Below are 420,424 nucleotides of genomic sequence, written 5' to 3'. Positions count from 1 at the left end.
GGAGACAGCGCCTCAGAAATCTCTGAGTCATCGCCTGGCGTCCTTTGATTGCTTAGCAGCCACCCAGCCGAACCGCCTCCTCCTCTTCTGTTGTTTCAGCCATCAATCGCCGGTGAAAGCCGGCCAGACAATTTAAGGGGTCGGGACGATTGCGCCGATTGATTAAAAGCTCGGAGATACAAAAGTTGGAGACACCCTGACACGTCAATACGTCAATGGGGTTATTCATAGCAGCATGAAGTGCTGATGTGACCTGAGCTTCCAAGAGACAAAGGAAACTATCCACCTTTAGAGGGATTCCCTTTTGAATCACATTAAATCATGGGAGGGGGGGGAGAAAAAAATACATAAAGGTGTTTCCCCAAGTCATTCTCTCAGTGAAGACATGGAGGGGGAGGACAGACCCCGCTGCAGGACAGACAGGAGACCCGCTGCCCTCTGTGTCATTCAAGGGAGGGAAAAAAAAAAACAAAAAAAGGACGCCAGCACGCTCAGTTAATCCAGCTGTGAATGAGAGCGGCTCACTGCAGCAGTTCTTTTCATGCTCTGTTGATAGCACAGAGGTGGGGTGGGGATAAACACCATGCTGAGCCAGCACAACCTCGCCAGCCATGCTGCACTGCACATTACCTCATTTAGTATCAATTAACCCATTCCATGCCACTGATTTTTAATAAGACCTCCACAAAGTCGTGTACGCCTGGGGTACACAAGGAGAGTCAGTTTAGCGAGCCACCATTTTGTTCATGTCAGAGGAATATTGTAGTGAGGCCGCTTTTTTTTTTTTTTTTTTTGTGCTATGCTTACATAACAAACATGAGGTGTTTCCCCTCATGCTTCACGTTCTTCAGTCTCCATGGCGACCCTTAATCTTACATTTTCACTTGCCCTCTTCTTTTCCCAATATCCTGAAACACCAGTCTGACAAATGTATCCTAGCAACGGCAACATACCACTAATTTTTTGGCCTAGTTTTGAATATTGTACAATGGGCGCAGTAACGAAGTGATTTGAGATGACTAAGTAATCACGTGACAGCCATAATAAGGTAAAGAGCACAGGATTATCGGTACAAAAAAAAATACATAAAAGTGTCAGTAACACACTTTTCAGGTATTTCAGCATTATCTTCAACTTTTTTAATCAGTACCATAATAATATTGGCCTTGAAACCACTTTTCTGACATATTTTCAGCGTGAGACAGAAAGACAGTTATTGTCCTTGAATAATAATGTGACACAAATAATGTGAAATTAAAGAATATTTTCATGGCTTACCTTCATAAACCGACTCAGTGAATCACTTGTTTCTGCTGCCATCTAGCGGCCAAAAAGTATAAAGAAACAAGTCAACAAGCTCTGCAAAGGCAAATTTAAATAAATTAACTATAAGTGGTAAATACAGAAAAATTTACACATTATCGCTGTCTATATATACATACTTACATATATGTCCTTACCATGATTTTATTTTCCTGTATGGACAATCATAAAACTATTATTCACAAAAAAACACAAAAAAATGTCATTTTTTAATTTTTTTTTTAATTATCATTATTCTGTGGTATATTACATGAGACCCCAGATGTCCAGGATGTTATGTTCAGTCAATCAATACACACATTAAGGTACACAGTATGCGGAGTGAGTTTTAGCTGATGAAGCTATGTGAGTACAGTGACGAGGACATGTAAAACGATGATAAAAAAAACCAAAAACATCAAAAAAATCTAAGCAGGAATACATAAAAAGAATAAATAAGACTACAAGAGATGACAAGGAGTGGCGGCGTTACGCAGGGATCAGTATCCGGACACCTGTGAGTGCGTTACCATGGCAACGCCTTTTGGGCAAGGCGCTCTGCAGAGTCAGGTTCGTTACTAAGGCTTTGTATGGCACGTCCGCTCTGCAAAACTACAATAACTCCCACGCGTGACCTTTTCTATAAGAACATTCCTGCTCCATCTTCATCCCTTTTTGGGGGGGAAAAAAAAGGCACTGGTATTTCTCCACATTCGAACATCTGGATAACTTTTAAGATGAGCGAGGCAATGAGGACGCACGGTAAGAAGACGAACGGGTACACACACACGGGCCAGCCGGGTTAACTCACCTCCCTGACAATGCTACCAAAGTTTTTTTTTTTTTTTCTCTCCTTTGCTTAACAGTCTGCTGACGGCGGAGGCAACGGGATATGTAAACGTCGACAAGGCTAATGACAAACTCCGCGGTCCTCCTGTGGTTCCAGATGACACATTGAAACCAGATCAAACTGGATTTACATTTGCAGCTCCAACAGCGGTCAATTCCGATTTAATTGTCGATTGAATGAAATGTTAATGAATCAATAAATGGCAGTAATATTAGTATAGGACACATTGTGATGCGTAGAAAATGTTTTGTTGTTGCGAGGAAATCCTGCTAGGTAATACACGCAGTCAACGGGACACCAAACTAATTATCTACACACCGAAACTGGCTGCTACGTACGCAAGCTTGGAATGATTCTTTTTCTTTGTTTACTAAAGTGATTGTAGTAACAGGTAAAAAGATTTGATCTCCTCTCGCTACTTTGTCTAATCTAGAATTCACTGTGGCACAAAAGCACTGGAAGCGACGAGTGAAGAAAAACACTTGATTTATATGTTTAAAAAAAACGTAAATTGAGATTTAAAAAAAAAAAAAATGCGATCAAGGTTTGTTTCGGCGCAATAATCAATACGGTTAATAAGTTAGAACTTGATTATTTCGACCTGCTTGCTAAATTTAATTGGAATAAAAATGAAAGAAATTGAAAAACTGAAAGAAGCGGAGATAAACTACACTAAAAAGAAGCAAAATGATAAAATTAAACGTGATAAAACTCATATTGACATTACACATAACTGAATGGTATCATTGTGTAAATTTTACAGAAAGAAAGCCCCATTTCGCCCCACAAAATTTATCTCTACTTTTCAAAATTTAGAGCTCAGTCGAGCTAAATAAAACTAAGCTAATGGCTAGCTAAGCTAAAACAAGTAAAGCTAAGCCAAACACTGCTTATTCTCACACAAGCTAAAAAATAAATATATACCACCAAAATTGAACTTTACACTGAATGTAAAATGCACACACTTAAGGAATGTTACGACACTTGTCTTAACTCGCATTTAAATCCAGGAAGGCAGTTTTTAAGATGGAGTCCCAGAATGTTAAGCCTCACTTAATGCATGTCATTTTGCCAGCTTCGCACTATTAAGAACACTTAAAATTGTAGATTCAGTTAAGAAGAAGAAAAAAAAACGTGGGCAGTAGAAGCCAGTTCTCGGGAGTCGGTTTTGAAAAACATTGGACGTTTCCAGTGCGCTTGTGCAGAAGATAAAATATTGTACAAAGTGCTTACCACACTTTTCTAGCTGTACGCCACCCACAATAAAACATTTTAACAGTGTATTTTTTTTTGGAGTCACTTTCCAAGTGCTTAGAAAACAAAAAATACAGATTGGACCACTCTGGACGCAACAAAATAATAAAATAGAAAAAATATATTATCTAAGCATGAAAGGTCATTTCATGAAGAGAGTAGTCATGGCTCAAGAGTTTGTTGATGACATTCAAAATTAATGGAGTAGTTCCATTCCTGTCAGAAATAAAAAGGCTGTGCTCTTTATCTACAAGAGTCTCTTTGAAATTGTTATGACATTTCGGAATGAACCCGGAAATAAAAAAGAAATAAATACAAGTCTGCCAGATTGGGGCATATTAGCTTCTTTTTTTTAAGAAGCTCAAAACTCGGAAGTAAAATACATTCCAAGTCTTCTAATTTTGGGTGAATTTGATTCTTGAAGAGGATGGGGAAAAAAAAAAAAGGAGTCTGTTACAGACACTGGAGTGCGTTTGTAATTTGCCTCTGCTACTTGAAGATGTAGTTGATGATCACCTGCAGGACGATGAGGGCGGCGATGACGAAGTAGTCCCGCTGCTGCAAGAAGGAGGTTCCCTCCGCCCGGCTTGCCGTTCGACCCCTTAACACGCTGATGCTCCTAAGAACGCGAGGAATTTATTTCCGACGTACGATCCGCACGTCGATTCATCGTTGCCGAATCTCACCTGTTGATGTCCTGCTGTGTCTGCTTTATGGATTCAATGGCACTTTGAAGTTCGCTGAGGTCAGCACCTTTTTTACGCAGACGGCTGTTGTGTTTGCTCTTGTGTCCTGTCGTCGAAAAAAAAAAAAAAAAAAGTTTCAATTTGGACCTGATGCGCTTCGATGACGGAAGGGACTCACGTTCGCTTCCGGAGGAGTCCTGGCGGTCAAGTTCGGGTGAAGAACAACCGCTCTCTGGGCTTTTGGGTTTGTCGCTCTTGTGTTTTCTCTTTGGCACCGTTACCTACACACACAACAAAGACGCACACACACATGCGCGTAAAGAGTTTAGCAAATATGTAACATTGCCTATAACAGATGAATTTACAAAAGCTGCGCACGGATTGGACAAGAAAAAAGATGACATGCAATTCACACAAACATGATGAAAGATGTCAGCAGTAAGTTAGGGTGGGGAAAAAAAAAAAAAAAAAAAAGAAGCATCCGGATGGACCAAATGTGCAAATTTTATGTGTGTAATTTGTAAGTTAAAAAAAAAAAGGGCAGTGAATGTCAGATGTGTTCCTAATATTATGGCCAGTGAGGCTCTCCCACATTGATCAATTTTAGCCACAAAGCTTTTCTTCTGATTTCAACATATGTACGTTATCAGTGTTTCTGCTCCATCCAGAGAAAAAGCAGATGAAGTAACAAACTTCCATTTTGTGACAGACAAAGACAGAACAAGGCAAGAAAAAAAAAAGGCAAAAACAGTAGGATTGAGGCGATGGAATAAAAAAAAGAAAAAAGTGATGAAGACAAAAAAAAAAAAAAAAAAAAAAAAAAGAAGCTGCTTAGATGATGGCTGAGGCGGCGAGATGTTTCGGGGGGGGAAAAAACCTACCTGGCACTTGAAATTGTCCCTCCGCGACCCCTGGTTACTCAGACTAATAAGACTGCCAGAACGTACCATGGGGGTGCGGTGTCGGACCTTGGTCTGGATACAACCGTCTTTTTCAAACTGGATCAGGTCGTTGAGGGGGTCCCATGGCCTCGTGCTGCGGAAGAGGACGACGGCGATGATGAGCGCCGATATGCCGTGTGGTCATGTGATAGTCGGTGTGACACTGACTCAGCATATTTATAATGCCACTCTCCAGTGACGGGGTCCTGCTCGAACAGAGTGGAGTTCCATTCCTCGCACTTGGCTTTCCTCTCCCGCGCCGACTTCCTTTGACTTTCCTCCAGGATGAACTTTTCATTCGTGGCCTCCGTCTGGTCCTTGTTGTTGACGGCTCTCGTCACGTGCTGCCAAAGTCTGGAAAGCGAATGAGATCATTGGATTTTTAATCAACAAATAGATTTTGATGATGAGAAAGCCTCACCGCTCCGATTCAAACTCGCCCTGCTCCTCGGGCGGGACGGTGCAGCGTGTGAGTCGGCTCTGCCTCAGCTCCGGTGTTGGGTTCCAGAACGTGTCCACCGTTCCAGTCTTCTTGTCGTTGATGAAGATCTCGCTGTCCTAACGGAGGGCGTCGTCACGATAATTAGCGGCCCAGCAATTAGCTTGCCAAAAAACTCCTGTAATTGCTACTTTCCACCACTAGTGGGCTATTTTTTCATAATGTTTGTAATTAATTGTTTTTATCTTTATTTCTAAGTCCCCCGCATAGTCATGAGGAATCTTACCCAGTGTCCCTCAAGAGTTGCCAGCACTTCCTTCCCCAGTTTGATCTTTCCGGAGATCTGGTTGACACTGTCGCTGCTTCCCAGGAATGGCTGTGAAGTATGTCCGTTGAAATGTTTCAATCCAAAATAAAATGAAACGTTACCTAAAACCATCTTCTTTGTCGTCTGACCTTGAGTTTGAACTCCAACTGCGAACTGTAGCCCGTCTTCTCACACGCAACGGTGATCTGACCACCTAGCTCCAAAGTCATGGTGCCATACAGGATGCCTAGCATGGCAGAAAAAAAAAAAAAAGAAAATGTGAAAAAGGGCACGATTCCATTTGAAGTGCTTTGAAGGATGTGAGCGATCAATAATCGTGATAAATCTTTCACACGGACCTTTACAGTGAGCGTAAGGCATGTTCATCACATAGTCCTCTCCACGGTTGAGGAAAGTGAGTCGAGCCTCGCCGTCCAATATGGCCGACAAAGAGTTTCCTAAAAATAAAAAAGGTGAACGGTTAAGACATTTCAATCGCTAACTTTCTCTTTAATGGTAAAAGTTGCGTACCGTAGAACTTGGACTTGGCAAGGATGCTTCCGCTGAGGCAGAATCCATCCTTCCTGTTGCTGACATAAAAAGCTGACACAGGAGGATGATGGGATACCTGAGCAGAAGTGATGCAGTGAAAGATGAGATGCCAATGAAATATGAAATCAAAAGGAATCAAGTTGAAGTTCCAATGTTGGCATATAGGGGGCAGTGCGGTTACCTGTTCTGCGATGTAGAAGGTCTTGCTGTTGGTCTTTTGGTGGAGCCACATGCAGCGGTAGGTTTCGCCGATAATGGGGTTGTAAGGTTTCTTCAAGCCCTGCCAGTTTAAAAGCATCTTAGACTCGATTCAAATTCTAACGTCGTTGTGCTCAAAATCCGCACCTTGGGCTTTTTGTAGAACCCGGAGATGTACCACTTGACCACTTTCTTCATCCGGTTGTAGGCGTTCTCCTCCACCGCAGCCCTGAATGTGGAAATAAACAGAAAATAGATGAAACACCAAAAACAAACAACCCAGAAATAAACCCTGGGAAGCTCTTACTCGGACAGGAAGTCAGCGTGGTAGTAGTAGTCGGAGAGTTTATCCAGGAACGACCTCGGCTCCAGGATGAACGTGGGCAGGACCACCTTGGACAGATCCATTCCCGGTCGCACTTGTTTCAGGAGAGTCCAAATGAGGGACTTGTTCTCCTCTGACACCGTCTCCGTCTGGGCAGCCTCGCCCGCCTGGCAAAACACAGTCGGAAGAATTCATGGCTAAGCGTCAATCCTACAGCAGCTCCTGCCGGAGAACGTTTATCACCTCGCCAAGTTCCTCGTGAGATTGCTCCAAGTAGGACGTTTCCCGCACGTGCTCATTTGGGTCCATGTCCACGTACGAGTCGTCCTGTCGCTCCGATGTGTCGCTGTCGCTCTCCTCGCTCTTCTCCAAGCCTTCCGGGTCCGACTCTTCGTGGTCCGGTTCCCCCTCCCGGTCGGACTTGTCCGAGTAGAGATCCGGGTCTTTCAAATGGTCGCTGTCGTTAAACCTAGACGATAAAAATAAAGCGCAGGAATTAATCAACAAAATCGAGTGAGATATTTCTTTGGACTTACTGGAATCCATGGATGTTGTGGGCACGTAGGAGGCTGTAGAAGTTGAGGGAATGTTCTCCTCCAGATGCCAGCGTGCTGATATCTTCCTTGCCTTCGCGGATCATGGTTCGTTTCAGCAGGCTGGAGCACTTCAGGGCTAGTTCCAGGGCGTCCATCCAGCAACGACCTAAAAAAAAAAAACAACAACCATACATACTGTATAAAAAAGGGTGTGCGGACTTATGCAACCAGATAATTTTCATATTTCCCATCTCATTAACGCTCTCAGTTGATTAACAGCCATTTTCACATGTTTCAGTATCATGGACACAACCGCCACGAACTTGTTGCTTGTTTCAGCACCAAGGACAGTTACACAATGTGCGAACTCCATTTGTATATTTTAGCACCTTGGGGAGAGACGAATCACATTTGGGGATTTTTGCCGAGCATTATATTAGTTTCACATTGACTTCCCAGTTGAATTTAAAATCACTTGTATCTCAAATCTTTTTTTTTTTGTCATTAAAAAACGACTGCTTCTCCTGATGTGCACATATTGACCACTAGGCGGCAGTATAACACATACGGAATTGACGACAGAAATGCACCTTACCATCAGACTCTGAAGCCGCACGGAAGATGAGGTGGCTGCTGGGTAAAGGCTGAGTGATGGAGCCCACCGCTTCCCCTTTGGGACCCTGAAAGGACCCTGAATTATTTACACGCACTAATTGGAAAGCCAGCGATGCACATGTTTTGATAGTGGAGAAAGGAAACTGAATGGCTCGAGTGTTTGAGAGCTGTAATCAATAATCAAGAGGAAACGCTACAAACACAAGTGTGGTTGAAGTGGAAAGGATGCTTTGTGCTTTTTTTTTTTTTTTTTCCCGCTCAGATGCGTCCTTCATTTTGCACTTGCCATTCACATCCTGTTTAATTCATCGAAAGGGAAACAAAAGGATTTTGTGTTGGGCGAAAAGAGCATTTTGCATTTAAACCGCTCACGTTATTCTTATCCTGCCATTATGACTGATTAATAATCCGGGATGGTTTTATAAGGTCGTCCTTTGTCATGTGTCACATTTTTAAAAGGATCATTTCGGATTTCAGCTTGGGTCACGAGGCTTCGACAAAGCAATCTAAATTCTAACAAATTATAAAAAATTGTGACTGCAAAGTATAATATAAAAAAAGTATGAATCAGGGAAAAACAAATTACATCAATTTTCTGGGTTGCCTCGACATATTCTGACCTTGACGGCCCAGATGGACTGCTCGAGGGGGTGAAATAGCTTGAAGCAGAAGCCGTCCTTCTTGGAGGGTCGCTCGATGAGCTCGCAGGCGTTGAGCAGCACCGTGCCGACCCACTGGCCGTTCTTGTGGGTCTTGTAAATGAGCAGGACGCCCGGTTTGAGCACGCACCACAGCTTGGTCCAGCTCTTCAGTGTTCCCCGGATCTAATAAAATACAAAAAATACATTAAATTAAAATAGAATAATAATAATATAGATAAAATTAAACAAGTTACTTTTTTAAATTTTTTTTTTTTAAAGTAATCAAAAAAATAAGTATGGCTTACTTACCTTCAGCCAGTCGGCCATGACAATGACCGAAGGATCCGTGATGGTGCTGAGCAGCTCTTTTGTTGCCCTTTTCTTCTCTTCCCTGTAATTTTTCTTTTGGACCTAAAGACAGCATCATCACACTTTCCATAAGCTACAAAATGTAATCAAATTACGTCATAATTTACACGCTTAACAGGGAAACTTGTTTCAGGCTGTACATAACAGACTGACGTCTTAAGCGTGTTTGGATAAACAATGCGTAAGCTGATTTAAAGGGTGTGTTTTTTTTTTACCTTGAGGGACTCCTTCTTGGTGAGCTTGCCTCCAGACGCAGACACGTCCTTGTCTGAGCCATTGTACAGCTTGGTCTCCGACTGCGAACAATCAATAAGAAATTATTCGAATGAAATAACACGACTTCACGTATTGCTTTCTAGAATATCCAATTTCAAAGCGCCATTTAATTTTCAATCGGTGCTCTTCGCCTTCCTCGTAAAGGCTTTTCACCGAAGCCTAAAATTAGCACACGAGTTGAATCAAGCCAATCAAAGGCCTCCTGTCGGTGTGGGAATACGTCTGGCAGCGAGCTACGCAAACCAATCCGGGAGTCATCTCGAGCCAGACGCGGATGAGAAAGGATCATTAAGTCGGGTTAAAGAAAGCTGAAAATAAATGCCGGCGTAAGAAGGAATGCAGAAAGTTCCATTCCAGCAAAAGAGGCAAAACAAACTTTCACTACCTTGCTCTTGGATATGGAAAGCGAGTCCTCTTTCAAAGGCAACGACAAAAGGTCCTCCTTCCCTCTCTCGAAACCTACGGCGAAACGAAAAAAGTCAAGCTAACAGAAATCGTCAATGACAGTAAATCCACAAGGGCTCCCCCTAGTGGGTGGTAAAAGAAACCACCGAATTAAATCAAACTGCGTCATTGTTACAATGTGGTAATATTGGTTGTGATGCATATAATGGGAAAAAAAAAAATTTAAATCCCGCCAGACCATCTGCACCCACTTGACGCGCATCCCCATGCCAACCTCTTGCGGAAAAGACGTCAAGGGCAATTCAGGCACTTATGGCATGACTCAGCATCTTCTTCCTCCATATTCAATACGCACAGTGGGGCATGAGGGGCAGTTGGAAGTTTTTGTCTTGTAATACTGCGGCATGATGCTGCAGAGCACCAAGCGTCATCAATTTGCAATCAGGCTCTCTCAGATGCCTGACTGGCTTTTCTTTGTTTACTCGTATTTGTCCTTTTCGAAGGGGATACTGGCGATTGGTTGAAAGTCGAGGATCGTACTGAGTCAGAGCGTTACGTGACAAAGCGGTGAGGCAAATAAAAAAAGATTTTTAAAGAACAGATTGACAGCAATTTGCCTTGTGTGGGATTTTTGCCAACTGCTTCATTATTATTTTGGCAGATGTCTTGGGGGAAGAAGAAAAAAAACAAAAAAAACATGCCAGCTCCACTAAAGGGAAAATTAAAACAAACTCTCGCTGTGTGTGGTTAAGTATTCAAAAGATAGATTGGACAGATTTGAACTCATTTTCATTTTCAAGAGATTTTTTTTTCCGTGTGTGTGATCACACAGCATAAAAATAACTTGGCAGATTGAACTAATTTATTCCTGCTGCCGTCGAAACACAAGTGATTATCATTCAATAAAATATGAATAGAAAAAAATAAAATAATGATCAATAGGAATCAGGAAAAAGGGTTTTTAAAGACTACTTGGGGGTATTAAATCCTAAAATGAGAAAATAAAACCTCAGCCGGCATGAAATGAATACGGGCCATTTGATATGATGATATTTGATATGTTGCGCATCAAAAGGTTAAATAGCCTCTCAAGGGAACAATCAATGTTGAGCGACCATTGATTTTCAGTCTGCCTATCAACAAAGGTGACTCACCCACAAATTGCAATCGGCGTTCAACCAAACTACATTTGCACAGGCAAAACAATACGACGGAGCAATGAGAGCAATTAGCGATCCAAAAGCAAATGACGGAATTCCCGGCTGAAGCTAAAGTGTCAACATATTTTACGAGGCTTCACCTCCTTTGGTAAATACAAAGCACATCGGGCAGTTGCCATGGCAATAACAGAGGATCCCGTTTCCCGTCGGCAGTAGTAGCCGTTTCACCTCAAGTTACTTCGACGGATATTATTGGATGCATTCAAGCCACAAATGGACCAAGCGGGAACTACCAGACACAAGTTACACCTGCTCTAATGACTCAGCATCACGAAAAAAAAATAAAATACAAACACGTGTCACTCACAAGGCACAACTACAAGCCGGACTGACTAGCTCTACCTACACCCACCTGACAGCGAAATGGGCGACAGCTCGTTATAACCCCCGAAGGAGGCATTGCGGATGAGTTTGCGTCCGTCCGGGTGCGGGGGTCGCAGCGAGGCCGTGCCGCCGCACGTGGAGAAACGGCGACGCCCCAGCAGGCCCTCCTCCTTCATCATGGGGGCCGGCGGGCGATCCCTCGGCGAGCGGGGGGGAGGGAGGGGCGAGGGGGGTTGCGAAACCCCGAGAAGGTGAATGGGAGGGCGGGGGGAGGTGGGTCGTGCTCCTACGGCGAGCCGGGCAAGTCAACCAAAACAAGAGAAGACAGAGCTCAGAGTGGAGTGCCGTATTTCCTCGATGCTTGCCTCAGCTGACTGCTCCCCCCTCCCTCTCTCTCTCTCGCCTTCGCTCGACTGTGAGCGACGAGGCACGCGGAGCAATGGAAGTACCTCACTGCCCCCTCCTACTCACTCCCCTCCAGATAGGGGAGGAAAACTGAGGGCCGGGGGTGGAGCCTTATTTTACGTCTACCATTCAGTTTTTTGCCCGACAGATGACGTGAAATAAAAAAATAATAAGGACAAAAAAAAAGGGCTCGGCGTAAAAAGCTCCTAAGTGACTTCGCCGTGACACTGCGACCGATGGATTACAGGTCAATGCCAAAGACTGAGCAAAACACGCAGGTAACATCTGCTCGGGTAGTAAAAGCTGCAGGTGGACGCTAAGACCCCGGATTAGCTTTGGAACAAAGAAGCTTTTTCCATACTGTCATCTCACCATAGACCCCCCCCCCCCCCACACACACACACACACACACACACTGAAGGAACAGCAAGCGTGACAACATGGCATGATTAATTACGCCGAGTGCGCCTCCTCCTACTCATTCGCCGCCATGAGAGGACACCGAGAGGCGAGGATAAAACAAAACAGACTTTCATTCCAGTTTGAAACGTCGGAATCATTTCCAAATTGGCTTACTTTAGATCCACACGGCGTCAGCCCAGACAAGCCTCCGGCCATCCGAGCGGAGCCAAGTTCCCGCGGCCATCGTAGCGTCAAACCGACTTCCACTAGCTTCCCTGTTTGTCCCTCTTAAGAGCGCTCTATTGTTGAGGTCGTAGGTTAAAGCAACAACACAGTGAGCAGATTGGCCCAGGGCGAGGATAAGACCGGCCTTCCGATGGAACCAGCGCCCTGCTAACAGGCCGTAATCCCAGAAGCTGAATTTAAATCCGCGCTGACCCCAGCTGCTCTTCTGCTACCTTTGTTGTCGTCATGAGACGTTGACATTTTCCGTGGGTATAAAAGTAAAAGAAGTAGCCTTTTCAAAATAATAATTGCCTGTCATTCAGATGTCAAAATAATTTCTCATTAAACAATGTCAGTAAAAATATGTGAAGCTAACCACATTGTAATGCTAACCCAACAAAACATTACATAGAAGAGTCAGTAAGCTTATTAGCAAGGCCGGAATAATTATTTCGGGACATCTGGTGAGTGCGAGCTATGTGCGGACATTTTGCACACACCCACTCGCCACTTTGATCATCACGAGTCATGTCCTTTTCCGCCATATGTCTCAGCATGACAATTCCACTTATTATTAAATCGTGGAACATAAAAGTAAATGCAACTATTAATCTAATACATATTTACTTTAGGGAAAATTCATGACTTTAATGTCAAGTCATTTACCGTGCTGAGGGAAAAAAAAATAAAAATCTTGCACTTCAGTGAAAAACAACCACCACCACTTGCAATCCACAAGAGGGCGCACTAACACAACAATATAAGGCACAGTGGAGAAACTCGGTTTCTTTTTTTTAACTAAAGTATCATAAATCACTTTAATTCAGTTTTAAAAAGGCACCTTATAAGGTAAGGCTGAGGACAATTTAATGAGCAGCAAAGAGGCCTTGTAAACCACTCGAGAATGAATGACTCATTGTTTCTGTGCTGGGTGTCTGGAGGTTTATAAAAAAAAGAAAAAAAAAAAAAAAGAGCACAACCTCAGCAGCTGGGCGCCAAACTGAAATCTATCTAAGGTTAAATACTTCATAAATAAAGCTACATGTCATAGCAGCTATATAATATATATTTTTTATTTTATTTTGATCTTATTTGATCATAAATAAAGCGACATGTCATAGCAGCTATATATTTTTTATTCTATTTTTGAATGAAGGTTCTTAAGTCGTTTTAGTAATATGCAAGATTAATAATTTCATTAAAAAAAATCGTAAAATTGTGTGGTGAGAAAGAAATAAAAGATCATGAGTGATGATTCACATGCAATGAATCGTATTTATGCAGGCAGAGAAAAGTATCGACTATACCGTGGCTGTAGCTGATGCCCGGGCTAAGCGGAGACGGAGAGGCGAGATGTTCCCGGCTGGGTGTTTGGAGGCCCGCCTCCTTGTCCTTGTCCTTGTCCCGTTCCTTCACCTGGCGCTGGCTCATCCTGCCTGGCGTCAGATAGACGGAGTCATCACCGGACACTACGGCCGCTGCTGCAGACAAAGTAAACATTTATCATTATTTGTACACAACTAAAAACAACAGCTTTTGTCAAGAAGCTGTCGGTTGCACAAGTGTGCACACCCTCATTAAGCAATTAATTGCGGCATCTCAGGTTAGCGGCTTACCAGAGGTGGCATGAGGCTCTCTCAACTCTGCAGGGTGCTAGCAGGTGTGAAGGGGGGGAAAAAAAAAAGGATGGAAAGAAGGCAGGGAAACAGAAGAGGGGAAAAAATGGAGTGGAAAGTAAGATTAAAAGAGCGGGAGGGAATCCTCCGTGCGTTGTCAGCCCGTTTTGCGTGCAGCGGCGATCAACAGCAGGGAGGAGAAGCAAAAAGGACAAACAAAACAAAAGGAAAAAAAAAAAAGACATTAGTTCAACTCAAACATAAACACAATTAAAAATGGCGAGGGACAGTGAAATGATTTTTTTTTTTTTGTACAGGTCAATGTGAGTCCCTATTGTGACCCGACAGCAAATCAATGAGGCCATACTAAACATCCTCCCTCGGCATTTTCCAATAGAAGCTACCGGAGGTTGGTGCGAAGGACGATATCAACCTGACACTTTCGCCCACCCAGGCTTCGTTTCATTAGACGATAGTGTTTCAGCGTGTCTGTCTTCAGACCGGGGGGACAAGTGCGCGTTGTTAAATGATGTGGGCGGCCGACCTCACGCGGCGACTGATTTGCTTTCATCCCTGCAAGTGGGAGGCATGAAAGTGACCCCGTTTTTTTTTTTTTCCTTTTGACATTGGCGGGACGGAAATGATTACGATGTTGGTGAGGCAATTTAAAATTCAATTGGGACATCATGCAAACAATACTGAGCGGAATCGGCCACCAGGGGGCAGTATAATGTACATAAAGCCGGTCACTACTCACAATGAAGCAGTGACATTAATCATTTCACAGATGATAAATAATATATGCCTGTGAGTAATATTTTCTAAAGACATCTCAGGAAATGTCTGAAAATGGACTTAAGATTTGTAAGTGAGCCATTGATGGCGTCCCAACATGCATTGTATCAAAGCACATCATAACAGCCATGAAAGATTAGCATGCTACTCAAACATAGCTTTGTCTACAATGCCACACTACAAGAAGTGTTTTTGTTTTCATTCAACCCGAAAGTCTCATGGGACTTGAGGAGAGGGCATGTTTTCTGTCTGCCGGTAGATCCGGAGTCTGGGCTATTTAATCTAATACAATTCTGCTAAGTCCTCCTGAGAGAGGGAAAAAAAAAAACAGCTTCTGGAAGATCAAATATTGCACACAAGAATCACTGCCAAAATGTAATGAGAGGTTTGGCAACTGGGTGTGCCTCTTTAAAAGCTGTCCTGGAGATGAACGCTTCCTCAAGCTGTCAAGCCACCTAAGAAACGTCCCTTCTGCCAATAGTCTTGATCGGGTCAATTTATTGCTCAGAACCTTGGAGGAGCAGCAGCAGCAGCCATGACCGCTCGTGTATGCAGTTGTCAACCAACCAAAGTCGCATTTACAACATTTACGCAAAAGGAGCACACGCAAAAAAAACTATTTTGAGTGGGAGGTCTCGGAAGGAAAACGACTACACATCCGTCACAGTATTTCCTGTTTGCTACTTTGTCCGAGGCCCCCTCGTTGGAGGCAGATAAGAGAAATGCGTACCGTTTGGAGCGAGGTGAGCTTGCTGCTCTGCTGCTGTTGCCGTGGCGGCGCGCTACGACCGAGCTCCGTCATCAAGTGAAGGGAGGAGACAAGGCAGGGAGCCTCACTAAACATCACCCCGCCTTCTTCTCACGCTTTTAACACAACCACTACCAGGGGCCTCTCTGTTCCTGTACTTCCATTTTTTAATTGGATTCTTTACGACATCACAAACTAACCTTGCCTCTTTCAAGAAGCGAGAAAAAAACAAAACCATCATCATACAAATCATCAGAGCGCCGCTCAACCACAGAAACAAGGATGTGGGCGTTTTGTAAAGGGCTGAAGTGGAAGCCACAATTGAGACCTTGTCTTGTGTATGGAGGCAGTTATCGGAGCGCTAATGCGTCCTGGGGGACGGCCTTGTCGCGCTCATGTTGACTGAAGCCCTTCTGCACCAATAAACCAAAGCGAAGCGCATCAGGCCACCGAAAGACACGTGCGCGACCACCCGGCGGCGGTTAGCATGGAACGCCAGCTTTAAAGAACTCGGCGAGTGTTCACCAACCCAATTATTTTAGATTGTAGCTAAACATCAATCGTCAAAAAGTGTTTTTCTGGGTTTTTTGTACTATTTACCCAACAGACACACAACGGCTAAAAACAAAAAAAACGTTAGCCTGTTTAGCACATTTTTTTGCATAGCATTGAGCTAGCAAACATTAAAAGTGATGGTTGTTATTGTTAAGAATTGAAGGCAATTCATTCAAATAGGTCTTTTGGTAAACGGGACGCTTTAATGGCTGACTTTTTAGGCAGAGCACACGCGTGCATGTTTTTTATACCAATGGCGAAATCTTCCTTCTCATTGCAGCGTCAATAAATCCATGGGGTCTAACTGTGGATGTCCGTGTGTGAAGGCAACCTGGCCTAATTCCCAGAAGCTCTCATCTTTTTTTTTTTTTTTTCTTCAAGAGCCCATCATTTCCACAGCCGGACCCCATTAAGAAAGCAGCGAGGCGGCGACAATGCGGTCTTCATCCCGCACTGCCGCGAATCGTAATGAGCGTTTCGGTTATGACACGCTAGCGCACACGGGCATCCCTTGGCACTCTGATAAAAGTCTTAAAAAGGTCAGCAATCAAAAGAAACAGTTCATCGCCGATTTGACTTTCAGAAGCCTTTAGTCATTAGCGGCTTAACCAAGCAGACACTTTAAAAAAAAAAAAAAAAAAAGGGTGTTAATAATTATTCATGCCACGCTAGAAAGGGTTTTTGGGTCTGCAGCCTAATAATCCCACAGTGTATTTTTTTTGTGTGATGGCTTGAGAGAGCGAGCGACGCATTGATGTTATCAAGCTATCGGCAATTATAATTGCACTCCCACTCGCTGGGAGAAAAAAAAAAAAGCTACAGGGGGATTACGGTGGAGGTGAAATGAAAGGACAGAACGGCAAACATGGGAGCTGAAATACAAGTGGCGCTGCTGCTGCTGACTCCAGCTTCCATCAGTCACAGACTTTATGGAAGCGCTTGAAATAGATTGTGAGTTATGTTCTTTCATAAATTTATCTGGAGGGGGAAAAAAAACACATGATTGAGGCAAACGCCAACTGTGTCGTGACTCAGACTCACCGCAATGGTGATACTAAAAAAAAAAATCATGTACTTGATAGTGTCTGGACTCACCAAAGTGCTCTCGGTCTCCTGTTGGGACTCGGAAGAAGACTTCATGGTCATGTTCAAGCTGAGCCGGGGGGCCTGTCAGCGCTGCTCAGATAAGTGCATATCTGTCAGGAGAGAAAAGGAAATGATTACAGCAGCAACTGTCAACGTGGAGACTTTCAATAAACACCATTGTTAAGATCTGTCAGTTGGTCCCCCGGAAATCTCGATTTCTTTTTCCCCTCTATTTGCCTTGAGCTTATAGAAGCTCTCGAAGCATCGTTGTGTTTAGCCCTTGGCTACTACCACTAGATGCCACTTTGCCTATTCAGTGGACCATGCCGACTCGGGTTCGGTACAAAACGTGTTGGTCACATGCGGCATCGGGTAATTTACATTAGTTGGTCCACTTAAATCATGCGACTGTCCCAGTTTAGCATGTGCTTGAGGGAAAGTAAACGCAACAGTCCATGTAGGTCAGGGAAGAAAGAATATTATTGAGGATGGGAAAGACCAGAAAGACTCTCCACGCTTCGCTTTTTTTTGCCAAAAATTGTACATTCCCCATAATAGCCTTCTTTCAGCATGAATCCAAAATGAAACCAAACTTAGTTTCGAATCATTACACTGTGATATTTAGCAGAGACGTGACAATATTTTCCCGCTGACAAAACAGGAGCAATCAGCGATGAAGAAGAAATGACCGTTTAGGCTTTTAATGAAGTTTCAAGAGACGCATTGCGATTTGATCTCAGATGTTATCAGAGAGTTTTCCCTCTAAATGACTGTGACCATAATTATGTTAATATTTCACCAGCAGAGTGTCACCTTGTGCTATCCCAAATCACACAATACTTAGGAGAGTGACACTCGATCCGCCCGGAGCCGCACGCGGGACGGGAATGCTGATGAGCCGGATAGCAAGAACCGAAGTACCGAACCCGGCGAGGTGTCAAGGAGACTGTGATGACCTCAAACACATTCAATCCTCTTAGCGGCGAAACAATGCAACGTTTTTTTTTTTTTTGCACGGTGACTGTGGGCATTTAGAGGACGGGGAACTCGGCTACTCCAGAGGATGTGCGGTAAAAAATGTGCCGTGACGCACGCTGACTGATTTGAATGTTTCTGTGTGTGTGCAAGAGAGCGATACCTCTTACGTAACAGCAGAAGAGAGCGCAGGAGAGCAAACACAGGTGCCAACAGATGTTGACACATTCTAAGATGCATTTCTTATTCCAAAATAGTAAACGGTGACGAGTGTCAACTCACATTAGCGTTGGTTAGCGGTCATGCTAACCAAACTGTGGAGTTATTTCAAAGCTATTCGACAAAACAGATGAATCCCGGACTACAAACGCGGCATGCACGTGGGTGAGAGAGCGAGAGAGGGAACCTACCTCATGCAGCTTGGGCAGCAGAAGCACCATAATATTTAAAACACAGACTCTGCTAGGAGGAAAAGATACAGAGGGAGAGAGAGAGGGAGAAAGAGAGAGAGTGGGAGAGGGACATTGAGATGACATCACCATATTTTCATCCGCCTCCTATAAAATGTAGGCTGGTGCTGCAAGGCTGCCAGCATCTGCAGGAGACCAGCAGAGAGCGCCCCCTGTGTGTGGCGGTTATGCAAGTTCTTATATTGCTTTACCTGCATTTGCATTTACTTGAATAAAAATAAGGAAGTATAAGTAGGTACCCGCCAACTTGTACTCGATGCTAACCTACATGGGAACCAACCGAGTGTTAATCGATAGATGGTCGACTTTGGCATTGTGTGGAATCTCACTGGGTTCATTTTCAACCTGTTTGTCTGTGTGGATTTGTACAGACAGTGTCATGAGGATATTAATACAATTTCCTGTTTGTAACTTCCCCAAGTAGAAATACACGTCAAGACAACGTGACAGTCATCACCTCTGATCGTGATGCCCAGGTTTTGTAATAAGATAGCTATTTTAAAAAACATGCTTCTTGTATGTTACACAATAGAAAATATTCGAGGCTTCACTGCACAACACTTCATTGTTACCAGACTGAAGCGCCACTCGAAAAGGGAAGAGAATGGAAGCTCCATTTGCCTGGCAAATTGCTCGTTGGCTCTCAATGCTAATTTGGCATGGAAAGTCGGGAATAAGCGTCCATTAACAATGCAAATGTGTTGAATTGGAAAAAAAAAAAGCGTTGAAGGTACACAGTCTGCTGCCAAAATAGTCCGGCCATCAATTTACCTATGCAAATACAACCATGTGGATATATGCCACTTGAAATAGAAATGGAAATTGGACCAACCCAAACTGCATTACAATGCGGCAGCTAAAACATTTGCTAATTCCAGTTCAGTTGTATTTAACTTTTAACAGCTCATGAGATTCAAATTCAATCTACGAGCGATACATTTGAATTAATTAAGTTTTCTCTTATAAATTGAAACGCATAATTGATTTACTGGTGCACAAAATATTTGACACTTTATTTCTGCTTTTATGGTGCACTAGACGAGTTTCAATTCACCGTTGAGTGGCGTTACATAAATGCATTTTGCCTGTCTCTCATTCGCAGGCTGCTCTAGACAAGTGAAAGTGGTAACATAGCACCGCAGGACTCAATTGTGCGTGGGAAGTCAAGCCGAAGAAAACATAAAAAAAAAAAATGTCCTCATACAAACCAAGTGATGCACTGTTAACCTAAATTATTACATAATCGTACAGTCTGCTCGTCTTCTGCAGAGGTGACTCCAGCGTAAACATTAGCACAGCTAGCTGTCTTTATGTATGACAGCTGCTTGAAAACACTTACAATTGTGCCTTATTTGACATATTTTGTACTCACCCATGACGAAAATGGCTTGTAAGAAGAAAATGCTTCTTAAATCCGCGTCTTTCTCAAGGAGGGTTTGTCAGACGAGTGCCATTTAGCCGACATTTAATATTCACTGCGACGTTTAATATTCACAGGTGAACGTAGTTATTATTACCTACTATCTCCATGGTAAAAATATAGAGATATATATGTATATATGTGCATATAGACTTGTTTAACCATCGAATAAAACACATTAAGACAACTTGCTAAATGCTGCTACACCAGCTCAGATGTGTCAGATTCTCAATTGCTATAATGACAATCATTTTGGTGAGTTCCGGTTATGTACTTTCAAAATTAAAGCATGATGATAAAATGTTCGTAACTTTGGCTTCCACTTGAACCCCCGTTCCATTGAATTTCCGTTTTTTCCGTGTTTAATGTAATGTAATGTAGTTTAATGTAGAAATGATCATTTTCAAAGTTTTCTTTTGAACAGTAAGTGAGTTATCTTATCATTACTTCGTCACGACGATATTTTGTTTTGAAATTAATTATTTTACATCCTGCTTTTACGAAGGTGGACGAGTACTCCCCTTTTGATGATTTTTTATTTACCTGGCCAAATAATACCGACACAATGTGTTCGTTTTTACTAAAAAGTACTTTAAAACACAAGTATAAAATGATATTTTCCTGGTAATTGTAAATAATGTCATAATTCCTACCAGGGACGTGCGGTCAGAGGAGTATTTTTAGATAAACAAAACGGCTTTAAAAGAGACCTTACGAAAAAAAGTTCCCCAGCCTTACGGCAGGGGGTGCTAGTGATCCCGGGATGCTTCATGCGCCTACCTGTAGAATAAGTGATCTGTTCAAACAACTGAGGAGCAGTCGTCCATTTGTTTCGTTTTTCATTCGGATTTTTGTCTTCCGTTTTTACATTTCGGAGTTTAAAAAATTTGATTGGGACAGAAAGGGGGGGGGGTGAGGGCGGGTGTGGCACTTTTCACTTAAACCAAGGGTGTCGACCTCCAGTCCTCAAGGGGCCGCGTTCCAATATGTTTTCCAAGTTGCCCTCGTTAAACACACCTGAGTGAAAAGTTGAGGGCATTTTCACATGCTGCAGGAGCCCAACTTTTCACGCAGGTGCACTTAACGAGGGAATCTTGGAAAACATGTTGGAATGCAGCCCTGAGGACTAGAGCTTGACACCTGTGACCTTTGACCATGATATTTCCCTAATAAAGTGGCCTGTTATTAGGTACACTTGAAAATGGCGGTGTACCTAATGGAGTGTCTGAGTGACGTCACAGATGAAACAGCCAATCAAAAAGTGGGGGTGAGGGCAGGTGGGGCACTTTTCACTTAAACCAGGGGTGTCGACCTCCAGTCCTCGAGGGGCCGCGTTCCAATATGTTTTCCAAGATTCCCTCGTTAAGTGCACCTGCGTGAAAAGTTGAGGGCATTTTCATGTGCTGCAGGAGCCCAACTTTTCACGCAGGTGCACTTAACGAGGGAATCTTGGAAAACATGTTGGAATGCGGTCCCGAGGACTAGAACTTGACACCTGTGACCTTTGACCATGATATTTCCCTAATAAAGTGGCCTGTTATTAATATATTCACGTAAATTAAAAATGCTGTTTATTTCTGATATTCTGTCAAATTTCTGGTCCTTAGGCTATCGGTATTGTCATAGTGGTGTATTGTCGCCCTCTTGTGGCTGTTTTAAGACCACGAATAAGAAATTCGAAATAAGAAATTGGCTATTAATTTCATGAAAACTTAAGTCAAATGTTATTTGGGGATATATACGATATATTTCACTACATCATTGGGAGCTATCAACAAATGTACGCCTACATACTTTCAGCTGTCAATCAACTGATTGCACATATCAAGGTAAAATCGTTCTTAAAAATGATGAGCATTTTCTTTTTTTGCTTGTGACACCAAATACCATTTATTTTTTTTAGAGCTTTTACAAAGACTACAAAATCTTCCAGATGAGTTAAATCACTGTCTCTGTCTATTTACATGATATGTTACATACAAATGTACAAAATATAAAACATTAAAGAAAAAAAAATGTTTCACCCAAAAAGAAGAAAAGAAGGTTCTCATCTCAAAACCAGAGTAAATGCTATGGGCTTGGATTGAGACATCTCCCAATCCGATGGGTGCATGCCGGGGGGTCAGCGAGTTCAGAATTTGGAGGCCCGGCTGCAGAGGCGCCCGAAGCTGACAACAGGTAGGATTGTAGACGGTGACACTGTCCTGAGGTTTTGTTATCTTGGGTGGGCGTGGCTGACCAGTAGCACCTGTGGTGTTTTTCTATACAGTACAATGTGGAGTGATTCCCGGCGCCTCGGCAACCCGGCCAGATTCCGAAGAAAAAACCCGATGTCAACGATGGGAGCGTACTGGAAAAGTGCAGCTTTGTGATTTGTAGTGAGAACACTTTTCTATCTACACACCGTGCGCCTCCTGCGTCGACACATATCACAAGACGCACACCTGTTTGACTTTTTGCATTTTTAACAATAATTTACTTTTTTTAGCAGGTTAGTGTGACATTAACCGGGCGAATGCATCTTTGATTTTCTGTGCAAGGAGACTGAAGTATTTACAACCCGCCCGAGTGTGCAAAACCAACCCACGCATTTAAAAGAAAGGACAATCGAAAATGGCTTCCGTCCAATACTTGTGTTTACATAAAGGTAAATATCTCTTCTCAATTGCCCTCTCCCTGTTAAAAAGCTCAAAAGCATGCTAATAATAATAATAAAACATTTGGTTGTGCTCCTGTCTTTTCAAGTGAGCCCAGCTCAACTGGGTGGAAAAAAAAACAAACCCCCACCCTTTTAATTATATATATATGTATAGCTTTTTTTTTTTTTATAATATTGGTCAGTTTAGAATTCACATACAACATGAACTCTATGATTTAGCACTTTACACCTGTTAAAAAGGGAAACAGGAAGCAATATCATAGCCGATGGAAGCAGGCTCCGCCCCCTCTCTCCTAATTCTTTTTCACACTTAAGGCAACGAGAAAGCACCAATATCATTGTTCCCTTGTTAAAGTGTTTTCTTCGACCGCATCGTGTTTGGGTGGCCGATCTGCACTGGTTTAATCGGGCGTGCATTATTTGGCAGACATTGTAGTATCCATTTTCTTCACAGTAGCATAATGTGGCGGATCGATTGTGGGCAGGGAGGTGATTGGCTGATAAATACTCATGTGAGACCCAGCTCCATTATGGCCACAGGAGATCATCAGAAGATCATAAAAACTGTAAAATTGGGACTAAATTGACTTTTAGGAGTCACAGGAAGAGTGAGCAACCCTTTGGAAGGCTTTTTGAACCAAACGAAGCACTTTTGTAAACAAAGAAATACATCAACAATAGTACCTGCCCAACTTCTTGTTCATGTTGTAAACATGTCACGTAACTGGGATCGAACACAGAAAGAATATTCAGATTCCACAGATGATGAACTAGACCCTTAGTGCACTTAGATGAGAAGTTGTATGGAAGAAAATGCAGGAAATTAACATGGGACGACTTCAATTTGGGCTGACGATTACAATTAAGACCACAAGATGGCGCCAAAGCCCAGGCTAAATGTGTTTCAGAAGTCAAAGTGAAACATCTTGACTGAAAGAGAAGCTTTGTATGTCGGGACGGGATATATTTTTAGTAGAAGAGGGTTTTAGTAAATTTAAGAATATTTAGTTGACTTTCAGGAAGTAGTTTTCTATGTGTTGATTGTAAAATCGTTTAGTACAATGAAGCAGATCGATTTGAACAAATCCATACAACTCATCATGTATTTGCACTATGAGCATGTCCGGTTAGCCTAGCGTAGCTCATAACGTCGATTCCAGCGACGAGTCCAGCTGGTCGTCATGGTGACTGGCGCTGTCGCTGTCGCAGCTCTGCGCGCTGGAGTAGTTGGCCGCTTCCTGCAACCTCAGCAGCATGTTCATCTGGAAAATAAATTCCAGTTGATTGTCGAGTAGGACGACGTGGCTTGAATTGCCCACCAGCGTCTCCTACCAGGGGGTCTCCCTCGGTGTCGCTCTGGGACACCTGCTTGGACGAGGCCCCCTCCTTGGATGAGCTGTAGCCGTCGTAGCCCACGTCCTCGGGTCTGAGCTGCAGCAATGACTGGCCGTCCTGCTGCTGTTGCAGCTGCTGCTGCACGGGGGCGGCGGCGTGCCACGGGTACGTGTCGCACACCCACTTGGACGGGTCTTCCCACGCCGCCCGCTTGCCGTACAGCTGGCAATTAAAATCAACAAAATGGCTTCTTAAGTAATGTACTTTCACTTGAAACCATTGTCCTGCTTACCTGAAGACCTTCTCGGACAGCTTCCAGCAGGTAGGGCACCAGGGAGTAGTTCCACAAGTCGGTGAACCACACTCGGGACCCCTCCACATCCATGGGACAGGACAGGAGAAGACGAGGACCTGTGCGGGTCATTCAAAATCATTCTATTTTTCCTAAACGATGAAATAAATATCGTGTGTCTGACCTATGGTGACGTCGGAGGAACTGTGGGCCTCCAGGAAGCCGTTGAGATGCTGCCACGTCTTGGGAATCCAATCGATGATCTTAATGAGGTCGTTGCTGCGTACGTTTTTATGGATCTCCGTTTCGATCAGCTTCCGCCGCAGGTAGCGGCCCAGGAAGCCCTTGACGGGCTCCGTGTGGTTGGTGCACAGCACCCACCTGTGAGCCGAGGCAGAGGGGGCGGGGTCAACCGCTCGTTAACTCATTCACCAATTGAGGTGATGTCGTTTGGTGACAAACCTGAAGTTGTGATGCAGCTCAAGGTTGGGAGAGGAGGACACGCCTTGGTTCATGGTCCCAATGACATATGGGCTGAAGGAGACAAAAATGTTATCAGGCATGAAAATTAATTCAAGTTTTGGTTCCCATCACGACCAACCTACCATTTGTGGTACTTGCAGTTGAGGAAGCCATTGAAGATGTCACTGAGGGAACTAATGTGGTGGAGGTTGTCCAGAATGACCACGGTGGGGAGCTTCGTGTCTGTGCTCTCGGAGTTACAGCGCTCGGCTAGGTTGGAGAGGTACTGACGCAGGTCCTGGAAGAGGAAAGAGGACGCAAGTCAAATACGCTTTCCCTATTGGAATAAATAGAAATGCCTTTAATCTGTTCCAGATGTCCTACATATAGATGCTTGATGTTTGTATTTTTTTGAGCCACCTTGCTGGAGTTCTGGTCCACGTTGAAGCTGGCGACGTTGTGCTCGGTGACTTCCTGGCCCATCTGGGAAATGATGAACTCGGCCAGCTTGGCGGCCAGGAAGGACTTGCCGGTGCCGCTGGGCCCCGAAAGGATGATGCGACGGTGCTCCATCAATAAATTGAGGTACCGCTGGATGATGGGCTTGGGGATGAGCGTGTCGAACACAAGGCTGTCTATGCTGCTGTCTTTCACGCCTGCCAGGAGGGGGCGTACATGTCACACACTAGTCTTCCTGAAACGTGATTGGGGGGGGGTTCAAACCTTTAAGGTTGACCTTGATGACATTGCTTTCGCCCACCAGGTAGCCGCAGGGGAGCAGCTCAGGCACTTCGGAGGAGTGGGACCGGACCACCTCGCCCATCCTGTAGCAGACGATGCTATCCGAACTCAGGCCCAGACTTGTCACCGGGTCCACCCGAAATACGTACTCCTGCAACGTACCGGGGAGAATCGATTTCAATCGTAAAACAAGCCTTTTAAAATCAAATATTTTTTTTCCCGTTTGTTTTCTTGTTTACCTTGAAGAGGCGTCGAATCACTCCATCTAGGACGTCCCACTTGGTTTTCCCACTCACACCTATGGAGCCAATCAGGTACTCCTGCATTTGCGTTCCCTGTTCACATCAATCCAGGCGTTAAGTCGAAATAATAATTATAATAAATATTATGAAATAATAACCTTGGTCGTGCTCGGCCCGCTGCTGATGTTGACCACTATCCGCACGCTGCGGCCTTCTTTGCGCAGGTTACCTTCGTAGCTGTCGTCAAGCAGAATATCTGAAGGCCAAAGAGAAGTCAGTATGAATCTCTCGTCTTCATTTTGGACGGCCGTGCTTAGTATTCATCTGGCGTCCCGACATCGTATCGGGCGCTGTGCTGGAGCGATAACGGCCCGCCGGCCCACCGGTCCTCAAACGCCTCACTGCTCTCGCTCATCCCAGCATCAAATAAGGAGAAAGGCCGCTCCTCGGAGGAGAGCTTTGCTTTTTTTAATTACACGGCGCTAGCAAGCTGGAGGACTCCAATGACTTTTCAAAAGGAGGTAAAGCATGTGGAAAATGTCAATAAAATCGCATTTCAGCCACAAAATCCGTTCTAATTGGCTTTTGCAGACTGCCGGGCAAACGTGTTCTGGTTGCTTTGGTCAAAAGGTCAACGAAAGGGACTTTTTTTTTTTTTTGGTGCGTGTGTGTTCTCACACCTCGGAACAAATGTCAGGCTGCCAAAGTTGATTGGGCCTGACGCGTCCGCTCCGGCTGACGCTCAACTGACCTGACATGATGGTGTCGGTGATGTTGAGGTTGTTGAGAGACAAGCCCAGGGACTGGCGCGAGGAGGACGAGGACGTGCTGGACGTCTCCGAGGGCGGCCGAGCCGTCTTGGCGGGAGTGGCGGTCGGCGTGGCGCTGCCGCTGGACTTGAGGCGGTCGTTCTCCGCTTTTAACGTCTCGATCTCGTTCTGCTCGGTGAGGGAGACATCGCAGATTCATTTGCAATCTCAAGTAAGAGAGGCTCCCTCTAGTGGTAGGTTAGAGAATTACTGTTGAAGTACAGTTCAATTATATTTACCATTGAATTTTAACAACTCAAGAATTCAATTTTAAGAATCATTTATCTAGGTAGAATTAAAATTTATGAGAAAGCTATTATTTTATTTTTACCATTTATCTAATTTTACTATTTTATTTGGTGTTTTCGATGATTTCATGACCTCACCTGCATGCGATTCATGGCTTCCCGGATCTGGTCCAGGTGGTGGGCGGAACTCAACGCCTCCAGCCGGATGTCAGTCAGCTTGAGCTCTTTCTCCCTCAGCTCGTTCTTGAGCTGCAGGATGATCTCGGCCTCGGCTTCGGTGCACTCGCACAGCCTAGCGCAGGTGGGAGGGGGGGGTGTCATTTTAGGGGCGGGGTTACAAATACACGACAAATACAAAATGGAGGCTTGAAAGGAACCAAGGGATGTGAAAGCTTGCTCGGCGTTGTCAAAGTGTGCGAAAAAAATAACATGCAGATTGATTAGATGATCGACGATATCGATTGTTAACGATTGGTCTCAAACACACTGCATCGACTTGCTCTGAACACACGCTTAAACATGCTTGATTTTAATTTGCCGTGAAGGCAACCTGTTTCGTCACACAAACACGACACACACGAGATCGTGTACCGAGATCGGTGCTTGTAGACCACGTGACCGTTTAGCTTTTTCTTTGGTGTCCAAACGGAGGAGAACTCGCTATTGCTACACACGACGTGGAAGGAAAGAGGAGGGATGTCACAAAAAAAAGTTCAAGGGAGTGGATAAGTGAAGGTGGAAGAGAAATAAAAATGAAATAATAGTGAGCGTTTGGAGAAAAGCAAAATAAGGATAGAGACGAAAAATAAATCGTGGAGGTGAGGATGCGTGGAAGCTCACTCGGTGGTGGACGGCGATGACCGCAGGGTGGCGACGCTGCCCTGACGGTTGTCATGCTGCAGTTTGGGCGAGGACGGCAGCGAGTCGCTCATCTCCTCCATCTCGTCGTGGGACGACTGCGACTTGGTCTTCTTCTTGCTGAAGGCGTGCTTGAAAGAACTGCGGAGCTGCGCGACAAATAGAAACGAGGTCGGGGGGGGGTCAGTCTCACCTTTTCGGCAACCTCGCTAAAAATTTCAGGAGGGTACGCCGTGCTGTTTTGTTTTTTTTTTCAATTCCAAGCAATGCTGACTGCTGGTGGAAGTAAGAGGAAGGCAAATATAAAGGCTGTAAGTCGAGAATGAAATGAGGGTGGGAGAGGTGACTCAGCTTTTTTTTTTTTTTAAACAGGCAATGATGGGGCAGCCGTATCCATGCTGATGTTTCCAGGAAAGATAGAAGATTGATTTTAGAGGGCAAAAAAGGGGGAACTGATGGGGAGTCGGGGGAAGAACTACTACACACGTTCAAGGGACACAACTGACCTGAGCCGGGATGGAATCAGCCACCTGAAGATGCAAAACACACACACACACATTTGTCTCTCAAGGGTCAGACGAGGCCGTCGACTCATTGCATTTTCCAGCTTCACTAGTGCGCCGAGGCGATATTTGTACAAATGAATCATTCATCGCGGCTTTAATTAGCTGCTAATATGCATTTAGTACTAATGAGCCCAATTTAGCAACTGCAGAGACTGCAAAGTGGCATCGACTAAGCATAAAAAAAAAAAACCCAGCCACCAAGGAGGCGACAGAAGTAAAAGTCCACATTAAAAGAATAAGTCTGTATCTGGGGGGGCTTTGGGCCTTCCTTTGGGTTCGTACATGGGATTAAGTGCTTTCCTAAAAGCACTTTCACACTTTGCTTGGACTTCTCAACCAGCCCCAGAGAGTCAACAAGCACTTATCAACACTCAATTGGGATATTGATTTAAAAGAATAAATAAATAAACCAGATGAGCGCATCTGTAGCCTTGCTTTGCTTCTACACACCCAGTTCTTCTTCTTCTTCTTGTTCTTGTCCTCAGCATCCTTGCCCATGCTGCCCATGCTGGAGTGGCTGGCCGCACTGTTGATGCTCGACATGCTTTCAGATGAGTGCTGACGTCTGATACGCAGGTCTGGGCGAAGTATGGAAATTATTATGGGTGTGTTTATCATAATTGGGTCGATTGATAGGATTACCTCTATGGAAGTGATCGGGGCCGTTGAGAGCCACCTGGATGGCTGTCTGGGCGTCGGTGTTCTGAGTCTTCAGTGACTCGATTGTCTCCCTCAGCTCGACCAACTCGGTCTCCTGTGAGAACAAGCGAAGCACCGTGAGGACCTCTGGTTTTTTTTTTGGTGGGTCTGCTTTGTTTGGAGTCCAACTGGGTGTGTAAAGTAATGTCCACGCACCTTCTGCTCGGCCGTCATGGTGAGACTCTGTAGGCGACACGTCATGTTACTCAGGCTCTTCTCAAAGGCGGCCACCAGGTGAGACTGCGGAAGCGGAAATACACAAACACATATCGGCCTTTATTTAATTTTTTAAAAATTAATTTAATTCAATTTTATATTTTATTTAATTGTATTTTATTTTATTATTTATATTTATTATAATTATTTTGTATTTATTTTTATTTTATATTACAAAATCACAACTGCAATTCCTTAAAGCATCTTGAGAAGACTTTTCGGCAGCTTCATAAGTTGAAGTGATTTAAGGAGATTCAAGAAATGCTTTACCGCCACCTTGTGGCATCTAGCGTAATTATTCAAATGTTTTGTGGCGCGTTAATTATGATTGTCTGATATCTCTGAATTATATACCTGGTCTGAAGTGCGTTTAGAGTTATTTTTCCTCGCCGATCTGCCGAATGATCACGATTAGATAGCGACCCGGAGACTCCTGTCAGAGCTGCTCACGACTCAGCGGAATGTCAAGCATTGACAGGAAGCACCTTGCGGCAACGCAAAGTCAAATCAAAAATAATCTCAATTTTGCTCGAGGAGACTGAGGAGAATACTGATGGGTGGCAGATGGCAAATCTGCTACCTCAAGAAAATTTTCTTCATCCAAAAAAAAGCATAGGCAAGGAAAAAGAAATCTATCTTTCTTTCGACTTATTCTCTAACATCTGCCCACTCCCCCTTTGCCGCTCGCGTTTACCCGGAGGAGGTGTTACCCCGTGACGGAACCATCCGTCTTGTTTCTCGAACCCGTCCCCCAGCGTTGCCGTTGGTTGAAGTTGATAAAGGGCCGAAGCGGCGGTGAGAATGAGGTAAAGTTATCAGCGTTAGTGCTGCCGGGACATTGTCGCAAGAGGCGTGGGGGGTGGGGGTTGGGGTAAATAGCGAGGACATATATCAGACTCACTACTCAGCCACCTCCAGTCCAAGAACAGCAAAAACAAAAGACCCTGAAGAGCGTGGAAACCCAATCCAACCTGATCCATAAGATAAAAATCAATTGGAGGATAGCAGATCAGCTTTATAAAGAATCTCTGGCTCCCTCTAGTGGTCGCAAAAGACTCAGTTCAGTTGTATTTAACTTTAAATTGACACCATTTTGCAGTCAAGCCAAGACAAGGAGCAAGTTGGAGCTTTCCCCGAGCTGAGCTGAGTTATATTGTCGATCAATTTGTGAATGTAAACACGACAACACCGTTGTTCTTTTTCCCGAGTGCTTTTTCCGAGCGAGTCGTCGGCTTAAACAAATCCTCTCAGAACGCCGAGGAAAATGTCGCAATACAAACAACACACACGGCACCGAAAGCAAACAAGTGGAGGAAAAAAAAAGGCTCAAAAGTTTTAAAAGGCTTTCGCGGATGTCGCAAAGATTTATAAGACACAGGCAAAGCTTTTCTGCGTGATCATGCAAATCCCAGTTGTGATGGGAGGAGGGAGAGAAACTCACATTGGCAGACAGTTGGGACGTCAGGGTCGCGACCTTTTCTTGAGAAGCATCCAACTCCCGCCGCAGTTTTCTGATTTGCTGGTAAAGAACAAAAAGGTGGAATTATTCTTCAAAAATACTGCAGTGTCCATTTTGATAAAAACCCATGCTGGCACTGTGTAGAGGGGAGAGAAAAAAAAAAAAAAAATGAAGATAAAATGTGTGGGGGGGATTACCGTGGAATTTTGGACTGTTTGGCCCTTGATTGAAAAGAGAAAAGTCAAAATTAACACTATGCCGCATGCCTGCATCACACAAGATGAGGCGACAGAGGTTATTAGAGGTCGCGTTGCCCGTTAGCATGGTTAGCAAGCGATATTTTTTTATATGACCGTTTGATCCAATATAAAATAAAAATACAACAGGAAGACAAAAAACAAGGGATGGGGAAAATAAAAAAATAATGACGGAAATGGAGTGGCGGGATTGCGGTTCTGCTCAGCGTCATCTCGGTGCATGCACGTCATCAAAAAAAAATAAAAAAAATTAAATGCTAGAACTCTCTTACCTCCGAATGCGCCTTCTCCTCCGTCTGTTGGAAAAAGGAAACACACAAAAAAAATTAATTACAGTGACATTTAAGTGATGGAAAATTGCTGTGGATCAAATCAAGGCTGCAAACTCAATTGAGTGAAAAAAAAAAAAAAAATCTAGCTTCCACCTGGACAAAAACTTTGCAGCACATCCATCATCTATGTCAGTCCGCCGCGGGCTGCTAGCGTGATCAATACATTCCGGTCAAACTAATCGGCAAAAGGATTTTGAAAGAATGCCCGGCAAATAATGAAACTCGCCGTATTCGACTTTTATTGTTTGCTTTATTGACCGAAGTCTAAAATCTTGTTTCGATGGTACACCGTAGGGATTAAAACGATACTTACTGCGGAGTAAAGCGAAGACGTGCTGGACACCAGCGACAACGAAGAACCGTGCACTGCAAGGACAGAAAAAAATCTCAGCGTTTACTAAAACTAATCTGGACGTTTACTGTTTTCCTCCGCTTGACTTTTTGTTCTTCATTCTATGTCATCGTGAATAATAGCTCGAGCGGGGAAAACCCGTCGGGCTTGTTAAAAAGCGGCCCTCCGTAAGGATGTAATGACGGGCTCCAATAAAATAGAGCATTCCGGCAGCTCTTGCTCAAGGGTCATTAAATGGGCTATTAAAGAACTTGATGACAGATGGGCCTTTGCGGAACCTTTATATTAATTCTAACGGCCGAGGTCAATAGTGGGCCCACCTTCGTCGGTGCTGTCCCGGAAGGAGCCTGAGCGGCTGATGCCGCGCGGGCGGTCTTCCAGGGAGGTGGCGCTGCCACCCAATGGGTGCCCCTCGCCGTATAGGTCGAAGGAGTCCTGGGCGGGGATGCTGTTGGATCGGCTCATGCTGCTGCTGCCTGGCGGCAGGTTGTACTGGCCCATGTGAGTCGGGCTCACTAAAGAGACGAAACAATATTTGTGTTCACGCTTGCAAATCGAAATCATACATCACTTTTGGTGTGCTAGCTTAATGCTAACACATAATGGGAAATACCATTGATAGGCTATCAAATAGCCAATCTATCATAGTGTGCTAGCTAAATGCTAACACATAATGGGAAATGCCATCGACAGGCTAGCTGGTGTTATAACGCTATGGTGATTCAAATGGTGCAGCATCACATGTAGACAGAAACTCATTAATACTCCATTTTGTGGTTGCATGATATATTTAAGTTTTTTAAACTCACAGAGGTTGGAGTAGTGGTATTTTCCAGTGGTGGTAGAAGAAGCTCCAGGTGGGGACATTGGCGACTGACTTCCCGAGTCCTGAAGCCCCCCCGTCGAGTGCGACCTGAGCCACTCCATGCCGTCTTCATGGGGTCTAGACAACGGCGGGTACCTGGAATCCACAACGGAACCAGTTTAGGCAGGTTTCAAAGTGATGGTTCGCTCCGGAGGTGATCAGTGATGAGTGCAAAGGCATTCAAACCAAGCATACAGTGCAGGCAAGCACAATGCATGCACCAGCAGAAACGCTCTTCCTGGCCGTGATAGGCCGAGCAGCAGAAGGGCCATCTTCTCGCACGTTGACATTATTTAATCCCCCGGGGGATGATAATTGAGTTTACCCTCGTCCACTTTTCAGTCCTCATTAGTACGCTCGTCACGTGTCCTCGCTTCGAATGGAACCTTGTGAACTCAACTAGTGTTGGTTGACCATGACATTCTAGAATGTTCTGCTTATTACTAACCAGCTTTTTTTTTTGTCTGTGGGTTCATGACCACCACGAGTGAGATGTAGACACACAGATATAAGATGCTAACCATGCGCGAATGGCTTATATAAAAAAAAATAATAATAATAATTTTGCATTAAATAGTCCCATGCTTTAAATATAGCGAATTAATCCTTCCATGCAACTGCGTGCAGTAATATTCAAGAAAAATCCGGCTGCAATCTTTCTATACCTCAGTCTCTTTTTGGGAAGCGTGTTTCTGTCAAGAGGCATGCTGTTAAGACACAGGATGTTAGATGAAAAAAAAAATATATATATATATTACACACGCCACTTGAGACTACACAATGAGGAAAGCAGTAAAAATAATTAGAGGTGAAAATGGATACCAAGCTATATAGCTAGAGTAGTGTTTCCCAATTTAGCAAATATTTGCTAGTCATTAATGTTTACTTCAGCTTGGCAGTTCCATGTTAATTTGTTTAAAAAAAAAATTGACAATATTTGGACATTTATTCTGCTCGTTATTATCTGATGAATGAGATTTAAACTGCTCTGCCGGTTAATATGCTTGGGAATCACTGCGCTAGCCTAAAAATAAATAAAATAAAAACACAATTGAATGAAGGCAATTATTTGAACTTAAAATGTGAAAACCATGTTTCGGTTTTGTCCACATGTTTTGTTTGTTTATCTCACATGAAGGAATGCAGCCTAATCTTACCCCTCGGACAGGGTGGACTTGACACTGCCGGTTCTGGTAACCTTGGGCCCGTGGTGGCCCAGAGTCAGATCAATGGACTCAGAGCTCGTGTGCAGACTGCTCATGCTTTGGCAGCTCAACGTGTCCTTGCTGCCAGCGGACGAGCCACAGGCAGGCCAGGGCCGAGCGTTGGACGGCAGCGAGAGGCCAGAGGCCGGGCTGGAGGCGGGCGAGTCGCCGCAAAGGAGGTCCGGGCCTTTGCCGTACAGCGGGCTGCTGCCGCCGCTCAGGCCGCCCAGACTCCCCGTGCCGGATGACGGCGAGTCCAGACTGGCCTGCCTCGCCAGAGTACCGTGCGGGCTGCCCAGGATTGAGGGGCATTTGCCAGAGTCGGGCGTGCCCGGGGAGCTGGCCTTGCTGCTGGCTTTGGTGCCAAACAATCTGGGGGTAGATAGGTGGGTGCAGTCATTTAGAAAGGCTCAATAAGCGGCCATCTTGAGCATATCAATAAGTCAGCACCTCCTCAACGTAACCAACACATCTGTTCTTGACTTATAAGAAGAAAACCTGTCGGCGGCCATCTTGCTACTCAGCATGCGCCAAAAGCAATCACAGCAAATAAACAAGTGACGCTACCTGGAGAGCAGCATATAACTCCATGCAGATGAAGAAGAAGAAAAAAAAAAAAAGAAGCCGGCTTGACAGATAAGATGGGACGGACACGTTGGGGCATGCGTGCCGGGTTTTAAATGAGCAGGAGATTGGCGTTGCGAGAAACTCCTGTCTGCTGTCTGCTCCGATCAAAGAACGCTTCATTGGATACGTCTGCCTTGAATGAAAGCCCCGCTCATTCATCACGGGGGTAACAATATATTTTATCGCATGTGAAGAAGAGCATCATTTAATGATCCTTGACGCCAATGCGGCCATAAAACCCTCCCATGTTTGCAGTGTCTATTTCATCTTCCCTTATTTGGCTGCTCACCCCTCCCCTCTCTGTAAATTTGACTTCAGCGATTTAAACCTTGGCTTTTCCAAAAATATGGATGTGAGGATGTTTTGGGGTGGCTGACCTGCGGAAAGTCGGGGACGCGATGTCAGGGTACTTGGAGCTCGGCTGCCTGAGGCTGGTCTGGCCCGCCGAAGTGGAGGTGGGGCTGGATTTGGGCGAAGTGGACAATCCCGGCTCCTGCTCCGTCACTTTCTCCTTGTCCGTCTGGTTCATGTTGATGGGACTGGAACGATCGGAGCACACCTTCCCGGCGTCCCTGCGTTTGGCTTGGTTCGCCGCGGCGGCGGATTTGCCGCTGACGTTGGAGTCGATGCTGCTGGAGCTGGAGCGGTGTCCGCCGCGCCCTGCCGCCACCCCGCTGGACGATTTAGCCGGTCTGGGTAGGGAGCGGTACTGGAGGGACACTTTGGAGCCTCCGCAACTGAGCAGGATACCGTCGTCCTGAGGTTGGGAGCCGTCCAGGCTGGTTTTCCGCACGCCACTGATGCCGGTGCCTTTTCCGAGGGCAGCTGATGATTTAGGTGCCTTGCCCAGGGTGGCTGAGCCACTTGAGAGCGTGGCACCACTGGAGGTGATGACGGTCCCACTTGAACCAGGGATCTTCTTGAATCCAAAAGAACTCGTGGTAGGCGGGCGTCCGATTCCAGACGGGGGTTTCTTGCCCTCGTCTCCGCTGCTCTTCCCAGCGTCGGAAGGGGAGCGTTGGATACAAGAAGAACCCTTGGAGGTCACCTTCCCTTTCTCTGACGCCTTGGCATCATCCGTCTTGCCTGTCAATTTGCATAAAGCGTATTTAGCACAAATCCAAAAACACCTCAGCAGATTTTTTACCCAGCACTTGTGACTCGTAGCCAAAATAGGAATTCTGCTGAATCGACTCAAAACTTACCAGCAATTGAAAACACAATACAGATAGGAAAAGTCTACACACCCCTGTTCAGATACCCCATAAAACAAGATACCATAAAGTGACATAACCTGCTGTTTTGTGTGATCCAGAAGAACTTTTTGTCCTGGGCGGCGTGATGCCAACCTGGGCCGTCATGCCCCTTCTCAGTGAGCCAGTCTGGGATATCTGGGCCAACGTTGTGGCCTTCTGACTCGCGTCCTCGTACTGGCCCTGGGCTTGGGAAGACGACGAGGAAGACTTCCAGCGGGATGAACCGGCGTTGGGGTCCATGCTTGCGTCGAGTTCCTCGTCCACCTTTTTCAGGTCCTCAGCTCCGACCCAGCTACTGCTCACCTCCTGATCGGCATGCTTGGACTTACTGGTTTTCTGGGACTGGAGCAGAAATGGAACACCAGATTGGAAAATGTCCCAATACATATCTGGTTGCTTTTTAAAGTTCTCTGAGGACTGATTATCTAAAAGGAATTAAAAGTTTGACTCCAGTCTTCAGTGAGTCAAAGCAACATATTCATAGATGAAGAAACTTGTGAATTATTCATCTACCACACCAAAAAACATAAGGCAGGTAGGAAGGCGAACAAAAAGACAAAGCGAGGTGTGAAGTCAGAGCTATCTTTGGACTGACCAGATCTCCTCCTTTGGGATGCTCATGCACAAACACACCTACACAAACAAACACTCAGATCAGCAATAGCCTTTCCTTGACAGATGGCCATGCCGTCTCCCTAGCAACAACCGGAGTGTCTTCAATGTGGAGTAAGATAGACTTGGCAGAACAGAGCAATGGAAAAATTGCGAGTAGATTTCAAATGTCGGCTCCTCACCTGGGCGCCTTTGCTTTTGCGTGACGACCCGACGGCCGAGTAGGAAGGTGTGTTGAGATCGTCGGTGCTGATGTTGTCCAAGGTGTCGCTCAGGCCGCTGCTCACCGAGCTGCTGTCGTCCCAACTGCCGGAAAAGTGGATTTTATTTTGGAGAATTCCGTATAATGCGAGGAACTGTCAGGTCTTTCATCATTTCCTGTCTCATGTCTTTTTTTCCCTTTTGTGATTTTATGTCTGCTTCAACATTTCAGTTCCAAAGACGCCTTGAAGTGCACTCTGACTCGTCCTCCCTTGAGATGGAGGAGACTTCAATGTGTGATTGACACAAAAAGCACGATGGGGCCAAATGTGCTGACCCAATTTGACCCAACGTGACTTGGGTTGCTAACAGAAAAATACCTAAGGTGAAGGCTTTCGGTTCACATTGAATTGTGGAATTTTATATTAATCAGTAAACTGCAGTGAAACACAACAAAAAGCAATTTATAATTTTAATGCCGTTTGCAACCAATATCAAAATGGAACCAAAACTGCTAGATACCTCTGCCAAGGAACAACATCTCTGCTTCTGACAAAACAAGAAGACCACACGCATAAATGGCAGCCATCCTCCCGAGAGCCCACCCGCCGGAGCAAACGGGTTGAATATTTCATAGCCCGACTCCCCGGATGCGCCGAGATGCTTCTGACAGATTTGGCGTAGCTCCAACGAGCGCGTTCAGAAGCGGCGTCACAGCGGGCGAACTCGATAACCTGCCGGCAAGGGCGGCAATTCTGCGTTTTAAATTAACTATGAGCTAGCAATATCCAGCGGAAACGCTGCAGAGGATATTAGCTTCAGGTGTGCAGTGTTAAACACTCATGACGCATCAAAAAAACTATTGTTTTTCTTATTCCGTGTGCAACAGGGCGAAGACTCGGCGAAGGATGTCAGCATAGAAAAGATTCGAATAAACAAAGTCTCCTAAAGTCCATTTCTCATCGCCATGACGCCACTCAGCCATGCAAACGTTATCTCATGCAATATTCAACGAGCTGATTCGGGTCCTTACAGCAGGCAGCTTGCCCGGGATGAGAAAAAAAAAAATGCTATTAACAGGAATAACAAAATCCCAACAGCGGTGATTACACATGATCATGAAGAGAAATTGGATTTTTTTTTTTTGGGATATTTGAGGAAATTGAAAAAAGAACACAAATTTCCTCTGATGGGATTTGATTACCCGTACAACACTAAAAATCAGAAAAAGGAACATTTTGGGAATATTTTGACACTGTGGGCCTTGGAATAAATCTAACAAGGGTGCAATTTGGCAGGCAGATTAAAAAAAAAAATGGGAATGAATTGGCTTCAGGTAATCAGCTCCATCCAGCGAGCTGGCTCTGGATCAACGGACACTTTTGATCGAGTTCGTCCAAAATGTGGCAGACTAATTATAGTCTGGACACACACACATGGACACACATCAACAGTGCTCTTTAATATAAATGCCCGCACCATAATCCGATTTAATACCGCTGAGCCAGCGCAATTACTCTTCAGAGAAGGCGAGCGGAGCGTTCTCAAAGGATGCAGAAAGACTTGACACTTTTTTTTCCCCCTCCTCCTGTTTTTTAACAGCTGCCAATGCTAGACTCCAAAACTTCCACCTGTCCTGTCAACTCACCTCTAACGGTGATCCCGTCCTGGTCCCGTCTACGCCCGAGACGGCTCCGAGTTGTGAATCGAGCGAGAGTCCGGGGAGGGAATGGCAAGAAGAGGAAGAAAAGGACGACTTCACTGTTCCACTTTCACCCCCCCCCACCTCCCCTGCAGCTCCTCCCATCCCTCCTCCGCCATCCTTCCCCCCAACTCGGTACGGGCAGGCCGGCCCCTTCGGAGACGTGCCGTCAGCGGCGTGTCGGCGAGGGATAATTAAGGGAGCTTGATGATGTGGAATTGAGCCAAACAAAGACAGATGACAGTTCCGTCTTTGCCAAAAAGTGATGCATAATGAGCAAAGGGGGACATTATTTATCAATCCGGTTCTTTGGAGCACTCAGAGGGTACCGGTTGATGACATCACGAGAGACAAAATATCTACGCTGGATTCAATCAACAGATTGACCTTGTCCCCGTTGTCATTTTTCAAGGCCACCAAAAAGGTTTTTGCTGCAATGCAGAACAAGACGTCAACAAAATATTGAGCCGTCCGACGACAAGGGAGGAGGCTGACGTCACAATTTTGGACGACCATTGTCACCCTGAAGTGAAAACAAAGAAAGCCTCGAGAATTCCATCTGCCAAATAGTGCTCACTTTGGCAGTGCGGATGAAAGGACGGATTTGGTGGTAGCAGGGGTCAAAGGGTCAAACAGCCTTCTGTCTACTCTTGGCACATGAAATGAATATAAAATAATAAAATAAATTATGATTATTTATCTTTTTTTTTTTTATTTGGTGAGCATGACCAGTGCATTAAAAAAACATGTAAAAAATGTCTTAAAGTCGGGCTCAGGATATTTTAATACCATCTTATGTCACTTTAACTTGACTCATCACTGCATTTCTTGTAAATCACATTTGAGTCAGACTTCTGAATTTTTAATACCACAAGACACTCCCGTATTGCTAGCACGAGACATACCGCGTTAGCATCGGCTACCAAATAGATTTCGACGTTGCGTTCACTGCCCATTCAGATGTTAATGCGACACGTGCGGGATAGCTATCGGAAATGTTGAGAACTATTCCGGAACCGAGCGGCGGCAAATTACAAGTGGAGGAAATCTCGAGTCTTTCTGAATAAATAGATGCTTAATTAGCATGTGTTGCTAAGGAGCCACATTTGCGTGAACACAAGGCACAGCTGGGGACTCCAACGGAGGATGCAATAATTATCGTCACAATTTGGAAAATTGAGAAGTTCAGAACTTTGATTTCAGGTGCGATGTGAGAGAAATTCCGTCGTCAAATGGCGCTCAGGGTCGGACTGAACTACACGTGAACTTAAAACGACGGTTGAGGCAAAGCGGCTCGTCGTCCAAATCTCCTCGCCTGCTTATGACTCACCTCGACTGTCAGCGTTCTGCTCGGTGACAGTCGTGATCCTTCTTAGGAAGACGTGCACATGCTTTAAAAAGAAAAAAAAATATCCACAAATATGCTATTTATTTGCTGAGTACAGGGAGCGAGGGGCAAAAAAAATGCTCGCGAGTGCAATCTTCGGTTTGAGGACAAAAGTATTTTGATTATCCGTCCAAAATATCTGATCTGATTTAAGGAAAGATTTGATTCGCTTGGACACAAGAAGCGAGGCAGCAAACTTTAGCCACAGATGGTCTTAGTCAACTGCTTGGCCACTGGTCATTATTTAAAAAATAAAAAGTTTGAAGCATAATGAGCCTCGTGGGAATGAATTTTATGCGCGTGTGTGAGTTTATATTTGTCTTTGTATGTGTGTTTGCCCGATTCTTGATCATAATGGAGAGGAAAACAAAAAGAACAACAACAGTCGGGAAGCGGCTTTGAAAACACATCAATGCTCAGCAATTCTTCCTTTTTAAACACGAATTACAGCATCGTGTCGGATAAACAAATATTTAGCGCTATGCTACGTTTATCAGCAAATAGCACAACATTTGAAGGAAAGAGTTTCCTCAAAGTCACCGAACACGAGGTTATTCCCGCTTAAGACGGCGTATCCCGTCCCCGGCGTGAAACCCGGCGAATGATTGCTTGGGAAATGAATTCCCCGCTGAGCGTTGTCATCCGCCAGTGGGAAGTGTCAGCCCAAGCTTCTGACAATCACACATGTCACCGAGGCTGCTTAAAGTCGTTGTGTGTTGAGGGAACCGTTTTCACTCATTCTCCCCGCTGCTAAAAAAGACGGGAGGGGAATGAAATTCCCATTTGGCTTCTTTCTCGCTCGGCTGCAACCGAAGGCAAGACGTCAATATTTCTTCGTGGCGTTCAAGGGCCTTGCGGGAAAAAGTGATATCCCCCCTTCCTCTGTTGACGTCTCGCTCGAAAGTCAAGCGATAACGCCGGTTACACAGAGACGCTCCGTATTTATTTTCGGCCCATCTGTCTCCTCGCTTAAGTATCAAGCGTGACAGGCCCGATGAGTCCGAAGTGACGGGTGCGAGTTAATCAACTATTCTCAACCTGCCGCCAGGTCTCGGATGCTTTAACGCATGGTCGCACGCAGATATGACCCCGACTGACTGACGGATTGACAGATCTCATCCTTACCTGTCCACGTCGCCTTGGATCTCTTTGCTCCCTCGGTGCGAGACTTCTCGAGAAGAAGCCGCGTCGGCTGCCCGGCCCGTATTCCGCGCGTACAAATGGAGACCTCCATCTGTTAGGTATCTGCCAAAGGAGAAAGAACTGATATTTGTTAATCAGTCTCACAGTTGTACAGATTTTACGTCTAAGTATGTTTACGATTAGCATACGTGCTTGGGATTTGAGCGCCGATAGCAATCAGACGCGGCTGATAGGACATGGGAACGATTAGCCGACGGGCTAATTAAGCTAATTAAATGGCAAATCACCTTTCTGTCACGACTCGCTCGAGTAATTTGTCTCAAATCCCACGGATGTTTAAGTCCATCAATCAAATAAGATCAATCACCCGATTTTTTTTATTTTTTATGATAGATCATACAGATGTGAGTGAAAGTTAGCAAATGCTAACATGGTTAGCACGATTCCTCCTACCCGCTGGGGATCTCATCCATCCGTCCGTTCTTTCCCAGGACGTCCCCATCGCTCATGTACCCCGCCATCTCCATCTGCTTCCCTCCTTCCAGCCCTCCTCCTCCTCCCCTGTCATTTTGCTCCGCCCCCCGCGCCCCTGTCGATCGCCTCAGGGGGGCGCTGTACACAAACCTGGAGGGGTCAGAGTGGCCGCCGTAGCGCCCCGCCGACGTGGCGGCGGTGGCGCCGCCCGCCGCGCCTGCACGGGCTGCGGGGTAACCGCCGGGCATGGAGGGGGCTTCGCCCGCCTGGAGACGCGGCGTTTGCGTTTGGCCGAGGCGCCAGGCCATGGGGGAGGAGCGGGTGGCGAGGGCCGGGAGACTCCGCCCGCTGACTTCTGTGGTCACGGTTGAGTCGAAGGTGGTCTCAAGTGTGCTGCAAAAAAACGGATTCTGACTTAGTACCTAAAATTGTAAACATTTTTTATTCCTCGCATGGACGGAAATTTCAAAATGACAGAGCTGTCATATCAGGAGCACTCCTGTGTGAAGGTCACAACACACAGGTGAAAAGATGTCAGCAAGCGTGAGAGCTCACACACACACACACACACACAGACACACACACTCTTTAAACTACATGCTGTTTCACTTCGTGTATGTACTTGTGTGACCTTCCCAAAGTGCTGCTTCTTCCAGCGTGCTAACTTGAAAAGTGGAAGACGGGAAAAAAAAAAGGCTCCCACGAGACAATCGGAGAATCTCGGCAAAAACTTTGCCATTGTCAAATCAAATCCAAATGTGAAGTTCCATTTAATAGAAATGTTTTCAACCAAATAACTGGTCATTAAACGAAATAAAATGGAGGTACATCAGGTACTCTGGTTCTCTCCCATAACGTAAAATAATGACGTAATTATTGTCAAATTGGATTATCCTCTAGCGATAATTACACAAAGCCTCCATCATGATTAATCTTCTATTGTCCCAGACTTAATATCATAACGATCCTCCATTTTGCTCGCGGGCGGCGGGAAGGGAGAAAAATTACAGCTTCACAACCAAAATATAGCAAATAATGAACAGACATGAATGAAGACGAATAATTGGCTAGCATGCGACACCGCCATGACGCCGAGTGGCTACGCGAGAAGGGCAGCGATGGCAGCCATGTTCACATCTTATCTCCATCAACAGCTACTGATGTCGACACACAAACACGAAGCTGGTGACACACGCGATGCCCTGCTACATCTACCACAAAAAAAAAAAAAAAATGACGCCATATCACACAATAAAAATGCAATTTGCCGTTCATATACTTTCAAGATCGACTTATACTAACGAGCGTTTCAATTAAGGTGTCGAGAATGGAAATGAAGTGATCGAAGCTCAGATTATGGTTATATTTATGTAAATAGAAGAATTGCAGCCTGGTGAACATAAGGCAGAGGGAGACTCCCAAAGTGGTGACAGAGTGATGAGCATGACTGTCATGTCCGTGCAAGCGTGACGCTGATTAATTGCTTTGCGTGGTGACGGCCATTTCTTATCCGGGTAGGGAGATTAGCTTGGTCCAACCGGGCTTTTGTCATGGACTCAATTGGCAGGAGCACTTATCGTATTCCTGCTATTAAAAAATAAATTTTTCCCATTAATTTTCTTGGAGCGGCTTCGCTCATTTTCCGTCCATGTAAATGTCGCCTCGACCTCCATGAGCCAATGAGAGACCACCTAAAATCTGTGCTCAAAACAATGTATTGATCACGGCTGGCTGGGAAGCCTCCGAGGGGGAGAAAATAAGAACGAGAAAGCAAACACAGAAAGCCATCTGTCATGGCTGTCGCCGGTATCTTCCGTGGTAAATGGGCCAAAACGGGCAGAATAATAGACTGAGGGAGGAGTGTGTAGAGTAGACGATCGCTATCGTCTGAGCCGCGGGTTTGCTTCGGCGAGCGAATGCTTCGCAGGTGAAGGGAGCAAGCTAATTAAACGCGGGAAATACGGCGGGTAGTGATCGAGGGAAGCGTCATGAATAATTCGAAGCGTAGCGTCCCGTGGGATCGGTATGACGGAGAGACTGAAGATATTGAACTGAGTCAAGGACAGTGACAAGTAAAATATCGGATTTACTAAACCAGGGCCACATAAAATGATGGGATGGGCTGAATCCGGCCCCTGGGCCTCGAGTTTGACACCATAAAATGGAGAAAGGAAACCCACGCTAAAATGTGATACTGGATGGCCAGAAGTGGTTCTACCTGTGGCTGATCTGCGTCCCCCTTAGACTGGACATGGTCTCTTCCAGGTTCTGCCGCAGGTCAGCAATGTTCTTTACCGTCCTCATTCGTCTCATCTCCGGGTCTTCTCCTGCGGACATATTGGATTTAGTCAACACATACGCGGGCGGAGAGAAACGACATTCTGACACAGCGTTTTTCATCGCTTGTCACAGCGCGTCCCGACGGAGCAGCAAAGTGATAAACGGTCATTGGATGTCATAACGGCTGTGAAGCCGAGACGCATTTTTTTTTTTCCCTCAGATGGTCACGATAAAAAGGTCCGTGGCTTGACGTGCCGTGACATCAATCCGTGTCTAAGTAGGCCCCGCTGTCAGACATCCTTAACGTTGCTTCTTCTCACCCGGCAACCAGAACTGAAAGAATCTTGTGTGTTTTCATATTTTTTATTTTCAACCCCTATTCAGGCATTAAACCACACAGATTTGGTTCAGAGCTTAAAGCTGCAGGCATATTAAAAGTATCTTCTTAATAGCCCCTCATCAAGGAACTGGAATAATTAGCATAGATAAGCTAGCTCTGAATAGGCCCGTTAATGTCAAACTGGGAAGTCGCTGTGTTCGGTTTCTCAGCCGACATCTTGACATCAAACCGAATCCAGAGGCAGAGCGAAGAAAGAGATTTAAAGTTTCAGTAGCGACTTCCTCGAACTGAGAGCTGGAAGCCGGGAAAACAATCGAGGCGTTTATGTGCCGCGTTGAGAAGAAACACCGGCCTATGTATAGATTGGTGGAAAAGCATTCCAGGGCACTTGGAAGGCATTTTGTGATTGATCACATCCCGAATAAGAATCGGCACTTTGCAGTTTGTGGTGTTTTCCTCTCACGTTGCAGAAACCACCGACTGGAACACACAGTATGAAAATAATCTGACAGCAATCTCGAGATGCGAACACGAAGTTGGCCAAGTATGATGAATGAGTGGCGGCCTCGGCGGCACTGACACGTCGGATTGTAGCGAGCCGAACGGATCGATGAGGCGCAACGGAATACGGCGGCACTCCAAGAAAACAACCAAGACTGAGATGAAAAATTAATGCGGGGGACATCAGGGAATCGGACGTAATTACCAAACACAAACACTGGCTGGACCCGAAGATGATCTATTGACACTCGCCCTCAATTTTACCGCAGCGTCCTTGTCGATGACCTCAGAGAAGCTAAGGACTGCCCGGGTATAATTGAGGTCATGTTTTGACTGGTGGGAGCGAACAGTTAAGTGAGGTTGAAGTGAGGCGGCACGGGCCGAGCCTCTGACCTCATATCGGTTGAACCGCGAAGAAAAAATTGTTGTCGTGGACTGTACCGACTTACGTGGGCGTGGCTGTGTGTGCAGCACCTGCTCCAGGTCGCCTAGCATGGTGAGGATCACATCCTTATCCAGCTGAGCCGCCCCCTCGCGAGGCCCTCCCCCCGAAACCTCCTCCTCTGCCCAATAGCCGCCCTCGTTCTCCTTGGCTCCCGGTTTGCCGCCTGCGCCTGCCGCCTCGTCTGATCGCCCGCCACTTCCTTCTTCGGCCGCCTGCTGTTTGGGTTTATGAGGGGGTTCAACCCGCGGGTGGCCGCCGTAGGAAGCTCGCTGCGGCCTTCCGCCCGCAGCGGTGCAGCGCCAAGGTACGGGGATGAGGGAGTGCTCTGACTGCGAGAGCATCTTGGTGAGGGAGAGAGACAAAGATCGAGCTCGGGGGCCGTAGCTCCGCGTGACCTCCTCTTTCCTGGGGCTGCCTTGAAGGCTACCCCCTGCCCTTTGCGACCAAGACGGGTACACCAAGGAGCTCTGACGAGGTGGGACACGAGGCGGCGGCTTGTCCGGCTCCGAGGCGTAAACCCGCCGCTCGCCATCGCTTTGCAGCGTCAGGTTGGTGAGGGAGCGCTGCTTGATCCGCAGGTTGAGGTTATCCGGAAGGGGCTGGGCGGGCCGTCGAGCCGGGCTCCCTCCCTGATACACCGAGAACTCGGCACCTCGCTTCATGTCTTTCGCCGGCTTACCTCTTCGCTTGCTCAACGGGTAAAAGTAAGTTCATCCCGGTTTGACGCTCGCTGCAAATAGCACCGAATCAAAAGACAGAAGAGGCGGGTCCCATGCCTCCCCAACTGTGGTCTCGCTGTAAAAGCAGCCCCCTTCAGGTAGACAGGTAGAGTCCAGATCCATCCTGGTGGAGCCAGCCCATGCTCTTCCTTCAAATCCTACAGTTTAACTCCTTGCTCTCTGGTCTTCATGCTTTACCGCCTCCAGTCCTCGACCAACACAGTCAGGGGTGTGAACGTCGCTACATCCTCCTCCTCGTCGCACGCTCCTTATCTTCCTCCCTTATTAAATGCCCGTCTTTTTTCATTCACTCGTATCTTTACCCCCCTCCTCTACCCCCTCTGCCCTTAATTACCACTTGTCCGCTCCGCATCTTCTACCTCCCGCACTGACGCCGCGACGGTGGAGAGTGAGCGGCTGGTGAAGCCACAGCCGGCAGAGAACTCGCTCGCTCTCTCTCTCTCGCTCTCGCTCGCTCTCTCAGCTCACTCTTCAGCATCCTCTTCATCCTCTCCCCTTTCTCCCGCCAGCTCTTTATCTTTCGTCCCTCAAACTATCCTTCCACCCTTCCATCTCGAGTTGTTTAGATAGTGCACCTGTAAGCTCGCCGTTCCACCAAACTTAATTAAATGCTCTCTGGAGGTGCTTAACGGCGAGCCCCGTCGGCTTATCGCGGATCAACAATGAGACCGCAGAAGCGACATATTACTCATCAATCAGTGCGAGCGTTATTAGCCCCTCCAGCTGCTGTGCACATGTTGGACAAGCTAATTTTGTAAAAAAAAAAAAAAAAGCTGAAAGTCCAGCAGGATCCATGAAATAGAGATACGAAATGAAACAGACGACGGCACACAGCAACAAATAAGTGTTTCTGAAAAGGTTCCAAACAAAAAGTTAACAGCCGGCCGGCACTGAAGTCTAATTTTACCCTCAAAATGAAAAGGCAGGGAAAAATCGCGGCCTGAGCGAAAAGAACTGGGGAAAACCGAGTCCGGCTTAACTCCGTGCTCTCTTTGCACAGTTTGTAGTTTTAGACGTTTATTAGACCAAATTTAACCCTAATCCTATATATCTAAAATTAAAAATAAATTAAAAATAATATATATATATATATATTATATAGAAAATATATATATATAGAAAATAATAAAAAGAATACTGATAAATATAAATGTATAATAAAATAAAAATCTAAAATAAAAATAAAATAAAAATATATAAATAATAATAATAAATAAACATATATAATAATAATAATAAAGTAAAAATCTAAATTTCGATCTTATTTGACATCTTTTTAGACCATATGGGTGATTATATTAAATACATTAACATCGACATGAAAAAAATAAAAGCAATTTCTTCATATTCTCACGAGACTGCAAATGAAGATTTTTCCGGTATGTGTCATACAACGGCTTTGCGCGACGCCCGCCTGGGAGATTGTCACAGATGACGGAAGCCGCGGGGGCGTAAACAAAGAGCCACAGATGCTCCCTGTGTCCGACTGTCAGCGCTGACCTTTTCCCTTCGCGACACAACACGAGCGGAGGAGGGAGGGCGAGGGAGGTGTCGGGGGTTGGCGTCCCCAAATAGACAGTAAAAGACAACCATCATGGATAATTTTAGGAGCCACATCGGCATCCCTCCTTGTGTGTGTTGAGGTCCAAACCTGATATCTCCTCCAGGCACTGTTTGGCTGTCTTGCTATAGACCAACTCCCCCTTGGTTGGACTGAGGCAGGGGTCGGCCGGGGCCACCATGGTACAATCATTCTCTGAGAAGGTCCTGCAGGAGCACAAAATATATCAAGCCGTGAGAAAATAAAGTGTTTGTATACAGGCAGAGTTCAACGTCAGCGACAAGGACGAGGTCCAGTGCGCCTGCACACGCAAACAGATGTGACAAAATGGACGCACGCGAGCGCAAAGTGAGGAAAAGTAGCACCTGCGGAGGTGCAGATAAAACCCGTCACCTCAAACGGAGCAGCGTTTTTCACGTGTGAAATCAGGTTTCGCCTAGCTCGGTGCATTTTCGAGATATCAGCCATCGCTGATAAGCGGCGCCGCTATGACAACACCGATGTCGTTCATATTCATGAGAATTTGCCGGATGAAGAAAAAAAAGTTTTTTTTTACAGTGATTCCAATTTAAATGATGTAATTAGTGAACAGAAATCCAAAAGCTTTTTTTTTTTTTTTTCTTGCTGTCTCTTGTGTGGGCGCCTCCAACTGGGAAGGATTGCAAAGTGGGCGAGAGGCAAAAAAAAGGACCAAATTGCCCAATTTGGACTGAAAATAGAGTTTTTTCCACTTAATGCCTTCCACAAGTGGCCAACGCTGTGATGCGGCGAGATGACAACCGTATTAAGTTCACACACATCAGCACAGGTGAGGATTAGTCCAAAAAAAGCACCAGCGCTCCATTTCGGAAACCGATGATCCCTTCAAGTTCAATTCTGGCTCAACTTCTACCTTCAAATTTTCAACCCCTATTTTTTTTTTATTCTTTTAAAAAATGCAATCCAGGTCTTAGATAAAGCCACCCAGCGAAACAATTTGACAAGCATTATTTACCTTCAGTAAATTTATCGGCGCTGAAATTCTTCAAAGCTCCTGACAAAGAAAAATACATATTTATATTTATTTCCCCTCGCAGAGCGCCGACGAGGTAGAATTCAGATAATCTGCGCGAATGATATTATGCAAGAGGAGAAGTCGGAGCAAAAGCGGAAGATGGGAATACTTTCAAGGTAAATGTTCTCAAAGATGAATGTCAAGTCACATGGATACCTCGCCACAAGTCATTGCATAACCTATTGCGTAATTGAATGCCAAGTCATTTCAGCAAAGGTGGGTAGAGTGGCCGAAAAATGTAAAAATACATTTAGTGGTGGGACTTTGTGCGAGGAAGTGAAACAAATAGCTAGATCGCTAATAGCTAGGTGGTTAAAAAAAAAAAAAAAAGAACTTCCCGATAGATTTGGGTTTAGTTATGCTGGAAGGAGGTTCGGGTGCTTTTTTGGCAAAGCTGACGATGGAGGAGGTAGACAGAAGTGGGAAGAAGGGGTGAGGGATTAAACCGTGTTTAATGGGATTGCGAAATCTCTTTCTTTCTCAGAACAAAAGACATTGCAGACTTTGGCAGCTCCCCCAGTTTCTTTCCCCACCCTCCTGTCGTGGCAGAAAAAAAAAAAATCGGCCCGGGTGGGCAGATTTACACACTTGCTGCATGTCTGAGAGGGTTTAAGCAGAAAATAAGATGTTTGTAGGCTCTTCTGGTATCTTCTCGGTCTTACCTGTACATGAAGGGAGCCACGGTTGCAGTGTTGGGGTGGTTGTGCTGTTGCTGCTGCGGGAGCTGAACCACTCCGTTCCCCCCGAGAGCCGCCCCTGCCAGGACCCCGCTGGATGCGGACAAGGCCGAGGTGCTGGTGGAGGAGGTCATGCTGGTTCGTTTGCCCTCAGGAGCTCCGGCGGATCTCTGCGTGTAGAAACTGCCGCCGCCTTGTCCGCCTTTGACGAGTTTGCTTCTGTCTGGTTCTCCTCCCCGAAGGTTCGCACTGCTGTTTAGGCCCATCTGGTTTTGAGATTGACCCTTTGTTACAATTGTGGAAGGGGCTTTAAGTCCTGGTTTGGGGATTCCACTGGAAACCGAAGAGGAGCAGCTGCCATCTTTCTTGGCTTGTTTTCCACCCTTGGGCACGAGGCTGGCGATTTTAGACGTCTTCTTCGCCGAGTCCGCAAAGTCTCGCTCCTCTTTGGATGGAACGCTGGCTTGCTTGCTGGCAGACTTGCTTTTGTCCTCCTTGTCTTTGGACCTACTGGAGTTTGCAGAAGTCTTGGAATACGAGGAGGACGACGAGGTCTTGCTTGTGGCACTCAAGGAGGACTTGGAGGAGATCTGTTTGGCCGTAACACTGCTACCGCTACTGCTGCATACCGAGCCCGTGGGCGTAAGTGCGTCCTCGCCGTACTCGGACATATCGTCCTCTTCCTGAAGAGCCATCTCAGCCATGGACGGCGAGACCCGGGACGCCGATCGAGGGTTGATCATTCGGAACTTCTCCAGCATGGACCTGTGTGGCGCGGCGCCGACTTTGGGGCCGTCCATGCCTTCCTGGCTCTGCGGGTTTAGGGACGGTGAGTTCGTAGGGTTGGCCAACATGGAGGAAGTGGCGCTGTGCTTGAGGTTCATGGACTTGCTCCGCCAGGACTTGCTGGCGGCAGACGAGGGAATGGCAGAGGCCAGCTGCTGCCCACTTATGCTGGTAGGAACCGTCCCACCTATCCCGCCGGCTACCGGGATGCTCCTCATCGCCTCTGGAAGAAGAGACAAAGTTGTTCAAAACTTTGAACGACTCAAGATTCCTTGCAAACTTTCTGACAGTCATTGCATATTTTCACAAGTCAGTGTTACATGAAGAACTTCTCCTGTGGGGGTTTCGCACATATCCACGTAACTTTAGAAATGATTATTATGGGGAAAAAGTCTCAGGTTCCTGCTAGCGGAATATTTTGAAGACTCTTTTACATTGCATGCCTTAAAGGATCAAGTGTTGTATCCCTTGCTACATATAGAAACCTGCCTGAGAGAGCTGCTGGTGTTAGTCTATAAAAAAAAAAGAACAATCATACAACTCATTCAGATCCTGACAATCATTGATAGAATCTCCCGGAAAAAAAAAAAAAGATTTTTACAATTACTTGAAGCTTTGGCACATGAAGGTGCCTCTGATGCAAAGATTGCGATTTTTATCTACAATTAGAAGGTTATGCTCAGTTGGAATTTAATTAAATTTGTATCACTGCGAGACCTTAAAGTCATTATTGAAGCATGAGCCACCAGGGGGCAGTATAATATCTGGAGCTGGTCAAAATTCCTGAGTAAGATTTGTTGTTCTTTACAGAGGATAAAGAAGATGTGTGTGATATAACCAGATGTGTTGCGCCACTCATTTGACACGATTTACATTTTTTTTGTGTGACACTCGAGGTGGTGTGTAGATGTGCAAGCTCGAGTTTGTAAGTAATGCATGTTGTTCAAGTATTGGCTCAATTAAGCCCATCTTTAGAGAGCCCTCTCCTCCCCCTTCTGTCCCCCCCGGGGCTCGTTCACAGCGGCGCCACTTTTCACCGCCGTGCAGTGACTTTGCTGTTACCATAGCAACAGACTTTTTGCTTTCTTTTCATGGTTTTGTTTTAGAGCTCAGCCAAGGAATGAAATGTCAAATCATCCGAGTTGGACCCGGAGATGAAAGCATGTTTTTTTTATTTTCATTGTCAACACTTACCCTATATATCTTTTTATCTGACAATGTCTTGTGCGATTAGAATCAGAAAATACATAGTTGGAGAAAGTCGGCTCACCATTAATCCATTCATCCACTTCACAGAAACACATGGCCGAGTTAATCAGCCATTTGCACGGGGGGGATGCAAATAGCGCATCCCTCGTTGTGCTCTTCAAACTCAAAGCATGACTTTCATTTAAAGACCGCCGTCCCTATTCTTGGCCGAACAGTTGAGGCGCTCCCCCGCGTGGAACAGATGGCGGCATGGCTTCTCATCCGGACCTAACCCTCGCAAAAAACGCACCAGTGTGCGTCAAACTAAATTCCTGTAACTTTATCAAAGCGACAATTTGACATTCACGCCCGTGTCACGCTGTTTTTGCCGGCCAGCTGTGCAGAGGTGATGACCGTGCCGGCACGCTAGCACGTCTGTTTTGTGCGTTGGGTGTTATGTGATATATTTCACACGATTCCTCCACAACACAGACTTCATCAATACGTTGTTTTCAATTCGACTCACAGTATTGAGAAGAAAAATGACTTTTCAGCAATTGTGACGATCCGGGTTGTTTTTCTTCATCGTGGAGCTTTTTCGATTTTGTCTGTGAAAATGTGTCAACTCTGACACTTAGTGGAATTTGCTTTTGTGTAAGGCAGACTAATGATCTGGGGATGATTCAGCAGAGAGGACTAAAAGGGAGGGGCAACGGGGGCTTCTCCGTGAGCTTATCTGAGTCAGTGGTGCCATCCAGTGGCCCGCCTTGGGACGGACTCTTTTCATTTCCACTCAACATCACTTCCTCACCTCTGTCGTTGCCGCTGGCGTACTGGAGCGGTTTGCTCTTGTCGATGCTGTTGAAGCTCTGGCTGCGCCGGTTCAGATTGGAAGAACCCGGACTCCTGGAGGCCCCGCTGCCTGCAGCGGGTACCCTGGAAGGTCCCGGTAACCTGGAGGGGAAATAAATAAAATAACAAATAAATAAATAAATAAATAAATAAATGAACGAACGAACGAACGAATGAACAAACAAACAAACAAACAAACAAACAAACAAAAAATAAAAAAATAAACAAACAAATAAAATGAAATTTAAAAAAATAAAATCAAATTTGTCTTCCATACAGATTTAAGAATCAACTCCGATGAGATTGCTCCCAGCAGTAACAATCCAAACAAATCCGATCCAGACGGGCAAGTCCTCACCGAGGGAAAACCAAATAACCCCAAAGCTAACAATTCACGGGTGATAACAGGGAGCTCTGAATCAACAATAAAAAAGTAAATACAGAGCTACAATAACACGAGGGGGGGCAAAACAAAAATAAAGGTAGATGAAGACAAACCTAGGTGAGCTGAAATGAGAGATGAACGGGGGAAAATGAGCGAGATTGAAGCAATTTAGATGGAAATGCAAGGCAGTTCCCTTTTATCATCAGCTTCTTTCATCATCCCAAATTTACGTTTGATGAATGCATCATCGAGATGAGAATCTACAGAATACCTGGTTAGTCCGTCTCACCTTCCACATTTTTATGTGGCAATTCTACAAAGGAGATTCAAGAGCGTTTTTTTTCCGTGCTGCATTGTTGTCATATTCGCCACTAAGATTCACATTTACAAAAGTCGAAGGCCACCAGGCATCTTCTTTAAACCCTAAAGAATCTCCATTGTTCACAAAAATGGTTGTCGTTTACCTATTCTTTAGCTAGCTAGTATTAGCATTAGCTAGTAAATTAGGCTCAGCTTTCGATTAATCCTGGTGTGTATTTTAGTTCATGACCGTGAATGGTATGATAAGTTGCAGAGGGGGTTACTAGCTTAGGCATGCGTAAAATAGGACAATCTATTTCCGGAATGTAATGTGCATGCCAAAGCAACAGGTGGCGGTATGATCTCAGAGCGGAGCTAAACTGAACTAAAAGGTCGTGACTATTGACTTAAGCGAAACAAACAAAAATATGACAGGGGGATTCTGAAATTTGCCACATTTGTCGAAAAAGTTCATATCCCAAAATCGTCCGCATAAAAGCAAAGAACGAATTCCACGAGCTTTAAATCGTTGCCGTACTCACCTTGTGTTTTTCTTCTGTGGCGACCCTATTCCAGTATGGCCCGGAGGACTTGCATATCGTGCTGTGAGACTGAAGAAGAAAAATGTGTTGAACGAGGAATGAGTTCTGACAGAAGAAAAAACGAAAACAGATAACAAGGGTGGAGGAAGAGGAAGCTAATGGTGAAGCATGTCAAGGCGCATGTGTCATTGATCTTTGTCATGTTGAAACCTCGTGCGTGCTAGCAATTTCTTGACCACCACCATCTCAAGAATGTTTACAATCAATTTTGTGGCGGCATCTATTTGAACGAAAAAAAACCCCTCAAATCACTAAAAAGCAGAGGCGGCGGAAATAGCCGCGGTTGCGCACACGTCAGTTTACGACCTTGACGCTCGCTCTGAGTCATTGGCATGGATGGGAACCGGCGCTGGCCGCCATTTGCGTTTAACAGGAAATAGTAAAGTTAACACAGGGCGCTTTATGAACAGAAACTTTCATCATCCTACGTTCAATGTGACAGCCAGGTGGTGAGGCTCTTGTTTACTCCTGTGAATAAACGCAACGTGCGTAATGTCCTGTTTACTAGATGACTCCCAAACCACTAAAGTGCTTTTTTTTTTTTTGTTCTTTGAGAACCAGTTGAAGGGCAATTTTCTGCTTTTGTACACATTCAACAGTTGAGGGTACTTTTGTGGCGACGCGATAAAACTAAATGGTTGCTCAGAGCTACCGCTAAAGTAGCGACTGAATAAATCCAAGAGTGAAAATGTCCGATACTATACAACGGGTGTCAAATTAATTTTTGTCACGGGTCGTAGTCATAGTTCCCTTCGGAGGGCCATTATGACTCAACTCGAATAAATGTCTCTTTTATATAAAGTATAGGCTACGCAACAAACTAGTTTTAAAACCAGAGACTAGCAAGAACTGTTAAAATTTTTTAAAGATGAATGGTAATAAAAATAGCTACAAACAATTTATTAAAAGTGAAGACGATTTTCCATTTTAGTATTGACAAAGTCGACGCACAATTTGTTTCCTCGGGCCAAATATAATTACCGTATTTTTCGGACAGTAAGGCGCACCTTCAAAGACTGGCCCATTTTAAAACTTTATCCTTATATAAGGCGCACCGGACTATAAGGCGCACCATTAATGCATCATGTCAGATTTTTAATCCAAATCAAATCATTCTCCATTTTATCTTTTTTATTTCAACTTCAGACGCAACAAATTATTTTATGATCACAAAATAATAGTCTTTTTGATTCATGACTCAGTCTTCAGCGGGCCACTTATGACTGATTTCATGACACAATGCTTCGGGCCAGTTTAAATTTAGGAATTTGGTCCATATATAAGGCGGACCGGACTATAAGGCGCACTGTCGGCTTTTGAGAACATTTTAGGTTTTTAGGTGAGCCTTATAGTCCAGAAATTACGGGCCACATTTGGCCGGAGGACCAGAGTTTGACACCGATGTTGTATAATGTCCAGAACCGAAGAAAATGAGGAAATCGCCTCTGCATCAGTGCATTAAGATATCCGTCTGCTCTGGCAACTCGGAACAACTTGTACTCTGTTCCGCGTTGTGATTTATTTAAGTGAATTAAATGTACTTAGAGCCTGAATGACAAACTGCAGTCCTCGCATCGTCCTGCATCGACGATACCAACAAAAGGACAAGGACAAACCAATCCGTTTTGCTTTTAACCATTCAAAATCATCGTATTGTGTCCTCTGTGTGACACCATGGGAAGAATCTTTTGAGATTGCTGTGCAAGATTTCAATTCACTCCAGAACGAATGGCCATTTTCTCGTTATCATATACAAGTCCATTCACGCACACTCCAGGTAGAACAATTAACTTCGGCTTTCAATGACCTTGTTAGAAAATGAATGGCCAGTCTACACCTTGACACAATTGTAAGGACTCGAGTGAGTGTGTTTTTGTGCGCAAATGAGCTTCAGAGTTGACCGCCAAAGGTGATCAGGGAGGATTTCTCATTAGCTACTCCACATTATGCAGAAGATGACACACAGTAGCGACATTAACCGGCATTAGATTTGAAGCACCGGGAAAGGGGCGGAGCTCAATCTTAGTCAGTGGGCGCAAAGCCAAAGCAGCCTGATCATCTCATTTATAACTAGAAGACTGGTGGAAGAAATTATGAACAGTTTGAAATTAGACTTAATATCAACTGTAGCCCAACAAATTAAGCAAAAGGTAAAATTCAACATACAATGCAATGCAGAGGCCGGATTTAGAGCAAAAAAAAAAATCTAATATAATAAAAATAAATAATGTAATATAATAATATATAATAATATAATGAATAAAATAAACCCTAACCCTAACCCTAACCCAACAAACCAAAAAAGTGGATCAAGATCCTTTACCAGAACATGATTAAATCCTCATTGGGTCAGTAAAATTCTTCCAGCTTTTAAAAACGATCACACAAGGGGGAAGTGTACCGAGGTGAAGCGTCGCGTTTGGCCCGGCTGTCGTCTTTGCTCTTCCTGTCACGAGACACAGCGGTGGGCAGGCGAGATGACCGCAAGACCTGCGGGTCAACATGTCCGCCCGGGGACATGACGGCTAGATAATTTTTTTTTTTTAGCTCGTTCCTAACTAGAAAACCTCTAGTGGCTCCGGACCGCCGTGCTTCATCTGAACGAAGACTTCCCTGTTTGGACGTGTGTGAGTCCTCACCCTGGAGACCCCAATGAGGGCCAGCAGGTGGTGTCTATAGAAAGCACCCTAAAGTACATGAGCGGCATACCGAACGGCCAAAATGAGCCGGACATAATTTGATCATTGAAAATCCATTCGCCTCGTATATCTTTAGCTAAATGTTCTCGGCCCACTGACGCTCGCAGGGATTCATCATTCTTAAAGGGAATTAATTCGAGAGCTATCGAGTGATTAGCTGTAATTGCCGTTTCTTCTTTTATAAACTTAACAGTGCGTACGAAATCAAACTCTGGCCCGTGGGCCAAATTTGGCCCACAGTGTAATTATATTTGGCCCGCCAAGACAAATTCGATTTCTTCGATTATAAACTAAACAGTGCATACAAAATGGCCGAAAATATTGAACCACTGTAATGATTACATTTAATTTAACTTTAGTCCTTCCTTCAACCAAAGTTAAGAATTCTCCGCCTGTTGGGAACAGGAGCTTGGGAATGTCAGGCAGCTGTGCACTGACTGCTCTCGAGTTTCCGCCGCCGCCGTGTCCGGCGAACCCGTTACACTATATTTATTCCCCGTATTCTCCATTGTAACATTTCCAACAAAAGTCCAAAAATTACTACTGAATCGTTAAATCCCTCCAGTAAACACTTTCAAACGAGCCAAGCGGAGGCTGGAAACAAGGTGCAATGAGTTTAAGCGTACCTGGACTGCATCTCTTGCGACTTGCTGGCAGATGTTGCCGAGCTGCTGCCGCCGCTCTGCTGGCTGAGCTCCACCAGCGACTGGTAATACTGCTGCTGTTGCTGCTGCTGTTGTTTATAGCGGGACAGGATGAAGAAGAGGCCCAGGATGCTTTTTAGGTTGCCATTCCTGATCTCTGCAGAGCCCCAAAAAAAAAATCAGTGGGAAGGAAATGTCAGATCTACTGCATTGTGCAAGACAGAGTAAACCCAAAAATGCATAAGAAGCTAAAAAATGTAAAACATTTACATTCGGGTTGTCAAGAGTCTTAGATAAGTCCTCCGAAATACAGTTCTGGAGTTAATCGGGGAGAAAAATCAAAGTAATGTATTTCCCACAGCGGGCTGGAATCGAATTTGGATGAGCCACGGCAAAGGAAGACTTTATCACTGTGACTAACGCAGCCATTTGTGAAATGGAGCTCTCATATCAAACCTTCAGCGAGAGTCGGTGCAGTCAGAGCAGAGGCTGATACTTTTTTTTTTTTTAAGATCTTACAGCCATCTAATGTTTTTTTGGAAGGTAGTGAAGATTAATCTCTGGGGCGTTTTCCATTTCCTAACACCTACGGGCGTCAATTTAGTCTGTTTGCCGGTGACGCTTCATTACTTTTGGCCAGACAAAATGGCGGATCTTTGCGAACTTTGCAAACGACCGAATCGGTTGTGTTCCGACTGCTTAACTTTACCGAGTTTTGGGAGAAGTTGTTGATGTTGGATAGTTATGAGGCAGTGATAATAACACACGATGTTTTCATTAAGTGTTAGTTGGGTTCTTGGCAGACGTTCAATGAAAACGCGCCTTTGGATCTTTTAAGTGGTTTGACGTGCTTCCATTCTGTCGTTCTTGTGATTTGGCGAGGTTGTTGCAAAAAACAGCCCGCTTCATACAAAATGAGACATAAGTAGTGCTTTGGCGCCATGACTTCTACATCTTGTACCAAAATTCCTCCATTTCTGAGATTGGCTTAATAAGGGAAAAAATAGAAACTGTTAGGTAACCCAATAGCATTTCTCGAATTTGAAATTCCAGGCCCGCAGTGAGTCACATCGCTGTTTTTAGTACGTGACTGCGAGTGGTGGGCTGAACTAGATTTAGAACTGCCGGTCAGTGTGTCAAACTCTCGCAAGCATTTTAGGTCAACGAAAGAGAGCTGCAGAAAGGAATAGAAGATTACCATTCGAAATCTGTAGATTGATTGATTTTATTTAGCATTAGCTCTTACCTTCAGATGAGAGCCCTTGTACATTCACTCCTCTGGCATCTAGAAAACTGAGGCAGGCGTCCACATTTTCAATCTGGAGACAAAACAAAAGAGGGCAAGGCAATCAGACGTAGGAAGTCACAATACTTAACATCCAATGAGCTGAAATGCCCCGTGGGGGTGGGGTGAGGATGATCGGCATTATTAGCCATAAAGAAGATCATTGTGCGGTTGGACACGTGACTCAGTGGCCCGGGCTGCGTGTTATACTGACCGCAGTGTGTTGCCACCTACGCTGGCGTCAAGTCATAATGCACTAAGAGATAATTTTGTGGGCATGAATGAGGAGGCAGTAGCTGAGACGTGACTTCGATCACTTTGGGGGATTTCTAGCATTCCTTCTTTAGCATGCCGATCAACTGTTTGCGTCCTCGCCGAATTCACAGCTTTGGTTTTTTAGTTGTAGTGTGTCGAGGCCACGCAAAGTGCGTGCGGTGATGATGATTCATGAGCTGGAAGCGAAGATATTTAACTAGGTGTAGTTAGGCAGCCATTCTTTTGTATACCACTAGGGGGAGCCCACACAAACCACACTGACAAAAACGTACCGTATTTTCCACACTATAAGGTGCACCGGAGTATAAGGCGCACCTTCAATGAATGGCCCATTTTAAAACTTTGTCCGCATATAAAGCGCACCGGATTATAAAGCGCATAGAATAAATAACTCAACCTTGCTCAAATGTTAATGCAATCACAATATAGTAACACTTGAAATCGTGAAAACAATAACAATATATCAATAACTCAACATTGCTCAAACGTTACTATCACACAACACAAAATAAACACGTAAAGTTTACTTTAATAAATTAATCCTCATCCACGAATCCATATTGGTCCAGATATAAAGCGCCCCGGATTATAAGGCACACTGTTGGGTTTTGAGAAAATTGGAGGTTTGAGGTGCACCTTATAGTGCGAAAAATACGGTAACTAAAAATAATTAGCGAAATGCGCTACCACGAGCGAGCAAGCTTTTTTGAGTTATTTTCTATTTCATTTATTTTTTGTAATTTCTTATTTTATTATTTATATATTTTCACATCGAAATCCTGGCGTAAAATATTGCAAATATTTGTGGTTTTGGGTGCTAACATCTCAAGTGCTTTTCTGTTTTCTGGCACAACCGCAAGTCACACAAATAATTCCTCCATCTGCGCGACACAGCACGCGACTTAAAACACCCTCACATGTGGGCTTCCATATTTTTTTCCGCACATGTTGCTCGCACACGCAAACATATGTGTCCTTTGTGCTCTTGCTTGTATTACCACGCCGCATTCACTCGCATGTCGTCGTTAGAATTAACTATTTAGTGACCATATTTTTGTTAGTTTCAAGTTATTTGATTCCAAAAAGCTCCTTATCTGTATTTTTTGGAACTGGTGCAAATAGTTCCAAAAAATCCTGAGGTTTTCCAATAAAACCATTAAAATGACGCACAAAAAGCTTAATAATAATGAAGGTGTCGATGACATCTGGGGCATTAATTTTCCACAGGGATCTGGTGAAGTCTAATTGCTAGTTTGGTGGGCACTTTTGGCTTTTGTGGCATCCTCCACCAGCTTCGCAAGCAACTGTTGTCATTTCGTTTTTCCTCCGCAAAGCTGGCACCTAACAGCCTTTATCAGCAAGTTGGAGATTTTGATGAGGCGCTGATGTATAAATTCCAACAGGAAAATAAAGGCACGCGTGCAACTAGCATCGTGTGGAGAAAGAAATTGCTGAGAAGGATAGCGGAATAAAAAAAGGGAGATGTTAACATGGGGTGATAATGGCTTTCCACACCGCAAATCAAAATATCACACGGACCAGCTGAGTGGAGAAAAAAAAAATGGTGACATGAAGTGGAAACCATTCGATTTGGTGCTACCCGTCATCTCTAATCATGTATAAGCAAAAAAAAATAAAAAATTGATTTGTCATTTTAAGGCGACAGCTGAGCTCCTGCTGGGTATGCTAGCTCTGTGCTAATATATCAAGCGCTAATGTCATTTGTTAACAAGTTTGGGTAAAGAAACGCTCAAGTTCTGTCAGTTTTTTAAAAGGCCACGAGATGTATGATCGGAAGAAAAGTGCACGGCAACTGAATGTCTTGATTATATATATCGGCTTCTGTTCCTATGCCATAAAACTTGGAGTCTGCCCGTGTGGCTTTATAAGCATCTGCCTCGCAGGCAAGCTTTATGTCCACATGTGTAAGGCAGTCAAACATCTCTTCATCTTTTTTTTTTTTTTTTAATCTAGGGATTGATGTGGTTTGAAACAGTTTGAGACCATGTGATGGTATTTGTTATCGTGTCCCTTCTTTCAAAGCAACATTACTACACATCGAACCTAGTGCTAGCTACTACGCTAAATGCTACAAAGTTAGCATTTTTTTCCCCCATACTTGCGTACATTTAAATATACGTACTTGCTAGTTTTTAGGACACACTAATAGAAACAAAAGGCCAAATTAAATAATAATAATAATAATAAAAGTCCAAATAAGAGCGTTGTGTTGTCATTGAGTGACGGCCCGACGTGCGCAAATTCACCCGGCCCGGCGGTCTCGGCTGCATTTTTAGGGTGGGAGTGTGAAAAGCGAACCCGGCCGCACTCGTGACCTTTGACTCGCAGAATACACAGTGCACGTTTGCGGATGACAAGCGCCTTTTTTGTTGAAGCGGTGAGTAATGACGGCGGGTGAGACCAATGTGGATGGGAGGCGGGGGTGAGGGGTAGTTGACTAAAGGCACGGAGGTGGAAAACAAATATCAGGGTGGCTTGGCTGTGAGCTAGCACGCCGCCATCGGTGAAGACGGATGGCGGATTAAACGGGACTAAAGGGCGACAATACGAGATGACAACACATCGGAATGTTCCATCGCTCTTCGCCTTTGGGCTTGGGACAACAAGACCAAACTTAACGGCGCTCCTGAAATATTACAAGTTGTTTTTTGCAACTTTCCTCCAGGCTTAAGAGTATACGGTTACTTTTGAGTGTGGTGCGGTGTCGCTTTCAGGGCTTCTTTGCTGAAGCAGCACGTGGAAACAAACTAAGCAGCGGATCAGAGGACTTTATTTTTCCCCTTAAATCAAAATTTATTTGCTACCTCAAACATCTGGCAGATTTCAACTTGCGTCATCTGACAAGTCGAGATTGACTTATGGGCTTTCTGGCTACGTGATGATCACCTTACCAAGTCCCTGAACAGTTTTCGGTTCAAGCGGCCATCTGCCTCGCCCCTCAAAAACGACATCGGGGATGCTCCCCGAGTTCCCATCATCCATTTTCCACGCTGTTGTAAACAACCCGAGGCCTCCGTGACAGTCGCCTGCTAAAACCACGCCATCAAATTAGGAACATGATCAATTGGTTGCCGAGGTTATTAATGAGCAGCGATGGTGATGAAACATCTGGCTGGCGAAGAAGAAGTCGGTGCCATTTGTCCTCGTGTCGGTGGCGGAGCGCAGATGGGGTCCAGATGAGACCGGTGGGCTTTTTTTTTTTTTGCAGTCTCAAAGAAACACTAGACTCAATTAGACCACAAAAGCAGCCCTGCAAACCTGCTGCTGCTACCAAGGCCAAATATTCATTTGGACTCATCGAATCACATTATTAAAAAGTTTAGAGCTCTTGAGTTCACCAAGGCTTGGCCAGGATGATTATTTTTAATACGATCGGCGACACGCTATAAATCGGGCAGACGTGCATATAAAGCGGAGAGCTGTTACATCGAATTTCTCCAAAAACGATCTGCGGCGGGCTTCTGCCGCATCACTTTATTATTCATCATTTACGAGGTGTTGTTCTTTGCTGAGACGGCTTGAAAAACAAAAAGAAGCCCGAGAAAACGAAAGTGCACACTCATCTGTATTCCGGGAGAAGCGCTTGCGTGCCTCGCTAACGATGTCTGTCTATAATGAGGCGGATTAGTGTTGCGAGATTTTTTAATATTTTCTACCCAATGCTGAATAAGCTTCTTTTTGCCTACCAAATATTATACTCAATGACCTCCTCGCAGGGAATTCCAGCAAAAATTCTCCCGTGACATTGATGTGCTCACGCAGCTGCTTAGTTGGCCGCCAACATCTCCCCACACCTGCGGAGACCTCCCACTTGGACCAAAAAAGATTTCAAGACTGTCATTTCTCACCGCAAATCAACTCGTTCACTACCAATGACGAGAATAGCCGTCAAACATCCAAAAATTGGCTTTGTTTCCTTGCGTGTTGACGCTTTTTTTCAGGCCCCACTATGGAAGCAAGTTCCCAAGCTGTTCCTCGGAGCAGGTGGAGGGGGATCAGTTGGCTTAGTAAGTGAGGAGGACAAAGAGTAACACAAGCGTCACGCTAGGACATACAATTGACACAGTCCATAATAATTTGACACCTAATTCCACATTCCAAGTATGCTAGGTCCTTCATAGCTTTTGGAGTTTATCTCCAGGAAACCCGCTTTGCCACCTCTGACTCTCAAGTGTCACCTTCCCTCTTCCTTCCTGGTTCTTTTAGCACCATTTCCTAAGTCGACTTCCACCACAGCTGGACTGGAGGAGTGAGTCAAAGCAGCTGAGAAATGGCACCAGAACGTGTGAAAAGCAACCAGCACGCTTCTTTTGGAGCCCATCCCAAAGTTTCTCCTTAGATGTTCCGAGGGTTTAAATTAAATCCATCAATTTGGACTTCTCCGGGGTGATTTATTTAAAATAAAAAATTCATGAGGTTGCGAATAATATATATATATAAATCTTACGAAATATAAAAAAAAAAAAATAGACTCACCATTTGGGTTTGACTCCGAGGGCTGCCATTGATATCCTCCACCTTCTCATTGGCTGCAGGAGAGAGGACACCAAGTTTACAATCCGTCCACAAAACCTCTGGATGAGGTGCATGCAGCATGTGTAGGAGCTTCGGATGTGTGTGTGTGTGTGTGTGTGCACGAGGCGTCTGGAAAGCAAAGCTGCCTAATTCGTCAGCTGCTGCCGGAGAATTACTGACAGGCCAGAACGTGGTCTCATTGTCTGTTTCGGGGCAAGCGGGGAGGGTAAAGTTTCAATCCGGTGGAGAGGGAGAGAAAAAGAGAGAGCATGTATGTATGTGTGTGTGTGTGTGTGAGCGTAAGAAAGTACAAACGACAGATTTAGGAGGATGGACAGCATCAGTAGTGAGAGGTAATGGAGAAGAAATAGTCTGCACGAGGAGACGAAATGAAGCACAAAAAAAGGTCATGCACCTTTTTTTTCCATTTGTAACTCAAATAATGGAAAAAAAGTACCTGCATTGCTGATTTTAAGATTTTTTTCCAGATCAATAAATGAATTAATTTGGAAAATGATCACGTACCTATTATCTGGATGATCTGCGCCAGCAGGACTCCATCGGTGACGTCCTGGCTCAGGTCCTTGATGAGCCTTGGACAGCCCGACTTCGCCAGGTAGTGATTCGCCCAGTCTGTGTAAATCTATAAACACACAAAAATAAGATTTTCTACACATCCACGCGAAAGCAAAGACTTAAAAAGCATATTTGACGTGGCGAAGCTGTTGTTTTGCATATTTTACAAGCCCGGAGTGAGTCGTTACGAGGCGAGCACAATGACTCAACTGTGGCTCTTTTTCATCTCAATTACTGCCCAATAAAGAACTGTGACCATTTAGTCATTTGCTATTAATATTTTACAACATGACCCAATTTCTCTGTTCACTTTCCTTTTCTTGATCTATTTAATAATCGATTCCATTTATTGACTCATGCTGAGGAAACACACAAGCGAGGGGTGTCATTGATTTAAATCGAAGATATAAAAGGAGCATGACATTGTATGTTTCTCGTGTTCCATCAACCCAGACCTCTTAGCAGTCTCTTAATCTTTCACTGGGGTCCATAAAACGAGTGATAAGAGACACTTTGTCGGCCCGACAACGGACTGACGCCAACAGCTGCCTGTCCGTCGGGCTTTGGGCAATCCACAAGAGTGTCCAAGAAAAGAAGTCCATCCATCCCTCCATCGTTCAGAAAATACCCTTTTCTCACCCCAGCGAGCTGCACGGCAACGTTAAATTTATTGCCTCAATTGAAGTGGCGAAGTGATGCGTTCAAGTTAAGTGGGGAGGTTCGCGAGCCCCCCCCCAAAGCATCAGCCTGCACTACATTTACGACTCCTCAGTGACAGTGAGGAAGAGTTCAACCCGCTTGGCTCTTCTTTTATTTCCAAACCGTCTCCTGAGATGCTGACATCACGCGAGCGAGCATGAAACACGCACCAAAAAAAAAAGTCCTCCTCCTCCTGCCTCATATTTACCTTCGTTGTTGAGTCGTGAGACATCCTCTTCTCTCCGAGGAGCTCACCCGCCCTCGGCGATCCCGATCACAATGCGGTGATTACATCGGCGCGGATATTATTGACACAAGCCGCAGTGTCACCCTGCAACCTCTAGGGGGAAGAGCCAGACTGGAGGAGAGGACCGCATCCCATTCACGTATGCATCGATGCAGCATCAGCCAATGATTGGGCTCTTTAATCATGGCGCCGGTCCAACCCCGTCGAATAAATTAAGTTTAACGGCAGTCGAGGGGGGGATCGAGCACGTATGTATAATCGCTCGCAGCGGTGTAAGGCTGTCCTAAACAAGTCCTCCCATGGTTACGATGGCTCGAAAACTTGGCACGGGTTGCGCTCTCATGTGAGTCTTCAAGGTGATTAAATGCGACATAAAGCTCCATTCACAGAATAAGTGATGAGCAGAATGCAGGGATGGGATGGGAAAGCTAATCTGGGTTTGTAATTGCCTAGACACGCCACAAGATGGCAGTAAAGCATTTTTTTCTATTAGACAAGTCCCTCATGTCAACGTAGTTCATTCATTTTTTTTATATTAGACTTGGTTATGGCCTGAGCAGAAAAATTACCGTATTTTCCGCACTATAAGGTGCACCGGATTATAAGGCGCACCTTCAATGAATGGCCCATGTCCATATATAAGGTGCACCTGATTATAAGGCGCACTGAGAAAATTGGGGATTTTTAGGTGCTCCTTATAGTGCGGAAAATACGGTAGTTTTCAGTGACAGCCCCGTTGCCACTTTACACTCCCTATTTCTTGTACCGCTGAAATTAGCCCAGAGGCCAATGATGGTTACGGCTTTTATTTCCATGACGACCGCGGCTAGTGTCATGATGGCTTTCAGCACGCCACTGGAAACAGATTCCCGACAAAATTGCATATGGCTTTTGTCTGCCGACGCGCCGCACACCTGGAAGCCATTTTGACCGCATGGACTTTGAGCGGCGAGTCTGATGCATCTCGATTTTCTCCAAAACTGTCATTACCGAGTCCCGAGAGAGGAATCAGGTGAGGGGCCCTTCCTACGGGCGGCCTTCCAGTGTTCGCCCAAGCGGCGAGTCTCAAAGTTTCCCCTGGCGGACTCGCCGTGAGGAAATAACGGTGACGCTTAAAGCAAACTTAAATCAGGGTTGTTGCCGTGCCGACTGTCAATCACTGCAATTCAGTCGGGGACCGTCCAGCTGTATTTACAAAGCCGATAAATCAGCTACGCACACAGCGATAAAACGCAAATTAAACGCATCAGCAGACAAAATAAATATTGTTCATGAACGGGCGAAATGGCAAAACTCACCATCCCCCGAGTGAGTTTATTCAATTTGCCACAAACACTAGCTAACTTGAAAATGTGACTCAAATACTCGACAGATTTGACTTTCAAAATATCTTGCGTTACCGATCTTATTCCGCTTTCAAGCCAATCCCCTAATGTGACATCACCGCAAAGATCAGAGAATAGATTTAAACCGCCAAGACGTTCAGTCATCGTTTTGTCATCCGCCAAGCCACTTTGTCGCTTTCGCAGAAGTGCTGAGTCGAAAATGACATAATTATACGCAGGCCTGCGAGATGTTTTTTGAACGCACAAGAAAAAGCATCTATGTGGATGTTATTTTTGGGTCCAATCAGATTTCAGTCTAGCATGTGTTGCCATGGTAATCGAATTTGTCCAGTGCCTTCAGAATCACTGTAATTTCAACTGTATTAGTTAACCAGTCAGATTGGGTTGGCCTTCAATGATGTCATCAATTGTCTGTCATCTGATTGGTCGGTTTGTTCCAACCAACGCGGACGACTCTTAAAATCCCGGTTTGAATAAATAATCACAGAGGCCGTTATCTGACATGTCACTCGCAGAGAAAGCCCACTTTTGAATTTCAGGGCACGATTAATAGAAAGCAGACGTGGAATTATGAGGTTAGTCTTTAGAAGCTTCCGATAATGATGGATGGTTGGTTGTTAGTTCACAGAGACGCTTTGCTCAGGAGGCCAACAGTTGTTTGCTGGCAATGAAAGTGACGGTGATGTAAAGTTCAGAAATGATAAATCAGTCCAAATGTATGTTGTTGGTCGCCAAGAAGGCATTTGTGATTTTGTGATGTGATCTTTGCACGTCAGCATTTATGTTGCAGACTTTTTGAAGGTTTTGAAGTACTGTAACATCAACGCTAATATCCCTGTCTATGGTGTTTCACATTATATGTTAGCATTGAGCTAATGGATTTTGCTAGCTTGGTTGGATATATTTACTGTTTAAATATACGATATTTATTTCTCTTTTGTTTTGAATGTCAATTTTTCATAGAGTTAAATCGCCTATAGCACGCACGCCGGGCCTCTTCGTTTTAAAAACTGAAAGGATTTAGGAGGGGTGAAACTATTTTTTTGATTGTAAGTCATTTTGGAATGATAATTAGGCCTCACTTGCACAATTTACAGGAGCTGTTGTTCAGATGTCAGGGAGGGAGAATAGCGTGCGTCTTGCGTCTAGCTTTTTAGTCTCGGGGCCTTTGTCTATTCTCGGATGTCTCGCAACTCTTTGTAATCACTCTTTCTTCAGACTCGCCTCCTCCCACTAACAAACACACAAATAAATCAAGCAGCTACCATGTCATTAGTAGCCTGTCGTGGTGAGAAAACTCCGAAGCTAATTCACAGCCAACAGATGTGCGCGGGCTAGCGTGTCGTTGACAAAAAAAAAAAAAAAATGTGAGTCACGACTGGATTTGTCACACACACCGGCACCTGAATCCGATTCAACTTCACAATACGAAAGCACATCTTGCACCAAGCATTGCTGCAGCACTTTTCTATGCATTACTCAGACGCACCAGCAGGGGGCTGTACTGCACTGATCCTGCTATGAAACCAGCTGCCATTCAAATGAAATCACTTCCAATATTTACAAGCCAATGGTTCATTTAAGGACCATTGAACCCACTATTGAATCACACAGAATCCATGATGAGACCACGTGGATTCAAACAAAAAAAAATATTTGACCATATTGTCACGGTACATCACATGACAGGTTGCATTGATTCCATCATCTTCGGAAACTGCCCGGCTACACACAGTCTGCACAGCTTTGAATTTATTAGGCGAGCGGTGTGTGTATTGCTGAGTGTGAGCAAATCAGGGGAAATTGGGGCCGTGACCTCCGGTGGTGAGAGGACTAATAGTCCTGTCGACCAATTCCAGGGCGTCAGCAGAGCTTGTGGAGCTTCCTTCTGTAGTGCAAACATGATTTGATTCAGAAAGTCAGAAATGCATTTACGCCATGCCGAGAATTTTCCCAAATCGGGTCCGACGGCACATGCTGACTTGATGGAGCTCACATGGACTCCAAGTGGAAAAACAATACCTGCCGTGCTTTCTAAGCTCCTGATGCCACCCGGCTTCCAGTAAAGGTCCATCTTATGCAACCATTAATGACTCCCAGCAACAGGTTAAATAAGTCAGCCAGATCTTTACTGTAAAGTGGCTCCGTGTGGATGTGCTAAACATCTGACTCGCCGCTGAGTCACGTGTGACGACTGCTGAGTCACAGAGAGTCCAGGGAATGTGGTTTTCCCTCGCAGCCCAGCTTGGATGTCTTCCCCCACTTTCACTCGCCAGCAGACTGTGAGTCACACATATTTGCCGCGCGTGTCAGTGTTGCTTTTGATGGATCTTTACCTCCACACGTGCTACTCCAATGAATTACAATTAAAGATTGTTATGATGGACTTTTGGAATGGCGGCCATCAGATCCAGATGTCAATAGCGCAAGTTCAACGTCTCCGGGTTTTAGTCAGGATTTCCTCGAGGGGGCTTCCTCGGAGTGGCAAATGGGCTCGCTTTGACAGATGTATGGAGGATGGAAACAGGAAGCACACAAACACTGTCACTTCCAGGTCGCTATCGATCATCGGTGGCAAACCTGAGGTCCAGGGGCCAGATACGGCCCACCACATCATTTTATGTGGCCCTCGAAGATGAATTTTGCATCGACTTTGTGTCATTACTAAAATTACAAATTGCCTTAAAATAAACAGATTTAAATAAATAAATAAAATAAATAATCATATAATAAAGAATATAATATAATAAAATATAAATACAATTTTAAAAATAGAGTAATTGCTAGCAATTTCTTATTACCATTTGTCTTTTTTAAAGTATTTGAACAATTTTTACTAGTCTGAGGGAAACGACTTTGTGTCATTACTAAAATTACGAATTGCCTTAAAAAAATAATTAAAATAAATAAATAATAATATAATAAATAATATAATAAATAATATATACTTTTAAAACTAGAGTAATTGCTAGCAATTTTTTATTACCATTCATCTTTTTAAAATATTTGAACAAGTCTTTGAGGGAAACTATGACTATGATGAGGCCCACGACCAAAATGAGTTTGACACCCCTGCGAGTATAGATGGTGACACAAGGAGTCACAAAAGGGGATGGGAGGGGGTAGGGGGAGGTCCGGCTCCACGTGAGACCCTTCGCTTCCAGTGCAGCAGCTACGAAAACAAATCCAACGGAAAAAGGAGTGTGTGTGTGTGTTTTCAAGGGCAGAAAATGAGGCAAGAGGTAACCAGAGAGCAGCAAGTAAATCAGGCCCCACAGTCAAAATATAATTTGGGAATATTCACCTTGCATTTTTTTGTTGTATTAGTCCCGCAATTAATTAATTGACAACGGAATAGCGCTAACATGTCTCTCAATCAATCTTTTTAAAACATTGCTGGGACTTTTTTATTTGAATGATTAAACCTGCAAAATTTCCATTCCTATTTTTGACCTGCTGACCTTGATTCACCTGTCGGCCATTTTGAACGGTGAAAAATGCCTAATACGTCTTCTTTAAGTCAAGTGTTAACAGCTTCCTTTCTCTTCCGAGTCCGTTCAAAGGCTCCATTAGCGTGCCTAATTACACAAGTGTAGCTTTCTACACTCCAGAGCGCACGGTGAGCAATAAGTCATATCGGGTTACATGAACGTTATTAATGACCCCTTCCTAATGGAACGAGAATGACAGCAGGTTCACAACCACAGGCGGACCAAAGTGAAAAAAGCTTGGGAGTCACACGTCCCCTCACGTGGGAGTCCCTTCCGATGACTCCGAACGAATTCTGCTAAATTAGGCCTTCAAATGGGAACGTTGGAAGTGGGCTCGGAATATGTTGACCACCGCCGTCGTGCTCTCGGCCAATAATAATGCTCCAAAATCCGCTATTAGGATCCCGCAAAGGGACATCTGTATATGTGAGACTGACCTCAATGTAAATCCATCTGTGTCAATATGACAGAAAAAGTGGGCGGGGCTAAAAAGACAAGCTTGGATTGCCACATTTACACCTTTCAAGATTCATGGGAATATTTCCACCACTTATGAATGATTTTTTTGTAGATTGTTAGTGTAAATTAGTGTCAAGTGAGACCTCACAAATGTCCGCCGAAGATGTCAATCATCGGAGTAGTGCAACAAAAACTGATCACGGAACATCCAAAAAGATTCTATTAGGATATTGCAGAAAAGAAAAATTCTGAAAATGTATTACTCATCATGTGGCACAAGTTGACACACTGCAGATCAGGATCCATCGGACATGCACGAAGAGCGTGATTCGATTAGCGGCGCACCAGAAGCACATTGCCAAGTGGCTTGCGAAAGACGAGCCAGGCTTGTTTGAAATCAAAAATTTACCGGAAAGGAATCCCCCCCTAGCTTAGAAAAGACCCCAAAGAAAAATTCTGTCTGGCCATTGATGAGAGTTTCAGGCGCTTTGTCTCAATGACATCACGTTTTATTGTTGGGTTGTGGATTGAAATTTCTTTCCAATCCCTTCGGCCCGACTATCCCAGTTTAACACCTGAGCCGTGTTGTGTTTTGGATTTACCATCCCAATATAACGCAGCTAGACAAACCTCTTGGACGAGATAGTCATATATTCACGGATGGATTCAGAATGGCGACCCAACCCCCCCGAGCTCCCCCGCACAGCAGCTGCGGAATCAACGTATAAACATATGCGTCTCCTCGGAGGCGGCGGTGTGATCGTAAGTGCTTTTCAATATGGTGGGTGGGGTTCGACGAGGTACTCAAAGGCACCCTTACCTAGTAAATCAACAGGCGGTTTGGATTTCCCCGAATGAAACGCTGGAGAGTTCACATCACGATAGTTTTCGAACAATTCGATACGCGAGGATTGACGATAATAGCGGTTAGCTTAATGGAAGCGCTCGCTAATAGTTAAAGAAACAACGCTAATTTACAGAAAAGACTGACATTTATTTGGAACGTTCCATTTCACAATTAGCTCAAGAGGAAAAATCCTTTCGTGCGGCTTTTTCCTTGTACATCTGCTTCTTTTTTGTTTTTTCTCCACTTTTCCATTCTATCCATCATCCATCTGACAAGCTAACAGAAATAGCGGTGGCATGATTTGTCGGGGTAAAATATACGACTGGGAAAATACAACTTTTTTTTTTCACTTTAAGGGCAACCCCTTAATTATTTCTAAAGCCCAGAGTTCTCCACATGGCGTTCAGATGACTTTCTTCAGCGAATGTAACGAAATAACCCAAACGCTGTGATTCATTTTCACCATCCAGTGCCGTCTCTCAACTGTTCACCAATTTCTGGAGCCCTGTCTTATAAAAAATCTCATTCCAGCGACTCAACAGGCCAGATCCGTTATATACCACGTTCCAATCATCTTGATCGCAAACATCTAACTGCGCTTGAGCCTCGGTGAGGAATGCGTGTCGCCTCGGCATGCCGCAAACTAGCGATGGTTTCCCACGGACGCAACGACCTGAGGGCCGCTCAGGTAAATACACTCGCTGACCTTCAGTAAACACAAGCCGGGCGGTACTGCTCCTTATCTAGGCAAGTGACAAACGCACCTTAAATTGAAATCTCCAGCAGCAGGGTCGATCGATACTCTGTAATTAGCGCTGAGTATAGCTATGCTAACTCTCACAAATTTACCTGAAAGTTCAATTAGACTCCACGGAAGTGAGTTGCGATATATGTCGAGCTTAACTCACTATCTGGAGCTTCCACCCGGCAAAGACCTTCTGACCTTGTTAAACAAACTAGCGGTGATGCGGAGAGTGCAAAAGGTGCCTCGCCTTACGCGAAGCCCCGCCTCCTTCCTCCCTGCAGGAATGTGACGGAATGTCGGAAAAAGTTGTGCAACAGCGAAGCACTTCAAAAGACGACTCGGACCATTAGGTCCGTAAAGCCCCCGGGGCGACTGAGGGGGGGGTGCTGACTCTTGCAAAGGACTTTTAGAGGCTAATGTGAGGCATTGAGACGAAACCTCGATCGACGTGTTCAATGCAAACGAAGGTGGATCGAGTAAAAAAAGATGTTGATCAATATTTTACAGCCTTCAGCCAAGAGTTTCTCTTATCGGGATTTCAAGACCTGTTGAGAGTCAATCAATAGTAGCGATTAAGGCATTAAGCGAGATCACCGCCAAGTACCGAAAAACCGGTATCAAAAATCAAAACCCTTTTAAAACCAGGATTGAGATCTCCTGAAGAAATCCACCTCCAAGCGGACCACGTCGTCTCCTTTCCGACGACAGCAGTCATAACGGAACCTCGACAGTGCGAGATGAGTCGGCGCGCAAATTGCGGCGGCTGGAAAACAAGATTACGGCTGCCTGTAAACACAATGAGCGTATAAAAGATGAATGGGGATGTCGGCGTGTAATTGTCAAAGGGAATTAAAAAGCGGCGAACAAGCTGCGAGTGTGTGACAGACTGTCGGGAAGAATGAAGTTGAACCGTATTGATTCCCATTTTCTTCTCCTTCCTTTGAATATTTAACAAAGCCGTAAGCACATTTGTTGCGCTTCATTAAGCAACGCTATCATGTTACATTTCCGCTAACGCTAGGAGGCTAATCTCCTTCCCTCCAATGTCACCGATAAGCTATCGCTTATCTTGTATCGCGACTTCGAAACAGAATCAAACATATCCCCTCTCATTAGGATATCAGAGTCATACCAAAGGCCATTTATCTCCTCTCAACCAGACCCGGCTAATTGAATCGAGCGCGATAGCAATCTGCTAGCGAGCGTGTCAGTGGATTAGCATGGCTCGTCACCAAGGTAACCCCGGAGCGGGGGAGGCGATCCCAAGTCGCTCCGGCGCAGCATCCCTCTCTCAATATCCGCCCGACAGCGCTCGCTTCCTTCCTGGGGCCCGAGTGACCAGTCATCTCTCTCGATCCTTCGTCGAGCAGGAAATGAGAGCAGATGCGCCAGCGGACTGTTTTTAGCTAACGTTATCTGACCTAAAAATCTAGAAAGTTTCAATTAGATAAAAATGACGCAAACTATAACTTGCTCTCTGTTCATTCTTCTCATTCCTGTGGAGGTTTCAAACCTCATGAAGATGAATTAGCTCTAACTCACAAAAACACTTTGGCTAGTTAGCAGTCTGATTTTTACCCATCCTCTCTCCCTTGACTGGCTTTTCCGTTCTCATGAACTCCAAAGCGTGTCAACTGCTTCTTCTCCCTGGAGCACCATCTTCCTTCTCCTCCTTTTTTTTTTTTTTTTAAGAGAAATTGCAACAGGCTAGAAATTGGAAGAGGCGCATCTTGAGAATGTCGTTAGCGGCTCAGATAAGGTCATCTTAGATAAGGTTGTCCTCAGGCATATTGAAAATTTACAACCTAGATCCCTAATTAGAATTTTTTCTTTTTTTTTTTACCGATCTTTTGGTTGGTCCAATCCAACCAGCATCCCTCCTGTTGGCATCTGTTTAGTGGGTGTTTTATGGTTTTTATCTTATCTCCTTCAAATCAGTCTCGCAATCATGATTTGCTTCCCGTTTTTTTTTTTTAGCTCCAGGAGATGAGACAGAGCCAGAGAGATAAACGGCATCGCTCGGGGGAGATAGGACTCGTGTTTACGTTCGATCGCTGTTACAGGCCGCTAATGGATTGCAGATATTTTGGTGAGACGGATCCCGAGCGGCTTTCCAGACATGCTACCTTTTGATAAAATGGAAGAACTCAAAGTTTTCAGCTTCAATCTGAAACCGTCGTGAGATACAACCAAGACTTTACTCCAATGTCATTCCAGATCATCAGGATTCCTGAAGGTCTCAAATGAAACCTCTACGGATGCGGCGAACCAAAGCCACATCCTGGACCCGATGAGGGGAAATTGTACTTTAATTGCATTCAACCCTGACAAAGGCCGTCTATTTTGTGTTTGTTTATTTAGGTTGCCGTGCGGAGTGGAAGGAACGTTTCGAGTGACGTCAAGGGGTCCGTGACGATGCGGTCAACAAGGCGCATCAAAGGAAGTCAGCGTTGTCAGTTTTACCGTAAATAAAATCGTATTTTGTCTGTTCGCACTCATCGAAGTGATTTCACGTCTATCATCGTAACTGCTTTTTTTTGACTCTCCTTTCACACACCTTGATGTCCTGAAAGGTGTGTGTGCCAGTCGCACGCATTCCGCAGCTGTCTTTGAAATACACCTCCAGACGTTTTCTCGGAAATGTCTTCGGAGAGTTCTGGATGAGGAATCGAAGCCCATAAACTCAAGTTGCATCCCAGATCCTTTTTTTTTTTTTTTTTTAAAAGCAGACACACGATGACACCACACACACATACGCAGTTGACAACTACAAATCACACAACAGTCTCTTTTCTAGCCACAGCCACACTTCTTTCCATTACTGACTGATGCGAAAAATCAAATAACATCAAATTATTCTGAAGTCAACCAAGCCTTCTTTTTTGCAAACGTTAGCAGCAATAAAGCAACGGCAGCTATCTCGGTGTGCTTCCAATTTGCCGAGCTGTCTTTTCGGTCTAATCTGCCTTTTACAACCTCGTGTGAACGAACAGACCGGTTTTAGTTGCGAGATGTCCAGACGAGACCTGGTGACCTCAAAGCGGAGCCAACGCCACTAAAAGTGTCCCCCCGAGCTTCCAGAAGCGAGATCATTTCAAGACAGAATCCAATAATGGCTTCTAACTCCTACCCGTAACCTTTGACCTCAACCATCATAATTCACCCCTTCCAGTCAATATTTTCTAAATAATTCCTTTCTCTGCTCTGTATTTATGTTTGGACTTTTTTGTTTTTTTTATGATACACACTCGTCGGTACGGCATGTGTTTGACTATATACAAAAGAGGATTGCGCAACATCTGCTGAGCATGCATTGGAAACGTCACGCAAGAGTGTGAGTGAAGCCAGATCTCCAAAGTTGTATTTGGTCATGCTCCGTCGCTCCTTCTTTCAGCAATGTGGTACATTGCGGCCTTCCCTCGCTGTATATATTTCATTCAATGTTCCTAATATTTCCTAAAAAAAAATAATAAATCTGCGTCTCATCCAAGCTATTTTTCTATGCATCGTTACGACCACAACGTTCTGACCTCCCACGGTGAGAACTTCAACGGAATGACCCACTAAAACTCAAGTCCATGTGGGGGGAATTAAAATCCTGGCCTGTAGTTTTATGAGGTCCCAATTCAACACCTATGGGGCAGATTTAGTTGAGTGTTTATACTCTAAATAATAACTTTACCGCACTCTTGGTAGATTTGTTGGTCTAACGGAGTATTCCCCGAGTACGGCGCTGAAAATCGTTGTTTCGGCAGTTGAAGCAGATGGAAGCTAAATTTAATTCAGCAGCGTTGACGAAAGACGGCCGTAATTCCGCGTGTCACTCAACATCAACAAATACGGGCAAATATTTCTCCGTAATTACAGCTCTCCTGACCTCCGCGCCCGGCGCTTGAAACGACCGCACGTGTCAAGCGGTACCTCGGCAGTCCAACTTTGACGAAGTTAGCGAAGCACTTGACGTGGACGCCAACGCTCGGCGGACTTGGTGCCACTTCCAAGGAAAACATTGAGTGGCTAATGCTCCCGGCCCGGAATATTGGGCCAAAGTGTCCTGTGTTGAGGACAGACGGATTGCGGTAAATGAGTCGTAACTGCTGTTTCAGCTGGGAGGAATTGCGAACGGCGACGGAAAATAGATCCACTTTTCTGCCACCTTTTATATAAAAGTGACTCAGAGGCTAAAACGTTCCACTGGACGATCATCTGATTCTTATCGCTTAAAGAAATATAAATAAACACCTTCAAAGATTCACAGCCAAAAAACAGCAAATGACATTTTTAGAATCAAATGATTTTAGAGCACACCCAAAACTTATCCAGAGAAAGATCATCATTCTTCTTGCAACCTACTTTTTGAGAGTGTGTGGCCACCGCCAACGTTCTCCAGAAATCCATCAACATGTGGAGTTTTGCGGGTTGTGGGAATGGACCTCTCGACCCTTTCTTCCTCTCTCGAGTCTACCTTGGAAATGATTTATGGGATTGACCAGGAGACAGTTTGCGAGTCCCGTGAGCGGCATTGCGAATAGTTGCCAGGTAAAGTCCAGCAACTTCATGAAGGACACGGCGTAGGTGTGAGCAACCGACCACAGTCGATTTCCAGTCACCCTACCCTGGTACAGACGTGGCTGAGAATCGGGTCAATCTCTTCCTCGGTATTCAAGCAGACTGTCCAGGCGTTTTATCTTTCCCACACTTTTCATACTCACAGCCCGATGGTAACCCCTTCCCCCCCCCCCTCCCATCGTGGTCTGGCCTATTGTATAACACCAACGCCATATTGCTGCCTGTGCCAAAGGATTCTTACCCCCTAGACACTGTAACTCTAAGCCTCCCACCAAAGACTAATGGACTCTGTCAGGCTAGCGGAAATGAATATCAGCCGATCTCGAAGTCCGGGGAAGAAGAGGCGACGTGATTAAATCGCGAATGGTCGAATCGATAGGATCGGAAGGATTTTAATCAAACGGTAGGTTCGGATTTTTGTCATGTCAAAGACACAAACCTGCTTTGTCCAAGTCCCACGGAATTTTCTTGGCACGATTTTAGAACTCCACCCTCAGTTCACTTCCTTTCTTTGACTGCAACCTGCAGAGAAATATTTCTGGACCTAATGCCATTGACACCACTATTAAGATTTCTCCACTCCCACTTTTCCTTCCCGGCCCTTCTGATTTCCTTCCCCCGTTGACCTCGGCACCCCCCCCCGAGCTTCCATTGAGCGTTTCCCACCACCGCCAGGCGAAAAGGAGGCAGCCAGATGCTGAGGGCGATTACGGCTTGAAACCTGAATGAGGTGCCTGCATCTGCTTTCAATCCGGAGGCGAGTTAACTCCTACCAATGCACATGGACTAAACGATTCAAGAAACTTGCTACTACTTTCACTCGCTGTCTTATTTTTGAGAACGCCGCAGGCTTCCCCTCAGAGTCCTGAATGAGGACAGCAGAACAAACACAAAGTCTAGACCAGAAGAACCTTTAGTAGTTTGGGTCACATCCCACGGCAAGTCCAGATGACCCAGAACTGAATAAGTCGTACAATAAATGTTTTGATGGATGGATTAGAAGATGTCAAGAGTATGGATAGTGTTGAAATGTCTTGAAATCGAATTTCAAATCCAGTCTATTGACACGCTATCAAACAAAAGCAGAAACAGATGTTCGACATACTCTGGCAGATCGAAGGGCTTCATATTTCAGTTTTGAAAATGTCTGCAATGGGAAGTTGCAGTGATACAAAGGCCTCTTTGGTTTCATCTGTGGGCAGCTGACTTGAGTTGGACAAGCTCAGTCAGGAACTGAATTCTGGGAGATACAAGGAAACTCTTGTCGTCGACTTATAAGTGTGTTAGTCCAGCTCCCGTTAACTTGTTCACTACCATTGACGAGAAAAGTCGAGATTCTGGACCGACACAGAGGCGCTGACCTTACAAAAAAAGGTCGTCTTTCCTTTGGCAGGAATATTTTATAAGACAGAAATTTATAGTTCAAATTATACATAAAATTCATCTTTGGAAGTATGAAACGGAACAAAGCCTTCAATGACAAGTCCAAGAGGTTGAAGGAGAAAGTGGGCTCCAGAATACCTCACAGGATTTCGAAAGTAAACTTTCATGTGACAATAACGCAAAAACATCAGCCAAATTCCACACGTTTATGTGTCAGGAGACAAAAACAAATTCAGCAGAACTTCATTGGCCATGTGGAAGAGGCCAAGGGAGGAACCGAACCCTCCAAGAGAGACTCTCAAGGGCTGGCAGCTTGTTTGATATTTTTTATGGGCAAGGTTAATACGCTGGAAAAGCAGAGGAAGTAATATAGCCATGTTGCATCTTTTGCTCTTCTTGTCCCCCCCCTGAGTTGAAGAGACTTAAAATGTTCCACTCACAAACTTACAACCCTTAACCACACACTGGGATATGTTCTAAACCACCCAGGAAGAGCCAAGTCCAAGATTGACGTGACTTCTTCTGATCCCAGACTGGAAAGTCGCAACAATCTTGGATCGAAAAAGTTAAATAAGATCGTATTTGCTGTTTGGGAGTAGTGTTGTGTCTAAAAGTCATTTGAAACGGGAAAAAACATTTAAGCCGTGCGGGAAGAAACCGCCACCCGCGAGGCTTACCACAGCTAGCTTTACATCGAAGCGTTTGCATGCAAGAGCGGTTTTGCGTTGTATTTATTGGTCGGAAATTCCAAACGGTTCAACTTTGAAACAAAAAAATCGGCAACAACAACTCAACAAAGCGCCGATAGATTAGGACAAAGGCGATGACAGAGAAAAGGTAACTGGTTCATCCAGAAGAAAACAGTTGACAGATGGAGTGACAGAACTGGGCCAGGTGTGTGTTTGCGATTCTCGCAATCGGATCTGGTTCGAAAAAAGAAGCGGAAGGGCAATGGGTAGATATGACAAATATGGTGTACAGGTAAAGGTCACGAGGAAAAATATCAGGGAGTGGAATAAAGTCAGGCTCCTGTTTGCCGAGGATACAAAGAAAAACTTTGGAAAAAGACTGACAGGAGACGGAGTGGGAAAAAAAAATGGCGGAACGGTGAAATGAAAGGATTAAGAAAGGAATGAAAATATAAAACAGTGTTGATGGACATGAGTGAAGGAATAAATAAATGGACGTGGTCCTTAATGCTTTACATCCCGACGACGAGAAAACCCGTCATTGAAGACACTTTCAAGCACATTAATCAGCCGGATAAACAAAAAAAGCACCGTCAAGGATTTTTCCTCGAAAAGTTTTGGCAGCAAGTCTCGTTTTGTCTTCATTTGCGGGTGTTATGAACCGCTGTGGTTGGACTGTAAACAATTCTGTGTGTTCTCACTCCAAAATTTAAACACTGAGGTCACCACGCACGGTTGAGAAATCAAATCCCGTCTTTATGTTGGTAGTAGAAGCATCGGAAAGGATAATATTTAGACCGATATTTCCCCCTTTTTAACCTATGGGGTCACAAGATGACTGACTTCTGATTGGCCCGACTCAAGACCGGCGTGTCATTCCAGAGCCTTCTCTAATCTCGCCGGTTTGAAGCCCAACCAGAACGTCGCTCACTCCTTCCCCGTGATTTGTGTTCCAGATCCAGCTTCCAACGCAGACCACCCATGACATATTAAGTTCCCATCCTGCCCACCCCTCCTTCTCCTCTCTGGCTGCCGCTGTTATTTCAGCAGTGTCAGAACGGAGCCAGAGGAGCCGCTTTGAATGTTGGCATGATGGATTCAATAAATCTATCACGGGTTGTTTTCCTTAAACAGTCATCCGTTGTCTGTTGCTTCAACTACCGTGCAAAATTTCTTGACACGACCCGTACGCGTAAATTGAATAGCGCTCAAATCCACTCAATGGCATATGCAAATACTTAAAGCATTCCAACGGGGGCTAATAAATACCCATTAGACGGGTGGAATTCATTTTAAAGACGTTGCTTGAATAAATACTTGATTTGGCTACGGGATTTGGTGATTTACGATTTGGTCTATACGAACATGTAATTGCTTGTCTGTTAAGAGTAAATTTGACAAAATCATTGAGTCTCAGAAGAATACATACACTTGTGGGTCTGGTTTATAGTTTATCATATATATATAAGTCATATTTCATCAGTATTATACCTCGCGGGATGTTTAGATCGAACCCGTCATCCTGAGTCACAATCGTTTCCCATCCCGCTATCTCGAAAAGTGATGCAGCAGACTTTTTTGCATATGCTTTCCGCCCTTGGGAGCTTACGAGAAATAATCAACAGGAAGCTTTGAAGTGAGTGGGTGAGTGCATCTGGCACTTGCCAACATACTTTTCGTACTTAACAACGTTCCAGGATGAGATTCGATGCCAAATGGAAAATCGCAACCTTTGGCATTGAAGACGGGAAAGTTGAAAAGTGCAGATTGATTAAATACCGGTATTAATCCTGACAGCGATGCGGAAGATCAACCCCGATCAGGAGTGGTGGCACTCACACTCCATTAAAAGCACAGTCAACTCAGATCCGCTCTTCATTCCGACTCGTCATCGCGTAACGCCGGAGGCTAGAGACTAATTTGAGCTGTCAGAGGGGAGAATACACCAGGAGGAGCCTACGTCAGCCCTTGTTCTCATCTCCTTCTCTCAGGAGCCTTTGACAAGCCAAACTCATACGAGGACTTAACAAGGAACCGTCCGAAAGAATGCAGGTGGTGTACAAAAGCAACAAACACTCCCCGAAAAATGTAAACAGTCATTCAGGACCATCTGGTTTGCCGCCCCAAACGGGTTGTAGAAGTCATCAAAACAGGAAATACACACTCGTCCATCGCCGGCATTTAATAAACACCCACCTGAAGGCACTTTTAGAATTCTAAGGGGTGAGCTGTCACTCAACTCACAAGGATTGCGTAATCCAGCTCACATGTGACAGTTTAATTGCAACCTTCTTAGATGAACTGACTTGTCCTTTCAGTCGGTTCAGGTGCACGTCTACCCGAAGCCAACATTGCTACAACTTTTTCCGGTATCTGTGAAATATATGAAACTAAAAACAGAAGGGGAAACCGTTTCCGAACTCGAATGGAGCAATTCACTGGGGCCCCGAAAGTCTCCGAGTCAGTCAGGGCCATGCTGTGAGGATTTAGAAGCAAGCCAGGGGAGTTCGGACCCAAGCTTTGATGTCTCCAGCCCACATTTCCTCTGAGTCACGAGTAAGCTCTGCTGCTTTTGTTTGCTACCGGACGTTGAAAGGAAGAGGACGCATGGACCGGCCAGATTGGGAAGTCTGACAGCTTGTGACGCGGTGCAGCTCTTGGCGGGGATTTTTGAAAAGTGACCACGCCTCTTCTGCCAGAGCTTGAGAAAGCCAAAACACTCTCTGGGTCGACAGCAACCACTATTTGGCCCTGTCAGGTAAATAAATGATCCTAATGATCTCGACTAGTTCCTGCACAGATACCGATGAGGTAATCCCGTCCTCATCAAAACAAACGTAGTGAGTCACCACCCATACCAAAGCCTCACATGCACCTGCTCAACCCAATATGAAAAATTCTTTGTGTAAACCAACCTTGCAGATCCTGCTCTCCTCAGTTTCCGCCTTGGACTTTCCCTCAGGTGTCCTCGCAGATTGGTACTCTGATTTGACGGACAGCTGGCAGGAGAGCGCTGGGACGCCCTCGCTCGCCTTTAGCTCCTGCTGCCGGGCCATGTAGCCGTGAGAGGCTGCGGCCCGGATAGCGCTCGGGATGGGGAGCGCCGTGTGGACCGGCTTCACCGTGGAGGGTTGCCTGAGCTTGGAGGCGACGCCAACTACCGGCATGGTATACTTGCCTCCGTTTCCAAAACAATAATAAAAGACTGGGGCACGCCGGGTCCCGTGACGGTGGGGAATCGAAGAAACCACAATCGAGAAAACAAAATAAAACAAAAGTAAAAAAAAAAAAAAAAAAAAAAGGAGCAGTTGCCTCTCAGAGTGAGAGGAAAGCAACTGCGCTCACTCTGCAGCTCAGAGCGAGCAGGACATACAGAAACTGAGAAGGCTACTCCTTCTTCCTCCAATTCACCCCCTCCTCCTTCTCCTCCCACAAGCAACTCTCCACCCTCGCCTTCATCTCTCCCTTTCTCACACACACACTGGCTCAATCGCACTGTCAGCAGCGTACCGCAAAGTCGGCCGGAGAGGTTCAAGGGGACACGAACTCCTCCGAGGCGGCACTCTGTAAAACCACCTCACAGTCCTTGTGTTTTCCTGAACACAACTGGACCTCAATCGGTCTCACTAGGTACTGGAAGTAGAATCAGCACAATGATATACTGACTTTACCCTAACCCTATCCCTAACCCTGCTGCATCCAAGTCATATCACCATCAAGAATCTCTGAGAAGACCCTGATATGGACTTGGAGCAGCACGAGCTCCAACGTGTTTCCAATCATGCACCAGAGGCGATGGTGACAGGCCTAAAACAACAGGACAGCACGTAAATGAATGGCAGGCGTCCAACTCTGGCTCTCTGTAGCACCGCCTGCGGTGCCGCAGGGATCGGGGCTGACTTGGCTGGCGTTCAACCACTCAGGACTGTCTGGAAAGCCGCCTTTGACGAGCTCCCATCACGGTGGGTCGCTCAGACGGGTTTCCGCCGATGTGAAGAAAACGATCGAGGCGTTAAAACGGATGTGGCTTGCCCAGAGGGAGCCAGATAGTCGCACGATCAAGAAGCCGTCTCGCTAACATAGCGCTGATTGTCTTTATTTAATACCAGAGACCAGATCCAAAGTCAACACCAGCAAAGCAGATCGGAGGTTTTCTTCTATCTCCACGAAGCGTGAAGGGCGAGTCAGCACCTTTGTACTTGGCCGTTACGTCCAACTACATTTGAAATATCAAATGTGGGTTCAAGAACAGGCAGCGGGATACGATATTTTTAGTGTTCGACAAAACAAAACGTGTCTATTTGCAGTTTTCCAGTCACCTCCTGGAATCAATAACACGGGCTTTATTATTTGTTCCACATGCTCGGGCGCGATACTACCCAAGTTGATGTGTGCGTAAGTGGAGGGACGTTCAAATGAAAGATACCGACCGGGGTCACGTGACTCCAGCGCCGCGACTGAGAAAACAAACACTCCGGGGCGCTGGAGATAAGAGGGGTGGTGGTAGCGGGGGGGGGCCGGGGTGGGGTCAAACACCTTCTGCCCTCCCAGCATGTAGAGGTACAATCACACAGTGCTTAAACACATCCCCTATGGGAGAGGAGATAGATATACCGCCACCTGGGCCTGTCAACACGCTGAGCGCTATCAGCTAACCGCACGTCGGGCTACATGGAAACTAAAATAAACAGACCACAAAAAGTGGTGGGGGGGCCTCTTCACTTTCATCGACTCGTGCCTCTTGGATTCGAGCATTCCTGCACCTCACTCAACCTTTGGCTTCTCCACGGTAAACGGCCCGAGCGCTATGTAGAAACGACGAATACCGAAGCGACTGCGCGTCCTAGCTAGCTTAAGCCTCATTAATTTCCAACGCGCGGTAAGGCACACATGGCTTTTAACCTCCAACTCGCGGGCTGTAAATAGAGACGGCTTGTTTGTTTGCTCATGTGATAAACACATATTGCCGTCATCTGGGGTTCCTCGGACTCGCCCTCATTAGCGCCGGGCCTCGTTTCGAATGTCAGCTTTTTAACACCGCCGTCTGATTAAAGGGGACGTGCTGAGAAAGAAGAAAAAAAAAAAACGCCTTCAGCCGTGGAAACTGGCGGCGTGTCAACAGGCGCTTTGCGGACACGCATTCAAACGTACAGCTGGCAGCATCCACCACGTAACGTCTCATTATCTTTAACGTTTGCCGGCTTGTTAAGATTCCCCCCGTAAACATGAAGCAGAAAGCTATAGCGTTCAACCGAGACAGCTGGAGGGGATCTGTGCTATGTTTTGATTTATGTGACATTGAGGAGGAGGAGGAGGAGGAAGGCACGCGGCGGTACAGTCATCTAATTGTACATAGTGACCCGTCGAGTAACAACTATTCGGGGGCTTTCTGAAAAAAAGGTCCAAGGAGCAAAGATTGGATCGTGCGTGACAAGACTATCAACCGGTGGGAGTTCCTGTCCCGTGACACAAACCGGCGGCTGCGCATCCTGTTGACTCCACACCCTTAAGCCCCTCCCCCTTTTCGTCTTTAGACCGCTGCACCTGTTAACATCCAAGTGGAAGATGCGTCACAGATGTCAACCAGCTTTTTCTCATCTATGATTTCATCAGGTTGTTCTTTACGCCGACCGACTTAAATCAGGTGCCCCACTTGAAGGCCTTTCATAGGGACAAATCTGTAATTAGACAAAAGAGTATCGTGACATTGTGTTCTGGACTCGTTAGAACACAAAGTGATTTACGTCGGTGCCCCTGATAGTTTCCATAAGTACAGGCAAGACTCATATTTGCATGATTGTAACCGGTACCGCAATGTGATTAAAGGCTTACAAAGACTTTGAAAGCCATACCCCTGAGTGACAGAGGCTTTATTTTGGTCTTGTACCGAAGGAAGTGAATCAAAACGGAGAGGGAAAGGCGAATTCCGAAGCTGCCAAAAAAAACGTCTAATCCCTTCCTACTTCCTATTTGGCTGGCTGCCTCCGGACAAGTGGGCCGTGTGAGGATCTAATTGCTTGATTTTGTTTTCAGCTAGATCGAATCCAATCTCAGGATGGAAGTATCTTCGGAGTAAGTGGAAAGTTTGAAAAAATATATATTGAGTGTCACTTTGGGCTTTCTTGGAAAACTCCTGCTCGCGTCACTCGGATGAAAACTAAACAGGGCTGAGAGCGGCGACTGACGCCAACCCTCCCCATCGCCCCCCCCCAGGCACCGCCGCTCGCGCCTTGTCCAATTAAGGTCTTCTGCTCGTGCGCCGTGCCCAGGCCTGCCAAGTCCCAAACAGTCGGGTCAGGGGAGTTAATCTGTCTTTCAAGGGCCTGACGGGGTCCATTGTTTGGGATGCTGCCTGTCAATGACGGTGGGTGGGCACTGGCCCGTGGGCACGGGGCTATAAAAGGCCTGGAGAAATCACTTCCAAGCAACTCTACCCTCGACTGTGTTTGGACCAACTGCCGTTCGGAGGACTTTCCAGTCCCAGCAGGCAAATATTTCAAATATGAGCCCCCTTAACTCATTCACTACCATTGACAGCTATAGAAGCTCCATTTTAACCAGACTGGTAGTGAATGAGTTAAGAGTAAGTAAAACTTTGGTAGAACTGCCAAAACTATCCAGCAACGGAACTCCAGCACAAAAGTATAAATTTTTGGGCCGTTGGACTTTCTTTTCATATTCATCACAGGAACTGGAAGATTCACTCGAAGGAAATACTTTCCCAGAGGTGACACTGGTTGCCAGCAAAAAAAAAAAAAAAAAATCAGGTGTTTTAGTGATCGCCATTAATAACAAATATTCACTTGCCGACAGAGATGAACCCCTTCACTGCTCTTTTTTACTGTCGGCCTGACTGGTTTGTTTCTACTTTGGATGAGCAAAAGGTTTCTTCGCAGATCATAACCTTTAATGGCTGTCTAATGACAATGTGCACCGTCATGGAAAGAAACCAGGAATTGCGGAGCATCAACAAAAGGACAAGCCATCGACTCTTCCCGTAAATCCAGAAGAAAAATTTGTCGGATTACCAGTTTCAAGGGGAGACGTAAACAAAAGCCAGACCAATGTTGAATTTTCTGATTCCTTAAAAAGTTTGGAGTCGTGCGGGTTTGCCTCTCGATCAACAAGTCTGGAAGAAAAGCCCAGAGACTCCATCAATAAATGACCCCCCCCTCGTTGAAAAGTAAAAGCAAAGGCCGTAAAATATACAGTCCAACCAGCTGGCGAGAGTTTCGCTTGACTGGCGGACTGTGAAATTGCCACAAACACGTTGATAGCATAAGCGGGGGGAAAACGAAAAAAAAAAACTTGTGTGCCTCAATATCGTGGGCCAGGAATGTTAATTTCATAAACAACCTCCTCTCCAGATTCTGCTGAGAGGAGCTACTGCAAAACGACACAGACTACTGGAAGCCACCTTACTTGGCGGCCATGATGGGACAGTGGTCCATTAAAGTTCTTTGCTAAGTCTAAGGAAATTCTTTCGCTGTCAACACCACCCAGTCTGAAGACATCATTTTAACCTCTGCACGTTACGATAACATTTAATGGTCATATGATATAGCGAGTCCTCAATTTGACTATCCCTGTGGTCAAGTAACTCCATCCCGCTAACGCACCACATCTAATGGGGAGCTGAGCGCGCCCAGTCTGACTTTGAATGGAGCACAGTTTGTTGGAAGTGGAGACAAATCAAATGCATTCCCAAAAAAAAAAAAAAAAATCTAGAGAAAAGAGGCTTTCTCTTGTGTTTTTGAGGTTTGAAAAGGTTCACGGGTCCATGTTCGTGGGTCTTTCACTTCAATATAGGACCGTCACGATAGAATATTTTATTGATTCCATCGATTAATCGAATAATTATATACGGTTTTATTTGAATTAAAATTCATTTCTCACTATTAGTATTTTTCTACTAAATATTTAGTGATTAAAAAACAACTAACAGCACACAAGATGGTAATCGATGGTCATTGTTTAAAAAAGACGATTGTTTGCAAATGTCTTATTTCGATTAGCGACCAAAAATAAATCAGTCTGCAGACTACAGGTATCTAAATTATGACTTAGCAGATTTGGACAACCTTTAGTTCAACGATGGCTTTAAACAATTACCCAATTATTAAAATACACGATTAATTTAATAATCAATATGTGGTCGATTAATTAATTTTAATTATTTTTTTTCCCAATTGGGTGATTTTAAATTTGTGGATAAAAAAAAGGATTAATTCAAATAAGAATGTTGATGGTCTGTTCATTCCAGATGGGGGCAGTTTGATGATGATCAGGCAGCAAATGGATTAGTCACAACTGGACAGCTTTTGGACGTATTAATATGCAGACATCATTATATATGTCATTTATCAAGCAGTGATTATACTCTTCATTCATTGTGGCTAAAAGGCAAAGCAATTTCTTTCTCATCCAGTCGAGAGGGCTGTGTGTTGGGGAAGATGCCGGCTAATGAGCCAAAAACAAATTAGCCAGTCGTTCTAATGCATTTCCCCTCCTCATTTGCATTTTTAGCACATGCAAACACAAATATGCCGTTGTTTATTCTAGCAGTATAATTACTGCTGACTGAGCGAGAATGACGCAAGCGACCTTTTTCGGCAGAGCGATGCCGTCTTCTCGACATGACGCATTATCGAAAGACGTAAATCGTGAACGTGGCGGCGCCTGTGAGGTTACTGACCCTAAATTCCTGGTTTGGAATTCATACTTTTGGTGGGAAGAACTCGATAGCATCAGTTCAGAACCATTAAAACTGTCGTTCCAAGAAAGGTCAAATGATCCATCAGCGGCCGACTTGCCTTTGGGATCAATAACAGTTTGGACATCTCTCATAACAAAATTTTTCCTATCAGATGACTATAAATATTTTAATCATGTTAATACGGCTAATTTTAATCATTTTGTTTTCCGACCATTTTTTTCCCGGATTGGTCAAGGCTACATTGAAGTCACAGACTGTTGCACATCTGACAGGCCCTTTCAAAGTGATTTTTCTTGTTCTTTGGCTTGAAGCGGCACACTTTATTCTAAGTATCTTATAATAAGCAGTTGGCCGACTTGTATACGATTCTGATTATGGTGCTGGGGCGCTGCTCTGTGTTTTGCTGTTTATCCTGGCCTGCCTCGAGCGTGCCCCGTTGAAATAATGGTGAGCTGGTTAAGTAACGCAGCATGAGAAAGTTGAGCATTCCAACTCCCTCGCCCCTCCCCTTCTTGTTTTTCCCCCCTCCAGTCCGCCTCTTCTTCTTCTGATGTACATTTTTGTATTTCATTTTTCAGCTGACAGCAATAATTACACGCTACAACTGTAACTTAAACTTCCATTCTGGTTTCTTACATCTGGAGATATATTTGAGCGGATTTAGCTTGCTGAAAGTAATGGCAGAAATAAACAGTACGGTCGAGATAAGCAAACAAAGAAATACTTAACCACTTATATTGGAATTTATTCCGTTAAAATAAAAACAACCTTGCTCTCACATGGCTCTCTAGTCAGATTTGAGGTAGTCAAAAAAAAAAAAGTTTTAAAAGGTGTAAAAAGTTTTTTAAGGCAAGGAGCAAATTAAAGTACAAGGAGGGAATGTGCAGGAGCGAGATATGATTCAGTATTAAGACGGCAAAAGTGTAGAACTGCATAAAGTTCTCTCATTTGCACAGCCGGTCGGGCGCAGGAGCTCTCTCACGCGCAATTTCACAGGAACACAGCGTGATATTAACACGGCACCGAGATGATTTTCTATGCCCCGGCAATTCCAAAAATAATACAATACGTTTCCCTTCTTTTGAGGGAGAACCCAAGTCGGGATACGGGAGGCCATGTTGAGGCTGGAGAGTTTGCTCTAATGAGGACAGGCGGGAATAGACAAAGTTATCTGAGGATTATATGAATCTCGAAATTATCGGAAAAAAAAAATGGTTTCATTATGACAACGCACTTGCGTATAATGGCCTGAGCATCTGACAGTTCCTGGCCAAGTCGAACATTGCCATGCTAGATCAACCGACATACTGGTTCAGTGACTCTTTACTTCCCAGATACGAGACAACTAGTACCGTATTTTCCGGACTATAAGGCGCACCTAAAAACCTAAAATTTTCTCAAAAGCTGACAGTACGCCTTATAGTCCGGTGCGTCTTATATATGGACCAAATTCCTAAATTTAAACTAGCCCGAAGCATTGTGTCATGAAATCAATCATAAGTGGCCCGCTGAAGACTATGAGTCATGAATCAAAAAGACTATGGATCATTATTTTGTGATTATAAAGTAATTTGTTGCATCAGAAGTTAAAATAAAAAAGATAAAATGGAGAATGATTTGATTTGGATTAAAAATCTGACATGATGCATTAATGGTGTGCCTTATAGTCCGGTGGGCCTTATATAAGGACAAAGTTTTAAAATAGGACATTCATTGAAGGTGCGCCTTATAGTCCGGTGCGCCTTATAGTCTGGAAAATACGATAATTGAAAATGACGTAATATCCCGTGCACGAATATTCTCATCAACTTCTTATTTAATGAATTTTATTTTATGAACGAGTTAAAAGGCATCAGGTCAGTCATCCCACGTCAACGAAGGAAGTCGCATCGATAAACACAGAGAGGAGGCTAAGCGAGCAATCGACAGCTGCGAGGAGTCTTCCTAAACTTGGCACGCGCACACAAAGTCCTGCCAACCCTTAATGAAAAGACGTGAAATGAAAAGGGCATTGTGGCAACAGAGCGAGAAAGCACACAAGTCCAAGCAATCGCTCCTTTCATTCTTGACAAAGGGAGTGGTGAGTCACCTTTAAAAAAAAAAAAAATCACAAAAATTAGAACCACTTTACAGGACTGTATAATTCACCCAGAATGCCTGCGGCCATGTCGTTATTATCTCCACGGGCGATTGGGATTGACGCCTAAGACTGAAAAAGGCTGACAGCGGCAAGCCATTCGCGTTTTCCTCTTCTGATAAAACACAAAAAGTTTCCCCAACCTTTTATGCAGCACACAGCTGTCGGGAGAACTTTCCTTCTTATCTGCAAGAGGCCTGATAACAAAAATCAAAGAGCGACTCAAGGTTGAACTGTTGTTTCCTCACTTCCACTAAAGCCAGTTTCTCCGTCTTTCTATTCCCAGTGTTTTTCTTTTTGAGCAACAATAGAACTTTCATCTGGAAGGTTTCAATTCCTTTCCATCTGTCGTTTATTGATATTAGAGACGGAGAGCCTTCAGATACAGGTCTGGGAAGTCCAGTTGGAGAGAGAAGGCAGAACGGCGGGCCGCAACCCCCTTCATCAATCAAGTCCGAGACGTTCCTGCCGCAAAATATTAAGCCGCACAGGCTCCATTATTGCTATTAGACCGGGAGATGATATAATCACCTCACTCCATTGTTTGAATACATTCGAGGGCAGCAAATCTGCTATTATGCACCATTACAAAGCTGGATTCTGAGTTCGAGTCCCAACAATGACCCTATAGCCGGATCATTTCTCGGTTCTACCACGGTATGTTCACGTCTTACCCGTTTGGCGTTCAGGTCTTCCTTGGAATGCATGTTGGGGCTGCCGGCCGGTGTGACGGGGGCGCTCCGGCTGCCCCCCAGGAAAACGGAACGCACCGACGATAGCCACTTCATGATCAAAACGGAATGTTACATGCTGACACGGATCCAACGAGCGACAATACACACTAATCTGAAAAGTCGACACACGGGTAGCCTAGTGACACACAATCCTTCCTCCCCCTCCATCACTCTGCTGCCATCTGTCACTTTCCCCTTGTCACTCAAAATCTCGCCCCGTCGCTTGATCCAAGACGTTCCGCAGACACGCACATGGCTATCAGGGATTGACGTGGGGCGTTAATCCGAAGTTAGCGCTTTGCACACAGGGATGGATGGACGGACGGTCACACGAGGATGGACAAGTCGTTGCCACCAGGGGATGACTCCCTAGGGGCGGGGCTTGGCCAGAGGAATTAAAAGTCACCCTTTCAGAAAGGGAAATTTGTCCCCGGTCTGGCTGCAAGGGGGCACAGACATATGCGACGGACAGGCGCTCGCCCCCCGTCGGTGCCAGCGATGGGCACAGGGGGCCGCCCTTAATCTCTTAATCCCCGCTCTCTGCCCGGAAAGCAAAAGTGGTCCGACAGAAACAATTAGACTGCAGATCAAAAATATACATTTTCAACTGGATCTGAAGTGGTAGATTCAAACCGACACCAAAACGGAGATCGGCTGGAGAGGAACGTCAGTTTGATGTCGTTTATTACTCGAGACAGATCGGTATTAAATTATAATCAACAAGTGAATCAAGAGTGGAGCAGTTTAGCCTGCGGGCTAGCCTCGGGGCGAAAATATTTGACGTTGCCGGTGGCATTTTGGGACATATTTATAGCTTGTACCTAGAATCAATTGGAATTAGCCTCCCATGGGATTGTACAAAAAAAAAAAAAAAGACTAAAAAAATATATATATAAATATAAAATATATATTTTTATCTTTTTAATAAATAAGTAAATAATTAAATAAATGAATGAATAAATAAATAAATAGTTCTTTCATGATAATGGCCTCTGATGGCATGCCAATAAAAATCAAAGTCGTTTTGATTTTTCACATTGATATTTGTAAGATCATTTCAAGTATGGGATGTACTGTACTGACCCCCCCCAAAAAAAATGAATCAAGATGAGTCATTTTCTTTTTTCCCACAGAACAAGTTCCCATCATCCGTCCATCTCTGTTCCTAACCGCTTTTGCAATCGTTTAACATTTAAAAGGAAACCGCCAATAAATGGCGAGGCAATAAATCTTTTTTATCGCCTCGTAACAAACGCAGCATCCCGCGTGGCGATCTATGAAAGTTTGCGTGGTGTGATGTATATCACTTCCAACGTGACGATATTGACGAGGCAAACGTGCCGCCGCCATGTAACGTGTGACCTTGACGAGTAAGAGGAAAGAACCGCTGGTGCGGTGGAGCGAAGCTTGGCCTCGGTTTTTGGATGGCCTCTCTCATCCGCTGCCAAAAAAGTTCCAAAGGCCCAACGGGACCTTGAGATGTTTTTGTAATATATTTTTGTTGGAATGAGACAGATGTAAACAATTACAGAGCTAAAACGCTGTTGATCGTCGAGAGGAAAGCGCTCCCCTTCTGAATTCTCTCCAGAGTTTCGCCATTAATTGACACGCACGCAAAAAACAGCCTTCGTGACTCCGCCTCCCACCAAATGGTCAGCAATCCCAAAATATAAAAAAAAAAAAATCAAGTTCGAATGTTCTATTGAGAGATCCACAATCCGGAAACAACAGACAACATAATTTTATTGCGCTTTTAACTTTCCCACCAACCTTTGAACCTTAACAAATGTTTTACTGGTAGCAGTTTGATTCCGGCAACCAAAAACAGCTTGGCAGACTTGAAAAGTTGCACGATATAGTTTTAAACATGTGGTTGAGTGTCCTTTTGTGCATCTCTGAAACTTAATGGATTTTTAAGTGACTCTGGTGATTTTTGTGGGCACCCGAAAAAACCTCAGTCGGAGCAAAAAAAGCCGCTGGAGGAATTTACTGTAGGTGAATCATCATCTTTTGATCATTGGAAGGGATTCCCCCTTTTTGCGATTCGTGACTCTTTAAGCTGTTTATACGGCAGGGCGATTGGCAATCAATCAATAAAGAACAAAATGGGACATCTGTTGTGGGTTTTGGTTAGCTAGCTCTAAGCTAACTGATTTTTTATTGAAACCATGAAAGGCTGAATTTGGTGTTGCGATGGGAAAAAAAAATCAAAAGGGAATTAAAAAAACATCATAAAAATGATTTCTAATCCACTGGTCACAAACAATCGGATTTGATGTCAGTGTTGCGCCAAGGCAACAAAAGGACATGAAAGCTGGATTTTTTTTATTTTTATTTTTTTAAAGAACAGACGCTGTCATTAAGTGCAGCGGCAATGCCGAGAAGGAAGCCGATGTTGGTCTGACAGACCGCTGTCATGAGGTCACAAGACTAAACAAGGACAAACCGCTCACTGAAAACTATCCAACTACTGTTGGAAAAACATCTGTTGTTTTGCAACACGTTTTTTTTTTTTTTCCCCCGTCTTGTTTGCTTTGAGGTGGTATCAAATTTGAGATCCCGAATGCGGAGGTCCGACCGGGCATTTTGGTTGGTTGCAGAAGTTTCCCAGCTGTCGGACCCGCACTGGAAAGGCTTTAAAGCTCCGTTTGCGGGGTCACGGCTGGGGAGTTGGTAAGAGCCATGCCGATGGAGACGTTGCTCGGGAATTGTGGTTTCGATTTTCCACTTTTTTCCCACAATGTGCGTTTGCCTTTTTAGATTCTGCGTTTCAGCTGAGAGAGTAACTTTTTTGACTGAGTCTCAACGGGTCGGGCGGGGCTCTGGATCATCGAATCTATGTTTAGTCTATGAATAATAACACATACCGTATTTTCCGCACTATAAGGCGCACCGGATTATAAGGCGCACCTTCAATGAATGGCCCATTTTAAAACTTTGTCCATATATAAGGTGCACCGGGTTATAAGGCGCACCTTCAATTTTAAAACTTTGTCCATATAGTATAAGATATATACATTTGACCCGCGGGCCGGACTTTGGACACACCTGCTGTAGTTGCTCAATATTGGTCCATAAATAAAGCGCACCTGATTATAAGGCGCACTGTCGGCTTTTGAGAAAATTGGAGGTTTCTAGGTACGCCTTATAGTGCGGAAAATACGGTATATGGAGGCTTATCTTCTTAATAATTACTCTGAATGCTGCAGGAGAACCCCCCAAAAAATAATAGCATGGCTCACAAAAAAGTTTCACAAAATCTGACAAAAAACCAAAGCAATATTTCTTATAGGAAATAATGTAAATGCAATTAATCTGTTCCGTGCACCCAGGTATATTAACAATAATAGTATTTTATTAGATAATACAAGAAATATAAAATAACTATGAATTTACATTCATTTAAAATAAATAACTAATGATCATTTTATAAATTGTGTAAAAAGGGTTCAACTGATGTCACGGCAAATTCTACTTTTTTTTTTTTTTCAACAACTCAAAAAGAAGAAGCCTCACAGTGTGCTAAAATAATTTTCACCAGACTTTTTAGGCCACATAGTGTCTTATCTAGCAGTCACAGTGGAACTATTGTTTGTTTATTGAGAGCGATTATTGAATAATCAAAATGTTGCAAAAGTAATAATAATAATTACAACAAGGACTGTACATAAAAGCTCTCAAGGTTTGATTGCGCAAGCCTTCCAGTTGTTATCTGCGGTTTGTTACACGTTCATTTTGCGGCTGTCCTTCGCTGAACCGCCTGAGTGAAAATGTCAACAAAACGCCGGCCAGAATTCTTCCTGCAGGCAACGACTGACGAGAAGAAAAATGGTTCTCTGTAGTAGCATTTTTTTTTTTTTTGCTAGCTTTTCTTGAAACCAGCCAGCTTTCTTAAGTGGTCATAAGAGAACGCATCGGGATTCGAGAGTGTATTTTTAAGTTATGGTTCCTTTGTGTGCACGGACTCACATTGTTCTTTGGTGAAATGAATGGAAAACAAACACACGCTGACCTAAATACCGCAGCGGCCATCCTCTGTTCTGCTGACCAACGGCAAATTAAAAAAACTCCCAAAACAAGCAACTGTTAGCATTCAAGTGAATATTTTTGAATTTTAAAATACATGTAAATGAGTTTATCCCTGTTGCCTTGTCAACGCCTGACACAAATATTGACTCCACAACGACTTTTGTCAGATGTCCGCCGTATGGAGGAAAAAAAAAAAAGCCTGCAACTCATTTATTGCCTTAGTTTAATTATTGTTTTCAGTTGTAGGACTTTCATACTTCCTTATTGTCTCCAAATTTCCATTTCACAATATTGGCGTGAAGGATAATTCATCATGCTGAGTGCATTTGATGGCATGGATGGCTGCTCTTTGAGTGATATGCGGGAATCTGATTACGGAGATCGGTGCCAAGTCACCACAAACACACACCTCATGTGTGTAAATAGAGTTTTATCTGCTTCCAAATTCATTCCGGCGCACCTGACTGGCGATTCAAGGCTCATTCCCCTTTCCCGACCGGAGATAATGAAGCCCAAATTCCAATTTAATTTCCGATTTTTTTTTTTTTCCGCTTCTGTAAGCCCTCTGTTTGTCCGCTGTGTGATCCAATTAACTAAGCATACGTCAAAGCAGAATAATAGTGCTGGGTGGCTAATTTGATTTTAATCAGAAAACACAAACATAGGGCTTGACGGGAGATTTTTTTTTTTTTCCGGTGCCATTCAAGCATGACGGTCCCTTGGCTCATTTAAAAATAAGATAATCAGCTATGCAGATAGTCAGAAAAATTGTAGGTGGGACGAGGGAGGGTTTCAAAATATGACCGAAAGCTGCATCCTTTCCTCACTTCCTTTAATTGTACTCAACGATAGCCCCAGATGTGTAATTGCCTCACCCGTCAACAGATGGCAGTGTTCAGTCTGGGAAAGCCAGCATCCCTCACCTCCATATTACCGCCATTTAGCAGCTCTTAGCCCGTGAGACAAGCGTTAAGGAATCAAGCTGGTGCTTCTGAGAGAAAAAAAAAAAAAAAAAAAAAAGGCTGCAGGGGACACAACAGACTTATGAGGAAAAGGATGCGCTCTTAGGAGACAGACGGAGGAAGTGGAGGAGGAGGGCGCCACAGATTGTGCATGCCGAGGAAAAGGTCAGCTGCCTCCTCAGCGCTTCTCTTCGATCAATTGCGACGATACGGTGGCCTGGATAAAAATCCGCCCCGGTATATATTTATGGGGGGATGTCGAGCGGTTCAACTTTGGATGAATACAAAAGAAAACATTCAAGAGTATATTTTGAAGAATGTTCTGCGAAGCTTGACTTAAACAAGAAACAGTATTTTTATTTGACATATTTACCCTTCCAGTCCAAACTATTTGAATCAATTCCTGACCAGATTTCATTCAACGCTGCCCTCCCACCCACTCACTCACTCCGCACTGCAAAGTTGCGAGTAAATATTTCGGTTTGACCAGCAGCAAAACAATCCCCCTCGGAATAAAACATGCGGATAATAGCGTGGATGGTCAGGTTACGGCGCCAAAACCACAAACTACAAAAAGAACAGTATGTCCTACATTTTCAACAATTTCACACTGAAGGAGGATAGGCTATTTATTTGCATTTGTATGTCTATTTTGAGAATCTCAGTTACGTTTGACATAATTTGGATGGGTAAATAATTCACAAAATTAGCTGGAAAATGAATCAAGTCGGAATAATAAATACATTTTTTTTTTATTTTAAATTTTCAATTTCGCGGACCATCTGCGATACTATCACGGACCACTACAGGGCCGCGGACCACAGTTTGACAATCCCTAACCCTGCCCTACACTAAATTATTTTTTTTTGCTGACTAATCACTCAAATCTCAATTTTAAAAAGTACAACGATGACTCGTGAAAAGACAGGAGTGGGAATTTTTTTGCCGACATCGCTACGTTTTTCGGAGAGAGGAAACGTGCCGGTTTTGCAGGGTTACAATTTACACCGTGGTCTCCGTCTCGCATTCCAAGTTCGTGACCCGCCTTCCCATCAAGCCACTTTTTTGCCTCTAATTTGACGGGCTTTGTATTTTGGCTTAACCGTGCTTTGGGCTAGTTTTCATTGCCCTTGTTATTTCAGCGGAACTAACAAAACGCATACTTAACTTGTCACTACTATGAAGCCTGAACGGTCTTACAAAAAACAAATTTTGGTGAAAAAAAGCAGTTTGATTAAGATTGCAGAGCTGCCTGGTGGAAGGAACACAGAGTGTATAATTTATAGCTGCTCCGTGACATTGGAAAAAAAAAAAACCTCAAATAGCATACCAATTAAGTTATTTTCTCTGGGTTCCGAAGGCCCCCGTGATTATTTAGGATGGAGGTGGTGCAGGGAGGTCCGAGACCTGGAGATGCTCTCCGACCGCCGGCATCTCGGGTTATTCCGAGACGTCGGCTGTGTTTGTGTTACTGGCTGTGCGGGACTTTGCTTGTGTATCTTCGAACGACGTTCTCGCCTTGTCTAAACACAAGTCGCCGTTAATGAGGGATCCCGAGGGGGGGGGTTGTCGGTATCTTTTGATTGACAGCCGCTGACACGGTGCAGATGTGAGAGGATAGGAGAGTGATAAAGAAAAACGTGGATGTTGTCGGGGAGCGGATAATTCATTGTCCTTGGGCTCGAGTTCCAAACGACCATTTTGTTGCCAGACGGGGGGGGGGGGAGCGGCAGACTGTAGCCTCACGTGATTCTTGGCGCAAGTGTTTGCCGGCTGCCGTTGCCAATCTGGGCTCTGTCAGGAGAGCCACCTTGAGGGAGGGAGGGGGGGTGGGTGTTTTTGCAACCTACTGGGAGTCACAGATGGGACGCCGTTCGATTCATTGATTCGTGTTGACCTGGTGGCGGTTTGTGGGCGGGCTGACACCAGACTTCATTCACAAGATCGATAGGAATCGAGCGGAAATGTTTCGGTCCCCCGTGTGGCGGTGAAAAGCTAACGGGAAGACAGAGAATGAAAAGTGATGGTTTCACACGACATGTGAGGAAGGGGGCGGAGCTAAATAAGTGGGAGGTGAGTGCAAGCGAGCCGAACCTCCGTCCCGGGACTATTAAGGGGGAGACTATATTTTCATTTGATATTGTTTCAAGCTTATTTATGGCTTGTCGAGCATACCTGCAGAAGCACTTTGCCCCGACGGAGGTGAAAAGCTCCATTGATGCTAGATTAGATGAAATATGGAGCTGTCACACAGGGTGACCCCCAATGAGAAAATGGAATCGTATTATAGTGTTTCCTCGTACGTCAAGTCACGATTGACCGTGAAAAAAATATCGGTGACTTTACTTTTCCTCCTTGTGTCACCTTGCCCTATATTTTTCGAGCCAAAATGTCAAAGCGGCTCACCTTGGCGCTGCCCACGGGGGGGGGGGGGGGATGCGGGCGATGGCATTTTGTCAAAATGACAAGCGAGGAAAGTCATTGTAAATTCCTTCAGACAGAAGCGAGCGTAGAGGTCAGCGTTCATCAAAGCGACGATGCTCTGTTGTGCTTCGCGTGACCCTCACACTTCCGGAAGGTGCGCCCCTACAGCTATTCCTAGAACCCACAACTTTTTTTTTTTACCCTGTCACACATCATGAATTTAAAACACCTTCCATACAGACGTGATGTTAACCTCTCTGTACAGCAAGCTGCTGCTATATCTTCTCATGCGTGGCCTGTGATCTATCCAGCAGGTGGTTAACTTAGGGGGTGGGCAGAGGCTTGCTCCCCAATGGTTGCGACTGAATGAGCACAACCCTGGAGATTAAAAGCTTAAGTGAAACACAGAGAACCTGCAGAAGGTCAGGGGCGACATGCTCGGAGAACACGTTCGACATCCCCTCCCAGTGCTCCAGCATCACCTGTGGCGTGCCGGCGTTCCTCAGATGTGTAATCCAAAATGTGGATTCTTCAAATGAGCTTATCTGGGGGGATTTTTATTTTTTATATAATACCACACAACGGAATCCTTTCCTACTTCAAAAATCGCAAAAGGCAGCAGGGGGTGCGGAAGCTTAAAATAAATAATCCTCTCATAAAAATTCCCACACGCGAGGGAGTCAAGAAAACAATGAAAAGTGCGTTAAAAATTCGTACATGGTGAAAGCTTAAGTGACCCCCCGAGTGTTTTAACAAATCCCCGACATGCTCGACAACAATCCTGCTTGAAAACCAATCTGCCTAGCAACAATTAAAATCAAACGACAACCAAGCGGAATTAAATTAATGTAACATACCCTGGATATGTAATACTCCAATTTTTGGGCTGCAAAAGTGGAGCGGAGCCGTGGGTGGCAAGCGAAGACTGCTCTTAGTCACAGTGGAAAATTGATTGCAAATGGGGAGGGAATTAAGGCAAATTGAAATGACATCATTATGGAGCTTATCTCAGGCCCGAGAGCCACACAGGAAGCGCTCATTTGTTTAAACAGTCAAAATGAGACACTGAGGACAAAGCCGAGCAAAAAATGTCACAACGCTAATTGTGTTGTTTGTTTGATGACGAAGAATTAAATCGTTATGATTGGATTCAAAAATGAAATCTCATTTCAACGCTAAAACGCTCGGAAATAAATTTCTATTTCCTACCCGGAATAAAAAAAAAAATGCGATATTTCAACACAGACCAAATTGGTGAGGTCAAGAACAGTCCACGTATTCATCTTGAAAAATCCGAGTGAGCTTTTTAATCCTGCCGGCTTTCGACTAAGACACCTGATCCCACTCGGTACCTTTTTGGGTGAGAGCAACTTCAGCTCCTCTTTAGAAGACGAGCCTCGGAGATTCACGCGTAGACATCGATCACGCCTGTTGTCAAGGCCGCGTTCCACCTGAACCCGGTGACGAGCCGTCAGCGCTGCACCTCGCTCTTCACGCTAACCGTTGTTGAAGAGCAGCTTGACGTGTAAAACCCCGTTTTGTTTTTTTCCTCAGCATCTCCCTGACAGGCGGAAAGCCATCAAAAAAGCCATCATTTCTCCATAGTCTGGAAAAGTTAGTTAGGATTTTTTGACTTGCACCCATTCACTACCATTGACAAGAAAAGACGTCCAAAAAAATATTGTGCTGGAAAGTCAGCAAGGATGAACTTGAGAGTGACTGGACGTATCGCAAGGACACTTTTGAAATGTAATTAAGATTAAATGTATTCATTAGTTGGCCGTAAAAGAGGAAGGTCAACTGGAATGAAGGATAAGGACAGAAGACAGAAGAATCCATGTGGACTGAAAACTGGAGCTGATTTGGGAATTGATGAATACATAATGATGGTTCAACTTGGACCAGGCAATCAAAACACAAAAAGAGGAAAGACTTATGTCATGACGATATAGCTTCCTGAGCATCTGACAGTTCCCGGCTGAAAAATACACTGCATTTCAGAAGACGCAAAAAAATACGAGTCGAGGTTTTCTCTTCGTCATCAGTATTCCGAGGTGGAAAAACCTGCAATTGCAGGTTTGAAGATTAATTATTGATTTGATTTCATCTCTAGGTTCGTCGATGTTTAATTCATTTGGTGCTTATAAATTCCAATTGAAAAAGCGAGCCTGTAAATTCCATCAAACGATGCATCCAAAAAAAAACAAAAAAAAAATGGGAACAATTTCCACAAAGTCAACAGCCAGGAGTCGCCAATGTCTGGTCTCCGGTAATAAAAAAAAAAAATTAAAAAATGGACGAGATGCAAATAGGGGTGGGGGGTGGGGGGGGGGGGTGCAAAGCAATTAACACGAGCCTGATTCATATTTATTCATGTGTAGAATAGTGGAAGTGGCAAACGCCCACCTCACTAAGTGCTTCTGAGGTTTTGGGCCGCGGGGGCCAGTTCACAGTTCATCCACACACGGTGAAAATAATAACCGTGATAGGGGAGGAGTATCACGGGGCGATGGCTAAATTGGAAAATCACATCCAATTAACACTTACGACGGGGGCTGTTGAGCTTTGCGGAGAATTGGGGCAATGGGGATCAAAATAACAGGGGATACATTTCTGCGGGGGCGTATTATCTGGAATATTTTCCGTCTCCTATGGCAACAAATTGATTGTCCTAACAAAGCAAAAATAAACTGATGACACCCAGACGGGCATTCCCGTCATCGAATGGGACGTTCGCTGTTTGCCAAGATGAATCCGAGATGAGATGAAATGAACTCCCGGCGGATACGGAAGTTCCACGACGGAGATAAACTGTCGGCGGGACCGTGCGTCATTTTCGCCTTATTGGAAATCTGTCAGCCAGATCACATTTGGATGGCGAGTGGCCCGGCTCGGTTAATTTCCGCTGAGATGGAAGGAAATACTAAACTAGATCTAATGCAGACAAACAGCGTTTAATAAGAGTTAGGAAGCGGACGAAAAAAAAAAAGATGGACGCCGGACCGAATAGAAATGCAGATGAAACCGCCGCAGAGACTGGAAGTGACTTTCCGATCGACCATGTTTGACTGGGTGCACTGGTGGAATAAAGATGAGACCATTTGGTCGTGGAGCTGCTCCGAGTCAGACTTTATCGAGTCTCTCGAGCCCCGAAGGCCATGGTCCCTCTTAAGAACCCAGCTGTTGGGGCTAATCCTGTTATCTCCCATTAAAAGTACAGAGTGGGTAAGGGAGGGAGGGGGGGTCACGACCCTCGCAGGTGAACGCATGACATGTTAGCAAATCCATTTGGCTACGGTCCAGACGCCCTCGTGCTCAGGACCGCCGTTGTTATGGCTGGCAGGTTTTGCCTGGTTGCCGCTACAACTGGCTTCTCCGTGTCAGCACGCTTGGAATCGAGCATGCATAATGTATCAAACATGGAGAAACAACACGCGGGATGCAAAAGACAGCCGTGGGTATCGGACCATAATCGAGTTGGAACAATAACGTATTCGATTTGTACCTCCGTGACGGGGTGTTCCTCCTGTTGATGCCGCAACTGCAATCTTTATTTATTACAACTACAACTATGTCAAAATCAAGTAAAAAAAAAATCCATTATAAGATCAAATTAGATATTTATTTATTTGTATTTATTTATTTGTATTAATTTAAATATTTATTTTATTATATTTTCTAACAGTTATTTTATTATATCTATATTGTGATCTATATTGTTTGTTTTTTATTGTTTTTAAATCATGTTCAAAATAAAGATTCATTCATTCATTCATAAATATTTATTACATTTTGTGTGTTTTTTTCCCTTAATTTTATTTGATTTATTTCAGGTTGACAGATAAGACCAAATTTGATTTATTTGTATTTATTTAAATATTTTTTTATATTTAGTTTTTTTTTTCCTTAATTTGATTTGATTTATTTCAGATTGCATTTCATAATTTTGTGCTATCCAACAGAGGTCTAAAGTCACCATTACCATTTATATAGCTTACACTATCAGTTACAAAGTCTTATTCACGTGTTGTGGCTACTCGTCCCGAGATAATGGGATTCCCGTTAAACCCCTCGCACCTTGTTTGTGACCTCGCCGCCTTTTATGACAAAGTGATATTTCAGGGGATTGGACTGGCCGTGACCTCACATCTCGGAGAAAGGCTTTTACCGGCCGTTTTACGACAGGGGAGGTTATTCCATCTCATTTGTACGTTTGATTGTAGCCCTGCTCGGAAATGGTCGAGATTTAAGGCCGGGTGTTAATAGATGGGACGAAATTTCCAATTGATAGTAAAATTAACCTTTTAAGGGGCATTTAGAATACATTCAAATTTCCTGGATGTGATTTGAGAAGAATATATATTTTGCTTTTGGGTGGCCGGCAACCATAATGAAAGCGGTATTTATTGTGTATATTAAATTCAAATCCGAATACTTCGATTCCGTGGCAGATTTACTACCCGTACTGCATCATAAGTCTTGTTCCGCTGAATCCCGAACATTAATGTAGCAGAAAGAAGGCGTAATACATACGAGAGCGACGACATAACTCAAAGTTTTGTCTCCTCCGCTGGAAAATGATGCGCGTAATTCTGGCAGTTAACGTCTAAATCGAGCCGAGGTATTTTCTCTTGCCACGTTTGGACGAGACGTCCGAGTGCGAATTAGACGCAGCTGTTTGAAGGAGTTTTTGTTTTTCAAAAATGTGGATGTTGAAATTAGGATTGTTTTTTTTTCACGGAAGAAAATATTAACGTCCGATAAAGTCAGCGAGGAAATTTATAGGCGACACAAAGTTGTGTCACGGAGTTCATTTCTCCCACTCTCTATTATTAACCCGTTCACTACCAAAGACGGCGATAGACGTCAAAAATAACATTTTAACCAAGCTGGCAGTGAATGAGTTAACTTGACCCGTGCGTACCCCCCCCACCCCCCACCCTCTCTCTCTCATCACATGCCACACAGGCATGTTTCCATGAAAGCCACACTTGTCTCGTTATGACATGTTTTCCCACCAACTTCATTTGGCGGTCTCAACCCGCTAATTTGATGTGGAAAGAGCTGCTGACATGTCGGGCCTCGGCCAAGCGTGTCTGAGGGGTCGCGGCGGTGGACTCCTTACGGGGCCTGTCGCCACTCCGAAAAGGGCCCGTCACGTGTCGGCTGACTTTTCAACCCGGATCCATAGGTGCCGGTCCACGACTCGGCATCAACTTAATTATTTAGACGACACATGCTGGGTGTTCTCACTAACAGGACTGTCCTCCTTTGTTCCAACATGTGCTCAGCAACATGATGGTATGAATTAAATCCAGAGACTGCAAACTGGTCCAGTATTAAATTATTCATTCGACCAGCGCCCGGCAGGAGCTCCAGACATTTTATTTTTTACAATCCACGAGGGTTGAGTCTGTTCGTTCACTCTTAATGCTCGACTCTTAATGCATGGAAGATGCCCGGTAAGCAATGGCGGAAGTCGGTGAAAAACAAAAGGTTAGCCAGGCGTGATTTGATAATGAAAACTTCCTGAGCAACATAGCAACAGCCTAGCCAATCACAGCCAATCACGGTGCAACGCTTCCCCGAAGGGGGTCAGGTGAGCGGTCCGGTTGTAATCATCGCCTAAAGAGAAATAGCATTAGCTATTCCGTAAAGGGGACACACGATGAACTAGATTCTGTGACACAGAATAGAAATGAGGCAGCCTTTTTAGCACTGTCAGTTTACAATTTAGGGATTCTAAACTTTTGGAAATTTGGCACACAGACGCTGCAAAGTGTCATACCCTGCAGGGATATTTATTCATTTATTTATATTTATTATATTTTATATACATATATATAGTATAGATAATATATTTATGTATTTCTATTTATTTATTTTTATTTATTTATTTTTGTATTTATTTGTTTGCTTTATTCATTTATTTATTTATTCATTTGTTTATTAATTATTTGAATAGGGACAATGCCCATTAATTAACGTTACGTTGACGATGGCGCCTTAACTTCTCTGGGAAAATGGAGAATGGGTTCAGGTTTGGATTTTCGAGGGGCTCGACCTGTCAAGTTGAGCAGTTACCACATCCTAGTTCCACCACGAAAACAAGGCCAGATGTATTATTAAAAATAAAAAAAAGAATAAAGAATCTGCTTTTACTCATTCGTCTTGTAGCCCAAGGCAAGACAAAACTCGGGAGAGCTTCCATGTTGGCACCGACCACCTATTGAAACCAAAATTGTAGCTATGCTGAGCCAAGTGACCCGTAGCAAATGTCACAGTTTGCTCACTTATAATCTCATTTGAAAAAGCGCAGAATGCATCAAATTATCCTCAAAGGGTTAAACTCTCGATGAATACCGGGTTCGATTCTCTGCGAGCGGTATCAGGTCCTGGTGGAACTACAAATGTCGCTTCTGATGTATTACTGCGCATTTTTCTCTGGCTTATCAAAAGCACTTCATTAGCACAATCCGGTCAATGTCTGTACGAATGTGGCCATGTGTATTTGACAGCTGCCGTATAAAAACCTGGACCAGAACCTTTTTTTTTCTTTTGTTTGACTTAATTGTCCATAAAAGCCACAGAGATTGCAAGCGGCGCCATCAATTCCCCACATTGTAAAGGCAACGAATGAACTCCGCCTGGGATCGATGCGGCCGGTTTCAACGCCAATCCAGATGACCCGAATGGAGGTCACAGTGAACTAAGAGACAAAACTAGCTTCCACTAGCCCACTAGCTTTTTTCCGGACCATACAAAAAACAGACAAAGAAGAAAATATTTACAGACCTTTTTCTGGTCTTCCAACTTTTGACCCGTCGACGTCTTGCCATGCTTGCCAGCTTCCGGTACATCCATCCCTGGGTTCCGAGTCGGTAATAATTCCCAAGTTGAAAATCACAAGCCGAACACAATCGAGAGGGGGGGCTACAGTCTGCCAACCAGGGCCCGCGTCCGGTTCGGGCCTTCCGCCGGACACAGGCGATCCATGTTGGTAGACTTCAATCGAACGTTGCACCGGGGAACTTTGGAGAACGACAAACGGTTGGGCGGGTTGGTCACAAAGTCATTGTGTTAAGTTCTTTCGGGATCAGTCTCACGTTCAAGTCCCAGAGCGACGTCCTCAGAGCGTAGTCCACATTTCTGGCTCCGACAAGGAGTCCCTCCGAGTCTGGGGGAAATGAGTAGAGACATGATAGCCTTTGATACAATAAATGCAAATGTTCCCAGCCTCTCGGAAAAGTCAATATTCCCTTCAGAGCACCGCTGTACAAATTTGAGGTTATCTGCATATCAAAGCCGGCCAGCGTTGCCATGGCGCTTAGATGGAGAAGCCTCCGCAACCGATGTCGTAAACTGATTGATTTTGATTGTCGTCTCGTCGATCCAAACTTATTTTTCCACCGAGGGAGGATTGAGTCATTTTGAGGTTGGGTAAACGTGTAACGGAGGGGGTCCAAATGAACCGCAGGATTGGTGGCTGGGCTCGGGTAAATTAGATTCCAACGAGTGCCATTCAAAATGTCTCGTGTGAAGCCAAGGCCAAACCAGCTTAACTTAACCCAACATGAAGGACATGTGGTAAATATGAATGTAATACTTTTTGCCGCTGAGAGCAATAATTGCTAGCAGAGTTTCCCGCACTCCAAATATTGTGCAAATTTAAACATTGCGACGATTCGCAGTAACGGCAAAAACCAAAGAAAGAACAATTGACAAACAGTCGGACATTATTTCCACACACATGAGGACTCTGTTCGAAATCAATTTTGGTTCCACTGCAGCCCAACATAACGACATACGGCGAGTCGATACAGAGAAGCGGCGTGACCGGCGCTAGGCCATTAGAGGACACGGCCGACCGACTGCCACTCTCACATCTGAAGATGCCACGGAACAACAGCATGGTGTGAAATTTAGGCCACGGCGTGCTGGGGCCCTTCTCCATCTGCCTTTTTCCTGACAAGCAACAGCAGGTACAGCGTGACCTTATCAAAGTAGCAAAGGCATGCTAACAAGGAGCGCGGAACTTTTAGCCAACTAGCGCTGTCGAAGAAGCAACGGAAAAACTTTCCGTGAATGCCTCAACGGACTTGTTATAGAAGAAGCAAACCTAATATTATGCTTGGTGATTACATAAACATTTACTTCCCCATGATTGCATTACACGCTAACATAATGCTAGCCGCCGCGGCGACAATACCGCATATGTGAAATTTAATCGACTCAAATGGAACGCCCCGTGATAATGACACTGCCGTAAAATGCAACATTTCTCCCGAGACGACGCTTGATAAAATCAGACAAGATGTCCACGGTATCTTTGACAAATACATGTCGGCGTTTATTGTTTAAGATGGCTCCGACCCGGAATTGAGATCAGCATATTTATGAGAAGCAGAGACTTCAATTTCATCCCTGCTTTGGTGCTCAGTGTTGCCCGTCCCATCTAGAATCTTCCACAGACTGTTAAAAAAAAAATGGTGCCCTTTTCACTTTGTATTCAACGAGTGTCCGCAACTCTCCGACTGGTCAATAAAGTTTGATTCACGAGTCCTGAGGCAATAACTATACAGCGGTCGCTTTCATTTGCCCAGATGTAAATGGCGGTCATAGATCCGGGCCTGATTTCCTCAGGGAGGTAAGGAAAGAGACGGTATGGGCGCGGTTGAAATGATCGCCTGGAGAGGTCAAAGGTGAAACGCGGCAAACGCCTTGCCGTGGCATTAAAATACAATCAGCCGCTAACGGCTGCTTTCAATGTAAACCGTCGGCTTAAGTGACATTGGAGCTAATCAAAATATGATTGGCAGGATATACCGACGATTCCATTTCGGTGGATTTACCGGCGTTCTGGTCATAAATTTTCTAGTTCCGCAGTCCTTGGAAGGCGAGGAGGGAATCGGGAGGAAGGTTAGAGTCGGGGTGAGGGTGGAGAAATGTGCTTAACTGCCGATGCGTAAAAGGAGACAACAGCGCCGTAAACGAATCATTAAATTAAATCGGATTTTCGCATTAATGCAACCCAGTTAAGATGTTAATATCCTCGCAGTTCCCGTCGTCATTTCTCTCCCGGTGTACACACAAATCAATCAGGCTCGACGCATTCATTAATTGCTGTCGAGCAACGCCGGCCGGGCTTCTCCTGTTGTCACGGCAACCCGGAAAGGAGCGAGGCGGCGATGGGAACGCCGATCCGAATACTCGGCTAATCACTTTGACGTCGGCAGCTCATTAGCTTGCGGAGAAATGTTTTCTTCGGCACCGCCTTGTTTGTCGTTTCCATGATCATAAATCGGGATTCTAAAAACCACCGCTTGCCAAATGCCCTTTACGTGGGATTGGATTGGACCGGCTCATCTGACAAGAAGAATAAAAACCCGTCCGGTCGTTTCCATACAAGCTGGCAAATTACACGTTCGATTACACCGAGGCGCTTTGACGCCGCCAAACTCGCTCAAAGCCGTCGGGCGGCGGGCGCTCACACAGAAGCGCGTAATCTTGTGATATTGTGTCGGGATTAACGTCAAATCTCATTATGTGCCGGGAGATGGGAGGATGGGGAAGATCATGGGAAAAGTGCGTGGGAGGGAAGCATTCTCGCTTTTATAGTTGACTATGGAAGGGAAATACACGGAAGGGAGATAAAATCGGGAGTGTGAAATCTCACTTACGCATGAAGACATTTGGGAGGCTGATTTACAGCATCCTGGAATGCGGCGTCCATTTTGCGTACGTTCAACGCGACTGGTCCAAAAAAGGGTCAAAGGTTCAGATCGAGTCTCTTCCCGCCAAACCCGAGTCGGACACGCTTTATAAAACCTCTTTTTACGAGCGACAGATCCGCAAAGATCGTAATTTGCAAAGTGTTGTAAAGTCAACGGGGCTGTGGAGGTGGACGCCGACTCGCGCCGTTAAGTAAAACAGACTGTCGCGCTAAATAACGATTGGCTACGTCGGATACGACTAATTCCTGGATGACGGATTGAAATTGTAAAAACACTTTTAAATCACTTGACAACGACGACGTGGCCAGATTGGCTCTCTGAAGTTTCGCTCGAAGTTTCCTCGGCACTGCAGGATTTCTCATCGGTTTTTGGCGGTCCAACTTCGTGCAACTGAATGAATATGAGCACACACACACACACACTCGAGGCCGGAATGTTTTTTTAAAGGGCGGAGTGAGTTGTCGAGATGCAGGAGGGTGTCGAGGACCCTTCAAGTCGGCTGTATTCCATTAGCCACTCTGTGATGTACGGCTACACACACACACGCACACACACACACACGAGGGAAGATAGTTTCTCCCTTTCTCCTCGTAAAAGCACCCTCCACCCGACTGCCTCTCCTCCTCATCCTCTTCTTCCTCCATCACACACACACCCCGCCTTGGTCGCCATCCATCACGCGGGACTTCCGCAGATGGCCCCGTGGATAACGCATTCAAAGACTCCTCTAGTCTCTTTCATTCCAAACACACACACACACACTCCAGCCCACTTTCACACTGAGCCGTCATCCCGCTAATTCTTTCATCCGCAGCTTTAAGCGGCTCAGCAACCAAAATGAGCCTCCTCGGTTGAGGCAAAGCCCAATTAGGAGACAATTAGCGCTATTAAGGCTACCTGGGAGACCTTGGTGGGCATCTAAAGCTGCTTATGATAGTAGTTGGGGCGGGGAACCCACCGATGGAAGCCTCTAATATCCCCGCAACCCCGATCAATGTGAGAAAAGTGCAGCACTAATGAGCCAGTCGCCCGTCAACATCACACATTTTTTTTTTTTCATAGCAATCAACAAGTTGAAAGCAAACGACTTACCATTACATTTTCAGTCTGTGGAAAAAGTCCAAACCCCCAGACTGGTCCAGCTTCTCCAGACATCACATCTCCAAATCCTGAAGGGATGGGAAGCACACCTTGTTAGCCTCTCTGCTCCGGATGCTAAACGCTTGCATCCTGTTGCCTAAGGAGACGGCGCCCCTGCTTGGGTGAGGGAGACCGAGTGACGCTGCTGGAGTAGTAGTAGAAAGAGGTGGGACGCTCCGAGGGTGGGAGGGGGGAGCAGGGGGGGATGCCGGCGCTTCATATCATGAGTCGTAATCTGCGCATCGGCGTGTTCGCGGATTGGAGGCGGCGAAAGAAACGGATGTCGAGGGAAAAAAAAAAAAAAAAAAAAGGCAGGCGGTGGTGAATGAGAGGAGGATGCAGCATCCTCCCTCCCACCTCTCTCTCTCTCTCGCTCTCTCTTTTTTCCTGGCTTGCACACCCCCCGCCCTGCTACAGATTGCATTGCACTGATGAAATTTTAATGCTTCTTTTAGAAAGAATAATGAACACGCTAGTCCCCGGAGTTGCACGGGAAGGGAGGGAGGGGGAGGTTCAAGCGCACACCTATGCGAACATTTTTTTTTTTTGCACAACACTAAAGCGTACTCCCACACACCTGTCACCATCCGCGCAAACACGCAACCGTTTCTCCCGATCGACAACATCAAACACAGCAGCTGACAGACGCGCGTGCCCAAAACGGAGAGATTGGACCCGTCCTCAAAACGCTCTCCCGGCGCATCCTGGCACTCCCGGTGAAGTGGAACAAAGAGCGGAACAGGCACGATGGGGAGCAGGGAACGAAAGTAGCTTCGTTGGAAGTGTAGTCGAATAGAAACACGGCAAAGAAATTCCCAATATATGACATAACATAACAACATAACATACACATTTTTATTTGCGTATTATTTGTAATGAAATAACATTAAATATTTCTGGAAAATTTCAATATATTTAAAAAAGATCAAAACTAAACCCATGCCCCCCCTCCCCCTCTAGATACGCCCCTGGTTGGGGGTACTGTCGCTTATTTTTGGTAAGGAAACCAAAAACTAAAATTGAAAAATAATTTTTCTTAATGAAATTTAGTGACTTGCACTTGACAAGTGCTCCACATTTATTTAAAAAAAAAAAAAAAAAGACATTTTGAAGCTCCCAGGGAGCCTCGGAGCTATCAAAACGGAATCAGGGAATATTAAAAATGACGAGCATGGAATCGATTTGTGATCAAATATTTAAAGCTGCACAAATGCCAGCAAGATGTCAACAACACAAAAGGTCCTTGTCATCACTATAATGGCCGCCCAAAATGGCCTCTTGGGAGTTGTTCCTATTAAAGAGCACGAGCCGGCATCACCCGCGGCCGTTATCCATTCATCGTTTCTGGAACGGGAGTGCGACGGGGACATGGCTAACCTCTGGTGTTAATTAAACACCATTAACACTCTTCACCCAGGCTGTTCAACATCCAAGGAGAAGCACATTGGAGCATCTCTGAGTTGTGAACGGACACGAGGAACGGCGTTCTGACCGAGCTCGTTTACAACCAGATCATGTCGAGACGGCTCACATGATGAAGGCCAGCCACCTCGATAATAGTCGGGGGGGAGTGGGAGGGGGGGGTTTGACGATTTTGCATCATCGCTCATCCATCTCTCCGGCGCCCCGTCAAGTGGTTACATCTCATTTGCTGCCAATCCATCTCGCCGACACCGGTGAGCATACGCTTGGGGGTCAGGGGTCACGGGCGTTTGATGGAATTAGCATCTTGAGGGCGACGGAGTACTAATTCACTTAGTAACCTGCTAGTCAACAAGTGGAAATTTTGAAATCCTTCTGACCAACCAACCAAAATTCATATTTCCCAGATGGTTTGGTTCCAGTCAACAGATTGAGAAGGCTTATTTCCGGAAGTTTGCTTTTTAAGGTCGACACAGGGCGGTAACTTGAAAGACAAAGGCTGGACGACATAGCGCGGCGTCTACGATTACCGCCGACTAATTACGTTCACCATCTGCATTCCTTCGCTAGTAGTGGCCTTACAGATGTTCCCTCGCGGTACGTCGCGCGCAATTAAATCCGACAGCTTGTCCACCCGTCGGCTTATGTGATCGGGTTCGATGTGAGCGGATGAAAATTTGCTTGGGAATCCCGTTTTGGACGAAGATTCATGAGCAATGCAGAAGAAAGGATGATTAAGTGTTCGGAGGCACAAAGAAATGATTTATTGCATTCTTTGCCAACAATTGCATCAATGGGGATGCGAGGTTATGAGCTTTACGGGGGGATGGGCCGGCGTTTAGAAACCGTTAGGACCAGGAGAATAGAATAAAAGCATGATTGGCTCGTGCTGTCGGCAACAAGGGGGCCTATTCCCATAGAGAGGCTTTTGCGTCTCACCCCCCTCCCACTCCCCACCATTATGCACAAGGGGGGAGAAACCAGCAAGACTCCATATGAATAAATGCATAGGCATGAGAGTTAAATTGGCTCCCTTGGCGGAGAAGGTGGGAATGCTGGTATTGGTGGCGGCATACCAGTGATAGTGAAGAAATTACCAGTCGGATTACACCCTCGGTTTAGTTAATGAACGGGGAACATGAGAAAGCGTCTCGGCTTTAAAGTCGTGTTTTGCTGTTCGCTGGTAACGTGCAAAATTTAGTCAGCGTAATGGGAGTCGAAATTAAAAATAAATAAATGAAACTAAATAAATAAATAAAACTCAATGAATAAGCCCAATTGAAATGTGTCTAAAAAAAATAAATAAATACTCCCAGATGCAGAACATTTTGGAAAAATTTATTTAATTGCTGGATGGAATCAAAGCAAGGGGTATTTTTCTATAATTGTAGTGGAAACGACAACAAATACAAACTAATAAAAGCTGCATGGAGAAAATTAGCTTTGTGATGAATAATTTACAATGCCGCTTAAATACCTCAGAGAGGGGGGCGGGGTGGCTATGTTTGAGTGTCACAACAGTAGGTGCGTGACAATTTCGATTAACACTCCCCGCGAGAATGGTGAGGGAAATCGAGCAATCTGCAGTACTGTACTTTATTGAATACATAGTGATAACATAATTGAATAGAAAGCCAAACACAAAACCACGAGCGAACATTCCAGTAGCATGTGACGGATTTCTTAAGCTGACAATAAGAACAAAAGGCAGCTACGATCCGTTACGCTCCCGTCAACAAATATGACAAATTCGTGGCAGGTGCGCACGACAACATGACACGGGACCGCTTCTAATGCGTGTCAGCGTGCCTATCAAGCAAAACCAACAGCTCAAAGGCTTGTTTGGTGGAAATTAAATTCCGGCGCAGGGGGCGGATTTACGTTTGATTTTAAAGCCGGCTAATTAAATTGCCATGCATGGCCATGCCACTTAATTTACTAGCCCCTGTGCTAATCTATATAAAAAGAGCCAGACTTCAAACACGTGGCTGCAGGTTTGAGGAGGAGATATTAAGATGAGGAAACACATCAGATTTTTTTTATTATCATTTATTATTATCTTATATATAATTGAATAATCAATTTTTTATTATTATTTTATTTATTATTATTTGCATGAAATAATTAAATAATCTATTGCAGCCTCATTTGAATATTAAAGTGGGCGGTTGTCAACACTGACAAGGCATCATCGTATTTATTCGACATGAAGTCACACCTCGGAATAGCAACGAGGTCACGTTATGGATTTTTTGCGGTTAGGTGGGGCGCTCATTATCGCATACCTGCTCCAGTAATCTTTAGTCCGACTACGTACCCCCCCCTCCTCTGTTTTTTTTTTATATTCATGAGGGTGCTTGTTTTGCAGAGTGCAGGGTGGGGCCGGGTGACGTTAGAGGGGGTTGGCGTGCACCAGCCTGATCAAGATGACGGCATGTTTAAAAATAGTGGCATGCCGTCATGCAGAGGTGGTCTCAGGAGGAAAGGGGGTTGAGGATGGAGGGGGGTGTGATTGTGAATTGAGAAGCGCAGCATGTTCTCTCTCATCTTGCAGATGAAGGAGGTACCAGTGTTCCCAGTACGAGCCGAGAGGGACTAGATCAGTCAAAATGCGCGGCTGCCGGCGTTCCTCTTTTGTTTGCATTGTTTATTCCTACTTTGGTGGTCTCCGGGAAAAAAACGCGTGTGTATGGATTTAGCTATTTTGAAAATTATTACAACGCCACAAATCTAAAGTCATAAAATGGTTTAAAAAGGTCAGCTGCTAGCATTTTGTGACATTCGCGACACATACTGGCATTTGGTAGCATTTAACACAACCACATGATTTTAAAGTCAAAGTGGTGTGGGGAACACCCTTAAGGGACACTTCATTAGGTACAGTGATTCCCAACATTGTTTGCTCAGTTTCTGTGTCATTTAGGTTAATACAGAATGCTAGCTTAGTTTGTGTTAGCGTGTAATTTAAGCTAACACGGTTAATGAGTCAGGAGTGAATTTTTTTTTTTTTTTTGGGGGGTAAACAGTTTAACTTTGACTTCTTATTCCTCATGAATATTATCAATTCACTGCACAGAACTGTGAGAGCTAGCCCGAGTAGTTTCCCCGAAAATGGAGGCATTCAATTTGGCATGAAAGCCTGCATTTGTTGCCCTGTTTCCGGAAATCCAAGCGCAGCTCGGCGTGGAATTGAGAACATTGCCAGCGGGAGCGGAGCTGGCCAGAAAATGTAAATCGGAGGTCTCGGAGCTTTGTCAGCTGTATACTACCGACGGTAATAACTCTCCAGGATTCTCATTCTAATGATATGCTTGGGAAACTCGTAACTCTGCGTGTAGTTTGCTTTTTGCTGTGTTTGAACAGATTAGTCACTAGCCGACTGCCAAAAAAAAATTGAAGCTATCAGCAATCTGAAGTACATACAAACAAATTGTCCAGAAAACGGACTTAGACAACTGTGATAGCAATTTGCGTCGATATGAAGCTAGCGCTTGCATCATAGCTCAAATATCCTTTCAAATCGATTATGTTTGCGCTGTCGCCAATAACACTGAGCCCTGAAGGCTCGGAGGAAATCGTTGACAACGATGTAGCACATTTGAGCTATGACCCCAGCTAACCCGTTCAAAATCTCTTTTGTGTATTGGAATTGATAATTATAATAAATAATGATATATATTAATTAAGTTATACTCATCTATATAAATGGAATGCAAAAAACACACAAGAGCCACAATGATTATTAATGGAAAAACTAATGGATTATTAAATTTAAAATCATTTTTGATCAAACAATTAAAATTGTCTGTTGAATTAAAATAAAATAAAAATCTCTTTTTTTTTATCATGGTTATTTTTAACGTTACGAACCAAACCAGTCAATTATTTTTGAGTAAAGTGGTGGAGATTAAGATTTATCCGACTCATTGACAAAATAATCGGCAAATGAATCGATGATTAAAATAATCGTTACTTGTAGCACTAAAACTATTCTAATCATACAGGGCCTGTTTCTTTAAGAATTTTGTTGGATTTTATACAAAAAAATCAAACCAGTTTTTACATGACCTACAACTTGACTGTGAATTCTAATCTCTTAATCATTTTCATGACAAAATACGGCCTTGTCTGTACAGCGCATCAGTTTTACTAGTACGCCGTGATTTGCGATTGGCTTTGACAGCTTGATAACACGCTGCTTTGGCAGGAATAATCGTACAGTGTTCAAAACACAATATATTTTTTTTGTGAAGCAGGCACATAAAAAAAAATAAAAAATTCCATTACAGCAGAAAACGGGAAAATGGGTTAAATAATGGAAGAGCACCTACGGCAACATATCATTCCCGTAATAAGAAGACACCTCAACCCTGCTCGTGGGCCTTGTTGCCTAGTTCACTTTCGAGTCGTTAGCGAGGGGAGACCATTAGCATTTTGCTGACGCGAGGCTCTTCCGACAAAAGGCTCGACTACCGCTCTTAAGTTGCACGTCCACGAACTTTGCAAATCTTTCATCGCGTTTCCACTCGAGCGCTTCGGTGATGATGAGGTCATCCGCCAGACAGAGATTCGAGTAGCGCTCTGGTCTTTTTTGGTACGAGAGAGCCCCTTCATACCTCGTCTAAAAAATAGATGAAAACCAGCCAATGGTTGGGAATAGTAATTGGCTCCCCGGTGGCTGCCTTGACGCTGCTTCCAATTCGACCAAAAAAAGGGAAGCCGATTGGATGTCACAGGCGGTTTGTAGAACGGGAAAAAGGAAGCTAAATCTTCCTTTCATGCCGAGTCGCCGTTTGTATGCCTGTCCACATCCGAATGCGGCGGACGGCCACGGAAAAAAAGAGGTTAACGGAAGAATCAATCGGGCGGCTTTAATTACTCCGAACGGCGAGTGGTGCGCGCCGGCGTTCTCTGACAAATGGCATCGGCTGTAATTGGCTGATAAAGAGCCAATTAAATTGGATGTGAGCGTCAATTGCGGCGCTCCACAAAAAGTTTATCGGGACCCGTGCTTTTAATTCAAATTCGATTCAATTAATCGGTTAATTCTGCTTTTATCAATTCTGAAGTTCAATCTTTTTTTTTGGGGTTTGTGGTTCTCCCAAAAAGTATTTTGACTGACCTTGCCACTGTGTTTACTTAACAAATCCATTTCGTTTGAATCTGAGCGCCGATCAATAACAACGCCCAAATGAGTAAACGATTGGTCTGCTTTGTTTGGGATTCGTTCACCTTGACATGTGAGCGACGTAAGTTGAGAGTTGATGATCGGCAAACATGGACGGGACCACAAAGTGATTCACTTTTTTTTTTTGGTGGATCTGAACACAAGCTGGAGTTTATCCGTAAAGTGGCCATTGTACAACTTTGTCGCCATAATTGGCAGTAGGATAAGGTGTTCAAACGACTCGGGGAAAAGCTCCGAGTCGAGTCACTCTTCCAATTAGAGGTGCTCTGGTCACATTCACTTTGAACAGATGTGAGCGATTAAATCGTCCTTTTGCTTAGGGATGTACGCCGGAAATCAGCTAGATCAAATGTTCACGATTCATGCTAAGAATATTTGCAGCCGAAATTCTTGTCCTTGGCCGTGACCTGGATTGCTTGGAAATAAACTGCATTTTCAGTCAAGAGGCATCCTTGGATATTCCTGGCAATACTCGTCGTTATTCTTCACTATAAAAAATACATATGATGTAATAAATAAATATATCAATCAATAAATAAATAGATAGATAAATAAATAAGTAAATAAGTGAATAAATAAATGTGTGAATAAATAAATAAAATATTTTTGACTAACACCAATATTAGTTGCAAGTTGATTATTTTGATTTATGATTCATGTCAGCCATAAAAAAACAGGAGTACAAAGTGTTTTGACATTTTCTGCCGCACTCATTTTCTAGTCCGCTGGAAAGCCACTTCACACTGATTTAGCGCCGAATCAGCAAACCACCTATAAATATCTCACGGCGGGAAAAAAAGAAATCCCTGGCATAAGCAGACCCGCGCGCATTAGCTATGCAGGAGGCAATTAGCTAATTATGTAACCCCTGTCCAACTTTGTCTGTGTCTGCACGGCGGCTGTTTCTCGCTTTTTGTCTCGACGTAATCCGTGGTTTTCTGTGTCGCTGCCAGTGCCGTAATTACACAGCCAGATAATTGCCTGCATGCCGCAGGACAAACCAGCAGACGACGGCGGCTGCGTGGTGCAGTACCGGGAAGTTCCTCAAGGCGGGATGGCAGATCTGCGACAGATGACGTATTAGTGATATCTTTAGCTTTATGGAGCTTCCTCAAACAAACTTGCAAGCAAAGTAAAGCACGTAAACAAAGTAAAACGTGTGTTGACACATCACTTATTTTAGCTAGCATGCTAGCTAATGCCGCGCCTTATGTAAAGGTGGTTTGTTTCATTTCAGAGCCTACTCTACTTGTACACGGAACACACAATCACAGCGAGCGCTGTTTAGCATGATCAGCACGTCCTATAGAACACCTCTAATAGCCTTGGGTGGTCTGCTAAGTGCTTCTCTTCTAGCATTTGTATTCAAAATGCATGTGTTCACTTCCTTTTACGCCACGCTGATAGCTCATGCATTTTTCAAACGGCAGACTTTTCCAATATAGGAGTGGGATGCTACTAAAAAACGAGATTAAATACGACGATATGTGCTCTGAATGTGTTGCTATCCATAAGGGTGTTCCGCAGGGTTCTGTACCGGGGCCCTCTCCTATTTGTTGTTGAGGTTTTTTTTAATTAGCAACAAATTAGCATTTTTATTCTGATGACACTTTTATTAACTGCTATATATCAACTTTTTCAGGCTGTTGAGTTTCTTGAGAAATCTTCGCTAGCTGTCATGAATTGACTCGAAACGTGTCAACGCTGGTGACGTATTCTTTCGCAACCTCAGCCCCGGCGTTCCAATCCACAAATCTCCAGAGCCGAGCGGTTAGCATGGCTACAAAATAGAAGCTCCCCAAATTCATGTATACAATTCCACGCCTGTCGACTGAAATTAAGTAACTTCTCCCGCCGGGTTCCAAAAGCAACAGTGAATTGTAAAATGTAGCCGACTGATGCACTTGGAGGTTTCTTTGCCTTTATCTGACATCTGCCTTCCATTACTCATAGAGAGACAAGTACCTCCAAGTAGAATGAATATATATTTGGTGTATTTTTTTTTTCAGGGCATCATTGTCAGACTGATAAAAAAAAGACGTGCAAAATTTTTTGTTTCCCAGCAATTCATCCTCACACAGTAGGAGCTCCGGTGTATGTCGTACACTTTGTTCCCAGACAAGATATTTAAAGTTTCCTCGCTGCCTGCAGATCCATTAATCACGTGTAGCGTGTCTATTACTGCCTGTTTATTGTGGCCTCTTTATTCCACACGGAGAAGCTTGGCTGCATAAACTCTCACATGTGCGACTAAGTCATCCGTCATGTGCCTTGTTTGCACGCATTCTGTTTTTTCAAAAAAATAATTAGAAAAAAATTGTTAGGTTTCTGCTGAGATGAGTTAAAAAAAACGGAATGCGTATTTTAAGCTGCTCAAAGTAGGCCAGGTTTCCCCTGTAATTGATGGACTGGCCTTATTTCTTATGTTCCTCCTTAATGAGGAAATATTTTAATGGATAATTCAACTGCTCTGGATCTTCAAAAAACGAGCGGTGATGCAAAAAAAAAAAACGTAGCCAAGGTAAAACTACGTAGACTAAAAAACCCAAAAGACGCAATGCGGTCGGTATTTAAAATGACGGACGGCAATCACGGGAAAAACATAACGAGGTGATAAAAAAAAAAAAAAGCCCCCGAAGGCAATAAAACACTGCGACGGGTTAAAAAGCCAAAGAATAAAAATGCGGATTAAGACAGGGAATGTTCGGTGCAGTGTTGATAAAACATCTAATAGGAAAGTAGTAATTGGTATTTTCAACGGTTTGTGTTATGGATTGGATTTTCCGAACGACGGCTTACATTCATCGACTGGACTGGTTGATGATGTGTAACTTTAATTTGCTAGCCGTATGGATCGGCCATTACCCTTGACCTTTTGGTGACATCATTTCAGACCTGTGCAACAGGGGTCGTTTGTTATCATGTCACACTTAGCCAAAAAAAAAAAAAAAGCTGACGAGATTCTAAATAGAAAAAAACTATTAAATCCTCCTCCATCTGCCTTCGCTCCCTCACTCGACTCGGACGCTCCACAAACACAAACACACGCGAGCGAATGATCAATGGTAAAACCAGCGGGAGGTCCCCCACGCTGATGATCCCGCCAGTCTCCTGCGCCGATCTGATTGATGACCTCTGACCTTGCGAGCGGTGACCTCGTGGGCGTGTTGGAGATGAACGTAGCTTAGACGAAACAAGTCTGGGGCAAACCTGCCAGTTCAAAATACAACGTCTAAAATCGTCATTGGTAGTGAATGGATTGAAATGTGCCAGCATCCCAACACTTGTCTACTGCAGCAATTTGAAATTTAATTAAGTGATCAAAGGCGGCTTCTCTTGATGAGCACGCACACACACGGGGGTCGTAGAAGTGTCCTTGGCAGAGGACGTCCTGATGATGTAAACGTTTAGTGACAAGGGGAGGGGTGAAGCAGGTTTCAACGCTTCACTGACTGCATCATCAACAAATTGTGCCTGCCCGCAAATACGATTTGGCCCCCCCGCTGTGTTTAAATCTCATTTCTGGTATTAAAAAGTGTATAGTGTGGCGGAAACGCAATTTTACCCGCCTTTTTTTATTTTTTTTTCCATAGCAACTGTGACGCTTACGATTCGCAACCATGGGAGACAATCTCCCGCATTTGCCTCACCCGTTTACCGTCGTCGTTTGTCTCGCGTGACACGTCTGGCAGTAATGTGGCGATCCGTCAAAGGGACGGCGGCGTGGCGTAAATCATCGGCAACGCTCCACGAGCTCGCTGTGTCGCGGCGGCTGACGGTGAACGAGGACAGAAACAAAGCCTAACTTTTCATGCTTCTTAACTTTCTCTCATTATTCAGCAAAAATTCAAATTCAATCATCTCGACCTGCCGAGCTGGATTTGACCTTTTTCCTTATCAGACGGACCAAAGTCTAATTGTCTGCCCTGACATTTATTCCAGCAAAGCTTTTACTGATTGGTCGCCATTTTTAGTTTCCATTTTTAGGCTGATTCAGTTACCTTGGCATTTTTTAGGTGGAAACCTGACCATCTATGCTCCTAGAGGGATTTGATATACGTCTAAGAGAGATGCCGGGAGTCTAAAAATGTCCACTGGAATCAGATACACGGCGAGGCGGTGCGGGGATTTGATTTTCGGTGTCTGCGGACGACACCAAGAGGCTTCAATCTCAGCTCGGGCACGTCGAGGAATCCATCAAACACTCCTCTGCCGTGTAAGACAGTCATATGTTAAGTGGGGGAGCCACAAAGGACGGGGAAATGTCCTTGGGAGCGTAAACGGAACCTGAGAAGGTTCGGTTTTATATGTTGCGCCATTGTTAGAGTTGAAGTTTTTTTTTTTTTTAATCAATACACACAAATCTGTGAAAGCCACTACGCCAGCCATGTCGTCATTTAGCCTTGGCAGCTAATGATGTCACCATTACTCCTTTTCTTTTTCATTGGAAAATCGCTACACATTAGCTCAGGAAGCTTTACAGGCATTTCCTAGAGCGGTGAGCCGCTTAACTGAGGAGGTGGGGGGGGGTTCAAATATATATTGAACTGGTCAATACTCATAGGGGCTCACTTTTAAATAGCAAAAAAAAATGGTGCCAACATCACACTGGAAATTTTGAAGCTTACATTGCAGCAGGCACAAAATGTATAAAAAAAAAATCATAATTTGGATGGGAACATGACTGAGAATGAGAATTGGACACCTCCATTTTACATTTAAAGGTCACAAATGATCCTCATTAAGCACACCTCGTCCCACCCGGTTAAATGGCATCAATAAAAAATGGAACTCTACATGAAAGGCCGCAACTAACCTTTATTACATTATGCATCAAAGGAGCACAAACACCCTGTTGTTGCTCGGCTGCCTTCAATAAAAAGCTCAGCGAACCCACCATGTCCTTGACAAAGCCTTTTGGGGCCGGCGATCAAAAAAAAAAAAAAACGTTATGTTTCGGCTCAGCGGCTTGACCCGCTCGTCATTCCCTCCTGTTTTTTTTTCCAAAGATGCCCGATGGGAACGTCGAGATCAATACGGAGGGATAAAGCGGCCCACCTGCAAGCGGGAAATCCAGAAAAGCAAAATGGCCATAGTCACATGGTACATTTCTATCCAATGTTGGATTCCGACGTCCCACCGAGGCATTATTAATAATAGCCCAGCTTACCGTAATAATCAATAACTATGTACCGTGCTAGCTTGGGCGCCCGATTTCCTACTCGCTCACAAATTCCACGCTTGGTTTCACCTTGGGAGGACAAAAACGCTGGCGGCCTTAGCTGTGAGGGATCACTTTGCCTCGGCACGAGACAAAAGCGCCGTCGGCGCGACAAATAATGTCATGTAAACAATCCTCAAGTGTCTTCGCGGAATACCCCGAATACATTTTGCTGATATTATGGATTCAGATATATTTCGAAGCTTTGGTATTATTGTCGCATGCAAAAAAGGATTAACGGCTCCGCGGCGAATGTTTGTTTTGCCGGCTCATAAGTATTGACGGTCGCGCCGCTGACTCAAGCAGTTAGTCAGCACGCTCACGGGGCCCACTCTGTAGAGCGATGCCTTGGTTGTCAGCCAATAGCTTTTGTAAAGCCCTTTTTTTTTTATCAAAATATGACATGGATGAACCCTTACATAAGCATCAATGGAAAAAAAATAAATAGTTACCAAGTTACAGTCGACTGTAGCATACAATTCAATTATGCTGCCAAAAATAAAACGACAGTTGAGCTAGCGAACGGAAAACAAAGCAATCTTCTTCTCAACACGTCGAAATCTGCATGCGGGCCTCCCTGAAGTAAAATGAACTTGGTTAACCCTCGGAACCTCACGATTTATGCCAGCGCCGTTCCTTTGGCCCGCAGCTAAGCCCCTTCGCAATAACCCGGCGCCGCTTTGATTGCGCGATTGATGCTGTGCTTACGTATGTTTTTACAAAAGAGGGGGGGGGGGGCTTGCCTTCACTCGGCATCAGCAACTTTTCTGGTTTGAGGCTACGAAATGAACCTAAAGCAGGTCATTCTTTCTGTCCGCCGTATTTGGTTTCTGCTGTCCAAAGCTAGCTTAGCGCTAGCTAGCTAGCTGCCGGTACGACACAAATCCTCCTGTGTTTTGCCGTTACCTGGAGGTTAAAGTCAATTATTTTAAACTCCACCAAGCCCGTAGGGGTGAGTCACAAAAAAAAAAAAAAAAAGCCAACTGGCGATGGTGGTTCTTAATTAAAACGAGAGTCACAACGGGAGGGTTGTTTTGCATGCAAGGCTAGGAAGGGGGATCCCATTCCATCGTTATTGAATTTGCTAATCACGCCTTTGAAGTTTATATGGAGACTCCTCATGTGACTCCGACTGGCTTCTTAAAGGGTACACGCGTTGTATTTTTTATTTTTTTCCGGTGGTTGCCGTCCACTGTAGACAAGCGTTTTCATTTTTGCCTGCTGCCACTCACTCACTCACACTGGGAGGCTGTCAAAGGAGTCGGCAAACAACTCGGCGTCATGACAAGTTCATTCAGCTTCCACTAAAAGCAACTTCACACGGCATCAATGTCAAGCAACCGTGGCGACGAATAATTCCCCGCTCATTATTTCGGATTCTGCCTGTTGGTTGGCTGCATTTTTTTTTTACAATGGGATGAGTTTCAATTCCTTTGAATGGCATCCACAAGTAGATTTCTGGGTTAGCCAGAATTCAAGTCAGAATAATGCATGCGAGCAAGAAAGCAAATGTTGAGATATTAATTTGAAGATGGAAGCGGCACTTAGAGTCAGCGACTTTAACCCACTTTTAAAAAATGGCTGCGTTGTCAATCGATCGCGTCGTTGCTCTCCCCCAAGACAGTTTAAAGCCTCATCTGCGGCGCTAATTTAATCGGACGCTCAGATGAATGAACCATCTTCAACCGCCATTGATCGCAGCGAGATGTAACCAGAAGCGGACAGGCCACGCGAACGGTCCGCCTCTTTGACAGGAGTCGAATCATGATGGCAAAACACTCCCAAATACCCCAAAATAAAAAATACAACAAACGTGGTGCCCACACTTACCTGTTGCATCATCTGAAACATCAATTTAAAACATTCCAGAATTACGTATGCAAAAAAATAAAAACAAATCGGTTTCCTATATCGCCGCATTCAGACAGAATCAATACAGTGAATCACATGAGGCATCTATTATTGAAAATGTTGCGAGGAGGCTCAGTGATACTAAATTCCATCCTAAAATGAAAACATCTGCATACATAAAGTTGGATGCATGCAAAATCAGCCACTCTTGACTCACACATATTTGAATGAAACTCATTTCATGAGCATTTAAAGCAGTTTGCTATTCAGCATCACTTTGCACCTTGCACAGTCAAAACACAACGTGATCATGTTTTCATCTCACAAATTGAACATGAAAATAATCATAGTCAGGCTTACCGAGTGTCGTTTTCCTCCCTGCAGCTCTTTATTTCATCCACAGCAGTTTTTACGTCAGATTGAGCATCAAGTCTTTTTCCAAATGTGCTCCCGGAGAGTCGGAGGGGTGGACAGCGAGGTAGCTGTCGTGCCAAATGGAGCTCCGGGATGGGAGGATGCAGCCTTCCTCACTGCAAGACATCCAGAGTCTGTCTGAGCGCTCGCAGCATCACAGGGCATGCACATACGCTTTTTAGCCACACGGTGGCAGTGTTGAACTCTGGAGTGGAGCTGCCAAAATGACATGATTGTAATTTTTTTTAATAGTAATAACTTGAAAATTCCAATATTCTTTTCATGTAATTTCCTGTTGGAGTGCATGTAAATTTAGATTTTTTTGTTTACAGTGATGTCATATTTGGTGTGACAAATGGTAACCAGGCAAAAGAGATGGTAAGACAAAATAAAAAGAAGCAATTTGCAATGAGTGCACTACAAATTGATAGTGTTTTGCTCTCCTAAGTGAACCATAGCGACAGCCACAGGATGTTTGGCAAGAATAGAAGTGTTGCTTTCATATCCATTTATGACAGAATGGTGCATTCAATGGGATTCTTTTGGAGGATGTGGTCGCCATGGGAACCACCTTGATGGACACAAAGCGATGAGAAAGGGCCTTTTGACAAGATTGGATTTTACCCCAATCTACACCTGAACACACATATTCATTTTGTTCTTACCTGTGTCAAAGAGAAAAATAAATGGATAAACACCTTTAGAAAATAGATGGGAAAAAAAGAGGGGACCTAAGATTGAACCTTGTTGGACACCATGAATTTTTGCTAGATAAATATTGATTCTCAACTGCTCCAGATGATGTTTTTGAATAGTTTTGAAAGATTACAGTAATCAAAAACCACCCGCGTGAAATCCGCGAAGTACGGTCACCCCCATTTTGTGTGTGTCAATAAATGTATATGAAACCACTTAAGTGCATATTTTATCATTAGAATATAATATAATTGTTTCAAACATGTAAATAATACAATAATAGTATAAATAACAGTTTGTAAAAATATTGAAAATATAAATATTACACGTGTAACAAGTTAACAAGAAGTGCCGGGCAAGCTAACGAGTTAGCGGAAAGATGCTAATTCGCGATCGTGCTAACGCGCGAAAACGAACCTCTAAAGTAATGTAAACGAACATTTCAAGCAATACTAAACTGTCCTAAATATTAGAAATTATTCATTTTATTCATTTCATCGTTCATTTATCTGGTTAGGAGACCCACTTACATCGTCAATGACTCCTGTACCACTTACCGACATACGTAGTTGTACACGAACGTAAAACAGGAAGTGGTATAGCTCGAAAACGGCCTTCAAAATAAATCAGCCTCCCTCATATCAAAACACGGCTGAATAACATTGATAACTTCGAGAATTCTTCACACATACTGTAAATATATTTTTAAAAACTTTTATTATTATATTTTTTTATAACAAGGTACAAGTGTACATACTGTAAATATGTTTTTATAACTATTTTATTATTATAACAAATTTTCTATAACAAGGTACAACATTGAATATGTTTTTAGAACTCTTATTATAATATTTTTTTATAAAAAGGTACTGTGTGGGCACTCTTTGCGTTCTGCTAACAGCGATAAATGATCCGCGATGCAGCAAGGGATTACTGTATATATTTATCACATGATAGTATTACTAAAAGGTGACTTGAGTCATCCCCACTAAAAAAAAATGGATTAGCGCATATCGTTGCAGCAGCCCTTAATGGACAGCACGAAACGATGTCAGTGAATTTCCCCTAACAAGAATTGACAGATTGGTCATAGGCAGGAATACAAATCAATGATCTGGAAATATGAGTCATGGGGAAAAATAATACAGCTGTATAATAATGTTTGGATATGATTGGTGCTCTCCATCAGCGCTCTTTTGAGCGGGAAATGACGCTGCTCGGTCCTCTCATCAGCAGCCTGATGTGATGTGATTTCAGCAAACAAGCAGAACGTAAACAATATCAGAAGAAAACAATTTGATGCAATTTGGAGCCCGGCTAGGCAGCCAGCTGCTTTTAGCTTTTTACGTGTGATGAATCTGTAATGGAGGAGAGCCGGAAGCCTGCAGGAGGCTCAGCTCGTTGGATTCGGCCCACCGCCGCCGCCGCAGTGAAACGGATCATCAGCTTGTAGCGCTATTTCTCAACTCATTTGCACAGCGGGGGGGCTCCATATTGAATCCCAAATACTACCTCCACTGTTTATACCCATTGGCCGTTATTATATATATTCTTTATTACTCTATTGTGAGCTGGAAAGAACACAACAAAATGGTGCCAGATTTATTTTTCGACCTTACGCATGGGTTCCGAGTTGGGTGCATGTGTCAGTATTTACATCTTGAAGTCTTCTTGATGTGCCGTGTGTTGCGCGAGTGCCAAGAGAGACGGCGTGGGAGGAAACGAAAGGATGAGGCGGTAGGACTTGAAAGCCCCCGGCTCCTTAAACACGAGCTAAGAGGTAAATAAAAGCAGCTCAAGTTTGCTTCGACTTACTTCCCATCAATCAAAACAGTTATCGTTAGTGACAAGCCGAATTTTGGATGTTCAACTATTTCCTACGTACACAAGCAAAACTCTTACAGCTTGCAAACGGCACGCTGTTTTATTTATTTATGTAAAACTGGGTCCTGGCCTTCAGTGGTTATTGTGTGCAGATGGCGCCGCCACTCTGCTATAAAACACAGAAGGTCATCAGTGTGTTACATTTCAAATGGCTAAATAGGACTATTACCAGCTTTGCCCATTTGCTCGCTACATTTAGGAGGAAGAGTTTGTGGAGAGAGAAAAACAGCTCAACAGAACCACATCGAGCACCATGAAACATTCCGGCCTTATCGGTATCTCAAGGTGTCCCCCAGGGTTCAACCCTAGGTCCCCTTCTTTTCTATTCCTATATCCACCTTTTTTTTTTCTTCCTGTATCTACATTATACTGCATCACACCGAGAAATGTTTCTAAAAGTCTTTCCACGCCTCTAAACAGCAAAATATTACACCTCTCAGGATGATACACTGCGGTAGCGACATCACTCTGGCCCACAGCAGAATACATTTAGATGAAACAGATTGCTAGTTCCAAATGTAGGACTTGAATTGCTATCCGTGGGTTAGTAAAATATGACGCTGAGGGATCTGATTAGGACATTTGGCAATTATTTATAGCAGGTGAAACTCTATTGGCAAGCATTTCAATCACACGCCTGCGACCTTTTTCATCAATCTTCCGTCGCAGGTGTGCCACTTCAATCCCCCCCCCCAGTGATGCTGCTGTATACGGGAGGGGGGTCCGCAGATTTGGCAGTATATCCTTCAGATTGTTCATCAGCGTGCGGCGAGACAAACGACGGCATGCAACCTCTCGTGTCAGAGGCCATCGATCACGGCAACAGAAGCCTATCTGTGCCAACTAGTATGGACATAGTCGCCAGTTTTTTTTCTTGCTATCAGCTTTCCACTACTCCATTCAGTTTACGGGAACAATATATGAACTTCATAATCCTCAGTATAAAAGCATAAGAACCATGGAAGGATAAATAGTAAATATATGAGTTGTTGCCTGTGAGCAGTTTGAAGAGAAGCAGTAATTGCAGGTAAAGAGCGCCCTCCTGTGGTCAATTTTCACCAAACAACTTCAGGGAAATGGAAAATGTTCCACAACAAAAAAAGCACAATTAATTGTAGTTAAGATTTATTATTAGTATTTGTTATTATGATTTTGGGTTCATTTATCACATGACCAAAAAACAGGGGTGTGTAGACTTTTTTTTCTCAAATTCAACTGCATACAAGGGTGGTTAGAAATTTAAAAAAGTAAATACATTTAAAATAGTGGGGGTTGTCATGTGGCGCCTAAGCGGCGTCGGTTGACTTCCCTGACAACCATGACAGGTTGCAACCTGCCCGGCTGGCTGCTGGGAACACGCAATCACAAAATCAGCCACTCCATGGGACAATAAACACCCCCACCCTAAAAAAGAGACGCTTGGAAACCACCAACAAAGTCAAAATTTAAAAAATAAAAAAAAGCTGCAATCAGCTGTGTTGCAAGGTAGTTGCTGGATAAAATAGTCTACAAATTATATACAGTTTAGCGAGTCGGCATATTTGATTACGTTTATTATTATATTATATTATTATATTATATTCATCACACTACTGATGAGGAAAAGAGCATCCTTAGCAGACTCACAGTCGGTCTCTGTGAGCTTTTAATATGCAAATTGTTTTCATGATGAAGTGAAGCCTACGTGATAAGAAGTTCACTATGTTGTGGCCTTTTAAGATGATTAGTTCAACTTGCCAAACGACTCTGGAAAATAATTCACATTGCAAATTGCATTGTTTGAGATATTTACACGTGTAAATTAATGGCCAATTTGAAATCATTTCCAATGCAAGATTATTATATATTATATATATATATTATTAATATTTCTCACTTTCCTGCACTCCAATTTAAAAGTGGTTTGCATCTAACTCGTTTTAAAGCGCTTTTGGCTGCTGATTGTGTGTATTCGAGGTTGCTGTGCAAGACTGTTTGCATAAATGCCTCTGGGCATTTTGGCGCTGCGACCCTTGCACTTTTAGCGCCATTGCACGCGCCCCAGCAGCCCATCTCCCCCTTCTTCCATCTGCCGATAATTGCAATGTAGAAACGAAAGTCCAGAAGTGCACTGTGCAAAAAAAATGTGTCAATAGTATGTTTGCAAGAGTGACGTTTTGATCACTAACACCGAGCCCACTTTCCTTGACTGTCAAGCAAAGATCGTCTCTGTTCCAGATTGCTTACTCGGAAACCATCCATCTATCAATTGTCTGAACCGCTTATCCTCACGAGGGTCGTAATATTAATACTAGAATCTAGTATTACTATTACGACCCTCGTCGTCCATAGTCCATAGTCTATCAACTAGATACTATCAATCTCTATAAGATAACTTGTAAAACTTTTTTTTTTAAATAGTTCTCTCCTGATATTGTGAGACCTCTTCGTAATTTTGCAATCTTTGAAGTAGCGCGCCTGTTGCCCCGCCAACACAACTTTCAAGAGGCGTGGTCGACGGTTCGCACCCATTGGTGCTAGCCGCGGAGTTCAGGCAATACGGGCTCTCTAATTGGCTCTTATTCCCTTACGTCACACCAAGGGCTACTCCGATTGGCCGGCCGGCACCAGATGCCGAAGAGCGCCAGAAAGCAAGCTTGAGCGGGTGATGCTGGAGTCTCCACGGGACAGAGCCCAAATTCCTCCAGCGGGACAGGTAGTTTCTCTCTTAGGGGCTGGCCGCTTCTTTTAAAGAGGGAAAATTAGCTGCGATGGCGGTTTGACGAGAGGACGCAACGACGACTTTCTTTCACAGCACCGAGTCCAAGTGGATCCCTTGACTATTGCAGCATAAACAGCGGCAAGGTGGAGAATATTTTAACTTTTGACGCCTGATTTTAGTTTGGACTTGGCGCTAATCTTACGTAACTTCCAAACGATCCTAATTATTGACATATATATTGTCTACTTTACTTTACGATCGGTATTACACTATGTTGAACTATGAAGCTATGTTATAACTAATGTGTTACATGACTTATTCATTTGAGCTACCAGTAGCGAGGCGTGTCCAAAGATGTTACAAATATGTTATCAAAATGCTAATTACTACTACATTATTGCCTTATATAAAGGAGTAACTTAAAGTACTTAGTTGCATTGGTGGTCGTTTAAGTTTGAATAAGGAAGGTCACTTCGAGTAGCTTGCAAGTAGCTTGTTAGCTTTGCGCCAAATTCAGCTGCCCTTTTTCCTAGCTTAAATGCTTTTGCCATCTACTGATATTCCTGTTTGCACTATATTGCAGATTTACCTCAAAAAATGGAAGTAGAATGTCTTGCACTTAAAGATCTTACAAGTTCAAGGAAGAGTGGACAGAAGGTAAGATACTAGTTGGGGAAGTGCGTGCTAGAAAAGTCCTAACATACAAGGAAATGGAAGAAAACGACTGACAGTTTTAAAATGGTCTCTGTTCTAGGAAAATATATTCACAGTGTGGAGGAAATCCACCCCGACAAAGTCTACAGAGCCGTGCGTGCCCGTCATGACGTGGAAATGCGGCACCCCGGATCGGGGCCAGGTCACCCCGATCAAACACCCCGCCGAGGCCGAGCCCTGGTCGCCCACGGCCAACTTGAAGATGCTGATCAATGCCGCCAGTCCCGACATCCGAAACCGCGAAATGAGGAAAGTGCTCTTTCGGCCCATCGAGAACGAATCGGAAAGCGCGGCTGTCGGCACGGATGAGAGCGGGGCGACTGAGGATCAGTTTGAAGTATTGGAAGAAGATGATGACGTGGAGAAGAAGCCAAGCAGGAAGGAGAAGAGCTTGGGTCTGCTGTGCCAAAAATTCCTAGCTCTCTACCCGGATTATCCGCCGCCTGACAAACCAATCTCCATCTCCCTGGATGAGGTGGCAACTAGTTTAGGTAAGAACCCATGGGAATTACAGTGGTGCCTTCACTTGTTACGTACAATTATTTTCCGTTATCCAGGTGTGGAGCGGCGGCGTATCTACGATATCGTCAACGTGCTGGAGTCCCTCATGATCGTGGGACGCATGGCTAAGAACAGCTACACGTGGCACGGACGTCTGCGCCTGGAGGCCACGCTGCAGGAGCTGCAGCGTCAAGGACGCCAGCAGGGCTACCAGCGGCACATGGAGCTCGCCAACCGGGAGGTCGGGCGTAGCCAGGAAGGCGATGGCGGGGAGGACGACAACGGCCAAGGTGAGAATAAAAGTGTCCTCCATACCACGAAAACGCTATTGCACAAAAATAGGCCCTAACAGATTTCTCTTCGTATTATAATTTTATCTGTATGTTGTCCGCAGCGGCTGGAAAGAGGAAAGACAAATCCCTGCGTATCATGAGCCAAAAATTCGTCATGCTCTTCCTGGTGTCCAAGACGCAAACGGTCACGCTGGAAGCAGCGGCCAAAGTTCTCATCGAGGAGAGTCAGGACTCGTCCAGTCACAGCAAGTACAAAAGTGAGCACTGATACAGCTGTGTGTGTTTTTTTTTTCTCCGTCCAACTAAACACATGTCTTCCAGCCAAGGTACGACGTCTCTATGACATCGCTAACGTGCTAACTAGCCTGGGCCTCATCAAGAAAGTGCACGTGCGAGAAGAGCGAGGCAGGAAGCCGGCTTTTCGATGGCTTGGACCGGTGGATTTTAACAATTCTGGTGCGGATCTTTACTCATCAATCCTCGAGCTGTTATGACACACCTTTGATGATTATCTGGTTATCTTTTATAACAGGCATGGGGAAAGCCAAGGTGGCACGCCACGCCTCTTTTAACCTCATCCCAACATCTGTGGCCGTGCAGCGGCAGATCCGCTCGGCACCAAGCAGCCCGCGCAGCGACGGAAACGGTGAGCGATGCTACATTAGCGCCGGGTTTTAATCAACGGCGGCGAGTTCATCGCATTTTTCCTTCGATAGATATTACGGCTCAGCCGCTGGATTATTCCAGAAAGATGGGAGCCGGCGAGGTGGTCTGTCAGCCGCAGTTCGGAAACCCGGCCACGCCCACTCTATTGATCCCCGCCCTGCATCCAGAGCGGCTCTTTACGCTCTCCTCATCCACCCCCTGCCTGGCCTACCTACCCGGCCTGTCCCAGGCCTCCGTGGTCATGCTGTACAACCAACCCGAAGGAGTCGAGTTGGTCCAGGAAGAACCGGCCGAAGGGAGGAAGAGACGGAGGGAAACCGATGAAGAAGCGGTGGTGCTTAAGAAAAGCCCTTCTGACTTACAGCGAGGAGAGGAGGTGAGGCGTTTAGCTCAAAGTGATTTTTTAAGCGTTCATTCTAGAAACTGGATTTAATTATCCTTCAGAGTGGCACGTCAGAAGCAACGGATGAGAACGTCCCCGGCACCCGGGCGTCACACTACCTCTACGTGCCAAACAATACAGGTAACGACTACCTCAATAAATTCACTCTGCAATTCAAAATGGATGACTAAAATTGATTTCCCAGGTCTGAAAAGCCTCAACTTCCTGCTCCCCTCCGGCCAAGCCCCGGCCCATCTCCCTCTGCCCTACATGCTGGTACCATCCACCGCAATCTCCCACTACCAGGGCGGCGACACCCAGGTGGGCTTCAACCTACCCACCCACTTTATGGTGGCGGCCTCGCCGTACGACCAGGCTCCGCCTCTTTCGTTGCCTTCCACGCCAGAACAGGGCGGGCGGGGCGCCTCGGGGGCGGGGCATGCTACAACCGCACCGCAAACCCTGGTAAGAAGATTTTAACATGTCAACCTTAGTATTTAGAAATAAATCAAGACACTAATGCCATGCTCTCCTTTCACAGACTCCGCACACTCCAAAGGAGAGCCCTGTGCCCGCCTCCAAATCTTTCTTCCAGACTCCAGGCACCATGGAGGGTGTCAGGGCGCCGCCCGCAGCACGAAAGCGGGGCTCGGCGCAGAGGAGACTGGACATCAGTCACCCGTCGTCTTGTTAGACATCACACTGAGCTTTAAAGCCTTACCTGTGCTATTTATAGTTCGGGGATGAAATTACATCGAAACGGCACATATCAGTTGTACGGCATTTGCAAATTTGGTTACTTTTTATGCTCAGGACAAATCCGCGTCAAATCTTTTTGAGGTGGGTGTTAATTACTCATAACGGTAATTAATTTGACATTTTCCATAGACTGTTAATGAGTTAAGCTTTTGAAAAAAATAGGAAAACTTTGTTCTAAGTGAAACAGCGCTACTCTGTGGTAGGTGTTTGCCACTACATGATTAATTTCCCCCACACAAAATCAGCTACCTTCTCCTTTAATCACACATGCATGATAATTCCTATTTATGTTTTTAGCTAATATATATTAACTACAGGGACTGTAACAGAACACTTCATTTGGAACACAAGTTATTATAAGGAGTCTGTTATTGGCTTATTTTACTTGAGATGTTACCATGACGGTAAAGTGATGAAAAAAAAGCCTGTTTACATCCGATGCTTGTGTGGCTGTGTGTGTCCTGTAACTTGACGATGCAGTCAGGTACTTGAATTTTTGTGATTTCTACCATTTGGGTATTTTGCAGAACTCTAAGAGTACAGTCAAGAGATGTTTGCCCACTGATTTGGTTTTTGGGGGGCCAAACATGGTTTGATGCATTTGTGGGACAAGTGCCTTTAAGTTTTTTTTTTTTTATGTAGAAGTATTTTCAGTTGTCCTAGCACAATTTCTCTTCCGGTTGTTCAAGGAGTTGCCACGGCAACCACTTTGCCAAACTAACGGTGCTATGTACTGACTGACCAACCCACTGTGAAACTATTCAGGACGCCACACCAAAGCGTACACGGACAAACCACTCTCATTCATATCCAGTTATTTTTGTGTACAATTAATGCTTTCGTATTGTTACATCCTTGTTTTAATGTTTTATTGCACTGTTCTTTTTAAATATGAAACCTAGTACCATCTGACTGTAGCTGCGGGCTATTGATTTTCCCCGAATGACTGTCACATACTTAAATAAAAGTAATATTTCTGTATTTTTGTGTGTTTTTCTTAGTTAAGACTATTTCAATGCCGTAACACGTTTTACTCGTAGGTTATTTCTGAGGAAATCAAAATAATAGTAATAATATCAAAAAATCCGACACTCCTTGAATGCGACGTTCAGAGCCCCCAAGCCCCGCCCATCTCTGCCATCGCTAAAAAACGAGCGCTGTGCGACGTCATCGAGATATTACGGCGAAGCACAGTCGACGCTACGTCGACCTTTGGAATTTCGTCATCTTAACATCTGCCTGCTTATTGTAAAGTCTACCAAAAGGTATTTGACTATATGTATGTTGCACACAGTTTCGATGTCAAAATGTTTGCTTCTTGAATGTTCACAGGTATGTTTTTTTTTTTTTTTAATTAATGTTTTCTCTCGTTAGTTATAATGTAACGAAATTAGTGTAAAGTTAGTTTAGTTTGCAGTTTCTGACCATAAACATGCATAAAAATCTTTTTGCTAAATGCAAAACGCCATAGACAGGCTGAGAAACTGTATTAATGTCGTGATTTTATACATCTAAATTATTTTGGATGGGCAAATATGATTTGAGATACGACCACCACTGTGGCATGAATCTGAAACTCAATTAACCCAAATGGTTTCACTCCATTAAATGCCTCATTCATACCAATCGACATTGATTAACTTTACAAAGTTGTTTAAGTGTAAACTTTTGACTCTTTCTGTTGTCTATTATGCCGTTGAGTCAGCCTGACATTGTGTTGATCCAGATGTGAGGAAGATAACAGCATCTGGCCAGATAATCGCATAGTAAGTCATGTCATCACATCAAGGTCTTCAAATGGCCTAAATGGACACATTTCCAAGCGGGCCAGGGTCTGTAATTACAGCCAGACGCAAGTGGCGAGGCATCAAGGGAGCGATTGTGATGTAATGTTTCTCGAGGGTCTGCGGTCGACTTCGCCGCGACACCCTGAGGCATTCCTCAGGGTATTAACTCGAATTTATCCTGTCCTTTAGCCCCAGGTTACGAAGATTAGATTTTTTTTTCCACCCAGAAAGAAACTCCATGCTCTCATTCGTATAGGAAATAACTGGGAAACACAAACGTGAGCAGTATGGGATTTTCCATTAAAGTCCACGGAAAGTGGAATGGCTCAAAATGCAGCTAAAACTTGCAATTCAAGGTTTTTTTGACAATTCAAAATATTAGAAACACTTGATACTAGAGTTATTCTGCTCCAATCTGTCAGTGTAGATGACAATTGTACTTTTTGTCATCTGTCACAGTCACTATGCCAAACTGGGGGGGAGGCAACAAGTGCACGGCGTGCCACGGCACGGTGTACCACGCTGAGGAGGTGCAATGCGACGGCCAGAGCTTCCACAAGAGCTGCTTTTTCTGCAGTGAGTATGAGCTAAGTGGGCCATGGACAAAAGCGACACCGGTGACATCACGCCAGGGTACAAGCGTGGACTTGTGCCAACAAGATGTCACCTCAGAACGTCTCACAAAGACGACTTGGTGCAAATGATGACTGATAGGAACTTTTTGTCCTTGACTTCATTCTTTTTTTTTTCCTCGGTGGAATAATCGATTATAAAAACACATGTGTGTGTTCTCAGTGGTGTGCAGGAAAGGCTTAGACAGCACCACAGTGGCCATCCACGACCAGGAACTCTACTGCAGCTCATGCTACGGGAAGAAGTACGGTCCAAAAGGCTACGGCTACGGCCAAGGGGCCGGCACGCTTAACATGGACCGAGGGGAGCGACTGGGAATCAAACCTGAGCAGTAAGCGTCGCCATCCCAATTTCTTACAGCTTCCTAAATTTGTTTCACAGCAAAAATATGAAAAATGGGCAAAACAAACTGTATTATTCCGAAAGCTTTTTGATTATGTAACCAACTACAATGAAGTTCATTCAGAAGGGCTCGCCGTCACCCTCCAGCGAGCACAGCTCCAGGGCCTCCATGACATTCATTGTCTATTGTCTGCCCGGCTTCTCTCGATAGGTTGCCGTGTCACAAGCCCACCACCAACCCTAACCCGTCCAAATTCGCCCAGAAGTTTGCCGGATCGGAAAAATGCGCTCGCTGTGGTGACTCGGTGTACGCCGCCGAGAAGATTATGGGTGCGGGTAAGGTGAGTGTCTTAAACTTTACAAAGTAACACCAATTCAATAAATGTCACATCCAAAAATGCAAGACAGTGTAAATAAGTAAAACAGCAAACTCACCAAGCTTTTCTTGAGCAGTGAAGATTCCAAACGAGGAAGATATATCCACTTGAAAGCATAAAACTTTGAAAAACTCCATCCATTTTTCGCATAAACATGCTCCAGGAATGATAAATGGACATATGCGCTCTAAAAAAAAACATTTACATGGTTACAAACAAGAGCTCCTTGTTACTTCATCCATGTTTGTAATCAGTTCAGGTGTGAGGTGTATTGTGCACTTCCTGGATGGGAACCAATTAGATTCCAGCATTGATAATACAAACAAAAATGACTGTTTAAAACTATAGAATTGCAAATTGCACTTTTTTTTTAAATTTAAATTATTTTAATATATATATATTTTTTTTCTGGTTGCCAAATTCAACTTAATTCATCTTTGTGCCCACAGACATGGCACAAGAATTGCTTCCGCTGTGCCAAGTGCGGCAAGAGCTTGGAGTCTACCACCCAAACGGAAAACGAAGGGGAGATCTACTGCAAAGGTAACATCAAACTAACTAAAATATTAAATTATAGCAGAAATGGCTAATTTGTTTCTTGGTTATTGACAACTAGCTCTTGATGCATATTTTGGCTTTTGAGAAAAATAAGACAACAAACATGACACATGGGAGAAAACAACACAAGGTCACTGGACCTTGAAATTGAATTTTTCTAGAACGGGTAGACATAAATCAAATGATGCAGTCACATGCAGCATTTTGTTTTTCTCATTATCTCCATGTCAACCCAACAAACAGTCCGACCTTTGACTTAGTAAGCTACAGCAAAATATTTTGGAGCGTCAGTGTGTTCCTCACACACTCGCAGTTTGAACATCTCACTGACACCAAAGTGAGATAAAAAAAACAGGCCAAAAAGGACACACAGTAAATTTCCATCAACTTTTCCCGGAGAATTATTTCTTAAAATTAAATTAAAGTTTGAACGCAAGAGCTGCTTGTCAGAAATTAAATTAGATCATACTTACCTGATTAATGTCTCATTATTGGTCTCCACAGCTTGCTATGCGAAGAACTTTGGCCCGAAAGGATTCGGCTACGGCCAAGGAGCCGGCGCCCTGGTCCACGCCGAGTGACATCGTCGCCATTCCTCGCCGATTTTTTTTTTTTTGGTTTGAATCTGTCTCAAATAAAACAATACACCCCCCCCAAACACAAAAAGTTCACATTTGCCTGTCTTTTATTATTAAAGCCATTAAAACTCAACCATGCCCGTATGTTTTACATCTGAAGCGGAGTTAAAGTGATGTGGGCCGAAAGAGAGGCACTGGAAATGATATCGTCCGATTTTTCTGCGTGTATATATATATTTATATATACTGTACATCCCCAGAACACAAATGACTTTTTTGTCGGAAGAACTCGTGAAACCGGGTTTGCTTTTTGTGTATTGATGGGCGAAAAAACACCAGGCCCGTCTTGCATGATCACATTTCTGCTTTTAGAAAAAGAAAAAAAAAATTGTCTATTGTCTTTGCTTTACAATTTGTACATCCAGTGGTATAACAAATGACATTTAAAAATAATACCAAAAAAAATGGATGAGTACAATCCACAAGTATGGAATATAATACACAGTGGGGAGGAGGGGGGGGTCACTAGACACTGGATTTGAGGGCTAATAAAACAAATGTAACAGAATGCACTTGCCGATACATAACATCGAATATATACAGTGGCTTGGGGGCGGGGCATCATACATGCAAATGTGCGACACCAGTGTTGGACATCACTAAAAGCTACAGTCACTTCTTCATGTCCTTGTCATTTCGGCCCTCTCAAATTGAATTTTAAAAAAACTACAGAAAGAAAAAATGGAGTTCCAGATTATTTATGTACACATTCTTTACAATCTCCGCTTCACATAGGGGAAAGATAAACAATAGTGGGAGGGGGGAGGAGAAAAAAGGTGCTGCTAGGCCCTTTTGTTCAGTAAAAAAAAATAAAATAAATCAGTGCAAGTTTGTAGGCAGACGAAACAAACAACAAAAAAAGATTTTACAGCTTTTTGATACAAACACATGGAATGAAACTTCCTATAATTCAGAATAAATACTATCCAACAGCTACAGGTATATTCTTAATAATAATAAAAAAAATCCTCAACTGAAAAAAAAAATCTGAAATGACAGGAGCATCTCGTTGATAAATACGTTTTAAATAAATACCTGCAACTTTTTTTATGTTCCGATATTTGCCGGTCCGGAAACGCTGATAAAAAGACATTCCCTTATCTGTAAATAAAAGAACATAAATAGAGTGAAGAGGGGATACTGCAACGGCATCTCTACTCGTACCAGAGGTGCTTTTGATTTTTGTGATTTTTGTTGTCCATCTCCCTCTAATAGTGGTGACAAGATGGAAGGGGGGAGGGGGGGGTTGCCCTTAAACAGCATGCTAATCCCGTCGTCCGGTGTTTTTGCGATGTGATCCAAAGGAGTGTCGATTTCTCCCGGAAAACGAAGACTCCCGCCTCCCCTTTCTGTTTTCGCACTTTTTTTTTTTTTTACACCAGCTGGTAGCCAGAACCTGACGTCTGGTCGTAGTCTATTGTGTACTGCGTGGTCCAGTCCACCGCCACGGGCCGGATCAGGCCGCAGCAGCGGACCTCGAAGAAGTCGATGAGGTTTCGGACGCAACCGTGACTGCAAAACAGATGAACGCAAAAAGTATGAATTTTGATTTAATTGTGACTGAAAAAATACAAAATGCAATTTTTGACTGCGACCATGACGTGGTTTGCTTAAAAAGTGGATGAACGTGGACTTGGGGCAACCGCAGTCGAGTCACATGGTCGAATCAATCGTCGTCTCTCGCAGGTTATAATTGAACCACTTCGAAAATTACAAGGAGTGACAAACCGCAGCAGCTGTGTGAGACCAAACGTATGGTGGAAAGATCAAATCCTTACTTGAAGGGGCTTTCGATGGACGTGGCTGTGACTTTAAAGTGCTTGTACCTCCGAGCGTTCATCCTCTCATTGGTGGTGATTCCTAGAGCGGCAATCTGGTGGAGAGAAATGGCAACGTCAGCGAGTTGTATTTCTGCTAGCAAAATATAGTGAGGCGTCCAGGACCTGGTAGAGTTGACACATGATGAGCACGGCCACCCACATAAAGTGGAAGATGCTGTTGAGGAACATCCAGAACATCCACGGCGAGCAGGCGGCGATTTGGGTCAGGTAGAGCCAGAAGCCGTCTTTGGCGTAAGAGGTGGCGCAGTGGATCCTCCAGTCTGCAATGGAAAAGAGTACGACATGCTACGCTAGCTAATGCTATTAATTGTCCTCATGTCAGAGTGGTTTATTTATGTTGAATAATTTCACAAAAATATGCTTGGCCATTACAAACCATTTTAGGGGAAACCACTATAGTACGGTGTTCCGCAGGGTTCAATTTTAGGGCCCCTGCTCTTTTAAATTTGAAATGAATCGTCACTTTGAGTGGAGCTTTGTCTCAACAAGCAGGTGGAAGCACTCACAAGCGATGCAGCCGTAAATCATCCAGCAAATCATGCACAGCAGGAAGAACAGGTAACCCATGAAGTAGCGGTGGTTCCCGCTTCCTGTGGACAGAAAAAACAAACGTGACTTCCTGCTTTTGTTTGGAGAAAAAAAGAGATTAAGGTGAAACAACAATGGTGACTGTGGCTGAGAAAAAAAGAAGTGGTCATCTTCCTTTCCTACTTCGAAAAATTCCAGCCTGTTTTGTCGCTCTAAAAGCTTACGATCCACGACGTACCTACGCAGTTGCCCACCCAGGGGCAGTGGTGGTCGAACTTGGCGATGCAGCGGTTGCACACGGCGCAGTGTTTGGATCTGATAGGCTTCCGTATCTGCACAGGGAGAAAGTGACAATAGTCAAATTTGTCCTGAAATATGAAAGAAAAAAAAAAAAAGTGATCCGGGCTTACTAAGCATGTGCTGCAGAAGATGCTGAGATCCAAGCTGCCCGTCTCTGCCAGCTCCACAATAGTCTAGAGGAGTAAAGCAGATCGGAAACAACTCAAAGATCAACTCGAGTGATTCCGACTCAAAAAAAAACGACAAGGAATAAAAATCCTAGACAAAGATTAAAAATCTGGACATGTTTGGGTAGAAGGGGTTCCTCCACAGGGAAGGGAAAAGCTTTGAAGCTCTCAACAATGTAGGATATTTTTAGCACGTTCATCAATCACTGGATGGGGGGGGATCGGGGCCCCTTTCGGTGTTCTTTATAGTCCGATAATGAGGAAGAAGACACCATGTTGCATTTTTTTTTTCCTTCCAACCCTAATTGGAATGCGACCTTTTTCTTCTGCTCCTCGGAGGCTTTGATGATCCCCGGGTCTGATTTCCACGATTTGCCGAAGTTGTAGAAGAGAGCCAGGGTGTTAATGAGGAAGGGCACGTGGACAGTGGCGAAGGGGAGATGTGTCGGGGCGAGGTTAAGAAACACAGCAAAGACATCCGTGCTCGCTCTCCCTATTAGTTTAGCGATGATGCATATGATTCAATGTCCTCGTCTGCTTCAATTAGCAGCATCTAGCAACCCAGAAAAGTAGCTAACGAGCTAACGTCAAAAGGATATCATTCCAGAACCAGTAGAACCAGGTTGTATACATCCAAAACTTGGTGGCCAGGTAGATCCCCAGAGGGAGAGCGCTGTGCATGGAGTGGTCAAAGAAAACCCTGGGGAAAAAAAAAAAAAAGATATATTTAAACACATTCACTGCCATTGACGGAATCTTTCGACATGAATTATGATGCATGACTTACTTGGAGAGGAACTGCACGGCCACCCAGACGCCCACGTACATGAGGCCCTTGATAATCCAAGAGTCGATGTCCAGGTTGGCGATGAAGCCCACGAGCCAGATGACCAGGAAAGGCGTTCCTAACATCACCTTCTGTCTCACCTCCTGCAGACAGACGACAAATGTTTCCTAATCTACTTAAAGCATGGAAGAACAGAAGTAATCTTCAAACATCCGCCCACCTTGTCCATCTTGAGTCTCTTCAAGTAGGACGGGCTGTCGTAGCCTTTAGCTTGCCGCGCTTCCTGCAGGTGGTTGATCATCCACACGTTCTTCCTTTGCTTAGCGAGATCAAGCGGCGTTTCCCCCTTCAAAACAAAACACAGGATACAACGTGAGAGCGAGAAAGCCGATTTGCACGGACTCCATTGTAGTACCTTGATGTTCTGCGCGTCAACGTTAGCGTTAGCGTCTAGCAGCAGGCTAATGACGGTGGTGTTGCCGGCCAGCACGGCCCAGTGCAGCGCCGTGTTCTTGTGGTACTTGTCGCCCAGGTTCACGGACACGTTGAAGGTGAGCAGCAGCCGGGTGGGGTCGACGCTGTAGCCGGAAAGTCGGCAATTTAGCATCATCGTTATCAGCGTGGCGTGTGCGTTTACGCACCTGTGCGTCCTGTACGCTGCCCACATGAGGGGGGTCATGCCATTCTGGTCCATCATGTCGACATCCTGTCATGCACGAAACACAAGAGAAATATGTTGAGTATGCAAACTGGATGAGGGAATGGAAAATGATTGCAATGGCTCCCTCAGGTGGACAAGAGTGGTACAACACGCATTCAAAATCCCATTCTATATGTCTTGGAAATAAACATGAAAGTATTCAGCACATCTGACCTGCCCTTTGGCGATAAGGTAGGCAACAATGGAAGTATGGCCAAACTGGGCGGCCAAGTGGACGCAACTGCAACCCTCGCCGTCCACCAAGGACGGGTCGGCGCCGTATTTCATCAGCTGCACCACCATGGAGAGGTGGCCTTGCCTGACAGAAAAGAAGAAAGTCACAGAAATGATAAGGAGGAAAATATTGTTTTCCCCTTGCTGCAGTCAAAGAAAAAGACCATGGCGGGGGGGTTAAAGGTCAATGCAAGGTGGAGGACAGGCTATTAATAATGAAAACAGAAGGTACCTGGTGGCCCAGTGCAGTGGGGTGGAGTTGAGGTCTCCACCAAGCTGGTCCACTATGGCCCCCTTTGATATATAGTACCTGCCGTAACGTATTGTTAGCACCTATGTCGTTACAGGAAACAACAGCAGAAGAAGAGGGGGACTCACTTGACCAAGTCTACCCTGTTGTTAATGGCTGCCCAGTGGAGGAGCGTCACATTTTCTTTGTCCGGCTGCCGGACGTCAAATCCGGCCTCCACCAGCTCCCTGCATCGCTCGAAGATGCCGTATCTGCGAAGGAGAGGTCGGGTTGAACGGCTAGATGAATTCTGAACGTGAGCCAAAAGTTTTATTCGTGCTCACTGCGTGGCTTTAACGATGTCCCATGTGCTGTAGTCGTCCACGTGGTTCTTGCGGCTGACGTTCTCGCTGTAGCCGTGGTTGAAGTGGCTCTGAGGCTTGATTTCCTAAAGAGAAACCAAGGTCAGGTTTTTAGTGGTGCGTTCCAGGCAAGAAGGCAATGGGACATTTAAGGTTTAAGAATGTTTTTTTTTGATAAACCTCGAAGAACAGAGAAAGAGGACAACGCCAGCTAATCTCATCCTGGAGTGGAAGATCTAAAGTGTCACATGTGCTACGCAGCATCTGTGCTCACATTCAATTAGCTTCCACGGTAACACGGAATAACCGGCAATTAGCCTCGATGGCCGTGTGCTTCTCACAACACGCTCTCGATGCAGCTATTTAGCCATAAACAACAAATATAATGTGCCATCTTATTAATGTTAGTTAACAGGTGGCATCATATAGATTTTTTTTGTGCTTTTATCAGTATTATTATGTGAGGTGTGCTCCACGATCTTTTTTATTTTCTGCTTAAAAAAACAGGGTTGATTGATTGATGAACCAATGCTAAGTCATTGCAACTATTTCAATAGACTCATTGATTACCATTACTAATTGGTGCGTTAACATGTTTGGAATTAACTGCAGCTACGTAATAAGCTCACAACAATTAGGAACCTAGCCGATTAAATACACAATGACTAAGCCTTTTATTTCTTGAAAATCTGTTTTAGAAATTAAAATGAGCAGCATCTAGCATAATGAGACATTGATGAACACTCATTGCCATGGGAATGATGCGTTTAAGTGCAAGTAGGTTATTCGACAGCTTCTAAACAATATATAATTGTAATAATTCAATGTCAGCAACACTTTTTGTGATATATGGTGGCCTTAAAGATATTTACTACACATTTATACCAGCTAGCCTTGTCAATGTAGCTCCCGAGCTACATGACGCTCGACTGAGAATGGTCATTTTTTCGGAACGCCTAAGGACACTTAAACGCACCGCTTTGAATGCACGATAGCGGCCGTGCAATTGCCAAATCGAGGATAACAAACACTTTTGAAAATATTGCGGACATCGACTGGATGTGTGTGCACTAGCAATGCAGCAGAAGGTGTGTATGTGGAGGGGAGGGGGGGTGTACCGTTAGCGCATTTAGCATCGTTAGCATCCTGACATCCCCCCCACTAGTGTAATGCAGGGGGCATTGGCTCTTGCGGGGGGGAGGAACAACGACATGCAAACATCCACACTAATCCCCAAAATTTGGCTAAAAGACTGTTTATGTATACGCGCTTGAACGACAACTTGTGCAAAATGTACCTCTGGATGGAGAATAGGGACGCAGCCAGCTTCTTTCTCATACTCCTCCATGACATCGGCCATCTTGGTGGTGATGCCCGCAGTGCATTGTGGGAAAGGGGGAGGCTGTGAAGAGGGGAACACCAGGGGGTTGCGAGGAGGGCGGAACTGTCAAAAATAAAATTGTTTCATTTGTGTCATTTAAATTCACTATTGGGTGTTATTTAACAACTTATGTAATTACCATATACTGTATAAATACCTTATTGATGTTGTCAATATTGTAGCAAAACCATGCTATTATATGTTATAGCGTATGTTATTATAATATTGCCATCAGAAATAATAAATAAATAAAATCGCACAGTGACCGGATGACTTTCTTAGTGAACCGGAAGCTAAAACGAGAACGCTGAATTAAATTACACACAAACAAAGAAAAATAAAAGATAAAATAAAATATTTACTAGAGTCAATTTTCCCCATTGCTGTCTTTTATTCAAAAGTCTATTAAATTCTAAACATCTTTTGATACTTCTGTTTTAATTTGAAGTTCTTAGGGCACACTACCGGTTGGTTGCCTCCACCGCTTTGAAACATCAACAGCGCCAAAGTTGAGCCTCTCCAAAGAGGAAAATGTCAACAGAAGAACCGCGATGGCGAAAAGTCCATTCATTCACAGGTGTAATTCCTCGCTCCAGACACGGACACCGGGCAGTAGCCATCCGGGAGCTGATCGTAGTTTTTGGGGGTGGAAACGAAGGCATAGCTGAGGACCTCCATGTTTACAACACTGGTATGCTAACATTAGCTTAGCGGACAATGTTTTTAGCTTTAGCCTTTGCGACAAGTGTCACAAACTTCAAACCATTGACTTTAGATTTTTTTTTTTTTAGTTCAAGACTAGTCTGCGTTATTTAGACTTAATATTTAATTGATATTCGTGGATTATTAGTTTATGATCAGATCTAGACGAACGAAGTATAAATGTTTTTTTTAAACTGTATTCTAAGTGGCTTTTTTTATCTTGACTCTTTGGAGTATTTGTTTTTATAAATATTATTTACATGTTAGACATGTCATATGAAACAGGGCAAATGTAACGTAATGTATTTGTTGTTACGCAATACTTACATTTCTTCTAGTCTCCAAGCAATGGTTTCTGCCTGCGGTGAGAGGAGACATCCCCCCAGGCTGTGCTGCCCACGGCTTAGTCTGCGAGGGCACCCGCATCCTCGTCTTTGGCGGCATGGTGGAGTACGGCAAATACTCCAATAATCTCTATGAACTTCAGGTAACGTTTGTCTATTTTGCAGTCATCATATTGAATCTTATGCATATTTAATAACCCAGGCTGGTCGGTGGCTTTGGAAGAAGCTGAAGCCCCGAGCGCCCAGGAATGGCCTGCCTCCGTGCCCACGTATCGGGCACAGTTTCACTCTTGTGGGTAGCAAGTGCTACGTGTTTGGGGGTCTCGCCAATGTCAGCGAGGACCCCAACGGCAACATCCCGCGGTATGTTGAAGGACGGCCAATGCTAAATATCTGACATCCAAAGTGAGCTGGGCTTTGCTATGGCAGATACTTGGATGACCTTTACGAGTTGGAGCTGCAGTCTGTATCCGGGGCGAGATGCTGGAGCATCCTGGAGACAAAAGGGGGCGGTCCTTCAGCACGGGAGTCGCACACGGCAGTCGCCTACTCCGGCCTCGGCTCTCCGAAGCTCTTCATCTTCGGAGGGATGCAAGGCTGTAGATTAGATGACCTCTGGCAGCTTGACCTCAGTAGGACACTGATACTACTTCCATGTATGTAGTACGCAGGTGATACCTTGTCTCTTCCTCAGACACAATGGCGTGGTCATTGCTTGAAACGAGGGGTTCGGCGCCACTACCCAGGAGCCTTCACTCTGCCAATGTGATTGGAAACAGGTAAGAGCTTCAGCTCCAATTAATGGCTTATTTTGCTACGAGACATATTTGAATGTTCTTACCTGTAGAATGTTCGTATTTGGCGGATGGATTCCAGTTCCCGAGTCGGAGAATCACAACGCAGCAGGAATTAAATGGATTTGCACCAACTCCCTGAGTGTGCTTCATTTTGGTCAGTATTTTTGCTCATCTGCTCTCGGAGCAGATGCTAAAGCTTCTCTCGTAGACACCATGAGCTGGCAGAACCTGGGCCCCGAGTACGACGACATCAGCTCTCAACTGCAGAGCCGTAACGTTCAGAGCGACGATGACATCAGCCGGCCCAAAGCTCGAGCCGGCCACTGTGCCGCCGTCGTCGGATCCAGGCTCTACATTTGGAGCGGCAGGGATGGGTACCATAAGAACTTCTACCAAGTTTGCTGCAAGGACCTTTGGTACCTGGAGACAGGTGAGAAGCAGATCATTTCAAGTCATACCTTTGACGGCATTGAATTTTTGGTATTTCAGATCGACCCGCCCCGGCCGATGCCGTGATGCTCATCAAATCCACCGTCAGCATGCTTCACGTGGCGTGGCGCCCCCTATCTGGAGCAGACTGCTACATCCTTCAGATTCAGCCCACGTGCCCCACGGCGGACCATCCTCAAGTCAAACAGGTTGACTCGGCTTCAACAGAAGGAGACGGCAAAGATAAAGGTAAGCAAAAACAAAACGTTGGTAATGAAAATAATCTCCTGGCGAGGTATTTAGCTTTTTGTAGCATTTAGAAATTTCCCTTTGTGGATTGTACCTTAGATTTCCAGTCCTCCCACGGTGCCAGTGAATGCAACACTGAAGAAGAAGGGAACACGTCGGCACAGGTGTGAGATGCTCCTCTAGCACAAAAAAAAAAACATCGGTTAATATCTTTGCCATCTTCTAGGATGGTTCCAAGCGGCATGACAATCAGACAAAACCATCCCAAGATGATTCGTCAGGATCTCAACAGGGTAAATTTCATGCTCCTAAAAGTGAGGAACCCAAATGATTCACTATTGTCTCTTTGCCCATCCAATATAGCTGAGAAGACAACAGATCAGAATGAAGAGGGAGCCACGTGGTTTGATGTCGGGGTGTTCAGAACTCTCTTCTCTGAGGTCCGCCATTATTATCTGCCTGCTGACAACAACCAAGCGACTGCAACCCTCAGCGGCCGGCCTGCCGTCACTAAAGAGGTAAAATAAAATAAAATAAAAACAAAACAGGCTGCTGATGGTTGTTGGTCTGCTCAGAAGAAGCTGCCGTCTCCTCAAGACTATCAGGACAGAGAGAAGCAAGAGCTGGAGCCGGGTCAGAGTTACCGCTTCAGAGTGGCGGGCCTCAATTGCTTCAGCCAAGGAGACTTCAGCCCCGTCAGCGAGTTCAAGACTTGCCAACCCGGTTTCCCTGGAGCGCCATCTGCAGTCAGGATAACAAAGGCAATGCATTTCCAAAAAAAAAGTCCCACCAAAGTGATAATTAAAGAAAATTACATTTTGGTATTTCAACACAGGCGAATGATTTAGTCCACATTACATGGGAAGCTCCTCCATCTCCATCAGGCCGGATTCTGGAATATTCCATGTACATGGCGGTGAAGAAAAGCCGCTCGTCCAGCTCGGAAGGACCGGGCCAAATGGCGTTCATCCGAATCTACCGCGGCGTCAAGATGTTCTGCACCATCGGTTCCAACCAACTGGTCAACGCGCATCTGGACTGCTCCGCCGCCAACCGGCCGGCGCTGGTTTTCCGCATCGCCGCCAAGAACGAGCAAGGCTACGGCCCGGCCACGCAGATCCGCTGGATTCAAGGTCAGGAGGAAAAGCGGCCGTCAATCGTGTCAACTTGAATCCGATTGTGTTCTTTTCAGATGCGTTTAAACTGCGAGCTGGATCCAAGTCGGACGGCGGCGCTGAGGATGACTTGGACGCGGCCGACAGGTGAACAAACAAAGCACACATATACCTTTTTATTTTTATTTTGTTTTTTTAAAAGTCTGTCTCTCTTTTACAGCTCCAGTTGAAACTGAACGACGAACAAGACCTGGCAATCATTATTTTGTGTATAAAATTGAAGGTTGTAGTTTTGGTAATTTATGTATTTAAATACCCTGTTGATATATTTTTAAAAAGAAGACTCTAATTCATAGCTTCAATCAAATGTTTTTTTGTAACATAGACTAATAAGCGATATTTTATTTTTTTATTATTAATCCAATCCAAGGACCAAGAGTTGTTTTTACAGCTGGCTTAGTGATTTTTTTTTTCCCCACTTTGTATCATGTTTTGTAATAAATCTGTTTACAATAATTCCCTGTAAATTTGGAGACTTGCTGTTGTGCAAATTATGTTTCAGCAGTCGAGTTTTTTTCCATTAAACCTCTTTTGGTGTTTACATTTTATTTATGGTCATTGCATCATTTTTGTTTTATGAGGGAATAAAGTTACGATTGTCAAGTAATTGCACAACTCTGGAATCAATGCGTCGTTATTTTTTATTGATTTTTTTATCAACGTATTCACTGACTTGCAAGCAACGATAAAACCGCTTGACAGCAGTTAACCATTATATTTTTGTAATTATTTCAACAAATTGCACTTTCAACATATTAAAGTTGAGAATTCCCATTTACCAGAAGGCACTCAAACGCACCACTGTTTATGACATCATACCTCTGATCCATGTCACCATATTAACTTTGATGTTTGGACACAAAACATAGCATAAGCTTGCCTCCCTCATTTATTACTTTATAGTTTAAATCAAAATGGACGCTTCCAACCTACCGATGGTTCCTGCGACTGGGATGGAGCTTCATCACATGCTGTCTGATCTTCAGAGGAAGTGTGAAACCTACAAATCAAATTACAACGTTCTCAAGATAGAACATTCCAGGTTCTATTTTGATTTGAGTATTGTTTAAACCACTGCTGGTTAACACTACTCAAGAGAAGATTTAAAAAAAATAAAAATGTTAGTTTGCAGGATGAGCTATTGCATATTCAGGGGGAAGTCAAACGTCTCCATGGCCAGCAGGATAAGCTCCAATTACAGTTGGCTGAGCGATCAAGAGAACTTCTCAATCAAAAAAGGGAGATGGAGGAGCTTCGGCTGCAGGTAAATAAAATTTGAAATGTATGATTGTATCGGAAATAAAATAGAATTCGTCCTAAATTGCAGGTGATGACTCCAAAACGTCTGGAGTTGCTCAGAACTCAAGTGCAGCAGGAGTTAGAAGCTCCAGTCCGACAGCGTTTCAACAAATTGGAAGAGGTGTTGTAAAATATTTTTTCAGAAGTATCCATTGACACCTAATTTTCTTCTGCGATGTGTAGGAGACAGAAAAGTATCGCTCCGAGTTCAACAAGCTCCGCTACGCCTTCACTATGCTCAATTCTCAATTTGAACATCAAAAGGAGGAACATGTCGGTGTACTGGAAGGCCAGAAGATGCGTTATGAGGTGGAGGTGAGGGAATCAGGAAGTGTCTCATTTTGAGATGATTGTAAAAATATTTTACCTGTTAGATTGCTCATCTGAAGAAAGAGAAGGAAAATCTGGTGGCGCAGTTCAAGAACGTAGATCCGCTGTACGAAAGGAAGCAAGTGGAGTTTCTGCTCAAGGAGAAAACGCAGCTCACCATGTTGCTGAAAGGTCTTCAGGCGGAGGTGGACGAGCTGCAAGCGAAGAAGGACAACTCGGACCAGCAGGTGGAATCCATCCAGCTTACTCAGAACAGACAACTTACCGAGTCTCAGGTCATGGTGAAATCGCTGGAGGTGAGACCGGCAGTATCTCGGAAGGTGAGTTAGATGTTTTAATGGAAGCCGCTTGTAGTCAGAGCGTCAGTGCATGGCGAAGCGCCTGGAGCGTATGGAGAGCGAACTTCATCTCAGCCTGGAGCAGAACAACCAGCTCACCGGACAACTGCATAAAATTAAAAGAGAAGTGAACTCACTCACCTGCCAGGTGAGATCAAGCCGCTCCATAATAAAAAAAAAATGAAGCGTGAAATTACATATTTAGACCAGCAGAGGGCGCATTGTTTGACTGTCAGATTGAAAGCCTGAAGCTGTCACACAAGACCGAGTTGGACAACGCCAAACTGGAATTCAACCGTTCCAAAGGCGAGGTGGAAAGGGAGTGTGATTCGCTGAGAGCCCAGAAGGAAAGTAAATTGATTTTTTTTAGCTTTTCATGCTCATGGAAGGAAATTTATTTCAGATACTAGTGGCCAATGTTTGAATTGTGTGTCCTCAGGTCTGCAAATAGAGGTGGTGGATTTAAAGAGAATGCTGGAGAGACACAATGAGCTTCTTGTGGCGAAAGAAATGGAGATGGTCAGAAAGGTGAAGTCTGTCTGTGATGAGGAGATGTACAAGACGACTGCCTTGCTGGAGGAAAAGTGAGAAGATCCAAGCGGGATTAGATTTTTTAAAATTCCTAATTTTTGTTTTGTTTTAGGCTGGAGTTGGAACAACGTGTGTTGGAGTTTGAACAGCAGAAGACGATGCAGGAGATGAATATGCAAACCCAGAAAGACGAATGGCAGGACCACCTTCAGATGGCCCATAAGAGAGAAGAGTCTGTCCGGAAAGAGCTTCAAAGTCTCAGGTTGGTTTGCTTACCTTTTTTTTTTTCTGATTTCAACCCAAAGAACTCTAAAAGTGGCTGAATGTCAAACATTTGATCTTCTCAGAGCTAAATTAAAGCAGCAAAGTGCTCATCTGGAGGAGCTGGAGAGACACAAAGCAGAAGTGATTGAGTTAAAGGAGGTGAGTAGACAAACATCATCAATATCACAACAATATCAATCAGTTTTAGACTAGTGGTGAGTTTCTAAAATGTTTTTACTTCTTCAATAGAAAAACCAGGAACTCTACTCCCACCTGGGGGCGCTGTCACGGTCAGAAGCGGAGCTGATGGAAGCAAATGATCGTCTGAGGGAAAAAGTGGACATCATGAGGGAGGAGAACATCCGTCGCGGGGCAGAAAGGTGCGATTGAATCAGCATGCTGGTGAAAATCTCTTACCCCAATTCTTGCTCCTCCCCCAGGCTGGTGGAGGACAGTAAGGAGCGAGAAGCTAAGCTGGAAGATAAATACACTCAGCTGAAAGACAAACTGCAGAGAGCAGCGTCTGCTGAGAAGAAGGTGGTCCTTCCACGTCAAAATTGATTTTCTCTCGGGTTATAGAGCCAATAGTGCGTTTTGTTGTATTGCGCAGCGGCGAGACCTGGAGGAGAAAAAAGAGCAAAGCTTGCATAGTACAATCCAAATGCTGAGGGAGCAAATAGATGAACTCAAACAGGACGGTGCTTCAGCCAACAAGTGAGTCTGAGAAGAAAAACACCCCTGATAATTTCCACAATCATCTGATTTGAAGGCAATTATGACCTCCCCAGAAGGTTGATGGACTATCAGCAGCGGCACAACGAATTCCGACGCCTTCTGATGTGCAGCAACGGTTCTTTCAGCGTCGGCACGGCCCAAATCACCTCGCCGACCCGCCCTGCCCTCTTCCTCGGGTCTGAGATGATGCTCTCCAATGTGCAAGTACGTCTCACCAACCATGTTGCCCATTATCTGTGCCAGTTTGCCCATTTTAGTGTCAAATTCGTAATTTGTTTAGCAAGAGGAGGAGGAGCAGAGAGAAATAGCCCGACTTCGTCAGAGAGTAGATGATCTGGAGAAACTCCAGCACCAGCAAATGGAAGAACTTGGATGTATAGAACAAAAGGAGGACAAGGCTTCTCTATAATGGTCTTCAATTTCCCCTATTCAAGTGAGTAAATAATGCCTGACAACGAGATTATTCATTTAAAAGTGACACTATAAAATTTTACCATCGCGTATGATCCACAAGAGGGCGGTATTGCCTTTCATTTCGCCGCCAAGCATAAGCCTAAAAAAATACATTTCCCATCATCCTCTAGTTTGTAGTTTTAAAATGCGCTAGTTAGTTGTCTAAAAAGCTAGCAAAGCGAGTATGAGACAACTTTAAGGAAAAAAATAATAATTCTAAGTGTTCATGTGGCCATTTCGACGCAGAATTAGAACCGTAAGTAAGAGGATCGTTTTGCATGAACGCTAACTTTATCCATAAGCGCAAAGTCTATTTGTTGATTTCGTAATCTTAGCTTGGGTGTAGCTGCATTGCGAGAAACTTTAATTTCTTCTACATTGTCGTATTTAAATATTAACTAACCAATTTCAGATCAAATATCATCGATATTTGTCGTTGTGCAAGGCGGCTGCATATCGTTCATGAATGGCGGGAGACAAGGCGCGATATTTGAATACTAAATATTTTTGTTGTACTTTCCAGTGTTACGTCATCATAACAAAACTATATCCCTGCACATTTATTCCTGTGCAAATTTCTTGTTTGCATTAATGAGCTGGAGCCAGTTGGTGCACCATAAAATCCTTTGTTAACATAATTTACATGACAGTATAATTTCCATATGGTAACAATAATTTGATATTTGCAATTAAATGATTTTGCCGCTGTTATCAGCTGCCCCAGACCTGGTCTTGTCTCCACAACAAATGCTGCAGCTAAGCAAGGGAGCAAACTAATCACTTGAGGTTGATTAACAACCTTGTCTTGACAGCTAAGAGGCTGTGATTGTATCAAATAATAGCCTGACTCTTCACATAGCTGCCATGGAGACTGACAACAAAGGAAGACACTTTTCAAATAGCACACCAACTTGACTGCAGGTCCTCGTTTGGCTTGAGCTGTTATAATTGAGAAGGTAGCTTGTGGAGTCAGACGCTCGCCTTACCTTTGTCCTTTTTTGACGTCTATTAGAGGTGACATGAGCTCCTCGGCCCTCCAGCAGTCTTTACCGCTGGGGCCTGGCGCGGAGACTTTTGCAGTCATGCCGGGATTATCTGCTGGGGCCGAGATGGAGCTGCAGAAGATGCTCATGGACGAGAGGACCAAGTGTGAACTCCATCGAGGCAACTATGAGACACTTAAAACCGAACACACCAGGTACGAGAATGGATATGTTCAATCAACATCCGACATTTTAAAAAAAAACCTTTTCCTCAGCCTGCAGGAGGAGTTCATCCAGGTACAAGAGGAGGTACGGCATCTGCAGGGTCAACTCGAGAGGCTCCAGTTGCAGTTAGCTGAGCGAACAAGAGAAATTCTGGAAAAAAACAGGGAGACGGAGGAGCTCAGACTGCAGGTACACTCATTTTGACATAAAATATAAAAATATTTTTCCCCCCTGTAAATGTATAGTCGCTACTTTGTGTGAAATGTACCAGGTGATGACTCCTCAGCGTCTGGAGTTGCTCAGAGCTCAGGTGCAACAGGAGATGGAGAGTCCAGTCAGAGAACGTTTCGCCAAATTGGAAGAGGTCTGTGTTCAATTTGAATAATCAAGCCCACTGTATAATACTGATGTGTGTGTAGGAGGCAGAGAAGTACAGGTCAGAGTTCAACAAGCTGCGCTATGGCTACACTGTGCTCAATGCACAGTTTGAACACCAAAAGGAAGAACACGCTCGTGTCGTGGAGGAGCAAAAGCTGCGCTATGAGGCTGAGGTGAGCTTGATTGAAAACTGAGAAGAAAAAAAAAATGGCTCCAGACAATAAGTCTTTCTCTCTGGTCAGATTGCCCACCTGGACAAAGACAAGGAGAACCTAATAGCCCAGTACCAGAATGCCGACTCTCATCACGACAGGAGACAAGTGGAGGTTCTGCTGAGGGAGAAAACCCAGCTCACCTTGCGCTCGAAGGCTCTGCAAGCAGAGGTGGCCGAGCTGCAAGCTCAGAAGGACCACTCGGAGCAGCAGGCGGAGAACGTTCAGCGGGTTCAGAACCGGCAACTGGTGGAGTCTCAGGCTGCTCTGAAATCTCTGGAGGTCCATCATCCAGCTTTCCATGGCTGCGTGGTGAGACATAACTGAAAGTTGTTTGAACGTTCCAGGCGGAGCGTCAATCTTTACGCTCGCGACTGGAGCGGATGGAGAGCGAACTCCGGCTGAGCCACGAACAGAACGGTCAGCTCACTGGACAACTGCACAAAGCCGAGAAGCAAGTTAACGCTCTTAGCGGACAGGTAATCCATTTTGGATATTTTATGTGAATAAAAGTAGCATCACCTTTGTGGCGCTCCTGACAGATCGAAAGCCTGACGCATTCCCATAAAATGGAGGTGGCCAACGTCAAACTGGAATGTGCCCGCTCAAAATGCGAACTGGAAAGAGAGAGAGATGCCCTGAAAGGTCAACTGGAAGGTTAGCGATTTAATCTGATCCATTTAACCATCTTAAAAAGGTTTTACAAAAGTTTTTTTTTTTTCTTTTCAGGCCTGCAGACAGACGTGGAAGTTCTTAAGCACGCTGTGGAGAGACACAAGGAAATTATTGTGGAAAAAGAAAGGGAGGTGGCCAGGAAGGTGCAGTCGGCTCGTGATGAGGAAATCTACAAATCAGCTGTCTTACAGGAGGAAAGGTAAAACGAGAAAATAATCGCGATTCGAGAAAAAATAATTGTGTTGCTTGGATATTGCCCTCAGGATGGAGTTGGAGCACCGCCTGGCTGAGTTGGAACAGCAGAGGGCGCTGCAGGACACCAAAGAGCAAGCCCAGAAAGAAGAGTGGGAGGAGCAGCTCCGCATGGCCCAAAGAGGAGAAGAATCTGTTCGCAAAGAACTGCAGACCCTGAGGTTAGACTTTATCCTGACAATTTTAAGTCAATTTTCTTATGCAAATATTTTTTTTTGTCTTTCAGGACTAGATTAAAGCAGCAAAGCATCCAGCTTGAGGAACTGGAGAGAGAGACGGTCGCGGCGTCAAATTTGAAGCAGGTAGGACAACCCCAAAATTGGCTTACGTTATTCAATCAGCTGATGATTTTTCTCATAACAGAAACATGAGGAGCTGTGTGCAGAGCTGGGCACGTTGTCGCGCTCTGAAGCCGAGTTGATGGAAGCAAATCTGCGCCTGAAAGCCAAAGTGGACGGAGTGAGGGAGGAACTGAGGACTGCCCGAACCCAAGCTGAGAGGAGCCAACATGAGGCAGAGCGGTACGTAAAACACTACCTCGATTTTTTTGTCGTTGTGTCCATCATGCAATGTGTTCCTGCGGCAGGCGGGTGGAGGAGAATCAAATCGAGTGGCTGGAGGAGAAACACAAGCTGCAAGAGAGGGAGGCCAAGCTGGAGGAGAAATACTCGCAGCTCAAAGATAAAATGAAGAGGGCCGCAGTGGCTCAAAAGAAGGTACTCCTAATTAAGGCTGAAAAAACTAACACTGATATTCAACAGGGGTGTCTAGACTTTTTTTAATCCACTTACCTTTTGTGATGCAGAGAAGAACCCAGACGGAGAACAAAGAGAAGAGCTTGCAGAATAAGATCCAACTGTTGAAGGCTCAAATGGAGGAGCTGAAACTGGAAGCTGCAGCAGCCAACAAGTCAGCCTCAAATTAACCCAAACTTTTTTTTTTTTTTGCCATTGCGCAACACTAACCTTTGTTTCCAGACGTCCACTTCACTCCGAGGAGCACGCTCAGCTCCGCAGAAGGATGCGAGAGCTCCAACGGAAACACAACGAGTTCCGTCGCCTCCTGCTGGCCGACCAGGGCGCCTTCAGTTTCGGTCCTGCCGTCCTCACCTCTACGCAGAACCCATTCGGCATCACGGACGTGGGATCAAACATTCCGGTAAGTTGACATGTTGATATGTTGCAGGACACGGCAAGATCTTCTCTTCTACGTGTGTTTTAAGGAAGAGGAGGAGATGGTCCAACTGCGTGAGAGGCTGGATGAGCTAGAAAAAGCACAGCAGCAGCAACTTGATGAACTCAATGGGTGTGGGTGAACAGCAACAAAACAAAAAAAAATGTCTTTCAACTTTTCTATTTTTTATATTCACTGTTTACATTCGATGTACTTGAATTTTGTCGTCGCTGTTAAATGAAATCTGTCATTTTGAGACCATTTGAACTCTGCATGCAAATCGTTGGCGAGTACAGTGATCCCTCGCTACTTCGCGTTTCGTTTATCGCGGCTTCACTACATCGTGGATTTTTTTTCCAAATTACAAAAACATTTAAAAGTCAAAATAAAACTTCTAAATTGAGGAAACGTGTCCAACCTTTAGGACAATGTAGTATTGCGCCAAATATTCGTTTACATTCCTTTAGAAGTCCGTTTTCGCGTGTTAGCACGATGACAAATTAGCATATTTCCGCTAACTCGTTAGCCTGCCCAGTACTTCTTGTTGGTTACCGTACTTCGCGGATTTCACTTATCGCGGGTGGGTTTTGGAACCAATTATCCGCGATAAATGAGGGATTACTGTAATCTTATGTCATGACATACAGAAATATTGCCCTATTTTTACAGCACTTGTCTTTTACTTATTTCTGGTGTCTCCTTTTAAAAGTCCTCAGGTTTAAGATGTTCAGAGAAATGTCTTAGGCATAAAGTATTATCACAAATAAAGTAAAAAAAAACACTGCATATGTTGAATTTACTGAATGTTCTCGATGCTGTTCCGATTTAATTTGTGGCAGGGTATTCTCATAAAATGATTCACTGACGTCAAAGAATATGACGTCATTGGCTCCACTCGTCGTTGCCCACGTGCTTGTCACGTGTGCTTTCGGTACGTATTTCGTCCGTGTACGCTTCCGGGTTTCCCGCCGGAGCGTTTATTTATGGGCCCGCTTTACTTCCTGTCCCACCCACATTGTGGTGTCGTTTCCTGGTGGTGGCAGGCAGGCAAGAGAGCGAGACTTCCAGGCGAACCGACGTTATCCCAACGCTATAAACAAAAGTTAACTTAACGCTCCGCGCTCAACGACGATTTCGGCGAAAAGACATGCATATCAAGACAGGTATGAATGTGTGACTCGTCGATATATTTGAAGGATTGAAGTCATTCGAAGCGTTATTTTAGGCGCTCGCCGACATGGCTAACGCCGCTACCTCAAAGAGCCTCGCTGGCTGGCGACTCCCCGCTTTGCATTGAATGGGTTACGAAACTTTGTCGAGCGCGGCTAGCTTAGCGCACGCTTTCATTTCTTCGGAAGATCGCCGATCGAAACTTCGGGGTTTTGAACGTCGCGTGATTCTTCCATATCGTGACCCTGCTAATGAAGGTTCGCTAGTCTTGGGAGATTAGCAACCTCGGCGCCGTCTCAACCTGCTACTTTTTCACTTGGGAGTTCTCGAATGTTCGGTCGGAGTCTGCGTTCAGTTGAGCCTCCTCCACCCCATATTTGTTTGTGGAGCTTAACTTGAAACCGGGCCAGTGTTTTACCGTCAGTTCTCTTGTGGCCTCACTCGGGTTTTTTTTTTCCTTTCTAAAGCGCCAGTGGGTGACATCACCCGTTCAAATAGTGGCTTGAATAACGGCAATCAAACAATCTTGTCTTTATTTGATCCATACAAATAATGATCTGTTCACTACCCGGATCACCTCTGTACCAATCCAACCCATTTCGTTTTATGGCTGTGTTCTTTCAGGTACATGGGAAGCCAGTAATATTGTTTGCGAGTCCGATCCCTTGTGCGACCCAGCAGTCCTCGTTGCGACCACCAACCCAGAGCCACACATCCGAAACCGCCGCCTGTCACCCGGTTCCGGCAACTGCGGCGGGGGAGGAGGCGGAGGCTGCATCTCTGGAGGAGAGTCCCGGCATCTCTCCCCCGACTCGGACCTGAACGGACCGGGCCACGTGCACGCCTTTGGCTTCCGCAAGGAAAAGGAGCGCAAAGGCCTGCAGCAGCACAAAGGCCGCAGCCTTCGCCGAGAGTTCAGCCAGAAGGGGTTCAACCGCTCGCAAAAGGTGAACCAGAAGGAGAGGTGGGTGGAGGACAGTCTGTCGCTCCTCAAGCCCCCGCCTGCCTTCCCGGTGCAGGACAGCCCCGCCAAGCTGCAGCCCGCCGTCAGCTACGCCTCCAAGGTGAAAGCCAAAACGGCGAGCGGCATTCTGGAGGACGACCGCCCCGCCATCGGCGTCCTGCTCCAAAACCAATGGGGGCTCAGTTTCATCAGCGAGACCAGACCCGTCGCAGAGGGCGCCAACCCTCATCCCGCCGCCCCCGACTCCCCCGCACCTCAACCTACAGACACGCAAGCGCCAGTAGAACCGCCACTCGTAATCCATCCCCCTGAAGAAACCCCCAGACCCTTCACTACCTCCACCGCCTCGGCTACACACTCGGAGCTGGACGAGCACAATGGGGAGATGCTACTCAGTTGTCGCCACCTCGTGGAGGCTCTGAACTTCCACAATAGAGGTAATGGACCAAATTTTAATCGTCATCAAATAGTTACAAGTATTTAGTTTTGTAACCTTTTTGTTTCTCTGCAGAATGGAATGCAATCTGTAACCAACAGAAAAAAGGTACGTTGACTTGACCATTAAGTTGCTCACAACACCTATCAAATGCTAACTGGATTTTAAAAAGAGGTTCCTTCTGTCTTCTCAGATCCAAAAAGAGTTGTGTGGTACAAGGACTTCCAGGAGCACCCAGCCTAGCAGCGCATGGAACCCCAAAGCATATCCAGACCGACACACAAACACACACACAATCAACACGCGCCTTCATGCACATTACGACACCTAACGACGGACGATTCTCGGAGTCCCCTCTCACACGCTGCACTCAGGATGATGTCTTCATGCAAAGCCACACTGAGACACTTTGGACTAACTCCTTTTCGAGATCTTACAGCAATGAACGTTATTATTATTTTTAATCGCCTTATTAAAAAGTCTGCCTTAAGTAATCAGACCGTTTCCCCAATTTTTTTGAAAGTTGCTGTTTTAACCAACTGTGTCCCATGTAAAGCGTGTGGTCAATCAAGCACTTTGTTAAAGATGAATCTGTTATTAGCAATGGCCGTGCGAGAAAGTCATGTACGGTGTTTTATTTTTTTTGTCCACCTCCCCAATTCTATGTGAGGCGTGGCGTCTTATACCTACTCGAGTTTTTACTCTTAATGTTTTTTTTCGGTTTACAGAGGGGTGTATTCAAAGGCACAGTAGAATTCCCCCTTTAGCCCTGTTGGATCTTAATGCTGTCCCCCCCTCCCCCAAGAGCCCCCCCCCTCGTTTGTTCCGTTTTCTTTTGTTGTTTCTTGTTCGCTTTCTAATCAGGTGAATGTTGCTCGAGAATTCATAAGGGAGCTCAGTGTTCAATATGTTGATTTTTGAAAAAGAATTTGGAAAAAAAATTACACTGGAGGAGGAATGTACGTGAACAGTATTGCTTAATAAAAGCGAATAAACTTGACTAATGGCTGTTTATTGGAAATAAGTGACTCTGGATTTTCTTAAATGTATATTTGAACCTGAATTGTATAGAAAAACAAATATTAAATGAAGTTGAGTACAATTGTGTCCCACTGACATGTTTTTTGGACAGGAAGCTTCAAGTGTGCAGGAGGTGAGTGGTCTATTAAAAAAATAAAAATAAAACAACCACTTCCTCCCAACACTTGAGGGCTGGCTGCACTTCACCTAATATGGACAATAGATCAGAAGCTACCTGAGAGAAGATCTGATGGGACAGAGTCAAAACTTTTCCCTCAAAGTGTCTGTGATGCTTTCCGCCAATTAATCTCTCCATGTCACCTCCACTTCATCTGTTCTATATCTGCAACACAAGCGGTGGTCATAAATAATAAAAAAAAAAAAAAAGCAGGCTTGAAAGTCTTACCTCTGCGTGATCCACGAGTCCTCCAACTCGGTCACTTGGCCGGATCGAAACATTTCCCAGCCGGCCTGAGCGATCATGGCGCCGTTGTCGATACAGAATCTACAACGTGTTGCAATTTAATTTGATATTATCTTCTGCTCAGAGCAGGTCTACCTTTCATCCGTGGCAAAAAGTTTGGCTCCTCTTTCCTTGCACATGACCCCCATCATCTCCTGGAGACGCAGGTTACCTGTGAATGTTTTTTTTTTTTTAGTATGAACTAAACTTAGTGCTCAGTTTGACTTACAGCCAACACCACCGACAATGAGAACCTCCTGAGAGCCGCAGTGAGCCATGGCCCGCTCTGTGATTTCCACCAGCATTGCGAAAACAGTCTCCTGAAGGAACAAAAAAAATATTTTCCCGACATATAACGTACATCAATAATATATGTAAAATATTTAATGAGTTAACCTGTAGGGAGAAGCACAAGTCCTCTGCTGTACACTGACCGGATCCAAGCATTTTATTGGCGGCTTCCTATTATAAGAACAGCATCATATAAATTCATTATTCTTTAATAAATAAAATAAAAAAATAACTACTCACCTCAATGTAGGACAATATCCCAGAAAATGAGACATCCATTCCTTTTACAGTATATGGCAGCTCCACATATTGAGAGCCTCTGCATAATAAAATGAAAAAGTGATATTATTAAAAATGCTTTTTCGTTAAATATCTGCTACCACTTACTTCTTTGCCAGCTGTTCGATGTTGTAGCCTGGACTGGGATCGTTTGAAATCTGCACAGTAAAATAATTCATGGATAAATAGTAGCTGTTCACCCAAAAATGAATATAACACAAACCTTGATAACTCTGGCAAATCTGTCCAAGCAGTTCCCGACGGCGATGTCGATGGTCTCTCCAAAAATTCTGTACCGCCGCTCAGAGTACGCGATGACCTTCGCAGAAGCGAATGCACAAAAGAAGATGATGGAGAAGGAGAAGATGCACAAATAAAATAAAAAAACAGCTGCAAGACAAAATCCTGCCACCAACCTGCGTGTTCCCCCCGCTGACATAAAGCACGGTGGGGTTGTTGGCTTTAGTGATGAGTCGGCCCATCTCGATGTGACCGATGCAGTGGTTGACACCGACGAGGGGTTTGCCCCACAACTGGGCCACTGTGCGAGCTACCAGAGCAACTATGACCAAGGGGGCACCCATGCCAGGACCTGATGAAAAGACAAACCAATCAATACACCATCAGGTTATTCAGAATGTGCTGAGATACCTTTTGTATACGCCACACAGTCAATGTCAGAAGGTTCTATAGCTGCTTCCTCCAGAGCCTCCTTTAAGACCGTCAGTATAACAGAGCGATGATGTCTGGCTGTGTCGCTGGGCTGGAAGCCTGTTGAGAAGAACATCAAAATATCATCATAGTGGTCTTATGTAGTCATGTTCATCCCAAATATTCTTGCCTTCTCCAGGAGGTGTAATGTAGGTCCGTCTAGGGTTGGAAAGTACTTCTCCATCCCTGATGATCCCAATGCCAATCTTATTGGCACTGCCCTCAAATCCAATCACTACAGTCATTGCAGCAAAAAACTATTTTTAAGTCTGTAATGAGAATTTAAAATAGTGAGTTGCACTACTGGTGTTTTGCACTTGGATAATTATTGATTTGTAATCAAACAGCAAGACACTTCCCAGATTGAGTCAAAATATTAGCATTCTTTACAGCTAGCCATGCTACAACAGAATGCTACAGTGTTTACTTTGTCACGTATTAATCTTAGTGTGAATACCAAGCAACCATTGTACTTACATTAAACCTTTTATAAACTCACATTAGTCCACATTCGCTGTTTTTACAAAACATAAATAAATGTGTATCTATAGCACTTCCTCGACTCGTCCATGTGAGGTCCCGAGGACCCAAAATACTGGGACGTCCGAACCGCCTGAGTGCTAAATTCAATAAACGTATTTAGATGTCAGATATTTCCCCTCAAAAACATTTCGCAGTTATTTGGTACACATAGTGATATTTAGATCCGTTCTTGTGTGCGTTTGATTTTTTTAAAATAATTGAATCGTTAATACAATTTCTATCAGGCGTTTTGACGGGATGCTTCTCGCCCGTGTGCGCATGCGTGAGGTAATGGCAATAAAATCCAATTTGTCTAAAAACTAAATTTTTATCTCACAAATACTGCAGCACAAAACATTTATTTTTTTTGAAAGTTTCTTAGAATTTTTATTAACGTCATAATAACGTTATCAGGCACTTGCCGCCTCCAAGTTTTAGTCCCTCTTCCAGCGCGTCTCGTTTTGCATGAACGTTCGGGGGGAGTGACTGGGGCTGAGTGAGCAGCGTGTCCGGGACTTTGCATCCTACTAAAGTGCGAGTAAGAATATTTGCATGCTATATAAATCGACATTTTTTGCGGTTTCGTATGAGAATATTAAAACTTGCAGCATTTGAGCTTGCTGATGGACGCTTAATTCGCAGGCAAAAATCTTTGCAAGAGGCCTCAAGCCGTTGTCTTTGTTACAATGAAATGCTAATGTTAGCCACATGCATTGTGCAATTATGAATTGGTCATGTGCAATATGTGTGTTTACATTTTTGAAATTACCAGCGTGTTTCCTAGTATATTTAATTCAGTCAAGAGCTGATAATAAATCATACTGCACGTTTATATTCACGCATCTCGCTTTTCATTTGGCTATAAAGGTAGAATCACTGCAGAAAATATTAAACTTATTAAAAAGGTTATACATTTTAGACTTTCAGGTTAAATTGTTGGAATATGCATATTTTACAAAGTATTGGAACTGCAATAATAAGCCGATATCTAAAGTCCCATTTCCCAACCTCGTGTTTTGCAAGTATTGTTAACTTAAGAAATAGTACAAACAATATAATCTTAAGGCTGTAGTAAGAATAAACTGATAGCACATTCCAGTTTGAAAATATGACAACATGAATTTTATCTCCACCCTTTCTCAGCGGCGCTCCTGCTACGGCGTGTGTGTGTTGCGGGTGTGCAAAGTGTGTTTTCTACCGTTCGAGCAAGTTCAAGCATGAAGCGAGGAAAGAAGGCAGAGGAGGCGACAGCAGAAGGCGACAATGAAGCTGCGTCTGGTGAGTGCGGCATAAGAAAAAAAAAAAACTTTTAACCTCACCATACTTGCTGCCATCATGCCCAATTTACAGAAAGTACCCCAAAGAAAGCAAAGAAAACGAAAGAACCAGAAACCCCCATAATGTATGAAGACCCTCCGGACAAAATGACCAGTAAAGACGACCGTGAGGCCAACATGAAGATCACCTCCTGGAACGTGGATGGACTGAGAGCTTGGGTGAAGAAGAACGGTCTGGATGTGAGTTGGCCCTGAAGATCCAGACCACATATGCCCCCCCCCCCCTTTTTTTTTTGACTCTTGCATTTTCTTCCAGTGGGTACGGGAGGAGAATCCAGACGTTCTGTGCCTGCAGGAGACCAAGTGTTCCGAAAAAGATCTGCCGGCTGACATCACGTCCATGCCCGAGTACCCTCACAAGTACTGGTGCGTGTCGGACGACAAGGGGGGCTACAGCGGCGTGGCCATGCTGTGCAAAACGGAGCCCACCAAAGTGACGTACGGCATCGGTGAGTGTTTGAAGAAACGTGCTGAGGAGAGTAAGAAAGATATTTGAAGGATGTCTTCAATCACTCAGGTAAAGAGGAACACGACAAGGAAGGCCGCGTCATCACAGCCGAGTTCCCCACTTTCTACCTGGTGACGGCCTACGTGCCCAACTCCGGCCGAGGCCTGGTGCGCTTAGACTACCGCAAGACCTGGGACGAGGATTTCCGCAACTACTTAAGCGAGCTGGACATGCAGAAGCCGCTGGTGCTATGCGGCGACCTCAACGTGGCCCACCAGGAGATCGACTTGAAGAACCCAAAGGGGAACAAGAAAAACGCAGGTTTTACCCCGGAGGAGCGTGAAGGCTTCGGGCAGCTGCTAGAAGCCGGTTTCATCGACAGCTTCCGCGAGCTCTATCCCGAGCAGGCCAACGCGTACACCTTCTGGACCTACATGATGAATTCCAGGTCAAAGAATGTGGGCTGGAGGCTCGATTATTTTGTGCTGTCGTCCTCGTTGGTGCCCGCTTTGTGCGACAGCAAAATCCGCAACAAAGCTATGGGGAGTGACCACTGCCCAATTACACTGCATATCGTTGTGTAGCTCACAAATGCTCTTTTGGCTTTTTTTTCCGTTTGTCAGCCAAATAAAACCCCAAGCTAAAAATACTCATTTTCTGAAAAGATGTTGTTCTCCCATCACGAAACGTTACAAGACTATTAAAAAAATATTTTGCCCTGTAATCTTGTATCACCAATAAAAAAAAAAAATTCTAGAGCAATGTTCTGGTCATTATTATACTAAAACCAAAACCTTAATAAATTATCCAAATGTCATCACAATCCCGTAGCAGGTTTAATTGCAAATTTCACAAAGATCCATTATGAAAGAGTAAATCATACCGAGAGCTGGTCTTCAAGTTATCTTATGGGTGCGGTGATGCATTTTGAGGCTGTGGGACTGCTTGAAGGCTTTGCCGCACTCTCCGCAGCGAAAGGGCTTCTCTCCCGTGTGCGTTTGAGCGTGTCTCTTCAGGCGGGTGGCGCTGAAGAAGCTCTTCTCGCATTGTCCGCAGGTGTACGGCCGCACGCCGGTGTGGTATCGCAGGTGGACCGTCAGGTAGCAGGACTGGGTGAACTTCTTGCCGCAGTGCGGGCACTGGAAGGGCTTGTGGCCGGTGTGGAAGCGCTCGTGCTTGAGCAGCTCGCCGTGGGAGAAGAAGCCCTTGCCGCAGTCGGAGCAGAGGAACGGCCGCTCGCCCGAGTGGGTCAGCTCGTGGCGGATCAGCGTGGCCTTGTACACGAAGCTCTTGTCGCACTGCGAGCAGGCGTAGACGTTCTCCCTGGTGTGGCAGCGCTCGTGCTTCTTCATGTTGCGCTCTCTCTTGAAACACTTGCCGCAGAAGGAGCACATGAAGGGCATCTCGTCCGAGTGGATCTTCATGTGGCTGAGCAGGCCGCCTTTGTAGAGGAAGCCCTTGCCGCACTGGGCGCAGACGTGCGGACGCTCTTTCTGGTGGATGCGCTGGTGGGCGCCGAGCGCCGTCCGGTAGGCGAAGCTCTTACCGCAGCTGCAGGAGAAGGATCGCTCCTCCCGGTGGGTGCGCAGGTGGCTGGCGAGGGAGCCGGCGCAACGGAAGCTCAGCTCGCATTGAGGGCATCTGAGCGAACTCTGGACGCGCTCGCCGTGCGTCCGGAGGTGCCTCATCAGCGCCGACTTGCCGGCGAACTTGCGGCCGCACTCGGAGCACACCGAGCGGCCGCGCACGTGCGAGTTAAGCGCCTCGCCGTGGACGACGCGCTCGTACCTGCCGGGCTTATGCGTCTGCTTGTGTCTCTGCAGGGACTGCTTGAAGGAGAAACGTCGTCCGCACTGCGAGCAGACGAACGGCTGCTCGCCCGTGTGGATGCGCTGGTGCGATTTGAGCAAGCACAGGAACTTGAAGGTCTTGCCGCAGTCCCTGCAGGTGAAGCGACCCTCCTCATCGGCGGCCATCTTGTCATCACCGGAGCCAACACGCTCCAGTTGCTGCCGCGACGGCTCCTCCTCTGAATGGAGGAACGTTGTGACCCAATTTGTGTGTACATTCCGCTTTCGGAGTAAACGAAGCAAATACTCACCTTCCTCGACATCCTTTGCTGAGACGGAGGGTGACCAGTACGAATGCTCGGAACTGTTTGAGGAAAAATCTGAGTGACGTTCATTTGAAATGAATACAATCAGCTAATGTGTTAGAAGAAACTGACCGAGTGAAGGAAGCTGCAGGCTTCTCCCCGCTGACATCCTGCTTCGTCTTGCTGTTCATGCGTTTCTGCAAGTTGATGACTTGGATCTTCATGGTGGGTTTGCGTTTGCGCCGGCTCGTGCGGACATTGACGAGAGGAACGGCTTCATCGACGGGCTCCGGTCCCGCATTTTCCGGTATTTCCGCCGTTTCGCCCCTCGCTGACCCGATGTGAGTTTTTATTCGGTTTGAGAACTCCAGCTCGTCATGCCTGCGTATTTTGTGCGTGTTTCTGTGCCGTCTCAGGGCCTGGCGGAAAGAGAAGCAGCGGCCGCATTCGGAGCAGCGGTGGGGGCGCTCCCCTGTGTGGATGACCCGGTGGGCCGTGAGCAACGAGGCAAACTTGAATTTTTTGTCGCAGTCCGGACAGTCGTGAGGGCCCGAAGCGCTCTGAAGCCGAACGGAAGCCGAGTCGTCCTGCTGCGTCCTGGCGAGGTCGCTTTGCGTCTTTTCATCCATTCCTTCCCTTTCTTTACCTTCATCTGTGGTCATCTCTTCTGCTTGCTGGACCAAACCATTTTCTTCTAATTCCGCCTCAACTTCTGCAGTGACCTCAATGGTCACCTCATCTACTGTGGCTACATGGATGTGACTTTCCGGGCCTGCTTGGTTCGGCTGCTCTTCCGCTTTGGCCGTTCCGCCAGGATGGAAGGCCAAAAGGGAGGCAAGGATTTTGTCCCCCATTCTTGCAGCTGGAACTTTTTTTTTAAAGCACATTAGTTAATTAATAACTCCCTAATAATCGCACACATTGCTTAAAAAAATACATTACCATGCTGCTTTAAACGTCTGAGGTGTTTGTGGTGCTGGAGTAAAACTTTTAAGTCATTAACTTCACTAAGCGGATGCACGAATTCATCTGATATTGAAGATTCAAGCCAGCAAACAGTCTGCAATTGACACAATGAGAATTGATTCTGCAATGAATCATACCCAGATAAATTCACTGTTCATTATCTGCTAGTTAATTGGACACATACGCCCTCTAGTGGGAATCTCATGCAATCTACATTTCCAATCCAAACGTCAGAAAGGTATTGCTCACCTGTTTGAGATCAGGAACAGGTAAGAGTTGAGCGAGTCGGCAGAGGAACTCCCAAAACAGCGACTTTAGATCCTGGTCATACTCGGGTCCATAACAAGATGGGAAGACCTCCTTTGAGATGACAAGTGTCATAAATTGAATCCCTTGACTTCATAATTCAAATCAAAGTGATAACGCCTTACCATAAAAAAGTGTTGTCTCTCTTCGGGATTCTTGAGTAGCACCTGGATTGACTCCATGAAACGCATTGTGGTTTCTTCTTCTTCTTCTTCTTCATTCACCTGCAATGTTTCAACTGATAAGCCCGAGGCAGAAAATGGAATTAAAAAGGCACTTACGTGTTCTGCTGAGGTGTTTTGTCGTTTCATCTTGTCCAGAAGTGACAAGATGATGTCACATTCCAGCGGCTGGTCACTTCGGCATAATTCGAGAATATACTGAGAGCAAAGAAAGGCATAATGTTGGCACAAAAACTTCTCACTCTTCTTTGTTGTACTCACCCTGGCTCTTAAACCTAGATTAAGTTGCATCATGTGCTTGTACACGAGCAGCTCCGGGACAATCTCCACGGCCAAAGAGACAAAGTCGGCAATTTCCCAGTAGCTGGTGACTTCGTGTTTCTTTAGGGTCTGCCACATGGAAGCTGACAGGAGCTGCAGAGGTGGCACCAGTAGACGAAGAGAAGGCAGAGGTAATTGACTACCTGGAAAAAAAAAAATACATACAATTTAAAATAACTGCAGTGATTCTCAAACTGAGTTCCATCATTTCATTGTGATTGCCTTACTCAAGGTTCTGAATGGATTTAAAATTTAGCTCAATTGAAATTCTAGAAAACAGTTTATAAATATTTAGGTAGACATCTTGATTTTTTTTTTAATATTATCACGGTGTCCTTAGAAAACTGCTCCTTCCATTATTCCAAACTTAAGCTAACTCATTTTATCTTGTAGCTCTGATGGAAATGTCACTATTCTTTTTACCGTTTAACACCCCGAAAATTATTTATTCCTTCATACACTAACAACAAACTAACCTTGGGAAATGGTTGAAAAAAGAATCGCCTCCATCTTCTTGATGAAAAGTTGCTGATAGCCACCAATAGCCAGTTAGCTAACCACTCGAACAATGCAAAAAACAAACAGTTACGATAACAACAAGCCTGGTATGACTATTCATTAGTAAATGCTCAAAATTAATTAAAACAATAACATTAACTACCGAAATAAAATCAATTATAGACAAATTTATATGCTGTTTCGTTCCATCGTTCTTCTTTGTTAATAAAGACTGTTGACACTCGATGATACGTCGATATTACTGCCACCTGTTGGCGATTGTTGGAACGACACACACGTTCCGATTAAAATACACAAAATATAATTCAAAATATTTCCATGAAAAATCGAAAACTAAATAGGATAATTCGTAATCATATTGTAAATTATTTTTTTTACACAAACATACATGATATAATTAAATCAAGAAGTGAATCAAGATAAAAAGAGCATATTAGAATCCTAAACAAATATTTTTCTTTGTAATGGATTTCATTAGCTGGTGCAAACAGTAAGTAAATAACAATTCATGAGCAGCTAATTGCACTTTGGTATCACTTTTTTCTTTTGGTAACATACAAATCAAGAAAAACTTTTCTTCATCACATTATCAGTTCTGAACCAGGTCCCAATGTATGTAAGGTCCAAAGAGACAGGTTTTGGCTGTTCCAGTGGGAGCGGATCCTTCTCCTGGGGAGGTCAAGAAACAGTCGTCATAAAACCGATGAGGAGTCTGTTTGGAAACATCTTGCTGGCAGGACGAGGGAACTTGAAAGAGGGAAGAAAAAAACAAACAGAACGTAATTATAGCATTAATTAACTGCGATTAATTCAAATGCAACCATGAAAAGTTGAAATTTCTCAAACCTCCCCAACCCACCTACTATCTGAAGTTTCTGCAAATTCTGCGGGCATTCTGTAGCTTCTCGGATTTTTTTGTCCAGATTCAGACATCTCCGCAAGACAAGGAGAGCCAAACACAGCTGTAGGGCAAAGGTCAACACGCCCAGGATGATGATGATGTTATTATCTGTCGAGGAGAAAACAGGAGATCAATTTTAACTTTTGGAATACAATATATACAGTTAATGAAAAAGTCTACACACCCCTGTTTCAATACCAGGATTTTGCCATATTATAAAATGCGTGATGCGTTACCGACCATATGATGACATTTGTGGTATCGAGTCCCAGCGGAAGACCACGAGGTCCGAAAGGTCCTGAGTGGAGTTGTGGTTCTGGATGAGCTCCATTTGTCAAGCTCGTCACGATGCGCCGGCAGATGGAACGCCGAGAACCTTGGCAAGGCATCGATGAAGGTCACAAAGATTAGAAATGAATTCACAATATACCCACCATCTTTTCTAACAATATTTTCCAAGTTTATATTGACATCACTGACATGTAGCTATTTGAATGCCAGCGGGGTCAAACTCCAATGAACTTTGAGCGGAGTTAGACAATAAACTGAATTCACGGACATTGTAACTTGTACATCTGTGTCCAGTTTAGTGACAAATATTTTTGTCAAAATTAACTAACCTGATGAAAAGTTGCAGCACGTTGAAAGCTTCTCGCCCCCCTCTTCTGTCCAAACGTGTCGTTTGGAGTTCAACCCCAGCGGAGAAGCCACTCAAATCTCCTCATTAAAGTTCCCGGGAAGTTTGTTTTCCTGTTCGCTCCACATGAGGTCCCCGTTTTTCGTCTCGTTGGGAGGAGACAGCTGCGCGGTCACATTCATCGAAAGCATTCAGTCGTGAACGAAACACATCTTATTTGATATGGATTACAAATAGCTGAATGGTACACAGACTTAGTTAGAATGAGTAAACTATCCTGAGGACCTTGTTCAGTTCCCCTCAGGGTTGGGCGGGTGTACTGAGTAGTAAGTGTCATGATCCATTGTAAACAATGGAGCGGAACGTTTGATGTCACTTTGACCTCAGATTAAACTTTGAACAGTTTGGTTTTAAATGCTTTGCTGTTTTTTGGGAGCTGCAATTTTGGTATAGTAGTTGTCTTATTTTCTGAAGTTGACTTATGTTTTATTAGTATGCGGTCAAAAGCACCAAATTAAAAGTGTCAAGTGTCATAAAGTTGGGAGTGAGCTCAAGTTTAAGATTTAATTAGAAAAGGAGGAGTACTGGAGTGTTCCGTACGAAATGACACTCTGAACCTCCCACAGGTCTTATCCGGTGCAAAGCCCTCTAGCGGCTATTTAATGAACAGCATCAACAATGTTTTTTATCCTAGCGTAATCAGTATTTTTTATTTTTCTTATAACAGTGTCCAAACGTTTCCCCCCTGAGAGCTGCAGAGCAAAGTATCAATAAATTATATATATTTTAAAGAAATTTTAATTAAGGTTGTATGAGAAGTATTTTGCAAAATCTTGGGAGTATTCAGTAACCAAAAAATATTTCCAAATACAGAACCAAAACAATTTTGAGGGGGGAGTAAAGTGGAGGTTATTGGCATTTTCTTTAGAATTAAAAAAACAAAACAAAAAACCCCACTGTACTACCCCGTTAAACCAGCAGAGGGCGCTAGAGACCTCAGTTCCTAAAGTTAAAAAATTAAGACGTATAAATGTTTTTTCTAAACTCCACTAAATTTGTACAATATCATATGTTCATCTTCCTGAATACAAGATACTGAATTTCTGTTATCATAAGGTTTAACACGTATTAAAAACTGTTTTGTTACAATAAATATATATTTATAATATTACAAGTCCATATTTTCATGTGCAAAAAGTGTCAACCTGAATTTATACCCATCTAAAAAATCGTGTTTGTGTTGATGTCATCTTTGTACATGGAATAAAATATATCGGGACGGCAGTCGTGTCCTCTGGCAAGGATTACTCCTACACAAGGTGTGCCGGCCTTCATGCAAATTCCATTTTGATTATTAAAAGCAGAGGACAGGGGAGGCAAACTGTTTTGTTCCCCATTAAGGCGACCCCTTCTCCCACTAAGAGGATTATCCCTGACACACGCGTGGGACTTACATAAGGCTGTCAGGGGAGGATAATATCTGACATTTCTGCAATATCCTACATTTTGGCAGATTGAGAAATGAGTGCATGTGAGGTGTGGCCGAGCAGCCGGCCGGTTATTGGAGACGGTGAATATTCCGACTTGTGTGAACCATGTGACCCCGTTGGGACTCAAAATCCCGTCGCCATCGATTTTATAGTCTGGCGTATAATTATGCGGTGAGTGTTAAATTCGCAGTAATGGCAGCCTCTTCCATTAAAACGTAATTAGCATGCTTCAGTTCAATATCTCAAGGGCACTGGAATAATTCATGCACAGTTTGATATCGGGCGACATGTTCTTGTTTACTCTGAAGCCATAACACCTTTTTACAAGTGCCATATATATATATATATATATATATATATATAAATTGCAGATACACCAGATATTGTAATCAGATACAGTAGTATAGTAGGATTAAGTGCTCTATATAAAAAAAAAACTTTTTAGTCAGAAAAATGTATGCTTTGATACAACTTACAAGTTTGGGCATTTGAACACAAACGGTGAAGCAACATTTGTAGACGATAATATGAATACTCACAGGCATGTATTCTTTATCCTCTGCAAACATCGACAATTATTACTCTGTACTTTTGTCATACATATATACATATATATATATATATACTATATATATATATAAATTGCAGATACACCAATTATTATAACCAGATACAGTAGTATAGTAGGATTAAGTGCTATATATAAAAAAAATATTTTTAGTCAGAAAAATGTATGCTTTGATACAACTTACAAGTTCGGGCATTTGAACACAAACGGTGAAGCAACATTTGTAGACGATAATATGAATACTCACAGGCATGTATTCTTTATCCTCTGCAAACATTGACAATTATTACTCTGTACTTTTGTCATACATATATACATATATATATATATACTATATATATATATAAATTGCAGATACACCAATTATTATAACCAGATACAGTAGTATAGTAGGATTAAGTGCTCTATATAAAAAAATATTTTTAGTCAGAAAAATGTATGCTTTGATACAACTTACAAGTTCGGGCATTTGAACACAAACGGTGAAGCAACATTTGTAGACAGATAACATGAATACTCACAGGCATGTATTCTTTATCCTCTGCAAAGATCAACAACTATTACTCTGTACTTTTGTAATATATATATAGTATATATATATGAAAATTGCAGATACACCAAATATTATAACCAGATACAGTAGTATAGTAGGATTAAGTGCTATATATATATATATATATATATATATATATATATATATATATATATATATATATATATATATATATATATATATATATATATAAATAATTGTTTGCATTTGAACACAAACGGTGAAGCAACATTTGTAGACAGATAACATTAATACTCACAGGCATGTATTCTTTATCCTCTGCAAAGATCGACAACTATTACTCTGTATTTTTGTAATACATTTGGATTGTATTTCACTTTTTGTAATAGAATCGGCGCTCTACTAAGATCCGAAGTGGTAGAGGCAAGCAAGATCATAAAGACATTCACCTCCGATTTATGCGATTCATCAAATCAAACACAAAAGGTTTTGTTCTATCCACTCCCCAGGGCGAGACCCAACCTTCTCATCTAACACACAGTTAATCCGGTCTCTCGTTACTCCGACATTTCTCGGGTCAGTTTTCTTCCTCTTCTAATGTGAATGAGAAATAAATCTCAGCGGCGGAAGAAAGCTTTCCGATTCAAAATGTCAGCTGCCTGATAACAAGCACTTGTAAACAACCATGGAGGATTATTTGAACACAGGTACAGTATGTTCTTAGAAAGCGAGGTGTTATAATAAATTTTATTTTTACGATGTTGCCGAGTAAACACGTCTCCTCACTTTTCGTATTCTGTCACTGAGGTTTTTTTTGTTCTGCCCTTGCCTGATAAATATAATTAGATGTGACGATTGCTTTCAACACAAGTTATTTTCGGGCGCTGGCTGGGCAGCTCATTTTGATCAGATTTGATTCCTTTCAATTTTTGTGCGTCAGTAAGAGGAAAAAAAAATAAGACTGGAGCTTTTTTTGAAGGTATTTCAAATAAAACCTGAAATTGAGCAGGGTTGTGTAAACCTTTTATATCCACTATACCTATAAATAGCACAATCGGACGACCTGATAAATTTGCATTTTATACTTTTTTCTTCTCACTGGCTTGGTGGAAAAAAAAAAAAGCCGATTTAGTCTAAACGAGCATTTAGATTTTATTGAATGTGACGAGCAAAACCTCCTGGTCTGTCATTCAATATAATCTCATACGGACATGCAAAGACTCTTTAAATCTCTCTTATCGGCAAATGTGATGGATGATATTATGAATAACTGTTAGAAGTGGGGGTTCACTTATAATTCAATTAAAAGCATATTATGAGTCCCCGGTGGAGCCATTTAAGTCAGTTGCAGCGATGTGCAAAATCTATTTTAGCGCTGAGTCATGGTCAGTCAGCAAAACCGGAATGCATGCTTGGTAAACTGGATTTTTATTTGCAACTTGTAATGTATTATTGATTTAAAAAAAAAAAAAAAACACCATGACCGAATGAAAGCCCTGCTAATTTGCATAAAATATTCCGTCTTGACTGAATCCTCCAAAATTTCGCAACATTTTCTCATGCTAATATATTTTCATACATGGAAGGTGTCAAACTCAAAGCTCGGGGGCCAGATACGGCCCGCCATGTAATTTTATCTGGCCCGCGAAATTTTCCATCAACTTTGTGTCATGACTAAAATCCCAAATTGTCTTCACTTTTTAAAAATAGAGATTTTTGCTCGCAATTTTTATTTCGTTTTTCCAATTTTCCATTTCGTTGCCCGGCCCCCCCTGCTATTAAGTAACCTATTTGCGACACGCAGTTACTATATGTGAGTTTGCTTCCCTACTGAGGCGTCCTGATTACATAAACGCAGCACGGAATTGTTTGGTCTCGATCCAGTCCGAGAACATGAAAAGACACGACTTCTCGTCCTTGATCTCCTTTCATAACCGACAGCCGTCAGCTTGAAAAAGTCGGCTTGGCCTCATTCGTGGCGTAAAAAATGTTTCTCGCCAATATAAGGTGGATCAGGAGTGTACCGACGGGTCCTTATGGATTCGCCTCCTCCACCTAATACGATTGCTGTAGCAATTTCACAGACGATGTCGCTTGTGTTTATCCCTCCGAATGCTGCTCGCAATAATACCCCCCCCCTCACACATTTTAATGAAGTGCAGTGTCAGCGCAAATCTTCCCCGTTGTGCCACTCAAAGAGCCGATTGTAAATATTTCCAAACGTGTCACCGGATATAATCGTATTCAAGAGTGGTGAGCGTCGGCGTTTCCAAGGAAGCCACAGGAGGAAGAGGCACGATATTTATACCAATCTACCGTCGGCATATTTTAGATATTGAAAAGCCGATCATTTCCTCGTGTCACACGTGCAAATGTTCTCCGAACTCCACCGAGGCGTGTCCGTTCGTTTCCATCACGCGCTATTAATTTTTGATGTGTGTTTGACAAGCTTTCATTCATACCTTACGGAGGCAGAATAATAATCGGGATCGCACAAAAGGGGTTTTCTTAATAAGCAGCAGGGCTGCACGGGGGCCTTGCTAGCAGTTGTTAATTTAAAAAAAAAAAATGAAATAAATCACACAAATGATCTCCTTTAAGACTATTCTGAGGGGAGAGTCAGAAGAAGGTGAATGAACCATATAAGCTCTAATTAAACAGTAGGAATCATTTGCCAAATGGTACCATTACACAGAATGTGTTCACATTAACGTTGCTATTTTAGCAATACGACTCCCACTTTCATTAAACTTTCTCCACGTTTGACTTATTGCCCGTCAGGAAATTATTAGATTTCACGACTCGGGAGTGAGAAGATTAATGCGTCCTGGTGGATATTGATCAAAGCGGTGTTCGTTAAAGCTTAAGCGGAGTGGTCACGTTATGACCCAGCTAAAATGTTGTGTGGTAGGATCTTTTAAGTTTTAGCACCCGTCATAACTCTGAAAATGATGCTCCTCTTTGGGTGTTACAGTACTATGAGTCAGCATTTGTGCAAATGTACCGTATTTTCTGTACTATAAGGCGCACTGGATTATAAGGCGCACCTTCAATGAATTCATATATAAAGCGCACCAGATTATAAGGCGCATAGAATAAATAACTCAACGTTGCTCAAACGCAATCACAATATAGTAACACTTGAAATAGTGAAAACAATAATATATCAATAACTCAATGTTGCTCAAATGTTAATATAACACAACGCACAAAATAAACACGTAAAGCTTACTTTTAATAAATTAGTTCTCATCCACAAATCCATATTGGTCCATATATAAGGCGCACTGGATTATAAGGCGCACTGAGAAAATTGGAGGTTTTTAGGTGCGCCTTATAGTGCGGAAAATATGGTACACTGTAAATTTTGGATGCAAACAGATAAACTCAACCTCAAAATTAAAGAAAATAAAGCTGGTATATGTTTTCCACTATTGTGTTATCGCTTGGTTTAACAACATTACACCACTATTTTTCTTTAGTTGGCCACCAGGGGGAGACTAGATACCTGTGAGAAGTGTTTATATTGGCTGTCTACATGTATTGCTACATCGATTGTGTAACACGGCCACTACGGATGCTATTCATGAGCCTGTCTATGGTGTTTTGTACTGTGTGTTAGCATTAAGCTAGTAGGGATAACTAAGCCTTGTTGTTTAAAATTCAGAATATACGATTCAATTGATCAGTTCTGATTGTTTTAAGTTTAGTTTGACAAAGTCCATCTGTTCAAGGCAATAAAGAGTTTTGAGAAGAGTAATTGACAGTCTCCCAAATTGCTGCTTGATGCTAAGTGAGCTCCATCTGCCGCCACCATCGTATCATACGCAATCGTGAGAGTATTATGGGACCCGATCTTTAGAAGTCAACAAGAAGTGAAAAACATCTCGTCCCTGGGAGAGTTATTTCCAGCTTGGTCCCTATGGGAGCCATCAAGGCGTCTCCATTTAACAACAGCCAATTTTCCCATCACTCCTGAAAGCATCGCATTTTTTGAAAAGGCTCTGTATGTCCTCTCTGCCACTGTACAATCATGTTAAGTGTTTTTTTTTTTTAATAACAAAATAAAGCGTAAAAAAAAAAAGGTTTTCACTTTTTTAGTCGCAAATGAAAGGGCCCTTAAGAGGATTTTTGGAATATTGTGATTTGCTGACTCACTAAGAGGTTATTTGCTATGCTTTAAATCCTTCTGATGTAACCCTACTTTTCATTTGATCACCCAAGCGGACTTTATTTCCTCATGGTGCCTAAAATAATGACTTTTTGGAGGCACAAAGCAACACACAGCCTCTAAAAGGTAACTTTTTATTTTAAAATACCACACTCATGACGATGTCTATGTGCATCCGAATGGGACATCAAAACTAAAAAAATGTAAGATGGTGTGGACAAGACATGTGATGAAGCAATACAAGCTTTCTGGCACCTTGGAAACGACACCACAGAGCTAAAAATATCAGACAAAGGGAGAATGTAGGTCACACCTTTTTCTCATTGGTTGACACCACTCGGGCCGGAATGACACTTCACTCTGCTGCCTTTCTTTTCTCGCGTACTAAGGGTCAATCGTTCCAACAGTTCGTTTTCTTGGGTTGCTAGATGAGCGTTTTCATTCTGAAGCGAAACAAAGTGCAATTGGAAACACCATTTCTTTGACATTTCGTACATCCAATAAGTCTACACACCCCTGTTGAAATACTTTAGGTTATTAAAAAAATAGACCAATATGATTTTTAATGCACTTAGTTAACATGGTTATGTTAATTAACTTTTTTTATAATATGAATGTCCCAGTAATGTTTATGAGTACAATAACGCAAGCTAATATGATAGCCATCAAGACTTGTTTTTATTCAACTTACTTACTGCATTGGGTTGTTACTAAGACATCTCACGAAAACAATTACATTACTAGACATACAAAAATGAGCATGAATGAACTCCTGGAGAAATTTCCACCATAAAGAATCGATCAATCTCATTCTTACTGGTGTGCGCTACATTGCTTCAACTTATTAAAGCAGTCATGTGATCCAGTAGCGATGGTAGAGACTCGTTCCTTTCTTCATGTGAAATAACTCGAAGACGCAGCAGACATGGTTTGATCTATAATAGAACAAGTTTGGATTGGTTTCCGTGCTGCTGTTTGCGCAGCGCGACAGGTCTTTCAATTATCGATAGTCAGTCAGACTGGAGTGTGACTGTTCCGCCACCTGCGTTTCCATCATCTTTGTGATTTCTTCTTCTTACAAGCACAGGCAGGATATTGTAAAATTGGTTAAACACGACCCCAGAAAATGTCGGGGGAATTGGATTTTCGGGTGACATTTCAGGATGAACCTTAAATTGAGTCTTATGACTTGAGTCAGACTCAAGTCACATAATGAGCAGATTGATACACTGGCTACTATGGCTACAGCTGAGCCACATGCTAACCATTAGCAAGTGAACAGCTAGCCCATCGGACACCCACGTCACTCACCATTTAAAAGGCCCTCACTTTGAAAGACACAAGCCAAACAGTCAAAGTCGAAAAATGCTACCTCAGCCTCTTAAAATAAACAATTTGCAAAATTTCACCCGAAAGCCAAATCTTCATACCGTTTTGTGATGTTTTGCTATACCATGAGGGCTGAGTCTGTGAGGGTCTGCCCCACTGTCCTGCTTCCATTTTTAAGAATTCCCTCAGTGGTAGCTTGACTTGTGTTGATAACTGGTGACTTTGCTCCAGTGTTATCGCAGTCCTCCATTTGGGGCTCTAGGAACGCTACCCTTTTTCCATTGGACCTCCGCTGCCCCGACTCAAGTTCCCTGGGGTCCGAACAGAGGACGATAGCTCGTCCTCCGCAGCCTCCTGGGGCCCCGCCCCTGTTCTCCCTGCACCGACACGGCGTCAGGTAGAGGTAGAGGAGCACCAGTATGATGCTGACCACGCAGGAAGCCAGGGTGGTGAAAGCCGTATTGAAATGCTCGCCTCCGCCTCGATGGGCCAAGCCGCTGGGGGCGACGGAGCTCATGTTTCCCACGACCACGTTGACCTCGGGAAACGCGTCCGGGTCGTAGCGGCGTCCGCGGGCTGCCACGCATGCGTATGCGCCGGAATCCTCCAACAGCGCTCCTCTTATCTCCAAGGTGCCATTAGGGAGGACTGCGAGGTGAGCGCTTGGCTCGGCTGCTGATAGTATCGTTTTAGGGGTCACCCAGAACACAGCTGGATCTTTCACGGCCGGCGAAGCGAAGCCCGGGCATGTCAACCACAACCATTGACCCGGATCCACTCGGTAACTTCCCGCCTCGTTGGACACCTCTTCGTCCAGGCTACAATTCACCTTGGGGTTTACATTCTCCCTACATGGGTAGTCGTCTTTAAAGTCCAACAGGGGGCGATACTGCTTCCACGTCCAGTACTCAAGAAGAGCCAGTAAAGCACAGTCACACCTAAGAGGGTTACCCTGCAAATAAATTCCGCCATGTCGGCTCAGAGAAAGCAGAATGCGGACATCCAAACCGGCGAGCCTGTTGGATGACACGTCGAGAAAGGTCAAGTTGAGAGGCCCTCCTCCATCCCAAAGATTTACGGGAAGTGATGTCAGTCTGTTTCCAGACAGGTAAAGTTTCACCAGACTATGGAGACCACTAAAGGAGTTAGGATTGATTTGAGCAATCTGGTTACCAAACAGCAGCAGCTCTCTGAGCTGCGTCAGGCCGGTAAAGATAGACGAATTGAGCGCTGATAGATTGTTGGACGAGAGGTCCAAGTGGAGGAGATGAGGTGTCACCGCGAAAGCGTCGGCTTCAATCTGGCTGATGCGATTGCGGCCGAGGAGCAGAGCGGCGAGCCGCTCGAGCGGCCGCGTTGTCCAATCAGTGGGAATGGCGGCGAGGGAATTGTGGCTCAGGTCTAAGCGGGTGGCGTAGTCAGGGAGGTCGAGGGGTAGCCTGGATAGATTACAGCCGCTGCAAGAAATAATATCGCTCGTGCAAATACAGCCGGGTGGGCACGTGAGGGTCCAAGGAGGGAAGCCGAGGCATAGTGTGAGCAGCAGGGCCACCGCCGCGGGGTTGACGCTGCTCCGGCTCAATAGATGCGACGCGATGACACGCATCCTGCTTTTCCCCCTCAGGGCTGAGTCTCAGCTTGCCGTCTCACGTGGTTTACACATGTCATGCGTCGGAAGGAGAGCTGAGGAAGAATCACACAAATTTGGAAATTGGTCAGCTGTTGATTCGATTTTAAAATCCGTTCAATCGATCACTGGATGCTTTGTGTCGTGAGGGTACGTTCGAGATATTTTCATGGAATAACAAGACTCAGAGGTCTGCCGACTCGGATCAATTCGCGGATCCCACAGTTCAAAGCAAACATGGTGACGCGGTATTTAGCGGTTATGCTGCATGCAAATGAAATAAAATACTTTTAAAATCCAGAGAGGCAATTCTTTGGTTGTGTGAAGCACTTGCCTTGTGTTTGAAATCTGCTATATAAATAAATAAAGCTGCCATGCCTATTATAGCGAATGCTGCCTGGTTGTTTATTTCAGCCACCATTCGTGTTTACACTAGCGCTCGTGCAACAGCTGTGTTCAGGTACACTTTGTAAATGAAAGTGTTTCTTTCTCTTTGGTATTTTGATAGAGATGACTAAGGGAATTGGCATACTTAGACTATCATATATTGCGTATAAGAGAATTTTAATTTAAGTCAAAAACAATTTCCATCGCAAGATGAATTAGCAAGTATCCGTACTCGGTATCGGGGTATTACGAAAACGCAAGTATTTGTTCCGATAAAAATAGTATCGGTGCATCCCTAGCTGCACCCAAAAGAAGGGTGAAAAGTCAAACAATTAGCATTAGCTTCTGTTTGTATTTTCTGATGGATATGAAATATGAGCCGTATTAATTTCTCATTCCTCTCTTGTTTTAAAAGTGCTTTACAAAATACAACTCTGTCAGATCCAAGAAAATTAATGTTAGGAGGAACTGACGAACTCTGCACCCTTGGCTCATCATGGAAATAAAGAACGGAGAGGAAAAAAAAAGAAAATACAAAGCCGCTGCCTGCTCACCTTGACGCCCACGCAGCTGCTGCCTGTTCAAACAGACATCCTCTCGTCCACGTTAGCTCGTGCATCCGCGCTCCGACCGCATGATCCTCCTTCGTGGCTCTCAAAGCCGGCTGGGTTTGGTCCCGCGGTGCAACATTGCGCGAGCCTCAAAAAAAGCAGACAGCCGGCTGGCGTGCGCGATGGGGAGGAAGGAGAGGCGGGGGGGGGGGGAGCTGCCAATGAACTGTTCACCTGCAGGTCGACTTGCGTGACGCCAGTGGGAGGGGACGGACAGAGGCGATGGCAAGACGGGAAGCAACGGCAGCACAACATCGCACGCACGCGACTGGAGTGGAGTGACGGAAAAAAAAAAAAAAAAAAAGCTGCAGCTGCACAGCGCGGCCACAATTAGCACAACAAAACGCAAGGTCGATCGCAATTATTGATGCTTTTTAAAGTTTTGGACCACCGTCAAAACAGTAGTATAGTAGGTCTAAGTGTTCACAAAAATTGAAATAAAAGCACAACTTAGGCACGATAGTAACCCGATACCACACTTCAAGAATTAATCATTTATGACATGGCCGCCATGCATTTGGTCAGAGAGCCTTGAGTGAGGGATTTACCTGACTTAATCCATCCTTAATGTTAACATCACGTCACAATTATAAAAAGTAGCACACGAATGAACATTCCAGCTCACTGACGTTTGAAATCGGATTGATTAAAGAAACAGCTTCACTGGTTGTTTCCGAACACCCTGAGGCGTATTAAATCATCATGGCGGTGCATCCAAGCTGAAATCTAATTAAACAATGCAAAATTTGCCAAAAATTGATGATGGATGGATTTAAATTTGAGTCGAAGAGAACTTCCAATAATGATACCCCGAGACAGTGAATGAGTCCAAGTGATGCAACCATGTATTGATGACCCCCGCGTGATAAGCAGCAACTGGGTTATACGCTTAATGGTGTCTTTTCAGGGAGGATTTGCCCCATTAAAGATACCATCATCTCAATTAAACATGTGTGCCCTTGAAGACTCCTCGTTCCAGTCCCCCCCCGCCCCCCCGGCAGTGCCGCCGCAGTCTCATTATTTACACTGGAGGTTACGCAATGTTATAGAAGAATCTATAGGGCTCTGGGCAAACTAGCCAAGCTAATGTTTTTTTTTTTAGCTGACTGTAGACAGAACAGTGTCGAAAAAATTCTCGCAGTTTCGTTCCGAGCGTCCTGCTTATTTACGTCAAACGGAAAATTGATATCTTTCATAAACCGCATTTGCATAATTCATCACAGTTTGAAGCCTTGTTCTCTTCTTTAGTCCCCCATTGTGTCCATCGAGTCCACCGCACACAAACAAAAACCCACCACAAAAAAAATGAATCAAAATTGTCTTTGCAGAAGGATGAATCCGTCTCATTAGCTGCGAGCGATGTGAGAATGAGGCCGATGCCTTATTACTGACTTCGGTCTAATCACGACGCGCTGGTAATTATGAGCTTTCAACCCAGGACACCGTGACAAGACAAATGGGTGTATGTTTCCATGGCGCCGGCCATCAAAGAGGGAAAGCCATTGGGGTAATGCCAGAGTGTCCATCTTTCCCAGCAGAAAGATTGCTGATACTTAAAGGAGTGGAGACATCGATAATAAACTGTTTGAAATGCTGGAGGGGAAGCAGCTTGATGGATTCGAAGAATACGGTGCGTCAAAAATCAAATGTGTTTGCGATGAGCCACGTCCTTCCTTACCTGGGGGATGATTGTAGATTTTTTGGCATATGTCTGGTTTAAATATAGTCACTGATTATACGGTGAAGGCAGGTGGCTAAGTTTTATTTTTTCATGACACTTGGGTATATGCGAGATTTATTTATAGTTTGTCTATCGAAAAAAAAATACAACCCAAAGAGTTAGCGACGATGATGTAACATTCCACTTCGACTTATCGTTGCCTTTAGTGCACCGAGCTGCTGCGAGGCATCTTTGCGGTGTGTTTAAGTGCATGTATAAGTGTTTGTCTACATCAAACGCCGATGCTTTCACTTCACCCGCCGACGTTTTGACCCCGCAGCAATTCCTTTCCCCCCCCCCCGTTCAAAAGCTTTCTGCCACCTGCTTTGAGATGCTGTGTGGGTATAAATAATGCACGATGGCGGTTGCGCACGGCGGTTTTGTCCATTGGGATGTTAAGGATCAGCACTTTGGTGACCATTTGGAAATGTGAAGAGTACATACTGTGAGATTGTCCCACAAGAGTCAAAGTGACTCCATTTTAGCTTAAAAGGGGGGCGAGGGGGGTCACTGCCATCATACTTTAAAATGTCGGAAAGTTTGATACTGAATAAAATCACCACTACAATTTCAAAATATTTTTTTAAAAATGGCAGATTAAACTTGGACCAGTTATATAGTAGAAAAAAAAAGAAAATGGTATGGTAAATGGGTGAAAAGCAGTTTATCTGTCGAAAAATTTTTTTTTTTAAATTAAGGCCCACCGAGGATTTAATATGTGGTGCAATACCGCCCTCATGTGGACATTGAAGGTATTGCACTGTCATTTGCTGGCTTTTTTCAAATTGCACAGGCTTTTATTTTTCTGTCTCAAATAGTGTTTAGCTGTGTGTAATTTTGTGTTGATTTTCCCTGAAAGTGATGTTGACACACACGTGCGTCATTTATCATGCATTCCGCCTTGACCCTGATTTCAGTGACTCAGGTTAGGGAGTTTAAATTCGGGAAGTAAGACGCCCTTGAATGCAACACGGTAAAAGATACTATTTTGTTGACTTATCTTTGGATTCCACTTAGTGCGGAGTGGGAGTACGTTTGCCCGCCTGCACAGCGGCAGGGTGAAAGGGTCAAAGCCGAAAATACCGTGTCGACAGGGAAGTGGAGGTGGCCGAGTTGCACGAGGGAAGAATTCGGATCCTCGCACATCTTATTAGGAAGCGTGTCATCTGAAAAGCTCAGGAAACAATAACATTCTTGCTCGGGGGGGAACTGGTCGTGCCCCCGACCCTCTCAGACAAAAGCTTGAGAAGGAAAAAATGTTTTTTGATAAGACACGGACACTAGGAAACCTTTCCAGAGGCCCTCTTCAATTGTTAGATGGAAAAGTACAGGGACTTGGCTGGAGACCAAAACGCCTGCTTGCATGTCCGTCGGCCTCCAGAGCGCCAATGCAATTTGGGCAAACAACCGGCGCATGACGCCGTCGGACAAATCCCCCGTTTGTCCGCTCGACAAGGGACACTTTCATATTGAGGCGCGGCGGCGTGCTGGGAAAACCTGCAGACTGATCGCAGGCAATTCCAGCGAAAACAGCTCGAGACAAAAAAAGAGATGAACCGAGCTCGTCGCTGAAGCAGAAGAACACCAGACAACAAACTCGAACGGCTCACATGACAAGTGAGCCACACGCAGAGAAAAATAGCCGAAGGCTATTTTAGCGTTTGAAATTGGTCGACTTGTTTGGCTAATATTTCAAACCTGGGGCGCTGTGACCTTATGACTTTATTTAGAAGTCATTATCCAGGAATATGTCATTTTAAAATATAAATGAGATTCAGAACACTGTGTTCCTCAAAGAAGAAATAAAGCAAACAATAACAAAGCTGGCAGCAATGAGGATTTTTTTTTTTGGGGGGGGGGGGACCTCAAGCTGCGTCATAACTGACAAACAACTTTCGCCCATCTGCACACGTCAATTAGGGGACACGTGCGCACCGCGGTGGTGGTCCTTCTAAACCGGATGACCGTTGGGTGCCTGTTTGGGTCGGCCGAGGTACCCCCATTAACGCGGAGGGGAATCAAAACGGTCCGAAAAAACACATTGCGCAACGGGTTATGTAAGGGGCTTCAGAAATTAATAGTTGAAGCATAGAAGTGGAAGAATTGGCAAATGATGTCGAGGCCTAGCATGAGGGGCACCCCGGATGTTTTCGGGGAGGGGTTATCACTGAGCCCCGAAAGAACTCCTAATGAATCCAAAGCTGCTAATGAAGCAGAAGATGGATATTAGCAAAACACAAAAAACGACAATAGCGAGAGACGCGGCGCTACCTCGAGAATACTTTCCTAATCCGCCGCTAACGTTATACTTCACAGGAGGTTGCATCCATCTTGTCTTAACTGTCGGGTTGTTCATCAGCCTGTGCCTCAAAGCTTTTTTTTTGTCTTCTTTAATAGGCTACGCCATTTCGAACCATCAATCTGACTTGTTTACTGCTAGCGAATAATGCTAGGCAGTAATGGAAGACGATCCATTCTTGGAATCAAAGCCACAGGGGAATTCAGCTTGACGGGAGAGGAAATGGATATCTATGGTTTAACATTTTTTACATTTAAAAAGGTTTAACATGCCACACTCCTAAGTGTATCTCAAATCATCTTTCCCTATTGAAATGAATGGAAATGCCATTAATCTGTTCCAGCCTTCTCTTAAAACATCAATTTTTTTCCTAATGCATTTTGAGAAGACAAAATTGACAGGATTGTCCTTTAAAAAACAGAATTAAACATTTTTTGCATCATTCATTGTTTGGAGACGATTGAAAAAGCCAAAATCTTCCATTTCCAAACCAAACAGCATCATTAACTCACGTCGACCAACACAATCGGAAGGTAAACAAAAATCTCACACGTTTCAGAGATAATACATTGACCCAACACAGAATTCTTCCTGTTTCCAAGATAAGAAGCAATGACGCCAATCTCACTTGTTCTCGTGTTAATGGCCGACAACATTCCTGCGCACGGAATATCCCCGATAACTGCTTGCTCAATGACTCACTCAGCAAGCTCACATTGGAATCTTTAAATTGAGTTCCATATAGAATCAAAGTGAATTCTCATTTAACTTTATGGCAACTAAATATTTTTCTCACAGGAATTGCCATTTAAGGATTTGAAGGCTATTTTTAGGAGATTGAAGACTTTATGAGCAAAAAAAAAAAAATACCCATCTGGACAAACAGTGATTTGCCAGAGGTGAGAAGTCTGTTGGAGTCTGTGATCTTTCCATTTTAAGTGAGTCAAACAGAGAAGAAAAACACCAATTGCTTGTACGAGTGGGCCCTCCTGTGTTGTCAAGTCAATGCGAAAACAGCAGCAGATGTGGTTCTTTGGAAAAAAAAAAAAAAAAAAAAAAAAAGCACGGGGGTGATTACAGCACAATCAGCTTTTTTTTTTTAAATGCCCAAAACCGGTAATTGTTTAATTGGAGTAATTTGTGTGTTCAAGAGATCATCGACTCCTCTGAGGGATCGCTGTCCAAGTTATATAAGTCTGACTTTTGTTTGACCGGCTTACTCAACATGGTGTAAAAATCAAAGATGTTCTGCTCTCAAGTTTATGCAAACAACCATCGGTCACTATTACGCACGGTGGGGTCAAGTGTTGTCTGTGTTTGCTCAGAACATTTTTTTTTTCATATGCTGTACTAATTTACAAGCTGATGTAATCCAAAAAATAATTCATTTATTTTTTTTCAAATTATTTAATAATAACAGCAAATATTTTTTTTTCTGGTGACCTCAAATGATCCGGAGAGTTTATCATCCACAGCGACAGAATATTTAATCGGTGTCAGCTGAGGAAATCGTGCTCTCATGTGAGATGTTTTTTCCGTGGAGTGATTTTGAGCGTGACATGACATTTATTTCTGATTTAAGCCACCAAAGTTGACAGCAGAGATTCCCGAGAATTGCTCGTCCTTGCCTATTTTTATTTTAAAAGTTCAGTTTGTTCTTTAGTGAAATTTGAAGCTCAAAAAATGTTTAACAAGAAGAATTTTCAAAACACCCAAAGATTTATACGGTGTGTTCAAATGTAACTTATTCCGCAGCATCAAAGCTTCTTCAAACGGGAGCGGCAATAAACATTTTTTTTTAGAATTGTTTACTATCTACCAAACAGCTGCTTGTGAATTTCGTGGCCACGCCGCCTCGCACTCTCAAATTTTTCCGTGTAAGTCTGGAAAAGAATCGTCCGAGCGCTGGCTTGTCTCTCGAAAAACGTGTTAGTCGTGTTATACGTAAATTATGACAATAGACTTTTAAAAATAGGACTATCCCTCGCAATATCCGAAAATTCTATTCTCAGTTCTGTTAACTAAATGCAAATTTAATAAACAGCAACCACTTGTATTGTGAAGATTATTTCCTTCTGTTCTTAAGTCTCGTAAGTGAGTCATCCTTCCTTACGGAATGTCCCTCTTCCCTCCAATGTGGCCAGACGGAATGTAAACAAAGGCGACCCTCTTCTCGGACTATTTTTAATTCCCTTTAAACAGTTTGGATTGGACAATCCGAAGCAACAATTAAGATTACTCCAAGATACTTGAGACAAGGGAGGCTTTCCTCATTGCGGTTTGGGGGAGGGGGGACGGGGGTGTTGTTGGGGTGTCAGATTGGGACCCCCCCTCCACCCCTCCACCCACCCAGCAGTGAAACATGAGGCTTCACTAGCTGCCGTCATCACATGGCACATGGAAATTTCCACTCAGGCTCCTTGCTTGTTAAATGGGAAGGGTCTCCATCTCTTGTTTCCAATAGTCCTCCTCCTCCTCCTGCTTTCGCTGCTACTTACAACTGCCTTCCGCTCACACTTGGTAAGCCCTCTTATCGTCTTACTTTTTTTTAATATTCCGATTGTTGATGATCTCGAATGGCTCACTTAACATGTGCTTTTTTGGAACGACGTGATGAATGCAACAGTAGCGTTTCCTCCAGGGTGGCGCCGCACGTAAACAAAGCAAAAATAATTCTAGTAACTCATTTATGGAATTAAAACAACCCTGGTTAAGCTAGTTGCATTCAAGCGGTTGAGTTGGTTTTATTATCTCTTACCTTCCGAGCTTCCTTTTTTTTTTTTTTTTCCTCCACCCCCCCGACGCGTTGTAGAACAAAACAAAAAGGTTCTGCCTGCCTGTCTGCGTGGGGGCACATGGCGTGGAGCTAAACACGCTTCTGTCCAGAGTCGATTGAGAAATGGGGATGGCAGGTTTTTTATGTAACAGGAGAGCTAATAATGTTGTGACTGCAATCATGAGGTCCGATGTTGGTGCTATTAGCGCAACTCGAGATAGTAAAACCTTTTTTTTTTTTTTTTTTAAAGCAGCCTAATTTAACTCAATGATTATTTGACTCAAGGTCCATTTTTCGTGCACATACTGTATTTATGTAGACAGTGAAGTTTTGCTTCTACAAATAAATTTAATGCTACAAATAACTGTGAATGAATGGCCAAAATTTATTATATTATTATTTATTATATTATATATATTTATGATTATTATTTAATGTGTTCATGAAATTGACACATGGGTAAAAATGCTTATATTCAAAATTATATGTATAATTATTATTATATATTACTTATTATATTATATATATTTATAATTATAATTTAATCTGTTCATAAAATTGACACATGGGTAAAAATGCTTATATGCAAAATTATACTTGAAGAACAGCTTTGATTTTGAAGTTTTTTTAAAGTGTCAAAAATGTCTTTCTATACATTTTCCAAGTCGTCACGTACTTTTGGCCTACATTTTTTCGAGCGTTCCATTGTGTTGCTTATCTGCAGCGTGTTTACACTGGTTTTAAGCCAGCCGGTATGAAGCAACCCGGACCACACAAAGACCAGATCCACTTTGGAAAATGGAAGGAACATCTTGAGCATATTTGAGTGGCATGTTCAGCCTATCCTTGCCACTCTGCTTGCTATTAATACATGGTGACCATGCAAATATTTGCCCCTGGCCTACTTTACCACATTTTTCCAGTCAGCATTGACCTAAAAGACACTTTTGTCTCGATGAAACATCATGACATATTTATTTCAGTACTAGTCAAGAATATTACGTAATAAAATGCCACGGAATCCGATAAAAAAAATTAGCAGTAATGAATTATTATATGAGCGAATAACGAAATGATCTCCGTCCTATTAATTGCTTGGGCTGAAGTTATTGTCGTGTTGCGGTTACACCTTAGCAATGAATTTAGCAGCGCGGCGCCGATTCATCCGAGGACGAATGCGCAACTTGTCAAGACGCGCCTCGAACTCATACGTCTCCGTTTCCAGGCCCCCCCCCGGAAGTGTTCATCGAAGGTGGGCCACCCTATCTCTTCTCGTTTTAGTGACAAGCAGCCTTGGAGGTTGGCTGGAAGGGAAGGTGGGGGTTCAAATTTGTTTTCCTCTTTTCCACATGGTGGTCAGAGGTCACAGGTCAACCACAAGGGCTCAGAGTGTCGTTTGAGATCTTGTAAACACGGCGAGATGTTTGCCCACACAGCTGCTCGGAACCCGCAAATAATGTGACTCCAGAGCTAGCTTCTTCGTAAACACAAATAACAAGCGTTGGCCATTAGCGCGACATGCTAACTAGCCAAGTGTCAACAATGACAAATAAAAATCTTTATTTGTCTTCAACAGAATAACATGGACTATTTGTCAATTTCATACTTTAAATAAAAGGTTGAAGAGCATTTTTTTAAGGCAATGTCCTTAATAGAAGTTTGCTTTTACCGCACTCTACTTTTGCATTTTTAGTACAAGGCGCCCCAGCACAATGAATCGAAAAAGCATTTTAAGTCATTCTTCAACTCTCTTGGCGAGCCAAGAAAAACCGGGCTGGAAGCCTGCCTGAGCTTCGCGCAGCAAAGCGAAACAGCTCGCCCCCATAAATAATACACAAAATGACTTATGCGCAAGCTTGACCATAAGTTACGCAACAGGTGACAAAGGAGAACTGTCAGTTGCCAAATGACATTAAGCTAGCAAACACTGAGCCATTGTAAGGAGGAACATAGACTCGAGTCGGGTTTAGTTACAAAGATAAACAAGTAAAGCAAGAAAATGACTACTCTGAAAATTCTCAGATTGTACTACCCTGTTTTTTTTGGCAGAGTACTTTGCACGGTGATGTTAAATAAATAATCCAGAAAGCGTCAGGATCTCCCGCACTAAACCCGCTAACCCTTCGGACGAAGGCAAAGAAGCACGTCACGTTGAAGTTTGCAGATCAATGCAAAGCGATAAGAGGAAGAAGTCACAAACAAGGTTAGGCCACATGAGGTGCTGGTACAAAAGGTCAAGTTTAGGTCGGCTGTTGTTGTCGTGGTGTGACGCCATCGGGAGATTTTGACGTCCGAAATGAAGTAGGAGTTGTCACGGCGATGATAGATTCCTCCCACGTGGAGAGACGGTGAGGAGGTGATGGGCGTCACACGAGCTTTTGTTTTTGAGGACGTGGCACTTGGAAATTCGGGAGCTGCCTGATTCGAGCAGATGTGTTGAAACAAAAAATCCCAAAGTCTTTGCTCACTTATATCATAAGCTGTTATGTCATACGGACCTAGCGGCGGCTTAGCAAGCACGTTCGCGGAACACAGGAGCCAGAAATATACGTCGTTTCAGACCTGTGAAATTCTTCGAGGCTCCGCGGGCACTGTCAAGTCTTCGATAGAGCTCTCAAGGATTTTAACAACCGACTGAAGAATGATTCCCAAGATTTTTTTTTGAAATTCTGTTCCATTAGATCCATGAACAAGAAACTGCCAAGGTAAAGAGGCTGAAAGATTGTTTGGACTAAACTGACTTGGATTAGACATTCACCTTGTGAAAATGGCTAAAAGGTCATCAGGGACAGTTGGTTAAGGGTCTACAAAAAAAAAAAAAAATGAGGAAGCGCACCCTTGAAAGACTGTTTACACAGAACCTATCAATGGTGGTAAATTCCATGGTGGTGTGTGAATATATATATAGCAATATAGTGTTTCATAACAGGGGTGTGTCAACATAGGTGATGTCCTTGTTGCTAGGTAACTGATCTTCGAATCTACGGGTGTTCTTTTTGTTACATCACGGCATTTTCAATTTCCGTCATTCATGCCTTGCCGGCATTGTCCGTCGGGATACTTTACGGCGCCTTGTCCGTCCCTCGCCCCTCCCCTCCAGCTTTCCTCCAGCTTTCTGGTAACAGGTGATTGGCTGAGCATTTGTTGAAGTTATCTCAGGAATGTCGGTGGAGTGAGTTTTGGTGTGAATTACCGCCGTGTGTAACTTTTTGGGGTGATAGACCCCGACGTGGTTAATGCAGACTCCAGACTCTTTTTTAAATTAGCTAGATCAGATCTCTTTAACCGGCAAGGTGGCAACTGAGGATTCTCGGGAGTTCACTGTATGCTTGGACATTACGACGAGATAACGCCTCATCCCTGACATGTACGCGACCTTGAGCGCAGCGACATTCGCTGCGCCCGCTCTGATTGGCGGAGCGGCGGCACAACCTACTTGTCTGGCTCGTGCCTGGCGATGCAGCTGGCAAAGGAAGATCATGTGACTTGTCACGTGATCACTTCATGCCAAACAGGCGAGACCTCACTAATGTGTGATACTGTCCGACTTTTATAATAAGTCATCATAATGATGTTATATTTCTTTTCTGAAGTTTGTGAGAGTGTGTGTTTAGAGGCCAGGCAGGGGTGGAGGGGGTCGATTCTTATGAGCGTGCTCAAAAGGAGAGCCCTGTCCTGATTGGGTGACCGAAGTCCTCCCTCCCCCCTTTTAAAAGCGTCCCTTCTCACCTGAGTTAGAAAATAGCCGCAGCTCCTCGACCCTTCACTTCTCTGTCACCGTCCGACTACTAAAACGTATTTTTGGGTTTGAGAAAGAAAGCGGTCAAGATTTTTTTTTTGGAAAGGAATCTTCTGCATGAGTGAGTATGTTTTGGAATATGTTAGAGCTTCTTTTTTAATGGAGATTATTTGTTGATGCATGATCTGGCTGCAGAGTAGTGGCGAAACAAAAACACAGCTGCTTTGCACTTTCTCGGCAGGAAATAATTTTGCACTCAAGTAGTTTGCTGGCTGATGCAAGACATTGCTTGGGTGGAGGTCAGATGAAGTACTTCTCAAAATGAGACTGAAATATTTCACATTACTTCATTTCTCTGGCGGTCAGTTGCTAATGTTAAGTGAATATGAATCGCTTTGACTCTTTTAAATTTTGAAGTTTTGTTGCGATCCAGACCTCAGTTCTCAGACTATTTATTAATGCTTGCGAGTTATATAAAACCTGTCTCCGCAAATTAGGTCAGTGTGTGACCCTGGTGACCTTTCAAATAAAATACAGCGGGTGAAAATTTGAGTGGAAACTTTCCAGGATACGAGGATTGTTCCATTTTATGTTTCTTGGACACATTTGTGGTTTTCCCAATGAATCTTCCGCGGCCGCTAGTTGCACATGTGTATTCCAGATGTGGCCCAGCGACGTACATTAAAATGTTATGTGTCAATTAGTCTGACATGATCAAATTGTGGAGGAGGGAGGGGAGAGGGGGAGCTAACCCAGTCAGACAGGTTAACCCTCTTGCAGTTGAAAAGTCAACAAGCAGGCATTAAAAAGCAAGGTAGAGGTGACTAGGCGGATTTCTGGTTACGGTTAACGGTAACACGTGTAATCGCCATCGGCTTAAACGGCGAAGCACAAGTGTGTTAAATCGAATCAGCGGCGACGGTCAGGCGGTTTGATTTTCACATCCCGTGACGTCAGTTCATTTGTTGACTGTAAACATGGGATGTGTATTGAGAAGCAAAGACGTTTCTGCTCAGCGGTTTAAGACAGTCGGGAAACTTGGAGTCGGGCTCGGGTGACATCATCTACCGTAGCGTCGAATTTGGTGCCGATCCAATTTAACCTTGCTTTACAGAGGTTCATTCTCGCTCTAGTCTGAGAGCTCTTTGTGAGTCCTCTTGACGCAGCAATTTGTGTTACACTGAATCGCTACATTACGTTACATAATAATGATGTTAAAGTGGAAAATGTGAAGCTTGTCTCCTCCCCTGTGGGCCGACGTGGACAAGGGGGCCCCTTGATGGCAGAAGAACATCTTGCAACCCTGACCTAGTTTTGGGGTTTGTTGGTAAAACATCTATTTTTGTTTTTAGAATCACGTTTTGGAGATAAAGCACTCAAGCAAGGGTTAAAGGAGCACCTTGTGATCGCCGAAACTGTCAAGTAAGCATTGGAAATCCTCGTCCCCGCCGTGAACCACTATGCCGGGAATTGTGGATCGCATGGAGCTGAGGAAAGTCGCCACGGAGGCCGACGACGACAGCACGGACAGTTTGGACCGTTTCACAGAGACCATCGATTCGGAAAAGGCCACCATCAACAGGTGAGCGCCGTGTGGGGATCACGCAAAAACCTACGAGAAATTTTTTAAAAACCGATTTGTGCCTTTGCAGTCAGTTCCTGGACGATATGGACGATGGCGAGAGCCAAAAGTTCCTGACGAATGGAATGATGAAGAAGAAGAAATACGAAGAGTACCATGAAGAATATGTAAGGGGACGAACAATTGATCAGTATCAGATACGATCATCAAACGATTTGACTTCAATTGATAAATCTTTTTTTAAATCCGAGCAGCATCCAGGCCATACGTCCTTCGGAATGTCCGTCTTTAACTTAAGCAACGCCATAATGGGCAGCGGGATCCTGGGCTTGTCGTACGCCATGGCCAACACTGGCATCGTATTGTTTACGTGAGTATCGACGTAACTTATCAATGACGATCCGAATGGACACTCGGGTATCTATGATGGACTACATATTGCATCATCATTTTTCCTCCTAGACTCCTACTCATCGCTGTTGCCATCCTCTCCTTGTATTCTGTCCATTTGCTTCTAATGACGTCGAAAGAAGGAGGTTGGTGTTTTGGTCACCCTCAAAAAAAAAAAGGATTGCATATTCAGTGGGTAATTGTCAACAAATGATTTTTCGCAGGATCCCTCATCTATGAAAAACTGGGAGAAAGGGCGTTCGGTTGGCCGGGGAAAATAGCGGCGTTCGGATCGATTATAATGCAAAACATCGGCGGTAAGAAAATACGATTCGGGAAATAAACCCTTGCAAATGTTTGAATTTTAACGTACGTCTTTTTGCAGCCATGTCTAGCTACCTCTTTATTGTGAAATACGAGTTGCCGGAAGTCATTCGGGCGTTCTTGGGTTTGGAAGAAAGTACCGGGTGAGTGAACGTTATGATTTTGCGATCACGATCGGAATATCTTTAAATTCTAACTTATTTTTTGGGGTGATTGTATTTGCAGTGAATGGTACCTGAACGGAAACTACCTGGTGATATTTGTGTCCATTGGAATTATTTTCCCTTTGTCGCTGCTTAAAAATCTGGGTAAGTATACCTAATAATCTGGATGTCAATCCTTTACAAGATGTTAGTTGTCGCCGTGCGGTTGTAAGCGATATGTCGGGCGTCCACGCAGCTGTCTGTAATCAAAAGTAACCCAACGCCGTTTCTCAAGTCTGCTCTGGCAAATGCAACGTTGAGCAAGTCAGCTCCATCGGTCACATTTTATGAGCCGGGCTCAGTCTTCATTCAGCTAGCTTAGCTTCCACAAAACCTGAATCAAATTAGAGCTAGATATGTATCTCTTGGCATGATTGATAAAATCCATTTGCAAACTGCCCCTCACATCTTTTATCCATCTATTTTTGGTTATTTGACCTACATCTGTGACCCATATCCTGGAATAGACATTCAAATAGATTTCCAGCTGTTTATAGGAAAAGCAGAAGAAAAAATAGCCGCGATATCGAAGCTGTCTACAAATATTTTATTTTCATCGCAGGTTATCTGGGGTACACGAGTGGTTTTTCTCTTTCCTGCATGGTGTTCTTCCTGGGAGTCGTAAGTTTAGTTTTAGAAAAAAAAAATCAAGGATTTTAATCTTTCGCATAAAATCACCAAGGTGACCTTATTGTGTCTAGGTGATCTACAAGAAAACCCAGCTCCCATGCCCGCTTCCCTTCCTGGACCACGTCTCAGCCAACTTAAGCACGAACGCCTCGCACATGCCGGGCGTGTATGCGTTACACAATCGTTCCACGCAAATGGACTTCTCCCGGGCGGACGTATCCCCGGCCGTCACCGATACCCACATGGCTTCCACCGGTGTCCACTATGAGCCGCAGCACGACGACGAAGATATGTGCACGCCCAAATACTTTATCTTCAACTCACAGGTAGGCGTGCTATTTGAATAAGGTTTTTTTTATGAAGGTGAAAAGGTGAAAACTAGAATGTTTGCTTAAGGTAGGCTTGCAGGGTGTGTTGTGTCTTTTGTAGGATTTGTGGCTTTTGTGTATCATTGAGAACCTGAATGAAAAACATCTCGAATAGCCTACCCATTTTATCTTCAGACGGCGTACACCGTGCCCATCCTGGCCTTTGCCTTTGTGTGCCACCCCGAGGTGCTACCCATCTACAGTGAGCTGAAAGAGTAAGCGTACACATTTCCTTTCAGAAACCGGTGGAGAACTAATTTGTCGTTTCTTTAGTCGTAGCAGGAAGAAGATGCAGACCGTCTCCAACCTGTCCATCCTTGCTATGCTCATCATGTACATGATGTCAGCACTATTCGGCTACCTCACTTTTTATGGTAAGACAACCCGACAACTGATCAGTACGTTAGCATTCTTAGCCAAATTCAAACGCCGAAATAATATCGGCGGCATGGACTCGAGGATTCAATGTCATGTCTGAACAGATTTATATTCTGCTACGTGTTTCACAAGTGACTGTTTCGAAACACAGACAACGTGGAGGCGGAGCTTCTTCACACCTTCACCAAGGTTTACAAGTTTGACACCCTGCTACTGCTGGTGCGTTTGGCTGTCCTTACTGCCGTCACGTTGACCGTCCCCATTGTCCTCTTCCCTGTAAGTACCACAGAGCAACTGTTTTGCTTGACTCAGAAATAGAAAAAAAACTATAAATACCACTGAGACTTTTTCTGTCATAATTGGGACGACATTGAGGTTCTTCTTTCTTGTGATGAAATGCCTCAACAAACAGACAGGGGGCACAATTGCCTACCAACACTTTAGCGATCAGCCCTTGATTCCATGTTGAGTAACTAATAATCCTCTGATGGTGATGCCCATGGAAAACACCCCGGATACATTCATTCATAGTTCCTTCCCAAACATGGTCAGGGGCTAAATTTAGCTTGGTTTTCATCTGACCCCCAAGGATAAATTTGGCTGCGGACCAAGAGGAAGTGTCACGACCTTCTTTTAGCCTTGGTCACATAGCAACTTCTGGAGTGTAGAAGGTGTACGCAGCCACTAGGTGGCAGCAGCAGCCTTGTTGTCATTGAGTCATCAACTGAGACAGCGGCCATTGTTGTGAAAACACATCATTGTTTTACATGGGGACTGAGTGAGTCATAAATCAGGCTGTTTACATTTTCGTCTTGTGACTAAGCACCCTTGGATAGGCATTAGCACAAAGCCGCATTCACATGCGGACACACTTTTCTTGCATGACATTGTGGATTCAAATGGAGATGATGTGTCGGAGGGTGCGGGGAGCAAGAAGATTGCCCCCCACCCTTCCTTTCTTTTCGCAATGGAAGTTTACTGGATCAGAGTGGACAGTGGAAAAAACCTCACCTTGACCACGGCGCTAAGGGCGAGTCGGGGTTGCTAGGGAACAATGCGTCAAAGATTTTTGTTGCCTTATTTATAAATATTGGAAACCCGACTGGGACAAAACGGAATTAAGATCTCGGAATACTTCAGATTATTACGATCTTATTTTATGTTCCCGCTGTCTTGAGACAACTGTTTTACAAAGTAGCAAGAATAGATAAAAGAACAGACACAGTCGGCCATCTTGTGGAAGATATTCGTTTGTGCTTAATATTGACGATTTAAATTGCCGTGTACCGTGTCAACCTTGGATTCAGGTGAGACATCAGATTGAAAGCAGCACGTTGTCTCCGTGCCAAGTTTCCACCTGACATTTGAGAATCTCTCCTTGAATCCTCGCCGACCTTTACTTTGCTTGCCGACCTTCAACGAGAGATTAACATTAGCTTTGTCTGCGACCGACTGTCCTCGGCCCCCGTGGTCAAGTCGTATATACGCGAGAGGGCAAATAACGCCAGCGCGTGCACGTTTAGTCGGCACAATGAGCGTGTGTACGTTGGTGTGCGTTCACGTGACGGTAGATACAAAAAACGGAGGCTGGATCACGGAGGGCTTTGGCGGGATTCAGTGCATTATGAAGGGGCTTTACATGGAGGCAGACATGTCCCAGTTCTCAGGCTGTGTGAAGAATTAAAAATCACTTTTATGTGCTAAATATCAATTTATCAACTCGGTTTCAGGGCCGAATAAATTCGTTTCTCAAAACGCAACTTGCAAGACGCATTCGGGTTTGCATCAGATTTTAAAGAGCTGGAATTTACTGACTAGACGTTAGAGTCTAATTACGGTGACTAATGGATTCCTAAGAACATTTCTGGTGATTGTTTTGAATATACGCCAAATAAATAATTGCAATCTTTGAAAAAAAATTAGCGCCCGCCTTGTTACGCTTGCACTTTGCTTGAGGTTTTGTTTGACTGCAAAAGATGAAGTGAAAATGCATCAGTCGGGTTGTCGTGCTTGACTTGTTACGTTTTATATATTTATTTATTTTTAAAAAAGGGGATTTTCTGGGCAATGTTTCAAGGGAAATGAAAGCTGTGCATGTTTACAGATGCTTCCGAGAGGTTCGAATAATCCGTGTGGCGAAATCTAGTGACGCTCGGTTTTACCGGTTTGTCTACATTCTCACCGTTTGTACGTGTACGTTTGGAAGAAAATGGGGGAGGGGGTGTCTGACAAGTAAATAGCAAGAGTCAAAAGTGTACAAATATCACACGGTGTACTCCAAAGGCTTCGCGCCAGGTAACAGTTGGGTGCCGAATAGTTTGGAGCCTCGGAGAGAAATGCCCCGTCCCGGTTCGACTTTTCCGAGCTGTTTTATGCAACAGCTGGTGGGAGTTTTTTTTTTTTTTTTTTTAAGGGGGATGAAATATTTGTTAGTATCTCCGATAACTCTTCACCGCTTGACATCTTTTTGGTAGCAATCCCAGAAAAGCCCATCAAAATGAAGGTCACTTGGACTGGAGAAATGATGACTTTTTTTTATGCTCGCTGGAAGAGTCAAAAGGAAGCGGAGGCAGTTGTAAAAATAAACAATTAACAGTCATCTACGGGTGACACGCCTCCACGGGCACCCGCCTTCCTCTCAGCGCTTGGCTGATGCAACCTCACAGTTGCCTTGCACGGCGCCGGCTAATCCCTTTCGCTTTTTTTTTTTTAAATGGGCGCCCCCAAGCCTTTGCTAGCTTGCTGGGCGCTACGGGCTACACCTGATACAGACGACCTTTCACCCACTAGAGGCTGGATCGAGCGGTACCGGGCCTCTTAGAGAGGATCTGTGTGCTCGCTGTTTCTTTTAATTTTTTTTTTCTCTTATGTGCACATAACATTTGACACACTTCGCTCAATGCCAAGTGTGGGAATGAGGCTTGGGAGTGACTCAAGACAATCGAGGCTTGATTCATTTTCTCTTTCTTATCCTGCCAAATCCCGATAAATAGAAAGTCAAAACAACAGGTGTTTTTTTTTCCCCACAAAAAATATAGAGAGCAAGCCCTTTTTACAGTATACTATATATTTTATATATTTTTTTTAAAAATGTCATGCATGCTCTTTGTTTACACTGCATGCTTTAAAGTGTTTTTGGGATTATTTCACATGCAAACGCCCATATGAGAATAGTGTGTGTGTGTGCGAGTGTGCTAACGGGTGTACGTCACCACGACAACGCTGAGCGACGTGCTTGTTAAATTATATACCCTATACTTTAATGATGCCTTTGGTTGGATAACTAGTTTGTGTGTATGTCTGCGGCGCTACTCTATAATTTGACATTTTGTGAAGGAAGTGAAAGAAGATTAACTACTTCATTATACCGAAGTAGACGTTTCGGGGATCTGTAATTCACTTAGATATTTAATTTTCTGATGACTTTCTATTTTTACACCCTCGCATAGTTGAAATTTATAGTTTGTCGGAATAACAACTGCGATCCTACATTCAACCTCTCCATTATTTTATTGTTCTTCCTGAAAGGACTTCATTAATAAGCAAGCATCCTGTTTTTTTTTTCTGTCCAGATCCGTTCCTCCATCAACACTTTGCTCTTCAGCGGCCGAACTTTCAGCTGGCCTCGCCACATGCTAATCGCCGCCGGCATCTTGTTCTTCAACAACATGCTGGTCATCTTCGTCCCGACCATCCGAGACATCTTCGGCTTCATTGGTAAGTGGAGCGTAAAAAAGATAAGAGGACGAGGAAAAGCACTCATGGGATTCCCACATGTGAGGTCTGATTAGTAGCTTCGGGTCAGAGGTTGTTTTAGTGAAGAAAAAGTCGAGAAGCTTAAAGCCGGTCGCGTGAGAAAATCTTCTTGGCACTTAAGCACCACTACATTAAACATATAGCATTAACATATAATCTTATCAGGTCACTCTAAGTTCATACAGGTCGTGCTACTTTTCTGAACTGCTTTTATTTGATGTTCAGGTTCCTCGGCAGCGACCATGCTCATCTTTATCCTCCCTGCGGCCTTTTACCTCCGCCTGGTGAAGACCGTACCGCTTCGCTCCCGGCAGAAAATCGGGGTGAGTCCACAATATGCACCGTCAGCACTTTCTCAACATATCCTCTTTCCGATGGATACCCAAAATGTGACTCATCAGAAATTTCACCAGAAATCCCGCGGTGCGTCCTCGCTCCTCTAAAAGCATTGAGTATTTTTTGTTCTGGTCTCGCTCCCCAGGCCGCCGTCTTCTTGGTTATGGGAATCGTCTTCATGATTGGCAGCCTGACACTCATAGTTCTCGACTGGATCCACAATCCACCCGGTTCCAGCGGGGGGCACTAAGCGAACCACCTCTCTGACCTCCCTGGAGCTCAACATATATTTACCGCAATAGCCGGACATGTTCTTCAGACTTTTCAGATTGAGTTTTTGCTGTATTTTTGTTGTTTAAAAAAAAAAAAAAAAATTCTGGAAGACGCCGAAAAGCATCGTCACGGCAGTTATGAAGAAGCTGAACGAACACATATTTGTCACCTTCCAAACAGCCGCCTGGGCCAGCCCGCACTTGAGGTCCGAGTCCCCGGCCCTCTCGAAAAAACCCGGAGCACTTCTTCGCATCGCTTCGCGGCGTCGGACTAACACACTCGCAACCGCTCGGTGTCTTTTTGCTGCTCTCTTCAATGTGAACACGAAATAGAGACTTGCCAAAGTCTGCACGCACGTAGGAAACCATAACGCTAGTCAACCCGTTTTAACTTTTGCACGATCGAGCTGCATCAACGTCAAGTTTCCAGTATTAACGGCTACGAGGTGATTTGAACAGTATATGTAAATAATTGTCTACTGAATGTTGTACATAATACAGAGAATCTGCTTCGGGCACTTGATGTATGGCTGGTCAATGAAAACAAAGCATGCTATTTTTTTATAAGCAATTGAAATGTTTTGTCGAGATATAGTACACAAAAAATCCTTACTGTCACTTACGTGATGAGTATTTTCAACTCGTGCCATATGAAGTCAGTCAAAATGATCGGGCCTATCCATAAATGCGCCGGTGCCTTTATTGAACTAATCAGCATTTTTTTAATCCGACCAATCAAGTCGTGCCTTTACCGGAATATAATTGGCTTTTATTTACTGGTGCCTTTCCGAAGAACGTCAACGATGAAATTGTGCTCTCGGTGTCACATCCAGCCAAAGTGGACAATATTTACGGATCCTTTGGGGATCTTAATACATGAAGCAAAGTGATATTTCAAATGAAATAGTGTTTATGTGTTTCTTTTTTGGGGGATTACACAAGGTCTTTTTGGACAATTGTATATGCTTTGTAAATAAGCGTTATTTTATTGTACTTTCAATGTCTGCAAGAGCGTCGTTGAGAGTATCTTCTGCAATCCAATTTGTTTTAGTATATATATATATATAAATATAAATATGTATAACATGCATTTAGATTTTTTTTCTTGCTGTATGACAGTAGGTTTTTTTTCCTTTTATTGTATATTTGTAGAAATATTGCCTGTTCGTGTCATTATTTTTTTTTGTTAGAATGTCACATTGGAATGATCGGAATAGGTTTTCACTAAATACTAAACACAGTCTGTAGCTTCTTATCTCTTGCTGGCCAACACTGGGTTCAAGGTTAGGCTACCTGTGAGCAATACCGAGGCGGAAAAAAAAATCCACCAGGCTCCGCCAGGACAATCAATGCTCTGATCTCACTGTGCATCAACTGCTGCCATAGAAACACTTGGGAAGGTATTACTTGAAACCTTGGAAAAGCTTTCCACAGGCCTTTTAACGTCAGAACAGCATCGTGATTAAAGACTGAAGGGTACACTCTCCTAATTATGCCGCCGATTGCAGTCCGATTGGGTTTTTTATCTTGCAGTTACGTCTGCTCCGCCAAAGTATCTCAGGTATTATTAGTTTGCATTTGTCTTTAAATCTTTTGCATGATTGGAGCCAATGGTTGATTGGTCCGAGCAAGTATTGGTCAAAATAAAGAACAGAACCGCTCGTCCATTGGTTAAGGCCGACGTTGACGGCAAATTTGTAACCGTACCCATTCAAAGGGCATGTTTTTGTATCTGTGATGCTGTTTCATTATGAGGAATAAAAATGTGAAAAAAAAAAAGCATTTTTGTGTCAATCAGCAAGATTTACATTGGCAGCGTTGCGATTACGTAAAAAGCTTACGTAAACGCCGTTTGCCATCGTTGCCGTATTTCTGACATACGCATTCAATGTTCTCGGGGATTTCGGATATCGGTGTTCTTGTCTAGCTTGCAAGCGGCCATGACTTGTAGCACCAACTTGTAAAGTTTCCGAATAGGAGGTGGAAAAATAAGAGTTAGATCATCTCCCGATAGATTAATTTATCTCAAGGAATTCTATTTATGTCATTGTAGACGCAAACGTTCATGAACTCGTCCGGTTCGTCGTCTTTAAAAGCAAAACCCGACGTGACTTGAACGAGATGTCACCGTGACCAGAGAACACGCTGAAACCACTTACCCGGGTGCAAGATGACACCGGGCTAAACTAGCAAGGGCAAGCGCGCAGAGCACATGTCAATTAGTCGAAGGTCGTGTGTGAGAAAGCACAGCCGTCAGTTCCGAATAAATCCGAGATATCAATTTATTCTCTGTATGCTGCGACCTAAAGTGACTTCCCTGGAAAACTGCAAAAATAGTGATTTGACGCTCCCACCAGAATAAAGGTGATAAATAAACTACCACAACAGTCTCTCCACACCTCCATATGAAACTACAACAACGCGCACACTAGGCCTCTACAAACATCGACATGACCCAGCTAGCAAAAACTGCAGAAGGCCCTCAAGGCAATGCTTTGTCAGATCTTTGATGACTTCTACAAGGTGCCACGCCCTCCGCACACCCAGCCCCCCTGAACCTCTCCCAAAAATCTCCTCACATTTTGCCCACACAGTGTTCTCAAGCAGCACCTGTTGCCACGGTGGCGGCAATGCCAACACTTTAATAATCATGGCGCAGATATTAAATGAACATGACCTATATTCTGAAACTCTTGGCCGCTTCACGTGCGACAGCTGCTCGGCCTGGTCAAACGCGGGTCAGCTTGACTTACTAGGACATGCGATTGCCAAAAGTTTGGGCACCCCAGGTCATCATAACTACAGAAAGAGAGTATGGAACGCTATCATGTTAGCCCGTGCAGACTTCATGGAGCATGTCCTTGTTTATACATCAATTGATATCCCCTATGTCCATTTCGGGCCAGACTAAAGGTGAGATTTGTCATTAAAGTCTTCAACGGCAAATGTGGGTCACATGCCGGCACAGGGCTGAGTCATAAATCTGCTTACAAAACATTGAGACGGCGTCGGCCTCCAGATATTAATATTTTGTGCTTAACGGAATTATTTCCTGTGCTCTTCCTTTTCTCCTACTATTTTCCAAACATTGATTCGTAGTCATTTATTTATTTCAATACAGCGCAATGGAATTGCTGAGTCATTAAATAAACACTGGTTGGGTTGAATTACAGACAATTAAGCTAACGCTACACATGCTAAGTAGCATGGTTAATTCATATCTGTAACTGAAATTAAAGGCTAGCTATCTACCTGTCGATCTGTCAAAGATCAGGAAAAACTCAGTATCATCTTACCTGAAGACAGGCAGTACTTCATTTCTTGGGGTGGAAGTCTTCAGCTGGTCCATTTTCAAAGTGTTCTCTTCAGCAGACCTTACCTTGACTCATCTTGGCAGGTGTCAAACTCAAGGCCCAGGGGCCAGGTACGGCCCGCCACATCATTTTATGCGGCCCGTAAAGATAAATTGTGCATCAAATTCGTGTGTCATTACTAGAATTGCAAATTGTCTTCACTTTTAATATCTTTTTTTAAAAATATTTGACCAGTTTTGACTCATCTGATTTGAAAACGAGTTATTTGTCAGTTTGTTTTGGAGCTTTTACAGTAAATAATATGAGGTGGTCGTACATTTATTTAGCTTGACATAATGGCCTACTACAATGCGGCCCGCGAAAAAAATAAGTTTGACACCCCTGGCGTAAATGAACTGAATAAATAGCGACCGCCGTTTGCATTTTTTGCCTCAAGGGCCTACGAGTCAACGAGTCGCCTCCTAAGCTACATTCAGATATCGGAGCTCTCCTCAAGGACGAGCCCAGAAGCTATTTACAATTGTTCCTATTAGGAACACATTGAATTCTGAGTATTATACAATATCAATAGAATTATGTGATGAATCATGAGTAGTTATCACAAGAAAGGACATGCAGGATTTGTGTAAAAAAAAAAAAACATTGTTGTGTTAGCACACCCATAAAAGTCATTTGAATAGTAGCATGACATAGCAAGAAAGTGATTTGTGGTTAAGAAAAAAAATATATCAAAGTGCTTGTGTGTATATGAGAGAGCAAGAGATTACATAAGGTGCAAGCTTTTGATTGGCTGGCATCTCCTTGCGTGTATTAATACAGTGAAGGGAGTCACATGATGCGGGACGGCTGCAAAGAGTCCTACGTGTGTGCGGGAAGGTGACAAATATCTCGCTGGTCATTGGAGAACCAGGTGACGTATGTTTCATGTGGCGCTACGTGACATTTGACATGAGAGAACATACGAGGTGTCATTTGCGTTATCCATGTTTCAGTAAAGGCCTCTTTTGAAAAGGTCAACGAAAAAAACAGTTGCGTAATCTGATGCTCAACGGACATGACACGAGTGTGCGTTTTCTCAAGATGACTTTGGCTGGACCCTACCTGAAGTCGCTTCAGATTCAGTTCCCAAAAGTGACTCCTCTCAGATACGTGACAGCTGGCGGGTGTCAGAGATCAGAGGCTGGGGGGGGGCTCGCCGGCGCTGTGAGGAACGGCCAAGCCGCACACCAAAGGGGAACATGTCGGCACTGTGAGAGAAACAGCGTTTTACTGTGAGGGGGTAACCTTGCCGACCCGAAGAAAAGCGGTCGAGATAGAAGTCGCCGAAAATTCGGTTAATTCGTTTTTCTTGGATCCTCCATTGGGCAATCAGTATGAGTGGCAGGACAACAGACTCCTTTCCAAAACAATATCGTTGGACTTTCCTAAATGTAGAGCACGGATTTAACCTGTCATTTAAAAAGGCTTACCCAGGTTATTTTGATATTACCCCGGGAAGAAATATGTACATTATTGTACAAGTGGGGTCGGCGAAGTCGGGATGGAATTCATAATAAAAATCGAACTACGTTCCAGTCTGGCTTTTAAAGTAAACAGCAATAAAATTGTACTTTGAATTTATGTTTACTCAGCTGCTGGAACCACGAAGCACCCCCTAAGGCGATTTGATCGATTGGGAGTCGATTGGGCTGAGAATAGTCTTTCTTCTGTACATTCTGACTTGCAGTTCTGGATACACAAGAATGCCTAATTCCACGAGCTCAAAGGGTATTTGCAACAGAATTTCTCCCTCGGGGGCCCATCTGGGTTCATATTAGGAAAGTCAAGCTAGTAGTCAGCAGGTTTGGTTTGTATGATTACGCCGTAACGAAAATGAATGTCAAGTAATCAAATGCGGTTGCAATTTCTTTTCAAGTCCTTGAGGAACCAAACGAGACAATCAAGATCAGGAACCAGATTAGCACGTTAGCCAAATTTCTTTGGGCTTAACTCCAGTTAATCGCGATCAGAAAAGCCAGGTCGCCATGGTAACCCGCCAGGTTTGATTCCGAGTCGCTCAAACGCAGCGCTTGTTCGTATATCGTTGTTCACGTAATGTTTCCAAACAAGGTGAAGGTGAGCAGGGGAAAGGAAAGACGCCAAGCAGAACATGCTGAGCGCTGCAGGGTTGCGTAACTGCAAGGTTGCCGGCAGTCATCGTGACACAGCACAGATAAACATTTTTATAAAAATCGCTATACTTGACAAACAATTATTCAGAAAAAAATGTATCAGTAAAGCAATTTGAAGTCTTCTTGACATGATTATAGATGATTAAATCCAGACTAGCAATAATTGAAATGTGTCTTTTGTGAAGGGGGAGGGGCTTCTATAAATACATATAAGAACATTTTATGGGAAGATGGACAGTAAGTGGATTATATTTTTATTGAGCAAATGTTGGCTTGGAATGTTGTTAGCCTATCATGTTTATTAAGGACAAAATAAAATGCTGTGTAAATCATTTCAACTGGATTTGAGCCTTGAACTTTACAAAATTTGGTTCAGGTTTTTTTTTTTTTGCAAAGGGCAACTCAATTGTATTTATGTCAAACAAAACCAAGGCAAGAAAAAAATCATATTTGATTAGAGTAGTTCAAATTTGGAGCCTTTCTGACTTCTTGTCAACCCGGATGGTCATGAAATAAATTTGAGGAACTCGCAACACGCTCGTTGCAACCTGCAAGACTGTCTTGATGCATACTTAAGCTTCTAGAAAGCACACAATACCTTATGTGGCTCTCAATAGGATGTCAGATGTGGTTCTTAGAAGGCGGGATGTATTTTCCGTGCATTCACGCCAAGCTGAAAAGAGATCAAAATAAAGAAGACAATTAACTCTTATGAATATTTAATTCTAGTGGCTCATTTAGTGTTGAGGCAAGGATACTGTTCAGATTTGGCGTCAGTATGAGGAAAAAAAATTACATAACAGTGTCGGACTTGTACTGAAAATTGCATAAGTGGAACCACGGTGTCTCCGAAGAGCGTACGTAAGAAGCGCAAGTTAGCGAGCACACTCGAAAATAATCAGTCAAAAAGCGCCGTCTCGCTTGTCGAATGCCTGGCGTACAAAAAACAAAACTAGAACGAGTCTGCGGGCTGCGAGGCAGATGACTCCACCGTAACGATAATGCTAATCGTGATAATATCAGCAGGGCTGCTTAAAAAAACACAAATATTATGACGGAGAATTGAGTTTGTCTCGTTGTGGTCAGCGGGTGTTGCGTCAAAAAGGTTCAAAGTTTCCTTTAAGTGTCGATTTAAGTCACAATTGTGAAACCTTTTTGCTCCTCTCGACTCCTCCGCCTTCAAATCTAATCTTCTTTCTCAGTTACGGGGAAAAAAAAAAAATCTGAGACGCACATGACATTTATCTCTGAGATACGCATGTGCGTGGTAGACTTGTGGTAGACTAGTTTCATAATATATATATTTTTTGTATTAAATTGAAACCGAGGCAAATTCTGAACATATTTTGGCTCTTCTGGTTTTCGCCCATGATGGCAACATCTCTTCCCGCCATCAGCCAGTCACCATCTATTTGTATTCTTCTCACCTCCATCTGTGTTCACACAGGAAACTGTCATGTTGCGACACTTCCTGTATCGGCGTATCGTGGTATAGTGAGACGAGCGTAGACGCGGCGAATGTGGACAGGAAGTCTTTTGCGACGTTATCGGGGGGGGGGGGGCAAACTTCGCCTGTTACGTGGAAGCTTATCTCTAAGAACAAACCTTTTCCGAGAGAGGGGGGCCCTTATGTTGCCATTATGCAAAACGTTTATGAAAATCGGACTCGTTGAAAACTGCAAGGCAAATTTTCAACTAAGCTACAAGAGATACGATAAAGTTGAATTCGAGTTGACACGATTGTCACGAGCGCTCGAGAGAAACGCTTTTTTTTTTTATGCAGAGATGGGACTGACACGCCAGAAAAGAATAAGTATAGGGAAGGGACGAGAAGCGCCCACATCAGATACGAGGATCCCTGCAGGCTAATAACAAGTCACGAGTCTCACTGTCTTTAAGTGTGTGTGTCTGTGTGTGTGTGTAATTGTGCCCTAGCATTACCCTGCAGTGTAAACTTAACCACCCCGACGTACCGACGGCATCCAAAACCTTCTCGCCACTTCTAAGAGGGATGCGGACACTCGTGCAACCGCGTTTTCTCGAGTTATTTTTGTTTGGAGAAACGACTTTTTTCGCGTTCGTTCGGCGCCGTCTCGACTTTTTATATTCGCAGCTTGTCGAGATAACGCTCATTGACTGCGACGCTGCCCGAGGAGTATTTCGTTTATGACTTTGGGTGTAGTTTACGACGACGGAAACAAATCATAAAAATCCTGGATATAATCCAAACTCTAACAGGTCACTAACGGGTCATTTCGGCGGGAATAAAAAGATTAAAAAAATGATTTTGCACCCGAAAAAATGCAAACTGCCATTGTGACCTCTGACCCAATTCCTCCCTACTTTTTGGTCTGAGCTCCGCTGTACAAAAAGCGCCACGGTCCGCCAACGGAGGAGTCAGTGGGTTCACAGGGCGGCTCTAGGGCCATCTCGGGTGAAAAAAGTTTTTCGCAGAACGAGACGGGCGGCCTCCGTCGCCCCGCTGGGCCCCCCCCCCTCCCGTTTGTGCTCCTGTCATGAAGAATGCGCCCGCTAAACCACTTTCCCACCGCAAAGAGGATTACTAAGGTAATGCCCACATATCAAGGGATGCTCTGGCACTTTTCGAACCTCATTTAATAACTCACGGAGAAAGCTGGGCGAGATTTTCCCTGCGTCTACCGTTTGTCTTTTATTTTCAGTTCGCAAACTCCCGTAAATATGAGAAACGCCGTAAATCGTGCACGTCAACATGTTAGTTTACTCGCGACGGGTGAAAACACGGCAGCTAATCCTGTGATGCTTGTTTAACCCCGCCGGCTTTCTCACCTACGTTACGCCGGCGTGTTTAGTTAACGAATGTTTACGTAGCCGGCGTTGGGATTCACATCCGATCAGGATCATCGGAGCGTTTGGTGTGTGCGTACGTGAGGGGTGGGTGGGTGCGGCGTGACAAGGTTTCCAAAAGATAACCTACTTCCTCTATGGCCCACTTGTTTGCTTTACAGTCTGATGCCCACCAGCTTCCTTTGTGTCCCTCGTGGATACCAAAAAAAAAAAAAAGGCTGGCGTGTTTCACGTGATCTGATGTCGAACTTAAAAACAGACCAGTCAAACATGCGGGCAAAACAGAAATTAGCATCGTCTATTTTGGGAATTTTCCATTTCCAAGGTACGCCGAGTTCTAAGGTACACGACATTTATCTCCAGAACCTTTCCCCTTATTTCAGCCCGCATCACGAACCCAACAACCTCTCGAGCCAGGTGATCATGAGACCCTCCGCTGTCTAGATTGTAATGAAAATCCAGCGTTCCAAGAACGCTCACAGTCGGGGCCGGGTGACTAAGGTTGAAGAGCGAGAAAATCTTTCGGCTTGCCCTCCGAGGAGAATGCGTCGGGTGGCGGGTTGGTGGGGTTGAAGTGATCTGTGCTGATGGCAGGAGGGGGGTCTTTGTGGGAGCGAGAGATGATATTCCAGGAAATGTTTATTGGGTCAGCGTAGTTATGAAACAATTGCTGAGGTTCGTCCAATCAAAATCAAGCGCTCACTACGGTATGACATTTTTTTTTTTTCACACTTAAGAATGGGACTGTACCAAATTTGGGACATTTTAAGTGGAGTATTTCTTTGAGCCATGGTTTTCGCACAATCATGAGGTAGTTTCTTTATAAATTTGGCCAGGGAGAAAAATGTTAGCATTTAGCATTAGCATTATTACTTTCACTATCGGTGAAGTCCAATACATGCGAGTTGGGATATGTAGGTGAGAGGTACCGGTTTTACCTTGTTCTACTTTTTTTTTTTTTTTGATCCGATTTAGTTGTACTGGGTCGGGGGGGGATAAAGTCCCAAACAAAAGCCTGTTACGCAGCAATTTATGGGTTAGAAAATGAGAGAATTTGTCTGTTTTGGACGAATCTATTTACTACGACTACTCGATGAGAGAGGAACTAAACGTTTCCTGTTTGGTTGTGGTTTCAGTAAAGACTTACGTTGCGAAATTGCACAGAAGAGGTCATTGGGTCATCATTTCAACATCGTTCTTGGGGCTTTTTCAGTTCTGGAAAGTTCATAACAGCACTCTGGGCCGGTGGAGAAAAAGACCTGGGAAATGAAAAGATAATTTTTGAGTTTTGAGACGAATTGGTTAAAAAAAAAATTGTTTTGGTGAAAGGAAGTTGGGTAATTTGAATCTCACAGTGTCACGTTTTCATGATTGTTTTACTACGGGTCACCGGAACTGCTGGTTGATAATTAACCAAATTTTGTTTTCTTTCCATTAATAATAAGCTAGTGGAAGATTTCCAGATACCTGAGCTTCAAGAATGAGTGAATGAGGATGATCACATGACAGCATTTGTGTGTAATCTGCTTCCGAGTGGGAGGTCTGCTTTGAAATGCCAATCTGGCGGGCTTAACGTGGACCGACAGGAATCCCAGGCCTCTTGGGTCACTCTTTAACCTTTAATTCGGGGGGGTAATCTATCTGTAGGGGGGGGGGGGTGACCTAATTCTCATTTCATAAGGAAATTGAATTCCATATAAAGCCCAATTTTTTAAAGACCTATATGAACAAATATTGTCTTTAACTATTATTGTTTTTTTCAATGGAATTCAAAAATATTTTGAATACTTTTATTCTTATTTTGCAGCATGACAATGTTCTTTTCGCTGTGATTGCAACATACCAGTAAATGCTGCGTGTTATGCTCTGCAGCATTCCTGCCGTTTTCCAAAAGGGCTGTGTCTCCGGATCAGAGTGTTCTGTTTGTATACAGTCTGACGTCACTGTGCGTAAAATAACTCCTCCCATTCTCAAACCCCCCCCCCCCCAACTTCGGACCGCCCCTCCTTTTTCTTTTTCTCTTCCCCCCCTCAAGAGGAGCCAGTTGCCGGCTGATGCAATATAAAGCGTGAGTCCATCCCTTGCTTTATTCGAGCACTCGTCCTTTTTCTGTGCACGTATTTCGGGGGGTAATTTTGGTCGGCTTTTGACCCAAGAGAACCTCACTTTTACAGACTGTGTATTTCCATAGTAAATATTTAAATATTTCTTGTCTATCACATTTTGTGGTTATAGTCTCCCATTTTTTTTAAATTAAATTATTTCCGAGGATCAGACAGCTCTTTTTCTGTGATCATTGTGATCAAATCCAGCGGATTTTTTTTTTGAAAGGATTTTACAGTCACATTTACTCATAAGGTAAGAATGCCGGCATGCCATGCTTTTTTAACAGCTCGAGAATTTCAAATGTTTTATTTTTTTAATACCGCTCACTGATGCTTTATGTTTTTATCCATTTTGAAATACATCAGTGAGTGAAAATTTTCCATTTGAATGTTTTACCGCATCAGCCATGGAACAAATTAATAAATAATAAGACGTCAGCGATGCTGCGGTGTTGGAAAGATGACACGCTGCGGGCGTGACTTCATTTGTATTATATATGTGACATGTTAGGATAATAAAAAACCAAAAGGTCTAATCAGGGTGTGACGTTGCATCAGGTTTGAAAAAAAAAAAAAGATGAGGGCCATGCCCATTAATGGACAACACGTGCCATTGTTTCCACTGAAGCCGCTCATTACACATAATGTGATTAAAATGATCTGGCCACACAATTTATCGCCAACATGGGTGGGACTTGCATACATGTACTTTAGAAACTAAATATACAAGATTTTATTTTAAATTTACTTCATAGGTTTAGGCGCCACGTTGTAATTTGTCTTTTAACGTATTAGACACACCCTAAATTATTTTTTTGTGAATGCTATCAAATAATTTTGCGCAAAATCTACACTGCGGTTTTTTATGTCATTGAGCGGGCTGAGGTGATGTCGGGTGGAATCTGGTATTTTTCCACTGCCGGTGCGTCAACCCCCCCCCTCCCCTTCGCCCCCCCATCCCCCCTCCCCCGCGCTCTTCTTCCTCCCCCCCTCCTTTGGCCGATAAGTCACATGACCCAACGGGCGCGCTGTATTATTGATTATTCCCGAGTCATTTGGGATGCACACGATCGGAATCAAATGAGTCATTTCTTTTAACTCACAGCATGAAACAAACCGAGATGAGCCGTTTGTCTCGTGAAGACGACAACAGCAGCACCAACAGCAATGAGTACAACTACCCAGACTGCCCGAGGAAGGTCCCACTGAATGAGTGAGGAACTCTTTAAATAAATCAGATTCATCTATCTATGTAAATGAAACTAATTTTTTTTTTTTGTGCACATTAAAGGCCATATGCGGGTTTAGATCCAGAAAGTGAAAACTTCCTCCCGGATAAAAACCCTGGCAAGAAGAAGTATGAGACGGAATATGTAAGACTCATTTCTGCCTCTTTAATGTGAAAAATCTTTTTTTTTTTTAATTTTGATCTTTTTTTTTCTTTCTTCCACAGCACCAAGGCAATGCCTCCTTTGGCATGTCTGTCTTCAACCTGGGCAACGCTATAATGGGAAGTGGCATCTTGGGTCTGTCCTACGCCATGGCCAACACTGGCATAGCGCTATTTGTGTGAGTATATGACATTTGCGGTCAAAAAGTAGGAAATTCTATTTAGCGTGGGTTCCTTTTTTTTTTTTTTTTTGTAGCAAACGTACCCGTCAAGGTCACGGCTCAGTACAGCTGCTTTCTCACCATCTTATTTAATCAAATATTTACAAATATGACTCACGATAATCTTTGTGTTACATAGGATAACATTCAGGGAGAAGCCGCATGCCAGTTGGGGCGTCAATTTGGGAGTGGCCACGTCTTTAAATGTGCTAATCCGGTTGAGAGAATAAATGGGAGTAAAGACAAGCTTGCTTTCAGGGCGTGCTCCAGCAGGGATTACAATAAACGTGGCTGATGCAATAGGATAAAGCGTACTACACAACAGAGGCTACAAATAGGATTGCAAAATTCAGGGAATTTTCAATTTGGAAACGTCTTTGAAAAAGATGCCAAATTTGAACTGGGAGGGACGACGATGAATGAGTTAGCAAAAAGTAGAGAGTGTTTGTTATACTCACTATAAATAGTACCAATTTAAAAAAAAAGAAAGCTATCCAATTTAAGCCATTACGGCCCACGAGGTTTGGAGACACTTCTGCATTCAACAGCAAGGGGAAGTGTTAAAAAAAACTTTAGATAGGAGTGTCAGACTTGTAAGCCACTGTTCTTAATTATAGGAAACAATTCAATTAAAATGCATTGTACATAGAATTAAAAAAAAAAAAACACAAGTACAAGTTTAAAAGCAAACATCTACAAAGCAAATATACTAAAAAGTTGAATACAACTGAACTGTTCTAGGTTATTCTTTGTCAAACCACTAGAGGGAGCCTCAAGTGTTACAAAACGAGTGCTACGATTTTTTTTACTGCAGGCAATGAGAGTCATCCATTTTGTATCGATGTCCCATGGAAATTTACTAGAAGGTTCACAGCCAATCTAAAGATGGTCACATCCCATTGGGAAGCCTCTCAAGTGACCTGGAGATTAATTTCCATATCCTAATAATACTCCCGTGACACATGAAGAGTCCTAAGAGGATTCCAATAAGGGAAGACGTTAGCGACGCGACTCGCTAATATGACTCACTCACTCCATTTAGAGTCGAAAGAATATAAAAGGACAAAAGTTATTTTTACCAAAACATACTATTTCTATTTACAGCATCCTCCTCGTGGCTGTTGCCATCTTCTCTTTGTATTCGGTGCATTTACTGCTGAAGACAGCCAATGAAGGAGGTGAGTTTGGGGTTGATCTTTTGTTGCCGATCCAAACATTTTATCCTGACCGGGTTTTGAACTCCAACCCTTTTCCGATTTCCTATCAAGGTGCGTTGGTGTACGAGCAGCTGGGCTACAAAGCCTTTGGGATGCCCGGGAAGCTGGCCGCTTCCTGCTCCATTACCATGCAGAACATCGGAGGTGAGGATTCCGGTCTAATCACTATCTTGAGCGTGGAAACGGATTTGGAAAAGGGGGGGGAGTAACTTCCAGTAATAACTTGAGTCACTCTGCAAGCATGTGGCAATTCCACAGGAAAGTCGATGTGGCAAATATTTGCTCACGCTGAATACGTCAATCCTTTCAATGTAGGCTAAACTAACAAAAAAAAACTTTTGTCGTTTCAGCCATGTCAAGCTACCTCTACATCGTCAAGTACGAGCTGCCCATTGTCATTGAAGCTTTTGCGGGAAGCAACAAGTGAGTACTTTTTTTTTTTTTATTTTTAAATCAGTGGCATATGGTTAAGTGGCAGGAATCTTTCAAAGAGTCCTTTTAGTCATCTGCAGCTGCTGCCGTATGGAAACAAGGGCGTGTGTATACGTGTCAGCTAGTCCGTGGAGAAATATATTAAAAAAAAAATCTCAATAATCCAGTTCTGAATAGAAATGGTGACTAATATATATTTTTTTTATCAGTGAATGGTACACTAACGGAGACTACCTGGTATTACTCGTGTCACTCTTCATTATTCTGCCCCTTTCGCTTCTCAGAAACTTAGGTAGGTACAATTACCAAATTAAGTAAAAAAAAAAAAGCATACCAGTTGTTTTTATTTTTTATAAACCATGTGCTTCCTTTCATTAGGTTACCTTGGCTACACCAGCGGCCTGTCGCTCCTCTGCATGGTCTTCTTCCTCATTGTGGTGAGTCGTCCACCTTCAATATCCCCCAAATAAAAAATGATTTATTGTCATCACTCACGCATTATGAAGACATAAATCATACCTAACGTGATGATTTGTTCCTTCAGGTGATCATCAAGAAGTTCCAGATCCCGTGCCCGCTTCCTGGAACTCACCACGCTGAGAACGAGACAGTCAGTAAACTTCTCAACGTCACTGTGTCCTCCAACAACACTACCGCCGTGGATTACAGTGATGCCTGCACGCCCAAGTACTTTGTCTTCAACTCTCAGGTACAAAATGAAAATTAACTTTAACATTATAGACCGGAATTTTCTAATATTCTCTCCTCCCCTCCTTAGACTGTCTACGCTGTCCCCATCCTGACCTTCGCCTTCGTGTGCCACCCGGCTATCCTCCCCATGTATGAGGAACTCAAAGAGTAAGTTCTTCCACGTCAAAATTTCGCAGCTGCTCTCTTATCCGACTACACAGGTCGGTTTGTTCTTCTTATCAAATATTGTTTTAAACATGACCCTGTCCCTCTCGTCTGCACAGCCGTTCCCACAGAAGGATGCAAGGAGTTGCCAATGTGTCCTTCTTGGCTATGTTCATCATGTATCTCTTGGCAGCCCTCTTTGGATACCTGACCTTCAACAGTAAGTTGTTACAACATTGTGAAAAGGTTAAATAATTTAAAAGGAATTTGATTTGATCAGTAATCACACTTCTTCAATGTATAAAAAAAACTGATTTGATTTTGGTTATAAAATTTATAATATTTGATGCAACACAGCTTTTGGGACACAGATAATTTAGCAAACTAAGAAATTAATAATTTAATATGATGTTTGTCAACTTTTTCACAAACTAATTAAACAGCGGGTCGAATGTAGTGTGTAGAAATACGCCAAAACGTCAAGAACTGTATTTTTAGTTAATATAGACAAGTCTGTGTTACATATTTGATATTCATTAATGACCATATTAATACATTATTAGTTCTTTCACGTATACCGTCGACGTAAATTTCGGCAGATTAGCTAATATGCTAATGAGCTAACTAATCGACGTTTTTTCGACAAGACATTATTTCAATTAAAAAAAACACATACCACGACTTTCTTAATCCTCCATTCTTTCATAATTACTTCCTAAACCCGAATTAAACGCGCTCCGTAAATAAAAATTAGTGTTTTACTTACCAAAGTGAGGAGCCGCGAAGCAGCCCGCCACACGAGTGCAGCCTCCGCGGTGCATTCTGGGACTTGTAGTTTAAGCCGTACATTTTCAATCGCCACTTGACTAGCATCGTTAAAAGTTAGAAATAACTTTTAAATGCCTAGATACGAGTATCATCACTAGTCTTATTAGGTAAAGTGAATTAGAACATGATGTACTTTTTGAAAAGTTTCCAACTGGTTGCCAGCTGGTTCAGTGCACAAAAGGTCAACGTCCCAAATATCCAAAGTTTAAGGGGAGTATCCACGTCAATTCAAATTAAATAAAACAAAAATGGCAGTGAAACTAAATTCCCAGACTAAGAGTTATGCAACAATGTGAAAAAGGCCACCTGATTTATCTCAGTACTATTTGTCTTCAACACAAGATAGGATTTATGTGCTCAAACTAGTTGTACAAGATAGAAGGGGGTGTGAGAAATTTTTGTGGAACTATTTCTGAGTTGTTACAGCATGTACTAGAGGAGTGTTTCCTAATTCAAGCCAAATATTTTTGAAAAATGTCCCGGCACACCTCGAAACAAAGTACAGTATTCTATTAGTGAGTAATAATTGATTTTATTTGCAGCCCACGTGGAGCCCGAGCTTCTGCACACCTATTCAAAGGTCTACAACTTTGACGTGCTCCTGCTGATTGTTCGCCTGGCTGTCCTCACCGCCGTCACCCTCACTGTACCCGTGGTCCTCTTCCCTGTAAGTATCATTTTAAAAAAATGAAGCCGATTGCCCAGTTTTGGATCCCTGTGAACACATTTAATCTTCTTGCAGATCCGTACCTCCATCAACCAGTTCCTGTGCGCATCTAAGTTCAGCTGGATCCGCCATACCATCATAACCATGGTCCTGCTGATCGGCACTAACATCTTGGTTATCTTCGTGCCCACCATTAGGGATATTTTCGGCTTTATCGGTGAGTTTCTTTCCACTTTATATAACTCGATGATCTCTAGATTTGAGCTAAAATTGGCTTTAACATCTTGTGTTTGGTTGATTGTAAGTGGGTGTGTACACTTATGCAACCACGTTTTGTGTTTCAAATGAGTTGCAAATTTGGATTCTTTTGTTTGTAAATCACACAAAAAGGATTTAATTATGAAAATATTTGTACTTAATTTCGGTATTCTTGCTTACGCAGGTGCATCTGCCGCCGCCATGCTCATCTTCATCTTGCCCTCGGCTTTCTACATCAAACTAGTCAAGAAGGAGTCGATGAGATCCGTGCAAAAGATCGGGGTAGGTTTGCAAAACTACCTTCCTTGTTCCTCGGTGCACAAGTGCAAACAAGCTCAACTGGAATTTTTTCTTTTTCAGGCCACCGCCTTCCTGCTGTGCGGTTTTGTGGTCATGATCGGCAGCATGAGCCTCATCATCCTCGACTGGGTTCACAACGCCACTAAGGAAGACCACCCGGACGGACACTGAAGAATCGAGGTCACTAAACTAACGAAGATCAAAATTTGAAACAGACTTTCGATGCTTGGCTTTGACTGAGAAACAGACGCCATTCCAAGAGAATGTATACCCGGATTTGTACAGTTTTTGTGTCCCCCCCCTTGCTTTTTTTTTTTTTTTTTTTTTTTTTAAACGGGCCTACATATAACTTTGTCTTTTACTGTTAATATTTTTGTTCTGCTACAGCTGAATTTTTTTTTTTCAACATGCCTCAATGCAATCAGTTAGAGGTCATTGGGAGAATTGAAAACAAACCAAAAAAAAAAAAACCAATTAGCAGCTGACACTCAGGTACGGTTTTCATTTTTGCTCGAGTGCGGCTGCGACTTCACGCGACAAGTCCTGCTGACAAATCGGTGCGAACCAGACTCGTTGGAACTTTTTTGTTGCCAAGCGTAGACCCCCCCCCCCTCCCGCTCCCGTTAAGCGTGTTTGTATACTGTACTGAAAAGCACTTATTGTCCAGCACACTGGCGGAAAACCCAGACTTGTTTCCATACACGAACGAGGGCCTTTGACCTTTCCTTGCACACAAAAACAGCAAAAGACAACAAAACCTGCCTTTTTATAGCATAACAACACTGGGAGCTGCAGAGCAACTCACTGGACTAAAAAAAAAAAAAAAAAAAAAAAAACCTCCTATTTAAAAACCTGCTGCTGTTGGAGTATTCCACACATGACTGAGGAGGGGAGGTCAAAACTATTATTTTTTTCTTTCTGGGGAATACTTGGAATTTGACCACGTACAGTGGTCGTAAAAAACGGCTGTCAAACTTGCAAAAGAAAAATATTACGCCGGCAAGCAAACATACTACAAAAAAAAAAGTCTCGGCAGCGCTTCCGAAACTTAACAACAAACCGTTACTGTCCAACATCTATTTATGGAAGACAGTGAAATCAATGTAATTTTAACTATTTTACTATATTTATATGATATTGTATCTGTATATATATGTACATATATCTATTGAGTTCCACTGTATGTATATATTTCCCTCACCCCCTCCCGTTTTTTTTTTTAACAATGCATTGGAGCTGTTAAACAACAAAACCCACGCTGAGAAATTTTTCATGAATTTCTCCAGCAGACACAAAGCTTCAACTGTTCATCCATCTAAACTGACTGAAAATGTCCCACTGTTGATTTTGTGGAAATTCTGTTACATGTCGAGGCCACTGAGAAAGTAAAAGCCGCCTTGTGCCCCTTTCTGACCCCTCCACGCTACCCCCAACTCCCCCCTGGTTGGAGTCTGTCAACCATCTGTGGGCCTCAGGGGCAAAGAGGGCTTTGCCCACCAGTGTTACATTCTTGTTTCAATGAAACACCGTGTATATCCTGTAATTAATGTCCAATTAAATTCAAAATTACTCTATACCAAGTCCTGTTGGTGTGTTTTGTTTTTTCTTTGCATCAGTAATTTTATAACAGCTCATAATATCACACTTGATGGAATAAAAATCTTTAAAAAATTCCATTTATAGAAATATATATTTCCTATAAGAATGAAAATAGCCTAGTTAGACCACCACTGAATGTTTCTGGTGCAATGTTGCCACCTAGTGGTCAAAATGCACGCTTACATCCTTAACTCAATTCCCCATTGCAATAAATGGAAAAGCCATTAATCTATTCCAGGATTAAATAAAAAAATAATTTGGGGCTTTACAAGCAGAACTATTACTTCCACTCGATGACATTTTTGAAATATTTTTAAAATGCATTGAATATTCCACAAGCTTAAAATCAATGGAATGAAAATCACAGCCAATCAGGAAGCAGCTACTTTATTTCACTACTCTCTGAATACTTTGCACATTTCACTTTAGTGCATGAACATTCATTCACACATTCGGGCCGGGTTAATTTCACCTGATTTGTCCGTTCCCGGGACATCCGATTGGCTATCCTGCCACAACCAATCATAATCATAACATCAGGGACTCATCTTTCAATCTATTATAGACTTTTTTTTTTTTAAAAGAACATATTTTGATAGGCTGAGGAATTCCACGACGGGAAACCCCATTGAACCATCCAGAAGATTCTCTCGATAATAGTAGCAGACATTATATTGCATTATTATTTTCGTATTAAACCCCCTCCCCACCCCCAACCCTGCTCCCCCTTACAGTAGTTCTGCAGGTCAGAGTCTCTGGAAAATAAAGGGCTCTTGCATTACAACTTCTGATTGGGTCTTTTTTTTTCTAACAAAATATGAAAATCTATAGAAAAAAAATCTATATAGCTCAATAAAAGATAGAGATATCAAAAAAAGAAATCATGGCTCTCTTGTCGTAGTCGAGGAAATTGCACTTGAGAGTCTTGTGAGGTGCAAATTTATTTTTTGCGCGCGTGCTTGTATTTGTCCACGTAGGCCTTGACCAGGTTGGCCACCTTGCTTGAGTTCACCTCGCCGCTCTTGCTGTGACACACCTGTGGAAAGAAAAGAAGAAATATGAAATGAGATCAAAATAACGTTGCTTCCGGCGAGATCGTTAACACACCTTCTCTACTGCTTTGCGGACGATCTCCTTGTACTCCTCCTTTGTGATTTCCTTCTTTTGGTAATAAGGTTTCATGGCCGTCTTCACTTCGTTGATGGCTTTCTCTTGGATCTGTTGTTTCTTAAGCAAAAACGCAATGGCGTGAAGAGAAATCCACGCCGGAGAATAATCGTCAACACAAAAGGGAGATGTCAAGTCACCTTTTCTTTTTTGGAGCTGTCAGCTTGAGCCTTGTGATGCTGAGCTGGCTGCGTCGTCGACGAAGGTTGCGCCTGGTTTGCGGCTTGTTGGCCAACTTTGGTCGGAGCGGGAAGCAGGCCCGGTTTTCGGAAAGCGCCCATGGTGCTCGCCATCTAGGTTAGAAGAATAGCACTGTCTCAATTTAGGAAAATCGGAGATCGATTGAAAGGTCCTCACGGTACCTGTGATGTTTGCCCATCGGGTTGAGCCGCTGCCGTCTGGCCCCCGTGCTGCATGGGAGGGGGCGGCGGGGGAGGCGGCGGCAGCCCCTGGGTGCCGACAGGGGGCGCCTGCAGGAGCGGCACGGTGGGGTGGAGGTGCACGGGGATGGGAGGGGTCATGGCGTACGGCGCAGAGGGCTGCAGGCTGACCGGGAGGGGGCCGCGCTGGCCCTGCACGGGGAAGTGATGGACATTCAGCTGCGGGGGCGGAGGAGGCGGCGGCGGCATGGCGGTCAGCACGGTGGCCGGGGTGTTGCCCGGTGCGGTCGGAGCTGCGGCTTCACTCTTTGCGGAATCTACAAATAAAAAGTTCAGAGTCATCTCAGTATGTGTGCTGCCATCTAGTGGTGGAAGTGTCTGCCACTTTTCTCACAATATTAAACACAAAAGTACCTGTTGCAGGTTGCTCCTCTTCAGATCGAGTCCATCCTCCAGCTCCTCCTCTTTCCCTCTTGGAATAATAATCCTGAACATCAGCGGGAAGCGTCCGACGCACCGCCCAGCTTGACGCCGACGACCAGCCGGAGCGGTCCAGCATGGAGTCGCCGGCGTCGCTCTCCTGCTTCCGGCGGCCACCCAGGCGATTCTCATTAAAGCGGCTGTAGGCGTCGTTCCCTGAATTGTTGCCCATTCCTGAGCTGTTCCGTGGCGGTCTACGGTTATCGTCATCTTGGTGCGGGTTGTGGATGCCTCGGTTGCCGCCTCCACGGCCGCCGCCGCGTCCCCTCGGCGCGCGATCTTCCCAGCGGGATCCGCCGCCGCCGCCGAGATCCCAGTTCCTGCTCTCAACCTCACGAGTTTTTTCCGTCACCCAATCGGGAGTCTCCGACCAGCCTTGGCGTTCGGGTGATGTTTCTGAAGGGACGCCGTTCTCGAAGCGAGCGGCGCCACCGTGATAGCGTCGTCCCTCGCCGCCGTTGCCCGCCCTCCAGCCGCCCCTTCGCTCTCTCCCCCGAGGAGACTGATCCCTGGACGGCGGCCGCTCGGGACTGTACCCCCGTCTGTGTGACCTCGTTCTGGACGGGGAGCGCGACTTGGATCTGGAGCGACTCCTGGATCGTCGCCTCTTCCTCTCGCGGCTACGCTCCCTCCTGTAGTCCCTCTCCTTGTCTCGCTGGCGGTCTCTTTCTCGGCTGCGGGCTCGGGAGGAGTGGCCGGAGGGCGGACTGGTGGCCCGCTCCCGCGAACGCGAGCGCCTGGACGCCTCTCGTCTGGCGTCCTGCGACCAGGAGGAGGTCGGGGAGTGGAACCGGGAGCGTCGCTGTCTGCCGTTTTTCCTCTCGTGGTTCGAATCTCGCTCCGCTTGGTCTTTGGAACTCTCCTCGGAGGTTTCTTCAGGCGGGTGCTCCATCGGAACAACGTAAGCATCATCTTTGGATGGACCGTCACTTACTGCCTCAACTATTAAAGGCGCTTCCATTTCAGGTGTTGGAGAATCCGCTTGTGCTCCCTGGTCGGTGAGCTTCTCAGCAGGCTTGGAGGCGGGACTTTCATGAGCTTCTCTCTGCGCCACCCCATCATCACTGCTTTTTTCCAACCTTTCTTCATCGGTCTCCATTTTACAGTCCTGTTCAATCACGTCAGTATCGGGAGACGTGAGGTTCTCCAGAGTGTTCTCCAGTTCAGATGGCAGCCATGTGGTGAGCTTCTCATCGCCTGCTGTTGAAATTGACATGACAGTAGGTTCCTCTGCTCGTGTGCTCGGTTTGCCAGAGCGGTCCGACTCGGGGCTTTTTGGAGGCGAGTCCAAAGAACAGGACAAGCGGCTGTTGTCGTCAGGTTGTGGTTTTCCATCGTTGTCCTCCACATTACTGCTTAAAGATTCCGCAGCTTGTTGCCCGTCGAGAGAATCAACGTCAGTGTGGTCTGCATTAGGACTTCGTTCTGCATCAGAGGGATGATCCGAGTCGTTCACCTCGGGCTTCGCTTCTTCGTTCTCCTTCTCCTTGTCACCATCCTCGTCATCCTCGCTGGTGGACTCCTTCTGTCTTGTGGTTTTCCTCTTCCCGCTGGCCTTTCGGTTTGTTACCCGTTTACTCTTCCTTTTAGCTGGCACCTGAGATGTCATTCCAGGCTCGGAGCCCTGGCTGGCAGACGAATCCGAGTCGGACGCACTGGACTGTGGCGGCGACGACGGGTCGCACGCAGAAGACTCCGTCTGGGCTTTGCTGTTACGTCCCGGTGGTCTGGAGGCTATGGACTCAGCTTTTTGGGTGGGCGCGTTGGAGTTGGAAGCTCTCCCGACTTGCTTTTCTCCTCCTTTTGGAGAGGTAATGGCGCAGACCACACCTTGGAAAACTGTAGGAATATAAACGGTGTGAAATCGTGAAAATCGGAAAACAATGGTGCCTTCGGATATAATGTCAATTTATTCCATGACTATGCTAATGTTTGAAATGAATGCAAGAGCCATTTATCTCGTTCAACCTCCGAAAACTCCTGGTATGCAGATCGTGTCCACTAGGGGGCAGTATAATTCAGATATACTGTATGTAAGTTCATAGTTTTTTTTTTAGAGGATTAAAAAGATATGCCTGTGGGCATTATTTTATTGTCTAGACATTTTTTTACAAGCTAAAAAAAATTGACTTAACAGTTCGTATCTCAAAAAGGCACTATTGGACATTTATATAAATTTAAATAAAATATGAATTCTTAAGATCAGCCATACCCAAATGCACAGGCCCGAATGATGACGTGGACGTAATAGGAAATGAACAAAGTTCAAATGAAAATGGACTTCGGTTGCTATCAGCAGGGAGGAACCTGCAGGAAAAGGGAAAAGTATTATCAGCAAGCTCTGATGAGGCTTTTCTGAATTCTGAATTTAATGAAGATAATAATAAAATGAGTATGGCTTCGATTTGATTACCTTGAGGTTCCATTGGCGGTAATGGGGGCAGCAGGAGAGAACCACGGGCACATTTGTACCTGCCGTTTGCACTGTTGAGTTTCACACAATACGTCTTCGGTCACTAGCAAAGGCTCTGTGCTGCAAGAGAAGGATCAGGTTACAATTCATTAATATTTCAAAGTCAAAATATTCTTGTCTTATAGTCGAGAACTCGATCACAAAATACAGAATGTAGGTCATGATAACGGAAGCGTGACTTACATGTCCTGTGTTGACGTTGCTAATGAAAAAAAGTGAGATGATGGCCAAGCATAGTGTTCTGCTCCTTTCACCTGGAAAATAAGATTGTAGGTTTAAAAATGGGGTAAATTAATTAGTAATAAAGAAAGGGGGGGGCATAAGAACTTACCTTTTTTAAGCTTACTGAAGATGTGTCGTCATCATTACCTGGCGGAGCAATTTGCACATTAAATTGAATATTAAAAAATAAATAAATCTTTAAATACTGGACTGACAACGTACATTTCCGTCCTTTTGTTTTCTCTGCCCGTTGCTGTCTGGATCTTTTTCTGAGTTTGCTTCTGGAATTGAGAAAAAAAACTTCCAACATTGTCGAAAATGATTTTGCTGAATGAGATTAAAAATAATACTCACTTGAGACACAATTTATGCCCGCGATTTCTACAGACGCAATTCTCAGCCTCAGGTTCAACGACTTGCCGCCTCACTGGGACCTTCAAAAAACACAAATGACCAATATTAGCTTTGTAAACCATCTCGCAAAATAAAAGGATGGAGTAAATGCGGTGTCAATAATAAATAAACAAACCTGCACACAGCGCATGTTTCCATCCCATCTGTAAACATTCCTGAATGGCCGTCTATCCACTGGACAAGAAGGGACCATCTGCAATTGATGGGAAGACAATCAAAATAAATGAGATTGGCAACCACAAGGCACACGGTAGGTAACGTTATTGAACATCACCTCTGCCCAAGTGAGGAGGCATCCAAGGCAGAAGACATGACAGCAGCTATCCGGCATGGCGACCTCTCCTCCGGCCGGGACGCCTAAGCAGATAGGACATCGCTCGGCCTCCTCGCCATCGCTCCCATCAGGGGGTGACCCCTGACCACCTTCAGTTCCAGTCATGTCCAGCCCTGGGCTGTCCAAATCCCTGCTAGGAGAAACAAAAGAGTAATTTATCAGTCTATATTTAATACGGCATGCAATTGATCTCGAAATGAACTGTCGTTATAATAGATTTATGTAATGTACACATGAGTCTAATAAATAATATTTTTCATGGAAAAGTTGAGTTGAAATAGTCCATATTTGTTGAAGTTGATAATAATACAGGATAAACTCAAATTACTAATCTTGATCACATCAATGAGGCTTCTATGGCAACAACGTAAAACTAATAAGATGGCGTTTGTTCCGCTATTAAAACACTTAAAATTAACGTTACAGTTCATCTTAACGAACGCTTTACTTCAATGCCAATGTAGAAATAACCACATACTTGGTTCTTATTGGTTAGCAAAAGAGCTAATGCTAAGCGTAACCAAAAATAGCTACCAAATAGCTTCATAGCTATTAGCACAGTTAGCAACTCCAGGCTAAATCGCAGTTATTATTAGCCGCTCTTAATACAGTGAAGGTCGTTGGTTGGCTAGGTGGCTAGTAGCGATCTTATCTTAAGTTTATCTCCTCGAGCTAACTAGCCGCTTTGGGATAACAACACAACACCTGCTTACGTCGTTATAAGAAGCTAACACGAGAGGCTAATTAGCAAAGCAGCCACAGTGGCTTACTCACCTCTAAAGTGCCTCCGTGCCTTGTTTTGACGCACCGAAACGCTTCCTCGGTGCAAACTTGTTTTTATTTCCCCCTCAAACAAATGCTAACGAATCGCTAAGCTATTCGTTGAATTTGCTACTTGTTGTTTGAAGCTAAAAAGCAGGCAGAGATTTCACAAAATCTCGGCCACATGTCTCGCGGTGCGGTCCGAAGTTTTTCACGAAGAGAGCTCCCCCAACTGGAGAAAAAAGGCATTACACAGAAAAGATTCATGGATAAAATATAGATAAACAAATAAACGAATGAATGAATGAATAAATAAATATATAAATACATAAATAAATAAATAATTATGTGTGAGTTAGAGTCATCTTTTGACAAAATGTAACTTTATTTAGGTTATAAGTGTTTAATTGTTTTTCCTTCCACTTGATAACTCATTTACACATAAATATAAGTGTTAAATGAGCTTTTGTGTATTTTATTGATTAATCTTAGTATTTAATTTGATCAAATATTTTAAATTGTAATTATGCTCTTTGTATTCATGACAATGCAAGAATTGGACCGTGAAGTCATTACAGGGACAATGGGAAAGAAAATCACGTGTTAGGAGTTAAATAATCTATTTTTAAATTTAAAAACAAATTTTCCGAGTAGTTGTAATGCACTGTAGTACATTTTTCATTGCAAAAAATGTATAATTCATCCCAGAAGAAAAGAGCAGAAAATGCAAAATGTTCAGTGTTTTTATTTAAAAACTATAAACAGTCACCAAAGTAAATAAAGCCAATCTCTAACAGACTGTTAGGTCTATTTTTAGTCACACATCCTACAGACACGGCAGAAATGAGGATAGTTGGGTCGTGCCCCCCCACCCCCCCACCCCGCTCAGATGCTAATAGGACAGGCAGTCGTAAATGGTACACAACACACGGTAGAGAGGACAGTCTTGAGGACGTGAGCCGGAATGTGGCATGGTATTAAGAATGAAAAAATAGTACAATAAAACTCCACACTATATTAAGATAGAAAAAAGTAGTGAAGAAAATATTATACCTGCACGTAAAGCAAAGAACACAGGAGAAAACCTGTATAAAAACTCCATGTATTTAAACCAATTTACAAATACAAAAAAATTTTGGTACGCGCACTGTGCCCGTACAATGACAAAACGCTTACAGTGGATAGATATATGTCATTTTTTGTGTGTGTTTGTGTGTATGCGTGCATTGCGGGGGTCAGGTTGTGAGGAAACAGAAAGGGGAAAATACCTTCAATATTTTTTTTTCTTCTACAAAATGACATGATATATTATTCCATACTCTTTCAGCCAGCAAAATGAGTTCTACAAGGTATTATAATACAAAATGTCACAGTTCCACAAAAAACTGTTTTTCCCCCTCTCCCTAGGCTTTACAGCATCAGTACCTTTGCAGAAGTATTTACAAGGTTTTAAGTACATTCATACACTGCTGAGTATAGAATCACATTAGATACAAGTGACCAGGGATCATAAAAAAATGCAAACAAAAAAAAAAAACATACTACTTTATTTAATCCTACCAAAAGTAATGCTTCTATTAACACCACAGAGCAAGTTCTCCAGTGGCTGCATCATCATGAGAGAGGATCTTCTTTATATATATTCACAAGATATTTACAAGATTTTTTTTTTCATTAATTGTAATGTCATGTCATTTATTTCAATAATAAATAGGTGAAAATATATCGACTCAAGTAAGAAAACCAAGCTACCAAGTTCCAAAGGAAAAACAAAAGAAGTCTGCGCTAGTTGCCTGTCGAGTCCTCCAATCCCTAACCCTGTGGAACGCCTTCCGAACCCCGCCCCCTCGAAATAAAAACGGGTGGTCTTCATTCAGTCGGAATTCGCTCGTCAGTTCGTGGGGCGAAAACAAAAGAATCGACAAAATGTGCTCGTGTTTGGTGCTCATTTTTTTTTTCGGGGGGGAGGAGGAGGCGGGTCGTCGGCGGAGTCCCTCGGGGGAAGCGGTCGGAAAAAGCTCCCTGTGATGGGCAGCTGGTGGAAGACCCCGTGGCAGTTTGTTGAGTGTGTGGACGAGGGTACGTGGTGGGCTTTCAAACACAGGTTGAAGGAGCTGCGGGGGGGGGAGAAAGGGGGCGGAGCTGGGCAGCAGGCGGAGGTTCTTCAGTCCCGATTCCTGCGCTTCCGCTTCCTCCCAGACTCGCTACAGCTCACCGGCGGCGTCTTTCCTCCTCTCGCCTCGGTGGGCGCGTGAGGATGACGGAGGAGTTTCTAGAGGTTGTCCTTTTGGCGTTAGTTAGGCCTGGAGCGAACGTGTCAGTTCATAAAGGCATTTGGCGAGCGTGGTGGAAACCTCCATGTTACTTAGTGCCAGCACGGAGAGGTGCGCCTCGTGCTTCTTTACCAGCCTGAAAATTCGGGATTATTGTCAGATTATCGCAGAGAAAAAGATTTTTTTTTTTATCTCCTCCATACTTACATGCGACCACAGTCCGAGTGCTTGGCGATGTTCTTTAACGTTAAGGCAGCAGTTAGTCGTATGTGTTTGGTAACTGGTCCCTCCTTCTCGTCCTATTGAGGGCAGAAGAACGTTTGAAATCATCGCTTCTTTCCCAAAGTTTGCTCAAGATGCTCACCGTGAAGTCCCTGAAGACCAAATTTCGAGAACCTCGACGGAGGGCCATGAGAGCTGCGCTGGGATGATTGACGATTGCTTTCGGCGGTCGTGCCGCCGGAGTACTGCCTGCCGCCGGCGGCGTCCTTTCGAAGCACACGTTTACAAATTAGGGCTGAAAATAATTCTCATCGGCCGTTAAAAATGACACGTACTGGGAAGAAGTTGGGTTGGGGCTCTGCGCTTGCTGCTCCTCCAGTTTGAGTGCAGCTAGCAAAGCTTCCCGAGAACAGTGTTTATCCTGAACGTGAGTTAACAGAGTGTAAGTTCCCGAAACAAATACCAGGATGCGATTCGGCGCTGGTACCTGTAGATGCGTGATGAACGACAGTCTCTGTCGCGGGAAAGGATCACATCCTTCCCACTGACATTGGCCGGCGTACACGTCCTTTCCGCCATGTTGCGTCGCGGCGTGGTAGAACACTTGGGATGGAGTCTCGAACCACCTACGAGTGGAAACGACATCATGAACAAGAACATTTTGGAAGCAACGTGAAGGAAAGAGGGATCGCCCATCTTACCGTTTACAGGATTGCCAAAGACATTTGAAGTTCTGCCCCGGTTTCCTGCTTGGCTCGGGCGGCACCGTGGGGGCTTGCTGGGGGGCGTTGCTGTCTGCCGGTTGGATGGCGGGGGGCGGAGACGGGGTAAGCTATAGAAGAGATGAGAATGGTCAAAATACATCTAGAGCTATACCGTAACTTTTTTAAAGATGCCATCCGAGGGTTTTGTATGCTGAGATGTAACCGAAGCGCTCCCTGGAGGCTTAAGTTGTTCTCTCGGCAGCTTTGTTGTAAGGAGGTTTGTATCAGTGAGAGCCAAATGGTCTGAACTGGCCGCATCTTCTTAACCTCCACGTCGTAGCGACGATTGAAAAACACACTCCGATGATAAATAATAGCGGCAACGTGACTCACTGTTGTGCCAGCTGCCTGTGTGGGCGAGCAGTTCCTCTGCTGACTGGCGTTCTCTATTGCTACTTTGGCTACGGTGCTTGGGTCGGTTCCCGCCGGCACGGCCACCATGGTGGAGCTGCTGCCCGCGTTGTTGGGGTCGCTGATGGTGATTATCCGCACACCCACTTTGTTGGGGATCCCCGAGGACGCGGCGGCCGCCGCGCGGTCCTCGCTCTCGGCCGGCCTCTTGACGCCCCGGGCGTCCGAGGCGACGCCGTTTGCAGGGAGGGCCGACGTGCTCTGGGTGGGGGTGGAATTGGGGAGCAGTTGCTGCCTTAGCGCGGGCACGGCGTGGCCAGGCCCTAAAGGTCCGTTTGTTAATTCCGAGGGCGGCCTGGGCCCGATCGCCTGAGGTCCATTGGCCAGGCGCTCTGCCTGCTGGGCTTTGGCAGTGTCCTGCTGGAGGGGAGGACTGGGAGCAGGGGGACTCTTCTCGGCGGGGCCCACATCCCCGTTCCCCAAGTACTGCTTGGAAGCAATGTGATTTGGAATGTTTTTGCTAATGACGCCGCCTTCGCCCCGGTCCACGTCGCACACCCCGTTGACCAGCGTCCTTTTAGGATCGGGGTTGCCCTCTGGGGCGGCGTCGGGGCCGGGGGAGAGGGCCTGCTTCCCATTGGCGGGGGAACTCTCCGCTGCCGGACCGTTTAGCGTCCCCTGACTGTTCCCTGAGTGGTATGGAGGTAGACTAGACTCCATGCACTTGCGACCGTTTAGCAGCTTGGCGCCGACCCCGACGTCCCCGTTACTGGTTTTCCCATTAGCGGAGTCTCCGTCGGGCATGGAGGAGTTCTCCATCACCTCGATTTTCCGCTCGTGAATGTGCAAGCCAGTGGCGTCCTTGGCCTCCTCCTCTTTTTGACAAATGATCTTGTCGCCTCTGAGCGGAGCCGGCGGAGGAACGGCGGGAGCTTGCTGGGACGCCGTCCCTGTCGAGAACGGCGGCGACGGGACGCTCGGGGCCACGGCGCCGTGGCTGACGGCGGCCACGGTGTTAAAGCCAGTGTTCGGGACCACAGTAAAAGTGACTTGTCCAGTCGCCATGGGGGCCTGGATGATTGCGGCCGGACTACTCGTCGAGATGATCTGGCCAGGCAAGAGCTGGACCTGACTGGGAACCAGCTGCACGTTCAGTTGCTGCGGCTGGGGAGGGGGCACCTGGGGGTTGTAGGCCGTCTGGTAGATGACCTGCGAACTGGTGCTGTTGGGAGGGGGCACCTGCGGCGCGGGAAGGATGAGCTTTCCGCCCGGCGTGGAAGGCCCTCGCTTTGGAAGCAGAAGCTGTTTGATCAAGCTGGACTCGGAGGAGGTAGGCTGCGAGGGAGGAGCTTGCGGAATCATTTGCTGATGTCGTTTGATGGACAGTGCGTGGCTGACTGTTTGGTTGGGATGGACTTGGGGGTTCGCGGGAGCCGGGCACGGGTTGGAAGGGGCGCCGGACTGCCCGGCTATTTGAATGGACTGGGCGCCGGGAATGGCGGCGGGGTTGGCGAGAACAATTTGGTGTATGGCCGGGGTGTAGGCTTGGCTTGGTTGAGGACCGGGACCGACTATGACCACACTCTGCGCCTGTGTCTGAGGCTGCTGGTTGGCTATCGTGGCTGCTGGCCCAGTGGACTGGCTTGGCGCTGGTTTGGGGGCGATATTCTGAAATGTGACACGTGAGCTCGTGGAAGCCGCCGGATTACTTGACGCCACTTGGATGGAAGAGGTGGTTGCGGATGAAGACGCCCCGCATTGAGGGTCTACGTGGGGCGAGGCTCCCTGTGACGTGGGCAGAGGTGGCGTCAGGGCGAGGGGCGGGTGCTGGGAAATTGGGGGGCAGACGCCTTGCACCCTCGCCGTGAGTATGTGACCTTGGGGTACCTGTTGAAAAAGCGTGACTGGCGTCCCGGTGGGGAGCATGGGGGAGTGCTGCTGAAGCGCAGGTGAAGCGACGACGTTTTGCGGGCTGTGGTTCTGGGAAGCCGGTGCAGATGTCGGAATCTGGACAACTGGCCCGGACCGGACTTGCTGCTGCTGCGCTACTGCCTGAGTGTTTGGTGGTAACTGCAGAGGCACGTGCGGGGCCACCGGATGATGGGGAACAGCTGGGTGACTTGCACTGGGGGTCTCCTTCGCAATGGCGGTCCCAGACGGCGTCGCGCCACCTACGCTCGGGCCTGGCGGCCGGCCAAGCTGTGGTGGATTCCCAGGAGGTGTCCCTAACACAAAACATAAACTAGTTAGTTTTTCCTCATTTTCTTTCCTACTGTTATCAACTAAATGAAGTTCTACCTGGAGGTGGCGCCTGGGGGTCGGCAGGGGGTTCACTCCGAACTGCAGGAGAGGGCGCTCCACCTGCCGCCTGCTGGTAGTACAGCTGGACGGGCAGCGGTATTGACCTCCGCCTTATCCCCACCAGGAGGATGTGAACCGGCCCGTTGGATTTGGACTCGTCTTGCCGCCGCATCGTGTGATTGGGGAACACCGTCCTGTAACGGGCAAGGGAAAAAACTATGTGGAACATTTCACTCTTTTTTTTTTCCTCCTCATCTTAAGGCAGTAAATAAGACTGACCGCAGACATTTGAGGAAGCCAGCGGAATTCAAGATGTTACTTCGACCCATTTTGCTGCACGTGGAAAGGTACTCCGAGTACATATCTGACCTTGACACCGAGCCTTCAGTGTTTATCTCAAAGTGTGCATTTAGCCTGTTAAAAAAAAAAAAAAGAGTTCACAATTTGGGCTTAAAAAAAAAAACAATTATTATAAACAGTAATTGTAAAGATGACTTACCATTGCAATGTAAATTTCTCTCCATCGAGTTCAACTATGCCAGGTGGTGTCTGTGTGGACTGAACCGGAGCCCGTGCGGCTGAAGAGAAGAAAAACAAAGCGGTACAAATGTTTACGTTAGAATTATAAAATGTATTGTCGGTGTGCTGATTCGGTTAAACTACAAAAAATTTGATTTCCCAAATCTGTCCACTAGATGTCACATAAACGAATGATTAGTTTGTGCCGCAACCAAGTTGTTCTTTTTATGAGTCGCCAGCAAACTTGGCAAACGGTGCAAAAAATTATTTATGGGAGAAAAAAAAAAAAACAGTACAACAGTCAACTCCTTGATAAACTGGAAGGAATTCAATCTGCATGACTTTGAAATCAGATTATCACAAATCTCATCAAGCTCCGCCATAAAAAAAATAAAAAGCTTTTTTAATTATTGCGCACCGAAATTCCTCTAACATGCCGGCATCTGGACTTTAATGAGTAACAGTCAAATAAATAGTCCATATTTTACGTGTATTTGATTTGAACTGTCATGGTTGGTGTGTGTGAAGGACACTCACTCGTGGCTGTGGCTCCTTGCGCCGCCGCAGGTACCTGCTCGACCAGCTGCGGTCGAACTTCGGTAGCCTGTTCTGTATTGGCCTGATGCTCGATTAACCGCACCGCCGTTAGGGCATCGGGTCCAAACGTATGAAGGTCCACAGAGACTAACCTCACCAGCAGGTCTGCGAAGAGAAAAAACGAGTTATATTTCGAATTTTTCCGCCGTCATCCGCTGCCTTACCTATGCTACGGTCCACAGAGGCGATCTTGCTACAGGGAACCTCCCCAAGCTGAGCCAACAGGTAGAGCACCTCCAACGAGGCCATGAGGAGCATGAGGTCAGGCAGGGTGAGGAGCACCATTACCTCCCTGTACGAGTCCTGGTCCACATACTCACAGATGAGCACGCCGTTGTCCTCCGCTTTGCTCAGGTTGCCCAGGATCTCCATGGCTACACGACAAAAACAAGGAGACCACATTCCATACAAGATGTTTATAATAATAGATTTATTATAGAAGAGCAAAAGCCGCACCTCTCATTTTGAGGAACCTGTCTCTGGACATTAAGCATTTGGTGATGGTGTGAAAGATCAAATGGGTCATCCGAAAGTCAACTGGGTCGAGCTGGAGCTGCGAGAACAAAAAAATTCAACAAGAGTTCTTGAATGAGCATTCCGATGAAGACGCAAAGTCAAGTTTAACAGAGATTGGGGAGAAAAAAAAAATATTTTCCATTTGCTTTCATTAGCATTCATTGACGCTCGATGTCGTCTCGAACAAATGAGCAGCGTGCTTTTAAAAGCGGATGCGGAAAGTGCCCCTCGAGTTCCTGGAGACAAAGCTCTAACTGATTGCATCCAGGGCTCTTTGCATACATTTTCTAGAAATAGCACTTTGATGAGGAGTTCGTTCCCCGCACAGCAGTAAATTAACATACATAAATCATTCACTAAAGCTCCGGGAAGGTGTCGAAATAATACTTTGGGGTGATGCGTGAACGTTTCTGCTCGACCGCGTACGAGAATAACGAATCGGCTCACCTCGGCGGCCACGTTGCCCAACGTGTCCAGGCCGAGTTGCCGGAGCGAGATGAGGTTACAGTGGGCGCAGAGTAAAAGGAAGCGCAGGCACGTTCGGTTGGCCGCCAGCAGCTTCACGTTGGCCTCCTCGAAGGAGAGGTTTCGCAGGATGACGGCCACCTGCAGCACCCGCTGGGCCTCCATGTCGCCGATGCCCAGGTTCCGCGGCGGGTGGAAGAGACTCTGCCAACGCTCCGCCACTGATGTACCATCTGAACAAAAGGGGCAGGAAATGTTGCCATGGTTACGCTTTCAAAATATAATTCCACCCGATTAATCGACTCTAAAAATACTTTTTTTTTCTTTACCTTGTGCTGTACTGCTCTTGTCCCAGATCAGCTCCCTGACTTCGGCATCCTGCACCACCTCTTTCCAAAACTGAAAAAAAAGAGTTAGTAAAATTGTGTGGATTCTTTTTTAAAAATGATTAAACATGCCGAATCATTACCCTGATAAAATCCCGGGACGTTTTCGCTTTCCAGTCGGTACCAAAAACCCCGGAGAAGCTGCCTAGCGCTACAAAAAGAGAGCAGGAGGTGAACACAATTTATTTCTCCACCTCCGAGCGAGTTGCTGACGTACAGTCGTCGAAGACGCCAGTGTGGGCCAGTAGCAACGTGACCAATTTGGGGTCCTTGTCCAGCTGCATGGCGTGCTTGCTCTCGTTGGAGAGCAGAGTGCAAACGTTGACGGCAAAGTCCACCTCGTTGGGCAGGCCCGAGAGGAGAGACAGCACCAGTTTGTTGTAGTCGCACGGCGGGATAAATTCAGTAGACAGCCCGTAGCTTTGGCGAAGATAGTCTGAGGAGAAAAGTTTCGATTTAATATTCCCCTTTCAACAACAACAAAAAATAAGTTTTAACCTTGTTCACAGCAAGTTTCGGCAAACAAAATGCAGTCAAGCCTCCCCCCCGTTATTTTTTTTTCTTCAAGCCGCAGAGGACATCTAAAGGATCGAGTCGACTTTGTGCATTTACATATTATCAACAGAGGGCGAGATTTTATCTGGTTATTATTTCGCCGCCTCGGCTTCAAAGAAAGCCTTTTTCTTGATTTACATTCGAGCAAACGTGCCAGGGATGGTAATCGTTGGCGCGGGGGGAAAAAAAAAAAATACTTTGATTGAGAGGAGCTGAATGGAAGGCAGACTAACTGTTAATGTAAATCATCGGAGTTCTTTTTACGGTTACAAGCGCTCCATTCAATTTTTTGCGACTTGCCGTTTCGACCCCTGAACACCTGCATCGGGGTCGGGACAAAAGAGGGACTGTACGACAAGGTTCGTGCAAAGCTGCCGCGGGGGCTACGACCAAAATAGAAATCTGTTTGTGTGACTGTCATTCGCGGTTTAACGCAATGGCGGCGAAAAAAAAAAAAAAAAAAAGTGGGCCAACTGTCACAATGACATCTGACACCTCTTTATTTAAGAACACCTGGAGGAGAAAAAAAAAAAAAGACATTGCTGTGTAGAAATTAAAATCTGGATGGCCGTTAGAAATATTTTTTCAGTTGCATCTTTTTCCCTGCTTCTGAGAGAAAAAAAAAGTGAGGATTAACCTTTTTTTTTTAAATTTGTTCACACACAAATGAGATTTTTAATCCAGCTACTTGATGCATAAAATATCACGCTAGCCCAGTGATGGACGCTAAGCTCGATTTAGCTTGCTAAGCATGGAAAAGGGGAAAACCCTTTTGAGAGGGTGTCGGGCTTACCTGAGACAACATGTTGCTGGTAGTTGTAAGACGTGGGAATGGCGCCAACTGGAAGAAAGGTCTTGGTGTTCCCCGGCTGCGCTTCCTCATCGTCCTCGCCAAAGTGGTGGACCCGCTCATACTTTTCCAAGTATCTGCGCACAAAAAAGAAAGTGGTGAGAGAAGGGTACCCTGTTGCACTCCGAGCCTGAGTGGCTAAGGGAGGGAGAAAAAAATTAGAATAAATAAGATAAAAAAAATTCTAATAATAAAAAAATAATAATAGATAGAACCTAACCTGGACAGGATTTTTTTTTTTAAAAAATTGAATATCCACACCCAACAAAATTATTAATTATTTAAACTAGCTCTGATTTGCAGTCTTTTAAAAGTTTACTATGACAAAATTTCACCAAACAAGTGTAAACATAAATCACAAAGTCATAAATCAGATTACACACAAACAAATCTGTGGCTTTATCACTTCAACATTTCATAAAACAATCTGCAAACATGGACAGTCCTGAAATGAGACACTGGATAAATAAATGAATAAATCTCAACACCCTTTGCAATTTCACGCAAGAAATGCAATTTCCAAACTTGGCGAACACGAGCAATGAAGTCCCTCCTTCCCCGGCGATAAGGCAACATGTTTTGGGTCATAGCGAGCGGCACGAAATACCTCCACGGCGAGCGTGTGGCCGTGAGTCACCGAGCGAGCCAGCCGGCGGCTGTTAGTGAATGAAGCCCTCGCTTGTTCATCACGGTGGAGGTAATCCCCCGTCCGCTGGCTGCCGGGTGACACGCTCGGCTATAAATACACGGCCGCTCGTGGAGAGGACGGAGGGAGGGAGGGAGGGAGGGAACGAGGCGAGCGGGAGAGATAGGGCCCCGGCTCCTCGATGCAACGTCATCAACCGCTGTCTGGCCAAAAGCAGATAATGACTATACATGGGTGGGAGCCTTTTTTTTTTTTTTTTTTAGCGAGAGGGGCTCTAGTGCATTCATGACAGAAAAAAAAAAAATCATTGAGTCCAAGCTGACAAATTTTTAGGTGTTTGATGTGCACACCACATTTTGGTTGAAGGTACCAGTCCACTGATTTGAAGGATTTAGGGTGAAGGGTCAAAAACAGGAAACTTCGCACCCTGCTCCTGATCAAAGAGGCTAACAGGAAGCTTGGCCGAGAGACTGAAGATCGTATCGCCTCGATTCCGTCAGAGAGGTGTGCATCGAGACTCTTAAACTATTTGGTGGTATCGTCTCAAGTGGCGCAGTGGGGGGGGGCACACAAACCCTCCCACCACCTGGTTGCACATCAGCATCACAATACTATTTTTTAAACTAGGATTTCTGTAAAAATCACCTGCTTTGTTTTTCCTGCCCAAAAAAATTCAAATAACCAAAACAAAGTCTGGGTTTGATTGCCCTATTGCCCCTGGTGTGTTTGGGTGCACTGCCCCCTGCTGGAAGTGATGACGCAAGATAAAAAAAAAAAAAAAAACTCTTCTTGGCAATAATCCCAGTATGAGCTTCAAGCGTAACATTTTCAAATATAGATGATTGACAGCCAAGAGTCAAACTGGAAAGACACTATTTGGCACGGCCGTAATCCATCTGAAAATAAAAAAACATTCCTCCAAGGACTCAAAGAGTGATGCTCGAAATGCAGCCCCCACGGCTTCTACTCATAATGTATGACAGGAGTGTAACACATGGAAAGGTCAACACAATAATACCGTTCAAATTTTTTACAGCTGCAAACATCTGCATCGGAGCGAGCAGCAGCTTCGTGCATCTAAAAAGGCTTTTCGAAATGATGCCAGTTCCTCTGCAGCACTGAGGAAGGAACAGTGATTGTTGTCAGAGAGAGAGAGAGGGGGGGGTCTTTTTTTTTTTAGAGCCTAAAGCTGGAGCATGTTGTCAGACATAAGAGCAAACGCTGACAAATGCCTTTTCTAAAAATGCTCCTTTGCCAGTCAGATTTGAAACCAGGCTGAACCACAACAGAGCTGACCTTCTCCTTGACAGCGTGGCTGTTCCACCACAGCGCTTTTCCGCCATCGAATTTATTGCGATTGTTTATTAAAAGCTCCGAACAAAAACTCTCCGCCGATGATTTGTGATTTTAGCCGTAGCAACAAAACGCGGCAACCCGAGCTCCGCTGTCGAGTTCAAGGCAGATGCGTCAATCTTCCGGCCGGGCGAGGAGACGAGAAGAAGAGATGAGACTGTCAGCGGTGGCTGACACCGCCGGCGGGCAGGTCAAAATACAAAAGTCTTAAAAGCCCTCGGGTTGTCCGTGATGGATCGCTCTCCAGCTCCACTCGCCGGACGGGGTCTGGTCTTTATCCAGAACTGGTCTACCTACATTCTGAGGCGATGGACTTAAAAAAAGTGATGCAAGATGGTTCAAAGGCTGATGCAAACTCCTTTTCTCCCCCCAAAAAAATCATGCGGTGCATTTTAAGGGCTTCTCCACTGAGAAAAAAAAAAAGATTGTCCCATATTCCTCACAAGCTCCTTCAGACATGTGAGATCATTACATAAGAAAAAGGCCGAACAATGGACATGTTTAAGCTAGCAACAGAGCGAGCGGTTCCTCGAAGTCGGTCGCTGCCCTCTGGGCGCTCTCGCCGAGGAAGCGGCGGCGAGAGCAAACTGAGGTTACGCTCGCGCCACCTGACTTGTCAAGTTTACATTTAGGAGACACCACAAGCTCCTTCCCCCCCCCCCGACATGTTTTATTAATTCTCTCGCGAAGGTGTGTCTAGATGATTGAGGGGAGGTTTTGCTAAAAATCTGGACGCCAGGGTGGGGAACTTGCTTGAATCTCCTTCCAAAAAAAAAAATATAATCATGCGAAAAGAATTACCGAGGACATGTGAACTGAAATATGTCCATAACAGTTTTAGCCAAAGCCATCAAACCAAATCAGTTCTCAGAGTGGTGAGCTACTCTGCAGCTGCTGCAGGGTAAAAAAAAAAATCACAGGGGAGAGAACAGATTGGTCCAAATAAAACCAGCGTATAGCAGAGTTTGCATTTGCAATGTTATACAGTAATACTTTTAAAAACAGAATCATTAAAAAATCATGGCTTGCGTTTATTCTGCCGCAGCTTGGATGAGGTTTTTATTAGACCTTTAAAACAAGCAGCTCTGGTGGGAAATTTTATTCTGGAAGGGGGGTGGGGGGGTGTTCCCATATCGCTCTTCTGTCTCTTGCTCTTTAATTTGGATGATGAACCCGAAACGACCCCGTCCGATAAAACGCCAGCGTATGATTTTTTTTTTAGATAGAAAATACTTTCCATCCTTTTTGATGCTGGCAAACCAACACAAAAAACTTCCTGTGGGCCGACCTCCGACCTGGACGAAGGGAAACCTTCACCCCGCGCCGATTACATTTAAAATAAGGTAAGAGGAAAATATAATTTCCCCTTTCATCCAATAAGCGATTTCACGCAGTCAGCAAAAACGCGGCGGCGGCGCTCGCCTGTGACATCCACCGCGGCAAACTTCCTTTTGATAAAAATCAACAAATTAGTTCCAACGGCTGTTGTGACACGCAGAGTGATATATTCTGCACGCCGCCTCCCCTCAGCTGTCAGCCTGCGTTTGCTGCTCCCTATTTCACCAGCACCACCGAGCATTTCAGAACCCACATCATTTGGGAAATGACTTTACTCCCAGCCAAGTTTTGTTTAAAATCAGTCTTTTAAAAAACCGCCGGAACTCCGCGCCGGATCCGTTCAGCAGAAATTGGAATTCTGCATATTTACCGAGCCTACGAGTTCAACAGCTTCCCACAAGAGGCTGGCGAGTAGCACAACAGAAAGTCTTGTCATCCGCCTTTCTGCCAAGTTATATGTTCTGCTCTTCACCCCCCAAAAAAGACGTTTGTCTCGGCTGTAAAAACTGATGGGGATCCATCTGTGGCGCTTAAAAGGAACTGAGAGCATCTACCGCAAAACGAGGGGGGGGGGAGCTGTCAGCTTGGCCACCTTAGCAGCGTAGAAATTCTCACAAAAGTGGATTTTCTAGCAAACCGCCGCTTACGACAGGAACTAACACTAGATATGACGAAAGCTCAAGATGCTCCGAAGAGCCAGCCTCCCCATCACTTGCAGCTGACTCGCCCCGCTGCAGCTTGAAACCAAAATAGCGAAAAAAGGCCCACATTATAAAGGGAATCCAAAACTCTGCATGCATTATTCTTCTCCCCCCCAAAAGGTTCCGTGAAGTCCCAACACAAAGTCACCACTTCCAAACAAATGGAGGAGAAGAAAAGCGCCTGTTGATTGCATCCTAACACTTGTAAACACTTCCCACATGCTGCCTAGGAGGCACAGAGTTGCTACTCACCGAAGGTAGTACTGTTTTAAAGCGAATGCAGCGTTGGAGCAACTCCTTGGAAAATTAAACTCTTCCCCGAGTTCATTCCATTGGTTTTTGTCAGACACCTGCAAACGAGAGAAAAATGAGATGTTAGAAGAAAGCAAAATATAATAAAAGCAATTGCAGAGAGCGGCAACATTGGAACCATCTGGTTTTCTATCTACAGGTTTTCCCCCTCCCTATAAGTAATGTTGAAAATCAATAACCTTGTAAAATACGATTTAACCTACTCGTAAATAACGACGCGAATAAACACACGAGGATGCCGCAAATGTGTGTAATGCGACGCATTTATTTACATTTGACACGTTAGTGTGTGTACAAGTGTTGGAAGACTTAACGTTTTCAGTTGAAGCTAGTTAGCAACACGGCTAACAGGCTAAGTTGACTTTTCCCACGCTAGCTTGACACGAAAACGACGCTAAACTCCCAACAAACTGTGCTCACGGAGAGGGAGAATGCATTCGTTGTCGGTAAGGCGTTTATTCGGGGTTCGGTGCGGTGCCGTTGACAGTATTCACTACGCGGGCCTACGAGGCCTGTATTTTGCGAGCAGCCATGAAGCCGAGGAAAATGGCGAGGAAAGAGAGAAGGCTTTCCCCGGCTAGTGAAGCGCCGAGCAGGCGGACCGGCAACACGGTTCGGCCCTCCGTGGGCTTTTCCGAGTGGCGATAATCGATGTTAAACGTGCCCGCTAATTTTGAGTGGCTCCAGAGTGCGCTCTGGCTCGCAGCGCTCGCCACTCAATGGAAAGCGCACAACAACACAAGGCAGCACATTGCAATAGATGGCAAACTAGCACAAGGCCAACACCGATCCACTATCGGGCTGTCTGCTTTTCAGGGGGGGATCCACTCGTCCCAAGCTGCCCCCCACACGGGAGTCGCAGAGCGGTCCACAAGCCGCACGGAGCGGGTTGAAAAATATCCACTTTGGCTTCCCCACTCACCTTAGCAAATCCACCTAAAGAGACGACTCTGTAATAGAGAGCGGTCAGATCCAGCTCTTTTCCACCCACGATAGGAATCTTCTTGAACGGCGATCTGAGGAGATAAATGAGCACAAATGTCTCTCAATAACACTTCGGCGCGAGTCAGAGTGCGGTTCGATGTGAACCGAAAGTTGCATTTGGTGTAAATAAAGGCGCCCGAAATCTCACCCTCTGCTTTGGTGAAATTGCCGCAGCTCGTCCAGGAAAGCCTGTCCCTTCCTTCGCTGATCTGGAAGATTTTTCCCCGTCGAATTTGCCATTGTTTTTGCATGCAAAAACGGTTAAAGCCCACTTCGGTTGCTTCCTAAGACACCAACGATCCCATACTCCGCCGGCGCTCAGTCATTCGCGAAGCTGAGTGTTTAAAAAGTTAAAGAAATAGCTGGTAGCAAGAAGAGCGGCAGCTCGCTAATAAAGACTGATGCACACAGCGAGCGAGCCCGATTCAAACCCGGACTAAGTTCCAAACGAACAGTCCCAAATACGAGCGACCTACCGGCGGATTAGGCGCGCCATAGCGGGACGTGTTCGATTAATGCTTTTTGGTCGCGGTTGTATTCGTTTGGAGTGGTTTGACAGTGTGGTACGGACGCGGCTCCGAGGCTATCGCACACACTGTAGAGCGGCAGAGGGATCCTGTTCTCAGACAAAAAGATGAGAAGGCCGCGGAGGCCAGCCTGCCGTGCGTGCAGCGCCCTCTGTGGTCGATCCCCGCACTGCCACCGTCCGTCCAAACCAGAGCGGCTGCTGCTGGAACAATAGACTGTTTTCTTTTTCACAAACCGTCTGACAAATTGTCTGATTAAAAAAAAAAAAAAACGGGTCAGGAGATATTTGGGGGTAGGGTATAGCACTAATTAACGCGGGATCTTATTATTGCAAAAGCCATTATTATGGTGAATATTTTTAGTCAGACACCCTCGGTTCAGATTGAAAACTACAGATAAACTTTACCCTCCCTCCTAAAACATATTGTACTCGTAAACATCATACGGGGAAAAGGATAAGACACTAACAGGAGCTATGAAAAAACTATATTTTTCTTTGAAGATATCCTAATTTGGGAAAAGACTAAAAACTCAAGTGTCAAAAAGTATCATACTTGTAAATATACAGTAATGTCAACTAACATAGGATCTTGTTATTGCATTATTCTAAACAAATGTTAGTTTTTTCCACTCTTAGACATCATAATTTAGGATAAGATTTGGCAAAGGTTGCAAATCATCACCTCTATAAACACTGCAATATTAATTCATAGTTGTATTTGACAAATTAAAACAGTATATATTAAAATACTTGTGGTATGTGGCAAAAAAATGCATGCAACCAAGAATAAATCTGAGATTAAGGTTTGTTTATGACGTCTTCTTACCAGGTAGCATTTCACTCGTTTTCATCAACTTTACAACTAGTTAAAATGCATTGCTTGTTAATGAGACTGATTAAGCGATACTGTAATGTAAGTGCGTTATAAAAACGCAAATTTTAAAGTATCCGTGTTTTTAAACTTGCTCTTTGTTTGAAGAATTATTTCCAAGTCAAATTTGCAATTCCGGTCCAATTAACTAATATATTCCAATGACTTTGTTTTGCTTCTTCAAACTCTGTTTTTGCAATGCAAATCGCCTACTGATTTTCGTTATTGCATAAGCAACTGGTTATTAAGTATAACTTATATTTTGCACCTTCGTGACCCTCCTAAAACTTTCATCGTTGCTTGACCCCCCCACCCACTCACCCCGCGACCCCTTTTGAGTGTAACTGCCAAATGTTATCTTCTTGACAGGGTTACATTCAACCATTACGCGTACCCCCTTTACTCAATGAAAAAAAAAAACCTGTCACAAAATGGCGGAGACGGACGTTAACAGACCCCATTTTGAAGATTTGACAAGCATGCGGTGGGGAAATATGTGTTTGAATTGCGTGCCACTTTCGGCTGCACGTCTTTTTTTTATTTAGCAGAGCGCACCGGAGTTCACCTCGGCCGCCGCCCGTTTGGACAACCCACGCCCGTCAACCGAATTCGGAGCTCATGAGTTCGCCGCTAGCTAGTTAGCATGGTAGCTTAGCGTCCCAAGCTAACTTGACGAGGATACTACCGAGCCGCTGTGAGGACATTGGGATAATCCTATTAGCTGCTAACTAGTGTTATCTACAAGTGTATTAATGTTAGTAATGGATGAATAGTTAATAACGCCTCGAAACGCCGTTTACTAGCAATACAATGTTGTAGCATCGCTTTGACGCTATTTGTACCACAGTCTTTCCCTCTGCTAACTTATAAAAAAAATCAATATTATGGTTACTATATTGAATAAATTCAGAAAAATCATAGACTAACGTTTTTATTTATTTGTTGAGGTAAACAACACGTTAACAGTCGAGCTAATAATGTACGCTAATGTAATTACAGTGTAAGATAACATGCTAGTTATCCGATATTTTTTCATGTTCTTTCAATATCAACGTTGAGATTTAGTTAAGGCGACTTTGTCGGGATTATAACGCAGTAATAACAGGATGGAAAGTTTTTGTTAGTTATCAACAAATAACTAACGTATTAGCAATACAGGCTACAGGCTAACGTTAGCTCAATGTACCGTAATGTGTACGCAGGTGAATTTGTGTAATATCAGATAATAAAACACTTGAAACGCAGATCAGAGTTCTTACGTTTGATTGACTTAATAGTTAAGCATACATATTTTTCGTCATTTGGTCTTTGTTGACATGACTGTCAGAGCATGATGTAAGTCAACTAGTTAACCCAAGTTCTTAAATGACATATGTATAGAACTGTACACATCATTTGGCTGCATTGATCTATCACCGTGGAAAAAATATTAAATGAACTATACTGTTTGACTATTATCTATCAATTCGATTCCTCCCTTGCAAAAGTTACAGGAAATTAATGTGTTTAACTACCTACTTTTAGATACAACATATCTGCAAGGAAATTGAAGTTTTGTATTGGAGCTCACCATGTGACTTGTAAGTAATACAATGTAAGTTTATATATGTCCAAGATGTCATTTACAGTATGAATTTTTCAATGATCATGCATTCAAAGAATTTTGAATATTTGTCCACTACTATATTGAAAGCATATTTCCTTTTTTGCTGTCAATAAACATTACTGGCATAGATTGATGAAGAAAAATAGCTTTGTTATTAATAAACTACAGAATGCATACCTTTTAGTTATGCAAACCCCAACAGTGCCAAAAAATGAAGTGATAAATGCAGTACAGCTATATGCAGTCACACATCATATGATTTGACAGCCTGGCCACTAATGGCATATGGCGCAAAAGGGGCAAAGTATAGGCCAAGCAACCAAACAAAAGAACTCAGTGGGACGCTAACTGCGTGTAACGTCCTTACAGATCCCCCGGGAGTCCTCAATTTAAAGTTTTGGGTCACAGTGAGACTACAGAGGAGTCAAAGGAGTTATTTAGTGGATTCTGGCTCCGCCTTGTGGCAGTCTGGAAAGTTGCATCTATCAATCAACTATGTTTGTTTTCGTTAAATAAGACCCGAGACCGGATTAAAACCGTACAATATCAATACACCAAGTCACACACACACAAAAAAAAATCAAGTACTAATGTATAAGCATACCACTTTGTATGTTAAACTCAGCATCACTTATACAATTTTTCTTTTCTTTCTTTTTTTTTTTTGCTTGACAGATTCGTGCAGCTAAAGTTAATCAGCGTTTTATAATTTAGATTGCATTTAAATATTGCTAACAATAAAAATGTATCCATTCTTGCTTTTTATGTCATTCAAATATCGGTGTGGTGATGCAGTCTATTTTTTACCACCAGGTGTCGCCTCAGTACAAGGTTTGGAGCCAGCTGTGTCCAGAGGTATTCATTGTACATTTTTTAAAACATAAATAATCCTAATATACATTTTACATATACATTTTCCTATGGTATTTTATAAAGATTTATTTATAATAAAAATAATATTTTACCCAAATAAGTATTTTTATCATTTTAAATTTTTTTGTTGATTGTTTACCTCGGAGAGTATGAAACAATGTAGACGAAAAAAATAACACAGAATAATATATTTAAAAAAATTAAAATAGTGTAATTTAAGTTTGTTGTGGTGAAACATTTTATTTTAATAAATAATTCACATGGCATGATGCTTTTGCAAATGGGACATCACGTGTGTGCGTACCACCAACATTTAGAAACTGCTCTAAATTTACATGGTTTACAACAAACAAAGAAATATCTAGTTACTTGGAGCTTCAAAGGGGCTTCTGTGAGACTGGACTCTTTCACAAAGTATTTATTATCCTGTATGGGAAGGGTGCGGCCCACTCAATACTCCTCCAGCTTTCTCACGAGACTGAACAGAGTATTCACTTTCCTTATTGTTTATTATAAAGTGGGCCATCATTTAGGACAATACAGCAGGGAAGCCTTTTTACTAAACTTATTCACTACAATTAAGCATTCAACTACTTTTTATCATCCCATAATAAGCATAACTTAAATGTCTTTTATGGTAATTCCTTTTTGTGATTTCTAATAATCAAATTGTCATATTAAAACGCTCTATGGATGGTGTTAATGGCAGGTGAACCAGACCCCGCCCCCTCCAGAGGCAGGCGCGCTCTGATTGGCTGGTTCGAACAGCAGCAGCGCAACAGGGTAAGTTGACGTACAAAAATGACTCCCTTGCCGACGTCCACGTTTCCCACAAGGAAACGCCGATTTGATGCAAACTGAAAGACTCTCATCACCGCAGTGCTGCTGGTAAGTCCAGAATGTTGTTTTTGTTTGCAAAACGTGATGCAAGTTGTAGAAAAGACTAATCAGAGAGTTTCAACACTGAAAATGCCTCGTGGTGCATTGTATTAAAACTTGCATCTCCTACTTTAGTCTAGAAACCAAATTGCAAGTCCCATTCCTGATTTTAATGTACTTTTAGAGTACTCGTGTTAAAACTACAACCTGAAGTTTAGACACACGTTTTTATCCTTGATTGGCAGATGGGAATAAATAGTTAAGAGGATCACTGCTAGTCCATCTAACGTGGGAGGGCTGCACTTGCTGATAAGATCGTGAATGTTTGGGATGAGGGAGACTAAAAAAAGTATTAGTAACTGATACTGCTGAATTTAGATTTAAGAACTTGTCATTTTGATGTGCAGCATACGCCCTTTGCAGTGTGCACGCTCGGTCACGTGACTGAATCTGTATATTTGAAATCTTGCTGCAAATGTCATTATTAAGTATTGTTTCACGAATGATTAAAATTATGTATTCTTTTTTATGTGAGCCAATGCAACATAAATAACAAATGTAAAAAATAATACATAATACAAAGGCAGCCTTCATCTATCTATTGGCACCATCTGCTTGATCTTTGGCACCAGGCTTTGGATTTTGGGCCAGTTAAATTCTTGGGAGACCCACATAAGACCAGCCCAGATGAGACAAAAGCAAGCTTAATGAGTTCAACTACACCAGGCGCATATGGGCCGACACAATGGAGATGATAATGAAATTGCAGATTACCCTTTATTTATATTACACATGTTGGGGGGGGTTTGATTTCCATTCCTGTTTTGCCCGACCTTCACTGAAAGAGGGGATTTTGCAATTCCTAGAATACGTAGACCTACTTTGGCGTGTCTTGGATACTTCTGTGTATTTTTGGAGGCTACATTTGGTTACCTTGGAGTCTTAACAATGAGGCCTACATTGCTGTAAGTTTTTGCCTTGGCGACACAAACGACTCCCGCTGTACTCGTATTTCTATCGTCGTAACAACCCATCGAGGCCTCTTCCGATTGCCTTGTGAGGTCGGCTAGTTGGAATTGATTTGCTGGGAAGTCTGCAAGGGACGTGATGATGTAATGGCCGTTCGTTTTGCATATTTGGGAAGAAGGTCATCAGTAACGGCTCAGACCGGGCGCCTTGCCAGACAAACCCGTTTATAATTTAAAGAATGCCCGCCTTATCAACCGAATGACCTCATCGAATTGTTTGACCTCCGAGGGTCCACTGGACTTGGTAGCGCTTGTACATATTTACTCCCGCCCCCCCGCCCCCATCCTTTCAAATCAACCGGGCCCCTTCTGTATTGAAGCTGGCTTGTAAATGAAACACTCCTGTGACAGGATAATTAAGTCCAGACACAAAGGGCTCAGCAGGAAGGACTTGAATCGAGTGGGGAGTTGGTATTCTCTCGGGCCCGGCAGAACCCAGGGGAAGGTTGCAGGAGATTCATTTTGAGGTGGTTCTGGCCGCCCATCGTTTGGTTATTTTTTATTTTTTTCAACTCCACAAACTTAATTGAGGTCCAAACGCACGCAGCAGGAAGGTCGTAGCGTGCTCTGAACTGAACGGGTCATTGCCTTTTTTTTATAATTCGTTTCAAAGTGACTCATAATTATATAAGGCTGTTCATGTTCAAAACATTTGCCATCTTTTTTTTTGGTTGAACTTCCAAAGAGCTAACATGACATTTCCTGGGAGTGTTCAAAAATTTCAAACTACACATGAGCCAACTCTTGATTTATTTCTTACTCATCTTTGGAATCCCTCCCGGGCATTCCCAGGGCAGCGCGGTGTAAAATCAAAAAGGACACTCGTCTGGAACGTTCTACTTTTAACTCCTTACATAATGCGCCCTTCGTTTAATGGCACGGGCTGCGTGTGTGTGTGTGTGTGCGCCACGTGCCGAGTTTGTGTTGTGATGACGCCGCGTCGTGGAGGTGGATGCTGTCTGGAATAGCGTTGATCCTCTTAACTGATTAGTGCCCGTGACTAGAGAAGAGGAACCTGCGTGGGAGGTGGACGGACAGATGTCTACCCCCCCCCTCCCACCTCCACACGCCATCATCCTTGTTTATTTCAGACCCCGAGGACTCTCTAATGAGCTCCTTTCCTTTTTAATCGACTTCTGGAACTCTCGAAATGAGCCAGAAATGAAACAAACATCTGGAAATCACATCTGAGTTCTTTGGACTCGAATATCAGTCGTCGGTTCTCGAAACAAAGCCGTCATTTCCATCGTAACAAGAAGTGCAGGTTGCTCGACCGAAATCCGATCTTTGTATCCCGAGGTTTCTGTGCGTCATTTACTCCGTTAATCCCTGGATTCGGAACAGCTCAATCCACACACATAAAAATGAAGCGAGGAATGAAGAACTAGTTTGTTGTCCGTGAGTAGAATTGAGAAAGGGGAGAAAAAAATGAAGATGGCTATTTTTTTCCTTTCCTGGTAACCGTTTTGGAATTTGCGTGGAAAGAGTTGAGGGCCACTCCCAAGTTCATCACTACCACAACACAAGTTTTGTTTGTCGCCTCCTCCGTCCATCTCGCCCTTTTGTTGACATCTGTGGGAAGTCGCGCCAGTCCATTTGCACAGTGACGAACATTTGCCGTGTTGTTCTGAGGGCCCGGATTGTTCCTTTCCCTCTGAGATTCCAAATGTCAACGTTCTCCAGCTCTTTAGCACAACGGTGACATTTCAACACAATGCTTGAATAGTGTTGAAATTCTCAATGAACTTTATATAAATATTTCATTTCAGCCTGTTTTGGGAGTTCCTGGGTTGGTGGAAGTAGTTGGTGCAGGGGGGAGGGGGGGGTCGTCGGGGGGGTGCAAAGGAAACAATGGAAGCTTTGTGAGTGTCCCGCTGTGACAGGATTTTTTTTAAGGGGGGGTTGAAGGGGTAGTCCTGGTTTCACCAAGCGTCGGCACTTCATCAGTCAGAGAGAGCACCTCCTCCTGCTCCCATCCATCCCTAACTCCCCCCCTCCCTCTCTTCTTGTCATCCCTTCGCTCTCCGTCGCCACTCACTCGTGTGCCTCCACTCTAACCGGCTTGCTAACGCATCCTAGCTGAGAGGGAAATGTGCTTTTTGCATTGAGAAGACTCTCCGGTCATTTTTTTTTTTTTTTCCATTAAGGTACGTGAGCTCATCTTTTCTTGGAATGCACTCTTTTGGAAATCTTTCTGCATGACAACGTCAGTAATGTTCCATAGCGACGGTTATATGAGGTCATATTTGGAGAGGGATGATGCTGTGTGTGGTGGAGGGGGGGGGGGGGGGGGGGGAGGTTGGGGGGGGTTGCACTATTGCCTCAGCTGTGTTGACCAAATTATCAATGTTATTAGGATCTCCATGCTGTGATTGCTTTCCTCCTCCCCCCCCCCCCCCCCCCCCCCTTTTGACAAACACGCTCTCACACATACCCGAAGGGACAGTTGAGTCGAGGGTAATCCTTCACATCCTGTGTGGGAAAGGGCAAGAGAGGAGCACTCGCTAACCACGTCACTTCCTCGTGAGAGTCACTTTTTATTCCGGAAAAATGAAAACAAGCATTTCCGCTCGTTACCAATCAATAATGAGCGCTCAGTTTGACTTACCAGGTATCAAAATGAACGGAATTTTCTCATTGACCTAATTTGGAGTCTTAGAAGATAACAAAAAGAGAATTGTTTGAAGAAGAAATTTGAGGCCAGGAAGCCGTGATGGCCAAACTACAGTGGGACCTTTGTTACGCTAACAAAAGCCAATCCGGGAAGACGTTTCACCTTAGGCTGTTTTGATTTTGAATTAATTTTGCCAATCAGAAAGAAGGGAATTTGTCAATAGAGTTTGATTTGGCTACTGAAGAACTTTGATGGTACATTAACTAATAACTGTCATGTTTTTCTAGTCGCACTTTGAAGTTGATATCAAGCCGATACAAATTTAAGGTATCGGATACTCGCGGAGGCTGCCGATACCAACAACCAGTGACTCAACAACTGCATCAGAAAGAATGCTTATTGTTAATATTTTTTTTTTTTTGCTCATATTTCCACAGAATGAAGAAGTGAATCATCTGTGATTGCAGTCATGGCTGTCCAGACTGGCATCCAGGTAAGTTCATGAATTAATTCATGTTAAATGGACAACGCCACAAAAAAAAAAGCATCGCTGCTCCTTTTTGAGCACCGCCCAGCTTCAGCCAGGCTTTGTTTTCATGACGTTAGCAGCAGCTCCCTAGTTGTTATTTTGATAACATTCCAAAAAATGTCGACATCTGTCTCTCACCCAGCAACTGACGCAAGCCCACCTCTGTCACGGCACGCAATTTCATTCTCGTCACGCGTGTCTGGCGTTCCGCCCTCGGGACCCCGAGGAGTGTCTTTAGCACATTTTCGGGAGGGGCGGCTGGAATGCAATCCAAACTTTTTCCTCCTTCACCTCCCAGTAAGCAATGTCAACCACGTGAAGATCCGAAACAACAAAAGTGTCAAGTTACGTTTTTGCATTGCGACGTATTTTGCAACCAACTAAACCCCATTTTTTATTTTTTTTTTGGTGGCAGGCAATCCTCCATTGTCTTTTCATCAATCACAGCATCAACCAAAAATAAAGGAGCCCTAAATCAGATGTATTGATTATCCAAGAGACCCCCGAGGGCTGATATTGATCCATAATCGACTGCAATGACTCTGCAATCGAGTTTCCGGTTGCGTCACGCAGCGGGCTGCAAAAAAAGGACCAAGTCCCTGAACGCATCATTAAAAGCGAGCATCTGCCAGTTGAAGTCTCACGTGCAAGTTATGTAATAGACAACACGGATCAAGACATCGATCGGTCTTTCTGCTGTCATTAAATATCGAATTGTTTTGGCTCGCCTTTACCTTTGACCCTATTACAATCGCAGGAGGCTTGCGGGTATAAGTGGATCAAGTTAAGAGCATCAGCTCAACTCCATGAGGGGGGGGAATCTAATGTACTGATTTAATTCTCCGCTGTAAGGTTGCATTTAGTCGGCGGATTATCAGCAGACATTCCTCCATTGGGGAAAAAAAAGGCGATTTAAGGAAATGGTGAACTGGCTAATCGGGGAACGCTAATCTGCTCGCAATGTAAATTTGAATTAAGTACCTGTACTTTTTTTTTTTACATAATTAGTCGTGTGAAAAAAAAAAAAACACATGCAAGTGCTCCCAGCTGAGTTTTGTTACATAACTCGCGTTTGTCCAGCTGGGTCGATTCGACTCTTTTGATACAAGGTCATATGTTCACGTTCAGAACATCAGGTGTGCACGAGTTTGTGTTTGTGAATCTTTCTCTGCGTGTGCTGCGCTCGGGTGGAAAGGTCATTCCCGAGGCGTTTGCTCCAGCTGTTCACCTCACGTGTTGCCTGCAGGGACTATTTTTCTTTTTTTTTTTTTAACCGAATAAAATCAGACAAATTTATTCGAGGAAATTAGTCCGTTCCCCACAGTGGACTGCTAATTGTATAAATAAATTTGAATTAAGTTTGTCGTGAAAGCCGTGGGAAAACTTTCAACATTCATTTTAGTAATATTGTAGAAAATATTGTTAAATAATTCCGTCTCTGTTCGCCTTCCTGTTTGTCGGCGGAATCAACGAGAATGTTTCAAGGCCCGCACAAGACCCTGCCTTGTTCTCAACACAATAACAATGGAAGGAATGTAATATCGGCATGTAATGGACATCGAGATTATCGCCGTGGGGGGGGGCGTGGCCGCCTCGTAATAAATTGCGTAACATCTGTCCGAATGAGTCATCTCCATGGACATCTGCTAGCGATTTCCCGAGCTTGTAAACAATGAAAGAATGGGTTTTGATAATTCCCGAATAATTTGGGCGTGACTAAAACCCTTTTTTTTTTTTTTTTCCTGACTGCTTCTAGGTATGGTTTGGCGAGAAGTTCGACGCCCCCATCCTGAGCCCGCGGAGTCCCCGCAGCCCGTTGGCGCAGCGGCACGGCCGCGGGCCCGGCCTCACCGACGTCTTCCAGTACGACCAGTGGCTGGCCGTTCGGCACGAAGCCACCCTGGTACCCATGCAGGAGGATCTCGCCATCTGGCTCACGGGCATGCTGGGTACATTTTAGAGCCTAATCGTTTATAATTTCGCAGGGAGGAAATCGAAACTGGTGTTGTTTTTTTGGGTATCGCTCGGAAACGTGACTGGAATGACCCAACTATTGTGTTTCTTTTCAAACTTGACTAGAAGCTCTGGAAGTCAGGTGCAGCGGGGTTAAGTTACTTTTGTTGTTGGTTTAAAAAAAAAAAAAAAAAAAAGTGGGTCAATCTTTGTCACTTTGTGCCTATGGTGGATTTTGTCCCACTTAAGAATTCAGTGGCAGGTCCCATATTTTTTTTAAGTGCAGACAATCGATTGACTTTTCCAGAAGAGGAGGTGAGGGCCGAGTTCTTCATGGAGGAACTCAACAACGGCGTCAAGCTCTGCAAACTTATCGGCGCCCTGCAGAATAAAATCGCCCAGACTTGCCCGTCTGCACTCGGCAAGGTGAGCAATCAAATTATTTCATTTGAGCTTTATGATCTGATTATTTATTTTTTTTTATTCCAATAGCTTTTTCCAACGCAGAAGGTTGCCTGTAAGCTTGACGCCTCTCCAGGTTCCTTTTTCGCTCGTGACAACACTGCCAACTTCCTGTCCTGGTGTCGGCGAATCGGCGTGGACGAGACGTACCTCTTTGAGTCCGAGGGGCTCGGTGGGTTGACGCCACCGAATTTTTCTAATCCCGCAAAACGCTTTGCATAATCGTCAAAGGGATTTTCTTCTGTTATGGAACTAAATTAGAACAAAAGGCTTATTTTATTCCCAAATCCCATTACGGCCTGTTTTCTTAGCCTGCAAGTCCTTTTTTTATTTAAAATGGCCGATGACTTCATTCGTCGTGATAAAGTCTCCCAAATCGAATGACACAAGCAAAAGCAAGCCAGGCTGCGAGCGGTTTTATTAATATCCGTACATTTCAGCTCTCTGCTCTAAATTTGTGTTCCCTTCTGCATGATTCACCCAAGCGTCCTCCCTTCGGGGAATCATTAACTTCCATGTCACGTTTTCAAGCGTTGCACCTCTGTCGTCCCGGATGTTGTCGAAACAAGAGCCGAGAGGACAGCTGCTCCCTCGTGTTATTTACTCATAAAGTCACAATATTATTTTATTTTTTTCAGTGCTGCACAAGGAGCCCAGGCAGGTCTGCCTCTGCCTCCTGCAAATTGGACGCATCGTCTCCAAGTAGGTCAATTTTGTGTTTTCATAACAGATTATGAGAAAGAATCCATGCTAACGCAAAAACTCGGCAGGTACGGCGTGGAACCTCCTGTGCTGGTCAAACTGGAGAAGGAGATCGAGCTGGAGGAGACCCTGCTCCTGACCGAGGAGCCGCCGCCGGCCGTCCAGACCTTCAGCGTATGCTGCCAACATGGCGGCCTTTACCAGTCAGGGGTGAGTCTTAAATATATTCCAAAATCTATGTTTTTGGTCACACGTGAGCTCTAAATTCATCCGTAACATCCACGTGCCCCCGCGTCCAAGATGGTGTCCGGCCGGCCCTGCCGCTTGACTGGTCTGGGCATGACGCACCGAAGCTGACCATGTGACCGCGTCCGCAGGCACTCTTGTGACTCGCTACTGCACGTGGCATTAAATAAATGCACAGATTTTTTTTTTTTCTCCCATCTGGGTGGGTTTCCTGTCTCGTTTTATGACTCTAAGAAGAAGTGAAGTGGAATCCAAAACATAAATAGCTCCAAATGTCCAGCTTGGAGACAATAATCGAGATATTATCATGTTGCCTTCAAGCCATCTGCCGTTTATTTTTTTTTAACCGTGATTATAATTGTGGTGAATTCCAAAAAATCAACCCTCCTCACTTTTTCCTTTTTCAGGAACACGGCGCCGACGACCCGCCTTGCTGCAACTGCTCCAACAGGGTGTCCATTGAGTACCTGTCAGAAGGTCGCTACCGACTCGGGGACAAGACCATCTTTATTCGGGTGAGAGTTCCCGGCTACTCCACATCGGTAATCCAAACTCTCAAAGGGACACAGTGTGTATTGAGAAGGATCTCGTTGTTCCATCAGAAATTCGATACTCCCTGAGTGAATTACTAACCGAAACCCGTAAGGCTTTTTTTTCTGCATTGCTTTCTCTATTGTCGGTGTTTCGGCTTTGTAAAATAATGATGTTGCAAAGCAGGCGACCATAATTAATGCCGAAATAATTTCATTTGCTGTTTATGTTAGCTTTACGTTTTAGCCATGCGATTAGCGTAAAGACACATTTTTAAAAGAACGAGGCAGAGGTGAGTCAATCAAAATGTATTAATTGCACATTAAAAAAAATATATATATATATATATATATAGCTTAAATAAATATTTTAATTCTATGTCCCAAAGTGCTGTTGACATGTTAGCACCACTTTAAAGCGCTGCAGGTAAGCTCGTTATAACCCGCGGCGTTAGTCCCATTACATCATGAGCCGAAGTGCTTCTTCACGATTGGTTGACATTGAAGCCGAAACTTGTTGTTGTCCTCAGATGCTTCACGGCAAACATGTGATGGTGCGCGTCGGGGGCGGCTGGGACACGCTACATGGCTTCCTCAGCAAGTACGACCCGCTGCGCGTGCTGCAGTTCACCACCTTGGAGCAGAAGATCCTGGCCTTTCAGAAGGGCCCGCCAGGCTTGGGAGGTCACCACGGCAGTACGGCGCCACCTCCTGAGATGGACCCCTTGGCGGCTGTTGACGACCTTATCTCCTCGTCTTCGTCGTCCTCTTCCTCGTCGTCCTCCTCCTCAGGCTCGGTCTGCAAGACCTCGCCGCCAGCCACGGGTCAGACGTGTCGCTCCTACGCCGCTTCGCCTGCCTGCACGCCCACGCTGGCCAGGAAAGGGGCTGGCGCGGTGCCAAAGAAGAACCTCCAGTTAACGTCGCCCGCCCCGAGGAAGCCCACCCAGCTGCCTTTGCCTGTCTCTACCAAAGTCTCCTCTTCCTCCTCCTCCTCCTCCTCCTCCTCTTCTTCTTTGCCCAGCACACCTGTGGGCAGCTCCAAGCAGTCCCCCAGTCCAGTGCAGGTCCAGCGAAGAGCTTTGACGCCCCAAGCAGAACCATACGCTGCATCCAGACCGAGGCTTCGACCGCCCACTCGAATCCCCGCTTCTCAGCCGAGGAGTCCCGTCTGCCCCGAGCCTTCTTCCAAATGCCCCAAACCATCCAGTCCCATCACCATGCCACGCCCTGCCGCCGCCCCGAAAGATGCCCGACCCCCGACGGGCACCGGCCAGCGCACCCGCCTCGCGCAGCGCCGCCCCGGCTCCCCCGCCTCACGCCTCCGTCTCGAGACAGCAAGGAGGGTCCGGGCGGCAGCGCGTAATGCGGCCACGCCCGTTCTGCAAGCCTCCCCAACTAGGCCAGAATCCACCTCACCTCTAACCGTTAAAGACACCGCAGCCAAAACCAAGGTGCCGGCCCCGACCAAGGATTCCAGCCCCTTCCAACGAGGTCCCGCTGCCCCTTGGCGACACCCTGGGGGCAACGGTGCCCTCACCACCAGCACCAAAGCCAACCAGAAAGAAACCACCACCACAACCCAGAAGGCAGGACAAAAAACGTCCGCTTTGACGAACACCATCAAAGCCGAGTCCACTCTCGTCTCGGCCCCACCGAAGACCACCCCGGATGTCATAGCGAAACCGGAGCACGGCACCAGCAGGAAGATCCCTCAGTACAGAGGCAAGCGCGAAGACCCTTATTTCGAAATGAACTGTCGAAGAAGGCCGAAGACCTGATGGGAAGGGCCTTTACCAGCAGGCTGGTGAATTCGGGGGGAAAAAAACAAAAAAATCTGCACTTGTTTCTGCTCCTTTCAAACTAACCCTTATTGAGTCAAGTCTACTGCCATTTTATTCTTCGTAGCAGGGGTATCCAGAAGTTTTATTACGCGGCCCTCGGACCGTAGTTTGGACAGCGCTTTTCTTTTTTGTTTGGAGCCTATTCCACATTTTTCATCCAAAAGTTAGCGACAGTTTTTAGGTCTCGTCTTTGCGGTGGAATAATCGACGGTTCCTCTTTAACACTTACTTTGACTCTTTACATTTTTACACACGCGGCAGTCGCGACGGTCTGAGAGACTTTGTCCAAAGTGAGCTTCGAAAGCAGAAAAGGCGACCAAAGTCATACGTGTCGTTTCTAAACGACGCAACCGGAACTGGAACCATTTTATTTCTCCAGGGAGTGACGGAGAGCGACATCGAGATCAAGTCCTCTGTCATCGTCACAAACCGGTGATTGGCATTCGAATGTATGAGATGGGTGAAGGGGATGATTTTTGGGTTTTTTTTTGTCAAATGAAATTTGCACAGTGTGTACAAACACTTGCACAGTGTGTACAAACATGTTATAAGGAGGCAAAGGTTACGGATAAACTACTGATTTTTTTTTTCCTCTCGTCAGGCCATGCCATCGCTTTGAGTGCGTAAACGTTTTTTTTTGTCGTTTTTATGTTGGTGTGTTGAAATTCTACTTTTCCATGTGATGTTTGTCTGTATTGCTAAGTAGAGAGGATTCCAATGCTTCCCCCCCCCCCCCCCCTTTGTGTTTGGCACTTTACAGAAACCTCTGTTTGTCACACTGAACGTTGACCTTGTCTCTTGTCCCAGAAGCTGTTTGTTTGACGTGGTTGTTTTCTAATAAACGGGTGGAAATCCATCTCGACTGCATTTTCAATTCTTGCGGTGGATCAATTCAAGTGTGTGTGCATTTGAACACATTTCCTCCTTGTCCGAAATACGACGTCGATTTGTTTGATTTCCAATTCAAGTGGTTATTCATCGAAACAACAATTCTGCTGAATGAAAACATCAGCGACTCCCGGAATGAATGCAAGTCGAAGTCGAAGTCTGGCCCCTTTGACACGTTCTCAATAGGGTTCAGTGTAACGTGCTGCCATCTTGCGGAAAGTGTGCAACACTGCAAGCGAATGAATTGACTTCCAAGTCGGGCGACGCAAACTGTCACTGCCACATTCTGCTCCCTTTTTGCACCCTCTCAGCAGGGTTCAATGTGACGTGCTGCCATCTTGCGGAAAGTGTGCAACACTGCAAGCGAATGAATTGACTTCCAAGTCGGGCGACGCAAACTGTCACTGCCACCTTCTGCTCCCTTTTTGCACCCTCTCAGCAGGGTTCAATGTGACGTGCTGCCATCTTGCGGAAAGTGTGCAACACTGCAAGCGAATGAATTGAACTCCAAGTCGGGCGACGCAAACTGTCACTGCCACCTTCTGCTCCCTTTTTGCACCCTCTCAGCAGGGTTCAATGTGACGTGCTGCCATCTTGCGGAAAGTGTGCAACACTGCAAGCGAATGAATTGACTTCCAAGTCGGGCGACGCAAACTGTCACTGCCACCTTCTGCTCCCTTTTTGCACCCTCTCAGCAGGGTTCAATGTGACGTGCTGCCATCTTGCGGAAAGTGTGCAACACTGCAAGCGAATGAATTGAACTCCAAGTCGGGCGACGCAAACTGTCACTGCAACCTTCTGCTCCCTTTTTGCACCCTCTCAGCAGGGTTCAATGTGACGTGCTGCCATCTTGCGGAAATTGTGGAACACTGCAGGGTATCCCAAATGCCGCCAGTAGGAACGCGAATGACGGGTGTAAACAAAGCGTTGTGCGATTTTTTTTTCTTGTTGTCTTGTGCTAAAGATGGTGATTACAAACGTCGAAAGGCACGCGAGTTTATACATATCGATCGATCTATTGTTGGATCTCTTTTTTGACGTTGCAAATATCTGTGGATTCTTTTCTAGAAAAACACTTGTTTGTGTCGCATGACTGACACTGCGGATGGAATTATAAAGGCGAGCGCATGTACCCGATATGGAGTCTGTTTTAAAAAAAGAAAGAAAGAAAGAAGAGACACGTTTTGACAATGTCTTCTTATCGCAGTCTTAAATGACACCTAAACACCATGAGGCTGGGATGTTGATCGAAGACAATCTCAATAGACAGTAGCGTACTAGGCCTAAGTGTTTATTAAAAACCAAGACACTTGATTCCTCCAATCATACTCCTATATATGCGCTTGCGTGCCCACAATCGCGGTCATTGTGCTTTTTCGAGTCGTTTCGTAATGAGTTGGGTTGGATGTGTTTTTGTTAGCATCGATTTCTCCTCCCAAATACATGAGATGGTGATCATTTAGCGCAACAAATATCACTTTTGCACTTGAAGCACAGTTACACATACAAATTGTCGATGATTCTTGTCAATGTTTCAATTGAAATTGACAATAAAGCGGACTTTGACTTTGAATTCTTCCAAAGTGCTATTTGGTCTGTCATATTAGCGAGAGGGAGCTGCAATCATTCTTAGTAAGGCTTTCTTCATGAAAGCAAAGACATTTCTTGCATCTCCGACTTTATTGAAAGCAGGGAAAAAATGACATTCAAAACAAAGATTGACCCTTTATTGAATGGAGGGGGGAAAAATACAGACAATCGAGCAGCAAAAAGCAGCGTTGAGTTCAACCGATCAAAGGAAAAGCAAATCAAACTCCATGAGCTTAATCAATGACTAAATGCGCCAAAACTTACTTACTAACTAAATGCGCCTACAGTGGCAAATGTAAGCTTGCTTAATCGACGACTAAATGCGCCTATGGTGGCAAATCAATGGTAGTAGATAGAATGCATGCATGCAGAGAGACCAATCAATGGCTGGTATGGGCGGGCGCTGGCTGGCTTTTTCTGCCTCCACCTTCAGCTTGCTGTCTTCTAGGCGGCCAGCTGAAGAAGCAGCAGATGCACCAGGGTGACTGTCACCAGCAGAGCAGGTGAGTAGGACAGGCCGCCGCCGCCGGCCGTAGTGGTGAGGTCCTCATTTCCCTTGTTCTTAGTTGCCGGCCTTTCGGTGGTGGTTGGCTTGCTGGTGCCCTTGTCGTCATGGTTTTTCTTCCCGTTGTTAGGGTTTGCTGAATGAGAGAATGGCAATTGGAAAAGGTCAGCTGGCAACGTTTGAACTCGCCGCGCGGTACTGCGATTTGTAAAACAAAAAGTGCTGCTGAATGGGCTAGCTTATTGGTGGGTTTCCACTGCCAATGAAATGCAAAATCAAAGCTTTTCGGCTCTCGTACCAGTGAGTGGATTGTCCTGCAACATCAAACTCACTCAGAATGCTGACAACGAAGGTCACACTCTTGGAGTTGTAGGTGGCCTTGTAGCGTCCCTTGTCGGGTGTTGCCAGGGACAAGAGTTTCAGACCTTCATCCTTAGGTCCTACTTTCTGGCTGCCCGAGGGCAAACTGCCTCCCTCTTTCTCCCATTCGACCTTAGAAGAGTCGGTAACTACTTCTGAGATTCTCAATTTGAAGGGTTTTTCCAGCTCGCCACTGCACGCCACGCTATTTCCGTCTGCTGTGCCGGTGCCAAAGCAGTCGGCCACTGCCAGCACAAGAAAAGCAGATGTACATTCTGGTAACACGGGATGGATTGTGAGTGTACATTTAGCAAAATTGTTTGGTCAGCATTTGGCTAAGGTGCTGTCATGTGCACCCTCTAGTTTTTCTGACTTGCTCTTTTGTGGCTTGCCAGGAGAATCCAAGCCTGCAAATGTGTGCGCGCGCGCGCGTGATTGTGCCTATGTCAAGATACGATGCGCTTTTAAAAAGCTTTCGCGTGGCGAGCGGCTTTCCTGCAACATCAAACCTTGGACGGAAAACTTTTCATTGTTTGTGCCGCCCGTGTACTCTGCATCGTCGTCCAGGTTCTTGATCGTCAGGGTAGCCTCGTTGACTGGACCCTCGTACTTCGGACCGGCCGGAATGACGTCGTTCCCCTTCTTCCAGTTGGCTGCGGCAGTTCCGTCTTTGAGCCCCAACTTGATGCTGCCACCCGGCTTGCCCTTGCATATCGCAGGTGTGCTGGTGTCACCGATGCAGTCCACCACTGCCAGCACAAGAAAAGCAGAATCACTCACTCTGGCCTGTGCGCACGGAGCAAAGACTGTGGCGCTAAGTGGACCCTTTGAAAAGGAGGCCGAGATGTTTTTGGTCACATTTTGGACATTTTTCTCCAACTTTTCAACTCCTGAGCATAAGAGACTTTGCCTGTGTGGAGTGTGTGCGTGTTGTCCCTGTGGGCGTGCCTTCCCCCCCGCCCCGCCCCCCCAACACATTCCTAAAACATGCAAAGGAAACGGTGCGCAAGAAGCTTTCGTGCGGCCAGCGGCTGTCCTGCAACATCTAACCTTTAACCTTGAAGATTTGCGCTGGTGTGAGGTCTTTGGTTTTGTACTCCCCGTCGTCAGGTGTTTCCAGGTTCAGGATCGTCAGAGAACTTGGTGCTGTACTTCCCACTGTGTATTTGGTACTGTCCGTAGTGGTGAGGTCGGCACTTCCCTTCTGCCACTCGCTGACTGCGGTTTGTGAATTGACGTTCAATTTGACCGATCCGCCCTTCTTGCCGTTGCACGGCACTTCTGCGCCATCAGCGTTGCCCGTGCATTCTGGTGTCGTGTCCGCCAGCACTACAAAAGCAGAAGAGGGCAAAGTATCACCCACTCTGGTCTGGTCTGTGTGCAAAGTACACATTTGAGGAAAGAAAGTTTGACGCTATTTTCACTTCTGAATATGAACTTTGCTGCCATTGTAAATTGTTGTCTTTGTTCGACCAAATTTTCTATGGGCGCTTTGAAATGCTGCGTCAAACAAAAACCAAGGAAGGGAAGCTATTCCGACGACGTTTGGTTTGAAAATGCAAAATGTGATGATTATTAGCCTTTTGTTCTTGTCAACAAACAAAATCTATCCGAAATATACCGATTGCAATGAAAGTGGCTAGCAATGTTTTGTTTTCAAGAGGTTTTCTTTGAAATCAAGGTAACGCATTGGAATGGTCTATAGTCCAAAAACGCCATGTTGGGTTGGAAAATGTATCCTGTGACTGACTCCCTGTAGTTGTTTGGACAAACAAGCATCGGAATTCATTCCCAATAGTTTGCAGGAGTGATTTGGATTTATTTTTTTTTTTTTTTAAACATAGGCTTTCCTTGAAATCAAGGGAACACGCTATCTCGATTCAAAACAACGCCGTGTTCTGTTTGAAAATGAAAACTGCATTTCGACTTGTTCACAACCATCCGAATTTCTTCTTTCGAGCGAGTGTATAAGTAAAGTGATGTGGCAGAGGGGAAAAAAGCAAGCAAGGCTTGCGCCAACATGAGCGCCCACTTTTATTCATGCGCCTAAAAGCTTGCGCAAAATGCTCAGCAACGTCGTCATTGAATTCAACGGCCTTACCTTGGCCAAATTGCTCGCTGTACACGAGCACCAAGCACAGCAGCTTGGAGAAGTTCATCTTCTTTCGAGGATGACTAGGAAGGGAGGGAGCGTTCGGACCTGCTGGAGCTGGAGCTGGAGCTGCGTGGAGCGCTGCGAGCAGGCGAATCCACTGAACCAAACGAGCCGAAAGAACTCCCTCCTACAACGCTCTCTCTCGATCGCCGTCATCTTCAGAGGCGCCTTTAAAGTTTGCACATTTGTTGCTCGTTCATTGGCTGCATTTGGGAACTTTATGACGAGTGCGTGCGTGATACACGTCGCACGCAAAAGCAAAAGCGGCCGCGGAACCGTCTAGAAGCCCCTTTGCCTTACGCCACACAGCTGCTTGCTCGTCTCCTTGAAGTCTTTACTTTCGTCTGTCATAACTGCTGCTGCGGTTCCGAGTCACGACGAATCCGAATTCAGAATCCTTTTTATTCTTTTCCGACTCCACCGAGCAGATACAGAGCCGTCTCCTCGACATTCAAGTGGCCCTTATGCCGGTGGTGCCTTTCGTGGCAGTCGTAGAAATCGTCGCTGCCAAAAAGACAGCCGAGGCAGCCATTTTTTAAGGGGGCGGAGGGGGGAGGAAAAAAAAAAAAAAAAAAAAAAGTCACAATGACGAGACGATCGTGGACACACGCAAAGACCATAAAGGAATGGAACGTCACTGAAATATTTCACTCGATGGTGGCGCGGCTTGTTTTACTTTCGTGAGACGTGCACATCGTGAGCCCGAAATCGTTTGGACACGATCGTGGAAGCAACGTGAAGGAATGAGGTCGAAATAGGAAAAGGCCTGCCTAGCTCCAAAAACAGACATGCTCCAACCTCGTTGAATAAAGCAGACATAAGCAGACAAGTATATTCAATAAATAAAAGAAACATAAGCAGACAAGTATATTCAATAAATAAAAGAAACATTTGAAGCCTATCATTATACCTACACAGCAAATCAACAAAGAAGACATAACTAGACATTTTTGACAAGTGGTGATGAGAAAGGGTTTTATAACGTTATGATGATCTGATATCTATATTTCTGAGCACTTTGAAATAACAAATGACTTTTGAGCTATTGCCGAAAGAGCTTCATGACCCTTAAGGAACTGTGTAATGCGTGCCTGATGTTTTTTCTCTGAATCATGGACAGGGAGGGCCAGAGTCGTCTTGACCGTTCGGTACTCGATTGTATCTTCTGTTTTGACTCATGCTAGACGCCACTTTTTGATTGCTACTGAACAGAGGGAAATACGTCGTTTGCCTAACAAAGAAAAGATACGCTTGGAAGGAAGCATGATTCAACTACGAAGAAGCAAAGACACGATGTATCGAAAGAACAGCAATAGATTAATGATGTCACAGCCAAAAGCTAACATCATTTCGTACCAAATGACAAAATTAAAAGAATAAGAATGAGGTACGACGACAGTGTATGTCCAAGATTGGAGAAGAATGTTCACAGGAAGGTCACGTGGAGATAAAACCAGCAGGTGCCAGACAAAATTGAAAGAACGAGGTACGACGACAGTGTATGTCCAAGATTGGAGAAGAATGATGATCGATCGATCGATCGATCGATCAATCAATCAAATGCATCCACCCCGCGATCGACTTGATTAGCCTGAGCTACCAGCAACAGTTCAAAAACCATAAATCCATGTATCACTCACCTTTTTTTATCCATCCATCCATCCATCCATCCATCCATCCATCCATCCATCCATCCATCCATCCATCCATCCATCCATCCATCCATCCAGCCACACAGCCACCCATCCACCCATCCACCCATCCATCCATCCATCCATCCATCCACCCACCCACCCATCCACCCATCCCTGTGCTCGCCCCTCCCCTCCTGTGTGCCCATGATGAGTATGATCATTCCCACCTGCCTCTCGTTACCTGTCGTTACCTGTCCTGTCTGCCCCTCACTGCCCGTCGGATCGTTGCTGCGTGTTCATGTCACGGCGGCTTTTTGGTTCCTGCTCCTGTCATTGGTAATGTCACCCTGTCTTTTTGTTTCACGTCAGTCACCTCGTTCGCTTTCGTTGCGTCACGTCACTTGCCGAGTCTGCTAGTTTGCGTTCTTCCCTTCAACCCTGGTCCAAGCTGCGCTCGGTCCTCCTGCTCCATTTCCACTCCGATCCTGACACCTTCGCTTCCGTCCGGACCCCATTTTCAGTAATGCTGCTCTTGATCCGTACATGCATAGTGTCATGTAACACGGGGGGGGGAAGGTGGTGCCAAATGGTAAAATATGGATTGTTCACAGGAGTAAATTGGCAGAGCTGAAATTCCCAATTTGTCCAAAAGAGGGCGCCAGACCGAAACATGAGCCCAAAAAAGGGGCCAAAACAAGCCCAACTAGTTGAAATGGAAATAAAACAGGAACATGGTGTCGGATTGTGAGTCACGCATGGAAGCACAAATGCGATTTGTACTTTTTGATTTCTTTGCTTGGCTAAAAATGTATTCTGTGACAGCTTAAAGCAATATTGTTAGTCAATTTGATCGAGAGGCCCGCCACTGTGAGAATAGTGGCATAGTGACATCAATTGTTTGGAGAAGCACAAATGTGATTTGTACTTTTTGATTTCTTTGCGTGGCTAAAAATGTATTGTGTAACAGCTTAAAGCAAATTTGTTAGTCAATTTGATCGAGAGGCCCGCCACTGTGAGAATAGTGGCATAGTGACATCGATTGTTTCAAGAAATAGATCAAAGGTTTGGATTTTTATTTCAGAGTTAATTGAAGCGCAACTTTCAAAAGTTCTTCTCATGAAACAGGAAGTGAAGAAAAGGGGCTTTACCAGGGGCTAGCTGTACATTGGTGGAAAGAAATGCGCGGTCAAGGCGGAAACATCTGCTGAAGGACAGCAGGTGTACGAGCAGGGGAACATTGTCCAAAGCCTATACAGCGTGGGGAAATTGTCCAAAGCCTATACAGCGTGGGAAAACTGACCAAATCCTATCAGGCGTGGGAAACTAGGCGGTCTTACCCTATAGAGAGGATATAGGTACCAGACAAGTCCTGCAGGAGCAGCTACGGGGCTTTTCCCCCCAAAGAGCGCTCGTACGTGAAGAAGCCCGAGGGAGTTTCGAGATTTTTTCCAGAGTCCCGGGATCTTTGTGTGAGACGCAGGATCGCTGGTCTGAAATTAACTTGGATTTACTCCCAAAAATTGGACTGGACAACTTTGCGGAAGAAACGAGGCGAGGGGAACCACTTTTCTGTATTTTAGCGAAGGAAGGGAATAGCCATCGGGGGGTCGTCGGTCCCCTCGAGGCCAGCCTGTTTCTCTAAGTTGGATTTTAGAAGTAAGATCGAATTGATCACTCGACTTTGCTTCCACCAAAAATAGCATGCAGCTGGTATCTATCTACTTTTCCCCTCTTTCATGAACTGTGCTTTGCAATCGAATTGTTCTGGGATTGAATGATTTAATGATAACGCGGGTATCAGTGAGTGAAATTGTTCGGTCTCTGGAGTAATTCTCTGGAGATTTGTAATTCATTTAATTCATTTTAATTCAAATAATTCATCAATTTCATTATTTGAAGGGCGCAGGCCCGTTTTCCCTTTTTGACGGGCCGCGTAAAAAGCAACTCCGAACACGTTAGAGAATTAAATAACTTTTGTAAATATTGAAGGGAAGAGTGAATTTTGTTAAAGGTTAATTCGGTTGAAAATTTGACTTCCTCGAAATAAACGACGATGCTTGAATTGGATCATTTGAGTGGGTGAAGGATAAAAGTATTTCGATTGTCCGTTGAGCGCGGCCCGTTTCCCCGTCTGTCGGGCCGCATCAAAAGTTAAACCGGACCCGATCGAAAAATGGACTTTCCTTCCAAATTAATTACTGGGCGAATCTAAATAGACGAAGACATTCTATTCGTTTTAAGAAACTTATTATTATTATTATTATTATTTTTTCTTTTTCAAAAAAGCAATCGAGTGGGGTGAAGCACTCGGACAGTTAAGTGCTAGATCTACATATAAGAAGTTAGAATTAGTCATCGAAAGTGCATTCATTTTCTTCTTCAATGCTATTATTGTCACACTTTTATTCATTCGATTCTCTTTCGAATAAACAAGTTGCTCGGCTCGCTGCATGAGCGACCAAGTGGAACGGACCCGTCTCAACATTTACTTCGGCAAAACTAGTGCTTGGGTGCGCCATACAAACGAATCCCTGAGGTCTTAACAAAGACATCTAAAAACATCCGTAACATCATAAGAACTTCAAACAGTAGCGGGGAGCCATCAATACGATGCGGTCACTTCCAAGTCTTGCCTCGAATTGAGTTACTCGGCTCGCGCTTCGGGTGACTTGAGCGGGATTGGCGTTGTGCAGAAATTGGATCGATTCCGGTGGAGTTAATGTAACTCGGGTGGTTAGATTAGGGACGAATCTCCGAACCCGGCTAAGGCAAGCCCGTTCGTTACTGGGGAGCCGGGGGCACCTTATAGAAAGAGGCGCGTTTGACAATAGTCAACAAAACAACCAGGGTCGTTCGTCGTCAAACACCTTCACCCCTCCGATTTCCTTCCAAATTTGACAAAAAGGCGGAATGCGAAAGCTTCCACCGTTTGAAGTTCTTGATTGATTTGACACGGAATGACCTTCCTCGCTACTAACGGGGTCCCCTTAGGGTCATCTTGTGTTTCGACTCAACGTCACGCGGCTGCTACATTAGGCGACGCGTGACGTTGAGTCAAAACACGAGATGACCCTGAGCCTAACCCACCTATCGAAAATGTCGAGTTGCGTATGTTTTCTTTATTGCTTCGGTGTGTAGCTATAATGATAGGCTTCAACGGTTTCTTTTATCGATTGTGAACATACTTCTCTGCTCTTCTTTGCTTTATTCAATGAGCTTTGAGCACGTCTGTTTTCGGAGCTAGGCAGGACTTTTTGTATTTCGACCCCATTCCTTCAACGGAATGACCTTCCTCGCTACTAACGAGGTCCCGCTGCCCCTTGGCGACACCCCGGGGGCAGCGGCCAACCGGAAAGAAACCGCCCCCCCCCCCCCCCCCCCCACCACCACCACAAGCCAGAAGGCGGGACGAAAAACCTCCGCTTTGACCAAAGCCGAGTCCACTCTCGTCCCTCAGTACAGAGGCAAGCGCCAAGACCCTTATTTCGAAATGAACTGTCGAAGGAGGCCGAAGACCTGATGGGAAGGGCCTTTAGCAGCAGGCTGGTGAATCTCCAGGGAGTGACGGAGAGCGACATCGAGATCAAGTCCTCTGTCATCGTCACAAACCGGTGATTGGCATTCGAATGTATGAGATGGGTAAGAAGGGATGATTTTTTTTTTTTTTTTTTTGGGTCAAATGTGTGTACAAACACTTGCACAGTGTGTACAAACACGTTATAAGGAGGCAAAGGTTACGGATAAACTACTGATTTTTTTTTTTTCCTCTCGTCAGGCCATGCCATCGCTTTGAGTGCGTAAACGTTTTTTTTTTTGTCGTTTTTATGCTGGTGTGTTGAAGTTCTACTTTTCCACGTGATGTTTGTCTGTATTGCTAAGTAGAGAGGATTCCAATGCTTCCCCCCCCCCCCCTTTGTGTCTGGCACTTTACAGAAACCTCTGTTTGTCACACTGAACGTTGACCTTGTCTCTTGTCCCAGAAGCTGTTTGTTTGACGTGGTTGTTTTCTAATAAACGGGTGGAAATCCACCTCGACTGCATTTTCAATTCTTGCGGTGGATCAATTCAAGTGTGTGTGCATTTGAACACATTTCCTCCTTGCCCGAAATACGACGTCGATTTGTTTGATTTCCAATTCAAGTGGTTATTCATGGAAACAACAATTCTGCTGAATGAAAACATCAGCGACTCCCGGAATGAATGCAAGTCGAAGTCGAAGTCTGGCCCCTTTGACACGTTCTCAATAGGGTTGAGTGTAACGTGCTGCCATCTTGCGGAAAGTGTGCAACACTGCAAGCGAATGAATTGAACTCCAAGTCGGGCGACGCAAACTGTCACTGCCACCTTCTGCTCCCTTTTTGCACCCTCTCAGCAGGGTTCAATGTGACGTGCTGCCATCTTGCGGAAAGTGTGCAACACTGCAAGCGAATGAATTGACTTCCAAGTCGGGCGACGCAAACTGTCACTGCCACATTCTGCTCCCTTTTTGCACCCTCTCAGCAGGGTTCAATGTGACGTGCTGCCATCTTGCGGAAAGTGTGCAACACTGCAAGCGAATGAATTGAACTCCGAGTCGGGCGACGCAAACTGTCACTGCAACCTTCTGCTCCCTTTTTGCACCCTCTCAGCAGGGTTCAATGTGACGTGCTGCCATCTTGCGGAAATTGTGGAACACTGCAGGGTATCCCAAATGCCGCCAGTAGGAACGCGAATGACGGGTGTAAACAAAGCGTTGTGCGATTTTTTTTTTTTCTTGTTGTCTTGTGCTAAAGATGGTGATTACAAACGTCAAAAGGCACGCGAGTTTATACATATCGATCGATCTATTGTTGGATCTCTTTTTTGACGTTGCAAATATCTGTGGATTCTTTTCTAGAAAAACACTTGTTTGTGTCGCATGACTGACACTGCGGATGGAATTATAAAGGCGAGCGCATGTACCCGATATGGAGTCTGTTTTAAAAAAAGAAAGAAAGAAAGAAGAGACACGTTTTGACAATGTCTTCTTATCGCAGTCTTAAATGACACCTAAACACCATGAGGCTGGGATGTTGATCGAAGACAATCTCAATAGACAGTAGCGTACTAGGCCTAAGTGTTTATTAAAAACCAAGACACTTGATTCCTCCAATACTCCTCCTATATATGCGCTTGCGTGCCCACAATCGCGGTCATTGTGCTTTTTCGAGTCGTTTCGTAATGAGTTGGGTTGGATGTGTTTTTGTTAGCATCGATTTCTCCTCCCAAATACATGAGATGGTGATCATTTAGCGCAACAAATATCACTTTTGCACTTGAAGCACAGTTACACATACAAATTGTCGATGATTCTTGTCAATGTTTCAATTGAAATTGACAATAAAGCGGACTTTGACTTTGAATTCTTCCAAAGTGCTATTTGGTCTGTCATATTAGCGAGAGGGAGCTGCAATCATTCTTAGTAAGGCTTTCTTCATGAAAGCAAAGACATTTCTTGCATCTCCGACTTTATTGAAAGCAGGGAAAAAATGACATTCAAAACAAAGATTGACCCTTTATTGAATGGAGGGGGGAAAAATACAGACAATCGAGCAGCAAAAAGCAGCGTTGAGTTCAACCGATCAAAGGAAAAGCAAATCAAACTCCATGAGCTTAATCAATGACTAAATGCGCCAAAACTTACTTACTAACTAAATGCGCCTACAGTGGCAAATGTAAGCTTGCTTAATCGACGACTAAATGCGCCTATGGTGGCAAATCAATGGTAGTAGATAGAATGCATGCATGCAGAGAGACCAATCAATGGCTGGTATGGGCGGGCGCTGGCTGGCTTTTTCTGCCTCCACCTTCAGCTTGCTGTCTTCTAGGCGGCCAGCTGAAGAAGCAGCAGATGCACCAGGGTGACTGTCACCAGCAGAGCAGGTGAGTAGGACAGGCCGCCGCCGCCGGCCGTAGTGGTGAGGTCCTCATTTCCCTTGTTCTTAGTTGCCGGCCTTTCGGTGGTGGTTGGCTTGCTGGTGCCCTTGTCGTCATGGTTTTTCTTCCCGTTGTTAGGGTTTGCTGAATGAGAGAATGGCAATTGGAAAAGGTCAGCTGGCAACGTTTGAACTCGCCGCGCGGTACTGCGATTTGTAAAACAAAAAGTGCTGCTGAATGGGCTAGCTTATTGGTGGGTTTCCACTGCCAATGAAATGCAAAATCAAAGCTTTTCGGCTCTCGTACCAGTGAGTGGATTGTCCTGCAACATCAAACTCACTCAGAATGCTGACAACGAAGGTCACACTCTTGGAGTTGTAGGTGGCCTTGTAGCGTCCCTTGTCGGGTGTTGCCAGGGACAAGAGTTTCAGACCTTCATCCTTAGGTCCTACTTTCTGGCTGCCCGAGGGCAAACTGCCTCCCTCTTTCTCCCATTCGACCTTAGAAGAGTCGGTAACTACTTCTGAGATTCTCAATTTGAAGGGTTTTTCCAGCTCGCCACTGCACGCCACGCTATTTCCGTCTGCTGTGCCGGTGCCAAAGCAGTCGGCCACTGCCAGCACAAGAAAAGCAGATGTACATTCTGGTAACACGGGATGGATTGTGAGTGTACATTTAGCAAAATTGTTTGGTCAGCATTTGGCTAAGGTGCTGTCATGTGCACCCTCTAGTTTTTCTGACTTGCTCTTTTGTGGCTTGCCAGGAGAATCCAAGCCTGCAAATGTGTGCGCGCGCGCGCGTGATTGTGCCTATGTCAAGATACGATGCGCTTTTAAAAAGCTTTCGCGTGGCGAGCGGCTTTCCTGCAACATCAAACCTTGGACGGAAAACTTTTCATTGTTTGTGCCGCCCGTGTACTCTGCATCGTCGTCCAGGTTCTTGATCGTCAGGGTAGCCTCGTTGACTGGACCCTCGTACTTCGGACCGGCCGGAATGACGTCGTTCCCCTTCTTCCAGTTGGCTGCGGCAGTTCCGTCTTTGAGCCCCAACTTGATGCTGCCACCCGGCTTGCCCTTGCATATCGCAGGTGTGCTGGTGTCACCGATGCAGTCCACCACTGCCAGCACAAGAAAAGCAGAATCACTCACTCTGGCCTGTGCGCACGGAGCAAAGACTGTGGCGCTAAGTGGACCCTTTGAAAAGGAGGCCGAGATGTTTTTGGTCACATTTTGGACATTTTTCTCCAACTTTTCAACTCCTGAGCATAAGAGACTTTGCCTGTGTGGAGTGTGTGCGTGTTGTCCCTGTGGGCGTGCCTTCCCCCCCGCCCCGCCCCCCCAACACATTCCTAAAACATGCAAAGGAAACGGTGCGCAAGAAGCTTTCGTGCGGCCAGCGGCTGTCCTGCAACATCTAACCTTTAACCTTGAAGATTTGCGCTGGTGTGAGGTCTTTGGTTTTGTACTCCCCGTCGTCAGGTGTTTCCAGGTTCAGGATCGTCAGAGAACTTGGTGCTGTACTTCCCACTGTGTATTTGGTACTGTCCGTAGTGGTGAGGTCGGCACTTCCCTTCTGCCACTCGCTGACTGCGGTTTGTGAATTGACGTTCAATTTGACCGATCCGCCCTTCTTGCCGTTGCACGGCACTTCTGCGCCATCAGCGTTGCCCGTGCATTCTGGTGTCGTGTCCGCCAGCACTACAAAAGCAGAAGAGGGCAAAGTATCACCCACTCTGGTCTGGTCTGTGTGCAAAGTACACATTTGAGGAAAGAAAGTTTGACGCTATTTTCACTTCTGAATATGAACTTTGCTGCCATTGTAAATTGTTGTCTTTGTTCGACCAAATTTTCTATGGGCGCTTTGAAATGCTGCGTCAAACAAAAACCAAGGAAGGGAAGCTATTCCGACGACGTTTGGTTTGAAAATGCAAAATGTGATGATTATTAGCCTTTTGTTCTTGTCAACAAACAAAATCTATCCGAAATATACCGATTGCAATGAAAGTGGCTAGCAATGTTTTGTTTTCAAGAGGTTTTCTTTGAAATCAAGGTAACGCATTGGAATGGTCTATAGTCCAAAAACGCCATGTTGGGTTGGAAAATGTATCCTGTGACTGACTCCCTGTAGTTGTTTGGACAAACAAGCATCGGAATTCATTCCCAATAGTTTGCAGGAGTGATTTGGATTTATTTTTTTTTTTTTTTAAACATAGGCTTTCCTTGAAATCAAGGGAACACGCTATCTCGATTCAAAACAACGCCGTGTTCTGTTTGAAAATGAAAACTGCATTTCGACTTGTTCACAACCATCCGAATTTCTTCTTTCGAGCGAGTGTATAAGTAAAGTGATGTGGCAGAGGGGAAAAAAGCAAGCAAGGCTTGCGCCAACATGAGCGCCCACTTTTATTCATGCGCCTAAAAGCTTGCGCAAAATGCTCAGCAACGTCGTCATTGAATTCAACGGCCTTACCTTGGCCAAATTGCTCGCTGTACACGAGCACCAAGCACAGCAGCTTGGAGAAGTTCATCTTCTTTCGAGGATGACTAGGAAGGGAGGGAGCGTTCGGACCTGCTGGAGCTGGAGCTGGAGCTGCGTGGAGCGCTGCGAGCAGGCGAATCCACTGAACCAAACGAGCCGAAAGAACTCCCTCCTACAACGCTCTCTCTCGATCGCCGTCATCTTCAGAGGCGCCTTTAAAGTTTGCACATTTGTTGCTCGTTCATTGGCTGCATTTGGGAACTTTATGACGAGTGCGTGCGTGATACACGTCGCACGCAAAAGCAAAAGCGGCCGCGGAACCGTCTAGAAGCCCCTTTGCCTTACGCCACACAGCTGCTTGCTCGTCTCCTTGAAGTCTTTACTTTCGTCTGTCATAACTGCTGCTGCGGTTCCGAGTCACGACGAATCCGAATTCAGAATCCTTTTTATTCTTTTCCGACTCCACCGAGCAGATACAGAGCCGTCTCCTCGACATTCAAGTGGCCCTTATGCCGGTGGTGCCTTTCGTGGCAGTCGTAGAAATCGTCGCTGCCAAAAAGACAGCCGAGGCAGCCATTTTTTAAGGGGGCGGAGGGGGGAGGAAAAAAAAAAAAAAAAAAAAAAGTCACAATGACGAGACGATCGTGGACACACGCAAAGACCATAAAGGAATGGAACGTCACTGAAATATTTCACTCGATGGTGGCGCGGCTTGTTTTACTTTCGTGAGACGTGCACATCGTGAGCCCGAAATCGTTTGGACACGATCGTGGAAGCAACGTGAAGGAATGAGGTCGAAATAGGAAAAGGCCTGCCTAGCTCCAAAAACAGACATGCTCCAACCTCGTTGAATAAAGCAGACATAAGCAGACAAGTATATTCAATAAATAAAAGAAACATAAGCAGACAAGTATATTCAATAAATAAAAGAAACATTTGAAGCCTATCATTATACCTACACAGCAAATCAACAAAGAAGACATAACTAGACATTTTTGACAAGTGGTGATGAGAAAGGGTTTTATAACGTTATGATGATCTGATATCTATATTTCTGAGCACTTTGAAATAACAAATGACTTTTGAGCTATTGCCGAAAGAGCTTCATGACCCTTAAGGAACTGTGTAATGCGTGCCTGATGTTTTTTCTCTGAATCATGGACAGGGAGGGCCAGAGTCGTCTTGACCGTTCGGTACTCGATTGTATCTTCTGTTTTGACTCATGCTAGACGCCACTTTTTGATTGCTACTGAACAGAGGGAAATACGTCGTTTGCCTAACAAAGAAAAGATACGCTTGGAAGGAAGCATGATTCAACTACGAAGAAGCAAAGACACGATGTATCGAAAGAACAGCAATAGATTAATGATGTCACAGCCAAAAGCTAACATCATTTCGTACCAAATGACAAAATTAAAAGAATAAGAATGAGGTACGACGACAGTGTATGTCCAAGATTGGAGAAGAATGTTCACAGGAAGGTCACGTGGAGATAAAACCAGCAGGTGCCAGACAAAATTGAAAGAACGAGGTACGACGACAGTGTATGTCCAAGATTGGAGAAGAATGATGATCGATCGATCGATCGATCGATCAATCAATCAAATGCATCCACCCCGCGATCGACTTGATTAGCCTGAGCTACCAGCAACAGTTCAAAAACCATAAATCCATGTATCACTCACCTTTTTTTATCCATCCATCCATCCATCCATCCATCCATCCATCCATCCATCCATCCATCCATCCATCCATCCATCCATCCATCCATCCAGCCACACAGCCACCCATCCACCCATCCACCCATCCATCCATCCATCCATCCATCCACCCACCCACCCATCCACCCATCCCTGTGCTCGCCCCTCCCCTCCTGTGTGCCCATGATGAGTATGATCATTCCCACCTGCCTCTCGTTACCTGTCGTTACCTGTCCTGTCTGCCCCTCACTGCCCGTCGGATCGTTGCTGCGTGTTCATGTCACGGCGGCTTTTTGGTTCCTGCTCCTGTCATTGGTAATGTCACCCTGTCTTTTTGTTTCACGTCAGTCACCTCGTTCGCTTTCGTTGCGTCACGTCACTTGCCGAGTCTGCTAGTTTGCGTTCTTCCCTTCAACCCTGGTCCAAGCTGCGCTCGGTCCTCCTGCTCCATTTCCACTCCGATCCTGACACCTTCGCTTCCGTCCGGACCCCATTTTCAGTAATGCTGCTCTTGATCCGTACATGCATAGTGTCATGTAACACGGGGGGGGGAAGGTGGTGCCAAATGGTAAAATATGGATTGTTCACAGGAGTAAATTGGCAGAGCTGAAATTCCCAATTTGTCCAAAAGAGGGCGCCAGACCGAAACATGAGCCCAAAAAAGGGGCCAAAACAAGCCCAACTAGTTGAAATGGAAATAAAACAGGAACATGGTGTCGGATTGTGAGTCACGCATGGAAGCACAAATGCGATTTGTACTTTTTGATTTCTTTGCTTGGCTAAAAATGTATTCTGTGACAGCTTAAAGCAATATTGTTAGTCAATTTGATCGAGAGGCCCGCCACTGTGAGAATAGTGGCATAGTGACATCAATTGTTTGGAGAAGCACAAATGTGATTTGTACTTTTTGATTTCTTTGCGTGGCTAAAAATGTATTGTGTAACAGCTTAAAGCAAATTTGTTAGTCAATTTGATCGAGAGGCCCGCCACTGTGAGAATAGTGGCATAGTGACATCGATTGTTTCAAGAAATAGATCAAAGGTTTGGATTTTTATTTCAGAGTTAATTGAAGCGCAACTTTCAAAAGTTCTTCTCATGAAACAGGAAGTGAAGAAAAGGGGCTTTACCAGGGGCTAGCTGTACATTGGTGGAAAGAAATGCGCGGTCAAGGCGGAAACATCTGCTGAAGGACAGCAGGTGTACGAGCAGGGGAACATTGTCCAAAGCCTATACAGCGTGGGGAAATTGTCCAAAGCCTATACAGCGTGGGAAAACTGACCAAATCCTATCAGGCGTGGGAAACTAGGCGGTCTTACCCTATAGAGAGGATATAGGTACCAGACAAGTCCTGCAGGAGCAGCTACGGGGCTTTTCCCCCCAAAGAGCGCTCGTACGTGAAGAAGCCCGAGGGAGTTTCGAGATTTTTTCCAGAGTCCCGGGATCTTTGTGTGAGACGCAGGATCGCTGGTCTGAAATTAACTTGGATTTACTCCCAAAAATTGGACTGGACAACTTTGCGGAAGAAACGAGGCGAGGGGAACCACTTTTCTGTATTTTAGCGAAGGAAGGGAATAGCCATCGGGGGGTCGTCGGTCCCCTCGAGGCCAGCCTGTTTCTCTAAGTTGGATTTTAGAAGTAAGATCGAATTGATCACTCGACTTTGCTTCCACCAAAAATAGCATGCAGCTGGTATCTATCTACTTTTCCCCTCTTTCATGAACTGTGCTTTGCAATCGAATTGTTCTGGGATTGAATGATTTAATGATAACGCGGGTATCAGTGAGTGAAATTGTTCGGTCTCTGGAGTAATTCTCTGGAGATTTGTAATTCATTTAATTCATTTTAATTCAAATAATTCATCAATTTCATTATTTGAAGGGCGCAGGCCCGTTTTCCCTTTTTGACGGGCCGCGTAAAAAGCAACTCCGAACACGTTAGAGAATTAAATAACTTTTGTAAATATTGAAGGGAAGAGTGAATTTTGTTAAAGGTTAATTCGGTTGAAAATTTGACTTCCTCGAAATAAACGACGATGCTTGAATTGGATCATTTGAGTGGGTGAAGGATAAAAGTATTTCGATTGTCCGTTGAGCGCGGCCCGTTTCCCCGTCTGTCGGGCCGCATCAAAAGTTAAACCGGACCCGATCGAAAAATGGACTTTCCTTCCAAATTAATTACTGGGCGAATCTAAATAGACGAAGACATTCTATTCGTTTTAAGAAACTTATTATTATTATTATTATTATTTTTTCTTTTTCAAAAAAGCAATCGAGTGGGGTGAAGCACTCGGACAGTTAAGTGCTAGATCTACATATAAGAAGTTAGAATTAGTCATCGAAAGTGCATTCATTTTCTTCTTCAATGCTATTATTGTCACACTTTTATTCATTCGATTCTCTTTCGAATAAACAAGTTGCTCGGCTCGCTGCATGAGCGACCAAGTGGAACGGACCCGTCTCAACATTTACTTCGGCAAAACTAGTGCTTGGGTGCGCCATACAAACGAATCCCTGAGGTCTTAACAAAGACATCTAAAAACATCCGTAACATCATAAGAACTTCAAACAGTAGCGGGGAGCCATCAATACGATGCGGTCACTTCCAAGTCTTGCCTCGAATTGAGTTACTCGGCTCACGCTTCGGGTGACTTGAGCGGGATTGGCGTTGTGCAGAAATTGGATCGATTCCGGTGGAGTTAATGTAACTCGGGTGGTTAGATTAGGGACGAATCTCCGAACCCGGCTAAGGCAAGCCCGTTCGTTACTGGGGAGCCGGGGGCACCTTATAGAAAGAGGCGCGTTTGACAATAGTCAACAAAACAACCAGGGTCGTTCGTCGTCAAACACCTTCACCCCTCCGATTTCCTTCCAAATTTGACAAAAAGGCGGAATGCGAAAGCTTCCACCGTTTGAAGTTCTTGATTGATTTGACACGGAATGACCTTCCTCGCTACTAACGGGGTCCCCTTAGGGTCATCTTGTGTTTCGACTCAACGTCACGCGGCTGCTACATTAGGCGACGCGTGACGTTGAGTCAAAACACGAGATGACCCTGAGCCTAACCCACCTATCGAAAATGTCGAGTTGCGTATGTTTTCTTTATTGCTTCGGTGTGTAGCTATAATGATAGGCTTCAACGGTTTCTTTTATCGATTGTGAACATACTTCTCTGCTCTTCTTTGCTTTATTCAATGAGCTTTGAGCACGTCTGTTTTCGGAGCTAGGCAGGACTTTTTGTATTTCGACCCCATTCCTTCAACGGAATGACCTTCCTCGCTACTAACGAGGTCCCGCTGCCCCTTGGCGACACCCCGGGGGCAGCGGCCAACCGGAAAGAAACCCCCCCCCCCCCGCCCCCCCACCACCACCACAAGCCAGAAGGCGGGACGAAAAACCTCCGCTTTGACCAAAGCCGAGTCCACTCTCGTCCCTCAGTACAGAGGCAAGCGCCAAGACCCTTATTTCGAAATGAACTGTCGAAGGAGGCCGAAGACCTGATGGGAAGGGCCTTTAGCAGCAGGCTGGTGAATCTCCAGGGAGTGACGGAGAGCGACATCGAGATCAAGTCCTCTGTCATCGTCACAAACCGGTGATTGGCATTCGAATGTATGAGATGGGTAAGAAGGGATGATTTTTTTTTTTTTTTTTTTGGGTCAAATGTGTGTACAAACACTTGCACAGTGTGTACAAACACGTTATAAGGAGGCAAAGGTTACGGATAAACTACTGATTTTTTTTTTTTCCTCTCGTCAGGCCATGCCATCGCTTTGAGTGCGTAAACGTTTTTTTTTTTGTCGTTTTTATGCTGGTGTGTTGAAGTTCTACTTTTCCACGTGATGTTTGTCTGTATTGCTAAGTAGAGAGGATTCCAATGCTTCCCCCCCCCCCCCCTTTGTGTCTGGCACTTTACAGAAACCTCTGTTTGTCACACTGAACGTTGACCTTGTCTCTTGTCCCAGAAGCTGTTTGTTTGACGTGGTTGTTTTCTAATAAACGGGTGGAAATCCACCTCGACTGCATTTTCAATTCTTGCGGTGGATCAATTCAAGTGTGTGTGCATTTGAACACATTTCCTCCTTGCCCGAAATACGACGTCGATTTGTTTGATTTCCAATTCAAGTGGTTATTCATGGAAACAACAATTCTGCTGAATGAAAACATCAGCGACTCCCGGAATGAATGCAAGTCGAAGTCGAAGTCTGGCCCCTTTGACACGTTCTCAATAGGGTTGAGTGTAACGTGCTGCCATCTTGCGGAAAGTGTGCAACACTGCAAGCGAATGAATTGAACTCCAAGTCGGGCGACGCAAACTGTCACTGCCACCTTCTGCTCCCTTTTTGCACCCTCTCAGCAGGGTTCAATGTGACGTGCTGCCATCTTGCGGAAAGTGTGCAACACTGCAAGCGAATGAATTGACTTCCAAGTCGGGCGACGCAAACTGTCACTGCCACATTCTGCTCCCTTTTTGCACCCTCTCAGCAGGGTTCAATGTGACGTGCTGCCATCTTGCGGAAAGTGTGCAACACTGCAAGCGAATGAATTGAACTCCGAGTCGGGCGACGCAAACTGTCACTGCAACCTTCTGCTCCCTTTTTGCACCCTCTCAGCAGGGTTCAATGTGACGTGCTGCCATCTTGCGGAAATTGTGGAACACTGCAGGGTATCCCAAATGCCGCCAGTAGGAACGCGAATGACGGGTGTAAACAAAGCGTTGTGCGATTTTTTTTTTTTCTTGTTGTCTTGTGCTAAAGATGGTGATTACAAACGTCAAAAGGCACGCGAGTTTATACATATCGATCGATCTATTGTTGGATCTCTTTTTTGACGTTGCAAATATCTGTGGATTCTTTTCTAGAAAAACACTTGTTTGTGTCGCATGACTGACACTGCGGATGGAATTATAAAGGCGAGCGCATGTACCCGATATGGAGTCTGTTTTAAAAAAAGAAAGAAAGAAAGAAGAGACACGTTTTGACAATGTCTTCTTATCGCAGTCTTAAATGACACCTAAACACCATGAGGCTGGGATGTTGATCGAAGACAATCTCAATAGACAGTAGCGTACTAGGCCTAAGTGTTTATTAAAAACCAAGACACTTGATTCCTCCAATACTCCTCCTATATATGCGCTTGCGTGCCCACAATCGCGGTCATTGTGCTTTTTCGAGTCGTTTCGTAATGAGTTGGGTTGGATGTGTTTTTGTTAGCATCGATTTCTCCTCCCAAATACATGAGATGGTGATCATTTAGCGCAACAAATATCACTTTTGCACTTGAAGCACAGTTACACATACAAATTGTCGATGATTCTTGTCAATGTTTCAATTGAAATTGACAATAAAGCGGACTTTGACTTTGAATTCTTCCAAAGTGCTATTTGGTCTGTCATATTAGCGAGAGGGAGCTGCAATCATTCTTAGTAAGGCTTTCTTCATGAAAGCAAAGACATTTCTTGCATCTCCCAATTTCCTTCAGCCTTTTTCCTCTTCATTTGACGACTTTATTGAAAGCAGGGAAAAAATGACATTCAAAACAAAGATTGACCCTTTATTGAATGGAGGGGGGAAAAATACAGACAATCGAGCAGCAAAAAGCAGCGTTGAGTTCAACCGATCAAAGGAAAAGCAAATCAAACTCCATGAGCTTAATCAATGACTAAATGCGCCAAAACTTACTTACTAACTAAATGCGCCTACAGTGGCAAATGTAAGCTTGCTTAATCGACGACTAAATGCGCCTATGGTGGCAAATCAATGGTAGTAGATAGAATGCATGCATGCAGAGAGACCAATCAATGGCTGGTATGGGCGGGCGCTGGCTGGCTGGCTTTTTCTGCCTCCACCTTCAGCTTGCTGTCTTCTAGGCGGCCAGCTGAAGAAGCAGCAGATGCACCAGGGTGACTGTCACCAGCAGAGCAGGTGAGTAGGACAGGCCGCCGCCGCCGGCCGTAGTGGTGAGGTCCTCATTTCCCTTGTTCTTAGTTGCCGGCCTTTCGGTGGTGGTTGGCTTGCTGGTGCCCTTGTCGTCATGGTTTTTCTTCCCGTTGTTAGGGTTTGCTGAATGAGAGAATGGCAATTGGAAAAGGTCAGCTGGCAACGTTTGAACTCGCCGCGCGGTACTGCGATTTGTAAAACAAAAAGTGCTGCTGAATGGGCTAGCTTATTGGTGGGTTTCCACTGCCAATGAAATGCAAAATCAAAGCTTTTCGGCTCTCGTACCAGTGAGTGGATTGTCCTGCAACATCAAACTCACCCGGAATGCTGACAACGAAGGACTTTGTTTCTTTGTTAGCACCAGTACCGTAGGCCGCCGTGTAGGTTCCCTGGTCGGTTGGTACCAGGTTCACGATCATCAGCTCAACGTCCTTTGTTCCGCTTTTGACGTATCTGTCACCGGATAGAAGCTGGTTGTCCTTCGTCCAGGTGACCGTCGAGGAAACTGTGCCTACGACTTCCAATACGAGGTCTCTGCTCAGCTTGCCCTCGCAACTGGTAGTGCTGCTCTTGCAGACTGGCGCCACTGCCAGCACAAGAAAAGCACAAGTGATCAAATGGGAAAGAAATGGTGCGCAAGAAGAAGCTTTCGCGTGGCGAGCGGCTTTCCTGCAACATCAAACCTTGGATGGAAAACTTTTCATTTGTGCCGCCCGTGTACTCTGCATCGTCGTCCAGGTTCTTGATCGTCAGGGTAGCCTCGTCGACTGGACCCTCGTACTTCTCACCGGCCAGAACGGGGTCGTTCCCCTTCTTCCAGTTGGCTGTGGCAGTTCCGTCTTTGAGCCCCAACTTGATGCTGCCACCCTTCTTGCCCTTGCATATCGCAGGTGTGCTGGTGTCACCGATGCAGTCCACCACTGCCAGCACAAGAAAAGCAGAATCACTCACTCTGGCCTGTGCGCACGGAGCAAAGACTGTGGCGCTAAGTGGACCCTTTGAAAAGGAGGCCGAGATGTTTTTGGTCACATTTTGGACATTTTTCTCCAACTTTTCAACTCCTGAGCATAAGAGACTTTGCCTGTGTGGAGTGTGTGCGTGTTGTCCCTGTGGGCGTGCCTTCCCCCCCGCCCCGCCCCCCAACACATTCCTAAAACATGCAAAGGAAACGGTGCGCAAGAAGCTTTCGTGCGGCCAGCGGCTGTCCTGCAACATCTAACCTTTGACATTGAAGCTTTGCTCTGGTGAGAGGGTTTTGGTTTTGTACTCCCCGTCGTCAGGTGTTTCCAGGTTCAGGATCGTCAGAGAACTTGGTGCTGTACTTCCCACTGTGTATTTGGCAGCGTTCGTAGTGGTGAGGTCGGCACTTCCCTTCTGCCACTGGCTGACTGCGGTTTGTGAATTGACGTTCAATTTGACCGATCCGCCCTTCTTGCCGTTGCACGGCACTTCTGCGCCATCAGCGTTGCCCGTGCATTCTGGTGTCGTGTCCGCCAGCACTACAAAAGCAGAAGAGGGCAAAGTATCACCCACTCTGGTCTGGTCTGTGTGCAAAGTACACATTTGAGGAAAGAAAGTTTGACGCTATTTTCACTTCTGAATATGAACTTTGCTGCCATTGTAAATTGTTGTCTTTGTTCGAGCAAATTGAATGTTTTCTATGGGCGCTTTGAAATGCTGCGTCAAACAAAAACCAAGGAAGGGAAGCTATTCCGACGACGTTTGGTTTGAAAATGCAAAATGTGATGATTATTAGCCTTTTGTTCTTGTCAACAAACAAAATCTATCCGAAATATACCGATTGCAATGAAAGTGGCTAGCAATGTTTTGTTTTCAAGAGGTTTTCTTTGAAATCAAGGTAACGCATTGGAATGGTCTATAGTCCAAAAACGCCATGTTGGGTTGGAAAATGTATCCTGTGACTGACTCCCTGTAGTTGTTTGGACAAACAAGCATCGGAATTCATTCCCAATAGTTTGCAGGAGTGATTTGGATTTATTATTTTTTTTTTTTAAACATAGGCTTTCCTTGAAATCAAGGGAACACGCTATCTCGATTCAAAACAACGCCGTGTTCTGTTTGAAAATGAAAACTGCATTTCGACTTGTTCACAACCATCCGAATTTCTTCTTTCGAGCGAGTGTATAAGTAAAGTGATGTGGCAGAGGGGAAAAAAGCAAGCAAGGCTTGCGCCAACATGAGCGCCCACTTTTATTCATGCGCCTAAAAGCTTGCGCAAAATGCTCAGCAACGTCGTCATTGAATTCAACGGCCTTACCTTGGCCAAATTGCTCGCTGTACACGAGCACCAAGCACAGCAGCTTGGAGAAGTTCATCTTCTTTCGAGGATGACTAGGAAGGGAGGGAGCGTTCGGACCTGCTGGAGCTGGAGCTGGAGCTGCGTGGAGCGCTGCGAGCAGGCGAATCCACTGAACCAAACGAGCCGAAAGAACTCCCTCCTACAACGCTCTCTCTCGATCGCCGTCATCTTCAGAGGCGCCTTTAAAGTTTGCACATTTGTTGCTCGTTCATTGGCTGCATTTGGGAACTTTATGACGAGTGCGTGCGTGATACACGTCGCACGCAAAAGCAAAAGCGGCCGCGGAACCGTCTAGAAGCCCCTTTGCCTTACGCCACACAGCTGCTTGCTCGTCTCCTTGAAGTCTTTACTTTCGTCTGTCATAACTGCTGCTGCGGTTCCGAGTCACGACGAATCCGAATTCAGAATCCTTTTTATTCTTTTCCGACTCCACCGAGCAGATACAGAGCCGTCTCCTCGACATTCAAGTGGCCCTTATGCCGGTGGTGCCTTTCGTGGCAGTCGTAGAAATCGTCGCTGCCAAAAAGACAGCCGAGGCAGCCATTTTTTAAGGGGGCGGAGGGGGGAGGAAAAAAAAAAAAAAAAAAAAAAGTCACAATGACGAGACGATCGTGGACACACGCAAAGACCATAAAGGAATGGAACGTCACTGAAATATTTCACTCGATGGTGGCGCGGCTTGTTTTACTTTCGTGAGACGTGCACATCGTGAGCCCGAAATCGTTTGGACACGATCGTGGAAGCAACGTGAAGGAATGAGGTCGAAATAGGAAAAGGCCTGCCTAGCTCCAAAAACAGACATGCTCCAACCTCGTTGAATAAAGCAGACATAAGCAGACAAGTATATTCAATAAATAAAAGAAACATAAGCAGACAAGTATATTCAATAAATAAAAGAAACATTTGAAGCCTATCATTATACCTACACAGCAAATCAACAAAGAAGACATAACTAGACATTTTTGACAAGTGGTGATGAGAAAGGGTTTTATAACGTTATGATGATCTGATATCTATATTTCTGAGCACTTTGAAATAACAAATGACTTTTGAGCTATTGCCGAAAGAGCTTCATGACCCTTAAGGAACTGTGTAATGCGTGCCTGATGTTTTTTCTCTGAATCATGGACAGGGAGGGCCAGAGTCGTCTTGACCGTTCGGTACTCGATTGTATCTTCTGTTTTGACTCATGCTAGACGCCACTTTTTGATTGCTACTGAACAGAGGGAAATACGTCGTTTGCCTAACAAAGAAAAGATACGCTTGGAAGGAAGCATGATTCAACTACGAAGAAGCAAAGACACGATGTATCGAAAGAACAGCAATAGATTAATGATGTCACAGCCAAAAGCTAACATCATTTCGTACCAAATGACAAAATTAAAAGAATAAGAATGAGGTACGACGACAGTGTATGTCCAAGATTGGAGAAGAATGTTCACAGGAAGGTCACGTGGAGATAAAACCAGCAGGTGCCAGACAAAATTGAAAGAACGAGGTACGACGACAGTGTATGTCCAAGATTGGAGAAGAATGATGATCGATCGATCGATCGATCGATCAATCAATCAAATGCATCCACCCCGCGATCGACTTGATTAGCCTGAGCTACCAGCAACAGTTCAAAAACCATAAATCCATGTATCACTCACCTTTTTTTATCCATCCATCCATCCATCCATCCATCCATCCATCCATCCATCCATCCATCCATCCATCCATCCATCCATCCATCCATCCATCCATCCATCCATCCAGCCACACAGCCACCCATCCACCCATCCACCCATCCACCCATCCATCCATCCATCCATCCATCCACCCACCCACCCATCCACCCATCCCTGTGCTCGCCCCTCCCCTCCTGTGTGCCCATGATGAGTATGATCATTCCCACCTGCCTCTCGTTACCTGTCGTTACCTGTCCTGTCTGCCCCTCACTCCCCGTCGGATCGTTGCTGCGTGTTCATGTCACGGCGGCTTTTTGGTTCCTGCTCCTGTCATTGGTAATGTCACCCTGTCTTTTTGTTTCACGTCAGTCACCTCGTTCGCTTTCGTTGCGTCACGTCACTTGCCGAGTCTGCTAGTTTGCGTTCTTCCCTTCAACCCTGGTCCAAGCTGCGCTCGGTCCTCCTGCTCCATTTCCACTCCGATCCTGACACCTTCGCTTCCGTCCGGACCCCATTTTCAGTAATGCTGCTCTTGATCCGTACATGCATAGTGTCATGTAACACGGGGGGGGGAAGGTGGTGCCAAATGGTAAAATATGGATTGTTCACAGGAGTAAATTGGCAGAGCTGAAATTCCCAATTTGTCCAAAAGAGGGCGCCAGACCGAAACATGAGCCCAAAAAAGGGGCCAAAACAAGCCCAACTAGTTGAAATGGAAATAAAACAGGAACATGGTGTCGGATTGTGAGTCACGCATGGAAGCACAAATGCGATTTGTACTTTTTGATTTCTTTGCTTGGCTAAAAATGTATTCTGTGACAGCTTAAAGCAATATTGTTAGTCAATTTGATCGAGAGGCCCGCCACTGTGAGAATAGTGGCATAGTGACATCAATTGTTTGGAGAAGCACAAATGTGATTTGTACTTTTTGATTTCTTTGCGTGGCTAAAAATGTATTGTGTAACAGCTTAAAGCAAATTTGTTAGTCAATTTGATCGAGAGGCCCGCCACTGTGAGAATAGTGGCATAGTGACATCGATTGTTTCAAGAAATAGATCAAAGGTTTGGATTTTTATTTCAGAGTTAATTGAAGCGCAACTTTCAAAAGTTCTTCTCATGAAACAGGAAGTGAAGAAAAGGGGCTTTACCAGGGGCTAGCTGTACATTGGTGGAAAGAAATGCGCGGTCAAGGCGGAAACATCTGCTGAAGGACAGCAGGTGTACGAGCAGGGGAACATTGTCCAAAGCCTATACAGCGTGGGGAAATTGTCCAAAGCCTATACAGCGTGGGAAAACTGACCAAATCCTATCAGGCGTGGGAAACTAGGCGGTCTTACCCTATAGAGAGGATATAGGTACCAGACAAGTCCTGCAGGAGCAGCTACGGGGCTTTTCCCCCCAAAGAGCGCTCGTACGTGAAGAAGCCCGAGGGAGTTTCGAGATTTTTTCCAGAGTCCCGGGATCTTTGTGTGAGACGCAGGATCGCTGGTCTGAAATTAACTTGGATTTACTCCCAAAAATTGGACTGGACAACTTTGCGGAAGAAACGAGGCGAGGGGAACCACTTTTCTGTATTTTAGCGAAGGAAGGGAATAGCCATCGGGGGGTCGTCGGTCCCCTCGAGGCCAGCCTGTTTCTCTAAGTTGGATTTTAGAAGTAAGATCGAATTGATCACTCGACTTTGCTTCCACCAAAAATAGCATGCAGCTGGTATCTATCTACTTTTCCCCTCTTTCATGAACTGTGCTTTGCAATCGAATTGTTCTGGGATTGAATGATTTAATGATAACGCGGGTATCAGTGAGTGAAATTGTTCGGTCTCTGGAGTAATTCTCTGGAGATTTGTAATTCATTTAATTCATTTTAATTCAAATAATTCATCAATTTCATTATTTGAAGGGCGCAGGCCCGTTTTCCCTTTTTGACGGGCCGCGTAAAAAGCAACTCCGAACACGTTAGAGAATTAAATAACTTTTGTAAATATTGAAGGGAAGAGTGAATTTTGTTAAAGGTTAATTCGGTTGAAAATTTGACTTCCTCGAAATAAACGACGATGCTTGAATTGGATCATTTGAGTGGGTGAAGGATAAAAGTATTTCGATTGTCCGTTGAGCGCGGCCCGTTTCCCCGTCTGTCGGGCCGCATCAAAAGTTAAACCGGACCCGATCGAAAAATGGACTTTCCTTCCAAATTAATTACTGGGCGAATCTAAATAGACGAAGACATTCTATTCGTTTTAAGAAACTTATTATTATTATTATTATTATTTTTTCTTTTTCAAAAAAGCAATCGAGTGGGGTGAAGCACTCGGACAGTTAAGTGCTAGATCTACATATAAGAAGTTAGAATTAGTCATCGAAAGTGCATTCATTTTCTTCTTCAATGCTATTATTGTCACACTTTTATTCATTCGATTCTCTTCCGAATAAACAAGTTGCTCGGCTCGCTGCATGAGCGACCAAGTGGAACGGACCCGTCTCAACATTTACTTCGGCAAAACTAGTGCTTGGGTGCGCCATACAAACGAATCCCTGAGGTCTTAACAAAGACATCTAAAAACATCCGTAACATCATAAGAACTTCAAACAGTAGCGGGGAGCCATCAATACGATGCGGTCACTTCCAAGTCTTGCCTCGAATTGAGTTACTCGGCTCGCGCTTCGTCGGGTGACTTGAGCGGGATTGGCGTTGTGCAGAAATTGGATCGATTCCGGTGGAGTTAATGTAACTCGGGTGGTTAGATTAGGGACGAATCTCCGAACCCGGCTAAGGCAAGCCCGTTCGTTACTGGGGAGCCGGGGGCACCTTATAGAAAGAGGCGCGTTTGACAATAGTCAACAAAACAACCAGGGTCGTTCGTCGTCAAACACCTTCACCCCTCCGATTTCCTTCCAAATTTGACAAAAAGGCGGAATGCGAAAGCTTCCACCGTTTGAAGTTCTTGATTGATTTGACACGGAATGACCTTCCTCGCTACTAACGGGGTCCCCTTAGGGTCATCTTGTGTTTCGACTCAACGTCACGCGGCTGCTACATTAGGCGACGCGTGACGTTGAGTCAAAACACGAGATGACCCTGAGCCTAACCCACCTATCGAAAATGTCGAGTTGCGTATGTTTTCTTTATTGCTTCGGTGTGTAGCTATAATGATAGGCTTCAACGGTTTCTTTTATCGATTGTGAACATACTTCTCTGCTCTTCTTTGCTTTATTCAATGAGCTTTGAGCACATCTGTTTTCGGAGCTAGGCAGGACTTTTTGTATTTCGACCCCATTCCTTCAACGGAATGACCTTCCTCGCTACTAACGAGGTCCCGCTGCCCCTTGGCGACACCCCGGGGGCAGCGGCCGGCCAACCGGAAAGAAACCGCCCCCCCCCCCCCCCACCACAAGCCAGAAGGCGGGACGAAAAACCTCCGCTTTGACCAAAGCCGAGTCCACTCTCGTCCCTCAGTACAGAGGCAAGCGCCAAGACCCTTATTTCGAAATGAACTGTCGAAGGAGGCCGAAGACCTGATGGGAAGGGCCTTTAGCAGCAGGCTGGTGAATCTCCAGGGAGTGACGGAGAGCGACATCGAGATCAAGTCCTCTGTCATCGTCACAAACCGGTGATTGGCATTCGAATGTATGAGATGGGTAAGAAGGGATGATTTTTTTTTTTTTTTTTTTGGGTCAAATGTGTGTACAAACACTTGCACAGTGTGTACAAACACGTTATAAGGAGGCAAAGGTTACGGATAAACTACTGATTTTTTTTTTTCCTCTCGTCAGGCCATGCCATCGCTTTGAGTGCGTAAACGTTTTTTTTGTCGTTTTTATGTTGGTGTGTTGAAATTCTACTTTTCCATGTGATGTTTGTCTGTATTGCTAAGTAGAGAGGATTCCAAGCTTTCCCCCCCTTTGTGTTTGGCACTTTACAGAAACCTCTGTTTGTCACACTGAACGTTGACCTTGTCTCTTGTCCCAGATGCTGTTTGTTTGACGTGGTTGTTTTCTAATAAACGGGTGAAAATCCACCTCGACTGCATTTTCAATTCTTGCGGTGGATCAATTCAAGTGTGTGTGCATTTGAACACATTTCCTCCTTGCCCGAAATACGACGTCGATTTGTTTGATTTCCAATTCAAGTGGTTATTCATCGAAACAACAATTCTGCTGAATGAAAACATCAGCGACTCCCGGAATGAATGCAAGTCGAAGTCGAAGTCTGGCCCCTTTGACACGTTCTCAATAGGGTTCAGTGTAACGTGCTGCCATCTTGCGGAAAGTGTGCAACACTGCAAGCGAATGAATTGACTTCCAAGTCGGGCGACGCAAACTGTCACTGCCACATTCTGCTCCCTTTTTGCACCCTCTCAGCAGGGTTCAATGTGACGTGCTGCCATCTTGCGGAAAGTGTGCAACACTGCAAGCGAATGAATTGACTTCCAAGTCGGGCGACGCAAACTGTCACTGCCACCTTCTGCTCCCTTTTTGCACCCTCTCAGCAGGGTTCAATGTGACGTGGTGCCATCTTGCGGAAAGTGTGCAACACTGCAAGCGAATGAATCGAACTCCAAGTCGGGCGACGCAAACTGTCACTGCCACCTTCTGCTCCCTTTTTGCACCCTCTCAGCAGGGTTCAATGTGACGTGCTGCCATCTTGCGGAAAGTGTGCAACACTGCAGGGTATCCCAAATGCCGCCAGTAGGAACGCGAATGACGGGTGTAAACAAAGCGTTGTGCGATTTTTTTTTTTTTTTTTCTTGTTGTCTTGTGCTAAAGATGGTGATTACAAACGTCAAAAGGCACGCGAGTTTATACATATCGATCGATCTATTGTTGGATCTCTTTTTTGACGTTGCAAATATCTGTGGATTCTTTTCTAGAAAAACACTTGTTTGTGTCGCATGACTGACACTGCGGATGGAATTATAAAGGCGAGCGCATGTACCCGAGTACATAGTCTGTTTTAAAAAAAGAAAGACCCGATATGGAGTCTGTTTTAAAAAAAGAAAGAAAGAAGAGACACGTTTTGACAATGTCTTCTTATCGCAGTCTTAAATGACACCTAAACACCATGAGGCTGGGATGTTGATCGAAGACAATCTCAATAGACAGTAGCGTACTAGGCCTAAGTGTTTATTAAAAACCAAGACACTTGATTCCTCCAATACTCCTCCTATATATGCGCTTGCGTGCCCACAATCGCGGTCATTGTGCTTTTTCGAGTCGTTTCGTAATGAGTTGGGTTGGATGTGTTTTTGTTAGCATCGATTTCTCCTCCCAAATACATGAGATGGTGATCATTTAGCGCAACAAATATCACTTTTGCACTTGAAGCACAGTTACACATACAAATTGTCGATGATTCTTGTCAATGTTTCAATTGAAATTGACAATAAAGCGGACTTTGACTTTGAATTCTTCCAAAGTGCTATTTGGTCTGTCATATTAGCGAGAGGGAGCTGCAATCATTCTTAGTAAGGCTTTCTTCATGAAAGCAAAGACATTTCTTGCATCTCCCAATTTCCTTCAGCCTTTTTCCTCTTCATTTGACGACTTTATTGAAAGCAGGGAAAAAATGACATTCAAAACAAAGATTGACCCTTTATTGAATGGAGGGGGGAAAAATACAGACAATCGAGCAGCAAAAAGCAGCGTTGAGTTCAACCGATCAAAGGAAAAGCAAATCAAACTCCATGAGCTTAATCAATGACTAAATGCGCCAAAACTTACTTACTAACTAAATGCGCCTACAGTGGCAAATGTAAGCTTGCTTAATCGACGACTAAATGCGCCTATGGTGGCAAATCAATGGTAGTAGATAGAATGCATGCATGCAGAGAGACCAATCAATGGCTGGTATGGGCGGGCGCTGGCTGGCTTTTTCTGCCTCCACCTTCAGCTTGCTGTCTTCTAGGCGGCCAGCTGAAGAAGCAGCAGATGCACCAGGGTGACTGTCACCAGCAGAGCAGGTGAGTAGGACAGGCCGCCGCCGCCGGCCGTAGTGGTGAGGTCCTCATTTCCCTTGTTCTTAGTTGCCGGCCTTTCGGTGGTGGTTGGCTTGCTGGTGCCCTTGTCGTCATGGTTTTTCTTCCCGTTGTTAGGGTTTGCTGAATGAGAGAATGGCAATTGGAAAAGGTCAGCTGGCAACGTTTGAACTCGCCGCGCGGTACTGCGATTTGTAAAACAAAAAGTGCTGCTGAATGGGCTAGCTTATTGGTGGGTTTCCACTGCCAATGAAATGCAAAATCAAAGCTTTTCGGCTCTCGTACCAGTGAGTGGATTGTCCTGCAACATCAAACTCACTCAGAATGCTGACAACGAAGGTCACACTCTTGGAGTTGTAGGTGGCCTTGTAGCGTCCCTTGTCGGGTGTTGCCAGGGACAAGAGTTTCAGACCTTCATCCTTAGGTCCTACTTTCTGGCTGCCCGAGGGCAAACTGCCTCCCTCTTTCTCCCATTCGACCTTAGAAGAGTCGGTAACTACTTCTGAGATTCTCAATTTGAAGGGTTTTTCCAGCTCGCCACTGCACGCCACGCTATTTCCGTCTGCTGTGCCGGTGCCAAAGCAGTCGGCCACTGCCAGCACAAGAAAAGCAGATGTACATTCTGGTAACACGGGATGGATTGTGAGTGTACATTTAGCAAAATTGTTTGGTCAGCATTTGGCTAAGGTGCTGTCATGTGCACCCTCTAGTTTTTCTGACTTGCTCTTTTGTGGCTTGCCAGGAGAATCCAAGCCTGCAAATGTGTGCGCGCGCGCGCGTGATTGTGCCTATGTCAAGATACGATGCGCTTTTAAAAAGCTTTCGCGTGGCGAGCGGCTTTCCTGCAACATCAAACCTTGGACGGAAAACTTTTCATTGTTTGTGCCGCCCGTGTACTCTGCATCGTCTTCGACGTCGTCCAGGTTCTTGATCGTCAGGGTAGCCTCGGTGACTGGACCCTCGTACTTATCTCCAACCTTAACGGTTTCGGTCCCCTTCTTCCAGTTGCCAGTTCCGTCTTTGAGCCCCAACTTGATGCTGCCACCCTTCTTGCCCTTGCATATCGCAGGTGTGCTGGTGTCACCGATGCAGTCCACCACTGCCAGCACAAGAAAAGCAGAATCACTCACTCTGGCCTGTGCGCACGGAGCAAAGACTGTGGCGCTAAGTGGACCCTTTGAAAAGGAGGCCGAGATGTTTTTGGTCACATTTTGGACATTTTTCTCCAACTTTTCAACTCCTGAGCATAAGAGACTTTGCCTGTGTGGAGTGTGTGCGTGTTGTCCCTGTGGGCGTGCCTTCCCCCCCGCCCCGCCCCCCAACACATTCCTAAAACATGCAAAGGAAACGGTGCGCAAGAAGCTTTCGTGCGGCCAGCGGCTGTCATGCAACATCTAACCTTTGACCTTGAAGCTTTGCGCTGGTGTGAGGTCTTTGGTTTTGTACTCCCCGTCGTCAGTTGTTTCCAGCTTCAGGATCGTCAGAGAACTTGGTGCTGTACTTCCCACTGTGTATTTGGAAGCGTTCGTAGTGGTGAGGTCCTCACTTCCCTTCTGCCACTGGCTGACTGCGGTTTGTGAATTGACGTTCAATTTGACCGATCCGCCCTTCTTGCCGTTGCACGGCACAACGGTGCCAGCAGTGTTGCCCGTGCATTCTGGTGTCGTGTCCGCCAGCACTACAAAAGCAGAAGAGGGCAAAGTATCACCCACTCTGGTCTGGTCTGGTCTGTGTGCAAAGTACACATTTGAGGAAAGAAAGTTTGACGCTATTTTCACTTCTGAATATGAACTTTGCTGCCATTGTAAATTGTTGTCTTTGTTCGACCAAATTGAATGTTTTCTATGGGCGCTTTGAAATGCTGCGTCAAACAAAAACCAAGGAAGGGAAGCTATTCCGACGACGTTTGGTTTGAAAATGCAAAATGTGATGATTATTAGCCTTTTGTTCTTGTCAACAAACAAAATCTATCCGAAATATACCGATTGCAATGAAAGTGGCTAGCAATGTTTTGTTTTCAAGAGGTTTTCTTTGAAATCAAGGTAACGCATTGGAATGGTCTATAGTCCAAAAACGCCATGTTGGGTTGGAAAATGTATCCTGTGACTGACTCCCTGTAGTTGTTGGGACAAACAAGCATCGGAATTCATTCCCAATAGTTTGCAGGAGTGATTTGGATTTATTATTTTTTTTTTTTAAACATAGGCTTTCCTTGAAATCAAGGGAACACGCTATCTCGATTCAAAACAACGCCGTGTTCTGTTTGAAAATGAAAACTGCATTTCGATTTGTTCACAACCATCCGAATTTCTTCTTTCGAGCGAGTGTATAAGTAAAGTGATGTGGCAGAGGGGAAAAAAGCAAGCGAGGCTTGCGCCAACATGAGCGCCCACTTTTATTCATGCGCCTAAAAGCTTGCGCAAAATGCTCAGCAACGTCGTCATTGAATTCAACGGCCTTACCTTGGCCAAATTGCTCGCTGTACACGAGCACCAAGCACAGCAGCTTGGAGAAGTTCATCTTCTTTCGAGGATGACTAGGAAGGGAGGGAGCGTTCGGACCTGCTGGAGCTGGAGCTGGAGCTGCGTGGAGCGCTGCGAGCAGGCGAATCCACTGAACCAAACGAGCGGAAAGAACTCCCTCCTACAACGCTCTCTCTCGATCGCCGTCATCTTCAGAGGCGCCTTTAAAGTTTGCACATTTGTTGCTCGTTCATTGGCTGCATTTGGGAACTTTATGACGAGTGCGTGCGTGCGTGCGTGCGTGCGTGATACACGTCGCACGCAAAAGCAAAAGCGGCCGCGGAACCGTCTAGAAGCCCCTTTGCCTTACGCCACACAGCTGCTTGCTCGTCTCCTTGAAGTCTTTACTTTCGTCTGTCATAACTGCTGCTGCGGTTCCGAGTCACGACGAATCCGAATTCAGAATCCTTTTTATTCTTTTCCGACTCCACCGAGCAGATAGAGCCGTCTCCTCGACATTCAAGTGGCCCTTATGCCGGTCGTGCCTTTAGTGGCAGTCGTAGAAATCGTCGCTACCAAAAAGACAGCCGAGGCAGCCATTTTTTAAGGGGGGGGAGGAAAAAAAAAAATCACAATGACGAGACGATCGTGGACACACTCAAAGACCATAAAGGAATGGAACGTCACTGAAATAGCCTCGATGGTTCACTCGATGGTGGCGCGGCTTGTTTTACTTTCGTGAGATGTGCACATCGTAAGCCCGAAATCGTTTGGACACGATTGTGGAAGCAATGCACAAGCCATCATTCGGAAACAATTCGAAACGAAACGATTTTATTGTAACAATATTGGAGAGGGGATTCATTACGACGCTCCCTTGTCCATCGTCACAAGGCAATTGGTTTTCCCTGCATGCTTTGTTGACCTTCAAGTCATTCTACAAATGAATGTTTGTTTGGGTTTTATCTTTGTTTTTTTAATTCAAAAATACAGCACGTGACAAGAATGGCTTCGAGCATAATGAAATACAAACGGTAACCATGATGCAAGAGCAAATAAAAAGCAATGAAAGAAAAGATCATCAAAATACAATCCAAATAGAATTCCAATCAAATTAGGTCGAGCTTTTCACGTCACATGCAAGCGCCAGTTACCACGACAAGATGACTACAATTTGTGTTTTTATAAATCGAAGGCTCTTCAAAAAGGAAACAAATCTATCTATCTATCTATCTATCTATCTATCTATCTATCTATCTATCTATCTATCTATCTATCTATCTATCTATCTATCTATCCATCTATCCATCTATCCATCTATCCATCTATCCATCCATCCATCCATCCATCCATCCATCCATCCATCCATCCATCCATCCATCCATCCATCCATTGTTTCCCAACTAGCCCGTTTTTCTTACTCACTCACCTTTTTTTGTTTTACTGGTGCATTTTAAAGTATTTATTTAAATGAAAGGTTATGCCAGAGTTTTAAAACCATCCACGACTGCTGATACAAAATGTGCTATTTTGTGTTATAGTGCAAATAGACGAGTGCAGTGACCAAAGCATGAAAACCTACAATGTCATTATTATTATTATTATTCTGTCGTTCGGTTTCCTTCAGTTCATTTTCAGTAATGCTGTTCTTGATTCGTACATAGTCAACAAAACAACGAGGGTCATTCTTTGTAAAACACCTTCACCCCTCAGATTTCCTTCCAAATTTGAGCTGTAGTGGAAGAAAAAGACGGAATGCAAAAGCTTCCACCGTTTGAAGTTCTTGATTGATTTGACACGGAACGACCTTCCTCGCTACTTGAACGTCCAACACGACGTGGCGCTCGAACGCAACCCAGCTGTGGTTGGCTGGTCTCTAAAGCAAAAGCGGCGTGTGCTCTCCGGCCGGCTCCATCCGCCTGGTGAGCTGCCGCGCTCTGGCCAGGAGGCGGTTGGGCAGCGGCGGGAAGTGATGGCTCGGGTCCAGCACGTTAGTCTTGCGCCGTTCGCGCTCCTGCAGCCACATGAGGTACGGGCTGGGCGGGAAGAAAGGACGTGTGCGTTCCCGGTACAGCTGCAGGACGATGCCGGTGAAGCCCAGCACCACCCAGACGGTGATCATGATGTAGTCTAGACAAAAGAAAACCACAATTTAATATTTGTCGAGAGAACGGTTCACATTTACGAACTCACCGATGGTTTGGAACGGCACGTCGGTGAACGCGGCGCTGAAGTTGTTGTTGAGCAAGCGCTTGAGGATGTTGAGTGTGATGTAAGAGAGGCTGGTGTAGATGTAAGCGTTCACCGCCAGGATGACGGCGTAGGCGCCGATGACGCCGCAGGTCGTGATGTTCCCCTGATGAGAGAAGGAGCCAATGGAAACGCTCCGATCCCACAGCCATGACATCACAGTTACCTCTCGGGGCCAACGCATGAAGAAGAGCGGGACCATGATCATGATGCTGCAGAAGGTCACCCAGAAAACGGCGTCGGAGCGCCTGAACACATCAAGGTCACCTGAAAGAAGATGAAATATAATCCTGAGTGGAGTTCCGCACGGATCAGTACTTGGTCCTCTATTGTTTGGATATTATACAAACATGAGTTTGAACTCTTGTGAGGAATTGAGTATGAGTTCCTACCGAGGGGAGTGAAGAGGACGGTGGCGGCGAGCAAGAATCCGAGCATCAGGCCGACCACCACCACGCAGGCGAAGACAGAACCGAAGCGCCACCAGCTCATCACCAGGAGGACGCCGCCCACCACGCCGATCACCGTCGACACGGCCAGCCGGACTGCGAAAAGCGAGACGCTTAGAACGTGGCGACGACGTGAATGGACGGAAACAACTCACTGTCGTAATCCAGTCCGGTGGTCCTGGTGATGAGGACGAAGAAGAAGAAGGCGGAAAAGCTGAAGCCCATACAAAACAACTCTGTATGAGAAGAAGAGCTGTTAAGAAATCCACAATATTCCAGACGAGACAAAAAAAAAAACTGTCACATTGGAGACAAGTGGATGGCTAATCATGGGTTCATTTTGGACATAATACAACATCACATGCAGGAGACCACATGACAATATTGCCAATACAGTATTGTTCAAGTATTTGTAGCTTTGGCGCCCTCTAGTGGCGTCTTACTATATGGAAAACAAACTCATTTGTCAATGGCAAATTAAATATAAAGTGAAGTTAAAGCGCTCACCAGATTTGAAGAATCGATGCCCAAAAAAGCAGACGAACAGCCCGGCTAAGCCGATGATGGTAAAGAAAATTTTTGTGGTTATCTTTCCTGAAAAGACCAAAAAAAAAAATACACAACCTCAGGAATTCCAACCAAAAAAAGTTTTGTGTCATACCCAGCGTTTGACAGCTGTCCAACTTGGAGTTGAAGCTGCAAGCGTACGTGTGGACCGGGACGTAGGAAGCAGACGTATTGAGGACGGGGTCTCGAACGATTACTGAGTAAATAACGCCCTGGCCGGGGATGGAGCTAAAAATAGCCGTAGTCATTTCTGTCGAGGACAGCGTCACAATCTGCAAGGAACGGGAAGACGACTTTAATCCGTGGTTGCGTAATTCTTGTGATTAATCTGGTTTCCGTACAAGTTTCCCGCTCTCCGTCATGCCGTCCACGTCCGCCACGGCCTGGACGGCGCGGAAGAGGCTGGGCTCCGAAAAGTCGTTCTCAGGCAGGAAGTACTGATAAACGTCGTACTGCAGCCGCCAGCGTGTTTCTGTCCCCGTGGATGTGTCGCAGGATGGAGGAGTGCCCCCCCTGGTGGACAAATAAAATTGTGACATTCTTGAGAAACCGCAGCGAATACCGCAAAATCACTTAAGGCGTTAACAACGGAAGAGGAGGCGGCTGAGCACGAGACCACCGCAGAACATGACGCACATGTGAGCTGTCGGCTGCTAGCTTACCTCGCGTATCCCAGGTTAGCTGGCGCGAATTGGATGGTGGTCTCAAAGAGGTTGTAGCGCAGGTAGATGTTGGGGTCCACGTTCAGGTTGAACTCCAAGTTACAGCCTCCGGGTATGGGGTCTAAAACAGGGAGGGGGGGGCGTTGTGACATGTCAGGATGACTTGTGCAGGAAGCACATGATCACCCAGCAGCAAAGATTCAAACTAATAAATAAAAATAAATTAAAATAAATTAATAGAAATAAATAAAAACAATTTAAATTAAATCCAAAATAAAAATAAAATCCCCTAATAAAATTAATCCCTAAATGAAATCAAAATGAACTGACTCCCCTCATCTTATGATGAAAGAACTTCAGCCTTGATTTTTGCAGAAGCGCAAATGCAACTTCCTCACATCTTATGCAACACTACTTTTTCTTTTTTTTTTTTAAGAGCGTCATCATTGATAGCGTACCTGTGCTGGAGAATGGCAGAATGACGCCCGTGCCTGTGACTGCGCTTCCGTCGGCAGAGAAGAGGAACAAAATGAAGGACGTTTGTCCCGGCAGGAGAGGTAACAGGATGCCTGTGTCCGCTGCCGTTGACGACAAACCAAGCACTGGGGTCTAAACAGAAACTCAAAAAGTTGTAATATCACCTTCCGCCACTAGATGGCAGACATCTTTGTTCACATTTAAAATGCAAGACAAAAAAGAACCCAAATAATAGTAAAAATACACAAATTAAGGTCTATCGATCTTTTAAGTCTCGAGTTCAAATCTAATTTGCATATTTTAGCGATAAATCCGCAGTGGCGATTATCACAATCCCGCCTTTGTACAGAGCTTGCCTTGTTTTGGCAACACAACAACAGACGGAAAATTCCCATTTGATCTGGTCTACGCTGAATTTATCCAATGCGACACAGCGGTACTAAGCGGTTACAAGTCACAAGAAATTCTTTTCTCATTCGCTTTGGACTAAAAAATAACCCTCAAGTGGTTTGGTATGAACCATAACAGAAAAATGGATTATTTTTCAAATTAAAGATGGATTAACGCATTTACCACGGCTCAATTTCAAATGATTATGAAATAATGACAACTCTCGCAAATGAGCTTAACTGCTACTTTTAAAATCCACTCTTCATTTGCGTCTGCATACGTTTCTAAACTTGTTTTCCTTTGACCCCCAAAAAAAAAATATACCAGTCTTGGGAAGGTTTCTGGGTCTCGCCCTGTTGTGACCGTTGCGCTCTTAATCATCTGGGAGATGACGCAAGAGTCATGCCTGATCATTTTCTGATGTGATTTTATCTGACGGGTGTTGTTATGACAAATATCCTAACCCGAAAAATAGAAACGTGACCTTGCAAAGAAAGGACAACACTGGAAGACAGCCAGCGCTGTTCTTTCTTCCTTCTCGGCATGTGACCGTTTGTTACCAGAAGAAGACGAGCTTTGTTTGTGAAAAGGCATACTTTGTTCGTTGGGATTCTATTGGGGGGGGGGGGGGGGGGGTGTCTTACGGTGCTATAGGAGAGCGTAACGTTGTGACGTTGCGTGTGGAACTGCACGGTGACATAGGCGACCTCGGCAGGGATCCTGGTGGCGACGGCCTGAAGCGTCTCGTTCCCCGACACGCTGATATTCTGAAAAGCTCCCGGCTGGAAAACCACCCGGTCTGTCACAAGAGAGAAGTCGTGACAATCACATTGTCCGTATCCGACTCAAACTTTATTCAGATTAATTGTGGAAAAAAATGAGACTGTTAATTTCATCTGCGGCAAACTTTTATTGGACTGAGTCCACGTCTTATATTACATTAAGTTCCTTTGGGGTTGAATGAGGTTGAGTTTGTGTTAATTCCTTGTAATCATAGCTCATTGATTTTTCATTTCTCCTAAGGAGACTGAGCCAGCATATCTGAAATCAAAACATTTGACTTTTTTTTTTTTAATATACACACTTAGACAAGTGACTTTGTATCTATTATATGGCAGCTTTAACATAGCTGTGTCTTGCATTTAAAAAGCATGCAAGATGATTTTCTGCCTTATCTCGTCTGACATTTTGCAGGTCAGACTTCTTGCTCTATTTTTTTGTTCTAATTCTGATTTAAGTGGAAGCACGTGAGTCGTGTGAGGGGAGACTTTAACCTTTATAAACACCTGTTTATACTGCTGTGGGGAAAAAAAAGTATTTATACACTGCTGTTATAAAGTACGGGGTCACATAACGTTGATAATCAATCACGATAGATATTGTTAATATGTTAAAAACCAGCACGTTTGATTTAAAAAATCATTTTAAATCTTAAGGAAACAACACAATAGGACTCTTTAAAACAAATCACTTTATCCATTTATTTATAGATTATATTTCTTGTAAATAAGTAAAAGCGTTATTATACTGTACTTACTTTCTTCCTGAGCTTGAACTTCACATATTAAACACAACAGCCAGCAGATCCACCGAGACATTGTTTATCTCCTTTATCGACTCCAATAAGTTTCACAAAAGCTCCCGTCAGTCATTTGTAACCTCGAACTCGTCTATGTTTTTCTAATGAAAGTCCCCGCGGGCGAAAAGGCGACATGCTTTTCTGAGTGACACAACTTCAGTGTTCTGCTCGCTCGCCCCGTCTTCGACTCTCGCGGAGGTCTGTGAAGGCGCCCTGTGCGAGATTTGTGAAGTCGCGCGATACTTTGCTTCAAAACGCCCACTATTTTCGTTTAATAAGTAAATGATCAAAATGGACACATTTGATGAATAATACGCGACAGCTAAATAAATGCAACTGAATATTTTTAAAACAATTTATTTTTATTGTCCACATATCAGCCTATTCACTGACATTAAAAACGTATGCATCGTGAAGTCACATATCTACATCAAAATTTTGCATTTAAATTTTTATTCTGATTGAAATAGTTAAAAATATTTATTACTGTGGTTTTAGTTTAGAACGTTTATTTATTTCACTATTCAGATTTATTAAGGCAGATTAATTTGCTTGTGTTATTGTCTGTCAACCAGAGCAGTGGAAAAAACAAATACTGTGTTTGATAATCATATTTATTTTAGCTCACACAATTTTTTTCAAATCTCACGCACACTTTCAAGTTATTGCAAGTGCCACAGGCTTCACTTGCCACACTGGCCAAGCTAAAAAAAAAAAAAGAAAAGAAATGACAAGTGATTGTTCAATTGCAGCTCTGGAGGAGGGTGATACAGTAGGCATGCACAGGGTGATTGATGGTGGAACCATGGAGGAAAACTGGTGCATCCCAAAGACGTGGAAGCGTGGATAGGAAGTCCAGTTAGCTTTTTTGTAAGGTGGCTTCAGTGTTGGTCAGTGGCGGCGGTGAGAGTGACATGGCTTCTGATGGGTCTTCTCTCTTCAGGATCAGGAAGGCTTCGCGACTGATTCCGAGCAGTTCTCTCAGTCCTTTGTTCTCCAGCTACGGCACAGAAACGTGATGCTATTAATTAGCTTTTAAAGAGAGAAACGGTCCTTCGCTTTTACCTCGAGCCGTTTAATCCTTTCTTCATCTTGACATAGCAGCCCCTCATCCACTTCGATGGCTTTCCTCATCACAGAGGCCATCTCGTTGATTTTGTCAGCGTGCGCTTGCAGCTCCTGTGAAGGGAAATCAAATTATGAGTCGTCTGGCTAGTGCGAGGTTAATCCAGTTTGAACTGACTGTTGTGTGCTGTTCCTTCAGTTGTGTCACAATGGTGGGGTCATCTCGGTTCCTGGCCATGAGCAGCCTGGACCTCTGCTCTTTGTATTTGTTCATGATGAGCCCCAGCGCCGACTGGTGTTCTTCCAATGATGTCCGTAGCTCTGCACAGATAGTAAGAGCAGGATTAGTTAAAACAAACAAAAGTTATAAAATGGCTTACTCTTTTCCATGTAAACCTTTGTTTTCCATCTGGAGAGCTCTAATTTGACGATTTTCCTGTTGGATGCCCAGGATCAGACTGGATCGAGGCCGATGACGTGCAACCTGGTTGAGTGTGTCGATCTCTACTTGATACTGGTAAATTAAAACAAATTAAAAATGATCAATCACTCAAAATTCCCTCAACAAAACACCCTACCTGCTGCATGGCATCCACACGCTTATTTAAAAATGTTGTCTGTTCAATTAACAGCTCTGCAGCGTTGTCATGGTTACGGAGCCGTTCGACCAACGATTTGGCATCGGCCAGGACTTTTTCCAAAGTACAATTCATGTCTGAATAGATACAAACACACTATTAGGAACCAAGAGTGGCGCAAATTGAAGAAGTCTGATATATAAACGAGGCGATCTATTACTAGACCGAGAAGAATACAACACTACAGTTTCTAACTCGGTGGAATCAATAACATCGATATTACCTGGAGAGCTCAAAGTGCAAGACATTAGCTTTTAGCTAGGTTGCTACTTCCTGTTGATATTTGGTAGCTAGCATTAGCTACAGCCACAACCTCGTCCACATAAATAGGTCAAAAATCGTGCCTCCTCGTTCTATTCCAAGTTAACACGTTAAAAATAAAGTCGCGTCGCGGTGGCACGGTTTACAGAGTTGGTTCGTTGTTGAAAAACAGAGTCTTGAAATGATTAACTGGGATTATAACCAACTAAATGTTATCAAGTATCGTCAACTCTTCGGAATTTAATGGCAGCACGCACGTCTCGTATAATCTCGCGTGATTACAAATAGAACTCACAAAACCTTGATAACAAAATATCGCAAAATTATGGAAAATAATAATAAAGCATTGTTCTGTTTTTTGCTACAGTACTGCAGATATAATTTACTATAAATAAATATATTTTTTAATACAAACGATGAAGCACACGGTGGCACTATCGAGTTGAATTTTGCTCACTGATAAACGAAGAAGATAATAAAAATGGCGGATAGGCTAACGCAGCTACAAGATGCTGTCAATTCGGTATGCTATTTCTAAACTTTTATGCATATTTCTGATCCATACCCGATTCGTAAACGTGTTTTAATAACCCATGCAATTGTGTTTGAAGCTTGCAGATCAGTTTTGTAACGCCATCGGTGTCCTGCAACAGTGTGCTCCGCCTGCCTCGTTTAGTAACATTCAGACGTCGATAAACAACGATCAGCCTGCAAACCAAACTGAAGGTGCTTTATTTCTAAAAGTTCTCCATTGCCTTTACTAACTTCTACATTTATATGCAATCGGATAACAGACTAAGCAAACGTGAAACATAGTTAATAAAATATTTAAACAAGTAATTATAGTGTATTGCCCTTCATCACTTCTCAGTTATAAATAACCTTGCATAGTTAAATGCACACTAAATAAGTTACGCTTTACTCAAACAATGAACAAATGTCATTCTACATTTAGAATACGCTCAGCTGTTTGCAGCCCTCATTGCCAGGACAGCTAAAGATGTGGACGTGCTAATTGATTCTTTGCCGAGCGAGGAGTCCACGGCAGCTCTGCAGGTTAGTGGTTAACAGATACAATAATACAAATCGAGATTGTGACACGATTGTGCTTCTATTCACCAGGCGGCCAGTCTGCGGCAACTGGAGGAGGAGAACCACGAGGCGGCGGCCCGTCTGAAAGAGGTGGTCACCCGGGGTGACATGCTGCTGGAGAAGATCCAGAGTGCCCTGGCGGACATTGCACAATCTCAGCTGCGCACCCGCAATGGCGCCCCCAGCCAGACTTCGCCTGCTGAATCCTGACCTGCCATCTTTTTTCACATCTTACTTACCGTATTATTTATAACACTCAGCCACGAGCCTCAAAACCCATGCTGGATCTGTCTGTCGGGTGAAAAAAAAAAAAAAAGCCATATTTGATCACTTCACACTGGTAGACTTGTTTACTTGGGTTGGAAAAAAAATAGTCTGGCTGCAGTTCATTTTTTGTATGTTTTCTATATTGATTTTGTAAATATTTATGACCACGAACTGATGCTATGCTCTAATGGCCATTTTTGGTCAATAAAGTTTGACTAAACAGTTGTTTATCCAAATGTGTTCCTGTAGTTTGTAGCATGCAAGCAAATGTTTACGTTTAAAACTTTCTTCTCTGGAAAAAATAGGAATTGGCATTTTCTTTAGATTTTATTTGCAGTACTTAAATAGCTTTGGGAAAATGTCAAGCTGGAAAAGGAGAAGAGTGATGTGGATCATGTTTGGGGCACCTTCAATAACAACACATTAAGGGGCGACAGAGTTTATTGGCCCAAAAAACTAAAAATAGAAGGCACGTCACAGCTCGGTGGCCAATGTTGACGTTGGACTTTTAAAAAAGCCTTCTGTGCTTAGCACCACACCCAAAATAAAGTGTCAGCAAGTCACGCCCACATCCCCCTCATCCATGCATACTGACATCATTGCTCTTTCATTAAAAAAAAAAGAAGTTGCCCAAATATAGACTTTTCCTAAGCCATTACGTCATTTTCACGTTTTCCATTTTAAAGTCAAGAACGTAAAACTCCAAAATGACCTTTTATTGTCCTCAATTGCTTTGTAAGTAGAAGGATGGAACTATATTTTCAATAAAAATGTCTAAATTAATTCATTGTTTTATGTAAAAATAATAATAATAGTAGTTAAACAAGAATATAATCATTGGAAACAGTGACTTCTTTCATTCGCGCAAACGAGTCTGATGAATCTGCGTCCAAATGAAGGGGCGGATCCCAGCTTTCTATTGGCTGGAGCGTTTTTCATCCTCCAAAATCCTCCCCGCGTGATTGGCCGTTTACATTTTCTCTCCCGCTGATTGGCGTGACTTGACGTCACTCCAAAGCTACGCCATTGCGTAACTGCAGCGACCGATGAGTCCGACGGTCCGAGGAAACCTAAGCTACCTTTTCCCAATTTTGCACCTTAAAGACAGATCAGCCGCCATATTCAGAAACCAGAGGGTGACAAATGAAGATATATATTTTTTAAAATATAATTGGATGTTTTCTTTCTTTCTTCGGCTGAGGAAATGAGCCATGTTTTGTTTTTGATATCAGCTGTGTTTACTGTGTATAGTGGCGTTCCCGTTAAGGGTGACAGTTAGCTTAATAATTGGAGCCTCCAGCCTTTTCTGCCTACATTTTAGGCAGAAAAGACGCTTTAACTCCATTTATTTTATTTTCTCCTGGTTCGTGGGGCTGGTGCCCAGACAATAATCGACTCTGGAGCAGGACACGGAGGTAGGTTGAGCCCATGTTATTTTAAAAAGCACTGGCTATTTTTACTCTGTTTGCTAATGGAACCTGTTAGTCTGGCGCAAACGGAATATAACAGGCATGAGATAACCCTTTAAATATTTATTTATCTTTGAAAATAAAAAAAGTCATCAATACCAGTAGCGAGCTATATAATATCTCTGTACGTGCGTGGTGGATTAAAATAATTTTATTATTTTACATAGGCATTTTTTTTTTCAATCCCTTGACGTGTTTTCCTTCCTTGCTTCCTTCAGAAATTTTACCAATGTAATATATTACTATAATAATATAATTAAACTAATATAATACTGTATACAGCCTTGTAATTAAAAAAAAGTTTACAGTTGATGATTTTATGTATTTGCAAATAAATGCAATAATGAGGATTTCTGCTCTATCCTGCTTTTTTCCCCTCCAACTGGTGTTTTTTTTTTTTTTTTTAACTCGTGTGAGTGCAGCTCATTCCTCTCCTTAGTGTCATGACTGGACTCTTTCATTCAGGGATGGAAAGTTTCCTGGCAGGTCTCTTTAAAGTCCTTTTAAGGGTGGAGTGTGTGCATGAGTCGGCCTCTTGTCTGCACTATGTATGGCATGGATACGTCACACCAAATGTTTTAAATATTTTTTTTGGGTCAGGTAAAGCAGCACAACTGCGTCCCATTAACCCCTCAACACAAACTTCCCCATTCAAGCGTCACTGATTTATTTTTTTTCCTTCCAAGCAAATCAGGAAGTGTCTTGTTTTTGGCCGATTGTTGTGGCCCCGTCTAGACCAAATACTGCCTCTTATCTCAGCCCCACAGAGGTATTTTTTTTTTAATCTCTATGATCTAATCAAGACCAATCATACTTTTCTACTGGCATCCTGGCAAAAAAGGTTTTGATGATGTATGCCCCCGCCCCGCTTCCTTCTTTACCACATTCTTGTAAAGACTGACATTTTTTCTTTCTGTGTTTTTGCCACAGGATAGCATGGCCATGACTGGAGGGACGGCAGCCGCCCTCTCCATGAGCAACCACACCCGTGAACGGGTGACCGTTGCCAAACTGACGTTGGAGAACTTCTACAGCACGCTGCTCACCCAGCACGAGGAGCGGGAGACGAGGCGAGATTAGTTTTTTTCTGCTTTAAATTAAAAACAATTTCCAGGCCCAAGTCTCACTATTTAATTTCTGTTGCTAGGCAGAAGAAGCTGGAGAAGGCCATGGATGACGAGGGCTTGCCAGATGAGGAGGTACAGCTGTGAAAAGATGCTTTAGATATTTTAGATGAAAAATAATATTTGCCATCGATATTTTCTGTGTTGGCAGAAAGTGATGCGGCGTTCTCAGCATGCTCGCAAGGAGACGGAATTTCTGAGGCTGAAGAGGACGCGGCTGGGTTTGGATGACTTTGAGTCGCTTAAGGTCATCGGGCGTGGTGCTTTTGGAGAGGTATGATGGAAAACATTTTTTTTTTTGTTTAGTCTGTTGATCGTGCTTCTCTGTCCAGGTACGTTTGGTGCAGAAAAAGGACACCGGACACATTTACGCCATGAAGATTTTACGAAAAGCAGACATGCTGGAGAAAGAGCAGGTGGCTCACATCCGGGCCGAGAGGGACATTCTCGTGGAGGCAGATGGTGCATGGGTGGTGAAGATGTTCTACAGCTTCCAAGACAAGAGGAACCTCTACCTCATCATGGAATTTCTTCCCGGAGGTGCGTCTTACGCTCACACCTTCAATGCACGGGAAATAAAACATTACCTACTGGTTGCTAGGCGACATGATGACGCTACTGATGAAGAAGGACACCCTGTCCGAAGAGGCCACCCAGTTCTACATCGCCGAGACGGTCCTGGCCATCGACTCCATCCACCAACTGGGCTTCATCCACCGAGATATCAAACCGGACAATCTGCTGCTCGACTCACGGGTGAGTTTCTGCTCATATCTGAGATCTGATGGCATGTCGTTCAACAAGTTTGCACTCATCTTTTTTTTTTTTTTTTTCTTCTAACAGGGACATGTGAAGTTATCTGATTTTGGCTTGTGTACCGGCCTGAAGAAAGCCCACCGGACAGAATTTTACAGAAACCTCACACACAACCCACCCAGTGACTTTTGTTAGTATCACACTTCTCATTTTGATATTTTGATTGAAGTGGAAGGTTTTGCAATTGATGTATTTTTCATGTTTCTGCAGCCTTCCAAAACATGAACTCCAAGCGGAAAGCAGAAACCTGGAAGAAGAACCGGAGACAGCTGGTAAATGTTTTCTGATGCTGTAGTGCCCCCTGTCGGTCATTTAATATAGCCAGAGGAAAAAAATGCTAAATGCTAACGTGTCTTGTAATTTTCAGGCTTATTCCACAGTGGGCACGCCGGACTACATCGCCCCCGAAGTCTTCATGCAGACGGGCTATAACAAGCTGTGTGACTGGTGGTCCCTGGGGGTCATCATGTATGAGATGCTAATAGGTAAAGCGTGTATATTTTGCATCCACGGGAAAAGACGTGTTTAAAAAAAAGGTTCTCTTCAGGCTATCCGCCATTTTGCTCGGAGACGCCGCAGGAGACCTACAGGAAAGTGATGAACTGGAAGGAGACTCTTGTGTTTCCACCTGAAGTCCCCATTTCGGAAAGAGCCAAGGACATGATACTGAGGTATATGATGTCTTTAAAATTTATTTTATAATCAGGAAATGCAATGTGATGGATTTTTTTGGGCTTCAGGTATTGCACCGATGCTGAAAACAGAGTTGGGGCAGGCAGCGTGGAGGAGATCAAAAGCCATCAGTTCTTTGAGCCTGTGGACTGGGAGCACATCAGGTACGTTTTGATTTCATTAATACACCCCCCCCTTTTTTTTTTTTTCTAAATATGAATACAATTCCCAACAGAGAGCGTCCCGCAGCTATTTCCATCGAAATAAAAAGCATCGACGACACGTCCAATTTTGACGAGTTCCCGGAATCGGATATCCTCCAGCCAGGTCTGAAACATTTCCCCATATTATTTTTCGAATAACTCTGCCGCTGCTTCAATGCTTCTATTTCTCCACCCAGCCAACACCACAGAACCAGACTTCAAGTCCAAGGATTGGGTGTTCCTCAACTATACTTACAAACGCTTCGAGGGCCTGACTCAACGAGGGACCATCCCCACATATATAAAGCCAGGGAAGGCTTGACAGCCTCTAACAGGGAGTATAAAAAAAAAAGACATTCACGGATGTAACAGGGTCGGGCTCTCGGACGCCCCCGCTGGTGCTGAAGGCCGAACCGCCCCTCAGTGTAACCGCCCTCGCCCCTCCCACCAAGTTCTTAAGCTCTGCTCTGCCGCCAAAAGTTAAGTTACCACGTTACCTCTGGTGGGTTTGCGTTGTATGCTACGCGCGAACCGGCGTGCCAATTACTGCTTAATAGTTTGAACACTGGTCGCTAGGAACAAGGTCGTATTCAAAACTAAGTACTCGCTACTGAACGTCAGCTGCCGTCGCACTGCGGAAGGTTTCAGCATGAGTTTTATGCTCGTCCATCCACGATAGTGCATTTCCTCAAATTGTGGACTTTGCTTCAGTAGACTCAACTATATTTAGGATTGGTAAAAAGGACTAGTAATGTACATTTATGCATCCAAAGGACATTTATTGATAATTAAAAAAATAATAAATCATCACTAATGATGAGCTTGGTTCAATTTACTCACAAAAATGCAAATGTAAAATTCATTGTTTACAAAAATGGCCTTTTCAAAGCGTGATCTAATATAAAAGTAGTACTTTGATGCAGTCTTGTGGCATTTTTGCACCAACAAAATGACAAACCTTCTATTTGACCAGGCAAACCGCTGTGCAATAGAAAAGTGGAGTTTTGTCGCCGCCTTGTGGCAGTCTTTAATTTTCATTATCCATAGATGACTAGTATTAACTCATTGACCCGGATAATTTCTCTTTTCAAGCCCACAATTTGAGGAAATAGGGTATTTCTCATTTGTGTTAAATATATCTCAGGAAACGTGTTTAAAAAAAAAAAAAAAAAAAAAACACTACTAATCCATCTGATATGTTAGTTCTGTAGTTAGTTGCCTCCGAATGTGTAAGGGTAAGTCTTTAGGTGTTACAGGGTAAATAAAAAAAGGCTTGAAGAAACAGCAGTAGCTTTAAGGAACCCGGGGTGTAATTCCATTATTTCATATTTTATTATCACCCAAAAAGCGGAACAACTCATGCTGGGATCTTCCTCGTGCTGATTTCGATGACACCCCCCCAATATAAAGTGTGTAATGTGTCACTTCGCTTTTACAGGCTTTATCTATCTCTATAATATTGCCGCCCACTTTGAATTCGAATCAGACGAGGTCCAATCAATTCACTTCCTTCTTCGAAGTGCCTTTGCATATAACTGGTCAATAATATTGTATCAATGTTATTAATCTTGTGGGGGCGGAAAAGTCGATGAAACTGTCTGGAAAGTAAAATAAGTCAATATAGATTTTAGGTCAGGCAAAACGAAGCAATAAAGTTGATGCAGCTGTTGCTTGAGGGAAATGACAGTATTTTTATGGCATTGATAAGAAATCATCCTCATAAAAAAATGTGTGTCAAAGCAAACAGTAGATGACAAAGATGCCTTGTGTGTGTTGCGTTCAATTAGAACACAGTGGAAATATCTTCATTTTTGACACTCCATATGCATCCTTGTTTTTTTTATATTAACCTTTGACTTCTGCTTCAAGTTGCACAGCTCGTACAAGAAGAAAAAAAAAAGCTACCAAAGATCATCACATGACCGTGAATCCAGATGTAGCTCACGCTTGATGCACTTAACCTCAAACTACCTTAACATAAATCACATCAACAATCCCACACACCTCCAGGGTGTTAAAAATCACTGTCTTGGGGAAAAAAAAAGTTGTTCCCATTTACACCACACGGTGGTGCTACTGCTGCAGAAAAAAATGGAGGACTTCGTCATTCTGTTGAAATGTTAGTGTAGTTTATGTATAAATTACAATTTGTATATTTTAGCGTTATTTATTATTTGTATGTGTCTGGATCAAATCTTAATCCTTGTATTTTACTCCCTTTGAATATAATTAGAATACTAAGTTACATATTTTTTAGGTCACTTATAAACACAAAGTTGATTCTTAAAGACTATTTTCATGGAGTAACACTGAAAAAATGACACTTGTGCAAATTAACTCATTACACAGCCATTGCTATCGAAACACTGGCAACAAAAATGAGTACACAGAGAGAAAAAAAAAATGGCCCCAAAGTGTCATTTGTGATTGAAAAGCAAGTGTGTTAATTTTTTTTGTCATTTGTTCAGTGTTGTTCCTTGAACGCTTACGATAAAAAAAATTATATGGGATATACAGGACAGTACTGTGAGATGAATTATTGTGATGAGTAAAAAAAAAAGGACCTAGAGGAGTACAAATGTTAATAAAACCTTGTTACTGTAGTGGGACCAAACTAGTCTCATTTTGTGTTAGGTGCTTATAAAAAGAAAAAAAAGTAACTATGAAAAGTCAGGACAGTGTTGTTGGGTTATATATGTGATGACGTGTTTGTATTCTATCTCTTGTAGCTCGGTGAAAAAGGTCACAGGGGAAATGCTAGTCATATATTCACATGGTAACTTTTTATGTCGACAACATGGCAAAATAAAAAACATTGAGTGCATCGAGTTTCTTTTTTAGTATAAATACGCTAATACATGCTAACAAGTATATTTTGACTACAAATATACTAAGATGTTAGTGTAACTATTCCATTTAAAGGGATTTTTGTTTTGTTTCACAAAAAACGTTGAACTCAGGATAAATAAGTGCTTGAATAAACTATCAATTTTTTTTATGCAAAACATTTTGGTGGTAATGTTATGTTTCATGTATTGTAGTAGAATCACACACACAGTACAAAATAATTTAATAAATACAAAAATAATTTTCACTTTGTACTAATAAAGTAAACTAATTATTAGACGCATAATTAGTGGATATAATTGAATATCAAGTTCGTCATAGCCTTGAACTGAATTTCAAATCTGACATTCTTCCATGGTGAGTAATAGCAAATCATTGTTTCATTGCATGTTTCCATTTTTCTTTTGCTGTTCATAAAATGACGTCGCGCAGTCGAAATAGCTCAACATGCATTCTAATCATCTACATTGCACGAAAATGACATGATGGTGATGATGATGTGTTTTCCACTGGCGAACGTGACGCCGTAGTACTTTCTCCAGACGCCCTTCCCTTTAAATGGGTTAACGAGTCAAAGTTATACAAGTTATATCATATATAGGTCAACACGTGCCCGACCGGCACGTGCAGCCGATGCTCTTATGTAAAGTCTCGTACAAAGGTCTCAAATTACGCGATGTAGGTGAGCCACCAAGATCCTCTAATGAAAAGATGACTAATCGCTTTGACTTTTTTTTCATATACAATTAAAATCTGATTTTTTTTTTTTGTCCCAGTGTGCTAATGATGAATGTAGTTTATCTTAAATCAAAAATAGGTATGTGATGATCATACTGGAGAATGCGTAATCCTCTATGAATATCTTACAGTGTAGGCCTAATAATAGGTTTAAACTTTTTTTTCAATTAACTTATTAAAGGACGGGAAGGATTTAGAGAACAAGGTTAGTTTGATATAAGATGGAAAATGAATGAAGGGAAAAAAATGCTTATGAATCAATGCACGATTTTTTTGACTGGAGAAAGGGCAGAGTGAGACCTCTTACTTCCGCGAGGCTGCTTTCGACGAAGATCTGCAGGCACGTAAACACAGCCGTGGCATATCAGGTCACGCCAAATAATTTGGAGAACTAAATCAACTTTAAATAAACTTAAATGATTATCAGTAATAAATCAATACGTAGGCTATTAAAAATTGCATTTATGGAACTCCTAAAAACGTAAGAGAATGTTCACTTGTGAAACAAAAAAGATTGGTATTAAAATTGTATGGATCAATGGCACGGCGGTGACGTCATCACAATGGGGCTGAATGAAAGCGGAAAAAAACGGGCGAAAATTGTCGCACGCTTCGTTTACGCGGCTGTCCTGTCCCTCACGTTTCTGTCCTTCTCGACCTCACCCCACACCCACTCCGCCTCCTTTGTCAGAAAAAAAAATCCACACGCACACACGCAAGAAAGAGTGGGAGGGGAAGACAAAAATGAAGTCAATTATACAAGTCGCCGGCTTTTCGCGGCTCCCTCCTCTCTCGCTCGGCTCCTCCACATGCGCCGCGGTGCACCGTAAAGCCTTCACCCGGACATCGGCTCCTATTTCTCGGCCATGTCGGACGGAGGCTCCGGGGGGACCGCGGACCGCTTGGCAGGTAAGGGGCACCTATGAATTTACAAATACATTAGCTTGGCGTGATTTATCACTCATGATATAGTTTTTAAACACTTTGGCATAGTTTTAATTGACAAAGTGTCAAGATTTAAGACGTTCATGTAAATAAATTTAATTATTTTGGGCAGCAGGGAACTTTAGTAACGTCATAGCCTACATTTCTTGTAATTAATATGTTAATTTTAGTTGGACTCCGTCTGCGTCAAATAAAAATAAAACGAGAACAAAAACGCCGGTAAGATTTCCCATTCAGTATTTCGTACTACAAGCTTGTCTTTGTGCTGCGTTCCAGAGCACTCGGACGTCTGAAATTAACTTCAGTAAACTGCATCACTCGTTTCCCCCAGCGTCATAAAGAGAAAAAATGTAAAGAGTTAAATTATATATCTGCTTTCCTTAATTTTAAACGACAACAATGCATTCTTTGAAAGTTGTAAAACGGAATTTTCCGACTTCCTAGCAGTCCCGGAACGCATCATACAGTTGGGAGGGAGGGAGGATGGCCTTGCTTGTCCGACATACCTCACGTCGGCACGTGATTGTAACCATGACGACATAACGTCCTTAATAGATGACTACATATGATATATTTGCCTTTGGGGGATCTTTTAATGTCTATCGTGCTTACTTGTCGAATTTATTTGTTTTTACTTTGATTTAACTGTCCGCGAGGAGCTTAAACATGTCACGTGCGGGCACGAGAAAAAGTGGGTCAGTAGATCAGTGGAGCGGCACTTCCTCGTTTTCACCAACAGAGGTCGACAAAATTGAGAAACGATATTAAATGTGTCATTATTTTCTTGTCTAACTCAATAAATACTCATATTTTGAGAATATATTTTATTATCTCTACGTTGTTAAATGTTAAAATATGTGAAACAAAAGCGAATTACTTTTTAAATATTTTGCTGAGGTTTTTTGGCCTTGTTTTTCCTGTGTTCAAAAGGCTGAAGTGTACTCTTAGTCACTTTTGTGACCTCCGAGCACAAGTGATTTAAAAATAAAAAATAAAAGTAAGTTTTTGCGTGACTTTTTGAACGTAGGAGAGCTTTGGAGAGTCGTTGTGTTATCTAGAAATAACCTAGAACATGCTGTACTTTGTGTCGAGGCTTAAAGCTGCATCTAGTAAAAGGACACGCACACACCAGTGGGTCCCTTAATAACAGCTGGGAGGGCAGTAAAAACATGTTGAAATTATTTTATAATGCCCTTTTAATGATAACAGGAAGCAAAATATTTATGTTGCCAAAAATGGGTGCATTTTATCTGGATGAAAAAAAGTTCTGTGAAAGCGTTTTATTTGATTCCCAGTCCCAAATACCTCATAGTTATTCATGTGAGATGCACTAATCCATAAGATAAAGCTCATATCATGCATGCTCCTTTGTGTTTTGCTTTGTTTATTCGGGTCCCCTCTCTCGTGTCGCATTCGCTGCATGACTCACAACATGGCAGCTCGTCCCGATGGCACGTTTGCACCTGGCCCGCGTTCGAGGCAAACGATGACGCAGAGCAGGGCCCGAGAAAACGATGTGAGCGAGTGTCGTGGGCGGAAGAGAGTGAGCCAGCCAGCTCCCACGTTCCCCGTTTTGCGTCACTGATGACCCAAAAAAATCCCCAGAAGGGATGAATGAAAATTATGTCAATAGTTATAGTGAAAATGAAAATAATCGGTGCTATATTGGTTGAAGGGTTGGTGCAAAATGAAGTGGAAAAAAAAACTAAATGTGGGTCAGTGAAGGTCGACGTTTCCGTCACTTATCAAGACTTTTCTAAAAAAAAATTGAGTCGGGCCGAGCAAAGTAGGTCAGTATTACAACCTTAAATAAGATTTAGGAAAAATGATAGCCCCAAATCCAATTTATCTTCACGTGCCTTCAAGATTGACACATAGTTGAGACTAGCAAGATTTTTATAGTAATTACTATTTTACCAGCACTGCAGTGATTCTGTTGTACATGTGCTCCCTCTAGTGGCAGACAAATGAATCACTGCCCAAGTATAGTTCAGTTGTATTTAACTGAACTGTACTTAGGTTCAATACATTTGCATTTAACATAAATGTAATCCTGCTCATGCTCCTTCAATTATGGGTCCAAATAAATTTGTATTGGTGCTTCTTTGCCAATTCGTTTTTATTTTTGTCGCTTCCATTCGCTAATAATAGAAGCGGGAGGCTGACTCAAGGTTTGTGCGTACGTGTGTGTTTGCTAGGTCGCAACGCGGAGGAGGAAGGGCCGAGCCAAGCTAACACTTTGCCGCCTGCCGGCGAGTTGCCAAGGAAGCGCAAGGGTGATGTGGAGGACACATTGGACGCCCTTGTCCAGTAAGACGAGCACACAAAAACTGTAATTGATTCCTAAGACGGGTCAATATCCTAAAATGTCGTGTGATCTAACAGCCAGAGTCTTGACTTCCAAATGGATGAAGACCCTGACAGGTACACAGATTTATTTATTTTATAATTTAATTCTGGAGTGACTCATGGACACACTTATTGTGATATTATAAATAAATATTGTAAAATAAATATATTATATATATATTGTATTATATTATAAATTATTATAAAATAAATATAATATTATTTTGTGTTCTCTTTTATAAATATTATATATTGTTTTGTGTTCTCTTTTATAGATCAGAAGATGATCAGCAAGCCAAAATGAAATGCTTCAGGTATTTTGTAACCACAGGCTCATATTATATTTTATATTAAAATAATGTCCACCCCCCCTAAATTTGTAATGCTGTAATTCCCTTTCGCTACCACCAGACGGCGACAAAGTACTGCTAGTCTCAATGAATCTCCTTAACTCACTTCAACAATTTCTTGGCACAGAGTTGCCACCAGAGGGCGAACAATATTCATTGTGTAGTCATTCTAGGCAACCTCACCGTCAAATTGAGAAGCGGCGGCGAGACAAAATGAACAACCTCATCGACGAGTTAGCCGCCATGATCCCCGCCTGTCAGCCCATGCCAAGGAAACTCGACAAGCTGACCGTGTTGCGCAAGGCCGTGCAGCACTTAAAAGCCCTTAAAGGTACGGCACGCCACAAAGCTATTCTGGGAATTTAAATTGACTCTCATTTCGTTCCAGCTGGGTCGAGCAGCGCCTTCGCCGCTGCCGCCCGCAAGCCTTCCATCATCCCTCATGACGACCTCAGACACCTTTTACTTTGGGTGCGTGCCTCAATTCAGTGATTTTTCAACTATAAAAAAAAAATAAAAATCTCAATGCTGCTTTATACACCCGTTGCAGGTTGCAGACGGTTTCCTGTTAGTTGTGAGTTGCGACCGAGGGAAAATTTTGTTTATTTCCGAATCCGTCTCCAAGATCCTCAGCTTCAGCAGGGTGTGTGCATGAATCTAAATATCTCCACTCTCCATCACATGCTTCATTTTTTTTCAATCAAAACAGCAATATTGAATATATTTGCAGGTTGAGCTGACAGGCCAAAGTCTTTTCGACCTCATCCACCCCAAAGACATCAGCAAGGTGAAGGAGCAGCTGTCGTCGTCCGACTTGAACCCTCACCAACGTCTCATCGACGCTGCCAGTGAGTTTGTCGTCATGACGACCAGCCGACTCCCCTCTGTCAGCAGCTGTATGGAATTTTTTTTTTATTCCGGTTCAGCCGGAGTCCCAGTCCATGCGGACGCGCCCGTCACGGCGTCTCACTTGTCCACCGGAGCCAGGCGTTCTTTCTTCTGCCGTATGAAGCACAATCGAGTGGAGGCAAAGCACAAGGACAAGCGCTTACTGCCCACTGCTTCCATTAAGAAAGGTTTGTCAAGATAATAGCCTCTCTCGGCATAGATTTTATTCTCAATAATGTATTCTGACATGTCGATTATCCATTATTTCTGCACAGCATACGTAATCACCATTTATAAAATGATTGTATAAAGATCATAATTAGCCAGATGGGCCAATGCAAATGGTCGAAATATGATTCTGATGAATATGAACGAGGACCTCATAGATTTTTCTCTGAATGAATCACACTTGTTTGCTTTGCCAAGTCAAGGTAAAGTTCCCAAACAAAATATTAGCCCACACGAGTGATTAATGGAAAGAAAGCAGGCAAGGACATGAATGGAGGCTCACCATGAATGATGTTTCCCTTTTCCTAACAATGTTGATTAAACAAAGAGGAAGGAACATTGAAGTAGGTCAATGTTATAGCATTGTATAACCACAAAGTAAATGAAGCAGAAGGCGGTTCGGACAAAGTACTGCCTTATAGTTAATTGTGCACAGAGAACAGGAAGCAGCGACCTCTGCGGGGGAATATTGGAACTGCAGCTACTAAAGTTATGCGCCATCTATTTGAAACTACCTAAATTAAATGGAATTTTTATTTTGAACACTTAAATACATACAATCAATTATAATTATTTTCATATTCATAATAATAATTAAAAATAAATAAAATAAATAATATAATTATATAATATATTTATATTTATTTATGTATATATAATATTTATTATATTTATATATAATAAAATTATTTTCATAATAATAATAATTGAAAATAAATAAATAATAATAATAATACAAAGTATTCAGAAGACCATTTAGTATGTAGTCAAAATGGACACACTTGTGCGTCTCTAGACTCGAGCCGATACTGTACCCTCCACTGCACGGGATACATGCGCAGCTGGCCCAGAAGCGACCAGGACTCGGAAGGCGACACCGAGAAGGACGCCTCGGGCCTCAGCTGCCTGGTGACCATGTGCCGCGTGCAGGGCCACGTGTCCCGCCAACCCCACAAAGACGTCAAAGTCAAGCCCACCGAGTTCGTCACTCGCTGTGCCATCGACGGGAAGTTCACTTTTGTAGAGCAACAGTGAGTCCCGCCTCTATTCTCAAATCCCCCATGATTTGATGGCTTAGTTATTTAAAGCCTCCTTTTTTTTTTTTTTTTTTTTTTTTTATCTATACACTCATAGAGCGACAACTGTCATTGGTTACCTCCCCCAAGAAATTTTGGGCACGTCTTGTTACGAGTACTTCCACCAGGATGACCTGCAGCACCTGGCAGAAAAACACAGGCAAGGTGATGGAGCAAAGGTGTCTTGCATTTGAATTCTGGGCATTCAAAAGCATCAGGCAAAAGGTTTCTAATAAACTATTTGATCAAATTAACCCAAAATTTTCCAACCACTGAGTGGGCTAATTCAAATTTCATCCAGTTTTAAGTTAAATGCTAGTTGAAGTTCCAGTTTGGACATATAGGAGGCAGGCTATTTTTTTTTACACTTTTCCTGATTCATCAGTTCCAACACTGGGCCAGCTTCCATTTCCAAGATGGCCGTGCCCATGAAACCAGACTCAGAGATTGATAGAAGACCCAGAAAGTAAGTAGTACAAGTGAATGTTATTGATAGTCTTCCATTAATTATTGATGGGATTTTAGACTATTAAATTTAATGTTTTGTATTATTAAATACTGAGCTCACATTTTTTGTCCAAAATAAAAACAATTGTCATATATCTCACCAAAAAATTAAATCCTCAACTAAGCAAAATGCCAGAAATTGAGTTAGCCCACTCTAGCATGTGCATTACAATTGCTAGCTTGAGTTTGCCTCCCGCGTATTTCACACCCTTTTTCTTTTTTTTAAATTCCAAAATTCACTTTTGGCCGTTTATTGCTCAGGATAAACAGTCAAGCCCAAATACAACATTAGAACACTTGCAAGGAGCTGCTATTGACCACAGCTCACACCCAGATACTCACACGCTTACTAGGCCACACCCCATATAAGATTATTTTACGCTCAGCGGTCATTGCTTCAACCTTATATTTTTTTTGCACATTTCTTGACACTCTCCTTTGTCACTACAGTTCTCCGCAGCAAAGAGAAGCTGGAGACAATGTGCTACAAGTTCAAAACAAAATATGGTCACTACGTTTCACTCCAAAGTCAGTGGTTCAGTTTTACAAACCCATGGACCAAAGAGGTCGAGTTCGTCGTGTCGTTAAACCGCGTTGTCCCGTAAGTATCCACGTCTCATTTTTATTGCCACACTTTTATTGCCTTCATATACCACTGCTTGTATTACTTCTTTTCACCAGCAGAGGGCCCAGTCACGCAAAAGATGACGAGGCAGAAGGCAGCTCCAAAGCTCCTCACGGTACCAAAATCATCTCGTTCTCGACACTATATGTTTTCTTTTTTATTTATTTATTTTTAAATATTTTTTTTTTCCAGCAGAAGAATCAAAACAGTTACACATTATTCCAGGCCTCACAAGTGGTGTGGGCAAAATGATCTACGCGGGCAGTATCGGTACACAAATTGCCAATGAACTCATCGATTCCTACAGGTAATTCCTGCTCAAATTAGATTGATTAAATTTTCCGGTAAATCTGTGAGCATGTGCAGAATGTTTATTTAGTTTCAGGGCCAACTCATCCCCATCAAGCGGAGTGTCCAGCCCATTTGGTGCAGCCCAGAGTGTATCAGAATCCCCTCAAGCAAGCGGAAGTGTGAGTGATTTACTCTAAACATGCCGGCCAGATATTCATACTTATTCCTAATATTCTGCTTAAATATTATTTTGCAGCTGTCAAGCCGAGAGGAGGATGCAGGAAGTTCTTCCGAGTTGAAGATTGAGGCGGTTCCCAGTGTTTCGGGAAGTGCAGGTACTGTGTCATCCTATTAGAAGAGGAAGAAATTCTGGAAAAAGTGATGAGGAATCTAGGACAAGAGCAATCAGAATAAATATGACAAAAAAATATAATTATTATTATAATGATCATTCGTAGATGCTATCTGCACAGATGAAACCAATTGGACAAAATGCTTACCTCCCTATCGTGGAAAAAAAAATCAAAATATATAAAATCATTAAATAAAAATGGAACATATTTTTAAAAATCACTAATTTTATAAAAGGTTTACAAATTTAAAAAATATATCGAAATGTCAAAAGTATAGAAAATAGACAATATTTCTCTGAATATTTTTAAGAAATATAGAAAAAATAAAATTGATTTAAATATTTTAAATATATATATTAACTGCAAACATCACTAATTAATTTTATAAAACATGTACAAATTTAAAAAATATATAGAAATGTCAAAAGTATAGAAAATAGACAATATTTCTCTGAATATTTTTAAGAAATACAGAAAAAATTCAATGGATTTAAATATTTTAAATATATATATTAACTGCAAATATAAATTAAATACTGTGAAAAATGCTTAAGAAATAAAACACCTTTTATGATCATCTTGAAAAGATCATCCAACAGTTGTCCTTAGTGTCCAGACAGGGAACATTAAGCCCGACTTGTAGCTGTGTATTTTTACGTGTCCCAGGCGAGCCGTCCCAGCAGGACTTGGACAGCATGCTGGTGCCGGGCCTGAGCAGCTTTAGCAACGACGAAGCGGCCATGGCCGTCATCATGAGCTTACTGGAGACGGACGTAAACATGGGGCAGTCGGGGGACTTTGATGACTTACACTGGCCCTTCTGAGACACACGTCACAAAAAAAAAAAAAAAAAACACGTAGGCTCGTGAAACAGCACTTGAAGTGGTCGGGTCTTCCGGTGGGATCGAAAGACTTTTATTTTTCCCCGCCCTGGCTTGACTATGGGGAAAAAAATCTGACAGACCTGCAGTGCTGCTAAACATTTGTTTTTTTTAATAGCCCATCACCAATTGTATTTTTATTTTTTTTACATTGGAGTCATTCAAGACTCTTTGCAGTATGCAAAAATGGACATGATACCTCAGGCCTTAATTTACAACCCACTTAACATTACTACTGCTTTCCACACATTCAAGCAAATTTCAAACCGTCAAGAAATTAAAACAAAAAAAATGTCGGGTTGCAGCAGCAGCAGCAATTTAATTTTAAAAATCAACTGTTCTATTTAATGTATAGAATGTTGGAAGAATATTTCAACTTCAAATGGGGCCATAACTTTAAAAAAAATATCTTAACGTACGGACGGGAAAAGACTTGAAAGTATTTAGTATGCCGATGTTTACTGAGATTTTTGAAAGGCACGTTAGCAACTTCTCTGTTGTCTGGATGCTACTTTCAATTTATTTAATAGCGTCGCTTTGTTTGTATGTTGCTGAATGTCCCGATACCGCAAAAAGCCTTTTGTGAATGAAAACAAATTTGCTACTGAGAATATGCAACGTTAAGTATTTTTGAGGTCACATAAAACCACTGCGTTGAAAAGTCCATTCGATTCTACCCGAACTCCTTTGCTAGACTAAAAATAATTTTAGAGGATTAAAAAGAAAAACAGCAGGGAGATTTTTATTTTTTTTGTAAAATCTTCTTTCTTCCTCCATCCAGCTCTTGCAAACTTCACGGGTTATCACTGGCTCCTTGAATCTTGAAAAAAACATAATGTGATTGTGTTGCCTTGTGTTTTTTGAATGTGTAGAATCAACAATGCGATGTGGCTTTGGAAAACCGCTTTGAAAAAAAAAAAATGTCGGTTTCGAACCCGTTATCAGAAGAAAGCGTGTCTTGTCTGTTTGTACGTGCGAATCGTTGTTGATGTTTCTGCTGTAAGGAGTTAAAAGTTCAATTTGGAAGTAAAGTACTTTTTTTTTGTAGGAATTGAGTTCCATTTTGTTCTGAGTAAAATTAAAAAAACAAAAAAAATCAGTCGACATAGTAAGACAGATGTTCTGCACTTAAGCTAGCAAAGCTAACACACCAGACATTTTTTTTTTAAATGAGGAAAACTTTATTGATTTCATGGAGCTTTCTAAGTCATCAAAACTGGATCCCATATATAATGTGTATTTTTTTTCTTCTTGAATCTCTGCCACATATTCAACTACCGTATTTTCCGCACTATAAGGCACACCGGATTATAAGGCGCACCTCAATGAATGGCCCATTTTAAAATTTTGTCCATATATATATATATATATATAAGGCGCACCGGATTATAAGGCGCACTGTCGGCTTTTGAGAAAATTGGAGGTTTTTAGGTGCGCCTTATAGTGCGGAAAATACGGTATTCCCGGAATGTAAACCCAAAAGCTGCTCATGATAAAATTCTCTGTGCACTGCTAGTTTTCGCCATCCCACAAAAGATTTGTTTGTACTTGGCGAGGTAAAACGAAGGCCCAATGAGCACGCCGTACTTCGGAAACAACTGACACAACTGAAAAGTGTAGCACAGCATTTGGTTAAATTCCAGGGGACCGTAGGTGGTCAAAAAAAGACACGGGATCATGACGCAAACGGGCGTGTAGGTAATCACCGCGGGGATCACCACATTTAGCACGTTCCCCACCGCTTGTCTCTTGAGGGGTGAGATGGTTTTGTTGCCACTTGTGCATGCCGGGCTTTGTTGACGAAGTGACAGGACCACACCCATGAGGCTGGCAAACATGATGAAGAACAGGCAGCAAACGACAATGCACACCGGCGGTAGCATGACGGACAAGTCGTTGATAATACCTGCGAAAAAATTGAGTGTATCGAAACTAGAAAATCAAAATCTGAACGTCCTCAATTTTGTAAATATTTGGAGAAATGTGAGATGGTGCGGAGTAACAATTCTGTTAGTAAATACTCCACACCAGAAGGGGGTGCTGTTTCCCACCATTACTGATGGAGCTAAAGGTGTGTGGCAATGACCAGGATTAATTACAATTATTTTACTTAGATACTCAAACTTACCTGAAGCCAGGCAGAACAACCATGTGATAATCCACACCACACTGGAGACCCCTATGTAGTACTCCCTCTTTCGCATTTTTAGGTACAGCACAGGTTGGACCACAGCCAGGTAGCGCTCGATACACATGCAGGTCAACAGCAAGGGGCAACCGATCAAAACGAACATCTCGAATATGTTTCCTGTCACGTTGATGGAATTGTTGTAGGTAAACTCCAAATCTGGAAGCAGTTAGTAGAGTTAGCGCAGTTAGCACCAATCCAAGTTGGCGGGTTAATGAATATCAGGTATCTTCAATTAATGCCTTTCAAAAATGTTCAATGGAGCTCACCTGTCGTATTTGTCCTAAATGAATAGGGATCATAAGCACAGGTGAATGGAACAAAAATGATGTACATGAAATCCATCAGAACAAGGTTCATACCAAGGACCTAGGAACCAAAGATTTAGTGTAACGTTAGAATCAAAACAAACCAAAAAGCAGTTAACTGACCTTTGAGGCAGAGTTGGACTTCATCTTGCGGATAAGTAACCAAAGCGTGGCACCGTTGCCCATTCCACCTACGACTATCAGGTAAATATTAGTGAACCACCAAAATTGGTTCCAGCCTTTACTTTGACAGTACGCGTCAATTTCATCAAGATTACTTTTTGGGTTCATCACGCTCGTTAAATCACAAAAATGTTAGCGTCTAGCTTTATCTGTTCTCTTCAAAGTCCTCCTGTTTAGATTAGGTGCCCGTCAGATACAGAAACCAAATGAGCAGGTGTTGTTTTTTTTGTCCCAGATGCAAAGCGTAATATTGTTATTATAACTTCTTTCCATTGCGTCGACGGCGGGTTTTGTCCAACGTTAGCATAGCCTAAAAAAAATTGAGTACCAATTCCGTTCCACTCAAGAAACATCTGCTTTTATTGCACACTCACATAAATGTTAAAATGAGTAGTTGAAAACAGACACCCTCAAAAAAGTGCAAATTTAATAGTTTGGCTACTTTAGTGCTAATATTAAAAAAAATAAAAAGCCCCACAGTTAAAGTGACTACAGTATTTTTTTTCCATAGTTTATAATACAAGGAAATCATAATGTAAACAAAAGGAAAGTAGTAATAAGAAATTTCCTGTCTTGCTCTTGATTCAGTGCATTTTTCCAGTACAGCACCTTTACAGTCTCTCAAAGCAAATTCGTGCATTTTTTACACTTTGTACATATTCACATAATTTGTTGTCTGCTGTTTTGATGATAAATTGAGAGTTAATAACAAAATGGAGGAACAAATATGTACGATTAATACGATTATTAGGGTTCCCACACGTATTAGATAAGAGACCTTAACAATCCAAACAGAAATATTTGCCAGAAATATTTTAGCATGTCATGTTTTTAATGGTATTACGGTATTTATGGGATTCTTCATTAACTAAAATATGGATGGCAAAGTTCGACACCCCTTGTTCCGCCCCAACCGGCAGAGCTTGGCAAACAAAACCCTGCTTGACTTCCTGTTGGACACCAAGTGGAGGAGAAGTCCCGCTTGCATGCACTAAAAGGGAAAGTTCGTATTAGCCGTTAGCCGTTAGCCGTGTAGCGCTTCCCTCCCTTGATATGGTTCGGGGCGGAATGACCTCATTGCCACGGCTGCTGCGGTCTCGGGTTGGGATTGGGATAGATGGGCGCCGGGACGGGCTGGTGGAACGGCGGCGCCGACGAGTTGGGCGGGTATGTCGAGGTGGGGTACTGGCCCATGAGGTGACCTTGAGAGGTTGTTTGGGCCGGCGTGGAGGTGGTGCTGGGGAGGTGGAGGTAAAGCGGGGCGGACGGGGCGGACGGTGCCGAAGGGGCGGTTGGCGGCAGGACCCTCTGGAGGACCACGTGGGGGTAGAGCTGGGAGTCGGAGCGGTAGACTCCAGGCGGGGCGGCTTTCAGTAGACTCTCCTGACTCCTATATGGAGGCGTTCAAAAATATGTTATCCGAAAGACATTTTTGACTCAATCGGATCAAATCCTCGACTACCTTTGATATCCTCTGTTCTCGTATCCGCCGAGACCTCCGGTCAGGTAGAGTGGGCTGTCCGGTGCCAGGCGAGGGTTCATCCTTTGCGACAGATGGAAGATCTTCGGAGGAGGGAAAGCTTCCCATTCGCCTTCTTCTCTCTCCAGCCATCGCTCGTTGCGGCGAGTTGAACGCTTCCCCCTCCGTCTATGAACAAGAAAACTCTGCCGCCATTTTGTAGAAACAATCGGTTTATGCTAGCATGCTAATCCTCGTCCCGAGTTTGATACCTTCTCACTATCAGCGGGACTCCAAAATTTTTAGCTTTCACTCACCTGGCCCGAACTTCTTTTTTGGCTTTCTTCTTACTGGATCGTTCTTGTAGACAGCAGACAAGAAAAGACAGCGACATTGCGAAGATGACAACGCCGCTCACTACCGACGCTAACACCGCCACTCTCAACCCTCGGTCCTCTGGTCTGGGGATAGCTAGAACAGGGGGAATCCGAATCCAAAAATGCTCTTTGATAGCTTAGCGCCTTTGAGTAGCTTACCCTCACACACTGGCAAGTAGTTGCTCCATTGCGCTTTCCCGTTGCGGACGTTACAGTAGATTTTCTCGCTACCCACTAGCTGGTAGCCGCCGCGGCACCAGAAAGCCAACATGCTCCCTACCGACACCCCGGTGCCGCTTTCCACGTAGAAAGACCCCCGACGTGGAGGCAGGACGGGGATACATGACAGGCCTGGACAGACAAAACAAAATGGCCTCATCCATTTATAATCTGTTTTCATCTCCTCCATGTTTTTTTTTGCAACTAGAAGTCTGTTTTCGACTCATGGCGATACTTTTCAACAGAGGGAGGGAAAGCGCTATTTTTAATCGTCCTTATGCTGCAATACACAAATAACGCTCCGAGGTCTCGCTATTGTTAGAATCTCCCAGGATCTTGCATGCATAGCCAAAGTGGTGTCACTCGATATGTTATTGATTCATGTTGAGTTGCAGCCGTGAAAAATATATAATCGTATTTATCTCTGCAGCCTTTTATTCAGATCATGTGACTCATTTTCCTGATGGAAATGTTTACCCCTGGAGTGGCTCCGCTTTGCGTGCAACTTTTCGCCTCATGAACCAACGCTAATTAGCGTCATCTCACAAACGACGTCGGCTTCACTAATTCTGGATATGTGTGAGCTAAGACATGTGAGCTGCTTTCCGATGATTAACAACGACAGATGGGAGGATTTCTGCAGCAGGAGAAATGCTGAGAGAAGATCCCGTCATCCTGTGTGAGGATGACGGCACATCCAGTTTTTTCTCCTGCTCGCATAAACACAGATGAAGGCACACGTGCAACAAGGACGAGCTGACTCACTGTTTCGAGGACAAAACAATATGTCAGACTCTGTTTGTAAACAAAAAAATATCATAATTAATCCCCGTAATATTGCGATTTAATATGCACTTATTTGTTTTTAAATAAACACAACACATGTTTGCAGATCAGTACAAATATTGACACCGATACCGAGTACCGATACTTCTAGTGTGTGTGCCTCCTTGAGCTTTTTCTCACACACATTTGCCGTCACTGCTGTAAAGCCGCATCCATTATTGAGTGTCTTCCGTGACTGTGTGTTTTAAGACTCTGTTGCTACGCCGTTGCGGGTAAACTAACTCATTTACTATCCCGCCAGGAAGAATGTAATGCCGAAAAGATTGAGAATGTCTTCTCGCCGGGAAACCTTTGTGTGGGGATGTTTGTGTTTTGCGCCGGTATTCTATTCAACGTAAATCCTGGCAACCCCTCGCAAACAAGCAAAAATTCGCTTGATTAGCTTTACGGACCCCTGATGTCTGTTTAAAATAGTTTTTGCCAACCTTTAGTGAACCCAAAAAATCTCACGGTGCATTACTAATCTAAAATGACTTACGAGTTGTTTAGCACTAGCTTTGTTGCGCTTCACAACAAGTTTGGCAGATTTTGAAATGAATTTTTTAAAAAGAGAGACTTCTAGCTCCTCCCACTTGAAGTTTACCATCAAATTAAACATTTAATAAAGAGAATTATCCCTTTTGTATTTAAATGTGGCTTTGCCCTTAAAGTCAGCTAGCTCAATGCTAACAGACACAAACTAGCTAACAGATAGCATCACTGTTACAACAACAGATTATATAATTTCATATATTTCAAGACGGGAATTTTTTTTTTTTAGCTGAGCCAAATGATATGCCAGATCACTTTTCCCTTGTTTATAGTTAAAAATAAACGCTCGGGCTTTTCTGCCGAGAGTCAAAGTTGACGCAGATACGAGGTGACATTTTTCCCTAACAGGAGACTAGCTTCACATCACTTTTGTGTTACTCGCTTCTCCTTAAGTAGTCTTTTTAGTTTTTCTCTTGATATGACCTCAAACCAACTTCTCGTATCTATTTCTGATCTCGCTACTGATTACCTAATCGCCTGTGTGTTTAATTCTTTGGAAATACACATCCTACTTAGCTGCTTTTTGGGTCAAATATTTTTTTTAGTTAGTTGCCGGTTCTAGCTCGTCCTGTGGGTGTCAGGTGTTTGATAGGAAACAGAGCGTGAAAAAGAGGGAAAAGGTTTAACACGCAACTGTGTCTGCAAAAAAAGATGCCTATATTTTCAGTTAGAGCTGGGGGAAAGTAGTACTTGAGTTTGACACGCAGAAACTGGTGTTAGCTTAATTTAAATTTTGCTATGTTAGCTTAAGAGAATTTCTCAAACTTTTTGGGTCCGTATTTCTGCCACCAAGTACACATAGGAGTTGAAATCTAAGCGAAGAAATAGTTATTCTCAGTGTCATATGTATAGGGCTCCCTCTAGTGGTTGGCGGAAGTATCACGTAATTCAATTCAATTAAAATGTACACGTTTTTAAAAGTACAATTCAGTTGTGTTTAACTTTTACTGCAAACTAAACCTACTACCCTCTTTTTTTATTCCACATAATTTAATAATAATTTAAAACCACTGCTCTCAGATTCATTATGACGCCATTCAGACAGAAAATATAATTACTGACACATGGAAAAAAAAAAACATCTCAGCAGATAAAGCACTCATTAAAGTTACATGACAAAGAGACAAGAGATCATAAATTGCACTTTCTTCAGGAGCTTGTTCGTGTCGCAAACGGGAAAAAGTCGACAAAAAAAAGTTTTCGGGATTTTTGGCAAAGACACATGGAGGCAGATTACACCGAGGGTGTCCTCTGAACTCAGATGGACAGAAGTAATTGGCTTCAACGCTACAACCCACTAATTGAGGGCGTGTCCGTTCGCTCGGTATTCCCGTTGTTGCCGTGCCATTAAGAGGATTGCCGACGCTGGAAATAGCCTAGGATAGACAAAGGTAATTGGCTTGGGGATAATCGCAAGGGAGCCATTGAAACATTTGACATGGACGTTTGGCTACCTGATGACTTTATTAGCGGAGGATAAGCAGCTTAGTGTTATCGTAAGGGGGATACCTTGCCTGACTAAATTAGACAGTGAAAAAAAAAAAAGCCAAACCACAAAAACATTTGGACTTTTTAAGCGGCTGTTGGCAATGATTGAGCACGGACAGAGACTCCCCACACTTCGCTTTCATCAAAACAGACATTGAATTGACAATGAAAATTAATTTTGAAGTCACAACTTTTGAGTTTTATTGATTTATGATGGCAAGATCTTTTTTTTTAAAACATTTTTCAACAGTACAGATAAAAAAAAATAATCTCGCTAAAGTTTGACCCGATCAGGACCCCGACCGCCTGCTAAGCAAGCGCCCGAGGCCTGACAGAGAGATTTACACTAACGCTAAATGTCACGCACCCACTTTGCCTGCCGAGGTTAATCGAAGGTGTTACCGTGTTAACGCAAAGATTCGCCGAAGTAAGCCTGGCTCAGCCGCCGCTTTTTGCACACCACAATTTACCCCAAAAAAACTTCCTTGCAACCAATTAGTCTGAATAAAAAAAAAGTGAAACCGTTTCGCTGCTTTGGGCTCAACCTGAGGAGTCGAATGGGCTTAAAATAAAATGGAGGGAGAGAAAAAGTCAACAAAATATGCACAAATAACACACTTATGCTGAGACACACACACACACACGGCAGTGTTTATCACACTTTCAGGATTTAGGACATTTTGGACACTCAACGGGGCTTTGCTGTGGTAATTCACGCATGTGGCAAGCCCGGCTGATCACATCTGTGTGTGTGTGTGTGTGTGTGTGTGTGTGTTATTAAAGCATAAAGTACTTACTACTCCTCTGTGAGAAACAGAGTCGCCGTTATGAAACAAGCAACTGTGTTTATTCTCTAAACCTTTAAGAAGATTGGTGTTGTTTCACCGTGTCCATTTGTAATATGACTGAGTGTGTGTGTGTGTGTGTGTGTGTGAGGCACGTGAGTTTTGCATTTTGTCTCCTGCTGACGGCTATTTTGCTTCCACGTGAGCCAGCCGGGTGGGCAGGGGGGGGAGAAAGAAAAAAAAAGAATGCAGGGGAATAAAGCGGGAAGAGAAGTGGGGGAAAAAAAAGAGGTTGCATTGGAGCTGATAGGCAGAAGAGACAGATGTGGGAATGGATGGAGGGATGAGGAGGAGAGGAGAAAAGCAGCTCATGCTCTAGTGGAGGTGAAGTCATGCTCCACTTCGGACAACTGTCTTTAAACGCCTCGGCTGATGCTTACACACACACACACTCACACCAGACAGCATTGCGTTTACGGCTGTGTCGCTGTCCAGCGAGCATGAAAGATAAATGCCTCACCTCTATTTCAACTCTTGATCTAAAAGCCCAGCCAGTATTTCAAACACTTAATCTGAGACCCCCTGCAGGCCACGGAGCTTCTCCTAATCACTCACAAGTATTTGGACGCCAGTAGTCACCAGGTATGAAGTTGCAATTTTTACAAGAAATAACATTTTGTCTGGGGTGATACGAGTACATTGGCTCCCTCTAGTGGTATGAGAAAGTATCACTGAATTAAATTGACGTAAAATAGACAAATTCAATTTGCAGCTATGTTTAAAGGAGCAAAGTTTTTAAAATAGTTGGATTTAAATTTGAAGTAGTTCAGGTAAAAAAAATTTACCCGGCGACTGACCCACCTGAGTAGTTACGAGTTGGAGTTTGCGTCTCCAACTCGGTCTGCACCTCCGTCGCCCGGCCATCCGTCTGCAGGTCCGGCTGCATCTGGACCGTGGTGTCGGTCCACTCCTCCGGCGACGGGGTCACATCGTCGGTGGCGTTCCGCAAGTCCTCCGAACTTAGTTCCGAGCCTCGGCTCGGCGCCAGCGCGCATAGCAAAGCGCTCAGCAGCAAGCAGACGCGGTGGCGTCCAACGTTGGGAACCATGGAGACAAGTGATGTGAGCGGACCGGTGGAAAAGTTCACAGGGTCACTTGTGTTGACCCCATCTAGGATCCTTTTTGGCTTCAAGTCCTCTTTGAAAAAATCTCCTTCATGATGCTGGCTGCAAAACAGAGAAAGAACCAGCGTTTGTTTCTCCTGCGCTTTATTTCTCTTTGCTTCACTCTCCCCCCCTCCCTCCCTGTCTCGTGCTGAGCTTTCTCGCTCACCGACTTGTTCTCTGATCTCCAGCTGGGCCGACTGAGCTCTTACGTAACAACCACTCGCCGGCTGAGCTCTCGCTCATGCAGTGGCTGCATGCGGCCACCGCTCTGACCCATTCACGTGCACCCCTGCTGGTGATGATGCTATCGAGGCAAGCGGCAGTCGGTCACTTTTTAAATTGAAATGAACTAAATTGGCTTATATTTGGTTTTCAGGTTCAATTGAGTTCTTACATTCACTTTTTACTGTCCTCACTGTTTGGGTTATTATGATTCCAGGTATAGATGCTCAGGTGTTCCATAAACGTGATCACTCTTGATGATGTCTCTCCAGATAGAACGTCCACCATGAATCTTTGATGCACGTGGGACCAGAAATAGGAAGAGGCTAAAGAGGGGGGTGGGCGGTGAGTGATGACATGAGCGGCAAAACAATCATACACAGAGGAAGGATGAAAAGAAATTGAGATGCTTCTCAGTAGGGCTCAAAATGTCAGGAAAGGCCTACTAGAAGAATTGAACTTCATTCGGGGTTAATCAAAAGCACTGTGTCCTGACTCAAACTTAAATTTGAATGTGGTCATAGTTATATGAGGGTGTGCGCACTTATGCAACTCAGAAAACAACAGTTGTGTCGTACAAATTTTACATCATTTTTATAGTGGGAAATGTTTTGACGATTTGAAACAACCACAGCAATATCTGAGTTGAACAGGGGGTGTGTAGACTTTTTCTAAATATGATAGTCCTGCATTAAAGAGTACACTGAGTTGAAGAGTATTAAAAATGTTTCCAGACGTCCATAAACTGAGCAAATCATTATTATGACCCTAATCCCTTACGCAGCCTTCTTGAAGCACATCAAACAATGTTATGTAATACAAAACATAACACACACACACACACACACTCACACTTGCATTCCGACTCAATTCTTTTTCGTGTGTGTTCATAATCCGTCTGAGTCTCTCTCATCTTCTCTTGGCTCACACACATTGGAACACCCAGAAACGTGTAAAAAAAAAAATCATAATAATAATAAAGCGGATATGACCTCTAATATGGGGCCAGTGTTTAATTCTAATTCTAATTCCAATGTGAGATTGCTTTGCTTTGATTTAATCCCACATTAAACCAAAAGTGAAGGAAAACAGATCCAATAAAATAACCTAAAATAAATGTTGATATCTCAATGGACAGTGTGAGTATATAAAATTTGAATTTAATATCTGACTGGTTTGTTACTGACTCACTCACTGGAACGACAGGGACATGTGCATAGCGCCCTCTTGTGGATTTGAATTGCAGTTACGGCTATTTATTTCACATTGTCGTTGAACTTCACGTGGACTCGGAAACTTCTATCCTTTGAGCTTACAATTAATACTGAACTTATTCACAGGCTGAAAATTCTGACCACATCATAATAAACTGAGAGGATAATCCTTTTTACCGAGTCCTTATTTCCAATCAGTCAAGTGTTTGTATGTGGAAATCAGAGTTAATCCTCACTAAATAAATTTCGCCCTCTCACGGTTCAGTCGGATATTGCATACACAATAAATCCTCCGCTAGAGGGCAGTGTCGGATTGTTGTATTTACTACAGAGAAACTTTTGTTTAGTTCTGTGCGCTATATTTATTATATAAATGGTTTTCCTACTTTAATATTGCCCCACCAAGATTTGATTAGTTGTAGCTCCGATTTTTTTAAGACCCCTTGAACACGTGCCCTTATGCAAACACCTCCAATGTGATTGGCCGAGAGGTGGGTACTTGATTAGCATACCTAAGCAGCCCAATAAAGGAAGTCCTGGGGCCTCCTCACCTGACACTGCAGAGCGGAACCAGAACGGGAGGAGAAGGTCGTGCAACACCGGACCAGTCCACTCATGCGTAAAAGCGCACAACGTTTGGAAGCCCTCCCAAGTTGTGCGCTGAGCGGAGCCTTCCAATCCCTCAGCTCGGCTGCTTGGTGACGTTCACGGCCGGTTCTGTTGAGTCGAGAACCTCACCCATGAGGCTGGAGGCCGCAGCCAGAATGGATCTGCTCAGGAAGCTGTGGAGGGCGAGGAATCTGATCGTGGTGGTTTTCATCCCGCTCTCCCTCTTGCCGCTTCCACTCATCCACCCCACCAGCGTGAGTTAAAACGAACTGGAGACGTGAAAAAAAATAAAATAACAGAAGTTCTGTTGCCGTTAAGAATACTTTTTACATTTTGTATTAAACTAAAAAAAAAAACTGTTTAAAAAAAAATCCCGAAAATCTGTAATGTATTTTGAAAAAAAAAGTAAAATACAATAGACTTTTTTTATATAGCGCTTGCACAACAGCTTTACTAAAACATAAGTAGACGCGAAAATGCAAAAATACGTACAAGATCAAATCCGGTTAGTGTTGTTGAAGCTCCTTTTTTGATAGCTGCAGTCTACTGATGGGATTTTGTTGTGTGCGAAGCAATCAAAAGACCCTTTTGTTGTGATGAATGATCATCTATGCGGGGATGTCACGTTATGTTGATGACATTGACATCAGCGGAAGATGAGGCCTGAAAAAGCTAAAAGAATTAATGTCTCGTTCTTGCTTGAAAAAATAAAAGGCTTGAAAAGCAAATCTCAAAGATGTAAAAATTTCTGCAAGAACAATCGGATTATCGCAAGATCTAATCCATTGTGTGCCGAGTTGTTTGTTTGGAAAATCAGACGAAAGGCTAAATCATAACCAATACAGTAGTCGAATTATCTTTTTTGTTGTTTTGACTATAAATCAAAAATGACAATTGCGCAATTATGCTAGCAAGCTAACAAAGTTCAGGCTTTGTATGTTTTTTTACTTTATCTACGAGTGAGTTTCAATCACTCTGCCACAAGATGGCGGCATTGATTGTTCACATAGTTAATTATTAAAAGTACCCAGGTCATCTGCTTTGTTGGTTTTTACAAATGTTTTATTCTAATTAAGAGCAAAATATTGTTCGTGCTTCTTTGCAGCCCGCCGGCCAATCACTGCTCTCCTTATTATATCAGCGCATGTTTGGCAGCGTCCACCATTGGCCCAGGATGAGGCCAAGCCAGAGTGCCAGAACATCAACACAAAGAAAAAAATAATCTCAGTAATGAAGTTATATAATCCATGTTCCGCCACCGACAACACGCTGGGTCGGCATCCCGTTGGTTTCTTACGACACCGACTGTTTCAGGAACAAAACATGCAGTTCAGTCAAACTTGCTCGTTAATTACCGGATTTGTTTGAGCAAAATGACACCCAAAACTAATTTCCGGTACATTTTGGTGTGGAGCAATTTATCTTTGGTGTTCTTTGTGTAAATGACACTCGTGACCATTTCCTGAGCCATCTGATAAGAAGGAGTTGATGATCCAATCAATTGTCTCAGTTGAAGTAGAAGTTAAGAAAACTTTGCACTTTAGCTTTAACTCACTAATCGATCGCAACAAAGAAATCAGCAACGTGTGTTTGAAGATCTCCCGGTGTCCTCTGATAAACACTATCCGATAATCAATAATCAGCGAGTGCTGAATCAGTGCATCTATCAGTCGTGCTGATTTAGCACAGTAGCAAACGTTCATAAGTAAATAGACTAAAATGTAAATCTCTATAAAACAATCCCAATCCTGATAATGTTTTTTATTAAAAAAAAAAATCCCCAAATTGACATTTGTTATCTTTATATTCGTTTTGGATGTAGTCATTTTAAACAGTTCAAATTAATTCATGTTGGAGTGCCCCAGGGATCAATGTTAGGGCCCCTTACCTTTCAAACCTTCTTGTATAATATTATTATTTATTTATTTGATTTATTATTAATTATTTTACAGGAGGCAAGTTGCGCATATGTGCTAATAGTGACGGCAGTCTACTGGGTCTCCGAAGCTGTTCCCTTGGGCGCCGCCGCTCTCGTCCCGGCCTTCCTCTACCCACTCTTTGGGGTACTCAAGTCAAGCGAGGTATGTTTTTTCATATTTCAACATACAAAGCTCAGCGCTAAATCTTCCTAGCAATGCATAGAGTCATTGAATTTTCACTAAATCCAGATCTTTACCTTTCCGATCACAGCATTACATAAAAATTGAACCATGTGACCAAAGCCGCCTCTTAACCGCACTGTAAGCCTCTTGTAAGTCGGTAAATATGCAAGCGGAGAGCTTTTATGCAACCTTTGGTGTCTGTCGGTACGCTTTCGGGTTTCTTATTTAACCCGATAGAGAGCTGGGAAAGTTGTAGCAAAAAACACCTGAGCCCGTTTAGAGAGTAAATAAGATTTAGATAGCCCCAAAAAAAAGCTGACGATTCATTTGAAACTTTTCCTACTGAAGGTCCAAATTGATTCTGGTCTTGTATGAAATATGGCAGCAGAACAAAGTCCAGCCGGCATTAGGTGAAAGGTCACGAGACATGGGCTTACACAATGGCGAGATTAAAAAGAACAAACAAGTATCAATTTCCTGCTGTGAGTTTTTCCGGCGGTTTTTGCAGGTGGCGGCCGAGTACTCTAAAGATACAACGTTGCTCTTGATGGGAGTCATCTGTTTGGCGGCGTCCATAGAAAAGTGGAATCTCCATAAACGCATCGCCTTACGCATGGTGATGGTCGCAGGGGCCAAGCCTGGCATGTGAGCACCGTAACAAAAACGGAAAATGAACAAGAAGACAACGAGGCGCTCTAATACCTTGTCCGTGCAGGTTAGTGCTAGGCTTCATGTGCTGCACAGTCTTCCTGTCCATGTGGCTCAGCAACACGTCCACCACGGCCATGGTGATGCCCATCGCCGAAGCCGTCCTGCAGCAACTCATTTGTACCGGCATGGCCGACAACCTCGAACCCGCCGCCGCCGAAGACGAAAGCGGTACGACTCATGACTTTTCTTTTCTATCTTTTATCAGATTATGATTTTGAATTTCATTTCAGACAAAGAGGAAAACCCGGATAAGAACCAACTGGCGCTGCTTTACCGTAATGACGGGTATTTTTTTTTTCTTCGTCCATATCATCTTGATTTGAAGTTATTTTTATTTGTCTAATTTTTTTTTCTTGTCCAGTAGCAACAATTGCAATAAACAAGAAGTGTCGACACTCAGTGAGGTAAGACTCAATTACCGTATTTTCCGCACTATAAGGCGCACCTAAAAACCTCCAATTTTCTCAAAATCCGCTTTATAATCCGGTGTGCCCTATATATGGTCAAAGATTTAAAATGGGCCATTCATTGAAGGTGCGCCTTATAATCTGGTGCGCCTTATAGTGCGGAAAATACGGTAGTTTTTGTTTTAATCCAAAAAATGCCTCTATTCGGGATTCTTCAGGTCCAGACCGGAGAACCCAATGGCATGAATCCAAACACCAACCAAGACCGCATCACACATCCAAACGGACACTTGCCGCAGGTTAGCAAGTAGCCGCTAACGTAAAAATCAGACTCTAGAAGTCACGGATTCTTATTTTTTTCGTCGCAGGTGGCCGTGGAAATCCCAAACGTGAAACGCGTCAAGGCCCGGCGAGACTCTCAGTATCCCACTAAGCGGGATCACATGATCTGTAAATGTTTGACACTCAGCATCACCTACGCCGCCACCATCGGTGGACTCATCACCATCACCGGCACCTCCACCAACCTCATCTTCGCCGAGCAGTTCAACACGTATGTGTTTTGGCGCCGTACGTGATTTACTCAACGCTCCAAAAAATGTCGCTCTTGACAGGCGCTACCCGGATGCTAAGGTGATCAACTTCGGCACCTGGTTCATCTTCAGTTTCCCCATCGCGATCATCATGCTGGTCCTCACCTGGCTGTGGCTTCACTTCCTCTTTCTGGGTTGCAAGTAAGTCCCGGGAAAGCGTCACGCATAACCGATATGTCTGATTGATGATGTCATCATCCAGCTTCCGGGAAACGTGCTCGCTGAGTAAGAAACGCAAATCCAAACGGGAGATGATGTCGGAGAAGAGAATCCATGAGGAGTATGAAAAACTGGGACCGATCAGGTGGATTTCGATTCCGTCGGGAAATCACGCATCGTAATTCCCTATTAACGATTATTTTTTTGGTAGTTACCCAGAAGTGGTCACTGGTGTATTCTTCATCCTGATGACTCTGCTGTGGTTCACGCGAGAACCTGGTTTTGTACCAGGATGGACATCGCTATTTGAGAAGCAAGTCCTCCCAAGAGTTGTTATTTATTTGTACGATTAAAATGCTAACATCCGCTTTTTCTCTTTTAGGAAAGGCTATCGCACCGATGCCACAGTGTCCGTCCTCCTGGGCTTCTTGCTCTTCCTCATTCCGGCAAAGCGACCTTTCTCCTCACCTTCTTCAAGCTACAGAAATTCAGGTAACGCTAGCACAGTTTTTTTTTTAATCTCTTACCACTATGATGGCAGCAAAGCACGTCTTTTGTCTAAATAACCAAGCTCCAGCAAAGCACTGCTTTTGTCTAAACAAAGCTCCTCAAATCAATATAGCACCAAAGCACTACTTTTGTCTAAATAAAGCCCTCTGCTCATTTCCTTGACACTAAGATGGTGACAAATGTCGGCAAAGTACTACTTTTGTCCAAATGAAGCTCCTCATGAAGTTCTTTGGCGCTAAACTTTGATTCCATTTGGCAGCATCGGACCCACTGGCTCCCATGATCACATGGAAGGACTTCCAGAGGCTCATGCCGTGGGAGATCGTCATCCTGGTGGGCGGAGGCTACGCGCTAGCCGCCGGCTGCAAGGTACGATCCAGATCAACACATTAATTCGAACCGCATCCTAGCGACCGGTTTTGCGGCGTGCAGGTGTCCGGCTTGTCGGTGTGGATCGGTCGCCAGCTGGAGCCCATGAGCGGACTCCCGCCTTGGGCCGTCACCCTGCTCGCTTGCCTGCTGGTGTCGGCGGTCACCGAGTTCGCCTCCAACCCGGCGACGCTCACCGTCTTCCTGCCTATCCTCTCCGCACTGGTGCGTCACTTTCAACATACAGGCCGTTAATTTTTTTTTTATGAATATTTTTTTTATTTCGCAGTCCGAGACCTTGCGCATCAACCCCCTGCACACTTTAATCCCCTCCACTATGTGCGTGTCATTCGGGGTCATGCTTCCTGTGGGGAATCCTCCCAACGCCATCGTCTTCAGCTACGGACACCTGCAGATCAGCGACATGGTATGAAACACACACACATTCCCCAAAATCACACGCTGGCTCGCACCTGCAGCATCAAAAAGCTTGTTTTATGTAACCAAAGGAATGGAAAATATTTCTCCACTAGAGGGCAGAAGATGCATAATTTTTTTTTTCATCCACTAGGTGAAAGCAGGTTTCGGGGTGAACCTGATCGGCGTTGCCGTGGTGATGTTGGCTATCACTACGTGGGGGGTTCCCCTTTTTAATTTGACTGAGTTCCCGGACTGGGCGGTGGCCGCAAACGTCACTTCTAGTTTATAGTCCCCCCCCCCTTGTTTGAATGAACTTATGGGAAGAAGGTAAATAGAGGGAAGGGCATGCTGCTTATGGGGGCAATTCACAATGAAAGCTGAAAAAAATATTTTATATCCTTAAATGCTGTGTGATATTTTAAACTTTCTTCTCCTGTACAGTATTTGGGGAAAACATTTTTAGTAAATGCAATCTTGAGAAAGCACAGAAGAAAATTCTCATTCGCTCCATGGAAACAAGGCTTTTTAGAGTCGCCATGGTGACAGATGAAATACAATTTTAGGAGAAGAAAATAAAACAAGAAATGCTTTACAGTTGAATGCTAAGCTGCTAAAGGATGAATGTTGCCTTGGAGATGTGAAGGAGTCATTTTTATGAATGCAACATTAAGGTACAAAGGGTGAGCGCACAAACTTGTATTTTATGATAATCAATGTTCTGGTGGTAGATGCAAATATGATTAACATGTTTGTGCTCAACAAAAAACGTTTTTTTTTATCTTTACACAATGGCTTGTATGAGTTCTAACAATGACAGGAAGAATCACTAGCTAGTATGCATTTATTCTTTTATTTGTAATTTATTCAAGTTGTCACGCTGAGCGCAACTCAGTGGAGTCGCTGTCGAGGCCTTCCGGATTATTTTTGTAAATACAACAAAGAGCTGGTTCCATGTATTTACACACATTAGGAAGACCAAATATGTGTACATGAATAAAATACATTAAACAAACATGTAGTTTTCTATAAAGTGTGCACAATCACAATGGAAGTGGTCAAATGCAACTTTGCTTTGTTCACATAAATATATTTAAAAATAAATCAATCAACATAAATGTCCTCAAGGCTTGATCGTGGCAAAAAGTCACTAATTAGCTAATTTTAGGGTTACGAAGGCTGCCGGGGGCCATCTGAAGGTGTGAACCCCTCTGTATTCATCTTCTCTTTGTATTTCAAGAAGTCTCTTCTTTTACTGAAATACTTGACCTGCAAGCAAAAATCGTAGGTAAGAACACCTTCAATATAATGATTGGATTTGCAAGGGGGGGATTATTTACCCACTGAGCAGGGCACTTGGATTCAAACTCGCTTTGGAATTTCTGACAAGCTGCAGCCTTGTCATTGTTGTCATCCAGACATTTCCATAATAAGTCCCTGGCATCCCAGCAGACCTTTCGTTCCTCTGCGTTTGGAGCTGCCATGACTGCATTTGAAGGAATTGGAAAAAGGTAAACATGTTATTTGTATTGCTAGTTGCAGCACTTTCGAAGTGTACAGCATGCAACTTTAATGAGCAAAAAACAGGACGTTTGGTACTTTGTTCGTGACTGAATACTCACTCGATCAAATTTCGTGGATATAGTCCAACCTAAACCTACTGTTTTCTCATTAAAATACCAACTATGTACATTTAACGCGGAAGCAGTTACGGAACATGGGCATTGTGAAGGACGGCGCGTCTCCGTCCGTCGCGCATTGATGACGTCATCAGAGCTTCATTGTTATGGTAGGCTTAAGCTTTGGCCGTTAAAATTATAACATTGAGCGATTAAGAAGTTTTTTTTCCCCCAAACAATTTTAGACGTTTTTACATTTATTATTCACTTTTTATTCAAACTCGTCAACGAATTTCTGCCGCTTCTGAGGCGCTGACTTCAAATTAAACTCATTCTCTTGCAGTGTTCCATTATTTCCGCAAGATGGCAGCACGTTACATTGAACCCTATTGAGAGGGTGTAAAAAGGGACCAGAATTTTTCCGTAAGAATTTGCGTAGTAAGACTTCATATTAAATTAATTCTCTTGCAGTGCTGCATTATTTCCGCAAGATGGCAGCACATTACATTGAACCCTATTGAGAGGGTGTAAAAAGGGACCAGAATTTTTCCGTAATATTAAATTAATTCTCTTGTAGTGTTCCATTATTTCCGCAAGATGGCAGCACATTACATTGAACCCTATTGAGAGCCCTATATTGCCCCTGAAAAAATCTTGTGGCAACATTCAAACTAATGCAGCAAAATCTTATTTTAAATGATTAATTTTCCGTATATTTGCAACATAAGTAAATTATAAAGTGATTAAAATTAATTTCCAATTTGTGTAGACCACTAGACTTTTTATCACACACTGTATCCAAATGTAGGTCATCCTCTCCAAAATGTTTTGAGTTTGCTCCCATTCAAATGAAAGTATTTTCCCATGCAAGCTTTTTTTGTCACCCAGGTTATTTGGATGCACAATAGCGAGTGTGAGAGCTTTGCAGAGAGTAAAGGCCAAATTAATGCACCGTGTTGATTAACTCTCTCCTTCTTTCCCCCCCCCTTCCTCTGTCCTTCCTTGCTTTTCCTCTCAGCCGATGAAGAAAAGCCCCAGAGGTTGCCATGGCGCCCAGCAGCAATCCATCTCCGTTTGTGTGCTCATTCGGACCAAGGGGGGATGAAAAAAATGCAAACCTCTGCAGAGGATGCAGTGCTTTTAGAAAAGTAAGTGTTTGGCGAGTTCTACATATAATTTACACTTATCTCGTGATCTCACTTCACTGACTTTTTTTTAGGTCTTAAGGTCACAAATCTAAGTTGATTTGAGCGTTAGCTAACCTCACGTATGATTTATAGTAATCCAGATGTTGTGTCTTTTAAAAATACACGAGAAGAAAGCGAGGAAAAAACTAATTTCCTAATAAATCGTAAAATTAAAGGAAACAATTTAACGCACCGATTATCGATGATTATCTTCACTGGGGTAAATGGAGGCAAATAGAAGAGGCGACAAGACCGATTTGATTCCCTTTAATCTCATGACCTACTTAATACAGCAAGCTACAGCCCGCCTCCATCCTGCTGTTACATAATGGACAGAATCATAGTCTGGGAGAAATTATTTTGGAAATTTGCAGATTGTGCTCATTGAGGAGGGTTATTGTGATTGGTAAATATCTCATGGAGTCGCTCCAGCGTCCATGAACGCTCGATTTATTCCAGGATGAGCTCCGCCGCCGATGAACTGAGTAATTGTGCACGTCTGGCCAGGCTTTCATGTATAAATGCAACTCATTCGCACCGACCCCTGACCATGGAAAATGGCCGCCTCCATTCTCCAGCTGAGGTACACCTCTCCACGATGCTTAGAATCTGGCTGGAGCTCAAGGTGACATGTTTGATTGAGGTGACGGCATTCAAGTTTTTCCTAAATGGAGAATAACAACCCGCTTTTGCAACGACGGATATGTTTACTGACCTAACCAAATCAATGAAGAATATTTTGAAAAGGAATTTTTCTCGCTCGGCGCTGGTTCAGTTAGTTCAACGCCAATTCACACTCGCCATGTTACCTTTTTTTTAAAAGCAGCTTATTGAAGAGGAAAGTTAAATCCTCAGGAAGGTTTATTGACCCAATGCCAGCTTAGCTTCACAAAGTGCTCATTTGGGAAGATTCTCTCTCGGGCCAATTGATTCACTTTCGAATTGGTTCATTTCTTTCATTTCATCTTGTTGTTTGTGTGGCACTTATCGTAAATTATGCATTTACGCTGCGTTGCCTCACTTTGGTGCTGTTAAATTTCTTTTTATATATATATAGATATATACATATATATATATGTATGTGTATTTATCTACATATATATATGTTTTTTTAATATATATATATTATACATATTATTTATTATATATATATATATATTATTTATTTTATTATTTATTATGATTATTTATGTTTTTTTTAATATATATATTACGCATATTATTTATAATATATATATATTTATATATATTATTATATATATTATTTATTCTATTTTTATATATATATATGACCTATTCTGTCTATCACATGACCAGAATATGGATTTATGCACTTTATCACGTCAAGATAATCACAACATAAACCTCGCTGGGGAAATGAAATAAAAGTACGAGATGAGTCATGTGTTTTTGAGATCTACAGCCAAACCTTTAACGATCCAGGAAGGTAAATGTCAAATCACAGACTGACACACACGTGAAACACTGGCGCACACACACAGATGTAGGCGGACATCTTCGGCACTTTTTGAAGTCGCTTGACGCAAATGTTAAATGACAACGACCCCCGCCAGCTTTTTTTTCTTCCCTTTGAAAAAGAAATAAAAAAGATCCTACATTTCAAAAGATAAGGAACAAATTGATTCTTAAATGTTGCCTGAGTGTCCCTGAAGGAACATTTGTTCCCTTTTAATTAATACGAGCAGAGAGACTATCAATAAAGTGCTTACAGATAAATTTCCTCTAATCTCGCAGGCGTTGATAAATGACAAAATAGGCATCCGGCAAATTACATCCGGCTCGACATTATTTTAGTCATTTGCACATACCAGACAGTCTGCTCACTCATCGTATAAACACATGGCCTCACATTTGCCATCAACACACACACATGAACACACACATAGCAAAGGCTAAACATCGACGAGTTAACTGTCAGACATGCCGCGGCCACCACGGTGACCTCCAGTTGCCACCACAGGAAGTCAATATTACTTTCAACTCCGACTCGAGACTAAATGCCATGGCAATCACACACACGTGTACACGGCAATACCATAACATGAGGACCGGCAGGTGTGTGTCTTCACGTTTCCTGCAAAAATGTATTATCAACAAAAAATTGGACTTAAACCTGTCAAGAACTTCTCAAAGCTCCTCATGTTTATCTCTGTACGTTTGTATTGAAATGTAGCCATGTCGCTAATAAGCTAGCTCAAGTGTCTCATTCCCAAGACCTACAGAATGTATTCCGGAAGCACGGGCATTTGAGAGGATGTTATGCCAAACACTAGAACCTAAATGTTGGACCTACAAGTGGGACACAAAGGCTCTCCTGGCGGAATTGAAGGAGGATTATCTCTCTTAATTTATGCTAATGAATGCACACGGAATAACCAGAGCAGCTTGTCCTAGCAAGGCTCAAGGCCGTCTCTCGCATTCTCGCACACAATCGCTTAAAAGCTGCCTGTTGCATGTGAACCCGGTTCCCGGCTCGTTCTTTTTCCCAGCGCACACCCTCGGTGCTGTTCACTCGGGTCCTTCAGGCCAATGTTGTTGTCCAACCTTTGCCTAATCCTTTTACATCAACACACACTTTATTTCCGCTGTGGGAGAGTTTTGTTGTGTTCCGCTGCTCCAGTTCGATGGACCCCAGCCTTTCTTTTTTGGCAAATTATTCATCAAGGCATACTGTGATCAGCGGGGTCTCAGTGATTCCGTTGAATCCCGAGTTCCTTGAACGCATCCTTTTATGAAAAGTCCTCCAAAGAGACTTCTTTTTTTAGCGCTTAGCGGGAAATTCAGTCATCTGTAGATATGGCAACCATGACAACATTAGAACCTGCAAAAAAAAAAAAAAATCATCTATTATGAATTAAATGTTTGAGTATAGGAATTTAATTGAATACAGTATTTGTCGGTTCCTATCTTCATAACATGTAACTGCGTTTGTATGGGAAGTTTGCGCCCCCTTGTGGAGGCAAAATGCTAAAAATGATGTTACGTGGGGTGTTAGGGGGGGCTTTGCACAAAAGTGCCTTTCTGACTAGGAGCGCCCCTGGAGGCAATTCTGCAACCACAATAATTAATACCGTGATAAAAAAAAAAAAAATTCTGAAGCTTTATCTAATTTAATGTCCCGCAATTAATTTCATGATAGACGTGCAGTTTATGCAACAGGAGCTCCGCGTGCTTTTAGAGATGAAAGCCACTGATTGGATGTCAAGTGCACGCACACACACACATCCAAATCCCTGGAGTCAGATCACCAAGACGCCCCTCATTCATTTTCATTAAGGCGGGTGGGTGGCGCTCACTTCATCCCCCGTTTGCGTCCACATTCATTCGGCCAGCCGAGCGAGCCAGACAGCGCAGACCCGAAACGAACCGCGCCGAACCCGAGCGTCGATTAGCGGCGTCAACGCACACCGGCGCGATGACCTGCTAGCGCATCTTTTACGCACGTTTTTCCCAATTCGCGTGTCATTTCTCTCGCGGGGGGGACCATGGAGACAATATGGGTCCACCAAGTCCTCTCCCGGCTTTTGCTCCTCAGCCTCGTGGGTAAGAAAATCCGATCTTTCTCACGGACACTCCTGTCAATAATTACAATGATAATAATGCGCATTTGTGTAGAAATGGATGAAACTTTTTTTTTATTTTAATGACAAAGCATCTTGTGTTTTGTAATCGGCTGCAGACACATGTTGAAGATGCTGCGATGCATATGTGTGCTCCATTCGTGCGCTTCGAGCACCACCAACTATTTTTCACGAGCGTGTTTAGCGTGCAAAGCGCGGAACTGATTCACAGCCTTATTTTTTTTTAATTTGCTCCTCGTCTGGAAATGGAAGCATTCACTTAACATACACTGAATTTAGTTTCCAATTAGGTTGCTCTCATTTCATTATTGTTATCGTTCCAAACCCTTAGAAGGCATAAATAAAAATTATTATTATTATTATCTGGGGTTACTTTGATTAACCTGTAATCCTGTTTTTACAAATTTCCCAAATTCTTCCAAAAATGTTGATTTATTATATGTTCCCTTTGGGGGATGTGGAAAAATGTTTTAAAAAATCTGAAATTATATAGCCAATTATTTGGCATAATCCAGGGGGGCAGTGCCCCCACAGCCCCCCTCTCTAGCTACACCAATGTAAAAGCAGTAAAAACTCAACATTAATAATATATATTGTTTATAATTATGCCAATTTTAGTGACTGTTCCCTGCAGCGACATGACCACAGTGTTGTCCAACCATCTGTCTCATAGTATGCCAAGTCAGCGCTCTAAAACAGTTTCTTGTATTACACATACCGCAAGCACGCACACGTTCAAATGTTGTGACCTTATTTGTCCCATGAGCTCCAAACACAGTCTGTCTCGCCTTCGGGGACTTTTGTTGTTGTCCGGCATTTGTTAGGAGTCGGAGGTCACTGATGTTGGATGACAAAGTCTTGTTCAGTGGAGTGTGTTGCTAAATCAACTTTTCATCACTTGTGTTGTCGCCTGACAAATTAATCTGGCATTTTTATTGTGAATGAAGAAAAAGTCGATGCAGACTCCCTCTAGTGGGACGCTAAAGAATCACAGCAGTTCAGTTGTATTTAACTTTGAAAATCCCGGTAAAGTGGAAATATTTTTCCGGATTTTTTGATTCCAAACCAGTTTTTGGAATTTGGCGTCTCACCCTCACTGAATTATCTCATCGGGGTATTGATGGCTCGCCAGTGCGTGACAATTGGTGTGATGGACTCTCGAAAACAGCCAGCGTGCTATCGATCATTTCGCAGCCACAGTGTGGGTGTACCTCCCGATTATCCAAATGAGATCAAAACAAATATCTAATCAAGTCTACAACATACCACCGTATTGTGCACCGCATGCTAATCTGATCATATGTTGTCCTTGGGAGATACCATCTGGCCCGCTTCCCTCGGACTGTGCGAGGCATCCGGCAGCATTATGGGATGCCTAATCGTAATTGCCTTAAAAAAAAAAACAACCTGGCACACTCACTAAGTGTAAGCATGAATAATATATACAGCGTGCCGATGACATGAATGGATGAAATGTGTGTCATTTATTTACATGGCATCGGATTGTGTCAGTTAACTCGCAGATTATTGATTCAGGTATTGATTAACTGGTAGATAGGGTGTTGCTTTCAGATGATGTCATGAGTTGCTTCAGATTTTTTTTTTTTTTACACTGAGACAAACCACAGATGTTCCAGTAAATAATTCATTTAGGTTCTGCTGGGATATTTTGACTTCCCTCCTTTTGTACATCCCCAGTATTTTATTTCTAAATGTCTTCACGAATTTTCCTCATTCAAAGTATATTTCGCTAATTTTTTATTGATGCTTTGCTAACAGCCAGCGACAAAGTTGGTTGGGCTATCGCAGTATTTTGTAATTTGTTCCCTCAAATTTGATTCAAACGTGCAGTTCGAGTTTTAATTTGCCAACGCCGACTCATTTGGCGAGCTTGTGTTACATTTGACTTTGACTTCCAAATTCTGTGGGAACCAGACGGCGTCTTTGTTAATGTTGTCAAAAGTGAAGTCCAACCCAAAGCCAATCAATTGAATGAAATGTGATGTTTTGTAGCAAGACTCATTTGGCAACTGTGACCAAATGTGAGTTGATGAACGCCCCTCCCCGCTCTTAAAACATACTCACATTCCGATAGTAATCCATGAGTAGAAGCTCAGAGAATGACAGTCTGGCCTTCTTCCAGTTCCCTCCCCCTTTGGCCTTGCTCCGAGTTCTCAAGTGCCCTCAACCGGGTGGTGGCCCTTCACAAGTGAACAGCAAGGGGTAAACATCTACTTTTAAAAAGCATTCCACCATCTCCAAAATGAACGCAATAGAGCGTCGCCATCCAGTTTTTTTTTTAAATCGAGGCTAAGCTTCTGGAAGCTGTGCTCTATTTTGGTTTTTTGGGGCTAGCAACAAATGAGGAACGAGAGGGGAGGAGGAGGGGGGGCTTAGATGACCCGAGGCTGAAAGACAGCGAGGAGGGGAGGTTGTTACGTCTCCATGGCGATGGCGAGAGTCGGATCAGGAAGCTGACAGGAAGTCAGGGTGTTCCACGCGCCATGGAGGCCTTTTTGGTTGTCATGGAAACGCCATTCATTCCGACTTGATGGACAACATGATTCCTCAATGAATATTTTCCACTGGAAGATGCTTTCAATGTTTGTAACAAGTTGCTTCCTGATCTTTTTTTTTTTTTTATGGTGGTATTAGAATGCAAGGACGGATGCGGGATTACTAATCACGCACGCGCTCGCTGTATTTTCCCCACTTTGTGCCAAGCAGATGGGATTGGTGCATCTCACTGCTCAGACGAGGCAGGCAGATTAGCGAGGTGAATTAGAACACGCCGCCCGCATGCACATATATGTTTCCCAGCATCCGAACATATTTGCAGAGGTCATTTACAATTCTTTTTCAGATATTACTCATCCCGCTCATTTGATTCTTCGCCGCAATAGATAGTTTCACCTCCCGCACTCAGAAGCGATCAAAACAAAAATGTCTTAGCTGCAGGGTAGAATGCAAGGAAAGCTTATTCATCCTTTTACACCTGAACTCAACACCAGCCGGAGGTGATAACTTGTAATTGCATTTTTGTTGCGCTTTTGAGGCTACTGACAGAAATTTTACTCGGCTTTTTATTATCCTACTGTGCCCGAGTCTCATCATAATAATGATATTCAACTAACTGAAGTTTTGATTGTTTTTTTTTTTTTATGCAAATATCATCAGCCCAAAGATTTGTAGATGCTATGCATAAACATAATCAGTGGGAATTTGCAAAGTGGAAGAGGGGGAAAAAAATGTCTACACACCCCTGTTTGAATGCCTCTTTTTTATATAATTGACATAATTTTTTCCAACTTTAATGTGACCTGCACAATGAATTTTTAAAAGTCTATGGTTGCATAATTGTGCACACCCGCTGATTAACTACGATTGGGCTATATCTCAATACACTGGCGGAGCGAGGGGGGGGCAGCTGGGGCACTGGCCTCCCCTTGAAATATACTTGGAAATATTATTATTTTTGGGTTTTCTGCTGAATTCTTTTTGCGAGAAATCCAGTCTAGTTGTTGTCCTATTTGGCCACAAATTAAAGAATTAAAACCCAAAACGCTATCAAAACAACATACACCTGTGGATTTATTAAACATTTCTGCGCACCGGCAATGTTGTCTTTGTCAAGAGCAGCTTTTTTTTTTTTAATATCCTCAGCACGAAGAAAAGGCTGAACTTTAAAAGCAACCCTCAAGGCGCTTCAACTCGACATAATTACAGGAAAAAAAAAAAAAGCTAAGCTTTCATCATGCGTGGTGTCAGGCTTTCCGAGTATTTATTCATGTTCAAACCCCCTCACTGCCTTTTATTAATTCCACTGTCGTTCACAATGCACCAAGAGAGTGCAACATTGATTTTTTTCTTCATCTTTAGAAAGCAACAAACACATAGCACGATTCTGTGTTCACACCAGCAATTACACCAAAAATCATATATGAATATTTAAAACGTTAAAAAAAACGACATGTTGTACCCCATATGTCCGTTCATAACAGGGTGTTACATTTCACTCCCTTTTTGGACATGTACAGCTGTCCAACAGGGCCCCCAAACTCTCACGGTCACCACACACACCCTCACACACAGATCCCAGTGATAAGCTTGTCTTCTTGGGTTTTAAATTGCAGCTTTTAATACCGCCCAGTCCTGGCGGAACAATGTACAGTTTGTTTAAAGCTCCACTGTCCTCCATTTAACATAAAGTCTGATCCTATTAACTGCTTCCTTCTGTTGCTGGACTTGAGTGTGAGAACGATGAAGAGTAAAATGTCTATCGGCAAATGAATCGGAAAAAATTGTTCGGGTGCTTTGTTACCGATCTGTAGAATTTAATTAAAAAGTCAGTAACTTTCGTGGCTGTTCAAACTTGTTCGAAACCTGTGACAAGTCTCAAGAGATAAGAATTGTCGCTACTCATCAAATATTTAATTAAATTTCTGCCACACTAAGGTATAATTATCTGTTTTCCATTTCCGTACTTTATTTTTGTCAATAACAGCGATGTTTAAATAAGGCTAAATTGGATGACTTGGTATTTGGGGTTTTCTTTAATGGGACAAGTCTAGATCAGTTATAGAGAAGCCCGACGGACAATTCCCTTCATTGGAAGGATTTTGGTCTAAATCAGCTCGCGGGAGTCGGCTAATCCAGCGCTCTTCTGCTCGTTCCATTTCTGCTGAGACAGGCTCTGTGATCCCGAAATGATCAACAATCCTGCTTGCGGCATCTTCGCTCAGCTTGAGCTCATGGGAATCCAGACGGATTTTCGACTACGTTGTAATTAGAGGAAAGCGGACTGATTTGGCTCATTTGTGCTTTTTTACGAATTAGTCTTCAGCTTGTTTGTAGATTGTAGTCCACTTCAGACTTTCTGACAATTTTTTAAAAACGATCTCACCCGTTCTAAGCTGTATTGTTAAATGTGGTGTCCCGCAGGGATCAATACTAGAACCTTTAATGTTTTGATTTAGTTGTTCAGTATTTAACAAAAAGAAAAAAACTGGACGATTCAAATTCAAAATCATAAAATTCAGACTTTGTCGAGTAGGAATAACTGCGAGATAAGTGAATGAGGGCACAATAAAAGGGAGAAGAAAAGAAGTCGCCGCCGCAGGCCTGTAGCATCGCTAATTGCCTCATTAACATCCCACAGCCGCATTTCATGTAATGTATTCTTTGCTGCACACACACACACACTATCGAGGCCAATTATTACCTGTTGTTTTATTTTAACCTCTAATGGAGTCGTAATTTTAATCCATAATATGTAATGCCTCTATATGCAATGCGAATATATTGTTAGATATTAAAACAAGCTACAAAGTGAAGGGTTGAAAGGATTTTTTTTTTAGCCGGATTTTGTTACACAATGTTTATCTTTTTTCAGTCTGTTGTGGTAAACAACAGGATTATGTTGAATTCATGTTGTGGATATGACAGTAGTTGCCTCTGACCTAAATTTGACTCTGCTGAGTGTTTGGAGGTTGGAAAAGGAGGAAAACAACAATGTTGTTTTATTCACCTTGTTTTTGATTTATTCATGTTCTGCATAATCTGTAATCTTATTTTGCTATTCTCATCATGGTGACTTTTCCCTTTCCCCTTCAGTTGTTTTCATGCCATGACTCATCTAATTTGCTTACTTCCTCATGCTCTTGCCTTCGATGACATAATTAAATGGCCCCGAGTATTTTCGCGGATGCATCACAGTGTGTGACAACTGAATTTAAAATGCCGCTCAAGCGTACTTTTCCATAATATGTATTTGGAAACCAATTGTCATATTTGTTTCCTCCGCAGTCGCCATGGTGGAACCGTTGGTCCGCAACTTGAAGAAATTCCAAGAAGATATCGACTGGTCGTACACAGGTATGTACCATTTGCAATATTTTACGGATTATTAGGCACAATATAATCTATTTTAAAAATTATAATATAAAAAAATATGATTAAAATTGATAAATTATAATTATAATTATAATCTATTTTAAAAATTATAATATAAAAAAATATGATTAAAATTGATAAATTATTATATTTATATTGTGTAGACTCTACACAATATGAATATAATAATTTTATATTATTAAAACTCTACACTGTAGAGTATCACTTTTATTTGATCAATTTAGCACTATTATGCTAGCTTCAGCTAGCTCCGCAAGAATTGCTTGAAGCGTAAAAGAGAAATGGAAAAATTGAACCTTGCTAGCCAAGCATTTGCGTTATGACTTTGGCTAATGCTAAATGCTAACATCTAAATATGAATGTTAAAATAAACCGTAATGACATAGTAACATTGGAAACGTGCCGCCAGAAATAGCTTGCCCTGTTCCTTACAAATGAACACTGAAACTTAAGGATGATCCGTGCCAACATTGCGGGAAAAAAAAAAACACCGACAAGCCCAGCGTATGTCAGTCTCAGATCAGTTGATCTGCAGGAATTACCGTATCAGTCGACATCTCCCATAAGAGAGCCTTGATCTGCCTCGGGCCATATGCTCACATGACTAACTCAGCATGGAGCCCCTGCTGCGCTTAAGCTAGCCAGAAACAAGAGTGGTCAGAAGCAGACGAATAATAGTCGGAGAGGAGATTATGGCCTCTTACTGGGAAAGGCCACCCGAGTCCGAAGGGGTCATCACTGGGCTAATGGAGGGCTATTAATCATATTAACCTCTCGTGGATTTCCAGCGATTTGAAGAATATATATTTTTTTAATCATGCACTTCCATTTGCGAGTATATTTATCATTTAAATTTCATTGTTGGAAATAACTACAAGGACAGTGCAGAAAATAAGTCCAATTTGAATCAACACGATTCTTGTTGGCAATCTCTGATTTCCCGCATTTTTCTGATTTGTTTTCTTCCCTCTCTCAAATCTTTTCTATTAGTTCTCGAGCACACGTAGTCCATTTGTCAGAGTGCCTCCTCTTCTTTACTTAGTTTCTTATTTTGCTTTTCTTGATTGTTTATCACGCTACACTCGTCTCCGATGCTCATCATCACACAGGAAAGGCGAGCTGGTGCCAATTGGTGTTGCTTCACTGTAACCGGAGACACTCTTGCCATATGCATGAGAGTGTGTGTCTGTGTGTGTGTGTGTGTTCTGGTCACAATCGGGTCTTTCTGAGCAGCTCCGTTCCCTCGCCCTGTTCTGTTCACTGAGCCGTGAGTAAAAACATTAACATGTGAAAGAAGCGCACTTCATTGTGAGGCAGCTTCTTTTTTTTTTTGGAATGGTTGGGATAGAGCTTCACGAATAAATGAAAGGAAATATGTGGAAGAGGACGCAGGAGAGTAAATGTGAGAACCTTAAAGGATGAGTTTATTGCTTGGAGCTTTTTTGGAAAGTCATACAATCGTTTAGTCTGGGTCGTTATTGAGATTCTTAGCTGCAATAATATATTATCATTCCTTAGATTCAAGTTAATTGGAATTTCCGGGAAGACATGAGTTTTTGAACATCATGATGGTCCCTGGTGGCCCTGGGATCCTTCTGCCTGGAGGACCCCCGGGGGTCCCATCTGTTCTGTTTGCATGCAAGTTTGCACTGAAAATCCTCCCAAAATAATTTTGTATTGATTCCGCCTCTACGCGTTGCCCCCACAAACTATTTGCAAGCCAATTTGGGTCAGATCTGTTTAACGTAGTGAAAACAGTTTTTCCTGGTATGACTATTGATGCGATGTGATGGACTGACCTCAGACCAGCGTTCGCAGCTGGAGCTCGCAGCGCTCCACTTTGCTCTGTTAATTTCTGTCTAAATACAAGCTGCCAAAACTGTTTGAAGGCTGCTCCAGCTTCGGCCATGATGCTCTTTTATCGTGCCAGCGTAAATCCATCTGCTTGGCCTTCTTCTGTAAAGCCACACACACTCAAAGTTCAATGCTGTTTCCTTCTGTTATAATTTTAAGGGCTTCCCTGTTTTGGTCATAGGAGATCCCACCTTGAATATTTGAGCCGGAAAAAACCCGCGAGCTGTTTCGGCGGCTCGCTTCGTGTTTTCCTGCACGCACATGTTCGCAGCTCCCGACCGCTCGCCCACTCGGCAAATTCTTAAGGCTGGCCTTTCTTCTGCTCCAGTTGTTAAATATTCTGGTGAGGCTGCTCCTAGAGCTTTTGTTTCAGACATGGGTTAATGATGAGGAGGTGTGCACGTACACGTGCCACTTCCTTGTCTCCTCATGCAGCTTTCATTTTTACAAAATGAAATGGAATGACCGCGGCTTCACTTCGGTTTAATATTAGTCACCCAGAAAATTAAGGAAACTGAATTAGTAATTAAGTAACAGAAAAAAAACCTGATTTGAATCAGACTGTAAATTAAAGATGAAACAACTCATGTACCTATGGCGGTACTAGCGGTTTAGCTAGTAGCTAATAGTGTTAGCTTAATGAACCATATCGTTAATCTAAAATTCATACAGAAAATCCACCGCCTGATTGTGTCATATTCTTTTTTTTTTTTTTTTCGCCATCTTGGGAGTTTGACATGTTTTTATGTCTAGACGAAGCGGAGAAGAAACACTTGCTATAGCTTGGGTCTGCGTGGGTGTGCTGCTTTCATCTTGTCAGCTTTAGGCTCAATCTTTTATGTCAAACAATGTGAATGTCTCGCCCGTGAAGATGCACTTGAATTTATTTAAATGAGGAAAAATAATTGTAAGCAGATAAAGAAATGCTACGATAGGCGCGGTGAAGACGTGCTAACGAAGCTCTTTTGCTAGCAAGCTAAAAATAGTTTTTTTCTGCTCCCAAACATCTCTCATGAATGTATTTATTTGAATCGTGAAAGAAAAATTTTCCATGCTAATTCTCAAAATTCAATTCTGTCTAATAATCATAATCAAAATTTATTTTAATCACAACTGAAGCCAGATGTCAAATTATTTAAATGAAAGGCGATTCAAAACAGGAAACCTGCAAACGTGAAACGAGGCTAAACTCCCTGTGATCTTTTTTTCCCCTGCGATTCGATAATTCATATTCAAAACTTTTTAGCGGCGGGTTAACCAGCTTCAACAGCGACGATCCGGCTTTTAATATTTGATATCTTTTCGGCTATTTTTTGCTAGTGCTGAGGCAAACAGAAGCAGACAGTCTCCCCCCCTCTGAAAAACTTAAGCCTTACATTATTCAACTTCATAATCTTACATGTATTTTTGAATGGCTCTCTGGCTCAGCAGGGCAGAACCTATTCACAGAGGAGGAAATTAGCATTTATTTTTTTTACCGTGCTTGTCTGCCTTTTAAGAGCTTAATTGCTTAAAGCATAAGCAGATGGCGAGAAACTGCATTTCAATATGTCATTGTCTATCATTAAGCATAAAAACACTTCTTTGGGCATTCAGGAAACCAAATAAACAACAAAAAAGTACCACTAGTATCACTCCTAATTAAGCTAAATATGATTCAAAGAGAATAACATATTACAGTGATCCCTCGCTACTTCACGTTTCGCTTATCGCCGCTTCACTACATCGTGGATTTTTTTTTCAAATTAAAAAAACATTTAAAAGTCAAAATAAAACTTCAAATTGAGGAAAGATGTGTCTAACCTTTAGCACAATGTAGTATTATTTGTTTACATTCCTTTAGAAGTCCGTTTCCGCGTCTTAGCACGACCACAAATTAGCATCTTTCCGCTAACTCGTTAGCCTGCCCAGTACTTCTTGTTGGTGATCGTACTTCGCCGATTTCACTTATCGGTTTTTGGAACCAATCATGATTACTCTAGTTTTCTTTAGATATGCTTTAAGAATGTCCACTTAGCTTCACGCTAATAACAATGCAAAACTCCATAGACATGCTCATTAATAGCATTGGTGGTTCATCAAAATTGTAATTATTTCCGTGAAAGCAATTCTGAATTATAGCTTGTGTCTCAAAGGTCATTTCGGTTTGCGTGTGTTTTCGTCAGACTTCAATTTCACAGGGATTGCACTCCGCGCCGTCCTCCGCCACAGTTTTTCCCGCTCATTGCTTTCCTTTATGCTTCGCGGAGCCTCATCCTCTTTATTTCTTCGCTTAATACGGCAGAGTGAGCAGAAAAGATGAGGAGGAACACCAGAAGGTCCACTTGAAATGCATGGAAGGGGATTGGTCTCACCAAAAGTTATCGTCGCTAACTGTGGATTTATGCTAACTTTAGCTCCGTATTCCCCGTCGGGGTTCTGATGCAAGCTTCTCGAGATGTTACTTTACCTCCCACACTTCTATTAGTCTGACAGCAGTTCTTTAGATTTCAAATCTGGTGTGATTTATTTTTTATTTTTCGGGTGAAATATGAAATATGTTGCTCAGCTTGCTCGGATTTTCATCACAGGTACCCTGAACCAGCGCAACTGGGGTAAGAAGTACCCGTCGTGTAACAGCGCCAGACAATCGCCCGTGGACATCGACGAGACCTTCACCCAAGTCCGACTTCAATACCAGAACCTTCGACTGGAAGGTTGGGACCGACTCATGGCGGAATCCACCACCATCCACAACAACGGCAAAACAGGTTTGATGATCTTCTTCAGGTGCTGATTTAAAAAATAAATAAAGGAAGTCATTGACGGGGAGGCAGCTCGAGGCACAACACTCCACAGCCAGATCAATGTCAAGAGGCAGAGATGAAGCCGAGCATACGAATAAAGTCAATAACGAGCCGGAGGGGAGAATGTATAGACGAGAAATAGCAAAATGGAGTATAACGACCGATGTCTCGCCTAATAAACACACCAATCCCGTCGGAGCAATCTCATTAGTCGCTTATCTATACATTCAAATGAATCTCTCCATCTCTTAAAGGCCAAAGAGGAAATTAGATATCAGGGCAGGTAGCGATGCAGAGCTAAGAGGTGATGAGGAATAATGGATGAGCTCTACTGTTAACTCCATTTCATATCCTGTTATGTCCTTGAAGAGCTACTTGGAATTTATTAGTCTTTGTTGCAAATGTGTTTTTTTTAGTGGCTATCAATGTGGATGGCGATTTTTATATAAGCGGAGGCGGGTTGAGCTCCAGGTTCCGCGTGAGTACCGTCACCTTCCACTGGGGGCGCTGCAATGCGACTTCCGATGGATCCGAGCACAGCCTCAACGGGATGAAATACCCTCTTGAGGTATTTCAAAACTAAAATATTTACACTTGTGCTAGCTTTGGGCTAACCAATTTTTTTTTTCCCAGATGCAAATCTACGCTTACGATCCGAATGCTTTCCGAAGTTTGGAAGAGGCCATTAGGGAGGGTGGAAGGATTGCGGCATTAGCTGTGCTCTTTGAGGTAAGTCAACAAATCAGTCCTAAAGTAATATTTACTGAAGAAGTCCTTGTCTGCAGATCAGCTTGGACGACAACGTAAACCTCAATCCCGTCATCGACGCTGTCAACACTGTTAGTCGATTTGGTGAGTCACCTTCAAAAATATTTTGCGTGCTTCCTATTCTGACTGTTTTTGTGCTCAGGTAAGAGCGGCTCAATGGAAGCCTTGACCCTTCAATCCTTGCTTCCAAACAACACCGCCAAATATTACATCTACAACGGCTCGCTGACTTCCCCTCCATGCTCGGAAACGGTTGAGTGGGTCGTCTTCAAACACCCGGCGGAAATATCGGAAACGCAGGTGAGTCGCCGCGCCGGTCGTTGGTTTGCGGCCATGTGTTAGCGTGCATTTGCATGATGGAAATGAGAGTGACAAGGCGTGACACGGGCAGATAGGCGCAAACTAAAAATAGAACAGTGCTCGCCCATCCGGCTGGCACTAACGCAATCCTCTTACACGTGGTGTTTACTTTGGCATCAAAACAAGAGACATACCGTATTTTCCGCACTATAAGGCACACTTAAAAACCTCCAATTTTCTCAAAAGCTGACAGTGCGTCTTATAATCAGGTGCGCCTTATATATGGACCAATATTGAGCCACTACAGCAGGTGTGTCCAAAGTCCGGCCCGCGGGCCAAATGTATATATGGACAAAGTTTTAAAATGGGCCATTCATTGAAGGTGCGCCTTATAATCCAGTGCGCCTTATATATGGACAGTTTTAAAATGGGCCATTCATTGAAGGTGCGTCTTATGATCCGGTGCGCCTTATAGTGCGGAAAATACGGTATTTGTTTTTGTGCCCCCCCATGTAGTTGGAGGCGTTCTGCGAGGTGATGACGGTGGAGCAGGCGGGCTACGTGATGCTAACCGATTACCTGCAGAATAACTTCAGAGAACAACAGCAGTTCATGGGACAGGTGTTTGCCTCGTACACGGGAGTTGAGGACGTGCCCACCCCTAGTAAGTCACGATGGATGCCATTTTTAAGGCTTTAAAAAATATGGAGGTGGGGGTTTAAAGGCAAAGTGCTGACCGACCTCCAAGGTCAGCAATTCGCTATCCTCTCCATCTGCATAAATTTCTGAAATATAAAGTAGCTCCTCCTCACAATTTATTCCACTTCAACTCTAGCCTGCAGTTCGGCGCCAGAAAACGTCCAAGCTGACGCTCAGAACGAAACGACCATCGTGGTGACGTGGGAGCGTCCGCGTTTCGTGTATGACACGACGATCGACTGGTACACCGTCACCTATGAGCGACTGCAAGGTCCGAACCAAAGAAAGCAGGAGTACAGAACTGACGGGGATCAGGACGTGGTACGTCTCACGTGTCGCAAATGTCGACAATTGGATTTTTAATTTTGGATTTTTGCAGGGAGCCATTATCTCCAGCCTGCTAAGCAACAGCAGCTACGTTGTTCAAGTGGTGGCTGTTTGCACCAACGGTCTCCGAGGAAGATGGAGCGACCAAATTATCGTTGACATGCCGTTAGAAGATCCCGGTACGAGCAGGATCACATCTTTCAATTTCCCACAACATATTAATATCTTGAAATAATCCCTCTTTAGAGAATGAAGTATTTCCCGATGACTCGAAAAACACCAAAGAGGTAAGAAATCGTCTTTAACCAAAATGATTATTTGTTAAAATACAATTTGCATTCTTAGATGACACCTAACGTCAAATGGCAGAAGTCGGAGAATCCGGATCCTCTGGATTTGACTCCAGTCGATCACAGTCCAGTGGAGGAGGTCCCGGCAGAGCAGACTAGAGTTTACCAAAACCAACCCACACATCACCCCCAAACAACCCAGAACCCGCCGGACCAGGTCGCCGTTCAATCCACCCCAGAATTTCCTCTTCCCGAGTCGCCCGTACAGAAAACACGACTCAACCCCGATGTCAAAAAGAAAAAATCTAAAAGTGACGACGTGAGCAAAAATCACATTGAAGATGGGCGAAGAACTCGAACGCAACGGATATTTACCCACGGCGGCTTGGACGGCAACGGCGCTATCTGGGTAACTAGCATAACCCAGCAACCGGGCTTCCTCTTTCCCGTTTCGGCGCCTAGCACGCTACCTAGCCAACAAATCACCCAAGACTCCTCCTTGCCACTTCAGGTAATATCCAAACTACACAGCAAACTCCTCAAAAACTCAAAATCTCTTTCTATTCCAGACTCAAGATCTCAGCCCAACTGATCCAAATAAATCGAACTCCTCTGTGAAGAACATTCAAACCACCGACGTTTTCTATGAAGATCCAATCAACAGCACATCCAAAATGGCCGCTTCTTCTCAAGGATCTACTTTTACATCACAAGGTTAGCTAAAAAAAAAAAAATCGGCTTTAATAGGACCTCCTAATTAACATTTTATCCCTCAAGGAACCACAGAATCCGATTCACCCGTAAACAAACCTCCAGAAGCAAGCACCTCCTTCTGGATCTCCGAGAAGACGGCGACTGAAAGCAACACCCTCGCCGATACCGTCTACAAATCCTTCACGTCCTCTTCTCTCCTCAGGGTTCTCATGCATACCACCCAGCCTATGTTTAATGGTAAGACCTCAAGACCACCTCTCTGAGCTTCACATTCCAAACATTTGTTTTTTTTTTACGTCAGAGGGAAGCAACAGCAGTCACGAATCTCACGTGGGGTTGGTCGGGAGTGTGGAGAGGGAAAAGAGGACCATCATTCCTTTGGCTGTTGTCTCCACTCTCACCATTTTGTGTTTGCTGCTTCTGGTGGGCATTCTGGTCTATTGGAGGTAAAAAAAAAAAAACACAAAGTTGACATCACACAAACCGGCATCACATTTTTTTTTTTTTTTATTTGGTCACGTGACAGAAACTGTTTCCAGTCGGCTAACTTCTACCCCGACGACAGCACGTCACCCAAAGTCATCTCGGCCCCGTCCACCCCTCTACTCCTCGCCACGGGTAACCATCACCCCCTCCTAAAATCACCGTTCTGATTTAAAACGAACATTTTCTGTGCCAGACGGTCACGAGCCGTTGACGGTGAAGCAATTTGTGAAGAACGTCATGGAGCTCCACAACACCAACACCTTCTCCAAGGAGTTTGAGGTGTGTGTTCTAATATATGTGTGTGGTGGGGGGGGGGGCAATTAGAATCATCCGTCACAGCTTTTTAATAACACACTTCCATATCCGCTAACATCATGCTGTTACGAAAAAAGCTTTTAGCTAGCTATTAGCATAGTTACATAACAGTTTAAATTAAAAAAAACAAATACTGTCTTGGATTGGGGTCAAAACGGGGGTGCATCTGCATGGCATCAGTCCCCCTCTGTTTCCGAGCATGAACTTCCACACAGAAAGGACATTGGCGAAATTTCGATTTTGGGCCCCTTAGTCACGGAAAATCGGGATTATATAACGGCTTGCGCTCAACCTCTCTGTGTGCATATGAGCCCCTTTGTACCTGGACCTGCACTGACTCCCTGTCTGCCTGTGTGTCACCCCCCTCCTCCCCCCCTCCCCCCGACTCTCCTCTCATCACCGCCATCGTTGTGCTTTCCGCATCCTCACTTCCACCCTGCATTAGATTGTGAAAGAATCCTACGAGGTAAGATGCTCCATTTTTGGGAAACGATACAATGAAAATAAAATGAAGATGACACACATTGTTTTTTTTGTGTTGTCCTCTAGGAGGTGCAAGCGTGCACAGTGGACATGGGCATCACCGCCGATAGCTCCAGTCAACCCGAGAATAAATCCAAAAACAGATACATCAACATTCTGGCCTGTACGTCTCCATACTGCATTACAGTAATCCCTCGCTACTTCGCGTTTCGTTTATCACGGCTTCACTACATTTTTCCAAATTAAAAAACTATTTAAAATGTCAAAATAAAACTTCTAAATTGAGGAAACGTGTCTAACCTTTAGGACAATCTAGTATTGCTTCAAACGTTCGTTTAAATTCCTTTAGAAGTTCGTTTTCGCGTGTTAGCAAGAAATAGCATATTTCAGCTAACTCGTTAGCCTGCCCAGTACTTCTCGTTGGTGATTTCATTTATCGCGGGTGTTTTTTGGAACCAATTATCCGCGATAAACGAGGGATTACTGTACTTTAATTCACCAAAATATGACATCTCAAAATATTCCTCCATCACAGATGACCATAGCAGAGTGAAGCTGACTAACAGTTTGGACAAAGATGGGAAATGCGAGGACTACATCAACGCAAACTTTGTTGACGTGAGGTTTTTGTATTTCAAAATATATTCCGCACATATTTAAAACATTCAGTTAACGCTTTCCCCGGCAGGGTTACGAACGTACCCGGGCCTACATCGCAGCCCAGGGTCCTCTCCGAGCGGGCAGGGAAGACTTCTGGAGGATGATCTGGCAGCAGAACATCGGGATCATCGTCATGATCACCAACCTGAAGGAGAAAGGACGGGTGAGAGCGTCATCGGCTTTTCTGATTAGCTCACCTGCTCACTCATTTCGTTCCTTATAGACCAAGTGCGATCAATACTGGCCAGAAGATGGTCAGGAAGAATATGGTTCATACCAGGTGACTTTGAAGAGCAGCAAGACCCTCGCTTACTACACACTTCGGACATTGATCATCAGAGAAACGGCAAATAAGGTAACGTTCTCCTGATCTTCTCAACCTCAAAGTCCACCAACATCTCTGATCCTCCAGGTGTCACAGAGGAAAGTCGAACACACAGTCCAGCATTACCACTACACCCAGTGGCCAGACATGGGAGTACCAGAATACACTCTACCGGTCCTGTCCTTCATCAGAACTTCCTCTCAGGCCAGAACTCAAGATATGGGACCCGTTTTGGTCCACTGCAGGTATCTTGTTTGTATTTACATGTGTGTTTACATCGTTAAACTGGCGAGAATTTTTTTTTGTGTGTGTCACAGTGCTGGCGTAGGAAGAACGGGGACTTATATTGTCATAGATAGCATGCTGCAGCAGATCGAGGATCAAGGGACGGTGAATGTCCTCGGGTTCTTGAAACATGTGCGGACTCAGAGGAACTTCCTGGTTCAAACGGAGGTAAACAAACACACAACGTAGAGATACTCGCCACCTAAGCCTAAAACAAAAGGAAGTGGATTTAAAAGAACCGCACGACTTTGCTAGCTTAATGCTAACAAAGAATGCAAAACGCCATAGACAAGCTAACGATTAGCAGCTTTGTGATGCTGTTCCAATTATTCAACCTTTTTGACCTAAAATCCATTAAAAAAAATAATAATAATAATTACATATTACCGAAGCAAACAGGATTGGAGTTTTGTTTTTTGCTTCTTCAGTTTAAATGTGCTGCTGTAAATTACTGACTGCCACCTAGTGGGAGGGAGACATCTTGTAACATAGCAACATCTCTTAAATTGATATAATGAGATTGAAACTGAAATTATTTCTTGTCTCCAGGAGCAGTACGTGTTCATCCACGACGTTTTAGTAGAGGCCATATTGAGCCGCCACACCTCCGTCGCCTGCGACCATCTCCATTCTTACGTTTCCGGCCTGCTCACACCTGGAGCGTCCGGGCGGACACGCATGGACAAACAATTCAAGGTACATATCGTATAAATTTAATTTCGGTTTGATCGGATCATGACGACCATTGTTTCAGTTGATCAGTCAGCGGCAAGCCAAACACGCCGACTACAGCACGGCTCTGCGAGACGGCAACGCTATGAGGAACCGAGCCAGAGCCTTGATGCCCGGTTAGTCTCATGCTCACATCAACCAACCCGAAATACTCTGAAATCACAATGAAAGGTCTTGTGTTTCCAGTGGAGCGATCAAGAGTTTGTCTCACCGCCACAGAAGGAAACTCCTCAGGCTACATCAACGCCTCCTACGTTCTGGTAAAACAACTTCAAACGCTTTCAAGTTAAGACAACGGTCACGGTTTGGAATTTTTTTCTGAAGCTGCTGTGCTTTGAATCGCAGGGCCACCGCCACAATAAAGAATTCATTGTGAGTCAGACGCCGCTCAGCAGCACTGTGGAGGATTTCTGGAGAATGATCTGGGAGCACAACACACGCGTGGTGGTCCAGCTGTCTGACCCACATTCTCAGGTTAGGGCAAAATCTAAAAGATTTACATCTTCAAATTTATATTGATACACACACGCATGTTTATGTACAGAGTGGGGACCGGGACCTGTGTGTGTATCGGCCTGGTGAAGAGCAAATAATGAACTTTGAGGGATTCACTGTGACGCAATCAATGGAGAGCCAAGCGTGTCTGTCCAATGACGACAAAGTGCTTGTGCAAGATGTCACGTTAGAATCCACGCAGGTTTGAAGGACACATTTATTTGCACTAATTGAACCCAAATTTATAGGACACTTTTCTTTTCTAGAACGATTACACTCTAGATGTGCGTCTCTACATCGCCCCCTGCTGGCCCAACCCTGACAGCCCCATTCGAAATTGCTTTGAATTCATCAACATAGTGAACGAGCACAGCAGACGTGCACCAGGGCCGACAGTTGTACACGACCCGTGAGTACCACATTGCTCTAATTTTATTTCCTGATTCTAATTTACTGCTTTGACTTTTTTTTTTTTGTAGACTGGGAGGTGTTACCTCTGGTCTTTTTTGTGCCCTCACCACATTGTCCAACCAGCTTCAGGACGAAGGGCAAGTCGACGTCTACCAGGTGGCGAGGATGACCAACCTCATGAGGCCGGGAGTGTTTAATGATATAGTAAGTGCTCCGACACACATGTAATAATCCACAATAATGAGGAGACCTCCCCCCCCTACCCAACAGGAGCAGTATCAGTATTTGTACCGGGCCGTGCTGAGTCTGGTGAGCAGCCAGGAGGACCAACGAGCCCTCCAGAGTTCAGAAACCAACGGATCAGTACTTCTGGGGAATAACAACATTGCCGAAAGCCTTGAGTCACTCATGTAGATGACACACACACTCACACACACCTGCGATAACAGAACAAATCAGTCGTGGTGGCAAAATGAAGCTTCATGAACCAGTTGTTGTATTCTTTAGCTCCTCTAGATGGCAATGTTGGCTTAAAGTGAGGGTTTTAAGAAATGGCAGCTCTTCAGTGAACAGAGAGTGCCATCTAGAGGTGTAAGTAAACACAACAATGGATTCATGAATCATCTTGAAGCTTCATTTGCCCATCATTACAAATCAGTGTTAAAGCGTCCAAGTGTCCAAAAGCTGAGTACTTTATACACGCTTAAAAGTCTTCATTCTGTGAAGCCAAAATTCACTTCCTTTTTTTTTTTTCTGCTAACGCGACTGTTTGACTAAACCAAAATGATGGCTTTGTGATCGACGTCTTTTTACTAAAGGTGGCAACTGTCTCGTTTGCACTTGTTAAGTCTAAAATCAAAAAGTTAGACATTCCATCCAAATTCCGTCGTCAATTTTTGTCAGTATTTTGTCCCCAATCAGACACCATCAATCTATAACAGTGAAAACCTTTTGTTGTGTAAATATCCCTTAAATACCAAAAGGCCAAATTACTGTATGTTTTTATGTATATTTTCTATGACATTTTTCTAGTCATTTACACATATTGTATTACTACGTGGATTCTATTTGATAATTCCACGTACAGATCATAGATTTAACTCATTGTTAACGCTTTTTTATCGTTGCGGTAATTCTAGCAAGTTAACACATTTATCTGCAACCACAAATGTGTGCGGTATTGTAAATAGCAAAAGATTGAATAAAAGACTTGAATATGACTTTTAGGAAAAATCCAAGTCTCTTATTTTACACAAATGATCCAAGTCTGCTCGTTGCGATTAAAGACAAATAAAGCTTTAAAGTGTTTTATTATTTTTCAAACTTTATATTGCATTGTCAACAAATGGCAGAAAAGAGCAGTAAATAATCCACAAACGTAAAAGTTATGAAAAATATTTGTCATTATAATGTCGCAGTCACACATGATAAAGTGTATACAGTGCATCATAAATAAATGTCGTAAATAATACAGACTGTGTAAAATAATGCGATATTTCTTTAACGCTGCACCTTCTCCATTCTTACATTTTATACTAAATCGATTCAAATGCACCGAAATAAAAAAAATCTAATTATGATGCCTCAACACATTTATATGTGATGATCTTAAAATATTTGATAAAAATATATTTGTATTATTCAATTATGGCACATACAGTACATTATATCGGTGACACATTTTTATGAATGTTGACCTGATTATTAGTGAAATCTAAATTAAGTTGGCATGCACATTTTAATAACGAGTGTATACAATATTTACATAAAGTACATTAATAAGCAAGCTAAGTGTAAATTTACAATTTATGTTGCAGTTAAAATAAATTCACATAAACATTAAAATATGCATTTATAAATGGGGGGGAACCTGCTTCAAGCTTATTGCGAAATAATAATGTAGCCATCCCGATTTATTTACCTTTTAATCCTCAGCACGAAAGCTATCATAGCACCAATTAGAAGCCGGAAAAGTGAGCAAAATTTCGTCTCTGATTTGATTTTTAAAATGTGGATGAGTCCCCCAAAAAAATAAAACTCGCATGTCGTCCTGTAGCATTTTTTTTTTTACTTGTCGCCGGAAATAACCTGTTGACAAAAAAAAGCATTTATTAAAATCATGAAGAAATAATTTCGGAGATTTATGTGTGTCCTCACATAATCGGTGCGTTTGCGTTTCCAACAATCCGGGTCGAGCCTCTTCTGCTCATCGGCGAGAGCTTTGGCCTGTAAGGTAAACACCCGACGTTCTTCGGTCCGCATTTTCTTCCAGCGCTCGCCGAGAAGCACGCTGATGGCTCTGAAACGCACGCACGTGTTTAAAACTATTGCGCAATACCGCGGCGGCGATGCACACCAACCTGTTATCCTTGCCCGGGTGCATCTGCGTGTACTGCACCCGGAATTTCTTGGCGAACAGCATGAATGCATTCATTGGCCGCTTACACTTGGGTGTGACTTGGCTACTTCCTGGTTGGCGGACATTTTGGCTTTTGATTGGCTTGCGGTGAGGACAGCGGGAGCGGCTGGGTGTGTCGGCGTCTGTTGGATTTGAACAAGCTTTTTCTTCACTATTCTTTTTTTTATAGTGTTGTCAATGAAAAAAATGCCAAACCTTGTAATGTGTCTCGGTGTGGGGAAATGGCGCCCCCGCTGGACTGGGAGGCATATCGCCGTCGAGCCATGCTGCTCAGCAGGTAAACGGCGGAAGAGTCCAGTGGTGTGAAATCGTAACTGCGGAAAACGCAGAAAAAAATGATCGTCTCGATCATACGTGTATGTTGAACTTTGAAATACCTTTTAAATGTGTCAAAGACAAGCGAGTCATCTGTATGTTCGGCATCTCTGTGACCCGGAGGAAGGCAAACGTCGCCGAGCTCCATTTCGTAGCCGGCTATCCCGTAGCGTACCACGGTCAAGCTCGGGTAGAATGACGACCAACCTGATTAAAAAAATGTTTTTAAAAAATGCAGGTTGTTATGGGCGAGTCCTCTCTCGTACGTCTTACCTTTGTTTTTAACGTAGAACGGATGGTCGAGTTCACAGCGTGCAGTTAACAAGCTGTGTCCAAAAGCGCCGGGGTCAAAGGTCAGCTGTAAGATGGCCTGACCAGACAAGACGTTTTCGGAGTGTGCCACAAGCTGCAAACCCTCACAGCCGTAACTCTGCAAAATTGTTTTTTTTTTTTAGTCCGCTATGCAAATTGCTCATACTTGGATGTTTATTATTATTATTTTTTTTTTTTATATAATACCGCCAACTTGGACTGTTCCTCAAGGTCAGACTGAAGGTCCTCAACTTTGCGCCACTCGACATTGCCGCCACTGTGGAAACGCAGGTGAGTACCTGCACACACAAAACAGCTTCAGAGAAAATACAAATAAAAGTACCACATCATTTGAATTTTTTTCAAATTAAATGCATTTAAATATTTGCGCGTGTACCTTTAAGAAAGCAATGCCAAGCAGTGGCAGGCCAGGAGACGCTCCAGGCCGTGTCTTCGTCGTCAGACAGCGAAGATCTGGTGGACACGGCCGAGCTGCATTCGCTGCTCGTCTGTGCAAACATAAAAAAAAACATCATGCAACAAAGCGACTCTGAAGTGGCTCCCTCGCTTCATCCATGGTGGCTTTGCTGTACCCTGCCTCTGCTGGCGCTCGTAAGGGGGGGCCGGGCGTATGAATGTAAATCACTTCGGGCAGTAGAGGAACTGAAAATACCAAACCCAGATGTATTAGTGAAGTACTTTTGCTTGATCTTAAATGTAGATGTGTGATTCTACCTGCTGTGGGGAGAATCCTGTAGCAGGGGGCTCTGAGGCCCGGTGGCGATGTGAGCCAGCTGGGTCAACCAGCGGGTGTCACCAGACCTCCCATGACACCCCGTGCCCGCCTCAATTTGATAAATCGCTGTCATCTCTTTCTCTTCTGGAGCCTCCTCCAGGCTTGGAAGATCAGCTGAAGAAAAAGCAGAAGGATCTTTGTGTCTTTATGTCTTTTAAAGTCATTATTAATGTTATTTACCATATTCTGTTAATTCCATATCACTCTTTGGGGTAGGTGAGGAGTCATGTGGTTGGTCCTGATCCACTTCTACAATCTCTTCTGTGAGTGGAAAAAAAACGAGTGCTGATTAATAGATGTCTGACCGTTGCCACGGAGATGGCGAATACCTGTGCATTCGCAGTGGGGCTCGGTTTCCTTGAATTGTTTGAGGTTACCACTTGACAGGCCTTTGGGGATCACCACCTCCCACATCATCATGTCAACTGAAATAGTATGTGATTAGAAATGCGAATATCACACAGACAAAAACACACTATTTCTAGTTTTTATTCTTTATTTTTTTTAACCCGCCTCCAAAACTGTTGCACAATATGGTTATCATGTGACAGGCTCTTGTTTATAAACTTCGAGAGCGTCCGCGCATGCGCGTAACGACCCATTCATTCAACGCTGTGAATGACGGCAACAAATAACGAAAGAGTAGTTGTAATAATGTTGTTATAACTATTTATTCAGACGATGTGTTATGAAAAGTCATATTTAGGAGACATAAGCACAAGAAGCAGTTTGATCGGTCATGGCATGAAAGTGCGATTAAAAATTAGGATTTCCGTCGACGAACGCGAGAAAAATGTCGAGGAATTATATATATTCGTATGAAAAACGATGTCTGTGTTGAGAAAAAGTGAATAAATATAATAAATACGTCGAGTGAGTTTAGGGAAAAGGGCCGTTTCAACAAAAACAACTAACGTCAACAATGAAGCTTTAAGAGCGACCGAGCTGCGGAGCTCGTATTTATGAAAAGGACAGGCCTCGTCATCTCGATCTTGTCTCGTATTTTTAAAGTTTAAAGCATACTCAGTACATTGGTGTGGTCGCTTGTCGAACACGACGAATTAAAACGCGGAAAAGTTTTATTAAACTTTTTTCTTTACTCACCTAAACAGTGGCCTTGTACGGAAAAGTAGGTTGGTATAAACATATCATCCTCGCCGATCCTATTGGTCCAACCTGTTGTCAATCAAAAGCTAGCAGCATCATCATTGGTCTGTTTATTTGCAGACGGCCCTGCATTTTTAAATCAAGATAAAAGATAAGAAATGAAAGATTAAAAACGACGATAGAACGCCTTTATTGTCATTGAATAGAGCAAATAAAACTGTTTATTAATCAGTATCCAAGTATTTATCGATTTGATTGCAGTAGTTCTAACTTTCATTTTCGTTATTGGAACCAATCAATAAAATTGTTAGGTTGGAATTTAATAAATAGGTTTGAGTTTTAATGAACCAATTTAGTTATACATGAAGGTCTAGTCTGTATTTGTTAAGTTTAGTTTGATATATAAACTTGAAAAGAAAAAAAACACTGAAGCTACTTAATTTAACCGCGAGATGGCAGCAAAGATAAACACTAATCAGCAGAATTATTGTGTTTCCGACTTGCCTTTTATTTTGAAGGAGTCACAGGATGTTGCTAACTTGTCGGGCAAATTTAGCAAATCACCACTTTACACCGGCAGCGAGAAAACGTTGTTGAATCTTTTACAACATTTTTTTTTTTTTGTACAGTAATGTTCACTATTTGCCTCATTTTAATGCCGAATCTTGGGTTATTTGCTCCCTTTGCATTTCTTGGTGAGTTTTCCTTCGAAACTTTCTGCCACTTGTACCGTTATAGCTTTCTTGCTTGCCGCTTCCCCTTAAGTCGTGCCGTCTTCTCTCAATATTTTCTCAATGAGTTATTTTGTGATATATTAATTTGACAAATTTGTCAAAACTATGTGTAAGGTAAAACAAACGTGTCGTTTTGTGTAGTATTGCATTCACACAAGCTTCCTGTTTTTTGGGGAAAAAACAACCCCCCCAGTCATTACATCCTGTTTATTTAAATAATAATATAAAATGGCTATAGAAGCTTTTAAATTTTTGTTTCCTGTTGCTTTAAGACACTTTGGTGCCTATTTATATTTTGCTTCATTGCTTAAATGCTCCAAAAGTTTCAAATTGTTAGAGCAATGCACTTCCTTTGCAGATCTTTTGTCCACCAGCTTTTCCAAATGGATTTAAGTCTGGGTTGTAGAAAATATGAAAAATGATTCCACTCAAAATGAATGTCACATTTTATCGCTCCTCAAGCTAGGCGATGGAGGAGCAGCCCATTCAGTCGAGTCAGGAAGAGCGAGTAGTGTTACGAGAGGACAACAGTCGGCGGAGACGAAGGAAAGCCATCACGTCGTCCTCCTGCGCTTCCATGGATCACGTCGCCGTGGAGTTCATCCTCCCGACACCCACACAGGGTGACGACGCCCCTGACTCGCTGCAACTAGAAGTTGCCGGAAACTGGACAGTGGAACAGGTTGCTCATTCTTATTTAATCATCCACTCAACTTAAGGTGATTTTAAAATTCTCTCCTCCCAGGTGAAGGCTCAGGTTTGGCTCAATGCAGTGACCTCCAACCTGTGTCCGGAATTCTACCAAAGGTTTTCTCCAGACCATTGCATACTGCTCTACCAGAAGAAAGGCAACACGTGTGAGATCTACGACAAACACCAAGTTTTCCAGACGCTGGACTGCGTTCGCTACTGGAGAGGTTTGTTTGATTCCTAATGATGAAACCACGTAGGTTTTAATTTTTTTTCTCCAAAGCTTTGAAGAAGGACGTCGGCCGGATCAAGATGGTCCCTCGTCCGCAGCCCTCGGACCAGACCCTCCAGTACCAGCGCTTCCTCAACTACCTGATCGGCTACGACGTCACCGACGTCAGCAACGTACACGATGACGAGCTGGAGTTTACCCGCAGGAAGTTGCTGACGCCGAGACGCATCGAGTTGTCGGGACGCGACACTAAGCTTTACTCCATGGACCCGTGGGTGACACACAAGGTGTTGCCGGAGCATCTTTTGGGAAAGGTCTGTTGAATTTCTGACTCTGAGAGCCACAAAAAATTAATTTCTGTTCTTGGGCGGCTCTTTTCATCCTCTCAGGTCACCAATGGCCACATCCTGGTGGTGATCCACATCCACTCAGCCAGTCACACCATCAAGGTGTCCATCGAGGATACCCCAGCGCAGGTGTTGCCAAGCGTTCCGCTTCATCGTCTCGATTTGCTTCTCCATGTCTCACATCCTTGTCCGTCCCGTTTAGGTTTTGTCCAGCTTCTTCTCCAAAATGGCAAATAAAAGAGGCTTGCTGGGCATCCCCGACAGCTCCTCCGAGACGGATTTTGTGCTACGGGTGTGCGGCAGGTTTGTTCAAAATCGCCAATCGACTCGGGATGGGATGAGATAGTCTGGTTTGCTTTTGAGCAGGGAGGAGTATTTGTATGGCGAGAACCCGCTGCACAACTTCAACTGGATCCGTCAGTGTCTGAAGAATGCTGAGGAGATCCACTTGGCTTTGGAGACCCTGCCAGACCCTGAACAGGATCTGGTTCGTGAAGAGAACTGGGCCCAAGTGGACGATTGCACTGGTGTCGCAGGTCTTCACAGTCCTCGATTTAAAAAAAAAATATATATTTTTTTTTAGTGAGGGTCAATTTTTGTCATTTTGGGTGTTTTCCCAGGCACGCACGAGCAGCTGACCATCGACGAGAAGGACCACGAGCGAGTGTTCACCGTCTCCATGTGGGATTGTAACAGAAAATTCCGGGTGAAGATTCTGGGAATCGACATTCCGACTCTTCCCAAAATTCCCGACTTTGTGGTCTACATTGAGGCCAGCATCTTTCACAGTCAACAACTTCTTGCCCAGGTGGAAAAACATTTTTTTTTTAAAACAGAGATCTAAAAATTCAATTTATAAACATCATTTTTGTACTTAAGGAGCGGACGACTCCCAAAGCCTTCAATGAAGAAGTGATATGGAACTGCTGGTTAGAGTTTAACATTAAAATCAAGGACCTGCCCAAAGGTTCTCGTCTCAACCTCCAGGTAATCTATTTCAATAATTTTAATATGGTCCGTCTGTATTCCATATTTTCACTTCCATCATATTTTCATTCCAGGTTGTGTGCAGTAAACAACCCCAGCCTCCATCCTCCAAAGGTTCTTCCTACCAGGAGAACACATCCGGAAGTCACGACGGTAAGCCCGTCTGAAATTCCGCCACCGAACCCTCCCGAAGCGATCCTCACCCGCTGCCGTCCATCAAGGCAAGACCAAGAGCCGGCTCTTGTACTACGTCAACCTCCTGCTGATCGACCACCGCTCGCTGCTACGCCAGGGCGAGTTCGTCCTGCACATGTGGAAAATGCCAGAGAAGAGCGAGGAGAGCAGCAGCAGCAGCATCAACGCCGACAAGCTGACGTCAGCCACCAACCCGGATAAGGTTTCCTCCATGGCCGTCGCCATCTTACTGGATACGTACTGCTACCCCGTGGTGCTTCCCAAAAGCCGCGAGCCCAGTCGGGACGGCGCCGACGGACACGAGCGAGGTCAAAGGGAGATGCCCAACCACCTGAAGAAACAGTTTGCCGCCATCGTGGCGACCGACCCCCTGCATCCGTTGAGTCCTGAAGACAAAGAGCTGCTCTGGCATTTCCGACACGATTGTATACGTGACCCCAGGTACTTGGATTGCAAACAGTAGTGGATTGAAAAAGTCTTCACACCCGTCTTTTAACCCTGTCAGGGCCTATCCAAAGCTGCTGTCGTCAGTCAGGTGGGGGAAACAAGAAGACGTCCTGGCGATGCACCGCCTGTTGGAGTGCTGCACCACATGGGACAGCAGGTAAGAAGCGTCGTTAATATTTGTCACTTGGTTTCTCACGATCACTTTTGATCCACGGCAGCGTTTTGGACGTCGGCTTGGCCATGCAGCTGCTGGACTGCCACTACTCTGACGCTCAAGTTCGCTCCATGGCCGTGAGGAAGTTGGAGACGCTGGAGGATGATGACGTGCTGCGATACCTTCTGCAGCTTGTTCAGGTTTGTTTACTGCCAAGTGCTTCCTTAATTTTCTTTTAAAGAAAATAAATGAAAAAAAGACTGAAAAATATGATTTAAAAAATAAAATATGTATAAATTATATTCAATTATATATATGTTTTTATTTCCAAATTTCTTTTGCCATTTGTTAATCTTAATATTTAAAGTTTTTTTATTTTTACTTTTATTTTGCATTATAATTTATTTATTTCAAATCTTCATATATTTTTTAAATTAAAATTGTCAAATATTTTTTTTCTATTCTTTTTTATTTTCACTTTTATTTATTTTGGGGATTTTGGCAGTTGTGGTCTTCCATAAGCAGTGTGTTTGTGTGCAGGCGGTCAAGTTTGAGCCATATCATGATAGCGCCCTTGTCAGATTTCTACTCAAAAGAGCTCTTCGGGTAAGCAGGATGAAAAATACATCATATATCATCTACAGGTAAAAAAAAAAACAATGGCACCGTGTCTATTTTTGCCTTTCAGAGCAAGCGTATCGGCCATTTCCTCTTCTGGTTCCTCCGCAGCGAAATCGCCCAATCCAAACATTACCAGCAGAGGTTTGCGGTCCTCCTGGAGGCCTACCTGCGAGGGTGCGGCGAGGCCATGCTGCAGGATTTCGGCAAGCAGGTGCGCAAATATTCTTCACAAACACACCACTGATTAATTAATCGCGTCTTTATTCTAGGTGGAGGTGACCGAGGCTCTGCAGAAAGTCACCCGAGAGATCAAGACCATGTCCCCGGACAAATATGACGTCACCACACAAGGTTGGTTTTCAAAATGTTGCTGAGAGTGTTGGGAATTTAGCAAGAGTGTGTTTTGCAGTGGTGGGTCAGATGCGTCAGAAGCTGGGGACACTGCAGTCATCCGGTCTTCCGCAAGGTTTCAGGGTTCCTTATGATCCCGGACTCAGAGCCGGACGCCTGCTGGTAACGGAGACGTACGCTGTCGAGACTCACATGGGATTCCTGACTCGTTTTTTTTTTTATTCAGATCGAGCAGTGCAAAGTGATGGCGTCCAAGAAGAAGCCGTTGTGGCTACAGTTTGAAAGGGCTGACCCCACGACCTTGTCCAAGGACCCCATTGGTATCATCTTCAAGCATGGGGATGACCTCAGGCAGGATATGCTCATCCTGCAGGTGGCGGACAGTCCTCTCTCCCCCCCCCCCCCCCCCTTTTTTTTTTGTCAATTTTTTGTGTGTGCTAAGTTTTTTGTTCCCCGCCAGATTCTGCTGATCATGCAGTCCATCTGGGAGACCGAGTCTCTGGACCTGTGCCTGCTGCCTTACGGCTGCATCTCTACCGGGAACAGGATAGGTCCGTCATAATTCCATGATTGATTTCATTCCATGTTTCATCCCCCAAATTTTCTCTCAGGGATGATAGAAATCGTGAAGGACGCCACCACCATCGCTAACATCCAGCAGAGCGTCGTCGGAAGCACCGGAGCTTTCAAAGATGAAATCCTGAATCAGTGGCTGCGGGATAAATGTGTGGGCGAAGACAAAGTATGATTTTTTTTTTTTATAAGGCCAAATTTTGTTCATGTTTGCCTCTCACTGTTAAAAGGAAGTCGCAAAAACGATAGACAGGAAGCGGCCGTGAGCTTCGGTGGTTTCCTGTCACACAATCTACTTTTAGACCCGCCGTGTTTTATGAATTACAATCTTACGCAAAGTTGTTTTTCTAGTTTCAACAAGCCGTGGAGAGGTTTTTGTATTCCTGTGGCGGTTACTGTGTGGCCACCTACGTCCTGGGCATAGGCGACCGCCACAATGACAACATCATGATCACTGAATCTGGTAACCACGTTCAACTTTGACTTTCAAACCAAACATATCCATGAGAATATTTTTTTGGGGGCAGGGAATCTCTTCCATATCGACTTTGGTCACATCTTGGGGAACTACAAGAGCTTCATGGGAATCAGTAAGGAGTGGGTTCCCTTTGTCCTCACGCCGGACTTCCTGTATGTCATGGGAACGTCGGGAAAGAAAAGCAGCCCCCACTTCCAGAAATTCCAGGTGCTTCAGCCGCAAGTTCTCACATTTGTGCACTTATTTCATGCTCCTTTCATTTGGGGATCAGGATGTATGCGTGAAAGCTTACCTGGCTCTTCGCCACCACACCAACCTGCTCATCATCCTCTTCTCCATGATGCTGATGACAGGTGCAGAATGCTTCGATTCAATAAGCTTCATTGTGCTGTGTTGGCCACTAGAGGGCAGTATAGTATGCTAAAATGAGTTGAAATGTAATTTCCTAATAGGCATGCCCCAGCTGACCAGCAAGGAGGACATCGAGTACATCCGCGAAGCGCTCACAGTCGGCCGTAGCGAGGACGACGCGCAGCGCCACCTTCTGGACCAGATTGAGATTTGCCGGGAGAAAGGCTGGATGGTGCAGATAAACTGGTTTGTTCACCTGGTGCTGGGGATCAAGCAGGGGGTGGAGAAACGCTCCACATGAGGAGGAAAAATGAGGCAAGATGATTCTAAAAACAACATTGACATGGTAAACTACTTGCTGTTTTTTTTTTTAGTGATTTAAATTTTATTGGGTTTTTCAGCTTTTTACGTGAAGCCTTTCTCGTTCAACAACTACCTATTGAACTCCATTCTTAGGCGTTACTGCCCTCTAGTGGTGTTTACAACACACAGCACTTGTTGTAGTACAGTATTAGATTGTTTGTTTGGTTCAAAAATGCTTTAAAATATGTTTGAAAAATATATTTACTTACATGGGCTCTCTCAGGGACATGCAGTCGGGGAGGCAGAGCCTCACCTGCATTAAAATAGTAAAATAAATTGTTAATTAAAACCCTTTTCAATTTTAGTTATTTGTCCTTTGTTTTGATCTTTTCATGTCCGTGTTTTCATATTGCTTTATTAGTATAGTAGAATCTGACCACAAGAGGGCGCACTGTGACATAAGACTGGCCTGTCAAGCATCCTACTTGCATCCCTCTCATCTCTTCTTCCTCCCCGTCATCATTTCTGCCATCTCTTTCCATCTTAATCATTGCCATTATTGTTTCAGGCGATGAGTGGGTGCAGGTGGACAAGCCTGACGCCCTTTCTTCTTGTTTTCTTCTCACTCTGGCTTTGAACTGCAAATGGATTTGTCAGTACAGGAAAAAAAAAAACCTTCTCGCCCCTCAGCTCTTTATGGCTCCTTAAAGCTTTTTAGCACGCCTTCGTGACTTGTGTGGAGGCTGAAGCGATTCGCTGAACGCAGACAACTGTGAATGGAAATGCAAAAAAAAAACAACATTTTGTTCTTCATTTGTGATTTCAAGCCTCATGGTAATGGCACAAATCAAATATCATGGTCGTAATATTAGGAACAGCACATCTGTGTATAGTATATCTTCTGAAATGGTCTAAATGTGTTTCAGGGAGCAAAGTAGTGTGATGTCTTCTAATCTATCTGGTTCCTTTCCAGGAAATCGTGAACCAGATCACTCAGCAAGGGAATTTGTGTGAGCTTGCGCGCCAATGCGACAATGTCAGTTTCCAATGACTTTGCACCACAAATTAATTTCAAACTATCGTGCATATTCGTACTTGTGGTTTGTTAAATACATGTAAATTAGCATGTAAATGAACATATGATATTGTTGACTTCAATGCTTATGGTGATGACCCGTGGGTGTGATGCACTTCTATTTATGTTCAATGAGATGTATGTTTCTTTGAATTTGCGGATTGCTTGTGTGAAATTTACATGGTGGATGTATATAATTGTCATAACGTAGTATTTCTGACGGATTATTGCAGCGCAAAATTCAAGCGCGTCTCTGGAGCTACGATTTACTGCCATCTAGCGTTGTCGTTATGAACTGCAACTATAATTTACCGTATGAAAGAAAGGCGGAATTATTTTTCATATTTCTTAGTAGGTTGCCTTTTTTGACAGGACTCAGAATTATATTTTCTCAATCAGCTTCTGACATAAGCATTGGTCTTGTTTTTGTGGAATATTTTTAGACAAGCAGGGGGTGCTTTCCTGCTGTATGTTGCCGTGGGAACTGTCAGTCAAATCTAATTAAAACACACCCACTCGATTCTCATCAGAGTTTGCCAAAAGATTTTTTTTTTATTTGCAACTATGATTTGATCGCACTATAAATAAAACACATCTTAGGCAATAAATTCCATTTATTTGTATTAATGAACAAAATTGTCTTCGGGAATCCTTGGAGATGTCCAAGCTTGACCTTTTCACAGCTGTCAATTACTACTTATAGCCGTTAATAATTAAAATGTAATGCCCTGAACATATCGGAACCGGCTGTAATCGGATATTGAACATGGAGGTGTGTGCTGGTACCACATCAGATACCCTTACTGACAGAATGTCTGGGTGCATGCGATTGGATTCTCAAATAACTAGGCTGAGATAAAATGGAGAAATAAATATATAATCAATATAGTAACAATGTGCCTTCACTCACAAGTAAATCAATGAATATTCCGCAATTGGAGTCCCTCAAGGTTCAATGTTGGATCCCCTTATTTTTTTCTATGGATGAATTTGCAACATCTTTTGTGATTGACAGTATGTTTTGATTTATTTCATGCATCATGTTTAATTTGCACCTTTGGACTAATCCCTCTGTGTTTGTGCGCATCAACAGAAGGCCAAGTAATTAATGCTTACGAGAGGTCCCAATAATCTTGTCTCTGCATGGTTGTAACTCCAAATACCCAATCCGCCTGGTGGTTGTCCCACGCCCCCGTCCGTCCCACTAGGCCAGTTGGAGTCTAATCCCGGCCGAGCTAATCTTCTACTGATCTAAGGATTGCACTGCTGAGTTTGTTGGGTTTCCTCTCACCTGCTGACCACAACATGCCCGACTGATTTACCGAGTGGACAGAAGATGACTTCCCGCCGATCGCCCTCCTCTACCTGGACAGGTGAGTGTCACATTAGCAACCACCATGCTACCGCTATATGCAGATGGGGGGGGAAAAAAGATTAATGCATCTCCAACTATGTAATCGTCAAATCTGATTGCGTAAAAGCATAAGCATTGGATCATGTGCTGCGAAATATCCCTCTTGACACATATTCCGTGTCATAAACATATACACGAGGGATATTCTCTAAGCCCGTCCTCGGGTATTTCAAACTGGCGACCCTCCAGTTGCGAGACCTCCTTCTCCAGCATAACCCCAGGCTGACTACCACATGCCAAATGAGCCGTACAAGACTGTAAAAAAAGTCATCTTGACCTTCTAATTCGTATTTCCCGTACATTGAAGTGCAGAATAGACGACTCAAGCGATGCTAAAGAGTGAGCTGTCCAAGGTACTGAAATGAGAGCACAGTAAGATGCCCGGGTTTGTTACTATGGCTACAGATGGCTGTCTCCCTAAATAACCACTCGTCGTACGTAACCTTATTATTAAAAGAAAGGCTATTAGATGGACTTAAAAGAGAGCAACTCTTTTCTAGAAGCGCTTTTGGCTGAGCCACAGAGTCTTGTCATAAATAGAAATACTAGAGAGCCTACAAATACATTTATACAGCAGGGTGTGCACACTATCGCAACCCTGTCATCCAAGTCGTTTACTTCCCCTCTTGTTATCTTTGGCTCATTATTTCACTAAAACCTGGTATTTGAACAGGGGTGTGTAGACTTTTTATATCCACCAAAAGAGCTTTCATAGAGCTCGGAATCTCATTCAAGCTTTTGGAACGAGATGTTAACGTGAGCTGAATGATGAATTTATTTGTAGCCCATAAATACGCTTATTTGCTTTTTCCAGGATGAGAAGAATGTTGGCCAGGACAATTCGTGAGATGATAATGTACATTTGAATCGATACAGCTGAATCATCCAAGATGCTCCACTTTCAGTTTTGTCCCTAGTGGGAATTATTTTCAGAGTAAACTGTACATTGTGCACATCAGTGCTTAAAATACAATAACTTCATTTTTTTTTTTTTGTTGCAGAGTCACGAGGGAACGGACGAGGCTTCACGTCGGTGGCTACGGCTCTCAGCGAGTCCTCGTCCATCCATAGCGACACCTTGTACCACCTGACCAGGGATGCGGGCCAGGAACTCATGTCCTACAGCATCCTGGAAGCAGAACCTGACAATGAAGAAGCTCAAAGCCTACTTAAGGTGACTATGATGACTGGAGGGCGTCAAAGCACTTTTTAATGAAGTGAAACTCCTCCTCTAATCTCAACATAGTTACATTCCAGACGATTATTTTTTTTAATCATTACAAGAGCTGCACGTTCGATTCCGGCCTCCCTGTGTAGAGTTTGCATGTTCTCCCCGCCTGTGTGGGTTTTCTCCGATTTCCTCCCACATCCCAAAAACATTGAGCTCTCCAAATTACCCGTAGGTGTGAGTGCAGATGGTTGTTCGTCTCTGCGTGTATCAGTTCAGGGTGTCCCGATGAGATCCCGAAAATCGGAACTCAGTATGCTGCAATGCACTGGCGCCAAAGCACATCATTTATAGTTACCGCAGCTCTTGAATTGGCTTTAGGCAGGTGTTCCTAATGAAGTGGCTGCTAAGTGCACTCACTTTACAGATTGCCTTTTTCTCCCCCCCCCCCTCCCGTTTTTTTTAAACAAAGCACACAGTGCCAAACGCGCCGGCGCAGCCCGCACACACACACACTCAGACACTCATCACACACTCGCTAGATGGATGCCTGCTCTCGTGTGTGGATCATGCTCCCGCTACGCGCTTCCCTTTAGATCTGAGCCGAAGCTCCTGTAGGATTTGGCACCATGAAACCTGTTGCATCGGCACGGCGGACTACGCGGCGTGACCTGTAGTTTCGTTTTTGGAGGGATGGAGGAGGAGGCGGCGGGGATGAATTCGGCTGCCTTTTTGCCAACTTTTACTCATCGTCTCCCTCAACTTGTCTGATTGTGTTTGAAGCGTCACAGCATGCAGACTGATGACAAGATCCCAGTGAGTACAGTTTTAGTTTTAGATCTGCTCCTACGCTTTTAGTGATGAGCTCCTGTTATGTGTGTGCTCGTAACCTTTTTTACGATCAATTATTGGTAATCTATTCTTAGGATATGAAGGAAAGCTAAAGCAAAACATTCTCCCAGACGTTAACTTATTAATTTATTAATAAATTACCCAATTGATCAATCATTTTATTCGCTCAAATATCGGCTTTAACCTCAATATTGGTCGGGCTTTAATTTAATGTCCAATTAAATTTAAACAGCACTTTTTCCTAAATGCTGCTAGCTTGACGCTAACACATAATGGGAAACTCCTTAGAAAGGCTAACGGATAGCATCTCTGGGGTGGTATAGAATGGATATTTGAACACAAACCTCAATATAGATAGACAATATAACAACACTCGTAGGTATATATTCTTTATCCTCTGCGAAGAGTGGCAATTTACTGAGTCAGGGAACCCTGTTCCTCCACCCCCACAATGAGTATTTTTTTATGCTAATCTCCTTTTCTTCTTGTTTTCTTCCTTTTGTGCTTTTGAATACACCTCACATAATATGTGGAGGCGTTCCTTCCACCCACGTAGGCAGAAAATATTTGTAACGCTTTTCCTAACGTTGCCGCTAATCCACCAGGGGACCCAACACGGCACGTGACCCCGTTTGGATGGTATCCAAGGGAAACACCGCGGGTCTGTGTACTAAACAAAAAAAAAAAAAAGGCTCCCCCCATTCTTTTGGACACCTAACTGACGTTTGGGGAAAAAAAAGAGAATGTGCATACCTCACTCATACTTTAGAGCGGCTGTATTGTGCAGGGGAGTCTTTGTGCTGTGGTGTTGCTCTCTTTTTATTGTCTTTCTGGTCCTCACTCCGCCTGTCAATGTGTCCCCGTTGGCCACAGTTGTTTGTTTTACTCTTCTGACCACCTGCCGACAAAATCCAGCAAATATGTGCTTTCCTTTATTTCTCACCAAGCTATTCAATGGCTAAATTTTCACAACCGAAATGCAAAACATCCATTTTTTATCGCTAAACTGAAATCAGCACTAAAATCTCCCAGCATGCTCGGCGGCCTATCGAGCCTTCCCTCTTGTGTCCTCAGTGTTCCGTCTCCTTCCAAACAATCCGTCTAAATAAAGAATCCAAGTGGCAAAGGCCACGCGACTGCCCACTCTGCCGCGAAAAAAAATTCTCACTTCAATGTTTTTGAGAACCTGCCAATAGCCACTTTGTGCGCTCGTGTGTGCCGACGTAGCCGTCCGTGCTCAAGTTCATTCAAAAGGGTTATGTAAGCTTTGCTTTTCATTTGGGGGGGGGGGGCAAAATCGGCTGCTGTAATTGATACAAAACAACCACACTCGGAATTTGTTTCAACACGATTTCGTCCCGTCTATTTATTGTCTAAGTTAATTCTTGCAAACTAATGATTGGAATATTTTGGTTTTTTTTGTAGACGTTTGACATGTTGTCTTTTGGTTTGTCTTCTGCAGGTTGTCAGTTCTTCGTCAAGCCCCCAAGACAACGGCGAGGGCCTCCGCTTTTCGGACGGCCGACGGAAAGTCGACTACGTCCTGGTGTTCCACCAGCGAAGACACGCCTCCGTCCGCTCCCCCGCCAGCACCTCGGTTTCCCACGACCGACTCTCCATCGTCTCCAACGGCAACTTCCCACAGGGCTCGGACGGCAAAGGCGGGGGCGGCGTGGTGGGGGGGGAGGCCGTGAGCATCGGCGAGGTGTTCATGGAGCTGGACAGCGGTGAAGCTAACGAAGCGGCCGAGCCCGCCGACCACGAGATGCATCTGATCAGGCAAGAGTTCGAGGCCAACCTGCTGGAGGCCGGCTTGGAGATCGAAAGAGACAAAGAGGTGAGTCTGATGAAAATAATAAATAGAAATAAAAGTGTTTTATTAATAATAATAAAAAAAATGGGCTTCCAATGAAACATTTTATGCTAACTCATTCACTTTAACAGCTGAAAGTAACTATTAAATGATACAATTTTCATGGTAACCATGGCAACACTGGTGCTCACAAACATGAATCATTCGATATTTAGAGGCTCGTGAATAATCCTAATGTCATCATTATTATTATAAGAATTGTAGCGGTTTGCTAACAGTGATGAAAGCCCCCAAAAAATGGTGAAAAAAAAATCGAGCCGGGAAAACCATCTGCCTCAACTGGTCCGATTGCCAAAGAGAGCGTGGATGGATGAGGGGGAGGCATGAGAGAACAATGTGCATAGTAATAGTAGAGTAGTAGTATGACGTGCAAGGCGAAGCGCTGTAAATGATGACTGCAGCTACTATCAGCGAGAGAATCCAAACATTCCAGATGGTGGGAGGAGCCTGCATCGGGAAACACCCCCGCAGTGTAGGCCCACGAAAGTAGGGCGCCAGTCACGATAAGCCTGGATCCAATTTTTGGTGCTCACTTTTGTTGCCAGTGTTTCACAAATAGCTGTTATATCACGGTATTAGCATTGAGGCTAAATGCTAACAAACAGGTAGATTTTCCTGAAGTGGCATTCTTTTCGCAATTTTAAAATATTCAACATCTCGCTTTTTTTTTTATATGTTGAGCTCCTCACACCTACTGCGCCTCAGTCATTTTCACAGTCGACGTTTCCTTGACTCCCGCCTCTCTCTCAGCGACATGCTGGCGCCCAAATGATCACCCTCTCCTATATGAGCCCCCCCCTCGTCCTAGTTCCCCCCCCCCCTACTGAGATAAAGAGCTAATTGGAAATCCCTCTACTAATTAACCTTCTCCAGACTCAAAAAGTATTTATATCTGCTGCTTTTTGACACAAAGCGAGGGAGGAGAGAAAGAGGGCAGGAGAAGGTGATGATCTTTTTGTATTAAATTAGATACTTTGATGATGAAATTAAGTTGGGCATTTTAGGTTCATCGCTTTTTTTTGTGTGTGACGGGTGTAATGAGCGTGGTAGCGGGGAGGAAGTCGTTGATAAGAGAGGAGATAATGAAACACAAGAGCAGCGAGAGTGGCAGTTGAATGAGGCGGCCTGTCAATCAAGCCGCTGAAAGCGTCGCCCCGCCAGGTACAGTCATAAAGACGAGGGTGGGCTGAAAGATCTCGGGGGCGTCCAAGTCGAGAAAGGGAATCGGGTTTCTATCGTTTCTATCAAGGTCCGAGAAGTGTAACGTTACCTGCATCGGAGCGGCAAACAATGTGGCTCACTTTGATATTCACAAATCAGTCACGTACTCCATCCCGAACGCATTACTTATTTGCGAGCTTGCAAATGCTCCATTATTCCGCCGAGGGATGGGTGAGTCATCATCAACGGCAGAGCGGGACGTTATTTAGCATGCAGTGTTTTTCAGGACGTGATGATGTTGGACAAAAGGGCCAAATTATGTGCCAGGAACAGGCTGCACCATGCAAGGAGTGTTGAAAACGCTAATTCTCGCCAAAGTTAATGTGTGATTAGGGACGTGGACGGAATCGCTTACGCCGGCCGGGATGACATTTAAAATAAGTCGGATAATGGACTGTTATGTCAAAATTTAAAACGGAACAGCATCTTGAGTGTCCACAGGCGGCCATTTGGAAGATTTAATGAGCAATTGTTGTCGCCAGCCCAATTAAAGTTGATTCTCAACCCAACATAAAATGCTAAAGCACAACAACACAGATAAGCTAACAAATAGCATCTATGTTGTGATTTTTTTTTTTTTAACTGCAGCTCATTGAGACACTTATTTGTGAAAGTCCTCTTTATTTAAGTCGGTATTATTCTGCCACCTGGTGGCCAAGATGCATATCAGACAAAGTAGTACGGATTAATGACCTTCTCATTCATTTCAATGGGAACTGATGATTTGAAAGTCCCAGAATGAATTTAACCGGTGCATGTCAGTGATTATTTCATACTACTTGACTATGATTTGTTTTTTAGGTGAAGGCTCATGGTCTGAGCTTCACCCGCCTCCACGCACCCTGGCCGGTGCTGTGCAGGGAGGCGGAGTTTCTCAAAATTAAAGTCCCAACCAAGACGGTATGTTGAGTTCCATATACATTCAATTCTGGACTTGGTGGTTCTCTAACACATGGTCCAATGTGTCCATCAGCGCTACGACATTAAAGAGGAAAGTGCGTTAAGCAGTAGCGTGTGGAGGAAGCTGAAACAGCTTTTCCAGCCCAAAGTGCCCCCTCAGGACCACGGACCCACCAAGTTCCTCACCCACTGCTTCTCCCGGGACAAGCTCCACCTGTGAGACCAAAACCACACACACACACTTCTACAATAGTGTTGTTTATTGGATAATTTTAATTGCTGCCATCTAGTGGAAGTATATCAAAGTGTCCTGCAGTATATGTCGTTGGCATAGATAGAAAGAATTCATGCGTGGTGGTTGTCAGGTACAACATCACATCGAAAGACTCCTTCTTTGACAACGCCACCAGGGGGCGCATCGTAAGTGTAACGCCGCATCAAGTTCCTAGTGAGGATTCAATGTTAATCCAGTGCGTGTTGTGTTTAGGTGTACGAAATCTTGAGGAGGACTGTTTGCGTACGAAGCTGTCAAACCATTGGTAAGGAACTTTACTTTGTTTTTCTACACTGATAATGCCAAATACCGTATTTTCCGGACTATAAGGCGCACCGGACTATAAGGCGCACCTTCAATGAATGGCCCATTTTAAAATGTTGTCCTTATATAAGGCGCACCGGACTATAAGAGAACATTTTAGGTTTTTAGGTGCGCCTTATAGTCCGGGAAATACGGTACTCAAGTAGCAGTGGTGTGCTTTGGCTTTCCCATCGCGGCAGAGGGTGCCGCCGGAGGATAATGCGCAAATTGGAGACCCCCCAAAAAAATTGCATCGCCTTAACCTAATTTCCTCTTTGCCCTCAGATCTTGCTTGATACATTTTGCCGCCTAAACACACAGAAATCACCCCCCCCTCCTTTGCCACTTGTTGCTTCCCATCCACCCCGACAAGTGGGTCACGCGAAGCCTCAAGAGTGTGTCTTAGGTTCATTAATAGCCCAGCTCATCACGGCGCAGTCCTCCCCGAGCCACTTTATCGTTGACTTGTCACTTTGATGAAAGAGGACCTGTCGGTTTGTCCTCCTGTGTGCCGCTGTCCGCAGGTCAGGTCATTTATCCCCCCCCCCCTGGAATGGACTAAATAGGCCTGACACTAAATAACCCCGGTTGTGTATACGACAAAACACACGGCAGCTCTGCTTACCTTTTTCACCTTTGACCTGGATGGACATTACTCTCCCACAGGTATCACGACATTGATAGCGAAGGGCGTCTACGACTCTGCCTTCCCTCTTCACGATGTAAGTTTTGGCTCCACTTCATCAACCGACCCGAGCCGTCTGCTGATTTTCGTTTCATTTCTCAGGGAGATTACAACGCCACGGGACATCCCGAGGAGAGGAACGACCGGCAGATTCTCCACGAAGAGTGGGCCCGATACTCGGCCTTCTACAAATACCAGCCCATTGATTTGGTCAGGTAAGCAGATGACATATTTTTTTTTTCTTCCATGATTTACATCACCAATCTGTTTTTTAATATTTACAGGAAGTACTTTGGAGAGAAGATCGGCCTCTATTTCGCCTGGCTCGGCGTCTACACTCAGCTTCTCGTGCCAGCCTCCATCGTGGGAATTATCGTTTTTGGCTACGGGGTAGCGACAGTGGACACAAACATACCCAGGTGAGTAGATCGCCGTGAATCGGTCATTTACGTATTTGCTTACTCTCCTGGTTTCTCCCCCCCAGCTTGGAGATGTGTGACGAGCGTTTCAATTTCACCATGTGTCCCCTGTGCGATGGAGCCTGCGATTTCTGGCAACTGAGCACGGCCTGCGGCACGGCCAGAGCCTCGCACCTGTTCGACAACCCTGCCACCGTCTTCTTCGCCATCTTCATGTCTCTGTGGGGTGAGCATCTCATCAAATTACACCCCGCCCCCAGAAAAAATACAAATTAATTTGCATAATTCCCCCGACATAGCCGTGTTGTTCCTGGAGCACTGGAAGCGTCGCCAGATCAGTTTAAGCTTCAGTTGGGATCTGACCGGCATCGAGGATGACGAGGTAGCGATGCAACAAACGCACCATCCAGATGACCCGATAAATCTTCCTTCCCCTCCAGGAACACCCGAGACCAAAATACGAAACCATCCTCCTCCAGAAGAGGCAACGGAAGCAGAAAAACAAGAAGAAGAAGAAGAAGAAAAAGAATCAGGTAGTGGGATGAATTCAACAGGGACAGTTCATTAGGTACAACACAAGCAACACTTTTAACTGCTTGCGCTTATCTTAATAATATCAGAGAATGATCTAGATTGTTTCGGAATTGGGTCACTCCATTTCCCCGTTGGCCCACATACGGGTTACGTCCTTCTGTCACATCCACATGAATACATTTCTATGGTAATGCGCCGCTCAACACCTTGTCCTGGAAACTGAAACGACCCGAGCCAAAAATGTCCCATGTGTTCCCGCCATCAGTGAGTCTGTGTGTGTGTGTGTTTGTGTGTGTTTGTGTGAGACGTATCCCTCTGTCCTGCAGCCTGTGAAGCAGGAAGATGGGACAGTGACAGGGAAGGACAGATGGAGGAGAAAACTGCTGTCTGCCCTATCTGCAGGACCACCGGTAACCCCCCTACCCCCCAAAAAAAGACCCCCCCACACACCTCCCTGCCCCTCCTTCCATTTCCTTTCATTTCCTTTCCTGCACACGGTGGCCTATCTGTTCTTCTCTTCCTGTTCCATCTTCTGGCTACTGCGCTTGCAGGTATTGGATAATATTAATAATCCATAATAATAAATCAATTTTCTGTCATTATAATAATAGTAATTATATTATCAAAATGTGACAATAATACAAAATTGTACCCTAGTACACATAAATTAAATACAACTGAACTGCGCTTAGGCAGTTATTCCTTCGTGCACCACAAGAGGGAGCCAGCATTGCGGCAACATAGCCTGGAGTTATTTTTGATTTTTTTGGACTAGCATTGAGGAGGAACAGATTGACAAATTAAATATTTAGATTCATGGTAGTTTATTTTGATTTGTGCACATTTTTATTCCCCGTGTTCCATTATGGAAGTTTATTTTTTCAATACGCGATTTCCTTAATTTGATATTAATTGAAGTCATTTTATTTGATTGATTTAGCTCTTTTTTCTCTAGTTTAGAGCTTTATAAGCTAATTTTGCATGTGAGCGTGAACAGCTGTGCCTCCTGTTGACTCGCCTGACTGGCTCGATGCCGAACCCGACAGTGTCTTCAAGGTCTGCGCACTAATAAAAGCAAATAGAGCGGCCGCTTTATATAACATGACCCAGTTGTGTCAGTATTCATCCGAGATCTTTCGGATGTCGTTCCAACTGGCCGGTACTACCCGGGGAAATTATTCTTGCCCTTTATGTTCCGATTGTCAACATTCAGACACCGTGCCAAAAGTTTCTGTCGTTTCCTTCATCAGCGTTCCGCTCAATTTACACGTTTTTACACATGAAAGACGATCAGGATGACGTAAATCGACTATTATAAGGAAGCAGGAGTGAGAATCTAATTATGTATAATTTGATCCAACACAAATTTGGTGCATTATCACTAACATCAAATAAATTCTATACATTGATCACCATCTGGCTTCTCAGTGGAGGGTCTGATTGAATGTTTAAAAAAAAACAGGAAAGGACAAAAGACAGATTTAAAAAATAAATAAAAAATCGAGGGATGGTGAGAAACAGCGGGAGGGTGGATAAGTGGGAGTGATGCATGCTGGGCAGGAAGCCAGAGGTAAGATTAGTGACCGTCACTATGGTGACACGCATCTCTCTCCTCACACTTTCATTCCACGGGACGAATGAAATGCGGATGAAAAAAAAACGATTTTTTAAAAATTGATCCAAAAATTACAGCTTTAAAATTAATGATGAGTAGTGTCAATTGGCCTTTTTATTATCCGATTTATGCAAAAAAATGCATTAATTCAATATGTCCACTAGAGGGAGCTAGAGAATGTCTTCAAACGCTCCCAAAGTAGTAAATGTGACCCTTTATCATTCCCGTTAGGCTGCTATCGAGAAGTTAACCTGGAAAGATCGCCTTCCTGGATATTGCATCAATGTTTCCTCCATTCTTTTCATGGTGAGTCCGATTCTTTTGTCCATGTGTGAACTTCATGTATACCTGATGACCTTTCTATCCCTGCCTTTAGTTCGGTTTGACCTTTTCGGCTGTTTTCGGGGTCATCATCTACCGCATCACAGTGTCGGCGCTGATGGCCATGAGCCCCGACCCGGAGACAAAGTCCAATGTGCGCGTGACGGTGACGGCCACGGCGGTCATCATCAACTTGGTGGTTATTCTCATCCTGGATGAGATCTATGGTGCTGTGGCGGTGTGGTTGACAGAGCTTGGTAAGGCTCCCGGCGAAAATGAAGCTGTAGATATCCTGAACTCTAATTTACTGTTTTGCAGAAATTCCCAAAACGGAAACCAACTTTGAGGAGCGTCTCATCCTTAAAGCCTTTTTGCTGAAGTTCATGAACGCTTACGCGCCCATTTTTTACGTGGCGTTCTTCAAGGGACGGTTTGCCGGTCGACCGGGAAGTTACGTGTATGTCTTTAATGATTATCGAATGGAAGAGGTGAGCGTGGATTTGACGTCAATCAATCCGATGGAGAGTTCACACCTAAAAGTGTGTTTCCTTCAGTGTGCACCGGGGGGTTGCCTGATCGAGTTGTGCATTCAGCTCAGCATCATCATGCTCGGGAAGCAGCTCATCCAAAATAACATCTTTGAGATCGGCATCCCGTACGTACATCAAAATGCTTACTTTGAATCGTGTACAGGTCATATACATTTTCCACTTTCCATCCCGGCAGGAAGTTGAAGAAGCTAGTACGTACGCTGAAGGATAAAGGAGTCGAGAAGAAGGAGGAAGACGAGAAACCTCCTCAGCAATGGAACCTGGACTACGCCCTCGCTCCCTTTGAGGGCCTCACGCCTGAATACATGGAAATGAGTGAGCAAACTTTGAAGGCACACCACGAGCTGTGATTGGTAGGTCAAGCTAACCAAAATGACTTTATTTCAATTTTTTTCTCCCACAGTTATCCAGTTTGGCTTTGTCTCGCTGTTCGTGGCCTCCTTCCCTCTTGCTCCCCTTTTCGCCCTGCTAAACAACGTCATCGAGATCCGACTGGACGCCAAGAAGTTTGTGACTGAGCTCCGCCGGCCGGTCGCTGCCCGCGCCAAAGACATCGGTAAAATCGATTTGTTTTAAAAGACCAGTGATCTTGCAACTTTACAAATCCTCACAAATTAATATTGATTCAAATAATGTCACGTGACACTCCAAACTGTTGAAATTATTTAGCCTTAGCCAGGTATTTTCTTCATCTACCACTAGAGGGCGCCCACATACCACTCGTGGTATCGCCTTAAGAATATCTGCTCCATTAAATGAAGTCTACAATTCACTTTAATTAAAGCAACCTCCATTGATTTTTTTTTAACTGATTTTATTTTCTTTTTTTTAGGTATTTGGTACAACATACTAAGTGGCATGGGAAAATTCTCAGTCATAATAAATGTAAGTAAAGGCAACTTATTTAACAATGCATTTTCTTAAATTTGCTGGTTCGCTTCCCTCTTGTTACCGTGGCAACATCAAATCCCTTATTTCTTCTTTAATATATGTCAGCTGACATTAGACAAGCTCATTATGATTGTAAAAGGAGATTTCTGGAGTGTCAATGCAAACAACCGGCGGGTTCTGGTCATGCCTGGAAGTGACTTGCATTTAGAACTCATAATCCCACTCAAGCCTTGAGCGAGCTGCCACCTGATCGATGGAGAAATGAATTCCCCTGTCACGAGTGACGAGGGGGAATCGGCCGATTATCTTCTTTTTAAATATCTTCCAACCAGAAGAAAATCCCATCGGACCGGTCGTTAATAAGTGAAAGCGGAAAAACAATTGTTTCTTTGTCCCTCATTTAGAATAATGTTTCTCTAAAATTCTGGGGAAAAAAATCGTCCTGGAACCAATTGTCCATAATTTTGTGATCTTTTCACTCTCTGGAGGCTTTTGTGATATCCTTCACGTCGGACTTCATCCCTCGCCTCGTCTACCAGTACATGTACAGTCAATCGGGGACCATGCACGGCTTCATCGACCACACGCTCTCCTACTTCAACGTGTCCAACTTTAAACCCGGCACGGCGCCGCACAATTCCGACCACGCCGATGTCTCCGTCTGCAGGTAAAAACAAAAACTCTTATGAACTGATGACGAGATGGGGCCCACAAACGATGCCACTATCTCATAATCGCTCCAAAGCCAAAGGCCACACGGATTCTGACAGTTGACCCTTATTACATAACAAATCATGACGGGGAAAGAATACCAGTCTTTGTGCCAGGGCATGTCTCAAGCATGATGCACGGCGCCGTGAAATTGGCCATTAAGACCCCCGATAAGGGTCCGAGTGTTGCCAGTGACGCCTCAAGGCTCCACGCCTTGGACACTTTGTTTCTTTGTCCGGATAGCTGAAAGGAAATCGGTCATTTTGGAGATGAGATAATTCAACTCAGTTGTCCTTGGAAGTTAGGAAGAAACAGAAATGCATATTTTTAAAGTTGCCCCCCCCTCCCCTCAGGTATAAGGACTACAGGGAACCCCCTTGGTCTCCAGATGCGTATCACTTCTCCAAACAGTACTGGTGCGTCCTGGCGGCGAGGTTAGCCTTCGTCATACTTTTTCAGGTAGGAGCCCACACATGGAAATGTCTGGATTGTTTTTGGGGAAAACAAACAAAGGGGAAAAAAAATTACGACGCGAAAATGAAATCAAGCTGCTATGCTGGACTAATAACTTCTCATTGTGAGTGATCACTCAGTAAAATTTTCAATACTGCCTGAGATGATACAAATGAGATATTTTCAAGTTCACACCATCAATGGAAAAATGTTCTTAAGATGGATCTCATTACAGTGTTAAGGTGTACTTAATTAAATCCAGCACACGCGTGTGAGTCACTGGCAATTTATTTTAAGCACAAAATACCCGTGATGAGAAACATTCAAGATGTCTTAGTGAGTTAAGTTGATTTGATAATGAGAACCTTCCCTATTTGTGCATAACTCATGCGGAGTAAATCTCAAATGTAATGTGAGGGCTCCCCCTAGTGGTATGTAAAAGAGTTACCGAATTAAATGTTCAAACTCATTTTCCAGCGCTTGAAATTTTATTTTTGAAACAGTATATTAGTTGACTAGAGTTCAGTTTTATTTAACTTTGTTTCCAAGTCTGCTGCATAGATTATTTTTTTGGTGGCCTCCTGTAGAACCTGGTGATGTTCCTCAGCCTGGTGGTAGCCTGGGTGATCCCGGACATTCCCAAAACCATCGTGGAGCAGCTGAAGCGGGAGAAGAAGCTGCTAGTGGACCTCTTCCTACGAGAGGAGAAGGACAAATTTCAGCTCATCCAGAGCCTCTTCGCCAAGGACGCTCCCGTCCTTCCGGCCGGCCATGTCCTCCCCCTCCCGGGGCGCTACAACACGCTGCCCCAGTGTCCGACTCAGGCCCCAGATGATGACGACGGAGGTCCCAGGGCGAGGTGCAGGGCGGCCAGTTTCGGCTTATACACCAGGAAGGTCCCCCCGTCACCTAGAAACGAAAATTCCAGACACACAGCTGTGTGACATCATGTTTGGGTGATGCCTTCCTGTAAAATGCCATTTTGATGTCCTGGCGTGAAAGATCACTTCAAATGTGGTTTTGTCCTTCCTGCTGACCTGATCACTTTTTTTTTTTTTTTTTTTTACTTCAAAATGGAGCTTCCCGCTTCATTGCGTAGACAAGCAATAATATCGTTATTGGCTGAATAGCATTCTAAAAGAGATTGTAGATTACACAAATAGATTGATTCCGAATTGAACAGTGGTTATATAAATAAAAATATAATTGTACTTTTCAGGCTCCAGGGTTGGGAAGCTCAAATGCTTCAAATAGCCCCAAAGTGTCGATTGTACCTTCAGGGACAACAAACGGACTCCTACTGGAATGTAGTCCTGTTTTTTTTTTTTTTTTCCTCCATAAATGAATGGATGGAAATCGTTTTGGAATATTTCTGCTTCACGTGCTTAATGATTCTCTTTGTAGATATTTATTTTCAACTCGTAGCAGACAGAACATCAGATTCGATAGATTTACTGTATGTATTGTTAGCGAAAGCTCGTTTCCTGAAAATGCAAATCGTTTCCATTCTCTGTTTACATTGAACGTTTTTTCTCGATTCTTGTTTTTCCATTGCCAGTAATTATTCCTCGGGTACATTCGCAGCCCTCCATGTTTGACACATGCCAATTTGCTCAAAGTGATATATGATGTAATGTACTTCCTGTTTTAGAAAATCTTATTTGTTGCAGCACTGAAACTGAGCACAGTCAGACTCATTTGAATCCACGCACAGAGAAACTTACTGTTTTCCGATTTTGAAGTCACAAAGCATTTACTTTTGCTGATTACAGTGTTAAGTCATAGCTGCTGTCATAACATGCTGCAAAATGTCATTTGTGTTTTCAGAGGCCTTGTACATGCTCTTTGTTTTTGCCATGACAACATCTGTGTGCTCACTTACTATCCAGCAGCAGACTGTTAAATTATTTATGTATTTTAGATTGACTTAAAACGAGAAAATTGTGACCGTGGTACATTTTTAAGACTACATACATGAAATACATAATTGTTGGATGTCTTACAAAAATAATTTGAACACTGTCTTATTATGTTCTTTTTTTCTATATCTCTTCTGCCTTTCTGTAATGTGAAGTCAAAAAAAAAAAGTATTAAATGGAGGACGGTTAAAATGGAGAGAATAAAAATGAAAGGATGTAAACATATGTACCTGTGGCAACCCTTTTCAAACATTTTTAAGTACGTTTTGTTATTGTTTGTTGGTAAATTTTATATAGGGGCTAACTGTTCCTAAAAAAAAGGTAATGAATTGTTTTTCCCCTTTTTTTTGTTCTTTTATTGATTGTATTTTATTTGTCATATTTTTAAAGGCACAATGACGACTCATGTAATACTTTTGTGATCCTCACGAGGTTACAATGAGTCACAAGCATTAAGATTATTGTGATTTTTTATTCTATTTAACATACTTTTACCATTTTTTCCATTCCACGTTTGCCTGTTTATACGTGCAGGTAGCCTTTCACCTGTGTAAACTTGACAAAAAAAGTTTTTACATCTCGGATCATCCACTTAATAATGCATTAAGAGTTTGTAAATATCGAATAAAATCTGGCATATCGTGTGTTTTGAAATTTCTATGAATAAGCTACCAAGTTCTGGCTGTCATACTGAGTTACAAGATCTTCTAATTTTCATGAACGCACCATGACATCATTTCCTGTTTTATTGATTGACAGGTCTGATTGCTTACACCTGCGTGCGCAAACGTCTTCATGTGATGCTGTCAACAATGATTCCCTTACATTTATCAGCAGGTATATAAAAAACATATTATTACTTTTATTATTTGTAAAATGACATATTGGACAAGTGAACAAAACAGTTTTTTGAGAGAAATTCCACCTCTTGGGTTTGTATTGTGTAAGAAATCCCGTTCGGGTGAACGGTCGCCATTTTGTAAACCCCGAACGTACTATTAACACAAGTGAGGAAAATACGACCATGTAATTAACACGAATACTAATAAATATTTATGTATAAGTATGTTGCTGCATTTGTAGTTGAATAATTACTATTCATATTTTTGCCCCATTGCTTATACTTTTGCTATCATTCGTTTCCGCTCCCTTTTAGTATAACACTAAGGTGAAACCAGAGATATTTTGATTATATTTGTATATTTATTATCAGCAATAGAGTAAACTAAATCGACAGTATGAGATGTGATATACTTAAAGTTTTTTTTCTTCTTTTTTTGACACTTTTCAAGGACAGAATGAAGGCAACCTGGAAAACTTCAAGCTCAACCAACTGGAAACAGATCAATCAGGTAAGCGCCATTCCAGATCTGTTTCATTTCTCACTAAAATGGAAAACTAATATACCATACCATTTTTTCAAAACCACCAGAACATTAATCAGTGATTCCGTGCGTGATGCTTTGAAAGAACTCGAGTGAACACAATACCTTGTTTAAAAGTTACAACAGCAACAAGCTTGGTCAAGATTAGACAAAAGATGACTGTCAATCCATTTGTAGAAGGTAATGTTACAATTACCCCCTGTAAATGGGATGGAATTGGCAGGAAAAAAGGAGAATAACAAGAAGTGCCTCTTAATGTAAGCAAAAGAACTCCTTCGAGTGATGTTGAAGCCAAGAGCTTGGCAAGAGTTGACTGATGTGACAGGAAAAAAAGACCTTTGAGGTTATTTACATGCGGAAGCTTGCCTTAAATATCGCACTCTTGCGTAAGTTTGAATTTTTTATTTTTTTTGGCTACTGAAACTGCTTATTTCTTGTTCCAATTATCTACGCCTACCTTAATACTAATATGACTTTTCAGATTGACTAGTCTTGTCACAAATTATAGTAAACAGTAGCATTTCACTTATGTCTGAAGACTAGGGGCGCTATTTAAACGGAAAACAGATAATAAAGTGGGAACAAAAATAGATTTACACAATTTCCATTGTTCTTTGCTGATTGGCTAGGACAGTCCACATGATTCTTTCTTGTGAGGGATATTATTAAATATTATTTGCGTGCTTTAATAGCTTCCCTCTTGGCAGCATCTTGATTTTTTATTGTCTTTGTGTCAGAAGCCATTTTAAGAGCAATTTGTAAGAAAGTGTGAATCAGGCAGTGAATAAATCGTGAATAGTGCTGCAACTGTCGAGTTCCTGGCTCCAGTTTTCGAGTGCAAAAATCAGATCTTTGCTACTGTTTGTGTCTGTTTCTGTCACTTTTACACACAAGCGTAAGGAAGGCGCGATTGTGAATGGTGCGCGCACCGACAACAACAACCAACGACTCTTGTTGACCTCACACACTCTTAAGGGGAATGTGGCTGCTACCCAAGGCACCCACAGCTGTTTGGTGAGTGTGTGTGTGCATTCCATGAGCATGAGGATGTCCATCTGTCGCATCATTGCTCGGAACGCACCACGACTTCCTGAATGGCAAACTGCTAAGTGGTCGTGATTTACGCTGACGTCACGAACGCTCATTCGTGGATTGGAGCACTCAAGGAAACCTCATTAATTCCTGCTTTAACTGGATTTGTCCTCCCATTGTTTCCATTAAGTTGATTATTCAACCGCCTAATCACACGAAAGTTCATCGCCGAAATTAGTTACACGGCGTTTAAACTAAGTCAGCTAATCCATCTGACCGTCTTGCCACGAGAGTAGGATTAACCAAATACAACTGAATTTGCCACCATTTTTTGTCCACTCTTCCTTGTCACAATGTCTTTTGTTATATTTTTTTTCCTAATAAGTTTCTTCTTCCATACAGGATGTTATAAAAAGATTTTGACGAGACACGCCGACATCGATAGCTGCGAAGGTACGTGCTAACTTCCTCTTAGTTTTTTTTTGATTGCCTAAAATGTGTTTCTCTTCATAAAATATGTTTCCGAGGTGTTTTTAAGTGACCCCCGAAAATGTTTACAAAGCCTCTCGATCATTTCTCGCCTCGACTCATCTATGTTTAATAAAAATTGGAATTTTAATGAAACCAGACGGAGCACGCATTGTAAGCAAAAAGTACAAACATGTGCGTGCGGTGATGGGTTCACACGAGCACAACCGCATCGAAAAACCAACACCACTGGGGTGACCTTGGGGGTCCCAAAGCCCCCAAATGATGGCATCATTCATCATTTCTGTTTTGGCGCAGGGAACAAGTGACCTCCAAGCGCTTTCGCTGCATAACATAACATGGAAATGATTTTACTGTTACCGACAAAATTCGGTCAAATATCCGTCCAATCGAAATGAAGTTTAGCTCGATTAACTGACGCTTAAAAATCCCTAAAATTAGAATATATCGTTCGAAAGGTCTAAATATGACAAACTGTATTCCCTGACTTGTGAGAAAACTTAAGATGAGGTATTATTTCGAGTCAGTGGGTTATGACACCACTTCGGCAAAGGGCTAAAATAATATTATGTCACAGTTGTGGGAATGGTTGTGCTGTGATTGTACACCCCTGTGCCACATAAAAAAAAAAAAAAAAAAAAGTTTGACTCAGACAAATGAAATGTCAGGATGAAAAATCTCGTAAACTCAAAACACGTAGTGAAGATCCTTGTAAAAACAAACTGAATGTTATCGGATTCCAAAGGCCACCGTTTGTAGACGTTACCAAAACAAATGTTTTTATGAAGAAAATAAATAAATCAATAAATGAATAATTTGGTCAGTCCCTATTTTTATTTTTCAAACCATGTTCTGTCCACGCATCCATCCTACTGGGTGGTCGACGGCGCGTCGAGCTCCAGATGTTCACGCCGCCCTCACATCTGCAAGTCATCTGGTGCGCAAAGCACCTTCTCGTTTCCGTCCCCCCCTCCTCTTTCCCGTTATCCCCCGATGTGTTTGTGCTCGCACCGGGACGGTCTCGCCCTCCGCCGCCTGCACAGGCCTTCCATTGTCACCTAATTAGACGTGGGCCCGCGTAACGACAAACCTTTCCCCACCCTATCAAACATTTGCGATGTTGAAGACCCGCGAGATGCAAAACTTCGCCGTTCGATAGCGTCACATTTTGCTTGGATGCTCTCTTTCTTCTTTGATAGCTACTTATAAAAACGTCGAAATCTGCATATGCTACTTTTACGGTCGTATCCTCGGCCCGAGATCTCCGTTTGACCCGTAGGGCCGGCATACATCCAGACAACTATGTGAAACGGCCTATTTTTGGCAAGACACTGATGGTTGGCCTCCCCGAGGACCATATTAGGACTTTTATTCCGAGCAGTTTAAAAAAGATGGTATTTAAGGGGCTCCTTTCAAAGCCGATATGCGGAATGTCTGATGCCGAGGGAGGCATCGGCTCCCGGGCCTTCTAAAGCGCTTCGTAATCCACAAAGTCTCAAGTATGCGAGATGGAGCAGATGATCGTGTTCTCGCGCACATGGAAACTCTCTGCGATGATTAGAAGCAGAAAATGGTAATTCATAAACAACATAAACCGCCCCTTTGTTCAAGAATTTTGTGGCTTATATATTTTGAGTCGTAAAACTGCCTTGTTAGCGGCTAACAGATAGCAGTCGAGCCGCAGCTAAATGGCAATCCTGAAGTCAAAATTGATCTATTTCTATTTTCTTTCAGCAAACGATGAAATAGCTCCCAAATCGCTTTTTCGAAAGTAACTGACACGTTCAGATTCAGCGACACCAAATGACCTGAAAGCTGTTGAAACGTTCTTGGCACCAAAACGAAACGTCGACAAGCGTAACCGTTGGCTCTGATTAGATTTGATTTAACACCTCCGATTATAATATTACTGTCTTCCGTCTTTTAACACGCGGCCAAGGTCCAAGAAACACAAACCTCTTCTCGCCTCAACACTTTAAAAACCTCAGCGAGACATTTCTCGCACTCACGTCTGTCAGAGCGCAGCCACCCGATGCCGAAAGACTTTAGTCATCTCTTCTCGCTTGTCGAGCAAGCAAGGATGTAAGTTAATACTCTCGCACCAAGGTCCGCTTCATCTGGACGAATTATTTGGCTACCCGCGGGCTTGTTTTAACTGGTTAGGAGAACATCGAAAATGTCTTTGCCAAAGCTCGTTGGGGTCGCGCCTCAGCCCAAGATGAAAATTAGCGCAACATTAGCGTAGCGTGTAATTGATCTGCACGTGGTTTAAGGAAAGGATGCTCAGTGGCTTCTGACAAAGTACAACCACAAATCCCCCCTAAAGTTGTACAAAATCAAAATAAGAACAGTCATTCGTCATTTCGGTAAGGCAGATTTTAAAACCACAATAATAACACATGTTTGAATCACGGGCCAAGGGACCAAAACAATGGCTTCTGCGATGAGTCGCAGATTGATTCTTTTAGCATTGTGAAAACCGATTCACGAAAGACACTCTTTATTTGGTCAGGATGCTAATTGCTAAGCGCTAATTTCAGGAACATCTACGCAGACATTTGATCAGAAGGCGTTGCTGATCTCCTCGCTTAAGCCTGGCAAATGATAAGATCCGCTCAGAATAGGAGATTACGGAATTGAATCCCACCTCGGCATAGTATACAAGCATCTCCTTAAATCAGCTTTGCCCCTTTGTAAGACCCCCCCTCAAAATTTGACGTGGCCTCGCATGACTTCCGAAGCAGCTTTCGTGGGAATTTATTTTTCAGTTTGACCACGCCCACTGTGCGCCGTGTCAAAGCATATACAGCTGATGTAAATTGGCCGTTGTGTTCGACTTTGTGCAGTCCGATCCCACGCTTGCCAATTCGGAGATTATCATATTACGAACAGAATAAAAAGTGACAGCGTCCCGCTGAAAAACAACGCCGAAGCCCAAATTGATTCCAGACGTGTATTTTCACAAGCAATAAATTCTTGGGGTGAAGTATTTATTCTTTTTTTTTTTTTTTTATAAATTATTTTGCAAACCAAATAAAAGGAACCTAGTGGTGAATAAATATAATGCGGTAAACCAATACACGCTATTTTACTTTGTTCATGGAATATTTCAAAACATGAATTTTTTTAGGTTTTATTAAAAGGAAATAACATATCGCCCGTGATATCAGTTTGGTGACGAGAGGCATCCGTGTAGACAATACAATTTTTTTTTAATATATTTTTTTTATCATCACTTCATTCACTGACAGCAAATTGTGGATTTGGTTTGAAGATATGGTTTGGCCAAATTTTCGAATCTTTTGTGTGTGTGCCCAAACAAATCTGAAACTTGTCGCTGATAGTTTGCAGCAATTTGTTTTTTGTTTTTTTGTGGAAATTGCTGTGTGTGTGTGTCCAACGTTTGCCACACTGGTCAAGGCACGTAATAAGTCTTATGGGAAGCACCTTTGCAGCCCGGCTCGGTTTTGTAGTCCATTGTCGTTCATTCCTGGTCATAGAGATTTTTTGGTTCCTTTGGAAGCAGACTTCTTTCAATAAATAACACAAATATATCCATACGTATAGATTTAGATCAACATGTATAAACTACATGCATTTCATATAATTTAAATAACTTATATATACAGTTCCCCTTCACACCCTGACTCGGATGAGTTCCTCCAAAACAGCAAGGCTGCAACCAGCTCGCGGATTTGCAGCATGAAAGTGGACCCAGGTCTTTCTTCAGTCGTTTTCGATGGCCACCAAAGTGCACGATCCCGTGGCGGAGAGCTGGAAACGGAACGTCGGTCGGGAGGTTTACGTCCTGTGACGTTTTCTGGACAGTGCGCAAACGCAGGAGGTGTCGATGCGTATCCACCTCCAGCCGACCGAATTGCGAACCTGCGTCAGCGCCCGCACGTAAGTCTGCGTGGTCTTACACTGGGAGTTCCAGTTCTTGTCGTCGATGCCCCGACAGCCTCCCTTAAAAGGTCGAGGGGTCCGACAGCGCGTCTCGTAAAAGTATTGTTTAATATCCTGCGCCGCGCTGGTTTTAATTTTGTCCAAAACGGTGACCGGGGTCCCCCTGGTGTCCACCGCTTGAGTTTTATCAGTCACCCACTGGCTCTCGCTGTCGCACACCGAATATTCCCCGCGATAACTCTTGTGCTCCGTGTAGCGCTTCTTCCGGGTCTTGTTTACGGACCTCTCGCCCATCAGTCCGCCGCTCACAAAGTCGTCCGCCATGTACAGCGGCGGCGGTTGCAGCGGCGCCCGGTCGCTCAGCAGCACCCGGGGCGAATTAAAGCGCTTGTGCTGCCTCAGTAGCTCCGAGTTCAACATCATCACCTGGCCCTCGCCGCCCCGGCCAGCCTCCTCCCTCCAGTGCTCCGCGTCGCCGTCGGCACTGAGGAGAGGCGGCAGCGCGTCCCGGTGCTCCACGTCCCGGCTTTTCCCCTGCTGGCTTTGGTTCCCCCGGTTCTTCCCCCTGGTCAGGTCAGCCTGGAGAAGCTGTATGATGAGGGAGTTTAAAGGATCCGGACTTGTCGGCGGGAGCTGTTGCTGCTGCTGTTGTTGTTGCCCCTGGCGACTGTTGTCCATGTTGGTTGCCTGGATACCATAGAGGTACACGAGGACCATCATGTAGAGCAGGATGGACATCACTAGATTCACCTGTAAGATCTGCAAAGACAGACAGGAAGAGAGCAAGTTTGAGAACTCCAAATAGTCATTTTGTTGTGATGTTTGAATTCTCCCCAAGATGAAACTTCACGTCAGCTGACAACCTTACACCATGTCAGAGACGGTTTCGACTACACGTGCTCGTTTCCGTTGCAAATTAAGCCTTGGAAGTAAAAAACACCCCAGGGTACAATCCTCCACTTCTTGAAAGAAACATCGTTTACCCCAAAAGGACTTTGAAAACATTGCATGACATTCGAAAAAAAAATAGCATTGATAATAAAAGTTAAAAAAAACCCAAACAGACGTAAAAAGATGTCACATTTTCAGCCCCATCATTTCAGAGCCACAAATTGACTTCACTGTTTTCTACCCCCCCAACACACATGCCGATCAGGCGCCATTCCGCCTCCCCGACGACCCTTTCCATCGCTCTCGCCCCGCAGTCTTATTTTATCTTCCCCTATTGGCCTCATTGATAAGCGCTTCACTCAAGGCTATACAGCTGTTTTGTTCAAAACCCCGGAATTCTCTTGACGTCACGTGGACACGCTCTTCCTTTCACAATTACACACACCCTCAAGTTCTGCTATATTTCCATGCACATATCACATTAAATACCCATTTTAATTTCCTCTAGTATAATGATAACTTGCCAAAAGCAGCGATGGGATCTAATCTGATTTCATTGTTCAAGAAATGACAAGAGTACTCACTGAACGGCCGATAACGAGCACGATTATCCTAAACCTTGCTTTCCTGCGAAGACCAAATGCATTCTGTACATCCTGTAAATTACTCCTGTGGCAGGTTCGGGCAGGAAGAAGCATTTGACGCCTCGGGGAGCCCAAAGAGAATTCCTCGCATTCACAAAAGTTTTGCAAAGTTGCGTTTACCTTACGGTCGGCCTTTTGGTCACTAGTTGTTTTTTCTGCCTAGCCCTCGAAAGTAGGTGAGCCGGGGTTACTATGGCGACAGTTTATCGCGATCCGTTACAAGGATCGTGAAGCGCCCGTTGGTCATTTTGTCAAATCATGTCAAATCGTGACATGTCATAGGCATCGTCGGAAAAATGCTTCGCCTCAAAGTGTCATGAAGTTGTAAACAGCATGAAATATGTTTACAAGAAGGTCATAATGCGCCTGTGAGACTTGCTCAAGGACAGTTTATTTTTTCATGTGACATTCAGATGGTTTTGCGGTCGATATAAAACCGGGCAAATCTGGATTGCTAAGTTTCGGGGGGCATTGTCTCGCGCCGCCGCAGTGCTCCATGTGATTTTTTTTTTTTTTTTTTGAATAATACTCATAATTTGTACTGGCTCCATCTTCTTCTGGTGTCTTGCCAATGATCTGGGCCGTTTCATCGATGGTGACAATTGAAAGTTTAATCGTGCAGATGTCCTCAAAGGCTTAAACCAGGCGGATTCGACAAGCGAATAAAAGTCAAATGGATCAAGTCAGATGACACGTCGGGGTGAATTGAAATCGTTAAAAAGATTTTTTTTTTTTTTTTTGATCAAGCGCTGTAATGAAGTGAAATTATCTTTTTGAAAATCTCGAGACTATGAAAGGAACACATTTTTATTTTCATGTTTAATATCCTGATGAAACATGTATTTGTTTGTTTGTCTTCCCTCCCGCTGTCTTTCATTGTCACTAAAATAAAAGCAAATGTCAGGCTAGGGCTTAATGACATTTTGTTTTTGTTTTTTATTTAAGTGTCAGCGTTAACCACACAAGTTCTTATCATGATTTCTCATCAAGCCTCAGAAAAGGATGTTTTGCTTTATATTAGAACTAAAGCGAAAAAGTTAATAACCAGTCACATCCAAATAAGTTTGTTTCATGTGGAGGTCTGCTTTGTTTTTATTAACTTTTATGAATACATTTCCCAGTTGCACCCGTAAGAATCTGATTAATGGATCGGATGCTTGATGGAAACCGCAATATTTTATGCTGACAATTCCCACACATGCTGTTAACGACAAAGCGGCTCATTCAAACAGCACAACAATTCACTTCTTTATATTCCGAGTGACGGCTTTACGCGGCCGTAAATATACATTCGTCACATGGTTGCAGCGTGACGCTGAACGTAAACGTTCGTCACAATGATGCAGCAGTGTTTAACAACTCTTGTGTCAAATAAAGCATCAAACTGAGATAAATATATGTTCGGTATCTAAAAATAACTTCACTTAATAAAGTCTTGTTCAGCTTCATGTTGACAAATAATTCAAAACGCCATAGCTGGGCTTAACCCATGGTGTCAGTCTCGCGGCGATGAGCTATAAATATTTGAACAGATATAACCACACTCACGGGCATGTATTCTTTATCCTCTGCAAAAAACAAGTCAACATCTCCATGCATTCATTACATCGCCCCCAGGAGGCCAAGGTGTAAATATCAAAAGTGTCCATTAAATTGTAGCAAACAGCATTTGATTCTTTATATTCTATTTCATACTGTTTTTATAAATTAAATTAAAAAATATATTTTTTTTTTATTTCAACAACACTGTTTGGTTTTGCAGGTTCTGATGGAATTGTCCAACCATTGCAGCACCTCTCCGGGACACGAAGGTAAGATCATTTTAATGAGTATATATAAATAAATATATAATAAAATATAATAAATAAAATAAAATATATATAATATAAATATAAAATTTTAATTATTTCAAATATACTTTTTTTTCCAAATTGAAATTTAGACCAAAGTAATTGAACTTGTGCGTTTGGCTATAAAGGGTAAAAGAGATTTGTCAGTCACGGTCGGAACGGCGTGCGCTCGGAGGCAGCCTCGTGTTTATTGGAGCCTTTCCATCACTGATATTAAATTAGGCGCGGCTATGAATTATAAACTACTTCTTGGAAATAAACCTCGAGCTTAAGAGTCCAAATAAACGACACACTGGGGGAGTAATCGGCATCACCTTTTAACGGCGGTGTGAATACGTTGATAGTATAGACCGGGCGGGCGCTTAGTGTCCAAGCTTTACAGGACAGTGTGCCAAAGCAGCAAATCCTCCCCGGGGATTTTCACCCCGCGGCGTCTGAGCGCTAATACTGCCCAGTCGACTCCAGATGTTTGTACGGCGAGAAAAATGTCAAGCATGGAGAAAAATGTCAAGCTCAAGGTCATGTTTGCGGCTCGTTTTTTTTTTTTTTTTTTTTTATCCTCCTAATGATCCTAATAATAAACAGCCCAGGAACGCTGAACAGCAACGCAAGAGTTACGAAGACAGAATTTGATACAGATCTACGTTTCGTCCTCCAACCTGCACAGGAGGTTGTCGAGCTCAGTTAAGAGGGAAGGGCAGAATTCCAATGATAATAGGGAATTTCGTTTCAGGAGCCTTCAGGCAGGTGAGTCATGGAGCTATTACGCCGTGACACAACTAGTTCGAGAGCGCAGGCGTCGCGGGTTGTTAGCGGTCATGCTAGCAACAGCTGATTTGATTGATTTCCGATCAAATGTTAGGACAGCTTTGTTTATAACACTTGTTTTTAAACGTCATTATGCATACCCTCTGTTCTTTGTTCCATGGAGAACATCCTGTTTAGAGATGAATCTTATGATACCAAATCTGATTTATTGCCACTTTTTCCCCCAATGACACGGTGTTGGAGTCTTGTCATGGAAATTTCGCCCTCCAACTGGTCATTTTATAATCACGCCACAATTAGCTGGCATGATTTGTATCCCCCCACCCCCCCAGCCCCTTATCATAAAAAAAAAAAACTGTTGTCAATGTGGTTAGTGATCAACAAATCTTTCCTTCTATGAACCAGTGAAATGTTTGGATGCTCCTGTAAGATCCTTCTCATGGTGTCCAACGGTTACAAAACAAATAGTTGTTCCGATGTCAGTGAGCTCGTAGACCTGTTTGCACTCACAGGAAGAGATCGTTCGAATCCAAACGAGCCGCGCGTGTGTATAAAACAGAGAGTACAGTTGATTCAGTATTATAAGCGAATCGCCCGCAGAGATCAGGCCAAGTTAATCCAGCGTCAAGCCTAATGGAATCACCTACACAAGAATAGACTTGTAAGGCTCTACAGTGGCTTTGACCTTCCTCAGTTGTGTGTATCTGTGTGTTTGTTGATAGTATTTTATCGTCTGCGGCCTCTGCACTTGTTAATCATCTGGACACGGGACAAACTCGAGGAGCACAACTGCTTCGCCACTTTCGAGACAAAGAACATGAATTCAAATGCAGGAATTTCTTTCTATAGAATTTTTTTTTTATATGGGGGGTTCTACCTGGAGTGAGTAGATGATTAACTGCCGAACGTTTTGTGCTGGGTGACCAAGTTTACTTTGACTTGACATTGGAACTGAGCACCTTTCTTCAAACTAATTATTTTTTGATTCCAGTGCCATGAAAAAAATGATTTCACATTTTGCTCTCGCAGATATATCACGCTTGAGCGTTTTGGATCAAGCCGATTTTGGACAACCCAAGTAAATGTGGAATCCAGTTTCTAAATGAAATACTGTCCTGTCAGTCAGACAAAGTGAAGTAAGCCAGAAGATGTCAAAAAGCAACGCATCATGCTTAGAGCGCTATGACGACTCATCCAGGAGTTCACAAAAGAACCCTGGATGGAATCCTGAGAATTTCAGGCCTTTCAGCAATAACACCGGGCGAAAATCGAATTCATAAGCAAGGCAAAAACCACTACTGACAAAAACAATACAAAGCCTTGGCTCACATTTGCCAATAAACATTTGGGTGATCGCCCAGACATTTTCACAAATAGTTTGTAAATATTTCCAAATAGAAAAACACTTTGGTCTGCGGCAGCTCTGTTACTTAAGGACCTCGACAAAGTCCAGACTTGAATCCAATTCAGATTTTTTGTATTACCGATTCTGTGACGAGTCATTCAAAATTGCTTTTTTTTTTTTAATATATAGGCTGGGATATTTTTTTACAATAATAAATTAAACCATTTAGGAACTCCATTTCATAATTACTTGGGCAGTCTTTATGTGATATTCAAATCAAACAAGAGTGTGGTGACTGAGGAAAAAAAAAAGATCTGGAGGGATCCAACTCTTTTTCATGGTACTGTATATTTAGCAGTCACATCTGAAGAATGTCCTGAGGCCCAGGAACTCCTGGAACAGCTTTAATAAATTAATTTTACTAAGTGCAAGCAAACAATCGCATTAAAATGAGAAAATCAGTAATTGTTCATTGTTGATAGATCCTTATCAAAAAAAGTTGGTAGCAGAGCAAGCCGAACTGAGCGCACATGATCCACCTCAAAATGCGAAAAACAATAGATGATAGCCAAGTTTCCGCTCGGAAAAGCGCCTCGATACAGGATGCAGTGCCGTTGTTCTTCTTATGATCCCCGAATGAGATATTATACGATACTTCATTTGAGGTTTTAATTTTCCGTGTAGCCCTAATCAATCAATCAATATCAGGCAAGTTCCGTAGAGATCTAAAAAGTTGAAAACGTGTTGTGACAAAGACTTGTTAAAGTGAATCATATATTTCTCACCGCCAAAGTGCGAAGATTGTTTTATTTTATAACCTGCAATGTAGCTGACAACTTGGCTTAACTTAGCTAAAATGGCAACGACTGCTTAACATTAGCCTCAAGGCTAGATAGCGATTAGCATGCTAGGAGTCAGCTGCCATTCCGCTAATCAAAGAATCATGTACAGCAACAATATTTCCGAACTCTGTGTTACTTCGGAGTGCTCGACTAAAACGTCAACATTTAAACCGTGTTGTAGTACAGTATACTGTAAGCCCGTCGTGCGTTTGATTTAATGGGCCCCTGACCGAATGTAAACAATAAGACCAAATAATTCTGATGAGTTGCACATGTCGGTCCAATTCTTCTCATCCCACTCTCCGGCGGGACCGCACGAGTCGGACTTTCACTTTGTTCTCCCACTGACTAATAAAACGGAGATGCGTGGGCAGATGCACATTAGGGCGGATCTCCTTGTCGAATGCATTTGCGACATATTCGCCAACATTGCGAGGAGTTTTATCAGAGTCACATTTAGGGTTCAATATTTAGCTTCATTGCAGAGATTAAAGTTAGGATTAGTTTTATTTTAAGGTTCGGGTTAAAACCAAATGGCAGGACAAGCAAGGATTAGGTGTGTGCGTGTGCGCCTGTGTGTGTGCGCTTGTGTGCGGTTGACACACTGGGCAGCGACTTGTGCCCGCCGGCCATTCGAGCGTCTGTCAGTTCAAATATCAAAGCGGCCACTAACCAGACTAACACGTTGCCACAGATCACCGACGGGCATCTCGTGGCACTTTGACAGATCCGCCACTGTGCTGCCAACTCACTAACCAAGTCCGCGCTTGTATACACTTGCTAACAATCGTTCCAAAGTCGACTCGGATTCGGTCGCTAGGCGAGACAGATGCTTCAAAGTGAAATGCTATAGAATTCAGGAGTCCATTTATCAGCGTTATTCCGCCGCTCTTATCAGCAGGTCGCAGAGGGCGCGTTTTGAAAGTGGAAAGACAAAAGATGAATGGGGATGTTGAAAACTGGGGCCGGTTAAAAGAAAAATGAGGTCCGTAAATATCAGGGCAGCAAAAGTGAGGGAGATAAAGTCAATGATTCCAAACAGAGGGCGTAGATTAGCGGGTCGGAACCGAAGTGCCGGGAATGCGTAAGATCACCTCGGAACCGTCTGATCGCTATCAGCGCTTCCCGTCCGTCCCGATCAATAGAGCAAAGACGCTGCTCATTATTCACTTTTTAACGTCATAGTTACGTGTTAAGATAAACGCGAGCAATAACTCACGTCGTACGTTTCTTCGCCCATCGTGCCGCGCGATCGCCCGATCCGCGCGGCATGCGTTTAATCAAACACTCGTACAAGCCGTAAGAATGCGCCTCGTATAAACACTCTGCGAAAAAGGATAAACAATGACGGGGGCCGGCGGGGCTCCGAAAATTACAACCGCATAAGATGAAAGGAAACAACTCGATCCAAGCACCGCCGATGTCTTTAGTCGGCGAAGACGATCGGAAGACGATAGGGTTCAAAGGTCAAAGCCCATCAAGGTATTCTCTCGTCTGACAACTTAAATTCCAACACTCCCGTATCTCGACGTCTTCCCAGGAGAGCCTCGCGAATCCGAGCAGCGCTCTCACGGAAGAGACAGAAACAAAAAACAGACATTGGAGGAAAATTCTTCTCCTTCTCGTCTTTTGTTGCGAAACCGGTACAGTGGCAACCTGATCGCTACTGTAAAATCTGGACTCATGATTTTGGGTCCAGATCGCTATCAACACGCTTTTTTTTTTTAGTTTACACAGCTAAGTGTCCGCTCTTGCAAGCAAAAGCAAACTATTAAGACTCTTGGGAAGATGTGACGACTCCTTCCAAAGTCAACATTTCAGGGAGATGGGCTCGAGAAGCGAGCCGGGATTTTGAACATGGCCGTTTTGCTAACTCCAGCAGCATGGCAAAAAAAATTGTCAACAAATCGACGCAGCTGTCGCCCAAAAACGAGTTGGCATCTTTTTCGCCGGGGCCTATAAAGTCGACATATGTAGCACTGGCGCATGCCTGGTCTCCTAATTCCCCTCACCCTGCTGCTCGCTTGCATGGCACAGGCGGGAGGGCATCCAATCCGCCGCTGCAACAGCTGTTCTCCAGCCCCCTTGCACGCGGACAAGCGCTCGAGTCGACTCTCAGCGGAGGAAAAAAAAAAAATGCGGCCAAACCCTCACACCTGCATCGCCAAGCCGTCGCGCCGACACGTTTCCGAACTTTACACTTTGACAAACTTTCCCAAAAGAAGCCATTTTTTTTATTATTATAAAGTGAATATATGAGCAAGTCGACAAGGCTTCACGCCTCCCAAAATGCAAGCTGGACCACATCAGCTCGTTCCACTCCCTCGAACACGTCCGCACGCCTTTCCTCACAGCTCCAGGGGACGCTCACAATATTTATGCGCAACTTTTCGAAACCCAACCCCTCTTACCTGCACAAAAGACACGGGGGGGGGGGGGAATCTCTCCTCCCTCTCATTTGTGCTTTTTGCATTGGCCCAGAGTAGCTTTTTAAATACATAACGTGCGTTGTACAAAAAAAAAAAAAAAAGGTCAATATTTACTCTGCAGCCCTTCAAAGATTCGAACGCCGCCTTCGGTGCCAAGTTCAGTTCCGCCACTTGAAGACGAGCAGAGTTCTAATTTTTCCATTTGATTTATTTCTTTTGAATCAGTAACCAAAGTTAGTCCTCCTACCGTAATAAAGGTAACCATAGCAACGGCCGGTTAGTATCCAACAGAGTCGACATGAAGGTGATTTAATTCTTGGACAGAATCCTCTGGCGAAAAACTTCTCTCTCACTCAGGAGGGCTGCCGAGCGCCTTCGCACCACCGCCGCCACACTGCTTCTGGAAGGAAGGAAGGAGAGGATCAGGGTGTGCGTAATTCTCGCTCTCCCGCTCTCTTCCTCTCTCTTTCTCCCCCCCCCCTCTTTTCTCACCCCTTTCCAACATAATCTACACACACTCTCCGATGCAGGACAGATGGCTCTCGGCTGCTATACCTGGAGTTCGACTTCCAATTTGGAAATGCACATTGTGTAAACATGAAAAAATATATATTTTATTGACATATTTTCCGCGGTGCGATAACAGTCGAGTCGAAGTCAATTAATCGATTCCGGCGAACCGGTTTCACGTCAAGACATATTTTGACAGACAGGCGAGAATAAATGACAAATATCTCATCGCATGTTTTGTAGCGACGGCTAAGTTGCTGACGGACGGACGAGATTTTATTATAATAATAATGTATATAATATAATAATTTTTTTTGGGCTCAATCAACCCTCGTTTTTTAACATCCAGGGCGTGCAAATGCGACTAAATATATTGTTGGAAAATTCCCGCCATGACAAAGCATTCATCGTACATCACGAGAGCTCCCTGTTTCGGCGTCCCTTTTGCCAGCGTCATCCTTGTAGCGTGCGTTGCATTTTTAATGTCCACAACGCCAATGCTTTTCTTCACGCAGCCCCTCGGGCTCGCCGCATGATGCCTAGCTGAGTAATTATTTTCCTGGACCAAAAAAGTGAAATCATCAAATATGAAAGCAGCAAGGCAAAGGGGGGGGAGCAAGAAAAGACTAGTCAGCTGACAAATGAAACTATGACTCAGAAAAGATGACGAGAAGTCTGATGTTGGATGAAAGAGCAAATTGGATGGCGCTTTTTGATTTTGAAATCGCCCGGGCCTCACCAGAAAGAAGTAAATTTTGAAACGGGAGATTAAATTCATCTTTGTTTGCATCGAGAACAATGGCGGCGATAAACAGCAGACACGCTTCCTATTGAAGTCATTGTCGGGCGCATCGTTTACGTCAGACAAGACTCCGATAATTAATCAGCCAACAAATACGAGGACAATGGCAAATTAACAGGGAACGTGTTTGCAGTGTACACAAGAGAGCCAGCAAAGGCTAGCCAACTTAATTTCGGCGCTGATGGAAGGCGAGGTGATTTCCTCCGCTCCATTTTTCAGAGCAAACGCGTGGATGATAATCAGAGCAGAAGACTGCATTATTTATCCTACACTCTTATCTGGGAGAGAGAAGCATTAGGAGGGAATCGCGGATGGAGGGAAGGTGTAACGGTGGAAATGAGCAAGGTTAATAAAGCCTCTTGAATTTTTCAAGTCGGAATAAAGTGCTTTGACGTCATGAAAAATCCAAGCTTTTTTTTTTTTTATTGCTCAGCAGGGTGTGTCCTTGTGAATTTCAGAGCATTTTTATCATAACATTTTATTTATTAAAAAATTGATACAACAATTTTTGGGGGGGGATTAAAGTTGAAATTGCCATTTTTGTTTCACCCAGCTTTTTTTTTTTTACAAGCAACTTTCCCCGATTTAGCAATTGACTTTGCTGTGTCACTTTTTCACGACTCAGCATCCCTCCGTGACGTCCCCACACGGCACTAACCTTTACACCATTTCCAAACAGGGCGTTGCGAACAAACCTACCCTGAGTCAATAAAGTTCGCGTCGGATGAAAAGAAAAAGGAAAAAGTAGAAGCTCAGCCAAGCCTCTGTTTGGATGATGCGTATATCCAACTGTTCTACACACAACATCCATTATGCATATTTCCCATCAATTATTTGCTCCAAATTAAATAGATGCTTTTCTCCGTGAAAAATACATGAAAGCAGCCAAAGGTGTTTCCTTGCCTTTGACCTACTTTCTACTAGTTACAAATTCCCGCATAGAAAGTGGTTAACGTTGTGTTAACAACAAAAAAAAAAGGACAAAGTACTCGTGGTGGGTTAGGGTTAGGGTTAATGGAAAAAGGGCTTTCCCTACTACTATGTTAATAGCAACAAGTAGCTACAAGTAGCCGTCAATTTACAGTAGTTGAGCGATGTTGTCATAACTCTGTCTTGATAATGATGCTTCCTGTTTTAGTCTGGAAAATATTTACTGTGGTGAGAGCATACATCAGACTTGTTTTCACAACGATAATTCACAAGTAAGCGGACATTCTGCCATTTTTCTGTGCCATTTGTTTTATGGACCGGTTGCTTTTGGCTTCACGTATCGGGGCCGAGTTTTTTTTTTTTTACTGGTGTCTGGGTCGGGTTCCCACTTTCATGGATCATCGCTCGGCGGCGACACACAAAAGCATCACACACAAGTCGGGATTTTTTTAAAATTGAAACAAGAGGAGATCATTTCAGAAGACATGATTGCGAGAAACTAGAGAGGATAAGAAGTTTGCGGATAGCGGATGGCAAAGGACGAGGATAGAAAAGGAAGGTTAACTCAAGGTCGCAGGTTCGGTTTACTTGCCAAATACAAGAGAAAGGAGATTTTTTTTTTTTTCTCCGTGTTTGTTTGAGAGAGAGAGAGAAGGTGTGTGTGGAAGAGAGTTTCTGGGTTAGATTGCCCGGTCAGATAAGTCCACGAACAACTCTCGGATTGTCGAAGGAATGTAACACAAGAGTAAGTGCTCTAATAAATAAAAGCCTTTCAACAAAAAAAAAAAAAAGGTAGAGGCAACTGTAAAGAAAGGGAGGGGGGAGGAAGTGTGTGAAGCAACAGCGAGTCGTAAACATTTCATTGGGGAGTTTCTAAAATGCATCTCCGAGAAGATACGGCGATTATTCCGCTTTGTATGTGATGGATGAATGAAGCGTGTAATCCTCAACAGATGCATTCACTTGATGGTCCGGCATGTTGCGTAATCTGATTTGCAGGAAGCAATACCGACTCGTATTCAGTAGCGGAATGAAATTGTCAATATTACTGAGGATGGAAAAAGGAATTTATTTTTTTTTCAAAATTGTAACATGCATAGGTCACATGACACCTTCACCGCACAAAAGCGCCTGTCACGTCGACCCCCTTTGAAGAGGAAGACGGACGTCACCTCGGGGTGAGCGATGGCGGCCATCTGCGGCAGGGTGGGGACGACGTTAAACCTTTTGCTAATCTGCACCTTTTTTCGTATCCAATTTAATAACACGGTACAATGAGGGTGAAAAAAAAATTATATCTGTTAAAGATGACATGTTTGGAGTAAGTTGATCCGCACACAAAAGTTCAAGGCGGCGGAGAAAGGAATGCGACGGCTTTTATTGTTGACTCAACTTTCCATCTCTTGTTCACTCAGTCAAGGTTTCATCCGCTGGAGGGTCTTCGACAAAGACGAGGAGGAAGGGGGGCGGGGTTAAAGGGTCTAAGGCAACACCCAGATTATGTTGTTGCTGAGACGGCGTGTTGATTACTTTTTTTTTTTTGAAGTGTATCGTGTCATCCTTGGTAACAGATCAAACATCTCTGCCAACATTCCCTCCGATCCAGAGGAAGGAAACGATAGCGTGCGTGGCATGTATACTTCGACGTCGGGCAAGTCGAGGCGGCGTGCTGAAATTAGCCATAATTGACATCTTTGTATCGCTCGGATCAGACCTGAAGTGGATTTTACTTGTGGAGGCCAAACCAGCTGCGCTATTTATCTCCACAGGGGATTTTCATTATTTCCGGACATGATGTACCAGCACCGAAATTGGCATCTGCTCGTATTTGGTTTTGCAGTGGAGAAGTTAACACCAAAAAAAAAAAAAAAATGCTTAAGCGTATTTTTAGACATGGAATTTGTCAGGATTACAATACACCAGGTGACTAATATTTTTTTTCATACTTTTAAGGCACTCCAGTGTTTTCTTTGCGCCTCATTAACTGTCAAGTTGTGCCCTCCGCACTGTTTGCTTTAAGATGAGCTTTACCCAGTTTATTTTCTTTGCGCAAGGAATTTCCCCCTTTTTTTTTTTACCCCTCGCTGCTGAAAAGACACCAGATTGAAATACTGACCTTATTTGCACAGTGAACATTTTTTCAGCACCCGAATTCCCCAAAGCCGAGGAACGCACCAAAATAATTTCTGCGTGTTAAATGGATCAATCCAGAAAACAGCAACAATCAAATCATCCTGTTTGTTATTTCTGCGCATGTGTGTCAGTAATTGCAATTGATATTTTTCAACTTTGACCTTTGGGACCGCTTGTTCTGTCAGTTAAGATTTCTGTCTTTGCCTCGCTTTCACGTCATACACGACCACCAGACGGTAACCGCTCGACTAACCCGAACCACTGACCCAAACCCCCCCCCCCCATGGGATTAGGTCAGACTTTTCCCAAGCAACTTTCTGTACATCAGTTATGTCCGAAAAATACACTACCACACGTCACGTCACATTTACTGTACCGCTGAGGTCATTGCAATAAACGCCCAATGACTTAAATGAAGAGTTCAGGAGTTAAACCTTCCCCAGGTGGTGATCACAAGCTAACTGACCCAAGACTTTCTTTTGACCCTGCCGGACCACACCAACTCATTGACCCCCCTGGGCTCATATTTCGGCTTTGTTATAGTCTGCCTGTGAGCTTTTTGTGACCTCACACTTTCATTTCCCACCAATTATTTTGTTCAGTTGTCAATCAAAGATAAAAAAATGCAAAAGTATTTTTTTATTTTATTTTGATCAGTAAAGTAGGACTCAAACAAGCTCTCTCGTGTTTGTGTGTGTGTGTCACACACAAACTCAGTGAGAGCGCCGTAGACCCTTCAAGGATCAATTCCCAAATTAGCATTTCAGACCGCCTGATCTTTCTACCCCTCATCTCCATTATTTGTCGTTGGTCTTCCTCTTTATTTATTTCAAATCGTCCCGCGGTGCTAAATCATTTTGCCGCGTGACGGCATTGCGCAAAACCGCTAAATAGCTTATTTTAAGGCCTCAATGAATACCGCACCATAAATAGACAAAAAATGATTGTGTTGTGATGGGAGTTGATTTATGCGCAACAACAAACCTGCGTAATCGTTTTCAAAGTGACGTCTGAGAACTCTCAAGGGTCCCCGAGGAGCTCTCGAAAGCCGCTCGCAGACTTGATTTTCGACGTGTCTGTGCGTGTGTGCGGCTAATTTACCGTTTTTACACTTGTAGCGTGTTTTTGTTTTGTTTCCTTTTAGGCCATTGTATGTTCAGCGCCGTATCGTTTTTCAGCACTTTAATAATGCGTTCTGCTATGCTTGCCATCAATGGGCGTCAATCAAAGCTGTCAAGTCCGCTCGGGAGCAAGTCCTGAATTTAAAAGCGCCGCACTGACGATAGTCTAAGGAGAGCCAGCACGCAAGCACACGCAGGGTTCTAGCTAAGAGTGGTATGCTGAAAGAAAGTTGGTGAGGCAGCAGACGGGCCAAGTTTTGACAAGTTCTCTCACACGCTCCTCTCTCTCGGCCTCACTCTTTCACCGCTGTCATCCCGTCCCGCCTCTCGAAAATGTTTCGCAGACAGCACAACATTAATATTTCCAAAAGGCTCTACGGGACACAGAAGGCTTCGTTTCAGGGACTCGGAAAACAAAAACGTCTTTGATAAACACGTATAACTGCTATGCTGGGAGTTCTGATTGTATCGCGGAGTGAGTTCAAAGTTCAGCCAGGTCAGCGAAGCGACGCCGTGTACGAACACAAACCGCAACAACTTGTAGCAATCAAAGTTTGACATTGAGACAAAAGTCTACAGTGTCCATATTTTAGTTTTTTTATTGAGACGTAACACAAGATTTATCGTAATTGGTGAACATCACGATGAGTTGTCGTCGTTGCAGCAAGGATTTATTGATTGCTTCCTCACGCATGCCATCATCTGTCTCAACCATCTGCTCTTCCTCACCCCCCCCCTCCCCTAAGCCCCTTTCATTACATCCGGTTGCAACTTAAATGCCCGTGGAAAATAAAAGCACCTAATATCCGATATTAAATGTCATGCGATATAAACTCGCTAGCCCGAAAGCCCAACGTGAAAAATGTTTAGCTTAGCTAGCAAATTTGCTCAGTTTCACCAGCAGGACATTCTTTTCACGTATTCAACAATGACTCGTTCATTGATATTCTTCGTCAAAAACCTAAAGGCAAAAATATTTTGATATATCTTAACATGAGAAACAATCATAATAATTCATTTGAAAAATCCCCTTAAGTCATCAACCAAGTCAGCGTGAAAAGATTTTGGCATTGTGATGTCATACTACCGAAATGCATCGGGAAAAACAGACTTACCCTTTGAGTTCCTGTATCGGACAAATCCTCTGCTACTTTTGTGCCTTGTCAAAATAAGTTTCACGATCGTTTGTTGATACCAAATGCATCGTTGTTCTCGGTCTCGGGATTCGGGAGCTGTTTCGATCATGTTTTCCAAGCCTCCAGTCTCATTTTATGTAATCCAGTTTTGAATAACAAGTTTCTTTTCCCCCCCTTAAATATTTTTTAAAAAGTGATGTGACTTGAAAGAAGCTAGCTCGGGACGGGTCACTGCTCCTTTCTAGTGCGTTGAAGTGTGCAAGTCAACGTGGATAGTTGCAGACTAAATATTTTTGTTGTTTTCATCTCGAGTCAAGATCTTCCGTGTCATTTTATCGTAACATCATGGGATATATTGGCGAGCCCCCAACACCAAACAAATAAGCCTCGAGTGGCTGTAAAAAATATAAGCCTGATATCAGAGCATCATATTGTCCTGTTACTAAGCGTCATAAGCTAAGCACTGTTTCTTTTATGTCTACGACGGCTTGAATAAATCCAGTGTTTGTCTCGGGAAACGTAACGTCTTTATTCATCCTGAACAAGTCGTACATTTTTGTCTTCTGAAGACTTCTCAGCCGCTGCGATAAATGCTACACTTATTTCCCGCAAAATGATCCCAACAGAGTCGGGCCGTTAATCATGCCTAGTAATGAATGGATTCTTCATTGGAAAGGAATGAATGGACGCTATCGAGAAGATTTATCATCGGAGTTGAGCTGAACAACAAACACTGTCAAGCTTTTGAGTAAGTTGTCAAGTCTATGAATTAAAACAGTGCGCCGAGATCGGCGATTGATTAGAGGCCATTTTGAAACCGGTGATGAGCTCAGTTGGCGTTTTTGGGCAAAAAAAAAAGTGTTACGTAATCTACGTGACACCAAAGAAGCTGCTTTCGTGAGTATTTTGCAAGCTACGCACTTGCCCGCCGGCAACAGTAGTTCGGATTTTTTTGAATGAGAGAAAAACGCCTTGTCCAAGAAGCACTTCTCGATCATCTTGATTTTACACCCCCCCCTTCCCAAAAAAATATCAATTAAACAGTAAAAGCGCCCTCGCCCATGCCATCCGTTTCGTTGCATTGGATAATCCGATCCCAATGATGCCATAACACGCTGTAATCAAATACAAAATGCGATTTAGCGATCAAATAAATAACCCATCCGGCTTGTTCACGTTACATCCGCTATGTGTGTCAAGCATAAATCCAAAACCTCCAAGCTGGCCAGACTCATGATTATTTCGCATCATGATGATTATTGGATGAAATGTCTCTGTCTGGCTGTCAGGCGTAAAGTAGATGGAGAAATGGGGATGGGGGTCATCCACCATGCCCACATTGGGTCACATCCTCCCCATGCTGTCGTCACGCTACGCTCAGTATTAAATCCATCAGGAAGTAGAGATGAGTGTTAATCACTGCTCATCTGACTGCACGCAGAGATTACACACTCTCGGTAAACATAGCGTGAGTATATTTTGCATCAATCCTTAATTTATCCGTACATTACTGCGAAGGACGGAATATAAGCAGCGTATGAAAGTGGTTGCTAGCTAAAACTACAGTGATGCTATTGGAACACAAACACTTGTGTGCATATATTCTTTATCCTCTGCAAAGAATGACTTTTTATCAGCCATTACTTCAATGATGTATGTTATACTACCTGGTGGCCACGGTTTGCACACCAGGAGTAGCACAATGAAGCAAAACAAAAACGGTTTTATTATTGAGCCAACTCTCAAAACATTTTTTGTCAAACTGGATATCAAAAGAATTTATCAGTGAGGTGGCATCTTTTTTTTTGTCATTAGCCTCGGTTGCTCAGTAATAAACGTAGAAACTCCACGTAGATTTTTATAGTGTTGTATTGTGGCTCACTATTGCCCCTAGAGGGCTTAGTTGGTATTGCAAGACTTTTGGAGTCTCATAAAATTGACATTTGAGCGAGCTAGTTTACTTGTGTGGTTTCGTGTCTGAGCCACAAGTGTTCATACCATACATTAACATTCTCCGAGACAGACTCCCTTTGCGTCTGTAAATACAATCAGAAAAAAAATAAAAATCTGAAAGCGTTTTCCAAGAATAGTCGGAAAAGCGCTCCGTCGGACTTCTCAGTGAGCTTGCTATTCCTGATGTTGTCTGTTTACTGCGTAATCATTTTATAGGCCCAATTATGGAAAAACGGCCTGCTGTGAGAAACATGAAAATAACCTATGGCTTCCTTCCCTTGTAACTAATGTGATGGGAGGGAAGATAGTTTTTTTTTTTTTTCTTGTTGGAAAACTTTCAAGTATTTCCAAGTGGATTAAAAAGAAGCTCGTGAGACAGTGTTCCTCCTCACGAATGAATGAATGAAAGTCAGCTCTTGATATTGAAAATTAAGCAATCATTCTCTTCGAGGATTCCGTATATATTTTCGCTGCTTCTATTTCCGTCCGGAATTTTTAAAAGAGCCGAAATTCCCCGGAGTGCATAGTGACTTTTACTGTATGTGTCAAGGGAAAGGCGTACAGTTCCCAAGGTGGTGTCCACTAAATTTTCATACAGATGCGAACGATTTACCGTTCATATGACAGCTTTATGATCTCGAAAACTTCAAGTTTACATTTTCAAATAAAACCCACTCCAGACGTTCACATTTGACGTGTTTATGTTTGACGAATGATTGTTAGGGTTGCTGTTAAAACTCGTTGGCGTCAAGGGGACTTTATAGGACTTTATATCCTTTAAATGTCGGGTATTGTTATTATATACTGTAATTACGTTCATTTTACAAGCACTAATATAGAATAAATAAATACAGCGGGTATAAAAAGTCGACACACCCCAGTTTGAATGCCAGGGTGGTGTGACATAAAAAAAAAAAACACATTTTCAGACCTAATGTGACTTTTATACGACTGAAATGACTATTCAAATATTTTTCAACATAGGAAATAAGACTGAAATCAAGTTTGCACAAGTGTGCACACTCTTGTAGCTTTGTTGTGAATTAACCAATCAAATATTAACAAATGAGAGACGGTGAGCAGGGTTGGGTAGACTTTTTAAGTGCACTATTTGTAATATTTACATATCAATTCATGGAACTTAATAAATAATAAAATAAATTATGAGGGCAATCATCAACTGACCTTTTGTGTAAGCCTTCTGCCACCTTGTGGCTCGTCGCGGCACTGCATGTATCTACTAATACACCACTACAATTGCAAAAAATCTTCCAAAGTCGTATTAATTATTGTTATATAAATATTGAAATGAAAACTTGTGCTTAATTTGGGATAGATAAAATATTTGTAATGTAACTATTAATTACTGCTGAATTTCAAACAACTTACAATGCTTAGTGTCATTACAATGTGCACTTAATATTTTATATATATATATATATATATATATATATATATATATATATATATATATATATATATATATATATATATATATATATATAATAATTTTTTTTGCTGACTAAAGCATTGCTTTTCAATTACTTTGTCAGTACGTGCATAATAATCATTTAGATTTACTGGGCTTTTTATTTTTATATCGTATGTCCAGAAGAGGGCGCAATTTCCCTTCATATGAACAAGTGGCAGCAAACGGAACAGTTTCCTTCCGATCATGGGCGGTCTCACTCAATCACAAGGTTGTAGTAAAAGTGAGTCATCTTGAAACTATCCACATGTGTGGATTATTTCCATGGACAACTCGCATGAGATCATATGACAGGATGCTTTTAGTCCAGATTATGGGGCACGATGATCTGCCCACGAGACGCTCAGACTATGGGATTAAACGGGACGCTCCTGCAGGTTCACACGCAGACAAGCACTGGGTCACGGTTGACGTGCACTTCCTGACCTCTGCGGTGCTCATCATTGGGTGGCCGCATAGTGAATGAGTTTTAAAAAAATAATTAGAGGTGGCAGTAGGCCTCGCGTCAACTCGGTTAGCATATGCTTAAAAGCAAATGAATGATCACATGTCGAAAGTCAATGTTTGCCTCCTCTGCTTAGTCACACTTCCAAAGAAAGTCAACACTTGACATGTTAAAGAGAAAGGAAAGGAGTTTTGTTGCTCTCATTTGCGTGGACTTGCTAACGGCAAATGGTGTCGGAGAGAGTCACACGCAGACTCAAAAAAAAAAGGATATACTGCTTGCTATACATGAGCTATTTTTTTTTTTTTAGAGAGCAGAAAATCACAAAACGCAGTGTCATCGCTGAAGTTTATTTGCTGCTCCGAGGCGGGTGGGGTGGGAAGAGTGGAGGTCAAGTCTGGTGCGGGGGGGGGGCATTGTGGTGTCAAAACGAGAGCGATCCGCTTCAACAAATCACCGAGCGGTGCCAACAAGGCGCCAAGACAGGAAGCCGTTTCGAATTGTCATCCTGATAGTCGTTTCCTGTGTACTGTAAACTTTGAGAACTTCATAGTAGCGTCGGATTTTTCGCTAACATCACAATGACTCTCATGTCTGGCTGGCTCCAAGAGACCAAATTTCACCCCAGCCAGTTCAGCGGGCAAGCCGAAAATCCGAATTGAGCCTCGCGATTAAGATGCTGGCAAGCGGGACTGCGTGTTCTTGAGGTTGCGTAAGCTTATTAGTCGCCGACCTGCAGAGTCAACAACGAGCCACTGTTTGTACACACAGCAACCAGGTGACACAATTGGCCTGGCGCTCGATTCGGACCTATGACATAAGCCAACCTGATTCACCTCGTCGTCCGAATTAGCAGTTAGTTAGCACAAGTTAGCAAACAAATTAAAAAATGCATAGACCTTGGATGCTTTTAGCAAAAGTTATGTTCGTACATTGAAGGCCTTTTTCCTCGACCGATAGTCGACCTTTCTGCAGAGGTCAGTGGAAGGGAAATTTTGTGCAAATCGCTCTTGCGTATACACACTTACAAAATTGCGACTGACTCACAATAGGGAGCACAATGAGTGAACTTTGGATACTCTGAGGAAATCTTTTGCGTCCACAATGGAGCCAAATTCATTCCGGTGTTTTTCCCCCTTCTCACTCAGATTGTCCCGTCCTAACTATAACCGTCATTTGTTTTTATGGCTTTATTGCTCCCGATGTCCCCTAAACCAACTTTCTGTTGTGACACTTCCGATTTGTCAGGCGAGTCCTGTTAACCATTGTTAAAGTTGGCTACCGAGCAACGTCGTAACGTTTAAGGAGTATTCTTCCATTAACGAGAAATGTTTCATGATGTTAACAGCATTTAAAAAAAGTTTTAAATAATTATGTTTTTAAAATTCCATGACCTCATTAGGATGGATTGGACAATGCTAGATTTTTTTTTGCTTTTGTGGGACTTTGGATAAAAGTCCAAAGTCTCACAAAAAAATGTCACGTCACTTTATGAGTGGCTGTTACGGTCACAGAAGGAAGGAGATGAGTGTGACGACACTGAGCAGTTTCTCTCTTGTGTTGCAGGAAGTGTCATCATGGTGCCACAGCAACACACCTTCCGAAACATTGGCCCATTTGTTCATCATTTGGAACGTACGTGACCTTCTGCATGTCCACCTCTCCGGTCGGTTATTCCTGGTGCGGGAATTGGGAACGAGGTGAGGTTAGGATCGAAGTTAAAGTGGATTCCATTTTTCCCTCTCCTCCTTCACCTTCCTTGTCCACTTCACCCCCCCCATCCCTGATGTTAGCGTGTCCACAACAACCTATCCCATTAGCCCTATTAGCCGCGTAGAAACACACAAGGTCAGGAGAATGTCAAAACGACACACAACAAAAAAATGTAGGGTGACTCATCAAGACGAGTATTGTGCCTTTTGTGTTGCACGCATAACTGCGCGGCGGAATGCCATAAAAGGCTCTTTTATTTCCAAGCCAGTGTAATCGGGGATATTTAATCCCCTCCTCTCCATTCATGTTCGGCTTATCCTCTCCATTCACAGGCAAATCTAGCTGTCAATACCCTGGGCACACAAAGAACGAGCAATTTGCACGAAGAGCCAAGCGAGGTTAAACTGGACATATTCGAACAGGCAACGTATAGTTCATAAGTATAATACAATTTAGACTCTTTAGTTTTGTACTAATTTGAAACAATCTATATTTCTTATCATAGTTATTTTAGTTATTTAACTACAACAGGTATGATCAATAAAATAATAAACCGAAATTCATAATAGTTTCTTGTTTTGGAAGGAAGATGCCTTTTGATTCATATTATTTTTTTACTCTTGAATTTCATTGATCAAAAGAATGAATCACGTAGTCGCTCAAACCAGTTGAGCTTGTTCGAAGGCCAAGCGGCGCTTTCCCCGATGGCCTTGAGCCAATAACCTTCACACGTGCCCTCGTCCATATAACGTCGTAAAATTGCGAAACTCGTCGCGATGCGTTTGAAATAGGTCAAAAGAGTCGATTCGCGCTCGTCCGTTTAAGCCTGAAGTAATCTCGTCCACGAACGGGACGCCGGGTCACATGCACGGCTAATAAGGAAGCGCTAATAAGATAACAGAAGTAAATCAGCTGAGTCATGATAAAGTCTGTCCAATGTCGCAGTCTGCCGGAATTTGTCAAATAGAGGACGTTTGAGGTGCAGGCACCTTCATGACTGGAACCCTTCGGGGAGATTGAGAGCGCCGGCCCCTTCGTTAACGCGGCATTAAAGCTGCTATTTGCGGCGCGGGCGGCTTAGCGGCTCCACGTTTTACCGTTCAAAGGCCTGACACAGCAGCTCTCGCAACCACAGCAATGCATGCCAACAAATTTGTACTGCGCACGCCGGAAATGTCCTCTCCCTTTCCAAAGAAATTTCCCGGGGGAAATTGTCGTTGCCTAATTTTCCCAACAAATTTGTACTGCGCACGCTGGAAGTGTACTCTCCCTTTTCAAAGAAATTTCGGGGGAAATTGTCGTTGCCTAATTTGCGGTACTTGTGACATACTGGCGGCAATCCAAATGTTGGCGAGAAATGAGCCGCTGCGGTGATGTCACCAAAAACGTACGTGTGTACGAGTGCGTGCGCTTGAGAAACCTGATGGCGAGCACATGGACACCGAAATGCTCAGCCTGACCACAACTCACCACAAATGTTGTCTCTTTAGGTGTTGAGTGAGTAAGACGGAAACCCAAATAGGAACCAGACACATTCTCAACTCATCGGAGAGCCAAGTTATATTTATATCCAACTGGCATTAACACCAATATCAGTAGGGGGGGGGGCGAAATCCAAATTGTTCTGCACAGTGGACATAAATAAACATCACCTTGAATTAGTCGTTTTTATTCTCCATTGCCTGCAACATCGTCTTGAATTGATCAGAAGACAAGGTGGGTGACCCACAATAGAAGAAAATACGCCAAAATATTTTTTCGTCGTTTTATTGGTCCAGCAGATGCAAAATCAAGTACAACCTACTGTCCCTGCCTGCATAGTAGGCCCCTCCTCCCTTTTTGTGTGTGCCAAAAACTACATAGAAAATAAATAGAGAATATAATAAAATTGTAACAAAAAAAAGAAACACTTCAAGTAGATTGTACTAACATGCCAACAAACGGTGAGAAGCAGTTTCTTCCTATACACGAACCCCGCTTGCTCTTTAAGTTCCGCCACATTAGTACAAAAAAAAAAATTTCATTCAAACCTTCTAACATCCGTCTCCACTTACTCATATTTACAAAGATATTATTAACAGCACGCTTTGTTATCAGAAAAATAGAGGTGCTTCTATTCGTGCGGCGGACAAAGACAGTAACGAAAATAACGTTTGCCCCGAGAGTGACAAGACCCTGTTTGAGTCGGCGTGTTCGCCAAATCATTCAACGTGCGACGATATGAAATGTGGAAAACGGAACCGGGCGAAGCAACAAGCGCTACCAGGCACTCTACGGCAAGAACGACCTCCGTTAAAAATCAAGCGGCTTGTGTTGAAGCACATTGAAGAATAAACAAAAAATCTCGAAATGTGTACCAAGTGTGCAAAATCATTCAACAATTTGGCTCCGCCTTGACACCCACATAAAAAAAAAAAAATATTCCAGTGTAAAATAAATACAATTCAGTCTCCAGTGTGACTGACTTTTAAATCCCCCCGTAGGAAAATCGTGAAGGTAGGCATGAAAATGTTTTGCTTCTTTGGATAAGGAAAAAAAATTAAATAAAAATCAATCCCCTCTTTTTTTTTTTTTTGGAAGATTTAAAATATACCAATGTGAGAGAGAGGAGGAAAAAAATGATGTCATCTTTTCCATGTAAAAAGGCTTTTTGTAGAATAACTTTCATTGTGTCAAGACATTGAGTGAAAGGTCGCCGCATCGATGCTTCATTGTGACCGGGCAGGACGTCAGGAGTGTCTCCTCAGGTTCTGCAAACACAAAATGTGCCGAGCCATTAAAACTCAACTCCACCCGTTTTTGCAATGTTTGGTATGCGCTTAGCGGTCTACTAATGTAGTCTAATGTCTACAAACTACCGGTTCTGTCACCTGCAGGTATTTTTAGATAATCGTCGCGTGCCTTAGCACTTTGTCATAAAAACGATGGAATGATTCTCAACAGCTAGCATCATTAGCAGCCGCTAGGAATCAACAGCAACGCTAACTGCTGGTTTGTTTACCGTTGAAAGACGAAGAGCGAGACCACTCCCAGATAATGGAGGACGGTTCGTCTTTTTTTTTTTTTTTAAACACAAAATAAACCAGACATGGATGAGTCAGTCTGACTCACATGAGAACTTTCACTTCTATAAAGCGGCTTTCATTTTCATCTATTGAAAGTAATAGCATAGCAAATATAGCAATGTTACACTGAATAATTTTTTTTTTTTCCCTCAGTCACACTTAGCTGCTCTACGAATACTCACAGGCAAACTTTGCCCAGCCAGTGCTGGAGAAGCAGGAGAAGGCAGCACAGGAAGATTTGACGTTAAAAAAAAATGATGGGTGACCCACGACTGATTTGTTTATGCTAGGACTCACCTGGCCGGCCAGTGTTAGCGGGAGGTGCGACGGGCTGCAGAGTGCCAACGAAGCCACCGAACGAGGGAGCTCCTGGATGGGAGCTTCATCCAGGTTGTCGATGCGAGGTTTTTTGATGTTGGTCTCGGGGGTGGTCAAAGGAGTCACGCTGTTCCTCCGGATCAAACTGCTCGGACCTCTCCTCACCTCCTGTGCAGAATTCGACTTAATATCCAACGGTACAGATAAACAGTACCCGTGTGAGGAGGTCTTACCTCAGGTCGGTCTCTGTGAGTATTCACCGCCTCCACGTTCAAAGAGATGGACTCGATTTTGCAACCGTAGGCCACAGGGGTGAGCTTCAGTACAGTATGAAGGGGACACTTCAGGTAGGGCATCTCATCTGCAATATTTAAAAAAATATAGATTGGTGATTTGTGGTTACATGAGCATATTGATGAGTGTCTTCACCTGCGCTTTTATCCAGGAAGTAGGCCAGGAGGCAACGCATGACAGCCTGGTGGCAGATGACCAGCACATTCTCCTGACGCTCCAGCTCCATAATGACCGGCTCCACCCTCTGGACCAAGTCCTGGTAGGACTAGAGTCAACAAAATGGTAAGTGAACGTCATCTCAAGTTAAGCACGAGGAGTACCACAAGGGTCAATTTCGGAACCTCGTTTATTTCTACTGCAGTTGTAATATTTCCAGTATTTTGACTAATGCGGGTTTTGATTATGCTAAAAAAAAGTCGGGATTACTATATCGCTATTTAGTTTGTATAGAACTCTGTAGAAGCCTACCTCGCCAGCGGGGTAGCGGTAGTAGTATTTATCTTCATCCCTCAAGGCGAACTCCTCGGGAAACTTCTCTTTAATCTCATCATATGTCATCTCCTCACATAATCCCTAAAGAAAAAAAAAAAGTCGGTAAATGTTGAATATTTATGCAGGGAGAAAAAAAAATGTTGCGTCCCAGAGTGACACCCACTGCGTCAATTTCATTGAGGGCCTTCCACTGCTCGTACGGGACCCCAAGGTGCTCGGCTGTCTGGATGCTGCTGCACAACTGGCTGGTCCAGACCTTCAGATCCTTCATCTGCTGCTCCTCTACGAATCCAGCCAAGGCGCTGGAAAACTACAAGGGAGAGCGCAGAAAAAAATTACTGCCTGATTCCTCCAAACGTGGCACTGGAGCTTCGGAATATCCCCTACCTGCTTGCCCCTCGGCGAGAGGCCAGCGTCACCCCCGAGCCGCCCCTCCAGGTTGTCTGTGCTCTCTCCGTGTCGACACAGGTAGATGGTGCGTGGCTGGACGTGGATGTTCATCAGGTAGTAGACGATCTTGCTCTGGGTGTGATCCTGGATGCGGTTGACCAGGAAGCGGCGGCCCACGTCTATCACCTTGATGAAGGAAAGGTCCCTGCAGGTCGAGAACCCGATTAACAACGGAACCGAAAACAAAGTATGTAAATCGAGAGCCCGTCTTTTTGAAAATGAGTTTCTTACCTGTCGTGCTGATCAGGGTCCAGAGGCTGGTAGCTGGCTTTGTAACATTCAATCCTCCTTTGGAAATCCAACACGGCGTCCGTCTTGTTGCAGTCTTTGTAATCTGGGCAGGAAACCTTCACTTCCTGGAAGAAGGTCAGATTTATTTGTCACGATCAAAATGCAAATTTCAGCTGTGGTCAGTTACGTTTATCGTGAACTCACCATGATATTCGACGCAATGACGCCCGGGTCGTCGCAGACGGACTCGATGAAAAAGATCTGGACAGAAAAAGGGGTAAATGAAGAGACACCAGACCCCCCCCAATCTATCCGGTCGCCATGGTAACCACATACCCTGTAGCTATTCTCCAGGCCAAACTGGAGGATGAGCTTCCGCCTATCCCTCGTGGTGTTGGTTGCGTCAAAGACCTGCCGTAGACGTGCCGTCTTAGTTTGTGTCTGGGTTCTCTGGGACCGCTGATGCATCATGGGAAACTTACCGCGACTTGGCCTCCCTCGTCTTGCAAGTAGGACTTGACGTCCCTCAAGGCTGCTAAGGCACATTGTCTGAAAAGCCAAGAGGTTTTTTTAGTTTTTTTTTAATCGCAAACACTGTATGTTGTATTTCCCGTAGGCGCATCCACTTACTCCCTGATCTTGACAGCGCACTCGTTATCCGACTTAAAGAAATCGTAGGAGCTGTAGTTTTTCACCGCTTCCCTGCGGTACTCCCCCACGTTGAAGACTGCGGGCGGTAAACGTCGTGATGAGAACACGCTTTGTCGGCGGGCGCCCCAGCGTGCCTACCTTTGGTGGGCATGCCGATCCAGTTGAGGTAGCGCGTGAGTTTCCTGGACATGTACGTCTTGCCCCGAGCCGGCAGGCCCACCATCACGATGACGGTCGGGGGGTTGGCGATGTGGGGGACGCCGCCCGCTGTGGGGGACAACAGTTTACGTTACACGGATGACCCAATTTTCCGAACAAGCTACTATGTCACCTCTGTTAGCATGTTCTGCAGCTTACTAAGCATTTCTTAAGTGCCTCTGTTACCGCACCGCAATAAACACAGGCAGTGCCAATTTACTAATCTTGTTTCCATAACACAAGAACCACATGAAGGGGAAGAAGGGATTAAGGCCGGTAATTGACATTCAGACTCTGCCAGCAGGTCTGGCCCAGCTCTGACACTCAACAGTTGGAAGCACATACTTGTGGGCAAAAAATATCATGCCATCATCTGATTTAGACTTGAGTCATTGTTTTGCAAAAATAGCCATTGGAGGCTTTGGAAGACTGGTTAAATATAAGCAACACTGACTTTACTTTTGTAAACTAGTTTGAGTTTTGGAAGCTGCTAAAAATGTTAATACGCTTGAGAAAGAAAAAAAAAACAATATTTCACTTGCTCAGTTTGAAAAAATGCAAACGTGGGTTTAAATCATCAGTATCGCGCCATATACACGTGTTGCCCACCGACCAATGAAAGGCCGAGGTTTTTTTTTGCAGCATCCCACTCCGGGTTGCGACGCAATGCGGTTACCATGGCGACTTGTGTCTCGTCACGCACGAGTCGAGGCGTGCCGTGCATGCCGTTGTAGGACAAGTGCACCCGGCACCCACGTTCATAACCAGCAACCCATAATTGTAGAGATTTTTTTTATGTATTTCTTCAATAATCATATTAGTAGACAGAAATATCATGTATAAAGATAAAAATTGGGGAGGCGGCGTCGCACATCAAAGAGGTCATAGTAATATCAAATCCTATTCCTTCTATATTAGATGTTTCATCTCAATAATGTACTTTACCTCTACGGGGTGCCGGTTTATCATCCTTGGTAGGAACCCAGATCTTTTGGCTCCTGTTCTGGGTCAGCTCTCTGGGCATTCCTTGAAGACTTGGAAAAGCTGCACACAATAAGTGGGAAGCACGGCGATTCTAACACAACCCCCAAAAAAATAATAAAACAAAATAAAATTATGCGTTGTAAGTTTTGCCTGAGCAAGAAAAACGATCCGATAGTGACGGTCGAGGACGCTTGGAGCGTTGAGTCGAGCTAATCTGCCGGTCTGCGGTGGAGATCCGCTATTTAAGCCTGCCTGGTGGAGAGGCAACGTGACTGGGATGACGACACAAACGTCGGCGTCATGAGCGATGGGGGCAGTAGCACCACCTTGCGGTCATTATGGTCATTACGACGAAAACACTAGTGACTCAAAAATATTTTGGGACAAGCCGAAAGTCGCAACAACGGTAGTTTACGATAAATCTCACGAGTCACTTAATAGTATACCAGTAGGAATGTAAATAATAATAATGAGTAAAATTGCTTGAGCTATAATTATCTGTCAAGGAATGTTTGGTGAGCTTGTAAAGCTTGAGCGAGTTACTCATTTTAAAACTAGTAAAAATGTTAGCACATTTATTATTATGTAATTATGTCCTGCTCTATTTATAGTTGTTTTCCCACACCTTGGACTTCCCAAGTGAAACGTGCAGCTTGTCACTCGTCTACTTCTCGGGCTTGCACCATTTAGTCATCGTGGATGTAGTTACACATATTACACATACCAGTTCTGTACAACCCTTAGGACGCAAAATCTTCCATGGCGTAAACATGTTTTTATTATTACAAATTAAGGACATGAGATGTTCATGAGATGTTCACTGGCAGATTAAATGTTTTTGTTTTCTGGAGGTAAAACAAATGAAAAGTTCATTGCGTCATTCGTGGCTACACAAAAAAACATTAATGACGTGAGCTAAGTTTGTTTGGCTAATGTGTTTGTCTTTTCAGGAAAGGAGCTTCGATGTGTACTGCACAGGAAGTGCTGGTTAACTTCTCACTCAAGGTTTGTCATTTTGTTTACATTGAAAGAGCCAAATGAATAAAAGAGTGAAACAGCCCTCACGGGTGACTCTTCGTTTCACCATCCAATTTGTTTCTGAATGATGAAATCTGCTCCTGACTGACGTCTTGCCAGACAAAAGCCCCCGAGAGGAGCGCTTATATAAGTTGTGAATGAGGCTGAGGCTCTGTCCCATAATGGACTTGGGGCGAAGTTAAAATTCTCTGCCCCCTGGAGACACCACTGTGAGACAAAATTGCGGCAGGGAAAGTAGGTTCTCCTAAAAAATGTCTTCTCAAGAACGAAACTAATTTTAGTCCTTTATTATTTCGAGACAAAAGGTATTTTCCATCTCAGAACTATGACCAAAAAAAAAAATTGACACAAATCATACAACAATTGAGAAAAATAGAAAACAGGTGTATGTACATGACAGGAGACGACAACCTGGTGACTACTCGCCCAGGTTAAAAACCCGAAATTTGTCTTGATCGTAGAAGCAGGCCTTGACGACCCGCCCGCCGAAATAACGTCCGTTCAGATCCACCACAGCTGCGGAAGACAGAAGGCAACAGTCAAACCGTGTCAAGGTAAATAAATCTAAATACACCGAAAGAATGGCAACAAAAAGTGGTTCAATACAGATGAGGTTCAGATTATCCTTATACCGCATCATTTAAAAAAAAAAAAAAATTCCGTATGTCCTGCTTTGCCCGTATTGTGATGTAAGCCCAATTCCGCTGGGAGACTGGACTAGGTTGCTGGGCCACATCTGATATAACACCACAGGGAGCCCCGTCACACCTTTGTTTCCAATCTGGGCCAACCCAATTAGAAAGCAACACACTTTCACCCCCACTATAATTGAGACGTTATACAATCGTAGTAGCCGAGATGACGAAATGCCATACAAACCTTTAATGGCCGACTCCACTCTTTCAAACTCCAGAAATATTCGGACCGCTTCGTCATCGGGCACTTCGGCGATCTGTGGGAAAAAAAGTGTGTTTAGGCTGAGTTGAACCAACGACGGTCCCTCTTCAACCTTTTGCCGCTCACCTCGAAGATGACGCATTTAATGACTTTGCCGTATTTCTCGCACTCTTCTTTGGTCTCGCCCTCCAAGTCTTCGTCCACCTCTCCTCGGCCCACCATGTTCTAAAAACAGGGGGCCCAAAGGTTTAGCAAAACCCAACGGCTCACCAAACGAGTCCTTCACGATTTTCAGGGACATTTCGTAACAGTTTAATATGACAGGCGTACCCTCAGTAGGACCACCTTGGTAGGATTTTTGAGAATCTCTGTTAACGGGTTTGCATCAGCCTTCTTGGAATCCACTAGAATGGAAAAAAAACATTTATCAACTCCTGCATGGAGCAAGAGAAAGGCTGATAACAAAACAAAAAAAACTTTGTATTGTATCAAATTGTATTGTTCAAGTGTGGGCGTGTAACTTGGTACAACTGTAATTTCATCTGGAGAACTTTCTATGGAGTTCGTGTGATATCAGTTTTTTCTCCCGTCATGTTTTGTAATACTTTTTTTTTTTTCCTCCTCTCCAAGAACATTACACAAAAGCAACAGTGCATGTGCGGATCACCTTACACCTGAATATATCGTATTAATAAAAGAAATAAGCAGCTGTGACCTGAGCCCCAAAACGAAGAACAGAACGGCAACTGGGTGGTCCCACCTGCTCCTCCGGGAGTCTCGGGAGCAACTGGCGCTGGAGCCCCTGCTGCTCGGGCGACACCACAAAGTAGAAGCATTCAGAAGATGTTCAAACTCAAACGTATCAGTGCATCAAAATCCTTCTTACGTTTTTCCGCCAAGTCCCCGATGATAATCTTGCCACCTCTTTTGCTCGTCTTTTCCACAGACAACGCCGTGCTCAGCCCCTGCTCGTGCTTGCCCAGGCCTTGGCCCTCCTTGAAGCCGTACTTCTGCATGATTTTGTGAGCCACAGTACCCCTGCAGGAACAGGTACATTCAGTGAGACATGTATGTCGCGTACCAATGCAGTAAAAGAATTTGTCGGACTCACCCCATGTTGGCCAGGAAGGAACTGGTTGGTCCGGGTGGGGACCGCGGCCGCTCCGAGTCCTCGTACATGGGCGGAGGGATGGCGGCCTTTGAGCCTCTGCTTGGACGACCTTCGTCCTCGTATGGGTATGCCGAAGAACCTTGTAAATAAGGGAAATGCAACTTAAATGATGGAGGGGGGCCACAATTTTTCACCCCTGCTACTAACATTTTTTTAATGAATCAAGGAGCCACTCAGAGTGTGGTCCTGCCATCCCTGAATAAATTTAAGGAGGTAGATGAAGCTGATAGTGCGTTAATGCTGACAATGCCTCCCTCTGCTGGACAAACAGTGCTATTACAACACAGGGTCAGATTTCCTTGTCAATGTTCAAGCTGTTGCAACTGACCACCAAATGATGTCTTAATGATTTTTTTTTTTTTTTTTACGATAGACCACAGGGGATGTCACACTCACCATCTCTGTCCACAAGTGATGAAGGCGGAGCAATGGCAGCACCACCCATACCTGAGGAACCGGACACACACAAAAACAAACAGTAAGTCTACTTTATTCCTAAACAAAAAAGTTTTTTTTTTTAAATGTCCAAGTTGTATGCATGAGGTAATACAAGCAAAACACGCGCTCACTTCGTTTTCGCCGCTCCTTCTCATAATCTTCGTCTTCGTCAGAGTCCTCCTCTGCTGCTGGGAATCTCGAGAAGCCGCTTGGGGCTCCTCCTTCATGTCTGTCTTTCCTTTTCCTAGTGGGATAAATAAAATAGTGTGACTAAACCACCCCAAAAAATCTTGTACTATCTTTAGCCTACTTTTCTCTGTCCTCAATCTCCTTCTGGCGTTCCTGCTCCCTCTGCCGCTGCCTATCCTCCCTGTGCCGCTTCAACACCTTCTCATAGTCGTTGGGAAACATGGGGTCGTACTCGTCGGCAAGCGGGATCAGCACATCTCCAGAGGAGAACCCAGCGGGGGCGGTCTCCTGTAATGTTTACCGTAGCTTCAATGGGGATCTTTACCATTTAAGTCAAAGGTGATCGGACCTTGACTGCAGCAGCGACAATCGGAGGAGTGTCTGGGATTTGTCTTTCTTCAACGGTGGGGCCGCCTCGCTTTAGATCGATGACAGGAGCCATAACAGTAGTTTGCTTCGTCCGATGGGACTGCACACACACGGGAAAAAAAATGTCCAACGCGTTGATAAATAAATACCAGTGATACCTGGGCTTTAGTTTAAACCACACCAATTGCTTGTCCGTACCTTAGCTTGGGTCAGAGTTGCCTTCTTCACCTTCAGCTGGGACTGCAGCAGCTTGAAGTTTTTGGACCATCCTTCGGTCTTGGTGTCACTTGCACCCACGCCGAGGTCATCATACAGCGACATTGCTGTTACCTGAGCGAGATGGTCGCCAGGAACGAACAGGTCAGGTTTGTAGAACAGAGCGGCCACGAAAAATAGCTAATGTTAGCTAAATACAGTTCGTTACAGTGGCCTTTCCCTACCGCGTAGTAATTCTGTCGAAATACAGTTTCGTAACGAATGTTAAACCTACCGTTTTGGAGTTAATTTGCTATGAATTGAATGAAATGATTTCTTTTAGATGCACATTGAACAAAAAGGCATGTTCTTGCAAGACGGAAGCAAAAACCGAGCGCGTCAGTCAACAACACTCCGTGACATCTTTTTTTCCTTTACTTGTCGCGCCACCTAGCGGCCGGATGACCCCAGTTGAGCCACAACGTTGCTTGATGATATCGACATTTTGAAAAAATTATAACACTTTTTATTTATTTTATACAAGGCTTGTCGTGTTTGCATGTGTTTTTGTAGAAACCGGAAACTACGGCAGATGATTTTTTTTGGGACTACAAACATGGCGGACCACACAATCAGCTGATGTCAGAATATAGGCGGCTCCGCACTGTCGTTGGTGACTAAAAGTGAAAGTTAATACGAGCATGGATACTCCGCAGCCAAACTCGCTCGTGAATTCTTTCGGATGGCTTTGGGATTTGGACTTTTGCTTGTAGTTTGTGTCGTGGCGTGCGTCCTGGACAAAGCGCGCTGCTCCAACAGCGGTAAGAACTATAAACCGTCTACGCTCACACTTGTTTATAGCGCTCTCTCTATATAGTCTTTATCTTATTCCAATGTAATTGATATGGATCTTACCGATGCCCAATAACAAACAAAAGGGT

General features: G+C 43.9%; 37 protein-coding genes and 4 long non-coding RNA genes across 83 annotated transcripts; 19 read left to right on the top strand and 22 right to left on the bottom strand.

Moving 5' to 3' along the window:
* Positions 1-1,525: 1,525 nt before the first annotated feature.
* Positions 1,526-20,170, bottom strand: osbpl8 (oxysterol binding protein-like 8). 6 transcript variants are annotated; one of them, XM_088366385.1, is made up of 25 exons: positions 19,890-20,170; positions 18,458-18,506; positions 17,082-17,182; positions 13,889-13,925; positions 13,580-13,753; positions 9,677-9,750; positions 9,231-9,311; positions 8,956-9,057; positions 8,626-8,829; positions 7,986-8,070; positions 7,391-7,556; positions 7,098-7,323; positions 6,837-7,021; positions 6,677-6,758; positions 6,513-6,611; positions 6,311-6,407; positions 6,139-6,237; positions 5,929-6,026; positions 5,759-5,848; positions 5,455-5,591; positions 5,202-5,387; positions 4,974-5,127; positions 4,271-4,373; positions 4,093-4,198; positions 1,526-4,025 (listed from the first exon to the last, which is right to left on the bottom strand). In XM_088366385.1, the coding sequence occupies exons 3-25, from the start codon at positions 17,130-17,132 to the stop codon at positions 3,896-3,898; spliced, it is 2,766 nt and encodes a 921-aa protein (XP_088222511.1). In that variant the 5' UTR covers positions 17,133-17,182; positions 18,458-18,506; positions 19,890-20,170; the 3' UTR covers positions 1,526-3,895. The 6 variants fall into 6 exon arrangements, with proteins under 6 accessions (XP_088222511.1, XP_088222512.1, XP_088222515.1 ...); XM_088366386.1 differs by having other exon boundaries at positions 13,580-13,750; XM_088366389.1 differs by lacking the exons at positions 17,082-17,182; positions 18,458-18,506; positions 19,890-20,170 and adding exons at positions 11,269-11,526; positions 15,414-15,849.
* A 2,533-nt stretch (positions 20,171-22,703) lies between these two features.
* nav3 (neuron navigator 3) lies at positions 22,704-80,477 on the bottom strand. Of its 2 annotated transcripts, XM_088366982.1 has the most exons (40): positions 80,054-80,477; positions 62,613-62,730; positions 62,049-62,101; positions 57,237-57,309; positions 55,973-56,147; positions 52,588-52,656; positions 51,320-51,462; positions 48,520-49,543; positions 46,894-47,009; positions 43,155-43,263; positions 40,916-41,329; positions 40,445-40,564; positions 36,212-36,335; positions 35,456-35,759; positions 34,539-35,247; positions 33,487-33,906; positions 32,995-33,036; positions 32,274-32,425; positions 31,785-31,979; positions 31,426-31,478; positions 31,053-31,076; positions 30,721-30,744; positions 30,506-30,583; positions 29,005-29,088; positions 28,792-28,903; positions 28,600-28,727; positions 28,090-28,113; positions 27,566-27,732; positions 26,864-27,017; positions 26,420-26,606; positions 25,827-25,924; positions 25,666-25,761; positions 25,409-25,577; positions 25,106-25,341; positions 24,829-24,983; positions 24,686-24,757; positions 24,408-24,604; positions 24,224-24,342; positions 23,929-24,153; positions 22,704-23,858 (listed from the first exon to the last, which is right to left on the bottom strand). In XM_088366982.1, exons 1-40 carry the CDS (start codon positions 80,303-80,305, stop codon positions 23,739-23,741), a joined length of 7,134 nt encoding a protein of 2,377 aa, XP_088223108.1. In that variant the 5' UTR covers positions 80,306-80,477; the 3' UTR covers positions 22,704-23,738. The 2 variants fall into 2 exon arrangements, with proteins under 2 accessions (XP_088223108.1, XP_088223109.1); XM_088366983.1 differs by lacking the exon at positions 28,090-28,113.
* A 13,113-nt stretch (positions 80,478-93,590) lies between these two features.
* On the bottom strand, positions 93,591-122,384 carry LOC148379325 (uncharacterized). The gene is made up of 6 exons (XR_015855419.1): positions 122,337-122,384; positions 121,057-121,226; positions 106,967-107,043; positions 103,247-103,317; positions 102,936-103,171; positions 93,591-93,745 (listed from the first exon to the last, which is right to left on the bottom strand). It is a non-coding gene; the product is annotated as an uncharacterized LOC148379325 (long non-coding RNA).
* LOC148379326 (uncharacterized) lies at positions 118,582-122,021 on the top strand. Of its 2 annotated transcripts, XR_015855421.1 has the most exons (3): positions 118,582-118,727; positions 121,081-121,345; positions 121,443-122,021. It is a non-coding gene; the product is annotated as an uncharacterized LOC148379326 (long non-coding RNA). The 2 variants fall into 2 exon arrangements; XR_015855420.1 differs by having other exon boundaries at positions 121,081-122,021.
* Positions 122,385-126,331: 3,947 nt separating the features above from the next.
* Positions 126,332-130,687, top strand: e2f7 (E2F transcription factor 7). Of its 2 annotated transcripts, none has more exons than XM_088366823.1 (11): positions 126,332-126,534; positions 126,975-127,048; positions 127,146-127,596; positions 127,663-127,896; positions 128,001-128,156; positions 128,221-128,355; positions 128,432-128,545; positions 128,616-128,941; positions 129,010-129,088; positions 129,153-129,412; positions 129,489-130,687. In XM_088366823.1, exons 2-11 carry the CDS (start codon positions 126,989-126,991, stop codon positions 129,639-129,641), a joined length of 1,968 nt encoding a protein of 655 aa, XP_088222949.1. In that variant the 5' UTR covers positions 126,332-126,534; positions 126,975-126,988; the 3' UTR covers positions 129,642-130,687. The 2 variants fall into 2 exon arrangements, with proteins under 2 accessions (XP_088222949.1, XP_088222948.1); XM_088366822.1 differs by having other exon boundaries at positions 128,429-128,545.
* A 137-nt stretch (positions 130,688-130,824) lies between these two features.
* Positions 130,825-134,114, top strand: csrp2 (cysteine and glycine-rich protein 2). 5 transcript variants are annotated; one of them, XM_088367000.1, is made up of 7 exons: positions 130,890-130,971; positions 131,412-131,472; positions 131,953-132,069; positions 132,289-132,457; positions 132,680-132,809; positions 133,295-133,388; positions 133,908-134,114. In XM_088367000.1, the coding sequence occupies exons 3-7, from the start codon at positions 131,958-131,960 to the stop codon at positions 133,982-133,984; spliced, it is 582 nt and encodes a 193-aa protein (XP_088223126.1). In that variant the 5' UTR covers positions 130,890-130,971; positions 131,412-131,472; positions 131,953-131,957; the 3' UTR covers positions 133,985-134,114. The 5 variants fall into 5 exon arrangements, with proteins under 5 accessions (XP_088223127.1, XP_088223124.1, XP_088223126.1 ...); XM_088366999.1 differs by having other exon boundaries at positions 130,912-131,038; XM_088367002.1 differs by having other exon boundaries at positions 130,936-131,038; positions 131,433-131,472.
* zdhhc17 (zDHHC palmitoyltransferase 17) lies at positions 134,071-141,737 on the bottom strand. 3 transcript variants are annotated; one of them, XM_088366990.1, is made up of 18 exons: positions 141,600-141,737; positions 140,487-140,633; positions 139,172-139,275; positions 138,977-139,099; positions 138,831-138,908; positions 138,539-138,683; positions 138,306-138,370; positions 138,080-138,242; positions 137,885-138,010; positions 137,665-137,807; positions 137,477-137,577; positions 137,195-137,319; positions 136,821-136,883; positions 136,649-136,742; positions 136,389-136,472; positions 135,985-136,142; positions 135,820-135,914; positions 134,071-135,553 (listed from the first exon to the last, which is right to left on the bottom strand). In XM_088366990.1, the coding sequence occupies exons 1-18, from the start codon at positions 141,714-141,716 to the stop codon at positions 135,415-135,417; spliced, it is 2,070 nt and encodes a 689-aa protein (XP_088223116.1). In that variant the 5' UTR covers positions 141,717-141,737; the 3' UTR covers positions 134,071-135,414. The 3 variants fall into 3 exon arrangements, with proteins under 3 accessions (XP_088223116.1, XP_088223117.1, XP_088223118.1); XM_088366991.1 differs by lacking the exon at positions 141,600-141,737 and adding an exon at positions 141,036-141,570; XM_088366992.1 differs by lacking the exon at positions 141,600-141,737 and adding an exon at positions 141,036-141,570 and having other exon boundaries at positions 140,487-140,591.
* Positions 141,738-141,765: 28 nt separating this feature from the next.
* On the top strand, positions 141,766-144,881 carry hcfc2 (host cell factor C2). Its single transcript, XM_088366993.1, is given in 11 exon segments — positions 141,766-141,979; positions 142,046-142,248; positions 142,311-142,395; positions 142,464-142,843; positions 142,903-143,091; positions 143,191-143,255; positions 143,318-143,384; positions 143,455-143,852; positions 143,927-144,224; positions 144,284-144,353; positions 144,427-144,881. Coding segments are annotated over 10 exon segments (1,605 nt in total). The 5' UTR covers positions 141,766-141,979; positions 142,046-142,205; the 3' UTR covers positions 144,437-144,881.
* A 223-nt stretch (positions 144,882-145,104) lies between these two features.
* cep83 (centrosomal protein 83) lies at positions 145,105-152,898 on the top strand. Of its 3 annotated transcripts, none has more exons than XM_088366988.1 (16): positions 145,105-145,308; positions 145,392-145,530; positions 145,594-145,686; positions 145,749-145,880; positions 145,940-146,191; positions 146,250-146,381; positions 146,470-146,584; positions 146,673-146,817; positions 146,877-147,026; positions 147,112-147,187; positions 147,278-147,408; positions 147,469-147,565; positions 147,639-147,742; positions 147,817-147,967; positions 148,044-148,196; positions 149,229-149,451. In XM_088366988.1, the coding sequence occupies exons 1-15, from the start codon at positions 145,181-145,183 to the stop codon at positions 148,170-148,172; spliced, it is 1,974 nt and encodes a 657-aa protein (XP_088223114.1). In that variant the 5' UTR covers positions 145,105-145,180; the 3' UTR covers positions 148,173-148,196; positions 149,229-149,451. The 3 variants fall into 3 exon arrangements, with proteins under 3 accessions (XP_088223114.1, XP_088223115.1, XP_088223113.1); XM_088366989.1 differs by having other exon boundaries at positions 145,177-145,308; positions 145,399-145,530; positions 149,229-149,450; XM_088366987.1 differs by lacking the exons at positions 145,105-145,308; positions 145,392-145,530; positions 145,594-145,686; ... (10 more) ...; positions 147,817-147,967; positions 148,044-148,196 and adding exons at positions 148,332-148,472; positions 149,475-149,613; positions 149,696-149,788; ... (10 more) ...; positions 151,919-152,099; positions 152,164-152,898 and having other exon boundaries at positions 149,229-149,414.
* On the bottom strand, positions 152,059-157,717 carry osgep (O-sialoglycoprotein endopeptidase). 2 transcript variants are annotated; one of them, XR_015855417.1, is made up of 12 exons: positions 157,579-157,717; positions 157,389-157,508; positions 157,154-157,329; positions 156,961-157,056; positions 156,846-156,895; positions 156,699-156,777; positions 156,564-156,629; positions 156,397-156,487; positions 156,264-156,339; positions 156,111-156,209; positions 155,940-156,047; positions 152,059-152,205 (listed from the first exon to the last, which is right to left on the bottom strand). XR_015855417.1 is itself a non-coding variant. In XM_088366994.1 (11 exons), exons 1-11 carry the CDS (start codon positions 157,691-157,693, stop codon positions 156,008-156,010), a joined length of 1,008 nt encoding a protein of 335 aa, XP_088223120.1. In that variant the 5' UTR covers positions 157,694-157,717; the 3' UTR covers positions 155,681-156,007. The 2 variants fall into 2 exon arrangements, 1 of the variants encoding a protein (XP_088223120.1); XM_088366994.1 differs by lacking the exon at positions 152,059-152,205 and having other exon boundaries at positions 155,681-156,047.
* Positions 153,098-155,684, top strand: LOC148379319 (uncharacterized). The gene is made up of 4 exons (XM_088366997.1): positions 153,098-153,277; positions 153,909-154,685; positions 154,760-154,792; positions 154,878-155,684. Exons 1-4 carry the CDS (start codon positions 153,262-153,264, stop codon positions 154,925-154,927), a joined length of 876 nt encoding a protein of 291 aa, XP_088223123.1. The 5' UTR covers positions 153,098-153,261; the 3' UTR covers positions 154,928-155,684.
* Positions 157,718-158,279: 562 nt separating the features above from the next.
* On the top strand, positions 158,280-160,404 carry apex1 (apurinic/apyrimidinic endodeoxyribonuclease 1). Of its 2 annotated transcripts, none has more exons than XM_088366996.1 (5): positions 158,280-158,502; positions 159,114-159,248; positions 159,321-159,487; positions 159,564-159,756; positions 159,825-160,404. In XM_088366996.1, exons 2-5 carry the CDS (start codon positions 159,188-159,190, stop codon positions 160,337-160,339), a joined length of 936 nt encoding a protein of 311 aa, XP_088223122.1. In that variant the 5' UTR covers positions 158,280-158,502; positions 159,114-159,187; the 3' UTR covers positions 160,340-160,404. The 2 variants fall into 2 exon arrangements, with proteins under 2 accessions (XP_088223122.1, XP_088223121.1); XM_088366995.1 differs by having other exon boundaries at positions 158,282-158,508.
* A 247-nt stretch (positions 160,405-160,651) lies between these two features.
* On the bottom strand, positions 160,652-166,587 carry LOC148379316 (uncharacterized). Of its 2 annotated transcripts, XM_088366986.1 has the most exons (12): positions 165,666-166,586; positions 165,286-165,421; positions 165,004-165,153; positions 164,102-164,891; positions 163,566-163,768; positions 163,404-163,502; positions 163,248-163,346; positions 163,066-163,176; positions 162,793-162,910; positions 161,983-162,718; positions 161,857-161,909; positions 160,652-161,784 (listed from the first exon to the last, which is right to left on the bottom strand). In XM_088366986.1, the coding sequence occupies exons 4-12, from the start codon at positions 164,133-164,135 to the stop codon at positions 160,652-160,654; spliced, it is 2,586 nt and encodes an 861-aa protein (XP_088223112.1). In that variant the 5' UTR covers positions 164,136-164,891; positions 165,004-165,153; positions 165,286-165,421; positions 165,666-166,586. The 2 variants fall into 2 exon arrangements, with proteins under 2 accessions (XP_088223112.1, XP_088223111.1); XM_088366985.1 differs by having other exon boundaries at positions 163,248-163,502; positions 165,666-166,587.
* Positions 166,588-172,545: 5,958 nt separating this feature from the next.
* On the bottom strand, positions 172,546-183,437 carry LOC148379315 (amphoterin-induced protein 2-like). Its single transcript, XM_088366307.1, has 2 exons — positions 176,323-183,437; positions 172,546-175,437 (listed from the first exon to the last, which is right to left on the bottom strand). Exon 2 carries the CDS (start codon positions 175,358-175,360, stop codon positions 173,873-173,875), a length of 1,488 nt encoding a protein of 495 aa, XP_088222433.1. The 5' UTR covers positions 175,361-175,437; positions 176,323-183,437; the 3' UTR covers positions 172,546-173,872.
* LOC148379313 (uncharacterized) lies at positions 172,546-204,727 on the bottom strand. Its single transcript, XR_015855286.1, has 4 exons — positions 204,611-204,727; positions 201,236-201,310; positions 199,568-199,713; positions 172,546-172,868 (listed from the first exon to the last, which is right to left on the bottom strand). It is a non-coding gene; the product is annotated as an uncharacterized LOC148379313 (long non-coding RNA).
* On the top strand, positions 182,761-196,399 carry slc38a4 (solute carrier family 38 member 4). Of its 3 annotated transcripts, none has more exons than XM_088366304.1 (16): positions 182,761-182,918; positions 188,266-188,495; positions 188,566-188,662; positions 188,750-188,865; positions 188,958-189,031; positions 189,110-189,202; positions 189,271-189,352; positions 189,435-189,517; positions 189,975-190,033; positions 190,114-190,368; positions 190,546-190,625; positions 190,684-190,784; positions 190,940-191,064; positions 194,361-194,505; positions 194,770-194,867; positions 195,026-196,399. In XM_088366304.1, exons 2-16 carry the CDS (start codon positions 188,374-188,376, stop codon positions 195,128-195,130), a joined length of 1,635 nt encoding a protein of 544 aa, XP_088222430.1. In that variant the 5' UTR covers positions 182,761-182,918; positions 188,266-188,373; the 3' UTR covers positions 195,131-196,399. The 3 variants fall into 3 exon arrangements, with proteins under 3 accessions (XP_088222430.1, XP_088222431.1, XP_088222429.1); XM_088366305.1 differs by lacking the exon at positions 182,761-182,918 and adding an exon at positions 185,542-185,879; XM_088366303.1 differs by lacking the exon at positions 182,761-182,918 and adding an exon at positions 186,877-187,034.
* A 772-nt stretch (positions 204,728-205,499) lies between the features above and the next one.
* On the top strand, positions 205,500-213,312 carry slc38a2 (solute carrier family 38 member 2). The gene is made up of 16 exons (XM_088366306.1): positions 205,500-205,821; positions 206,674-206,781; positions 206,860-206,941; positions 207,022-207,137; positions 208,284-208,357; positions 208,448-208,540; positions 208,747-208,819; positions 209,038-209,120; positions 209,207-209,265; positions 209,373-209,537; positions 209,607-209,686; positions 209,803-209,903; positions 211,054-211,178; positions 211,254-211,395; positions 211,621-211,718; positions 211,797-213,312. The coding sequence occupies exons 2-16, from the start codon at positions 206,675-206,677 to the stop codon at positions 211,905-211,907; spliced, it is 1,509 nt and encodes a 502-aa protein (XP_088222432.1). The 5' UTR covers positions 205,500-205,821; position 206,674; the 3' UTR covers positions 211,908-213,312.
* A 394-nt stretch (positions 213,313-213,706) lies between these two features.
* scaf11 (SR-related CTD-associated factor 11) lies at positions 213,707-219,798 on the bottom strand. Of its 3 annotated transcripts, none has more exons than XM_088367441.1 (14): positions 219,580-219,798; positions 218,746-218,938; positions 218,587-218,664; positions 218,412-218,491; positions 218,280-218,338; positions 218,167-218,204; positions 218,019-218,089; positions 217,776-217,895; positions 217,575-217,669; positions 215,297-217,201; positions 214,865-215,199; positions 214,643-214,795; positions 214,443-214,553; positions 213,707-214,371 (listed from the first exon to the last, which is right to left on the bottom strand). In XM_088367441.1, exons 2-14 carry the CDS (start codon positions 218,908-218,910, stop codon positions 214,276-214,278), a joined length of 3,306 nt encoding a protein of 1,101 aa, XP_088223567.1. In that variant the 5' UTR covers positions 218,911-218,938; positions 219,580-219,798; the 3' UTR covers positions 213,707-214,275. The 3 variants fall into 3 exon arrangements, with proteins under 3 accessions (XP_088223567.1, XP_088223564.1, XP_088223566.1); XM_088367438.1 differs by having other exon boundaries at positions 214,443-214,562; positions 219,580-219,797; XM_088367440.1 differs by having other exon boundaries at positions 214,443-214,562; positions 218,746-218,935; positions 219,580-219,797.
* Positions 219,799-220,292: 494 nt separating this feature from the next.
* On the bottom strand, positions 220,293-235,483 carry arid2 (AT-rich interaction domain 2). Of its 2 annotated transcripts, XM_088367105.1 has the most exons (22): positions 235,177-235,483; positions 234,849-235,034; positions 234,639-234,732; positions 233,657-233,754; positions 229,310-229,443; positions 228,179-228,397; positions 228,045-228,112; positions 227,905-227,974; positions 227,558-227,808; positions 227,051-227,147; positions 226,759-226,968; positions 226,535-226,699; positions 225,978-226,056; positions 225,758-225,892; positions 225,476-225,672; positions 223,160-225,402; positions 222,764-222,894; positions 222,550-222,688; positions 222,398-222,483; positions 222,205-222,328; positions 222,048-222,139; positions 220,293-221,976 (listed from the first exon to the last, which is right to left on the bottom strand). In XM_088367105.1, exons 2-22 carry the CDS (start codon positions 234,938-234,940, stop codon positions 221,865-221,867), a joined length of 4,836 nt encoding a protein of 1,611 aa, XP_088223231.1. In that variant the 5' UTR covers positions 234,941-235,034; positions 235,177-235,483; the 3' UTR covers positions 220,293-221,864. The 2 variants fall into 2 exon arrangements, with proteins under 2 accessions (XP_088223231.1, XP_088223230.1); XM_088367104.1 differs by having other exon boundaries at positions 234,849-235,483.
* A 1,030-nt stretch (positions 235,484-236,513) lies between these two features.
* gas2l3 (growth arrest-specific 2 like 3) lies at positions 236,514-250,240 on the top strand. Its single transcript, XM_088366916.1, has 11 exons — positions 236,514-237,680; positions 238,520-238,561; positions 239,289-239,467; positions 243,538-243,593; positions 245,386-245,578; positions 245,890-246,008; positions 246,075-246,216; positions 246,683-246,746; positions 246,815-246,956; positions 247,400-247,507; positions 248,053-250,240. The coding sequence occupies exons 4-11, from the start codon at positions 243,570-243,572 to the stop codon at positions 249,301-249,303; spliced, it is 2,043 nt and encodes a 680-aa protein (XP_088223042.1). The 5' UTR covers positions 236,514-237,680; positions 238,520-238,561; positions 239,289-239,467; positions 243,538-243,569; the 3' UTR covers positions 249,304-250,240.
* A 1,727-nt stretch (positions 250,241-251,967) lies between these two features.
* Positions 251,968-255,057, bottom strand: LOC148379308 (uncharacterized). Of its 2 annotated transcripts, none has more exons than XM_088367433.1 (5): positions 254,811-255,040; positions 253,760-254,038; positions 253,219-253,458; positions 252,682-252,954; positions 251,968-252,485 (listed from the first exon to the last, which is right to left on the bottom strand). In XM_088367433.1, the coding sequence occupies exons 1-5, from the start codon at positions 254,866-254,868 to the stop codon at positions 252,289-252,291; spliced, it is 1,047 nt and encodes a 348-aa protein (XP_088223559.1). In that variant the 5' UTR covers positions 254,869-255,040; the 3' UTR covers positions 251,968-252,288. The 2 variants fall into 2 exon arrangements, with proteins under 2 accessions (XP_088223559.1, XP_088223560.1); XM_088367434.1 differs by having other exon boundaries at positions 252,231-252,485; positions 252,648-252,954; positions 254,811-255,057.
* Positions 255,058-262,019: 6,962 nt separating this feature from the next.
* LOC148379307 (uncharacterized) lies at positions 262,020-265,111 on the bottom strand. 2 transcript variants are annotated; one of them, XM_088366298.1, is made up of 5 exons: positions 264,863-265,092; positions 263,812-264,090; positions 263,271-263,510; positions 262,734-263,006; positions 262,020-262,537 (listed from the first exon to the last, which is right to left on the bottom strand). In XM_088366298.1, the coding sequence occupies exons 1-5, from the start codon at positions 264,918-264,920 to the stop codon at positions 262,341-262,343; spliced, it is 1,047 nt and encodes a 348-aa protein (XP_088222424.1). In that variant the 5' UTR covers positions 264,921-265,092; the 3' UTR covers positions 262,020-262,340. The 2 variants fall into 2 exon arrangements, with proteins under 2 accessions (XP_088222424.1, XP_088222425.1); XM_088366299.1 differs by having other exon boundaries at positions 262,283-262,537; positions 262,700-263,006; positions 264,863-265,111.
* Positions 265,112-272,104: 6,993 nt separating this feature from the next.
* Positions 272,105-274,990, bottom strand: LOC148379306 (uncharacterized). The gene is made up of 5 exons (XM_088366300.1): positions 274,782-274,990; positions 273,724-274,002; positions 273,187-273,423; positions 272,823-273,089; positions 272,105-272,626 (listed from the first exon to the last, which is right to left on the bottom strand). The coding sequence occupies exons 1-5, from the start codon at positions 274,837-274,839 to the stop codon at positions 272,430-272,432; spliced, it is 1,038 nt and encodes a 345-aa protein (XP_088222426.1). The 5' UTR covers positions 274,840-274,990; the 3' UTR covers positions 272,105-272,429.
* A 7,079-nt stretch (positions 274,991-282,069) lies between these two features.
* On the bottom strand, positions 282,070-285,347 carry LOC148379305 (uncharacterized). 2 transcript variants are annotated; one of them, XM_088366295.1, is made up of 5 exons: positions 284,927-285,249; positions 283,864-284,142; positions 283,321-283,563; positions 282,784-283,056; positions 282,070-282,587 (listed from the first exon to the last, which is right to left on the bottom strand). In XM_088366295.1, the coding sequence occupies exons 1-5, from the start codon at positions 284,982-284,984 to the stop codon at positions 282,391-282,393; spliced, it is 1,050 nt and encodes a 349-aa protein (XP_088222421.1). In that variant the 5' UTR covers positions 284,985-285,249; the 3' UTR covers positions 282,070-282,390. The 2 variants fall into 2 exon arrangements, with proteins under 2 accessions (XP_088222421.1, XP_088222422.1); XM_088366296.1 differs by having other exon boundaries at positions 282,333-282,587; positions 282,750-283,056; positions 284,927-285,347.
* A 385-nt stretch (positions 285,348-285,732) lies between these two features.
* On the bottom strand, positions 285,733-291,503 carry tm7sf3 (transmembrane 7 superfamily member 3). The gene is made up of 12 exons (XM_088366293.1): positions 291,259-291,503; positions 290,366-290,520; positions 289,313-289,463; positions 288,855-288,975; positions 288,534-288,705; positions 288,287-288,464; positions 288,133-288,219; positions 287,781-287,861; positions 287,569-287,721; positions 287,343-287,443; positions 287,120-287,282; positions 285,733-287,056 (listed from the first exon to the last, which is right to left on the bottom strand). The coding sequence occupies exons 1-12, from the start codon at positions 291,317-291,319 to the stop codon at positions 286,803-286,805; spliced, it is 1,677 nt and encodes a 558-aa protein (XP_088222419.1). The 5' UTR covers positions 291,320-291,503; the 3' UTR covers positions 285,733-286,802.
* Positions 291,504-291,896: 393 nt separating this feature from the next.
* fgfr1op2 (FGFR1 oncogene partner 2) lies at positions 291,897-293,535 on the bottom strand. The gene is made up of 6 exons (XM_088366301.1): positions 293,227-293,535; positions 292,944-293,080; positions 292,762-292,879; positions 292,544-292,686; positions 292,366-292,479; positions 291,897-292,300 (listed from the first exon to the last, which is right to left on the bottom strand). The coding sequence occupies exons 1-6, from the start codon at positions 293,249-293,251 to the stop codon at positions 292,160-292,162; spliced, it is 678 nt and encodes a 225-aa protein (XP_088222427.1). The 5' UTR covers positions 293,252-293,535; the 3' UTR covers positions 291,897-292,159.
* A 111-nt stretch (positions 293,536-293,646) lies between these two features.
* med21 (mediator complex subunit 21) lies at positions 293,647-294,853 on the top strand. The gene is made up of 4 exons (XM_088366302.1): positions 293,647-293,787; positions 293,876-293,990; positions 294,220-294,320; positions 294,387-294,853. The coding sequence occupies exons 1-4, from the start codon at positions 293,746-293,748 to the stop codon at positions 294,564-294,566; spliced, it is 438 nt and encodes a 145-aa protein (XP_088222428.1). The 5' UTR covers positions 293,647-293,745; the 3' UTR covers positions 294,567-294,853.
* Positions 294,854-295,641: 788 nt separating this feature from the next.
* Positions 295,642-301,731, top strand: LOC148379301 (serine/threonine-protein kinase 38-like). The gene is made up of 13 exons (XM_088366294.1): positions 295,642-296,038; positions 297,023-297,162; positions 297,240-297,291; positions 297,368-297,490; positions 297,549-297,756; positions 297,818-297,972; positions 298,060-298,162; positions 298,243-298,304; positions 298,400-298,517; positions 298,580-298,703; positions 298,773-298,868; positions 298,940-299,031; positions 299,105-301,731. Exons 2-13 carry the CDS (start codon positions 297,029-297,031, stop codon positions 299,227-299,229), a joined length of 1,392 nt encoding a protein of 463 aa, XP_088222420.1. The 5' UTR covers positions 295,642-296,038; positions 297,023-297,028; the 3' UTR covers positions 299,230-301,731.
* A 794-nt stretch (positions 301,732-302,525) lies between these two features.
* LOC148379300 (basic helix-loop-helix ARNT-like protein 1) lies at positions 302,526-312,036 on the top strand. 8 transcript variants are annotated; one of them, XM_088366446.1, is made up of 17 exons: positions 302,526-302,697; positions 305,636-305,747; positions 305,823-305,861; positions 306,062-306,100; positions 306,301-306,467; positions 306,525-306,607; positions 306,687-306,779; positions 306,867-306,984; positions 307,063-307,212; positions 308,049-308,283; positions 308,387-308,493; positions 309,286-309,436; positions 309,517-309,575; positions 309,653-309,767; positions 309,840-309,930; positions 310,008-310,086; positions 310,771-312,036. In XM_088366446.1, exons 3-17 carry the CDS (start codon positions 305,842-305,844, stop codon positions 310,926-310,928), a joined length of 1,665 nt encoding a protein of 554 aa, XP_088222572.1. In that variant the 5' UTR covers positions 302,526-302,697; positions 305,636-305,747; positions 305,823-305,841; the 3' UTR covers positions 310,929-312,036. The 8 variants fall into 8 exon arrangements, with proteins under 8 accessions (XP_088222572.1, XP_088222571.1, XP_088222569.1 ...); XM_088366445.1 differs by lacking the exon at positions 302,526-302,697 and adding an exon at positions 303,106-303,401 and having other exon boundaries at positions 306,310-306,467; positions 309,656-309,767; positions 309,846-309,930; XM_088366443.1 differs by lacking the exon at positions 302,526-302,697 and adding an exon at positions 303,106-303,401 and having other exon boundaries at positions 309,846-309,930.
* Positions 312,037-314,014: 1,978 nt separating this feature from the next.
* Positions 314,015-323,134, bottom strand: LOC148379299 (uncharacterized). Its single transcript, XM_088366448.1, has 7 exons — positions 323,073-323,134; positions 322,523-322,849; positions 320,231-320,595; positions 315,660-315,851; positions 315,441-315,594; positions 315,127-315,312; positions 314,015-315,054 (listed from the first exon to the last, which is right to left on the bottom strand). The coding sequence occupies exons 3-7, from the start codon at positions 320,475-320,477 to the stop codon at positions 314,739-314,741; spliced, it is 1,095 nt and encodes a 364-aa protein (XP_088222574.1). The 5' UTR covers positions 320,478-320,595; positions 322,523-322,849; positions 323,073-323,134; the 3' UTR covers positions 314,015-314,738.
* slc13a4 (solute carrier family 13 member 4) lies at positions 322,509-328,863 on the top strand. 2 transcript variants are annotated; one of them, XM_088366437.1, is made up of 16 exons: positions 322,509-322,834; positions 324,533-324,661; positions 325,191-325,327; positions 325,398-325,561; positions 325,624-325,678; positions 325,758-325,797; positions 326,019-326,099; positions 326,169-326,353; positions 326,415-326,534; positions 326,596-326,697; positions 326,764-326,865; positions 326,935-327,044; positions 327,322-327,431; positions 327,495-327,656; positions 327,721-327,858; positions 328,003-328,863. In XM_088366437.1, the coding sequence occupies exons 1-16, from the start codon at positions 322,712-322,714 to the stop codon at positions 328,138-328,140; spliced, it is 1,896 nt and encodes a 631-aa protein (XP_088222563.1). In that variant the 5' UTR covers positions 322,509-322,711; the 3' UTR covers positions 328,141-328,863. The 2 variants fall into 2 exon arrangements, with proteins under 2 accessions (XP_088222563.1, XP_088222562.1); XM_088366436.1 differs by having other exon boundaries at positions 325,755-325,797.
* coa6 (cytochrome c oxidase assembly factor 6) lies at positions 328,683-329,618 on the bottom strand. Its single transcript, XM_088366449.1, has 3 exons — positions 329,471-329,618; positions 329,189-329,334; positions 328,683-329,117 (listed from the first exon to the last, which is right to left on the bottom strand). The coding sequence occupies exons 2-3, from the start codon at positions 329,330-329,332 to the stop codon at positions 329,019-329,021; spliced, it is 243 nt and encodes an 80-aa protein (XP_088222575.1). The 5' UTR covers positions 329,333-329,334; positions 329,471-329,618; the 3' UTR covers positions 328,683-329,018.
* Positions 329,195-331,679, top strand: LOC148379296 (uncharacterized). Its single transcript, XR_015855304.1, has 3 exons — positions 329,195-329,359; positions 330,486-330,615; positions 331,114-331,679. It is a non-coding gene; the product is annotated as an uncharacterized LOC148379296 (long non-coding RNA).
* A 2,249-nt stretch (positions 331,680-333,928) lies between these two features.
* On the top strand, positions 333,929-353,319 carry ptprz1b (protein tyrosine phosphatase receptor type Z1b). 2 transcript variants are annotated; one of them, XM_088366434.1, is made up of 32 exons: positions 333,929-334,218; positions 340,062-340,130; positions 344,594-344,773; positions 345,226-345,377; positions 345,443-345,538; positions 345,595-345,661; positions 345,720-345,877; positions 346,394-346,541; positions 346,713-346,897; positions 346,956-347,082; positions 347,150-347,190; positions 347,249-347,704; positions 347,763-347,907; positions 347,971-348,144; positions 348,209-348,353; positions 348,434-348,525; positions 348,587-348,672; positions 349,154-349,174; positions 349,258-349,354; positions 349,727-349,809; positions 349,880-350,014; positions 350,075-350,206; positions 350,264-350,421; positions 350,494-350,629; positions 351,011-351,157; positions 351,216-351,309; positions 351,380-351,453; positions 351,539-351,667; positions 351,738-351,890; positions 351,955-352,097; positions 352,168-352,303; positions 352,370-353,319. In XM_088366434.1, the coding sequence occupies exons 1-32, from the start codon at positions 334,161-334,163 to the stop codon at positions 352,511-352,513; spliced, it is 4,161 nt and encodes a 1,386-aa protein (XP_088222560.1). In that variant the 5' UTR covers positions 333,929-334,160; the 3' UTR covers positions 352,514-353,319. The 2 variants fall into 2 exon arrangements, with proteins under 2 accessions (XP_088222560.1, XP_088222561.1); XM_088366435.1 differs by lacking the exon at positions 349,154-349,174.
* Positions 353,320-353,390: 71 nt separating this feature from the next.
* LOC148379294 (HMG box-containing protein 1-like) lies at positions 353,391-357,112 on the bottom strand. The gene is made up of 13 exons (XM_088366447.1): positions 357,046-357,112; positions 356,271-356,366; positions 356,122-356,202; positions 355,881-356,055; positions 355,739-355,808; positions 355,543-355,654; positions 355,353-355,444; positions 355,107-355,263; positions 354,896-355,040; positions 354,714-354,832; positions 354,460-354,640; positions 354,257-354,398; positions 353,391-354,187 (listed from the first exon to the last, which is right to left on the bottom strand). The coding sequence occupies exons 1-13, from the start codon at positions 357,086-357,088 to the stop codon at positions 354,167-354,169; spliced, it is 1,434 nt and encodes a 477-aa protein (XP_088222573.1). The 5' UTR covers positions 357,089-357,112; the 3' UTR covers positions 353,391-354,166.
* A 451-nt stretch (positions 357,113-357,563) lies between these two features.
* On the top strand, positions 357,564-363,875 carry pik3cg (phosphatidylinositol-4,5-bisphosphate 3-kinase, catalytic subunit gamma). Its single transcript, XM_088366328.1, has 24 exons — positions 357,564-357,743; positions 358,245-358,464; positions 358,528-358,699; positions 358,756-359,018; positions 359,094-359,180; positions 359,254-359,354; positions 359,418-359,587; positions 359,672-359,859; positions 359,931-360,038; positions 360,113-360,191; positions 360,260-360,674; positions 360,739-360,837; positions 360,899-361,034; positions 361,375-361,440; positions 361,523-361,666; positions 361,725-361,806; positions 361,865-361,968; positions 362,033-362,179; positions 362,267-362,357; positions 362,418-362,548; positions 362,731-362,842; positions 362,907-363,064; positions 363,129-363,210; positions 363,310-363,875. The coding sequence occupies exons 2-24, from the start codon at positions 358,252-358,254 to the stop codon at positions 363,507-363,509; spliced, it is 3,348 nt and encodes a 1,115-aa protein (XP_088222454.1). The 5' UTR covers positions 357,564-357,743; positions 358,245-358,251; the 3' UTR covers positions 363,510-363,875.
* Positions 363,876-364,033: 158 nt separating this feature from the next.
* Positions 364,034-380,915, top strand: ano2b (anoctamin 2b). 3 transcript variants are annotated; one of them, XM_088366330.1, is made up of 25 exons: positions 364,034-365,959; positions 367,002-367,174; positions 367,952-367,984; positions 369,483-369,857; positions 371,916-372,014; positions 372,088-372,230; positions 372,380-372,434; positions 372,502-372,553; positions 373,258-373,313; positions 373,379-373,491; positions 373,561-373,695; positions 373,761-373,921; positions 373,995-374,077; positions 374,136-374,228; positions 374,556-374,639; positions 376,076-376,150; positions 376,221-376,422; positions 376,484-376,653; positions 376,720-376,820; positions 376,892-377,031; positions 377,120-377,272; positions 377,549-377,601; positions 378,096-378,274; positions 378,672-378,777; positions 379,359-380,915. In XM_088366330.1, exons 1-25 carry the CDS (start codon positions 365,923-365,925, stop codon positions 379,713-379,715), a joined length of 3,228 nt encoding a protein of 1,075 aa, XP_088222456.1. In that variant the 5' UTR covers positions 364,034-365,922; the 3' UTR covers positions 379,716-380,915. The 3 variants fall into 3 exon arrangements, with proteins under 3 accessions (XP_088222456.1, XP_088222457.1, XP_088222458.1); XM_088366331.1 differs by lacking the exon at positions 367,952-367,984; XM_088366332.1 differs by lacking the exon at positions 374,556-374,639.
* A 427-nt stretch (positions 380,916-381,342) lies between these two features.
* On the top strand, positions 381,343-410,211 carry LOC148379290 (uncharacterized). Of its 3 annotated transcripts, none has more exons than XM_088366378.1 (6): positions 381,343-381,527; positions 381,983-382,042; positions 383,510-383,560; positions 390,800-390,848; positions 408,357-408,490; positions 409,994-410,211. In XM_088366378.1, exons 1-6 carry the CDS (start codon positions 381,491-381,493, stop codon positions 410,002-410,004), a joined length of 342 nt encoding a protein of 113 aa, XP_088222504.1. In that variant the 5' UTR covers positions 381,343-381,490; the 3' UTR covers positions 410,005-410,211. The 3 variants fall into 3 exon arrangements, with proteins under 3 accessions (XP_088222504.1, XP_088222503.1, XP_088222505.1); XM_088366377.1 differs by lacking the exon at positions 409,994-410,211 and adding an exon at positions 408,836-409,042; XM_088366379.1 differs by lacking the exons at positions 408,357-408,490; positions 409,994-410,211 and adding an exon at positions 399,614-399,781.
* ntf3 (neurotrophin 3) lies at positions 386,536-396,661 on the bottom strand. Its single transcript, XM_088366366.1, has 2 exons — positions 396,519-396,661; positions 386,536-388,261 (listed from the first exon to the last, which is right to left on the bottom strand). The coding sequence occupies exons 1-2, from the start codon at positions 396,534-396,536 to the stop codon at positions 387,398-387,400; spliced, it is 882 nt and encodes a 293-aa protein (XP_088222492.1). The 5' UTR covers positions 396,537-396,661; the 3' UTR covers positions 386,536-387,397.
* A 43-nt stretch (positions 410,212-410,254) lies between the features above and the next one.
* pfkfb3 (6-phosphofructo-2-kinase/fructose-2,6-biphosphatase 3) lies at positions 410,255-415,447 on the bottom strand. 2 transcript variants are annotated; one of them, XM_088366351.1, is made up of 16 exons: positions 415,148-415,446; positions 414,143-414,271; positions 413,984-414,080; positions 413,836-413,902; positions 413,690-413,764; positions 413,558-413,614; positions 413,354-413,478; positions 413,060-413,267; positions 412,836-412,982; positions 412,649-412,753; positions 412,316-412,445; positions 412,120-412,247; positions 411,866-412,054; positions 411,751-411,773; positions 411,505-411,555; positions 410,255-411,253 (listed from the first exon to the last, which is right to left on the bottom strand). In XM_088366351.1, the coding sequence occupies exons 1-16, from the start codon at positions 415,224-415,226 to the stop codon at positions 411,247-411,249; spliced, it is 1,617 nt and encodes a 538-aa protein (XP_088222477.1). In that variant the 5' UTR covers positions 415,227-415,446; the 3' UTR covers positions 410,255-411,246. The 2 variants fall into 2 exon arrangements, 1 of the variants encoding a protein (XP_088222477.1); XR_015855291.1 differs by lacking the exons at positions 411,505-411,555; positions 411,751-411,773 and having other exon boundaries at positions 411,866-412,247; positions 415,148-415,447.
* Positions 415,448-416,491: 1,044 nt separating this feature from the next.
* On the bottom strand, positions 416,492-419,933 carry rbm17 (RNA binding motif protein 17). Of its 2 annotated transcripts, none has more exons than XM_088366354.1 (13): positions 419,779-419,933; positions 419,487-419,618; positions 419,269-419,388; positions 419,041-419,207; positions 418,862-418,974; positions 418,689-418,739; positions 418,233-418,371; positions 418,008-418,159; positions 417,837-417,926; positions 417,452-417,525; positions 417,248-417,346; positions 417,104-417,176; positions 416,492-416,740 (listed from the first exon to the last, which is right to left on the bottom strand). In XM_088366354.1, the coding sequence occupies exons 2-13, from the start codon at positions 419,607-419,609 to the stop codon at positions 416,643-416,645; spliced, it is 1,299 nt and encodes a 432-aa protein (XP_088222480.1). In that variant the 5' UTR covers positions 419,610-419,618; positions 419,779-419,933; the 3' UTR covers positions 416,492-416,642. The 2 variants fall into 2 exon arrangements, with proteins under 2 accessions (XP_088222480.1, XP_088222481.1); XM_088366355.1 differs by having other exon boundaries at positions 417,882-417,926.
* Between the last annotated feature and the right edge of the window lie 491 nt (positions 419,934-420,424).

This window comes from Syngnathus floridae, chromosome 22 (genome assembly GCF_059516105.1).
Source record: "Syngnathus floridae isolate MCC-2025c chromosome 22, RoL_Sflo_1.0, whole genome shotgun sequence".
NCBI lineage: Eukaryota > Metazoa > Chordata > Actinopteri > Syngnathiformes > Syngnathidae > Syngnathus > Syngnathus floridae.
This window is presented reverse-complemented; position numbering and strand designations above follow the sequence as displayed.

What these genes read in the sequence shown, in the direction of transcription:
- osbpl8 (XM_088366389.1), bottom strand. Translation starts at nt 15,527, where the DNA reads ATGTTTAGTGAGGCTCCCTGCCTTGTCTCCTCCCTTCACTTGATGACG. An exon ending in AGAGCCTCATGCCACCTCTG is followed by an intron (nt 13,754 to 13,888) that starts GTAAGCCGCTAA and finishes CTTTGTCTGCAG; the next exon opens with CAGCGGCCGTAGTGTCCGGT. An exon ending in GCCTTACGCTCACTGTAAAG is followed by an intron (nt 6,027 to 6,138) that starts GTCCGTGTGAAA and finishes CTGCCATGCTAG; the next exon opens with GCATCCTGTATGGCACCATG.
- nav3 (XM_088366982.1), bottom strand. Translation starts at nt 80,305, where the DNA reads ATGCCGGTAGTTGGCGTCGCCTCCAAGCTCAGGCAACCCTCCACGGTG. An exon ending in ACAAGGGCTCTCATCTGAAG is followed by an intron (nt 56,148 to 57,236) that starts GTAAGAGCTAAT and finishes GGGGCTCTGCAG; the next exon opens with AGATCAGGAATGGCAACCTA. An exon ending in ATACCACTACTCCAACCTCT is followed by an intron (nt 31,980 to 32,273) that starts GTGAGTTTAAAA and finishes TCGTCTCTTTAG; the next exon opens with TGAGCCCGACTCACATGGGC.
- e2f7 (XM_088366822.1), top strand. Translation starts at nt 126,989, where the DNA reads ATGGAAGTAGAATGTCTTGCACTTAAAGATCTTACAAGTTCAAGGAAG. An exon ending in TGAGGTGGCAACTAGTTTAG is followed by an intron (nt 127,597 to 127,662) that starts GTAAGAACCCAT and finishes TCCGTTATCCAG; the next exon opens with GTGTGGAGCGGCGGCGTATC. An exon ending in CAACCGCACCGCAAACCCTG is followed by an intron (nt 129,413 to 129,488) that starts GTAAGAAGATTT and finishes CTCCTTTCACAG; the next exon opens with ACTCCGCACACTCCAAAGGA.
- csrp2 (XM_088366998.1), top strand. An exon ending in CTGGGAATCAAACCTGAGCA is followed by an intron (nt 132,458 to 132,679) that starts GTAAGCGTCGCC and finishes TTCTCTCGATAG; the next exon opens with GTTGCCGTGTCACAAGCCCA. An exon ending in AGATTATGGGTGCGGGTAAG is followed by an intron (nt 132,810 to 133,294) that starts GTGAGTGTCTTA and finishes TTGTGCCCACAG; the next exon opens with ACATGGCACAAGAATTGCTT.
- zdhhc17 (XM_088366990.1), bottom strand. Translation starts at nt 141,716, where the DNA reads ATGCCGCCAAAGACGAGGATGCGGGTGCCCTCGCAGACTAAGCCGTGG. An exon ending in TCCCTATTCTCCATCCAGAG is followed by an intron (nt 139,276 to 140,486) that starts GTACATTTTGCA and finishes GTTTCTCTTTAG; the next exon opens with GAAATCAAGCCTCAGAGCCA. An exon ending in GATTTACGGCTGCATCGCTT is followed by an intron (nt 136,143 to 136,388) that starts GTGAGTGCTTCC and finishes TTTCCATTGCAG; the next exon opens with ACTGGAGGATCCACTGCGCC.
- cep83 (XM_088366987.1), top strand. Translation starts at nt 149,236, where the DNA reads ATGAGCTCCTCGGCCCTCCAGCAGTCTTTACCGCTGGGGCCTGGCGCG. An exon ending in CGGCGTCAAATTTGAAGCAG is followed by an intron (nt 151,244 to 151,304) that starts GTAGGACAACCC and finishes TTCTCATAACAG; the next exon opens with AAACATGAGGAGCTGTGTGC. An exon ending in AGCCAACATGAGGCAGAGCG is followed by an intron (nt 151,463 to 151,527) that starts GTACGTAAAACA and finishes TTCCTGCGGCAG; the next exon opens with GCGGGTGGAGGAGAATCAAA.
- LOC148379319 (XM_088366997.1), top strand. An exon ending in TCTGAACTTCCACAATAGAG is followed by an intron (nt 154,686 to 154,759) that starts GTAATGGACCAA and finishes GTTTCTCTGCAG; the next exon opens with AATGGAATGCAATCTGTAAC. An exon ending in CTGTAACCAACAGAAAAAAG is followed by an intron (nt 154,793 to 154,877) that starts GTACGTTGACTT and finishes CTGTCTTCTCAG; the next exon opens with ATCCAAAAAGAGTTGTGTGG.
- osgep (XM_088366994.1), bottom strand. Translation starts at nt 157,693, where the DNA reads ATGACTGTAGTGATTGGATTTGAGGGCAGTGCCAATAAGATTGGCATT. An exon ending in GATTTGCCAGAGTTATCAAG is followed by an intron (nt 156,896 to 156,960) that starts GTTTGTGTTATA and finishes TTTACTGTGCAG; the next exon opens with ATTTCAAACGATCCCAGTCC. An exon ending in GACTCGTGGATCACGCAGAG is followed by an intron (nt 156,048 to 156,110) that starts GTAAGACTTTCA and finishes CTTGTGTTGCAG; the next exon opens with ATATAGAACAGATGAAGTGG.
- apex1 (XM_088366996.1), top strand. Translation starts at nt 159,188, where the DNA reads ATGAAGCGAGGAAAGAAGGCAGAGGAGGCGACAGCAGAAGGCGACAAT. An exon ending in TGAAGAAGAACGGTCTGGAT is followed by an intron (nt 159,488 to 159,563) that starts GTGAGTTGGCCC and finishes ATTTTCTTCCAG; the next exon opens with TGGGTACGGGAGGAGAATCC. An exon ending in CAAAGTGACGTACGGCATCG is followed by an intron (nt 159,757 to 159,824) that starts GTGAGTGTTTGA and finishes TCAATCACTCAG; the next exon opens with GTAAAGAGGAACACGACAAG.
- LOC148379316 (XM_088366985.1), bottom strand. Translation starts at nt 164,135, where the DNA reads ATGGAGGCGATTCTTTTTTCAACCATTTCCCAAG. An exon ending in CTGTTCCTGATCTCAAACAG is followed by an intron (nt 162,911 to 163,065) that starts GTGAGCAATACC and finishes TGTCAATTGCAG; the next exon opens with ACTGTTTGCTGGCTTGAATC. An exon ending in CCTGCAGCTTCCTTCACTCG is followed by an intron (nt 161,910 to 161,982) that starts GTCAGTTTCTTC and finishes TTCCTCAAACAG; the next exon opens with TTCCGAGCATTCGTACTGGT.
- LOC148379315 (XM_088366307.1), bottom strand. Translation starts at nt 175,360, where the DNA reads ATGCGTGTCATCGCGTCGCATCTATTGAGCCGGAGCAGCGTCAACCCC.
- slc38a4 (XM_088366304.1), top strand. Translation starts at nt 188,374, where the DNA reads ATGCCGGGAATTGTGGATCGCATGGAGCTGAGGAAAGTCGCCACGGAG. An exon ending in AAGAGTACCATGAAGAATAT is followed by an intron (nt 188,663 to 188,749) that starts GTAAGGGGACGA and finishes AAATCCGAGCAG; the next exon opens with CATCCAGGCCATACGTCCTT. An exon ending in GTCGCTGCTTAAAAATCTGG is followed by an intron (nt 189,518 to 189,974) that starts GTAAGTATACCT and finishes TTTTCATCGCAG; the next exon opens with GTTATCTGGGGTACACGAGT.
- slc38a2 (XM_088366306.1), top strand. Translation starts at nt 206,675, where the DNA reads ATGAAACAAACCGAGATGAGCCGTTTGTCTCGTGAAGACGACAACAGC. An exon ending in ACTGGCATAGCGCTATTTGT is followed by an intron (nt 207,138 to 208,283) that starts GTGAGTATATGA and finishes TTCTATTTACAG; the next exon opens with CATCCTCCTCGTGGCTGTTG. An exon ending in GCTTTTGCGGGAAGCAACAA is followed by an intron (nt 208,820 to 209,037) that starts GTGAGTACTTTT and finishes TTTTTTTATCAG; the next exon opens with TGAATGGTACACTAACGGAG.
- scaf11 (XM_088367438.1), bottom strand. Translation starts at nt 218,910, where the DNA reads ATGACTGGAACTGAAGGTGGTCAGGGGTCACCCCCTGATGGGAGCGAT. An exon ending in GCAACGTCAACACAGGACAT is followed by an intron (nt 217,896 to 218,018) that starts GTAAGTCACGCT and finishes CTTCTCTTGCAG; the next exon opens with CACAGAGCCTTTGCTAGTGA. An exon ending in ATTCGGGCCTGTGCATTTGG is followed by an intron (nt 217,202 to 217,574) that starts GTATGGCTGATC and finishes ATATTCCTACAG; the next exon opens with TTTTCCAAGGTGTGGTCTGC.
- arid2 (XM_088367104.1), bottom strand. Translation starts at nt 234,940, where the DNA reads ATGGCAAATTCGACGGGGAAAAATCTTCCAGATCAGCGAAGGAAGGGA. An exon ending in TTAAAACAGTACTACCTTCG is followed by an intron (nt 229,444 to 233,656) that starts GTGAGTAGCAAC and finishes TTTTGTGCGCAG; the next exon opens with ATACTTGGAAAAGTATGAGC. An exon ending in GAGAAATTTACATTGCAATG is followed by an intron (nt 225,893 to 225,977) that starts GTAAGTCATCTT and finishes TTTTTTTAACAG; the next exon opens with GCTAAATGCACACTTTGAGA.
- gas2l3 (XM_088366916.1), top strand. Translation starts at nt 243,570, where the DNA reads ATGGCTGTCCAGACTGGCATCCAG. An exon ending in GCGGCCTTTACCAGTCAGGG is followed by an intron (nt 246,957 to 247,399) that starts GTGAGTCTTAAA and finishes TTCCTTTTTCAG; the next exon opens with GAACACGGCGCCGACGACCC. An exon ending in ACAAGACCATCTTTATTCGG is followed by an intron (nt 247,508 to 248,052) that starts GTGAGAGTTCCC and finishes TGTTGTCCTCAG; the next exon opens with ATGCTTCACGGCAAACATGT.
- LOC148379308 (XM_088367433.1), bottom strand. Translation starts at nt 254,868, where the DNA reads ATGAACTTCTCCAAGCTGCTGTGCTTGGTGCTCGTGTACAGCGAGCAA. An exon ending in GCAAATCTTCAAGGTTAAAG is followed by an intron (nt 253,459 to 253,759) that starts GTTAGATGTTGC and finishes TTGTGCTGGCAG; the next exon opens with TGGTGGACTGCATCGGTGAC. An exon ending in TGAAAAGTTTTCCGTCCAAG is followed by an intron (nt 252,955 to 253,218) that starts GTTTGATGTTGC and finishes TTGTGCTGGCAG; the next exon opens with TGGCCGACTGCTTTGGCACC.
- LOC148379307 (XM_088366298.1), bottom strand. Translation starts at nt 264,920, where the DNA reads ATGAACTTCTCCAAGCTGCTGTGCTTGGTGCTCGTGTACAGCGAGCAA. An exon ending in CAGCGAGCAATTTGGCCAAG is followed by an intron (nt 264,091 to 264,862) that starts GTAAGGCCGTTG and finishes CTGCTTTTGTAG; the next exon opens with TGCTGGCGGACACGACACCA. An exon ending in CTTCGTTGTCAGCATTCTGA is followed by an intron (nt 262,538 to 262,733) that starts GTGAGTTTGATG and finishes TCTCTCATTCAG; the next exon opens with CAAACCCTAACAACGGGAAG.
- LOC148379306 (XM_088366300.1), bottom strand. Translation starts at nt 274,839, where the DNA reads ATGAACTTCTCCAAGCTGCTGTGCTTGGTGCTCGTGTACAGCGAGCAA. An exon ending in CAGCGAGCAATTTGGCCAAG is followed by an intron (nt 274,003 to 274,781) that starts GTAAGGCCGTTG and finishes CTGCTTTTGTAG; the next exon opens with TGCTGGCGGACACGACACCA. An exon ending in TGAAAAGTTTTCCATCCAAG is followed by an intron (nt 273,090 to 273,186) that starts GTTTGATGTTGC and finishes TTGTGCTGGCAG; the next exon opens with TGGCGCCAGTCTGCAAGAGC.
- LOC148379305 (XM_088366295.1), bottom strand. Translation starts at nt 284,984, where the DNA reads ATGAACTTCTCCAAGCTGCTGTGCTTGGTGCTCGTGTACAGCGAGCAA. An exon ending in CAGCGAGCAATTTGGCCAAG is followed by an intron (nt 284,143 to 284,926) that starts GTAAGGCCGTTG and finishes CTGCTTTTGTAG; the next exon opens with TGCTGGCGGACACGACACCA. An exon ending in CTTCGTTGTCAGCATTCTGA is followed by an intron (nt 282,588 to 282,783) that starts GTGAGTTTGATG and finishes TCTCTCATTCAG; the next exon opens with CAAACCCTAACAACGGGAAG.
- tm7sf3 (XM_088366293.1), bottom strand. Translation starts at nt 291,319, where the DNA reads ATGTCTCGGTGGATCTGCTGGCTGTTGTGTTTAATATGTGAAGTTCAA. An exon ending in AGTTCAAGCTCAGGAAGAAA is followed by an intron (nt 290,521 to 291,258) that starts GTAAGTACAGTA and finishes CTCTTGTGACAG; the next exon opens with ACCGGGTGGTTTTCCAGCCG. An exon ending in CGTCCTCTTCACTCCCCTCG is followed by an intron (nt 287,444 to 287,568) that starts GTAGGAACTCAT and finishes ATCTTCTTTCAG; the next exon opens with GTGACCTTGATGTGTTCAGG.
- fgfr1op2 (XM_088366301.1), bottom strand. Translation starts at nt 293,251, where the DNA reads ATGTCTTGCACTTTGAGCTCTCCAG. An exon ending in TCTCCAGATGGAAAACAAAG is followed by an intron (nt 292,687 to 292,761) that starts GTTTACATGGAA and finishes CTATCTGTGCAG; the next exon opens with AGCTACGGACATCATTGGAA. An exon ending in TGAAGGAACAGCACACAACA is followed by an intron (nt 292,480 to 292,543) that starts GTCAGTTCAAAC and finishes TTCCCTTCACAG; the next exon opens with GAGCTGCAAGCGCACGCTGA.
- med21 (XM_088366302.1), top strand. Translation starts at nt 293,746, where the DNA reads ATGGCGGATAGGCTAACGCAGCTACAAGATGCTGTCAATTCG. An exon ending in TACAAGATGCTGTCAATTCG is followed by an intron (nt 293,788 to 293,875) that starts GTATGCTATTTC and finishes TTGTGTTTGAAG; the next exon opens with CTTGCAGATCAGTTTTGTAA. An exon ending in GCCTGCAAACCAAACTGAAG is followed by an intron (nt 293,991 to 294,219) that starts GTGCTTTATTTC and finishes TTCTACATTTAG; the next exon opens with AATACGCTCAGCTGTTTGCA.
- LOC148379301 (XM_088366294.1), top strand. Translation starts at nt 297,029, where the DNA reads ATGGCCATGACTGGAGGGACGGCAGCCGCCCTCTCCATGAGCAACCAC. An exon ending in CATGGAATTTCTTCCCGGAG is followed by an intron (nt 297,757 to 297,817) that starts GTGCGTCTTACG and finishes ACTGGTTGCTAG; the next exon opens with GCGACATGATGACGCTACTG. An exon ending in GCCAAGGACATGATACTGAG is followed by an intron (nt 298,704 to 298,772) that starts GTATATGATGTC and finishes TTTGGGCTTCAG; the next exon opens with GTATTGCACCGATGCTGAAA.
- LOC148379300 (XM_088366439.1), top strand. Translation starts at nt 303,359, where the DNA reads ATGTCGGACGGAGGCTCCGGGGGGACCGCGGACCGCTTGGCAG. An exon ending in AGATCCTCAGCTTCAGCAGG is followed by an intron (nt 306,780 to 306,866) that starts GTGTGTGCATGA and finishes ATATATTTGCAG; the next exon opens with GTTGAGCTGACAGGCCAAAG. An exon ending in GGCAGAAAAACACAGGCAAG is followed by an intron (nt 308,494 to 309,285) that starts GTGATGGAGCAA and finishes TTGTCACTACAG; the next exon opens with TTCTCCGCAGCAAAGAGAAG.
- LOC148379299 (XM_088366448.1), bottom strand. Translation starts at nt 320,477, where the DNA reads ATGGTTCCCAACGTTGGACGCCACCGCGTCTGCTTGCTGCTGAGCGCT. An exon ending in CTACTTGCCAGTGTGTGAGG is followed by an intron (nt 315,595 to 315,659) that starts GTAAGCTACTCA and finishes CCCCTGTTCTAG; the next exon opens with CTATCCCCAGACCAGAGGAC. An exon ending in AAAAAAGAAGTTCGGGCCAG is followed by an intron (nt 315,313 to 315,440) that starts GTGAGTGAAAGC and finishes TCTTGTTCATAG; the next exon opens with ACGGAGGGGGAAGCGTTCAA.
- slc13a4 (XM_088366436.1), top strand. Translation starts at nt 322,712, where the DNA reads ATGAGGCTGGAGGCCGCAGCCAGAATGGATCTGCTCAGGAAGCTGTGG. An exon ending in GAAAAACTGGGACCGATCAG is followed by an intron (nt 326,698 to 326,763) that starts GTGGATTTCGAT and finishes TTTTTTTGGTAG; the next exon opens with TTACCCAGAAGTGGTCACTG. An exon ending in TTCAAGCTACAGAAATTCAG is followed by an intron (nt 327,045 to 327,321) that starts GTAACGCTAGCA and finishes TCCATTTGGCAG; the next exon opens with CATCGGACCCACTGGCTCCC.
- coa6 (XM_088366449.1), bottom strand. Translation starts at nt 329,332, where the DNA reads ATGGCAGCTCCAAACGCAGAGGAACGAAAGGTCTGCTGGGATGCCAGG. An exon ending in CCAAGTGCCCTGCTCAGTGG is followed by an intron (nt 329,118 to 329,188) that starts GTAAATAATCCC and finishes TTTTGCTTGCAG; the next exon opens with GTCAAGTATTTCAGTAAAAG.
- ptprz1b (XM_088366434.1), top strand. Translation starts at nt 334,161, where the DNA reads ATGGAGACAATATGGGTCCACCAAGTCCTCTCCCGGCTTTTGCTCCTC. An exon ending in GGCATTCTGGTCTATTGGAG is followed by an intron (nt 348,354 to 348,433) that starts GTAAAAAAAAAA and finishes GTCACGTGACAG; the next exon opens with AAACTGTTTCCAGTCGGCTA. An exon ending in CCCTCTACTCCTCGCCACGG is followed by an intron (nt 348,526 to 348,586) that starts GTAACCATCACC and finishes TTTCTGTGCCAG; the next exon opens with ACGGTCACGAGCCGTTGACG.
- LOC148379294 (XM_088366447.1), bottom strand. Translation starts at nt 357,088, where the DNA reads ATGTTTATACCAACCTACTTTTCCGTACAAGGCCACTGTTTAG. An exon ending in TATGGAATTAACAGAATATG is followed by an intron (nt 356,056 to 356,121) that starts GTAAATAACATT and finishes CTTTTTCTTCAG; the next exon opens with CTGATCTTCCAAGCCTGGAG. An exon ending in AGGAACAGTCCAAGTTGGCG is followed by an intron (nt 355,264 to 355,352) that starts GTATTATATAAA and finishes ACAATTTTGCAG; the next exon opens with AGTTACGGCTGTGAGGGTTT.
- pik3cg (XM_088366328.1), top strand. Translation starts at nt 358,252, where the DNA reads ATGGAGGAGCAGCCCATTCAGTCGAGTCAGGAAGAGCGAGTAGTGTTA. An exon ending in CACATCCGGAAGTCACGACG is followed by an intron (nt 360,192 to 360,259) that starts GTAAGCCCGTCT and finishes CCGTCCATCAAG; the next exon opens with GCAAGACCAAGAGCCGGCTC. An exon ending in CCCACTTCCAGAAATTCCAG is followed by an intron (nt 363,065 to 363,128) that starts GTGCTTCAGCCG and finishes TTTGGGGATCAG; the next exon opens with GATGTATGCGTGAAAGCTTA.
- ano2b (XM_088366330.1), top strand. Translation starts at nt 365,923, where the DNA reads ATGACTTCCCGCCGATCGCCCTCCTCTACCTGGACAG. An exon ending in AGACTGATGACAAGATCCCA is followed by an intron (nt 367,985 to 369,482) that starts GTGAGTACAGTT and finishes TGTCTTCTGCAG; the next exon opens with GTTGTCAGTTCTTCGTCAAG. An exon ending in TGCCCGCGCCAAAGACATCG is followed by an intron (nt 377,273 to 377,548) that starts GTAAAATCGATT and finishes TCTTTTTTTTAG; the next exon opens with GTATTTGGTACAACATACTA.
- LOC148379290 (XM_088366377.1), top strand. Translation starts at nt 381,491, where the DNA reads ATGCTGTCAACAATGATTCCCTTACATTTATCAGCAG. An exon ending in ACTGGAAACAGATCAATCAG is followed by an intron (nt 382,043 to 383,509) that starts GTAAGCGCCATT and finishes TCTTCCATACAG; the next exon opens with GATGTTATAAAAAGATTTTG. An exon ending in CGACATCGATAGCTGCGAAG is followed by an intron (nt 383,561 to 390,799) that starts GTACGTGCTAAC and finishes TTGGTTTTGCAG; the next exon opens with GTTCTGATGGAATTGTCCAA.
- pfkfb3 (XM_088366351.1), bottom strand. Translation starts at nt 415,226, where the DNA reads ATGCCCAGAGAGCTGACCCAGAACAGGAGCCAAAAGATCTGGGTTCCT. An exon ending in CTCACAGAGACCGACCTGAG is followed by an intron (nt 412,055 to 412,119) that starts GTAAGACCTCCT and finishes AATTCTGCACAG; the next exon opens with GAGGTGAGGAGAGGTCCGAG. An exon ending in CGCTAACACTGGCCGGCCAG is followed by an intron (nt 411,774 to 411,865) that starts GTGAGTCCTAGC and finishes CTGCTTCTCCAG; the next exon opens with CACTGGCTGGGCAAAGTTTG.
- rbm17 (XM_088366354.1), bottom strand. Translation starts at nt 419,609, where the DNA reads ATGTCGCTGTATGATGACCTCGGCGTGGGTGCAAGTGACACCAAGACC. An exon ending in TCCTTCCTGGCCAACATGGG is followed by an intron (nt 418,160 to 418,232) that starts GTGAGTCCGACA and finishes CTGTTCCTGCAG; the next exon opens with GGGTACTGTGGCTCACAAAA. An exon ending in CCAAGGTGGTCCTACTGAGG is followed by an intron (nt 417,347 to 417,451) that starts GTACGCCTGTCA and finishes CCCTGTTTTTAG; the next exon opens with AACATGGTGGGCCGAGGAGA.